Source organism: Elgaria multicarinata, chromosome 19, assembly GCF_023053635.1.
Source record: "Elgaria multicarinata webbii isolate HBS135686 ecotype San Diego chromosome 19, rElgMul1.1.pri, whole genome shotgun sequence".
Classification (NCBI taxonomy): Eukaryota; Metazoa; Chordata; class Lepidosauria; order Squamata; family Anguidae; genus Elgaria; species Elgaria multicarinata.
In genome coordinates, this window is record NC_086189.1 from 7,829,857 (window position 1) to 8,406,572 (window position 576,716).

A 576,716-nucleotide genomic window follows, 5' to 3' on the forward strand; every position below is an offset into this window, starting at 1 on the left:
TTAATGCTCCATGGGTTTGCTCAGTCCTGTGTTCCCTAAAGGCACATCTACACCAAGCAGGATATTCCACTATGAATGCGGTATATAAAAGGCAGGAGCCACACGACTGCTTTATAGTGGGACTGAAGTGCACTGACAACTGTTGGGGCCCATGGACACACAGACCATATACCGCTTTCATACCACTTTCATAGTGCTATATCCTGCTTGGTGTAGATGTGTCAGTGGGCCCCAACAGTTGTCAGTGCACTTCAGTACCACTATAAAGCAGTAGTGTGGCTCCTGCCTTTTATATACCACTTTCATGCCACTTTCATAGTGGAATATCCTGTGTGGTGTAGATGAGCCCTAAGTCTTCCCGAAGCTTTCTTAATGCATTGCTTAGTCATTTAAAACATTTTTGTCCCTCTCTTTGGGCTTAAAGGCTCCCAGAGCGGTTTATGTACAATAGGGTGACCATATGAGAAGGAGGACCGGGCTCCTGTATCTTAAACAGTAGTATTGAAAATGGAATTTCAGCAGGTGACATTTGTATATATGGGGAACCTGGTGAAATTCCCTCTTCATCACACCAGTTAAAGCTGCCCTCTTTTAAATCTGCTCACTCTAGTATAGCTCCTGCAGCTTTCACTGTTGTGATGAAGAGGGAATTTCAGCAGGTTCTCCATATATACAAATGACACCTGCTGAAATTCCCTTTTCTATGCAACTGTTAAAGATACAGGAGCCCTGTCCTCCTTTTCATAGGGTCACCCTAACGTACAAGCAATAAATTGCAGCTTTGCCATCTAGAAAGCTGCAGTGCAAAAGTTTTTTAAAAATGGGGAGGGGAGGGGAGGGAAAACACCCCTAAATAGGGTGACCATATGAAAAGGAGGACAGGGCTCCTGTATCTTTAACAGTTGCATTGAAAAGGGAAGTTCAGCAGGTGTCATTTGTATATATGGAGAACCTGGTGAAATTCCCTCTTCATCACAACAGTTAAAGCTGCAGGAGCTATACTAGAGTGACCAGATTTAAAAGAGGGCAGGGCACCTGCAACTGTATGAAGAGGAAATTTCATCAGGTTCTCCATATATACAAATGTCACCTGCTGATCTTCCCTTTTCAATACCACTATTAAAGATACAGGAGCCCTGCCCTCATTTTCATATGGTCACCCTACCCCTAAATCCTATTTCAGCCAGCTTCGTGGGATGGTCCTGCTTCCACCTCTGCTGGAATGGCTGCTGGTGTTGAGAGTAACAACATGGGGAATTTTTAAAGTCTAATTCCAGAACTAGCTCATGTGCCGTTTGCCACAACTTCCACTTCCTTCTGTTTGCTCTCATGCTTTTCAACCCTCCCCACCGTGTGCACTTTCCTCCACCGCACTTTTATCCGTGCAAGGAAGCAATCATGGATGAAGCAAGAGTATGAGATGATCAAGTGAGCGCACGAGCACACCGGAATTCCTTTCTCCACACAGAGTTTTGTCTGCGCACAACTGCTTGACAAAAATGGAGGATGCGGAGATGCAACAGCGTGCAGAAGGAGCGCAAACGGTGGCGAGCGACACGCGGGGATACTGGGGAAATCTTGCAATGGATACAACTAACCTTTAAATTCGACTGACGGATTCCTCAGTGGACCGGAGTTTTTATTATGATTTTCTGGAACGGTGCGCAAATTTAATCGTACAAAAAATACGTGAAAAAGACTGGCTGAAAATAGGTATTTCTCACCATAGGCTGAAAGGTGAAAATGTGCATTGGGGTTGTGGGATTATTTTGAAAGGCAGCTTGAGCTATTGGCTGCTATAGGAATGTAATAAATAAATAAATAATTTTTCGCATTTTCGCAGGTGTGCATTTTCGCAGCTTTGCATTTTCGCAGGTGTGCGTTTTTGCAGCTTCACATTTGCGCAGGCGTGCACTTTCCAGTGCAAACGCAAGTTCAGGAAATTGAGAACAATCCAATCCCGTCAAGGAGCTGATGTTGGAATGAAAGGTGCCCCACAAAATCCTCGACCCCTAGCTGCACATCAGCTTTAAGAATATGGCAGGGAAGAATGGCGGGATGTGAAGGCATTGGAAAGCTAGCGAAGGTCATTCAGAATCCAGAGAGAAACTTAGGTGGCAAGAATTCTAATCACGCTCAGCCCTCGTTCAAGCATCGCACTGATGCATCAACGTCTCGCCATAGGAGTACTTTTCTTCGCTCTGCCTCTTTCTGCCCTAACTTTTCCTGCACGCTTTAGAGTGTATCTTTCAAGTCTCAGCCCACACATAAAATCATAGAATAGCAGAGTTGGAAGGGGCCTACAAGGCCATCGAGTCCAACCCCCTGCTCAATGCAGGAATCCACCCTAAAGCATCCCTGACAGATGCTTGTCTGGCTGCCTCTTGAAGGCCTCTAGTGTGGGAGAGCCCACCACCTCCCTAGGTAACTGATTCCATTGTCGCACTGCTCTAACAGTCAGGAAGTTTTTTCTGATGTCTAGCTGGAATCTGGCTTCCTTTAACTCCCATCTGCAGAATGGGAGCTGATAATGACACAGTTCTGGCACCACATGCCCTTGAACATTCTATAAATTCACCCGAGCCCCCAGTTTTGAGCTCACCGATCCGAATCACTTCTTCACTCATAGGTGTGCACTAAAATGGGATAAACCAATTCTGGGCTAACAGCATCCTCTGTGTGTGTGTGTGTGTGTGTGTGTGTGTGTGTGTGTTGAAGTCCTTGATTTGCTGTGTAAATACCCTATATACACCAGTTGCTGGGGAACATGGTTAGGAGAGTGCTGTTGCCCCATGTCCTGCTTGTTCATCCCTGGTTGGCCACTCTGGATTAGGTGAACCCTTGGTCTGATCCAGCAGGGCTCTTCATACTCTGTGGTGGGACATGGGAGAGGGCCTTCTCTGTGGTGGCACCACGACTGTGGAATGCCCTCCCCTTGTAGCCCCCACTGGCGCCAACGCAGATTTTATTCCGGCGCCAAGCAAAGACACGGCTTTTTAACAAAGCCTTTGATGGCTAAATTCGCCAAGCTTGCACATGGTTTTAACTGTTTTAATTGGTTTTACTGCTTTTAAATTCTATGCTGGTTTTAGCTTGATTAATGGTTTAATTGGGTTTTAGCTGTGTATATTTATTGTTTTATATCATTGTATAATTTTATCTGCACGCCACCCTGAGATCCTAGAGATATAGGGCAGGATACAAATGTTTAAATAACAACAACAATAATGATACCACTTCAGACTCAGGATTATCAGCCAACCCACTCTATACCTACCCTGACTTTAAATTCGATGCAGTGCTAAAATGCATGTTAAGGGTAGAGAGGGTGCAAGCCCCTTCAGCTCCTCTGCCCCAAACCAAGAAATCGCTCCGCCTATTTGCAAAGCAATTCACATTCAGCCTATGCTCCTGTGAAACTCCCACCGACCTGCCCACTTCTTGGGAAATGTAGTTCTCCCAAGGGCTTCTTGGGTAAACTTGGGTAGCCCAAGGGCTACTTGTTTGGGAACATACAGTATTGTGACATACTCCGGGGTTTCTTTGGAGATTCTTACCTCTCTCCTTAACCTGTTACCACAGAGCTGGGGAGGGATGGGGGGTGTCACTAGGTAAGCCAAATTTAAATGGATGTCTACCGCTGGGATTAAACATACCCTAAAATATCCCAGGAATAGACAGGGCCGGTGCCAGACTATTTTGCGCCCTAGGCAAGGCGAGCTACTTGCACACACACACACACACACACACACAAAATTGCCAACTTCGGTTTTTAAGAACGGATGTTTTGTAGAAAAAATAAAAAGCACAAAACTTGAACTTATTATGTTTTTTCTTAAAACAGCTAATTTGTATAAAACGGTGACCCTTAAAGGTCAGTACTGCCCCTCTGAGGTCTGCACCCTAGGCGGGTGCCTAGGCAGCCTAATGGTAGCACCGGCCCTGGGATTAGATGACCCCTCGGTGTGATCCAGCACGACTCTTCTTACGTCCTTAATCGTCGCGGATCTACAGCAAATCACCCAGAGATCTAGCAACAGATCTAGTGCATATACCGTATTTCTTCAATTCTAAGACACACTCCCCCCCTCCCCCCATATAAACATCTTTAAAAACGGGGTGCGCCTTAGAATCGCGGGTGCGTCTTAGGTTCCCCCCCCCCTCTGTTGGTGGTACTGAAAGCAGTGTGCATTTTACAATAGAAGAAATACGGTAGATGCTTTATCTATTAAAAATGGCAATTTAACATTTACCGTCGGAGAAATGGAACCGGCCTTCCCCAACCTGGCGCCCTCCAGCACCATTGGCTCTTTATTGTCCCCCCCTCTGAGCGTGTGCAGAGTGGCTTCCTCAAACTGAGCCTTGGGATGGAGAGGTTTCAAGCCCTTGCCAAACGCGGGGCTAAAAGGAAGCCCCCCCCCCTTTGGTTATTCTCAACCTCCTCTGCGTTTTCATCCTTCTCCCCCCCCACATCCTATTCCAAGGATAGGATAGGGGGGAGGAGGGCAAGTGGGCTCTGAGCCGTAATCCTTTGTTTGCGGCTCCTGCGCCTGCAGCAGCTCCGCCGAGCCTCCATCCCCTGGTCGCCCTAGAAACACAATGCAGGCGGCTTCTCCAGCGCTATTCGACTGCATGCGAAGGAATAGAGATGGAGGGGCGTGGGGAATGGGGTGGGGGAGAGGGAGGCGGAGCCTTAGCCTCCAAGGCGCGTCCCGATTGGTTGGACGGTGCACAAAGAGTAGCAAATTTGGCCTGGTCACGTGGCCCCGCCCGGCTTCTCATTGGCTCCGACGCGTGCCAGTTCCTTTCTCTCTCTCTCCGTCTGGTTTTTTTTTTTTTCCCTTCCCCTTCTTCTCTTTTTTCCTCGTCCCTCCTCTTTTCTTTTTTTCACTTGCTGATAGAAAGGAGGAGGAGGAGGAGAGGAAGAAGAAGGAGAAGACGATCGAGGCAGTGGGGAAAAAGGGAAATCATAAAAGAAAGAAGGGGAAGGGAGAAGGAGAAGAAGCAGAGAGAGCGAGCGAGCGAGCGAGAGAGAGCCGGAGGGGGCAGCTTGCCCATGGGGGCAGCGATGCCATGGTGCCTCCGGGCCGGCTGTCGCCTGCGATCCGGTGCCGTGGCGGCGGCGGCGCCGCGCGTAACAGCCCGCGCGTAAAAGCCTTTGTCGGCGCGGCGGCCGCGACGCGTGGGGCCGGATGAATGAATAGGTCCATGGCCGGGGAGGGCCCCTGCGTGGCGGCGGCGGCGGCGGCGGCGGCGCAGGCAACATGAGGGTCGCGCTCCGGAGCCGCGGGCGGCTTCCCCTGCTGCTGCTGCTGCTGCTGGCGGCGGCGGCGATCGGCTTCACCCGCGAGGAAGAGGTGGAGCGGGGCGGCGCCACGGACCGGCCGGCGGGCACCACCGTCTCTCCCGGAGGAGGAGGAGAGGGGTCGTTCCGGCCGCCCTCCCCGCCGCCTTCCCCGCCGCCCTCGCCTTCTCTCCCTGCGCCGCCTCGTTCTCCTGCTCCGGAGGAGGAGGAAGGCGAGGAAGGCAACGAGCTCGGCGCCTGGACGCCGGAGGCGGCGGCCAACGCCACCGGGCTGCAGCCCACCTTCGCCCCCAGCGCGGAGCCCACGGCGCCCGAGCCAAGGGGCAGCCCCGCGGACACCCAGAGCCCCGGCGGCGCTTCCACGCCGCCGCCGCCGCCGCCTTCGCCATCCTCCCCTGCCGGCCCTGGACCCCTCCCCACAGCGATGCCCCCGGAGGAAGAGGAGGAGGAGGAGGAGGAAGAAGAGGAGCAGCAGCCTGGGCACAGCGGCGAAGGTGAGCGGAGCCTCCGGGGATCCCGTCTTGAAGGCGATCGGGTTGTGGGGGGCTTTGGAGGGCCGCCCGCCCGCCCATCCATCCATCCATCCATCTATCTGCCCCCCCCCCCCGGTCCGTTCCTGTAGCCGGCCCTAGCCTCGGAGCTCAGGACCTACGCCCACTCGCTCTGAGCCTCAAGGCTAGGGAAGGCTCCAGCGATGGACGGCAGGTTTATTGTATTCGTATTTCTTTATTACGTTTTTATGCCGCCTCATAGCCGAAGCTCTTGGGTGGGCCTTCGAAAGGCCCTGGAATCTCACTGGAGGTCTGCGTTATTTGTAGCATTTGTGATGGGGCACCCATGTGGTCTCACTTGCCCCAGGGCTAGGGCAGGATACTGGCTCCAGGCTGGATGGACCCCCGAAGCCCTGGAATCTCATTGGAAGCTTTCAGGAGAAACCACCACCACTAGTGGGTCAAGGGTTAGTATTTGTGACGGCCAACTTGCCCTGAACCCCAGGGCTAAGGCAGGATGCAGGCTCCATGAATGGACAGCAGATGGATTTAAAACAACTATTATTACATTTATATCCTGCCTTTTCCCTTCTTGCAAGGAACCCAAGGTGGCTTATATGGTCCTCTTCCTCCTCTGCATTTTATCCTCACAACAACCCTGTGAGGTAGGTTAGGCTGAGAATCAAGGATTGGCCCAAAGTCACCCGGTGAGCTTCCATGGCTGAGTGGGGACGAGAACCCAGATCTCCCGAGTCTCAGTTAGAAACTCTCACCACTACACCACACTGACTCTCCAAGTCGACCCCCCAAAGCCATGGAACCTTATTGGAAATTTTCCGTAGATCCCCCTACTCGTGAGTGAACGATTAGCATTAGTGATGGCTCACTCATGTATGCCTGCTCACCCTGAGCCCCAAGGCCATGGCAGGATACAGGCCTAAGGAATGAATGGTGGAGGATGGATTTTCAAAATCCATGAAATCTTATTGGAAGTTTTGAGTAGACCCCCTTACTAGTGAGTGGATTCATATTCGTGATGGCCCACTCACCCTGAGCCCCAACGCTATGGCAGGATACAGGCCTAAGGAATGAATGGTGGAGGATGGATTTCCAAAAGCCATGGAATCTTATTGGAAGTTTTGAGTAGACCCCCTTACTAATGAGTGGATTCATATTTGTGATGGCCCACTCACCCTGAGCCCCAAGGCTATGGCAGGATACAGGCCTAAGGAATGAACGGTGGAGGATGGATCTCCAAGAGCCGTGGAATCTTATTAGAAGCTTTCGGTAGACACTAGTGGGTCAGGATGTGATGGTTTCACAGTCAGTGGAGCCATCTGAGGAAGATGAAAATGATGTATTTAATTTCTGTACTGCCAATATCCAAAGTACTCCAGGTGCTTCACAACAATTCACCAAACTGCATATGCAAGTATTAATACTAGCACTGGCAGTATTGTTTTGGACCAGCCGCACGAACATGTATTCCTGCTGAACGGTTGTTTATTATTTTGCAGTTGATATCTGGGGGTTCAACGTCTCTCTCCACTCACAGGTGAGGGGGTGAATTGCCCTCGCTTGTCATTAACATTTACGGCCGCTTTTCTGCTGGGTTTTTCTTTTTTTTTCCTTGTCGAGATTTTGGGCTCCATGCAGGGCTCTGTTCGTAGGCCAGGCAGAAATGGCCGACACCTGCTTCTGGAGGCGGAATCTATTTCTCCTTTTTGGGATCAGTTCCTCCTTACCGTTTTTTGTGGCGTGATTGCGAAGGCTGCTGAGGATAACAAAGGCGAATGGTAACACTGTTTTAAAACCCAAGAAATGCCTCAAGACAGACTAAAACTGAACGGGGTCCAAAGGGGTTTTCAGAGGAGCAGTCTTTTTCATGAGACCCGTTACTTGATGGTTATCTGCCTCCTTGTCTGTATTTGGACCTTGTGTAATTTTCCATCGTATTCTCTGTACTTGTCAAGAACTTTTCCCCTTTGCACTTCTTGCTTGCTTCGTTACATCACCAGGGCTTGTAGCTGATTCATCTGATAAACCCCAGTACATTTTTTTAATGGACTGATTCTCATTATAAGGCTGCAGGATGGCCAGACGTCATTAATTTGTCCCTCAATTTGTTGCCCTCAAGATGATGTTGAACTACAGTTACCATCATCCATGACCACTGGCTGGGGCAGATGGGAGTTGGACATCCAACAACATCCAAAGGGCCATGTTTTCCTCATCCCTGCATTATTATTATTATTATTTTTAAAAATACACCTTATTATTTAATTTAGTTTTGGTTTGCCTAATATCAAACTCTCTTTGAGTTTGATGTTAGACAACTAAATGAATGCAATGCAAATAGTTAAAAGAATAAAGCAACAAGCAATACAGGCATAGATCAATATCAAAATATATACGAACAGCCATAAGAATTTAAAAGCTGAGTCTGTAAAATGCCTGGGAAGAAAGAAAAGGTTGCTTGGTGCTAAAAATGGTAGAGATGCAGGTGTCATGCCAGTGTCCATGGGGAGTGTTTTGTATAAATGAAGTGCCACCACTGAGAAGACCCTCTCTCTTGTGCCCACCTGCCTAACTTCCTTCAGCAGAGACACCTGGTGCAGTGGAGGCTGGTGGCTCCGATCACAGTGGGGTGATGAATCCGCCCCGGGTTTCACACAGAACTTTAAAGGCGTTGCACCTTCAGACTAGTTCTGACTAAAACCTGGAGAGGATTCACTGCCCCACTGACCTTGGAGTCGCCAGCCAACACTGCCCTGGAAGAAGTCCTCTGAAGATGCCCAAAGGCTCCAGGCAGGTGTATCTGAGAGGTGACAACCCTTTAGATACGCTCTTTGCAAGTTGTTTAGGGCTTTAAAGGTCAACACCGACCCTTTGAATTGGGCTCAGAAAGCCATTTGATTGACTACAAAGTTGCCCTGGATTAATTAAAAAATATATTATTGTTAGTTCAAAGACACAAAAACGGGTGGAATCATAGGAGAGGCTTTTCCTTTTTCTCTTTCACGCTGCAAGGAACACTTCTTCTAAGATGGGCCAACTGTAAAGGGTGCCGGAATCATCTAAAGATCTGCCTCCCTGCCCCCACGCACGCCGGAACGTCACGTTTTATGAAATGCCAACTTACTTACGCAGGTTCAACCTGCTGAAAGTCATATGCTTAAGTGATGAGCAGAACGTGTGTGTGGAGTTTGGGAGGGCAGATTTTGTGGTGGAGCAGCTGCCCCTTCCTATGGCCAGAGCAGGAGATTTATGGGGAGGGGGGGCTGCTTTTTGTTTCTCCCTCCAGTCTTTCCTGACCCCCACCTCCCGCTGACTCCCATTGAGAATGTGGATGGGGAGACATTTTTCTCCCTCTCTTATAATACAAGAACCTGGGATCATCATCCCATGAAACTGACGGGTGGGAGATTCAGGACGGACAAAAAGGAAGCCCTTCTTCGCACGGCACATAGTTAAACTATGGAATTCATGTCCACCAGATGTAGTGACGGCCAACGATTTCGATGGCTTGAAAAGGGGGTTGGAGAAATTCCTGGAGCAGAAGGCTATCAATGGCTACTAATTCAGCTGGCTATGTGCTACCTCCAGCGTCAGAGACAGTATGCCTCTGTACGCCAGTTGCTGGGGAACATGGGCGGGAGGGTCCTGTTGCAGTCCTGTTCTGCTTGTGGGTTTCCCATGGGCAGCTGGCTGGCCACTGTGTGAACAGAATTCTGGATTACATAGGGACCTTTGGCCTGTTCAATGCTGGCTCCAGGCTCTGAAGGGTCTGTTCAATGCTGTCTCCAGGGTTCAACGTTAGCTCCAAGCTTTGCAGGGTCTGTTCAGTGTTGGCTCCAGGCTTTGCAGGGTCTGTTCAGTGCTGGCTCCAGGCTTTGCAGGGTCTGTTCAGTGCTGGCTCCAGGCTTTGCAGGGTCTGTTCAGTGCTGGCTCCAGGCTTTGCAGGGTCTGTTCAGTGCTGGCTCCAGGCTTTGCAGGGTCTGTTCAGTGCTGGCTCCAGGCTTTGCAGGGTCTGTTCAACACTGGCTCCAGGCTTTGCAGGGTCTGTTCAACACTGGCTCCAGGCTTTGCAGGGTCTGTTCAACACTGGCTCCAGGCTTTGCAGGGTCTGTTCAACACTGGCTCCAGGCTTTGCAGGGTCTGTTCAGTGCTGGCTCCAGACTTTGCAGGGTCTGTTCAGCGCTGGCTCCAGGCTTTGCAGGGTCTGTTCAACACTGGCTCCAGGCTTTGCAGGGTCTGTTCAGTGCTGGCTCCAGGCTTTGCAGGGTCTGTTCAACACTGGCTCCAGGCTTTGCAGGGTCTGTTCAGTGCTGGCTCCAGGGTTCAACGTTAGCTCCAAGCTTTGCAGGATCTGTTCAGTGTTGGCTCCAGGCTTTGCAGGGTCTGTTCAGTGCTGGCTCCAGGCTTTGCAGGGTCTGTTCAGTGCTGGCTCCAGGCTTTGCAGGGTCTGTTCAGTGCTGGCTCCAGGCTTTGCAGGGTCTGTTCAGTGCTGGCTCCAGGCTTTGCAGGGTCTGTTCAGCGCTGGCTCCAGGCTTTGCAGGGTCTGTTCAGTGCTGGCTCCAGACTTTGCAGGGTCTGTTCAACACTGGCTCCAGGCTTTGCAGGGTCTGTTCAGTGCTGGCTCCAGACTTTGCAGGGTCTGTTCAGCGCTGGCTCCAGGCTTTGCAGGGTCTGTTCAACACTGGCTCCAGGCTTTGCAGGGTCTGTTCAGTGCTGGCTCCAGGCTTTGCAGGGTCTGTTCAACACTGGCTCCAGGCTTTGCAGGGTCTGTTCAGTGCTGGCTCCAGGGTTCAACGTTAGCTCCAAGCTTTGCAGGATCTGTTCAGTGTTGGCTCCAGGCTTTGCAGGGTCTGTTCAGTGCTGGCTCCAGGCTTTGCAGGGTCTGTTCAGTGCTGGCTCCAGGCTTTGCAGGGTCTGTTCAGTGCTGGCTCCAGGCTTTGCAGGGTCTGTTCAGTGCTGGCTCCAGGCTTTGCAGGGTCTGTTCAGCGCTGGCTCCAGGCTTTGCAGGGTCTGTTCAGTGCTGGCTCCAGACTTTGCAGGGTCTGTTCAACACTGGCTCCAGGCTTTGCAGGGTCTGTTCAGTGCTGGCTCCAGACTTTGCAGGGTCTGTTCAGCGCTGGCTCCAGGCTTTGCAGGGTCTGTTCAACACTGGCTCCAGGCTTTGCAGGGTCTGTTCAGTGCTGGCTCCAGGCTTTGCAGGGTCTGTTCAACACTGGCTCCAGGCTTTGCAGGGTCTGTTCAGTGCTGGCTCCAGGGTTCAACGTTAGCTCCAAGCTTTGCAGGATCTGTTCAGTGTTGGCTCCAGGCTTTGCAGGGTCTGTTCAGTGCTGGCTCCAGGCTTTGCAGGGTCTGTTCAGTGCTGGCTCCAGGCTTTGCAGGGTCTGTTCAACACTGGCTCCAGGCTTTGCAGGGTCTGTTCAGTGCTGGCTCCAGGCTTTGCAGGGTCTGTTCAACACTGGCTCCAGGCTTTGCAGGGTCTGTTCAGTGCTGGCTCCAGGCTTTGCAGGGTCTGTTCAACGCTGGCTCCAGGCTTTGCAGGGCCTCTGCTAGGCTGTGGCCCCTTGGCAGCTCCCTAGCTATGCCTACCCTTGACGCTGACCTTGGGTCTGATCCGGCACGGCTTTACTTACGTTCTTATGACTCCCGTTGATGGTCTTTTGCGGGGGCGGGGGGGGGGGCATGCAGAGGAAATGAGCGGCTTTCGATCCTGTGGATCCAAATCCCATTTGGACTCTGGCCATTTTGTTCCCTACTGCCAGCACAGATCAAGCACAAGTGCTCTTATGCTGGCTGAGCTCTCTGCTGCCATATTTTATTTTTATTTATTTATTTATTTATTTTTATTTATTTATATTAGGGTTCCTCCACGGACGTCGGTGCTATCCTGCTGGCAGACCACTTCTCTGCTTATGGAGGGGCACCTGCGCTGCTACCTAACTAGGGTGACCATATTGAAAAGGAGGACGGAGCTCCTGTATCTTTAACAGTTGCACAGAAAAGGGAAGTTCAGCAGGTGTCCCTTGTAGGCATGCAGCACCTGGTGAAATTCCCTCTTCATCACAACAGTTAAAGCTGCCCTCTTTTAAATCTGGTCACACTAGTATAGCTCCTGCAGCTTTAACTGTTGTGATGAAGAGGAAATTTCACCAGGTTCTCCATATATACAAATGACACCTGCTGAAATTCCCTTCTCTTTGCAACTGTTAAAGATAGAGGAGCCCTGTCCTCCTTTTCATATGGTCACCCTACTTCCTAATGGCTCCTCTGCCAGCCTTTGTCCGGCTTTAGGATTGCAGCCTAGGCCCTAGCTCACCCCCTTCTGAATTAACATGCATAGGATCAAGGTGTTAATGGATTAAGGGTGCAATCTTATGCATGTTTAGAGGGGGGGGGGAGTGTCTTACAACACCTCCTTTTCCCCATCTAAACACGCATAGGATTGCACCCTAATGCAGTTAACACAAGCCCACTATGTCCAAGGGAGCTTGCTCCCTAGTAAGTGCTCGCAGGAATGCAGTTAACACAAGCCCACTATGTCCAAGGGAGCTTGCTCCCTAGTAAGTGCTCGCAGGAATGCAGTTAACACAAGCCCACTATGTCCAAGGGAGCTTGCTCCCTAGTAAGTGCTCGCAGGAATGCAGTTAACACAAGCCCACTATGTCCAAGGGAGCTTGCTCCCTAGTAAGTGCTCGCAGGAATGCAGTTAACACAAGCCCACTATGTCCAAGGGAGCTTGCTCCCTAGTAAGTGCTCGCAGGATTCCAGCTGACATTTAAAACAAAACAATGACACGGCCCTAATTCAAAACAGCTGAATATAAAAGGCTGACTCCATCCCATTTTTAGGTGATTTCAACACCAGATCACAGGATTTTCATCTGTAAGGGCTTATACAGTGAGTATTTTAATATTGTATCTAGAGAACTATTTATAGAACCTGTTTTTCCCCCTTCAAATGTTCTGCTTTGCAATTGCTTTATGATGCTAATGATTTGGCTTTCAGCAGCTCTTCTACTTTTCGTTGCTCTTTTGTCAATCATGTCCATCATAAAACCCCTAGCTTAAAAAAAAAAGCATTTAAAATATTTCAAGTGTGATGGTCCTTTGATCTGCTGCAGCCCTAGGGAATAATAAATATGAATGATAATACAAAGAACTGGTCTGAGAGTGTCTCCATGCTGCCACCCCTCCAAAAATCCTGATGGCAGTGAATATTTCTGCTGATTTTTGTAAATTGAGAGAGATCAGGAGTTCACAGACCCTGTAGGATATTCTTATATTTCTCTTTCTCTCTCCTGTAGATTATCAGTCAAAATATATCCTGGAAATAACATGATTTACTATAATGCTGTACTACTAGATTATTATATTGATTGATTTACTATAACACTTGATTTATTCTAACTGTTCTATGCAAAATGCAAATTTTATTGGTTCGGCCTTTTGTTTATACCAGTTTGGCAATATGCCTGGAGGCAAAGGCTATCAATGGCTACTAGCCCTGATGGTTATGTGCTCCATCCAGTATTCGAGGCAGTAAGCCTGGGTACACCAGTTGCTGGGGAACATGGGTGGGAGGGTGCTGTTGCACCAGGTCCTGCTTGTTCATCCCTGGCCGTTGGCTGGTTGGCCATTGTGTGAACAGAGTGCTGGACTAGATGGACCCTTGGTCTGATCCAACAGGGCACTTCTGATGTTCTTACGTTAAATAGGCAAAAAATATTCTCCGATAGTACCCTAGAAAAGCTGAAAGCAGCTCCCCAAAACATGAGCAATGCTGTAATAGATATAAATTTGGGGGTGACTGTTGTGGGGAAAAGTGTAAAGTCTGCTTCCTCTTCCTATATCTACAACACTCCTGGGTCTATTATTAAAGGTTATTTCTTCTCCTTGCTCCAAAAAAGGTTATGATAAATTACCCTTAGTGAAATTGACTGGGCCAGAAATTGTTTGGAACCTGGTCTAGTCAATTTCACATCCTTTAATGCATTGATTAGGAAGCAGAATTTCCCCCCTACAAATCTTACCTGGCAGTAGGATTTGCTCTGCTCTCATTTAGTGCTTTGGGATCAGGGCTAGTTGTGCGTGTCTGTTTGATTCCTGTGGTGGCTCTGAATGATTAAATTCTTTCCCCACAAGACCACGATGCTAATATTTCTTGCCTTTTTGGAGGGATAGGGAAACCCTTGTCTATTTTCCCTATTTTGAGAAGTGGGCATTTTGAGCTGAGTGCTGCTTCTGTTTTCGTTGTTTTCTGTCTTTTAGATATGAATCGTTTTTTAAAAAAGTTTTTAATTTTGCCTGATTAGATATATTTTATTGTTGCGTTTTCACGTTTTCATGCCAACTGCTTTTGTGAGCATTCATGCTGAAAGATGTTCTGCAATTTCTTTATTTGTCATATTAATAAATAACATTGCCACGGAAAGGAATGAGACATTTCTTTTATAGAACAAATGGAGTTCTGAAATTATTTGACACAGGAAAACAACAGCATAAAATGGTCTTCTGATATATCTCTTAAGGGGACATATACCTTTTTAAGTGGAAACTATTTACATTTATGCTTGTTTCTATTTTTCAAATATGTTTTACAGTGTAGGTCACATGTTAGGCTGTACACCTGTGCCCATTTACCTGTGAGTAGGTCCCATCAAACTCAGTTGGACGGATATCACAGTTAACACATACAGGATTGCACTGTTAATTGTTATATAGCTAAATAGAACCTCCATAGTCAGAGACAGTATACTGTTGAATAGAATCATAGAATAGCAGAGTTGGAAGGGGCCTACAAGGCCATCGAGTCCAACCCCCTGCTCAATGCAGGAATCCACCCTAAAGCATCCCTGACAGATGGTTGTCCAGCTGCCTCTTGAAGGCCTCTAGTGTGGGAGAGCCCACCACCTCCCTAGGTAACTGATTCCATTGTCGTACTGCTCTAACAGTCAGGAAGTTTTTCCTGATGTCCAGCTGGAATCTGGCTTCCTTTAACTTGAGCCCGTTATTCCGTGTCCTGCACTCTGGGAGGATCGAGAAGAGATCCTGGCCCTCCTCTGTGTGACAACCTTTCAAGTATTTGAAGAGTGCTCTCATGTCTCCCCTCAATCTTCTCTTCTCCAGGCTAAACATGCCCAGTTCTTTCAGTCTCTCCTCATAGGGCTTTGTTTCCAAACCCCTGATCATCCTGGTTGCCCTCCTCTGAACACGCTCCAGCTTGTCTGCGTCCTTCTTGAATTGTGGAGCCCAGAACTGGACGCAATACTCTAGTATTTGAGGAGTGCTCTCATGTCTCCCCTCAGTCTTCTCTTCTCCAGGCTAAGCGTGCCCAGTTCGAGGAGTTGTTCGAGGGTAACAGCAGGGCAGGACTGTTTCATTTGTGTTCTACTTGTGGGTTGGTGGGGTTTTTTTGGGGGGGGAGAAAGGGTAAGGTTGCCACTTGACTGCTGTTGTGAACAGCATGGACCTTGGTCTAATCCGGCAATGCACTTTGTCTTTATGCCCAGGTTTCTTGGAGTGTGTGTGGGAGAGGGACTTGATAGCCTTATAGGCCCCTTCCAGCTCTACTATGATTCTATATCTGTAGCCTCATGGATGAGTGTTTAAAGCAGCCTTACCTGTCCTGTTGCCCTCCAAATGTTTTGGACACCAAATCCCATCAGCCCCAGCCACTGGGTGTTGTAGTCCAACACACCTGGAGGGCACCAGCTTGGGAAAGACTGCTGTAAAGGGAACGCTACGTGGCGAACAGGTTTGCCCTTGAATTAAAGGAACACAGCAGCTGCTTTAATACCTGTTTAAGTGAAGTCCATCCCCTATACAAGCTGAGGCTATATTCATGCAAGCTGCTCAGCCATTTTCAGGAACTCCGATTGTTCCAGAATACCTGAATTCCAGGTCTCTGCTTAGGAAGCACAGATGGATTTTCACTGACGAGGCACAATTTTTTTAAAAAAGCGCACGATTGGTTTTTCAAGGTACACTCCCGCCCTGTTCTTGCCTGGGGTTTGCCTGCGGTCCGAGGAACCGAGCAACTGCACACCTGCTTTGCGTCAGCAATATTGACGCTGCGCCAGATGCTCCCAGGTGGCTCATAGATTCCAAGAGCAGGTTGTCAAGGCACCTTTGCAGGTAGATTCTAAGCCAGGGGGTATATTCCAAAATTAGTTCCGTGTGCCCTTTGTTTCAGCAGTGTCACATCCTCCCAAACTAATATTAATTATTTTTAAAACTTTTTTTATTACGCTTATGTCTTGCCTTTCCTCTGAGGAACTCAACAAGATACATGGTCCCCCTCCCCCCTCCTCACAACAACCCTATAAGGTGGGGTAGCCTTAAAAAATAACCTTAGGTAAGTAACCTAGGGAAACTCTTTCAGCCTGTGGGCTGAACTCAATTTCCAAGAAGCTCTTAGTGGCCTCATTCTGGTGTTGGGCGGAGTTAAAGGCAAAGGGGGCGTAGCCAAGGGCAAATGGGCGGAGCTATTTTTTTTTAAAAAAACCCAGCCCATTCTAGCTTTAAGCCCTTACTGCTAGTAACCAGGTGAGGCATTTCGACATTTTAGAACAAGGGAAAAATGCACAAAAGTCAGGAAACTTACAAACTGCTGGTTGGTGGGAAGGGGCGTGGCTAATTGGAGGGGGTGTGGCTAATTGGCTGAGGAAGCCCATAAAAATGAAGTGAGATTTGTGTGCACCTCTGTGCTAGGTTTCCTTGGCCCTAATCCCTTGAAGCTCTAACCATTGCACCGCACTGCCTCTCCCCCAAAAGATGTCGTGGGGTGATGGTGTGGGCTGCCAACAGGGCGCATTTGACCAAGGTCTCTGCTTTTCACTGCATGGATGGGTTTCGTCCCGGTGTGATGCAACGCCCTTGCCAGATGAATGCAGAGGAACTGGCAATATTTCTCAAGCAAGCGGAACTTGCAACAGCAAAAAACGTTGCAGTGCGCAATGCTGCTGTGCAGCCACACTGAGAACACCCCCATTTTTTGTGGGCCCTTGGTGAGCTAACTAACTACATCATGTTAAATGCCAAGTTCTACATAAATTTATTTATGTAAAATTTATTCTACATAAATTTACTTGGATAAATGCCAAGTTCTACATTTAGGAAATAGAAACCAAAGGTACAGTTACAAGATGGGGGATACTTGGCTCAGCAATACTACAAACGAGAAGGATCTTGGAATTGTTGTAGATCGCAAGTTGAATATGAGCCAACAGTGCGATATGGCTGCAAGAAAGGCAAATGCTATTTTGGGCTGCATTAATAGAAGTATAGCTTCCAAATCATGTGAGGTACTGGTTCCTCTCTATTCGGCCCTGGTTAGGCCTCATCTAGAGTATTGCGTCCAGTTCTGGGCTCACAATTCAAGAAGGACGCAGACAAGCTGGAGCGTGTTCAGAGGAGGGCAACCACGATGATCAGGGGTCTGGAAACAAAGCCCTATGAAGAGAGACTGAAAGAACTGGGCATGTTTAGCCTGGAGAAGAGAAGATTGAGGGGAGACATGATAGCACTCTTCAAATACTTTAAAGGTTGTCAGACAGAGGAGGGCCAGGATCTCTTCTCGATCCTCCCAGAGTGCAGGACACGGAATAACGGGCTCAAGTTAAAGGAAGCCAGATTCCAGCTGGACATCAGGAAAAACTTCCCGACTGTTAGAGCAGTACGACAATGGAATCAATGAGCCAGGGAGGTTGTGGGCTCTCCCACACTAGAGGCCTTCAAGAGGCAGCTGGACAGCCATCCGTCAGGGATGCTTTAGGGTGGATTCCTGCATTGAGCAGGGGGTTGGACTCGATGGCCTTGTAGGCCCCTTCCAACTCTGCTATTCTATGATTCTATGCTCTCTCTCTCTCTCTGAGTGTGTAAGATATGTTTCACCTGCTGTGAGCCTATTAGGACAATCTGGCCCACTTACAAGAGACCATATGGATGGAGGAACATCTTGCTTTTGATCAGAAGCCTAGGAAACGGCAGGTTATATATAGGGCAAGAACCAGATTGTGGTGGGCGTCCCTCCGAAAGGGGAGAACACCGAAGCTTCCAACTCGTTTCAAAGCCTCTCTGCTCCAGGGATGAAATAATCACGGGCTGCAGAAGTTACTTTGCACTGAGCAGTGGAGGCTGGTGGCTCCGAAGTCAGTAGGGTGGTGAATCTGCTCCGAGTTCTAGACAGAGCTCTGCAAGGTGTAACCTTGACCCTGAGATGCTAATTTTCTGCTTGCAGAGAGCCGTGCGTAGGAACATTCAGACATATGACCCCCGTGTGCAGTGGTACAGTCCCTGGCAGGCTCTACCATGTGATAGGTTTCTGTCAACAGGAGCTGGGCAGGTGATTTTCGAAATGCAGAGCTGGGTGGAGTCCCTTCCCTTCTGCATGCCCACACAATGACCTGTGCTTGACTCAAGAGCCTTAGGGAAGAGGTGTGGCTGTAATGCCATGGCCGTCTACGCAGGGCCTGCTCCGTGCAAGATAACCGCATCAGCAGCCTTGGATCTGTTGGCACCTTTGAATCCTTTCAGCACATTTTTAAGAGCTTTGCACCTTCTCAAGAGGTCAAGCGTGCCAGGACCTAAATCAAAGGAAGACGAATGCTCCTGAGAGTCCCTAAAGAACTCTGGAAACGCACCGCCCGTTTATGCAAGGGGTCGGGGACTTGACATTCGGGGCATCTTCCCTGTTCCAGAGATGCCTCCAAGCATCTTGTTGATCTTGGACAAGTCACTTCACCCCTTTTCTTGTTTCAAGTTAAGAACATGAGAAGTGCCCTCAATCTGGATCAGACCAAGGGTCCATCTAGTCCAGCATTCTGTCCACACAGTGGCCAACCAGCCATCGGGACCTACAAAGCAACAGCGCCCTCCCACCCATGTTCCCCAGCAACTGGTGCACACAGGCTTACTGCCTTGAATACTGGAGGTAGCACACAACCATCAGGGCTAGTAGCCATGGATAGCCTTGTCTCTTCCAGGAATTCACCCAACCCCATTTTGAAGCCATCCAGATTGGTGGCCATCACTACATCTTGTGGTAGTGAGTTCCATAATTTAACTATGTGCTGTGTGAAGAAGTCCTTCCTTTTATCTGTCCTAAATCTCTTCTTCTTCTTCTTCTTCTTCTTCTTCTTCTTCTTCTTCTTCTTCTTCTTCTTCTTCTTCTTCTTCTTCTTCTTCTTCTTCTTCTTCTTTATTTATTTATATAGCACCATCAATGTACATGGTGCTGTACAGATTACACAGTAAATAGCAAGACCCTGCCGCATAGGCTTACAATCTAATAAATCTCCCACCAGTCAGCTTCATGGGAGGACCCCTTTGGGTTCTAGTATTTTGAGAGAGGGACAAAATTCTCTCCCTCTCCACCTTCTCCACACCAGGCATCATTTTGTACTCCTCTACCAGGTGTCCCCTTAGCCTCCATTTTTTTCCAATCCCAGCTGTTGTAACCTTCCCTCCTAGGGAAGATGCTCCAGCCCTTGATGATGTGAGTTGCCCTTTCCCCACTTTCCCTGCATTTTTTTCCAGTTGCCACATCACCTTGTTCCCACCACCCCATGGTATCTCTTTGCCTCCCTCTTTTTAAAGAGGATTCATTGTCAAAGCTGGTGAAGCTCTTGGAAATTTAGAAATACTAATTATAGTGACTAATGGCCAGTTGATCTCTGTTAACTCAGCTCCTCCGACAGGACAAGTCTACTGAAATTGGCAGGATGGCTCACGTCTAAAATTTTAATGCAGCCCTCACGCCTGCCGAGACTGTAAATGAGGATGTAAAACTCTTGGTGTTTTTTTTGTTAGTTTTCAAAATTAATACAGTATTTTATTCTTTTTTTCCTGAATTGTTCACTGCTCTGGAATCTGTTTAGATGTGTGGAGCCGTGTACAAATGTTGTAAATAAATAAAATAAGTATTGAGATTGGAGATGTATCTGAAATTTAGTATCCAAATTTCTCCCCAGAATTGGGGACTTCTGAATGATTTGGGCCTTGTTGCCAAAGTGGAAATGATGCATTTGGAGTTCTCCATTGTTCCATTAAATTATGGGCCTTCTCTGCTGTGGCACCCCGGCTGTGGAACGAGCTCCCTAAGGAGGTTCGCTTGGCACCTACATTATATGTTCTTAGACGCCAGGTGAAGACCTTTTTATTCTCCCAGCATTTTAACAGTCTATAAATAAATTTTAACTTGGTGTTTTAAATTCGTAATTTTGCATTGCTGCTCTTTTTATCTGGTTGAGCTTTTATATTGTATTTTATATTATGGTTTTAGACTGTTGTTTTATACTTTGAATGTTTTTAATTTTTGTGAACCGTCCAGAGAGGCTACGGCTATTGGGCGGTATAGAAATGTAATAAATAAATAAATAAATAAATAAATAAAATATATAAAATAAATGAAAGCCCCTGATATGCTTGGCAAAAGGGAAAATTTCTAGATCTGTGGCCTGAGAACTCTTAGTCCAAATGGCTTTAATCTGGAGGATGATTCATAAGTGTTTTACCAACCATATCTCTGTTTTTTCTCGTAAGGAATGTATTTCTCCAGGTGTTCCAATACCTGTTTAGCAGGACAGCTACTGATGAGGGCAGAAGCCAAAATGTGTGTGTGTGTGTGTGTATACACACGCACACACACATTATTTCATCTTTTGTATACAGATATAGATCCAATTTTTATATAGGGCCACAAATGCACAGTTTGTGACAGCATTCAGTGTCCTCTGTTTCATGCGCGTCTTTCCCCCTTCTCCTTTGCTAATGCTCCCGTGCTCATTGCACAACCACTGAGGGTGGTGGTGGGGAAGCCAGCCATGGTTGATGCCAGAGTATCCAGTTAATTATATTGCATATCACGATAGGTTCTTACAATTTTGCATCAACTAGAAAAAAAGAGACACAGTTATGGAAAGGTCAAGGGTTGAACAGGCTGCCACTCAAACCAGTTTATTTATTTATTTATTACATATTTGTACCGCCCAACAGCGTAGGCTCTCTGGGCAGTTTATAAATAAAACCATAAAATCCAATTTAGAATTTTAAAATCACATAAAACCAGAGTAAATTACAATCCAGGGAAGGCTTGTCTAAAAAGATATGTTTTTAGGAGATGTTTAAAAGATTTAACATTTTCCGTCTCCTGAACGGCACGAGGGAGGGTTTTCCAGAGGGTGGGTGCCGCTACAGAGAAGGCCCCGCCATCAAGGTTTTCATGGTGACATTCTCTTCGTTTCGGGATGACGAGCAGGGAATCCTCTGAAGATTGTAAATGTCGCCTGGGTGTATATAAAGGGAGGCGGTCTGCTAGGTATCCTGGTCCCAAGTTGTTTAGGGCTTTGTAAGATAATCGCATGACCTTGAACATGACTTGGTAGCTAACAGGAACCAGTGCAGTTTTTTTAACACTGGTTTTATGTGGGCAGAGCTAGGGGTCCCGGTGAGCATCCTAGCTGCTGCGTTCTGCACTAGCTGCAGCTTCCGAACCACATACATGGGGTAGCCCCACATAGAGCGCACTACAGTAGTCTAATCGTGAGGTTACCAGCGCATGAATGACCGTGGCGAGGCTAAACCTGTCCAGGAATGGGCGCAGCTGGCGTACCAACCAAAGTTGATAATGAGCGCTCCGGGCCGTTATATGCACCATCTACAACAGCACTTTTTCGGACCTTTGCTCTCACCATTTTAGTACCCTCTCCGAATGAGGCTACTCAAATAGTTACACGAGGATCCGTATCTAGAAGTAACTTACACATCTGCTCAGCCAAAGTTCTGCCAGACATTCCCCCCGCCCCCCATCAAAGGTGCAAGAAATCTTCTTCTGAAACTGGCATTGAGTTTAATATATATTCCCATATTTCACTGCCTTTGTACATGAGGGGCTTTACGGCTAGAGGATATTATTCCATTTATCTAGAGAATAATATCTTCTAGTCGTGAAGCCCCACAGGCATTGAAATATGGAGGACATTTGTATACCTCCCAGCTAGATATATCTAGAAACATAAAGTCTGGAAATGCCCTCCTAAGCTCTGAGTAAGTCAAGGAATTAAGATAGAGGGCAAATCCTTTGGTTCCTGTGTGACCCTCCTGGGGGACGGGCATAGGCTGGTTTAGAGACCCCACTCCGAGGTCGGAGACAACCCTCTGATGTTGGAAGGGGGAGTTGGAGGTCTGTCCCCCGTCCCCTTGCAGCCGGTCTGGAGAGAATTGAACCGGCTGCCTCTCTGAGGTCTGAAACCCAACCTCGAAGAAGGGGGGAAAGGGGTGTTCCAAGGTATCCTGAGCTGCTTCCAGCCACCTTCCCTCCCACTCCAAAGCACACCCACCCACTACTAGATGGGCTGAAAAAAACGACTCCTGAAAAATTATGGAATGGAGGCTGGCTGCAAGAAAGGCGAATGCTATTTTGGGCTGCATTAATAGAAGTATAGCTTCCAAACCGTGTGAGGTCCTGGTTCCTCTCTATTCGGCCCTGGTTAGGCCTCATCTAGAGTATCGCGTCCAGTTCTGGGCTCCACAATTCAAGAAGGATGCAGACAAGCTGGAGCGTGTTCAGGAGAGGGCAACCAGGATGATCAGGGGTCTGGAAACAAAGCCCTATGAAGAGAGACTGAAAGAACTGGGCATGTTTAGCCTGGAGAAAAGAAGATTGAGGGGAGACATGATAGCACTCTTCAAATACTTAAAAGGTTGTCACGCAGAGGAGGGCCAGGATCTCTTCCCGATCCTCCCAGAGTGCAGGACAAGGAATAACGGGCTCAAGTTAAAGGAAGCCAGATTCCGGCTGGCCATCAGGAAAAACTTCCTGACTGTTAGAGCAGTGCGACGGTGGAATCAGTTACCTAGGGAGGTTGTGGGCTCTCCCACACTAGAGTCATTCAAGAGGCAGCTGGACAACCATCTGTCAGGGATGCTTTAGGGTGGATTCCTGCCTTGAGCAGGGGGTTGGACTAGATGGCCTTGCAGACCCCTTCCAACTCTGCTATTCTATGATTCTATGAGGCTACGATCCCCTCTGCTGTTGCTCCTCTTCTCCAGGCTTCCGCCTGGCAGGGCATAGGAGTCTCGGAGGCTTCCAAGCCACAAGGGTGCAATGAACAGGATTGCGCCCCTAGAGCAAGACCGTTCCCCCTTCTAAAGGTTGTACCACTTGTACCCGGATTCTCTTTGTGTCGGCTTGTGTTCTGCCTGCGCTCCGTGTCTCTTCTAGCGTTTCTCTCTTGAGTTGTCGTAATCGTGCTAGTTGTACGGGAGACGAGGGAGAAGGCGGTCTGTGCATGGTTGTTCTTGGGTGACACGTACGCCTTGTTTCGATCCGATAATTGTTGGAATAATGTGCATCTGAAAGCCTTGCTGGTACCCCTCAACACTGCTTCATCTGCCCAGTAAGGCTGGTGGGACTTAAAAGAGTCCCACTTAAAAGGGTTCCTGCCTTCCTGAACCTGCTACCCTCCAGATGTTTTTGGCTACAGCTCCCATAATCCCTTGCCATTGACCCTTATGGCAGCTGCAGATGAGAGTTGCAGGCCAAAATATCTGGAGGGCCACAAGTCAGCCCCATTGGTCTGGGCGTTGGGAGGTCTGAGTTCAAATCCTCAACCAACTGCAAAACTCACTAGATCTCTGTCATGTCGCACAACCTTTTACCGTGAACATGAAATGGGCTGTGGGGAGTGTGTGTGGTTGCGGGGGGGGGGGGGGAGTGAACCATGTACATTACCGTGAGCTTCTTGGAGGAAGAGCGGTCTGTGGCCTTAATAAATAATAAGAACCAAGAATAAATAATAAGAACCACCAAGAATAAATAATAAACAAATTCTGGAATATGGAATCTAGCAGCGCTCCATTGAGTTTCATTCCTTCTGGTTGGCATCCTTGCGTTGGGGAGACTCTTCCAAAATGGTGGTCATGGCTGGCTGGGGCATGCTGGGAGTTGTAGGACTCCCCCTCCCCCATCCAAACATGCATAGGATTGTGTCTGTCTGTTCCTCTCTCTCGCTTCCCCCCCTCCCGGGTAGATCTGGCTGGTTTTTTTCTGTTCAGGTGGAGTCACCTGCCCGAATGGATGCCGAAACTCCTGTTTCGGGTTGCGAAAGCCGGCGGGTGTGGAATGCGGCCGGCCTAGATCGCCGGTGTTGCCTCTCACTGGTTCTGTGCAGCGCCTCTGGTGCTCTGGAGCGCCCAGGCCTGTCTTCAGAGCCCCTCGTGCGTAAGCGGCCACTGTTTTGTACTGGGCGTTCCTCCACCTGTCTGCACAGAAGCAAGTCCCATTGAGCTCGATGGCGCTTTCTCTTCGCTAAGTGCGTCTAGCGGAGTTGCGGAAAGTCTTTCAGGCCGAATTGGTTGCTTTGAGGGGCACGTTCCAGTGGTGGGCGGGGCTGCGTGTTGTCACAGGAGGGGGAGGGGCTTCCGGGCAGGGTTCCGCCCCTTGGCATCATCTGGCCTGCTGGCCTGGTCCGGGGTGTGTGTGTGTGTGTGTGTGTGTGTGTGTGTGTGTGTGTGCGTGCAGTTTGGCATGCAGATCAGAAGAGATTGCCTGCCTGTGCCTTTGAGGGTGCTACCCATCATCTGAAGGGCCCCCTTGGGTGTCATCCCCCCCCATAACCAGGCGTCCCTGCCTGAGCCAGCGGGTAACAGCAGTAACACTGATCAGCACTGGGCAGCCAGGCACCTTTTAATATTTCCCACGATGCTCCTGACATAGCGCTGCTGTGAGGCATTGTGGGAAATCTTTGCTACATCCACACCCAGCTTTCTTCCGCCCCAAAATAAATAAATAAATAAGTCCCCTGAATGCTGCCCAACCAGCAGCTTCCAAATTTGGGGGCGATTTTGCAAATGGCCTCTAGTCCGGTGCAAGGAATTGAGGGTTTTTTGGGCGTCGTGGTGATGGTTAGATAATGCCTCACCTCCCAGCACTTAAAAACACCCCCCCCCCAAACAAATGAGCCAGCTGATTCTTACAAATGCCGCGTCAAGTTCAATAGCATGGAAACCTCCGGCAGGTCACTGAGCGGAAAAGGAATGTCGCCGTGAAACAATGAGAGGATTTGGGGAGCTCAAAGCCGCCGCCAGTGCGTTCGCGGTCCACTGGTTGGCATGAGCCATTGTTTGCGGACTGTGGCGCATGGTGTGAGCAGAAATTCTGCTCGGACAGGTCCTGTTTTTACAGCGGGAGGAGAAGCCGCCGTTTGGTTTTGGCAAGTTTTGTTTTGGAGCTGGTCGTGACTTTGCATGTTGCCAAATTCCTATACAAAATCCACCCACCCTTCGTTCCGCTGCGACCTGTGGTGAGATTCGCACCAGCAGCGGCTTCGGTCTTCGCCACCGTGCCACAACCACAGGGAGGTTTTAATTGAGCGTGGCTCCACGTTACTAAACATCTATCTAGCTGTTGTCCGTAGTGCCCCAGAATAAAACTGGGGTGTGGGTTAGAGGTGGGGTGGGGGGAGAGGGGAGAAAGGAAGCTTTCTAATGTCAGTCTGAAACCCAGAATGGAGTTACAGTTCTACTGAAATCGGACCCACTAGCCCTCCAGTGTTCCATACTACAACATTTTGTTGCAGGGCTCCCTCGTACGCTCAGCCACGAAAACCTTGGTGGTATTTCAAATATGCCCCTGAATGTTTCTTGCTTCTCCTTGATTAGTCAGATATAGGTCACCTCTACCTGCCTAACTGGTTGGAACTCCTTAACCAACGGCTCAGCTCTCCTGCAGCTAGTTCAGGCAGATTTTTTTCTCCGTGCCTGGCCTGTGCTTTGACTACAGCCTGCCTGCTATTAATTGATAACACTGCTGCGCGTTTTCATCTTGTATTATTTATGAAAACGCCGACGTGTAATGCTGCATAGCTGATTAATGCCACATGCATTTTTCATACTCTCGTCTTTTAGTTGTGTGATCTCCGCTAAGTAAGTGCGCGGTGTGTTTTGTCACTCTTGATGTTCCTGGATTAACATGCTTCCTAATCTCTTCTCCTTTCCTCCCTCCCTCCCATCTGCAAAACCTTTATTCCATCTCCTTTCTGTAACCGGACTTCTTTTTCGTTGTCGCTATTTTTAGTTTGGGCGCATCGGAGTGCATTTCTTTCCCCTCTTTGCATGATAACACGATAAGCACCTTGAGTGCCAATTCCCATAGAAAGGCGGGGTAGAAGTCGAAGAAAAGGAAGAATAAAGACTTGCTTGCTAATATTCCATCGGCCATGACGTGGCAAAGGAGAGTTATACAAGAGACTTAGGCTGCAATCCTGGCTGGGGCACGCTGGAGTTCTAGGACTTCTTTTCTGTCTAAATCTGCATAGGGTTGCACCTTTCGTGATATTGCCAAGCTTAGCAACGATGTGGGGTTTGGTACGCAAGCATATTGTCGAAAGTAGCGATGATGTGGCTTGCAACTCAGGAATGCCAGCAGGGCTGGCCCTACCGTAAAGTGGTAGGAAGCGGGCACAGCAGGCGTCGGAGCACGGAAAGAGCGGCGTTCTTCCCCTCCATGAGGTCTGCTGCTTCTTGGTCCTGCTGGCCGTTTGCGTGACCGAGAAACAGCCGCTCACCCATGCGCTTCCTGACCATGTGTGCTCCTGCCTGTCCTGCTCGAGAACCTCCAAACACTGCCGGCTTGCTTTTCAGCACGCTGCCTGTAAGGTGTGCGGCATGAACTATCATGAGAAGTCCCAGGAGTTCCAGGATCTCTCTTGATACTTTGCCACGTGCGCAAGCGTCGTGCGGCTCTTGAAGGCAGATAGGACTTATAGGCTGTGCGCTGGTGACACGGGCGTGTGAGTCCGAGCCAGAAAAAGTACTGCTGTTTCCTGGTGGCAGGCAGGTGGCAGATCGTGAGGGAGGAGGAAGAGGAGGTGGCACACGGGTCCCTATTTCAGACAGCGACCTGCCTTGGGTCAGGCCTGAATGCCTCTATTTCTCCCAGAAGCCTCTCCTTCACGTGGAATGCCAGACAACGTTGGTGACACAGAGGGTTGGTGGGTGATTCGGAAAGGTGCACGTGCATCGGAGGAACTGGTTTCTGCCACAAATTCTGCATGCCCGGGTTCAATTTTGGAATGTCTCCTACTTAAACTGGAAGTGTGGAGGAGTAGAACGCAGACCAAAACAAAAACGAGAAGATAATACTAAGGCTATCTGAAGGAACGCCTCTTCCTGTATGTACCTGCCCGGACCCTAAGGTCATCCTCAGGGGTCCTTCTCCGCGAGCCCCTGCCAAAGGAAGGGAGGCAGGTGGCTACCAGGAGCAGGGCCTTCTCTGCTGTGACACCCCGGCTGTGGAATGAGCTCCCTAAGGAGGTTCACTTGGCACCTACATTATATGCTTTTAGACGCCAGGTGAAGACCTTTTTATTCTCCCAGCATTTTAATAGTCTATAAATAAATTTTAACTTGGTGTTTTAAATTTGTAATTTTGCACTGCTGCTGTTTTTATCTGGTTGAGCTTTTATATTGTATTTTATATTACAGTTTTATACTGTTGTTTTATACTTTGAATGTTTTTAATTTTTGTGAACCGCCCAGAGAGCTCCGGCTATTGGGTGGTATAGAAATGTAATAAATAAATAAATAAATAAATAAAAATAATATCAGTATAAACACTCCTCATGTAAGAGTCCTACAAAACAGAACTGGGCCGATTGGTTGCCAAATTTGTAACACAATTAGTCCCAAGTACAATGGTGCCAGTTGGTTTACACATGCTACCAACTACCAACTGTCACTGCAGAGGCCACCAGTGAGGGAGGAAGCAGCAGCCAGGCACCTCTCCAGCGTGCCTGGGTCCAGCTCCAGCTGAGAGCCCCCTCCCTCCTGCTACCAACTGTCTCTGGAGAGGCCACCAGTGAGGGAGGAAGCAGCAGCCAGGCACCTCTCCGTCGTGCCCGGGTCTGGCTCCAGCTGAGAGCCCCCTCCCACTTGCTTCCAACTGTCTCTGGAGAGGCCACCAGTGAGGGAGGAAGCAGCAGCCAGGCACCTCTCCGTCGTGCCCGGGTCTGGCTCCAGCTGTGAGCCCCCTCCCTCCTGCTACCAACTGTCTCTGGAGAGGCCACCAGTGAGGGAGGAAGCAGCAGCCAGGCCCCTCTCCACCGTGCCCGGGTCCAGCTCCAGCTGAGAGCCCCCTCCCTCCTGCTGTCAACTGTAACTGCTGAACTTTCCAACTAAGATTGTAGTGCCTGAGTTTGCTTTCCTTTTCCCCCTCCTCCTCCCTCCCAATCCCCTTTCCTTTTGTGTCATGTCTTTTAGATTGTAAGCCTGTGGGCAGGGACTGTCAAGAAATACTTTTGTAAGCCGCCTTGAGAGCCTTTTTTGGCTGAAGGGCGGCATAAAAATCCTTAAATAAATAAATAAACACAGAGTTTCAAAATAGCTATCAGTTATGCGGGTCTATTTAGCAACGACTTTGACAGTTGTGTCTTAATCTCTTTAACATGTTTGCTGTGGCAGCATCAGCTTTTTGGTGACTGGTCTGGGAAATCTTTATACGTTTTGGGAAGGGAGAGGTGCCAAAATCGGGGACTACCTCACTAAGTAATAAACCTCATGAACTTATAAATGGGGCAGTTTTGCCTTTATTAGGACCAATACACCAGTGTCAAAAATGGCCTATTCATGAAGTGTTATCTGTTATTGTGTTGTTTTCTGCAACATTATCAGTTACTGTAAAATGCTATTAAACGTGTGGAAATCTGCTCTGCTGTTACACAGGGCCAGCTCAATTAGTTGCCAAATTTATAGTAGAATAACTGTCAAGTACAATTGTGCCAATTGGTAACATAATCCGTCAGTTTCAAAATAACTGTATCAGTTATGCTGGTCTGTTTTTTCGCAGTTTGGTCTAATCTCTTTAACAGTGTTGGCTGTTTGGTGACTTGTCTGGGGAGTCTCTATGCATTTTGGACTACCTCACCTTCAGTCGACTAATAAACAAGCCAATTTTGCCTTTTTCGAGACCAATCGACCAGCGTCAAAAATCGTCTGTTCAAGGAGTGTTCAGTTGCAACTTTATCAGTTATTGTAAAATGTTATTAAACATGTGAGATCTATAGGAATACCTGAGAAAGGATTCATCTTGGTCAAGGCAGAGGTACACCGGGGTTCAGGTGGGTTTTTTTTAGTGTGCAGTTGGACACAAAATGTGCAGTTGGGGGTGGGGAATGTGCAGTTGGAAATCTGATAATGTGCAGTTGAAAAAAGTGGTAAAAAAAATAAGACGTGCGTTATGCGTATGTGTTTATTAAGAACTTAACAACAGACGAAGTCAGGGATGGGATGTAACACAAATTATATATGGATGCAGGTGAAAGAGCCCTTGATAGTGTGACAGGTGTTGTGGGGTCCTGTGACAGTGTTGTCTGAATAGATGTGGGGGCAGAGTTGGTGCTTGGGTCTATGGCATGGCCTGGTCCCTCTGTGTCCTGTGTCTCTGTCCTGTGTGCTATTGCTGGTTAGCATCCATTTCAGGTTGGGAGGTGGTCTGTAGGCCAGGGCTGCTCTGCCTCCCAAGGCTTGTGAGAGGAGTGTCTGTGCTGATGATGGGTTGGAGCTCACTGATGATCCGTTGCAGTGGTTTCAGTTGGGGGCTGCAGGTGACCACCAGTGGGTGTATTTCTCTTGGTCTGTCGTCCTTCCTGGGTGTCCGTCTGGCCCTGTCAATCTGTCTTTAAGTTTAAGGTGCTTCTAGTGTTGGTGATAATCTGTCCAGTCGTGAAAGAGAAATAATGTGTTTGGCTTGAGTGTGTGTGTGACAGGGCATTTGTGCAGTTGGAAAATTTGCTTTAAAAAAACTCCCTGCTGTGGTTCCATAGACATAATGGTTGTGGTTGTTGTTAAAAGGCCATCTGGAAAATCCTGGGGACCCAATTCCTGTATTTCTGCCCTGTTGTTATGCGGGGCCAGCCCCAGACATTTTTGGACAAGATGCCCCCCTTCCCCAGCCCATTCCTTGTACAAAAGCCAACTGGACTGGCTGTTGCAATGCCAACACTGATGACGAGGCCTCATCCTCCACCACAGCTGACAGCAGCAGGTCAATTTAAGGCAGTGGTTCCCAAACTTTTTCAGGTAACCGCCCCCTTGGTTCCACAAACTCATGCCTAGTAGCCCCTGCGCGTGGCCCCTTTAAATGGAAAGCACCCGCCTCAGACTTGCCAAGGGAAGGAGGGAAAAGAGAGCGAACGCCTCTGTTTTGCAGCCGGCGTGGCGGGGCACACCAAGCAGAGTATGTCTCTTAGCGTTGTGGTGTTTTTGAAACATTTCAGTTCACCATTAAAATGACTCTTCTTAAATGGTATTAATACATGTGTGGATTCTTCCCCTCGATGGCTTGGGACCAAACTACCTTCTCCTATAAAAATATCCCTGGGTTTTAAGACCTTCTGGAGAGGCGCTTCTCGGAAAAGACCACCTCGAGCGCCCCCTGCTGCCCCCTTGCCGTTTAACGCCCCCCTATGCAATCTCACCGCCCCCAAGAGGGCAGTACCGCTCTCTTTGGGAACCACTGATTTAAGGGGTGCAGGACAGACTACGTGGCCCACAGCTTTATTCGTCAACAGCTTATTGCCACCTCCGAGTCTCTGCTGTCTGAGGAAGCCACCTCACCCTGCGTAACGGCAGGGCTGGCCGGCCCTGTGTCGTCGCGATACGTTCCTAATTAACCCTTGGAAAATATGAACTCTATACAGCTGGAGTAATTTTCCATCGGTAGTATCAGCAGTCAAGAGCTGTGACAACACACTCCTCGCACGCACATTTGATTTTGCCGTGCCGTTTCTGTGTAAACAAGGCCTCCGTTCATCTGAGCGTCTCATTGAAATGGGTGTTGTGGATAACTCTAACCTCTATTTTGTGGGAAGGGAGGCGACGTTCCTCTTATGGATTTACGGAGCGAAAGCAGGGAGCGTTGCTGGGTCTTTGATTAGCATTTAATAAGTATTTATGCTTGCATCCCTTGCAGGTGAGCCTGGATCAGGGTTCTGGTGGCGTTGTATAAATAATTATTCCCTGCCCTGCAGGAACTTGCGAAATGGACAGGTGCGCCGTGGCGACGGATTGTGGTCAAACAATGGCTGTGGAGGATCAAAGAATAATAGTGCGCAAAAGGGAACGATCCTGCGCTGTATTTATACCTTTTGCACGTGGGGTTGAAATATAAATGAGGATGAACATGGTAATTGTGACCAGGTCTGGGAGACATTTTTCTGCTTTTGGCACCGTGGAGAAAGTTAATAAGGATTTCCCACACTGAGGTGTGGATCCAGACTTACTTGTGCTTAAAGTAGACCCGCTGAAATCAGTGGGTGAAATCCAGCATAAGTCCCATTCATTTCAATGGGTCTCCTCTAAGGAGGACTTCCATTGGATTTTACCCAATAGAACTTAAGTTCGTCATGACTAACATGTCCCATTGACTTCAATGGGTCTACTCTTAAGCACAAGTAGGTCTGAATTAAACCCAGAGTGTTCGGTACCCTTAACATGGCTTAACTTCGTTGTGCTCCTTACAACAACCTGGGGAGGTAGGTCAGTTGTGAGCTGCAACAACATGTTGCAGTTCAGAATGCTCTTCTTCAGGGACCCAGCTATGCCCTGCTCTAGGATACTCCATTGCACCACCACCTGCCCCAGTTATCCGTTTGCTTGCTGCCATAGGGTAATATTTAGCAACCAAATTTAATTTGAACTCTTCGTTTGGTATAAGAAGAACAGTATCTTCAGTCAGGCATGATCTTTTACAAACTGAGCATCAATGACATCAATGGGGCCTTCTTACAATGAGATCTGCCCTTCCTCTCCATTGGCAGCAGTGTGGGGTAGTGGTTAGAGCGTTGGCTTAGAAGCAGGGAGACCCTTGCTCAAATCCTCACCTGATCACAAAGTTGAGTGTACATAGCAACTGGTGTATATAGGCATACTGCTTCTGATACCGAAGGTAGCATATGGCCATCAGGACTACTAACCATCTATGGCTTTCTCATCCATGAATTTGCCTAACCCCCTTTGAAAGGCATCCCAATTGATGGCCGTCACCACGTCTTGTCATAGTGAATTCTCTCATTTGGCTATGTGCTCTTGTGAGCAAGTCTTTCCTTTGGTCTGTCCTGAATCTTCCACCAATTGGTTCCATGGGGTGACCCCTTTGGGTTCCAACCTGTGCTTAAGTACCTCCAGAAAGGAGGAGGCCACCACTTCCTGAAGCAGTCCATTTCACTGCCAAATACCACTCATGGTTCAGATGTTTCTTCTAATGTTTAGCCAAAATTTGCTCTCCTCCAACTTCACAGAGGGTGAGAGTTGGAGGTTTAGGAGGGCCCTTGGGTTACCTTCTCACCATCTTGCCCCCCTGCTGGGGTGGAGGCCCTTGGAAGGTGCCCAGTCAAGCCAACCTTGACGTCGCATCAAACAACATCTGGACTTGTTTCCCATCCCTGTCCTACAGGATAGATATGCTTTCAAGCTTGGTACCAATATCCAAAACTGGGGGGGTAGATCCCTGATGCAAATCCTCAGAATCGACATTGAGAATCTGTGGACGTGGCCATGATTTGACCAATATTTGCCCACTCATTTGGCCAGATCTTTTCTCATCGCTCACGCACCCAACCTAATCTTCTCCCTGAAGTCAACGGACCCCGACAGGTCTTCTTCCACCAACCTCGTATCCTACGTAAACCTAAAAATCAACAAGCTTGCAGGATACACAGCACTTTACCACCGCCTCCATCCCAACTATCTAAGGTTATAGAAGCGTCCCTTGGACTACTGGTTGACACAGTATCTCTGTATGGTCACAGATGTGGAGTCTGGCAAACAACTGTACAATATCCATCCCTTAAAGAAATTTCCAAGCCATCTCCGGCAGGGATCTGAAGCAAAGGTATCCTTGTATCACCACCATCGTGGAAAAAAACCAAACAAGCGTTTGATGGAGCTACTGGGCGGGGGGGTGGGGGGAGAGTTGCTATAAATAGGAGGAGAGACTCCAGGGGAAAAAATCGGAGGATTAGAACAAAGAGGAGAAGAAACGAGAACTGACAAGAGCCAACAGGTCTGTTCTCTTTGATTAATTTTGGGAACTTTGTTTACAAAAGCGCTGGAACTAGAACCGTTTCTCTTTAGCCCACGGTCATAAGATTAAATCAAATGCATCAAGAAAGTGAGGACACTTGAGCGCTTTGGAAAGACATCTAGGGGCATCAAAACAAGGTTTTACAGGCGTTTCTCTTCTGCAGTTGCCTGTTATGTTATGCAACACACCGTGGTCTGTTTTCTAAACTGTGTTTGGGGTGAGGCCAAGTAGGAGAGGCATGTTTCTGGGGAAACAAAGGTGGAGATAGAGAGAGGGGGACACTTTCAAGCAGCCGATTACCCACTCCCGTAGTATGCATCTCTTGAAAATAGCAACACATTTGCTATTAATAGAACGTTAATAGCAACGAATTAATAGAAGTATAGAAGTATAGAAGCAACGCATTAATAGAAGTATAGCTTCCAAATCACGTGAGCTACTGGTTCCTCTCTATTCGGCCCTGGTTAGGCCTCATCTAGAGTATTGCGTCCAGTTCTGGGCTCCACAGTTCAAGAAGGACGCAGACAAGCTGGAGCGTGTTCAGAGGAGGGCAACCAGGGTGATCAGGGGTCTGGAAACAAAGCCCTATGAAGAGAGACTGAAAGAACTGGGCATGTTTAGCCTGGAGAAGAGAAGATTGAGGGGAGACATGATAGCACTCTTCAAATACTTGAAAGGTGTTCAGACAGAGGAGGGCCAGGATCTCTTCTTGATCATCCCAGAGTGCAGGACACAGAATAACGGGCTCAAGTTAAAGGAAGCCAGGTTCCAGCTGGACATCAGGAAAAACCTCCTGACTGTTAGAGCAGTACGACAACGGAATCAGTTACCTAGGGAGGTTGTGGGCTCTCCCACACTAGAGGCCTTCAAGAGGCAGCTGGACAAGCATCTGTCAGGGATGCTTTAGGGTGGATTCCTGCCTTGAGCAGGGGGTTGGACTTGATGGCCTTGTAGGCCCCTTCCAACTCTGCTATTCTATGATTCTATGATCCTTGGCTGCCAAGTGTTAAGATACATGGAAAAGATTCCACCGTTACAGCACTCAAGATTCTCCTGCTTATAAAAATGTTACCTGTTGCGTTGGTAACCATAAACTTGGCATCTGTGATCTAACCCATGAGGGCTACACTGGAGCCCAATTTCAAAGCAATCCGCTAACAGCGTTAAAAAGCGCTGAAAATGGACAGACTTGGCACGTGTGCCATCCGTACTGCAACATTTTGTTACAGGCCCCACTGCTATGTCTCTTAATTTTCGTTCTCCGTGGTATGACTGGACTTTTAGCTATTCCTAACGAGATTCATTTCCTTAAGTTTCACGTTACGAAGCTCTTTCTGCCTCCCCCGGTCTCTTTCTGGGGGGGGGTGGGGGAAGCGAAAAGGAATATTTGGAGAGGGGAATTAGAAAGGACTAGGAAATTGCAATTTTGTAGCAGGAGCTGCCAGTGAAAATTGTCTAGATTATTCCATGCTAGGCATTCTGGGGCAGAGCAGTAACAATTCCTAGGGCGTTGCTTGGTCAGTTGTGCTACTGTGTCCACAACAGGACCTGGATTACCTCCCTTGTTCTTTTGCAACTCAAATTAGACTAGAATAACAAGAACACCCTTCAGAAATACTTCTCATCATGTGCTGCAGGTAGGGAACAGGATGGACAAGGTGTGTGACTCCCCAGGAGCCTTTGGGACAGCAGAGTTCATGGCCGGAAAATGACCCGCTGAGCTTTTTTTCTTTCCCCTGGAGGGGAAACAGAACATTTTCAGCAACTTGCAAAGCTAACTTATCTCCTGACCTTATAGACCAGCGGTGGACAACTCTAGTCCTCTAGATGTTTTGGACTGCAACTTCTCATCATTTCTTGGCAGAATGGCAAGGGGTGATGGGAGTTTTAGACAAAACATCTAGAGGGCCATGAGTTGCTTTGGCTTACAACTCCCATCTGGGAGGACCGGAGATGTTCTCCAAAACATCTGGAGGACCACAGATGGATGGTGAGGAATGATGGGAGCTTTACGCAAAACATCTGGAGGACCACGAGTTGTTCTGGCTTACAACTCCCATCTGGGAGGACCAGAGATGTCCTCCAAAACATCTGGAGGACCACAGATGGATGGTGAGGAATGATGGGAGCTTTACGCAAAGCATCTGGAGGGCCACCACCTGCTCAAACCCTGTTTGTAGAAGGTTGAAGTAAAATCTGAATGTATGAATGTCAACCTGAGAGAGTTCCTGACCTACATTAGCATCAAACAGGGTCACCACACCTTGCTTTTAATTATACTAGGATAGCCACTTATACACCCCTGAAAAAGAGGAAGTACGTCACCAAAGAATGAGGACACCCACTTGCATAAACATTTACATATACTCATATGTATAGATGCAGATTTACCACCAAGCGAATCACAGTTGTTAGAATTGATTCATTTGGCGGTTCTAATTGGGGTTTCACCTCCTTGCTTTAAATGCAGATTTAGACGTAATTACTGTAATTTAAATAGAAATGCAATAAAATAGTCTCATCATAGTCTGGAAGACTATGAGCAGGTGATCTCTCCTCTGTAATGTAGGGCATATAGGCCACCCTAAAACATACTGTCCTTCAGTGGAATCTTTGGCAAGTTTGGACAATCATATTTCAGCTTAATAAGCCAAGCTGTGAATGAGCCTTGTTGATGCAGACATTGATTTAGTTTTTCCTTAATTCTTGTTTCCTGTTTCATCTGAACTGAGGAATTATGGTTAACAACGACTTCTGAACAAGCCATGATATGACTCCAACCTCAAACTATGGTTTCATATCCTGGCTTGTTCCAAAGCCATTAAGTGAAGGTCCTATTCACCTGTGATGGTGGCAAATTGTGGGTTAATTAATCAGTCCACGATTTGCTGGGATGTGTACCATGCATGAGCCATTTTGTACACAACCTCCGGTTGGCACAATCGGTGGTTATTATTATTATTATTATTTATTTATTTATATAGCGCCATCAATGTACATGGTGCTGTACAGAGTAAAACAATAAAATAGCAAGACCCTGCCGCATAGGCTTACATTCTAATAGAATCATAATAAAACAATAAGAAGGGGAAGAGAATGCACCAAACAGGCACAGGGGAGAGTAAAACTAACAGTATAAAAGTCAGAACAAAATCAAGTTTTAAAAGCTTTAGGAAAAAGAAAAGTTTTTAGCTGAGCTTTAAAAGCTGCGATTGAACTTGTAGTTCTCAAATGTTCTGGAAGAGCGTTCCAGGCGTAAGGGGCAGCGGAAGAAAATGGACGAAGCCGAGCAAGGGAAGTGGAGACCCTTGGGCAGGTGAGAAACATGGCATCAGAGGAGCGAAGAGCACGAGCGGGGCAATAGTGTGAGATGAGAGAGGAAAGAGAGGAAGGAGCTAGACCGTGAAAAGCTTTGTAGGTCAACAGGAGAAGTTTATATTGGATTCTGAAGTGAATTGGAAGCCAATGAAGAGATTTCAGAAGTGGAGTAACATGGTCAGAGCGGCGAGCCAAGAAGATGATCTTAGCAGCAGAGTGGTGGACAGAAACCAACAGACTGATGTGAGAAGAAGGAAGGCCAGTGAGAAGAAGGTTGCAGTAGTCCAGCCGAGAAATAACCAATGCATGAACAAGAGTCTTGGCAGAAGAGACAGACAAAAATGATCGAATCCTGGCAATATTATACAGGAAAAAACGACAGGATTTAGCTACTGTCTCAATATGAGGAATAAAGGAGAGCGAGGAATCAAATATAGAGCCAAGACTACGAGCTTCCTTGACCGGAGTAAGCGTAACATCATTGACAGTAAGAGAGAATGAGAGATGAGGAGAAGGTTTAGGAGGAAAAACAAGCAATTCAGTCTTTGCCATATTAAGTTTGTCAGTGTGATACTCGTCACCCCAACGGGATCAGCGCCCTGCTCGCTGCTTCCGCTGGCCTGGTTTCTCAGGCAACTAAGTTCTGCACAAGGTGTGGTCCAGGCACGGAACCCATGTCCTAGGAAGAACACAGTAAAAAATGTTATGGGCCTCTTACAGAGTAGGGGAGGAATTCTCCAAATAGAGGCTCAGGAAGGAAAATTCATCTATGTTCAGAAGCACATAGACAAACTTGGTTTGTCCTTATCAGAAACTGCCTAAGTTCAAGAACAAGCTGGACACCGAGGGCGCTTGCTGTGCCAAGCATGATTTCAGCAGCGTTTTGGGCTCATGGGCGCTGTCAAGAAACCCGAGGCTGGCTCCAGATAACGGAGGGCAAACTGTTTTTGATCCGGTCCGAGCTGTGTTGTTCTCCGAGCAATCCCCCCCGCCGTCCCTTTAACTCTCTGGCTTTCTGGAAGTTCGCTACCGCGAGGCAATGGAACGCCTTTTGACATTTTTCAGTTATCTGCAGTGTCCGGCTGAGTTGTTTGCCTCTCCTCCTCGCCTCTCGGCGGCTCCCTTTTTTGGGAGGTGTGCTTGCGCCGAGAGAAAAATCCAACTTGAATTCATAAATAAATAAAGAGCAAACTATTCTAGGAAGACCACACTGGGCTGGCAGGCAAGGGGCTGTCCTCGTCGAATACTTACACATTTCTAAAGGAGAGGATAAAGGAGGACACCGATTTGCATTTAAAATCAACATATGCTTAGAGATCCATAGATGCAGATTTGGAAACAACTACTTTAAAAGAAATCCAGTAATCTCACCATGGATTATCGTGTCATCTGAACGCAGTGCGTTTCCCGCAGGATGGGTTGACGTATTGCCTGAACGCAGCGTACTTTCTTTAGGGTGGCTGGTTAATCATGCAAGGGGAGGGGGTATTTTTCTCGAACAAGCTGCCTTAAGAACCCATGGCTTGTTCTTGGGCCTTCTCCATGGTGGCACTTTGACTGTGAATATTGCTCCTGTAGAGCACGGGTGCGGAACTTAAAATCCGGCCCTCCAATCTGGGCTTTGGAGGTTCCCAGATGGCCACGCCCTCTTCCCCTGGCCATGCCCCCTTTTCCACATCTACCAATTGTTTTGGTGGCTTCTCAGTTCTTGTGAGCTTTCCTCCTGTTCTTAAAAGTTGAAGTGACTTTTGTTTGGGTTTTTTGGCTCCACCCTTTTTTGTCCCTATGGAAAGCCCCCCCCCCCCCCCGAGAGCTTCTCTGAAACCTTATCCGGCCCTGAGTTCAACTCCCCTAATTTAAGGGCAGCCGTTTGAACGCTTCTTGTGTTCTCTTCTGTACCTCCAACCAAATTATTTCCCAAACTGGAGGAGACATTCCTTTGGATAGGCATGCCACTGTGAGTGCCACAATCATGCCATGTGAATGAATTCCATTATTTGGTATTACATGCAGAATTCTGCAGCCCGAGTGGCCCCCACACTTCAAGAAGGATGCAGACAAGCTGGAGGGGGTTCAGAGGAGGGCAACGAGGATGATTAGGAGTCTGGAAACAAAGCCCTATGAAGAGAGAGACTGGAAGAACTGGGCATGTTTAGCCTGGAGAAGAGAAGGCTGAGGGGAGACATGAGAGCCCTCTTCAAATACTTGAAAGGTTGTCACACAGAGGAGGGCCAGGACCTCTTCTCGATCCTCCCAGAGTGCAGGACACGGAATAACGGGCTCAAGTTAAAGGAAGCCAGATTCCAGCTGGACATCAGGAAAAATGTCTTGACTGTTAGAGCAGTACAACAATGGAATCAGTGACCTAGGGAGGTTGTGGGCTCTCCCAGAGTAGAGGCCTTCAAGAGGCAGCTGGACAAGCATCTGTCAGGGATACTTTAGGGTGGATTCCTGCCTTGAGCAGGGGGTTGGACTCAATGGCCTTGTAGGCCCCTTCCAACTCTGCTATTCTATGATTCTATGATCCTCTCCTCTCCCTATCTTTACCTTCAGATTCAAGATGGACAGTGGCACCGGACTGTCTTTACGTTCCGGACCCAGGACCTTCACCAGCTGCCGATTGTCGACGTTTATAACATTCCTCCATCTGTCTATGATTCTAAGACCTTGTTACATTATTTTTGTTTCTTTTAAAGATGAACTGAAATGAACTGCGTGGTGTCATTTGTACAGGCTGCCAAAATCCAGCATTTCTTGGCACACAGCTGGGACTTCTGGTGCAGGGAGAAAAAACGCCTGATTTCTTTTTTTGAAGTGCCAGATACCTGCCATCGTAGGTGTATTAGGATCATGGCCATTTGGGACTTGCCACTTGAATTGCACCCCAGAGCTCAAAAGAGGCGGCCTGGGCGATTTCCACCATTTCTGTTACGTGTTACGGGAGGCCAAGAGGAGGTGTGTTGTCCCTAGAGATTTTTCTCTGCCTTCTGCCAAGTGCTTGGTTTATGACGCTGAACAGTCCTGGCATTTTTTTGGCCCGGGCGTTCGCTGGAGCGGTGACGCAGCAGAAAAAGCAGACGAGTGCATTGCAGCAGCGCAACCGGAGCACCTTCTGTCACCGGGCCAACGGCTGACGTCGAAAGGGCAGCACCGAGCGCAGTGCACAGTGGATACTCTTTAAAATGCTGCGTGAGATTCCCGCATTGTGGGGTGGTGTTGGTGTTTCATCAACACAAGCTTTGGGGTATCAAAGGATCCTCTATTCAACTGACCGGACTGGTTTTTCTGCCACTTGGTTTTGTGTTTGCTTATACGTTCAGTATTACATAACGCAAACTTATTTGAAAGGCACAAACTTTACCGGATTAAATTTTAGGGGAACAACTCTCTAGCGCCCCTCCCTGTACAAATGAAACAGCCTGGAAAAAAGGGCTATCAACTGAAAGCAACTAGGAAGCAATGCTGTGTAAAGCTCAGGTTTCAAACTGGGGGAAAGGGTTAAACAGCACCCAGTTTTTCTTCTCCCCAACTCAGCTTCCAGACAGTCTGTCTCTTTTGCCCTTTGCTTTCAAGCCTTCTTCAATTATATCATCTCTGGTTCTTCTTTCTCCTTCTGTTGCCTCATCTGTATCCTTCCTTCCGGCTTCCGTTCTCCCTGGAATCTCCTCCCTGGCTGCTTCCCCCAAACACTAGTACCTGAGTGCCTTAGGTGAAACTTTAATGCCAGCCAAACTGTCCAGTTCCCCTTCTTTCAGAGAAGCTGGCTTGCAAACATTCCGACAACTTTGCTCATTGCGCAAGGGGAATGTTTATGAGTGTTCTGCGGAGTTGCACCGGCCAACCTAACAATTTGTGTCGGAGGCATCACTCCCTTTGATCACAATACAATATCGATTTATTACGGTTGTTTCAAGCTACTTTTATTTCTCTACATCACTCTTAAGGTTTGAAAAGCAGAGCAGAATAATATTATGTTCTTACAGGCTCAGAAGTAGACGGGGGTGGGGGTGGCCTCAAGCCTCCTTCAAACAGGTTATGTGACTCATGTTTCTTGTCACCTCTTTTGCCCTGTGGCATAATTTCCTGCTTTGGAGGGTCTTCTTGTTGAGTTACAAAATGACAAATCCTGCAAGGTTGGGTGCTGTGGCCTTCTCAAAACTAGGAATACATCCGTTGCATTTTCCAAGATAGTTTTGGGTGAGCACGTAGAGAGTATGGTGTTGGTTGTTGGATGAAGTTGAATTTGATGGCCAGTTGGTGGTGGATTATTTTTGCAGCTATACTGTGTCTGTCTGTATAGTCAGTTCCTGCCAGAATTCTACATCCTCCTGTTACATGGTCTATTGTTTCTTGGAACTGTTGATAAATGGGTCATCCCATGAAGCTGACTATTGGGAGATTCAGGACAGATAAGAGGAAGTACTTCTTCACACAGTGCAGAGTTAAATTATGGTCTCTGCTGCCACAAGATGAGGTGATGGCCACCAATTTGGATGGCTTTAAAGACAAATTCCTGGAGGAAAATGCTATCGACAGTTATTAGCCCTGATGGCTCTATGCTACTTCCATAGGCAGTAAACTTATGTACACCAGGTGCTGGGGAACATGGGTGGGAGGGTGGTGTTGCACTGTGTTATGCTTGTGGGTCCCCGGTTAGCCACTGTGTGAACAGAATTGTGGACTAGATATGGACCCTTGGTCTGTTTTTGCACATTCTAGCCAACTCTTGGTTGCAGTGCTAGCTCTAGCTTTAGGAGGACGCGTGGGTAAGACACTCTCTATTAGGATTACATGACAACACCCTTTCCCAGCTTCATGGTACAACTCCCATTATCCCCAGCCAGCATTGTTGTTGTTTATTCGTTCAGTTGCTTCCGACTCTTCGTGACTTCATGGACCAGCCCACGCCAGAGCTTTCTGTCGGCCGTCGCCACCCCTAGCTCCCCCAAGGTCAAGTCTGTCACCTCCAGAATCTCATCCCTCCATCTTGCCCTTGGTCGGCCCCTCTTCCTTTTGCCTTCCACTTTCCCTAGCATCAGCCTCTTCTCCAGGGTATCCTGTCTTCTCATTATGTGGCCAAAGTACTTCAGTTTTGCCTTTAATATAATTCCCTCAAGTGAGCAGTCTGGCTTGATTTCCTGGAGTACGGACTGGTTTGATCTTCTTGCAGTCCAAGGCACTCTCAGAATTTTCCTCCAACACCACAGTTCAAAAGCATCTCTCTTCCTTCGCTCAGCTTTCCTTATGGTCCAGCTCTCGCAGCCATAGGTTACTACGGGGAATACCATTGCTTTAACTATGCGGACCTTTGTTGTCAGTGTGGTGTCTCTGCTCTTAACTGTTTTGTCGAGATTTGTCATTGCTCTCCTCCCAAGAAGTCAGCGTCTTCTGATTTCCTGGCTGCAGTCAGCGTCTGCAGTATGCGGACTGCTGATGATGGGCATTCTGGTCCCATGCAGCTGGACAGCACCAGGTTGGGGAAAGGACCACAGAAATCCCCCCCCCCGTTCCAATTCGGCGATGTTTTGCTGCATGGGGTCACCTCCAAAACGACTTTGAGGGACAGCGCAGCTCCGCCTGATCTCCTGACTAGGGACACAGTTCCTCTAATTGTTTGGCTTAACGCGATCGCTTATCGGATCGCCTTATCAGCAGCAGCCTCTTATCTTGTTTGCCGGCCTCCTCGTCTTCCAGCGCCAGCTCCGAAGTAATTATCTCTACATTAGAGGAAGGGTGTTGAAAGTCCGCCGTTAGCTTCTTTTCGAAAGCTTCTTCCAGCGGACGGCTTTCTAGGCTTCCCACTATCCTGGTGCCCTCTGGATCGCTTGGACTTCAGCTCCCATCAGCCCAAGCTAGCATGGCTGATGCTCAGGAATGCTGGGAGTTGTGGTCCAAAACTTTTAGAGCACATCAGGATGGGAAGGGCTGGGGAAGATGCTTTAGGTTGACTTTTATGAATAGAGGGCTGCCTCATACAGGGTCAGGGCATTGGTCCGTCTAGCCTGCGGTGCTGGCTCCAGGTTTTGGAGGGTCCTTGGGGCAAGACATCTTCCTGCATCCCAGAGTGCAGGGCACGGAATAACGGGCTCAAGTTACAGGAAGCCAGATTCCGGCCGGAGATCAGGAAAAACTTCCTGACTGTTAGAGCAGTATGACAATGGAATCAGCTACCTAGGGAGGTGGTGGGCTCTCCCACTCTAGAGGCCTTCAAGAGGCAGCTGGACAACCATCTGTCAGGGATGCTTTAGGGTGAATTCCTGCACTGAGCAGGGGGTTGGACTCGATGGCCTTGTAGGCCCCTTCCAACTCTGCTATTCTATGATTCTATGAAGTACGTGCCCCTAGATAGTCCACAAATAGGGCATACCAGAGTGCAGGACACAGAATAATGGGCTCAAGGTACAGGAAGCCAGATTCCGGCTTGGACATCAGGAAAAACTTCCTGACTGTTAGAGCAGTACGACAATGGAACCAATGAGCTAGGGAGGTTGTGGGCTCTCCCACACTAGAGGCCTTCAAGAGGCAGCTGGACAACCATCTGTCAGGGATGCTTTAGGGTGGATTCCTGCACTGAGCAGGGGGTTGGACTCGATGGCCTTGTAGGCCCCTTCCAACTCTACTATTCTATGATCCTATGATTCTGTGCCCCCACCATGACCCTCCTTTCTCACAGCCACTGTCACCAGTGGCTCTTGCTTCTTTCCCATCCTGGCTGTCCCTTGCTTGCCCGGCAGGCAGAGAGCCAGAGAGCTAGTAGGCATTGGCCTCTCCTGCTCCTCCTCCTCCTTCTCACCAGCCCCGTTCTCTGGGCCAGTGCAAAGAGGCAGGTGAACAAGGAGGTTGCAGTGGGGAAGAGGAGGACCAGCTCCAATGATCTCTTGTCATTGGGCCCCTCCTGGAATGTGGGACCATGGGAGATGCCCAACCATACCTACCCTTCGCACTAGAACTCAGGCAAAGGGCTTTATTAACCAAGTTGGCTGCAACCCTTGGACACAAAGCCTGTGCTCTACCGCTGAGCAAAGGTGCATTTTGAATGGACGTTTTAAGGGGGTCGTAGAGAGAGCTCTTTGGCCCCCCCGATCTTCATCCCAGGTTGGGCGTGTGTCCGGCTGTGATGCAACTGTAATTGGACTGCTCTATCCCAAACATGGTGTGTTATGGCTCAGTTCCCCAGGCTCTCAACTGCTGAGCAAATCCATTCTCGGCCAAAGCGTTGGGAGGTGCGCCGTTGACGTGCATCTACCATAGGTGGCTCAGATAATCCTCCCGTAACGCCAGAAGATGGAGAGTGCCTTTCGCTGCAGTGCTGAATGAGTTTGTCCTCGATTAGAAGGTGAACACCTGGCCCTGAGTCAGCCTGCAATGAAACGTGGGCGCCCACGGAAGCCAAGGAGATGCCTTCCAAGGGCATCTGATTCAGGGCCGTTGTCTGCTGCAGTTAACTGTGTGGCCGATCTGGAGAATATATATTTGTTGTGTCGTAACTCAAGGCCATGATGGTAACCTAGATATAATGTAGATAGAAAGATAGATTAGATACCTCCTTTGAGTGCAAAACCATCTCAAGGCAACTGACATTGAAACCATGTACTATCATAGAAGCCACAACAGAAAGCTAAAACATTAAAATATTGCAAACGACGATAGTTGAAACAATACAGAGGAACGCATCTTGGCCCAGCACTTTGGCTGGCTTTGCACAATACGCTAACCCACACTCAGTGGTTGAGTGTGGGTTGTTTTGAACCGTGGGTTGTGTGTTGAACTGTGGATTAGGGTGTTGTCTGAACACAGGACATTTTCTGGTGGCTTCTTAACCTTGCAGTGTGGCTTATTTCTCTCAAATTTGCCACACTGAGAACCCACGGTTTGTCTTTGGATTGTTCAGGGTGGTTAACAAGCCACCCTTCAGAAAACGTCTTGGGTTCAGACAACATGCAAACCCACGGTCCAACAACAACCCACATTCAACCACTTAGTGAACCGCCCAGAGAGCTTCGGCTATTGGGCGGTATAGAAATGTAATAAATGAATGAATGAATGAATGAAATAGTGTGGGTTAGTATGTTGTGTGAACACAACTTTTTTTTTTAATGTTTTCTGGGACTATGTAAGGCTAGTAGTGCCCTATGTATGCCCCATGGAAAAAAATCACAATTGTGGGGCCACTCCAAAAAGCCCTCGTCTCTCATACCCATGAATCGAATTGATCTTGGACTCAGGAATAATCTTTGTCCAAATCACCTAGTGAGTGTAAACCTATACATGCCTGCTCAAATCCCACTGAGTTCAATGGGGCTTATATCCGATAAGTGGATATAGGATTGTACCAGCTGTGTTTCTGCAAAACTTGGCTGTTGTACAAATGCTGCATTGTTGTTATTGCTTATAAACCCATCAATTATACCAGGGGATTGTGTGTGTAGAGAAAGAGAGATAAAGACACACACACACACACACGTATAAAAGACAGAAAGGCTAACAACTGAGTATACTTAACGTTTCAGTTTCCCCTCTTATCAGTAGCTGTGCTGTTCTATACACTCAAATGTATAATTTCCACAGAAGCCGAATAAACCTCAATATGACACCAAGAAGGCTCCTCTCTCATTCAGCCCCCGCCCCCAAGATTAAACTAGGCAGCTGTTCGAGCCATTTCGTACAAATCTGCTTGCTTTGCATATGCGTCGGCAATTTGCATGCTCTGTGCTGAGCACGCAGTTTGAGTTGAATTTTTAGATTATGATTTTATTTTTGGCTTTTTGCGAAAGAAAGAAAGAAAGAAAGAAAGAGGGTGGGGGGAGAAAAGCAGGAATTTGTGTAGCCTTGGTGCAGACATGCCAGTCGGGGTGTGCAGAGGATTCTGGGCCGATGGGTGTGGTCCTTCTTCACCTCTCCATGTGCTGAACAGCCTAGGAACGTTTTCTGTGCACGGCTTTTCTCTTCGCAGAAGGAATATTATGGGTGTCTGCTAAATAGAGTGTCCTAGAACATTTCTTCTCTGAGGGCCATGACTCGGTGGTAGAGCACCTGTCCTGCAGGTGGTGGGTCTCAGATTCAGTCCCTAACAGCGTCTCCAGGTACTGTTGGATAAAGCACCTGGACAGACATTGCCAGCCACAATACTGTAACAGATAGAACAATTGTTTGACGTGGTAAACAGCAGCCTCCAATGTTCCTGTTTAATTCAGCCCTGTATTCAGAACGATAAGGACTACAATCTTACTTTATTTTGAGGTGAAAGGCCATAGCTTCATGGTGGAATGTATGCATTTTATGCAGAATTTCCTGGGTTCAATCCCTGGGATCTCCGGTTAGGGATGAATGGATTTTGTCAGGTACGTTCTGTGGATTGTCAGGTGTCTTTTCTACCGTCCATTCTTGACCAAGGAATGGTGCACTCCTATCTGGGATGGTCATCCTCTTCCTCTGAGCTTTGGGAGGGAGGGGACACCTACCTAGCCAGCCAGATCAGCTGAATCAACCCTGGAGATGGATGGGGTGACAGATGTCACAGCCAGATTGCCCTCACAGCCTCATGTTTTCAAAGAAAATGAAATTCTGGGATGTGAAGAGGAAATTGAGATTCCTGCTGCAAGGAACTAACCAATATGTGTTCGGGAGGGTTGCTACTTCCGCAGTAAAGGCTGCTAAATATAGGGAGAAGTATGGAAATTCCATAGAATCATAGAATAGCAGAGTTGGAAGGGGCCTACAAGGCCATCGTGTCCAACCCCCTGCTCAATGCAGGAATCTACCCTAAAGCATCCCCGACAGATGCTTGTCCAGCTGCCTCTTGAAGGCCTCTAGTGTGGGAGAGCCCACAACCTCCCTAGGTAACTGGTTCCACTGTTGTACTGCTCTAACAGTCAGGACGTTTTTCCTGATGTCCAGCTGGAATCTGGCTTCCTTTAACTTGAGCCCGTTATTCCGTGTCCTGCACTCTGGGAGGATCGAGAAGAGATCTTGGCCCTTTGCCGGGGGTATGCTGAAATATGAGCAATGCATTCTGATATGAGTTTATAATGTTATGTATTATATAAGTAAAGCTTGTTATTTTAGGAATATGTTTTAACTCCGATAATTTTAATGACTGAATTTAACCAGCCATATACAGACTTGACCTTGGGGGAGCTAGGGGTGGCAACGGCCGACAGAAAGCTCTGGCGTGGGCTGGTCCATGAAGTCACAAAGAGTCGGAAATGACTGAACGAATAAACAACAACAACAATACGTTTTAACCTTAATCATTTTAACGACTAATTCTAATGAGTGATTGTTGTATTGCAAAGTTATGTAATCTCTGTTTCTTGGTGGCGTGCTGCTATGGTCTAAGGACTAACTAAGGGTGTGAATGTGCCCCCCTGCATGTATTTTCATCTGTGAAATGGGTAAGGAGCTCAGCTCAGCTCGTACCGGCAGCGTCTGGAGAACTGGTCCTATGGTGGCCGTGTGAAGACTCCTGCTCAGAACCTTCTGAGGTTCTGGACTGTTTTGCTGACATTGGCGAACCATTCCTCTGGTAGATCAAAGCCTCTGGCTGGAATTCGACATTAGGGGAGATCGCTGGCTGCCCCTGGAAAATGGTATCCCAGCTGCCTCCTCTCTCTTAGTAACTCCCCTTTATCCTAGGTATGCAACGTTTCATTCATTAGCCAGCAGGGGTCTGGAAACAAAGCCCTATGAAGAGAGACTGAAAGAACTGGGCATGTTTAGCCTGGAGAAGAGAAGATTGAGGGGAGACATGATAGCACTCTTCAAATCCTTAAAAGGTTGTCACACAGAGGAGGGCCAGGGTCTCTTCTCGATCCTCCCAGAGTGCAGGACCACGGAATAACGGGCTCAAGTTAAAGGAAGCCAGATTCCGGCTGGACTTCAGGAAAAACTTCCTGACTGTTAGAGCAGTGCGACAGTGGAATCAGTTACCTAGGGAGGTTGTGGGTTCTCCCACACTAGAGGCATTCAAGAGGCAGCTGGACAACCATCTGTCAGGGATGCTTTAAGGTGGATTCCTGCACTGAGCAGGGGGTTGGACTCGATGGCCTTGTAGGCCCCTTCCAACTCTACTATTCTATGATTCTATGATAAGTCGATGCAAAGCCAAGCGTTCGATCTCTTTTCTTGGCTCCATGCGTAATGTTATACGCAGCCAATGCATGTCAGGGGTAGCCTCCGCCGTTCGGCAAATGATTATTTTATTTATATACGTGCAAGCCTGCTTTTTGGGGGTTGGCCCGTATTAATCACAATTCCTCCTTCCTCTTCTTCTTCCTGTAGGCTTCTTCTGCAACTGCAGCTCCACCGGGAGCACGGGATCCGGCGACTGCAACACGACAACGGGCCAGTGCGAGTGCCGGCCGGGTTACACGGGCCTGCTGTGCGACCGATGTGAAGAAGGCCATTATCCGGAGCCGGCCAGTGGGCGGTGCCTGTCATGCGGCTGCCATTCCGAGGGCTCCGCCTCCTTGTTCTGCGACAAGTAAGGAACCTTCACCCACAGTCCGGACTTTCGCCCACCGTCCTCCTTTGTCCTTTGTTTGTCCTTTGGTATCTGAGAGAGGTCTTGTTCACTAGGAAATATAGAAAGCTTCTGTCAGACTCTGGGTTGTTTGCTTTGTGTTTTTTTTTTAAAAAAGAGAACATAATTAAGGAGGACCTACTTAGTCACAATGATATGGGATATTTTGTTTTCCTTCCTTTCAGATTTCGGCTGTTGTTTTCTTTATAGAACTGAGTGAATAAAAACTTTATTGCTGAAAGGGATACGCCACTACAATTTGAATTAATTAGAAAGATTAATAATAATAATAATAATAATAATAATAATAATAATAATTAATCATCCCACATTTTGCCCAATGCTGGGACTCAAGGTGGCATCACAAAATTTAAAACATACATTAAAAACCTATAAATAGAGGTATACAAAAGTTAAAAGTATATTAAACATATTCCAATATGAAAACATTTAAAATGACAATTTTAAAAAAGTCCTTGACAGAGACAGAGGTCCAGTTCATTCACCAAAGGCCTGCTGGAACAAACAAGTTTTCGCCTGCTTCCGAAAGCCCATCAAGGAGGGAGCCAGCCTAGCTTCCCCGGGAAGAGAGTTCCAGAGCACCGGAGCAGCCACCAAGAAGGCCCTCTCCCATGTTCCCACCAAGCGCACCTGTGAAGATGGTGGGACAGAAAGAAGGGCTTCTCCAGAAGATCTCAAAGCATGGGCAGGCTCATAAGGGAGAAGATGGACTTTCAGATAACCTGGACCCGAGTCATATAGGGCTTTATAGGTCATAACCAGCACTTTGAATTGTGCCCGGAAACAGACTGGAACCCAGTGGAGCTGTTTTAACAGGGGAGTTGTCTGCTCCCTGTAACCAGCCCCCGGTCAACAATCTGGCTGCAGCTCTTTGAACCAGCTGGAGTTTCCGAACACTCTTCAAAGGCAGCCCCACGTAGAGCGCGTTACAGTAATCCAATCGGGATGTAACTAAGGCATGTGTCACCGTGGCCAGGTCCAGAATACGTAAGAAGTTCAGCTCATGTAAACACCATAACAATAGTGAGTTTAAAACAGTGGTTCTCAACCTTCCTAATGCCGCGACCCTTTAATACAGTTCCTTATGTTGTGGTGACCCCCAACCATAAAATTATTTTCGTTGCTACTTCATAACTGTAATTTTGCTACTGTTATGAATCGTAATGTAAATATCTGATATGCAGGATGTATTTTCATTGTTACAAATTGAACATAATTAAAGCATAGTGATATTGTGAAATATTTATTTCTAATTACAAATAAATGAAATAGTTCCTGAGACCATCGGAAAAAATGTGTTTTCCGATGGTCTTAGGCGACCCCTGTGAAAGGGTCGTTCGACCCCCAAAGGGGTCCCGACCCACAGGTTGAGAACCGCTGGTTTAAAATAAAATTAAAGTGGTAAACAAAAATACGGGAGTATTAAAAGGCAGAATGACATTAATATAAGTTAAGAGCTCCCCTATGGGGTACTAGGCCAACGTATATAAAGAAGGCCAAAACGTTATATCCAGCTCCCCGTAACAATACTTCTAAAGGGTTTGATGCCTAGGTCTTAACTTACTTGCGGCTAAGGCAAAGTTTGCAACCAAAGCCATAATAAATACATTCTTGCCCGCCAACAAGATACAAATTTGCTCAAGGGGAGGTCGGTTAGAAAGGGAACTAAGAATGTAATCGAGAATTTTTTTTGTCTAGGGGATGTATATAATGGGCATCGCAACAGATAATGTTGAACGATAGAACTGGTGTAAAGTCCACGTTGCCATGGGTGCTAGTAGTCTCTGAAGGCGAAGCGTGTTGTTCCTTCTGGAGGTCAGCCAGTTCCTTCAACGCCACCGAGGAGTTGTGGTTTTCGCTTCCTCACACCGAGATCACCTCCCCTCAGGCCTCAATAGAGACGTAAAATTTCTGGAAATTTTGAAGCCATGGAAAAAACCAGAAATTTTCAAAAAAAAATAATGAAATAATGCAAGATTAGCACTTTTTACAGATTGAAAGTCACTTTAGGAACATAAAATGTAATTATGTCCTAGTTGCTTTGGCATAAAATTATTACATTTAGTATATTAAAAGTATAGTGTATTCAGACAATTATTACAAACGGAATTTACTTTTTAATATATATATTTTTAACCTTTTTGGTAACAAATGGAGCTACAAGCTCCTGAACTATTAGGAACACCTGAACTGTAAGGAACCTCTTTGGTTTTGCCAGTTTATGAGGAGCAGGAAAAAATCAATAAAAAAAACCCAGAATAAACCATCAACATTAGTAACAAAGAAAATTATTTATGTCTCTGCTAGCCCTCCACAGTGTCAAGCGGACATAAAGCACCCATTCAAAGAGCTGAGAAAAAGGAGGGACCAAGTTTCAATGAATATGCATGAAATTTAATCCAACTCATTTCCTGAACTATATAGCTATCACGATCAGTTTCAGTCTTTGCTTCAGTGGCAGTGCTGCCCCCTAGAGGCAGGAATGCATCTTGCTCTTGCATTTGAGAGTTGGTAGTCTCAATTTGCAACCTAGGACTTGCTTGTCCTCGGTGCACAGAAATTGTAATAATCTAATACTGTACATAGTTTTTAGAAATCATTTGGAGAAATAAATATCTGAACACCTTGTCTTTAACATTTTAGTCATCATGTTAAAATAAAACATCCCGTAATCCATTTTTTCTTCATTTTTTTTTCAATTTTTCAGAAAAAGACGTAAACAACCTGTTTTTTCCATTTTTTCCGGGTTTTTTTCCCCAGGCTTTCACATCTCTAGGCCTCAAGCCAAATCTTCCTTCAACCTCCACATTTTTAAACCCTGCATTTCCTAGAGTTGCCTCTTTTCATCTGCCACCACCACAGAGCGTTCACCGTGCAATCCACCGCCTTCCCTGCCTCTAATATGGCCGCTCTGGGAGCAGAGGGCCCACCCTCTCTAGAATCATAGAATAGTAGAGTTGGAAGGGGCCTATAAGGCCATCGAGTCCAACGCTCTCCCCACCTTTGCGTGGCGCAGGTCTACTCACGAGCTGTCGCCCCTTGACCTCCTCAGTCTCCTAGCCAGGGCGTGGAAACATCCTGTTTGGCTACTAAAGCCCTGACTTTGAACTTCCAAATTTTCCGCATGTCTACACTGCCCATGGTCTTTATCGGCATTCTGTTTTTATTTTTCTAATACGGTGTTTTAATCTTTTTACCTTTGAACCATTGTACCTTTTAGGTTCACTGCTCCAGAATCTGTATAGATATGGTATGCAAACTTTGCCGTAAATAAACAAAGGGTTAGTCAGAAAAAAGCCCTGCCACTTGCAGCATTCTCCAGCGAGCCATGCTGAGAGTTGTACGGCTTTTCCTTCTGTCTAGGATTTCACCCAAAATAAATACCTTCAGGGGCTGGAGTGGCTGCTGTGGGCAGGCGGGGACAGGGAAGCCCAGTTCCTGGCACAGTTGATCTGGAGTCAATATGGATCTTCCCCCTGGTGTGTTGACACAGCTGTGTGGTCTAGGGGCTAGCACAAAAGCCGCACGCTGAGCATCGATCCAGAGCTCAGTGGGAACTCTGCCACACATCGCCTGTTTTCTATCTCGTCACACACCCTCGGCTAAACGGTCTGTCACCCACACCGGCCCAGCGGGTTAATTATTACCAAAATTGGTCTGGCAGTGAACGGAGGTGGAGTGGGGAGGGGGGAATTGCTTCCTGAAGCGTTGGGTTGATTTCCGAAATGAACATTGACCCGACAAGCCGTTGCGATGGGCGGACGCCATCATCAAAGGCCTTTTTGTGCAAGCGAATCATCGAGACAGTGAGCGGGTGTGCATGTGATGTGTCTTCTTGAATGGCTGTGTTGTGTTGTACACCAGTTTTCAGTTCAGCACCTTTGACAGCTCTTGGTCTGTTTCCCCCCCCCCCCCCTTCTCCTGGTTGGTATTTGCACTTAGATATTCCATAACTGCCGACATTTGTGTCTGCCTGTCTGTCTCATTTACGCACCCCTCGCCCCGGAAAAAAAAAAAAAAAACTTCCGTTACTTCACAGCAGTATTATTCATTACATTTTCCTCTCCTTCACAACTGTCAATCTAGGGTTTGGTATTAATACTGCATTAATAGTATAGCTTCCAAATCACGTGAGGTACTGGTTCCTCTCTATTGGGCACTGGTTAGGCCTCATCTAGAGTATTGCGTCCAGTTCTGGGCTCCACAATTCAAGAAGGACGCAGACAAGCTGGAGCGTGTTCAGAGGAGGGCAACCAGGATGATCAGGGGTCTGGAAACAAAGCCCTATGAAGAGAGACTGAAAGAACTGGGCATGTTTAGCCTGGAGAAGAGAAGATTGAGGGGAGACATGAGAGCACTCTTCAAATACTTAAAAGGTGGTCACACAGACTCTTCTCGATCCTCCCAGAGTGCAGGACACGGAATAACGGGCTCAAGTGACAGGAAGCCAGATTCCGGCTGGACATCAGGAAAAACTTTCTGACTGTTAGAGCAGTACGACAATGGAACCAGTTACCTAGGGAGGTTGTGGACTCTCCCACACTAGAGGCCTTCAAGAGGCAGCTGGACAACCATCTGTCAGGGATGCTTTAGGGTGGATTCCAGCATTGAGCAGGGGGTTGGACTCGATGGCCTTGTAGGCCCCTTCCAACTCTGCTATTCTATGATTCTGTCAGGAAACTGGTGGTGTTCTTCAGCTGACAGTTGTTGTAACAACAACAACAAAATAATTTCATTTCTATATCGCCCAATAGCCAAAGTTCTCTTGGTGGGTTACAACATTTCATCAAAATGCAAAATAATAAAACTAGTCTAAAAAAATTTAAATTAAAACAATATGGCGTGCCTGAACTGGACCTCCTCCATCTCCAAGGCTACTGCTCAAAGTCTGGGCTGTGGCACGTCGTTTTTGCACTTGGGCAACTAAGAAAATACATGTAGGCGGTGCGCACGTGCGAGAACAGCCAAATGTGCTTGTGCGGGAAACCGTGTACTAAAAATCTTTTTAAAGATGCATTTATTTATTACATTTCTATACTGACCATTCACTGATACTCTCGGGGTGGTTTGCAAAGCAAACTGAAAAACACAAAATGCAATAGTATAGGAAAAAAACGTAGTTAAAAATAACCCCTAAGTTAAAAACAGACTAAATCCAGAGTCAGAGACAAGATAAAGATCAGCGGTGCAAAGATCTAAAAACGCATAATAATAATAATAATAATAATAATAATAATAATAATAACAACAACAACTATTGTTGTTTCCTTTGCTGCTGCTGCTTTTATTGTTGGCTGTTATTGTTGTTTTTATTGTCATTTAACATTTTAACTTTTAGATATTTTATTGTTGTGAGCTGTCTTGGGAGGCTTCTGCCCTGGAAGGTGGCCAGTAAATATTTTTAATCTGGGTTCTGGAAACAAAGCCGTATGAGGGGAGACTGAAAGAACTGGGCATATTTAGCCTGGAGAAGAGAAGGCTGAGGGGAGACATGAGAGCCCTCTTCAAATACTTGAAAGGTTGTCACACAGAGGAGGGCCAGGATCTCTTCTCGATCCTCCCAGAGTGCAGGACACGGAATAACGGGCTCAAGTTAAAGGAAGCCAGATTCCGGCTGGACATCAGGAAAAACGTCCTGACTGTTAGAGCAGTACGACAATGGAACCCGTTACCTAGGGAGGTTGTGGGCTCTCCCACATTAGAGGCCTTCAAGAGGCAGCTGGACAACCCTCTGTCAGGGATGCTTTAGGGTGGATTCCTTCAATGAGCCGGTGGTTAGACTCGATGGCCTTATAGGCCCCTTCCAACTCTACTATTCTATGATTCTAAGACCTTGTTACATTACTTTTGTTTCTTTTAAAGATGAACGGAAATGAACTAGAGGCCTTCAAGAGGCAGCTGGACAGCCACCTGTCAGGGTGGATGTCGAGGAAATCAAGTTGGGTGGTTCTTTTACCCATGCCCACAGGTATAGGAAAATGGCTCTATAAATGATAAAGTTCATGGCTTCCTGCTTAATTAAAACATATTTTTAAGGCTGCAATTGCTTTCACAACTCAGCTGATGTTGAAACCATGTCACAAGACGGTGTCAACACCGGCAGCCAGAGGGTGGAGTAAGATGTTTTCAAAGCAAGCTAACCGCAAAAGGAAACAGATGGAGATTTGATTCCTGTAACTATTGCAATACCCATTTATGTATTGTATTCTAGTCAGAGAAGTACTCACACTCTGTACATGCCTAAATGCTTTGCTTCTCATTGGTTACTGTATTGCAGAGCTGTGTTATGATTGGCGGGAAGGTTCTGCCATTGTATCTGGGGGGAACTGACCCTATAAATATGTTAGCCTTTCCTAAAATTATTGGGCAGTTCCTCAGGTCTTCTGAGACTGTCACCTTGCAGCGCTGCTCGTAATAAACCTTCTAAAGTTCCTGCATTAAGCAGGGGGTGGGATCGATGGCTTCATAGGCCCCTTCCAACTCTACTAATCTGTTTCTAAATAATAATAATAATAATAATAATAATAATAATAATAATAATAGTGATGATCTTCTGTGCCAGAGAGAACTAAATTCTGCAATATATAGAAATTATATCATTAAAGCAAATTTAAAAGTTTAACCCTTTCTCCTGCTGTCTTGGCAAGTTGGGTCTCTCTGAAGCTGCCACTGGCATTTCAAGGGAAGCTTCTGATCCCCCCCCCCCCCCGGTGAGATGCAAATAGCGGCTTTCAGGAGGAGGTGTTTTCATCAGAACCCTGGGAGAGGGAAAGTGAAAGTTAAACCTGCTCCTTCCCACACGCCCGGAGGCCACGCGGACTTCCCCTCAAGTGCCATTGACGTAGGAAAACGAGCAGAAGCTGCAATTAATGTCGCAACTTTTTCAGCCTTTAGGGACGCCCGCAGAAGACAAGAGGGAGCAGAGAGCAGCTCAGCGAAACAGGGAAAAGGAGAGAAAACTGGGAAGTTTAGCAAGCTTCCTTTTAAAGATCAGGAGCAGGGAGATTTTGAGCTCGCAAGATGTGCTTTTTCTCTTATTTTCTTTTTACTAACCCCACCCCGATTCACCTGGTTCGCACATCCAGACAAGCCACTGTGGGGTAATTTACTCGCAGGGCGTCGTATTGCAGCCCGCCCGGCATTTTTAAAATACAAACCACCACGGCTTGTTGTGACGTGCGAACAGGCCCTCTGGCTTAAGTGGCAGAATCCAGCATGGCTGGTCTGCTTACGCTAGTGTGAGCAATTCTAGCATTAGGCCAATAGCATAAGCTGGCACGATGAGTTTTCCAGGGAATCCTCTTGTGCCAGTTTATGGTATAGGCATACCACTAGAAGCTGCTTATGCTAGCGGCGTGCCGGTATCGTAAGCGGACCAGCTGTGTTGGATGCTTGCCCAAAGAATTCTGGGCCTAGGAATAAATACCAGAATAGAATGGAGCTCAGAATTCTCTGACACAAAAATCCACTCCTGGTTACCTGAAGCGTTCTTTTCAGTGGTATAATTTAGGGTGGGAGGCGTTCTACTGCAGAGACTGAAACAGCTGGGCATGTTTAGCCTGGAGAAGAGGAGATTGAGGGGAGACATGAGAGCACACTTCAAGGACTTGAAAGGTTGTCACACAGAGGAGGGCCAGGATCTCTTCTCGATCCTCCCAGAGTGCAGGACACGGAATAACGGGCTGAATTGACAGGAAGCCAGATTCCGGCTGGACATCAGGAAAAACTTCCTGACTGTTAGAGCAGTACGGCAATGGAAACAATGACCTAGGGAGGTGGTGGGCTCTCTCACACTAGAGGCCTTCAAGAGGCAGCTGGACAACCATCTGTCAGGGTTGCTTTAGGGTGGATTCCTGCATTGAGCCAGGGGGTTGGACTCAATGGCCTTATAGGTCCCTTCCAAGCCTACTATTCTATGATCATCCAGAGATTTACCAGTAGATCTGCCTTCTGTTCATCCCTGGTTTAGATCACTCCTGGTTGAGTCTTTATTGGCAGGAAAACCATCTTGCCAACCGTTCGGGAGCCTTGCAAATTCGTCCAAATGAACTAAGAAACGGGAAGAGGCAGCAGCAAAAGGAATGCACAGACTGTTATTTGGGGGTGTTGGGAAGTGACGTATGAATAATTTTTAATGGCAATATTAGCCCATCCTCCACTATGCAAATATTGTACCTGGATGTAAGAACATGAGAAGAGCCCTGCTGGATCAGACCGAGGGTCCATCTAGTCCAGCACTCTGTTCACACAGGGGCCAACCAGCTGTTGACCAGGGACCCACAAGCAGGACACGGGTGCAACAGCACCCTCCTGCCCATGTTCCCCAGCAACTGGTGTATCTAGTCTTCCTCCTCTGACACTGGAGGTAGCACATGACCATCAGGACTAGTAGCCATTGAGAGCCTTCTCCTCGAGACAGATGTCATGTCTGTTTCTTGATCAAAGTACTTTGCAAGTCCGTTTGTCTCCTGTTTATTTTAAGAGCTTATATCTCACTAAAAAGGAACTCCAAGCAGAAAACAAACCAAGGTCAACAATGTTTAAAACAATTTTTAAACACATAAATAAACAAGAACAATGAAGGTCCACGTGGTCTCACTGTAGATGGCATCTCAGAGTAGTAAAACGGCACATCTTGGTCCGAGTTCTTTCTATTATTTCCTTTGCCAAAATACCTGCTTTCGGTTCTAATACCGCGCTGGTTCTGCTGAGCAGATCTTGCTGAATGATTTATGTTTCCTCCGGAGCGGATTGATTTAAATCAAGGCGGTTTAAATCTCAGAGATAAAGAAGACTACCGATTGAAATAATTGATTCGAATCAAGTTTGCCTTTTTGTAATCCATACGTTTCCTGGGAAGGGGTAAACGCTAACTGGATGCTCCAACGAAACGTTATCACTTTACGGCTAAGTGGAACCTTTCGCAGGAATTTTGCGGAGCTGTATCCGAAAGCTTTGATCATGCAGCCCGTGGGTCTTTTTCACGACCCCCAATTATAGCTGCTTAGCGACAGGAAGGGCACTTGGGAAATGAATGGTTTTCTACTTGGTTCCCTTTGTACACAAAGAAGTGCCCATCAAGCGTGGGACCAGACGAAAAGAGGGGAAGGGATTGCACAGTGTTGACTCTAAAGTCAACCCCTTCTACGCCTAGCGACTGTCTATGAGGAAGTGTGAATCATGCCCCATATTTTTTTTTAAAGGAATATTTCACACAACTGGATTAAAAACCAAACCAAAGCACCCAGCTCACTTTAAATTTTAAAAATTGATTTTAAAAAAGGAAGCATCGATTTGTTTCATCCTGCCCCCCTCCCCCCTGTGGCTAAATCAATCCTGTCTGTCACACATGCGGGCTCAGACATACATATAGGTTGCCCTATATACTAATAGTGAACTCATTTTCGGAGGTACCATTCATGCCTTGGATGGAACCTTTCGAGGTCTGCTGAAACCCAGAGTGGAGTCACCGCCCCACTGACATCGGAACCACCAGCCTCCACTGATTTTCCAGCCTGGCTTTCCGGTTGGGGTTGCTGATATTTGATATAACACGACACTGAGAGTCAACATGAAACAGTTATGCCTGGATGAACTGTCCACAACTTGGGGCTGTCCAGATGTGTGGGGTGGAATCTGGCCGCTCACTTGGGGCCTTCAACGTGGGAGGAGTCAATTTATTTATTTATTACATTTTTATACCGCCCAATAGCCGAAGCTCTCTGGGCGGTTCACAGAAATTAAAACCATAATAAAACCACCAACAGGTTAAAAGCACAAATACAAAATACAGTATAAAAAGCACAACCAGGATAAAACCATGCAGCAAAATTGATATAAGATTAAAATACAGAGTTAGAACAGTAAAATTTAAATTTAAGTTAAAATTAAGTGTTAAAATACTGAGAGAATAAAAAGGTCTTCAGCTGGCGACGAAAGGAGGACAGTGTAGGCGCCAGGTGGACCTCTCTGGGGAGCTCGTTCCACAGCCGGGGTGCCACAGCAGAGAAAGCCCTCCTCCTAGTAGCCACCTGCCTCACTTCCTTTGGCAGGGGCTCACGGAGAAGAGCCCCTGTGGATGATCTTAAGGTCCGGGCAGGTACATATGGGAGGAGGCGTTCCTTCAAATAACCTGGCCCCAAACCGTTTAAATGTCAATACCAGCACTTTGAATTGGGCCCGGACCTGGATTGGCAGCCAATGAAGTAGTAAAAGGACTGGCGTAATGTGATCTCGCCGGCCAGTCCCTGTTAGTAAACGGGCTGCCCTGTTTTGTACCAGCTGAAGCTTCTGGACCGTTTTCAAAGGCAGCCCCACGTATAACGCATTGCAGTAATCCAAACAAGAGATAATCAGAGAATGGACAACTGTAGCTAGGCTATCTCTGTCCAGATAAGGGCGTAGTTGGCATATCAACCTAAGCTGATAAAAGGTGCTCTTTGCCACTGAGTTCACCTGTGCCTCAAGTGACAGTTCTGGATCCAAGAGCACCCCTAAACTACGGAGTCGATTCTTTAGGGAGAGTGCAACCCCGTCCAGGACAGGGCAAACATCACCTTGCCGGACAGATGAACCACCCGCTAACAGTACCTCCGTCTTGTCTGGATTGAGTCTCAGTCAAAAGGATCCCAAATGGGTCTTTGGCAGAGATCGCAAGCATGTGATTCTCATCACGGTGAACGAAGGCTCAGTTGCTGTTTGAAAACCACGGGAAAGGCCTGCCTCTAGTTTTCAGGGAGAACAAAGTGCCAGAAGCCATGGCCGTGTGTGTATGTGAATGCAGTGCTTCAGACGGGGACCCCCACCCCATTCCCCAAATGCAAAGGATCAGTTCTCCTGCAACTTGTTTGTTGAAATTTATTTATTTATTTATTACATTTATATACTGCCCCATAGCTGAAGCTCTCTGGCGAGTAACAAAAGTTAAAAGCAATGAACGTTAAAAACAGATATGCAAAATTTAAAACCACCAAAAGTATAAAAAACAATATCCATTTAAAACACCTATTCTCAGGACAGTTAAAAACTCCACATATGCTGTTAAATGCCTGGGAGAAAAGTCTTGACCTGCTGCTGAAAAGATAACAATGTTGGTGCCAGGCGAGCCTCGTTGGGGAGATGGTTCTATAATTGAGGGGCCACCACTGAAAAGGCCCTCTCCCTTGTTGCCATCCTCCGAGCTTCCCTCAGAGTAGGCACCCGGAGGAGGACCTTAGATGTTGAGCGCAGTGTACAGGTAGGTTCATGTTGGGAGAGGCGTTCCGTCAGGTATTGTGGTCCCAAGCCATGTAAGGCTTTATAGGTTAAAACCAGCACCTTGAATTGGGCTTGGAAACGTAAAGGCATCCAATGCAAGCAGGCCAGAATCGGTCTTATATATTCGAACCTTCTGGTTCCAGTTATCAATCTGGCCACTGCAGGTGACAGAGGAAGGGACAGTTTGGGAGAAATCAGCCTCATCCAACCTGGCTCCCTCCAGATGGTTTGAGATACAATTCCTAACATCCTAACCATTGGCCATGCTGGCTGAGGCTGATGGGATTTGTAATTCAAAACATCTGGGTTGGATCCAGGATCTGCCTTCCGCTGGAGGAAGGGCTCCGTTTATAAGAACACAGAGCCCTGCTGGATCAGACCACAAGTCCATCTAGTCCCGCATTCTGTTCACAAAGGGGCCAACCAGGTGCCCACTGGAAACCCACAAGCAGGACATGATGCAATAGCACCCTCCCGCCCATGTTCCCCAGCAACTGGTGTACATAGGCATTCCGCCTCTTCTACTGGGGGTAGCATATAGCCATCAGGACTATTGATAGCCTCCTCCTCAAGGAATTTATCCAACCCCCTTTTAAAGCCATCCAAAGTGGTGGCCATCACTACACCTTGTGGAAGTGAATTCAACATTCATTTATGCAATGGCTACGCGAGATCCGTCTTTTCCTCTTCGCACCCCATTTGATGATCAAGAAATGAGCGGCTGGGGTTTTTCTCCCGAAACTCCCGTCCGCTGAAAAGTCGTATCCTCATGTCTGCGTAAGCCGTTTGAGGGGAGTCGGCTTGGGCGCCTGGCGTGGGTCATCCTGGTTCCAGAGCGGTAGGATGGTGTGGGGGATCAGGGGTCTGGAAACAAAGCCCTATGAAGAGAGACTGAAAGAACTGGGCATGTTTAGCCTGGAGAAGAGAAGATTGAGGGGAGACATGAGAGCACTCTTCAAATACTTCAAAGGTTGTCACACAGAGGAGGGCCAGGATCTCTTCTCGATCCTCCCAGAGTGCAGGACATGGAATAACAGACTCAAGTTAAAGGAAGCCAGATTCCAGCTGGACACCAGGAAAAACTTCCTGACTGTTAGAGCAGTGCGACAATGGAACCAGTTGCCTGGTGAGGTTGTGGGCTCTCCCACCCTAGAGGCCTTCAAGAGGCAGCTGGACAACCATCTGTCAGGGATGCTTTAGGGTGGATTCCTGCATTGAGCAGGGGGTTGGACTCGATGGCCTTGTAGGCCCCTTCCAACTCTGCTATTCTATGATTCTAAGCGCTGTAACGTTGACCAGACACGCTTGGCATTTTGACATTTCACAAAACGCCTCTTCAGAGTTCTTGAGTGTTTCGGCTCCTCCCGATAGATTTCACGCAGACGGATTCCATCCACCGACATGAAGCGAGGAATGTTGCACGGACAATGCCCCAGTGTTTTCTGGGAATAAAGCTGGCCTTTTTCTTCCCTCTTCCCCCACAAAAAGGGCTTTACTGGTGTTGCATCATGTTATTTGGGGGGCGGGGGGCTGGCTGCAGAGATGTGTGCGGAGGGGCGACTTCCTCAGAGCACAGAAGGTGCTATTACGTTCCGATGGTTTCAAATAGCCAACACGAAACCGGGGAGGAACGCTACGGAACGGAAGCATTTTGCTAACAGGTCTTTCTGCCTTCTTGATTTCCCCATCTCCTAATGTCCAGATTAACTGACCTGAAAATCAACATATAGGTTACGATGTTTTCATTAAAGCTCAATTCAAAGGTCGGTGAATATAGGTAGTGAGAGATCCGCGTGGAGCCATCCTGTACAATCACTTCTCTGTGGGCTCATTGAACCATTTTGAATGGGTGAAAGGGGAAAAAAAATCTTATTGAACGTTAAACCTCATTGAGCAGGTTTTGAAAACCTTTCTGAGAAAGAAAAAAAATAATAGTTTCTTTCTGTCTTTCTACTTCAGAATCAGCCTTCCCGACTTTTGGGTTGGATTACAAAAGCCAGGCTGTTTGGGGATGATGGGATCTGTAGTTCAACACGTCTGAAGTGCACCAGGTTAAGGTGGTGTGATCTAAGCAATCGCTGTTGTGCAAACGTGTACCTCTCTGAACGAAACAGCCAGCCCCTTGATTTGTTGGCTATCCCCTGTTCTTGCAGTACTACGAGGCCCATGATGCAAGAGGGGGGAAAAAATGGGAGGAAGCCATCCGAAAAGTGCTGCAGAAAGAGGATTTAGTTTTTGAAATTAACCCGATGTGGTTGACTTGATCACTCTCAATCAAGTGTATTTCATTTTCACTTCTCCTTTCATAAGGAATGGGTTATCTTCGTTGTTTTTCGTCTGCTTCCTGGTTAAGGATGGAAAAAGAAGGCCTAATTCAGACACGTGACTACATGAGATCATAATGGATCCATGCTGGACCACACCAAAGGCCTCTGCAGTCTGGGATTCTGTTCCAACCACATGTCCCAATGGGACGCCCACAAGGAGGACGTGAGAGCAAGGACACACTCCTATTCCCTATCACAATTAGGACTAGTAGATCTTGGCAGCCTTATCCCCCATGAATTTGGGTTTTAAGGACACCATCTTAAGGTCCCTGGCCGAGAGTCCCAGGATCACAGGACGGCTCAGAGGAAAAAAACACCTCCCAAAGTCAGGGACAGCATTCTGACATCAGAAGGGGAGTCAGTGATCTCCTCCGCGCCCACTCACAGCCGGCGTGGAAAGAATCACGCCGTGGTTGGAAGAATCAAACTCGGAGGAGCAAAAAAGGGGAACGCTTCATTGAGATGGGAGGAGCCCGGAGAGGCCAGGAAGCGATTTATCCTGCGCCTCCTCCAGCCTTCTTCCTTCCCCTTCCGAAGCGCTCTCGCTAGATGGGCTGAAAAGCCCGTCTAGCAAAAATAATGGAGATCGGAGGACAGAGAGGCTTCAGTCCAGCAGGGCTTAGGAATCTCAGAAGTATTGCCTACTTTGAGAGGCGGCAGCAGCTATCTCTGAGGTTTCGGGGAATAAATCTTTCCCATCATAGAATAACAGAGTTGGAAGGGGCCTATAAGGCCATCGAGTCCAACCCCCTGCTCAATGCAGGAATCCACCCTAAAGCATCCCTCACAGATGGTTGTCCAGCTGCCTCTTGAAGGCCTCTAGTGTGGGAGAGCCCACCACCTCCCTAGGTAACTGGTTCCATCGTCGTACTGCTCTAACAGGCAGGAAGTTTTTCCTGATGTCCAGCTGGAATCTGGCTTCCTGTAACTTGAGCCCGTTATTCCGTGTCCTGCACTCTGGGAGGATCGAGAAGAGATCCTGGCCTTCCTCTGTGTGACAACCTTTTAAGTATTTGAAGAGTGCTCTCATGTCTCCCCTCAATCTTCTCTTCTCCAGGCTAATTTTGCACTGCGACCACGTAAAATTTATGTCAGTTCAACCCCCCCTTTCAAATATAGATTTTAACCCAAAGGACAACTGTCTTGGTTTCTGAAATGGTTGAAGGCAGGCCACCGCGGGGGGTCGATGAATATAGAGCAAAGCAGAGAGCGTGGAGCCTCTGGTATTGCAAAATAGGTCAGGGAGGGTTTGGGCAACTATCTTCAGTTTGAGAACAGGGTGGGTACAACTGTATCCCCACTTCCATCTGGATTACATTGGAGGGCACGGCATGATCAATACACTCACACTCCAGTGTCCTGATTCAAAACGCAGGAGCTGCTGAGAGGTGTGGACAGGTTGCAACCTTCTCGCTGAAATACCTCCAGGCCCTGGATTGACTCTGCCAACCCTGGTTGGCCCTTGGTACCTCCTGGACAGGAAGAGGGCTTCCTGTCGCCACTGAGCCTTGCTGAAACAACATCTTCCTGAGCTCCGATGTGCTCCTGTATTCTTGGATGTTTTTTTGCCCCGACTTCTGCTTCACTCCTTGAGGCTGCCTCTAGAGACAACAGTGTGAAGGCAGAGAAGAGACTTTCCAGGTTTTGGGGGTTCAGAGGGCAGTCTCACCTTGCCCCCCCCCAATGTAGGAGAGGAAAGGAGGAGGAATGTATAGAGAGAGAAGCCACGGGAACTCTGGTAGCAGGTTTCTCTTGTCACACAGCTCCTTGAGCCTGAGAGAAGTTGTTTCCTCTGTTTGTGAGTCTCATGTATGTGTGCGTGAGAGTCCCTGTTTTCTGGAATCTGTCTCTGCTACAATTCATGGGTATCTCAAAGGATGCGGCCTCACACCAAATCAGGCTCCATTTAGTCCAGTCTGGATGCCTTTTGCTGGCGGCACCTCCTAAACAAACACTTAAGGTGCAATCTCATCGGGATGGGTGTAAGCCTCCGAACTCAGGGGCTTATGGCCATCCAATGCAGAGTGGGGGTAGTGTCAGAGCTGGATTCAGGAACAAGCCAAGCAAGCCATGGCTTAGGGCCTCATAATATGAGGGGCCTCTAAATACATTGAAGATAGCTAAGATTTTAGGTAACGAAGATGAAATCGCTTTGGCTGAAATCTATTGGAAAGTCTGATGTGACTTACACCAGAGCTGCGTTATATAGAGAAAGCGTGGCAATGCAGCATTTAGTATTGGAGGCAATAAGCACACACTACAGCTAGTTTCAAATAAGTTCAAACCAACTTACTTTATTAGTGCTTTTATATCTCTCTTGAGAGAAGGCTAACACTGTTTAACTGCAGGCACCCCCTAATGCAGGATGGTACCCTTTCATTACCCTTCGTATTCTAATGTAATATACTTTTTTCTTCTTTTTATGGTATGAGGCTTCTGAATCTTGCTATGGCTTAGGGCCTCAGTGTGTCTTAATCCAGCCCTGTTGGAAGCGATCTCTGTATTTTGGCTAGACGGGCTTTTCTCCCATCTAGCTGGGAGGCAAGTAGGAGGGAAGGAGGCCTGGGGATATAGTGTAAGCCTGATGGCATGCCCCCTTTCCCTCCAGCAACTGGTATGTTTCTCTTGGTGCTGGTTGCAAAGGGAACAGGAAGGAGGCAAGAAGCTCAGATTCCTGGCTCTGACGTCAGAGTATTGACTCCGACCTAGGCCACAGCTAGACCTAAGGCTTATCCTGGGATCATCCAGAGTTCACCCCTGCCTGAGCACTGGATCCCCTTTGTGTCACCTAGATGAACAGGTTTGACCCCTGGATGATCCAGGGATAAACCTTAGGTCTAGCTATGGCCCTAGACTCCAAACTATCTTACAGCCTCCCAGATTCTGCCTAGAGGCCATAGGACTGCTCCCTTAATAGATTTATATACCGTCGACCATATTTAAAAATATCTCCAAGCCGTTTACAAGAGAATTAAATACATTACGATGTACATTAAATCACGATGTACATTAAAGTACAATTCAAATATGTAATAATGGCTAAACTATTTATATAAAACATTGATGCACACATTAAAACCAATCAACACCGTAATTAACCAGCTGGGTAGCGCCCTCACTCAGGGAAGGCGTGAAGAGATGGTTTGCTAATTGGGGCCACAGCTAGACCTCAGGTTTATCCTGGGATCATCCAGGGTTCGCCCCTGCCTGAGCACTGGATCCCCTGTGTGTCACCTAGATGAACAGGTTTGACCCCTGGATGATCCAGGGATAAACCTTAGGTCTAGCTATGGCCTGGGTGTCTAATAGGGCACGCTGTATAGATGGCACTTCCCAAATTCAGGGGCGGGGTGGGGATCATTTTGATACTCACACCAGGCACTTTTTCAGAAACAGGGAACAGAACAGTGGGGCGATTGTTCTTAAATAGGGTTTGAACAGATGCCTTACCTTAATAAAATAGCCCTATAAAGTTGGAGGAAGCGGGGTTTTAAAATAAAAGGGGGGGGGAAGGGCACTTTTGGTTTATAGTTGGAATAGGAGTTCAGTTCTCAGTTTTCAAAAGAGAAATTCGTCGGCTGTATTATTATTATTATTAATTATTATTCCCAGTTCGTTTTGAAAACAGGCACAATCTGCATGCCAGCACTGGGTGCATATACGTGTATGTGTGTGGCGTGGGCACATTTTAATGGTTGACCTTTCCTCGGGAAAGCATTCAGGAGCCTTTACGATACAGGAGCTCTGAAAGGGAGTGTTGTAATGAGCTTTATTCTATAGGCGCATTGACCAGAGGCAAAGCTTTCTGCTTTGGCTGAAAGATTTAATTCTTGCGTGCGCCCGGGCCGTGGCTTGGGGCCATCTATATCAAGTTCAACATCCTGCCAGAGAGGCATTAAATCCGAACTTTCCAGCACCCGATTCCCTTTTAAAAGGTTTAATAACTTCCTTTCCTGCTACGCGTCAGCGGAGAAGTTTAAAATCAAGGGGCACAAAGACCCCACGGTTTAGCTAAGAACGGGAAAGAGATTTCTAAATTCAGATTTCTGCAGCTCTGTGGAAACATGTCTATAGGGAACTATTTAGGCAACAGTGCTGTACCCGCTGAATGGGACTTCCTCTAGAGGAGACCTGCATGGTTTGGAGTCCTACTGGTTTCAGTGTGATCTATCTGCTTGAATTTAGCTTCTTTTTCAATTACACTCATAGAATCATAGAATAGCAGAGTTGAAAGGAGCCTACAAGGCCATCGAGTCCAACCCCCTGCTCAATGTAGGAATCCACCCTAAAGCATCCCTGACAGATGGTTGTCCAGCTGCCTCTTGAAGGCCTCTAATGTGGGAGAGCCCACAACCTCCCTAGGTAACTGGTTCCATTGTCGTACTGCTCTAACAGTCAGGAAGTTTTTCCTGATGTCCAGCTGGAACCTGGCTTCTGGTAACTTGAGCCCGTTATTCCGTGTCCTGGCCCTCCTCTGTGTGACCACCTTTGAAGTATTTGAAGAGTGCTATCATGTCTCCCCTCAATCTTCTCTTCTTCAGGCTAAACATGCCCAGTTCTTTCAGTCTCTCTTCATAGGGCTTTGTTTCCAGACCCCTGATCACCCTGGTTGCCCTCCTCTGAACACACTCCAGCTTGTCTGCATCCTTCTTGAATTGTGGAGCCCAGAACTGGACGCAATACTCTAGATGAGGCCTAACCAAGGCCGAATAGAGAGGAACCAGTACCTCACACGGTTTGGAAGCTATAATGCTGCCCAAAATAGCATTTGCCTTTCTTGCAGCCATATCGCACTGTTGGCTCATATTCAGCTTGCGATCTACAACAATTCCAAGATCCTTCTCGTTTGTAGTATTGCTGAGCCAAGTATCCCCCATCTTGTAGCTCATGAAATGTTCTGCCCACACATTGCATTTTATGTAAAATGCATCTGCAAGGTAGTTTTATTGTTTAGAGCGCAATCCTGTGCCTATGTATATAGTAAAAAAAAAAAAGTCCTATAACTCCCAGCATGGCTGCCTGGAGAACGCTAGGAGTCGTAGGACTTTTTTTCTGTCTAAACATACATAGGACTGTACCCTTAAAAATAAATACTTAAAGTATCCACGTGACTCAAAAGAAAACATGCACTGGGATTTAAACACTGATATACCAACTACGCCCTTATCCGGACAGAGATAGCCTAGCTACAGTTATCCGTGCGCGGAAATCCTCCCGTCTGGATTACTGCAATGCGTCATATGTGGGGCTGCCTTGGAAAATGGTCCGGAAACTTCAGCTTGTTCCAAACAGGACAGTGAGATCGTTAATGTGCACTGGGTAACGAGTTCACATCACACCAGTGCTTTTCCAGCTGAATTGGCTGCCTGTCCATGTTCGGGCCTGATTCAAAGAGCTACTATTAACATTCCAAGCCCTAAATGGTTGAAGCCAGGTTATCTGCAGGGTCGCCTTCTCCCATATGTATCTTCTGGACCCAAAGATCATCCTCAGGGGTCCTTCTCCATGAACTCCTGCCAAAGGAAGTGAGGGCCCAGGCTAAACATGCCCAGTTCTTTCAGTCTCTCTTCATAGGGCTTTGTTTCCAGACCCCTGATCATCCTCGTTGCTCTCCTCTGAACACGCTCCAGCTCGTCTGCATCCTTCTTGAATTGTCTTTTACCTCCACTGTTTTAAATCTATTTTTTAAATTTTTGCATTGCTGCTGGGTTTTATTCTGCTTATACTTTTATATTGTGGTTTTAAATTGTGGTTTTAAGCTCCCATATTTTATACTTTAAGCCGTACTTTATGGTTTTAATTTTTGTGAACCGCCCGGAGAGCTTCGGTTATTAGACTCAAAAAATATTTGGAAACAGGTGCCCTCTCCAACTTGGTGGCCACTACAGCTCCCATAATCCCCAGCCAGCATTGTCCCCCTCCAGCAAAAACACAAGCTCCGAAACACCTTTCCTCTCCCCCTGCCCCAGCTCACTCACTGAAATGAAATGGTTTTGAAGAGAACCTCCATGATTCTTCGTTCACCGCTTCTGTGCTTTGTTTTCGAACAGTTCTGGAAGATGCCCTTGCAAAGCTGGAGCGACAGGTCCGAAATGTGCCGAGTGCCAGGAAGGGTACTCCAGCTTCAACGGAACCAGCTGTGAACCGTGCCGGTGCAGCAACCATTCTGCAAAATGCGACCGTTTGACGGGTAAGATGGGAGTGCGTCAGGATTTTATTTATTTATTTAGAATATTTATATACCGCTCCCCATTGAAAAATTTCAGGGATTTTTCCCAAGTAAATGTGCATGGACAGCACTGTAATGTTTGTGGCTTTTGTGCTTCTTACAGTGCAATCCTTACATAGAATCATAGAAAGGCAGAGTTGGAAGGGGCCTACAAGGCCATCGAGTCCAACCCCCTGCTCAATGCAGGAATCCACCCTAAAGCATCCCTGACAGAGGGTTGCCCAGCTGCCTCTTGAAGGCCTCTAGTGTGGGAGAGCCCACAACCTCCCTAGGTAACTGATTCCGTTGTCGTACTGCTCTAACAGTCAGGAAGTTTTTCCTGATGTCCAGCTGGAATCTGGCTTCCTTTAACTTGACCCCGTTATTCCATGTCCTGCACTCTGGGAGGATCGAGAAGAGTCTGTGTGACCACCTTTGAAGTATTTGAAGAGTGCTCTCATGTCTCCCCTCAATCTTCTCTTCTCCAGGCTAAACATGCCCAGTTCTTTCAGTCTCTCTTCATAGGGCTTTGTTTCCAGACCCCTGATCATCCTGGTTGCCCTCTTCTGAACACGCTCCAGCTTGTCTGCGTCCTTCTTGAATTGTGGAGCCCAGAACTGGATGCAATACTCTAGATGAGGCCTAACCAGGGCCGAATAGAGAGGAACCAGTACCTCACGTGATTTGGAAGCTATACTTCTATTAACGCAGCCCCAAAATAGCATTTGCCTTTCTTGCAGCCATATCACACTGTTAGCTCATATTCAGCTTGCGATCTACAACAATTCCAAGATCCTTCTCGTTTGTAGTATTGCTGAGCCAAGTATCCCCCATCTTGTAACTGTGCATTTGGTTTCTATTTCCTAAATGTAGAACTTGGCATTTCTCCCTGAAATCTGATTTATAATAATAATAATATATTTGTTACCCGCCTCTCCCTCTGGATCGAGGTGGGGTACAGCGCAAATAAAAACACCATAAAATACATACAACTAATTCAAACATTTTAAACCAGTGCATCATTAAAAGCAGCACACCATTTAAAAAGGCATCTTAAAACTCAACTGGGTAGGCCTGCCGGAAGAGATCAGTCCTTATGGCTTTCTTAAATTCTAGAAGACTGCTAAATTGTATATACTTGGTGGTCATAAAACTGTTTGAAAGCCATTGACGTGGGTTGGGCTCCCTCTAGTGGCTGATTCTGAGACACTGACAGCATCATCTTTCTTTTTGTCGCTCTGCACGCTGGTCTTGGAAACCTGCCCGATGGCTTGAATTTCCATGCGGATTAGAACTGCCATTCCGCACATGTGTGTGTGTGTTGAAATGAACTTCTGAACAAGTGGTGATTGGATGCCCATTGGTTTAAAGCTGCATCATGTTCCCCACTGGGAAGCACAGGTGGAAACCCAGTGTCCATCAGATGTTTTAGACTACAATTCCCATCACCCTGGACCATTGGCTATGCTGGATGGGGCTTCTGGGATCTGGTGGGCACTAGCTTGGCCTTCCCTGATATAGACGATGACGGGGTAGTTGGACCCAGTAGAGGCTGGTGCCTCTGTTGTCAGGGGGGCGGTGAATCTGTTCCACGTTTCAGTCAGGGCTTCAGGTCTCGGAGAGATCCTTTAGAGTTCTGACTTGTTCTGAGTGAAATGCAGAGCGGGTTCATTGCTCCACTGACAACAGAGGCACCACTCTCCACTGGAGCAGAACGCATGGTTCGCATGCAGAAAGACTCAGCTTTAAGAGATGGATTGACTCCATAAAGGAAGATATGGACATTGAGTTACAAGACCTGAATAGGGTGCGAATGGAGGTCGCTGATTCATAGGGCTGCCATAAGTCCGATTGGAGTCCACCAGAGGAAGAGCCTTCAGCGTGGTGGCCCCCCTCCTGTGGAATTCCCTGCCTCTGGAGGTCAGGCAGGCGCCAACGTTTACTCCTTTCGGTGCCTCCTGAAAACATTGTCGTTCCAGGAAGCCTTTCCTTAATGATCAGCCACGGTTCACTTTTCATTTTGCTTCTTTAAAAAAATCTATTTTATGGTGTTTTATTCTGTTTTATCTTGTACACCGCTCCAAAATTTTGAATGGGGAGCGGTATATAAACATTGTTAATAAATAAATAAGTCTTGAAGGCACATAACGACTGTTCAGAGGAGGGTAACAAGGATGATCAAGGGTCTGGAAACAAAGCCCTATGAGCAGAGTCTGAAAGCATTGGGCATGTTTAGCCTGGAGAAGAGAAGATTGAGGGGAGACATGATAGCCCTCTTCAAGGACTTGAAAGGTTCCCACACAGAGGAGGGCCAGGATCTCTTCTTGATCCTCCCAGAGGTCAGGACACAGAATAATGGGCTCAAGTTGCAGGAAGCCAGATTTTGGCTGGACATCAGGAAAAACTTCCTGACTGTTAGAACAGTACGGCAATGGAATTAATTGCCTAAGGAGGTGGTGGGCTCTCCCACACTGGAGACCTTCAAGAGGCAGCTGGACAGGCAGCTGGACAGCCACCTGTCAGGGATGCTTTGAGGTGGATTCCTGGGGGTTGGACTCAATGGCCTTGTAGGCCCCTTCCGATTGTACTATTCTATGATTTTACTACTTCTTTAGAATCATAGAATAGTAGATTTGGAAGGGGCCTACAAGGCCATCGAGTCCAACCCCCAGCTCAATGCAGGAATCCACCCTAAAGCATCCCTGACAGATGTTGTCCAGCTGCCTCTTGAAGGCCTCCAGTGTGGGAGAGCCCACGACCAACCTAGGCAATTAGTTCTATTGCCATTCTGCTCTAACAGTCAGGAAGCGTTTCCTGATGTATCCTGTTCTTCATCCAAAAAGGCTCCCTGAGCAGTTTGCATGACATTAGTAGCAAACATGACAGCCGCTGCCTGCGAGCTTGCAATCCAAAAGACGTGACCCAAAAGGAAAAAGGGATGAGGAGGAGAAGAGAGGGGAGAAAGCCATCCAGGTCCAATCCCCAGCCCATTTCATATGGAGAAGGCAAGATATGTAGGGTTCTTCAGCTGTCTCCCATCCGCGCCTGACCAGACGCAGACCTACTTAGCGTCACCAAGGTTGCAGCACTTTCAAGTCCATAGCCTTGGCTTCCCCAGTTCCAAAGACCTTGGGGAACAAGGCTGGAAAGAAGACGAACGCGTGGTCTTCTTTAGTAAAAGGTAGATTCATATGTTCAGGTTCTTCATTGGGATGTACCTCCCTTAAGCAAGGTGAGCCCCGTCCGTAACGAAGAGACGCGTTGTGACCCGAAACCTGTTTAGAGCTGCATCGTTCCGAATCGTCTCTTGGTTATAACCGTCGCTACAGCCGTCGCACGCTTCTGCATTTCTGCTTCCTCGTTTTTGTAGGCGCTTGCTTGGACTGCCAAGGAAACACGGAAGGCCCTCGCTGCGAGAGGTGCAAAGGGAAGTTCTACCGGAACGCCTTGCAGGAGTGCGTCCTTTGCCCCTGCTCCCCCGTGACTTCCACCGGCAGCTGTCGCATCAGTAAGATGGTTTTCTCAAAACTTGTGTGTGTGTGTCTGTGACCGTGCGCCAGTGGGATGGAGAGGGCTTGGCGGTGGGCAAGTGTGTTTCGCCCCGGGCTACCTTGAGACGTACGGCCATCTGTCTCGGATGGCACCGTTAAAACAGTTTGCGGAATGTGGTGGTGGGGATGGCCGGAACGATCCCAAGTGAAGTCAAGAAAGCCAGCTGTGGAACAGTCCGTCAAGAACAGGAAGTTGGAAAGCAAGGTGGGAAGGAAGAGCAGAAACGTGTCATCGGATAGCAGTGTGGTCTTCAGCAGAGAGATCAATTGCTGAAGCAGGGTTTGAAAGGTTTATATGATAAGGCTCAGTGGCATGTACAGCCAGCTCTCTGAGGCATAGAATCATATCATAGAATAGCAGAGTTGGAAGGGACCTACAAGGCCATCGAGTCCAACCCCTTGCTCAGTGCAGGAATCCACCCTGCATTGAGCAGGGGGCTGGACTCGATGGCCTTATAGGCCCCTTCCAACTCTGCTATTCTAGGATTCTGTGAATGGACGCACTCACCTCTGTATGGTTCCTGTGGATGCTCGCTGCCACACCTCTGGAACTGCTCGTGGTGCATCCGTGCTGGGATCCGGCTGCTCGGAACTTCCCTAAAAGTAGTAGTAGTAATAGTAATAAATTGTTATTGTTAGGGAAATCCTGAGCAGCCGGACCCCTGCGCGGACACACCACGAGCAGATCCGGGGGGGGGGGGGGAGAGGGCGGGGAGTGGCGAGCATATTTATTTCTTACCCACCTCTCCCTCTGGATCGAGGCGGGGAACAAGTTTAAATACAATATAATATATAAAACTGGTTAAAAGAGCATATAAAACCAATACGATGTTAAAATAACCATCACAACATCTTAAAATGCTTAGGTTTAAAATTCATCTGGGTAGGCCTGCCGGGAGAGACGAGTCTTTATGGCTGCCTTGGACTCAGAGAGAGTAGTAAGCCGCAAACGGCGGCCCTGACCTGCCAGTTCTACGGAAATGGCGGCTCGCTATGGGGTCGGACCCACTCGTGGGCGCTCAACTGCTTGGTGAGGGACCAGGGGGCACAAGTGGCTAGACCCGGGACCCAGTCAGGAGCTTGTGACATCCTTATACTTAGGGTGCTGGCATTTTTTTAAAAAAATGAACAAGGACATTGACACGATCTGCCCAGAACACGGTTTCAGAGTGACAAATTCTGGCAGTGGAAGTAACCAATGTTCTAACACCCCCCCTGCCCAGCTTCCGGTCACCAGACACCAACCTGTGACAAGTGCCGACCCCGCTACACCGGAGCCCTTTGTGATCAGTGTGATGACGGCTACTACAGCTCTGACAGCATCTGCGTCAAATGTCAATGCCATGGGAACGTCGACCCGGCCCGGTCGCCGCGGATCTGCAAACCAGACACAGGAGAATGCCTTGGCTGCCTCTACCACACGGCTGGGCTGCGTTGCGAAAAATGCCAGGAAGGTTACGTCAAACCTTTGGAAGGCGGCAACTGCACCAAGAAAGGTAACCTGGTTTGTTTCTTACATTTCTATCCGGCTTCTCCTCCAAGGAGCCCAGTGTGACATATGTAACACTGCTCCTTCGCTCCATTTTATCCTTACAACAACCCTGTAAGGTAGGTTAGTGTCAGGGTCTGGAGCGTGGGCGGCAAGGCCTCAGCACAGGAACGCCGGGATGGACGGCGGTGGAACCAGCGAACAGAGTCCAGGCAAGGCCGGAGGCAAAAGGCGTGGTCAGGAGAAACAGAAGGTCAGGCACAGCAAGGTCCTGGAACGCAGATAGTCAGGAATGGGCTGCAGCAGGCACAAGAGACCATGTCGCTGTGGCAAAGCTGGAGTGGATATGCAGTTCTTATATCGCCCTTTCCTGGCTGCTCCCAGCTGGTCTGCATCAGCCCACCTGTGAGTGCTTGAGGATATGAGCCTGGTGCCTGCAACTACTCTGCGGCCGGCAAGGTGCACTGCAGCCACCAGGTGGCGCTGCAGGACAGAACCTGACAGGCTGAGAGTCAGTGAGCTTCATGGCTAAACGGGGACTAGAACCCGGATCTCCCGAGTCCAAGGCTCTAACCACTGCACCACACTGGCTCTCCTTGTGTAATGGTGTTTTCTCCAATTGACATGGGCTTAAATATTCTGCTTAGGGTAGGGTGACAATATGAAAAGGAGGACAGGGCTCCTGTATTTTTAACAGTTGTATTGAAAAGGGAATTTCAGCAGGTGTCATTTGTATATATGGAGAACCTGGTGAAATTTCCTCTTCATTAAAACAGTTAAAGCTGCAGGCGCCCTGCCCCCTTTTAAATCTGGTCACTCTAGTAGAGCTCCTGCACTTTAACTGTTGTGATGAAGAGGGAATTTCACCAGGTTCTCCATATATACAAATGACACCTGCTGAAATTCCCTTTTCTATGCAACTGTTAAAGATACAGGAGCCCTGTCCTCCTTTTCATAGGGTCACCCTAGCTTAGGGCTTTTACTAACTTAGCAGCGGTACTAGAACAAGCCAAAAATAAAAAGGCTAGAGGTACGGTCTTTTGGAACCTGTGAACTGTTACCTAGACTAGAATACCTACGTGGGGCTTGCACTCCTCCGCTCTCCGTTGATCTCAGCAACAGAATTTATTTATTTATTTAAACACACGTTTCATTAGCAAAACATCAAAATAATACACAAAAATACACCAAATACTGGAGAGTAGATGCCTTGTATAGTCTTAGGACGTTGCAGCATTGGCTAAATTAACAAGTTTTATTGGATTAAGGATGCAACCCTATCAAATCCCCCCTTGATACTCATAAGTAGGGTTGAGCAGGAACCCCCCCAATCCACTTCAGAGGCTGACTTGGAACTTCCAAATTGGCCTCAATCTGCTTTGGGCACGGTTCGACCCGCTTCGGATTCAGACCCGAAGCAAGATCTGGACATCCGAAGCGGGTCGGATGTTGTGGGTTCCCAGGCATAAGACTGACCGGGAGTCCACTGGACTCCCTGCTCGCCCCAGAACCCTTTACGGCTGCCATAGTTTGAACATTACAGAGCTGCCATCTTCCTCAAAAATGGTGGCTCTCACCAAGGACAGGAAGCTGCTGCATGGGTCAGGTAAGTCCTGCGGGCAGGCAGGGCTAGCGGCTCACCATAAGCCCAGATTGGGCCGAAGTGCTTCACTCCTGTTCCGACTCTCTCCTGCTTTGGTTCAGGATCTGGATTCGGACCCAAGGTGGTGCATAGCCCTACTTGTGAGCCTCCAGAGCAGCCTTCCTCAACCTGGGGCGCTCCAGATGTGTTGGACTGCACCTCCCAGAATGCCCCAGCCAACACATCTGGAGCGCCCCAGGTTGAGGAAGGCTGCTCCAGAGGCTTATGAGTATCCAGTGTAGAGTGGCAGGTGGGGTAGAGGCAATCCTTCCCTCTGCATTTCAGCTAGATGGGTTTTTCCATCTTTCTAGCGGAGGTGTTGATGGAGCGTTAAGGCAGCCATTCCAATCCCTTCTCCTCCCCGCCCGTGGCAACGCCCCCTTTAACTTCCCTCTGAGGTCACTTTTGAGACCTTGAAAAGGTGAGGGGGAAGGGAGCTCAGATCCCCTAACCTCGGAATCCGAAATATCCGACAGCTCCCCAGGGTCTGCTTCGGAAGGCAAAGATTCATGCCTGGAGATGCACTGAATACACTAACTTTTAAGGGCTGTTTTTTGTGCTTAATCGTTATCTAAAAATAATAAATCTACTTTGTGATATCGGCATTTCTGTTCTTTTTCTTTTCTTTTCAATAACTTGTAGAACACAGTCCTGGTTCAGCAAGCAGAGGGCTTGTCCCTTCAACTCCAAACGGCAGCACGGCCACCCCCGCGACAGCCACCAACGTGAGCACGTTAACCCAGGCTACAGTGCAGACTGTCTCCCCGGTGGGTTCCACCGACAATAGCACCTCGGCGTTAGCCGACGTCTCGTGGACTCAGTTCAACATCATCATCCTCACCGTCATCATCATCCTGGTGGTCGTGCTCATGGGCTTTGTGGGCGCCGTGTACATGTACCGCGAGTACCAGAACAGGAAGTTGAATGCCCCCTTTTGGACCATTGAACTCAAGGAGGACAACATCAGCTTTAGCAGCTACCACGACAGCATCCCCAACGCCGACGTGTCGGGCTTGCTGGAGGACGACGGGAACGAGGTGGCGCCCAACGGACAGCTGACGTTGGCGACTCCCATGCACAACTACAAAGCTTAGCAAAAAAAAAAAAGCAGTGAAGAGTTTGCTGAAAAGTCTCTTAAGTTGTGAAAGCCCATGTAGGCCTCGTTGGGAGAAGGTACCAGTCCGTGGCGCCCAGCATTCTGGGCAAAGGAACTCAATCCTTCTCTAGCGTTGACCATGGCGAACAACGACAAAAATAAGCATTGGACACTGGTGATAAAGGAGTTTCAGGTAAAGTTACGGATTGAATTCCATTCATCGTTTCCCGTCAACGTCCATAGACGTCACTATGGATATGAACTTGTATTTAATGGGGGGGGGAAGAGAGGTGGGAAATGGAGTTGCTTTGAAATATATTTTTGTATGAAATGATGGAGGCATACCAGGAAGTCATCTCAGCCGTTCTGAAAAGCTACGTTGAAACTGGAGCGTACTTTTTAACCTCTTGTTCTGCAAAGTAGCCAGTGATATCTGACGAAATGGATCTTTGTTTCAGAGAGAGAGAAAAAGGAAACTAAACATTGTTTCGTGCCCTGGAAGAGTATTGCTGTTTTGGAAAACACACACACGATAATAACCAAATAATAGTTTTGAAAAGTTTCATGGTATGGCCGAAGGCGTGCTGATACGAACCTACAGAAATCAATGTTTTCTTTTTTCCCCTTTGCCTCTGGAAGTACAAAAACAAAAGAAAACCTTCTATTTGGGGTGGAAAGGAGAAATGGGTATGAATGCTGTTCTCTCTTCTTTTCCTCCCCGAGACCTTTCTTTCCAGGCAACGATACTATTTAAAATGCAGGAATCGGTTTTATTTTCTTAGCTTTATTGAATTTGGATTCTCCCCGGGGGATGCCAGGCAGCCGTTGCGGGGGACGTCCTTCACAAGTCTCCAACCTGAAGTGGAAACGGTTGTGTATACAGAATGTAACAAAGACTTCCCGCCACTGTATTTGTAACTATTTGTACAAAAATATTCACGCGTCATATTTTATCCCTTAGATTTTATCTGTACAGCAGTTCATGGCAGTGTAACAACGCTGAAAAAGCAAGTATTGTATTAAAGTCCTGTAAATTTAGATGGCGATATGGTTGGAGCTGGGACTCCAGCACAGGTTGGTTGTTAATTTCTCCCTCCTCTGATAATATGAATTTCTTGTGTCTTAAATTGAATATTTCTCTTCCTGGTTTTGTTTGAACCTCTACAGTAGTCGCTCAACATGATGTCCTTGGGATCAGTAGTCTCTCAACATGATGTCCTTCAGATATTTTGGACTAAGCCTCCCATTGCCCCTCACCTTTGACCATGCTGGCTGGTGCCGATGGGATTTGTAGTCCCAAACATCTGGAGGGCTCAAGATCGGGGAAGGGTGCTCTGCCACATTTTCCTCCAGTCCTCCATCCCCTGAACGAATCTGTCGTTGAGGCCCTTGTGAATTTCTCGCAATCGGATGTCATGCTCGAAACAGCCTTTGGTTAACGCTCGTGCAAAATGGTGGACCGTTTTTGTGAATTTGACAAGGAAGTGTGTTAGGACCGGAGGAGGTCTCTCTGTCACACTTCTCAGCTCCTTTCTAAGGCTAGTTTCTCAAGCTCTTGAGTTGCTTCCATTTTCCCCTCTAGAGACCGTATCTGTCAAGTTGACAAAAGCAGGTCTTTGAAATTCTGAGTTTTTCCTTCGACTCTGGGTCACGTAAGAATCATAGGGAGTTACCTAGGGAGGCTGTGGGCTCTCCCACACTAGAGGCATTCAAGAGGAAGCTGGACAACCATCTGTCAAGTATGCTGTGAGGTGGATTCCTGCATTGACTCGATGGCCTTTTAGGCCCCTTCCATGATTCTATGATAGAATAGTGGAGTTGGAAGAGGCCTATAAGACCATTGAGTCCAACCCCCTGCTCAATGCAGGAATCCACCCTGAAGCATACCTGACAGGTGGTTGTCCAGCTGCCTCTTGAAGGCCTCTAGTGTGGGAGAGCCCACCGCCTCCCTAGGTAACTGGCTCCATTGTTGTACTGCTCTAACAGCGAGGAAGTTTTTCCTGATGTCCAGCCAGAATCTGGCTTCCTGTAACTTGAGTTCATGGTTCTGTGTCCTGCACTCTGGGAGGATCGAGAAGAGATCCTGGCCCTCCTCTGTGTGACAACCTTTCAAGTCTTTGAAGAGTGCTCTCATGTCTCCCCTCAATCTTCTCTTCTCCAGGCTAAACATGCCCAGAACATGGGACAAGGGAGCAGAGCTCTACCACTTATCTTTTCCATTGGGAGTGCTTCCACATGAGGTGTTTACTCTGGATTTGTCATTTGTAGTTCACTTGATTCCTCCCCCACCCCACCCCGCTTTCTGGACATGTACATGACATCATCAAATTGTTGCTTTCCTGTATTTTCTTTGTACCCTTTCTGCGTCTTTCAAATGCTCACAAAATCCAGCCTCTTTTGGAAAGAACCAATCTGCAGTGCAAATTTGGCCAGGGAGGAAGTGCTAAGGTGATCTCCGCCTTTTTGAAGGGGCTCACTTTGAATGTTTGGGGCAGTTGAATCCTATCCCCAGACGTCTTCACTTCAGTACACTTTTTATTATTGCCTCTCTAGTCATGGCACGTTTAACGTTTTTTAATCCGTTCCCCCCTTCCTCTAATTTGCACTGATATCATCAACAACAAACTGTTAAAGCACAATTTAAAGTTTGATTTAAAAAACCGGCAGACACACATTGTCCCTCGCAGAGCGCTGTCACATCAACTGGAGTGGGTGGAACATAGCAGCATGTACATACAAAAAGCGCTAGATGCATGGAAGGTCGGTTGCAATTTTGCATGGAATAGCGATTGCTGGAGAGTGCTAACAGCCTCCAGTATGGAAGCATCCAAAATCCACAGGAAACTGTCTGCAGTTTCGGAGTAGTTGGGTTTGAGGGCTGTCAGCAAGCACGGCCCACATTTAGAAGAAAGCCCCTGGAGCAGACCGTACCTGCATCGGCGTGCACATCAGAGACACACCCGGATGTCATTAATATTGTCTTTCCCACGCTTGGGACTTCCAGATAACTTGGACTACAAACCCATCTTCCCCAGGCATTTGGACATGTTGGCTGGGGCAGATGGGAGTTATAGTCTAACACAGGTGGGAGGCACCAGCTTCAGACTGATTTAGAGACTTCCATCTTTTGTTGAAGTTCAGAACGGCAACACCATCTGGGTTTGCACATCGACAGAGGGTTCAGGCTACCACCAATGGTTCCATCTCTCATAAGGTAGGGAAGTCTCACGTGACTCTCTCTCTTCTGCCCATTGGTTCTTCTAAATTGATGTCGATCTTTGGCCTCGTTGAAATTTTCAGCACCATGTAGGCACTTGCTCTGTTGAGTAAGATTATATCAACCCGCCCCGAAACGAGTTCTATCAGATTAATAGAGATGTGTAAAAGGTTTTTAAGATGGCATCATACGTTTGAGAAGAACCATTTGCTGTACGGTTTCATGCATCTGGATATAGGCTGGGGTGTGTGTGACTGGAGATGTTCATTGCTCCTTTTCTTTCAGTCCTGGTTTTGGAACTGCAAATGATCCTAGTTCCAGATGTGTCTCCTGCAAGGAACTACTCCAAATGACTGTCCCTCGTTGTGTTATTCACACTGAAGCGAAGGTTTAGGTGGACACGTGGCGATAGCCTGAAATTCAAGGCTAGAAGCTCCCTGTTAGTGTAGCTATAGAGTCTGCAAGGGTATATTAGATAGTCGCTTGAAATTTGGTGCTGTTAAGGACAATAATGTTTGTTTTGCCCTACTGCCTTCGGAGAAGGTGCCTGCAAATTTACATTTCAAAAATAATTTTTTTGACTACACCTTCCTGGCCCTGTTTCTCACCGTAAGCCCTCATCAAAGGGCACAGTTGTGTAATAGTTCTTCCCAGTCAAAGCGTCCTTCCCCAACCCTGTGCCCTGCAGATATTTTGGACTTCAACTCCCATCAACCCTGCTAGTGGTCAGGAATGCTTGGAGATGTAGTCCAAAACATCTGGAAGGCACGAAGTTTGGGAAGACGGTTCTCCTTTCCTCCACCCATTTGTGATCCATTCAGACCTTCCCCATCCCTTCTGCTTTTGATTCCAAACCACAATTCCCAACATGGTTTCCTACTTGTCAATTTCATCTTCAGCTTCAGGCAGCAAAGGTGGGGGAAATTGACACGTTCTTTGTCAAGTAGTAGATATGGTTCTGCTGGGCTAAACTAAGGCCGGATCTACACTACTGCTTTAAAGCGCTTTATAACAGTTTTATAGCGCTTTAAAGCAGTTAAAGTGCTTTATAACTGTTATAAAACGCTTTAAAGCAGTAGTGTAGATCCTGCCTAAGTGTGCCTGGAGGGAATGAAACCGACAAGAATATTTACAAGAGGGGTACATGTCTCTGCAGGGCTATACATAGCAGACAGGCGATCATGCGACTTCCCGCAAAAGTGACGATAAAAAATATTTAAAATATTGTGACCACATCGGCACAAATTTAAAGATTCTCCCTCCCACTCAAAGAACCAAACTGTACAAATTACCATTCTGTATTTATTTCCCCCTTTCAAAGCTGCCCTGTTGTTTCTTAATAACTTTGCAAAATCTAAAACCGACTAAATCAAGAAAGTGAAGAGCCTGGTGGACTTTCCAGAGTAAAACAGACTGAACTAAATCGTTACAATAAGACGGCTGTAAATAAGAGTTTACAGACGAAGTGTCCTGACTCAGCAACTACAATTGTATGGGAGCAGAGCAAATCAGATCAGGGTAAACAGAAGTAAACCACTACTACTACAAAACATATTGAACATGCTAGTCTTTTTATACACAAGAAACCCAAACTAAGTTCTTTAGCGCCACCTAGTAGTTGGACAATATCCCTACCCCACCAATTGTGACCTGATTTTTGCACCCAAGGTGCAAAATCCAGAGCTGTTCACTAGCATTGCAGCTGAGCAACCCCTTGCTATTACACCCGAAGGACTGCTTTTAAACCTCTGTGAATAAATTAACCCTTTGCTTACAGCCTTAAACTTTTTCGGTGTGACCCCCCCCCCCCCCATTGCAACACTTGCAATGCTCCAAAATCGCCTGGGATGTCGCTAAAGCTGAGCTGGCTCTCAATAAGCGTGTGGCTGTGTGGAAAACACACATAGCCTTAGCTGTCATGGCTTCCCTGCAAAGGATTCTGGGGAAATTTAATAATAATATACCATCCCCTCCAATTTAGGCATGTGGCACTTATGTAAAATAGCATAGTAATTATTTGTGTGTGTGTGTGTATGTATGTGTGCATGTGAAATCTTGCTTCTGTTCCTCGTGCTATGGAACACTCCCATCGGGATTAACGTGCATTACAGTGGGATGTTCTGAAAAAGAATTCAGAAGCTACTTGTCGTGCGGATCGCCACAGCCTGCTTTCCGGTTGCATTACAGAGATCATATTACTCGAGTCCTAGGGTCACAGCTCTAGTTGTTTAATAGCTTCGGGGCCCAACTCAAGGCACCCGTTCTTAACTTAAAAACCCTTTTAACAGGATGGATTGTACATACTTTAGGCCAGGTAGGAAACTGAGCTTGGCAAAATGTCCTTCACAGTTGCTCTCCTGATGCCCTTTCTGGCAGTGGGTGCTACATCGTGCACTTCGGGATGTGGTGGGGAATTTAAAACGGCGCTGATGTCAGGCCCGCCTTAGGGCCACACTCAATGCTTGACTGTGTTAGGTGTGAACAGCCTCTTTCATGAACACCACAAGGGCTGGGTTCACACGCTACCCCGCCCAGTGTGGCTTGCAGAACCACGAGTTATCGTGTCGCCTGGACGCAGCGCGCTTTCGGCAGGGTTGCACGTTAACCATCTTGAACAACCCCCAAACAAGCCATGGGTTCTCAAGCTGGCTTGTTGGACAAAAACAAACCATGCTGCATGGTGAAACGCGCCCTGCGGAAAACGCACGGCGTTCAGACAAAACGGTAATCCGTGGCGGGTTAGCGGGTTGGGCGAACCCAACAGAGGTGGAAGGATATTGGGTTGAGCAGAAGAACAGCAGCAGACACGGACTGCATCACCCTCCCCACGTTTTTCAGCCCTCATCCCATCATAAAGAGGCTTTCCCATTTCCCAGGGAAACGAAACGGAGCGCTGGAATAATTTCCCCGGTGAGCAACAAAATAGCCCACACTCGTCATTCCTTCACCCAGCTTTTCAGTTTCAAAAGACCCAAGAAACACTGGAAGAGAGCGATTCTATCACGCAAATGTCCTTTCTCACTAATGATCTGGAAAGGCGTTGCTGATTTCCTTGGTTTTATTTTTGTGTAATTTTGTTTTACTAGTCCCCCGAGGCAGTCAAGCTGTATCAGGGCTGTAACAGTTCCCTCTGCAACTGGGAGACACATCTGATTTGAACGTTCTTCCATATGCATAGAAAACTAACATGGTGAACCGTTTTACCTGTTTCTTCTCCACAGCAAACTCCCCCCCCCCCCCCGTTTAGAGTGAAGGAATGAGCTCTCGGGAGCAGCCTTGTGGCTGCATTTTGTAGCAAGCGATGTTTCCAGATGTTTTTTAAGGGCAGTCTCACGTTGCTATTTTTACAGTAATCTGTTATCCACCCATTTCAACTTCTCAGTGTCAGCTTTTGGAGGTGGGTGGGGATGGGTGTGTGTGTGTGGACGAGATGCACCAAGTGGGGGGGGGGGATTGGCCAGTATTTCTGGCCCAATCTTCAACTCTCTCCAGACGGGGAGAGCAAGGTCAGCAGAACCTGCTGCTTCTCTTCGGTCACGGCTCACTCCACTGGAAAGGCAGGTGGAACGTCAGTGAACGCAAGGAGGAGGAGGAGCAGGGTCAACAGACACCGCTTTGGGATGCAGACCCCGGCAGGTGCCCTAGGATGCCAACTCGTGACGCCAGCCCTGGGTTTACACTTGAGCCAGTGGAGGCTGGTGGCTCGGATGTCAGTGCATGTGTGAATCCACTCTGGGTTTCAGTGAGGAGCCGGTGCCCCTTAGAGAGCTCCTTTAGAGTTCTGACTGGTTCTGGCTGAAACCTGGAGCAGATCCACTGCCCCACTGATATTGGAACCACCAGGCTCCTCTGAATGTAAGCCAGCTCCATTTTGGGAGAGGGGCTACGCAGCTCAGGTGCAGAGCACAAGCCTTGCATGCACAAGGGTCCAGAGATTCAGTCCCTGGCATCCCCAGTTAAAAAAGGATCAATTGGAGGCTGTCAAGGTAGAAGGGACCTCAGCAGAACGACTTGGTGTTATTGCTGTCATTCACAATTTACCAGTGGAGGCTGGTGGCTCAGATGTCCGTAGGGCCGTGAATCCGCTCCAGGTTTCAGCCACCAGTCAGAACTTCGCACCTTGGAGAGCTCTTTTAGAGTTCAGACTGGTTCTGATTGAAACCCGGAGCGGATTCTCTGCCCCACTGACATCGGAGGCACCGGCCTCCACTGATTTCAAGCAACTGAAAAGTCAGATGTTTGAGTTTCGAAAGGTTGCTCGCTACCATGTGACATTTCAATTGGTCGTAATAAAGGCTGCGTTCATGCTTTTGGATACCACCCTGCCCCGCCCAATGTGTTCTTGTCAAGGTTTCCCTGACTTTACCAGAGCGGCTTTAGAAAGCGTACCTAAAACACCTGTCAGGTGTGTTTAAAAAATTGTGGTTTTTTGTTTAAAGACGATTCAGACGCATTTTACAGCTGCCTTCTCTAATCCAGCACCTTTTAGATGTGTTGGGACTACAATCCCCCATCATCCCCAACCAACACAGACACTGGCCATGTTGGCTGGAGATGATAGGTCATCTACCTGGTGACCCTGTGAAAAGGAGGACAGGGCACCCCTATCTTTAACAGTTGCCTAGAAAAGGGAATTTCAGCCGGTGTCCTTTGTATGCATGCAGCACCTGGTGAAATTCCCTCTTTGTTATAACTGTTAAAGCTGCAGGAGCCTTGCCCTCTTTTCTATCTGGTCAAGAAGGCAGGGCTCCTGCAGCTTTCACTGTTGTGATGAAGAGGGAATTTCACCAGGTGCTGCATGCATTCAAAGGAGACCTGCTGAAATTCACTTTTCTAGGCAACTGTTAGAGATACAGGAGCCCGGTCCTCCTTTCCATATGGTCACCCTAACTGAAGGGCACAGACTGGAGGAAGGGTGGTTTTTTAAATTTATTTTTACAGTATTAGTGGGGGAAACGCCCCAAATCAACTCCATCGAGTTCCATGCAGAGATGTCTACCATGGTAAGAACCTGTTCATCCACAACTCATGACCTAGAATGTTTGGATTGACGAACAGAAAGTGGGGTCTCAGCATTGTGGGCTGCCAGTGTAAAATTTTAGAAGAAGCAGGCTGGGAATGTAGATTGAGTACTGCGGGTCTGTTTGTTTTTTAAAGCATTTGATATTCCTAAAGGAGTCTTCCATGCACCCTCCCCAAACTACCAGAGCCTGTTAGGAGAATCCATGAGAAATTAATCCAACATTTCCCAACCTGGGGTAAAATCCAACCGAAGTCCCGCTTAGAGTAGACCCATTGAAATGAATGCGACAAGTTGGTCATGATTAAGTGAAGTCCGATTCCTTTCAATGCATTCTACATTCAAGTAAGACGTGTGTTGGATTTTACTCCTGGAGCTCTCCAGATGTTTTGGATCACAACTCCCATGATTCCTGACTCAAAATTGGCTGTGTTGGCCGGGGCTGATGGGAGTTGAAGTCCAAAAAGTCAACTTCTGGAGGGGACCAGGTTGGGAAAGGCGGTGTTAAATCATTTGGGCTTGTAGCAGAGATAGGTCCTCTTGGGGCGTGACGAGGCCTATATGCTAGGGTGGCCCTATGAAAAGGAGGACAGGGCTCCTGTATCTTTTAACAGTTGCATAGAAAAGGGAAGTTCAGCAGGTGTCCTTTGTATGCCTGCAGCACCTGATGAAATTCTCGCTTTATCACCCCAGTGAAAGCTGCAAGTGCCCTGCCCTCTTTTAAATCTGGTCACTCTAGTATAGCTCCTGCAGCTTTCACTGTTGTGATGAAGAGGGAATTTCACCAGGTTCTCCATATATACAAATGACACCTGCAGAAATTCCCTTTTCAATACAACTGTTAAAGATACAGGAGCCCTGTCCTCCTTTTCATAGGGTCAGCCTACGTTCGTATATATGGAGAACCTGGTGAAATTCCCTCTTCATTACCACAGTTAAAGCTGCAGGTGCCCTGCCCTCTTTTAAATCTGGTCACTCTAGTATAGCTCCTGCAGCTTTTACTGCTATGATGAAGAGGGAATTTCATCAGGTTCTCCGTATACACAAATGACACCTGCTGAAATTCTCTTTTCTATGCAACTGTTAAGGATACAGGAGCCCTGTCCTCTTTTTCATATGGTCACCCTATTTTAAAGAGAGGAGTGCACGAGCGCTTGTGCGCAAAAAGTAAGCCCTTTTTTTTAAAAAAAAATATTCTCCACTCACCCCACCCCTGTGTGGGTCCCGGCTCCTCGTGAGGAGCTGGGACAAAATGTGACGCCCGGCCACGCGTTCCAGTCTCGGGCTCAGCTCAAGAAAATGGAAAAAAACCGGGCCTAAAGTGGAGGGCAAGATCTTGGGACAAGGGAGGGATCCTCCCTCCCTGATCCCGGGATCCCCTGTGCGTCATGTGGATGCACAGGGACGATCCCAGGGATTGCCCCGGGATAAAGCCCCGTCTAGATAAGGCCTTAGTCACTAGTAAACAATGCTATTCCACATCCACAGGAGGAAATTGCTTAATGTCCACTCATGAACACAACGGGGCAGTGACTTTAAAAATAAGAAATTATTATTATTATTATTTATTTATATAGCACCATCAATGTACATGGTGCTGTACAGAGTAACAATAAATAGCAAGACCCTGCCGCAGAGGCTTACATTCTAATAAAACTAATAGCTAGAAATGACTGCATGATGTTTAACTGTAGAGTGAGAGAGAGCCTGAATTGTATAGTGAAATAGACTCTGCGTCACATCAGGCAAAATGATCTGCTAAATCTATGGAACAGGAACAACAATTTTAGCAACCAAGGAGCATGGGTTGCCAAGTCCTTTTCAGCCTGTATCTTCAACCTGTCTCTTACACACACAAGGGATATAGTCTCCAACAGATATAAATCAGATTATTTTTTTTTAAAGACAGAGAAGAAAAAGATTGAAGGCTGAAATATGTATCTGTTTCAGACAGCATTCGAAACTTCTGGAAAAAAAACTCCGCTCTTTATCCTTCCGATTCTTATAAGAGAGATTTGGGCTCACAATTTGAGAAAGCAAGAACGCAGACGTTGCACTTATTCTTGACCCGTCAGCTATATTTTAACGCCCCTCGTCCAGAACATACGTAGAGCTTGACGAAATGCATTTAATTGAAAAACCGGGGGGGGGAGCAAGTGTATGATGAGAATATATGTTGGAATTTATACTGAAGAATGTTATTTAAAATGAATTAAATGTATATAATTTGTATCTACTTCAGCTTGGCTTTTTCTTTTCTTTTTTATGTTGGAGGTGCAGCCATGAGTTGGCTACAGACAAAGCCCTCGGAAGATGTGCCACTGGCTGAGAACTACCTTTTGCCTCCACTTGCTTGCTGTTTTCAGATTTCTAAATAAAACAAACAGCACAAAGGCACTGCAAGTCTTTCGTTCTCTCGGTCCCAAGGAATCTAGAAAATGGTAGTGCCATTTACCCCAATGTAGGGAGTGTGCAGCACAGCTGTTCCCACATAAGAACATAGGAAGAGCCCTGCTGGATCAGACCGAGGGTACATGTAGTCCAGGATTTATTTTATTTTTATTTTATTTATTTATTGCATTTGTGTACCGCCCCATAGCTAAAGCTCTCTGGGCGGTTCACGTCAGATAAAACATTTAAAACCAATATACAAAAATTAAAAACCACAAAAACATGCACAATGCGCATACAATTTAAACCACTGTAACAACTTTAGAAATGATGAGCCAAAAAACCAGACCCAGGCTCATTACATATTGCTAGGGTGACCATATGAAAAGGAGGACCGGGCTCCTGTATCTTTAAAAGTTGTATTGAAAAGGGAATTTCAGCAGGTGTCATTTGGATATATGGAGAACCTGGTGAAATTCCTTCTTCATCACAACAGTTAAAGCTGCAGGAGCCCTGCCGTCTTTTGCATCTGGTCACTCTAGTATAGCTCCTGCAGCTTTAACTGTGGTGATGAAGTAGGGCGACCATATGAAACGGAGGACAGGGCTCCTGTATCTTTAATAGTTGTATTGAAAAGGGAATTTCAGCAGGTGTCATTTGGATATATGGAGAACCTGGTGAAATTCCTTCTTCATCACAACAGTTAAAGCTGCAGGAGCCCTGCCCTCTTTTGCATCTGGTCACTCTAGTATAGCTCCTGCAGCTTTAACTGTTGTGATGAAGAGGGAATTTCACCAGGTTCTCCATATATACAAATGACACCTGCTGAAATTCCCTTTCCTATGCAACTGTTAAAGATACGGGAGCCCTGTGCTACTTTTCATAGGGTCACTCTACATATTGCTAAATGCCTGGGAGAAGAGAAAAGTCTTGACCTGGCGCCGAAAAGTTGACAATGTCAGCGCCAGGTGGGTCTCATCAGGGAGATTGTTCCACAGTTGGGGGGCCACCACAGAGAAGGCCCTCTCTCTTGTTGCCACCCTCCGAGCTTCCCTCGGAGTAGGCACCCGGAGGAGGACCTTAGCATTCTGTTCATACACAGTGGCCAACCAGCTGCCTGCCAAAGGAAGTGAGGCAGGTGGCTACCAGGAGGAGGGCCTTTTCTGCTGTGGCACCCCGGCTGTGGAATGAGCTCCCAAGAGAGGTTTGCCTGGCACCTACGTTGTACTCCATCCGGTGCCTTGTGGAGACCTTTTAATTTCACTAGTATTTTTAACTCTGCTATTTTTAAATTTGCCTTTTAAATCTCTGCGTTGCTGCTCGGTTTTATTCTGGTTGTACTTTTGCACTGTGGTTTTTATATTGTCGTTTTAAGCTTTCATGATATATCTTAGGCTGTAGTTACGCCTTTAAGTTTTGTGAATCACCTGGAGAACTTCAGCTATTGGGCGGTATAGAAATGAAATCAATCAATCAACCCACAAGCAGGGCACGAATGCAACAACACCTACAACTTAAGGACATAAGAACATCAAAAGAGCCCTGATGCTGGATCAGACCAAGGGTCCATCTAGTCCAGCACTCTGTTCACACAGCAGCCGACCAGCTATCGGCCAGGGACCAACAAGGCAGGACATGGTGCAACAGCACCCTCCCGCCCATGTTCCCCAGCAACTGGTGCACCCAGGTTTACTGCCTCAGATACCGGAGGTAGCACACAACCATCAGGGCTAGTAGCCGTTGATAGCCTTCGCCTCCAGGAATTTATCCAACCCCCTTTTATAGCTATCCAAATTGGTGGCCATCACTACATCTTGTGGTAGTGAGTTCCATAATTTAACTATGTGCTGTGTGAAGAAGTCCTTCCTTTTATTTGTCCTGGATCTCCCACCAATCCATCTTCCATCATCCCCATCCAGCAAGGTGGGAGTTGGTGCAGTACTCAAAAAAGAGGATCCCTGTGACCATGGTTCCATGTTCAACTCTGCCCCACCCCCCCAAAAAGAACCCTGGCGCATGGATCATTTGAGGAACATCTCTTTCCATTTGACAGCTTCCAGACAGCATCTGCTTGCACATTCACAACCCACGCCAGGCTGGCCCTAATCCTAAAAGCGTGCCTTCGTAACTCAAAGCTTGTACAGCTTTGAAATTTGCCTTTCATCCCACTAACAGATGCCAGTCTAGCGTCCAGGCCAACTATATGAAAAACCATTACCACCACCCTGAACTGATGTGTCAGAGCCTTGTGCAACGTTGGAACACCGCCAACGCCGATTTGCTGGTCAAATGGCTTAAGGGCGGCTTAATCTCTTGAAATGTACGACTAATTAAGATAAGGCTAAACAATGCTAATCTGATTAGCGGCAGGCGAGTCTTTTAACTGTTTCAAAGTGATACCATGCGTCTGTCCGTTCCCCGACCTCTTCACAGCCCGGTGATGCTGTCTGGGGCAAGCACGGTGACATAGAGCATACCTTATATTATTTGGACCATCTTCTGCGACTAGGCGGGGATCATCTGTCACAAGCTTGAATTATGCAAGTCTAGATTGCAGCAGTGCACCCTGCAAAAACCATAAGAAAAATATGTTAGATAAAGCCAATGGTGGGGCTGTTCACACAACACACTAACCCACACTCAGTGGTTGAGTGTGGGTTACTTGTTGAACCCCGGGTTGCTTGTTGAACTGTGGGTTAGCGTGCTGTCTGAACCCAGGGCATTTATTGCAAAGTGGTTTGTTAACCATGCAGTGTGGTTTGTTCGAGAAAAACGTCAACGTAAGCCTGGGTCCTCAAGTTTTGAGAAAAAAATCAGCCACATTGCATTAACAAGACATTCTGCGGAAAACGTCCCAAGCTCAGACAGCAAGCTAACCCACGATTCAACAAACAGCCCACTGTTCCACAACAACCCACACTCAGCCACTGAATGTGGGTTAGCGTATTGTGTGAACCCAGTCTGTACACATGAATGAAACTACAGGAGGCAGGTAACTCAAACAAACTAGCCAATCCAGATGCTACAGGAACAGCTGCCCTCAAACACTTCACATAAGAAAACAGGAACACGCTTGTGTGTTTGGGATCCTTCCCCCCTATCTCTATTGACTATCTGAACATATAGATGTGAAGGGTGGTGGTGGATGAGAAGTTGCCATTATGTTTTATGTCCGTGTGCACTTGTTTATTTATGTTTACATTTATAGCCCCCCTTTCCAAGGAACCCAAGGCAACTTACATGAACCTCCTCATCTCCCTTTTATCCTCACAACAACCCTGTGAGGTAGGTTAGGCTGAGAGTCAGTGGCCCTGTTCAAAAGACATCTTAAACCATGGCTTTAACCATGGTGTTAAGCCAGAAAGCTGGGCTGTGTTCAGAAGACAGCTTAAACCATGGTGAATAAAGCAGAAAGCCTTATTCAGCGTGGTTAAGGCTGTGGTTTAAGGTGTCTTCTGAACACGGCCTGGCTGTCTGGCTTAACCACCATGGTTTAAAGTGCCTTCTGAAAGGGCCCCGCGACTGGCCTGTTATCTAAGTCTGGATCCTCTTATAGACATCCATGCACAAGAGGGAGGTAGCAGCATGTTGAGAACCCCAAAGTTTGCAGGAATACAAACAAATCTTTAGGAGAAACTAGGGTGACCATATGAAAAGGAGGACAGGGCTCCTGTATCTTTAAGAGTTGTATTGAATAGGGAATTTCTGCAAGTGTCATTTGTATTTATTTATTTATTTTATTACATTTATATACTGCCCCACAGCCGAAGCTCTCTGCACGGTTTACAACAATTAAAAATAGTAAACATTATGGGAAACCTGGTAAAATTTCCTCTTCATCACAACAGTTAAAGCTGCAGGAGCCCTGCCCTCTTTTAAATGTGGACACTCTAGTATAGCTCCTGCACTTTAACTGTTGTGACGAAGAGGGAATTTCACCAGGTTCTCCATAGATACAAAGGACACCTGCTGAAATTCCCTTTTCTATGCAACTGTTAAAGATGCAGGAGCCCTGTCCTCCTTTCCATATGGTCACCCCACCCCAAAGAGGGCACTCCTCCAAACAGCCCAATTAGGACTGAGCGTGCTCAGTGGCGATAGAAAGCAGGGTGCCCTTGTTGGGCAGGGTTGAAAACTGCGATGGGAATGGAGTATTCTGGAAGAGCCAGCTCACAGTACAAACAGGAAGACTCTGCAGCACTGCAACATTTTGTTGCAGTTTCCACTTGCACTAATAAAAATGTGAAGAAACCACAACGGGGGCTGTTTGACCCAAGCCAAAGACCAGAAAACCTGGTAAGCAGACAGATGCAAATCTTCAGTAGAAGGACTGAACTGTATAGCTGCAATGTAACTATTGAGAGATTGGTGTCTCTGAGCATGTGAAGATTTCTCTATAGTTTGGGTGCAGGAGGAGAGGCTTCTAAGTTGAGAAGACGTAAAAACTGGTGGAGCTTGGTTTGTTAAGAGTTTGTTAGGAGTGCAATTCTCCTTGGACACATTTACCTGGGAGTCAGTGGCACTGCACACAATGGGGCTTACTTCTGAGTAGATATGGGTAGGATTGCATTGAAAGGCTGTGTGCAGCTGTTAGCAGACTTATTAGGGAGCGTGCTTCATTGGGGTTTAATTCCACACAAACATCCTTAGGATTACACTGTCTGTAATTAGTCCCTGGGGGGGAAATGGGTTAAGCTTCCTTCAAACCTGTACCGAGGTGAATCGGAGTAAAAATGTATGAACAGAGCACAATTCCCACCCCACCCTGCCTTGTTGGGGGAATAAAAATAGTAAACATTGCTAAATAAAGCACAGGTGTACTGTAAATGAGGCGAATGCAATAAGAAATGCAGGTGAAGACCTTTTTATTCTCCCAGCATTTTAACAGTATATAAATAAATTTTAACTTAGTGTTTTAAATTTGTAATTTTGCATTGCTGCTGTTTTTATCTGGTTGAGCTTATGGTTTTATACTTTGGTTTTATACTTTGAATGTTTTTAATTTTTGTGAACCGCCCAGAGAGCTCTGGCTATTGGGCTGTATAGAAATGTAATAAATAAAATAAAATAAAAATAAAATAAACCCTAAAGCACCTGTTTTCTCATGGCTTACAGTAAAAAAAACAAAAACCCAAACCCTAAATAAATAAATAAAGGTCCAGTATTGGGATACAAATATAATAATAATAATAATAATAATAATAATAATAATAATAAACCCTAAATTAATTCAACCGATGAATGTGAAATCAAGAATTTTTAAGATGTGTTGCACTAAAGTTGTTCCCCGCCTCGATCCAAAGGGAGAGGCGGGTAAGAAATAAATACATTATTACTATTATAAAGCACAATTTTCTACCGAGTAAATAGTGAACATAATAACAAAGCATGAAATGCTTACAATAATAAAATAAAGTGGGAATGTGGCAATGTTTTTGCAGAAGAGGGCGCTCGGAAATGTCTCTTCGAGTTTTCTTTCCTCCTTCGCGGAGACGGTATAGCGGGGTCATGTGCCCGGAGTAAAAATGGCTCCTTTCCCATCCTGCCTCTTCCTGGCATATGGCGTCTTTAAACCCTTCTTTCCCGCAAACTGCGCAGGCGCGCCCGGAGTAAACGTGGCGGCAGCGCAGACCTCTACGACATCTTTCCCTCGCGGGCACGTCGACTCCATGCCACATCTTTCCCTCGACCAAGATGGCGCCCTAAACGGCCTCAGCGGGCGTTCCCCGTAGGAAAGATGGCGGCGCGGCCGTAAGCCGACTGAGGAGCCTTAGCCGGCTGCCCTTTCTCGGGCGGCTTCGTTGGCTTCGCCAAGATGGCGGCGGCGAGAGGCCGCTGCGGCCGTTTGAATTCCGAGGCAGCCGCCAAACGCGGACAATAACAGCCAGTGTCACCGGCGGAGGAGCCGCAGCTGCCGCCCCCCGGACCTCCTCCTTGGCTCTCCCGCGGCCCCGCCATGGACTCGCTGCCGGGGGAAGACCCCACCTTGCCCTTGGAGTTCAGCGGCAGGTACCTCAGAGGGAGGCGGCGGCGACCGTTAAAACCGTTACGCGGGGGGGGGGGGCGGGGGAGGGAGAAGAGAGGCTGAGGAGGTTAACCCCTTCCCGCCCGGGTTGCTAACAAAGAGGGGTGGGAGGAGAGGGAGGGGCTTTAGCCCCCCTACCTCCCACCCCTTTCTTGGTGGGCGGGAAGATGAGGGGAGGGCTTTGCAAGGGGGCACGGCCCCAAATATCCGGGGGGGGGGGCGGGCAGGCCTGCTCCTTAATTAGGGTGACCCTATGGAAAGGAGGACAGGGCTCCTGCATCTTTAACAGTTGCATAGAAAAGGGAATTTCAGCAGGTGTCGTTTGTATATATGTGAAATTCCCTCTTCATCACAACAGTTAAAGCTGCCCTCTTTTGCATCTGGTCACTCTAGTATAGCTCCCGCAGCTTTAACTGTTGTGATGAAGAGGGAATTTCACCAGGTTCTCCATATATACAAACGACACCTGCTGAAATTCCCTTTTCTACGCAACTGTTAAAGATACAGGAGCCCTGTCCTCCTTTCCATAGGGTCACCCTATCGTCATCACACCAGTTAAAGCTGTAGGAGCTATACTAGAGTGACCAGATTTAAAAGAGGGCAGGGCTCCTGCAGCTTCAACTGTTGCGACGAAGAGGGGATTTCACCAGGTGTCATGTGTATAATATATGGGGAACCCGGTGAAATTTCCTCTTCATCACCACAGTTAAAGCTGCAGGAGCCCTGCCCTCTTTTAAATCTGGTCACTCTAGTATAGCTCCTGCACCTTTTAACTATTGTGATGAAGAGGGAATTTCACCAGGTTCTCCATATATACAAACGACATCTGCTGAAATTCCCTTTTGTATGCGACTGTTAAAGATGCAGGATCCCGGTCCTCCTTTTCATATGATCACCCTACCTTAATGGCCGACTTCTCAATGGAGCCTCCAGTGTCTCAGGAAGTCTACCTGTCTGCACCAGTTGCACTCCGTGTTCCCTACCCTATGCCTGCTTACCCTACCCTGTGCCTGTTGGCATTCTCTTCCCCTCCTTATTGTTTTACTATGATTTTATTAGAATGTAAGCCTATGCGGCAGAGTCTTGCTATTTACTGTTTTACTCTGTACAGCACCATGTACATTGATGGTGCTATATAAATAAATAATAACAATAATTTAAGAGCATTCCTGGAAGCTCCTTATTATTATACTCCCTGGAATGCCCATAAAACAGGTCATGCGATGCAACTGGTGCTCAGAGGTATTATAATAAAAAGAACTGCAGCAGCAGTACTAATAACAATAGCGTGGTGTAGTGGCTAAAGTGTCGGACTGGGAGTCAGGAGATCCGGGTTCTAGTCCCCAGTCGGCCGTGGAAACCCACTGGGTGACTTTGGGCCAGTCGCAGACTCTCAGCCCGACCCACCTCACAGGGTTGTTGTTGTGAGGATAAAGTGGAGAGGAGGAGGATTACGTACGCCGCCTTGGGTTCCTTGCAGGAAAAAAGGTGGGATATAAATGCAGTAAATAAATGCAATAAATAATGAGTAGGGCATGTTGGGAGTGGTGAGACTGTTTTCTGCCTAAATGTGCATAGGATTGTGACCTTCAAGAGCACAAACGTTTACAAGAAGGTGCTGGAGCTGATAGAAACTACTGGCATAAATGTTGCATCAAATTGTTGGTTGTTACTATTGCCATGGAATGCAAGGGATGCTCCCAGTATTATTATTATTATTATTATTATTATTATTATTATTATTATTATTATTGCCATGGAATGCAAGTGATGCTCCCAGTATTATTATTATTATTATTATTATTATTATTATTGCCATGGAATGCAAGGGATGCTCCCAATATTATTATTATTGTTATTATTATTATTATAATATAAAACAGCAACAACAATGTTGATATCAATCACTAATAACTACAGCATGCTGGGTATTTTAGGACTGTTTTCTGTCTAAACATGAGCCCTTAAAGAGTGAAAATATTTTCAGAAAGGTACTGGACCTGATAGAAACAGCTGTCATAAATGCCCCATCCTACAGCTGTCCAAAGGGGAATGCAGGCCTAGGGATGGCTGCTCAAAAGAGCCTTCAGGCCCTCAGGAAGTCTACCTGTTTGCATTCCATGACCTATTTTATGGGCACCAACAATACTACTACTACTACTACTACTAATAATAATAATAATGACATGCTTGAACTCGTAGGACCTTTTTCTGTCTAAACAGGTGCCCTTTCACAGCAAAAACATTTACAATAAGATACTGGACCTGTTAGAAACAGCTGGCATAAAATGCCCCATCATACAGCTGTCCAGGGGGGCAAGTCTAAAATGCCTGTGGGGCTGGCCTAGGGATGGCTGCTCAAAAAGTCCGGGAAGGTATTCCTGGAATTATTATTATTATTATTATTATTATTATTAACCAATAATTATTATTAACCAATAATTTGATGGCTTATGATGGGGCTTTATGTCAGTTGCTTCTATCAGAGCCTTTTTATTCTCCCAGCATTTTAACAGTCTATAAATAAATTTTAACTTGGTGTTTTAAAGTCGTAATTTTGCATTGCTGCTGTTTTTATCCGGTTGAGCTTTTATATTGTATTTTATATTATGGTTTTATATTGTTGTTTTATACTTTGAATGTTTTTAATTTTTGTGAACCGCCCAGAGAGCTCCTGCTATTGGGCGGTATAGAAATGTAATAAATAAATAAATAAATGAATAAAATAAATTACCTTTGTAAACATTTTCGCTGTTTGAAGGTGCGATCCTGTGCACAGAAAATAAGAGAGCCCTGAAATCCCAACGTCCCCCTGCCTGCCATGCTCCCTAGCGCGTGCGGAGAATTGTAGGATTGGGAATTAATGTGTGAGGGGGTACAGGGAGATGTTGCATAGATGTCAGTGACTTCGAAAAAGCTGTCCGTGAATGAACCATCTTGCTTTTTCCTAGTGTCAATATTTCCCGGTTACCGGATGTCTCGGGAGATGAAATTCGCATTCGTCTGGGAGGTGGCGGAGGTAATACCTGTTGCGTTTCCTTTTTAAGCCGTTATTGCATCTATGTGTTAAAAATGGGAGAGGAATATATTCAAAGTCCAAGCTTGGACTTCCGCGCATTCAAATTCCTACTTGTGTGCAACTGCTAAGCCCAATTGGGAGAAAACAAACAAACAAATAGGAATTGAAAACCAAACTTTCTTTTCTGTGTAGTGCTGGATAACCTGCAGAGGTTATTCAATTGAGTGCCTGCTGCAGTTTTTCTATGCAGGGATGTGTCAGGGATGCTTTAAGGTGGATCCCTGCATTGAGCAGGGGATTGGACTTATAGGCCCCTTCCAACTCTACTATTCTTGGATTCTATAATACTAGTATGTCTGGAGTCTGACTCCTGTTTAATTCTATTCTCAAACTTGTAGTATTACCTGATGTGGCGGAAGACACTGTTTCACCAACCAGAGCACGGACCATGAAGGATTTTGAAACCGTAAGTGAACGCATCTTGGCGACCCTGGTTGTTAGAGCAGGTAGTAACTTTGCAGGGAACTGAAATAAACTCTGCTTGACACATTGAGGTGCCGAAGAAATTTACAAATATGTATCTAAAATGGCTAAGAAATTATCTGGACTTCCTCCATCTTTCTTCTTGTGTTCTATGATTTTAAATAAAAGCAGGGGCTGAGAAAGAACAGTGCCGTTATCTGAATGGGCATGATGAGAGTTGAATTGGCTGGGCATGATGGGAGTTGTAGTCTGGAGGGCATCAGGTTGGGGAAGGCTACGTTAACATATGGAACATCTTTGTATTTTACAACTAGGATGCGTTTAGTGTGTTTTTAGGACGTTTTAACAATGTATATTGTGTTTTGATTAATGTTTTATATGTTTTATGCTGTTGTTGTTCCCTGCCTCAATCAGGATGAAGAGGCGGGTTAGATTTTTTTTTGAAAAAAATAATAAATAAATAAAAAGAACGTTTCATTTTTGCTATACGTTTAGCACTTGTGGATGCTTCTTCTGTTATATCTGAAGTACTCTTGAATTCCTAGATTCAATCCCCGGGCTTCCTGTTGAACAGGCTTCTGGGAGCAGGTTTCAGAGTAGTTGCTGCCAATTTGAATTTTCAATGGTGCACTTATGGCTCTCTGTTTTGGCCCTCTGTGTGAGGGTAACCTTATACCCCAAATCCTTTGCGTGTTTACTTGGAAGTATCCTCTCATGCAAGCACAGAGTCATTACTGACTCTTGGAGGGACGCCAGCTTTCGCTGAAGTTTCCTTGGCAGGCCTTATAGCGGGGTGGTTTGCCGTTGCCTTCCCCGGCCGTTATTACCTTTCCCCCAGCTAACTGGGTACTCATTTTACTGACTTCGGGAGGATGGAAGGCTGAGTCGACCTGAGCTGGCTGCCTGAAACCAGCTTCCACTGGGATCGAACTCAGGCTGTGGGGAGAGTTTCAGCTGCAGAAACTGCTGCTTTACCGCTGTGCGCCACATGAGGCTCATACTTGGAAGTAAGTCCCTCTGAATTGAGTGTCTTATGTTAGGGTGACCCTATGAAAAGGAAGACAGGGCTCCTGTATCTTTAACAGTTGTATTGAAAAGGGAATTTCAGCAGGTGTCATTTGTATATATGGGGAACCTGGTGAAATTTCCTCTTCATCACAACAGTTAAAGCTGCCCTCTTTTAAATCTGGTCACTCTAGTATAGCTCCTGCACCTTTAACTGTTGTGATGAAGATGGAATTTCACCAGGTTCTCCATATATACAAATAACACCTGCAGAAATTCTCTTTTCTGTGCAACTGTTAAAGATACAGGAGCCCTGTCCTCCTTTTCATAGGGTCACCCTATCTTATGTAGGCAGAATTTTGCAGCTTTAGATGTACCGTATATCTTTGATTGTAAGACACCATCGATTGTAAGACGCACACTAATTTCAGTACCACCAACAGAAAAAAAAACCCCTAAGACACACCCGCGATTCTAAGACGCTCCCCGTTTTTGTTGTTGTTGTTTATTCGTTCAGTCGCTTCCGACTCTTTGTGACTTCACGGACCAGCCCACACCAGAGCTTTCTGTCGGCTGTCGCCACCCCTAGCTCCCCCAAGGTCAAGTCTGTCACCTCCAGAATATCATCCATCCATCTTGCCCTTGGTCGGCCCCTCTTCCTTTTGCCTTCCACTTTCCCTAGCATCAGCCTCTTCTCCAGGGTATCCTGTCTTCTCATTATGTGGCCAAAGTACTTCAGTTTTGCCTTTAATACCATTCCCTCAAGTGAGCAGTCTGGCTTTATTTCCTGGAGTGTGGACTGGTTTGATCTTCTTGCAGTCCAAGGCACTCTCAGAATTTTCCTCCAACACCACAGTTCAAAAGCATCTCTCTTCCTTCGCTCAGCCTTCCTTATGGTCCAGCTCTCGCAGCCATAGGTTACTACGGGGAATACCATTGCCTTAACTATGCGGACCTTTGTTGTCAGTGTGGTGTCTCTGCTCTTAACTATTTTATCAAGATTTGTCATTGCTCTCCTCCCAAGAAGTCAACGTCTTCTGATTTCCTGGCTGCAGTCAGCGTCTGCAGTAATCTTTGCGCCCAGAAATACAGCCACTCAAAATAAGAGGCATTGCTGCTTCCAATACTGGGGGTAATGTTGATCTCATTCCCTCGCAAGCCGTCCAAGTCGGCTGCCATCGCGACATCTCGCGGAGTTTTGAGCGGGCTTTTTAAGGGAATTGGAGTCGAGTCGAGTTCAGGATCTTTGTTATCGGGCCGCATTTCCCCGGGCTCAAAGTGCGATCCTAGACATGTCTACTCGGAAGTCAGCCCCATTGAGTTCAGTGGGGCTTACTCCCAGGTAAGTGCGTATAGGATAGCAGCCTCAGTCCAGCTTTGGTGGCTTGTATTTTTCTACCTGCTTCTAACCCTTTCATTATACAAAGGCGCGGGCATCAATATTTTATTAGCAACGTATTAGGTTTCTCCGCTTGGAAAGCATCTGGCAGGCCGAGGGGAAGCAAGGCGCTCGCTTTATTTGAATGAATGTTTCATACTCGGGCTCGTAAAAAATTGAAGAGGCCTTTCTTTCCCCGCTAATAGCGTTCTCCGCTCTTTTACCCTCTTCCTGTGGGAAGGTTAAGTCGCACGCAATGAAGGACAGTTGGACAGGAAGTCGTCCTCCGGGTGCCATGCGTGTCTTTAGCTGCAAGCAGTGGACGTTTAAAATCTTTGAAGGAGGATGCTCAATTTACCTGCTTGTTTTTTTTCCTTCTCCTCCTGGACGTCTCCAATATGGCGAAGCAGCTTTATTTGCTGCCTCTTGCAGAACATCTCCTTGCCCATTTTCTTCTAACAACACTCGATAGAAAGCGTTAAGTCCGGTTGCCGGCTAGTTCTGGTTTCTTTCTTTCGGAAAGTTTTCTTTTTTGCAAGCACCTGCACTAGGGGTGGGGAGTTGGTGTCTTGTGGTACATTGATGGTGCTATATAAATAAATAATAATAATAATTGTGGGAGCCTCTCCGCCTGGACTGTGGCTGCCCTCCTCGCTCCCCTCTGCAGTATTCAGGCTTGGGAAAAAGCCTCCCGTTGGAATGACGGTTTGGTGTTTTTTTTTCACAGCTAGGGAGAGAAGAATTCCTGTATCTTGAGCCCATTATTCTGTGTCCTGCGCTCTGGGAGGATTGAGAAGAGATCCTGGCCCTCCTCTGTGCGACAGCCTTTCAGGTATTTGAAGAGTGCTATCATGTCTCTCCTCAATCTTCTCTTCTCTAGGCTAAACATGCCAGAGAAGAGAAGACTGAGGGGAGACATGATAGCACTCTTTAAGGACTTGAAAGGTTGTCCCACAGAGGAGGGCCAGGATCTCTTCTCGATCCTCCCAGGGTGCAGGACACTCTGGTCACTCTATTATAACTCCTGCAGCTTTCACTGGTGGGCTCTCCCACACTGGAGGCCTTCAAGAGGCAGCTGGACAGCCACCGGTCAGGGATGCTTGAAGGTGGATTCCTGCATTGAGCAGGGGGTTGGACTCGATGGCCTTATAGCCCCTTTCCAACCCTACTATATGATTCCATGATTCTATGAAGCACCTTAGGGTAAAGATATTGTCTCTGGAGAGGCCACCACTGAGGGAGGAAGCAGCAGCCAGGCACCTCTCCACCATGCCTGGGTCCAGCTCCAGCTGAGAGCCTCCTCCCTCCTGCTACCAACTGTCTCTGGAGAGGCCACCAGTGAGGGAGGAAGCAGCAGCCAGGCCCCTCTCCACCGTGCCTGGGTCCAGCTCCAGCTGAGAGCCCCCTCCCTCCTGCTACCAACTGTCTCTGGAGAGGCCACCAGTGAGGGAGGAAGCAGCAGCCAGGCACCTCTCCTCTCCACCGTGCCTGGGTCCAGCTCCAGCTGAGAGCCCCCTCCCTCCTGCTGTCAACTGTAACTGCTGAACTTTCCAACTAAGATTGTAGTTCCTGAATTTGCTTTCCTTTTCCCCCTCCTCCTCCTCCCTCCCAATCCCCTTTCCTTTTGTGTCATGTCTTTTAGATTGTAAGCCTATGGGCAGGGACTGTCAAGAAATACTTTTGTAAGCTGCCGTGAGAGCCTTTTTTGGCTGAATGGCGGCATAAAAATCCTTAAATAAAATAAAATAAAAAAATAAATATGGAATAATGGGCTCAAGTTACAGGGAGCCAGATTCCGGCTGGACATCAGGAAAAACTTCCTGACTGTTAAAGTGGTACAACAATAGAACCAGTTACCTAGGGAGGTCGTGGGCTCTCCCACGCTAGAGGCAGTCAAGAGGCAACTGGACAGCCATCAGTCAGGGATGCTTTAGGGTGGATTCCTGCACTGAGCAGGGGGTTGGACTTGATGGCCTTGTAGGACCCTTCCAGCCCTACTATTCTGTGATTTTATGATTAATCCTTTTGAAAGTCCCATCCCCACCCCCAAAATATGGCAATTCTCGAAAAAAGCTTCCTGTTTACTCCAGTGGGCGGCTCTTTTCCAAGCTGCTCATGAAGCAGCAAGTGGGTGTCGAGGTGCTTGCGGTTTATAACATTTGAAGCACGGAATGCCTGTTCAAACGCTGACTGCAGGCCACGGTGTCGAGCCAGCGTCCAGCCATGGTTTGTTACCGCTGTTTAAAGCAGGTTGTTTTTAATCCATGCGTAGATCGCTTGACCCTGTAAGTAGTCTTTTGGAAAATGCGACGTTTGTATGTTGCGACGTTCGTAAGTTCATTGGTTCGTACCGAAAAAGTTAACAGTTAGGACTAGTTTAATGCAAATAAATGCAAAGTACTTGGGGGAGGGTTTTGTAGCTGGCAATCTGAATGAAAAATCAGTGAAAACTGTCCCCCACCCTTCCTGCCCTGCTCTTAATAACAAGACATTTCAGCACAGCGCTCTGCTGCCCTTCCTAGCTCCGAAGGTGATGGAGAGACCCAAGGGTTGTAGGACTTTTTTCTGTCTGAACATGCACCCTTAATAGATTTATAGACCCGCATGACTGTCAAAAACACACATCCTGAAGTGGTTTGCAACATAAGAGTTTAAAGTGCAAGACGTTCACAGTTAAAAGAGATAAAAGCATTAACATCAGAACATTAAAAAAAACAACCCTCCCTCCCCCAGTTCTCAATTAAAACATTTAAAATCAAAGAACTAGTTGGCAGATCTATAAGTAGAGATATATATTCGTGTAAACACTGGTGACGCCTGGAAGGCCTGCTACCGACCCTTGATGGGCTCCGGATGGCCGCCATTTTAGTTCCCCCAGAACAATAGGTCCTGTTGCTCCATGTGACACTCTGGGGGAACTTTCAGATGGTGGCCGCGGCCTGTGAAGTCCCCTAACACTGTCCTTGAAACGCACACGCTTCACCCTGCTTTTGCCTTTTCTTGTGAGAATTTTTGGCCAAGCCTGAAACGAAGCTCACACATTCTTTGGGCTGTAGAGCAGAGGTGTGTGAGCGGTATGACCCTGAGCGTGTTTCTGCTTGGGCAGGTGAATGCACTGTTTCTTGCGCACAGTAGCATTGGTTGCTGGAAGGCGTCCCTTTAAGCGTCCACTGGTATGATGAGCCGATGATTAATTGAAGTTTATCGTGGCACAGAATTCATTGGTCTCCCAAACTCTCTTGAAAAGAAGCAATAAAGACTGATCTGTTCCCACAGGCCTATCCAGTGAAATTTTAGAATGTCTTTAGGATGTTTTAAGGATGTTGTAAAGATGTTTTAATCATGTATGGTTTTTAATCAGTTTTTAATGTGTATTTTATATCATGTTTTTATACTGTTTGTTTTATACTTTGAATGGTTTTCGTTTTTGTGAACCGCCCAGGGAGCTTCGGCTGTTGGGTGGTATAAAAATGCAATAGAAATAAATAAATAAATAAATAAATAAATAAAAAAACCGTTTCATAACTGCCAAATTTGCCGAGGCCCCAAATTTTCAGCAAGGCCGTTTAAAGACTTAGATGTGGTGCTACATTTCATTTTGTGCAACCTCTGCACCACCCTTTATGTTTTGGACTTCGTCATCCACCAGCCCCAGCCAGCGTGGCCAATGGTCTGGAATGCTGGGAGTTGTAGTCCAAAACGTCTGGAAGGCACCAGCATGGTCTGAAGGCGGGTGTGGAACTCGCCGAGCGTTCTCAACCGGAAATCTTGTGTTGTCGTAGCTCTTGCGTGCAAAAGCTACACTGAGAGGACCCGTTCCCATTGGGTGAGCTCCGTTCACCTGCTGTCTATGTCACGTGCTCCTTTCTCTCCTGTCACAGCAAATCACTGAGCTGCGGAAAGAGAACTTCAACCTGAAGCTGCGAATCTACTTCCTGGAAGAGCGCATGCAGCAGAAATTCGATGGTCCCAATGAAGACATCTACCGCATTGTAGGTATCTTGAAATCCCTCTAACTTGCTGGCACAGTTCTGACGTCCAGACTGTGGTTGAGGGGCCCAGTGAGCTCCCGTGTGTATCCCCCCCACCCCACCCCATTGCGTGCCGCTGGTTTATGAGTCTGTCTTGGAGGCCACTTGGGGCTTGCGCTAATCCATAGATTGCCCCAACTCGGATGTCATGATGCCCCAAGAAGTGGAGGAAGGAACTGGCGTGCACATGCAGAGGGGAGCCCTAAAAGTTCTCAAGTGCCCTCTTTCCAACAGTGGCCGACCTCCAGCACGAAAAACCACCGGATCTTTTTCAACCTCTTTGTTTCCCTGTGAAAGAGGTAGTTGGCGCAGTCTTTTTTCTGCCTCTTTCGTTGGGATGTTGAGAATTTCAGAGAAATTTCAGAGCGTTAGAAGAGCCCTGCTGGATCAGACCGAGGGTTCATCTAGAACAGCACTCTGTTCACACAGTGGCCAACCAGCTGTTGACCAGAAACTCACAAGCAGGACGTGGTGCAACAGCACCCTCCCACCCATGTTCCCCAGCAACTGGTGCACACGGGCTTACTGCCTGAGATACTGGAGGTAGCGCATAGCCATCAGGGCTAGTAGCCCTTGATAGCCTTCTCCTCCGGGAATTTTTCCGACCCTCTTGGTGGCCATCATTACATCTTGGGTATTTCTGAAAACAACGTGGTGTAAAAGGTTGAGATCTGTTTTCGTGAAGCTCACTGTGTCGCCTTGGGCTAGTTCTACATCACAGGGTTGTTGTGGGGTTAAAATGGGAGTATGGGTTGATCACACTAGAGGAAAGGAAGGGATTTTTATCAGGGGAAATCTGGATGGAGGGAAAGGGGAGTACAGGGAGATTTGGGAAATGGGTGGTTTTTAAACCTGGGGTAGGCTATGCAGCCAGCATATTCAATGGTAAGGAATAAGAACGTAAGACGTGCCATGCTGGATCAGACCAAGGGTCCATTTAGCCCAGCACTCTGTTCACACAGTGGCCAACCAATTGTCGACCAAGGACCAACAAAGCAGGCCATGGGTGCAACAGCACCCCCCCCCCCCCATGTTCCCCAGCAGCTGGAGCACACAGGCTTACTTAATGCCTCGGATACTGGGGTGCAGGGCTTCAGGGCTTGCCTTACTGTAATGAGATGGCGAAGGTGTGTGTGTGCTCTTTCTTTTACCATTCCCTGCCCACTTCTGTCCTTGCTCTCCCGCTGTTTGAGCATTTTTGGGAAGCCTCCCCTAGAGGACTTAGCCAGGCTTTCCAGTAAGGCAACCACTGAAGTCCCACACCCAGAGACATTTCTCCAGAATTCTCACCCCTTCACACAATTTTTGGGTCCAATTTCTTTTCACCTCACTCCCCCCCCCCCTAAATAAATAGGTTGAAAAATTCTGCCCAGTGCTAGCAACGATCTTTCTCTACTGTTTGCTCCCACCCCCAAGCGATTCTCTGCAGGTACACTGCCTCTGATTCTGGAGGTTCTATTTCGCGATCACAATGAATATCAGTTGACGGACATCCCACGTTAGACTTTGTCTGGTTCCATGTTAAAGCCACCTAAACCTATGCTTGTCACTGAGCATGGCAGTGAATTCAATCTATTAATGATGCACAAAAAAGAAGAAAAAAGTCCTGGAACTACTGCCCATCACATTCATTCATTGCTCATTTATTCATTCATTCAAAGTATTTATAAGCTGCCTTCTAGGGCCATGCTCTCACAGCGCAACGTGCAAAGAGGAGCATTACAAGATGCAATTTTAGGTACATCAGGTTCATGTGCAGTCACTAAGAGGGCAACTACTGTGAACTCTCTAAGCCGTTCACAGGCTGCAATGAAGAGGAGTTTAACTCCGCCTTAAAAGGCCCTCATTGAAGGGGCTAAGTGTCAATCAACTGGAGGTCTCTAACGGTGGGGCCATCCGCCAAAAGCCCCTGTACTTGCCACCCTAACTCATTTTACTGGTACTCGCCACCCTAACTCATTTTAGCCTCCGGAGTCGATCTGAACGTATGGGCAAGGCCAAATAGGTGAAGGGAGTCCTTGCTTGACACCCAAGGTCTTCAGTTATGAGAGTGGGGAGGCAAAGCATTCCATACTGTACAATTTTTTATTTTTTAAAAAACCTATCCTATTCCCTTAGTCATATTTTTTTTTGTCCCCTCAAACTTCAGTCTAGATTTCCCCAACCCTCCAGCTGACTTGGACTACAGCTTCTCGTCAGTTGCTGGGGATGATGGGATTTGTAGTCCAACTCATTTGGAAGGTGCCCCAGTTCACAGATCATTTTGAGTTGCCCTCTTCTCTGCCTTGTCCTGTTCTGCGGGGTCTTTGGGGAGACAGGGCGTGGCAGAGGTATACGTGGCAGTTGAGATGTGGCTTCAAGGTGGCTTTATAGAAGGGCGTTATATCGGCCGCCTTGATTTTGAGTCCCTTTCCCAGTCGCACCACGGCATTTGTTACTGCCGCCGCTGTGTGTGCTGAGGGGAGGAGGGAGTGTGTGAGCCCGCACGCTCTCCGCTGTGGGTGTCACGTGAGTGACGTCTGAACTGAACCACCGGTGCTGCTAATGACCTATAAAGCCCTATATGGCTCGGGTCCAGGTTATCTGAAAGACCGTATCCTCCCTTATGAGCCCGCCCGTGCTTTGAGATCTTCTGGAGAAGCCCTTCTTTCAGTCCCACCATCTTCACAGGCGTGCTTGGTGGGAACATGGGAGAGGGCCTTCTCGGTGGCTGCTCCGGTGCTCTGGAACTCTCTTCCCGGGGAAGCTAGGCTGGCTCCCTCCTTGATGGGCTTTCGGAAGCAGGGGAAAACTTGTTTGTTCCAGCAGGCCTTTGGAGTATAATCTGGTCCTCCATCTATGTTAAGGACTTGTAAAATTTATGTTTTAACATTGTAATTTTTTGGGGGGTACATTTCTTTTCCTAGGTTTAAAATGTATATGTTTTAAATTTTGTAAGGCTGCCTTGAGGCCCAGTACTGGGCAAAAGGCGGGATACAAATAAATATAATAATAATAATAATTTGGTTGCGATCCTGAAGATGCTGACAAGGAGACAAGTCCAATTGGGCAGGGCAGGACTTACTACCCAGCCCATGTGCGTAGGGCTGCATGCTGTGTGCTTTTCTGCGCGCAACATCTCTCTCTCTCTCCCTCTGGATCTGCTTGAGCATTGGACGTTTCAGTGAAGCGGCTTCATTATTCCTCAGCTGCGAGACGTACAGTAATAAGGAGTTGCACATGACCTTTGTACGATGTATAGGATTACTTCTTAAACGATGCTGTTTCAGGACTGAAATAAAACAATTGCATTAGTAGGAGGCCTAATCAAAGAACTTCTTTCCTACTTAATATAAATTGCTTGCTTGCTCTGACTCTCTTATCAGAGAAACAAAGACTTTCAGAAATTACATTATAATCCTCTCACACATCAAGCTAACTGTGGCAGGAAGATGATTCATGTTAATATAAGCTGTCTGCTTCTCTTACATGTGTTTCTTTCGCTGCTTCATTCAGCAGTGCCGTACGGAGAGATGATCAAATGAATATTGGAGAGAATGTTCTTTTTTTTTTTTTAAGTCCAGCTGTTCATTCCCCAAAGTGAGAGCCAGTTAAGCAGCTGCTGATGCCTAGCTTAAAGGAACTGTATGTTCTGTTCCGGTAGACGCTTTAGCCCAATTTAGGCTGCAAGAAAGGCAAATGCTATTTTGGGCTGCATTAATAGAAGTATAGCTTCCAAATCATGTGAGATCTTGGTTCCTCTCTATTCGGCCCCGGTTAGGCCTCATCTAGAGTATTGCGTCCAGTTCTGGGCTCCACAATTCAAGAAGGACGCAGACAAGTTGGAGCGTGTTCAGAGGAGGGCAACCAGGATGATCAGGGGTCTGGAAACAAAGCCCCATGAAGAGAGACTGAAAGAACTGTGCATGTTGAGCCTGGAGAAGAGAAGATTGAGGGGAGACATGATAGCACTCTTCCAATACTTAAAAGGTTGTCACACAGAGGAGGGCCAGGATCTCTTCTCGATCCTCCCAGAGTGCAGGACACGGAATAACGGTCTCAAGTTAAAGGAAGCCAGATTCTGGCTGGACATCAGGAAAAACTTCCTGACTGTTAGAGCTGTATGACAATGGAATCAGTTACCTAGGGAGGTTGTGGGCTCTCCCACACTAGAGGCCTTCAAGGGGCAGCTGGACAGCCATCTTTCGGGGATGCTTTAGGGTGGCTTCCTGCATTGAGCAGGGGGTTGGACTCGATGGCCTTGTAGGCCCCTTCCAACTCTACGATTCTATGATTCTATTCTTGGGCAATAAGGCTTTCTAAGACGTGTCTGAAATGGGAATTTCACTGTGCATATAGTACAGGAACATGCAATTAAGGTCACCACAGTCACCATACCAACCATGGCGATGGGCTGATCAGCTACGGCAAGCAGATAAAGTATCTAGCCCTTGATCCTGGTCGCCATGTCTCAGGACCTGCAAGAGAAGAGGCAAGGCGACGCCAGACATATCCAGGTGAAATAAATCAGACTGGCCTGGTTCAGACAACACGCTAAGCAGCATGGTTTAGCGTGTTGTCTGAACCAGGCCATTGAGTCAGGTAGATCAGGTAGAGTCACTCAGGTCATGTCCAGTCACATATGTCAGGTTAAGGTCAGGCAAGTCACGGGAAGTCAGGACAGGTCAAGGCAACCCCGTGTCCTGTTGGCTCAGCTCTTCGTGGATCCAGGGAATCAGGACCAAGGACAGCTCTCAGTGTGCTCAGTTAGCTGAGCTAGAGAAAAATTATTATTATTATCACTATTATTATTATTTGTATCCCGCCTTTTGCCCAATACTGGGCCTTTGAAAAGGGGGGGGGACACACACATTTAAAATACACAACAAAATTATAAGTCAATTAACATAGATGGAGGGACAGATTATTCTCCAAAGCCCTGCTGGAACAAAAAAGTTTTAGCCTGCTTCCGAAAGCCCATCAAGGAGGGAGCCAGACTGGCATTCCCGGGGAAGAGAGTTCCAGAGCACTGGAGCAGCCACCGAGAAGGCCCTCTCCCGCGTTCCCACCAAGCGCGCCTGTGAAGATGGTGGGACTGAAAGAAGGGCTCCTCCAGAAGATCTCAAAGCACGGGCAGGCTCATAAGGGAGAAGACGTTCTTTCAAATAACCTGGACCCGAGCCATATAGTTATTGTCTCAGCCAAAGACTGGAGTCAACTGAGGCTTTAAAAATGCTGTCCCAGTCTGGTCTGCCCGTGGCTAAACCCCTGCCAGATGATGGCAGTCCGACTGCCACTCAGAGTAGGCAGTACTGAGCGCGGTGGAGCAATGATCTGACTGTGTTTGATGCAGCTTCCTAATCTTCAAACCACCTGTTTTATTGAGGAGATGTGAGGGATGTAGCAGTTTTGCTGGACTGAGCCGGCTTTTGTTTCTTCTTCTTCTTTGGCTCCAATAGAATATTGAACTCAAAGTTGAGCTGGAAAGCCTGAAACGAGAACTGCAGGAACGGGAAAGGCTGCTCATCAAGGCTTCGTAAGTCTCGCTCTGCTCGGCTGCATTTAATAACATCAGAAGAGCCCTGCTGGATCAGACCGAGGGTCCATCTAGACCAGCATTCTGTTCACACAGCGGCCAACCAGCCATTGGCCAGGGACCAACAAGGCCAATGTTGGTCCCAAGTGTTGGTAACAACAAATGTTGTTTGTACCAACATTTACCACTTGTACCAACAAATGTTGGTAACAAGGCTACTGTTACTTTCTACTGTTAGTTTTACCCTACCCTGTGCCTGCTTACCCTACCCTGTACCTGTTTGCATTCTCTTGTTTGCATTCTCTTCCCCTCCTTATTGTTTTACTATGATTTTATTAGATTGTAAGCCTATGCGGCAGGGTCTTGCTATTTACTGTTTTACTCTGTACAGCACCATGTACACTGATGGTGCTATATAAATAAATAAATAATAATAATAATAATAATAAGGCAGGACATGGTACAATAGCACTTTCCCGCCCATGTTCCCCATCAACTAGCGTATGCAGGCTTACTGTCTCTGATTCTGGAGATTGCACTTAGCCATCAGGACTAGTTGCCCTTGATAGCCTTCTCCAGGAATTTATCCAACCCCCTTTTCAACCCATCCAGATTGGTGGCCATCTTGTGGTCGCGAATTCCAGAGTTTGACTCTGCGCTGTGTGAAGACGTCCTTCCTTTTCTCTGCCCTGAATCTCCCACTCATCAGCTTCATGGGATGACCCCGCTGGGTTCTAGTATTACGGGGAAGGGAGAAAAATGTCTTTGCTAATGACTCTCCTTGAAGGTTTGTGGGTGATAGCTGTCCCCCTCCCCGCCCGGTGATGTCTGGGGATTAGCCTGAGCAGTCTGCGTCCCAGATGGTGTCTCCAATTCGGCTTCCATATCTGAGTTTTGCAAGGGGAAAGCCGCTCTCTTCTGAAAGACGTCTACGTTTCCTTCCTTGCGGTGTCCGAGCATGTAAAAGCCTCGTGTGGCGCAGAGCGGTAAAGCAGCAGTTTCTGCAGCCGAAACTCTCCCCACGGCTTGAGTTCGATCCCAGCGGAAGCTGGTTTCAGGCAGCTGGCTCGGGTCGACTCAGCTTTCCATCCTCCCGAGATCGGTAAAATGAGTACCCAGTTAGCTGGGGGAAAGGCAATCACGGCTGGGGAAGGCAACGGCAAACCACCCCGCTATAAGGCCTGCCAAGAAAACGTCAGCGAAAGCTGGCGTCCCTCCAAGAGTCAGTAATGACTCAGTGCTTGCACGAGAGGTTCCTTTCCTTTCTTTGAAGTGGTATCGGCCTGCTGGCGCATCTCTTGCGCCGCACCACCAGCTCCTTCAAGCACTGCCTCTCTTTTCCTCAGTCAGTTCCCAACGCCGCGGCTCAAATCATCTTCCTCTCCCAACTTACCGTCTCTCTCCTTAAGCTTCAACGACCCCCCTGCCCCGCCCTGCCCCCACTCTGTGCCTAACTTCCTTGTTGGCTGATATTTCAAGATCTCGTGTCTTTGCAGCAAAGCAGTGGAAAGCTTGGCTCAAGGGGGCGATGCTGAAATCCAGCGGCTGAAGGAGGAGGCGCGGAAGACCGTCCAGCAAGTGGAAGAAAGGCTGACAAGGAAGATCGGCCTTCTGGAGGAGGCAAGTCCGTCTGTTTCACTGGCTGCGTTCGGACAACGCATTAGTCAGTGGTGGTGGTGGGGAGTAGTTAACCCACAGTTGACTATTTTGTGGGTACTCCCCACACAGCATGTTCCTACACAACTGTGGGTGGGTGGGACTGGCGTTGAGGGGGCTACTAGTCAAGCCGGCATTTGACTGACACAGCCCATATTATAGGCGATCAGTGAAAAGAGCATTCCACCATGTTAAGGCCGAAATTGGGGGCGGGTCATTCTGACGTTCATAAAATGGAAAATGTTTCACCCATCTTTCTGAAACGGAGACCTGCCAGAAAGAAATGCTGGTTTTATATACCCTGCACGTTTCAAGAAGATTAGTGAAATATTGAGGGCGGGATGGCAGTTCAAAGTACGAAAATGGGGAAAACCTCTCTGGCTCAAAATGGCTTACACTTGTGGCGACGATTTTTTTGCTCACTAAAAGCTCCGAATTGAATGAATGAATAAGTTTATTACGGTATAAAAACCAGCACTCCAATCAAGCACCATACAATTTAATACATTACATTACAGATGTAGAATGTGCATATATTATTGCTCCGAATTGGGACCCTTGCCCTTCAAACCAGTGGTTGGATCTTGTCCCCCTGTCCTTCTAGTTGGTAGAATGGCTTTTCTTTTTTCAAAATTCACTTCCTCCCGGTGCTATCCCAGCAGCCTCTGCGAGTTGTTCTGGCTGCAGCAGAGCGGCTGGCACAATTTTAGCTGCTCCTGCCTGGGAACTCGGTACCCAGGCGAAATATTTATTTATTATTAAATTTATTTATTTATTAAATTCATATACCGCCCCATAGCCGAAGCTCTCTGGGCGGTTTACAAAAGTTAAAAAACAGTCGACATTAAAAAGTATACAAAATTTAAAAACCATCAAAAAATATAAAAACAACAGTATGAAACAGTATCCATTTTAAACAACAACAGTTCTGGGGTCCATTAAAAAACAAACAAACTTAGCATATGTTGTTAAATGCCTGGGAGAAGAGAAAGGTCTTGACCTGGCGCCGAAAAGATAACAATGTTGGCGCCAGGCGAGCCTCGTGGGGGAGATCATTCCATAATTGGGGGGCCACCACTGAAAAGGCCCTCTCCCTTGTCAACTCAGTGGGTTGGAAAACTCCACTGAGCCCGACAGACTACATGCTAACCACCGGGTGTGCAACTAGTCAACTCTGTAGCCGGTTGTGTTTCTCTGTGTTGTTTTTTGTGTGTGTGTGTTTTTGAGGGAAACGTCAACTGTGGGATGTTTTTTGCCCAACAGACAATATGGATACCAACCGTTGACCGCTCAAGTCACGGCTGACAGCTTAAACCACTGTTGGTTATTGTGTGTTGCCCGAACTGAGCCACTGAGTTAATGGCGGTTTCTTGTAGTAATGCTTTTCCAGGACTTCTGTGGCCCTTGTCGCCTTTCGGCGGTGACACGAGAAGCAGCCCTTCCCAAATTGGTAAAATGTGGGTAATGACTGTATCTTCGAGGCAGGAAGTCCTTTGGAAGTGGAATTGCCACTGATGTGCCTCAGAAGGGGACTGCGGATAGTTGTCAGGTGCTGAGACACGGATGGGGTCCAGAAAGGCTCGGTTGAGGCCGAAATAAGCAGACTAGGATCCGAGGGGCATTGTAGGGCCGGAGATAGGGGACCATATCGGATGGTGAAGCTTTGAAGAAGGCAGGGGTCTGGAAACCAAGCCCTATGAAGAGAGACTGAAAGAACTGGGCATGTTTAGCCTGGAGAAGAGAAGATTGAAGGGAGACATGAGAGCACTCTTCAAGGACTTGAAAGGTTGTCACACAGAGGAGGGCCAGGATCTCTTCTCGATCCTCCCAGAATGCAGGACACGGAATAACGGGCTCAAGTTAAAGGAAGCCAGATGCCGGCTGGACATCAGGAAAAACTTCCTGACTGTTAGAGCAGTACAACAATGGAATCAGTTACCTAGGGAGGTTGTGGGCTCTCCCACCCTAGAGGCCTTCAAGAGGCAGCTGGACAGCCACCTGTCAGGGATGCTTTAGGGTGGATTCCTGCATTGAGCAGGGGGTTGGACTTGTTGGCCTTGTAGGCCCCTTCCAACTCTGCTATTCTATGATTCTATGAATGAGCCAGCACCAAGCGTCGGCTGATGCTTGTTGTAGCTGCGACTGAGCTGGGGTTAGCCTGTGAAGTCATCTGACAATTACTGACATTTGTGAGTTGCAGGGCTGAGCCAGGTTTTCAGGGGAGCTCCAGTGAGTGCCAGTGGTGCCCCGACCGCTGGGTGTCCTGGTTTGAGACCCCGTCCCCGCTGCTTGCAGTAATGTGCGAGAACTTATTTATCTATTGCATTTCTGTACCGCCCAATAGCCGAAGCTCTCTGGGCGGTTCACAAAAAATGAAGACCGTGAAACGCAGTTTAAAATACAGTTTAAAACTTCAACCACAGTATGAAAAAATACGATGGGAAAGTACCATAGAAAAGTACAACCAGAAATAAAACCAAGCAACAATGAAGAAATGTAAAATGCAGCTTTAAAATGCAGATGTAAAACATCGAATTTAAAAGGCGAAGATTGTAGGAGAATGAAAAGGTCTTCACGTGGCGTCGAAAAGAGTATAATGTAGATGCCAGGCGAACCTCTCTAGGAAGCTTATTCCACAGCCGGGGTGCCACAGCGGAGAAGGCCCTCCTCCTGGTAGCCACCTGCCTCACTTCCTTTGTCAGGGGCTTGCGGAGAAGGACCCCTGAGGATTTTATTTATTTATTTATTTATTACATTTCTATACCGCCCAATAGCTGGAGCTCTCTGGGCGGTTCACAAAAATTAAAAACCTTCAAAGTATAAAACAACAGTATAAAAACATAGTATAAAATACAATATAAAAGCTCAACCGGATAAAAACAGCAGCAATGCAAAATTACGACTTTAAAACACCAAGTTAAAATTTATTTATAGATTGTTAAAATGCTGGGAGAATAAAAAGGTCTTCACCTGGTGTCTAAAAGCACATAACGTAGGTGCCAAGCGAACCTCCTTAGGGAGCTCATTCCACAGCCGGGGTGCCACAGCAGAGAAGGCCCTGCTCCTGGTAGCCACCTGCCTCACTTCCTTTGGCAGGGGCTCGCGGAGAAGGACCCCTGAGGATGACCTTAGGGTCCAGGCAGGTACATGTGGGAGGAGGCATTCCTTCAGATAACCTGCCCCCAAGCCTTTTAGGGCTTTAAATGTTAATACCAGCACTTTGAATCGGGCCCGGACCTGGACTGGCAGCCAGTGAAGCTGGACAAGGCCTGGTGTAATGTGTTCTCGTTGTCTTAGAAGAACACCGTCTGATTTTCCGCACCATTCTGCTTCCCTTTCCAAAGAGAAAGGAAATGGTGAGGGCAGGGAAAGTTGAACTTGGACTAGTCAAGTTGGGTCACAGGGTATAAGGCTGGTACACCACCTTAACTGGCCAAGGGTTGCCAGTCTGTCGTGGCGGGAGTGGGCACTCTTCTTACCCATGTGAATAAAGCACGGGTAGGCAACCTGGGACCCCTAGATGCTTCGGACTATGACTTACACCAGGCCCAGCCAACATGGGCAGTGATGAGGCATGATGGCAGTTGTAGTCCAAAGCTTCTGAAGGGTATCAGGTTGCAGGCTCTTGGTTTGAACCATTAGTGAGCTGGTCAGCCTTGGCTCTTCATATCCTTGATTTTTGTGCACTTGACTCGCTCTGTCCCTGTTTTAAGGAAGAGGTTGGATCCTGCAAACTGAATTGCCTGCACATTGGAGCACTTGATTCACACAGTTACTTCATATGTAGATGCGTGGTGGATAGAGGCCGCCTTCCTTCACCACGAATGACAGGCCTTGCTGTGTGAATGATGATGTTGATTGCAGAATGATGATGTTGATTGCAGAATGTTCCCAGTTTTTGACAGTTTGTTCATTGTGCCTCTCCTGCTTTCTGAGAACAGGATCTTAAAACGGCCCAGGAGGGAATAGAGAATGCCCTCGCAATGGCGGAGCGGGAGAGAGTTCTAAGACTGGCCGCCGAACAGCAGCTTTCGTTGATTACAAACGTGCAGCCGAAGGATCTGGAAATGTTGACGGCGCTAGAAGAAAAAGACAGGTTAGGCCCTTATCCTTGATGAGCCGAGTTTCGTTCCCCTATTCTCAAGCTGGTTTATTTTCCAGCTTGTCCGGGTCTATGGCCTGGTTCAGACCTAACATGGTGTCCCACAATAGGAAACATTTGTGGCAAACCTCAGGCCTGTCTGCTCTCTCCTCTTTCCTGCACCAAAGGAGGAGGTCAGAAGCTTCCACTTGTAAACGAATTGCGATGACGTTCAAACTAGTGGAACTTTAGTTCGTTTAAACTATAGATGAGAACAAGCCAGGATCTGAAACCATGGTTTGATCCTGGCTTATTTTCGCTAACCGTAATTTAAACAAACCGCAGTTCCCTGAGCTCAGAAGTCGTGGGGAACTATGGGCCTGTTCAGAAGACACCTTAAACCCTGCTGGTTAAGGCTTTTGGTTCAGCGACAGCGATGCGTTTCGCTAAACCCTATTCACTCACTAACCACAGTCGGACCGTCTACATCAGGGTTAGTGGCTCTAACTGTGGCTTAAAGTGTGTGCGACAGCGTGGTTTATAATTAGTGCTAACCCCAGAAAACCACAGTTTCGGTAACCACAGAGCCTGAAGTATCGTCTGAACAGGCGCTGTGGTTAGATTCAGTTTCCAAACGCCTCCAGTCCCAACCTTTGCTCTGGCTTGTCCACATACCAGGAAACGTTGGTTTTTCATACCATTTTATGCATATCTACTTACATTGTCCAATTTATGCAGCAGTTAAAGTAGGCTGTTGCCTGTAGTATAGTAAGCCAGCTTGTCGCTGGGAGGGGCACAGCAATTTCTGCTCTCTTGCAGCTGCTGATGAACAAAATTACTTCTCTCTGCGTTATAAAAACCTGCCATTGGGGTTAGGCTTGTATTTCGAGGTAGTTTTGACTCCAGTTGTTGTGTTCCTTATGGATACGTCTATGAAGTAGGGAGCACAATCGGTAGCTTGAACAGGGATTTGGCCAGCTTTTCCTTTAGTTTGGGGTTCTTCCCCTCCCCTTGGGCTTGTTGTGGGTCTGCGATGAGACAAGACACTCCATGAATTAGGCGCATCGGTCAGCCTGTGTGTCGAACCCTTTCTTCTCCGCCGAAGTTGTAACCTTTCAGTGTTGGCGTTTTAGACGTATAGAGCAGTTGAGCCTGTCGCTGAAGAGCAAAGACGCTCTCGTCCAGCGCTTAGAAGAGGCCAAGTCCCAACAGAGGTCTTTGGAGGAGTCTTGGTCTGCAGAAAAAAACCAAGATGGCGGAGTCGCTTTGGTGCATGAGAAAGAGCAGGAGCTGGAGGTGAGTCGGGAGGCTTCCAGGGAAGGAGACCTGTTTGGCTGCTTTTCTTTAGGTGGGCAACGCAGATGTGGCTGTTCCACTGGGAATCTGGGCCGTCGCGCACCTCTTCTGTTCCGCACCTCTTCTGGAGGAAGGGCCCATTTTCAATGGGCCCTTCCTCCAGATTGGCTCCCAGTGGGAGGAGGAGAGATGCGTCGGGGAATGGGGTGGACACCTTTGTGGTGGTTGAGCGGGAGCGAAATACACGGTCAACAGAAGTTTTTATTTATTTATTTATTATTTATTTATTACATTTTTATACCGCCCAATAGCTGGAGCTCTCTGGGCGGTTCACAAAAATTAAAACCATCATAAAACAACCGACAGGTTAAAAACACAAATACAAAATACAGTATGAAAAGCACAACCAGGATAAAACCACGCAGCAAAATTGATATAAGGTTAAAATACAGAGTTAAAACAGTATAATTTAAATTTAAGTTAAAATTAAGTGTTAAAATACTGAGAGAATAAAAAGGTCTTTAGCTGGCGACGAAAGGAGGACAGTGTAGGTGCCAGGCGGACCTCTCTGGGGAGCTCATTCCACAACTGGGGTGCCACAGCGAGAAGGCCCTGCTCCTAGTAGCCACCTGCCTCACTTCCTTTGGCAGGGGCTCACGGAGAAGGGCCCCTGTAGATGATCTTAAGGTCCGGGTAGGTACATATGGGAGGAGGCGTTCCTTCAAATAACCTGGCCCCAAACCGTTTAGGGCCTTAAATGTCAATACCAGCACTTTGAAATACAGAAGTCTCTGTATTTTAATTTTATATCAATTTTGCTGCGTGGTTTTTATTCTGGTTGTGCTTTTTATATTGCATTGTGTATTTGTGCTTTTAACCTGTTGATTGTTTTACTACGGTTTTAATTTTTGTGAACCGCCCAGAGAGCTTCGGCTATTGGGCGGCATAGAAATGTAATAAATAAATAAATAAATAGGCCTCTGCGCCTATCGCCTGCACACTGCTCTCCGCCGCGAGAGAGACCCTACCAGGCAGACAATGCAGTGTAGGGCTTAGAGTGTTGGGCGTGGACCTGTCTGACCAATCCCCACTGGGCCATGAAGCTTGCCAGGTGGCCTTTGGCCAGTCACGCGCTCTCACTCTGACCTACCCCGCTGGGTTGTTGTGAAGACAAAATGGAGAGGGGGACGCTTCGTCTGTCACATTGAGCTTGTTGGAGGAAGGTGGGATAAAAAAAGTAAATGATCCCCAGCAGCGTGAAGCAAGAGGGTCTGCTTAGTCCTTGCTTGGGGGCATTGTGGTATGGGAGGAGACTCTTCATTTAATGTATTATTTTATTTCACTTTCTGGTCAATGGATGCACGAAGCATCTTACATGACTGATGTATTTATTTTTACATTTTTATACGTACAGTAGCCCAAGGTCTTTGAAAACACTTCCTGGCATCAATCCCCAGCATTTATTTATTTATTTAAGCATTTTTATGCCGCCATTCAGCCAAAAATGGCTCTCACGGCGGCTCACAAAAGTATTTCTTGACAGTCCCTGCCCACAGGCTTACAATCTAAAAGACATGACACAAAAGGAAAGGGGATTGGGAGGGAGGAGGAGGAGGGGGAAAAGGAAAGCAAATTCAGGCACTACAATCTTAGTTGCAAAGTTCAGCAGTTACAGTTGACAGTTGGCAGCGGGAAGGGGCTCTCAGCTGGAGCTGGACCCAGGCACAATGGAGAGGTGCCTGGCTGCTGCTTCCTCCCTCACTGGTGGCCTCTGCAGTGACAGTTGGTAGCAGGAGGGAGGGGGCTCTCAGCTGGAGCTGGACCCAGGCATGATGGAGAGGTGCCTGGCTGCTGCTTCCTCCCTCACTGGTGGCCTCTGTAGTCTCAGGTAGGGCTGTTTAGACCCTCAACGTTGGTTGAGGGTGGGTTGTTGTTGAACCATGGCTTGTTTGCTAAACTGTGGGTTAGAGCGCTGTCCTCAGGCTGGCTTGTTTAACCACCCAGTTGTTATTTTCTCAAACAAACCGCCTTGAGAACCTGTGGTCTGCTAGCGGGCTGTTCAGGGTGGTTAACAAGACGCGCTGCGTGGCTAAGAAGTCACCCTGTGCGTGTTCAGACCACTTGCTAACCCACGGTTTGGCAACAGCCTACACTCAACCACTGAGTGTGAGTTAGCTTGTTGTCTGAATGGCCCCACTAAGACAATTAAAACACAACCATCCTTCGAATTTCCCCTGTGTTTTCTGCAAAGGCAGGCTGGGTACACAAGAACATAGGAGGCTGACATACGACTCAAGCCGTTGGTCCATCTAGTCCAGTATTGTCAACACTTATTATTATTATTATTATTATTATTATTATTATTATTATTATTATTTATTTTATTTATATAGCACCATCAATGCACATGGTGCTGTACAGAGTAAAACAGTAAATAGCAAGACCCTGCCGCATAGGCTTACATTCTACTAAAAACCATAGTAAAGCAATAAGGAGGGGGAAAGAATGCAAACAGGCACTGGGTAGGGTAAACAGGCACAGGGAAGGGTAAAACTAACAGTATAAAGTCCGCACAACATCAAGTTTTAAAAGCTTTAGGAAAAAGAAAAGTTTTGAGCTGAGCTTTAAAAGCTGCGATTGAGCTTGTAGATCTCAAATGTTCTGGAAGAGCGTTCCAGGCGTAAGGGGCAGCAGAAGAAAATGGACGAAGCCGAGCAAGGGAAGTAGAGAGCCTTGGGCAGGCGAGAAACATGGCATCAGAGGAGCGAAGAGCACGAGCGGGGCAATACTGTGAGATGAGAGAGGAGAGATAGGAAGGAGCTAGACCGTGAAAAGCTTTGAAGGTCAAGAGGAGAAGTTTATATTGGATTCTGAAGTGAATTGGAAGCCAATGAAGAGATTTCAGAAGTGGAGTGACATGGTCAGAGCAGCGAGCCAAGAAGATGATCTTAGCGGCAGAGTGGTGGACCGAGACCAACGGACTGATGTGAGAAGAAGGAAGGCCAGAGAGAAGAAGGTTGCAGTAGTCCAACCGAGAAATAACCAATGCATGAACAAGCGTCTTGGCGGAAGAGACAGACAAAAATGATCGAATCCTGGCAATATTATACAGGAAAAAACGACAGGATTTAGCTACTGCCTCAATATGAGGAATAAAGGAGAGCGAGGAATCAAATATAAAGCCAAGACTATGAGCTTCATTGGCAACGACTCTCTAGAGCAGCCTTCCTCAACCTGGGGCGCTCCAGATGTGTTGGACTGCATCTCCCAGAATGCCCCAACCATCTTCAGTTGGTTCGCCAACTACGGCCTCTCCTGGACAGGGATAGCTTGACCACAGTGGTACAGGCATTGGTAACCTCAAGGTTGGATTACTGCAACACGCTCTATGCGAGGCTGCCCTTGAAGCTGCTCCGGAAGCTGGAGCTAGTGCAGAAAGCAGCAGCTCGGTTGTTTGTTTGTTTGTTTGTTTATTTATTTATTTATTTAGAATATTTATATACCGCTCCCCATTGAAAAATTTTGGAGCGGTGTACAAGGTAAAAATGAAAATAAAAACAGAATAAAACAGTCAAAACAAAATTTAAAAAGAAGCAAAAAACAACAACACAGAAATCCAAGGCTGCATGTTAAAGAAAGGCTGTTGTCTGGAGCGGCCCCTTTCCAGCATGTAACTCCTCTGCTGAGGGAACTGCACTGGCTGCCTATTCGCTACCGGGACAGGTTGAAGGTTCTTGTACTTTGTGTACAAAGCCCTAAACAACTTAGGACCAGGATACCTGAGAGAGCGCCTTCTCCCCTACCAACCTGCCCGGTCACTGAGGTCATCCGAGGGCCTGCTCCTGGTGGTTCCACATAGATGCATCCTCCGATTGGAATCCACCAGGGGAAGAGCCTTCAGCGTGGTGGCCCCCCTCCTGTGGAACTCCCTGCCTCTGGAGGTCAGTCATGCTCGCACCTTGTACTCCTTTCGGCGCCTCCTGAAAACATCTTTATTCCAAGAAGCCTTTCTTTAACATGCAGCCATTTTGCTTCTTTTTAAATTTTGTTTTAACTGTTTTATTCTGTTTTTATTTTCATTTTACCTTGTACACCGCTCCGAAATTTTTCAATGGGGAGCGGTATATAAATATTCTAAATAAATAAATAAATAAATAAAACATCTGGAGCGCCCCAGGTTGAGGAAGGCTGCCCTAGAGCCTCAGGCAAGGTTTTCCCCAGCCCTACTTGGCAATGTGATTGAACCTGGGGCCTTCTGCATGCGAAGCAGGAACTCTGCCGCTGAGCCACGGCATCAGTACGCCTATATGCACCAGTTGCTGGGGAACATGGATGGGAGGGTGCCGTTGCTCCGTGTCCTGCTTTGTTGGTCAACAAAGGTCAACAGCTGGTTGGCCACTGTGTGAACAGAGTGCTGGACCAGATGGACCCTTGGTCTGATACAGCAGGGCACTTCTTATTTATTTATTTATTTATTAAATTTTTATACCGCCCAATAGCCGAAGCTCTCTGGGCGGTTCACAAAAATTAAAACCATAATAAAGCCACCGACAGGTTAAAAGCACAAATACAAAATACAGTATAAAAAGCACAACCAGGATAAAAACCACGCAGCAAAATTGATATAAGATTAAAATACAGAGTTAAAACAGTAAAATTTACATTTAAGTTAAAATTAAGTGTTAAAATACTGAGAGAATAAAAAGGTCTTCAGTTGGCGACGAAAAGAGTACAGTGTAGGCGCCAGGCGGACCTCTCTGGGGAGCTCGTTCCACAACTGGGGTGCCACAGCGGAGAAAGCCCTGCTCCTAGTAGCCACCTGCCTCACTTCCTTTGGCAGGGGCTCACGGAGAAGGGCCCCTGTAGATGACCTTAAGGTCCGGGCAGGTAGATATGGGAGGAGGCGTTCCTTCAAATAACCTGGCCCCAAACCGTTTAGGGCTTTAAATGTCAATACCAGCACTTTGAATCAGGCCCGGACCTGGACTGGCAGCCAATGAAGTTGTAAAAGGACTGGCGTAATGTGATCTCGCCAGCCAGTCCCTGTTAGTAAACGGGCTGCCCTGTTTTGTACCAGCTGAAGCTTCCGGACCATTTTCAAAGGCAGCCCCACGTATAATGCATTGCAGTAATCCAAACGAGAGGATATCAGAGCATGGATAACTGCAGCTAGGCTATCTCTTCTTATATACAAGCTCTCATGACTGCTGCTTACAAAGGGCTTGGTCATACTTAGAGTAGACCCATTGAAATTAGTGGAACTGAAGTCCAACGAATTTCGATGGGTATACCTTTTCAGGGTCTACAACCAACCCAAACATCATCAATGACTACTGGTCCTGACGGCTACATATTACCTCCAGTATCAGAGTTGTTGTGCTTCTCCATACCAGGTGCTGGGGAATATGGGCAGGAGGATACGGTTGCATTCCTGTCCTTTGTGGTTGGCCACTGTGGGAACAGAGTGCTGGACTAGATGGACCCTTGGTCTGATGCAGCCTCAGGGCTCTTCTTAGGTTCCCTTCCTTCGCCCTCTCCTCTGCCCCAGTCATAAGGGGAGGCCATAGCTCACCAACCCCTGGATTCTTGGGATTTATCTTTCAAAGTTCTAGTCCTGATGAGTTCACACGCCACATTTCCGTTGCGGTGACTGGAAAGATGAGAACCCGCCGTGTGTCTTATCTGTAGTGCATGATCTATGCTGGAGTGAAAACACGGCTGTCCTGTTTTTGTAGGCTCTCCAAACAGAATTTGGCAACGAGAAAAAAGACCTTGAGAAAAGAATTCAGGTATGTTCTGGATCCCCGCCTCACCCCATATCGATTTGCTGTACATTGGCAAGGGCTTCTGAAGTCCCGGCTTGTGATTTTCAGGCCGAGATGTGACGGAAGAGCATCCTTAGCAAATGTCCACTCGTTGTATTAATCGGTTTTAATCGTATCGTTTTTAATCCAAGGAGGAAAGAGCTTCTGATATGAAAATTACTGCGGGTTAGCATTATGTGCAGACCAGGTTTACGTATTGTTGGAAGAGTATTGCTGGCGGGATATAAATTGAATAAATAGATAAATAAATACAGTAGTTCAGGGTTCTGTGCACACAAGCAGAGGAATGTGCCCGCACAAAGTCCTGGGCTTGAGAACTCCTCCCTGCCATCCCCTCTCTTCCTCTTGTGTGGCCAGGAGGAGGAATCGACCAGAATTAGCAAGAGAGGTGGAAGATGGGCCAACTTGGCCAGGAGTACGCAGGTCTTCTCACAAACAGCAGAAGCCCTATGAAGAGAGATTGACACAACTGGGCATGTTTAGCCTGGAGAAGAGAAGTTTGAGGGGAGACATGATAGCACTCTTCAACTACTTGAAAGGTTGTCACAAAGAGGAGGGCCAGGATTGATTTATTTATTTATTTAAGGATTTTTATGCCGCCATTCAGCCAAAAAAGGCTCTCACGGCGGCTTACAAAAGTATTTCTTGACAGTCCCTGCCCACAGGCTTACAATCTAAAAGACATGACACAAAAGGAAAGGGGATTGGGAGGGAGGAGGAGGAGGGGGGAAAGGAAAGCAAATTCAGGCACTACAATCTTAGTTGGAAAGTTCAGCAGTTACAGTTGACAGCAGGAGGGAGGGGGCTCTCAGCTGGAGCTGGACCCAGGCACGGTGGAGAGGGGCCTGGCTGCTGCTTCCTCCCTCATGGTGGCCTCTGCAGAGACAGTTGGTAGCAGGAGGGAGGGGGCTCTCAGCTGGAGCTGGACCCAGGCACGGTGGAGAGGTGCCTGGCTGCTGCTTCCTTCCTCACTGGTGGCCTCTCCAGAGACAGTTGACAGCAGGAGGGAGGGGGCTCTCAGCTGGAGCTGGACCCAGGCACGGTGGAGAGGTGCCTGGCTGCTGCTTCCTCCCTCACTGGTGGCCTCTGCAGAGGATCCCTTCTTGATCATCCCAGAGTGCAGGACATGGAATAACGGGCTGTAGTTACAGGAAGTCAGATTCCAGCTGGACATCAGGAAAAACTTCCTGACTGTTAGAGCAGTACGACAACGGAACCAATGACCTAGAGAGGTTGTGGGCTCTCCCACACTAGAGGCCTTCAAGAGGCAGCTGGACAGCCATCTGTCAGGGATGCTTTAGGGTGGATTCCTGCATTGAGCAGGGGGTTGGACTCGATGGCCCTATAGGCCCCTTCCAACTAGTCTATGATTCTATGAAGTACGTGCCCCTAGAAAGTCCACAGATAGGGCATCCCAGAGTGCAGGACATGGAATAACGGGCTGAAGTTACAGGAAGTCAGATTCTGGCTGGACATCAGGAAAAACTTCCTCAGTGTTAGAGCAGTACAACAATAGAACCAGTGACCTAGGGAGGTGGTGGGCTTTCTCCCTTTACGCCCTAGTTTTCGATATGCAGGGATTTCCCCCTGCCTGTGTGAAGAAACATTCAACTATGGAAGCCCCCTTCTGTACTCTGAAGTGGGCCCGGCCCAGATACACTTCTACCACCTCATCTTCGCTGTTTTGCAAAGTGTGAGCGTTTGTGTTGAAATGGCATCACCGTAGATAATGTTTTTCTGTTCTTTTTTTTATTTTTTATTTTTTTAAAAAACCCACTTTAGTCACTCCAGGAAGAACTTCGTGAACGGGAGACGGAGCTTTCTGTCGAAAAGAGAAACGCTTTGAAACGAGACAAAACCATCCAGGGGTTAACCCTTGCTTTAAAAACCAAGGAAAACGAGGTACATGGGGCGATTTCCTTCTGCTGAACCCACTCAAGCCAGGTGTCCTAGGAATAGGTGGAGGGGAAGCAGACGGCAGACATGTGACGAAGTTTGGGGGGATCAAGAAGGGCCCTGCTGAGTTGAGCCAAGGGGCCACCTAGTGCAGCATCCTGCTTCTTTTCATGGCCGTCCAGCCGTCTCTGGGACGCCCACAAAGGCAACGACGGCATATTCTTGGAGGCTTCGCTTAGCTGTCATGGGGTGCTGGAGTTGGAGGCTAAGGGGTGTTTTGCAACAATGACCAAATACGATAGGTGTGTTGAAGGTGCCTCCTATAGATCGGTCTTCCAGAAGCACTGGACGGCCACTCTCAACAACTCTACCCAGCCATCGAACAAATCTGGAGAACACCAGGTTGGCCATGGCTGGTGTAGATGTTGGGTTTTGGTCTTCTGCTACTGAATGAGAAGGGGATGTTGGTGCTTATCGAGAACATGGAATGCCCGGACTTCTGATCCACCCAGGTTACCGTGAGATGTTTTGGATGACTTTAAAAGGGGGTTGGATCATTACCTGGAGGAGAAGGCTATCAGTGGCTACTAGCCCTGATGGCTATGTGTTAGCTCCAGTATCCGAGGCAGTGAGCCTATATGCACCAGTTGCTGGGGAACATGGGTGGGAGGGTGCTGTTGCACCACGTTCTACTTTGTTGGTCCCTGTGTGAACTTTGGACTAGATGGACCCTTGGTCTGATCCAGCATGGCTCTTCTTATGTTCTTAACTTCTTATGACAACTCCCCACATTCCTGGGCAGGGTCTCTTGGTTCCATGACACTCTCTTCCTGTTCCTTTTCACGTGCTTTTGTCCCTTGAGTCTGTGTTTCTGTATCCATGTTTTCCCCCCTTTCTGTTTTTAGAATGAAGAACTTAATTCTGAAATTGAAGGTTTAAACGCATCGTTGGCCAAGTCCAGAGAGGCCATCCATAAAGCTCAGATGCAGAAATTTAGGGTAAGACAGCAAGGATTATTATGGTTACTCCTTTGAGTATTCCCAGGCAGTGTGGTGTAGTGGCTGAGGTCTTGGATTGGGAGTCGGGAGGTCTGAGTTCTAGTCCCCACTCGGCCATGGAAACCCACTGGGTGACTTTGGGCCAGTCACAGACTCTCAGCCCAACCTACCTCACAGGGTTGTTGTTGTGAGCATAAAATAGAGATGAGGAGGATTATGTACGCCGCCTTGGGTTCCTTGGAGGAAAAAGGGTGGGATATAAATGAAATAAATAAATACTAGCTGTACCCGGCGTAACATACGCCGTTGTAGCATATCTTAAAGTTTATTAATTAAATATCGCGGGGGTGCCGGCTTCTTGGAGGCCACTGATACAGCGCCGTCTGGCAGACCTGGGGGGCAGGGAGGTCGGGGGGAGGGGGAGCAGGTGTCCCCCTCTCCCCGGGGTTCCTGTCAGCCTTGGGCCACCCAGCTCGCATGAGATTAGGCCGGGCCTGGGCTCGCAGCAGGCGAGCGGCCCCCCCACCCGGCCACCAAGGGCCCCGGCTGTGCCTCGCTCATGCTCCGGACCATGACGCTGCCGGGGGGGGGGGGCAGCGAAGAGGCAGAAAGGGGGGTAGGATTACCTTGGAAAGCCTGGAGGAGTCAGGCGAGGGGCTTAGCAGCCTGTATCAGCTGACGTTACGCGTTGTTACTGTTGCTTAGCAACCTGTATCAGCTGAAACCTTTATGGAAACATATCTAAGCGTTTTATAGATAGATAGATAGATAGATAGATTCCTTGCTGGCTGGCTTTGGGAATGGGTACTACCAGTTAAGACCACTGTTAATTACTGTTGCTTGGAGGTTTGGTTGGCTCTCTGCCTCTCCCTCACCTCCAGATAACCTGTCCTTCTTTGACCCACCAGTGTTGGCACATAGCTTCCCAAATGCCCCTCTCCCTGCCTCATCTGGGCTCCCCAGGCAGTGAGTTTTGGCAACCTCCCTGGGTCAGTTGTGTCCATGTGCAAGTGGGACCCATAACTGCACTGTTGTGGATGGTAGGAACAAGTTTTTCTGGAAGGCCCTGTGATGTACGTCTCCCTGAAGTAGCTAACCTATGTGAACAGACCGCTGGACTAGATGGACCCTTGGTCTGATCCAGCAGGGCTCTTCTTACGTTCTTATGTGTTCATTGCTTTTCGTTCTAGGGTGCCGAGGATTCTCAGACCCTTCTGATGGAGAAAGAAAATACCCTGGCGGACTTGCATTCCGAAAACCTGTCCAAAGATACCGAGAACCGTAAACTCCAAAGGAAAATTAAGAGGACCGAACAAGAGTTGAACGAATTGTATCTCGAGAGGGAGAAGTTGGTGAAGGACCTAGAAGAAGCCCATTTGCAGAACAGTAGAGGCGATAAAACCATTAATGTAAATAGTCCATTTTCTTCTATATTTAAGAAAATAGAGTTAAAAGTAGCGTGCATCACGTATAGCTTCCAGTAAATGAATACGAGTTGAGAATGAATAGTGTTTTTTTTTTCTCTTTTCCTGCAAATATAGGGATGGATCCAGACTTAGTCATACTTGGCATAGATCCTTTAAATTCAATGGAACCTAAATATAACAAAATCTGGATCCAGTCCATAGAAAACGTAGCTGTGACTTGACTCTGCCTGCCGTTTCGGGAATAAAAAACTAGATTTTGTTTTGAGGGCCTTGCGTGAATCCTCCTTCCCCCTCTCCAGACTTTTTCAGACTGTTCTACACTTGGATGACTTCTGTTTGTTGATCATATCTACTTCCTGCTAAATCCCCTGGCATGGGAACCTAGCAAGCCGCTTTGGGCTGGGTTAGCGACTGGTGAGGCTTGCGTTTGGGTGCGTGTGTGTGTGTGTGCACAGCTCGTGTCCCTGATGCGAGGGCTGCTACTTCGTCTTTCGCTTCAGCTATCCACACGTTGGGTGCTTATAGACATGGCTGTGTTTCCTTCTAAAATCCGGCCATCCTTCCTTGTTTGTGGAAGCACGGCCAAAGGGCAGTGGGTTTGAAAGGGCAAATGGCAATGGTTTGGAGAGGCATGCATTTTGGAATGGCCTGGGGCTTTTTCTTGTGGCCGGCTCATGGTTAGCTTTGCGTTTTGTCTCCCTGAGACATCTTGCTAGTCATGCTGACATTCTTGTACCTTCTCTCGAAACCCATACAGTTTTGTGTTGGATGAAATCCATTTCAGGCGCCATTTCGTTCATATGTAAAGTGCAGTTGCTGTGGGATTTGAATTGCAGAGTGGGCACATGTGATGGGAACTGAAACCCCTACCCCTCCTCCTTCCCCAGGTACTTCTCTTCCCACCTTGATAGCTACCAGTATCAGAGCTAGACTGGTGTAGAACTTAGGGTGGCCATAGGAAAAGGAGGACAGGGCTCCCGTATCTTTAACAGTTGTCTAGAAAAGTTGTCTAGAAAACTCCAGGAAATAAAGCCAGACTGCTCACTTGAGGGAATGGTATTAAAGGCAAAACTGAAGTACTTTGGCCACATAATGAGAAGACAGGATACCCTGGAGAAGAGGCTGATGCTAGGGAAAGTGGAAGGCAAAAGGAAGAGGGGCCGACCAAGGGCAAGATGGAGGGATGATATTCTGGAGGTGACAGACTTGACCTTGGGGGAGTTAGGGGTGGCGACGGCCGACAGAAAGCTCTGGCGTGGGCTGGTCCATGAAGTCACGAAGAGTCGGAAACGACTGAACGAATAAACAACAAAAAAAGAAAAGGGAATTTCAGCAGGCGTCCTTTGTATGCATGCAACACCTGGTGAAATTCCCTCTTCTTCACCGCAGTTAAAGCTGCTGGTAAGCTGCCCTCTTGACCAGATATAAAAGAGGGCAGGGCTCCTGCAGCTTTTGAAGAGGGAATTTCACCAGGTGCTGCATGCATACAAATGACACCTGCTGAAATTCCCTTTTCTAGACAACTGTTAAAGATACAGGAGCTTTCTGTTAATGATACTCTTTCCATAGGGTCAGCCTAGTAAAACTGTTTAGGTAGGGTGACCCTATGAAAAGGAGGACAGGGCTCCTGTATCTTTAACAGTTGCGTAGAAAAGGGAATTTCAGCAGGTGTCATTTGTATATATGGAGAACCTGGTGAAATTCCCTCTTCATCACGGCAGTTAAAGCTGCAGGAGCTATACTAGAGTGACCAGATGCAAAAGAGGGCAGGGCTCCTGCAGCTTTAACTGCTGTGATGAAGAGGGAATTTCACCAGGTCCCCCATATATACAAATGACACCTGCTGAACTTCCCTTTTCTACGCAACTGTTAAAGATACAGGAGCCTTGTCTTCCTTTTCATAGCGTCACCCTAGTTTAGGCAACACAGCCTTGGGAGGTGTGACGGGTGAGTGTTTGACTCCCCTCACCCCTGTCCTCCCCTTCTCCTTGGTAAAACGAGCCACTCCCCCATCCGCTTTATTTGTGACCGGGGTCGAAAGTGTCCGACGGTGTTGGTGTTGGGTCTGGCTTGGCCTGGCTTCCTTTCTCAAGGCCTCTTGCAATATCTCTGAGAGTCAGCAGAGGGCTGTCTCAGTCCACAGCTGAGCGGCCGAAACGTCTTTCTCCTCTCTGCGTAATCCACTTAGGTATGACTGAATTACAGATGCAGCCTCTCGTCCTCGCTGGTTCTCTGCACGTTCACCCCCCCCTCCCCGGTGGGGTGAGCCTCCAAGAAACTATACAGACAGCTTGCGCTCGTAAGGCAGGTGTGGATAACCGAGAAGAGCTTATCACGGCCTGGAGCTCTTTCTCAACGTCTGTAATTACCGTGGTCCGCGTGTGTGTGTTGTCTGCGTAGCGGGCGCCAGACTGCAGTTGGCTGGATGTGTTGAACAAATCCGTCTTCCTTCGAATGTCGTGCTCTTCAGTATGCAAACGCCGTGAGCCCTCCCTCGGTTTGTGAACTTAGAAATCGTATTATGAACGTTGAGCCGCCAACTCCGCTTCTCTCTCTCTTTTTTGGGGGGGCTGGGGGAAGTCGACATTGGCGGCATTCGTACAACGCACTAAGCGAGATCTCCAGACGATCCTGGCTTATCGTTCACGAGCCAGGGCACTGGTCAACGCTGGCCAATGGCCTGCAAGTGGGAATGGCTAAACTAGGGCCTTTGCTAGACCTACCTTAAAATCCGTGCCCGACGAGGGCAGAGCCCGCGATGCAAGTATTGTGGGATCTCGCCCTCGTCTACACGCGAGGCGTGACGGGCTAAAGGAAAGACCCGTTGTGTCCGCCATTTAAATTTTTTTTTTAAAGGGGCCGGATGCTCACAAGCGCTCGTGCGCTCGGGTAAGTAATTTTTTTAAAAAAAAATAGTTCTCCCCGCTAGTTGCGGCCTCATGAACCTCAGAGTTAGGGGGCTGCTGAGAAGGAGGAAGGGAATCTCGGAATTGCTGAGGTGTTGGGGTCTTCCTGAGCTCCTTGTGACTGTAAAAGGTGCTCTGCATGGAACAAGGTTGGGGGGCTTTAGGAACCTTTGCCATAAGGTTCCAGGTTCAATCCATGGCTTCGAACCGGGGTAGGGTGAGGAGAGAATCCTGCCTGAAACCCCAGAGAGTTGCTGCTGCCAGTCAGTGTCGATGAAACTGGGCTAGGTGGCTAGAGCAGCTTCTGAAACCCCAGAGAGCTGCTGCTGCTGCCAGTCAGTGTCGACGATACTGGGCTAGGTGGCTAGAGCAGCTTCTGAAACCCCAGAGAGCTGCTGCTGCCAGTCAGTGTCGACGATACTGGGCTAGGTGGCTAGAGCAGCTTCTGAAACCCTGGAGAGCAGCTGCTGCCAGTCAGTGTCGACGATACTGGGCTAGGTGTATAGAGCAGCTTATGAAACCCCAGAGAGCAGCTGCTGCCAGTCCGTGTTGACGATACTGGGCTGGGTGGATAGAGCAGCTTCTGAAACCCCGGAGAGCAGCTGCTGCCAGTCAGTGTCAGAAAGGAAAGGACCATTGGAAACTCAACTGATGATCTTTGGAAGATGGCTTCCTGTGCCTTTGGAGGCAAGGGAACAGCCAACATTCGTGTCGTGTTCCTTAAAAAACCTCCTACCTTTTTAGGAGACAAAAACCGAGGCCTGCTAAGTAATCCACATGCCAGGTTCCAGCCAGGACTTTGGAAAGCTCCTTTAGAGTTCCGATTAGTTCTGACTGAAACTTGAATTTGCTCCAAGTTTCAGTCAGAACTAATCAGAACTCTAAAGGAGCTTTCAAAGTTCTGGCTGAAACCCAGCATGGATTCGCCAACCCATTGACATTTGTGCCACCAGCCTCCACTGGTGGCATGGGATGAGCAGAGTTCAGCTTGGATAGGACCTTTTTTTGCTTTCTCTCCATCTTTTTATTTTATTTTCAGCTGCTCTATCCACCTAGCCCAGTATCGTCGACACTGACTGGCAGCAGCAGCTCTCTGGGGTTTCAGAAGCTGCTCTATACACCTAGCCCAGTATCATCAACACTGACTGGCAGCAGCTGCTCTCCGGGGTTTCAGAAGCTGCTCTATCCACCTAGCCCAGTATCGTCGACACGGACTGGCAGCAGCAGCTCTCTGGGGTTTCAGAAGCTGCTCTATCCACCTAGCCCAGTATCGTCGACACTGACTGGCAGCAGCAGCTCTCTGGGGTTTCAGAAGCTGCTCTATCCACCTAGCCCAGTATTGTCGACACGGACTGGCAGCAGCAGCTCTCTGGGGTTTCAGAAGCTGCTCTATCCACCTAGCCCAGTATCATCAACACTGACTGGCAGCAGCAGCTCTCTGGGGTTTCAGAAGCTGCTCTATCCACCTAGCCCAGTATCGTCAACACGGACTGTCAGCAGCAGCTCTCTGGGGTTTCAGAAGCTGCTCTATCCACCTAGCCCAGTATCGTCGACACTGACTGGCAGCAGCAGCTCTCTGGGATTTCAGAAGCTGCTCTATCCACCTAGCCCAGTATCGTCGACACTGACTGGCAGCAGCAGCTCTCTGGGATTTCAGAAGCTGCTCTATCCACCTAGCCCAGTATCTTCGACAATGATTGGCCCACCTTAGGTCAGGCTGCAACTCACCTAGTGGCTACTGACCCATTACTTGAAGATCCAGAGCTTCAGAGGGGTGAATTATGAGGTTATCGCAGCTCGCTAAGATGGGAAGGCCCCTAAAATAAAAACCTCAGATCCATTCTGGTTGCTCTTCTTTTTTTTTTTTTTAAAAAAAGAGCACCCTTTCTTCTTGAAATTGGCATTTTATGTATTTTCAGTTGATTCACGTTTTATGCATGAGGGACGGCAGATATACGCCAGGAGCGAATTTTAAAGAGCGCTTCAGATGGGGGTTACGTGGTGCCACCAAACTAGGGATGTCTAATTCAATCCTATAGATTGTGGGTTGCCTATTTTCACGGCATTAAAGCAGGAGCGGCTAAAGTTCGATGTAAAAATAGCTTGAATGCCATATTTGGGCAATCTGATTTAGCTAAGAAGATTACTGATGTGCAGATTGCTTCATGGTATCACACACATAAATCTACAGAAGAGTGTGACAGCTATCCTTCAGGCATTTCTGTTACAACCCGCCCAGGAATAGCTATAATCCTTCTTTGATTTCAGCAAATGTCTGCTGCTGTTCTTGGAGGGTCATGATAGGGGGAGAAAAATAAAATAAAAGAACCCACACCCTTTAACCCTAAAACACTTCATCTGGGATTACGGTGTCATAGAGCACTTTCCATTTGATGCAGTGCCCTGTTTAAAAGGTTTGAATGTCTCAATATTTGGAGCATCCTTTGATCAGAAAGGAAAGGACCATTGGTAACTCAACCGACGATCCTGTGCCTTTGGAGGCAAGGGAACAGCCAACATTCATGTTGTGTTTCTTAAAAAACCTCCTACCTTTTTAGGAGACAAAAAAAGAGGCCTGCTAAGTAATCCACAAAGCTTTATTTAAGCAATAAACTTCTCTTCCCACCTGAAGAGGGTCTAATCTCTTGGAAACTTCTCCCTAGGCAGAACTATACAAACTAAGCGAGACAATTGTCATTTCAAGGAAAACGGAAACCCTTTTCCCACAAGGCGTTAACTTCAGAGAGCTTAGTTCTGAGGCGGCTTCAGACACGATTTGGGCCGGGCTGACTTTCTCTCACCTTCCTTCCACTTTGTGCGTTTTAGCCTGCACTGGACCCTAAGATCAGTTAGCCTGTCGGTGCCCTCTCCTTCAGAAGATTGTTGGCTTCCCACTGCCTCTGTATGATTTGCCCTTGACGAGTTAAGTTCTGGAGAGGGTTCACTCCCAGCTGGTGAAGAGCCCGTGAGAGCTCTTCTCCACTGGTACAGGCTGGCCTGTGCCTGGCACTGACTCCTCTACTTCACAGTCTGATTGTGATAGATTACCTGAAACACCTTCTTCCAAAACGAGGGGAGCAGGGCTAGACATGACAATTTGTAGCTATGAGTATTGACTGTTTTTAGAGTAAGTTACCCCAGATAATCTGGTTTGAAGTTTTATTTTACGGCTTTTAACTATCCAACGGTTTAGTATTTTGTTATGACTCTGGGCAGCCCTTCCCCAACCTCGTGCCTTCCTGGTGTTTTGGACTGCAAGTCCAGAATTCCTGACTGTTGGCTGTGCTGGCTGGGGCGGATGGGAGTTGGAGTCTAAAACATCTGGAAGATGCCAGATGAGGAAATGCTGACTTAAGGTGTCTGAGAAATCAATCTCCCGTATTGTGATTGATGTGGAGGAGGAGGAGGAGGGATGAGACCATTCTCTCTGTCGTTTTAACTGCTATGGGAAATTCCTGCAATAGCTCAAAGCGTTCTGGGGAGTACCTGAGTTCATAGGCAATAAATCCTGCAGTAAATGGATGGTGGTTTTTTTTCTAGGAATCATAGAATAGTAGAGTTGGAAGGGGTCTATAAGGCCATCGAGTCCAACCCCCTGATCAATGCAGAAATCCACCTTAAAGCATCCCTGACAGATGCTTGTCCAGCTGCCTCTTGAAGGCCTCTAGTGTGGGAGAGCCCACCACCTCCCTAGGTTATTGGTTCCACTGTCATACTTCTCTAACAGCCAAGAAGTTTTTCCTGATGTCCGGCTGGAATCTGGCTTCCTTTAACTTGAGCCCGTTATTCTGTGTCCTGCACTCTGGGAGGATCGAGAAGAGATCCTGGCCCTCCTCTGTGGGACAACCTTTTAAGTATTTGAAGAGTGCTCTCATGTCTCCCCTCAATCTTCTCTTCTCCAGGCTAAACATGCCCAGTTCTTTCAGAAATCATCACTGTTGTATGCCAAGGCTGATGGCTCACTTTTTGGGTAGTAGGACATTCCATCACAGGGTAGGCCGTGCTTCTGAGACTAGGCAGGCAGGGACAATTGCGTCCTTCCTCAGTAGGTGGAACCTCTTTTTCAATCAGCAACCTGGCCTTCCAGATGTTTGGCCTTCAATTCCCATCAGCCCTTAGCCAGCATAGCCAAAGTTTATAGCCAACTGAGAGTTGTTTTAGGCCAAAACCTCTGAAGGACCCCAAGTTTTAGAACGATGACCTAGATCCTGGCTGGTTGGAGCAGATGGAAGTTGCACTCTAAGACATTTGGGAGGTGCCAGGTTGGGAAGGTTGACCTAGAGGATGACCATGAGATGGAGCCCATGAATTACTCTATGTGTTATCACCATTGCTTGTGAAAGGGCCGTAGCTCAGTGCTAAGAGCAGGCGTGCGACGTGCAGAAGATCCCAGTTTGGTCCCCTGCAGCGTCAGTTGACTGATCTCCAGTTGTAACACCGGGAGAGACGTCTCTCTTCCCAAGATGCTTCCAATCAGAGGAGAGAGCGTCAGGCTGGACAGGAGAACAGCCCAACCTGTATAAAGCAGCCTCGTGTTTGCGTTGCTTCTGCTTCTCCCAAGGGTGGCAGTATGAGAGAACGAAGGCGCGTCCCTCTTGGGATTCTCCCACGGTGGCGTTTGTCGCTCTGCCGTCCGATGATCTCTCACCTTTCCTCAGAGATGCCTGCCCTTCGAAGGCCAAAGGCTCACCTGAACGTCTCTGTTGCCGTTCCGTCGCCTTGCTGCTGCGGTTTCTTGCAGCGCTGACATGCGTTTCGCCGGAAGCCCTGGCTGTGAGATGTTTGCCCATCAAACAGGCAGGTGGGAGAAAAAAGCCGCCATGTTTTCCGCCTTAGACAAATGGGAACCCATTTGAGGGTTGAGATGCAAAATCTTTGTGAACGAGCTTCGTCGCCCTCTCTTGTTCCACCCCACCCCGGTTCTATTAACGTTAGCCGAGAGATGGCTGCTCTGCTGGGTTGCCAGTCCATAAAGCAGACAAAATGAAGCGTCCATCCCAATTTTGCTTCTTGGAATCTAATTCCAAAGCCAGGAGGATAATCTGAGCTACTCGCTGGGAAATTAAATGATCTCTAAAACAGAATCAGTGTAAGGATGGCGGCCTTTGCACAAAGTGGAGACGAGGGAAGCCTTCAGGTGCTGGCAGAGATGCTAACACCACCCATGGCTAACCCCTTCCCCTCCTCTACGTCCCTTCTTAATACATGCTTTGGTATAAGGGAGTGAAGTAGTCTGTAGTAAGTTGCAAGAACTGAAAGGGAGACTGTACCAGTCCATGTGTCGTGTTTCTCAAAACCTCCCGCCTTCTTGGGAGACGATAACGAGGCCTGCTAAGTAATCCACAAAGCTTTATTCAAGCAATAAACATCTCTCCCCACCTGAAGAGAGTCTAACCTCTAGGAACTTTCCTCTAGGCGAAACTATGCAAACTAAGCGAGACTATGGTCCTTTCAAGGAGAATAGAAAGCCTCGTGCTCTTCGCTCCTCTGATGCCATGTTTCTCGCCTGCCCAAGGGTCTCTACTTCCCTTGCTCGGCTTCGTCCATTCTCTTCTGCTGCCCCTTACGCCTGGAACGCTCTTCCAGAACATTTGAGAACTACAAGTTCAATCGCAGCTTTTAAAGCTCAGCTAAAAACTTTTCTTTTTCCTAAAGCTTTTAAAACTTGATTTTGTTCTGACTTTTATACTGTTAGTTTTACTCTCCCCTGTGCCTGTTTGGTGCATTCTCTTTCCCTCCTTATTGTTTTATTATGATTTATTAGAATGTAAGCCTATGCGGCAGGGTCTTGCTATTTTATTATTTTACTCTGTACAGCACCATGTACATTGATGGCGCTATATAAATAAATAAATAATAATAATAATAATAATAATAATTTTTCCAAGATGCGTTAGTTTCAGAGAGCCTTGTTGTGATGCAGCTTCTGACGGGACACCAGCCGGGCTGACTTTCTCTCGCCTTCTTTTAGCTCCGCCTGTTTTAGTGTGCGACGTACTCTAGGATCGGCTAACCTGTCGGTGCTCTCTCCTTCGGAACAATGTTGGCTTCCCACTGACTGTGTATTGTTTGCCCTTGGCGAGATAAGCTCTGGGGAGGGTTCACTCCCAGCTGGTGAAGAGCTTTCTCCCCCACTGGTACAGGCTGGCCTGTTTATGGTGCAGACTCCTCTACTTCAGAGTCTGATTCTGACTGATCACTTGAAACACCTTCTTCCAACCCAGGGGGAGCAGGGCTAGACATGAAACCATGGGAGGCTGTACTAGTTTGCAGGAGGCTGCCATCAAAACAAGCAAGGGCAAGGACAACAGCTTGAAAGTTGAAACGTTTGAACTACAAGTTTTCAAGCTTTTGGAATGTGATCAATTTTATTTTTAAAACAACAACAACAAGCAAACAATATAAACTCATCACTTCTGTAATTGCCAGTGGTCAGTGGCTGTTTGACATGGACTTAAGATGGTTCCCGTTGCCCTCGGATGAAGATCGTAAATAACCACCAGGTTCATAACTTGCCGATTTGAGCTCTTTGGATTTGAACTTGGGTTTTCCATTTCCAAGGAAGGAAAGGAAAGGAACCTCTCGTGCAAGCACTTGAGTCATTGCTGACTCCTAGAGGGATGCCTGCTTTCGCTGACGTTTTCTTGGCAGGCCTTATAGCGGGGTGGTTTGCCATTGCCTTCCCCAGTCGCGGTTCCCTTTCCCTCAGCTATCTGGGTACTCATTTTACTGACCTCGGAAGGATGGAAGGCTGAGTCGAGCTGAGCCGGCTGCCTGAGAACCAGCTTCCGCTGGGATCGAACTCAGGCCGTGGGGAGAGTTTCGGCTGCAGTAACTGCCGCTTACCACTCTGCGCCACACGAGGCACATTTCCAAACCCGACCATATAATCACTGTGCCACTTTGGTTTTGCCATATCTATTTTATCTCTTTCCCAGGCCAGGTTTGAAGATTGATCCTAGAATCATAGAATGACAATGGAACCAGTTACCTAGGGAGGTTGTGGGCTGCCCCACGCTAGAGGCCTTCAAGAGGCAGCTGGACAACCATCTGTCAGGGATGCTTTGAGGTGGATTTCTGCCTTGAGCAGGGGGTTGGACTCGATGGCCTTGTAGGCCCCTTCCAACTCTGCTATTCTATGATTCTATGATTCTAGTAGAGTTGGAAGGGCCCTCTAAGGCCATCAAGTCCAACCCCCTGCTCAGTGCAGGAACACACAGGCACAGCTGTGGAAACCAAGCTGCAACCACTCTGAGCGTCGCACTACTTGTGGGTCTAACAATGCGTTGTCGGTGTTCAATCGCATGCGAACGCATTTTCCGTCCCGAGGTCAGCCCAAATCGGTCTCGGCTGCCAGGTTCCCCAGCTGTGTTCGGTGGACTTGACCCGGCGCTGAGACTTCCCCAGTTCTATGTCTACGCGGTGCATTTGAAGTTTTATATTTTTCCTACAGAGCTTTAACAGCTCAGGGCTCCGGCTGGATTTATGAAATCCCCGGGGACCCTCGGACAAAATGCAGCCTCATGAACGAGAGAGAGCTCCTGCGACAAAGCGTTAAAAGGACTGAGCGGGGAAGACAAGCGGACCTTTTGGGCCCTGGGAGGAGAGCTTTAGCTTTTCGTAGACAAATCCCCCAAATTCAAAAATTCTTGCAAGCTCTTACTGAGCCCGTAACAGCTTTGCTAGCAGTTTTACCTTGACCTAAATACAGCTGATTTAATAAGGCGCATCTACCCGTAACCGTCGCCTTTGATCAATTGGTTGGGAGCAATAGACAATAAGTCATTGGGTTGGATCTATTACGTGGTTGTTGTCCCAAGAACCCCCCTCCCCGCCACGTCATGCCCATCCTCAAATTTAAATGGAAAAGAAAGGGTTGGGGGCTTTATATTTTAACTATTCGTCTTTCCCCGCCCATTCCTGTTTGGCCAACGGGGAGGGCACCGACCCTGACCTTCAGCTTGCATTTGTTAAGATTGGGTTTCCGATTCATTTTCCAAGTTCAACAGTTATTAATCACAGAGCGGTCCCCAGAGGCTGGGGCGGGAGGGGTTTGGCGGAAAGCATCCCTGAGCCGCGAAAACGGGAGTGTGTTATATTAGCTGATGTGTGGAGACCAATTGACTTTCTCCTAAGTGCTCTCGTGATGGATCGTTTTGGGTGTTCCCACAAGAAGCTGGTCCGTGAAAAGAAAATAACTTTCATTTAAGGTTACAGAGTGTCTCGTCGGGAGGACGGACTCTGAAATCAATCGGCTTGCACAACCAAACAACCCAAGTTGTATAATTTATCCCAAGTTGGGATAAATTAAGATTCTTTCTTAATATTCATGTCCCATCTTTTTGCTGCCATGGAGCTAGTGGTGTTGTGTACACAGCATTCCCAGTGGTTTCCATTTCAGGTCCAGCCAAGGGCCAGACCTGCTTAGCTAGAGCAAGGTTGTGGTGTTGTGTGCCTTCGGACCATGGTGTGAGGTTAATGCATTGTGGATACTTTTGAGGGACTGGCGTGGTGGTTGGAGTAAGGCAAATACAACTTTCCCCAACTTGGTGCCCTTCTCGGACATCCATCTACCAGCACTCCCAGTCAGTATGGCCAGTGATCAGCAGCGCTTGGAGTTGTAGTCCAAAATATCTGGAGGGGGCCAGGTTGGGGAAGGTTGGGCTAAGAAGTTGGAGGGCCTGTGTTCGAATCATGAGTACCACCGTGCCCCGTCTGATAGGCTCCTGGAACTGGGGGCTCTTGTCCCATTCTGTGCTTACCTGACGCATACAGAGGAAGCAAATGACATCTGACCGGGGGAGATCTGAGAAAAAGAGCCCAGTAGTGGTAGGACAGTCGAATCTAGGCAGCTAAATTTTTGCGAACCGCCCAGACAGCTTCAGCTATTGGGTGGTATAGAAATGCAATAAATAAATAGGCAGGTGAAGTTGTTTCAGATCAGTAGAATCCAGTCAAAGTATTTCAGGCACAGCAGAAGCCCTCCCATGTAAAGGGCAGCTGCAACAGGACCATGGACAGCGCCAAGTGAACTTTCTTGACTTGAGTTCTCTCCTACTAGAAACATAGGAGGATGTTGTCTCAGCAGCAAACAAAAAACAACTGAAGTCTAATGTAGGCAGCTGTGAACTGGGGTGTGGTTAGCTCCACCCTTTCTGGAAGAGCTGGCTGAATTGTTAAAGGGCCCTTGCCCCATCTTGTAGTCTGTCCTTTGAGAGGCTGGGGAGCTGGAGGTTCTACCGGGGGTTCCTCCACTGATACACAGAGGGTGATGGCAAGGCTGTGACTTGTGGCTGAGTTGAGGAGGAGCTTAAGATGGAACTGGCTGTCCTTCCCCCAGAAGAGCAGTGTGATCCTCGTCTTTGTCAAAGTCTTCTCCTGTACCCCCAAAAGGCAGGAGTTTGAGGAACGTATAAAACCAATACAATATTAAAAAAATCAAAAATCAAAAATCAGGGCATCTTAAAATTCTTTGGTTTAAAATTCATCTGGGTAGGCTTGCCGGAAGAGACTAGACTTTATAGCTGTCTTAAACTCGAAGAGAGTGTTAAGTTGAATCTCCTCTGGCAAGCCATTCCACAGTCTGGGGGCGGCAGAAGAAAAGGTCCTCTGGATTACAATTGTCAGCCTAGTTTTGGCTGGACTGGAGTAAGTTCTCCCTAGAGGACCTGAGTGTGCAGGGCGGATTGTATGGGAAAAGGCGATCCCGCAGGTAACCCGGACCCAAACCATGTAGGGCTTTAAAGGTGTAATGACGAACACTTTGTATTTTGCCCAGAAACTAATTGGCAGCCAGTGGAGTGATTTTAACGTTGGTGTAATATGGTCACCCCTAGATGTACCGTTGACCAACCTGGCTGCCCTAAAGCAAGGAAAAGTTCACTATAGCATGAGCTGTTGTTTGAAAGGAGTTTTACAGCTGTGTTTTAATTGTATGTTGTTGTTGTTGTTGTTGTTGTTGTTTGAACTTGACTCACATCTCTTCCTTTTCCCACCCTCTTTTTATTTTTTTAATTAGGACCTTAGAAACCAACTTGAAAAAACCCTCAATGAAATGGATGAAAAAGAAAAGGCGACGGAGCGTCATTACGGCGTCCTCTTGAGCGAAAGCAATCAGAAATTGCAAAACCAGGAATTAGCCATCACACGCCTAATGGACAGCATTGCTCAGAAGGATGAGTTGCTCCAGGTGGGCTTGAGCTAGAGTTGTCTGTGGGGTGTTGCCAGTGTCTCATTTCTCCACCCCACCCCCCCATTGGCGTTACCTCTCTGATTAATCGTCCAACACGGAGACCTGGAACCTTGGTGATTCTTTTGCAAAGAGCAGGAAAAGTGCTGAGGAACACGTCAATTTCTTTTGGCTGCCCTAAGAAAGCTGGGCTAAGAAAATCCCCGTATAGTTCCTGTTTTCTCATTGATCCTCCGAAATTTACTTAAAAGAATAGCCATAGGTTCTCTACTACATTTGCAATCACCGTTCAAATGGGTTTTGTCTGGTTGCATTAAAGGTGCTTCATGTCCCTTGGAAGTTGAAGTTCTGTTTTGTCTACTATGTTGGCGAAACGGAGTAGCCCAGGGATGGGATATGGGGCGCCTCTCCAGATGATTTAGATTTTCAGCTCCCACCAGTAAAACGGTTCTCTTCTTAACCGCTAACGAACAACAAAACAAAATTGGTTCGAGGAAAAATATGCGTGCCTAAAGAAAACTGTAACGAACTTTTAATATAAATACTGGAAAGGAAAGGGAAAGGAACCTCTTGTGCAAGCACTGAGTCATTACTGACTCTTGGAGGGACGCCAGCTTTCGCTGACGTTTTCTTGGCAGGCCTTATAGCGGGGTGGTTTGCCGTTGCCTTCCCCGGCTGTTATTACCTTTCCCCCAGCTAACTGGGTACTCATTTTACCGACCTCGGGAGGATGGGAGGCTGAGTCGACCCGAGCCGGCTGCCTGAAACCAGCTTCCGCTGGGATCGAACTCAGGCCGTGTGGGGGAGTTTCAGCTGCAGAAACTGCTTTACCGCTCTGCTCCACATGAGGCTTATTAATATAAATACTGATATTCACCCAAAGTTTAAAATCACTCGTCTAGTTAAAATGCACTGAATACTCGTATGCCTCCCAAAGGATTGTGCCCTTAGTTCACCAACTCCTATCATTCCTCCTCGTTGACTATCCTGGCTAGGGTTGATGGGAGTTGCAGTCCATCAAAAAATGGAGGACCACCCATTCCCACCTCTGGAGTACAACGTAGGCTTTGTAGGCAGAAGGTCCCATGTTCAATTCTTAACGCCTCCAGGTAGTTCTGATGGTATAAAAGAGCTTTTTATGTTGCTCTTTCGTTCAGCCCCATGATGACTAGAAACTTGCTTTATTTTTTTGGTGTAAGACAATAGCTCAGTGGTAGAGCAGATGTTTTGCAGGCAGAAGATCCCAGATTTAATCCCCCGGCAACTCCAAGTAGGGCTGAGAAAGACCCCTGTCTGAAACTTTGGAGAGCCAGTTCACTGATGTTTTTCACAAGGGGCTCATTTTGGGTTCTTGACTTTGAAAATCCGTTGTCATTTCCATGCTGAATTCAAAGTGTTGACTTTAACCTTTAAAGACCCCCCTGAAGGCCTGCCAGTCTCCACATGGGCCTGCCTATACATTCCCGGAGAGAGGTCCTTCTCAGTGATGGCACCCTAATTACGGGGCCTTTCCCCTAGATGTCATTTCAATATCAGGCAAAGCCTTTTTTACTTTAGAATTTTAGGATACTTTTAATATGTTTTTAGGATGTTTTTAACAGTGTATGCTGTGTTTTTAATCAGTATTTTGTGTATTTCATGCTTGTTGTTCCCCACCTCGATCCAATTGGAGAGTTGGCTAAGAAATATACTATTTATTTATTTATTTAGAATATTTATATACCGCTACCCATTGAAAAATTTCAGATACGTAATATATTATTATTATTATTATTATTATTATTATTATTATTATTATTATTATTATTATTATTATATTTTCCCCAGGCTTTGTAATTGGTTAATTGGATCCATTTCATCCCTGCTGATGATTTTACTCTGCTTTTATTTAGACAGTGCTGTTTTTATTAGGTAGCTTGTACGTGCCCGCGTGTGTTTAAAATCGTGTTTTGATTCCTTGGTAGCCGCTCTGGGGACTTGTTTGAAGGGCTGGGTTAATTCTCTGCTGAATGAATAGAAATAGGTTGCATGTATCCTTTTTCGTTTTCCCTCAGAACCTCGACGGGGTGGTTAAAGGAAAAGATGCAGAGCTTCAGGAATGGTTTTCTAAGTTTCAAAGCCTTTTAAAAGATCGGGAGTCCCTTCAGAGGCAGAACGAAGATTTGGTCAAGGAGAGGTTTGCTGCCCGGTCTCAGCCGTCAGTGAGCAAACTGATCCAAGAGTTAGAGGTAAGTTTGACACTTGTTTTCCTTAAATACTGAAAAATACAAGTAAAGTTGCCGTTACGTTCTACCATAGGAATAGTCAACCTTCTCCAACCTGATGCCCTCCAGATGTTTGCGATTACAACTGAGCATTCCTGACCATTGCTGATGGGCGTTGAAGTCTGAAACATCCGACTGGCACTGGGTTGGAGAAGGCTGATCTCCAGTGCTGTTTGGAATTGATATGAGACAAGCCAGGGCCATTTGGTTGCTGCCTGCCGTATATTTCTTCCTTTCTATGCTGTCCAATAACCAAAGCTGTCTGGGCGGTTCACCAAAATTAAAACCATGAAGACAATTCAAAGTATAAAACAAACAACAGTATAAAAACACAGTATAAAAGTACAATTTAAAAGCACAACCAAGGTAAAACTGAGCAACAATGCAGAGATCGATACAGATTTAAAATACAGATTTAAAACAGCAAAGTTTTTAAAAAACTAAGATGATACTGTTAAAATACTGGGAAAATAAAAAGGTCTTAACCTGGCGTCGAAAAGAGTATAACATAGGTGCCTCTCTAGGAAGCTCATTCCACAGCCGGGGTGCCACAGCAGAGAAGGCCCTCCTCCTGGTACCCACCCGCCTCACTTCCTTTGGCAGGGGCTCGCGGAGAAGGACCCCTAAGGATGACCTTAGGTTTTGGGCAGGTGCATATGGGAGGAGGTGTTCCTTCAGATCACCTGGCCCCAAGCCATTTCGAGCTTTGAATGTGGTTAACCAACTCAGAGTCAGGAATTCTTGACAATCTACTGCTGGTCTCCTAGAGATCTAGTACCACCAGATCTAACATCTGTCCATCCCTGATGTAAATGATCACACATCCCTACATGGACAACTCCCACGTGGACAAGCATGGCATGTAACATCACAAAGGTTGCCCAGCCTGTCGTTAAAGTTAAGAGCCATCTCAGGGCTCTTTTCTCCCCTGCGTCCCTGCACGTCTGCTCTACTGGGCCAAACTGGGCGGAGATGCCTCCCCCATTGGAGAGAACGCAGCCAGGAGTTTGGGAAGTCTTGTGTTTAGTACAGAGCTAGTGCGTTTGGACCTGGAGAAGCAATCCAAAATAAGTCGAATCGTGTTCCTTTTCAAACAGAGAGGCGTCTTCTGGTCTCCGAAACCAGGGTGAGGTTGGCTTCAAGGAGCAATGACAGCCGTGGCAAATTATTTCATTGACAGCGCCGCCGCGCGCTCGTTTCCTAATCTCAAGCCATTGTCTTGTGAGCGATGGAGACAAGAAGCTCATCAGAGCTCATTCTCTGCAGGCGAAACTGGTGCCTGACACCCATACGCCTTAAGTGCCCACAAATGGCATGTTAATATATACCGCCTTGGCCACCTAGTAGCTTTCGGTTGGTTGACTAGGTCTGTTGATTTATGAATTACGCTTCTAGTACGCTGACGACACGCAGCTCTACTGCTCCTTTTCATCCTCATCAGGTGTGGCTGTGGATGTGCTGAACCGGTGCTTGGCTGCGACAATGGACTGGATGAGGGCTAATAAACTGAAGCTCAATCCAGACAAGACTGAGATGCTGCTGGTGGGTGGTTCTTCTGATCGGATGGGGGGTGTTCAACTGGTTCTGGATGGGGTTGCACTCCCCCTGAAGGAGCAGGTTCGTAGCTTGGGGGTTCTCCTAGAACCATCTTTGTCACTTGAGGCTCAGGTGGCCTCGGTGGCACGGAGTGCTTTCTACCAACTCCGGTTGGTGGCCCAGCTACGCCCCTATCTGGACAGGGATAACCTAGCTTCAGTTGTCCATACTTTGGTAACTTCCAAATTAGATTACTGCAATGCCCTCTACATGGGGCAGCCTTTGAAGATGGTCCGGAAGCTGCAGCTTGTGCAAAATGCGGCGGCCGGATTGATAGCTGGAACAGGGAGGTTTGAGCATATAACACCGATTCTGGCCTGCTTTCATTGGCTGCCTATACGTTTCCGAGCCCAATTCAAGGTGCTGGTCTTAACATATAAAGCCCTACATGGCTTGGGGCCGCAATACCTGATGGAACGCCTCTCCCGACATGAGCCTACCCGTACACTGCGCTCAACATCTAAGGTCCTCCTCCGAGTGCCTTCTCCAAGGGAAGCTCGGAGGATGGCAACAAGGGAGAGGGCCTTTTTGGTGGTGCCCCCCAACTGTGGAATGATCTCCCCGATGAGGCTCGCCTGGCGCCAACGTTGTTATCTTTTCGGCGCCATGTCAAGACTTTTCTCTTCTCCCAGGCATTTTAACAGCATTTAACAACGTTAAGTTTGTTTTTAATGGACCCCAGAATTGTTGTTTTTAAAATGGATACTGTTGTTTTTATACTGTTTTTATGTTTTTTAATTTTTTGTATACTTTTAATGTTTACTATTTTTAATTGTAAACCGCCCAGAGAGCTTCGGCTGTGGGGCGGTATATAAATGTAATTAAATAAATAAATATATAAATAAATATACCGCCCAGTAGCCGATGCTGTCTGGGTCGGTTCACGACACTTAAATCCATACAATACAAGGTGATGCGGGCCGATTTGGCCTGCCTCGGTCCGAAGACCAGGCGGTGCCACCTCGTATTCTGGATGTTTTCATAGTTTGTGCCGTAGATGTATAAACGTTAGAGGCCTTCTTACGTTTAAATCACAACACGAATGGATGAAAACAGACAGCAAAGGTACATCCTGCGGATGGCAGCGGCTCCAGGTTCTGGGGGGTAAGCGGGGAGGGAGGAGGGAGGCGAGCGAGCCGGGAGTCCACTGCATCCCCTTCCATATGAAGCTGTCTGCTTGTTCAGACTACCATGAACGCAAGTGGGTTGCGACCTGAGAAAGGGCCTTCTCAGTGGTGGCATCTTAAGAACATAAGAAGAGCCCTGCTGGATCAGACCAAGGGTCCATATAGTCAGAATGAGCTCCCTAAGTTCACACAGTGGCCAACCAGCTATTAACCAGCAACCCACAATCAGGACATGGTGTAACAACACCTTCCCACCCATGTTCCCCACCAGCTGGTGTATACAAGCTTACTGCCTCTGATACTGGAAGTAGCACCTAGCCATCAGGACGAGCAGCCATTGATGGCCGCCTCCTTGACACTGGGACCATCTTCACCTGGGGCCGCACAGCTACGCTGGATCAGGTGGAGAAAGGGATGCCTGAAGGACAAGCCCCTGCAGCTGTTTGCCAGATGGGCTTAGCGGCAGGCAGGGCTGTGGCCCCCAGCCCTTTTGCTGCACTCTGAGCCCAGGAAGTCTCCTTGAAGCTGTAGCCCTTTTACAACCTTTGGGCGGTTTTGCCCTCACATGTGGTGGGTTGCGAGGCCAAGAGAGCCTTATTTATTTATTTATTTAAGGATTTTTATGCCGCCATTCAGCCCAAAAAGGCTCTCACGGCGGCTTACAAAAGTATTTCTTGACAGTCCCTGCCCACAGGCTTACAATTGTGCATGTGCCACAGGAAGGATAGGGCCCGGGCAAAAAAGCACTCAGGAGATGTTCTCTCAGAAACAAGCCGAAGAATCTTTTCCCATTCCAGTGTTGTTTTTTTAAAAGTTATTTTAAAACTCCACAATTCAAGAAGGACGCAGACAAGCTGGAGCGTGTTCAGAGGAGGGCAACCACGATGATCAGGGGTCTAGAAACAAAGCCCTATGAAGAGAGACTGAAAGAACTGGGCATGTTTAGCCTGGAGAAGAGAAGATTGAGTGGAGACATGATAGCACTCTTCAAATACTTAAAAGGCTGTCACACAGAGGAGGGCCAGGATCTCTTCTCGATCCTCCCAGAGTGCAGGACACAGAATAACGGGCTCAAGTTAAAGGAAGCCAGATTCCAGCTGGACATCAGGAAAATCTTCCTGACTGTTAGAGCAGTGCGACGGTGGAATCAGCTACCTAGGGAGGTTGTGGGCTCTCCCACACCAGAGGCCTTCAAGAGGCAGCTGGACAACCATCTGTCAGGGATGCTTTAGGGTGGATTCCTGCACTGAGCAGGGGGTTGGACTCGATGGCCTTGTAGCCCCCTTCCAACTCTGCTATTCTATGATTCTATGATTATTTTATTGTTTCCAGAATGAGTTAGGGAGCTCCTTCTGTGCCACTGGGGGATAGACGAGCGCCATGCATACAGCTGGGATGCTTAATTTGCTGCAGCGCAAGAATTATAGCCGATGCGCCAGCATGTATTGATGTGGTGCGGTCGGAGCTTTGCGTCCCAGGTTGGAAATGGATGCTGCTGCTGGTGGTGCAGTGCTGCCAGATGCAGCTTGCTGGTGTTACTGCTGATTCATCTCAATGTATGTGGGCGAAAATCCCCCCCCCCCCCTGAAGCACACTTGTCCCTCGAAGCTGATTGATGACGGGAGCGTACTTGTCCGGATTGGCTTCCTTGGGTGAAGCCAGGCGAGTTCTGAAAAGGAGATTGGGTTTCTTTGTTCCCATCCCATGCCCACACCTTTGTATCGCTCTCAGATTGCCCTGTCTTTCTGTTGGCTAAGAATCCCTGCTACTTATTTTATATAACAAAATCTATGCGCTACGAAGCACAAGAGCGCAGGCCTCTGCCCCAAGCAGATTACAGTCTGGAATCCAGCACAGGAGAGGCGGCTGAGGAAGGGGAGAGAACGGCAGGCAGGGGAGGGTTCGTACGCTCAAGTGCCTGTTGGAGGCGTGATGTTGATAAGAATATACGAAGAGCCCTGATGCTGGATCAGACCAAGGGTCCATCTAGAACAGCACCGTGTTCACCCAGTGGCCAACCAGCCATCGGCCAGGGATGAACAAGCAGGACATGGTGCAACAGCACCCTCCCACCCATGTTCCCCAGCAACTGGTGCCCACAGGCTTATTGCCTTGAATACTGGAGATCGCACACAGCCATCAGGGCTAGGAGCCATTGACAGCCTTCGCCTCCAGGAATTCATCCAACCCACCCACCCCTTTAAAGCCATCCAAATTGGGATTGAGAGGGAAGAAGGAAGGAAAAAAAAACCAAGTTCAGACACTAGTTCAAGTTCTTCATCCTTTCTGGCAGAGAAGAAGGGGGCAAGCTCCCTGCAGCTCCTTCACCTCTGGCCAATAGATGAAACAAGGCTGGTCTCCCACTTGCCATGATGTTCTTCCTGAGAGGTCCCATGGCAGATGGCAGAGCCTGGAATGCAGTCCCAGGGCAACTGCTATTAAGAACATCAGAAGAGCCCTGATGATGGATCAGCCCAAGGGTCCATCTAGTCCAGCACTCTGTTCACACAGTGGTCAAACAGCTGTCAACCAGGGACCAACAAAGCAGGACATGGTGCAGCAGCACCCACCAGCCCATGTTCCCCAGCAACTGGTGCACACAGGCTTATTGCCTTGGATACTGGAGGTAGCACACAGCCATCAGGGCTAGTAGCCATTGATAAACTTCTCCACCAGGAATTTATCCAACCCCCTTTTAAAGCTGTCCAAATGGGTGGCCATCACTACATCTTGTGATAGTGAGTTCCATAATTTAACTTTATGCTGTGTGAAGAAGTCCTTCCTTTTATTTGTCCTAGATCTCCCACCCATCAGCTTCATGGGAGGACCCCTTTGGGTTCTAGTATTTTGAGAGATGGAGAAAAATGTCTCTCTATCCACATTCTCCATATCATGCATCATTTTGTACACCTCTGTCATACCTCCCCGTACCCTTTGGCTGTGTGTGTGCAGTGCGGCCGAAATAATTCCCGCCCCAGAGTTTGTTTGAATATTGGTATTTAATAATCTCAAACCTAGTAAGCCAGCCTCGCAATCATTTCTCCTTATCTGGACATGAGTTTCAGGATGGGGTAAGGAGGGTAGGTGGTTCTCGCACAATGTTATCTCAAATGTAAAAGGTAGCGGTAGCCTCCAGCAGTTCCTGACTCAATTGAGAGCTGTTACGCACGCTTTACTAGAGCTGGTGTATCTTTGTGTGTGTGTGTGTGTGTGTGTGTGTGTGTGTGTGTGTTCGTGTTCTAGTGTCTCACTGTGAGAATGGATTCTCAAAAGAGCCGGGCAGAACATAGAATCCTGCACTCTTCAAATACTTGAAAGGTTGTCATACAGAGGAGGGCCAGGATCTCTTCTCGATCCTCCCAGAGTGCAGGACACGGAATAAAGGGCTCAAGTTACAGGAAGCCAGATTCCGGATGGACATCAGGAAAAACTTCCTGACTGTTAGAGCAGTATGACAATGGAATCAGTTACCTAGGGAGGTTGTGGGCTCTCCCACACTAGACAACCATCTGTCAGGGATGCTTTAGGGTGGATTCCTGCATTGAGCAGGGGGTTGGACTTGATGGCCTTAGAGGCCACTTCCAACTCTGCTATTCTATGATTCTAGTCCTGTGCTACCTCTGATGTCAGAGGTAGAAAGCCTAAATGCACCAGTTGCTGGGGAACATGGGTGGGAGGGTTGCTATTGCACCGTAGCCTGCTTGTGGGTCCCTGGTCATCAGCTGTTTGGCCACTGTGTGGACTGAGTGCTGGACTGGATGGACCCCTGGTCTGATCCAGCAGGGCTCTTCTCATGTTCTCATGTTGTTGTGAGGATAAAATGGAGTAGGGGAAGATCATGTACACCACCTCGGTTCCTTAAGGAAGAAAAAAGATGGGCTGATAAATAAAATAACAGTGATATTTAAAATGTGTAGAATGTTGTCCCGCTTCTCCACCCCAAGATGGAGTGCTCTGTTCACCTACCACCGAACTTACAATTGATGCATTAAACAGGTGAGCTCCCACCAATAGTACTTGATCCAGGTTTTATTTGGGTAGAAGGGTGCTCACCCGGCATTATGTATTTATTTAGTAGATCTCCCACTTTTTCACTGGGCTTACAATATTTATAGATTACAACAGATGAAACAAGAGCCACAGGCTCAAAAAGCAAATCTGGACAAGCCAACCAGCTCCACAGGAGCAGGAGTTAGCAACTGATGTTTCTCCCCAAGGGACAGTTGTTGTGGGTGGTGGTGGGGAGTCCAGCAGGAGCAGGCTCTGAGGTTTCTTTTGCCTGCTCTGGTCTCCTTCATGAGATCCAGTTCGGCGATGCTGAGAGTCCCAAGATCGGCTAAGGTGGCCCCTGCCGGATTCTCTGTACAGCATCACCATCCTGGGTGAGATGGTGGAGTTCATCAAGTGTCCATTGTCCTTGTTGAACACCCTGTCTGGCTGATTCAGGTCAAGTGTGTTTGTATCTGGTGTTCTAATACTCAGGACAGAGTAGGAATTCTGGGGGTGTACAGCCTAGTCTCCCTTATGAGCCTGCCCGTGCTTTGAGATCTTCTGGAGGAGCCCTTCCTTCAGTCCCACCATCTTCACGGGCGCGCTTGGTGGGACCATAGGAGAGGGCCTTCTCGGTGGCTGCTCCAGTGCTCTAGAATTCTCTTCCCGGGGAAGCTAGACTGGCTCCCTCCTTGATGGGCTTTCGGAAGCAGGCGAAAACTTTTTTGTTCCAGCAGGCCTTTGGAGAGTAATTTGGTCCTCCATCTATGTCAATGACTTGTAATTTTGTTGTGTATTTTAAACATTTTTTTTTTTACGTTTCTTTTCCTAGGTTTTACAATGTATGTTTTAAACTTTGTAAGACCGCCTTGAGGCTCAGTATTGGGCAAAAGGCGGGATACAAATAAATAAATAAATAATAATAATAATAATAATAATAATGATATATCCCAGGATCGTCCCAGGATCATCCCTGTGCATCCAAATGACACACAGGTGATCTCGGGAGCAGGCCGGGGCGATCCCTCCGTTTTCCTGGGATAATCCTTAGATGTAGAAAGGGCCCATGAAAAGCTGACTGTCTCGGTGTGTGGAGAAGAACGGAATGTCCCATTATTGTGTCCCCTTCACTTCACCACAGCTAAATCCTCTTCCGTCTCCTCTCGCTGTTCTCTCACCTTTCCTCAGAGAAAGTGACCGGTAAAGTCACTTTACAAGCGGTTGTCTTATTTTGCAAACAAGCATTTTCCCAAGGTTTGTTACTTGTGCGTAATCAGCAACCTTTTTTCTTTTCTTTTCTTTTTAAAGAAAACAAGGGAATCCGAATGCACGGATATGATCCAAGCCCTACAAAAACAGCACGGCATTTTTACCTCTCTAATCAAGTCCCTGAAAGATGCTGATGGGTGAGTGTCAGATTTTGGCTTTGAATGCAAGGGAGAAAAGAGGTCTAGAGTCACATCTCTAACCTCACACTGATCTTAAACTTTTATCTCGTGGGGCAACAATGAAAGAACATAATGTATTTTGGAGCCACTTGACTATGGTTGTATTCAGTAGCCATTGAAACCTAAGGTGGGTTGAACTGGAGTACTATGGCTATTTATTTGTTTATATCATTTAAAAAAAGAGAGAGAGAGAAAAAGAGGATAAAATAGAAAGATGGGGAAAGTTATGGATGGAGGAAGTGTCAGGAGAGAGAACTGGAAAGTCTAGCATACAGGGCTGGTTTGACTGTAATGCTAAACCATAGTTTAGTGTTACAAGAAGGAGCCTCGGTGAATCTTGGGCTCAACCACTCTCTCCTCTCGTGAAGAGGATTTCACACACTTTGGCTTCCATCTTAGATTAATCATAGCCTTGCCCTGTTGTCTGAGCTTTACAAATGGTGGTTCCTCTTCAATTATGATTTGTTGAAACAAGCCATCTTCCAGTTGTAGTTTAACAAGTTGGCTTGTTTCAACAAACCGTAGTTCTGGTGAACCTCTGTTTGGGATTCAGATGTAATGCTTAATTGTGGCTAATCAAAAACAAGCAGAAGCTATCCACCCCCTCCTTGTGCAAAGGGAAGGAGCGCATGAACCTGAGGCTCACCGTGGGCCATTTTTGAAATACTGCAGCACGGTTTAGCAATACACCCAATTTTGTAGAGTGGAAAATGTGTCCGATGTCGCAGGTTTGGGCTGCAGGTGTGGAAAGGTTGATGACAACTGGTTGGAGGGGCTTCTATTTGCCAGGTGGGGGTTAGATGTCCACCCTGCCTGTGACCAGGAGGCAGCATTGATTCCAGGAAATGGAGGCTATTTTCTCTTCTTGAAGGTCAATAGGAGTTATGCCCATCAAAGAATTCACACAAGAGAGAGGCCATATAAATGTTTTGAGTGTGGAAAAAGCTTCTGTCATAGAGGAACTCTCTTTGCACATGAAAGAACCCACACAGGAGAGAAGCCATACAAATGTATGGAATGTGGGAAAAGCTTCGGCCCATAGTGGGACCTTGAATAGACATCAAAGAACCCACAAGTTTCTTATTAATCAGTTAGGCAGGATTCCCTTTTAAAAGAACAGCGTAGCATCATTGGGGACGGCTCTCAGCAGCAGTTCATTGCTCCAGAAAATGGTCTTAGACCCAAGGGGAAATGGGTCATGTGCCTATCCTCATCCCCCTCTTTGGGAGCACCCGCTAATTGATTCATTCTCGAGTTCAGCCCCAAACTTGCCAACGATTCATCTCATCAGTCGCCAAGGCCCAGAAGTGCCACCTGAATCGAGTAATGGCCTTCACTGAAGAAATGAGTTTTAGGCAAAGCTAGTGGCCTGCATATTACCCATATCCCAAATGATGCATAATTCTAGAGTCCATAGGTTTTGCCACCGACGTCTCCCACTTTCCTCCATGTTGACACTTGGAGGCTAGAAGCAGGGAAAGAGCAGGGAACTCTGCTTTTCGTTACCACGTTCACTGCATTTGAAATAGAGCAGGCAGCAGCTTGGAGCTGTGAAGAGGGCTATTGTGGTTTACTTAACTTTTAAGAACGTTCTTTTAATGGGCCGATTTGCATGGAACGACAACCCATGGGTTGTTAAACAACCCAGGAATTGCAGTGACATGTGAACCGGCTCATTGTCTTCTTTCTTTGTTTGAAAGAGCTGAGTGTTTAATAGTATTGAGTCCCTTTCTCTGTTGAAGTTTGATCTTTTTCTCCCCTGGATGATGGAGACACTTTTAAAAAGCCGCCTGCAATAGCGTGGGTAGCCACTTAATTTATTTATTTATTTGTTACATTTATATCCTACCTTTTTTCTCCAAGGAACCCAAGGCAGAGTACATAATAATCCTCCTCTCCATTTTATCCTCACAACAACAACCCTGTGAGGTAGGTTGGACTGAGAGTCTGTGACTGGCCCAAACTCACCCAGTGGGTTTCCATGGCCGAGTGGGGACTACAACCCGGATCTCCTGACTCCCAGTCCAAAACTTTAGCCACTACACTACACTGGCGTTTTCATTTTGTCTAAAGAAGGCAGTGCAAGTGTCCATGTCCTCAGGCTTTCCATATCAAGTCTTAGGTCAACTGCACCCTCTGCTCCCATCCGGTCCTGTGACTTTGGACCAGTCACAGGGCCTTGCTAGACCTGCCGGATAATCCGGCCAGGAGTCAGGGCGACAGCGCGCTGCAGCTAGCGCGCACCATCGCCCTTTTCCACACGTAAGACGCGACGGGGGAAGGGGAAGCCCCGTTGCGTCCGCCATTTTTTTTAAACCTTAAAGGGCGATGTGCGCAGGAGCGCACCGCCGGAAAAAGTAAGTTTTTTTTAAAAAAAATATAGGGTCCCCCGCTACCCCTGCCCCTGATTTCCCCCCCAAATGCCTGATGCCCCCCCTGCCCGCTCGCTCGTCCGTCCTCCCCCCTTCCCCGATGCCCTGTCCCTCGTCCTTCTTCCCCATCCCCCATCCGCGATGCCCGATGCCCTGTCCCCCGTCCTTCTTTCCCCCTTCCCCCGTCTGCGATGCCCGATGCCCTGTCCCCCTTCCTTCTTTTCCCCCATCCACGATGCCTGATGCCCTGTCCCCCGTCCTTCTTTCCCCCATCCCCCATCCGCGATGCCCGATGCCCTGTCCCTGTCCTTCTTCCCCCATCCCCCATCCACGATGCCCGATGCCCTGTCCCCGTCCTTCTTCCCCCGCATCCCCCGTTCACGATGCCCAATGCCCTGTCCCCCGTCCTTCTTTCCCCCATCCCCCATCCACGATGCCCAATGCCCTGTCCCCCGTCCTTCTTTCCCCCCATCCCCCATCCGCGATGCCCGATGCCCTGTCCCCGTCCTTCTTCCCCCATCCACGATGCCCGATGCCCTGTCCCCGTCCTTCCCCCCATCCCCCGTCCACGATGCCCGATGCCCTGTCCCCCGTCCTTCTTTCCCCCCATCCCCCATCCGCGATGCCCGATGCCCTGTCCCCCGTCCTTCTTTCCCCCCTTCCCCCGTCCACGATGCCCGATGCCCTGTCCCCCGTCCTTCTTTCCCCCATCCCCCGTCCGCGATGCCCGATGCCCTGTCCCCATTCCTTCTTTCCCCCATCCCCCATCCGAGATGCCCAATGCCCTGTCTCCCGTCCTTCCCCCATCCCCCGTCCACTATGCCCGATGCCCTGTCCCCGTCCATCTTTCCCCCCTTCCACGATGCCTGATGCCCGTACCCGTCCTTCTCCCCCCCCCCCGCCGGGTCCGGCCTTTCCCCCGGCCCCTATCCCCCCCCCTTGATTCCCCTTCCCCAGCCCGATGGGCCCAGCGCACCTATGAGCGCTGTGCCCAGTCCGTGGCTTCTCCCGGCTACTCGCGAATAAGCGAGCATCCGGGAAAAGCCACGGACCCTGCTAGACCTTCCGCAGCCCCGGCCTCAGGCTGGGGAAAAAAACCGGGCCATAAGTGAATCCACTTATCCCGGCTTAAGGGAGGCGTTAGCCCAGCCTGACCCCGGAATCCCCTGTGCGTCATCTGGGTGCACAGGAGGGAGACCGGGCCTCACACCACGCTAACACCTGGTCTAGCAACGGCCACAGACTCTCAGCCCAACCTACCTCACAGGGTTGTTGTTGTGAGAATAAAATGGAGCAGAAGAGGATTATGTACACCACCTTGGAGGAAAAAAGGTGGGATATAAATACAATAAATAAATAAATATTGGATATCGTTGTAACTACCGTATTTCTTCAATTCTAAGACACCATCGATTGTAAGACGCACACTCATTTCAGTACCACCAACAGAAAAGAAGCTTTGATTCTAAGAAATAATAAATGCACCCGCGATTCTAAGACGCACCCCGTTTTTAGAGATGTTTATATGGGGGGAAAAGTGCATCTTAGAATCGAAGAGATACAGTAATTTACATCTGTCTGGTTTCTGTGTGTGCGTGGGAGGAATTTGAAGTTTAGCCCGTTAAGTGTACAGTATCTTGAAGGTTCTGTAAGATGCCAGATTGGGAACACGTACGATTTCTTCTCTTCCTTTCTTTTTCTTTTCCAACTTATGTAAAGATTTGTTTACGCCGTACCTCCAGGATGAGAGGATTGTATGATTTAAAGAGAGTTTAGTGCTTTCTGCTTTGGAGTGAATACTTTTATGGAAGCCTTGATGTATAAAAGATGCCAGAGGTCCACAGCAAACTGTTCTCAAGTGTTTGATGAGCCTTGAGCTATGTCTCCTTACAAGCGTCAGCGTGCTCCTTTTTTCTTCCTCTTTGAAATTAGCATGCAGAACTTGCAAGAGGAATTGAGCCACATTTTCCTGTTGCGCAAGCAACTAGAAGACGACATCTTGGCGAACTGGAATTTGCGGAAGGTGCTGGAAGATCAAATCATGGCCAACAGAAAGGAAGGTAAAGGGGACACACACGGGGCAGAGCAGCAACCGGGGAATTTGGACCGGCTGTTAGGCAGACTCCTGATACCAGAGAAGTTAGATCTGGATGGGGGCAACACACAGAGGCATCCATCTTTTTTTAAGTAAAACCCAGGGTAGGCAGAAGTAGAGTTTAACTTGTTTGCAAACAAGCCATGGAGTGGCCTGCGACAGCAAATCACAATTAAAATATATATTTGTGCCACAGATGTGTGTACAGGGGAGGTGACATTGGTCCCCTGGATGTCCTGTTTTAGACATAGGAGGTGGGCCAAGGAGGAGGTGCTGAGGCTGTGATGTCACAGGGCTTGGCGAGTAGAAATTGGCCGTTGGAGTCAGCTGACAGGATGCAGAGGCAGGCTGAGGGGACCTCAGGTTCTGGTGGCGCAGGAGGTGAGATGCCCCGGCCTGGCCGCTGGGAGTCTCCTTTTTTACGATTCACCCCACGGTGTACCCTCTTCCCACTTGAAAGGGAGGGTACGGTGTTCTACCGGCTCTGGATGGGATTGCACTCACCCTGAAGGAGCAGGTTCGTAGCTTGGGGGTTCTTTTAGATCCATCATTGTCACTTGAGGCTCAGGGGACCTCAGTGGCACGGAGTGCCTTCTACAAACTCCGGTTGGTGGCCCAGCTGCGCCCCTATCTAGACAGGGCTAACCTAGCTTCAGTTGTCCATGCTCTGGTAACCTCCAAGTTAGATTACTGCAATGCGCTCTATGTAGGGCTGCCTTTGAAGATGGTTCGGGAGCTGCAGCTCGTGCAAAATGCAGCGGCCAGGTTGATTTCGGGAACCAGAAGGTTCGACCATATAACACCTGCTCTGGTCCGCTTCCACTGGCTGCCTGTATGTTTCCGAGCCCAATTCAAGGTGCTGGTTTTGACCTATAAAGCCTTACACGGCTTGGGACCACAATACCTGACGGAACGCCTCTACCGACGTGAATATACCCGGTCACTACGTTCAACATCTAAGGTCCTCCTCCAGGTGCCTACTCCGAGAGAGGCTCGGAGTGTGGCAACGAGGGACAGGGCCTTTTTTGGTGGTGGCCCCCAGACTGTGGAATGATCTCCCTGACGAGGCTCGCCTGGCGCCAACGCTGCTCTCTTTCCGGCGCCAGGTTAAGACTTTCCTCTTTGCCCAGGCATATGGCGGCATATCTTAATTACCCACGTTTTAGTTTTTTAACGGTTTTTAATGCTTTATGTGTGTATGTTCTGTGTTTTAGAATTTTAAATTTTGTATGCTTGTTTTTATCTCAATTTTAGAATTTCTGTAAACCGCCCAGAGAGCCCTGGCTACGGGAGCTGTATATAAGTGCAATGAATAAATAAATAAATAAATAAAATAAATATGGTTGATTCCACTTGGTATCTGCTACCCGTGTTCTGGGTTGGCGTGTGTTCTCTGTGGCACAGCCTTCCCCAACCTGGGGCCCTCCAGATGTTTTGCAGGACAACCCCTAGGGTTCCTGGCCACTGGCTATGCTAGCTGAAGCTGATGGGACTTCAGGTCCCAAACGCCTGGAGCGCACCAGTCTGGGGAAGGCTGCTGGTGTGGCAGTTGGCCAGTCTGTGCTTAATGGGCCAGTAATAAGGTAGTAATTCAAGTCTTCAGGAAGCGACTACAGTGTCTCACTTCGGATCCTCCTCTCCCATCTTTCAGTGCAGTCTCTAGTCATAGCGGGCTGCTGTTTGAGTAGGCAGCAAGCCACAAAAGCTGCCTTGGTTGCCCACTTGGTCCTCTGGGCCAAGAGAGCAGAAGGAAAGGCACAATACAGGAGAATCCTAGAAAAGTAGAGTAAGAAGGGGCCTACAAGGCCATCGAGTCCAACCCCCTGCTCAATGCAGGAATCCACCTCAAAGCATCCCTGACAGATGGCTGTCCAGCTACCTCTTGAATGCCTCTAGTGTGGGAGACCCCACAACCTCCCTGGGTAACTGGTTCCATTGTTGAACTGCTCTAGGAGTCAGGACGTTTTTCCTGATGTCCAGCCGGAATCTGGCTCCCTGTAACTTGAGCCCGTTATTCCATATCTTTACCCTAAGGTGCTTCATAGAATCATGGAATCATAGTAGAGTTGGAAAGGGGTTATAAGGCCATCGAGTCCAACCCTCTGCTCAATGCAGGAATCTACCTTCAAGCATCCCTGACAGGTGGCTGTCCAGCTGCCTCTTGAAGGCCTCCAGTGTGGGAGAGCCCACCAGTGAAAGCTGCAGGAGCTATACTAGAGTGACCAGATACAAAAGAGGGCTAGGCTCCTGCAGCTTTCATTGTTGTGATGAAGAGGGAATTTCACCAGATGGTGCGTGCCTAGAAGTGACACCTGCTGATATTCCCTTTTCTAGACAACTGTTAAAGATGCAGGAGCCATGTCCTCCTGGACAACCATATGACAGGGATGCTTTAGGGTGGGTTCCTGCATTGAGCAGGGGATTGGACTCGATGGCCTTGTAGGTCCCTTCCAGCTCTTGCTATTCTGTGATTCTATATGGTCACCCTACTGTTAAAGATGCAGGAGCCGTGTCGTCCTTTCCATATGATGTCCCTAAATTCCATACCATAAAACACAAGGGCCTTGGGGGAAGTGGGAATAATTTGCCAGCAAAAATCCTTGTGGCCTGACTTTCGTCTCCCCGCCCTCGGTCAGGGCTTGTATGTGGCAGAGCCATCTAGCTTGAGGCAACTCTCCAAACGGGATACCTTGTAAGATACAGGCAATCCGGGACATCCCATAATGTTCGGGAGATGCGCTCAGCAGCTCGTCCCTCCTCTCACCACCCAGTCATGCTGCTGAGCTTGGGAGCCGTGATGGAGATGTCTCTTTGGTTTCCTACAGCAACCTCTCCCCCACCCCCCGCACACACACTTTTTGCCTGCGGAGCGTGATCTGGATTTCAAATCAGACCATTGCGACAGGCTTCCTTCCCACAAATTGCACAGTTAAACAGCGTAAGCCACTCTTTTCTATTCAGTTCCTGCAGTCTGTTGCACCAATAGCTAAAATAAAAATTCCGCACTGTTATTTAACCTGGCTTTTCTCCCCCTGGGGACCCTGGGTTCATTTTCACAAAATCTCAACTACAGCAGAATAATTCATGCCTCCTTGCCCGCCCACCCCCACCATTCCCGAACCTTCCTTTGCACCTGCCTGAAATTATTTCAAAATTCAATGCTAAATATGCAAATTATAATTCTGCATTGGATTCACAATGCATGCTGATAGCTAGCAAAAAAAAAAAAAATCTCATATGTCTCAGATGTCAAGAAGGTATAAAAGAGTCTGAGGGTAAAAGTTCTTTTAATTAAAGGGGACGCTTTGTGTGGGATGGAAAATATAGCAGCAATTTCTTCCAGTTTAAATTGTCTGGTACATTATTATAAATAAATTTTGCTTATTAATATTATTATTATTATTTAGTTATTTCTTGCTCATGGCGGTTTTTCTAGATGAACATGACAGGCTTTGCCAAGTCATGCTGTCTTTTACAGATTCAGGAATTTCCTGACAATTGAGCATGTTTTAAGTATGACTGCTTTCTGGATCTTGGTGTGGATGTATTTTGATACATGATAGCACTCTTCAAATACTTAAAAGGTTGTCACACAGAGGAGGGCCAGGATCTCTTCTCGATCATCCCAGAGTGCAGGACACGGAATAACGGGCTCAAGTTACAGGAAGCCAGATTCCGGCTGGACGTCAGGAAAAACGCCCTGACTGTTAGAGCAGTACGACAATGGGACCAGTTACCTAGGGAGGTGGTGGGCTGTCCCACCCTAGAGGCCTTCAAGAGGCAGCTGGACAGCCATCTGTCAGGGACGCTTTAGGGTGGATTCCTGCATTGAGCAGGGGGTTGGACTCGATGGCCTTGTAGGCCCCTTCCAACTCTGCTATTCTATGATTCTATGGTAGGCCCAGTTTCTGAAGGTTTTCTGTATAGTTCTTTTGATGTGATGCTGGTGAGTGATGTGACTAATGGAATAATTGTGACCTATTCCTGTTGCCATAGTTCCTTAACTTCCATGGCCAGTGGTGTATAGTTTTCTATTATTATTGTTGTTGTTGTTGTTGTTGTTGTTATTATTATTATTATTATTATTATTATTATTACTACTACTACTACTACTACTACTACTACTACTACTAAAAGAGTGCTAGGCATTCTGCAAAAGGTTGAAAACACCCCTTTGCCCAATCTGGTTTATAATCTGAAACAGCCTTCCCAACCTGGTGCCCTCTCGCCATCTCAAGCCACCATGGCCAGGTTGGGAAAGAAGACTTACTGTTTTAATTTTATTTTATCGGTAGAGGAAACGGTATCTTTCTGCAGCAATCAGACGTCCTACATGAGCATCTGTTTAAGAGAGCCGGATGGCTTGGACTTGCAAATTGATCATCTGACTCTTGAAGAGCTTAAGAAAAAGGTGATGTTCTCTGGTTTCCTTTATAGCAATTCAGGATGCAATCCTAACCCACAGCTACCCATAGAAACCCCTATGCAGGACATAGAGTTCCACAGTACCCTTCCACCCATGTTCCCCATCAATTGCTGCATGTAGGGTTACTCCTCCTGGCTATATAAATTTATAAAGATGTTACCAAGCTATGGTTTCAGTCTCCTGGCAATCACCCCCCCCCCAATACTAACATAAGAAATGCTGTTAAACTTAGGATCTCAGATATTAGAAGTCAGAGTGATATAGCCGCAGTGGCAAATTCAAGGGCCATGAAATGGCTAGCAACATCTAAAGTCCATTTTAAACAAGAAAAATACCTGTTCTTCGATATGAAACGGGTCCATCGAGTAGCCTTTACCCGGCTTCGTCTCGAGCTGATGGGTACAATGATGCTACAGGGTAGATTTCTAGGCATCCCATCGAAAGATAGATTATGTATATGTGGCATCCCTGCTATTGAAGATCTAGCCCACTATTTACTTGAATGTTGTATGTATTCAAAATGTAGAGAAATCTATCTATCTATGTTTTTAATACGCATGAGAAACTGGACAGTGAAGGATAAATTGTCCTTCCTCCTACGTGGTTCTAATTATTTTGTGACTCAGAGGGTTGCCCTTTTTGCTCTCAAAGCAACCAGCATAAGGAAAAAAGAATTAGAAAAACGGCTTAATATGTAGATTTTATTAAATCTCGCAACACAAGGGGGTTTATTAACTGTTAGTCTTAAATAATATATCACAGGCGAACTGTATATTGTTTTAAATTGTAAATTTTAATTAATGCCTGTATGTTTTTAATGATGACGTGATCTTTTGAAATGGTCGGAAGACGTATTCAGTAAAGTACTCATTCATTTATTCATATAGGGTTACTAACTCTGAAACTGGAGGTAGCACATAGCCGTCAGGATTAGTAGCCACTGATGGCCTTCTCCTCCAGGAAATTCTCCAACCCCCTTTTAAAGCCATCCTAAGTGATGGCCATTGCTACATCTTGTGGGAGGGAATTCCATAGTTCAACTCTGTTCCTTTGATCTGTCCTCGATCTCCCACCCATCCGCTTCATGGGATGACCGCCCTGGATTCTAGCATTATGAGAGAGGGAGAAAAATGTCTCCACCCCATGCATCATTTTGTACGCCTCTGTCCTGTCTCCCTTTACCCTCCTTTTCTCCAAGCTCAACAATCTCGGCTGTTGTAACCTTCCCTTATATTGAAGGAGATGCTCCAGCCCTTGATTTTTAGAGGAAGAGGCCAAAGTGGGATCTGCAGAAACCAAGCACATAACTCATCAGAAGAGAGAGAGGGAGGGAGCAAGACGCTCGTGATTCCAAGAAGCAGGGCAGAACCAATAGGATTAATCCATCTAGCTCAGCATTTGTCTGTTTCAATGGGGGTGGCGCTCCAATCCTTTCCCGGCTCTGTCCCACGAAACCTTTTTGTTTTGCCAGGAATTGAACCTAGGGCCTTTTGCATGCAAATGGGGCGATCTACCACCGAGTTATGACTCTGGGAATTAATGTGATTTGCAATAGAGATGTAAAATTTCCGTAGATTTTGAAGCCATGGAAAAAACCTGTTTTTTTTCGGGGGGAACCAGAAATTTTTGGAAAAATTGAAAAAAATTCAATATTAGCATTTTTTACAGATTGAAAGTCATTTTGTTACTTTAGGAACATAAAATGTAATTATGTCGAAGTTGGTTTGGCATAAAATTATTACATTTGGTATATTAAAACGAGCGTATTCAAACAATTATTACAAATTTAATTTACTTTTTTTTGGTAACAAATGGAGCTACAAGCTCCTGAACTGTTAGGAACACCTGAACTGTAAGGAACCTCTTTGGTTCTGCCAGTTTATGAGGAGCAGGCAAGAAACAATTTTACAAAACAACAACTGAAGAAACCACCAACATTAGTATCAAAGGAAATTATTTATGTTTCCTCTAGTCCTCCAGTGTCAAGACATAAAGCCCCCATTCCCATAAAAAGAACTGAGAAAAAAGGGGGAACCAAGATTCAATGAATATGCATGAAATTTAATCAGACTCATTTCCTAACCTATTGCTATGGCTATCAGTTTCAGTCTCTGCTTCCATGGCAGTGCTGCCCCCTAGAGGCAGAAATGCATCTTGCTCTTGCATTTGAGAGTTGTAGTCTCAGTTTGCATCCTAGGACTTGCTTGTCCTTGGTGCACAGACATTGTAATAATCTGATACTGTACAGTTTTTAGAAATCATTTGGAGAAGTAAATATCTGAACACATTGTCTTAAACATTTTATTCATCACGTAATCTGTTTACGGATCCCGTAATCCGTGTTTCCTTCATTTATTTTCAATTTTTCCGGAAAAAACAAGGCTTCGGGAAAAAACCAATGGGTTTTTTCCGATTTGTTCCGGGGTTTTCTGGGCCTTCGCATCTCTAACGTTGACCCATAAACACTTGAGATTGGAGCGTCCGGAGAGGCAGCAGTGTTAGCCTCTTGCAGCAGAAAGAACCAGGACTCTTGGAGCACCTTTAGCAAATTTATCCGGGCACACGTCTTGACTTCATGCATTGGATGGAGGGGCCTCTCATCCACAAAAGCTTATGCTGTGATGAAAGTTGTAGCCTTCCCTGACTTGATGCTCTCCAGTTGTTGGGGACTTCAACTCCCATCAGCCCCAGCCAGAATGACCAGAATGGTTAGGAGTTCTTATTTGGGGTTCCACCAGAATTGTTTGCTCTCTGCAAAGCAAGGGCTCGGATATGTCTTGAGTGTCTGCGGATCAACAGTGGAAAACCCAAGGTGGGGAGAGAGGGAATGGAATGGCATCTGCTGAAAAAAGTCATGGTCGGCTGGAACCCTGAACAGGAGCCCCCTCCACACTGCAGCACTCGGGTGGGGAAGAAAAGACGGGCAGGCGCTTCAGCGGGGTGAACGCACCCATCTCTTAAAACCGTCCCAAGTGAAGGGATTGGGAGAATGTCAATCGTGCCCCTAATCTGTGAGGCTTTTCTCTCGCCCTTCCAGATCGTGGAACTCCTCTCGGTGGTGAAGGAGCTGCACGCGGTAAATCAAGATCTAAAAAGGAAGCAGCTTGAGTTCTCCGCGTTGGATCCTCTGGCCAAGGAAAGATGGAAGGTGTTAGAAAATAGCGAGGTGAGGCTTGGCTTCTGGTTCCTTCTAATGCTCGTGGGGTGTGTGTGTCTCTCTGTCGATGACCTTGGACTTCTCAGCTTTCGATATCGTCGGTCTGGAGAGGCTGCTCGGGGCAGGGGCAGGGGCACTGCTCTTCGGGGCTGTTCCTACTTGGACAGCCTCTTCCAGAAGGAAGTCCAGGGAGGTCTTTGCTCAACTCCGTGGCCTTTCTGTTTCTTGGAACCGTTTGCGTAAACCAGCTTTCCCTGACCTGGTGAGTTGGGCTACGACTCGTGTCAGGGCCAGCCAGCAATGGCCCCTTGGTTGTACCGGTTGGGGAAGATGGGGTTTGCAGTCCCAACGCATCTTGAAGGCACCAAGTCGGGAAATGCCCTGACAAGCCCTGTTCACCCATCCATCACACCTTAAACTTGAATGCCTGGGGGAGGAAGTGATGTCATTGGGGCGGGGCCGTTCAGTAGTCCGTCTGACTGGTTCCTACATGTGTACCCCGAACCGTACGTCTGCAGACTCTGTTAATGGAGTTGGACCCCCAGTTTTTTGTACTGGCTATGCCTGCATAGGAACTGTCCTAATAGCCTAGTGAATGCATGAAGATCATCCCGGGTGGGGCGTTCACGGTATGTCTTGTTAGTGCTGGTGCGCCGGTGCCACACAACTCCTGAAAGCAGAAGTCCCTTATGCTTGTATGCGCCTCAAGAAAAGCCAGCCAGCAGGCAGGGAGGGAGGGAGGGAGGGAGGTGGCGGCAGCGGGTTACCGCTTCAGGTACTAGACCATACTGTGGCTGATGGGTGTTGTAGTCCACTGTTTCTCGAGAGTGCCAGGTTGCCTGTCTACATTGTCCGGCCTTGGATCTCCAAGGCAGAGCTTTCCAAACTGTGTGTCACGACTTGTCGGTGTGTCCGCTGCAGTGCGTAGGTGTGTCGCGCGAACGTAACGAGAAACCTCTGGGGCTACGTGAAATAAGCCATACCAACTTGCACGCATTTTTACGCAGCAAAGGTGCCGATCAGCGTGGTGCACTAGTATATTCCCCTTCCGTCGTATCCGTGTATGCACGCCACGGTCGAGGGATCATACAGGTACTGCGCATGCGCAGGATGCATAACCGGGTCGAAACAGCTGATTCCGCATCACTTCCGGTGACGCGGCTGCACCGGAAGTGACGCATTTGAGAAATTCCATGGGTCCAGTTTTTTGACAGAACACCGTCTCAACCGCCGCTCGATCGCGGCTCGACAAAATCGGTTCAATGTGAAAAGTCTTGGAAATGTATATGTTATTCTCTTGCAAATCATATATTTTTAAAAATATAAATGAAAGGTCTTAATGAGATATGTTGTGTCCCCATTCATTTCGTTATTACAATTTATGAATGTGTCCGTAGCTCTTATAAGGGGTTAGTTTAACCTCCGGTTTGCTAGTAAAACTGAATTACTGTGTCGCGAAATGATGCAGGTCTAAAACGTGTGTCACCAACATGAGAAGTTTGGACAGCTCTGCTCCAAGGTTTCAGACAGGGGGATCTCAGCCCTATTTCGGTCCCCCTGCATGCGTAAGAATGGGCTGCACTGCTGAGCTGTGGCCGTTCCCTGATGGTGTGGGGCAACGTGTCAGTGTGATCTGTCATCCTGCTCCCCCCCCCCCCCCAAACTTGCATTTAATCAGTATTCTCGTTTATCAGTTCGATGGCAAACCTTGACTCTGCAGATTGCTATTCTTTTAAGGGCTTTTTCTGGGTCTTTTCCTCTCTCCTTTTAATTTCCCTTTTCCTCCTCCTTCGGTCGATATACAGTCAGAACAGGAACGAAAGCTAAGCAAACCGTGCCGCTGACTGACAGGTTCTATCTTGAGTTCTGAAATTGGGCTTCTGCCTCGGAGAACCGGAAAATGGAATGTTTGAAGAACTTGATTTTTGTCTGTTTCTAGCAGATTTCAGGCTGTGGATATAGAGCAGCCGTGATATTTACACAGGCCAGGCGGGGCAGCTCTTGATGACGGTCCATCTGTGCTAAACATCCGCGTTCTTGAATATTAAACAGGCCATTAGCTAATGGGAGAGGCACTGCCCCACGCTGTTTATGTATTCCACACTTACCTTTGCAGAGTTTTTGGGCGGCTTGATTCGGAGTTGTCCCTTTAGGATCACAGAAGGTAAAACTGTTGCAGTAACTTGATCATGGCAGCACCATTGAAGGAGTCTCTCTGTGTGTTACCCTGCTCAACATTTTAAAGCTGCTGTACTGTTCCCCACAGTCTCTGTCTCTTCCCAGTTAACTAGCCTGGCTGTTTTAAATGTCTGTTTTGAGTGGCAGCAGGTGATTCAGGACAGGTCCAAGGAAGGACTTCTTCACACAGCGCAGAGTTCAACTCTGGAACTCACTGCCACAAGATGTGGTGATGGCCAGCAATTTGAACGGCTTTAAAGGGGGGGTTGGATAAATCCCTGCGGGAGAAGGCTGTCCATGGCTCCTAGTCCTGGTGGCTATGTGCTACCTATGTAACCCAGTTGCTGGGGAATATGGGCTGGAGGGTGCTGTTGCACCATGACCTGCTTTGTGAGTCAACAGCTGGTTGGCCACTGTGTGAGCAAAGTGCCGGACTAGATGGACCCTCGGTCTGACCCAGCAGGGCACTTCTAATGCTCTTATGTTTATCCAAACTTCAGTCCCTTAATGCTACCGTGAATAAGATTGATACAGTCTTCCTCACTATGGAATCATAGAATAGTAGAGTTGGAAGGGGCCTACAAGGCCATTGAGTCCAACACCCTGCTCAATGCAGGAATCCGCCCTAAAGCATCCCTGACAGAGGGTTGTCCAGCTGCCTTTTGAAGGCCTCTAGTGTGGGAGAGCCCACCACCTCCCTAGGTCACTGGTTCCATTGTCGTACTGCTCTAACAGTCAGGAAGTTTTTCCTGATGTCCAGATGGAATCTGGATTCCTTTAACTTGTGCCCGTTATTCCGTGTCCTGCACTCTGGGAGGATCGAGAAGAGATCCTGGCCCTCCTCTGTGTGACAACCTTTTAAGTATTTGAAGAGTGCTATCATGTCTCCCCTCAATCTTCTCTTCTCCAGGCTAAACATGCCCAGTCCTTTCAGTCTCTATGGTGAGGTGCATTAAACCTCTACTTAAATTATAGTCATGATTTCTAAGCTTGCATCTATACTTACGTGCCACCACTTTGGATGGCTTGAAAAGGGGGTTGGACAAATTCCTGGAGGAGGAGAAGGCTATCAATGAAGGCTACTAGCCCTGATGGTTATGTGCTATCTCCAGTATCAGAGGCAGTAAGCCTGTGGGCACCAGTTGCTGGGGAACATGGACGGGAGGGTGCTGTTGCACCATGTCCTGCTTGTGGGTCCCTGATCGACAGCTAGTTGGCCACTGCGTGAACAAAGTGCTGGACTAGATGGACCCTTGGTCTGATCCAACAGGGATCTTCTGATGTTATATTCTTACACTACAGCCCCCCAACCCAAACCTCTGTCTTACAGTTTGATCCCCACATTGGCTCTGGAAGTAAGTTCTAAGCATGAATGTAAAATTAGTTCCATTTTAGATCCCCAAAGCAGCGCATGACCTTTCTGGGCCTGTTGTGCTGTGTAATACCTTTATTTTACAGCTACAAGATGTAGGAGTTTTGCAGTGGTATTTTTTTGGGGGGGTGAGTGGGTATGGTAGCCGTTATTTCCAGAAACCAGAGATGCTTTGGGGAAGGGGGTATTTTGTTTTTCTGCAATTTTCACTGCTCTCCTCCAGAGGGCAATGTTCCCCCACAAATTGCCAGGAATAATAATTATTATTATTATTAATAATAATACCAATAACACACATGTGGCATTTATATAGCATTTTTGAGATTTCCATGGGCTGTGTGCACGTTTTGCATGTTATCTCTTTAAAAACAAAAGACAAGAACAAATAAAACAAAACATCCAAACAGTTGAAGCAATGGAAAGTCAGCGTCCAAGAAAACCTAAGAGGCAAGCCACTGAGGCCCAAACGCCTTCCTGAAGGTCCCGGTCTCAATGTGCCACCTAAAAGACCAGAGTGTTTGGGCCTGGCAGGCCATCCAAAGGAAGCCGTTCCAATAGAACTGGTGTCACCACCCAAAAGGCCCTTCCTCTTTTAGATACCTAGGAAACCTAGAGGCACATGGAATGATGTGCACAGGGGAGTAAGTGTGAGGGTAGATGGGATTTGAGGTACTTGTGTCCCCCCCAACCATTTAAGACAGCCTTCCCCAACCTGATGGCCTCCTGGTATTATGTACTTCAGTTCCCACCGGCTGTCACGGGCCTGGTCTTCCAAGCACACATTCTGGCATTCTGTCACAGGACACTCTAAATCAGCAAGACTCTTTTATTGTAGCAAGTCCCATGGTAAAAGCTTAATGGTTACAATCTTTGGTTACAATCTTCGGAAATCACGTAGCTGGTGACAATTAGCTAGCTATAGGCCGCATAAGTACCGTATTTCTTCGATTGTAAGACGCCATTGCTTGTAAGACGCACACTAATTTCAGTACCACCAACAGAAAAAAAAAGCTTTGATTCTAAGAAAAATAATCGCACCCGCGGTTCTAAGACGCACCCTGTTTTAGAGATGTTTATATGGGGGGAAAAGTGCGTCTTAGAATCGAAGAAATATGGTAATTCGTAAACAACTTGGTTTCCCCATTGCAGTCTCTACAGCTCAGAATACTGGGCCAGGGGCCCAGAAGATTCCTGCTGTAATTCGTTCCAGGAAACCCAAACAAGGGTTTCCAAACGCAGGGCAGGGCTTTGAACGGTTCCCGGTGTAAGCCATCCCAAGCCATGAAAGACAAAGAGTCCTGGGAAAAGACCTAAACAAGTCCATACATGCAGACGTTTCGCCCAACCTTGAAATTTTCGTTGGGACGTCAGCCCTGCATGGGTCTGACCCTTCCAGACCCAAGAGTTAAGTCCAGAGTGATCCCACATGCAGAGATTCTGACAACCAGAGCTTGGGTCTGGAATATTACATACATGGGTCTGGAAACAAAGCCCTATGAAGAGAGACTGAAAGAACTGGGCATGTTTAGCCTGGAGAAGAGAAGATTGACGGGAGACATGATAGCACTCTTCAAATACCTCAAAGGTCACACAGAGGAGGGCCAGGATCTCTTCTCAATCCTCCCAGAGTGCAGGACATGGAATAACGGGCTGAAGTTAAAGGAAGCCAGATCCCAGCTGGACATCAGGAAAAACTTCCTGACTGTTAGAGCAGTACGACAATGGAACCAGTGACCTAGGGAGGTTGTGGGCTCTCCCACATAAGAGGCCTTCAAGAGGCAGCTGGACAACCATCTGTCAGGGATGCCTTAGGGTGGATTCCTGCATTGAGCAGGGGGTTGGGCTTGATGGCCTTGTAGGAGCCTTCCAACTCTGCTATTCTATGATTCTATGATTCTCTTTTGCATCTCCATACTACATGAGTCCAGGTGTGGAAAGGTCCCAGAGTCAGGATCAGTCCAATCCAACGGGCTATGGGCTCATCGATGCTGAAGATGCATACTCCGTAGCAAACAAGAATTCAAGGCCTACGAAACGTCTAGTGCTACTTTTCATGGCAGGCTCTTAACAAAGACCAAAGAGACAAGAGTCCATCAAGGAGGCCCCTGCCCAGCCAAGGTGTCTGCATTGCGCCCTTCAATGGTGACGCTTCAACTTGTGTGACACCTCTGAAACCCACCCACCCCTCTCTTCTATCGATTGTAAGACGCACACTAATTTCAGTACCACCAACAGAAAAACAACAACCCTAAGACACACCCGCGATTCTAAGACGCACCCCGTTTTTAGAGATGTTTATATGGGGAAAAAAGTGTGTCTTAGAATCGAATAAATAGGGTAAGTTCTCCCAGGAGAAGTTGCTGGCCTTCCTTCCCTGCCAAGACCAAAGCTAGCAGCTGGAACGGAGTAGCCAGTTTTCCTCTGAGAACCCTGACGTAGATAAGCTCACACTCATTCTGACATTCCACAGGCTGTTGAGACCCAAACCCTCCCAGACCACTCCTGATCGAATTCTGGCTACAACTATAAGGCCCACGGGAGCTGGGCTATGCCATCGGCCCTGCCACCATGAGAGTCATGGTCCAAGGCCTTAGCTAGACCTACCTGAAAGTCCGGGGGAGAGGAGGGGAGACTTCGCATTGGAATTAACGTGAGATGTCGCCCCCGTTTACACGTAAGGCGCGGCGATCTCAGGAATTGAGGTGTCAGAGGAGCGCACAAACGCTCATGCACAGAGGTAGTTTTTTTTTTTAAAAAAAGCTATTTTCCTGCTCCCTCCACCCTATCCCCAATGAGCACAGCTCTCCTGAGGAGTGCTGTGCCCCGTGTGTGGCTTCCGGCTCAAGGCGCGGCAACGGGCCACACCTTCCGTGGTCCTGGGCTCGGCACGGGACCGTGGAAGAAGCGGGCCCAAAGTGTAGGTATGTATCCCAGGGCCAGGGAGGAATGATCCCTCCCTGATCCCGGGATCCCCGTCTGGACGCACAGGGACAGTCCTGGGGTTCGCCCCGGGGTAACGTCTGGTCTTTTGTTGTTTATTCGTTCAGTCGTTTCCGACTCTTTGTGACTTCATGGACCAACCCACGCCAGAGCTTTCTGTCGGCCGTTGCCACTCCTAGCTTCCCCAAGGTCAAGTCTGTCCCCTCCAGAATATCATCCCTCCATCTTGCCCTTGGTCGGCCCCTCTTCCTTTTGCGTTCCACTTTCCCTAGCATCAGCCTTTTCTCCAGGGTGTCCTGTCTTCTCATTCTGTGGCCAAAGTACTTCAGTTTTGCCTTTAATACCATTCCCTCAAGTGAGCAGTCTGGCTTTATTTCCTGGAGTATGGACTGGTTGGATCTTCTTGCAGTCCAAGGCACTCTCAGAATTTTCCTCCAACACCACAGTTCAAAAGCATCTATCTTCCTTCGCTCAGCCTTCCTTATGGTCCAGCTCTCGCAGCCATAGGTTACTACGGGGAATACCATTGCTGGTCTAGCTAAGGCCTAAATCAACTGGAGTCCACCAGGGCAGGGAACGTTGATGTAGGGCTTTAAAATTAAGAATCAGCTCCTTGGATTGAGCTGAGCCTGGAAAGCGTTAGCGCAGGTCACATCAACTTGAAGTCACCTGCTGCGTTTGACTAGCGTCTAGGGATGTCGGAAGACTCCGATTTGGGGGAGGAGCTTGGTGAGGTTTTGCCAGCTCGCCCCGCCCCCAGCTCACGGATCGCAGAGCTGGCTCAACTTGGCGTGCGCTGAGTCGAGGAAACTCGCCGTTTCCCCCTTTTTGTGCAAATCCTGGTTTGCGCAAATTCGCAGCTGGAAACATGTACGGATTTGCGCAAAATCGCGGCTGTAAACAGGACGGCTTGCGCAAAATTGCAAGCGTACGTGATCCTTTACACCTGCATTTTTACTCAGATTGCGCTGTTTTGTGCAAATGGCGGAGTCCGGCGAGCAGAACGCAGACAGAACTCGGAGGAGTTCCCCGATCCCTGCTAGCGACTAGCTTTGATCTTCCGCAATATCCTGTATATTAGTAGCAAACTCGTTCTCTGGCTGTGAATTTCGCATGGTCTAAATGGCACGGTGCACACAAAAGTGAGAGGCATCAGCAGGAGTGGGGGAACCCCATGGTTTGCAGAAGCGTAAGAAAACTTTAGGGAGACCCCCCCTCAGAAAAAAAACCCACCCCCATGAGTATTAAGCGTGCTCGGTGGCCACAGAATGCAGACAAATTGTTGGGGGGGGGGAATGGAAAACTGGGTTGGGGAGGGAGGAACGGAATGAAGTTTCCTTTAAATAAACTACAGGTTATTCTACTCAGATCTTCAACTCCATCCACGTTTATTTATTATTTATTGATTTAGAGGATTTTTATCCCGCACCTCAGCCAAAAAGGCTCCCGGAGCGGCTTACGATTGATCTGTAAAGAAGACAGTCCCTGCCTTCAGGCTTACATTCTAAAAAAGACACGACACACAAGGAAAGGCGGATGGGGAGGGAAGAGGGAGAAAAGAAAAAAAGAAATTAAGGAGACGGTTCAGGCTGGTGGGGAGGCCCTGCTCCGCCCTCTCATCTCCCAATGGAGGGGCAGAACCAAAGCTCCTTCTTCTTCCCCCACAGGGTGAAGATGACAGTTAGCCCTGGGGGGCGGGGGGGGGGGGTGTCCAACTGAAGCAGGCTCTGATGCTCTCTGCCTGCTCCAGTCTCCCTCGCTGCTTCTTCCCCACAGGTTTAACGTTAAATGTACGTTGTAACGCTTTCCGGGTTTATTTCGCTGTTTGAGAGTCAGTGCCGCGCTGGGATTTGACTGTGTTCCCTCGGCGCGTGCGCGACGCCCGTCAAGCGGTTACGGCTCTGCCTGGGCCTTTCTCTCCTCCCGTCTAAAACGCGCGGATTCGTCTTCCCGTGGCGAGGCCCCCCCCCGCCATCCAGCTGAGCCCCGCCGCCGCCGCTCCTTCCGAAGCCGTGCCTCCCTCGGGGCCCCCGCCGCTCTGCGCTGGCTGTGGCGGCTTTGGGCTCTGAAAGAGAGATAAAGCAGGTTGTTTTTGCGCCGTCCTCTGAACATCTGCTTTCAGACCGAGGCGCCGTTGCGCCGAACCCTGCCTCTGGGCCTCCTGGGATCTTTGCAAACCAAGCATATCAGCGATTCATTTAGGAAAAACACATTCTCAAGGTTTCCGGTCGCCGTGGGGAGATTTGAAAGAGGCGGCTTTTATCCTCCGTAGACCTTCTCCTGGCCTTGAGCCACACATTTTGCATGTGACTTTCTTCCTTTTTTTAAAAAAGTAAAATATAAAAGTCTGTTCCTTGGGGTTCAGCCAGTTTCTCCATCACTCAGATGCTAATGTCCAATATCTTCTAGGCGGCTGTTTAGGCTTCCTTTGCTTCCTTGGCTCTTCTCTTTAGATCTGTTTAGATCAACAGCATTTTAATTCACTTGGGGCGGGCCTGGAAGAATCATAGAATCATAGAAAGGCAGAGTTGGAAGGGGCCTACAAGGCCATTGAGTCCAACCCCCTGCTCAATGCAGGAATCCACCCTAAAGCATCCCTGACAGAGGGTTGTCCAGCTGCCTCTTGAAGGCCTCTAGTGTGGGAGAGCCCACAACCTCACTAGGCAACTGATTCCATTGTCGTACTGCTCTAACAGTCAGGAAGTTTTTCCTGATGTCCAGCTGGAATCTGGCTTCCTTTAAGTTGAGCCCGTTAGTCCGTGTCCTGCACTCTGGGAGGATCGGGAAGAGGTCCTGGCCCTCCTCTGTGTGACAACCTTTTCAGTATTTGAAGAGTGCTATCATGTCTCCCCTCCATCTTCTCTTCTCCAGGCTAAACAGGCCCAGTTCTGTCAGTCTCTCTTCATAGGGCTTTGTTTCCAGACCCCTGATCATCCTGGTTGCCCTCCTCTGAACACGCTCCAGCTTATCTGCGTCCTTCTTGAATAGTGGAGCCCAGAACTGGATGCAATACTCTAGATGAGGCCTAACCAGGGCCGAATAGAGAGGAACCAGTACCTCACGTGATTTGGAAGCTATACTTCTATTAATGCAGCCCAAAATAGCATTTGCCTTTCTTGCATCCATATCGCACTGTTGGCTCATGTTCAGCTTGCGGTCTTCCTTGAAGCATCCATCCTGCACCTCCACTGAGACCTAATTCCTCCTAGTAGCCACCTGCCTCACTTCCTTTGGCAGGGGCTCATGGAGAAGGCCCCTGTAGATTATCTTAAGGTCCGGGCAGGTACATATGGGAGGAGGCGTTCCTTCGAATAACCTGGCCCCAAACCATTTAGGGCTTTAAATGTCAATACCAGCACTTTGAATAGGCCCCGGACCTGGACTGGCAGCCAATGAAGTTGTAAAAGGACTGGCGTAATGTGATCTCGCTGGCCTTTCAACACTTCCGCAATCTCCTGCACATGCTCCAGAGCCCTTTCCAAGACTCTGCCTCTGTTGGGAAAGCTCTCGCCTGTTCCCTCGTCCTCCTTTTCGACTGCCGATTTCACAAACTGCAATATGTAGGAGCCGACGGCTTCCCCGTGCTCAGCGACCGTCCTCCTGACGGCCGGCAAGTCCTCTGTCTCGTCCGCTAGACTCAGTCCAGAGGCTAGCGCTGTATTTGAACTCCAGGAAGTCCTCGGCGTCCTCGCTCCACTGCAAGGCCGCCACCAGGGTGCTCCACATCTGGGAGAACTGCTCGGGCGTCCCGGAACGCTTCCTGTCGGACAGCACCGAGAGGGCTGCGGCCGATTTGATGCGGACTTTGAAATTCTTGCAGGACTTGGCCACCGAGATCAGGGCTTGATAGGCTCAGGCGGTCCGGGGGCTTCCCCCAGTGGCAAGGTGTTTTTTTTTAAAAAAGGTTTTTAAGGTGGGTTGTTTTTCCCCCACTCCCCAAAGCACTACTTTCAACCTGCAAAACTCAAAGCGGGAGCTTCCTACCTCGCCGCAGGGCCCGATCCAAGAAGACGGAAGAACGAAGCCTCCAGGAAGAAATCGGACCCGTTCTCTCGTGCCGTTGCCATTTGACGGGAGTGTGAAATCTCCAAAGCACCTTGGGCGTAGGACGGCCACAAACCGCGGACTGGGAGTAGAAATGTCATTGATCTAAACAGACTGAATCATTCTGTCAGCTGTGAAGCAGTTGAAGAATCTGAGACGGAGATGACATTTGTTTATATAATTTTTTTTAAAAAATTATTTTATCAGCCAGAGAACCGAGGAGAACTCTGAGCGACTCATAGCTCTAGGCTCCAGATCTGGAGGAGTTGCTTTTGACGGCGACGATCAGTTTGTGGAAGCTCTTTTGTTGGAAAAACGCGCCGGCTTCGGTGTTGTCTATCAGGCCGCTGAAACAAACCCTGGGGCTGAGGCTCAGGTGGACATGCGCAATTCGTCTTTATGCAGAGAATGAACGAGATTGGAGCATTTCATGCCATTGGTCATTTACCAAAAGAACCTGTAGATGTTGCCCGTACGTCTAAGGCCCCTGAGTTGATTCTAGGAGTTTATTTATTTACAAAATTTGTATACCGCTCCATACTTGAAACAGATTCCAGAGCAGTGAACGTAAGAATTTAAACATAAAAACGTAAAAATTAAAACACCATTATTATACTAAAAAGCACAGAATGCCAATAAAAGCTGCGGCTATCAGTCAAGGAATGCTTCCTGGAATAAGACTATTCCAGGAGGCGCTGGAAACAACATAGGCCTTAGCTAGACTTAAGGTTTATCCCTGGATCGTGGAGGGGTCAAACCTGTTCATCTAGGTGACACACAGGGGAACCAGTGCTCAGGCAGGGGCGAACCCTGGATGATCCCAGGATAAACCTGAGGTCTAGCTGTGGCCATAGTGTTGGGAGCTGCCTGACCTTCAGTGGCAGGGAGTTCCACAGAAAGGGGGCCACCACGCTGAAGGCTCTTCTCCTGGTGGATTGCAGTTGGGCCACAGCTCCATACGGCACTATCAGGATCATGCCCACTGGTGACCACAGTGACTGGGTGGGTTGATACAGGAGAAGGCTCTCTCTCGGGTATCCTGGTCCCAAGTTGTTCAGGGCTTTGTACACCAGTACCAGAACCTTAAACGTGACCCGATGGCAAATAGGAATACAGTGCAGTTCCCTCAGCAAAGGAGTTGCACGCTGAAAAGGGGCAGATCCCGACAACATAGCAGAGCAGCCTCACATAGAGCACATTGCAGTAATCCAGTTTTGAGTTCAGTGTTCCTTCATCTTATGCTAGCATCATGGTGCGGTTTGGATAATATTACTCCTTCAGAGTAGAGATATCAAGAGATTGAGGGGAGACATGAGAGCACTCTTCAACTACTTAAAAGGTTGTCACACAGAGGAGGGCCAGGATCTCTTCTCGATCCTCCCAGAGTGCAGGACAGGGAATAACGGGCTCAAGTTAAAGGAAACCAGATTCGAGCTGGACATCAGGAAAAACTTCCTGACTGTTAGAGCAGTATGACAATGGAATCAGTTACCTAGGGAGGTGATGGGCTCTCCCACACTAGAGTCCTTCAAGAGGCAGCTGGACAAGCATCTGTCAGGGATGCTTTAGGGTGGATTCCTGCATTGAGCAGGGGGTTGGACTCGATGGCCTTGTAGGCCCCTTCCAACTCTGCTATTCTATGATTCTATGATTCTATAAGGCCTAGGGAAAACACATACACAGGAAAATCATTCTTTTCCAGGGACTTTATTTTGTCCTCAAGTGTAAAAACGGGGAAATGGCTGCGTTGGTATCCTAATTTTTAAGTCCCCCCCCTCCCGCCCCATCGGGCTTCGCACCTCTACTTCAGAGGAGAGAAACATTGCTGTGGGTAGGATGTGATTAAGAAAAATGATCGCTGCCCATCCGCCACAGACTTGATTGCCTCCACTGTTTCGTGTTCTCATGAAAGCTCCCCAAAGCTTCCAACGTTGCATTAGGCTTTGTAATTTTCCAGCTTGAGTCCATTCCCCCCCCACAAAAAATATTGCGAGTTGTTATCCTCATTACTTAAAGGCCCTAGTTCCCAGTGAGGTGGGGAGCGTGTGTCGTGGCTGTATCACCTCAGGCGGCAGGTGGATCTTGCATGAAGGAAGGCTCCCCCGCAGAAAAGAAAAATCTCTGCATGCAGAAAACTAGCATGTCAGGGAGAAAGAGAGGATGGAACCTGGCAGCTAGTTTTGTGTATTGGGAAGCATTTGGTTTTGTGGGTCCCTCATCTGCCTTTCGGAGTGGTACGACCCAGACATTTGGGAGCAGGTCAAACAAAAGGCGAAGAAGAGGTGTCTGACCCAAGGAAGTCCCCCCCAAATATTATGATTGGATATATTGCCACACAAAATGGCAGTGATTTCAGCCACATTCCTTCTGATATAAACTCAAACCAGTGGGGGGTGGGGATGGGATGGGCTTTAAGGAAATTGATTTTAATAAGTTTGCCTAAAATTATGTCACTTTTTATATTTGATACGCCAGGGAAGAGTCTCAAAAGTATTTGGTGTTGGTTTGAAGCTGCTGTGGATGCCATTTTTTTTAAAGAAGAAAAAAAGAAAGAAAATTCAGTACTGCGGGGCAGGAGAAAGTGTTACCTATCCCAGAATGCAACTGCTTGATGCCGTGTTGGGGCTAGACAGACAGATATATCACATGAATTCTGTACCTGCTGCCAATTCAAATGGCTGCTGTTGATGTTTCATGCCCTAAATGATTTGAGTCCATCTCATTTGAAAAGCTGCTGATACCTGTATGATTCTACCCATGTTTTTAATATCGTCATCCGAGAGTCTTTTTTCTTGCCACCAAGATCAGTAATGCTGACTAGCACTAGAGATAGGAACTTCTCAGTGGTGGCCCCTACCCTGTGGAACCCCTGAAAGTAGCATACAACTGCCCCCTTTATAAGTTTTATGGGTTTTAAAAACTCATCTGTTCACCCTACTTTTCAATCAGAAGTTTGAATGGTATTTGCCGATGGGTATTTCAAAATCATGTTTGATTGGAACTGGTTTATAGTTAATATTTTATTTTATTGCAATCTTTATGTTCCCGGGAAAGCCATGGTCTTGAAAGGCAGCTAAGAAATAGATTGATCGAATGACTGAAATAAATATGCAAATAAACGGGAGCTCCCAGCGTTCTCCGGCTCCATGCAATTAAATCTTCCAGTGTTCTGGATGGGCCTGAGATGTTCCTGATGGATTGTGTCCGTCCCCTTCATGCATCCACAGCCAAACTTCTGTTAAAATAAAACTTTCGGCGTAGAACGTCTTTCTTGTTTTATTGGGATCTCATTAAGGAAATTGGAAGACGGCTCTCTGGAGAATGGGTTATGGTTAAGCAGTGCTTGGCGGACATTCTCTTAATCCATAAACATTACGAGATACTGAGGAATGCCAGGAGGGATGCCAAGTTAGCTTGCTGGAGCAAGTACAAAAAAGGAGTCATAGAATCATAGAATAGCAGAGTTGGAAGGGGCCTACAAGGCCATCAAGTCCAACCCCCTGCTCAATGCAGGAATCCACCCTAAAGCATCCCTGACAGATGGTTCTCCAGCTGCCTCTTGAAGGCCTCTAGTGTGGGAGAGCCCACAACCTCCCTAGGTAACTGATTCCATTGTCGTACTGCTCTAACAGTCAGGAAGTTTTTCCTGATGTCCAGCCGGAATCTGGCTTCCTTTAACTTGAGCCTGTTATTCCATGTCCTGCACTCTGGGAGGATCGAGAAGAGATCCTGGCCCTCCTCTATGTGACAACCTTTTAAGTATTTGAAGAGTGCTATCATGTCTCCCCTCCATCTTCTCTTCTCCAGGCTAAACATGCCCAGTTCTTTCAGTCTCTCTTCATAGGGCTTTGTTTCCAGACCCCTGATCATCCTGGTTGCCCTCCTCTGAACACACTCCAGCTTGTCTGCGTCCTACTTGAATTGTGGAGCCCAGAACTGGACGTAATACTCTAGATGAGGCCTAACCAGGGCCGAATAGAGAGGAACCAGTACCTCATGTGATTTGGAAGCTATACTTCTATTAATGCAGCCCAAAATAGCATTTGCCTTTCTTGCATCCATATTGCACTGTTGGCTCATATTCAGCTTGCGATCTATAACAATTCTAAGATCTTTCTCATTTGTAGTATTGCTGAGCCAAGTATCCCCCATCTTGTAACTGTGCCTTTGGTTTCTATTTCCTAGATGTAGAACTTGGCATTTATCCCTATTAAATTTCATCCTGTTGTTCTGTCTTCTGACACCTCTAAGACCAACAGATTTATGGTGCCATCAGATGCGTCGAAGGGGGCTCAAAGTCCTTGAAAGCGCCTGCTACGCTAAATCTGTTCATCTTTGAGCTTCTAAGACAACCATCCGCAGCCTGTTGCCTTCCAGGTGTGTTGGACTACAATTCCCAGCATGCCCCCGCCAGGTGGGGATTGTAGTCCAATAGATCTGAAGGGCACCAGGCTGTGGAAGGCTGATCTATGTGACGGTGGTGGTGGTGATGGTAATAATAGAGTCATAACCTTGTTACTCAAGTGCTCAAATCAACACTTGGCTGCCTTAAAACAGGGGCAAAGCAATAGGTAGCCCCGTGCTCAATTGTGGCGGTTGAACATGACTGACGGCACATCCCAAAATGACCTGGACTGAAGTCACCAAACCTAGGGTGACCCTATGAAAAGGAGGCCAGGGCTCCTGTGTCTTTAACATTTGCATAGAAAAGGGAATTTCAGCGGGTGTCATTTGTATGCATGTCGCACCTGGTGAAATTCCCTCTTCATCACAACAGTTAAAGTGCAGGAGCTATACTAGAGTGACCAGATTTAAAAGAGGGCAGGGCACCTGCAGCTTTAACTGGTGTGATGAAGAGGGAATTTCCCCAGGTTCCCCATATATACAAATGACACCTGCTGGAATTCCCTTTTCAATACAACTGTTGAAGATACAGGAGCCTGGTCCTCCTTTTCATATGGTCACCCTACGCAAACCGCTGTCTTCGTCACTGTCTGGTGTACACGTGGCCTTAGCTTCCAGGCCCAGCCTCTCAGACAAATTGTGTTTGGTAGAGTTTGGAAATGTCTAGAGATGTGTCTGAGGCTCGTAACATTCCTTGAATTCTTCTCCGGCTTGAATTCCATCTCCTTCCCCCCACCCCCCCAGCCTTGCAGGATTTCCCAAGCCTTCCTCCCGCCCTACTTCCCACCCACCCACCTGGTAGCGGCCGTTCTGAAGGTGTGCTGCAACACAGCACTCCAGAAGCAAGTTAGACCAGGGAAACGTAGTTTCCCCCAGGGTTCCCTGCCGTTCACTGGCACCGGGGAATACTACATTTCCCATGTCTAACTTGCTCCTTGCAGGAGGCAGTAGTAACCTGCCTTCCTTCCTCTCTCCCTCTTCCTTCCCGCCAGTGGGGCAGCCGTTACGTCCAGGGCTGAAGGGGAAGGAGGATGGGTTTGGGATCTGGTCCCTTGACCGAGAGCACGATAGTTTTGATAGAATTGATTCAGATGGGGAAGGAATCGCTCGGGTTTCATCTGAGCCAATCTGATTTGAGTTTGGGAGAACTCACCCATTTCTAGAAGTACCTGAATTCTGCATCGCTGAAAAAGCAAACACCCAGGAACCTGAATCAATTACCTTTTTATTAGTATCTGTTTGGATTTTACCAATATCCGTCTAACGTAATGTTTGTTACTCTGTTGCAGGCATATTCTTTATTATTATTATTATTATTATTATTTTCTTTTGGTTTGTTTGGTTTGTTTTTAATGACATGACTTATTTGTACATGTTTCATGTCACCCGATTTTCTTTTGAGAGCGCTACATTTTTCATATCATTCCATACTTTCGTGTAGTTTCTGGAAAGGACGGAAGAAAGCCGAACCCTGATCGAAGGTTTTGACGAAGAGGCGAGCGGGCCGAGCTGCCGGAGTCCTGAGACGGCCAGCGAGGTGGGGTTTCCGTCAAAACGGTTGCGTTTGTTTTACGGCTCTCTCCTTGGGGCATTTAGGGGCCTGAGATTCGAGCGAATCTACCGGATTAATCTGGGGAGAATTGGCGGTTTGTTTGTTTCGCTTTGTCTGCAGCTTGGCTCACTCGTTTCGGTTGCATGAAACTGATTGTATCGTCTCAGTTGGCTGTACAATTCCAGTTGTCCTTCCTATGCTGAGATCTCTTCTGGCACACAAGGGCAGGAATTTTGGCTTTCCTGCCATTGCCGCCTCTCTTCTTCCAGTTCCCTTCTTCCTGTTTGCTCGCTTCCTCGCTCTGCTTTGCCACAGGGGAACATAGAATCATAGAATCGTCGAGTTGGAAGGGACTTATAAGGCCATCGAGTCCAACCCCCTGCTCCATGCAGGAATCCACCCTAAAGCATCCCTGACGGATGGTTGACCAGCTGCCTCTTGAAGGCCTCTAGTGTGGGAGAGCCCACAACTGTCTACCAACTGTCTCACTGCTGAACTTTGCAACTCAGAATCGAGTGCCTGAATTTGCTGCTTCTTTTTTTTCCTCCTCCCTCCCAATCTTCTTTCCTTTTGTGTCATTTTTTTTTTTTTTAGATTGTAAGCCTGTGGGCAGGGACTGCCTTAAGAAATGTTTTTGTAAGCTGCCTTGAGAGCCTTTTTGGCTAAAGGGCGGGATAAAAATGCTTAAATAAATAAATAAATAAATTTGGCTCCTATCAGCAGAAAGTCCACCTGTCTGCAGCGGGGTGGTTGGTTTGGAGAGACAGTAACCCCCCCCCTCATTGGCAAAGTAAAAACACCCTAAACAAACAAACAAACAAACAAATAAACAAACGAAGTTGCCCTTAAAGAGAGAATATCTTTTGAAAGCCACCCTTAAGGCATTAACTTGTACCAGAATAGCCTCCCTTAACCCAGTGGTCTCTGGATGTGTTGGACTACAGCTCCTAGCATCCCCTGAGCCAGCTGGGAGTTGTAGTTGAACACACCTGGACAGCACCAGGTTGGGGAAGGTTATGTTAGGGGAGAAGAAGAAAAATGTATAAAAAGTAGGGCTGTAGTGTTTAGTCAGGCGGTTCAGTGAACCGATTATAGAGTCTTTTGAGCGACTGAAAAGGTGACCCTGATTTTAATATATATCATTTTAAATAAAATAAAAAATATTTGCCAAAGCCCAGAATGTCAAGCAATATCTTAGAAGATGCCATTCTTCCTGTCGAAATACCATATCTTAAGATTTATTTATGTACGCATTTATATACCGCTCCATATCTTAGCAGATCCCGGAGGGGTGAACAGGAAAGGTACAATGGTACAAACGTAATAAATAAATAAAACACCATATGAAAATAATTAAAAACAGAATCTGCTGCAACCTGTCTAAGGTGGTACCTTTTTCCAAGGTGGTACCTCCCCTTCACACATCTCTGAAAACAGAATATATGTGTGTGTGTGTGTGTGTGTGTGTGTGTGTGTGTGTGTGTGTGTATTAAAATGCTTTTTGTTTTCTCATGTGCTGATTTCTGCAGATTTAATCAATAGATTAATCAATCAATACACAGAAGATTAAACAACCCACGATTTCTTTAATTGCGTGACTTCCCTGCCAGAAAGCCTAGGCCTCTTCCGTTTTCTCAGGAGAGGCACCTTAACACAGGTGCCTTCAAGGAAACCGTGTTACTATTACCTCTGAAACGCTTTCCCTCTCATTCTTTTCCTGCAATGAAATAACGTTATCAAATTGGTGTTCGTTACCCTCTGTACTAATGAACAGTCTGCGGAATGTGGTTACAGAGGCTGTCTTTATAATGCAGATTAAGCACTTTCAAGATGATAAAGTTACTTATCATGCAAAAGATGATAGTCCCTGAAGTAACAGAACATTGGCATACCCGTCTCTAGGTATTTTTGGTATTTTTAAAAAAAGTTTTTTTTTTTTAAAAGTAACGTTTCTCCCCCTCTCCCAGCAGGTAATACTTTCAGACTATTCGGATAGACAGTGCAGGAATCTAAATAAGTCTGTGTTTGAACATGAGATGGCTGTCGGCGAAGGCTTCGTCGGGAGCGAGGTGGACCCAAATTGCGAAGCCCGAGAGAGGAGTTCGCTGGTGTCCCTTTTAAATGAAAATGGAGCGACGGTACTTGGATCTAGGTAAGCGGGCGGCTCAGACACGGCGCTTTTGACAGCCGCTCCATTGGAAACGGGAAGAAAGCAATTGCATTTAAAGTGAATTTAGATAATGGAGCTCTCTAATTTACCTGGGAGATTGGCAAGCCTCCTTCGGAACCGTTTCAGCCCATCATGCAATTAAGTAATTAGGAGATGCAAAGGCATCAGTGAAGAGACGCGTTCCCTTCATGGCAGTGCGGTGACGTATAGGGAATGAGCTTTCCGGGGCACCGGGGGGGGGGGGGGGCGAGGGGAGGCAAAGGGGGCAGAGATAACCGTGCCAAATGAGACAGCAAGGATTGCAAAATATTCTCCAGGCAGATAAAAAAAGGTTGCATGCGTGGGTGGGAAGGAGAAGTCTTTTTTTTATGATTATTAAAAACACACACACGTGAATTGTGAAGGTGGGTGGAGGGACGCGGAACCATGACTTCGCAAGGAAACCGACTTATTTGGGCTTCGTTTGCTTCATTGTCTGGCCAGGCGTCCCAAACTGACAAAATGGCTTCCCTCATCTTTCGCTGCCTTGCAGATGGTGGGGAAACCATTAGTCTGTTTTTTTTCCCCCCCTGCGAGTTGCCGCTGCGTTGTTTATATGACGCAGCCGGCGACTCGCAGCCGGCGACTTTTCCCTTTGCTCCGAGGTCGCCACTTTCACTGCTCTGTCTGTCGGTGGTGACTTTGCTTTGGATTGAGGCTGGGGGTGCTCCGGGGGGGTGGATTGATGCCAAGGGGGAGGCTGCGGGAAGGCTGGGCGGAGAACGGAAGGCCTGCTCGACAGGCTGAACGGCCGCCGGCACTGCGGCTTTTTACGACTGGAAAGCCCCCGCTCCCTCCTGCTGCGGAGATTTGCCATTCCCGCCCTGCAGTTGCGATACTGCGGCGTTTTGAAGGAACGAGCTGCAAAGCATCATTGTCAAGACACCCCCAGGAGAGAACAGGAGGTGGGCAAAGAAGACCTTTGAGCCTGCTCCGATCTGGGAGCCCCTCATGCCCCATCCCTCTCCGTGCGACTGGTCCCTCTTCCTATTATTATTATTATTATTATTATTATTATTATTATTATTACATTTATTTCTATCCTGCCTTTTGCCCCGTACTGGGCCTCAAAGTGGCCTTACAAAATTTAAAAAAACATATACATTTTAAAACCTATGAATAGAAACAGACAAAGGTTAAAAATATATGAAATGTATTTTGATATTTAAACATGTAAAATACATGAGAATTTTAAAAGTCCTTAGCACAGACGGAGGACCAGATTATTCTCCAAAGGCCTGCTGGAACAAACAAGTTTTTGCCTGCTTCCGAAAGCCCATCAAGGAGGGAGCCAGCCTAGCTTCCCCGGGAAGAGAGTTCCAAAGCACTGGGGCAGCCCCCTTGAAGGCCCTCTCCCATGTTCCCACCAAGCGTGCCTGTGAAGAAGGTGGGACTGAAAGAAGGGCCTCTCCAGAAGATCTCAAAGCACGGGCAGGCTCATAAGGGAGAATACGGTCTTTCAGATAACCTGGACCCGAGCCATATAGAGCTTTATAGGTCATAACCAGCTCTTTGAATTGTGCCCGGAAACAGACTGGAAGCCAGTGGAGCTGTTTTCACAGGGGAGTTGTCTGCTCCCTGGGGAGAATAAGGTTATCAGTGGGTGCTAGGTATGAAGGCTCTATGGAAACCCAGGTAGGAGCGGAGGACCGTCTTATTTCCTTCATTGCTGGTGTTATCATTAAATCTCAAATCAGAAAGCATTCCATGCACAAGGGATGTTCAAAAGCAAACGCATTCCCAGCGTTGACGTCCATCACAATACCTGCGTTCAGAGGTCTGGAGCCCTGGAGCAGCCACTGAGAAGGCCCTCTCCCATGTTCCCACCAAGCGCGCCCGTGAAGATGGTGGGACTGAAAGAAGGGCTTCCCCAGAAGATCTCAAAGCCCGGGCAGGCTCATAAGGGAGAATACGGTCTTTCAGATGACCTGGGCCTCAGCCATATACTACCCCAGGATACAGGTCCTCTTGCACAGCGACAGCTGCACGAACAGGACTGTGCGTCCCAATCTCTCCGTTTTCGCCTGCGAAGATTTCGGCAGGGGCTTGGGGGACCTCGGAAGTTAAGATAAAGTTTAGGGGAGGGGGATCAAGAAACGTTGCTTTCCAATCTCCTGCAGTTCCTTCCGGATCGTTTTCTTCGCTTGATCCGTTCTAAACTTCATCTCATGCAAGAATAGCGGATCCGCCCCCCACCTCCGGGCTCTCTCCACTAGGCTTCTGTAGGACTCCCCCCCTATGAGTGTCCAGTTGCAGTGTAGCACTTCGGGGCCTCGCAATCTGTTCCGTGAGGCTGGGCGAGGGGAGGGACCAGGCGCCCGTACGAGTTTGTTACCCCGATGCCCTGCGATCGCTCGACAGACTGAGTCCTCCTGTAGCCAACCGTTGCTGGTGGCAATATGCAATCATCAACATGCAAGCCGGCTAAGCTACGTAAACGAACATTCGTCACCCAAATGATGTGTATTGGCAGAGGTGGAGAGAAGTTTAAAATATGAATCCAGAATCTCATCTTCATTTCTCAATCTTACTTAAAAGTTTGCTAATGAGCATCTCTGCACCCCCCCGCTTCTCCGCCCCCCCCCCCCCCCCCCGGTGCTTTTTAGCACTCCGACGCACGGTCTTTTCTAATGCCTTGCTGTAAATCCTCCCAGCTTGATTGGTGCCAAGGCTATAGTGCCGGGTAACTTAATTCTCACGAATGGCATTAGACGCCAGCGTGAAGACATTAAAAACACACTTAGCATTCTCTCTTTCAAATGCCAGCCTCCTAAATGCCTCTGTTTTTTCCGACGCTGGATTGTATTTCAAATGGCACAAAACATTTCTTTATTGACACGCATGAAAATTAAGGACAGGATTTGTTTTGGAGCGTAATGTCCTTTATTTAGTTTCTGTTGGATCGTAAAGCTGCTTTCCAAACGCCATTAGCAGTTGGCTACTCTCTCCCAACAGAGGAGGACAGCGCCCGGTTGGTTTTCAGTCTGCTGCGTGCCACTAAAAGGCAGCTCGACTTTTACGGGTAGGCATCACTCAGCCTTCCCTAAGCTGGTGTCCTCCAGATGTTTTGGATTGCAACTCCCACCAGCCCAGACCCGCACGCTCAATAGTCAGGGATGATGGGGGTTGTAATCTAGAGCATTTGTAGGGCACGAGTTTGGGAGGAACAGCGGCTGAACCTTTCATGGGACATTTAATCACTCCCCGAGTTTAACTAAGGACTGTTCGTGCTGCCGTATTTGTCACCTGGGAATGGCCGTTGTCCACGCATGGCTTGATTAGCTGAGTCACCGCAGCAATTATCCCCATATTTGAATAATAAGAGCTGCAGCCAGATTGTTGACCGGGGCTGGTTATAGGGAGCAGACAACCCCTGTTAAAACAGCTCCACTGGCTTCCGATCTGTTTCCGGGCACAATTCAGAGTGCTGGTTATGACCTGTAAAGCCTGAGTTGGGTCCAGGTTATCTGAAAGACTGTATCCTCCCTCATGAGCCTGCCCCGTCCTCTGAGATCTTCAGGGAAGCCTTTCTCTCAGTCCCGCCACCATCCCAGGCACGCCTGGTGGGAATGCAGGAGAGGGCCTTCTCGGTGGCTGCTCCGGTACTCTGAAATTCTCTTCCCAGGGAAGGTAGATTGGCTCCTTCCATGATGTGCTTTCGGAGGCAGGCAAAAACTGTTTTGTTCCGGCAGGCCTTTGGCGAATAATCTGGGCCTCCGTCTATGTTAAGGACTTGAAAAATTGTCGTGTATTTTAAATGTTTAATGTTTTAACGTTGTAATATATATAAATTCTGTATATTTCTTTTCATGGGTTTTAAAATGTATATGTTTTAAATTTTGTAAGGTGGCCTTGAGGCCCAGCATTGAGCAAAAGGAGGGATACAAATAATAATAGTAATAATAATAATAATAATAATAACAACAACAACAACAACAACAACAACAACAACAACAACAACAATGATGATGCAACTGTCACAACTGAGGGTTAGTAACCACTTCATACAACTGGCCTGTGTAGCTGGGTTTCTGCTGTCTTCCTAGTGGTCTCTGGCCTAGTGACTTAGAGTAGTTTGGAAGTAGGGTATGGTGGTGCCCTCTATCACGTGTTTCATCCCAGCACCTGGTAGTCACAATTTTACAGTCTGAACATAGAATCCTAGAACAGTAGAGCCGGAAGGGCCCTCTAAGGCCATCGAGTCCAACCCCCTGTTCAATGCAGGAATCCACCCTAAAGCATCCCTGACAGAGGGTTGCCCAGCTGCCTCTTGAAGGCCTCTAGTGTGGGAGAGCCCACAACCTCCCTAGGTCACTGGTTCCATTGTTGTACTGCTCTAACAGTCAGGAAGTTTTTCCTGATGTCCAGCCGGAATCTGGCTTCCTGTCACTTGAGCCCATGATTCCGTGTCCTGCACTCTGGGAGGATCGAGAAGAGATCCTGGCCCTCCTCTGTGTGACAAACTTTCAAGTCTTTGAAGAGTGTTATCATGTCTCCCCTCAATCTTCTCTTCTCCAGGCTAAACATGCCCAGTTCTTTCAGTCTCTCCTCATAGGGTTTTGTTTCTAGACCCCTGATCATTTGTGTGGAAGGAGGTTGAACATCTGGAGTTCATGGCCAACATGAACATAGGAACGTGCTCGTTTGAACATACTCAGTCGCCTTGTACTGAGTTGGACCACTTGGTCCATCTAGCTCAGTATTGTCCATGTTGGCTGGCAGCAGTTCTCTAGGGCAGTCTTCCCTACCTGGTGCCCTCTAGATATTTTGGACTCCAACTTTCATTAACCCCAGCCAGCATGGCAACTAGACAGGAATGTTGGGAGTTGTCGTTCAAAATATCTGTAGGACACCAGGCTGGGGGAATGCTCCTTTGGGGTTTCAGAAAGAGTTGTCTTTCCTAGACCTACCTGGAGATGAATGGGGGATCTTTTGCAAGCAAATCACAGGCTCCAGCACTGCTCTTACCAGTAGATTTTGTCCTTTGCATGTTCACCTAAACCCTTTTCTGATACCATAAGAAGGAACTCAAGGAACCATTGCACCTTAAGAGAATGTTGCAGTGTTGTGAAACCCCTAGTTTGTATCTTGCCTCTGCCACAAATTCAGTGGGTGTCTCTGAAGAAGCCTCTCTCTCTCTCTCTCTTCGGCAACTGAGAAGATAATAACACTAATCTACCCTTTAGGGTTGGTGCATGCGTTATAGGTATGTAACGCGTTATAGGTATGTAAATGAGGTATGTAAAACATTGAACACTCAAAGGCCTGATATTGATGTCAAAGATGAACATGAGTGCCTGGTTGGATCAGGCTGTTCAGATGACACACTAAGCCAAGGGAGGTTAACCCTTTTGAGCTAAACATTATGGCTGAGTGTGTTGCGTGAACCATTCCTAAGCTTGGTGGCTACATAACCACGGTTTAATTTATTTATTTATTACATTTTTATACCACCCAATAGCCAAAGCTCTCTGGGTGGTTCACAACCCCCAGAGTTTAAACCCACTCAATCATCATTTGCAGCTTCTATTTACATAAAGAGAGAGAGAGAGAAAGGGGGCAGCAGAGAGAGAGAGAGAGAAAGGGGGCAGCAGAGAGAGAGAGAAAGAGGGCAGAGGGAGAGAGAAAGGGGGCAGCAGAGAGAGAGAGAGAGAAAGGGGCAGATGGCGAGAGAGAGGGGGCAGCAGAGAGAGAGAAAGGGGGCAGAGGGAGAGAGAAAGGGGGCAGCAGAGAGAGAGAAAGGGGGCAGAGGGAGATAGAGAGGGGGCAGCAGAGAGAGAGGGGGCAGCAGAGAGAGAAAGGGGCAGAAGAGAGAGAGAGGGGGCAGCAGAGAGAGAGAGAAAGGGGCAGAGGGCGAGAGAAAGGGGGCAGCAGAGAGAGAGAAAGGGGGCAGAGGGAGAGAGAAAGGGGCAGAGGGAGAGAGAAAGGGGCAGAGCGCAAGAGAGGGGGCAGAAGAGAGGGGGCAGCAGAGAGAGGGGGCAGCAGAGAGAAAGGGGGCAGAGGGAGAGAGAGGGGGCAGAAGAGAGAGAGGAGGCAGCAGAGAGAGAGAGAGAGAAAGGGGCAGAGGGCGAGAGAGAGAGGGGGCAGCAGAGAGAGAGAGAGAAAGGGAGAGGCAGAGGGAGAAAGAGAGTTCTAAACCTTGCATGGTCCTTAGAAGTATAATTGAAAGCTATTTTGTAACAGCTCTGTTCTCTTTCTGAACCAGACCCCTTTCCTGTCCTGCTCAGTTTCTAATCAGGAGCAGCAGCCTGATGAGAGGGGGTTCCTGTAGCAACTCGCTTTCGATTTCTGTGACTGTCTGGGATTTCTTTGTCTTGCTATACTGGCGATGATTAAACTACAAAAAAGAATTCAGTAATTGTTTATGATGGTTCTAGAAACTATTTTGCAGAAGGTAATCTTGTTTTCTTATGGATGCTCTTCTTCTCTCCGCCCCCCTGTTCTTTCTTTCTTTCTTTCTTTCTTTCTTTCTTTCTTTCTTTCTTTCTTTCTTTCTTTCTTTCTCCCTCTTTTCACCCTCTGGGTAAAAACAGACAGGAACAAATGAAAATTGCAAATAAGCTGTTAGATCATCCGGACACAACCGAGCGAGACAGTTCAAGCGACGATCTCGAGAATAAAGATGAGAAAGATCTTAAGCGCCTGATTATTCAGCTGAGAGCCCAACTCAAAGAGCTCACGCCAGTAAATAAATCCCTCAAGCAGCCCGTCGAATCAAAACCCACTCCGGCTGAGAAAGAAGGGCTTGATCCCGAACCGGTACTACAGATTAATGCGGAGATTGAATTGTCAAAAGGGGAAGCGAAAGATGCAGCTGCGCAGACAACGGTTGCGGAGGGTAATGCCAGGAGACGGAAACATGAAGGCAAAACAGCCGCCTCCGAAGGCGAAGTGAAATCTTCGCGCTTAAGCGACGAGCACCAGCGGAGGAGAGCTTCCGCGAAGAGCAAACAGCAGGAGACCTTCCTGTGCGGCAGTAAAACATACAAAGTGAGTTTATTTAAGGTTCTCAAGCCGGGGCTTGGAAGATGAAAGGCGAGATCATTTCTAAGAGGGCCACGTTGTGTTGAAGCATCACCTGAGGAGCCAGGTGTCAAAGTTGCCTGCCCATCAGGGCCGCTCTTAAGCGGGGTCGCGTCGCTGGGCGATGTGCCGGGTGTGTTTGTTCTTTGTAGAGCTCTCCTCTCTTCTTTCCAAGGGGCCAGAGCACTGATGTCACCGGGCACAAAACACATCTGGACATCGCCAAAACCGCTGAGCATTTAGGGGCTGTTGCCCTGCCTCCCCCCTCCCAAATCCTTTTTCAGGGCCAGTAATTATGTCATAAGGTACATGGGTGAAACAAGCAGCATCTATTGGGTATAGTTTATATTAATTGAGACTGTCCCATCTGACGGACTTGGGGAAGGACCCCCTTTCTGACCTCTCCGAAAAGGTGTGTGTGTGTGTGTGTGTGTGTTTGTGGTACCATTTGGTAGAGATCATCTTCTTGTATCTTAAAATATCCAACCTGGCTGCTTTACATGAAGTCATAAACCCCTTCTCTGTCTCTCTCTGTTCCAACTCTCCTATATGTGTGTGTGACCCCCTTTTCTCTCTCTCTCTCTGTCAGCCTCTTCCTCTCTCTCTCTTTTCCTGTATCACCCCCTTCTCCCTCTCTCTCTGCGCCACTGCTCTCTTTCTCTGCCAATCCTTATCGCTCTCTATCACCCCCTTCTCTCTCTCCCCATGTCTCTCTCTTTCCCTGTATCACCCCTTCTTTCTCTCTCTGTGCCACCCCTTCTGTCTCTCTCCGCCAATCCTTCTCCCTCTCTCTCTTTTCCTGTATCACCCCCTTTCTCTGTGTGTGTGTGTGTGTGTGTGTGTGCCACCGCTCTCCTTCTCTGCCAATCCTTCTCCCTCTCTCTCTCTAGTCCTGTATCACCCCCTTTTTCTCTCTCTCTCCCTGTGTGTGTGCCACTGCTCTCCTTCTCTGCCAATCCTTCTCTCTCTCTATCATCCCCTTCTCTTTCTCTCCCTGTGTGCCACCTCTCTCTCTCCCTCTCTCCACCAATCCTTCTCTCTCGCACACACCCTTCTCTCTCTCCCTGTATCACCCCCTTCTTTCTTTCTCTGTGCCACCCCTTCTCTCTCTTCCTCTCTCCGCCAATCTTTCTCTCTCTCCCCCTTCTGTGTGTGTGTGTGCGCGCACGCCACCCTGTTCTCTCTCTCTGTCACCCCTTTCACCCTCTCTCTCTCTTGCACACACACACTTTCCTTCTTTCCCGCCCAAGTTAGTCCCAGGGCTGCAGGTTGCCCCTTTCTGCACTACAAGAATGTTCATCTGATTCAGTGAGGAAATTCTTATGGCAATCAAAGTTATATTGCCTCTGGGTACAAAGCTTTCATTCCGCTCCATTATGACTAATAAGCCATTGATAGACTATACTCCATGAATGTGCTTTACTTCTTCTTTCCTTTCTTTCTTCCTTTTTTCTTTTTTCTTTTTTTAAACCGTCGATGTTCATTGCTATAACAACATCCAGTGACAATTTCATAAGTTAATGATGCATTGCCTGAAGAAGTACTTCTTTTTTATCTGTACGCAAACTTGCAGGGTTCCTGGAAGGATAAAATTAGATAAGAATTACTCTTCAAAATCTTCAGAAATCTAATTTGTTAAGCCTAGTGTTCAAAAGTTTTGATATAACTATGGTGATGACTTTTATAACGTTGGAGGACTCTCTCTCCCCCGCACCACCCATGTGTATTACAAATTGGCTGAGCTGAATTTTTGCGGGCCTTTTTCTTCTTCTTTTTTTTACATAAAAGACCTAGACAAAAAGTTCTCCAAATGACACTTCCCAATTTTGGCTCCCCCCACCCCATTTTGCTGATATAACAACATCACTGTCATGTTTCTCAGAGAACTCCTGCTTTTGATAGGAGGCAAATGACGAGGCTTGCTAAGTAATCCACAAAGCTTTTCATAGAATCATAGATTAGTAGAGTTGGAAGGGGCCTAAAGGCCATCGAGTCCAACCCCCTGCTCAATGCAGGAATCTACCCTAAAGCATCCCTGACAGATGGCTGTCCAGCTGCCTGTTGAAGGCCTCTAGTGTGGGAGAGCCCACCACCTCCCTAGGTAACTGGTTCCATTGTCGTACTGCTCTAACAGTCAGGAAGTTTTTCCTGATGTCCAGCTGGAATCTGACTGCCTGTAACTTGAGCCCATTATTCCTTGTCCTGCACTCTGGGAGGATCGAGAAGGGATCCTGGCACTCTCTTCTACCTGAAGAGAGTCTAACCTCTTGGAAACGTCCCCCTAGGCAAAACTGCAAACTAAGCAAGACAATTGTCTGCTCAAGAAGAATAGGAAGCCACTTCCAAACACCTGTAACTTCAGAGAGCCTGGTGCGGAGGCAGGTTCTGGCGTAATCAAACCGACTTTCCCAGGCCTTCATTCCACCCCGTGCGTTTGAGCTTCCAGCGGACCCTAGCATCAGCTAGCTTGTCAGGACGTTCTCCTCCGGAAGAAGGCTCACTTCCCACCAAGTGTTTAGGATTTGGCCTTGAGGATATAAGCTCTGGAGAGGGCTGACTCCCAGCTGGGGAATCGCCCGTGAGAGCTTCCTCCCCCACTGGTACAGGCTGGCTGGTGTCTGGCTCTGCGTCTTCTAGGTCCAAATCTGATTCTGATTGATTACCTGAAACACCTTCTCCCAAAACAGGGGCAGTAGGGTTAGCCATGACAATCACAAAGCCAAAACTAAGTGAGGGCAACACTTCCTGCCCTTATTCTGAATAGGAAAATGCTCTCCTCCCCCATTTCGCAGTCCCTCGCTCCAGAATATTGGCTGCAATGAAGGTGGTGGTGGTAACTATTTAAGGGGGTGGTATTTCCCCCCCCCGCCCCCCATGAAACACCCCTTTTCACCTCAGCTCTGTTTGCAAAATATCTGTGGCTGGATTTCATCCGACGGGCATCTGTAGCATTTTCATGATGACCTCTGTTTATGCCCCTCTCATCAACTTACACACGTTTCCTGGCGTATCCTTCAGAGCGATCCTTGCTACCAGTTCAAGAAATCCCGTTTGCCCGTTCTGCGGAAATTGTCGAGGTCGTTAGAAAGCATCTCCTTAAGCGCTTCCCCGCAGAAGGCAGACATGCATCTTCAGCACCGCATATTCACCCTGGATGAAGACCTGAAAGGGAGGCGCACGCCGCCTGAATCCCTGAGTGAGGGGTTACCACCGAGCGAAGCTGAAACGGAGGCAGCTGGTCGGGAAACTCTGTTACTCGGAGGTAAGTGAATTGGTACCCTTGAAAATCCTGCAGAAGGCAACCGTTGGCGTTTCTCCCCGCTCTCTCCCCAATGTGATTACGATCGGTTCGAATTCTGCATTAAGATCCAGGGTTAATGTTGCTCTGTAGACCTGCCGGCCTTAAAGCATTTGCATCCCTTGGGGTCCAACTCCCATTAAGGGGAGTTGGACCACACACCTTCTTCCAGTGTTGGGGCGTGCCAATCCTGATTTGCTGCATCGTATCCCTTTTGGACCTCCGGTGGTGTGTGGGACTGTTAAGAATATGAGAAGAGCCCTGCTGGATCAGACCAAGGGTCCATCCAGTCCAGCACTCTCTTCACACTGTGGCCAAACAGCTGTCAACCAGGGATCCACAAGCTGGACACAAATTCAGCAGCACCCTCCCGCCCATGTTCCCCAGCAACTATAAGCTTACTGCCTCTGATTCTGGCAGTAGCACATAGCCATCACCAGGGATGATGAAGTATTGGATAAAAACATCAGAAGAGCCCTGATGCTGGATCAGACCAAGGGTCCATCCAGTCCAGCACTCTCTTCACACAGGGGCCAACCAGCAGACGACTAGGAACCCACAAGCAGGACACGGGTGCAACAGCACCCTCCCGCCCATGTTCCCCAGAAATTGGTGTACCCAGGCTTACTGCCTCTGCTGCTGGAGGTAGCACATAGCCATCAGGGCTAGTAGCCATGGATAGCCTCCTCCTCCTCCAGGAATTTATCCAACCCCCTTTCAAAGCCATCCAAATTGGTGGCTGTCACTACATCTTGCAGGACTGAATTCCATAATTTAACTACCGTATGTGCTGTGTGAAGAAGTACTTATAAAGCCCTATATGGTTCAGGTCCAGGTTATTTGAAAGCCCGTATTCTCCCTTATGAGCCTGCCCGTGCTTTGAGATCTTCTGGAGAAGCCCTTCTTTCAGTCCCACCATCTTCACAGGTGCGTTTGGTGGGAACATGGGAGAGGGCCTTCTCGGTGGCTGCTCCAGTGCTCTGGAACTCTCTTCCCAGGGAAGCTAGGCTGGCTCCCTCCTTGATGGGCTTTCGGAAGCAGGCTAAAACTTTTTTGTTCCAGCAGGCCTTTGGAAAATAATCTGGCCCTCCATCTATGTTAATGTCTTATAATTTTGTTGTGTAATTTAAATGTTTATGGTTTTGTTTCCCCCCTCCTCCATGTATATTTTAAACTTTGTAAGGCTGCCTTGAGGCCCCGCATTGGGCAAAAGGCGGGATACAAATAAATATAATAATAATAATAATAATAATAATAATAATAATAATAATAATAATAATAATAATAATACTTCCTTTTACTTGTCCTGAATCTCCCACCAGTCAGCTTCATGGGATGACCCCTTTGGGTTCTAGTATTATGGGAGAGGGAGAAAAATGTCTCCCTGTCCACATTCTCCCCGCTGACGCAGCCCTTAGATCGAGGGTCACAAGGATGAGAAATAGGTCCGAGGCAGAGACGTTCTTGCGGAACAAGCATTCTTACCCAGTCAATGTTATGATGCAAAAGGGCCGCCAGGTGCTGACCTGCCAGCCAGCGTCCAAGTGAATGTTAAGAACTGGGCATGTTTAGCCTGGAGAAGAGAAGATTGAGGGGAGACATGATAGCACTCTTCAAGAACTGGAAAGGTTGTCACACAGAGGAGGACCAGGATCTCTTCTCGATCCTCCCAGAGTGCAGGACACGGAATAACGGGCTCAAGTTAAAGGAAGCCAGATTCCAGCTGGACATCAGGAAAAACTTCCTGACTGTTAGAGCAGTACAACAATGGAAGCAGTGACCTAGGGAGGTTGTGGGCTCTCCCACCCTAGAGGCCTTCAAGAGGCAGCTGGACAAGCATCTGTCGGGGATGCTTTAGGGTGGATTCCTGCATTGAGCAGGGGGTTGGACTCGATGGCCTTGTAGGCCCCTTCCAACTCTGCTATTCTATGATTCTATCTGCTTGGCCTGTGAATTAGCTCAGTGGCCTAGCAAAGCATGTGTGGATTTGGGTGGGGTGTAGTTGCCAACGCTACAGCAGCATGAGAAATCCCTGCAGTGAACCACTAGTTCAAATTGCTCCCCTAACTGCTCCTGCAGAAATTTCAAGTGCGTTCACGGGTGCAACCGCTGCATTTCTTCCGGCGGAGTGAGGCATTAAACCCTCCGCCACCTCCTTCCTCCATCCCCAATGTTAAAATGATCTACTTTCTCTGTCTCCAAGCAAACCAGTGTCCTCATAAATTTGTTTTAGTGTTCTGCAACCATCTTATTTATTATACTTATTCTCTGACGTACCACTTGATCCACGCGGAAAGCACGTCGGGGAAGCTGAGATAATGTGCTAATAAATACGACGCGGGCATTAGCGTTTTATTTTCCACGAGGCGGGCGTCTGCACATACGCGCTGCTGTCCTGGGATAGCGAGTGAGACGGGAACGGAGGCTGTCAAGGCAGAGGGGGTCTCAGCAGAAAAACTTGGTGCAATAGTTGTTGTTTGTCATGACAATTTGCCAGTGGCGGCTGGTGGCTCAGATGTCAGTGGGGTGGTGAATCCGCTCCGGGTTTCAGCCAGAACCAGTCAGAACTCAGCGGGGCAGTGAATCTGCTCTGGGTTTCGGGCAGGACTCCTTTAGAGTTCTGAGTGGTTCTGGCTCAAACGCGGCATGGATTCACCGCCCCACTGACATCTGCACCACCAGCCTCCACTGCAATTTAAGTTAGAACATCCCTGTTGAATCAGACTAGAGGCCTGTTTCCCAGAGGGGCCAAACATGCTTCTAGCGTCCCCGCAAGCTGGCTACGGGCACAATTATCCTCTCCCGCGTCATTCTCCAACCGCTGGGGTTTCCATTTCAGTGGGTGGGTGGAAGAGGCTATTCCCATTTCTGCCCCAAATGAACTTCTGAGCCTCTTCTAGAAGCAGCACCGTCAGTCAGACCCAAAGTAACGTGTACGCGTGAAGAGCAACGGCGCGCCTCTCCTGCCTTTGACGCCGCTGAACAGCGGTTCATGGGTGTCACGTTCAAACAGAGTGTATCCAGTCTCTGGCTCGGCTTGTGTTGGATTTTACACGCGTGTGCCCTGTTTGGGCATTACTCTCACACGCGGACATTCAGAGGCAGGACAGGCACACTGAGTGCACAAGGACAGGAAGGCGAAGCGTTTTCCCTTTGCTGCCTTCCCTCAGCTAAAGGTTATTCCCCTCAGAGAACGGAAAGCAAAACACATTTCGCCCTGTTCTCTTTTTTCTGCCACAGCGTGGACACCTCAATATCTTCCTTCCGTTCATCATGGACTTCTTTGACTTCCTTTGTTTCTTACTTTTTACCTCAGGGAAACTCCCCATCCCACCCCCTTGCTGCTAATTTGGGCCAACCTTATCTCCTGCGAGACTTTGGTATCAGCGAAGAACTAATTACTTCACCGCCTGCAACTGTTTGAAGCCTTAAGGCTCGGAGTCCTCACAGGGGCGTGGGACGCTGGTTTTAGCGTCTTGCGGCACAGCGGGGATATTGCAGGAGACACAATCAGTGCAGCGGAAAAAACGTCCGTCCTGGCACACTCTGGAAGTGTGTCATCTGCTTTGGACTGTCGACCTGCACTGTTTGCCGGTGAACCGCTTCTGAGGTAGAACTTAGAGCAGCTTTCTCAGGACAGGCCTCAATCCGTCATAGTAGAGTTGGAAGGGGCCTATAAGGCCATCGAGTCCAACCCCTTGCTCAATGCAGGAATCCACCTTAAAGCATCCCTGATAAATGGTTGTCCAGCTGCCTCTTGAAGGCCTCGAGGGTGGGAGAGCCCACAACCTCCCTAGGTTACTGATTCCATTGTCGTACTGCTCTAACATTCAGGAAGTTTTTCCTGATGTCCAGCCGGAATCTGGCTTCCTTTAACTTGAGCCCGTTATTCCATGTCCTGCACTCTGGAATGATTGAGAGGAGATCCTGGCTCTCCTCTGTGTGACAACCTTTCAAGTATTTGAAGAGTGCTCTTATGTCTCCCCTCCATCTTCTCTTCTCCAGGCTCAACATGCCCAGTTCTTTCAGTCTCTCTTCCTAGGGCTTTGTTTCCAGACCCCTGATCATCCTGGTTGCCCTCCTAACCCTCTTCAAAGTAGCGGCCCTTGTCCCGAGAGGGAGGGATCAGAACTCATGACAAGATAGACCGTAGAAACAAAAGGCCCTGTTCAGCTCCAGCTGCTCTGAGAAACGCTTCAGGTGGATCCTAACTGTCGTCAGCTCCAAAATTGCTGGGCCAAACTGAAGAACGGGCAAAGGCTGGGCATTGGCGCCATGTGGATTCACTTATTTTCTTGGAATTGCTTGCCTCCTGCCTCTCAGCTACCAAGCCTCTGCCCAGCTGGCTTATGATCTGTTCAAACTATTAGCAAGTCCATCCAAAAGAACTCTGGAAATGTCAAACGTGTCAAATCGGATTAGAGAAATAAGAGTGCAGGCGCAACAGAACCATTGTTCATGGAATGCTTGGGGGGAAACGAACCTGTTTGAATGTGGCGCCTATATGATAAGAATTGGCACCAAAGCAGTTTTTTTCCAGGGAGGGTGTCCTGTAGGCAGGGTGCCACCATCAAAAAGGCCCTCTCCTTGGTTATCACTGTTGCATCCTCTTCTGTTCTATGATTCTATGAGAGGTGGTGGGCTCTCCCACCCTAGAGGCCTTCAAGAGGCAGCTGGACAACCACCTGTCAGGGATGCTTTAGGGTGGATTCCTGCATTGAGCAGGGGGTTGGACTCGATGGCCTTGTAGGCCCCTTCCAACTCTACTATTCTATGATTCTATGATTCTAAGTCAGGGGCTCCCTGAGCTCCTTAAGGAGAAGGTAGCCCTTCAGTTTCCCTGGTCATAGACATCTAAATCAGGGACTGGGAACTTCAGGTCTGGGTCTCTTGGGTTCTGCAGATGTACAGGGCCCTCTCCTGACCCCTTTTCCCCAGCGGTGGTTTCCCAGCTTCTGAGTAGTTTTTTCCCCATTCTAAAAGGTTGAAATTAGGGATTTCGGAGGAGTCAGGTTTTGGGGTGGAGCTCAGCAGGGCCCCCCAGGACGCCACCTCGCAGATCCCTGAGCTGGCTCAACTTGCTAAGCACCAAGCTCGCAGTTTCCTGCCTTATTAATATTATTATTATTTGTGCAAAATCACAGCTGAGAATATTGACGCAAATCAGGATTTGCGCAGAATTGCAGCCGTGAATAGCGCAACCTGTGCAAAATGGCAGGCGTGAGTGTTCCTTTATCCCTGTGATTTTACACAAATCGCGCTATTTACGACCGTGATTTTGCACGGATCTCGATTCCAGTAAATACTTCCAGCGGCGATTTTGCACAAATAGCGGCTTGTGGACAAACAAACAAACAAACAAAATGCGAATCTGGTGAGCAGAGTGGGAACAGGACACGAAGAACGTGCCAACCCCTAGTTGAAATGCCTCCATGAAACCTTAGCATTCAAAAGCTTTGCGCTAAAATATCCTGGCATTTTTTTTTTGTATTCTCAGCCCTGCCCACTTTGCCTTTGGCCCCGCCCACAACTGCAATGTGGCCCCCAAGAGTTCCTCCGAAATTAAACCTGGCCCTCGGGCTGAAAGAGGTTCAACACCTTGGTTTAAATCTTAAAAGGGACAGATGCTGCAAGTGTGCGATTTAGATAGCGGACAAGCAGTTGTTTCCTGGCCAACATGGTTTGCAGGATGGGGGGGGGGAATCAAATCACAGTTTATGGACGTAAATAAGCTCCCGACTTGGAATTATCGTTGTTATTTGTGGAATCTGTGTGTCAAGAGCTTTCCAACGATCCATGTCTCATGAGAGTCGGTCAACAGGAAAGCAGTCAAAAGGGAACGACCAGTGAACTCCCAGCTTTGGATTATATATATGATAACCTTTCCTTGCGGACCAGTCTTCTCTTCCAAAGTGCCGAGATCCCTTCATTTCAATTTTGCATTTTTTTATATCATAGAATCATAGAATAGCAGAGTTGGAAGGGGCCTACAAGGCCATCTAGTCCAACCCCCCCTGCTCAATGCAGGAATCCACCCTAAAGCATCCCTGACAGAGGGTTGTCCAGCTGCCTCTTGAAGGCCTCTAGTGCAGGAGAGCCCACAACCTCCCTAAGTAACTAATTCCACCGTCTCACTGCTCTAACAGTCAGGAAGTTTTTCCTGATGTCCAGCCGGAATCTGGCTTCCTTTAACTTGAGCCCGTTATTCCGTGTCCTGCACTCTGGGAGGATCGAGAAGAGATCCTGGCCCTCCTCTGTGTGACAACCTTTTAAGTATTTGAAGAGTGCTCTCATGTCTCCCCTCAATCTTCTCTTCTCCAAGCTAAACATGCCCAGTTCTTTCAGTCTCTCTTCATAGGGCTTTGTTTCCAGACCCCTGATCATCCTGGTTGCCCTCCTCGCCAAAATGCCGGTTTATCTTCTTCCTTCCCCCTTTTTCTCTAGCCGCGTCGTTCATCAAACTGGATGACTCCGAAGTGGACGTCAGCTTGGCCAGCGTTGAGAGCAAAGGTGAATTGAGCGAGGATCCGAGCGCCAGCCAAGGTATGGGAGCCATGCACAGCGAGACGTGGACCCGGGGCCGGAACGTGGCCCGTGAAACAAGCCAGCCATTTTGTTACTTGCATAAACGCAGCTAGCTGTTCATTTACTTGAGTTAATTGCCTTCCCCCCACCACCACCACGTCCGTAGCCCTTAAATATTGTTTATTTAATTAGTCTGGAATCACAGCTCTAGAGAATTCTGCTCTAATCTCTTCAGGGTTGCACTTTTGGACGGTTTGCTGGGATTTATGAGAACGGTTTCTAATAAAAACAAGGAGATGTTCTAAATTGCTGACATGTTTCTTTCCTTCACTTCGTATTTTTGTTAAATGTGTATTATTATCTGTCTCCCCCCACCCCCCAACCCCGGCGTCTTTTCTCTAGCTGAGTCGTTGATCAAACTGGATGACTCCGAAGTGGAAATTAGCTTGGCCAGTGTTGAAAGCAAGGACGAAATGATGAGGGAAGACCAGAGCACCAGCCAAGGTATCGGGGAGACGCCCAGCAATATAGGGCGCCAGGGAAAAAACGGGGCTTGTAAAACAAACTGGCCGTCTTGTTACTGGAAGAAATAATTGCAGCTAACTGATAATTTGCTAGAGTTAATTCCCCCCTCCTTTCCCCCCGTCGTTTGTAGCTTTTAAATATTGTTTACTTAATTAGCACAGAATCAAAGCCCTTGAGACTCTGGCTGTCGTCTCTTCAGGGTTAATGCTTGTGGAAGGGTCACTGGGATTATTTTTCTTATAAAAAATGAGAACCTAAGAAGAGCCCTGTTGGATCCGACCAAGCGTCCGTCTGGTCCGGCCTTCTGTTGAGCAGTAACCCACAATTAGGACACGAGTCTAACAGCACCCTTCAGCCCATGTTCCCCAGCAGCTGGTGTACAGAGGCTTATTGCCTCTGATACTGGAGGCAGCACATAGCCATCAGGGCTTGTAGCCGTTGGTAGCCTTCTCCTTTGGGAATTTATCCAAGCCTAGGGTGACCATATGGAAAGGAGGACAGGGCTCCTGTATCTTTAACTATAATGTAGAAAAGGGAATTTCAGCAGGTGTCAATTGAAGAGAGTGAAGTTCTCTCTTCATCAACACTGTTAAAGCTGCAGGAGCCCTGCCCTCTTTTGTATCTGGTCACTCTAGTATAGCTAGATCTGGTCACTTTACTATAGCTAGAGTGACCAGATACAAACTGTTAAAGATACAGGAGCCCTGTCCTCCTTTTCATATGGTCACCCTATCCAACCCCCCCCTTTTAAAGCCATGCAAATTGGTGGCCGTCGCTACATCTCGTGGAAGTGAATTCTTGATCTTGTGGCAGTGAATTCTTGTCTGATCCTGCCTGTGAGTTAAAAAGTGTTGACAAAGCCATTTTGAATTACTTGCGTTTTTGAAGCTTCCAAAAGCCACCTGACCCTCCCTCCCTCCAGTGAAATGAAAGGGACCTGGAGGGGATATGGTTATGCCCTAACAAACCCGTCAGATGCACGGAACAAGCTTCAGAATATATTGCTCACATATCTTTTCAGATGATTGACTTGGGATTGATCTCTAAGAGGGCTGTTGATTGATTTGTGAGTGTGGGAGACGGACGAACCTGCCAGTTTCGTTTTCTCCTTTCAGTTTTAAATCTCCAGTTCTTTCCTTCCTGGGTGTGACGAAATTAGCAAATTTTGGTAAATTTTTATTGGAAATGAACTGAAACAAAATTCCTGCCTGACCACACCATCTAAATTCAGTAGGTAAGGTATTCCCAGTATGGAGAGGATCATGTAGTATCCTCATGTAGTTGAATTTGTGCACCTACATTATATGCTTTTAGACGCCAGGTGAAGACCTTTTTATTCTCCCCGCATTTTAACAGTCTATAAATAAATTTTAACTTGGTGTTTTAAATTTGTAATTTTGCATTGCTGCTGTTTTTATCTGGTTGAGCTTTTATATTGTATTTTATATTATGGTTTTATACTGTTGTTTTATACTTTGAATGTTTTTAAATTTTGTGAACTGCCCAGAGAGCTCCGGCTATTGGGCGGTATAGAAATGTAATAAATAAATAAATAAATTCACAGGGATTCAAACCCAGCAAAACCTGGGCCTGGATGGACTAAATGGTCCATTCCTCCCACATTCATTTAAAAATTAATAAATCTCAAGTTCTTTCCATCCTGAACACAAAGTAATTAACAAATTTTGGTATAACCCATATCAAAATTGAACTGAACTTTCTCACCTGTCCTCAGCAACGGGTGCAAAAAGGAATTGGCAGTAATTGGTGAGAGTATTGGTGTTAGATTAAGATGATGGACTAGTATGTCATTACAAATGGGTAATTCCTCCAGTGTGTGGTAGGGACACAGCTTAATAATAATAATAAATTTATTTCTTACCTGCCTCTGCATTCTGATTTTGGTGGGGAACAACAGTAAATATAAAATACATAGAACTGAATTAAAACATAATATACATTGTTAAAACATCCTAAAAACATCCTAAAAATATCCTAAAATTCCACTGGATAGGCCTGCTGGAATAGATTACTCTTGCTAGCTTTCTTGAATGCGAATAGACTGTCAAGTTGATGAATGTCCTCCGGCAGGCCATTCCACAGTCTGGGAGCAGCAGAAGTGAAGGTCCTATGGGTAATACCTGTCAGCCTAACGGACTGACTGGAGTAGATTCTTCCCAGGGGACCTGAGTGTGCGGGGCGGATTGTACGGGAGAAGGTGATCCCGCAGGTAGCCTAGACCCAACCTTATCATGGAATCATAGAATCATAGAATAGCAGAGTTGGAAGGGTCCTACAAGGCCATCGAGTCCAACCCCCTGCTCAATGCAGGAATCCACCCTAAAGCATCCCTGACAGATGGTTGTCCAGCTGCCTCTTGAAGGCCTCTAGTGTGGGAGAGCCCACCACCTCCCTAGGTAACTGATTCCATTGTCGTACTGCTCTAACAGTCAGGAAGTTTTTCCTGATGTCCAGCTGGAATCTGGCTTCCTGTCACTTGAGCCCGTTATTCCGTGTCCTGCACTCTGGGAGGATCGAAAAGAGATCCTGGCCCTCCTCTGTGAGACAACCTTTTAAGGATTTGAAGAGTGCTATCATGTCTCCCCTTAATCTTCTCCTCTCCAGGCTAAACCTGCCCAGTTCTTTCAGTCTCTCTTCATAGGGCTTTGTTTCCAGACCCCTGATCATCCTGGTTGCCCTCCTCTGAACCTTGTAGGGCTTATTTATTTATTTATGTATTTATTTATTTATCATTTAGAATATTTATATACCGCTCCCCATTGAAAAATTTCTGAGCGTTGTACAATATAAAATAAAAATAAAAACAGAATGAAACAGTTAAAACAAAATTTAAAAGAAGCAAAAACAGAGATTCAAGGCTGCATATTAAGGAAAGGCTTCTTGGAATAAAGATGTTTTCAGGAGGCGCTGAAAGGAGTACAAGGTTGGCGCCTGCCTGACCTCCAGAGGCAGGGAGTTCCACAGGAATTCCACAGGCTTAGGGATAGAGCATATAATTTCCATGGAAAAGGTCCCAATCTCCAACATTCCCAGGTGGGGTTGGAAAGACTTCCTACCGGAAACCTTGGAGACCAGCTGCCAATCAATGTAGGTCTTCTTCAGGTATTTTGGCTGTCAACTCCGAGAAGCCCCTACCAGCATGGCCAATGGTCAGGAATGCTCACAGTTGAAGTCCAAAATATCTAGGTATCTATTTTCCAGCCACCCATGATGTAGACAGTGCTGAGCTAGATGCATCAATGGTGTGGTTCTGTATAGGACAGTGCCCTCTGTTGTTAGTTCAGCACTGTATTCGGAACCATAGGGACTAGAACCTTTTATTTTAAGGTGGTAGAGCATATCTTTTGCTCAGTTAAATCCCCAGCATGTACAGGTAGAGGTGCCAGTCAGTGTAGATAATATGGAGCTAGATGGACCAGTGGTCTCTCTTAGTATAAGGCAGCTTCCAGTGTCCTTGAAATAAGGGAATTTCCTTGTTGGAACAATGATTTCTAACTTCCGTGTTGACAAGTTTATGGGCATCGTTTTATTTTCAGAAACGGAAGCGCACACGCTTGAGACAGATCTGCTCCCGCTGAAAGGGCCAAACCAAGAGTCCGACTTCCCGGAGAAGCAGGATGTTGATACAGCCACCCTGTCCTCTGTTTCCAAGAGCCTGCTCTCTCTCAAGCCGAGCGTGACAAGTGACAAGGCGTTTGACTGCGAAGCCGTAGATGACGTGGAGGAGTTGAGGCGGAGGATTGAGGAGCTGAAGTCCGAAGTGGCGAAGTACCAAATGCTGATGACTCACTTCGGGCCTGCGAAGGAAGCCCCTCCTGGAGACATTTTCAGCGTGGGCCCGAACAAGGACGATCCGCCTGTGGCCATCCACTGTCCTCCATTGGCAGACGGTAGCAGGCATGACTCCCAGATCTTCTCTGGTGTCCACCAGCAAGCGGAGTCTCAAGTCCACGTTGCGGACCTCGTTTCTAACGCCTCGGATCCCCAGAACGAAGAAATGGTCAAGAAGCTCAGGGAGCTGCTGTCGGAAAACGAGACCGAGCTGGAGAAAGAGCAGATTGCAAACATGCACCTGCTAGACAAAGTCTGCCGTCTGCAGAGCAAGCTGAAAGCGGCGTGGCCGATGGGGTGAGTTGATGCTCAACACGTCCGGGGAAGGGACCGGGAAAGAGGTGGCATGGATAAGCAAAGGTGCAAACGTTTTGTGGGCGTCTGGGCAGCCGTGCGTGCCGGGTGGATGCTGCCTCCTTACAGGCAGCATAACGAGATGACTTATGTGTGTGGGGGGTGCACCCCGGACCCCTTGAGCAACCCTTTAAGGATCTCTGCCTCCTTAAGAGCCCCACCTTCCTTCTTGTTACCTTCCCCTTCCCAATAACGTGGAGTTTAGGCTGTAGGTGTGGGGAAAGTGACACTCCAGACGCTAGTAGTTTAACACAACAGATTACTAGTAAATTAAAACAAGCAGATTCCAATTAAAGGTATTTAGTCAATAGAACTGAGTGATACAAAGGTATTAAAAGAAAAACAAAGTTGCAAAAATTTGAGTTCTTTTACCCTAGCTGCACCTAGACTTCATCAGACTGCTTCTTTCTGCTCTTTCCTCATTTGCTGGTCTTTTTTCTGGCTCTCTCCTTGACTGTCTCCTCTCTTTTTATATTCTGTCCCCCCAAAAGAGAAAGTACTGTTTCAACCTTGAAGAAATGAATCTTAACTGGAGAAATGAAACTTAACCAGGGAAATGAATATTCACCAGAGAAATGAAACTGCTTCTCTAAGGGATAACCCCTCTCAACAGAAAATCCCAGGCCTCTAAGGGCTAACCTTTTTACTTTGCCTCTGTAGGCCTCACACTTGCTCAGCCTGGCCTATCCCTAGGACACATTTCTGGTCGTCAATAGCAATGGAGCGTTAAACGTGCAGGAGAAACGTCAGCGAGAATGCTGATGCCTGCAGACTTCAAGCCCTCCAACTATTGGGAATTCAGTGGAGGAGGGAGGCAGTGGAGTGCCAATGACTGGGCTGATGCTGCGCGATCCACTGACTAGAGGGGAAGAAAAGACTCATAACAACCATCATGTGTGATGACAATGAGTAAGAACATCAGAAGAGCCCTGATGCTGGATCAGACCAAGGGTCCATCTAGTCCAGCACTCTGTTCACACAGTGGCCAACCAGCCATCGGCCAGGGATGAACAAGCAGGATGACATTGTCTTCTTCTTCTTCTTCTTCTTCTTCTTCTTCTTCTTCTTCTTCTTCTTCTTCTTCTTCTTCTTCTTCTGAACATAAGAAGAGCCCTGATGCTGGATCAGACCAAGGGTCCATCTAGTCCAGCACTCTGTTCACACAGTGGCCAACCAGCCATTGGCCACGGATGAACAAGCAGGATGACATTGTCTTCTTCTTCTTCTTCTTCTTCTTCTTCTTCTTCTTCTTCTTCTTCTTCTTCTTCTTCTTCTGAACATAAGAAGAGCCCTGATGCTGGATCAGACCAAGGGTCCATCTAGTCCAGCACTCTGTTCACACAGTGGCCAACCAGCTGTGGATCAGGGACCAACAAAGCAGGACATGGTGCAACAGCACCCTCCCACCCATGTTCCCCGGCAACTGGTGCACACAGGTTTACTGCCTCAGATACTGGAGATAGCACACAACCATCAGGGCTAGTAGCCATTGATAGCCTTTGCCTCCAGGAACTTTTCCAACCCCCTTTTAAAGCCATCCAGATTGGTGGCCATCACCACATCCTGTGGTGGTGAGTTCCATAACTTAACTATGCACTGTGTGGAGAAGTCCTTCCTTTTATTTGTCCTGGATCTCCCACCAATCAGTTTCATGGGATGACCCCGGGTTCGAGTATTTTGAGAGAGGGAGAAAAATGTCTCCCTGTCCGCATTCTCCACTCCATGCCTAATTTTGTACACCTCTATCTTGTCTCGCGTCAGCGTCCTTTTTTCCAAGCTAAACAATCCCAGCTGATGTAACCTTCCCTCCTAGGGGAGATGCTCCAGCCCCTTGATCATTTCAGTTGCCCTTTTCGGCACTTTTTCCAGTTCTATAATATCCTTTTTTAGATAGAGGAATTCCTGTCGCCCGGGTGTGGCGCTCCACGTGTTTTAGCTTACAACACTCATCAGCCCTTGCCAGGATAACCAATAGCGTGGGAAGATGGGAGTTGTAGGCCAAAACATCTGGTGAGCCACAAGTTGCCCAGGAAGGTCCCTTCCAGCTCGACAGTTCTAGAGCATCGAGTGACATCAGGTTGCTTTTTCGTTATTTATTTATTTATTTATTTATTACATTTCTATGCCACCCAATAGCCGAAGCTCTCTGGGCGGTTCACAAAAATTAAAACCACAATAAAACACCCGACAGGTTAAAAACACAATTACGAAATACAGTATAAAAAGCGCAATCAGGATAAAAACCACGCAGCAAAATTGATATAAGATTAAAATACAGAGTTAGAACAGTAAAATTTAAATTTAAGTTAAAATTAAGTGTTAAAATACGGAGTGAATAAAAAGGTCTTCAGCTGGCGACGAAAGCAGTACAGTGTAGGCGCCAGGCGGACCTCTCTGGGGACCTCTCTGGGGAGCTCGTTCCACAACCGGGGTGCCACAGCGAAGAAAGCCCTGCTCCTAGTAGCCACCTGCCTCACTTCCTTTGGCAGGGGCTCACGGAGAAGGGCCCCTGTGGATGATCTTAAGGTCCGGGCAGGCACATATGGGAGGAGGCGTTCCTTCAAATAACCTGGCCCCAAACCGTTTAGGGCTTTAAATGTCAATACCAGCACTTTGAATCGGGCCCGGACCTGGACTGGCAGCCAATGAAGCTGGAAAAGGACTGGCGTGATGTGGTCCCGTCGGCCAGTCCCTGTTAGTAAACGGGCTGCCCTGTTTTGTACCAGCTGAAGCTTCCGGACCGTTTTCAAAGGCAGCCCCACGTAGTTGTCTCTACAAGACAACTACCTCTGTGTATCCACTTTGTTTCTCAGCAGTGCTTTAGATTTGGAGGGATTTGATTTGTATTAGTATGTGTCAGGTTCACAATACACATGAGACGTTGAGAAAAATAAAGCAAAATACAACCCTCTCCCTTCCATAAACGACAGCAGAAATTTACACAAGGGGACGGCAGCGAAAAATGTTTCGCGAAACACCATGCGAAGGCAACCCCACTCTATTTGTTTCTCTGTTAAAACAGAGAGGACAGTGAAACCAGGGTTGATTGGGCTCATTTCAGGATACGTCCTCTGGGAAGCTAAATGGGTTCTAAATCTCATTGTGTCATCTCAATAAGAATCCCCTGGCTCCTGAGTTAAGAAAAAAATATCTCAAATAACCACGAACATTATCAATTGAAGGTGGGCTTTTTCTTTTCTTTTTAAGTGTGGTGAAGTTGTTTGTACTTCACGCAAAACCAGCTCCTAACCATTTGGCACCGAAGAAATCTGGGTTCACCGTAAAACGCGCACACGTCACGCTGTGTGTAGTGTACTGTTGAATCCAACGATTTCTTTCAAAATGCCTTCTCCCCAAAGAATTTGCAAGTGTTTTCACAATGGGGAGGGGACAACTTTAACCTTTGGTCCAAAGATCATGTTGGCGGCCTCTAGGCTTGATTTCTGCAGTGCGCTGTATTTGAGGCTGCTTGTGTATTGAGTTTGGAAAGTTGCAATTATTCCGTTAGTCACATCAATCACCGGCATCACATCAATTTTTTATTTTTTTTTTACAAAAAAACTTCAGAAACTGGGCCTACCCAAATGCGTCCGCAGCAACATCCAGAAATGCAACCACACCAACACAGAAACTGGGCCTACCAAAATGCATCCACACCAACCAGAAATGCAACCATACCAACACAAACTGGGCCTACCCAAATGCGTCCGTGCGTGCCGGGTGGATGCTGCCTCCTTACAGGCAGCATAACGAGATGACTTATGTGTGTGGGGGGTGCACCCCGGACCCCTTGAGCAACCCTTTAAGGATCTCTGCCTCCTTAAGAGCCCCACCTTCCTTCTTGTTACCTTCCCCTTCCCAATAACGTGGAGTTTAGGCTGTAGGTGTGGGGAAAGTGACACTCCAGACGCTAGTAGTTTAACACAACAGATTACTAGTAAATTAAAACAAGCAGATTCCAATTAAAGGTATTTAGTCAATAGAACTGAGTGATACAAAGGTATTAAAAGAAAAACAAAGTTGCAAAAATTTGAGTTCTTTTACCCTAGCTGCACCTAGACTTCATCAGACTGCTTCTTTCTGCTCTTTCCTCATTTGCTGGTCTTTTTTCTGGCTCTCTCCTTGACTGTCTCCTCTCTTTTTATATTCTGTCCCCCCAAAAGAGAAAGTACTGTTTCAACCTTGAAGAAATGAATCTTAACTGGAGAAATGAAACTTAACCAGGGAAATGAATATTCACCAGAGAAATGAAACTGCTTCTCTAAGGGATAACCCCTCTCAACAGAAAATCCCAGGCCTCTAAGGGCTAACCTTTTTACTTTGCCTCTGTAGGCCTCACACTTGCTCAGCCTGGCCTATCCCTAGGACACATTTCTGGTCGTCAATAGCAATGGAGCGTTAAACGTGCAGGAGAAACGTCAGCGAGAATGCTGATGCCTGCAGACTTCAAGCCCTCCAACTATTGGGAATTCAGTGGAGGAGGGAGGCAGTGGAGTGCCAATGACTGGGCTGATGCTGCGCGATCCACTGACTAGAGGGGAAGAAAAGACTCATAACAACCATCATGTGTGATGACAATGAGTAAGAACATCAGAAGAGCCCTGATGCTGGATCAGACCAAGGGTCCATCTAGTCCAGCACTCTGTTCACACAGTGGCCAACCAGCCATCGGCCAGGGATGAACAAGCAGGATGACATTGTCTTCTTCTTCTTCTTCTTCTTCTTCTTCTTCTTCTTCTTCTTCTTCTTCTTCTTCTTCTTCTTCTTCTTCTTCTTCTTCTGAACATAAGAAGAGCCCTGATGCTGGATCAGACCAAGGGTCCATCTAGTCCAGCACTCTGTTCACACAGTGGCCAACCAGCCATTGGCCACGGATGAACAAGCAGGATGACATTGTCTTCTTCTTCTTCTTCTTCTTCTTCTTCTTCTTCTTCTTCTTCTTCTTCTTCTGAACATAAGAAGAGCCCTGATGCTGGATCAGACCAAGGGTCCATCTAGTCCAGCACTCTGTTCACACAGTGGCCAACCAGCTGTGGATCAGGGACCAACAAAGCAGGACATGGTGCAACAGCACCCTCCCACCCATGTTCCCCGGCAACTGGTGCACACAGGTTTACTGCCTCAGATACTGGAGATAGCACACAACCATCAGGGCTAGTAGCCATTGATAGCCTTTGCCTCCAGGAACTTTTCCAACCCCCTTTTAAAGCCATCCAGATTGGTGGCCATCACCACATCCTGTGGTGGTGAGTTCCATAACTTAACTATGCACTGTGTGGAGAAGTCCTTCCTTTTATTTGTCCTGGATCTCCCACCAATCAGTTTCATGGGATGACCCCGGGTTCGAGTATTTTGAGAGAGGGAGAAAAATGTCTCCCTGTCCGCATTCTCCACTCCATGCCTAATTTTGTACACCTCTATCTTGTCTCGCGTCAGCGTCCTTTTTTCCAAGCTAAACAATCCCAGCTGATGTAACCTTCCCTCCTAGGGGAGATGCTCCAGCCCCTTGATCATTTCAGTTGCCCTTTTCGGCACTTTTTCCAGTTCTATAATATCCTTTTTTAGATAGAGGAATTCCTGTCGCCCGGGTGTGGCGCTCCACGTGTTTTAGCTTACAACACTCATCAGCCCTTGCCAGGATAACCAATAGCGTGGGAAGATGGGAGTTGTAGGCCAAAACATCTGGTGAGCCACAAGTTGCCCAGGAAGGTCCCTTCCAGCTCGACAGTTCTAGAGCATCGAGTGACATCAGGTTGCTTTTTCGTTATTTATTTATTTATTTATTTATTACATTTCTATGCCACCCAATAGCCGAAGCTCTCTGGGCGGTTCACAAAAATTAAAACCACAATAAAACACCCGACAGGTTAAAAACACAATTACGAAATACAGTATAAAAAGCGCAATCAGGATAAAAACCACGCAGCAAAATTGATATAAGATTAAAATACAGAGTTAGAACAGTAAAATTTAAATTTAAGTTAAAATTAAGTGTTAAAATACGGAGTGAATAAAAAGGTCTTCAGCTGGCGACGAAAGCAGTACAGTGTAGGCGCCAGGCGGACCTCTCTGGGGACCTCTCTGGGGAGCTCGTTCCACAACCGGGGTGCCACAGCGAAGAAAGCCCTGCTCCTAGTAGCCACCTGCCTCACTTCCTTTGGCAGGGGCTCACGGAGAAGGGCCCCTGTGGATGATCTTAAGGTCCGGGCAGGCACATATGGGAGGAGGCGTTCCTTCAAATAACCTGGCCCCAAACCGTTTAGGGCTTTAAATGTCAATACCAGCACTTTGAATCGGGCCCGGACCTGGACTGGCAGCCAATGAAGCTGGAAAAGGACTGGCGTGATGTGGTCCCGTCGGCCAGTCCCTGTTAGTAAACGGGCTGCCCTGTTTTGTACCAGCTGAAGCTTCCGGACCGTTTTCAAAGGCAGCCCCACGTAGTTGTCTCTACAAGACAACTACCTCTGTGTATCCACTTTGTTTCTCAGCAGTGCTTTAGATTTGGAGGGATTTGATTTGTATTAGTATGTGTCAGGTTCACAATACACATGAGACGTTGAGAAAAATAAAGCAAAATACAACCCTCTCCCTTCCATAAACGACAGCAGAAATTTACACAAGGGGACGGCAGCGAAAAATGTTTCGCGAAACACCATGCGAAGGCAACCCCACTCTATTTGTTTCTCTGTTAAAACAGAGAGGACAGTGAAACCAGGGTTGATTGGGCTCATTTCAGGATACGTCCTCTGGGAAGCTAAATGGGTTCTAAATCTCATTGTGTCATCTCAATAAGAATCCCCTGGCTCCTGAGTTAAGAAAAAAATATCTCAAATAACCACGAACATTATCAATTGAAGGTGGGCTTTTTCTTTTCTTTTTAAGTGTGGTGAAGTTGTTTGTACTTCACGCAAAACCAGCTCCTAACCATTTGGCACCGAAGAAATCTGGGTTCACCGTAAAACGCGCACACGTCACGCTGTGTGTAGTGTACTGTTGAATCCAACGATTTCTTTCAAAATGCCTTCTCCCCAAAGAATTTGCAAGTGTTTTCACAATGGGGAGGGGACAACTTTAACCTTTGGTCCAAAAATCATGTTGGCGGCCTCTAGGCTTGATTTCTGCAGTGCGCTGTATTTGAGGCTGCTTGCGTATTGAGTTTGGAAAGTTGCAATTATTCCGTTAGTCACATCAATCACCGGCATCACATCAATTTTTTATTTTTTTTTTACAAAAAAACTTCAGAAACTGGGCCTACCCAAATGCGTCCGCAGCAACATCCAGAAATGCAACCACACCAACACAGAAACTGGGCCTACCAAAATGCATCCACACCAACCAGAAATACAACCATACCAACACAAACTGGGCCTACCCAAATGCGTCCGCAGCAACATCCAGAAATGCAACCACACCAACACAGAATCTGGGCCTACCAAAATGCATCCACACCAACCAGAAATGCAACCATACCAACACAGAAACTGGGCCTACCAAAATGCATCCACACCAACCAGAAATGCAACCACACCAACACAGAAACTGGGCCTACCAAAATGCATCCACGCCCACACCAACCAGAAATGCAACCACACCAACACAGAAACTGGGCCTACCAAAATGCATCCACGCCAACATCCAGAAAGCAGTACTTAAAACCTGTTCAACAGTTAGGAAATTTCTGAATCAGTAAAAGGCAGCATGACCTGGCAAAGCCCGTCATGTCCATTTAGAAAAACCACCACCAGTGAGATGATGATGATGATAATGATAATAATAATAATAATAATAATAATAATAATAATAATAATAATAATAATACGATGACGTTGTGTGTGAGTGGAAGACGCTTCCTCTTCCATGGCCAGATGTCTGTCAATTCCCCCCACCCACCTCCACTCTTGGAACTCCTTCCCCCGTCCCTGAAAATTGCATCCAGAAGGTCAAGAGACTCTCCGGAGGGCTTTTTGAGCAGGGTGCTGCAGAAGGGAAGTAAAACAGACACCCCTGGCTTTCCCCCGTGAGCAGAAGGGCCTCACTGTGATGCAGCACAATCTGTGCATCCAAGATCCCTTTGTTCCCTCCGGCCTTGTGCGAAATTCTAGTCCCAAAAACGGCCCCGGAGTCAACGTTTTTAAAAGGCGACGACACGTGCCTCATGTCCAACGTTGGCTTTGTATTTGGTTTTTCCCCCAGGCCCAGCTCCCCGATCGACGCGCTGTCGCCCGAGGACTCCTGCCAGCGCCAGCACTTCCAGGAGAGCCACAGCATCTGTGCCACGTACCGACAGCACCTGACCAACCTGATCCGGACCTTTGAGGAGCTCCTGCAGGCCAGCGAGGTGGACTACTACGTCGCCGAAAGCTTCCGCAAACAGCTCAACCAGAGCGCCCAGCTCTTTGAGCGGCTGGAGCTGCAGTGTCTCTACGGTGGGTGTTTCAGCATCCTTCTTGTCTACAATGAGCAGATCTACAGATCTCAACAGTTGGGGCACAGGTTCTGGTCCCAACTTCCCCGTCGTACGGTGATTTCAAAGACTCGGCCCTTTGGTCATCATAGAATCATGGAATAGTAGAGTTGGAAGGGGCCTATAAGGCCGTCGAGTCCAACCCCCTGCTCAATGCTGGAATCCACCCTAAAGCATCCCTGACAGATGCTTGTCCAGCTGCCTCTTGAAGGCCTCTAGGGTGGGAGAGCCCACAACCTCCCTAGGTCATTGGTTCCATTGTCATACTGCTCTAACAGTCAGGAGGTTTTTCCTGATGTCCAGCTGGAATCGGGCTTCCTGTGACTTGAGCCCGTTATTCCGTGTCCTGCACTATGGGAGGATCGAGAAGAGGTCCTGGCTCTGCTCTGTGTGAGAACCTTTCAAGTATTTGAAGAGTGGTATCATTTGGATAGGAAGATCTAGAATCAGAGGTGTTAAACCTCAACCCCGTAGACCAAATCTGGCCACCTGCGGCCCTGATCCGGGGTTCCTAAGGTGCCCGTGCCCCTCACCCACCCCCTCTGCAAACCATTTGGTAATTTCCGTCTTTTAGTGCAGTTTTTCCTCCATTCTAAAGGTTGAAATGCCTCTCCTAGGGTTTAGTTACAGGCAGGAAGCTTTTCCGGCTTTTCTGCGGACGCCTGGGAAAGCCAGGTGCGAGGCTGACTGGGAGTCCATTGGACTTCCCCCCCCCCAGCCTCTCCCCCCCCCCCCCGCTCGCCTTTCTGCCCAACCACAGGACTTACCTGAGGCCTCAGTGCATGGTAGCAATCTGACTTGCCTCCTCTCTGGGCTCTCCTTCCCAACCACTTCCTCCTGCTCGCCTGCCCACCGACCCGTGAGACTTCCTTGAAGCCTCCAGCTTCAGCGATGATGTGTTCCAAAGCCAGCTGTATCAGCCGTCTTTACATATCCTGTTAGCAACACAAAGTTCTTCTCGAATCTGCTGTTGCTTAGCATCGAAAAGTTCTCCCTCGGAATTGGGCCACGCGTTACCATGCGTCGCCTCGACGTTTTTTTATATGTATTGATATGTTGGTATTCTTGGTTCTGCTCACCACTGTAATGCAGCCTCCGAGGAACGTCTCTGGAATGGAAGCCATCCCTTGGGCTGACAGTGGTTTGACACCCCTGGGGCAGGCCAATGTGCTGTTGGGTAACCAGAAGGCACCGGTCAGCCCTCCCCTTTGCCCTCTGACGCCCGCACCAGTGACGCCCCGTCGGAAGTGCAGCTTCGCGGCGTGGGGCGGCCGTTTCGCGGCCTGACGCCGCTCTGGTTGTGGATGCCGGGAGACTCTCAATTTGAGCAACGATGTTGCGGCTCGCGTGTCCTGGCAGTACCCTCAAAAGGCTGAGCGTATTCAATTATCATACATCAAATTCTTTGCATTGGAAATAAGTTTCTCCAGCGAATACACATTAAAATGCCTTTCCGTTCAAATCAGCAGATGGTATCATATATACTAATGAAGTTGCTGACAACTGAGGCAATTCAATATATCTTTGCACAACAGGGTTGCACTGAATCTCAAGTTAAAAATAATAATAAAGAAATAGCAGGCGAGAGCAGAATGCTTAAGTGTGCTGAGGATCGGAATGTACAGGGGGCCGTTGCTTTCTGGAAGGCCTGCAGATCAAGGTTTAGATTCGGCTGGTGTCCATCCTTCTGCCTCTAAATTAACCTTCTTTTAAACAGCCCTTGTCTTCCTCGACAAGGAGGTCATTGTTTAATTTTGTTTATTCACACAGGAGTTAGGAAGCTGTCCCTTGTTTGTGGTTACCTTTATCCGTCTTCCTCAGACCTCTAGCATGTGTAGAGAGCATGGTGGAGGGCCCTATGAGGAGAGACTGAAAACACTGGGCATGTTTAGCCTGGAGTAGAGAAGATTGAGGGGAGACACGAGGCCACTCTTCAAATACTTGAAAGGTTGTCACCCAGAGGAAGGCCAGGATCTCTTCTCGATCCTCCCAGAGTGCAGGACACGGAATAACGGGCTCAAGATAAAGGAAGCCAGATTCCAGCTGGACATCAGGAAAAACTTCCTGACTGTTAGAGCAGTACGACAATGGAACTCATGACCTAAGGAGGTTGTGGGCTGTCCCACACCCTAGAGGCCTTCAAGAGGCAGCTCAACAGCCATCTGTCAGGGATCCTTTAAGGTGGATTCCTGCACTGAGCAGAGGGTTGGACTCGATGGCCTTGTAGGCCCCTTCCAACTCTACTATTCTATGATTCCTCTTCCCGCCGGGTCTTGCTCTTCCTCTTGCTTCTTCAGAAGCCCAGCACAAAGTGGGAGTGACACGCATGCCCCTTGCTGCCCTCCGACTCTTAGGGAACACACATGGGGATGGGAGTTCTGATCACTTTGCGCCATGCTTCGGAGAAGGGCGGAAGGGGCATGTGTCCCTCGCAGGGAAAAGCAGCTGGAGGGACTTGCGAGTCGAGATGCCCGTCGTGGAGAATCTGGCACTTCTGGGACCCGACGGACTCCTGCGACACCCCGACTCGGCTTGAATTTGCAAGCCAAGCCAGGCGTTTGTCCCCAAATTTGAGTACTTTGGGGCCTTTTTCTTTTTTGGCATAAAAAGCCATCCGCGCAAATTGCAGCTGTAAATGTGCTTTACACAAATAATTTAGAAAGGAAATCCGCAAGCTGGCCCAACTGAATGCAGATCGAGTCGGGGCGCCTCGTGGGAAAGTGAGTCGAAGTCCGGAGGGCTGAGCCGGTGGAAGCCAACCTCCCATCTCTCACCCGGACGGATTCCTCCGATGTCCCTGGTCTCGCGTGTCCCTTTGCTTTCCTTCCCCGAAGCCTCGCGTCAACTGAAAGAAAAGACACCCCCCCACTCCTCCAACACCTCTGCATGCGCCATAGCAATTGTGGGCAGAAGCCGAGGGCGGTTTGATTTCATACGGGGCTTTTGCGGAAGCCTGATCCAGCCCGAGTCTTTGGTTAGGAAACGGGAAGCTACCCAGGCCAGGCTATTAGTCTTGTCCGCTCTGATTGGCAGCAGCCCTCCAGGGGCTCAAGGTGAGAGAGAGGGCTTTCCCGCCACTTGCTGCCTGGCCCTTGGAACTGAGATCAAACGTGGGACGTTCTGTAGGTTCTATCTCCACTCACCGCCTTCAGCGCAAAGCGATTGACGGATCCCTCTCCTCTCCTGAGTTTTGTATAATTCACTTGAGGGAAGCGGGGGGCCTTGTTTGTATTTGGCGTCTGGAACGAGGGCCCTTGCCAGTAAGGAAGCAGGGATCGCTATTATTTTTTCCTGCCCGCTCCCCATTCCATCCTCAGAGCTCTGTGCTCAGGCTCACCAAGCTTAAAACAAGATTGAAGCGCAGATTCCCCGTCAGATGTTTAGCCTGGAGAAGAGAAGTTTGAGGGGAGACATGACAGCACTCTTCAAATACTTAAAAGTTTGTCACGCAGAGGAGGGCCAGGATCTCTTCTTGATCCTCCCAGAGTGCAGGACACGGAATAACGGGCTCAAGTTACAGGAAGCCAGGTTCTGGCTGGACATCAGGAAAAACTTCCTGACTGTTAGAGCAGTACAACAATGGAACCAGTTACCTAGGGAGGTTGTGGGCTTTCCCACACTAGAGGCCTTCAATACTTGAAAGGTTCTCACACAGAGGAGGACCAGGATCTCTTCTTGATCCTCCCAGAGTGCAGGACACGGAATAACGGGCTCAAGTGACAGGAAGCCAGGTTCCGGCTGGACATCAGGAAAAACTTCCTGACTGTTAGAGCAGTACAACAATGGAACCAGTTACCTAGGGAGGTTGTGGGCTTTCCCACACTAGAGGCCTTCAATACTTGAAAGGTTCTCACACAGAGGAGGACCAGGATCTCTTCTTGATCCTCCCAGAGTGCAGGACACGGAATAACGGGCTCAAGTGACAGGAAGCCAGGTTCCGGCTGGACATCAGGAAAAACTTCCTGACTGTTAGAGCAGTACAACAATGGAACCAGTTACCTAGGGAGGTTGTGGGCTTTCCCACACTAGAGGCCTTCAATACTTGAAAGGTTCTCACACAGAGGAGGACCAGGATGGCTTCTCGATCCTCCCAGAGTGCAGGACACGGAATAACGGGCTCAAGTTAAAGGAAGTCAGATTCCTGCTGGACATCAGGAAAAACTTCCTGACTGTTAGAGCAGTATGACAATGGAACCAGTTACTTAGGGAGGTTGTGGGCTCTCCCACACTAGAGGCCTTCAAGAGGCAGCTGGACAACCCTCTGTCAGGGATGCTTTAGGGTGGATTCCTGCATTGAGTGGGGGTTGGACTCCATGGCCTTATAGGCCCCTTCCAACTCTACTATTCTATGATTCTATGCATTCAGCACATATTGGTGCCAAAGCAATGTAAATATGTGATATTTTTTTCTGCATGTTATCTTCTGTTGATTGAGTGTCAGAGTTATGTGCTGGAATGTGGAGTTCTGCCTGTGACTGTGATCACAGCCGGTATCCCCGCTTCCCTGTGTGGCTGCTAGATTTGCGGGGTCCCTCCTTTTCCCTCTTGATTTGTAAAAGTTACCTGGTCAGCAAAGGGTCCGAGAAAAGCTATCCTCTCAGCCTTGTTTTGAAGGACATCTTTCTTTCCCCCTCTTTTTCAGGAGACTCAGTAGATGATGAAATGTCTAAACTTTGTGGCCTAGCGCGAAGGTAAGGGCGTCATTTTATTTTTGCTTCACGTTCAGGTCAGTTGGGAGCTTACCGAATTCTTTGGAACTCAAGGTGAGCTTGTAGCAAATGCCCGTTTTTAAAAGATCCAGCCGGGCACCGACATTACCAGGCCCTGCCGCAGGTGTGGGCAACTTGCGGCCCTCCAGATGTGGATGGACTTCACCTCCCATCAACCCTAGCCCATGGTGAGGCATGATGGGATTTGCAATCCAACAAGTTATGGGTGGCTTGATTTGGGAGCGTCAATGAGCCGATACCTTCGTGAGCTTTGGGGCAAGCTTGGGATGCATTTGTTGCTTCTCCCAAGTCAAAGAGCCCATCGAAACATCATCTGATAATTACTACATTGGTTCTTTTTGTTAAAAACGTAAGAAGAGCCGTGTTGGATCAGACCAAGGGTCCATCTAGTCCAGCACTCTGTCCACAAAGTGGCCAACCAGCTGTCGATCAGGGACCAACAAAGCAGGACATGGTGCAACAGCACCCTCCCGCCCATGTTCCCCGGTAACTAGTGTATATAGGCTTTTTAAAAAACAAAACAAAATTATTCCTTCTTTGGTAGGACTGTCAGTATTGTCGCTCAAGGAAGGGAGGAAGCGCCTTCCTTTTGGATCCTTCCCCTGCCGGATGCCCTCCAGATGGGCCGGACTACAACGCCCATCAACCCTTCCTTTTGGGGCGCCAGTAAAGAAATTGCCCATGTGCCTTGTCCTTAATGATCCTTCCCCTGCCGGATGCCCTCCAGATGGGCCGGACTACAACTCCGATCAACCCTGACCATTGGCCATGCTAGTTGGGGCTGCTGGGAGGTGTACGCCAACACATCTGGAGGGCACCAGATTGAACGAGGCTGTTGTAGTGGATTCTGGTGCTTCGTTGGGCGGGTGTGGGTTGGGGGAAGACAGAGGGAGAGCCAGTCCAAAAAAGGCTGTCTGAAATGAAGTAGCTTTCCCAAAAGATAAATCTCCCCGACGCGGTCTAGAATTTACGGGACGTTCTCCTTCCTACAGCTTGTCCAACTTCGAGATGTCAGAAAGATCGTTCTCTTTGGAATCGCCTGAGCATAAAAAAGCAGCAGCGGAGGGCGAGCGGGAAAAGCCAGCAGCCAAATTTCCCCCAGGTAAAGAACCCCAGATCAGCCCACCTGTCAGGGTTGCTGTAGCAGTGGATTTCCTGCATCGGCAAGGGGTTTGTCTAGATGAGCTCTAAGGTCCCTTCCAGCTTTGTGATTCTACACTTCTCTCACTGCAGGCTCCCTAGGCATAGAGGGACATGGGCTGCATTGTCCGGCCGCCGTTCCATCCTCCAGCGTTGCTTTTTTCAGTCCGTTTGGTTCTGCTTTTCTTTTTTCTTTTCTTTTTTTGAATAGACTTTGTTTTCCGTGAAGAGAAAAACCAGGAGTCACAAAGCAGACAATTGACAGCTGATGATTAAATTACGTGGTTTCTGGCTTTATAAAAGCCAGGGTAGTGTTTCCTTGGGATTAAAGCTCGGTACATAATTGATAGGGGGACTGAGGAATGACCTGGAAATGTACACCCAGTGCAAATGAATGCTTGCCAGGCTGTTCTGCTTAGTGGCACAGTTGAAAGCAGGCGGTGTTCGAGAAACACTATGTTTAAAGGAAAGCAGCAGGGTTGGCGGGTGGGAGGCGGGGTTTTCGTTGTCCGCACTACCTAACGGAGTGGGCAAAGCGCAGATGAATTCATGACTGCTATGGAAATGTACTGCAGGTGGAGGGAAATTGATAGATCCACGCAGCAAAGCATCAAAGGTACTGGGTTGGAACTGGAGGTATAACGTAGCGGTGTTGCGGGTGCCCGGCTCACTCCGGAGTCCGGCAGACGCCTCCCCACCGGACCCAGATTTCTGTGCTGCAGCATATTCACAGGACTGCTCTTCGAGTGCCCCGTGGCTCTGGAGCCTCCAACGTGTGCCACAACGGCGGCTCCAGAAAGCCATAAAGACTGATCTCTTCCGGCAGGCCTACCCAGCTGAATTTGAAGATGCCTTTTTTTAATGGTGTGCTGCTTTTAATAATGCACTGCTTTTAAACGTTTGAATTAGTTGTATGTATTTTAGGGTGTTTTTATTTGTGTTGTACCCCGCCTCGATCCAGAGGGAGAGGCGGGTAACAAACAAATAAATAAATAAATATTATTATAGCGCATTTCCCAAGTTGCGTAAATGGCGGCTGTCCAGGACCCACTTACGTAAGATTAAAGGTGTGAATTTATTGTTAGGTGCTCTGCGAATTGAACACGTTACCGCCTACAAATGCAACCGTTCTCTTTTGGGGAGTGTCTCCTGAGCCCACATTGCTTTACGAAGTAGCATAAGTGAAACAGCCCCAATGAGCTTACAGTTGAGACTTCAGCAGGCAGATGTGACACGAATGTTGAAGTTCGATAGGGCCTAGGGGGCCTTGGTTGGCTTGTGGGGTCAGCTGACAGTACCCTGGCTATGGGGGGATCAGTGGACAGAATTCAGGCCAGTGTACCCAGCCAAGGGGGATACCCTTGGAGTTCAGCCCACCAGATCTACTGTTGGGACCAGAGCGCAGGTGGCGCAAGATGTGAGGACCCCAAGACTGGAGGCCTGGGTCTCAATTTTTAAGAAAGCCGCAATTTGTATATTATTTATTTATTGCATTTCCACACCTCCCGATAGCCGACGCTCTCTGGGCGGCTCACAAAAGTTCAAACCGTCAGACACGGGTCAAAGCCTAAAACAAACAGCAGCCTTAAGCCAGCAATTGGGACAAAAACGCAATAAAAATAATATCTAGACGCACAACCAGGGTAAAACTAGAGCAGCGATGGAAAGATTTATACAGATTTAAAATACCGATTTAAAAAACCAGCAAGGTTAAAAGACGAAGATGGTGAACTCTTCAAATACCGGCGTCGAAAAGAGTATAATGTAGATAGCCAGGTGAACCTCTCTAGGGAGCACATTCCACAGCCGGGGTGCCACAGCAGAGAAGGCCCTGCTCCTGGTAGTCCCCTGCCTCACTTCTTTTGGCTCATGGAGAAGGACCCCTGAAGATGACCTTAGGGTCCGGGCAGGTACATATGGGAGAAGACGTTCCTTGAGATCACCAGGCCCCAAGCCGTTTAGGGCTTTGAATGGGCCCTGACCTAGACCGGCGGTACTTTTCATCCCCCTCCTGCTCCGTACTGATGCTGTGAATGTTTGTTTAGAACTGTTGATGGAGCATCTCCAAGAAATCCGGATGCTGCGGTACCAGCTGGAGGAATCCATTCGGACCAATGAACGGTTGAGGAAGCAGCTCGTGCAGCAGGGGTCGGAGGTCACGCGGGACCAAGGTAAAAAAAGCGGCGGGGGCCCTCCTGCCAGTCGAAATGCAATTGGGGATCGGGGAATTATGGGAAATCACGCTTGCATGGGCGCGCGGCCGGGCTCAAATTGGGTCAAACCACGCCACCTTCTCCTACCCCAGGGACCCAAAGCCTGGGTCACGTGGCGGCAGTGCCTGGTGCTCTTAATCTCCAATAAAGTACGGGTTTTTTTTTATTGCCTGGGATGGCAATTCCCAGAATCCCCAGCGGCACACGGATGCTGCATGCATCACTTCCGCCAGGGATTCTGGGGCTTGCAGCCCCCAAAGAGAATATGCTCCCCTGGCGACCGGCAAAGCCTGCCAATTCTGCCTGCCCTGAAGTATGTTTTGGGGGCCTTGTAGCCGAAGCAGGAGATGGCAGCAGCAAAAGGCGTTTCAAGGTTTCGACTGGAACACTCAAAAGGCCTTGAGCCTCTTTGGGGCCAGCCAGGAGGGTGATCTTTCGCCGGTCGCGTATGGTGTTAATCGATGGCTTGGCCCAGCCGTGGCAGGGTTGTCAGCTTCGGGGGTCTCTGCTCCCATTTGATGATCAAACCAATCAGCAAAGGCTGTGATCTAGAGATTTCAGGGCATGGGGTGGGTGGGTGGGTGCCCCTGAGCTCTTGGCAAAGGGCATCGCTTGGGAAGGTTTGCACGTTTTGTGAGCGAGGGAGCGGGACTCCCCTTGAGTTTATGGAAGCTCCCCGACCCAAGTCAGCTGAAGTTTTGGCAGGCGCCTTTTAGATCATCACCAACTGTTTGTTTGCCTGATTGGTAATGCCCTTTTCCGGAACGACAAATTGGGTCCGGCCTTGGAAGCCAACGTTTATTTCTGCTAGCCAGTCGGAAAGTAGTCAAAGTGCCCCTGAGCAAATGCAGAGTGCCTTTTTGTTTCCACTGGGCAAGTGCCACCTGCTCTACCCCCACCACAACCCCACGAAATCGCGGAGAAGAGCTCGCAGGACGGGCGATGGCCCTGCCCGAGTCTTCCCCCGCCCCTTTGTGGAGATAAACGACCGTTCCCACGTCTTTAGCAATGATCCCGTCTATATCAGGAGAATATGGATTCCCTTTGCCAGAGATTCAGTCCCGGATTTCCGCAACTCCCATCCATCAGGGCTTCACCATGAAAATACTTTCCCCTCTCTCCGCCTCTTGCCATAAGCAGACCCCGAATTCGGTCCCCACGCCACCCCATCCACAGGCTAAAAGGTTAGCCGTTCTTGTCCTTCCTAGAAGCCACCCAGCGAAACTACCAGTTCTGCAATTCAGCCTCCCCCCCGTCTCTCTCTGTGGCCACTTCGTAGGTGGCAGGGTAGAAATCTCAGCCACTTCAACCGAAGCGCATATTTGTCACTGCCGTCCTTTGCTCTTCCTCCAAAGGGAGGGTTGATTTGCAAACCTGTCTACTTCGGAACAACGCGGGAGACAAGCCCCCCCCCCCCGCTGTTCCTTTTAGTCCTGGAGGTGTGAAAGACTTGGCCACGCGTTGGCATCACTTGGGCCTCCATTTTGTCGCTTCGAATCGCCGTTATCTGGAAACGGCAGCTCCTCTCGGGAGTAATTGATGCTGATGGAAAAGTATACATCACTACCCACCCCCTGATTTTGTTCATGAAGTATTTACACGCTGCTGGAAAGGAAAGGCCGTTCTTGCATAATGGCCACACCTGAAACTGTTCCAGCGCTTTTATGGCTTCATAAAGATTCGGAGGGAAAGGACATCTGTTAATGCAGGAGGTGTATATTATCTCAACACCTTCCCATCTGTCTTTCTGTGGCTTTAGCAAATGTATCTGTGCGTGACGGGGGTGGCGGGGAATGGAGGAGGAAATCACTGGGGGCACTGGGCTGGTCACGGCTGAGTCCCTGTGTGTCGGGCTTGGGAGGCGGGCGGGCATGGGTTTTCCCAGGGATAAAGCAACTCTGGGAAAACCCAATTCTTCCTGCGGTCTCGGTACCATCCTGAGACCGTGGGAGGTGTGGGTGCCCGTCGGGGGTGGCAGCAATTTTGCCACACCTGGGATGGCAGGGACGGGGTTTCGGGTTTGATTGTTGTTGGCTTTTTTTTAAAAAAAAATACGTTTTCGATGGAGTGGGTCACTGCTTCAAAAAATAAAAATGGCGCCCACACTGTCCCTGGACAGCTTTTTTAAAAAATAGCGCCCGCACCATCCCTGGATGTGGTGCAGGCATGTGGACCCAGGGGGAGGATCTCAGAACCAGGAAATCCCGAGATCCTCCCCCCTCCCTCCCAGAAGTCCGGGAGGTATAGAAAGGGCCTTAGTCTCAGCCTTCCCCAACGTGGCGCCCTGCAGATGCGTTGGACCCTGCTTGCCGGCATGACCCGCTCCTTGCCCACAACGCCCTCCATCCGATCCAGAGGTGCTCGCAGCAGCTTTCGAAAAACATTGGACGTAGATGATGATGATGATAATAATAATAATAAATTTATTTCTGGCCCGCCTCTCCACCCTGATTGAGGCGGGGAACAGCAACAAATGACAAAATACATAACATTCAATCAAAACACAATATACACCGTTAAAAACATCCTAAAAAACATCCTAAAAACATTTCAAAAACATCTTAAAATTCCACTGGATAGGTCTGTTGGAAGAGATCAGTCTTTATAGCTTTCTTGAATGCTAGAAGACTGTTAAGTTGACGAGTCTCCTCCGGCAGGCCGTTCCCCAGTCTGGGAGCAGCAGAAGAGAAGGTCCTCTGGGTAATATATGTCAGCCTAGTCTTTGCTAACTGAAGTGGATTCTTCCCAGAGGTCCTGAGTGTGCAGTGCGGATTGTACAGGAGAAGGCAATCCCGCAGGTAGCCTGGACCCAAACCATGTAGGGCTTTAAAGGTGATAACCAACGCTTTATACTTTGCTCAGAAACGAATTGGCAGCCTGTGAAGATTAGCAGAGGGTTGGACTCGATGGCCTTACAGGCCCCTTTCAACTCTACGATTCTATGATTATGCGTTGTCGGCCATCTCGTCAATTTGACCCGGTGGGCCAAACCACACGAGACTTTAAAATTCATGGTTTCACCTAGCGTGGTTTTCTTTCTACCTTTGTCAAATAGCAGCTACAATGGTGGAGGCAGTCAGGATCAGGACCATTGGACACCGTGGTTCCAAAGAAAATCACCTCCCCCCACCCTCTGCTGAGCCTGTATTTGCAGTGAAATCAAAGCTGCTCTAATAACAATCGCACTTTCCTTCCTGGTGTGATTGGCAACCTGGGGTCCTGGTCGCCCCCTCTCCACTTGCTATTTAACCAGAAACATACAAAACAAACTCTTTAAACGTTATTATTATTGAGACTTCTAATCTGCCTTTCTGGGTGCACTGCCCTCTCACGTTTGCTTACAATGCTACGGAATCATGAACGTATAATTACAGCGTAATTATGCATTTAACATACGGTTGCAGTTTCAGCCCCAGGGACAGATACAGGCTCGTGCGCTTCGAATTCCAACTCAGCCGCACGCCTGACCTCAGCACAGCCATTCACCTTCCTGCACGCGCGGGGGTTATTTTCACACAAACGAGAATGCCACGTGAGAAAATGACCTCCTGGGGTGTAGGAATGATACCACGTTGAGGCCACGTCGATCTCGGCCACTTCACTTTGAATTAATTGGCGAGAACCTAGGACGGAAGAGTCACCCTGTGTTCCCGCCTCACCTTTTATTTCTTGTGGACGTGACGTGCCACCTTCCGTTCCGTTTGAGGTGCGGCCGTGTGTCCTCCCCAGGCGTAAAACAAGGAAGACCGCTTGTGCTGTTACCCTTACGTAAATGCGGCCTTTACAGCCATCACCGGCGCAGTTATTATTATTATTATTATTATTATTATTATTATTATTATTATTATTATTATTATTTTATATAGCACCATCAATGTACATGGTGCTGTACAGCGTAAAACAGTAAATAGCAAGACCCTGCCGCATAGGCTTACATTCTAATAAAATCATAATAAAACAATAAGGAGGGGAAGAGAATGCAAATAGGCACAGGGTAGAGTAAACAGGCACAGGGTAGGGTAAAACTAACAGTATAAAGTCAGAACAAAATCAAGTTTTAAAAGCTTTAGGAAAAAGAAAAGTTTTTAGTTGAGCTTTAAAAGCTGCGGTTGAACTTGTAGTTCTCAAGTGAGGGGAAGTGCAGAATTTCCAGTCTCCGTAGTGCGCAACGGCGGAGGCTTTGGAAATTGCGCAGTTCCCCCCCACCCATGGGAGGAAGTATGCAATTTCGGCAGCAAGAGGGGACTGCTGCCAAGCGTTTGTCGGGCCACGCTGAGCCTCAAAAGGCATTTGCGTGGCCTGACGAGCAGGGGCGGACTGCGGTGAAGGGCTGAGCAGGTGAGTTCACCCACCCCTAGAACTAGGGTTACAGTGTAGAATCATAGAATAGTAGAGTTGGAAGGGGCCTATAAAGCCATCGAGTCCAATCCCCTGCTCAGTGCAGGAATCCATCCTAAAGCATCCCTGACAGATGCTTGTCCAGCTGCCTCTTGAAGGCCTCTAGTGTGGGAGAGCCCACAACCTCCCTAGGTAACTGGTTCCATTGCTGTACTGCTCTAACAGTCAGGAAGTTTTTTCTGATGTCCAGCCGGAATCTGGCTTCCTGTCACTTGAGCCCGTTATTCCGTGTCCTGCACTCTGGGAGGATTGAGAAGAGATCCTGGCCCTCCTCTGTGTGACAACCCTTTAAGTCTTTGAAGAGTGCTCTCATGTTTCCCCTCCATCTTCTCTTCCCCAGGCTAAACATGCCCAGTTCTTTCAGTCTCTCTTCATAGGGCTTTGTTTCCAGACCCCTGATCATCCTGGTTGCCCTCCTCTGAACACACTCCAGCTTGTCTGCGTCCTTCTTGAATTGTGGAGCCCAGAACTGGTCGCAATACTCTAGATGAGGCCTAAGCAGGGCCGAATAGAGAGGAACCAGTACCTCACATGATTTGGGAGCTATACTTCTATTAATGCTGCCCAAAATAGCATTTGCCTTTCTTGCAGCCACATCACACTGTTGGCTCATATTCAACTTGTGAACTACATCAACTCCAAGATCCTTCTCGTTTGTAGTATTGCTGAGCCAATACTGACTGTACTGCGAGCTTTCAGATGAAGTTGCACCCAGTGTAACTCCAGGTTTTTGAAAGGCCTCTCTCTTGAGCATTCAGCAAATGGATCACCCAACACTGCTTTCTCTTCCTCTGCCCAAACTCGTCTAGTAGTCCAGGCCAGCCTTCCCCAACCTGGTGCCCTCCAGATGTGAACATAAGAAGAGCCCTGCTGGATCAGACCAAGCTTCCATCTAGTCCAACATTCTGCTCACACAGTTAACCGACCAGCTGTCGACCCACAAGCAGGACAATCTTGGGATGGGGCTTTCATACATTCACACGTGCTCCGTATCTTTCGATGCACTCAACCTACACTTGCAACACACCAATTGGGTTGTGTGAACTCTCATAAGAACATCAGAAGTGCCTTGCTGGATCAGACCAAGGGTCCATCTAGTCCAGCACTCTGTTCACACAGTGGCCAACCAGCTTTCGACCAGGAACCAACGAAGCAGGACGTGATGCAACAGCACCCTCCCGCCCATGTTCCCCAGCAACTGGTGCACACAGGCTTACTGCCTCAAATACTGGCGATAGCACGCAACCATCAGGGCTAGTAGCCCTCGATAACCTTCTCCAGGAATTTATCCAACCCCCTTTTAAAGCCATCCAAATTGGTGGCCATCACTACATCTTGTGGTAGCGAGTTCCATAGTTTAACTATGTGCTGTTTGAAGTCCTTCCTTTTATTTGTCCTGGATCTCCCACCCATCAGCTTCATGGGAGGACCCCGTTGGGTTCTAGGATTTTCAGAGATGGAGAGAAGTGTCTCCCTTTCCACATTCTAGACACCAGGAATCATTTTGCACACCTCTGCTGCGTCTCCATAGAACCATAGAATCATAGAATAGCAGAGTTGGAAGGGGCCTACAAGGCCATCGAGTCCAACCCCCTGCTCAATGCAGGAATCCACCCTAAAGCATCCCTGACAGAGGGTTGTCCAGCTGCCTCTTGAAGGCCTCTAGTGTGGGAGAGCCCACCACCTCCCTAGGTAACTGGTTCCATTGTCGTACCGCTCTAACAGTCAGGAAGTTTTTCCTGATATCCAGCTGGAATCCGGCTTACACCTGGAGCTGTAATATCTACAGTGGCGTCACTGGCTGATGGCTGCCATCCCATCACACATGGAGGGTCTTCATGGCAGAGGTGAACATTTGTGGTGATCACTGGCAGGGGATGAATGGTAGAAGCACGCCATGCGCTCAGTTGCTCTCCCTGCTACAGAACAGTTCTCTGGGTAAGTGGAGGCAGTTCATAGATCATAGAATGGCAGAGTAAGGCCATTGAATCCACCCCCCTGCTCAATGCAGGAATCCACCCTAAAGCATCCCTGACAGATGGTTGTCCAGCTGCCTCTTGAATGCCGCTAGTGTGGGAGAGCCCACAACCTCCCTCGGTAACTGATTCCATTGTCGTACTGCTCTAACAGTCAGGAAGTTTTTCCTGATATCCAGCTGGAATCTGGCTTCCTTTAACTTGAGCCCGTTATTCCGTCTCCAGTTAGCCTCCTTTTCCCGAAGCATTGGGGGAAGGCCAGCTGTTGTGACCTTCCCTCATAGGGGAGTGTTTCCAGCCCCTTGATCCTTCTTAGCTGTCCTTCGACATGCTGGCTGGAAGCGACAGGAGTTGCAGGCCAGCAGTTCGAGAAGGCAGCAAGTTGCGGGGAGGCAGGTTTAGAGCTTGACAAGAGGGTGTGTGTGTGGTGGGGGGAGAGCTGGGGCTGGGCCATGCAGAGCTTGCGTCCTGGCACGAGGATGGGATGAATCCATCACGGAGGCGCCGACATCTCGCCCGGTTGGCACGTGGCCCCCGGGACGGCTGCGCCTCTCGACGGGCGCTCTGCCCTCCTCCTGCAGCATCTCCGGCCCGAGGGCCGCTCGTCGAAGGCTTTGCGGTGCAGCTGCAGAACAGACGACACGCTTGATAAACGTCAGCGAGCGCTCAGCGGCTCGCGTTTGCCATGCTGCAGCTGCCACTGCTACGCGTCTGGTGCCATCCGAGGCTTAAAGCGAGCATGGAGGAGCCAGAACGAAAGAATTTGGCACCGTTCTGTTGCCTCTCTACTTCTCTGATGGGGAGAGGGAGGACCTGTCGGGATTTGGCTTCCTTCTCTCTAGTCCTACCTGAACGGAAACTTCAACTGGTACAAAACAGGGCAGCACGGTGACTAACAGGGACTGGCCGACGGGACCACATCACGCCAGTCCTTTTCCAACTTCACTGGCTGCCAGTCCAGGTCCGAGCCCGACTCAAAGTGCTGGTATTGACATTTAAAGCCCTAAACGGCTTGGGGCCAGGCTATCTGAAGGAACGCCTCCTCCCGTATGTACCTGCCTGGACCCTAAGGTCATCCTCAGGGGTCCTTCTTCGCGAGCCCCTGCCAAAGGAAGTGAGGCAGGTGGCTACCAGGAGCAGGGCCTTCTCTGCTGTGGCACCCCGGCTGTGGAATGCGCTCCCTAAGGAGGTTCGCTTGGCACCTACGTTATATGCTTTTAGACGCCAGGTGAAGACCTTTTTATTCTCCCAGCATTTTAACAGTCTATAAATAAATTTTAACTTGGCGTTTTAAATTTGTAATTTTGCACTGCTGCTGTTTTTATCTGGTTGAGCTTTTGTATTGTATTTTATAGTATGGTTTTACACTGTTGTTTTATACTTTGAATGGTTTTAATTTTTGTGAACCGCTTAGAGACCTCCGGCTAATTGGGCTGTATAGAAATGTAATAAATAAACAAATTAAATAAATAAATAAAATGGCCGCCTTCCCCCATGTCAGCCTGTCGCAACTTCAGTTCTGCCAGAGAGAGGGTCTTTTTTGCGTCCCATCAGTAGCTAAGGTGTGGGTGATGGAGGGAGCCCTCTGTGTAGCCAGGCCTAGGTGACTCCCGACCTGGGGAGGTTCGTGTCTCCCCAGCTCCCTTTCCATTTTGCCACTGCCTTCCTCTTTCGGAGAGCTTTCTGCCTGCCGTGCTGCCGTTGTTGCGTGAAACCCCTTGACGAATGGGATTTGGTTTCGGCTGCTATGCCCTGGCATTTTGATTTGTCGTGGTTTCTTTTTAATTGCTGCGGTGTTTTCAGGAAAAAAAGTGGCCTGCTGTGTTGTGCATTTTTTTAAAAAATGGAAAGCTAGTATATAAATGCCTTTAATCGACGGCGATGCTGATGCTGATGCTGATGTGAGCAACCCTTGAAGCTGCTCCGGAAGGTGGAGCGAGTGCAGAACGCAGCAGCTCGGCTGTTGTCTGGAGCTGCCCCTTTCCAGCATGGAACTCCTCTGCAGAGGGAACGGCACTGGCTGCCTATTCGCTACCGGGCCAGGTTTAAGGTTTTGGTATGAGTATACAATGTCCTAAACAATTTGGGACCAGGATACCCGAGAGAGCTCTGCCTTCTCCCCTATCAACCTGCCCGGTCACTGAGGTCATCCAAAGGTCTGCTCCTGGTGGTTCCACGTGGACCTTCGGCGCAACTGGAGTCCACCAGGAGAAGAGCCTTCAGTGTGGTGGCCCCATTTCTTTGGAACTCCCTGCCCCTGGAGGTCAGGCAGGTGCCAACTCTGGCCTTAGCTAGACCTACCTTTTATCCCACGACGGAGGAGGGGAGATCTCGTGTTGTGTTTCACGCGAGATCCCTCCTCCATTTACACGTGAGGTGTGATGACCTCACAAGGAGCGGTGTCGTGTCCGCCATTTTTTAATTTTTTAAAGACGAAGGAGCGCACGAACGCTTGTGCACTAAAGGTAAGGTTTTTTAAAAACAAATAATTTAAATTCCTGCTCTCCCCACCCTACCCCTGATGGGCGCAACGCTCCTGAGGAGTGCTGTGGCTCCTGGCGGAGCTGGGTCAATGGGCCACACGTTCCGCGGTCTCAGCCTCAGCCCGAGACCGCGGAAAAACCGGGCCCAAAGTGTAGGGCCCCTATCTAGACAGGGATAACCTGGCTTCAGTTGTCCATGCTCTGGTAACCTCCAAGTTAGATCACTGCAATGCGCTCTACGTAGGGCTGCCTTTGAAGACGGTTCGGAAGCTGCAGCTCGTGCAAAATGCAGCGTCCAGATTGATTTCGGGAACCAGAAGGTTCGACCATATAACACCTGCTCTGGTCCGCTTGCACTGGCTGCCTGTATGTTTCTGAGCCCAATTCAAGGTGCTGGTTTTGACCTATAAAGCCTTACACGGCTTGGGACCACAAAACCTGACGGAACGCCTCTCCCAACGTGAATATACCCGGTCACTACGTTCAACATCTAAGGTCCTCCTCTGGGTGCCTACTCCAAGAGAGGCTCGGAGTGTGGCAATGAGGGACAGGGCCTTTTCGGTGGTGGCCCCCAGACTATGGAATGATCTCCCTGACGAGGCTTGCCTGGCACCAACGCTGCTATCTTTCCGGCGCCAGGTTAAGACTTTCCTCTTTGCCCAGGCATATGGCGGCACATCCTAATCACCCACATGTTTAGTTTTTTAACGGTTTTTAATGCTTTATGTGTGTATGTTTCTGTGTTTTAGAATTTTAAATTTTGTATACTCGGTTTTCTCTTAATTTTAGAATTTCTGTAAACCGCCCAGAGAGCCCCGGCAATGGGAGCGGTATATAAGTGCAATCCATCAATAAATAAATAGGGCTCTATCCCGGGGCAAGGGAGGGATGATCCCTCCCTGATCCTGGGATCTCCTGTGCGTCGTGTGGATGCACAGGGACGATCCGGGGGTTCACCCCAGGATAAAGCTCCATCTAGCTAAGGCCTCTGTGTAGCTCTCAGCGCTTCCTGAAAACAGCTCTGTTCCAGGAAACGTTACTTGACTGACTAGCCAAGGTTTTTATTGGCTTTTATTGGAAGCATTTTAATATGCTGTTTTAATCCTTCCCCCCCCCCCATTTTTTTTTTTACTGTTTTATTCCTATATTCACCACTCTGGAATCTATTTTTCAGACGTGGAGTGGAATCTAAATATTTTAAATAAATAATTTAGTAGCCAAAGGAGAAGGGGATTAGGGGGAGATAGATCAGAATCCCGTGTGAAGCTGACAGTCCTGGGCTTTTCCCTCCTGTTCCTGCAGGGAAATTTGGTGTGAGATTCCACACCTCGGTGGGGCTTTAGATGTTTCCATGCCTTGCCCCCATGCACATTGAGAGCAGATAATCATGCTTCAAATGTTCAGAGAGCTTCCCAACCGAATGCCTTCCAGATGTTTTGGACTGCAACTCCCATCAGCCCCAGCTAGGGAATTCTGAGAGGTGCAGACCCAACACTTCTGGAGGGCAAAAGGTTGGAGAAAGCTGCCTGTCATGTTTCCAAGCCCTCCCGCTGCAGGATGAGACAGTCAAGAACTCTGCCGAGTAATCCACAAAACCTTAATTCAAGCAAGAAACATCTCTTCCCATCTGAAGAGACTCTAAACGCTAGGAGCTTTCCTCTAGGCAAAAGCTATGCAAACTAAGCGAGACAATTGTCCTTTCAACAAAAGGGGGAGGCCTTCCCCCCCCCCCCCCCGCGAAGTTCCTTAACTTCAGGGAGGCTCCCTCTGGAACTTGCAAGCAGGACACAGGTGCAACGCACCCACCCATGTCCCCCAACAACTGGTGTGTACAGGCTTACTGCCTCTGATATTGGAGGGAGCATAGCCATCAGGGCTAGTAGTCGTCAATAGGCTTCTCCTCCAGGAATTTATCCAACACCCCCCCCTTTTAAAGCCATCCAAATTGGTATGGCTTTAGGGTGGATTCCTGCATTGAGCAGGGGGTTGGACTCGATGGCCTTGTAGGCCCCTTCCAACTCTGCTATTCTATGGTGACCCTCCCTCCATCTTGCTGCACCATAGCAATGGGTGTGGATTTACGAAGCTGAGAGGGACAGAAAATGAGACCAGACAGGCTGTTCTAAACGCTGCTTTTCCTGTTCCGCATTTGTGAGGCAACGCGTGGACACCCCCCACCCCAAATCCGTGGCCCACTGAGAAGTCTCCGTCGTCCAAGTCCTTGAGGAACTTAAAGAAGGGCTTAATGATTGAGGCCTTATTATTTATTTATTTATTTATTTAGCACCATCAGTGTACATGGTGCTGTACAGAGTAAAACAATAAAATAGCAAAACCCTGCCGCATAGGCTTACATTCTAATAGAATCATCATAAAACAATAAGAAGGGGAAGAGAATGCACCAAACAGGCACAGGGGAGAGTAAAACTAACAGTATAAAAGTCAGATCAAAATCAAGTTTTAAAAGCTTTAGGAAAAAGAAAAGTTTTTAGCTGAGCCTTAAATACTGCGATTGAACTTGTAGTTCGCAAATGTTCTGGAAGAGCGTTCCAGGCATAAGGGGCAGCGGAAGAAAATGGACGAAGGCGAGCAAGGGAAGTAGAGACCCTTGGGCAGGCGAGAAACATGGCATCAGAGGAGCGAAGAGCACGAGCGGGGCAATAGTGTGAGATGAGAGCGGACCTTGTCTTGTTTCAGAAGGGGACCCAGCATCTTAAGGGCAGCCTTGTTCATGAGTAAGGGGGGATCTCTTGAACCCTGGCCAAGGGACCCCACCCTTGCAAAGTCCCTCTGCCCTGCCGAAGCAGGCCGACTCGGGCGGCGAGATCAGCTGGCCCTCGCCAAGCACGACACTCAGCCGCCTCTTTTTAGAATGCGGTAATTTTCCAGGGCGTTGAAAATGACTGCAAATCTGTCTTTTCGCAATCTCTGGCTGGAGGCCTAAGATAAGTGTGGCCGTGTCTGCACCCGCTGCCATTATCTGCCAGGGATAATTTGCAATTTTTGCTGATATTCGCCCGGCATCGGGAGCGTCGTTGGGATGGCTTGCTCCGAGTCCACCTGAATTACCTTTTGCTCTGTAGCGGTGATAACCTTCAGAATATATAGGGGATAAATAGCTTTCGTAGCGTGTCTGTTCCCCTCCCTTCCTCCCTGCATTGTTTAAATTGTTCTTGTCTGGAAAAGTTTAATCTTTACTGACCTAGAGATGGCTCATAAATCATTTTTATGTATATATTTATAGGTTCTGCAAGCGTTTGTATCCATGGCTCAGAGCAACATAATTCCCTGACTTCTGAAATTCATTTCCTGAGGAAGCAAAATCAGGCCCTGAATGTAATGCTGGCAAAAGGATCTCGAGGTAAGATAACGGCCTGGATGTGAAAGGAAAGGACAAAAAATTGGAGTTGCGGGAGGGGGGGGGGTAGAGAATAATTTGTTTTTGTTTTTTGTTTTGTTATTTGAAAGCGGGAAATGGTAGGGCAATATTTTCGTTTCTGTTCTTGACGTCGCACTTGCGAAGGGATATTTTGGCGGCTCATGGTATTTGCTGCATTCAACGGATTCTTGAAATCACCACTTTAAAATAACAAAAGCAGGTTACTGGCTCTCATTGTTTTATTCGTTTCTTTCTGGCAATATGCATATCTACGACAGGCCCTCCCAAAGGCGCCTCACAGCCTGAATAAGATAATAAACAACCAAACTGCACATACAACCTGTTGCAGAGAAACTTGGGACATGTTGGTGCTGGATGTGTTACAAGACCCCTTTGGGACAGACAAAATAAAAACAAAATCCTTCTGGATCAGTATAAAGTCCGTCTACTCCAGCATGGAACTTACTTTCAGTGTTTCTACTCTCTAAGCATGATTAAGTCTGGATCCAATCCAGAGACTCTTGCCAGGGTTGATAGCACTCTTCAAATACTTAAAAGGCTGCCACACAGAGGAGGGCCAGGATCTCTTCTCGATCCTCCCAGAGTGCAGGACATGGAATAACGGGCTCAAGTTACAGGAACCAAGATTCCGGCTGGATATCAGGAAAAACGTCCTGACTGTTAGAGCAGTATGACAATGGAATCAGTTACCTAGGGAGGTGGTGGGCTCTCCCACACTAGCGGCATTCAAGAGGCAGCTGGACAACCATCCGTCAGGGATGCTTTAGGGTGGATTCTGCATTGAGCAGGGGGTTGGACTTGATGGCCTTATAGGCCTCTTCCAACTCTACTGTTCTATGATTCTATGAACTGCCTCCACTTACCCAGAGAACTATTCTGTAGCAGGGAGAGCAACTGAGCGCATGGCGTGCTTCTAACATTCATCCCCTGCCAGTGATTGTCACAAATGTTCACCTCTGGCATGAAGACCCTCCATGTGTGATGGGATCAGCCAGTAGATATTACAGCTCCAGGGGTGGATTGCTCCACACCATTGGGGGGATGGTATTCACAGCGACCCTGTTCAGACGACGCGCTAAGCTATTGTGCTTAAGCATTTTGCGCTAAACATTAGGCCTTAGCATGTCATGTGAATCATGACTTCGCATGTTGTGTGAACCATTCTTAACCATGGTGCCTACATAGCCACGGTTTAAACACACTAACCATGAATATAAGAACATCAGAAGTGCCTTGATGCTGGATCAAACCAAGGGTCCATCTAGTCCAGCACCCTGTTCACACAGTGGCCAAGCAGTTGTTGACCAAGGACCAGCAAAGCAGGACATGGTGCACCAGCACCCTCCCGCCCATGTTTTTTTTTAACCCAGAGCCCTCCTTTCCATATTTGTCATTTATGGATATCTCCCTGTTGGAATCTTAGGATAATCAAAGTCTCCCCCGCCAAGTTTTCCCAGTCATTCATGCAGTTCCTGGCTCAAAGAATGCATACGATGTTGCAGCTAAACTTTATCAGAGGTACATCATCTGCCCAGCTCAGAAACAGTCTCTTGGGGCCTTGCTAGACCTACCAGATTATCCGGTCGGGAGTCGGGGCGAGGCCGTGCTGCAGCTAGTGCGCGCCGTCGCCCCTAGCTAGACATAAACACACAACGGGGCAAGGGAAAGCCCCGTCGTGGGCTCCAGTTTTTTTTCACTTAAAGGGCCATGTGCGCAGGAGCGTACCAACGTAAAAGTAAGTAGATTTTTTTAAAAAATAAAGGGTTCCCCGCTCCCCCTGCCCCTGATCACTCCCCCCACAATGTCTGATGCCCCCCTGCCCGCTTGGTCGCCTGTCCGCCTCCCGCTCGCCATGCCCATCCTCGTTCTTCTGCCCCCCGTCCGCCATGCCCTGTCCCCATTCTGCCCCCCGTCCGCCATGCCCGTCCCCGCTCACCATGCCTGTCCCCGCTCGCAATGCCCGTCCCCCGTCAGCCATGCCTGTCCCCCGTCCGCCATGCCCGTCCCCGTTCTCCCCCCCATCTCTCCTGCCGGGTCCGTTCTTTCCCCCGGCCCCCATCTCCCCCCCCCGCGTGATCCCACCCCCCGGCCCGATGGGCACAGCGCTCCTATGGAATGCTGTGCCCAGTCTGTGGCTGTGGAAAAGCCGGGCCATAAGCAGATCCGGTTATCCCGGTTCAAAGGAGGACTTAGCCCGGCCTGACACCGGGATCCCCTGTGCGTCATCTGGATGCATAGGAGGGAGACCGGGCCTCACACTGGGCTAACTCCTCGTCTAGCAACGGCCTTTGTCAGCTCATGTTGGCTTCTAAGCAGATTGGCTGCCACATGGGGATCTTTGTCGTCAGAGAAAATAGAGTGAATGTTTCGATATGGGGGTAGAGAATCGAAATTCTTGCCCGAAAATGCATCCGGGCAGGTCGGTGTGACAGGATTTATTGAGCTGCCTTGTGGAGTTGAGCTGCCATAAGCCGATGGAAATTGATATTGAAGAATTTTATTGTACCTTAGACTTAGGCTGAGACTGCCGTTTTTTTGTATTTTATGTATGTATTTTATTGTATGTTGGGTTTTTTAATATTATTGTGATGATGTTTTCTGCTGTGCTGGTCTATGACCGAAATAAACAAACAAACAAACGTATTTTAGGGAGAGACATGTACAAAAATGTGTATTTTAGAGGAAACTGCATCCAGTTTAAGTGTACGCGCGTGCATAAAACACATGCAAAACTGACGTTTATTTATTTATTATTGCATTTATATCCCGCCTTTTTTCCTCCAAGGAACCCAAGGCGGTGTATGTAATCCTCCACTTTATCCTCACAACAACAACCCTGTGAGTTAGGCTGGTCTGGGAAGCTATCACTGGCCCAAAGTCATCCAGTGGGTTTCCGTGGCCGAGTGGGGACTAGAACCTGGATCTCCCGACTCCCGGTCCGACACTCTAACCACTACACCACACTGGCTCTGGGCTGGAAATAGACTGATCTACCCATCTTAATATGGAAGAAGGAGAAAATAAAATCTCTTTCTACTCTTTCCTTACCCTAAAACCTCTTCTAGATCTGAGGTAGCGTAAGGGTTAAATCTTTATCTTTCCTTTAAATAACTTTTCTCCTCCATCGCTGCAGAAGAAAATTGGGGTGGTAAAATTGTAAACGACAGATGAGCATCTCTTTTGGGTTATTACTTTCCTGGCGCACGCGCGCATGTGTGTGTTTTTTAATCTTAAAAAATAAATAAATTTTGAATTCCCCCAAGCAGTTTTACCTAAGGTGAATTGTGGGCATTATTATGTGCTTTTGCAGACAAGCAAAAGGAAAATGAAAAGTTGCGCGAATCCCTGTCCCAGAAGGAGCTTGCCGTCCAGCACCTCCAGAAGGACTGTGAGCGGCTTGGGAAGGAAAATGAGAAGCTGCAAAAGCAGGTCGGGAAGCAAGAGGACGAAAACGGGCGCCTGACGCACGAAGTTTACAATGTCAGGAACGAATTAAATCGGTATTGATCTTCTCGTTGTTTGATATAACCCTGTCATTGTAAAACCAGGGATGTACCCGCACACACAGTTGCGTGATTACCCTCCTTATCCTGGAGCGTGAGAACTAGAGACAGGATGAATTGGGTGGCTGTAGTGTTTCAGGTCACAGATCGTGTCGATGTCCTCTTCTGCCTCATCCATGGCAAGGGCTTAGCGTTGTTGGGTGCCCTTGAGACCTGGGTTGCAGAGTTCTGCAATGGATCAGGTCTTTTACCAAGGTTTGGGCAAGTCAGGTCCAGGGAGGCAGAAATGGGAATAGGAGAACACCGCAGAGGACTCCAAGCAGTGCTGAGCCTGGAAGGTAGGCAAGCTTGCCTGTACGTTGCTCCAACAACTAGCAGATTCAGACTGAGCCTTAAATAGGAGTTAGGCTTCCTATAGGCTGCTAGCCCCTCCCATATTCTACATGAGGCCTTCTCCCTTAAATGGACTGGGACTGATTTTGAAGCCTTCAGCAGTGACAGCATGGAGGGCAATTTGGGTGGTGGTTTTAGACTCAAGAGTCCTTGGTATCTGAAAGTGAGAATGTGACCTCCCGGGGAAGCTGGGGTGGTGGTGGTGATTGCAAGGCCTTCTGGGGCTGACGGCCCTGAGGTGAGAGGGGCGCTTCTGTGGCCCCATCCTCTTCTCAGCCTGAGAGGTCCATATCAGGGCTTCTTCCCCTGAAAAGGGGGAACTGGAACCCTGGGCCACGGCAGTAGCAAGGATCTACATCCCAAGAATGCCAGCACGTTTGAGGGTGCTTCAAGTGAGTGGGTTTGGCTTTACAGATAGAATCATAGAACAGTAGAGTTGGAAGGGGCTCTATAAGGCCATCGAGTCCACCCCGCTGCCCAAACTAAGTGTTGAACACTCACTTTACTGATGTAAAATCAGCATCAGGATGGGATAATTGGAGCTGTTTGTGTGTGGAGTTAACACCATTAACCCCCACCACCATTTTGTGCGCCAAAATCCCTCTCCTAAGCCCAGTGGAGTTGCCTTGCAGAGACCTTTGGAACCCTGAAAAGGAAGAGAAGTTTCTGGGGGGACGTTTGAGCAAGTGGGAAAAGGCTAAACTCCCCTGTTCTTTCCCCTCCCTGCCCCAGCCCCCATTTCAGCCCCCTTTTGAAACTGCTTTCCCAGAAACAAAGTGTCTGTCGGAGTTTAAAAACCCGCATTTTCGGGTAGTCGTTAGTTTGGCTACCTGTTTGGCTTCTTTGACTACTGTGAGACAATCCCCCACCCATCCCAGCTCCTTCTAGGTAGGCTGGATGTTGCCAGATGGGAATTAAAAAAAAAAAAAACAAATTTCAAATTCAAAATTTCATGATTCAAAAGAAATACAATCATTCTAAAAGCAAAATACAATCATTCTAAAAGCAAGCCAAATTAAGAACAGGGAGACAAAAGTCTCTAACCGACAGGTTAGAATAACTACAATTATAACTATTATAAAGACAGTCCTGTTAAAGACTGAAGAGCAAGAGATGTATCTGAAACACAAAATGTCGTACACGAAATAGTAATAGCAGAGGGTTACACTCCTTGGTTTATCATAATTTTTCTGCAGGTGATAGCAGATGCACAGAATCGTGCTGCATTGTGTGTAATCAGGGGGTTCTGATCTGATAATAGGTGTTTTAAAGAAAATTCTTCAGATCTCCCCGGTTTTTAAAAAAGAATTGGGGTAATAAGATCTTTACGGAGGTCACGGTTAAAAGGACAGTGGAGTAATACATGGGCTTCAGTTTCCACACTTCCCATGTCACAAGGGCATATTCGCTCTTGAACAGGGATCTTATTATATCTGCCTTCGAGGAGTGCAGAAGGTAGAACATTTAATCTGGTTAACATAAAAGCTTTCCTATATTTGGGAATTGATAGCTTTGACATATAATTTGGCATTTTTATACATGTATAAAACTGTAATAAATAAATAAATGCTCCTACGTAGTCCTGATAGTTGGGATGGCGTACAGCCAGTCTCAGGTGGTTTTGGAATTCGATGTCTCTGATTCGCTGTATAATAGCTGCTTTAGCATATCCCAAAACCCGTACGGCATCAGTTGAGAAGCCCAAATTCTGCAGTTTTCACAACAAATTTAAAATTGGGAAGGAATTCTCGCCCTGGTTAGTAACCCCAGAGGGTTTCAGCCTTTCCCTGTGATGGGTTTCTTCCGGTCCTGCAGCTGTGCTCTCTCGGTCCATCGATGCGGTCCAGGTTGGTTCTGCTGTGATCTGGATGATGTGAGTTCATCTGTGTGAGGCTGATAGCATCAAAGACCCTCCTTTGGGGCAGGAGTTGTAACTTTACGACCCGGTCCCTTCCAAGCCCTTCCTTCCCGAGGCGTCGTTGGCTTTTCACGCTAACGAGACGGGTGTTAGTGCAGCCGGGTCACCCATTTATGGGGCCGGCATTTAAACCCCTACTGACCAGTTCAATTGGGCCGTCGCAGGTTGCAAGCGGAGCTGAACGCCAAACAGCATCAGCTGTCAGAGAATGACAGATTGCTGCACTCGCTGCGACTGGAGCTCAAAGTCTATGAAAAGCTCGACGAAACCATCAGAAGTCAAAAAGGTACGGCGCGAAGCGACCTTGTCCGTTGTCTGGGCCTTGGCAGCTGTCACGCCAGGGTTCAAGATACAAGCTGTTCCCAAGTGCTTGCTGAGAACGCTTGTGAATACTAACCTGATTCCAGATTTAGCCAACTAGAGCTTGCCTGTCGCCATGACGAACTAGGAAATGGCTTCTCCAAACGAACGTGCTTTTTCTCACATTCTGATGTTTGTTGTGCCTGCTACATCATCATCTCTTGATGTTCAGGTTTGGCAGTCCCATAGTTTCACTGGGAGCCAGGCTGATTTTTTCCCTGATGCGAGTGGCATGTTTGCCATGCCCTGATGTTTCCCTCCGGTGATGCTCCAGGTTAGAGGGGGAGGATCTCAGGGTTGGAGGCCAGATGTAGAGGTGAAGCAAACTGAGATACAACCACTGTAAAGGGCATGCCCGGGAGAAACCATCAGAACGTAAGAAGAGCCATGCTGGATCAGATCAAGAGTCCATCTAGATGAGCGCTCTGTTCACACAGCGGCCAACCAGCCATTGGCCAGGGACCAACAAACCAGGACACTGTGCAACAGCACCCTCTCACCCATGTTCCCCAGCAACTGGTGCACACAGGCTTACTGCCTCGGATACTGGAGGTAGCACCTAGCCATCAGGGGTAGTAGCCATTGATAGCCTTCTCCTCCAGGAATCTATTCAACCCCCTTTTAATGTCATCCAAATGGGTGGCCATCGCTACATCTTGTGCTGGCAAATTCCGTAGTTGAATTCTGCACTGCGTGAAAAAGCTCTTCCTTTGTTGTGTCCTGGATCTCCCACCAATCTTTCTTCATGGTATGTACAGGGTATGTTTCGGGTGTCCGATTGCATCCGAGAATCTGGCGGACAGCCCCGTGTCCTCCCCCCGACCCAGTTCACTGTACCCCCGTCCAGCCCCGCTCATGGCACTGTGCGAGCTTCTTTGCAGCCCGGGGAGCACCCGGCAGAGCCGCAGGGCCAGTGTCCCATTTCTGGGAGCTCCAGAAATGGCGTATTTTCGGTGTTGGGTAAATGGGGTCTGCCGTTTACATTGTTCTGAAAATACACAATTTCTGGTCCAGATGGGCACGTGTAAAGTCCATCCATCTTTAATTCAAACTATACTGTTGACCTTCGGCTGAAACTGAGTAGCACACATACCAAAAGAAAAGAAAGAGGTTGAACCCCATAATAGCCGTACAGCCAAACTAAATGCCAAAAATGGAGGGCAGTTCCACTCCTTCACAGGCCTTAGCTATACCAGCGTTTATCCCAGGGCAAACCCAGGGATTGTCCCTGTGCGTCCACATCATCCCTCCCTGTCCCCGGGATAGAGCCTTACACTTTGGGCTCGCTTTTTCCGCGGTCCTGGGCTGAGCCCGAGACAGCGGAGCGTGTGGCCCGTTTCCATGGGTTTACCCGGCTCCGCGCGATCAATCGCATGGAGCTGGGAGCTGTGCCCATCAGGGGTAGGGTGGGTGGGGAGTGGGGTAATGACTTTATTTTTATGGCTCGGGTCCAGGTTATCTGAAAGACCGTATACTCCCTTATGAGCCTGCCCGTGCTTTGAGATCTTCTGGAGAAGCCCTTCTTTCAGTCCCACCATCTTCACAGGCGCGCTTGGTGGGAACGTGGGAGAGGGCCTTCTCGGTGGCTGCTCCAGTGCTTTGGAAGCTAGGCTGGCTCCCTCCTTGATGGGCTTTCGGAAGCAGGCTAAAACTTTTTTGTTCCAGCAGGCCTTTGGAGAATAATCTGGCCCTCCATCTATGTTAATGTCTTATAATTTTGTTGTGTATTTTAAACATTTATGGTCCCCCCCAATGTATGTTTTAAACTTTGTAAGGCCACCTTGAGGCCCAGCATTGGGCAAAAGGCAGAATACAAATAATAATAATAATAATAATAATAATAATAATTTTTTTTTAAAAAAAGTGTTACCTTTGTGCACGAGCGTTCGTGCGCTCCATCTTCTTTAAAATGGAATGAGGGTTTTTAATGGCATTGTTTTCATGTGGGTTGAGGGTTTTTAATGGAATTGTTTTATATGTGATTGTAAGGCGCCGCGATACCAGAAATGGTGAGGTGGCGCTATAAAAATGCTTTAAATAAATAATAAATAAATGAATAAAAATCAATTTAAAAATGGCGGGCGCGACGCCGCTCTTCTGGAGGTCGCCGCGCCTTTCGTGTAAACAAGGGCGAGACTTTGCGTTAATCGCAACGCGAGATCATCCCTCCCCCATCCGGGATTATCTGCTAGGTCTAGCTAAGGCCACAGTATCTTTCAACATATTGCCCTTTGCCCCGTGTTTTGCCTCCGGCATATTTCACAAGGAAGCCCAGGAGCTCAGGAGAAGTTTGGGAACTTCATTTTACGGCCGTAAATGTGTCTGGCTTAGTACGTCGAGGTGAACGAGAGAGCTTTGCCCATCCACCCAGCAAAATTCACTGCTGAGTGGGAACGGGACCTCAATTTCTACATCCAACGGGGCTGTTCTGTGATCCACCCTGATGGATTCAGAGTTGATGAGGGTGGATGGGATTAAGCCGGGGGCAGCGGCATGTTCAATGCTGTGAGAAAAATACGCGCCCAGAAATAATGCTCAGCATCCCAACCACAGATGTGACTTATCTGCGCGGGAAACCATTAACTACCATCTTGCTGCCAAATTAAGAACATTTGTGGTTCTCGGTTTTCACGATTAGCTGATGTTCCGGCTTCCGGTGAAGAGAGTGTCTTCATTTTCCGGATCTGTTTGCTAACCATCCACCTTATCATTGCTCTTTCCTCGTCGTAATTATATCATCCATTCCTTGGTCCCGAGATTTCCTTTATTATCCTTTCTTTTCTTTTCCAAGCCATGCCTCCAAATGCCCTTCAGAATTTATACATCTTTTTTTTCCCCCTTTCCAGTCTCTTAATATACATAATTTTGCCCTGGGTATGCAACATTAGCTTTTATGGACAAAATGAAAAATAATTTTTGGCTCTTATTAAATCTTTGGAGGGTAGAAGCAATTAAGTCTGGAGAAGTGTGTGTGTGTTTTCTCTCCCATTAAATCATTATCTACCTACTGTTTGCACTTAGCTCTTAATATCGGACTCAAATGCACTCATTCAGCATTTTAATAATGGCTATTTTAATTGTTTGCAATAGTAATTAAAATAAAAACACCCTCCACATCCTCAGATCACAGCTGCGACAGATCCGACGAATGCTGGAAAGATCAAAATCAACCACTTGACTTGCACGAACTATTGACTGAAATACAGAACTTGAGAACACAGCTTGAAAGAAGCATCCAGGCAAACAAGATACTGCACGAAAGTCTAGAAGAACATCTTTCAAGGGGAAAGAGAGAGACGGGCAACTCCAGGTCAAGCGTAAATATCAGCTCCCTTTTCAAAACGGAATGGCACCATTTCACTGGGATAAACGGTACGGAACGCTGCACGGTCAGCCTTTTGTGTCTGGGTCGGAAGAGCTGTTCTTAGATCCGACGCACCAGAAGCATACATTGAACTGCGCTTGTCTGTAGGCTATGGGGTTCTTTGCCCGCAACTCTGGTGCAAGACTTATTTATTTATTTATTATTTATTTAGAGTATTTTTATCACGCACCTCAGCCAAAAGGCTCTCGGAGCGGCTTACAATGTATCAATGAAGAAGACAGTCCCTACCCTCAGGCTTACATTCTAAAAAAAGACATGACACACAAGGAAAAGTGGATGGGGAGGGAAGAGGGAGAAAATAAAAAGAAATTAAGGAGACTGTTTAGGCTGGTGGGAAGGCCCTGCTCCATCCTCTCGTCTCCCAATGGAGGGGCAAACCAACAGCTCCTTCTTCCCCGCAAGGTGAAGATGGCAGTTAGCCCTGTGGGGGGTGTGTGTCCAACTGAAGCGGGCTCTGACGGTGCCTGGCTGCTCCAGTCTCCCTCGCATCTTCTATGACTTGGAGCGGAGGGACACAGGAAGTCCCCTTGCTCGAAAAGTCTGCCGCCTTTTTGAATCTGGCCGTCAACCTGGGCCCGATCGTAATGGGGATGACAGTGACTTGGGCTTTCACAACCCACATTCAGTGGTTGAGTGTGGGTTGTTGTTGAACCGTGGCTTGTTTGTTGTTGAACCGTGGGTTAGCGTGTTGTCTGAACCCAGGACATTTTTTGTAGGGCGGCTTGTTAACCATGCCAGGCGGCTTATTTTTCTGGAGAACCCATAGTTTGTTGGTGTGTTGTTCATCATGGTTAACAAGCCTCCCTGTGGAAAATGGGACGCTAACCCACAGTTCAACGAACAACCCATGGTTCAACTACAACCCACACTCAACCACTGAATGTCAATTAGTGAGTTGTGTGAACAGCTCCATGCCTCCGTCACTTTCCAATCTTCCAAACCAGCCCCAACCAACTGTTAAAGACAGACCTTGTGAAGGCTGTCTTGTGTGGGTGTGAGCCCTCCTACCTTCCCTCCGTTCCCCAAAGTAAGGTTGATCAGGGGTCTGGAAACAAAGCCCTATGAAGAGAGACTGAAAGAACTGGTCCTGTTTAGCCTGGAGAAGAGAAGATTGAGGGGAGACATGATAGCAGTCTTCAAATACTTGAAAGGTCACACGGGAGGGCCAGGATCTCTTCTCGATCCTCCCAGAGTGCAGGACACGGAATAACGGGCTCAAGTTACAGGAAGCCAGATTCCGGCTGGACATCAGGAAAAACTTCCTGACTGTTAGAGCGGTATGACAATGGAACCAGTTACCTAGGGAGGTTGTGGGCTCTCCCACCTTAGAGGCCTTCAAGAGGCAGCTGGACAGCCCTCTGTCAGGGATGCTTTTCCTGTATTGAGCAGGGGGTTGGACTCGATGGCCTTATAGGCCCCTTCCAACTCTACTATTCTATGATTCTTCGGGGCAGGGGGAGGTTGCACAGTGAGGGGTGGATTGGCAGGGGAGAGGAAGCCACATTTCACCCATTTTGGTCCTGTTCAGACGACACGCTAATCATAGTTAGGCTGCTAACCCTTTTTGCAGCCAATGGTTAGCCAATGGTCACATTTAAACTGTGATTATGTAGCCACCATGGTTACGAGTGGTTCAGCCATCGTGCTGAGTCATGGCTCACAGGACACCCTAAGCCATAACGTTTCGCTCAAAAAGCTTACCCACCGTGGCTTCGCGTGTCGTCTGAACAGGGTCTAGCAAAGGAAACTGAAATTGCGCCATATAATTCAAATTTGCAGTAAAGTCCAAACGTTACAGCTCTCAAAACACCCGAACCAACTTTGGCATAGATCGGCGCTGCGCGATGTGTCTGTTTTTGATTCCTCTCGATTCCTCAAGTTCGAAAGGGCAAGCTTTTCACAAAATCCAGGAAGAGCCCCAAACAGGGCCAGGCTCGGACAGCACTCATCCAACTCCGGCCATTTAGCATTTCAAGACCGCTTGCTGGTTTTCATCTCTGGAACATCCAGCCACGACCTCCTTTTGCTTAAGGAACTCGGGTCAGTTTCCAGTTTGTCTCCGTGATGGCAAAACTGTTGCGTTAAAAGTTTCTGTACACTTCTGCTTACCTGAATGGTTTATTTAATGCTCAAGCACTTGCCACGGGCGGCCACGCGTTACTCAGAGACGATCAATATGTGCTTTGGACGGTCTGTGAATAAATCAGCAGAATAAATTTCGTGCCCTTAGAGGAATATTCTCTCTCTCTCCATTTGCATTGCTTTTAAATAAAGAGCTGTAGCGCGAGCAATTTAAAGCTTAAGGCGAGAGAAAGGTATCCGCATGCCATGCAAATCCGAATTGGAAGGGAACATCCAGGGCATTGCAGCACCACGGAACGTAATGAGCTCCCCTAAACAAATATTGCAGGTCTTCTGGCTGACTTAATCTTGTACTTTTGACCTTGTTGAGTAGAGCTGGAGCAAAAAATAAATAAAAAATAGACAAATCGCACTGTGCTAATATATACAAAAGTGGGTTTGTGCGTTTTGATTGCTGTGAAGTTTTGGGCGTACTGCAAATTTGAACGCTATGTGGTCTGCGACTTCGGTTTCCTTCACTAGGCGAAACGGGAAATTCCCAAGCTCGATGACTAGATTTTGTTTTATTGGTGCGCGCGGTGCGTGTGCTCCTGTGAAAGTCGGTTTGAGAAAATCACCAGAGTTATTTTACTGTATTGAATGTTTCCTAACGTTTATTTCGGCATTGCTCGATAGACTTTGGAGAAGACCATCAGTTTACTGTAACGTTTTTAAATCCATTTTTTTCGTACTGTTTGGTTGTCTTTTGAAACTATTGTGGGTTTTTTTGCATGATGTTGTTAGCCACTTTGGGTCTCCTTTTGGAGGGAAAAGTGGGCTACGAACCACAGAATCATAGAATAGTAGATTTGGAAGGGACATATAAGGCCATTAAACCCAACCTCCTGCTCAATGCAGGAATCCAATACTCAATACTCTAGATGAGGCCTAACCAGGGCTGACTACTACTACTACTACTACTACTACTACTACTACTATTATTATTATTATTATTATTATTATTATTATTATTATTATTATTATTATTATATAGCACCATCAATTTTCATGGTGCTGTACAGAACAAAATACAAAACACCCTGCCATATGGCTTACATTCTAAAGCCACAGTAACAAACAAACAGGGAGGGGAAAGGCCAGCCAGCATGGGGGACAATAAAACTAATAATAAAAACGAGAATCGTCACACTACGGATTTTAAGCTTTCGAGAAAAGAAACGTTTTCAAGTAAGATTTAAAAACTGGAGAGGGACCAGCACCTCGCGTGATTGGTACAGAATGGCTTGAGAGAGATTTGGTGGGCCACTACCCATACATTAATTCACACTCATCCAACATGCACTGCAGATCATTGTGGGTTACATAACCCATGATGAGCTGGCCCTGTTGTGCAAAGTGGCCCAATGCATGGAACAACCCAGGAGACATGGAAGGGCTGATACTGTCTACATCGTAGAATCATAGAATCGCAGAGTTGGAAGGGGCCTACAAGGCCATCGAGTCCAACCCCCTGCTCAAGGCAGGAATCCACCCTAAAGCATCCCTGACAGATGCTTGTCCAGCTGCCTCTTGAAGGCCTCTAGCGTGGGAGAGCCCACAACCTCCCTAGGTCACTGATTCCATTGTTGTACTGCTCTAACAGTCAGGAAGTTTTTCCTGATGTCCAGCCGGAATCTGGCTTCCTTTAACTTGAGCCCGTTATTCCGTGTCCTGCACTCTGGGAGGATCGAGAAGAGATCCTGGCCCTCCTCTGGGTGACAACCTTTCAAGTCCTTGAAGAGTGCTATCAGATGATTAAACTAATAAGAAAAATCTCTTTTATTATTGGGTTATTTCACAAAGGAGCTTACTGCTCCTTTGGAAAGCCCCGTTGATCGATATGCTGCCTTGCTTCTTTAGTGATCAGTTAATTATCCAATTCCACGGCAACACAGCAGTTTCAATAAGGTTGTCTTGTCCTGAAAGATCGGGAACGTTTAATTGCACTGGACACAATCCAGCCGCAGTTAAGCCCCTTACAGAGCCATAGATTTCAGCAGGAGGGGTTTAAGCATATCTTAATGCTCCCATTGAAATCAATGGGGTTTAAACTGGTTAGGTTTGGCTGCCATGTGCCCAGTGTTTGTTTGCTTTTAACCAAGAGTTCTGTGGAGTCGGCTGCAAGTAGTTGTGAAGGACACCATTTCACTGCCTCTCTCAGGAGAAGCGTTAATTGCAACGCGACTTTAAGAAGGTTTACATAGAAGTCCCATTGATTGCAGCAGGACCTACTCTGTACTAAGACCGCTTCGGATTGCTGCTTCACATGTGAGGTACTGGTTCCTCTCTATTCGGCCCTGGTTAGGCCTCATCTAGAGTATTGCGTCCAGTTCTGGGCTCCACAATTCAAGAAGGACGCAGACAAGCTGGAGCGTGTTCAGAGGAGGGCAACCAGGATGATCAGGGGTCTGGAAACAAAGCCCTATGAAGAGAGACTGAAAGAACTGGGCATGTTGAGCCTGGAGAAGAGAAGATTGAGGGGAGACATGAGAGCACTCTTCAAATACTTGAAAGGTTGTCACACAGAGGAGGGCCAAGATCTCTTCTCGATCCTCCCGGAGTGCAGGACACGGAATAATGGGCTCAAGTTAAAGGAAGCCAGATTCCAGCTGGACATCAGGAAAAACTTCCTGACTGTTAGAGCAGTACGACAATGGAACCAGTTACCTAGGGAGGTGGTGGGCTCTCCCACACTAAAGGCCTTCAAGAGGCAGCTGGACAAGCATCTGTCAGGGATGCTTTAGGGTGGATTCCTGCATTGAGCAGGGGGTTGGACTCGATGGCCTTGTAAGCCCCTTCCAACTCTGCTATTCTATGATTCTATGATTCTATGTCTGATATTTCAGGAGAATTTGTCCATATATTTTTTAATCTTTTCTCCTATCCTTTAACTTTTTTAAAATTATTATTATTATTATTATTATTATTATTATTATTATTATTATTATTATTATTATTAGAAATCAGGGAAAGTCAAGAATGTCCAGTTCTGTTTTTGTGCGTGTTTGCAACAGTATCAGAGAAGTGTCGAATTCACACAGCACGGACCCGACTTGCTTTCTGACCTTGTGTTTCTCTTTCGTTAACTAGAGTTTAAGTTCCCCTCTGCAGACAGCAACATCCTTGAATTGCAACAGAAGTATGGATGCTACCTAGGACCTCTGAAAGCAGGTATCGTGATGGACGTCAACGCTGGGAATGCATTTGCTTTTGAACGTCCCTTGTGCATGGAATGCTTTCTGATTTGAGATTTAATGATAACACCAGCAATGAAGGAAATAAGACGGTCCTCCGCTCCTACCTGGGTTTCCATAGAGCCTTCATACCTAGCAGCCACTGATAACCTTATTCTCCCCAGGGAGCAGACAACTCCCCTGTTAAAACAGCTCCACTGGCTTCCAGTCTGTTTCCGAGCACAATTCAAAGTGCTGGTTATGACCTATAAAGCCCTATATGGCTCGGGTCCAGGTTATTTGAAAGACCGTATTCTCCCTTATGAGCCTGCCCGTGCTTTGAGATCTTCTGGAGAAGCCCTTCTTTCAGTCCCACCATCTTCACAGGCGCGCTTGGTGGAAACATGGGAGAGGGCCTTCTTGGTGGCTGCTCCAGTGCTCTGGAACTCTCTTCAAAGAATATATAACTCTCTTTGGAAGCTAGGCTGGCTCCCTCCTTGATAGGCTTTCGGAAGGAGGATAAAACATTTTTGTTCCAGCAGGCCTTTGGAGAATAATCTGGTCCTCTGTCTATGTTAATGACTTATAATTTTGTTGTGTATTTTAAACTTTTTTTTTTTTTTTACATTTCTTTTCCTAGGTTTTACAATGTATGTTTTAAACTTTGTAAGACCGCCTTGAGGTCCAGTATTGGGCAAAAGGCGGGATACAAATAAATATAATAATAATAATAATAATAATAATAATAATAATAATAAGAAGAAGAAGAAGAAGAAGAAGAAGAAGAAGTCTAATGGCATTTGGAGTGTTTGATGTAGAAACAATCCTGCAACGTTGCATTAAAGCCATTTGTAGAAAGGGGAAGGGACGGATGGGGGGGGGGTGCATCTTCCACCTGATGCTTTTCTTTAAAGCCAAAGAGGAAGGGAGCCAATTCCGCATGGGGGGGGGGCTTGCCCCCAACGCCGGCCTGATTTCCCCACCCGTTAAAGGCTGGCGAGTGGAATCCCCAAAGGGTCATGGAATCTGAGCACAGACAGCCACTGCTGTGAGATTGCCAACGCAGGTAGTCGCTCCTCAGCCGGGCACCATCCTGAGCCCGGGCGAGCCCTTCCAACTGCGCTTCCACTTTTCCTCTTTTTGCGGGAGGAAGCTCAGTGGTAGAGCGCCTTGTCTTGCATCTAGAAGGTCCCAGGTCCAGCTAGGGCTGGGGAAGACCTGTGAGAAGCCACCGGCGGTCGGTGTAAACGAGGGGAAGGCAGCTTTTGTCGGGGGAGGTATCTAGAGGCCATTTGTGCCACCCCCCGCCACCCCAAGGAACCACATTCCATAGTGTGTTGAAAACATTACCTCCGCCAGTTTGCTGGCAATTCTCGGTGACACGCCTACTACGGAAGCCTCAATCGGACACCTATCTCTCGAAACACATGAGATTTGGCCGCTCTAGGCTTCCTTAGTGGTTTTGCTGCCGGCCACCTGTTGCTCACCCCTGGCGTAGACAAAACTGAGCTAGATGGACCCCAAGGACGTGGTTTCTGGCGTTTTCCTGTGAACAAAAACGAACCCTAAAGGCAGCCACCATAGAAACGAATTCAACACATTGAATTAAATAGTCATTCAAACAATTATTCTACTCCAAGTAATTTTTTACTAAAGTAACCTCTTTGCAATACAATGCTGCTACCACATGTATAACATTTCATTACATATCTATGATGTTCAACACCTGTGCAGCATTTCCTCATATAACATTTGCATCTAGTATCCAGACCCATCAACATTCAAACACATTTAACACTTGAATCTAACTCATTCATTATAACAAGGCCAAAATTATTTGTTTAACAAGGTTCATGCTATTCCTTGTTTCGAAATATCTCCTTCCAAAACGCTGGTCCTTGTACTCGCCGACAGATGCAAATGTTATATGAGGAAATGCTGCACAGGTGTTGAACATCATAGATATGTAATGAAATGTTATACATGTGGTAGTAGCATTGTATTGTAAAGAGGTTACTTTAGTAAAAAATAACTTGGAGTAGAATAATTGTTTGAATGACTATTTAATTCAATGTGTTGAATTTGTTTCTATGGTTCTTTTTTATTTATTTATTTATTACATTCCTATGCCGCCCAATAGCCGAAGCTCTCTGGGCGTTTCACAAAAATTAAAACCATCATAAAACAACCAACAAGTTAAAAAACACAAATACAAAATACAATATAAAAAGCACAACCAGGATAATTTTTGTACATATTTTCACCACCATTGCCTTTTCTAGTACAGATTTTCCTGTGAACACCTGTTGTCATATTGAGCTACCCAACAGGCAGACAACAACAAAAAATGGGATAAGAGGAATGTCCAGCTCAGCCTTCCCCGACTTGGTTCTCTCCTGATGGGTTGGATTACAGGTCCCATCATGCCCAGCCAGCACAGCCATTGGGGATGGTGGGGGTTATAATCCAACACATGCAACCAGGTTGGACAAGGTTAAATTAGCGGGGAGTAAAACTCCTGCCCTATTCGTTCTTGGGGTTGGTCGGGAGACGCGTTAGCTGTAGAGAGCCCTCCAACGACCACTCATGGTGCTGCACCAATTCTGATATCAGTATATAAAGTAGTGTGGAGGGAAGAAGAAGCTATGACGGAAAACGAGGAGTTTTTATGGAGTCTCGGAAAAGATTAGACTATATTCAGTGGGCAGGCAGGAAGGAAGTGGCGAAAAAGTATGGTGGTCTTCAAGCCTGGGAACGATGCGGGAAGGGGCTGAAGCTGTTGCTTAGACGTCTTGAGGGTGACTGATGGTTCTGCTCCTCAGATGCAGAGCTTGCTTTGGACAACGCGGACAGCTCGTCCCAAGGCAGCTCCTCGGCCACCAAGATCCTCGACCCCTGCCCCGTCCCCGGCCACTGCGTGTGGGCGGACAAAAACGGCCGGCACGTCCTCGGCTTGATCGAAGACTACAACTCTTTGCGGAAGCAGATCTCAGAAGGGCAGAAATTGCTGTCGGAACTCCAGCTTCCTGGGAAAGATGCAGGCCATCGGGAGTTTGGCGTGACGGTAAGCCTCATGGCCGAGAAGGATCCTCCCTGAATTTGGGGAGGAAAGGGCCCTGTACGGAAGAGAGAGGGCTGAAAGGGAACCGTGTGGTTCTAGCTTCCGGTTCCTGTAAGAGCAAGCCTGCCTGCTCCCTACACACACACACCCTCCGCCCCTTCCCACCCTCTTCAATCTCCTCTGCTTCCACTCAATGTTTTCTCTCTCTGCGCCCCTCCAATTCCTCACCCTGGCAGCTCCCTCTATTAGTTTCCTCATCTGCCTGCGAAAGAAAATGTTCCACATTGGGCCCCCATACTTAGCTACCCATTAAATGGAGCAGTTTAAAAAGGGTCTGCCGAGGAAGAAACGTCGACGTCGCCTAAATTAATGCCGGGAGTCATTTGACTTTCAAATCGCACGGCCGTGAAATGCAAAGAGGGAAAGGAGAAGTCTTTTCCCAGCGCCACGGCAATGTAGTAAATGTGGCCCGTTATTAATTACTGTTATTGATTAGGCCCCGGCCCCGTTCCCTCTGCCACCACCCTGCTTGAATAATGCATAATTCAGCCGCCTTCTTAACCTAATAAATTAGTTTGCCTGGCACGCAATACACTTGCTCATCAACCTGAGACTGGAATTCGCCACAAATTGAATTTGTGCCATTAATTAAAGCTTACGTTTTTGTAATCTTTTAAGGATAAAATAGAAAACCCTTTCTTCTTCTTCTTCTTCTTCTTCTTCTTCTTCTTCTTCTTCTTCTTCTTCTAATTCTGCAACGTAGGTTCCCCTCCATGCTTCTCAGAGCAGGCTTTCTGCAGCCCTCTGTGCCATCCAGCGCGACCTGGACGAAGCCGCACGGCTGTTGAAATGCCTCTGGAGAGTCTCCCTCCCCATGAAAGTCGTCCACAGTGCCGCTTACTCGTTTCAGGTAGGGCGCGACGGCGTGAAATCCAGAAAAGCAGCCGTGTGTTTCTGTTTTCCGAAAGAAGCTGGAACCGCACGCAGCAAAGCTTAACTCTTTTTCCCCCTCTTTGGTCTGCCATAAGGGGATTTGCCCAACTTGTTAGCCCTGTCATTTGAATCTCAGCGATGAAAGTCACGATGGCTCAGGAATGGAGAGGGGAGAGAGGGAGAGAATTGTGGATGGTTAGGGACATGCGATACTGGGAAATCTGTTCCATTTAATCCCGACGGATTTCTGCAGTGCTTCCGGTCCGGTAAGCGTACTGAATATGAGTTTTTTTCAAATTCTGAGAAAACACCAATTTTTTTTTTAATGGCTCAACTTAAATTTTGTTTTTTAAACCAGGTTCCGGTTTAGTGTATTTATTTATTTAAACACTTGTATCCCGCCCTATATCACTGGGATCTCAGGGCGGCGTACAGATAGTTGATGGGAAAACTGGAATCGGTCTCCAGCGACACACATACACACACCCAACGCCGCAGATGCCGCTGTGCGGCTTTGAACCAGCAGCCGTCCTTGCTTGGCGCTGGAGGGGGAACGGGTCACCCTTGCGCAGGGCGGTGCGCTCCGTACATCCTCGCCTCAGGCTGCGCACAACCGTGGCTTGGGCGTAAAGGCTCCTTTTCTGACTTTTTGCACACCTTAAGGACGAAGGCTTGAAGGCCGAACTGCACAAGCTCCGTCGGAAACTGGCCGAGCAAGAGAAGAAACTTCACAGCACGGTCAAGCGGCTGCACTCGACCCACCAGCTGAAAGAAAACATGGAGAAAGTCATCCTGGATCAGCGTGAGTGAAATTCCTCCCTCTCCCTCGGTTCCCCTTTCCTCCTTTCCTGTCGCTCCGCGTTTCTTTGGTGCCCTCTGCGGAGCACAGGCTGCCTGTTTTCACGTCTGATCGCTCGACGGAGCCGTAAGTTCGCAGCGCCTAAACTAAAGTCTTGCATTCGTTCCTTTGTCAAAGCGTGCAGCCCACCCAATTCCTGCTCGGTATACTTAACTGCATTTTTATCTTATTTATTTGTTTGTTTGTTTACAGTATTTATATACCGCTCCCCATTGAAAATATCGGAGCGGTTTACAAGATAAAATAAAAACAGAATAAAACACTTCAAAATAGATTTTAAAAAGAGCAAAATGTACAGTGAACCATGGCTGGTCATTAAGGAAAGGCTTCCTGGAATAATGACCTTTTCAGGAGGTGCCGAAAGGGATACAAAGTTGGCGCCTGCCTGACCTCCAGAGGCAGGGAATTCCACAGGAGGGGGCCACCACGCTGAAGGCTCTTCCCCTGGTGGATTCCAATCAGAGGATGGGTCGATGTGGAACCACCAGGAGCAGGCCCTCGGATGACCTCAGTGACTGGGCAGGTTGGTAGGGGAGAAGGCAGAGCTCTCTCTCCCAGGTATCCTGGTCCCAAGTTGTTTAGGGCTTTGTACACAAGTACAAGAACCTTAAACCTGCCCTGGTAGTGAATACGTAGCGATTTTTTGCATCTCGTTTGTCTTCAACGCAGCCAGCCCCATGCGGTAGGTGTGGAGGGGCGAGGGGGAACGAACGTCGACATGCCCTCGCGTGAACAATGTGGAAAAAACATTGAGTATGTTTCTTAAATGGACACGAGCCTGCTTGAGCCAATGAAGGGATGTTTCCGTTTGAAATACGCTCGTAAAAATGCGTAGAGAATGCGTAGGGCTCTCCTGATGTTCTTATGTACAAAATTATGCACGGTGTAGAGAAAGTGGATAGGGAGACATTTTTCTCCCTCTCTCATAATACTAGAACCGAGTCGGGTCATCCCATGAAGCGAATCCGTGGGAGATTCAGGACAGAGAAAAGGAAGGGCCTCTTCACACAGCGCAGAGTTAAACTACGGAACTCACTACCACAAGATGTCGTAATGGCCACCAATCTGGATGGCTTTAAAAGGGGGTTGGATAAATTCCTGGAGGCAAAGGCTATCAATGGCTACTCGCCCTGATGGTTGTGTGCTATCTCTAGTATTCGAGGCAGTAAGCCTGTGTGCACCACTTGCTGGGGAACATGGGCGGGAGGGTGCTGTTGCACCATGTCCTGCTTGTTCATCCCTGGCCGATGGCTGGTTGGCCACTGGGTGAACACGGTGCTGTTCTAGATGGACCCTTGGTCTGATCCAGCAGGGCTCTTCTGATGTTCTGAAGAAGAAGGAGAAGGAGGAGGAGGAGTCGTGCTTGTTCATCCCTGGCCGATGGCTGGTTGGCCACTGGGTGAACACGGTGCTGTTCTAGATGGACCCTTGGTCTGATCCAGCAGGGCTCTTCTGATGTTCTGAAGAAGAAGGAGAAGGAGGAGGAGGAGGAGGAGGAGGAGGAGTCGTGCTTGTTCATCCCTGGCTGATGGCTGGTTGGCCACTGGGTGAACACGGTGCTGTTCTAGATGGACCCTTGGTCTGATCCAGCAGGGCTCTTCTGATGTTCTGAAGAAGAAGGAGAAGGAGGAGGAGGAGGAGGAGGAGGAGGAGGAGGAGGAGTCGTGCTTGTTCATCCCTGGCCGATGGCTGGTTGGCCACTGGGTGAACACGGTGCTGTTCTAGATGGACCCTTGGTCTGATCCAGCAGGGCTCTTCTGATGTTCTGAAGAAGAAGGAGAAGGAGGAGGAGGAGGAGGAGGAGGAGGAGGAGTCGTGCTTGTTCATCCCTGGCCGATGGCTGATTGGCCACTGGGTGAACACGGTGCTGTTCTAGATGGACCCTTGGTCTGATCCAGCAGGGATCTTCTGATGTTCTTATGAGGGTTCCCCAGCCCTGAAAGACCCCTCTGCTCCTCTGCATTGTAAGAAGACATAAATCCAGGCATTTGATGGTGGAAAGGCAGGGCGCTCTGTCTGCGTCCAAGGAGAGCAGACCCTGCGCACGCATGGCAAATATCCCTAGTTCCTTTTTAGAATAAATGCGTGTTTCGACCCTTTGTTGGGAGGACGCTTTTACCTCTTTCTGCAACGTCTTGACGAAAGGGAAAAGCCGGCTCCCTGAACTGGTCCAGCATGCCGTTGCGTGCTAAGGAGTGATTAATCTGGCATTGAAAATGCCAGATTAGCTTCCTTCCCCCCCACCCCCACCCCCCCACTGAAAGGTGCAGGAAATGGACCTGCATAAATGTCACAAGTTACTCACGCCACCGGAATAAAGCATGCCTTTGCTTTTGATTTCAATTATTAGCTTCGAAACCTTCGCAAATATACATTTTTTAAAGGTTAACACGCATCCTTTCCCCCCCCCACCAAACCCCCACCAGCTCATCCTTTATAGCTTATTTTTCAAAGAAGAACTTCTCTATTAACGTGGCACAAAAATTGGGCCGCTGGTTAGCTCCTCTCCAGCCTGGTCTCCAGTCAAATAGTTTCGTTCGTGCAAATAGGAGGCTTCCTTTTTTCCCCCAGACAAACCAGGTTGCTTTTCTCTTGCTTTCAGATTTATAGTGCAATCCTGCGCAGGTCTACTTGGAAGTAAGAGCCGTTGAGTTCAATTGGACTTACTCCCAAGTACACGTGTATAGAATTGGAACCTTACGACTCTACCCTGGCATGAGATTCAAGCTGTTATTCCTTTGTAAACCGCCCAGAGAGCTTCGGCTATGGGGCAGTATATAAATTATTATTATTATTATTATTTATTTATATAGCACCATCAATGTACATGGTGCTGTACAGAGTAAAACAGTAAATAGCAAGACCCTGCCGCATAGGCTTACAATCTAATAAAATCATAGTAAAACAATAAGGAGGGGAAGAGAATGCCAACAGGTACAGGGAAGGGTAAGCAGGCACAGGGTAGGGAAAAACTAACAGTAGAAAGTAACAGTAGAAGTCTGCACAACATCATAAATGTAATAAATAAATGAATAAATAAACCATAGTTTGGATTGTAAGCTCCTCTTCGCAAGAACTTGTCTTGGCTATTAATCTGTAAACCCTGATGGCCTTATATAATTAAGCAATGATACGTTTGTTTGTTTATTTATTTATTTATTATTTACATTTTTATACCGCCCAATAGCCGAAGCTCTCTGGGCGGTTCACAAAAATTAAAACCATAAAAGCCATTCAAAATATAAAACAAACAGTGTCAAAGCAATAATATAAAATACAATATAAAAACACAGCCAGGGGGAAAAAAATCAAGCAGCGATGCAGAAATTAATACAGATTTAAAATACAATTTTGAAAACAGCAAAGTTAAAATTAAGTTGCTAGGCTGCTGAGACAATAAAAAGGTCTTTATCTGGCGTTTAAAGGAGTATAGCGTAGGTGCCAGGCGAACCTCTTTAGGGAGCTCATTAAACAGCCGGGGTGCCACAGCGGAGAAGGCCCTGCTCCTGGTATCCTTTCTTGTAAAGCATAGAAAAGCTTCACGAGCCAAGGGAGCTGGGTGGGGTGGGGGGTGGCTTTCCCATGGCCACATCCGAGAGATCCCCATGGACCTCAGTTCCAACCCCCTTGCTTCCCGTCCTTCCTTCTTTCATACCGAGTGTTTTCTGGAGGCTTCGCTGAGACACCGAATCAAGCCGGCAAACAGTAAATCATCTCCCATGTGCTGACTTTAATCACTGTGATCTGGGGGGGGGGGAATTTATCAGGGAAAATGAATTTATCAACAGTGTCGTTTATTAGCAGAGAGCACTCACCTACGCAAAGAGCCCTAGATGCAATTTGCTCTGAAGTCGCATTATATTATGGGGATTACAGATGTCATTACCTTTTAGTTTTAGAGGCACTTCTCACACGCACACACACCTCTCCCAGTGCAGATTGCACCTTGTCTCAGACTCCTTATTTTCTCCAGGTGGGAGAGCCTGCTGACGTTCTAGCAGTGTTTCTTTCTATTTGGGGGGGGGGGGGGATTTTCTCAGGCTAAAGCGGGTGACCCCTACTTTTTCTCAGATGCCGTCTATTTCTTGTGGTCCTCCCAGCACATGGGAAATGATTTACTGGAATTGTTGTAGATCACAAGCTGAATATGAGCCAACAGTACGATATGGCTGCAAGAAAGGCCAATGCTATTTTGGGCTGCATTAATAGAAGTATAGCTTCCAAATCACGTGAGGTACTGGTTCCTCTCTGTTCGGCCCTGGTTAAGCCTCATCTAGAGTATTGCGTCCAGTTCTGGGCTCCACAATTCAAGAAGGACGCAGACAAGCTGGAGCGTGTTCAGAGGAGGGCAACCAGGATGATCAGGGGTCTGGAAACAAAGCCCTATGAAGAGAGACTGAAAGAACTGGGTGTGTTTAGCCTGGAGAAGAGAAGATTGAGGGGAGACATGATAGCACTCTTCAAATACTTAAAAGGTTGTCACACAGAGGAGGGCCAGGATCTCTTCTAGATCCTCCCAGAGTGCAGGACACGGAATAATGGGCTGAAGTTACAGGAAGCCAGATTCCAGCTGGACATCAGGAAAAACTTCCTGACTGTTAGAGCAGTACGGCAATGGAACCAGTTACCTAGGGAGGTGGTGGGCTTTCCCACACTAGAGGCCTTCAAGAGGCAGCTGGACAACCATCTGTCAGGGATGCTTTAGGGTGGATTCCTGCATTGAGCAGGGGGTTGGACTCGATGGCCTTTTAGGCCCCTTCCAACTCTGCTATTCTATGGTCTATGATTCATTTAAAATACACGGGTGTTTTTGCAACGGAATCATCTCCATGATGTATTGTTGCTTGTTCGTTCAAGCCTGCCTTCCCCAACCTATTAGAGCAGGAAAAAGGAGAAGAGGAAAGCAACTTGAAGACCTCCAGATAATTTAGACTACAACTCCCAGCATCCCTGACCATTGGCCATGTTAGCTGGCGTTGATGAGGAGTTCTGATTCAAGCTCTACTGTAAAACGCCTAGCGAAATTTGTTTTATGAGGAATTGAATACATTTAAATAAATGAATTACGTGGCGGCTACTGAGATAAACCTGATATGTGGCATGTGGCTGCTGGAACCTAGAATAGGGCTGAGCAGGCCTTCCAGGGATCAGGAGGCAAGAACGTTCAGGGCGTTGCATTTCCCTAGATTTTGGAACTCTTGAGTAATCTGGCATTGCTGCCGAAGCAAAAATCATGCATTACGAATCCTCCATTTTTTCTCTTTTTTTCTTTACGAGTATTGCATTGAGCAACTATCTTACGGACAGTTTTCTACAGCTTTTGATGCATGTCTTTTACACTACCGACGCACTACCGACATGCAGGCATTGCCAAAACGCAGCTTCAAAACAATGCTCGTTCTATGATTCTCTCAACATCCTTTCATCCTGGGTTGTGAACGATCATTGGGACAAAGCAGCAAACAAATATTCTCAGCCCATAGAAAACTAGCATTGAGAGAAAGCTTCCCAGCTTAGAAATCTAGGGTGTCAGGGAGAGGGCTAAGCTTTCACCCTTCTCCCTGTTGTGCCAGTTTTCTTGTCCGCAGAGAATATTTTCTGTTTCGTGTGAAAGAGCATTTGCGAGCACACAGGAGGTTGTGTCTGTGCGTAACTAAAACACCATACAAAACTAAAGTTCATCCATCCGCGGTATGATCGTCTCAGGGTTGCGTTTCTCGCAGTGCTTTATTGGTGCAGACGTGTCGGCGGGGGGAGACACACAAATAAACCGAACGCTGTGGCAGACGGAGTACGTGTCAGTTCCAGAATTTTAGAAATTCCTCCTGTTAAACTAGAATTCTGAAGGTGTGGAACGTGAGGCCCAGTGAATCCAAGGGACAAGGAGGGATTGGAATCGGGGGGGGGGAGGGGGGAACCCCCAGCCCCATTTCTCCCTCAAGCAACGGCAGTCCTAACCGCATGCACTTGGGATTAAGTCCCGATGATCTCAGTTGAGACTTCCAACCACCGTGCATAAGGATGCATGTTGTACAAAAATGTGCACCTCATGCACGGCCGTGGCAGTTAAAAAACCTTCTTGCTCAGTCTGGGGCTTTTCCCACAGGAGGCCCTCTCCACCCGAGCGGGCCCATTCTCAAGCAAGCGTATTTTCTCTTTGCAGTGACTTTAACTCACGACGTTCTAAAGAAGGCACGAGGAAACCTGGAAGTAAGTAAAAACCCTCAGTGTCCGTTAATTAACCCTCCCGTTTATGCCTCCCCGCCTCCTCCCTCCCTCTGCCGGCTCATTTGTACCAGCTGTCTAAATTGCCTTGTTAAGAACATGCTTTGGCGTGGGCGTGGAGGTTTCGCCACCCACGCGGGGTGAAGACAGCGCCGTCCGTACCCCGTTCATGCAGCGGACGTGCCTTCGTGGTTCATGTTCAAACTGCGCCTTCTCATTAGATCATGATGGCGAGGGGCAGATAAGCAGGGTCAGCCGTTGGTTTCGAAAACCCCTGGGGATCACACTGACACCCCCCCTTGTCCCCAGCCCCCCCCCCCAGGCAGGCACTAATTCAGTACAAATGCCGGTAATGAGTGTGAAGCTCTAAAGCAATAGCTGCTTTATGGTGGGGAGAAAAGACATTGTTCTATCAGCTGTAGATTTTATTTGAGCCTCACCTTTGCCCGCAGTTTGTCAAACCTCCGTGTCCCCCCCCTTCCAAAATATGAACGCGTGCTATACCAGGGTATCTCCCATTACCTGTTAAGGGAGATCCTTTAGAACCTGTTATAGACATGTCTTTTCGGGCTCCTTAAGCGATCACACTTTCTGGCAAACTGACCCAGGACGCCCAAATCAGAGAGACATCTTTACCACAGGAAATCTCACCGTGAATGCTCAACGGTTACACCCTTCAGAAGTCAGTAGCTATAGGCTCCAGAGCACACCAGGACAGTCAAAAGCGAATCGCTACCACCGTGACGAGATCCCCATCCACGTGGTTTTCCCTGTTGCCATCTCTGCGGTTCTGAACACAAGGGAAGGTCAATCTATACACGGGTTCCAAACCCGGACAAGGGAGGCGAATGGTTCCTGACAGGCCTGTACTCTACTGAGTACAGATATCTACTGAGCCACGGCACCTCTCTTCAAGATCTCATAGAATCCTAGGATAGTGGAGTTGGAAGGGGCCTCTAAGGCCATCGAGTCCAACCCCCTGCTCAATGCAGGAAACCACCTTAAAGCATCCCTGGCAGATGGTTGTCCAGCTGCCTCTTGAAGGCCTCTAGTGTGGGAGAGCCCACAACCTCCCCAGGCAACTGGTTCCATTGTCGTACTGCTCTAACAGTCAGGACGTTTTTCCTGATATCCAGCCGGAATCTGGCTTCCTGTCACTTGAGCCCATTATTCTGCGTCCTGAACTCTGGGAGGATCGAGAAGAGATCCTGGCCCTCTGTGCAGCAACCTTTCAAGTACTTGTATTTTCACTTAGCTGTTCAGGAACCACGCCAGCTTAGAAATCTAGCATTCCTCTGCCTTAATCCCCCCCCCCCGTGATTCTTGACATGCTAGATTTCTGCAGGCGTTGTCCAGCTTAGCTTACCATTAACTGCTCCGTCACCTGTCTTACTGCCACTCCTCCGTGTCATAGAAGCCGAGTACGCATTGAGGGGGACAACACGTGTGCGGGGTTGCAGACGCACCCGATAAGCTTTTTCCTCCATGCAAGCAATCATCGCATGTAGAAATCTAGCATGTCAAGGAAAAGTGTAGGCTAGAGCCTTTCTCCTGGACAGTTGGGCACAGTTCTCAATGAGATAGGGGGAAATTGTGTGTAGGCAGCATCATTTCAGCTCATCTGGGCGGTGGCAGGGGGCAGAACTTGACACTGCTCCTACATGCAAAGCACCAAATTAAAAAAAAATCAGCTCATAGCAAACTACTCTGTCAGAGAGAGAGAGAGAGAGAGATTCAAGCTTAGAAAACTAGCATGTCAGGGAGAGGGCTGAGCTTGTATCTCTCTGACGTGCTAGTTTTCTATGTGCAGAGAATTTTTGTTTGCCGTCATGTCTGCATCCGCAGTCTGAAATGCTGCGGCCCACACAGCCCTCCCCCCCTCAGTGAGAACGAGGGCCCAAGTGCCTGAGCAGAAAGGTTCTAGTTTAATCTCCTTGACAGGCTAGATTTCTATGTGCAGGGAATGCTTTCTGTGGGGGAGGCGCGTTCTGAAAAGCAGTACAGACGTAATGCAAGATTCTCATCCGCTCAGTGAGAACTAGTCTATATAGTTTTTTATGCCACCTGGTTCTGATTGCTTGTACCAGTGGTAGTTTTCATTAACTTCAAATGTTGCTTCCTTCCTTAGGTTCAGCCACCTGAAAACAAAACGTCTGCCTCCAGCCTCAGCAGAAAAAGGGTTTTGTGAAGGCTACACTTCCTCTAATAAAGACCTCTCCCTTTTTTTCCTGCTAAGCTTATTCTTTTGACTGTTTCTTTACCCTCAAGGCCTTAATATTTATCGATATTTCTCAGAGGCTGTTTCAGAGCTGCCTTCACCAACCTTTTATCCTCCAGACGTGTCAGACTACAATTCCCATCATACACAGCCAGCAGCAGGAGGTCTCGGAGGTTGTAGTCCTACACATCTGAAGGTTGGCAAAGTCATCACCTGGCTGCCCCTTTGCTAGAACCACAAGAGCTTTGGAAAATAACTTATTTAACATTGTATATAGCAAAGTTGGGATTCATGTGTTGATAGTGACCACAGCAAGATGAATACGACGGCCTGAGGATTCTTCCCCCATCTCTTTATTATTTTAGTTTAGTTTTTTAAACACAAAAATGCTGGAAAGTGGTTTTTTTTTTTTTAGTTTTTGGAACCACGGTACTGTGTTTGTTGACGCTAGAAATCGCAATACCAAAATGGATAAAAAGAAAAGACGCGCCGTCAGTGCCATGTGACGGGTGCGAAGTCCGGGTGGCAGCCATTTAACCGAGGTACGTTGCGCCTGGGATGTGGGAAACCTTGAACAATAATATTCTTTACATGCTGTGATGAGTTGCTTGAAGAGTTCTTTGCTTGAGCGACCTGGTGTGGCCTGCAAGTTTCTAATCTCGCTCTTCAGAGCAATCGGATAGGCATTAAAGTGAATCAAGACATTTGTTTTGCAACAATGTTTTATTTTTGTTGCAGAGTGTTGCATCTTTTCTACGAAGCAGTGGTTAATTTTTTGATATATAGATAGAGAATTTCTGTCTTCAGGAATTGGCTAGGTTGATTTACTCTTGACTGGACCCCAAAAGTACCTTTGAACGGATCTTAAGCAGTCTCACCCACCAAAAGCGGTGGCTTTATTTTCAGTATCTTTTTTTGGGGGGGCCTTCTGTGTGCGGAAGCACACTCATGGATCCCCATTCCCTTCCGCAGCTGTGTGTGCACAGCCCCAAAGCTGCCTCCTCCATTTAAGGCTGGGTGGTCAAATTGTGGCCGCTGAGACATTTTGGCCCATAACTCCCGACAGACCTAGCCAGCATAGCCAATGCTGAGGCATCCCTAGGACGGTGCACGATTCGGATCCAGATTCGGAATTCCGAAGCGTGGCGTCCGAATCCGAATCTTGCACGGCCCTACTTAAAGCGAAGCTGAGCAACTCCTGCAGATTGTAAAAAGATGAGAAGGAACACATTGGGGGGGGGGACTTAACCCACCTTAGTTGTACAGCGATACTTTCCGTTCCTGAAAGATCAGGGTGAAATTTCAGCTGCGTTAATTCCCCTCGTGATCCTTCTCATCCTTTCACAGTCGACGGGAATCACCCAGTTCAGTTTACCATTGACCTGAAAACTGTACGCAAATGCAGGAGTAGTGTGTCCCCCCCCCAACAACCACCGATGGTGCTTTGCCCATCGACGCCCATTTTCCCGTAGACTTCAGAATTGAAACATTCCTTTTAGGCATTCCTTTCTCATGGACGCATTTTGGAGATGTTGTACCCTGTTGTTGTTTTTCCGACAGAGTTTTCATTGTATCTACGTGCAAGTGTTTTGTCCTTGATTGTGGCACCATGTTTGTGTAATTTCGGTACTTGTTTTGCATACAGCAAATCTCTCTTTCTCTCTCTCTCTCTCTCCCGCTTGTGGACTTCCACAGAGACGTCTCAACCACTGTAGAAATTTGGATATCAGACCAGAAGAGAGACTTTCGGTCTAATCCAGCTGAGCCCTTATTTTCCGAAAAGGAGCATTCCTACAAAATATATATATATTTTTTTGCACTATTTCAAAGAGTGTGGAAAGCAAGGGGAGGGAAGTCACATGTGAAACGACCCTGAAGAGAAATAATAATAATAATAATAATAATAATAATAATAATAATAATAGTTACCCGCCTCTTCCGCTGGATCCAGGCGGGGTACAACATAAATGCAAATGCCATAAAATACATATAATTAAAACATTTAAAACTAATACATTATTAAAAGGCATCTTAAAATTCAACTGGGCAGGCCTGCCGGAAGAGATCAGTTTTTATAGCTTTCTTAAAATCCGGAAGACTGTTCAGTTGACGAATTTCTCCCGGCAGGTCATTCCATAATCCGGGTGCGGCAGAAGAGAAGGTCCTCTGGGTAATAGTTGTCAGCCTTGTTTTTGTTGACTGGAGTAAATCCTTCCCAGAGGACCTGAGTGTGCGGAGCGGATTGTACGGGAAATCTGGCTGGGTGAATACAGCGGACGCCTCATTGAGCTTCGGTTTTGCTCATGACCAAGACCCAGTTGATAGTATTCTGAGAGCCATGGGGAAATAGTAGACTGAATGGCGATCCCTTTAGGCCGTAGAACGTTCAGTGCAGTAACATTTTAAAAAGAAACTAGTACAATTGAAACCGAAGGGGTTTAAATATTTAAACATGGCTAACTTTCTTTGATCGCAATGACAAAAACTAGTTTAGTGTTTCAGGAACATAGATAAGTATCAGTAGAGGCTGGTGGCTCCGATGCCAGTGAGGCAGTGAATCCGCTCTGCGTTTCAGACAAAACCAGTCAGAACTCTAAAGGAGCCCTCTAGGGTGCTTTGGTTGAAACCCACAGAGGATTCACAGCCCCACTCACGTTGGGGTTACCAACCTCCATGAATAAATAGTGAAGAAGGGGTAAAATCCAACATGACCCTACTTAGAGTAGATCAGTTGAAATGAACGGCACAGGTATCATCTCATGACTAACCTAAGTCCCATTCATTTCAATGGATCTGCTCCAAGTTGGACTGGCTTTGGATTTTACCGAAGGAGAACAAGAGTCAGGCCAGCCTTCAAGATCTGATTTTCCAAGTGTCTGAATCTGGATTGTAGAATTGACCAAGCTTTTAGGCCCAGGGGTGGGGAATTTGTGGCCTCCCAAATAATGGACTACAACCCCCAGCACCCCTGACCATTGGTCATGCTGCCTGGGGCTCATGGGCGTTCCAGTCCAACATCTGGTGGGCCACAGGTTCCCACCCATCTCGCTTGCACCTGAGATGCAAGATACAGCTTCTGAATCTCGCATGAGTATTGAAACTCCTTGTATAGATGAACTGCACCATCCTTCCCAAAAATTTCTGGACAGGAACTCTCCACCTGCAACAGATTGCTCCAGTAATCATCTGACTCATCTTAAGAGGCAATCAAATAAATACCAAGATCAAAAACAATTGACTTCTGTAATTGTAAGAAATACTAACTAGGGCTGTACATGGACCCTTCAACCTGTTTTGAAGGCTGATTCAGAGCTTCCGAATTGGCCCTGATCCGCCTTGGCCCAGATTTGACCTGCTCTAGAACTAAAGTGGGATTCGGATGTCTGGATTATATGGACATCTGACCGGCCAGCCGCCTCTCCCCCACCCCCCACCTCAGCCCCCTGCTCCTTGCCTGTAAAGTTACGTACATGGCTGTTTTACAGCTGCCATTTCCGGAGTATATTACAGAAATGCATGTGACGCCATTTTTAAAATGGCGGCCCTTGAAGAGATGTGGGTGGCTGCTGGTGCTTCACGACAGGTCCAGATAAAGGTCAGGGGCTTGCACGGATCGGTGGGCGCATCTGGAGAGGGGCAAGCAGGACACAGTTGGATCAATCCGAAGCGCTCCGAAGTGCTTCTGGACTAATCCGATTTGCTTCGGCGCAGATCCAGCCCACTCAGAAATCTGAGCCAAAGCTTTGCACAGCCCAAATGCTGATGTCTAAGTCTTCCTGATACATACAGTGACAAAAACCAGCCTCCAACAGAATCAACTAGGGCAGCCACTACATCTGTGCGCATGAAAAGGCCGCTTCGGTTGCGGTTCTCCTTATCCAGAAGAAGTTGTTTTTCTCTCCCTGCAAGGACTTTTGGACCTCTGGCTCCTCACATGGTTCATCAGGGTGAATTATACGGTACGCAAATACTGTAGAGGCATAAAACTGTGGTTGGCTGTTTCTCAGCAAGAAGTTTAAAAGTGGGGATTTATGTCCAGGTTGCATTGTACATAGCAATGTGTGATACGATAGGAAACTCTCCCAGCAGGATGGAGAGTCGAAATGTTTCTAATCCAAATTACTGATTCAATAAATGGATCCCTTTATTTAAGGGGAAAAAAAAACTTGTGTCGATGTTGTTTTTCCCTAACGCTCTCAATAAGACCATGCTCAGACTTTGGTATCCCCATATTTCCAGCGTCAACTGAATCATGGCCAGAGAGGATTGGCAGTTGGACCACCGTTCTGTAGTAGAGGCTTTGAAACAACCGGGAATTTAGCCATGCGTGATGGACGGAGGTTGGCTTATATCAGGAGTGCAGAAGGCCACAACCCTTTATCCTGGACACATTCCTGTATCTGTTTGTAAAAAATAAAAACTTGTTTTGTTCTGTATGAAAAATTTGTAGTTTCATGTGCATTTCATAGAATCATAGAATAGCGGAGTTGGAAAGGGCCTACAAGGCCATCGAGTCCAACCCTCTGCTCAGTACAGGAATCCACCTTAAAGCATCCCTGTCAGATGGTTGTCCAGCTGCCTCTTGAAGGCCTCTAGTGTGGGAGAGCCCACCACCTTCCTAGGTAACTGATTCCATTGTCGTACTGCTCTAACAGTCAGGAAGTTTTTCCTGATGTCCAGCCGGAATCTGGCTTCCTGTCACTTGAGCCCATTATTCCGTGTCCTGCACTCTGGGAGGATTGAGAAGAGATCCTGGCCCTCCTCTGTGTGACAACCTTTTAAGTATTTGAAGAGTGCTATCATCTCTCCCCTCAATCTTCTCCAGGCTAAACATTTATTTATTTATATTTATTTATTTGTTACATTTGTATACCGCTCCATAGCCGAAGCTCTCTGGGCGGTTTACAAAAGTTAAAAACAGTAAACATTAAAAGTATACAAAATTAAAAAAACATAAAAACAGCACGCCCAGTTCTTTCAGCCTCTCCTCACAGGGCTTTGTTTCCAGACCCCTGATCATCCTGGTTGCCCTCCTCCGAACACGCTCCAGCTTGTCTGCGTCCTTCTTGAATTGTGGAGCCCAGAATTGGACGCAATACTCTAGATGAGGCCTAATCTTAAAATATGCATTTTTGCCTAATGCGTTTCTTCTTTTGCCAATTTCCTCTATATAATGTATTTTAGAATATTTCCACAAATATATACATTTTAGTGTACGATTCCCCCCCATATATTGATCTTTGTGCTAACCGTCTCCTAACAGAGACATTTTTGTACACATTATTTTGATCGATCAACTGCATTGCATTCGAAGAAGTGCAAATGCCCAAAGATAACTGTATTCCAGTTTTGCATATTCGTTTGGAAAGTTCGAAGTAGATAGGGATGTGTTAAAATGCAAACGTGACAAATTTCTCTCCTGTCTCTACTTCCAATACAAACAGAGAAATTACACAAAACCACCATCAATGGGATGAAACCGGTGACGGTTTTTTTAAATGTGTGGTGTGTTTTTTTCCTTTTAAAAAATTGCCAAATTGAAGTTTAATTTTAGACATAAGCTAATCAAAGGGAACAAGTAGTCATCGCCATGTTCCGTATTCCTCTTGCATTGTCTTCTCATCTGGTAAGAAACGTCAAGTTAATTTTACTAAGTAGCTAAATTACAGACACTCGGAGGTAATAAAAAATGATGTAAATTCCAACTTTTGGAATTAATCATGCTACATTTGGTGGGTTGTTTTTTAAAAAAAGAGTTCACAACACCTGAAAGCAACAGCTGGATCGCTATATATAGGGCACCGATTTCGTGCGGCCTTTCTGCATTCCTTATTTGCACCATCTGTATTTCACTTCCCTGCCATGATTTTTTTTTTTTTTTTTTTTTGGAAGCTGAACATTTTTTCTCCTTAATGCACTTTTCTATCTCTCTTCCAATACTCTTGGCCTTTTGCCCTTTGCAGAAAAGTTGCACCAGCTCTATATTTATTTATTATTTATTAATTACATTTCTATATTGCCCAATAGCCGGAGCTCTCTGGGCAGTTCACAAAAATTAAAAACATTCAAAGTATAAAACAGCAGTATAAAATCATAATGTAAAATACAATATAAAAGCTCAACCAGATAAAAACAGCAGCAATGCAAAATTGCAAATTTAAAACACCAAGTTAAAATTTATTTATAGACTGTTAAAATGTTGGGAGAATAAAAAGGTCTTCACCTGGCGTCTAAAAGCATATAACGTAGGTGCCAAGCGAACCTCCTTAGGGAGCGCATTCCACAGCCGGGGTGCCACAGCAGAGAAGGCCCTCCTCCTGGTAGCCACCCGCCTCACTTCCTTTGGCAGGGGCTCACGGAGAAGGACCCCTGAGGATGACCTTAGGGTCCAGGCAGGTACATATGGGAGGATGCGGTCTTTCAGATAACCTGGCCCCAAGCCGTTTAGGGCTTTAAATGTTAATACCAGCACTTTGAGTCAGGCCTGGACCTGGACTGGCAGCCAATGAAGCTGGAAAAGGACTGGCGTGATGTGGTCTCGTCGGCCAGTCCCTGTTAGTAACCGTGCTGCCCTGTTTTGTACCAGTTGAAGTTTCCAGACCATTTTCAAAGGCAGCCCCATACTATGGTGATGGGAATGGGCATAGTGTGTGAGGAGGCAGAATTAGTTAACTACTGCAATTGGGTCAGCCAGAGAGCGTGCCGTCTTCTTTCGATTCTCTCGTTTTGAAAGAGAACAAAGTAAAACTCTGAAGAGGGAACTCTTAATGAGCTGAACCTTTTTAAATGCACGACAAATAAGAAAAACACCTTGCAGATGGAATAGCTGGCATAAAAAGACTACTTCTTTTCCACTCCCTGGCAAAACTTTGATCTAATTAGTTTAAATAGTGCTTTTAAAAAAAATCCACACAATTAGAGCACTAGGCAAAAAGAAAAGTAGGCGTTGAGGAAAGCAACGTCTGTTTAATGAGCGCTAACCTAGAATAATTTGATGTTTGGAGAACACAACGACGCCGTTAGTGGGTCACACGTGGAACTGGGATCGAAACTGGTTTGGTCATCTGGAGCGGTTGCTTTGAAGTTGAACGTGATGGGGAGTCCACAGCGACCATTTTCGGTCTGAGGTTGCACGGTGCCATGAGATGTAACATGCCAAATATTGAATCATAGAATCATAGAATAGCAGAGCTGGAAGGGGCCTACAAGGCCATCGAGTCCAACCCCCTGCTCAATGCTGGAATCCACCCTAAAGCATCCCTGACAGATGCTTGTCCAGCTGCCTCTTGAAGGCCTCTAGTATAGAATAGTATTGCTTCTAGGATAAGCTTTATTAGATGGTAAAATGCCTAGGCAAAGAATTTTATTTATTTATTTATTTCATTTTTATACCGCCCAATAGCCGAAGCTCTCTGGGCGGTTCACAAAAATTAAAACCAAGATAAAACAACCAACAGGTTAAAAGCACAAATACAAAATACAGTATAAAAAGCACAACCAGGATAAAACCACGCAGCAAAATTGATATAAGATTAAAATACAGAGATAAAACAGTAAAATTTAAATTTAAGTAAAAATTAAGTGTTAAAATACTGAGTGAATAAAAAAGTCTTCAGCTGGCGACGAAAGGAGGACAGTGTAGGCGCCAGGCGGACCTCTGGGGAGCTCATTCCACAACCGGGGTGTCACAGCAGAGAAAGCCCTCCTCCTAGTAGCCACCTGCCTCACTTCCTTTGGCAGGGGCTCATGGAGAAGGGCCCCTCTAGATGATCTCAAGGTCCAGGTATGTACATATGGGAGGAGGCGTTCCTTCAAATAACCTGGCCCCAAACCATTTAGGGCTTTAAATGTCAATACCAGCACTTTGAATCAGGCCCGGACCTGGACTGGCAGCCAATGAAGTTGTAAAAGGACTGGTGTAATGTGATCTCGCCAGCCAGTCCCTGTTAGTAAACGGGCTGCCCTGTTTTGTATCAGCTGAAGCTTCCGGACCGTTTTCAAAGGCAGCCCCACGTATAACGCATTGCAGTAATCCAAACGAGAGGTTATCAGAGCATGGATCACTGTAGCTAGGCTACCTCTGTCCAGATAAGGGCGCAGTTGGTATATCAGCCTAAGCTGATAAAAGGTGCTCTTTGCCACTGAGCTCACCTGTGCCTCAAGTGACAGTTCTGGATCGAAGAGCACCCCCAAACTACGGACCCGATCCTTTAGGGAGAGTGCAACCCCGTCCAGGACAGGGCAAACATCACTTCGCTGGACAAATGAACCACCCGCTAACAGTACCTCCGTCTTGTCTGGATTGAGTCTCAGTTTGTTAGCCCTCATCCAGTCCATTACCGTGCCCAGGCACTGGTTCAGAACAGTCACTGCCTCACCTGGGTTTGATGAAAAGGAAAGGTAGAGCTGGGTATCATCCGCATGTTGATGACACCTCAGTCCACATCTCCAGATAACCTCCCCCAGCGGCTTCATGTATATGTTAAACAGCATAGGGGATAAAATAGAGCCCTGCGGAACCCCGTGGCTTAGGAGCCACGGCACAGAGCAATAATTCCCCAGCACCACCAGGCTTTTATCTTGTAACAAAACAACCTCATAGCTAGTGCCATACAAGCCTCCCTTTGGAGGGATGGATGGCATGCAGAACATGACCACAGGTTGAGACAGCTGAAGAGGCCATATTTAAGGCAGTCACGATCCAAGGCATTTAATAGGGCTGTGCACGGATTCCCCAATTTGATTCAGAGGCTGATTCAAAGGTTCCAAATTGGCCCTGATTTGACTGTGGGTGCTTCGAGCCTGGGCTGACCTGCTTCAGATCCAGATCCAAAGCGAGATCTGGATATCCACAGCAGGTTGGCCGTTGCGGGTTCCCGGGCCCCCACTGAACAAAAACAGCCTTTACGACTACTGTAGTTTGAGACCTTAGACTTGGGCAATGGCAGAGCCCTCTCTTTGTAGAAAAAGGTGGCTGTCATTGAGAATAGGGGGCTCAAGCCCTGTGGGTAGGGGCAGCGGCTCACCCTCGCCCTGAGTTGGGCTAAGGTGGCCTGAAGTGATTTGGACCACCTTGGCCTGATCCGGTGCCAATCCACATTCGGGCTGAAGTGGGTCGAATCAGCTTCGATTCGGGGTTTGGTCCCGAAGTGACACTTCAGCTTCGATTCGGGGTTTGGTCCCGAAGCGACACTTCAGCTTCGATTCGGGGTTTGGTCCCGAAGCGACACTTCAGCTTCGATTCGGGGTTTGGTCCCGAAGTGACACTTCAGCTTCGATTCGGGGTTTGGTCCCGAAGCGACACAGAACCCTACCATTTAGGGCTTTATTTGCAGGCACTGAATTGAGCCTGAAAGGTGGTGGAAGCCAGCGTATCTTTTTAAAGAACCAGTGAGATATGATTGCTTGTAGCTCATGCTGGTTATGACGATGTGCTGCTGCTGGCAATTCAGTGCAATTCTCGGGAAGTTTTCAAAGGAGTCCTGCATACAGCCCATTGCAGTGGCCTAGTCATGGGTGTCTCCAGTGTCACACCAGTTGGCACAGACTGCTGGCAGACACTTTTCTTGGCACCTGTAGGCACCCAGGCAGTCAAGATTTTTATTTTAATTCATAAGATTATTATTTTTTTGCAATTAAAAACAAACTGGGAGGCTGGTATGCCACAAAGTGACGGGCTGGCCTCCTGCCCCATCTTTATTTGGGTTCAAAAGGGTGTTGGATCTCCGACCTCACCGATGTCTTGGGCAAGCTCCTTTTCTTTTAGCCTCACCAGTTTGCCTTCTGGGAAATGAGGGCCGTGCGCATCATGGCAGCCATTTAATGAGCAGCCAAGCCCCCGCCCCCATGGCAGCCATTTTGTGAGAGCGCCCACCATACTCCCTCCAACATTCTAAATGTGCCTACCGCCCCCGAAATGGTTCAGGACTCCTGATGTAGTCTACATTTTGGGGGAGGTGGGTGGGGGAAGGAAGGAAACCACACCAGATTGTGCATGACTCCCCCGCACACACAATTTTTCACCCCTGACGAACAGCAATAAAGCCAATAAACAAATAAAAAAAGAACTTCAAAACAGTAGTTGCACCGCAGATATAAAACCATTGGACGAAAACTAGTGCGCTGGGGTCTTTGTATGCAATCCCATCTGCTTGGAAACCGCGTCCTCGCCTCTGGTTTTGCGCACCGCTGTATTTTCTGTACGCTTTGTTCCTTTTAGAACCATTTTAAAAAAGAAGTTTGTCTTTCAAGGGTGAGGGCTCTATGTGAGGAACAGGGCCATTGGCAGCTAGCCATAAACAGTGATGGTAGACAAATGCTCTGTTTTTCAACAGTTGCCAGAGCACTGGCCGACGGGACCACATCACGCCAGTCCTTTTCCAACTTCACTGGCTGCCAGTCCAGGTCTGGGCCCAATTCAAAGTGCTGGTATTAACATTTAAAGCCCTAAACGGTTCGTGGCCAGGCTATCTGAAGGAACGCCTCCTCCTGTACGTACCTGCCCGGACCCTAAGGTCATCCTCAGGGGTCCTTCTCCGCGAGCCCCTGCCAAAGGAAGTGAGGCAGGTGGCTACCAGGAGCAGGGCCTTCTCTGCTGTGGCACCCCGGCTGTGGAATGAGCTCCCTAAGGAGGCTCGCCTGGCACCTACACTATATTCTTTCAGACGCCAGCTGAAGACCCTTTTATTCTCTCAGTGTTTTAACGGTCTATAAATTTAATTTGTTAAAAATTATTATTTATTGCATTTTTATACCGCCCAATAGCCGAAGCTCCGTGGGCGGTTCACAAAAACTAAGTTTTAACTTGGCTGTTTTAAATTTGCATTTCTGCACTGCTGCTAATTTTATCCTGCTTGTGCTTTTATATTGTGTTTTATATCATGTTTTTTACACTGTTAGTTTTAGGCCATAGCTGGATCCTACGGTTTATCCCTGGATCGTCCAGGGTTCAAACCTGTTCATCTAAGTGACACACAGGGGATCCAGTGTTCAGGCAGGGGCGAACCCTGGATGATCCCAGGATAAACCTTAGGTCTAGCTGTGGCTCTATACTTTGAATGGTGCTAACTTTTGTGAACCGCCCAGGGAGCTTCAGTTATTGGGCGGTATAGAAATGCAGTAAAATGAAGAAACTGGGTTTTTCGTTGCAGCTCTGCTGACAAGGTCACTTGGTCCCACACCCAGCGTTTTCTCATTTAGCCACTAGATGGCACTGGAGCGCTGTACTTTGCGGCTGCGTCATGGGCTGACTACCTATGTGTGTGTGATTGTGTGTGTGTGTGTGTGTGTGTGTGTGTGTGTGTGTGTGTGTGTGTGTGTGTGTCTCAGGGGAGAAAGGTTTGTATTCTTCCTTGTCACCACGCTGCTCTTGCTCTTGAAAACCAGGCACTGTTTTATGCAAGACTTACACCCAGCATAGTGAGTAGTAGTGCCCTGAGGTTGATGGGACTTCGACTCCCATCAACCCCACCCAGGATGGTTAGGAATGTTGTCCAAAACATTGTGAGGGCCCCGGGGGAAAGGCTGCTTTATGTTCATGGGGCCACAGTGGGTTTCTACTAGGCCCTATGAAAAGGAGGACAGGGCTCCTGTATCTTTAACTGTAATGTAGAAAAGGGAATTTCAGCAGGTGTCAATTGAAGAGGGTGAAATCCCTCTTCATCACAACAGTTAAAGCTGCCCTCTTTTGTATCTGGCCACTCTACTATAGCTAGTGTAGCTTTAACTGTTGTGATGAAGAGGGAATTTTACCCCCTTCAATTGACACCTGTTGCAATTCCCTTTTCTAGATTACTGTTAAAGATACAGGAGCCCTGTCCTCCTTTTCATAGGGTCACCCCAGTTTCTACAATCAAGCCAATCCGGTGAGTCGGATTGGATTCGTCTTTGCGCTAGAACTGATTCACATGCCAAGTGCATGTGGGTAAGTCCATTTTCTTCTGCTGCCCCTTACGCCTGGAACGCTCTTCCAGAACATCTGAGATCCACAAGTTCAATCGCAGCTTTTAAAGCTCAGCTAAAAACTTTTCTTTTTCCTAAAGCTTTTAAAACCTGATGCTGTTTGGACTTTATACTGTTAGTTTTACCCTACCCTGTGCCTGTTTACCCTACCCTGTACCTGTTTGCATTCTCTTCCCCTCCTTATTGCTTTACTATGATTTTAATAGAACGTAAGCCTATGCGGCAGGGTCTTGCTATTTACTGTTTTACTCAGCACCATGTACATAGATGGTGCTATATAAATAATAATAATAATAATAATAATAATAATAATAATAATAATAATAATAATCCCCCATCTCAGCCATTTGGCACCTCTGTTTGCACGTGTCAAAGGCTTGTTTAGTCCTTATTCCTCTTTACTCGGCACTAGTGAGACCACAGCTGGAGAATTGTTGTACGATTCTGTGCCCCACATTTCCAGAAGGACATTGACAGGTTAGAACAGGTTCAGAAGAAGGCAGGGACTTGAGGCCAGACCCTATGAGGACAGGTTGGAGGAACTTGGGATGTTCAGTCTGGAGAAAAGAAGACGGAGGGGAGACATGTGAGTGGCGTTCAGGTACATAAAAGGGTGCCACAGGGAGGATGGTCAAGAGCTATTTTCCCTTGGCATAGAAATAAGGACCCGAAATAATGAGTATAAGTTACAGCTGCCTAGATTTCAATTAAATGTAATGAACAGTAAACTCTGTACAACAGTGGAACGGTCTACCTACAGAGGTTGTGGGTCTGCCATCTCTGGAGGTTTTAAGAAGAGGCTGGACAGCCACCTCTCATGGATGGTTTAATTGGTGTTCACATTGCAGAGGGTTAGACTAGATGACCCTTGTGGTCCCTTCCAACTCCATGATTCTATGAAATAATCTATATCTTCCCATGTTTAGTTTTGCCTCCAATGCCCCCTTTCTCTGTTTCCTCATGTCTGTTTTAAACTGCAAGCCCTGTGAAATAGCAACCTGTCATACCTGTTCTTTGTAAGGTGTCCTGTACGTAGATGGGGCTATGTGAGTGAACAAACAATAGAAACATCTCTCCGGGTTGGGAGTGACTCAGACCACATGCTACCAGGAACAAATCCCACGCAATCTCTGCTTAAAAAATTCAAATTGCTACCTGAAGAGATTAGGTAGGAAAATACCTAACAATTTGACACAACTGGTTAAATGAAATCTGGAGCCCTTTGATGAATCGATTGACAGAAGACTTAGAGGGACATGAAGCACTTCAGGTTAGCCTGTAATTATCATCACCATCATAAATATCTATATACCGCTTAATTATCTAACACAGATTCCAGAGCAGTGAACACACGGATAAACAGTAAAAGAAAATATTTGAAAAGAAACTTAAATTGTTCAATTTAAAAACAAAAGAACCAGAAAAACAGTGGCTAATCAGTTGAAGAAGACTTAGAATCATAGAATCATAGAATCACAGAGTTGGAAGGGGCCTACAAGGCCATCGAGTCCAACCCCCTGCTCAATGCAGGAATCCACCTTAAAGCATCCCTGACAGATGGTTGTCCAGCTGCCTCTTGAAGGCATCTAGGGTGGGAGAGCCCACAACCTCCCTAGGTAACTGGTTCCATTGTCGTACTGCTCTAACAGTCAGGAAGTTTTTCCTGATGTCCAGCTGGAATCTGGCTTCCTTTAACTTGAGCCCATTATTCTGTGTCCCGCACTCTGGCAGGATTGAGAAGAGTTCCTGTCCCTCCTCTGTGTGACAACCTTTTAAGTATTTGAAGAGTGCTCTCATGTCTCCCCTCCTCTTTTCCAGGCTAAACATGCCCAGAAAGGCAAATAGCATTTGCTGTTCTTGCAGCCATATTGCACTGTTGGCTCATATTCAGCTTGTGATCTACAACAATTCCAAAATCCTTCTCGTTTGTAGTATTGCTGAGCCAAGTATCCCCCATCTTGTAACTGTGCATTTGGTTTCTATTTCCTAAATGTAGAACTTGGCATTTATCCCTGTTCAATTTCATCCTGTTGTTTTCAGCCCAGCACTCCAGCCTATCAAGATCACTTTGAAGTTTGTTTCTGTCTTCCAGGGTATTAGCTATCCCACCCAATTTGGTGTCATCTGCAAATTTGATCAGCGTTCCCTGCACCTCCTCATCCAAATCATTAATAAAAATGTTGAAGAGCACTGGGCCCAGGACTGATCCCTGCGATACCCCACTCATTGCCTCTCCCCAGTTTGAGAAGGTTCCATTGATAAGTACTCTTTGAGTCCGATTGTGTAGCCAACTGTGAATCCACCTAATAGCTGTTCCATCTAGCCCACTTTTAGCTAGTTTGTTAATCAGAATATCATGGGGCACTTTGTCAAAAGCTTTGCTGAAGTCAAGATATATGACATCCACAGCATTCCCACAGTCCACAAGGGAGGTGACCCGATCAAAAAATGAGATCAAATTAGTCCGACAGGATTTGTTCCTGACAAATCCATGTTGGCTTCTACTAATCACTGCATTGATTTCAAGATTGACTTCTTTATAATCTGCTCCAGAATTTTCCCAGGGATGGATGTCAGACCGACTGGTCTGTAGTTCCCAGGTTCCTCCTTTTTGCCCTCTTTGAAGATAGGGACAACGTTAGCCCTCCTCCAGTCATCTGGCACCTCACCCGTCTTCCAAGATTTTGCATGACTTCTTGAAAGAGAGTTGTTTTCAGGACCAGAAAAACAGAAGAACCAGAAAAACAGTGGCTAATCAGTTGAAGAAGACTTCTCGAAAGAGAGTTGTTTTCAGGACCAGAAAAACAGAAGAACCAGAAAAACAGTGGCTAATCAGTTGAAGAAGACTTCTCGAAAGAGAGTTGTTTTCAGGACCAGAAAAACAGAAGAACCAGAAAAACAGTGGCTAATCAGTTGAAGAAGACTTCTCGAAAGAGAGTTGTTTTCAGGACCAGAAAAACAGAAGAACCAGAAAAACAGTGGCTAATTAGTTGAAGAAGACTTCTCGAAAGAGAGTTGTTTTCAGGACCAGAAAAACAGAAGAACCAGAAAAACAGTGGCTAATCAGTTGAAGAAGACTTCTTGAAAGAGAGTTGTTTTCAGGAGGTGCTGGAAGCAGGGAGTTCCACAGAGAAGGGGCCAACCCACTAAAGGCTCTGCTCCTGGTGGACTCCAGGTTGTGGGCTCTCCCACACTAGAGGCCTTCAAGAGGCAGCTGGACAACCACCTGTCAGGGATGCTTTAGGGTGGATTCCTGCATTGAGCAGGGGGTTGGACTAGATGGCCTTTTAGGCACCTTCCAACTCTACTATTCTACGTTTCTATGACTCTCAAAAGGTGCCACCCAAGGTGAAGAACCCTACCGCTCAACTACGTTCAGCACCTTGGATAGCTCCTTTAGAGTTATGGCTCATTCTGAGTAAAACCCAGAATGGAAACAAAGCCCTATGAGGAGAGACTGAAAGAACTGGGCACACTTCAAGAAGGATGCAGACAAGCTGGGGCATGTTCAGAGGAGGCCAATCAGGATGATCAGGGGTCTGGAAACAAAGCCCTACGAGGAGAGGCTGAAGGAACTGGGCATGTTTAGCCTGGAGAAGAGAAGATTGAGGGGAGACATGATAGCCCTCTTCAAAGACTTGAAAGGCTGTCACACAGAAGAGGGCCAGGATCTCTTCTCGATCCTCCCAGAGTGCAGGACACGGAATAACGGGCTCAAGTTACAGGAAGCCAGATTCCGACTGGTCATCAGGAAAACTTCCTGACAATGGAACCAATGACCTAGGGAGGTCGTGGGCTCTCCCACACTAGAGGCATTCAAGTGTGATGGCCTTATTGGCCCCTTCCAACTCTACTATTCTACGTTTCTATGACTCTATTTGGGCCCAAGTTCAATGTGGAACCACCAAGAGCCGTCCAGTGACCACAGTGACCGGGCAGGTTGGTAAGGGAGAAGGTGTGCTCTCAGGTATCCTGGTCCCATGCTTTAGTGTGTGTGTTTCTAACCAATACTAAATGTGGGGTCAAATGTTATTTTGACTGGGGAAGTTCATGCCTTCCCTGCTTCTGCATATTGTAATCAGAAAAAAGAGCTTTTTGCCAATGGGAGCGTTCTTTGAAATTTAATTTCCTTTCCCTGACGCTGCTTGCAGTGTACGGGCGGAGGTTATTTTGTTCAGTGGGTGGTGAGGAATAAATAAAATAAAAACTAGAGGCCACCACAATTAGGATTAATTAAAATAACACACAACCCGCTGATGACACTGCAAGTGGCAAATGTAATACTGCATGTTATTCAGCACTTACGGGACGTCCGGTGTCAAGGCTCTAAAGGCACAATCCTATGGACGTTCAAGCAGAAAAATGTCCGACAGAAACTCTCCCGAGCGCTACCACAAAATGGCAGCTGTAGGTGGGCATGGCTAGTCACAGAGGACTAGAGGCATTCATGGGGAATTACAATGGCATCAGCTAAAGGCTCCCACTTTGCTTTGAAGCAATCCCAACAGCCAGTAAAACTAGAATTAAATTAAAATTCAGAGGACCGGGATGTCTCTGTGTCAGGGATGGTTAAGGCACGGCCGTGGGGTGTTGTACATCTTAACTATCTCTGACACTGTGGATGCCAAGGAAGGTTTGCCAGGGCATTGTGCTACCTAACCCTGCCCTAGAGTTTCTTTTCAGTAGCCAGTGTGGTGTAGTGGCTAGAGTGTTGGACTCGGAGTCGGGAGGTCTGGGTTCTAGTCCCCACTCGGCCACGGAAACCCCACTGGGTGACTTTGGGCCAGTCACAGACTCTCAGCCCAACCCACCTCACAGGGTTGTTGTTGTGAGGATAAAGTGGAGAGGAGGAGGATTATGTACGCCGCCTTGAGTTCCTTGCAGGAAAAAAGCAGGATATAAATGCAATAATAAATAAATGCAATAAATAAATAAAGTAGGAAGGGTTCTAGAGACAATGCAATATATGTTTCCAGAGCAGCAAGACCTAAGGTTTATCCCGGGATATCCTGTGTGTCATTTACATGAACAGGGATGACCCCAGGACAATCCCGGGATAAACCTTAGGTCTAGCTAAGGCCTTAGTCTCAGCATCAGCAAAACAGAGCCCGCTTAAAGCTCGGAGGATGGCAACAAGGGACAGGGCCTTTTCGGTGGTGGCCCCCAGACTGTGGAATGATCTCCCTGATGAGGCTCGCCTGGCGCCAACGCTGCTATCTTTTCGGTGCCAGGTCAAGACTTTTCTCTTCTCCCAGGCATTTTAACAGCTTTTAACAACGTTACGTTTGTTTTTAATGGACCCCAGAACTGTTGTTTTTAAATGGATACTGTTGTTTTTATACTGTTTTTTACATTTTTGATGGTTTTTTAAATTTTGTATACTATTAATGTTTACCATTTTTAATTGTTGTAAACCGCCCAGAGAGCTTCGGCTGTGGGGCGGTATATAAATGTAATAAAATAAATAAATAAATAAATAAAACAAATTAACTCCGTAGAATGAACAGGATTGGTCCGTGGCAAAGAGGTTTTGCACAGACGTCTTGTGAGGCACCCAGAGCTGTTAGTGACGCAGGCGTTCCACCTTGCAGGTAACGCACATGTTACCTCCGTCATGTGGATGATCACATCTGCAACTCTGATTGGACAATTAGCAACGGTAGATACACCGAAAGCGAGGAAAGCCTTGGGATGCCGGCCGAAAGCGGCTGCAATATGGGGACGGCGGTTCAGTTTCCATCTGGAGGTATTTTAGATACAAAACACAATAATGTTGGAATCATAGAATGGCAATCTTTAAATTACATTCCAAAAAGATGCTCAGAGCATATATCATTGAATTATAAAGAGATTTGGCAGCTTTATTGATGATGTTGAATCTGGCTGACAGATGCATTTACAGCAGATAAGCATTCGAGATGGTGGCGTAATTGCTTATTAGTCTAGTCGCGAGGCAAAACAGCAGATTGAAATGAATAGGAGCGCTCGAGAACACAGAATTTTGCTGCCTTTGGTGGGTTCCCCCCCCCTTCAAGCTTACCATCTGCTAAGCATCTGGGATTCCCAAAAAATCAAGATCCACATCATGTACAGGTGGGAATTATGGAGGACGTGCAGGTCCAAAAAAGAAAGGTAGACAGACAGAAAGCAAAAAGACTTCAACCACAATTCAACATAGACTTTTCAGTGATTAACTTTGTATTGGATTGTGGCCTGTAATACAAAATATTTTCTGTAAGTCTATCAGATTAGTTGGCTTCTCTGGAAATTTTAGTTAATAATGCTTCATTATTAATTACTATATTAGTTATGCTGCCATCCTATCACCATTTACCTAGGAGTAAGCATAGAATCATAGAATAGCAGAGTTGGAAGGGGCCTACAAGGCCATCGAGTCCAACCCCCTGCTCAATGCAGGAATCCACCCTAAAGCATCCCTGACAGATGGTTGTCCAGCTGCCTCTTGAAGGCCTCCAGTGTGGGAGAGCCCACCACCTCCCTAGGTAACTGGTTCCATTGTCGTACTGCTCTAAAAGTCAGAAAGTTTTTCCTGATGTCCAGCTGGAATCTGGCTTCCTTTAACTTCAGCCCGTTATTCCATAACCTGCACTCTGGAATGATCAAGAAGAGATCCTGGCCCTCCTCTGTGTCACCACCTTTTAAGTATTTGAAGAGTGCTCTCATGTCTCCCCTCAATCTTCTTTTCTCCAGGCTAAACATGCCCAGTTCTTTCAGCCTCTCTTTATGGGGCTTTGTTTCCAGACCCCTGATCATCCTGGTTGCCCTCCTCTGAACACGCTCCAGCTTGTCTGCGTCCTTCTTGAATTGTGGAGCCCAGAACTGGACGCAATACTCTAGATGAGGCCTAACCAGGGCCGAATAGAGAGGAACCAGGACCTCACGCGATTTGGAAGCTATACTTCTATTAATGCAGCCCAAAATAGCATTTGCCTTTCTTGCAGCCATATCACATTGTTGGCTCATATTCAGCTTGTGATCTATGATCTATAACAATTTCAGTAAATCATCTCCCATGTGCTGGGAGAACCAGGAGAAATAGACGGCATCCTGGGCAAAGACTGAGCCTAGCAACTACTCTAAAGGCCGCCTATTACCATATGCAGCTTAGAATCATAGAATAGTAGAGTTGGAAGGGGTCTGTAAGGCCATCAAGTCCAACTCCCTGCTTAATGCAGGAATCCACCTTAAAGCATCCCTGACAGATGGTTGTCCAGCTGCCTCTTGAATGCCTCTAGTGTGGGACAGCCCAGAACCTCCCTAGGTAACTGGTTCCATTGTCGTACTGCTCTAACAGTCAGGAAGTTTTTCCTGATGTCCAGCTGGAATCTGACTTCCTATAACTGGAGCAGTCTGGGATTGGATTGCTATCTTAATCACACAGTAGATCAAACTACTGTGAAAGTCATGATGAATTACTTGACGGCAGCCAAGATGACAGTTGGCCATTATCAAGAGCAACCTTTTGATCCCTTGATTTTATTTATTGGTTTATTGATGGATTTGAAAGACTAAAAAGCTGCCTCCCAAGCTGATATACAGAAAGCACATAAACCACAGGCCATATCTACGCCAAGCAGGAGCTATGAAAGCGGTTTGAAAATGGTATGTAGAATGTGTCAATGGGCCCCAACAGTTGTCAGTCCACTTCAAGACCATTATAAGGAAGTCGTGTAGATCCTGCCACAGTGAAATAATAACAACAATAATAAAAAGTAAGGATGGAAATAAAAAAGCAACAGTAAAAATGAATTATTAGTCTGTTTCTGGTCAATGTCAGTTTCACAGGTACTCAATCTTCACTGGTACTCAGTCTTGCTCAATATGTGAGAATTGGACTGTTCTGTTCAGATTTCTAACATTCATTTTGTATGCAGTTTTGCCAAAGAATGGATTTTTGTACACACCCTTTCTCATATATATATATATTTCTGTGCAATTTCGTCTAATATATGCATTTCTTTAAGCACTTTTGGAATTTAGGGCAGCGTTACAAAATTTGGAGAAGTGTGTCATCTGAAGGATAAATGCATTCCATTCCATATGTTAGTCTGGGAAGTGCTAATTGGAAGTGTTCACTGAAATATGTGGACCAAATGAAATTCTGCCTCATCCTTAGTCAAAACCAGACTGTACCATATACACAGTGGTCCCAGTAGGATCTAACTCAATTATAGGCCAAGGTTCTGGGCTCCACAATTCAAGAAGGATGCAGACAAGCTGGAGCGTGTTCAGAGGAGGGCAACCAGGATGATCAGGGGTCTGGAAACAAAGCCCTATGAAGAGAGACTGAAAGAACTGGGCATGTTTAGCCTGGAGAAGAGAAGACTGAGGGGAGACATGATAGCAGTCTTCAAATACTTGAAAGGTTGTCACACAGAGGAGGGCCAGGACCTCTTCATGATCCTTGCAGAGTGCAGGACATGGAATAATGGGTTCAAGTGACAGGAAGCCAGATTCCAGCTGGACATCAGGAAAATCTTCCTGACTGTTAGAGCAGTACGACAATGGAATCAGTTACCTAGGGAGGTTGTGGCCTCTCCCACACTAGAGGCCTTCAAGAGGAAGCTGGACAACCGTCTGTCAGGGATGATTTAGAGTGGATTCCTGCATTAAGCAGGGGGTTGGACTCGATGGCCTTGTAGGCCCCTTCCAACTCTGCGATTCTATGATTCTATGATTCTATGCCTCTTCAATCGCCATCGTATTTACGCAGATGTCAATCCCTTTGAGTTTTGTGCATTGGATTGCACCGTTGGAGAGAATTGTAGCCGGATTCTTCCAGAAGTCATAGCCCTGCAACATGAAACAGTGGGATGAGCAGCAAATAACCAGATCCAAAGATATTTTAGCAAGTGGAAATGCGGCACGTTCTCTCCACTTCAGTGAATCGGCTCCTGTATTGTAGCTGCACGCTTTCTGAATTAGAAATCCCTTTCAGCGGCGCGTTTTCATTCCCAGCGTTGTCATCAACAGGGAGCTCTCACAAGAGGGCAGGGTAATTGCTACTAGAAAAGTTCAGCAACGTCTCCTGTTTGAAGATGGTTTGATTAGGGAACTGTACAAATTCAATTTCTCCCATCCCGATTCAATTCTAATCTAATCTAAAGAGAGAAAACTCCAGTGTAATAATGACAAAAAGGAAAGGACGGCGGAGGAGACCATTTAAATGCGGTGGGTGGGTGTGTTTCCCCGCCCGCCCCCCTCCGTTGCCAAAGAAGAGAAGAGAATATGCTGGGTTTGGATTTAAAGATAATGACGATCTCAGTCTCACAGGGCGTGCTGGAGGTTAGCGGCATGCATGGTTGGCTAAATAACTTCAGATCTTACTAAGCAACGGATTCATAGGAGTTTGGCGGGTGGAGGGGTGGGGGAAGAGAAAGCCTGAATCCAGCCAGAATTCCTTTTCCCAACCAGACGTTTGGCGGGATTTCAGCTACAATGGGCAAATCTGTCAGTTTCTGTTTCAGTCAGTGTCTCAGGGGGATTCCACACGTCGTACTGAGGGTGCTTCCATGCGCCCCCAGTGCGCCCCCAAAGCGATCGTGTAGCTTGCTTTTCGAAGAGACGAGGAAGAGGCGTCCTTGCCGCCGCCGCCGCCGCCACCCACCTTCCTCCTCGCCGGCCGGGTCGGAGAGCTCGGCGGACCCCGCCTTCTTCCGCCTTGCTCTCTCGTCTCTTCTCCAGGCAAGTTACATGATCGCTTTGGGGGCGCACTGGGAGCGCATGGGCGCATGTAGAATCCCCCTCACTTTACCAAATGAAAGTTTGTTTGGGGATCTTTCCGCATCAGTTAACAAATGAGGTCGAAACCAAAAAAAAAAAAAAAAAAAAGTGTCCGCGCCAAACTTAATATGCATGTTGATGTGTGTTTCTCCTATTATATGCATCATTTTATGCATTTCCCCCGGTGTGCACACTTTTTGCAAGTGTTCCCCCCACCACCCTAACACAGTTCATCGTTGTGTGTGCCTTCCCCCTAATGTACACATTTCCTGAACATACACACTTACATGCACATGTATTTTATATATTTATTCATTTATTTTTGAATTGAGTACTACATTGCAAATGTTCTGAAAAGTTTGTGCCAGAATTTGGCATGCCGGTGCATTCCAGTTTGTGTACAGGTTTGAGAGGCGCAAATAAGGTACATTCCTACCCCAGTCTGGACCAGATAAAATCTTACCCCAATGATGTCTACATTCTAAACCATGACAGGGGAGATTCCTTTTGCCTTCTTCTTCCTCGCTTTGGTTAGCAGAGGAAGAAGGTTTATTAGCTCAGCTGCAAGTCTTTAGGGTAAATTATAGTAGGAGGTGAGAATTATGAAGTTGTGCCGAAGGTTTCATAGAAAAAGTAGACCTTGGGATATTGGACAGATCCACAATGGAATCAAGATCTGGGGCCTTGCTAGACCTACCTAATATCCGGCCGGGAGTCGGGGCGACGGCGCGCTCCAACTAGCGCGCACCGTCGCCCTTTTCCACACGTCAACATGCGATGGGGCAAGGGGAAGCCCCGTCGTGTCCGCCATTTCCCCCCCTTAAAGGACCATGTGTGCAGGAGCACACCGCTGGGACGGTAAGTGCCCGCTCTTCTCCCTCCGCCCTGTCCCCGATGCCCGTGCCCATGCCCGCTCTTCTCCCCCTGCCCCCCATCCCCGATGCCCGTGCTTGTGCCTGCTCTTCTCCCTTGCCCACCGTCCCCGTTGCCCATGCCCGCTCTTCTCCCCCTGCCCCCGTCCCTGATGCCCATGCCCACTCTTCTCCCCCTGCCCCCTGCCCCCGTCCCCGATTCCTGTGCCCGCTCTTATCCCCCCACCCCCCATCCCGATGCCCGTGCCCATGCCCGCTCTTCTCCCCCCGCCCCCCGTCCCCGATGCCCGTGCCTGCTTTCCCCCCCCTCTCTCCTGCCTGGTCGGTCTTTCCCCCGGCCCCCATCTCCCCCCCCATGATTCCCCCCCGGCCCAATGGGCGCAGCGGTCCTATGGAGCGCTGTGCCCAGTCTGTGGCTTCTCCTGGCTACTCACGAGTAAGCAAGCAGCTGGGAAAAGCCACGGAAGTTGCTAGACTTGGAAAAACTGGGCTATAAGCAAATCCGCTTATGCCAGTTCAAGTGAGGTCTTAGCCCGGCCTGAGCCCGGAATCCCCTGTGCATCATCTAGATGCACAGGAGGGAGACTGGGCCTCACACCGGGCCTCGTCTAGCAATGGCCCTTGTGTGATGGCATTGGATGCTGCAAACTTGATGAAGCTAAGCAGGTCTAGGCCTGTTCAGTTTCTGGAAGGGTGACTACCAGGGAACCCCATGTACATTGATTCCTGCACTGAGTGGGGGGTTGGACTCAATGGCCTTGTTAGGCCCCTTCCAACTGTATGATTCTATGAAATCTATGAAATGATTTCAGATTTCTAGGAATCTGACCCACAGATACCGGAGCTGACTGGAGTTTCCTGAGTTCCATGCATTCTGCAGACTTGCAGACTATTTTTTTTTTTTACTTTCCAGAATTTTATGCAGGTGCAGTCATAAAAAACACATTAGGTAAAACAGTGGGGGGAAAAAAACCAGCCCAAAATATTTATTTATTTATGTATTACATATTTATACCGCCCAATAGCCGAAGCTCTCTGGGCGGTTCACAAAAATTAAAACCATAATAAAATAACCAACAGTTTAAAAACACAGATACAAAATACAGTATAAAAAGCACAACCAGAATAAAACCATGCAGCAAAAATTGATGTAAGATTGAAATACAGAATTAGAACAGTAAAAATTAAAGTTAAGTTAAAATTAAGTGTTAAAATACTGAGAGAATAAAGAGGTCTTCAGCTGGCGACGAAAGGAGTACAGTGTAGGCGCCAGGCGGGCCTCTCTGGGGAGCTCATTCCACAACCGGCGTGCCACAGCGGAGAAAGCCCTCCTCCTAGTAGCCACCTGCCTCACTTCCTTTGGCAGGGGCTCACGGAGAAGGACCCCTGTGGATGATGTTAAGGTCCGGGCAAGTACATATAGGAGGAGGCGTTCCTTCAAATACATATTTGCCCCATAGGCTCAAGAATGAAAATGGACATGGGATTTGCGCATCTGGGGAGGATTTGTGAATTTGCGCAAGTGCGAATTTGCGCAAATTCCAGAAACGGGGAAAAAGCGTCTGATCCTGTCAGTGAGTGGACGATGGAACCAAAGGCACGTGACCATCAATGAATCACAGGTGGAAGAGGTTTGATAAAATCTGTACATCCCTACAAGTTAAGGTGTTTGAAGGAACCAGCAAAGATGGCAATTTGTAGGGGTGTGTGTTGAGGGTTGCAGTTGGGCACCAATCCTTAGTATCTGTACTGGTGCATTGAGTGCATAGGGTGGCCACTTGATCATCAATCCCCAAAGGTGGACACAGGTTTGCATAGAGTATAAATATGCGAATTTAGACATGCAGATTTGTCGGTAATGACTTTTATTTAAATAGAACAATAATTGTATAGCTCACAATTATTATTGGGTGGTTACCAGGTGAGCTGTTTCCCTGCTGCCCAGTCTTCTGCCCAGGTGATGCTACCTGCAGATGGGCACTTCCAAAGTCCCTTTGTTCTCCCTTCTTAGAGTCCTTGATCTTCAAACTAGACCGGGACTGGACAACCCTTAAAATAGGGGGCCTTCAAAGAGAGGACTGCGCTTTGTAAAGCAGGACACCTAGCCACCCTATATAAGCATGTCCCTGTTATCACTGATGACATGTTGGTTCCTTATCATTTTTGGATCATCTCTGAGAACCTTCTTTGAACAATGATTGCACTCATGCTTAGATCAGAAGTCTGGGCTCATTTAGGAGATCTTCTGGTAGGCCTCCCCAAAACCCACATTCAAATCATTCCACATCAAATTAACCATCTTCAATTTGAATCTTCAGGGGAAGGCCTTCTCTCGGTCCCACCACCTTCACAGGCATGCCTGGTGGGAACGCAGGAGAGGGCCTTCTCGGTGGCTGCTCCAGTGCTCTGGAACCCTCTTCCAGACTGCCTCCCCCTTTGATGTGCTTTCAGAGGCAGGAAAATAAAATTTGCTCTAGCAGGCGTTTGGCGAATAATCCGGACCTCTGTCTATGGCTAGGACTCTTAAAATTGTTGTGTATTTTAAATGTTTTAATATTGAAATGCATTTAATTATATTTTTAACTTTCGTATATTTCTATTTATAGGTTTAAACTTTATATGTTTTCATTTTTTAAAGCTGCCTTAAGTCCCAGCATTGGCAAAAGGTGGGATACAAATAAATAATAATAATAATAATAATAATAATAATAATAATAATAATAATCATCCTCTTCATTCCTTTGTTTACAAAATTATTCAGTTCCTTTAGTGTCAGATTAACAGGCAACTTGGCATCCTCCTGTCGTTTTGGACTTCAGCTCCCATAAGTCCAGGTCAGCATCATCGATGGACAACTTCTGGGTGTTGTGGCCCAGAACACCTGGAGGGCACCAGGTTGCCTTACCCCACAGTTAGAGTGATGGGCAAGACACCTGTGGGATACGTCGGACTGGCTGCGAAGTCAGGACAAAAACGCAGGAAATGTCCACTCGTTTCTGGGCCCATCTGAGTCTCCTCCTCCTCCCCAAATGGATAGTCAGGGACAGCATGGAAGCTGTCCAGATCATAGATCATAGAATAGCAGAGTTGGAAGGGGCCTACAAGGCCATCGAGTCCAACCCCCTGCTCAATGCAGGATCCCTGCAGCCAAGAGGAATCTCTCCCTGAACAGGAAATGTTTGCCGTAAAATCAGCTGCACCAAGTCAAACAAAGGATCTTCTGGGGGGGGGGGAGATGGGGGGGTTAAGCCAGAAATTCTTCTCCAGGGTAGGTTTCAATGCAAGCCACAGCAGATGTTTGGGGCTCATGGCTCTCAGAGCATGAGTCCCTGAAGAATGTGGCCAGGGCCCTGGCATTTCTACAGTAAGGATAGTATTTAGGGTGACCACATGAAAAGGAGGACAGGGCTCCTGTATCTTTAACAGTAATGTAGAAAAGGGAATTTCAGCAGGTGTCAATTGAAGAGGGTGAAATTCCCTCTTCATCACAACAGTTAAAGCTGCCCTCTTTTGTATCCGGCCACTCTACTATAGCTAGTGTATCTTTAACTGTTGTGATGAAGAGGGAGTTTCACCCTCTTCAATTGACACTTGCTGAAATTCCCTTTTCTACATTACTGTTAAAAATACAGGAGCCCTGTCCTCCTTCTCCTATGGTCACCCTAAAGGATAGGGCCCCGAGAGATGCCCCTACAGTGATTTATACTGGCCAAAGCCTCTATCAAAGTAAGCACTTTGCAGCTGGATCCAATCCAGTGCAATCTTCTAGTCCCTATGTTAATAAGTGACAAATTGGCCAAAGCTGTAAATGAATTCTGTAAAAGGACAAAGAGAGAGAGAGAGAGAGAGAGAGAGAGAGAGAGAGAGAGAGAGAGAGAGAGAGAGAGAGAGGCTATTTAACACTGTGGATATATGGTGGAGGGGACTTCTCTCTGCCATAGGCCAATTTAAAATGAATAAATGTTAACATGACTTAATGGAAGTAGAGAAGTCATTTAAAGACGAGAAAGAGAACCAACAGCCTTCCCAATTGCCGTAACTAATAGCCAATGGATAATACATGGCATTTGGAAATACAGGCATAAGACGGGCTCTTCTCGATCCTCCCAGAGTGCAGGACATGGACTAAAGTCCAGATTCCAGCTGGACATCAGGAAAACGTCCTGACTGTTAGAGCAGTACGACAATGGAATCAGCTACCTAGGGAGGTTGTGGGCTCTCCCACACTAGAGGCCTTCAAGAGGCAGCTGGGCAACCCTCTGTCAGGGATGCTTTAGGGTGGATTCCTGCATTGAGCAGGGGGTTGGACTCGATGGCCTTGTAGGCCCCTTCCAACTCTGCTATTCCATGATTCTATGATGGTGTATGGACATGCTATTATGTTAATATGTTATTTTGCTACTATTGTATTTGTTTGCGATTGGCCTATTTGGCTAACAAGCAATAAAGATTGATTCTATGATTCTATGAGCCCTGCTGGATCAGACCCAGGGTCCATCTAGTCCAGGATTCCGTTCGCACAGTGGCCAACCAGCTGCCTACGGAAACGTAGGACAGGAGTGGAACAGCACTCTCCCACCCATGTTCCCCAACAACTGGTGTACATAGGCATACCACCTCTGCTAATGGAGGTAGCATGTAGCTATCAGGACTAGTAGTCCTTCTCCTCCAGGAAATTGTCCAACCCCCTTTTAAACCCCCATCCAAATTGATGGCCATCACTACATCTTGTGGTAGCGGATTCCATAGTTTAACTATGTGCCATGTGAAAACACACAAAAAAACCTTCCTCTTACCTATCCTGAATCTCCCACTTCATAGGATGGCCCCCAATGGGTTCTTATATCTTGAGAGAGGGAGAGAAAAATGTTTCCCTATCCATTTTCTCCACACCCAGCAGACTTTGGTTTTCTGTTCTTTGGGTGCCTAGATGCAAGCCCCAGAAGGTGGCTGTGTGTCCTTTGTTTGAAAGGGGATCTAGTAGAAGCCTGGTTGAAAAAACACACACACCATGAATGGAGAGATCAGCAGGGCCCTGTGGAAGTCATTGATACTTTCTTATGGCTCTTATGCAAATCCCAGCCAAAATTTTCATAATTTTGAATTGCTTTTTATGGAAGGGGAAGGAGAAACCTGAAAAAGTTCCCAGATTTTGGGAAATGCAGCCAAATTGGGATGCTGCAGGAATCTGTCGGGCCTCAAATGGGCCAGATTCCCCAGTGATGGACATCCCTGATCGTAGCAGGAATCCTGGGTGGGTTTCCATGAAAAAAGAAAGAGGAGAGAGAGAGAGAGAGAGAGAGAGATTATTCAGTAAATGAAAATAATTATTCTGGGAGAGCCCAGTTCAAGCATTGGTAATTCTAAATTTATACTTCATTCACAACTGCCATTTTATGCACTCTTAAAACACCAGAAGCATAATCTCTAATGTCAATATATAATGTTTATTTCCTTCATAATTGATATTTTAATTTTACTTGGAAGGAAACTGCATGTGGTGGCTTGGGGAGTGGAGAGAGAGAGAGAGAGAGAGAGAGAGAGAGAGAGAAAATCACAAGCATAAAAATAATGGCAAATATTAAAAAAGCCAAGCAAATGGAAACAGATCACCCTTTTAATCCTAAATTTTAAATGCATTACTGATCCCTGAAACATTAAAGGTCTGATAAGTGAAATTAGGTTCCTTGTAAGCATAATTAATCTTCTTTCTCAATGAAGATATTACAAGAGAGTTAATTTGAATCCCAGAGGCATCTCCAAAATTGAATTATGAGATAAAGCAAATATTTGACTTTTTGCAGATAATTACTAAAAGGAGAAATCAATATGCAAATGAGGATGGCGTTAACCCATTTCGTACAAGTGGCGTTTCAGCATCCATGTTTCATGTCAGTGACGTTACTCTGCCCGGCCGGTGCCAGATCCAGATGGTTGAGGTTAGGACTTCCTCAGTGGTCATCCTGCCATACTGCTCACTGCCATTGTCACCAGCTGCTCTTCCTCTTCCTCCATGGTGCAAAGGTGTGACGGGACTTTCTCTGTGGTGGCACCCTGGTTGTGGAATACCCTCCCCTTGGAGACCTGACTGGCACCGACGCTGGGTTCACCTTGGCGCCAAGTTAAAACACGGCTTATTATGAAACCCTTTGAAAGCTGAATTCTCCAAGGCTGCACACGATTTTGGTTGTTTTTAATTGTTCTTTTTTGCTCCTAAACTTTTCTGTTGGTTTTAGTTTGTTAACGATTTAATACATTTTAGCTGTGTATATTCATTGCTCTGATTTTATCTGGACACCGCCCTGAGATCCCAGTTATATACGATGAGATACAAATATTTTAATAAAATAAATAAAGGTTAGGCGTTCCGGGAAAATACAGAGGCGCTAAGTTGTTGCCAATAAAAAAAGTTGGCAACCCCGCTCCCCTATGGAAGATCCTGATTCCAGTACTACCTACTCCCCAGAAACCCCCCTCCAATGGAGGCTGGTTGCTCTGACTTTGGTGGGGGTGTGAATCATAGAATCATATCATAGAATAGCAGAGTTGGAAGGGGCCTACAAGGCCATCGAGTCCAACCCCCTGCTCAATGCAGGAATCCATCCTAAAGCATCCCTGACAGATGGTTGTCCAGCTGCCTCTTGAAGGCCTCTAGTGTGGGAGAGGCCACAACCTCACCAGGCAACTGATTCCATTGTACTGCTCTAACAGTCAGGAAGTTTTTCCTGATGTCCAGCTGGAATCTGGCGTCCTGTAACTTGAGCCCATTATTCCGTGTCCTGAACTCTGGGAGGATCGAGAAGAGATCTTGGCCCTCCTCTGTGTGATAACCTTTTAAGTATTTGAAGAGTGCTATCATGTCTCCCCTCAATTTTCTCTTCTCCATGCTAAACATGCCCTGTTCTTTCAGTCTCTCTTCATAGGGCTTTGTTTCCAGACCCCTGATCATCCTGGTTGCCCTCCTCTGAACACAAACATCTGAACATCCATTTTGGGGTTTCAGTCAAAACCAGCCAGAACTCTCAAGGAGATTCTGTAGGGTGGATTCCTGCATTGAGCAGGGGGTTGGACTTGATGGCCTTTTAGGCCCCTTCCAACTCTATAATTCTATAGTTCTAAGGTGCTGAACCCATTTGGGCGATGAATTTCAGCACCTTGAGTGGTTCCTTTACATGTGGTGCTGGTTCAGAATCTATTGGGATGGGATTTGGCATCTTAGAGGTCTGAACCTTTTTTGGGGAATGTAGTTCATCACCTGGAATAGTTCTGACCGAAACCCAGGATGGATTCGCCGCCCCGCCGAAATCAGAGCCACCAGCCTCCCCTTGAGCCCCTCTGAACATCCCAGGCTGTTTTGCTCCTGGAAATGCTCCTCAGTTTCACCCCACCCCACCAGGAGCCGCTACCAGCTCCCACGAAAATCAACCAGATGAGTCAATTATCGCATCGCTGTGCGAAGCGCTGCTCCCTGTTTTCCGTCTCTAACGATTTCCGTGCATGCGCACGTTCTGAGAGTACTTTAGACATCTCGCAGAACGGGGGATTGGACAACGTAACCTTTGTGGCTGAGATGCAGCCACAAGAGCTGTTAATAAGCCATGATTCATTCCTGACTTTACATCTGTGACCGCAGCTTTGCACTTCTAACGCGTCCTGTGGACAGACCGCACCGCCTTTTTTTGGGGGGGGGAAGGGGGGTCTATGCTGATAAGTTTGCCGACTCAGCGGCAAAGCAGACGAATTGCCATCTGCATTTGTCTCATTAGCTTCTCCCCCCCCACCACACACCCTCTCTCTCTCTTTGCGCTGCCGCTTAAGAACGATGCCCCAGTTGAATCTGAAGAGGCCGCTTTGGCTTCGGCAAGCGAGGCCTTCGGTGACTGAAGCTATGAGTCGGAAAGAGCAGATGGAAACCGAGGCGCCTTTGGAACATGCTCCCTTCTTCAAAAGTGCCTCATTAGCAAGACACACGCCGTGCCAGGAAAGCTGAGACCTACAAGTATCGATGTGATTATGCTGAAGCAGTCGGAGAAAGGGCAGCTGATGGAACTTCTGCCTTCAGAGGTGTCCAGCAATTAAAGCATCTTTGGCCAATCAATCACCTGCCTCTTATTAACTGGTGAATTAATTGATTGAATTTAAATCAGACTAATGATTAGCGAAATCTCAAAATAGGTGCCCTTTTCCAGATCCATAAATACGTGTTTATCCCACCCACCCATTGTCTAATACGGTAGTAGCCATCCTACAATTGCAAAGTGGTATACATTATGGTAGGCAGGTTCCAGGCTTGTGGGATCTAGTTTGCAGGATTACTAGTACCCCAATATCCACCAACCAGAGCCTGGTTCAAGAGACACACACTTAGGGCTTTTCTATATGAGTCATTTATCATGCTCTTATCATTCCCTATTCATGGTTGTATTTTTTTTTTTTACAGTTCTTTAGATAATGTAGTGACCCTCCAGTTTCACTTCTGGGTCTAATCGGACTGTCTTAAGAAATATTTTTGTAAGCTGCCTAGAAAGCCTTTTTGGCTAAAGGGCGGGATAAAAATGATTAAATAAAATAAATAAATAAATAAATAAATAAATAAAAAAAAATAACCAGTACTTTCCACTAGTCTATTTAGAGCAAGGAAAATGCAGCATTTAATTGTGAAAGCAGAAGAAACCACAATTTCCTCTTGTGCAATTCCACTATGCCACAGTGCCACCTAGAGGTTATGTAGTGGAAAAACAGGAAAGGAAATGTGTAGTGTTCAGGTTTCAACACTGCAATGAAACTGAAAGTTGATATAGTGGACTAATCACTGATTAACATCCTTGGTTGTTGTTTTTTTAAAGTATTATTAAAAGAATTCTAGGCCCAGGAATGTGTCTGGAGAATCTGAATTGAATGAAGCGCCCAGTCCTTGCACACAAAAGTCCACTCCTGGTTATGAAGGGCATATTTTGTTGCTGGTATTTGTTGAACAATTGGGTGTCAGAAATCCTTGCTGTTCCTTTGAAGATCACCCAGAGTTCTTCAAGTAAATAGAGATGTGTCTTCTATCCATCCCTGTTATACCTGCTTCTTAGGGCTTCCACCACTGGACTACAGCCTTTCTAGCAATGAGACAGGCTAGGCAGAAAGATGAGGAGTGGTATTTTAACCACATTTTCCTGCCCTGAGCACTACACCACACTGGGTTGATATTCCTATGCAACATACATAACAAAGGACATGAGCAACATAAGTGAAAAGACAAGCCTCCTGCCCAAAGGAGTGGACCATCAACATTTTGTTGCAAGGTGTGGTTGCAGTGGTCACCTCCAGATGCAACATCACCATTCTGTCCTCATAACAACCCAGCGAGGTAGGTTAGGCTGAGAGGCAGTGGCTGGCCTTAAACCACCCATAGGGCTTCACGGCCAAGTGGGGACTAGAACCCGGCCCTCCTGAGCTCCAACCACTATACCACGCTGGCTTTCAAGCTCAACTTGAGCTGTGAACTTTGCTAATTAAAGGGCTTGAATGTCTCCATGCTGTCCATGCAAGGAAGGTCTGGTATTATTTATGAATGGCAGGATAAAGCCTAGTGTAATTCCACAATTACAGCGCCACCTAGTGCTTGTGTCATGGAACAAAAGGAAAGGAAGAGAAAGAAAAAACCTGGGGGGTGGGGAAGGGCTTGTGTAAAAGAGCCTATCACACTCCTGTAAGGAATCCAGAAGCGGGAGATTAAAGTGGTGGATTAATCTGTTGTGTCAACATGCACTTCTCAGCATCAGAAAAGACCACACCTTTCTGGACTCAGATATAGAGAGGTGGATTCAGAGGTGGATTATTAGGTGGATTCACAGTTGGCTACAGAATCGGACTCAAAGAGTACTCATCAATGGAACCTTCTCAAACTGGGGAGAGGCAATGAGTGGGGTGCCGCAGGGCTCAGTCCTGGGCCCAGGGCTCTTCAACATTTTTATTAATGATTTGGACGAGGAGGTGCAGGGAATGCTGATCAAATTTGCAGATGACACCAAATTGGGTGGGGCAGCTAATACCCTGGGAGACAGAAAAAAACTTCAAAGTGATCTTGATAGGCTGGAGCGCTGGGCTGAAAACAACAGGATGAAATTTAATAGGGATAAATGCCAAGTTCTACATTTAGGAAATAGAAACCAAATGCACAGTTACAAGATGGGGGATATTTGGCTCAGCAATACTACAAACGAGAAGGATCTTGGAATTGTTGTAGACCACAAGCTGAATATGAGCCAACAATATGAGCCAATGCTATTTTGGGCTGCATTAATAGAAATATAGCTTCCAAATCACATAAGGTACTGGTTCCTCTCTATTCGGCCCTGGTTAGGCCTCATATTGTGTCCAGTTCTGGGCTCCACAATTCAAGAAGGACACAGACAAGCTGGAGCATGTTCAGAGGAGGGCAACCAGGATGATCAGGGGTCTGGAAACAAAGCCCTATGAAGAGAGAGTGAAAGAACTGGGCATGTTTAGCCTGGAGAAGAGAAGATTGAGGGGAGACATGAGAGCACTCTTCAAATACTTAAAAGGTTGTCACACAGGGGAGGGCCAGGATCTCTTCTTGATCCTCCCAGAGTGCAGGACACAGAATAATGGGCTCAAGTTAAAGAAAGCCAGATTCGGGCTGGACATCAGGAAAAACATCCTGACTGTTAGAGCAGTACGACAATGGAACCAGTTACCTAGGGAGGTTGTGGGCTCTCCCACACTAGAGGCCTTCAAGAGGCAGCTGGACAACCCTCTGTCAGGGATGCTTTAGGGTGGATTCCTGCATTGAGCAGGGGGTTGGCCTTGTAGGCCCCTTCCAACTCTACTATTCTATGATTCTATGAGGAAGGCGGGGCCTGTCAAGGTAACAGGAGATCTGCTTAATGAAGTTTATTATCCATAAATTATTTCTCCTGCACCATGACCCATATCCTTGGCCCTAATTCCATTCGGTGCTTTTCCAACTTTTGCACAGTTTTCTTCCCATTCTAAAAGTCCGAAATCCCTGTCCTAAGACTCAGTTCTTGGCAGGACGAGCTTTAAGCCTAAATAAGCTGCTATGTTTTTTTTGTGGTTGCTGGAGTTATTTTTTGTGGCTCCACCCCTTTTTTCCTTTGGCTCCACCCACTAGTGGAACGTTCCCTGTTTCCCGAGAACCTTCTCCAAAATGGAACCCACCCTCGGACCAGAAGAAGTCCTCTGCCGCTACTATAATGTCTCATTTAGTCCTTCATCCCCACTCAATGGCTTCACTCAGTCTTCCTAAGCTGGCTCCTTCCAGATGATTGGGACTTTAAATCCCATCAGCCCCAGCCAGCAGGCCCAATGGGCAAGAACGTTGGGAGTTGTAGTCCCAAACTTCTGGAAAGCAGTAGGTTAGAGAACGCTGCTCATAGTTTAACAATGCTGCTGTGCGTGGGGTTGACGGGAAGGAGGAAAAAAAGGGCATTTCTCCCAATCTAGCTCAGGCATTCAGTGGGTCGGCGTCATCGCGGAGAAAAATGACTCAGGTACGTATTAGGGAAAATTAAATTAACCCTCTGCAATCTCTCCAATATTTCCCCCCCTTTTTTAAAAAAAACACCAGTTAGATGTTAATAAATGGGAAGTGATAGCAGTGTCGAAAGCGCTCTGGTTTCTCTCCCGTGTTCCTTTATTGCTGGAATGCTCCTTTCCAGTTTGTTGCTTCTGTGGGTTTTATTAGCACATTTTTGGCGGAGTAGATTTGCTCTGAAGTGATAAAAGCTGACTATAATCAGAAAGCTTTTGTTATCGGGCCGCAACCAGTGGTAAATGCCACCTCAGAAGGGCTCTGCTCAATGCCTTTATTACAGTGATTAGTCTAAGACGCTGTTAAGATAGCAACGAACTTCAAGCTTAACTGATAAGACCTGCTTAAGAGTGGTGTGTGTGTGTGTGTGTGTGTGTGTGTGTTTATTTATACCTTGCACAGGCCCTAATCTCAGGGCGAAGACGGAATATGGGAAAGTCAACTGTCACACAATCTCCACTGGAATGTCAGGAAGACCTATAGAAGCATCACCCTCTCTGAAAAGAAAAACACACACCCCTGCAGTGAATACCACCCCCTGGTGTCTCATCGACCAGGACCCTGAATCCTTGTCCTTCGAAGATTCCAACCTCTTGCCCTCAGAAGAAGAGGTTCCAGAGTTCATAGAATAGTAGAAGGCCATCAAATCCAACCCCCTGCTCAATGGAGGAATCTACCTTAAAGCACCCTGACAGATTGTTATCCAGCTGCCTCTTGTGTGAGAGAGCTCAACACCTCCCTAGGCAATTGGTTCCATGACTGCTCTAACAGTCAGGAAGTTTTTCCTGATGTCCAGCTGGAAATTGGCTTCTTGTAACTTGAGCCCATTATTCCGTGTCCGGCACTCTGGGATGATCAAGAAGAGATCCTGGCCCTCTTCTGTGTGACAATCTTTCAAGGACTTAGAGTGCTATCATTTCTCCCCTTCTCCAGGCTAAACATGCCCAGTTCTTTCAACTAAACGGCTTGGGGCCAGGTTATCTGAAGGAACACCTCCTCCCATATGTACCTGCCCGGACCCTAAGGTCATCCTCAGGGGTCCTTCTCCGTGAGCCCCTGCCAAAGGAAGTTGGCTACCAGGAGCAGGGCCTTCTCTGCTGTGGCACCCTGGCTGTGGAATGAGCTCCCTAAGGAGGTTCGCTTGGCACCTACATTATATGCTTTTAGACGCCAGGTGAAGACCTTTTTATTCTCCCAGCATTTTAACAGTCTATAAATAAATTTTAACTTGGCGTTTTAAATTTGTAATTTTGCATTGCTGCTGTTTTTGTCTGGTTGAGCTTTTATATTGTATTTTATATTATGGTTTTATCCTGTTGTTTTATACTTTGAATGTTTTTAATTTTTGTGAACTGCCCAGAGAGCTCCTGCTATTGGGCGGTATAGAAATGTAATAAATAAATAAATAAATAAATAAATAAACCTCTCCTCATAGGGCTTTGTTTCCAGACCCCTGATCATCTTCGTTGCCCTCCTCTGAACACGCTCCAGCTTGTCTGCGTCCTTCTTGAAGTGTGGTTCAATAGTTCAGGGAGAAGACTCAGCTGTAGAAAGGTGTCACGAGGCTTCCACCTCCCTGGGTCCCAATTCTTCAGAAAAAACTCTGGGGTCCAGATGTCCTACATCCAGAAGAGGGTGCGTTACTGTCCTCAGACTAGGGAGGTCCATCATCAGGAAATCCACCTTTTTGAAGCTCATTGGATATCCATGACATGCCCCACTCAGCTTGAATTTTTGTGAGCCAAGGATTTCTTCCTGAAGTCTGAGAATGTTGGGTTTTTTAAAAAAAATATGTGCATTTTTTTTAAAAAAAGTGCAATTTGTGCTAATTGCAGTTGCGCACTCTGCAAATTGCAGCTGAAATTTGCACACATAGCTGAAATTTGCACACGTTATGCAAATTTCAATGATTTATTATCATTATCATTTACATTTATATCCTGCCTGACACTCTCTCTCTCCCCCTCTCTCTCACACACATTTCATCTTATTTATTTTACCTTTCTCTTGCTCCAGGAATCTCGGCTTGGCCTACATGTTTCATCACAACAACTCTGAGAGGTAGTCCAAGAGTGAGTGAGATGAGTGGGGATTTGAACCCAGATCTTCATTATTTTGGTCACCTCTGATAGCTGGGCCACCTGAAGGAGAGCACCAACACTGGCAGAGCAACAGAATGGGACTTACTTCTGAGTAAGCCCACATGCAATTGTCCTGCAAATCTACTCAGGATGGGCACAAATGTCAGTGTTGCTTTTGTCCACATTTGAATTGTTTAAAACTCAGGTTCTTCCCATTCCGTTCATGACAAAAATTTCAAATGTTTATAAGTTCTTATAAAACAAACAAAGAACACTAAATCAGTCAAATTCCACAGACAGATGCAGCTATTTTCAGCTCGGAGAAGACCATGTTGTACCGACTTGCCAAGGAAAGATGAAAAGTCTGTCTGAAAAGTTGAATACACAGTCTGCTAAGATAGGGTGACCCTATGAAAAGCAGGACAGGGCTCCTGTATCTTTAACAGTCGCATAGAAAAGGGAATTTCAGCAGGTGTCATTTGTATATATGGAGAACCTGGTGAAATTCCCTCTTCATCCCAACAGTTATAGCACAGGAGCTATACTAGAGTGGCCAGATTTAAAAGAGGGCTGCTTTAACTGTTGTGATGAAGAGGGAATTTCACCAGGTTGCCCATATATACAAATGACACCTGCTGAAATTCCCTTTTCAATACAACTGTTAAAGATACAGGAGCCCTGTCCTCCTTTTCCTATGGTCACCCTAGCTAAGAGTGAAGCAGTGAAAGGCCTGGGCCTGGATGAATGGATCCCTCAGTTCAGCTTCTCCCATGTTTGGCTTCTTAAAAATCTTGTGGACTTCCCCTCTTGCTCATGAAGAAATTTGTGAATTTTGCTAAGTTCTTCTTCAAAAAACCCAACCCAATGAGTTTTTCTCTCGTCCCTAGAATCCACTTCCGCTGCACAGTAAAAAATAATGTCGGCTCGTTGTATAACGAGCGGAATGGATATTTCCCAACTAATCTGACAGATAAGTTCTCCCCAGCCACAGTTTGGAAAAGCCGTAATCAGAGCCGACCTAATAAACGGAGTCGCTAATACCAAAAAGGTCAAACTCGGAATGTGAAACCTTCATTAAGCAAATCAGTGACTTAGAAGGGAGAGCATAAATGATCAGGAAATTAAAACATACACACACACACACGCACAACAAGAATTGCAAGCTGTGTGAGTCCGATGCTGATGCTTGTAGCGTGACCGTAAGAGGAACCTTTGCTTTGGACCTCGTGCTGCATGACGTTCATTTTAGGGGTGTGCACGGGCCCCCCGATCCTCTTCGCGCCCAATCCGCTCTGCTGCGGAGCTCCGGAGTGGCGGGGAGTGGCATCAGGTAAGGCCCCCTCCCTCCTCCCCCTTACCTGTGTCCGTCGCGGCCCATCCCAGCTTCACTAGAGCCCGCGGCTCAACCAGGAACTGTAGGCCCCAATTGCGGCCTACACTTCCTTGTTGAGCCGCGGGCTCTAGTGAAGCTGGGATGGGCCGCGACGGACACAGGTAAGACCCCCTCCCCCTTGCTCCCTTACCTGGCTCTGCTGCCATCGCCGCACGGGCGGCGGCGGCGGCAGGACCAGGTAAACCCCCCTCCCTCCTCTCCCTTACCTGCGTCCATCCGCGGTCCCGCAGCTGCTTCAATTGAGCCCGAAGACTCAACCAGGAAGACTAGGCTGCAGCGGCAGGGCCAAGTAAACCCCACTTACCTTTTTTGCGGAGCTTCGGATTGAGGCGAAGGATCCGCCTTCACTTCGTTTTGCTCCGCAATGCTCCGCGGCTCCCCCAATCCTCTTCGCTTCCGCCTTAAGGGGCGGCGAAGCCCCTCGATCCGCTCCTGCTTCTCTGGTCCGAGGAGAAGCGGAGCACATCCCTAGTTCATTTATGGTGTTTGGTTTTGAAACTACGCATCCAAAATGAAGAGAGGAAATTTAGGGATGGCAGGCGGTGGTGGTGAGGGGTTGAAATGAACAACAGCTTGATGGAACTTCAAATGGAGGGCTGTCCCCTGTAAAGCAGGGCACATGGCCACCCAAATTCTATTGGATGTAAGTGTATGGGGCCTTTCAGGTTAAGTGGGAAAAATGTGAGAGCCAACGTGGTGTAGTGGTTAGAGTATTGGACAGGGAATCAGGAGATCCGGGTTCTAGTCCCTGCTCGTCGACTTCAGCCAGCCATAGTCTCTCAGGCCAACACACCTCACAGGGTTGTTGTTGTTGTGAGGATATTTATTTATTTATTTATTTATTACATTTCTATACCGCCCAATAGCCGAAGCTCTCTGGGCGGTTCACAAAAGTTAAAACCATAATAAAACAACCAACATGTTAAAAGCACAATTACAAAATACAGTATAAAAAGCACAACCAGGATAAAACCATGCAACAAAATTGATATAAGATTAAAATACAGAGTTAGAACAGTAAAATTTAAATTTAAGTTAAAATTAAGGGTTAAAATACTGAGAGAATAAAAAGGTCTTCAGTTGGCGACGAAAAGAGTACAGTGTAGGCACCAGGCAGACCTCTCTGGGGAGCTCATTCCACAACAGGGGTGCCACAGCAGAGAAGGCCCTGCTCCTGGTAGCCACCTGCCTCACTTCCTTTGGCAGGGGCTCATGGAGAAGGGCCCCTGTAGATGATCTTAAGGTCCGGGTAGGTACATATGGGAGGATGCGTTCCTTCAAATAACCTGGCCCCAAACCGTTTAGGGCTTTAAATGTCAATACCAGCACTTTGAATCAGGCCCGGACCTGGACTGGCAGCCAATGAAGCTGGAAAAGGACTGGCGTGATGTGATCTCGCCAGCCATAGAGAGGGGGATTATGTATGCCTTGCATCCTTTAAGGACGAAAAAAAGGCAGGATAGAAATGCAATACATAAAACAAACAGAAACATTCCTAGTGCATGCATTAATACAGACATGTCTTGATATATAAATGTTGTAACGCATGGGTTTCCCCTTCCAGACTTTCAGTGTAGAGTCATTTGGCATATATTTTTATTTATTGGATTTCTATGCCACCATTCTAAAACCCACCAAGGCGTTTTATGAGAATTTCAGAACATAAAAACCACAACCACATTTAAAAAGTTAACCGTAACCTTTGAAAGTCACAAGAGCCATAGCAACCATTTTAAATGCCAGGTTAAAAAAGAAGAAGAAGAAAAAGGGTGGGGGGGAGGAATGCAGAGAAAGTGGGGACTGGATGTTAAGTCCAGAGGAAGTGAATTCCGGAGTTTGGGAGCAACAGAGGGAAACGACCCCTTTCTTGTATGGCCAGCGGACATTTCAGTTTGCTCTGAACCTTGGATAGTTCCTTTAGAGTTGTGCTGCTTCAGTTTGAGGGTTTAAACAGAAAAGAGGAACAGCTGAGCCTTGGGAGTGTTTGGGGAGGGGCCCTTCACTGGAACAGGCAGAAGCTGGCTGAAGGCCCCCGCACAATTCCCAATCACCCCCATCCCCATAAAAGACTGGCCAGAACTCCGAAGCGTTGCTGGAAGTAACTATTTTTCTTGGTGCCTTGTCTTCATCGCTTGCATACCAGCTCCTCGATCTTGGCTGGACTTATCCTGACCTTAGACCCTGACTACTCTTTGACGCTTTCCTGAATCCAGTGTTGTTCGACCCGGCTTCTGACGGATACTTTGGCTTTTGACCATGGACTGTTTATTGGCGTTTCCCTGCTGCTTATCGAGTTTAACGCTGGTGACTTACGACAAGAGTTCTGAATGGAACCCAGAATGGATTCACTGCCCCGCTGACGTTGGAGCCACCAGCTTCCACTGAACAAAATCCATACATGCCTAGTTGAAGCGTTCTTTCAGACCAGTTTCAGACCTTGAAACTGCTCCTCTGGCTCATGGCTGGAGCAGTTTGATCATCAACCCCTTGGCTTGATGTTATTCCTCAGAAGCAGGAGGTGCCCTCGGTCTGCTGCCTGATGGCAAAAGCCAGATTTCTTGCATTGGCGTTGGACTAAACAACTTTTGAGATGCCTTCTCACTGTACAATTCTATGTCCGGGTTGGTCCATGCATCGTTTTCTGCATGGGCTGCAGCAGACTCCAAGCTGGAAGCAAATTACGGGGCAGTGCAAAAGGCAAAGCCAGCAAATGGTCCTGCACAAACATTACAGTCCGGTATGGCATCAGGCAAAGGCAGAAACAGTCCAGATATAAGCAAAGGTCAAAGCCCAATTAAGCAGTAAGTTTCCATATACAGTCCAGAAGCGAAGTCAAACAAGAGTCCAAGGGTCAGTAACACACAAGGTCCAACAAGTAAGGTACAATGCATGGGAGCTGATGAACAATGTTGTTCCAACACTGGCTGGCTCTACGGTGAAGGTTTTTAACCCCAAAGCCGACTGAGCCCCACCCTGGGTTCAGCTGCAGTACATTAGAGCTCTCTGGTTACTTTCTCCTGAGAAGCTCCCCCTTTTTTTGCCGGCAAGCACTCCTTCTCATGGGGCCTCTACTGTCTTATCACTTAAGGTGATGACACTCTTGGGGGCCAGAGGGTTTCCCAAGCTCTTCCTCAGGAACAGAGTTCTCTGTCTTTGATGGGAATGGACCTGCAGCCATCCCCTCCAAGGGCCCATGAAATTTTGCATGAAAACTTGTTTGCATTTTTCTATGCATTTCTCCCAATCCTAGCCTCCTGGGGTACACAATTTGCCATAACGTACAAATTTTTTGCAAGCCGTTTTCTGAACCCATTGCATTTTCAAAACATTAGGAATATATATGCATTTGGGTGGTGCACTTTCCCCGATTATCCACATTTTGGGCGTGTCCTTTTTTGATTGGAGAACTCCACCGCAAAACGGAGAGAAGTACGGATTTCGAAGAGCGCCGTATTTTGGCTCACGTGGTGGTTCAGAAGTGCAAAATTGGGTAAGTTTGGATTAAACTGTCAAATGAATGAGTCCTGCCCTGCATCTTGAGATAAAGCCAACCTTGTCCTTGAAGTGACTTTGAAGAATGCAGAAGGGTGTGTGTTTGGAGGTGAGTTTGGAGGATATATCTAGGTATACCTCACCCCACTCTCTTTGTTTCCTCAGCAAACATCGGAAAAACAGTGAACGGTAGGGTGACCGTATGGAAAGGAGGACAGCGCTCCTGTGTCTTTAATGGTTGTTTAGAAAAGGGAATTTCAGCAAGTGTCGTTCGTATGCATGCAGCACCTGGTGAAATTTCTTAATCATCACAACAGTTAAAGCAGCATGAGCCCTGCCTTCTTCTTTATCTGGTCAAGAGAGCAGGGCTCCTGCACCTTTCACTGGTGTGATGAAGACGGAATTTCACCAGGCCCTGCATGCATTCAAACAACACCTGCTGAAATTCCCTTTTCTATGCATCTGTTAAAGCTACAGGAGCCCGGTCCTCCTTTCCATATGGTCACCCTATAAGTAGCACCCGAACTGACAAGGGCATCAGCCATTTACTTTTTCTCCGCAGAGTCTCTTTGAGCTGTGGCATTCTTGACACCTCCCGTCCCCCGGCTGACCTTGCAAGATCAACCATCTACGACATAGAGGAGAAACTGCCCGACAATTCGTAAGCAAAGGTCTTTTCTGTCGTGATCTCTCTGATCCACCAGAAAGATTGGAGGGAGCTTAAGAAATCATAAAACCGTGCAGGGTCGGGGCACGGGTGGGGAAAGGTTGTGCTAGAGCTTCCCACTTGGCCACAAGAAATACAGTCTCTGTCGGATTTATTTCTTCAGTTTCCACCGGAGGTCAGTGCAACATTACGGGTTTGGGCTTTTGTGAGTGCGTGCACGCTCATGCCGGGAACGGTGTGCTTCTTCGGTTTGAACGGGCGCAGCAGCTAAATGCACCCCTCCCCTCCGCACATAGAGTGGATGCTTAAAACTAGGTTTTGATGGTAATAAATATGGTCTTTGGAACGGTGCGCTGTGGTTATATTTGTAACAGCCTGAGTCGGGATGTGAAAAAAGCCAGAAATACTCTGGTGTTACGCGGCTGTAGCTTGCTCCGTTCGGCTTGGAGGGGGTGGGTGGGATGAAAATGGCATCTGGTCTTCTGTTCCGTCCCCGCCCCCTCCTCCACTCTCTCCGCCCTGAGACAAATGCTCCATCTGTCTAATAAATGGGTCAGGACTGGATGACTCAGCTATGTGGGATTGTTGGGTGGGAGGACACCATGAGTAATGGCAGCCTCTCTCCAACCAGCACATTTTCATGAGAACAGAGCCGTCTTCCAGGCAGGTCTGCACTCAAGGTTCAGCTGTGAATATGTTCAGGGTGAACACAGAGATTTCAGGGACCCTGAAAGGTCCCCTGAATATCCCCCCTTCCTCCATGGAAGTACAATTCTGTTTAACTCACCCTTCCTCTTCCAGGGTGCATTATTATGTAGCCATCAATTTGCTTATGGGTTGATGTTTCTGAGGGCAAACAAAGCCAATTCAGAATGAGGTCAGCCCTTCCCTGAATCACATCATCCTTATTCTGAGCCAAACAGGGATCCCAAAAGGACCATACAACACTGCATAACTGGCTACGTGAGAATATCACCGAGGACAAACAAAGCCTATTCGGAGAGACAGCAATCCTTCCTCCATCACATTGACCTCACTTCCTTGCAATTGCTTCCTTGCAATTGCCATCCATTGGTTCTAGTCCTGCTCTTGGGAGCAGCAATGGACAAGTCTGCTTCGTCTTCCTCATGACACCTTTGAGACCTCCAAAGACTGTCATCTTGTTTCCCCATAACTCTTCTCTTTCCCAGGCTCTTCCAATACCCAGAACTTTCAACAGTTGCTCATAGGGCTGGGTTTCTAAACCCCCTCACCATTCTGGTTGCTCTTCTCTGGACATGCTCCAGTTGTCCAAGTCCTTCTTAAAATGGGTGCCCAGAACTAAGATTCAACCACCAGTCTGGTTAGCTTCTGTACATGGAACAAGAAATGGCCGCCATTTTGTCCTTAGCTTCAGGAAACAACATATCTTGGGCCATTCCAGCCTGGGCCACAAACAGATACAGGGAAACTATATGGAAGGTCCATTCCTTCAGTCCTGTGAAATATCTAACAAAAGGAAAATAAATACTGACAAATGTCCATTCTGAGCAATAACAGAAATCCTGGATTTCCTTTGATACAACCTATCATAAAGAAAACCTGATCTCTTCTGGGCTTCTTTCTTTCAGTTGGCTTTTTAAAAAGAACAAGATCTCCCTCTCTCTCCCCCCCCCCTCAATGATAATATATTGCATATATTTATATTTTGTTGCATATTTGTCTTTCCTTCCTTAACATTTATTCCTATGCTAACGGTCCCTTAAAGTATTTTAATTGGATTTTATTTTTATTTTATTTATTTTTTTAAAAAAGGGGGGGAGTTCTTGAAGTTAATTAAAAGTTACCCTTCTTTGATTGTGCAAAAGCAGACTTCCTGCTCTGAAAATTAACTCCCATAATTAAAACCTATATCTGTTTCCTGATATAAATGGGGCGTTTATCACTCATTTATTATTATTGGCTACATGGTTCAATTTACATTAGTGGAGAGAGAGAGAGAGAGAGAGAGAGAGAGAGAATCCTATTCAGCAACGTCCACATCACATTTTTTTAATGCCGTCTCTGAGCTGGGATTTTTCTATCATTCCTGACATTAGGAGCAATAATTTCAGAGAGGATATGTCTTCCACCATTAAAAGCCTGTCACTTTATTTCAGTGAGTTGTAGAAGGTTTGTGCACACACACACATACACATACAGACACACACATTTTGTTAGCTCAAGGATTGAGTCTAATACAGATATGTTTGATGAAGGCATTGATCAATTTTGATTTCTCACAGATTTGTATTAGAGATGGAGGAGGAATCCATTCAGCAGGTGGTGCCTGACATGTTTTTTAAACCCACCCAGCCCAGACTTTGATCCATTTTCTGCTAACTGGTCTGAGTCGGTCCAGTTAGCAGATTTTCCATGTTTTTTTTAAAAAAATTGTGGAAATTACAGTTGTAATTTGTGAAAATGTGTGTCATTTGCACATATTGCATAATGTAGGACTGCAAGGTGTGTAAATTATATAAATTTCCACAGATTTGGGGCTGCAATTGGCTCAAATCTGTAATTGTGCAATTTGCGGCCAACATCCCACAAATTTATATGTGGAAAATGTCCCTGGAGTTTTGGGGGAAACCCTTAGCTCAGCTCACAAATGAAAGTTGAGTTGGGGGTGGGTGAGCTGCAGAAATCCATCAAGCCCCAAACAGGACTAGCTTTCTAAATGAGGGACATCCCCAATTTGAATGTATTTAATAAAGCACAAAATGGCCTTCTGCAGGCCATTGTCAAGGCCACTGGGGACTTGTACAGGGCAAATGCTGTTAAATGTCTTCCATATAATCCTTATGAGGAATGAGTACTAGGGGTGTGCAAAGTGGGTCTTCTCAATCCCAAAATTCAAGTCAGAGCTCCTTTGAGGCAATTCTCTGCCCTGATTTCGGAGTGGTTCCCTTTACTCTGCCCTCTCAGATTACCCGTCGGAGAACCGCCCCTTTTCAGCTAACTGCTCTAATCCATGGAAATTAATCAAATGCTTAAAGGCTCCTCATTTTTAAAGATAAAGAGATAAAACTTGGCACAGTGATAGATCTTAACGAGGGCTTTAGCCCCACTAAGTTTGAATCAGATTGGTTCATCCTTTGATTTTTAGGATTTTTTAAAACAGAAATTAACAAAAATACATCGGTGTATTTTTTATAGATAAAGAGATGAAACATGGCAAGGAGATAGCTCTTAAGGAGGGCTTTATTCACACCAAGTTTGAATCAGACCCATTCATGCCTTGATTTCGTAGGATTTCTTTTTTTAAAAAAATCCCCCACTCCAGCCTTCTCCAACCTGGTGCCCTCCAGATCTATTGGACAGAGCCCTCCCCCTACCCCGTACTGGGAGCCCAGCCACTGAAATAAAGAGCCTGCCTGTGCCTGACTCAGGTGTAGAAGCTTTCTCACTCACAATGTCAGCCAGCAGCAGCAGCAGCACTTTCCCACTGTGGAAATGTGGATGATTGACTTCTATGAGTCCGAGCAGGGGGCTAATCCATCTTGATGAGTAGCTCAACTTGCCATTGATGCATGTGAACATAGCTGTGGGCATGATGCTGCAGCAGGAAGATAGGATAGACAAAGCAGATAATTTCTTACTCTCTGCACTCTGAGTGTAGCTCGGTGGTGGAGCACCTGCGTTGCATACAGAAGATCCCAGGTTCAACCCCTAGCATTTCCTGCTAGGGGGACTGTTTACCAGTCCCACATGCATACAAGGTTGTCTTAGGACAATGAAAGGAGACCACACCCTTTTTCAGTGAGAGAAAGAAAACAGTTTACTCACAAACGTTCTTGCATCTACAATGCAGGTACAGCGTGGTGTTTCAAAAGGAGTTTATCAATCAATCAATCAATCATCAGTTTATTGTGCTATCCGAAGGCCATGACAAATACATCCATAGAAAAGCATACAACTATAAAAGTACACAACAGTTTAAAATAACCAAGAGAGCCATACAGACAAGCTTAAATTTACTATGACTAAATGTGTTCCATTGCACAGGCAGCCACAAGAAAACAAATGCTTGTGTGGCCAGCAGTAGTTGGAATCAGTGAGAGAGAGAGAGGGGGGGGAGGAAGGGGAGGAGCAAAAAAATGAAATCACAGGAAACCATATTGTAAGCTATAGAGATTCTACGGCTAGCTGTGGCCAAAATCCCCATGAACTATGTACAACACTGTCCCCTTCCAGTAAATTGCAGATGACTCTGCAATATTCCCAACTGTAAGAACTCAAGGAGAGCTGGTAGAGGAGGAGGAGGACCAAGTGAGCCTATATACACCAATTGCTGGGGAACATGGGTAGGAGGGTGCTGTTGCATCGTGTCCTGCTTGTGAGTTCCTGGTCGATAGCTGGGTGGCCACTGTGTGAACAGAATGCTGGGCTAGATGGACCCTTGGTCTGATCCAGCAGGGCTCTTCTGATGTTCTTAAGTAGTAGAAGAAGACGTCATCCTGCTTGTTCATCCCTGGCCAATGACTGGTGGGCCACTGTGCGAACAGAGTGCTGGACTAGATGGACCCTTGGTCTGATTCAGCATCTGGACTCTTAAGAACATCCCATGGGATCATCCCGTGAAACCAATTGGTGAGAGATCCAGGACAAATAAAAGGAAGGACTTCTTCACACAGCGCATAGTTCAATTATGGAACTCCCTGCCACGGGATGTGGTGATGGCCATCAATCTAGATGGCTTCAAAAGGGGGTTGGATAAATTCCTGGAGGCAAAGGCTATTCATGGCTACTGGCCCTGATGGTTGTGTGCTACCTCCAGTATCCGAGGCAGTAAACCTGTGTGCACCAGTTGCTGGGGAACATGGGTGAGAGGATGCTGTTGCACCATGTCCTGCTTGTTCATCCCTGGCCGATGGCTGGTTGGCCACTGTGTGAACAGAGTGCTGGACTAGATGGACCCTTGGTCCGATCCAGCAGGGCTCTTCTGATGTTCTTACGTTCTTAAGGGTCACCATAACCTCTTTTCCTGTCCCAGAGGCACATGCTAACAGCCCTAGAGTTGGTTCCAGCCCCCAAACTCCTGCTTTGATTTACCCATAGCCCTGACTGTGCCGTTTTGTCAAAGCCTCCCAAAGAGGGGGAAAAAAATCTTGTTGCGTTTTTCTGGGGCCCTCTCCCTGTGACACAACAGTTGTTTTCCGACTGCGAGCGCCGTTCTATTAACTTAGCCATCCCTCCAGTCTCCATGACCAGCTTTGGATTCCCTGGCTGCACTGCGTGTCTCAATCCCTCTGCCGCCAGAGCGGATCTGCAAAAAGCCGCTCATATTTATTCAGAGCCCAGATAATTGGGAGAGAGCCGGAGACAGCGTTCGAAGCAAGCAGGTCCTGTGGGGCTTTCGAGCATGCGGCTTTGTGCTGGGATGCGATTGGGCAAGTCCAGAGCAGAGAGACGCTGCAAGAAGGTCTCCAGGGCATTACAGCTCCAGAATGTGGAGCGAGCACATGTGGTCCTGTTATTGCAAATACCAATGAAGGGCTTTCTTTGATGGACAAGGCGCCATCGGAAATCCTGGGAGAGCGCGGCGGATGTTTTAGAGAGCTGCTTCAACCCATAAGCAAGATCAGTTGATGTCTCTCTGCTTTGCAATTAGGCGGATAGTTTATTCCAGATGGACAAAAGAAAGGATTTCGTCTCAGAACAAGTAGTGCATGTATGCTGTAAATCAGCGTTGGGCAGCTGCAGGCTTGGGAGAGAAGTCTGGCATTCCCCAAAAGCCCATGTTCCTTCATCCACAGGATCATAGAGCAGTAGAGTTGGAAGGGACCTATAAGACCATCGAGTCCAACCCCCTGCTCAATGCAGGAATCCACCTTAAAGCACCCCTGACAGATGGCTGTCCAGCTGCCTCTTGAAGGCCTCCAGTGTGGGAGAGCCCACCACCTCCCTAGGTCATGCGTTCCATTGCTGAACTGCTCTAACAATCAAGAAGTTTTTCCTGATGTCCAGCCGGAATCTGGTTTCCTTTAACTTGAGCCCGTTATTCCGTGTCCTGCACTCTGGGAGGATCAAGAAGAGATCCTGGCCCTCCTCAATGTGACAACCTTTCAAGTATTTGAAGAGTGCTGTCATGTCTCCCCTCAACCTTCTCTTCTCCAGGCTAAACATGCCCAGTTCTTTCAGTCTCTCTTCATAGGGCTTTGTTTCCAGACCCCTGATCATCCTGGTTGCCCTCCTCTGAACACGCTCCAGCTTGTCTGCGTCCTTCTTGAACTGTGGAGCCCAGAACTGGACGCAATACTCTAGATGAGGCCTAACCAGGGCCGAATAGAAGGGAACTAGTACCTCACACGATTTGGAAGCTATATTTCTATTAATGCAGCCCAAAACAGCATTTGCTTTTTTTTGTTTTTGCAGCCACATCACACTGTTGACTCATATTTGGCTTGTGATCTACAACAATTCCAAGATCCTTCTCTATCAGGTCTCCCCTTATCCTCCTTTTTTCCAAGCTAAACAATCCCAGCTGTTGTAACCTTCCGTCATTGGGGAGATGCTCCGGACCCTTGATCATTTTAGTTGCCCTTTTCTGCACTTTTCCCCAGCTGTACAATAGATAGATAGATAGAGGTGTGTGTGTGTGTGTCATGATCAGAACTGTACACAGTATTCTAAGCGTGGTCGCACCGTAGATTTGTGATGTTGATGGACAAGGCGCCATCGGGAATCCTGGGAGATTTGTGACCGGCGAGGTGATGTTTGCCCTGTCCTGGACGGGGTTGCACTCCCCCTAAAGGATCGGGTCCGTAGTTTGGGGTTGCTCTTGGATCCAGAACTGTCACTTGAGGCACAGGTGAACTCAGTGGCAAAGAGCACCTTTTATCAGCTTAGGCTGATATACCAACTACGCCCTTATCTGGACAGAGATAGCCTAGCTACAGTTATCCATGCTCTGATAACCTCTCGTTTGGATTACTGCAATGCGTTATATGTGGGGCTGCCTTTGAAAACGGTCCGGAAACTTCAACTGGTGCAAAACAGGGCAGCGCGGTTACTAACAGGGACTGGCCGACGAGACCACATCACGCCAGTCCTTTTCCAGCTTCATTGGCTGCCAGTCCAGGTCCGGGCCCGATTCAAAGTGCTGGTATTAACATTTAAAGCCCTAAACGGCTTGGGGCCAGGTTATCTGAAGGAACGCCTCCTCCCATATGTACCTGCCCGGACCCTAAGGTCATCCTCAGGGGTCCTTCTCCGCGAGCCCCTGCCAAAGGAAGTGAGGCAGGTGGCTACCAGGAGGAGGGCCTTCTCTGCTGTGGCACCCCGGCTGTGGAATGCGCTCCCTAAGGAGGTTCGCTTGGCACCTACATTATATGCTAGACGCCAGGTGAAGACCTTTTTATTTTCCCAACATTTTAACAATCTATAAATTTTAAATAACATGGTTTTAAATTTATAATTTTGCATTGCTGCTGTTTTTATCTGGTTGAGCTTTTATATTGTATTTTATATTATGGTTTTATACTGTTGTTTTATACTTTGAATGTTTTTAATTTTTGTGAACCGCCCAGAGAGCTCCGGCTATTGGGCGGTATAGAAATGTAATAAATAAATAAATAAATAAATAAAGGCAGTATTGATACCGGCAGTTCCTTTTCTTATCTCTAGCATGGAGTTTGCCTTCTTTACAGTGGCCACACATTGGTTGACAGCCCCTGGCTGCTCTCCTTGTATGTACGTATGTATGTTTGTGTGTGCATCTGTGTACATTCCTGTGTCCACTGCCCCCAACCCACCACTGGGCCTTTAATCCTGCCTGCCTTAGCCTTAAAGCATGTAATGCCAGTAATACATTTGTGCCAGCTGTGAAGTGGATGTCAGGGGAGTGAGAATAATCACACTTGTGAGACTATCCAGGTAAATAAAAGTTGTGTTTTATTCCTTTAAATATAAAATCTGGGAAAGCGAGATCTGCTTCTTATTCAAACATTTACTGAATAAACAGATTGTGCATTTCCTCTCTCGCTGCGTCCTTATCCTTCAAGGCTGCAGTAAGTGACCTTTTAATCCCAGACAACACACTGCGTTAGCAGCTGGAATTGAAAAAAGGAAGCGTTGTTTCCTACACCACAACATTAGTCCAATCTCCACTCAGTTACCAGGAAGGGGGAGAGGGGGGGGAGAAACACCAATTCAGTTTGTCTTTAAAAAGAGAAATAATAATAATAATAAAAAACGAACTACCGACTTACAAATTGCAAGGTGTGTTGGATGATTTCCCCTTTGCATTATAACATTTTAATTTCAAACATTCCGCCTCCCCCACAGAGATATTCCTGATTTTATACAGAATATAATTTTGAATCTAGAATGCTGTAAAAATGCCTCTGCCTTAACCGTACAGGTACTCTTATAGCCAAAGCAGTGGAGGCTGGTGGCTCCAAGGTGAGTGGGGTGGTGAATCCGCTCCAGGATTCAGTCTAAAGGAACTATCCTAGATGTGGACCCTTAATTTGGGGATAGGGTTCATACCTTGGGAAGCTCCTTTTGAGTTCTGACTGAAACCCGGAGTGGATTCACTGCCCTACTGAGTTCAGAGGCACCAGTCTCCACTGGTAGAGGATGTAGAATCATAGAACCATAGAATAGTAGAGTTGGAAGGGGCCTAAAAGGCCATTGAGTCCAATGCACGAATCCACCTTAAAGCATCCCAGACAGGCGTTGGTCCAGCTGCCTCTTGAAGGCCTCTAGGGTCGGAGAGCCCACCACCTCCCTAGGTCACTGGTTCCATTGTCGTACTGCTCTAACAGTCAGGAAGTTTTTCCTGATGTCCCGCCAGAATCTGACCTCCTGTAACTTGAGCCTGATATTCCGTGTCCTGCATTCTGGGATGATTGAGAAGAGATCCTGGCCCTCCCCTATGTGACAACCTTTTAAGGACTTGAGGAGTGCTCTCATGTCTCCCCTCAGTCTCCTCTTCTCCAGGCTAAACTTGCCCAGTTCTTTCAGTCTCTCCTCATAGGGCTTTGTTTCCAGACCCCTGATCATCCTGGTTGCCCTCCTCTGAACACGCTCCAGCTTGTCTGCATCCTTCTTGGAGTGTGGTGCCCAGAACTGGATACAATACTCAAGATGAGGCCTAACCAGTACCAAATAGTGGGGAACCAGTACCTCACGTGATTTGGAAGCTATACTTCCATTAATCACATTTGCTTTTTTTGCAGCCATATAACACTGTTGGCTCATAGTCAGCTTATGATCTACAACAATTCCAAGATCCTTCTCATTTGTAATATTGCTGAGCCAAGTATCCCCCATCTTGTAACTGTGCATTTGGTTTCTTTTTCCTAGGTGTGGAGAAACCCTAGGAAAAAGAAACCAAATGCAAAATGTGGCCCTCCAGATATTTTTGGACTCCAACTCTAATCAACCTCAGGCAGCATGGATATTGATTAAGGATGATGGCATGTGAAGTCCAACAACATCTGTACTGCCACAGGTTCTCCATCCCTGCTATATACTAGATGCACGCGCGCGCACGTACACACACACACACACACACACACACACACTTTTCTTATTTTAAGCAGTGGAAGCTGGTGGCTCTGATTTCGGTGGGGCCGTGAATCCATTCGGGTCTGTAATCAAAACCAGCCAGAACTCTCAAGGAGGTATCCAAAGTAGAATCATAACCTTGCATAGCTCTTTTAGAGTTCTGGCTAGTTTCTGACTGAAACCCAGGATGGATTCACAGCCCCACCGTATTCAGAGCCACCAGCCTTTATTTGCTTTAATCCCCCTTTTGCTTGGAAAACCAGAAAGGACTGAGTGAAGCAAACTAGTGCTAAGTCTCTGTCCTCAACTCCCTCCCCCATGGTGATACATCTCCAGTGGAAATGAGGGCCCCCTTTCTTCAAGTACTTATACCAATAATTTCTTGGCATGATTGACAGACTCAGCAATAACATGATCCCGCAATGCACTGAATAAACACTTTAGCATTTAGTGTCCATGGACACTAATGTGGCTCAAAGTAATTGCTTAGCGAGAGTCCCAGCTCCACAAGAATAATGCCGAGGCTGCACTTACATACCGCACAAGGAGGGGGGAAAACGCTTCTGGACAAAAATTCAGCTCTCTTTTCTCTTCCTGACTCCTTCTCCTTTTCCTGATGCACAAATATATTTCGATTAGCAGCAAAGAGAAAAAGGGGACCTGGAAAAAAACTGCAACGGCTCACTCCTATAAGTAGAATCATAGAATTGTGGAGCTGGAAGGGACCACAAGGATCATATAGTCCAGCCCTCTGCAATGTGCAGGAAAACTCGTTAAACCATCTATGAGACGACGCGTGGCTGTCCAACCACTTCTTAAAATCCTCCAGAGATGGAGAAACAACAACCTTCGTGAGGTACTGGTTCCTCTCTATTCGGCCCTGCTTAGGCCTCATCTAGAGTATTGCATCCAGTTCTGGGCTCCACAATTCAAGAAGGACGCAGACAAGCTGGAGCGTGTTCAGAGGAGGGCAGCCAGGATGATCAGGGGTCTGGAAACAAAGCCCTATGAAGAGAGACTGAAAGAACTGGGCATGTTTAGCCTGGAGAAGAGAAGATTGAGGGGAGACATGAGAGCACTCTTCAAATACTTAAAAGGTTGTCACACAGAGGAGGGCCAGGATCTCTTCTCGATCCTCCCACAGTGCAGGACACGGAATAACGTGCTCAAGTTAAAGGAAACCAGATTCCAGCTGGACATCAGGAAAAACTTCCTGACTGTTAGAGCAGTACGACAATGGAATCAGTTACCTAGGGAGGTGGTGGGCTCTCCCACACTAGAGGCCTTCAAGAGGCAGCTGGACAAGCATCTGTCAGGGATGCTTTAGGGTGGATTCCTGCATTGAGCAGGGGGTTGGACTCGATGGCCTTGTAGGCCCCTTCCAACTCTGCTATTCTATGATTCTAGACTGTTCCACTGTTGTACAGATGTTACTGCCAGGAAGTTTTTCCTTATATTTAATCAAAATCTAGGTAGCTGTAACTTATACCTATTATTTTGAGTCCTAATTTCTGTGGCCATGGAAAATAGTTCTTGACCATCTTCCCTGTGGCATTGTTTTATGTACCTAAAGGCTGCTCTTGTGTCTCCCCTCACTCTTCTTTTCTCCTGACTGAACATCTCTAGTTCCTTTAGCCTGTCCTCAAGTCCCTGTATCATCTTCGTTGCCCTCCTTTGAACCTGTTCTAACCAGTCAATGTCCCTCTGGAAATTTGATGCCCAGAAATGTACACAATACTCCAGGTGTGGTCTCACCAGTGCCGAGAAGAGACGAATAAGGACTACACGGGTCTCAGAAAGGCAGAAGATGGATCAGACTTCTCCTCTTTGTTGTCTCAGAGGGCAGGACCAGAACCAATGGGTGGAAATGGCAGGGAAGGACATGTAAGCTAAACATGAGAAGAAATTTCCTCTCTAACAGTGAGAGCTGTTCAGAAGTGGAACAGACTTTTGGGGGGGGGTGGTGGTAGTGGGGATCTTCTTTGCTGAAGGTATTTAAGCAGGGCCTGGGCAGCCATCTTGTAGGGATGTGTCAGGATGGGGCCTGGGGTTTCAGATACTCATTCAGACTCGGAGGCAGAACTAGAAGAAACCCAGGGAGCAGGGGAGAAAATTCCCCAGGACTCTCCCAGGAGACAGGGAGTAATCTTCCCAGCAGCTTATCGAACAGGAGGCCCAGCATCATAAATCCTTTTTCCCCTGCCCCATGAACTAAGCCTTTGTCAGAGTGGGTGGGAGCCTTGGAATTGACAGATCCTAGAGTCAGCTGCAGGGGTCAAGCAGACAGAGTTGAATGGAGGTGGGAGGCAGTCCACCAGACTAGCTGCACATCAGAAGTTGGGTCAAGAGGGCCCTCCCTGAAGGAGGAGTCCAGTAAAAGCCTGTCGGGCATGGTGGAAAACCATCCATTAAGTTGAAAGGCTTGCTTTGTTTGACTACTTAAGCTTAGAGGATAGCTCCTTGCATTCACATCCCCTTCAGGTGTGAAGAGATGCCTTTTACTGAATAAAGGCATTGTGGATTGCACAGCGAATCTCTTCATTGTCTCACCTTTCGGTGGGAGGGGCTTAGAATCCCAACAGGATGTTGCAGCTGCATTGCAGAACTTGCCCTGACCAGGATGTTGGATGAGATGGTCTTCAAGATCCCTCCTAACCCAAATGTCTCAGCATCTTTTTCCTACTTGTCACCTGTTTGGACAATGGGACCCTGTGAAATACCAGGGGTGGAAAAACTTGTTCAACTTGAGGGTCAAATACAATTTCAGAGAAGACCTCAGGGGCTGCATTCTAGGGTGTGGGGTCAGAGGGGTCAGACCAAAACACCCCAAATAAATAAATAAATAAATACCGGCCTACTATAGCTTACAGCTCTTCCTGCCAGTAACTGAGCATTTCAACCTTTCAGGATGGGAGAAAAATTGCACACGAGGTAGAAAACCACCCATTGGTTGGTGTTTTGTGGGGAAAGGATTAAGGCCAGAGGACCAGATTCAGTTCTGACCGAATCTGGGATGCCATCGACAGCCGTCTAGCAATGGATCTTCTGCAAGGGCCTGGAACACTCCTTTCACGGCCTCTGCCTTGCCCTTATCCTGCCCCAATTAAATTTATTGGGCCCTTGATGGGGAAAGAGGAAGGGGGAGGTGGCATTCGAGGCTAAACGGGCCACTTCAGACAGGGGGCGCTTTTGGCTACCAACCAGCCGTTAGTATTAGTGTTTGTTTACACTTGGGATTTTTTTAACTAGGGGTGGATTTATTTATTTATTTATTGCATTTCTGTACCGCCCAGTAGATGAAGCTCTCTGGACTGGATGGATCTGTTCATTTTGTTCTCACTGAGATTGTTGGAGTTTCAGGCTGAATCTCATCGTGTCCCATTTCCACAGAGGTTTGTGAGTTTTGGAGAAAGTGGATTGGGGGACATTTCCCCCACCTTCTCTCTCTCTCATCATACTAAAACCCAATGGTGTCATCCCATGAAGCTGAGTGCTGGGAGGTTCAGGACAGAGGAACTAGAGGCCTTCAAGAGGCAGCTGGACAACCATCCGTCAGGGATGCTTTAGGGTGGATTCCTGCATTGATCAGGGGGTTGGACTTGATGGCCTTGTAGGCCCCTTCCAACTCTGCTATTCTATGATTCTATGATTCTATGACGTCTTCACACAGCGCAGAGTTAAACCATGGAATGGTTTACTGATGGGCCACCAATTCTGACGGATTGAAAAGGGGGATGGATAAATTCCTGGAGGAGAAGGCTGTTAACAATGGCTAGTAATCCTGGTAGCTATATGCTACTCCGGTAGCAGAGACAGTAAGCCTATGTGCACTAGCTGCTGGGGAACATGGACGGGAGAGTGCTTTTGCACTTATGTCCTGCTGCTAGGTTCCTGGTCAACAGCTCATTGACCACTGTGGGTCAAACTGTGGGTAAAACTACACCTCCTGGAAATCTGGGAGGGAGGGGGGAGGATCTCGCGTTATGCTGATTGTGAGATCCTCCCCCTGTCTACACACACGGCGCGTGACGTCCAGGGAAGAAGGAGGATGCTGCGCCCGCCATTTTTTTAAGAATACACCTGCGCTCCAGCGAAAATGTAAATAAATAAATAAATAAATAAAAAGGCCCAACTCCGCTCCCCCCACCCATGGCCCTGCACTCTTCCCATCCCAGCTTCTTCCCTCAGATGACTCCCGCTTTGTTACAAGGTAGCTTCTGTGAGCAGTACTGACTCCATTTTGAAACAACCCCAAACCCCACCTACAGACTGAGAGCATTCACAGAAGGCCTGGGACAAATAACCATTTCCTGATAGACTTCTTCAAATGCATTCCCCAGAGACAAAAGTAGGGGTAAAACTAAGCAGAATATGAATGCTGGATGGCAGGAGTCATACCTGGTCATACACATACTAATGCAGCCCTCTTGCTGAACTTCCGGCTGTATCAAGTACAGCCATCATCCCAAATCACCCTCTTTTGTTCCCATAGCAAGTAGATCTTTAGATAAGATCATACAAAACTCCTCAAGTTTGGGGGAAGAGGCAGGCCAGCTCTCTCTCTCTCTCTCTCTCTCTTTTGAACCAGAAACACAGAGCATACTACACATTCAAGCTTGTGAGAGCAAGCTGCCATGGGTGAGTGCTTTGCCTCGCTGTATTCTTTTCCTCTTCACCTAAGACCAGGAGTTGCAACGCTCCCCAGTTCTGGTCTGCAGGAAAGGGCTGCAGCCCAAGGAAAGCTATATTGCCGTTAAAGGTTCCCTCTGCTCTTTCCCCTGCTGTCTCTGTGCGTAAGCTCTTAAGTCTCAAAAAGTCTATTTTTCAGTCTTGAAACTGCTTCTAAGCCTCTACTTGCTCAGCTAATTTCCCCAAAACTAGCTTGTGCCTTTGTATTTGTTTCAACCTCAATAAATGTGCCATTGTGGCGTTATCCCCTTCAGTGCTATACGTTTCTTGAGTAAGAATTGCCTTAGGAAAGGAAAGGAACCTCTCGTGCAAACACTGAGTCATTGCTGACTCTTGGAGGGACGCCAGCTTTCACTGACTTTTTTTGGCAGGCCTTATAGCAGGGTGGTTTGCCGTTGCCTTCCCCGGCCGTTATTACCTTTCCCCCAGCTAGCTGGGTACTCATTTTACCAACCTTGGGAGGATGGAAGGCTGAGTCGACCCGAGTCGGCTGCCTGAAACCAGCTTCCGCTGGGATCGAACTCAGGCCGTGGGGAGAGTTTCGGCTGCAGAAACTGCTGCTTTACCACTCTGCGCCACACGAGGCTCAAGAATCGCCTTACTTAGCCACAGATGCACTATTGCCAATGTCAAAAGATTCCTTATAAGCGGGTGTAAGTCTCATTAGAATGTGTGCAAGTTGTACACGGGTCTAATGAGAGCACATCACGTAACAGCTTCTAGCGGGGAAGTGGAAAGAAGCTGGGACAGGTGGCCACACCACCTGCGATCCTCGGGATCATCACGGGACCATGGGAAAAACCGAGAAAAAAGGGCATGGAAATATCCCAGGGAAATGGAGGGGTCATCCCTCCCTGCTCCCGGGATCCCCTGTGCGTCATGTGGACACACAAGGACGATCCCCGGGGTATCGCCTGGTGTAGACATGCCCTGTGTGTCAGAATGCTGGACTAGATGGACCCTTGGTCTGACCCAGCGCGGCTCTTCTTACGTTCTTACATCCTGATGTAGTTGCTTTATATTAGTTGGTGTCCACGTTTTCAAACACACGCATTCTCCCAAGCAGTTTTGCCAGTGATTTAGAGCAGTGTTATATGCACTTTTCTTTTGTCTATGCATTTTGTGCAACCATCCCATTAATATGAACCTTTTGCATGCGTCCTCTACCTCCCACTCACCCCCCTGCTCCAACCCCTACACCCACCCCAGTATGACCAAGCTCAGAACAGTATAGATTTTGGCACACAACCCTATCCCAGCTTGCTTATTGGCTCAAAACGTGCAAATTCGGTGATTTGCATAAGAATCACAACAGGGAAAAAGCATTCCTACCTCTTTAATACCCTGCTTCAATCAAATTCCTAGGGTTGCTTACATCAAAACATGTCCAGAACATTCTAAATAAATAAATAAATAAATAAATAATGCATTAACAATTACATGCAATTAGTCAGATTTAAACTATTCGACAGTAAGAAATGACTGCATTTTCACTTATACAAATAATTGCGTTAGCGTCCACCCAGAGTGCTCTTCTTTTAATGGCATTTATTAATTAGAGATGGCAATATATTGAAATGGAAAACTAATTTGGGCATTTTCCTCATTATTTTTTATTTTCTAAAAAAGCTTTCCCCCTAGATATTCTTAGCTTGCATGTAATTGAGAAAAAGTTTGGTCGGTTCTCCACCCTCTCCTCATATAACAAATGAAGCTTGCCGGCAATTAAGCCCATATTAGTCTTTACATAAGAGCGATGTTGACAGTTACATAAAAAAAGAGCGAGGGAAACAAGATGCGAAACCCTTCTCCTCCCACTTCTGAGGACGAAAATAAAATGAAAAGACCAGTGTAGCCAATGTATTATTAATACCGATAAATAGGAGCTTGGAAATTTAAAAGCCGGGACATAATGCATTTTCCTGGGGCACTGAGTCTTTAAACAAGTTCCAGTTATTGAAAATGTACAGTAAAAGAAAAAAAAAAGGGTAAAATGAAATATCTTTTTTAAGGTGGCATAATAAAAAAGGGGTATATTAACATTAGATGCCCAGAAACTATTCTCAGGTATGGCTTAACCATTGTCCTTTATAGACTAGGCTAGGGAAGATAAACCAGAAGCTATAGGAAATAATATATACGAGCGATTCCTGCAATAAATTGTATATCAGCTTTGCGCTACAACTCCCACCATTCCAAACCATTGACCATGCTGGTTGGGGCTAATGGGTCTTGAAGTCGAAAATGTCTAGAGACTGCTGTAGACCATCTTGGGGCATTTGGCACGGGCATATTTTATTTATTTATTTATTTATTAAATTTATATACCGCCCCATAGTCGTAGCTGTCTGGGCAGGTTACAAAAGCTAAAAACAGTGAACATTAAAAAGCATACAAAATTTAAAACCATCCACAATATAAAAACAACAGTATAAAACAACAGTTTCCATTTAAACAACAACAATTCTGGGGTCCATTAAAACACAAACAAACTTAAAACACAAACAAACTTAAAATTTTATTTTAATTAATTAATTAATTAATTACATTTATATACCACCCCATAGCCGAAGCTCTCTGGGCAGTTTACAACAGTTAAAAATGGTAGACATTAAAAAGTATACAAAATTTCAAAAACCATCAGAAACATAAAAACAACAGTATAAAAACAACAGTATCTATTTAAATGCTGTTAAATGCCTGGGAGAAGAGAAAAGTCTTGACTTGGTGCCGAAAAATCTTGACTTGGTGCCGAAAAGATAACAATGTTGGCGCCAAGCGAGCCTCATTGGGGAGATCATTCCATAATTGGGGGGCCACCGCTGAAAAGGCCCTTGTTGCCATCCTCCGAGCTTCAGTCGGGGTAGGCACTTGGAGGAGCTTAGATGTTGAGTGCAGTGTATGGGTAGGTTCATGCTGGGAGAGGTATTCCATCATGTATATTAACATTAAATGCCCAAAAACTATTCTCAGGTATAGCTTAACAGTTGTCCTTTATGGACTAGGCTAGGGAAGAAAAACCAGAAGCTATAGGAAATAATGTGTACGAGTGATTCCTGCAATAAATTGTACATCAGCTTTGCACTACAACTCCCAGCATTCCAAACCATTGGCCATGCTGGCTGGGGCTAATGGGTGTTGAAGTTGAAAATGTCTAGAGACTGCTTTGCTGTAGCACATCTTGGGGCATTTGGCACTAGCATAGACATGTCGTTGTTGTCAAATTACAAAAGACTTTTGGAAAGAGATGGCAGGAAAGATTTGAGAAGGAACAGGAGATAAACGAATGCCAATGGTACAAGGAGATATGTTTCTTAAGGGAAATGGATCACTCAATTGGGATTCTCTGCCAGGAGCTAAAATGTACATAGCCAGGAATCAGGAAACCAGCAGAGGAAGTCTGGTACCACTTCCTGGTAAGTGAACACGCACAAAATGTCATGCATTACTGTACAAGGTTGGGTAGGTTGAAGCATTTGAGCTCTCCAAAAGAACTAGGAAGTAACTACTCAACTTAACAGTCTATTAGCATTCAAGAAAGCTATCAAGACTGATCCCTTCCGGCAGGCTTATCAAGTGGAATTTTAGGATGTTCTTAACAATGTATATTACGTTTTAATTCAGTTTTATGTATATTATATTTACTGTTGTTCCCCACCTCGATCAAAATGGAGAGGCGGGGTAAGAAATAAACTTATTATTATCTATCTATATAAAATGCTTAGGTATGTTTCCGTAAAGGCTTCAGCTGATACAGGTTGCTAAGCAACAGTAACAATGTGTAATGTCAGCTGATATAGGTTGCTAAGCCCTTTGACCGACTCCTCCAGGCTTTCCAAGGTAATCCTACCCCCCTTTCTGCCTCTTTGCTGCCCCCCCCCATGAAGGGGGCAGTGCCACAGTCCGGAGCATGAGCGGGGCACGGCCGGGGCCCTTGGTGGCCAGGTGGGAGGCCTGCTGCAAGCCCAGGCCCTTGCCTAATCTCATGCGAGCTGGGCGGGCGGCCCAAGGCTGACAGGAACCCCGGAGAGAGGCGGACACCTGCTCCCCCTCCCCCCGACCTCCCTGCGCCCCAGGTCTGCAGATGGCGCAGTGGCCTCCAAGCAGCCCATGCCCCGTGATGATATTTAATTAATAAACTTTAAGATATGCTTCAACGGCATATGTTACGCCGGGTACAGCTTCTTCTTCTTCTTCTTCTTCTTCTTCTTCTTCTTCTTCTTCTTCTTCTTCTTCTTCTTCTTCTTCTTCTTCTTATTATTATTATTATTATCTACTGCCATCATGAAAATCCTTTACAAAGAGATCATCAACATATATTGTTAAATCTGGAACAGCATTAATTTAATTTCAAAATTTAATTCCAACGCCACGGTTCTTCCAAACGGGAAAGGTTTGTGTTTTTCACCTCTTCACAATGACCTTGTGGGGTAGGTTCGGCTACTAGACAATGGATGATCCAAGATTCCTAATGGGTTTTGTGGATGGGTGGGGGTTCCGGACTGTGATGTTTCCTCCTTGAACGACCAGAGCACCATTGCTAGTCAAGTGTGGCACCCCAGGGAGATACCTCGGCCAATGTTTTCGAAAGCAGCTGAGGTATTCACAAGAGGGTCCTGCTCCTCCACTCCCGCTGCCCACCTTCCAGAGAAAGTTAATTTGTGGAGACTTCAACATTATGCAAGAATATTAGTAGAAGGACTTGGCAGTGATTCTTCTTTCGAAAGTGGTGATTCTACCCAGGTTCGGGTAGAATCTGGACCAATATTAGCTTGGAAAAATGGAGGCTAAGAGGAGACATGATAGAGGTGTACAAAATTATGTATGGTGTGGAGAATGTGGATACGGAGACATTTTTCTCCCTCTCTCAAAACCCAGGGTCATCCCATGAAACTGATGGGTGGGAGATCCAGGACAAATAAAAGGAAGGACTTCTTCACACAGCGCATAGTTAAATTATGGAACTCGCTACCACAAGATGTAGTGATGGCCACCAATCTGGATGGCTTTAAAAGGGGGTTGGATAAATTCCTGGCGGCAAAGGTTATTAATGGCTACTAGCCCTGATGGTTGTGTGCTATCTCCAGTATTCGAAACAATAAGCCTGTGTACACCAGTTGCTGGGGAACATGGGCGGGAGGGTGCTGTTGCACCATGTTTTGCTTGTTCAGCCCTGGCTGATGGCTGGTTGGCCACTGTGTGAACAGAGTGCTGGACTAGATGGACCCTTGGTCTGATCCAGCATGGCACTTCATATGTGTGCAGGACATGGAATAATGGGCTCAAGTTACAGGAAGCCAGATTCCGGCTGGACATCAGGAAAAACTTCCTGACTGTTAGAGCAGTACGACGAAGGAACCAGTTACCTAGGGAGGTGGTGGGCTCTCCCACCATAGAGGCCTTCAAGAGGCAGCTGGACAACCCTCTGTCAGGGATTCTTTAGGGTGGATTCCTGCATTGAGCAGGGGGTTGGACTCGATGGCCTTGTAGGCCCCTTCCAACTCTACTGCTCTATGATTCTATGTTCTTATGCATATTGGAACTTCATCCTCTTTAAGTTTTTACTTATTGATCTTCCCAATAACTCATGTTTTTTTCCACTTCCCTGAATCTTGCAGTACAGTTCTTAGCTAAAAAATGTACCCAAATGTGCATGAAAGTATGTGTTGGTGGAACAAAAGGCATATAAAAGATCCATCTCTTAAGATAAAACCCATACAGGAATTCTTATTTTGGGGTAAAATATGTATGAAAATACATATTTGATCAAGATACAGTAAAAAATAATGTGTGTGTGTGTGTGTGTGTGTGTGTGTGTTTTAAACATGAAAGTTAATTTTAATTTGAAATAAAGTTAGGAAAAAATAAAATAAAGGCATCCCAAAAAAGAAAAAAGAAAAAAGAGGAAGAACATATGTAATAATTTAACAAGATCACTAAAGAAATAACGAGACTCACTAATTATAATTTGTAGTCTAGCACTGATATGCTTGTAGATCAGCTATAGTAAAACGGCTTAAATAGAAGCCCGTTACCTAATGAAAGAATGGAAGTGCAAGTTAAATAGTGCATATAAGGACATCTTAGATATAAGAAGGGCAATCTATCATATCTGTACATGTACACTTTTTGTGGGATGGGAAGGAAATAAATAGATGAGTGCATAAACAGTTCTACGGTCTCTGGAATTTTTCCGGATTGTAGCCTATTCCGACAATTGAGGGAACGTACTAGAACCCAGTGGGGTCATCCCATGAAGCTCATTGGTGGGAGATCCAGGACAAATAAAAGGAAGTCCTTCTTCACACAGCACATAGTTAAACTGTGGAGCTCACTACCACAAGATGTAGTGATGGCAACCAATCTGGATGGCTTTAAAAGGGGGTTGGGTGAATTCCTGGAAGAGAAGGCTATCCATGGCTACTAGCCCTGATGGTTGTGTGCTACCTCCAGTATTCGAGGCAGTAAGCCTGTGTGCACCAGTTGCTGGGGAACATGGGCGGGAGGGTGCTGTTGCACCATGTCCTGCTTGTTCATCCCTGGCCGACTGGTGGTTGGACACTGTGTGAACAGAGTGCTGGACTAGATGGATCCAGCAGGGCTCTTATGTTCGTGTGTTCTCATGTGCATGCCAAGAAATATTTTGTGGATTCCTGCAAGATTTCATGGGTTCATCATCCCCAGTTCAGCAATTAGCAAATTTTGGTGGCACAGAGGGCTCTTAAATCTTGTCTTGGCTTAACAAAGGAATATATGCTAAGGAGAAATAAGAATTTGAAACTAAATAAACCAGTGCAATATTAGATTGATGTGCTGGGTGCAAGCCAGCTGACATCAGTTGACTAATTGATCCATCACTTATCGACACAGTGCAAGGCAAGAATTAGTCAGCATAATGATTCAACTAACCTTTGTTAAAACACATACTTTTAATAATGAATGCAGTACCTTGTTGCTGTTTCTTTTCCTCTGAAGTTTCCATCTGCTTGTGGGCAGTTGGTGAATATAAAGTGTGAAAAGATTGATTGGAATACAGGATTTGTTGTGAATTATTTGCCCGGTTTCAGAAATAATATTTTGATCTCTTCATTCACCCGGCAGGTCTCTCGTTTTGAGATGTGTTGTCTTTTGCCAACTGTAGCCTGTTTGACTCCTGGGCAAAGACTGAGCCTAGCAACAACTCTAAAAGCTGCCTACTACCATATGCAGCCCACATCCCACTTAGAATCATAGAATAGTAGAGTTGGAAGGGGCCTACAAGGCCATTGAGTCCAACCTGCTGCTGAATGCAGGAATCCACCCTAAAGCATCCCTGACAGATGGTTGTCCAGCTGCCTCTTGAAGGCCTCTAGTGTGGGAGAGCCCACAACCTCCCTAGGTCATTGGTTCCATTGTCATACTGCTCTAACTGTCAGGAGGTTTCTCCTGATGTCCAGCCGGAATCTGACTTCCTGTAAGTTGAGCCCATTATTCCATGTCCTGCACTCTGGGAGGATCGAGAAGAGATCCTGGCCCTCCTCTGTATGACCTTTTAAGTATTTGAAGAGTGCTATCATGTCTCCCCTCCATCTTCTCTTCTCCAGGCTAAACATGCCCAGTTCTTTCAGTCTCTCCTCATAGGGGTCTGTTTCCAGACCCGTGATCATCCTCGTGAAATCAACATGAGATGGCCTGCTGTGTGTCCAAATGGAATTCAGTGGGTGCGGACAAAAGACGGTGCCTTCTTAGTTGTGGCACCGTTGTTGTGAAATGCCCTCCCTAGGGATGCCTGCCAGGCTTCATCGCTGTATAGCTTCCATCCAAAGTAAATCAATGGCTCTTTTGGAGGTGGATCATGAAAAAGGGTCTCTCTAGTTGACCTGTGTCCAGGTGGGATCATATACGATCTTGGGAATGCTCTGCTGGTGACAGAAGCAGCAGAAACATCCAGAGCACAGTGGAAGAGACTACCCCCTCCCCTTTTCTCTGCTGAAGCCTTGAGAACTCCACCAGAGTGAAAGAATGAATCATGGGAGAGGTTCGTGACTTCAATTTGCAAGACATCTGTTTTCTGTTTTCTGAACTTTGTATTCCTGACGTAGCTGTTTGCTGTTTATAGTGTTTATCAAAGCCTCAATGCATAGGGAAGGTTTCGTTTACTAGGGCTGGGTACTGCTTCCGTTCCGGATCCAAAATGGGAACCAAAGTGGGGCACTTTGGGCCGCTTCGGGCTGAATCTGTAGCAGGTCTGTAGCAGTCCGAAGCACACCAAACAAACTGAAGCGCTTCGGATCAATTGAAGCCAGGACAGCCTGGATTTCCCAGGTCGCCCCCGCTTGCACACCCCAGATGTGCCCAACGAGTGTGCGAGCCACCCACTGAGCTGCGGCAAGCCCCACATGGAGTGCCTGCAGCCATCCACATCTTCAAGGGTCGCCATTTTCTTTTAAAATGGCAACTTGACTATTTCCATATACCAAATCGTTACTTTATTAGTGTTTTTATACACATCTTCAGAGAAGGCTATCAAACACAGCTTAACTACAACAACACCCCTAACTCTGGATGCTACCCCTTCATTACCTTTTCTATTATCATGTGAATCATTTTTTTCTCTCTGAAACACGACATGGCTTTGGCCACAGCATGTCTTAATCCGGCCCCGCTGACAACTGCCGAATGTTATGGACTACCACTCCCAGAATCCGGACCATAGGTCTGGGGCTGATGGGAGTAGAAGTGCACAACACATGAAAAGCATGCATTTGCAGAAAGCTGACACACCATTTTGCGGTTCTTAAAGAAAAGATGGGATCTAAATGCAATGAAAGAAAATAAAGATGCAGTAGTCAAGTGTGACTAAAAATGATTGTGCGTGGGTTTTTTTTAGGGAAGATGTCTTGGACGACAACTTCCATCATGATAGAAGTGTAAAAAATTATGCATGGTGTGGAGAATGTGGATAGGGAGAAATTTTTCTCCCTTTCTCAAAATACTAGAACCCAATGGGGTCATCCCATGAAGCTGATGGGTGGGAGATTCAGGACAAATAAAAGGAAGGACTTCTTCACACAGCAGATAGTTAAACTGTGGAGCTCACTACCACAAGATGTAGTGATGGCCACCAATTTGGATGGCTTTAAAAGGCAGTGATTAAGGCGGTAACATCAGGAACAACTTCCTGATTGTTAGAGCAGTACGACAATGGAACCAGTAACCTAGGGAGATTGTGGGCTCTCCCACACTGGAAGCATTCAGTAGGCATCTGGACAACCATCTGTCAGGTATGCTTTAGGGTGGATTCCTTCATTGAGCAGGGGTTTGGACTTGATGGCCTTATAGGCCCCTTCCTGGGGAACATGGGTGGGAGGGTGCTGTTGCACCATGTCTTGCTTGTTCATCCCTGGCCGATGGCTGGTTGGTCACTGTGTGAACAGAGTGCTGGACTAGATGGACCCTCGGTCTGACCCAGCATGGCACTTCTGATGTTCTTATCAGCTCCGGGCATCATGGGAGCTGTAGTACAACCCATCTGCAGGTTGGAGGATGCTGACATACTGTATATATGGTTTCTTCTTTCTTGTTTGCCAAGATAAATGAGGCCTGAAATTAAGCCAAAGTAATTCACATACCGCCCTCTCTACGCCCTCCTTCCTTCACATTCAAAACCAGAAATAGATCTTAAGACTGACGGACAGAAGTTGTTTTTCCTTCTCATATCACATTTTGCAAGCACCATAACCTTGTCGATACCTGCTCTGTGCTGTTGACGTTAACATACTCAGTGCCTGAATTTTTCATGAACAAAATGTTCTGATGCAGTTCTGAATCCAAGGCCTCGGTTTCTTCGGCCATTTCAAAAAGAAAAGAAAAGGAGAAAGGGGAATCTCCAAGCTGCTTCTCCCCGCTGATGGCATGAATCTGGATTTCTTCAATGGTCTTCAAGGGTCAGCATTTACAGGGCTGTTGCCCTCTGAATGGTGATGCAACATGTCAGCTTAGGCCATAGCTAGACCTAAGGTTTATCCCTGGATCGTCCAGGGGTCAAACCTGTTCATCTAGGTGACACAGGGGATCCAGTGCTCAGGCAGGGGCGAACCCTGGATGATCCCAGGATAAACCTTAGGTCTAGCTGTGGCCTTAGAGTTTTAAAAATGCAAGGTAGAGGGTCCTTTTTTAATGTTGATGCTTCATTGTAGAGCTAGAAGGGGGTCTTGGAGGTCATCTGCTCTGACCCTCTGCTCAATGCCAGAAATCTGGGGCTGGAGGAACTAGGCTCTGCTGGCAGACCTCAGGTGAGGGTGAGAGTTGGAAAAAGTGCAGAAAAGGGCAACAAAAATGCTCAAGGGGCTGGTGCAACACCTCTATGAGGCAAGGTTACAACAGCTGGGATTGGTTAGACTGGGAAAAAGGAGAGTAAGGAGAGACCTGATAGAGGTGCACAAAATGCTGCATGGTGTGGAGAATGTGGAGAGGGACACATTTCTCTCTCTCTCTCTCTCTCTCTCTCTCTCTCTCTCTCTCTCTCTCTCTCTCTCTCTCTCTCTCATCATTCTAGAACCCAATGGGGTCATATCCCATGAAGCTGAATGGTGGGAGATTCAGGACAAATAAAAGGAAGGACTTCTTCACACAGCGCAGAGTTAAACGTTGGAATTCACCACCACAGGATGTGGTGATGGCCACCAATTTGGATGGCTTTAAAAGGGGGTAGGATAAATTCCTGTTGGAGAAGGCTATCCATGGGTACTAGTCCCGATGGCTCTAGACTGCCTCCAGTATCAGAGATAGCCTCCATTTTTTTCCAAGCTAAACAATCCTGGCTGTTGCAACATTCCATCCTCTTGAGCATTTGAGTTGTCCCTTTTTCCCCCTTTTCCAACCCTAACCCTCACCTGAAATAGAGATCTGCTGCTCCCTGACCGTTTGCTCTAATGGGGCATTGGGGTGGGAACACTCTCATAGGGAGAACATCTCCCCACCATGTCACCCCATTAGAGCAAACGGACAGGGAACCAACAGATCTCTAGTTTTATAAACTGGAGACGCGCAGTTTTCTGCAATTTTTGCTTCTTCTCAGAACAATGGGGAGTGTGTGTGTGTGTGTGTGTAGCTATTACTTCCGCCCTGCCCCATCTGGAAGTATCTGTTTCCGGGCTTTAGGGACAGCCAAGTCTGCCGTGTAACCCTGAAGGAGCAGAGCTGATTTCACCATACCGCGGAGAATAACAGCTATGTGCTTCATCAAGATGAAGCCCAGTATTTTACATATAGTTTGTGGTCTTGATACATAACACTGGGCTGGCTGAAGTGAAGTTACTGATATGTCTGACATGAAGGCCTATCCAGTAGAATTTTAGGATGTTTTTAGGATGCTTTTAGGACGTTTTTAAACAGTGTATAAACACACACACACACACAATTGGGGTGCTGACCACTCAACCACAAAGACTCACTCGTGAAATTTAAGATAGATGCAATCTATTACAAATGTGGGTGATATATACCGAATTCTTACACATAAAATTTGTAAAAAGTATCCAAAACACTTTCTCCTTGCTGATACACCGCCTTAAACCCCTCCAAAGAAATCCAACGGTGCATAAGCTTCCACTATATAGAAAATAACGAAAACTTTTTACAAACTGTATATGTAAGAATTCTTACATATAGATTGTGTCTATCTTATATTTCATAGAATCATAGAATCATAGAATAGCAGAGTTGGAAGGGGCCTACAAGGCCATCGAGTCCACCCCCTGCTCAATCCAGGAATCCACCCTAAAGCATCCCTGACAGGTGGTTGTTCAGCTGCCTCTTGAAGGCCTCTAGTGTGGGAGAGGCCACAACCTCCCTAGGTCACTGGTTCCATTGTCGTACTGCTCTAATAGTCAGGAAGTTTTTCCTGATGTTCAGCTGGAATCTGGCTTCCTTTAACTTGAGCCCGTTATTCCGTGTCCTGCACTCTGGGAGGATCGAGAAGAGATCCTGGCCCTCCTCTGTGTGACAACCTTTTAAGTATTTGAAGAGTGCTATCATGTCTCCCCTCAATCTTCTCTTCTCCAGGCTAAACAGGCCCAGTTCTTTCAGTCTCTCCTCATAGGCCTTTGTTTCCAGACCCCTGATCATCCTGGTTGCCCTCCTCTGAACACGCTCCAGCTTGAATTGTGGAGTCTTTGTGGTTGAGTGCTCAACACTCCAATTGTGCTTTTGCTATTTCAACCACAGCCTTCTATTTTCTCTACTATTTAAACAGTGTATGTCATGTTTTTAATCAGTATTTTATGTTTTTTATATTCACTGTTGTTCCCCGCCTCGATCCAATTGGAGAGGCGGGTAAGAAATATATTATTATTATTATTATTATTATTATTGCCCCAAATGGAATATGGCCTTATATGTTTTGCATATGTGTTTTTATTAGATGTAGGGTATTGTATTGTTAGTTAAGTGTGTGATGTTTTGTTATGTTTTCTTTCTTTGCTTTGTCTTTTTTTGAATTTTTTTTTTGTAGAAAACAATAAAATTGTTAAACCCCCCCCCCCCCAAAGATGACACCCAGTAGACCCAGGACTATCTTCTACCTATACATGACAGAGGCCATAGCTAGACCTAAGGTTTACCCCAGGATCGTCCCAGGTTCATCCCTGCCTGAGCGCTGGATGCCCTGTGTGGCACTTAGATGAACAGGTTTGACCCCAGGACAATCCTGGATAAACCTTAGGTCCAGCTACGGCCAAAGAGTCTCGAAGTTTTCAGTGTGTGCTAGGAACAGATACACAAGATGGAACCCGGGGGGCAAACAGACATTGGCCCGGTTCAGACAACACGCTAAACCATGCTGCTTAACCACAAAACGGTTAATGGAATGCATTAAGGTCAATGCATTCCGTTAACCATTTTGTGGTTAAAAAGCATGGTTTAGCGTGTTCCCTGAACCGGGCTATTACTTTAAATAGGTATACAGATGTGACATGCCATGGACAGTGTTGGTATGTGCCAAATTTTCTTCTCCTGGTAATCCCAGCTTTTTTCTCCTTTTTCTTTTTTTGGGGGGGATTTTGAAAGAGAAGAGATGTAAATCCATTAAATTAAGAGAAACGCGTTGGCCTACAAAAATGCCTGCTGGCCGTAAGTCATACGACAATAAATTCTGCTTGACTGACAACAGTATTAACCAACAGAAAACATGATGGATGTGCACCAGGGCTTCCCCGAATGCAAAACTAAAGAGGCGAAAGTCTTGCGAGGCTGTGATAGGCAACGTATAAATATGTATCGCTTGCTTCTAAAGTGAGTTATGATTACATTTTCCTACTTGTACCTGAAATCTGTAGAGGTTATTCGTCTTATCCCTGTATCATCCATGACAGTTATAGCCAGGCGGTGCATAAGCCGCCGATAACCAGGCTGCAGATAAATCAGCAAGCATGAAGGAACCTGTTTTATCAATTTGATCTCGTGAATAAATATCCAAATATGTGTTAGAGGATCGTTGTCAACTCTGGACAATTTCCTTCTCCAAGCTGATACATTTTAAAAGAGGTTGTCTTCCAAGAAACGCTTTTAAGACATGAGGGGGAAAAAAGAAAGAAAGTTTTTTTTTTTTTGAGGATTGCAAAGAACAAAATTGCCAGTGCTTTGACAATCCCCTTTCTTTCTTCTGCTGTACTAACTACGTAATCCCCAGAATTGTGGACTGCTCACATCATTGAGGTCTGCCTGGCACCAACACTGTCATTTTTTCCATGCCAGGTTTAAGACGGTCTTCTACTCCCAGGTGTTTGATGGATTATGATGGGTGCATTTATGTCTGTGGTTTATCAGGTCCTGGTATCTCCTTTGAGCAGTTTTAAATAGTGTTTAAATTTGGTATGTCAAACAATTTATTATTATCTCTCTTTTCTCGCTCATTGTGCTTTTTCTAGATGGACGTGACTGACTTTGCCAGGTCATGCTGTCTTTTACTGATTCAAGAATTTCCTGGCAATCGAACATGTTTTAAGGTTGACTGCTCTCTTGATGTTGGTGTGGATGTATTTTGGTAGGCCCTGTTTCTGAAGGTTTTCTGTATAGTTTTTTTTTGATGTGATGCCAGTGACTGATATGACTAATGGAATAATTGTGACCTTTTCCTGTTGATACAGTTCTTTGACCCATGGCCAGTGGTGTATTTCTCTCTCTCTCTTTCCCCTTTTTCCTTTTCTACAACATTTTGTCATTAGGTATTGCTATGTCAATGAGGTACATGTTTTTTTCCATTTTTGTCTATGACCATTATGTATGGTCAGTTGCAAGGTATTGTGTTGTCTGTATGAATTGTTCTGTCCCAGTATATTTTATGATCTGCATTTTCCAAGATTGTATCATCATCATCATCATCTTGCATTTGTGTTGTAATTTTTCTAACTACCCAGAAAGCTTTGTCTATTGGGTGGTATAGAAATGAAATTAATGAAACAATATCTATATCCATATCGATATCACAGAATCATAGAATAGTAGAGTTGGAAGGGGCCTATAAGGCCATCGGGTCCAACCCCATATCCATATCTATCTATCTATCCATCCATCCATCTATCTATCTATCTATCTATCTATCTATCTATCTATCTATCTAATGTTTTATGATATGTCCAGTATCTCTATTTGAAGTTCTCTGGTGAGGGAGAGCTCATCACCCCTCTATATCGTTGCCTCCATTGTACAAGAGTTCTTGCCATTCAGATGTTTCTCCTACTCTTCAATGGAATTCCATGCCCCCTCCCCCTATAAACTTAAGCCCATTAGAACTAGTCCTGCCATCTGGGCATGGGCATTGTTATAGGTGACCCACCAGTGCATGTATCCTAAAACTTCTGATCTGAGCCCCAAATCTTGTGAGTTATCCAAATGACATAACCAGTCTTAAAACAAATATTTTCTCTTCTCTCTGAGCTCTGTAGGCTTGCTGTAACTAGGATACATTTTACGCTTTGTTAAACAAGCAATTTATAGCATGCTTGTGACTGGCCAGTCACGAAAGATTGTGGGTCATTTTGACGGGGACGTGAGCCTCCTGCACGACTCCCGCTCCTATCATGATTCTTCTGAAATATCTCGGGATTTTCTGCCACGTGCACTGCAAAACACCCACTACAGGGTGGTGTCCCATTCAAGTATATGAGCTGGGAAGTTTTCAGTTCCAGACCACATGGTCACTCCTCTCCTCCCATGTAATTCTGCTCATTACAATTGCGAAAGAGAACTCGGAAGCAAAGTGCCAGTAAGCAAACACAATTTCTGTTTTAACTAAAGAAGCCTTTTGACTCACTGCCTGAGTGGACCAATAGGGGGCATAACATGAAGGCAGCCTAGATACACCAGTTGCAGGGGAACATGGGTGGGAGGGTACTGTTATACCCATGTCCTGCTTGTGGTTCGCTGGTCAACAGCTGGTTGGCCACTGTGTGAACAGAGTGCTGGACTAGATGGACCCTTGGCCTGATCCAGCAGGGCTCTTCTTAGGTTATCATGTATGGAGGAACAGCAGGGAAACATAATCTGTAATTAAGATTTTAATTCATGATATATAATGGATTATTAATAACAAAAAATAATGATGTTATGATTCTTCCCAGTTTGGATAGAAATCCCTTAATGCATGTTTAGAGAGATAAGATGCTGAGAACTCCCCGCATTAATCTGCCAGTAAAAATACTCCCAGTATTCCCTAGCCAACAAAAAAGTCCTACAACTCCCAGCATTCCCTAGCCATAAATATATATATATAGTCTACAATCCCCAGCATTCCCCAGCCAGCCACTCCCTTATGAAGAAAGGTTACAATGTTTAGGGCGTTTTAGCTTATAAAAAGGTTGAGGAAGAGGGCAGGGGAAATACGTAATGGAGGTGTTCAAAACGAGACACGATGTGGAGAAAATGGAGAGGGCCTCTTCCTCGCCATTCTATGTAATCATAGAATCATAGAACAGCCGAGTTGGAAGGGGCCTACAAGGCCATCGAGTTCAAACCCCTGCTCAGTGCAGGAATCCACCCTAAAGCATCCCTGACAGATGGTTGTCCAGCTGCCTCTTGAATGCCTCTAGTGTGGGAGAGCCCACCACCTCCTTAGGTAACTGATTCCATTGTTGTACTGCCCTAACAGTCAGGAAGTTTTTCCTGATGTCCAGCCAGAATCTGGCTTCCTGTAACTTGAGCCCGTTATTCTGTGTCCTGCTCTCTGGGAGGATCGAGAAGCGATCCTGGCCCTCCTCTGTGTGACGACCTTTTAAGTATTTGAAGAGTGCTCTCATGTCTCCCCTCAGTCTTCTCTTCTCCAGGCTAAACATGCCCAGTTCTTTCAGTCTCTCTTCATAGGGCTTTGTTTCCAGACCCCTGATCATCCTGGTTGCTCTCCTCTGAACACGCTCCAGTTTGACTGTGTCCAATACTAGAACCCAATGTGGTCATCCCATGAAGCTGAATGGGGGGAGATTCAGGACAGATAAAAGGAAAGACTTCTTTGCACAGTCTGTTGCTAAAGTATCCAAAATAGGTTCAACACTTTGGATAGCCCCCGTTAGAGTTCTGGCTGCTTTTGACCAAAACCCGGAATGAATTCACAACTCCACCAAAATTGGACCCAACGGCTTACTCCGAGTGTAGTCATATCTGGCATGCCACTGGGATGCCCTAATACTTTCATAAGATCATTTGTCCATTCAAGAGTCTCTCTCTCCTGCAATATGTACTTGCGTTTTATCTTTGGGGGTGGGTGGAAAAGTTGGGCCTGCGCCCACCCACCCCCAATTTGGCCTATGGACAAGGTCTATTTGGACACAAACAGCAACTGCATCAATTAAACTAGGGGCATCAGGCAATAACAAGCCCAAGGTCCGTAAATCTCGCTGGACGCCTCTTAGGAGAAGTATCAATTCGCCTTATCGGTCTTTCCCTATAGATTTATGGAGCTCTCAGACCTCGAGTTCCTCTGTGTAATCACTTTGGCATTTTCGGGCTCTGCGACCATGTTCCACGCGAAATAATGGAATTTATTGACAGAGAAGCAGGCACAGCAATTTTAGTCTTGTTTAGAAAAATTGCCCATCAATGAAATGTCAGCTGGAAGAGAGAGAGAGAGAGAGAGAGAGAGAGAGAGAGAGAGAGAGAGAGAGAGAGAGAGAGAGAGAGGAGATTGCAGTGTACTGATGATCTCTTTGTTCCTATAGAACTGGTGTGTGTGGAGAGGGGAATTAGCAGACTGAAGAAGGGGAGCAGATAGCTCTCTAGGAAAGCATGTTATCACTAGGGATGGACATAAGAATGTCAGAAGAGCCCTGATGCTGGATCAGACCAAGGGTCCATCTAGTCCAGCACTCTGTTCACACAGGGGCCAACCAGCCATCGGCCAGGGACCAACAAAGCAGGACATGGTGCAACAGCACCCTCCTGCCCATGTTCCCCAGCAATGGGTGCACACAGGTTTACTGTCTTGAATACTGCAGATAGAACACAACCATCAGGGCTGGTAGCCACTGGTAACCTTCTCCTCCAGGAACTTATCCAACAGTGAAAGCTGCAGGAGCTCTGCCCTCTTTTGTATCTAAATAATAATAATAATAATAATAATAATAATAATAATAATAATAATAATAATAATTTTATTTCTTACCCACCTCTCCCGTTGGTTTGAAGCAGGGAACAACATTAGTACAGGAATCAACACATCTTAAAAATTCTTGATTTTACATTGATCTGGATAGGCCTGCCGGAAAAGGCTAGTCTTCAAAGCTGTCTTAAAATCACAGAGAGAGTTAATGTTACGAATCTTCTCCGGCAAGCCATTCCACAATCTGGGGGCGACAGAAGAAAAGGTCCTCTGGGAAACTGATGTCAGCCTAGTTTTGGCTGACTGAAGTAAGTTCTCCCTAGAGGACCTGAGTGTGCGAGGTGGACTGTATGGGAGAAGGCGATCCTGCAGGTAACCTGGTTAAGAGGGCAGGGCTCCTGCAGCTTTCACTGTTGTGATGAAGGGGGAATTTCACCAGGTGCTGCATACATACAAAGGACACCTGCTGAAATTCTCTTTTCTATACAGGAGCCCTGTCCTCTTTTCCATAGAGTCACCCTACAGGTTTCCAACTGTTTTTAAAGTGTCATATCCTGCTTGGTGTAGGTCTGACCCATGTCAGACTTATTTGCCCAACTAATCCAATACTGTCTACTCCAGGGCTGGGCAACTTGTGGCCCTGTGGTCTTTTGTGGCCCTCACACCTATGTTGGCAAATTTAGTGCTGCATCCGCTGCCTTTTTTTAAAAAATGGCAGCCTTAGAAAGATAAAGCATTAAACTTAAAAATGGCAGCCTTAGAAAAAAATACATTCAGCTGATTTTTCTCTCCCCCCCCCCCCCGCCCCGGGAGTGGCACAGTAATAGCCTTCATGCAGCCCGTGGGGGATCTGGGGGTTTCAAGGGTCCTCCTGACCCCTGAAATTTGGCTATCCTTGATGTATGCTGACCAAAGGGGCCTTCACACATTACCTGCTCCCTCTAATGGGAAATGTCAGGAATTGAACCCGGGACCATTTGCAGCCTGGTAAAAGGCAGCTTCCAACATTCCCAAGAACAATTGCAGGGGTTGGATCCACATACTTACAGTAAGATCCATTGAAACCGATGGGACTTATGTTAGTCATAACTCATTTCCATCCATTGATTTCAATAGGCCTGTTCAGACAACATGCTAAGCCATGGTTAGGCCACTAACCCTTTTACAGCCCATGGTTAGTGAGCACGTTTAAACCGTGGTTAGGTAGCCACCATGGTTAGGAATGGTTCACACGACACACTCAGTCATGGCTCACACGATACGCTAAACCGTAATGTTTAGCTCAAAATGCTTAACCACCCTGGCTCTGTCGTCTGAACAGGTCAATGGGTCTACCACATCTGGATCCAACCCCAGGTCCTTCTATGGCGAAATTTCCCAATAAAACTGTAGCACTTACATTGAGCCCCATGGAATCTCTTTAGATGCTTGTGTTCGATTTCCTACCATTTGGGGGAAAGGGAAATCATAACAGATAATGCCCCCCACCTCAAGCATGATGGATATTTGATACCTGAGAGAGCGCCTTCTCCCCTACCAACCTGCCCGGTCACTGAGGTCATCCGAGGGCCTGCTCCTGGTGGTTCCACATAGATCCGTCCTCCAGTTGGAATCCACCAGGGGAAGAGCCTTCAGCGTGGTGGCCCCCCTCCTGTGGAACTCCCTGCCTCTGGAGGTCAGGCAGGCGCCGACCTTGTACTCCTTTCGGCGCCTCCTGAAAACATCTTTATTCCAAGAAGCCTTTCTTTAACATGCAGCCTTGGATTTCTGATTTTTGCTTCTTTTTAAATTGTGTTTTAACTGTTTTATTCTGTTTTTATTTTCATTTTACCTTGTACACGGCTCCGAAAATTTTCAATGGGGAGCGGTATATAAATATTCAAAATAATAAATAAATAAATAAATAAATAAATAAATATTTCCACCCACCCACCCAATTCTCTCTGACCCAGCTCTGCACCCAACCCCTCTTAAATATGTACACTCCTTCTGTGTCAACAATGGTCCATATTCATCCTTTTTATCCGCTATCTGTCCAGCTTGTCTCATTTTTTTGGGATCTAGTCAGGCACTTAAAAGGATTTATACCTCCTCTAATGTGCCTTAGTAGCTGGTTTGTTTTTAATCCATTCTGCTCGGTGTCTGCAATTACCTCCCAGGTCTGTCCATCACTAAGGATGGAGCCTCGTAAACACTGAAGGACGTTCGACGCTGCCTCTCTGTTCCCTGCAAATTGGGGTCGGGGCGTGCTCTGGAGGGAGAAACAAGCAGGCTGACGACTGCTGGTGATGACGGAGAAGCAGTAGCTTGTAGCCAGGAATATCACCTGCAAAGGGCAACGTTCTCTCTTTCTCCCTAATTTGTAGGTTTGCAACGGAGGGCAGGGCGCCGCTAATTCACTCTTGACCGACTCCATTCTGCAATCAATGGATTGGCCCTGGGAATGAAAGAACAGGCCTTCGAGATCACGTTTGTCTATTTTTAAGAGCATGGATGAAAAGGCGTCTGGCTTTTTCCTTCGTGGTCATGCAGCAATGATGAAGCTCAACAAATGTATGGGCAGAAAGAATTGGTCTGGCTCAGGCGAGACCTTATTATTATTATTAATTATTATTATTATTTATTTATTTATATAGTACCATCAATGTACATGGTGCTGTACAGAGTAAAACAGTAAATAGCAAGGCCCTGCCGCATAGGCTTACAATCTAATAAAATCATAGTAAAACAATAAGGAGGGGAAGAGAATGCCAACAGGCACAGGGTAGGGTAAGAAGGCACAGGGTAGGGTAAAACTAACAGTATAAAGTCCCAAATCGGGTTCATAGGCATGGCACTCCTGCCCTGTGTCTGCCATTTTGGGATGTCCATGTGGGGCTGCAATAATAATAATAATAATAATAATAATAATAATAATAATAATAATAATAATTTATTTATTTGTTACCCGCCATTCCCTCCGGATCGAGGCGGGGTACAACACAAATGCAAACGCCATAAAATACATATAATTGATTAAAACATTTAAAACTAATACATTATTAAAAGTAGCACATTATTAAAAGGCATCTTAAAATTCAACTGGGTAGACCTGCCGGAAAAGACATTGAATGCAAGCCGTCCTCAACTTGGGTGCATTCCACTCCCATCATCCCCACCCAGCATGGTCAATGGTTGGGGATTCTGGGAGTTGTAGTCCAACATCTAGTGGGCACCATGTTGGGTTATGCACATTAAATCTAATGCTCAAGTTCTGCATGGTACAGCCAGTTTTCCAGGGCTTTACAGGGCAGCCTGTATTCATACATGAAGTACTGGTTCCTCTCTATTCGGCCCTGGTTAGGCCTCATCTAGAGTATTGCGTCCAGTTCTGGGCTCCACAATTCAAGAAGGACGCAGACAAGCTGGAGCGTGTTCAGAGGAGGGCAACCAGAATGATCGGGGGTCTGGAAACAAAGCTCTATGAAGAGAGACTGAAAGAACTGGGCACGTTTAGCCTGGGGAAGAGAAGATGGAGGGGAAACATGAGAGCACTCTTCAAATACTTAAAAGGTTGTCATACAGAGGAGGGCCAGGATCTCTTCTTGATCCCCCCAGAGTGCAGGACACGGAATAACAGGCTCAAGTTAAAGGAAGCCAGATTCCAGCTGGACAGCAGGAAAAACTTCCTGACTGTTAGAGCAGTACGACAATGGAATCAGTTACCTAGGGAGGTTGTGGGCTCTCCCACACTAGAGGCCTTCAAGAGGCAGCTGGACAACCATCTGTCAGAGATGCTTCAGGGTGGATTCCTGCATTGAGCAGGGGGTTGGACTCGATGGTCTTGCAGGCCCCTTCCAACTCTGCTATTCTATGATTCTATGATTCTAAGAACATAAGAAGAGCCCTGCTGGATCAGACCAAGGGTCCATCTAGTCCAGCACTCTGTTCACACAGTAGCCAACCAGCCATCGGCCAACCGGCCGTCGGTCATATCCCATTGAGCTTATTGATGGGAGATTCAGGACAAACGAAAGGAAGGAGTTCTTCACACAGCGCAGAGTTGAACTATGGAATTCACTCCCACAAGGCGTAGTGATGGCCACCACTTTGGATGGCTTTAAAAGGGAAGTGGACAAATCCATGGAGGAGAAGGCCATCAATGGCTACTAGCCCTGATGGTTGTGTGCTACCTCCATATCAGAGGCGGTAAGCCTGTGTGCACCAGTTGCTGGGGAACGTGGTCGGGAGGGTGCTGTTGCATCATGTCCTGCTTTGTTGGTCCCTGGTCCACAGCTGGTGGGCCACTGTGTGAACAGAGTGCTGGACTAGACGGACCCTCGGTCTGGTCCAGCAGGGCCCTTCTGATGTTTTTATGGAGATTCACCCTTATAAAGCATTTTTCATTTAGAAAAAGAGGCAAGTAAGAGGCGACCTCACAGAGGTTCAAAAATATTTCTTCTTAATGAAAAGTATTATAAATAAATAAATAAATAAGCATGACGCACGGTGTGTAGAAGTCTTTAGGAGTTGGGGGATCATCCAGTGAAGCTGAATAGTAGAAGATCTAGATCTGTCCGTTGCCCTGAGATCCTTGTGGATATAAATGTTTTAATGAATGAATGAATGAATAAATAAATAAATAAGCATGACGCATGGTGTGTAGAAGTCTTTAGCAGTTGGGGGGGGAGTCATCCAGTGAAGCTGAATAGTAGAAGGTCTAGATAAAAGACCTAGATCTGTCAGTTGCCCTGAGATCCTTGTGGATATTAATGTTTTAATGAATGAATGAATGAATGAATGAATGAATGAATAAATAAATAAATAAATAAGCATGACGCACGGTGTGTAGAAGTTTTTAGGAGTTGGGGGGGGGTCATGCAGTGAAGCTGAATAGTAGAAGATCTAGATAAAAGATCTAGATCTGTCCGTTGCCCTGAGATCCTTGTGGATATAAATGTTTTACTGAATGAATGAATGAATGAATGAATGAATGAATAAATAAATAAATAAGCATGACGCACGGTGTGTAGAAGTCTTTAGGAGTTGGGGGGGGGGTCATCCAGTGAAGCTGAATAGTAGAAGGTCTAGATAAAAGACCTAGATCTTTACATTGCCCTGAGATCCTTGTGGATATAAATGTTTTAATGAATGAATGAATACATACACACGGTGTGTAGAAGTCTTTAGGAGTTGGGAGGTCATCCAGTGAAGCTGAATAGTAGAAGATCTAGATAAAAGATCTAGATCTGTCCGTTGCCCTGAGATCCTTGTGGATATAAATGTTTTAATGAATGAATGAATGAATGAATGAATGAATACATACACACGGTGTGTAGAAGTTTTTAGGAGTTGGGGGGTCATGCAGTGAAGCTGAATAGTAGAAGATCTAGATAAAAGATCTAGATCTGTCCGTTGCCCTGAGATCCTTGTGGATATAAATGTTTTACTGAATGAATGAATGAATGAATGAATGAATGAATAAATAAATAAATAAATAAATAAGCATGACACACGGTGTGTAGAAGTCTTTAGGAGTTGGGCGGGTCATTCAGTGAAGCTGAATAGCAGAAGATCTAGATAAAAGATCTAGATCTGTACGTTGCCCTGAGATCCTTATGGATATAAATGTTTTAATGAATGAATAAATAAATAAATAAATGGAAATCTCCCCCCCTCCCCAATGGTGCATAACCAAGGAAATTTGCTATCAACAAATGTGGTGATGACCGTCCACTTAGGTGGCTTTGAAAGTGGAGTAGACAAATTCATGGATGATGAAGGCCACGATCCTATGCATGTTAAGACAGAAAAAATTCTGGGAAATGCTGGGAGGTGTAGGACTCCCCACCCCTGTCTAAATATGCCTAGGTTGTTCCTAAAGTTATCAATCTATCATGGAAGATGAAGCTAGTCATGATGGCTATATATTACCTCCGGTATCGGAGGCGGTTGGGTCTCTTAATACCAGTGCTATTGCACTTGCGCCCTGTGTCTGGGCTTCCCGGAGGTATCTGAATGGCCACTGTGGATGCAGAATGCTGGATTTAGATGGACCTTTGCTCTACTCCAACAGAGATCTTCTTTTGTTGTAGCTTGTTTGGAGACTACATTTTTAAGCACTCTGGTTCCGTAACTGGAACCAGCTTGGCCTTTATTCAAGCGACAACCCAGAGAAAATGGAATGTTTTTGCACACCGAGGCCATGTTAAGAGGCCGATTTAGCGGCCCCTTAGATACTACTCATCTCATCTCCTTTCCGCCATGGGAGGAAATGTTTTATCTTGCCACCATCTCAATCCAGCAGCTCATCATTAAAACATCTGAATCTGGAGGATAAGAACTGAGCAAACTTCCCCGAGTCTCTCCGGAGCTGTGTTCTGCCTTCCATAGCCCTGGCTTTCTTAAATTAAACAACAGGTACATGCTAATGCAGCTCCTTTGAAGAAATCAGCACTTTGCCATCCGTGAAATCGTGGCGTTGTGGGATGGCGATCCAGTTTCCCGCGCAGAAGGAGGAAAGAGGGTGGAAGACATGGGATGCTGAAAGCAGAGAGAGAGAGAGAGAGAGAGAGAGAGAGAGAGAGAGAGAGAGAGAGAGAGAGAGAGATCCTCAAGGCAGTTTAGCAGGCTCACGTCCTTCGTGGTAGGGCTGTGGACAGCTCTGACACTTGGAAGCTGATTCGGAGCCCTGATTCGGTTTGGGGTGCCTTGGAACGGCTCCAGCCCACTTCGGATTTGAATCTGAATACAAAGTGGAGCACTGTTGTGTTTCTGATTGCCTCTGTTTGGGATAGAGGAGGAAGGCTGAACAGCTGAGCCTGAGAGTGTTTGGGGGAGCGGGCCTTCAGGTGAGAAGACAGAAGCTAGCTGCAGCCCAATGCAGCTGGCCTCACTCCATCATCAGCATCCCAATATAAGGCAAGCCGGAGACACGGTTTGATTGCTGGAAGCAATTGTCGTGATTGGTATTCTGTTCAGGTAGGGTGACCATATGGAAAGGCGGACAGGGTTCCTGTATCTTTATGAGTTGCATAGAAGAGGGAATTTCAGCAGCTGCCATTAGTATGCATGCAGCACCTGGTGAAATTCCTTCTTCATCACAACAGTTAAAGCTGCAGGAGCCCTGCCTAGCATGACCAGATACAAAAGACAGTGAGGCTCCTGCAGCTTTAACTGTTGTGATGAAGAGGGAATTTCGCCAGGTGCCCCATATATACAAATAACACCTGCTGAAATCCCCTTTTCTACACAACTGTTAAAGACGCATGAGCCCTGTCCTCCTTTTCCTAGGGTCATCCTAGTTCACGTCATTTCTCTACCAGCTCCTTGACTTTGTTTAAACAATATCTGACCCTGGAAAGACCTCGACTTCTGTTCTGTGTCTTCCTGAAACCTGTATGGTTTACCTTGGCATAGCGAGCTTGGACTGTTTTTTGATGATTCTAGTGGCTGCTTATCTTGCAATTCCTGTGAGTTATGACAGGTGAGGGGCTGTTGAGATTTCCTGGGAAAGCTGGGTGTGATGCCAACTGATAGTCCATAGGGCTCCCCTCTCTTCCTGCTCACCCCTCCCTTCTGGCTCACCCCCAACCCCAGTGCGACATTGCTCTCTGGCCACCCAAGGGACTTACCTGACCCATCTGCTAGTGCTGATGAACCGCCTGCCCTCCAGGGGAGCTGCCATCTTTAAGGAAGATGGTGGCTCTAGCCTGCTGTAGATCTACTGTTGCTCCTTTAGACTTCTGTCTGGTTGTAACTCAAACCCGGAATGGAGCCTCTGCCCTCCACTGGCCTCTCCTGCCACCGTATTTACAACCGCTCATCTTTCCAGCAATGCCTATCTGAAAAGCTGGTTTGGGGTGGTGCACAGTTGCTTCAGTCTGAAAGAGGTGCAGAGCCACTTTTGGACCAAGTTCTGAATTCTAATTCAGAGCTTTTTTTGGGGGGGGGGGCTACATTCCAGTGGTGGTCAAGGGGGAGGGGAGACAAAGTCAAAAGGGTGTGGCCGAAACACCAGCCTATTGTAGTTGAAACCTCTTACTGCCAATCACAAGGCCTCAGGGGCGGCCTTTCATCGCTTTTAGAATGGTGGAGAAAACTGCACAAAAGCAGGAGAAGAACCAAATCCTGGATGGCGGAAGGGGCCTCCATTACACCTGAAGGCAGAAGGCTAGCTGAAAGGGCTCAGGGCAGGCCACGTGGCCCACAGAGCTCTCCTCCAGTATCTTGCTGCCACCTCCCACTATTTGCCACCCAAGATGACCACTTGACTCCGCCTCATGCTAGGGCCGGGCCTGGTGAGCCCTAGGGGTGTGCACGGACTCCCCGCTCCGCCCCGCGGGCCGATCCGAAAATTTCGGATTGGCCCACTCCGCTCCGCGCCGCTCCACCCATACTCCGCTCCTCTTTGCCGCGGAGCTCCGGCTCCGAATCGGAGCTCCACAGTGGAGGGGAGTGGCGCCAGGTAAGGCCGGGAGAGGAGGGTGGGGTGGGGGGTTACCGGGCCCTGCCGCCGTCGCCACCCGTGCGGCGACGGCGGCAGAGCCCAGTAAGGGACCAAGGGGGAGGGGGGCCTTACCTGCCTCCGTCCGCAGTCCGTCGGCTTCTTCAATTGAGCCCGCGGTTCAACCAGGAAGTCTGGGCCACAAGTGCGGCCTAGACTTCCTGGTTGAACCGCGGGCTCAATTGAAGAAGCCGATGGACCGCGGACGGAGGCAGGTAAGGGAGAGGAGGGCGGGGGGGGGGTTACCGGGCCCTGCCGCTGTCACCACATGGGCAACAGCAACAGCGGCAGGGCCCGGTAAACCCCACTTACCTTTTCGGCGGAGCTCCGGATCGAGGCGAAGGATCCGCCTTCACCTCGATCCTCTTCGCCATGCTCCGCTGGCCCCCCAATCCTCTTCGCCTCCACCCCGCTTCTAATTCGCCGGTCCGATTAGAAGCGGAGCACATCCCTAGTGAGCCCCACCCTTGAGAAACTGAGAATGCCTTCTCCTGCTCGAATCGATGCAGCAAATCCCTCCTCCTAAGTTCTCTGCCCTCAAATAGGATGGAGAATTTGGAGAGGGCATTTGTGCACAGCTGCAGTTAACTGTGAGACACCCATCCTCCACAAATTGATTCATTACATTTATATCCCACCTTTTATTTTTCCTTCGAGGAACCCAAGGCAGTGTTCATAACCCTCGTCTGCTCCATTTCATCCTCACAATAACAACCCTGTGAGGTAGGGTAGGCTGAGAGTCTGTGACTTGCCTAAAGTTACCCACTGGGCTTCCATGGCTGAGTGGGGACTAGAACCCAGATCTCCCGACTCCCAGTCTGACACTCTAGCCACTACACCGGCTTTCTGTGAGATATGTGGTACATGGAAAGTTGTCTTATGCCAGGTTGATCTATTTGGCTTGGTTTGTACGTCACAAAAAACCGGAGTACAGGTTGAGTATGGCTTGTTGTTGAATCGTGGGTTGCCGTTATGTGCGAACCCTGAACTATGGTTTAACTTTAGGTTGTTAACCACAAGGTTTCTTGTTGGGTTGTGCCCTCTGGGTTGTTTGTGGTTAGCAAGCCATAGTTAAACCATAGTGCAGGGTTCACACATAACGACAGTCCACAATTCAACAACAGCCCATGATTCAGCAACAACCCATAATTCAACACATACTCTGGGTTATCATTACAGATGAACCAGATCAATGTCCGTTTAGCTTAGTATTGTCTGCTTGATGAACAGCAGCTCTCTGGGGTTTCAGATAGAGCAAGCTGCTCCCATGATTTGCTACCAAATCCTTTCAACTGGAGGTGACAGGGATTGAACCCCTGACCCTTTGCATACAAAACATGTGCTCTACCACTCAGCTAAGGCCCCTCCCGTTATCCTGTAAATCAACGGCTGCTCCATACATTTCGCACAAAGGCTTTTCTCACAAATCGATGCACAACCTGTAAGTGGCATGGATTTTCAATCATTTCAGACAACGCCTGTAATTAGACACGTGGCCTCGTTTTCTCCATGGCCTTGTATCCCAATAAAGGACTTTTCCTTCTTCCCACAAGATGCATTTATATAAAAAAACACAACTAAGCTTTTTCTTTTTCTTCTTCTTCCTCTTCTTCTTCTTTTCTTCTTTTTTCTCCTGAAAATGCATTTTTAACTGAAAGAGCTGTACTTTAATCCACATCCATGTATTGATCAGGAGATCGAATGCATTTTATTTTAATGGTCTGAAAACATCGTGATGCATTGTCCATTACACAAGAGTACCACTAAAGCCTTCTACAATGCTGTCTCCTTTGTACATAAGAGGACGCACTGTTTTATCCTTCTCCTGAGCCTGCAGAATGTCTCGGCCAATCCCTTGGGTTACTTCTAGTGTTGGTGCAGACTTCTTTTCCCCTTCCCTCAAGGTTTTAGGAAGCATCATTGGAAACCTTGCCCCCATTTCCCATGGTCCACCATTGTCCAGATCTAGCGTTGTGCTTGGGCATTAGGGTGGGAACATGGCATCTGCCACATAAACACAAAATGATGGAGAATATTAGGAGGGAATTCCACAAAGTGGACTTCTTTAGATAGGGGCAGGGGTGAGAACAGAAACATCCTTGTAAATTTGCTCAAGAAAAATGTGTCTGTGAAATTTCAGCACAGCTCTAGACCTAAATCAATGTATTGGTCTATTTAATTGATTTACATATCCCTTAACATATGGAAAAGATATTGTCCCTTTCTACACTGAAGGGTTATCCCAGGAAAATGGAGGGATCATCCCTGCCTGCTCCTGGGATCCCGTGTGCGTCTTTTGGATGCACACAAACTATCCCGGGATGATCTCAGGGAAAAAGGGCAGGTGTAGAAATTAGGACTGTGCTCCGCTCCATTTCGGGTCGTAGAAGCTGGAGCGAAGCAACCAGCTTCGCCTCCACCTCTGGCAGAGACAAATTGGGTCTGGGCGGGGGGGCAGCAGAGCAACATGGAGCGGTTCTCTCATTTGCAGAGTGCTCCGCATCTTTTCGGAGCTCCATCCGCCATTTGGGCGTCTTTTCCCATAAGATTGCATTGGGCCAAAATAAACGCAATAACTTCTTTGTTTTTAAAGCTAGATCCCTTAAACTTACTGTGCTTAGAGATTGATCATTGGGGGTAATTTGTGTAGCTTTTCAGATTTTTTTTTCCATGCGGTTTGCTTGCAATTAATTTTTATTGAATGGGTAAAAGCGGGAGGGGGGAACTTTTTCCCCCCAGCATTGATAGACAGGTTCACCTCCCAATCGTGTTGATAAGTGATCACCTGATGTGATGCAACCTCCAATCCCAATGTTGGAAAGGGGGACTAAGCCAGAGGCACCAAGAGACAGTTTTCTCTCTCTCTCTCTTTGTGGGTTAGGACTTCGGTCAGACTGGAAGGCATTTCAGTAAATGGGGAAAAACATTTTTTAAAATTTGCTAAAAATCAGGGCACAATCAGATTTCCTTCAAAATGGGCATGAATAAGGATCTATGTGGGAGCTCTCATGGTGCCCAGTTGCATGTGTGTATCTGGAAAAATGACAAGAGATAACTGCATTTCTGTAAATGGGGGGAATCATTTAAATATTCCCCAAAAATCAGGGCATGATCGGATTTCCTTCAAAATGGGCATGGTTAAGGATCAATTTAGAAGCTATCATGGTGCCCATTTTGATGTTTCTAACTTGAAAACTAAAAGAGTTATAGGCATTTTACATTTTCAATGCAAATCTGGGGGGGGGGGGAAGCGGAGCTCTGGATCCGGATCCGTCCCAAAGCAGAGTGGACCCGATCTGAAAGTTGTGGATTGGGATCTGGAGTGGATTGGGGGGTTCTGTGCACAGCCCTAGTAGAAATGGCCAACGGACAGTAAGCAAACACGGCAGCACAAAAATTCAGGGAAGGCTTGGGTGAAGAGCTGGGTGTAACAGGCACCCACAACATGCCATATTTGTTGCCTCCCAGATACCAGGAAGGGAATTCCACAAGCTGGGTGCCACCACAGAGAAGGCCCACTTTGAAGTTGCCATCAAATGGCAAGCTGTAGGTTGTGGTACAACCAGCAAAGCCTGCTCTGATGCTCATAGTGGTAGCACAGGTGTGTATTGGGGAAGGCAGTTTGCGAGGTAACCTGGCCCCAAGTAATTCCTATCATTATGGAAGGGATCACCCTATCCTCCAGCAGATGAAAATAGGGACATACTTGTAATATACCCTTTCTCATGCAAAGCATCCCATCAAGGACTGTACACGTCCTCCCAACATTGCATATATCTGTAAGCTCTGCTCCGTATGCATTCACTTTACTGGTTTAAATATCAAAAGGGCAATCTTGCCTTGGGTTGATGATGAACTAGGAAACACACCGAATTTCCTAAGGTACGTTTTGGTGGGACAAAATATGCCACTACAGTGGGCAAAATGGCAGATGGTTGTGCAACGCACAGCACCTTCCTGTTCAGACACATCCACTTGCATGGTTGTACACCAGAGCAAATATGCCTGTCATCCCTACACAAAGAACATTTCATCTGCTTGAGAAGAAGGGAGCGATTTATCAGAAGAACTTAAGAAGAGCCCTGCTGGATCAGACCTACGGTCCATCTAGTCCAGCATTCTGTTCACACAGAGGCTGACCAAGTGTTGATGGGAAAGCCACACGGAAAAACCGAGCCCAAATTGGAGGGCTCTATCCCGGGGCAAGGGAGGGGTTCACCCTGGGATAAAGCCCTGTCCAGCTAAGGCCTATGTTACACAGCTGAATCATAGTCAGAAAAAATACATAGGCTTCCATACTTAACTGGAATGTAACCCAAAGAGGACTTCCACATAGGAGGCAATTGGAAACCGTAGTGCTGTTTAGATCTAATAAATAAATAAATTGTGATTCCTTGCTGGTTTCATTTGCAGAGCACATTTGTACGTTATTATGGTCTCCTAAGTCTTATCAACCCATTGCTATTCAGACTACTACTACTGCTACTACTACTTTCATTTCTATACTGCCCCATAGCTGAATCTCTCTGGGTGGTTTACAGCAATTCATGAAAACAAACATTATTACAAAATACAACATAATAAAAAAGTCTATTTTTTCAACACAGAAAAATTAAACAATGGAAACAGTTAAAAACCATTTGAGTAAACATTATTATTATTATTATTATTATTATTATTATTATTATTATTATTATTATTATTGTATCCCACCTTTTGTCCAATACTGGAACTCAAGACGGCCTTACAAAATTATAAAAAACATATACATTTTAAAGCCTAAGAATAGAAATGTACAAAAATAAAAATAAAATAAAATACAGTATTAAAGCAGTAAAGGTTTAAAATGCACGACGATTTTACAAGTCCTTAACGTAGATGGAGGCCCAGATTATTCCCTAAGGCCTGCCAGAACAAAAAAGGTTTTGCCTTCCTCTGAAAGCACATCATGGAAGGAGCCAGTCTAGCTTCCTTGGGAAGCGAGTTCCAGAGCACTGGAGCAGCCACCGAGAAGGCCCTCTCCCATGTTCCCACCAAGCGTGCCTGTGAAGATGGTGGGACTGAAAGAAGGGCTTCCCCAGAAGATCTCAAAGCACGGGTAGGCTCATAAGGGAGAATACAGTCTTTCAGATAACCTGGACCCAAGCCATATATAACAATATATCCCCTAAGAGACCTGTTCAAAAACAGCAGGCATAGATGCCTTATCATATACCATTAAATCCTTGGGAGAAAAGGGTGGTCTTTGCCTGAAAAGATGCCAGTGTTGGCACCTGATGGACCTCATTAGGGAGCTCATTCCACAGTCAAAGGGGCCACCACTGAGAAGGCCCTCTCTCTTGTTGCTATGTTCTGAGCCTCCTTTGGAGGTGGTACGAGGAGAAAAGCCCCAACATTGATCGTAGTGTCTGGGTGTGTTCAGATAGTTGCTTTGGAAACTTCCACTCAAGGTCTAAACACAATTTCACAGTTGCATGCAATTACTTAAGGAGTTTTTTTTATGCAGGAATCAAGGGCTGACCAGGTGCAAAGTGAGGAAGACGCGTATGTATCCCACTCTGTTGAAATGATCCGTGGATGTGTTTTGGCGCCCCCCTAACGAAGGGTCTTTTAACTATTACCCGAATCCCTCCTGCTTGGAGATATTTAAGGAACGTCACACCATCAGTCTTTGGAGAGAGGTTCTAGGGGAGAGACACCTGATCACCTTTCCTTCTTTGCACCCATTACTCTGCATTATGCCAACGTTTCAAACGAGTGCTTTTAATAGAGCTGTATTAGAGTACCGGGAGCCAAGATGGAGATGAAGGAGGTGAGTGGTGAATTAGGAAAAGGAGCTTCAGACGGATCCTCTGTGCTCAGCTCATTAACAGAAGTGGAAGTCTGTCTCTTAGGGAGTCGGCGAGGCTCACGTTACGAGGCCCTAATGGGGCCGCCTCTGCTGTCCCTGCTGTTCACGTCAGGCCCTGTTAATCTGAACAGAAGCTGCAGCCCTTTGCTAAGTAAAGGAGAGACCTATTAAGAGGAATTTTAATAAAGGGCTGATTTGTAAACATGAAAGAGACAGGCCTCATTCATTATAAGGGAAGGAGCGAGCGCTCTAGGGCTGCTGAATTTCCCCAAAAAGGCCATTTGTGTCTCATCAGAAGCCTCGATTGCATTCTCCCCAGTAATGTCTGGTGCTGGAAGCCTTCCCAGTAGGTTTACTTCCTAACAAAATGGTTTGATTGGTGTTTAGTGCTGCACGGGCAAGTTCGTGATGAGCCTAGGTTGAGAATATCACACACACACACACCCCCTTGGTTACGCAGATTAAAAAATAAAATAAGGGGGTGGGTCTCTGTCGTGTTTCCCCAAAACCTCCCGCCTTATTGGGAGACAATGAAGAGGTCTGCCATGTAATCCAGGGGTCCCCAACCCCCGGGCCACGGACCGGTCCCGATCTGTGGCCTGTTAGGAACCGGGCCGCGCAGTTGAGCTGCTTCCACCCCCCCACCCCACCTTAGTGTACCTGGGCACGGGGCGCCATCTCGCCTGCCAAGCTGAAATGAAGCCAGGATGCAGGGGTGGGGGTGGGCGGCTTTGGAACAGAGCGCCTGGCCAGAAGCCACTCTGGGAGAGCGACTTCTGGGCACGCTGTTCCGAAGCCACCCGCCCGCCCCAGTGTCCTGGCTTCACTTCAGCTGGGCGCCTACCCAGCCGAAGTGAAAGCAGGACGCTGGAGTGGGGCGGGGGGGCGGGGGGGGGCTTCCCAAAACCATCTCAACCCCCAACCCCAGTCCGTGGAAAAATTGTCTTCCCCGAAACCTGTCCCTGGTGCCAAAAAGGTTGGGGACCACTGATGTAATCCACAAAGCTTTATTCAGGCAATGAACATCTCTTCCCACCTGGAGAGAGTCTAACTTCTAGGAGCTTCCTCTAGGTGAAACTGCGAATTAAGTGAGACCATTGTCCTTTCAAGAAAAAAGGGAAAACCATTTCCCAGAATGCCTTAACTTTGAGGAAGCAGGTCCTGAAGAAGCCTTTGTCAAGAAGCTAGCTGGGCCGACCTTTAGCTCCGCCTGTTTGAGTCTGCGGCGGACTCTAGGATCAGCTAGCCCTGAAGTGCCCTCGCCCTCTGAAGAACACTGATTTCCCACAGACTGTGTGTTGCTAACGTTTTCAGTGACAAGGTCTGGTGAAGGTTCATTTCCAGCTGGTGAAGATCCTGTGAGAATCACCTCCCCCACTCCTCATGTAGGCCGGTATGTTTCTGGCGCGGTGTCTTCTGCTTCAGAATCTGATTCCGATTGATCACCTGAAGCTCCTTCCCACAACCCAAGAGGAACAGGCCTAGTCATGACACTCTCACACATTTGCAACAACTTAGGGCTATGCACAGCCCCCGGAGATGCCTTGGAGGCTGTTTTGGAGCCTCTGAAATGGCCCTGATTCAACTCGGGGTGCTTTGGGGCTGGGCCGCTTCACTTCGGAACCTGCTGTATATTGCGCCAGTTTATTGTGCAATAGTCTAGAGGTGAGGAACAGGCAGATCTGGATAAACTGGGAGGTTTCTGGTTTACTTATTTATTTATTGCATTTCTATACCACCCAATAGCCAAAGCTCCCTGGGCGGTTCACAAAAATTAAAACCGTGAAGTACAATTCAGTGTATAACAACAGTATAAAAAGCACAATATAAATGTACAATATAAAAACACAACCAGGATAAAACCGAGCAGCAATGCAGAGATTGATACAGATTTCAAATACAAATTTTAAACAGCAAAGTTAAAAGACTAAGAGGATAAACTGTTAAAATGCTGGGGGGGGGGAAAGGTCTTCACCTGGTGTCGAAAAGAGTATCACGTAGGTGCCAGGCGGACCTCTCTAGAGAGCTCATTCCACAGCCGGGGTGCCACAGCAGAGAAGGCCCTCCTCCTGGTAGACCCCTGCCTCACTTCCTTTGGCAGGGGCTCACGGAGATGGACCTTTGAAGATGATCTTAGGGTCCAGGCAGGCACATATGGGAGGAGACGTTCCTTCAGATAATCTTATTATATTTCTTTAATGCCCAGTAGCTGAAGTTCTTTGTGATAGGGGAACCACAGCTATTACACCAGTCCTGCTGAAAGACTTTCCCCATGAAGTCATCTCCTTCCTCAACTGTCCTCATCAGCAGCCATCCCAGCTGGCTGACCCGAAGAAGGTGAGAAAGGAGTAGCTGCAGCATCCCTTTCCATGGTCCTGAATATGAACTCCTTGTATGAACTCTGTCCAGGGTCCTGAATATGTCCTTTCAGCTAGATGCCTTCTCCATCCTGCCACTTGCTTTATCCTTTTGTCTCGATGAGAACCACTGGCCACTGTTCCACCTAGAACATCAGGGCCTGGTCCAGTTGGATCCCCCATACTGCTAACTGACATCAACTGCCCTGAGTGAGGGAGACCGGATCAAGTAAAGGGAACATCAATTCCTGCTCTAATTGGAGTGACCCATCCGCCCAAGGATGCAAGAGGGAAACAGGGCCATTCCACCAGCCCTGCTGAAAGTCCACCTATTTTTTCCTCTTCCCTCCTCATTCCTTTTTCCTTGTGTGTTATAACTTTTTAGATTGTAAGGCAGGGACAATCTTGTTTTGCTGATTGTGCAAAAGTTGCCCCAAGAGCCCTGATGGCTAAGAAGTTGTAATTCTTCTTCTTCTTCTTCTTCTTCTTCTTCTTCTTCTTCTTCTTCTTCTTCTTCTTCTTCTTCTTCTTCTTCTTCTTCTTCTTCAATCATTCCATCAATAAGTGATAGGCAAGGGGTCCTGACTCCCAATTTTTCAATTGTATTAGCAGCATACAGCTACCTCTTCGCAACCTCTTCCAAATTAGGCCAATGAAGCAAAGGGAAGCATTGTGGGTTGGGGAGGGGAAGCCAGGAGTGAATTTGTGTATGAAAGGATGGCGATTTCATTTCCCAGATCTGGACTTTCCATAAACCATGGTGATCCATTGGCCCTGGTCCTAGGAGAGTTGGTAGATTCTCTGGTTATCACTGTCCGGCATTTCATTTCTCTTGAGTTCTGGTTTTTAACTAGGAGAATTTCTAAAAATCATTCTGGGCTTGGTGCATGCACAGTTTGCCTTTGTAAAATACTGCAAAAAAAAAAAAAAAAAAAAGGAGGGGGAAAATGAATGAACGGAAGGAAAAATAACCATGAACAAAGAAAAAGATGCAACATTGATTTGCTCATTGCTCATATGATAGCATCAGCATTCTTTTCATGCAGCATTTGAGCAAGGTGTGGCTGTGCGCTTGCACCTAGGTAACACACCATACAAAAAGAATCTTGATGCAACTGTGATGATGATGAAGATGATGATGATGATATTTATTTGTATCCCACCTTTTGCCCAATACTGGGCCTCAAGGCAGCCTTACAAAATTTAAAACATACATTGTAAAACATAGGAAAAGAAATGTACAAAAAAAACCCTCAATAATCAAACGATTAAAATACACAACAGTATTATAAGTCCTTAACATAGATGGAGGACCAGATTATTCTCCAAAGGCCTGTTGCAACAAACAAGTTTTTGCCTGCTTCTGAAAGCCCATCAAGGAGGGAGCCATCCTAGCTTCCCTGGGAAGAGAGTTCCAGAGCACCGGAGCAGCCACCGAGAAGGCCCTCTCCCAGGTTCCCACCAAGTGCGCCTGTGAAGATGGTGGGACTGAAAGAAGAGCTTCTCCAGAAGATCTCAAAGCACAGGCAGGCTCAAAAGCGAGAATACGGCCTTTCAAATAACCTGGACCCGAGCCATATAGGGCTTTATAGGTCATAACCTGCACTTTGAATTGTGCCTGGAAACGGACCGGAAGCCATTGGAGCTGTTTTAACAGGGGAGTTGTGTGCTCCCTGTAACCAGCCCCGGTCAACAATCTGGCTGCAGCTCTTTGAACCAGCTGGAGTTTCCGAACAATCTTCAAAGGCAGCCCCACGTAGAGCGTGTTATAGTAATCCAATCAGGATGGAACTAAGGCATGTGTCACCGTGGCCATGAATACTAAGACACCCCAGTGGCTGTTTTGTAGTGTCCTATCACTACGTACAGAAGCTGAGTTTCTATGTGCCCTCTTTTGCAGGTGAGGGGCCGCTGGGGGTGCCATGACAGAAGCACCCCCAAATCTCAGAACCACCACTTCACACAACTCTCCTTTTGACAGAGATAAAGCCTCAAATCTGTTTTATCTGTAGCCCAGTAGGATTCCTGGATGTCTAAATCCTGTTTATTCCTACCAAGTATTGATTGTATGACTTCATGCAAAGAGAATCTCTCCTCCTCTTTCCCCCCCTGTTTTTTGCACACACAACGCTCTCACCCAACAGCTAAACAGCTAGTGTTGCATTTAATCTCCTCCTGCATTTTGCTGGGTGGTTGTTTATTGCTTTCCCAGATAAAATTAGCAGCTCCAGTATTGATATCTGCTTGTGTATCTGGGGGAAATGTAGGAAGAGTTAAAAGAAGAGTAAATAAAACATGATGGAGCCAGGGTCAAGATGAAAGGGTTGGCTGAAATGTCTATAAATGTACAAATCTTCGGAACAGCAGAGTGTGTGAAATCTCGACGCGTTGAACCCATCAGCGGTACAATCTTATTTGCCATGAAAATCTCCAGGAACTGAGAAAACATCAACTTTCCCCAGATGAAGCCTTTTCACCATCCCTGGCGAGGTTGCAATTGGCCTGTGGTTATTTACTTAGTTATTGACATCACGGAAGTTTCTAGAACTCCTCGCCCACAATGCGCTTGCCTGCATTAAACCTGGCAAAGGGCTGCAGCAGGCTTTTCAGAACAATTCCTCTAACAGCGAGGCCAAGGGCCAGAGAACGAGGGAGACGCTCGGAGCAAAGCAGTTGGTTTAAGTGATCTTTGATCAATAGCCATTTCTGAGATCGCTGGATTTGTTTATCCTTAATTCCAGGAGGTGTTTTACCACTTCGGTAGCTCTCAAACGGAAGGGGAGGAAAATCCAATAATCTATTGCAAGCAGGAAACGTGGGAGTCACCCATTATGGATATGAGAGCATTGGGCTTTGGCCTAGAAAACTATTAGCAGTCGAATCCCATCTCCGATACGGATATGCCAGGAAAATCATTATGGATCAATTCAACCATGCAGAGAGAGCACAGGGCTAGTGCCAGTTCAAACTAGTTGAACCCACTGGAGAGTACAAAACTATGGCCTCTCTAAGCTGACCTGAGGTTGGTACTCCAGCCATGGAAGGGAATGTGGTGGTGAGGACCTAATGGAAGTCCAGACTTCCTGATTTCCATAAAATTTAGCCAAATTATTACTTCTTACCTCTAAGTCAGTATGGTGGCGTGGTTAGAATGTTGGTCTGGGACTTGAGAGAACTGGGTTCGAGTCTCCACTCAGCCATGGAAGCTCACTGGGTGACTCTGGGCCAGTTACTGACTCTCAGCCTAACCTAACAAGTATCATAGAACCATATTATAGTAGAGTTGGAAGGGGCCTATAAGGCCATCGAATCCAAACTCTTGCTCAATGCAGGAATCCACCCTAAAGCATCCCCGACAGATGGTTGTCCAGCTGCCTCTTGAAGGCCACTAGTGTGGGAGAGCCCAGGACCTCCCTAGGCAATTAGTTCCATTGCCATACTGCTCTAACAGTAAGGAAGTTTTTCCTGATGTCCAGCTGGAATCTGGCTTCCTTTAACTTGAGCCCGTTATTCCGTGTCCTGCACTCTGGGAGGATCGAGAAGAGATCCTGGCCTTCCTCTGTGTGACAACCTTTCAAGTCCTTGAAGAGTGCTCTCATGTCTCCCCACAATCTTCTCTTCTCCAAGCTAAACATGCCCAGTTCTTTCAGTTTCTCCTCATATTTATTTATTTATTTATTTATTTATTTATTTATTTATTTATTGCATTTCTATACTACCCAATAGCTGGAGCTCTCTGGGCGGTTCACAAAAATTCATAGAATCATAGAATAGCAGAGTTGGAAGGGACCTACAAGGCCATCGAGTCCAACCCCCTGCTCAATGCAGGAATCCACCCTAAAGCATCCCCGACAGATGCTTGTCCAGCTGCCTCTTGAAGGCCTCTAGTGTGGGAGAGCCCACAACCTCCCTAGGTAACTGATTCCATTGTTGCACTGCTCTAACAGTCAGGAAGTTTTTCCTGATGTCCAGCTGGAATCTGGCTTCCTTTAACTTGAGTCCATTATTCCGTGTCCTGCACTCTGGGAGGATCGAGAATTAAAAACATTCAAAGTATAAAACAACTGTATAAAACCATACTATAAAATACAATATAAAAGCTCAACCAGATCAAAACAGCAGCAGTGCAAAATTACAAATTTAAAACACCGAGTTAAAATTTATTTATATACTGTTAAAATGTTGGGAGAATAAAAAGGTCTTCACCTGGCATCTAAAAGCATATAATGTAGGTGCCAAGCAACTTTGTTTCCAGACCCCTGATCATCCATGTTGCCCTCCTCTGAACACTCATCATCATCAAGAGAATCAGCCATGGTCCCTACCAGTCTGGGTCCTTGGCCCCAGCGCAAGGATGCTGCATCCTGATCACAACCCCGCCTCTCCTTTCCCCTGTAATTCAAGCCTGTGGTGAGATGTTGTGGAGGTAGCCCTAGGACAGGTGCTGCAGGTCCATCATGCTGCCACCATTCCCAGAGGCCTCCTGGCACCCAAAGCCTTAGGAAAACCCGTGTCCCAGGTTCGATTCCCGACATCTCCAGGTACAGCAGGAAACCCCCCTGCCTGAAACCTTGGGAATTGCTGACGGTGTCACAGTACTGGACTAGATGGTCCAAGGGGCTGATGGAGTAGAGGCGGCTTCCTATGTTCCTAGAAATACCAGCAGCCCTGAATTTAGCCCTGACCCAGGAAGGAGAAGCTAGCAGCATGATTAAATGAGGTAGAGGTTGATTTACAAGAAAGGACAGGGGTTAGGGAAGAACAGAATGGAATATTAAAAAACAACAACATACAGAATCATGATTTTAGGGTGGATTCCTGCATTGAGCAGGGGGTTGGACTCGATGGCCTTGTAGGCCCCTTCCAACTCTGCTATTCTATGATTCTACGATATAGCATTGGAGAGCCCAAAGCATAAAAGAATAAAACCTAGCCAGTATTAGGGTGACCCTATAGAAAGGAGGACAGGACTCCCTGCTAGAATGACCAGATACAAAAGAGGGCAGGGCTCCTGCAGATTTCACTGTTGTGATGAAGAGAGACTTTCACCAGGTGCTGCATGCATACAGAGGACGCCTGCTGAAATTCCTTTTTCAATGCAACTGTTAAAGATACAGGAGCTCTGTCCTCCTTTCCATAGGGACACCCTAAGTTGTAGTCCAAGACATCTGCAGTGTGACAGATCAGGGGAGGCAATTCTCATCCCTTTGATCCCCGTTCAGCTGTAGCTAGAACTCTTCTGGCCCAATTACCACTCCTTTGTGAGGTTGATCCATTTACAATTAATGTGGTGGTGAACAATTGTTATTAAAACTTCCCAAACAGAGGACTACGAAAACAATGCCTCGTACACACCATCGAGTATTTAATGGAAGGCCTGAGCCACAATTGCAAAGGGAGGTTTTTATTTATCAGGCTTTACAGCACGCCGTGTACGCGTCAACAGAGAGATTTAAAAATAGGCTTTTTTGAGAATATCAGCAGAAATTGAAACATCCCAGGTAGAAACTGTCTGTCACCTGGCTAGCAGGAGGCAGAAATGCAATCTACAGCTACAACAAGTTTCTCTCTCTCCCCCCACTTTTTTTTTTTTTAAAAAAAAACTCAGTGCAAAGAATGTTTACTTGGAGGAAAAACTGGTTATTGATGTAGTCTGGAAAGGCCTGCAAACCAGCCTAAGTTGAAATGTGAACGAAAATTTGCTCACATGATTTGGTCCTAGTCTCATTGAAGTGGACTGTTGATGCTACTTCAGAAGGCGGGGCCTTTAGGGTGGCCATATGGAAAGGAGGACCGGGCTCCTGTATCTTTAACAGTATCTTTAACAGTAAAGGGAATTTCAGCAGGTGTCCTTTGTACACATCCTTTGTACACATTTTCTTTTCCCTACAGCCTTCAAATATTGAGTTTGTTCTGACTTTACACTGTTGGTTTTGCCCTACCCTGTGCCTGTTTACACTTCCCTGTGCCTGTTTGCATTCTCCTTCCCTCTTTATTGTTTACTACAACTTATTAGATTGTAAGCCTATGCGGCAGGGTCTTGCTATTTACTGTGTTATCTGTACAGCACCATGTACATTGATGGTGCTATATAAATAAATAATAATAATAATAATAATGCAGCACCTGGTGAAATTCCCTCTTCATCACAACAGATAAAGCTGCAGGAGCTATACTAGAGTGACCAGATACAAAAGAAGGCAGGTTTAACTGTTGTGATGAAGAGGGAATTTCACCAGGTGCTGCATGCATACAAAGGACGCCTGCTGAAATTCCCTTTTCTATACAACTGTTAAAGGTACAGGAGCCCTGGCCTCCTTTCCATAGGGCCAGCCTTGCCTGGGGCCTCATACTTGGAAAACCTCTTGCATATAATAATATTTCCCTGCACACTGCAAGTTAGCTTGTCAGGGAAAAGGGTATACTAGAACGCCTGCCTGTGACCTGGGGCTAGTCTTCAGGATCAAGCTACAAGGTACTTTAAAGATGCAGCTGGTAGCTGCATCTTTCCCCCTCTCTAATAATAATAATAATAATAATAATAATAATAATAATAATAATGTTATTTCTTACATGCCTCTCCATTTTGATCGAGGCAGGAAACAACAGTTAATATAAAATACATAAAGCTTAATTAAAACATAATATACATTGTTAAAACATCCTAAAACTGTTCTAAAAACATCCTAAAATTCCACTGGGTAGGCCTTCCGGAAGAGCTCAGTCTTGATAGCTTTCTTGAATGCTAATAGACTGTCAAGTTTACTCAGAAGTAAGCACAGAGGGCCCGATCTGTTCACCGTTCCTTTGGCCCATCAACCACTTTTTGGCATTGCACTTTCAGGGGGAGAGAATGCAAGCCATATTGTGACCGCAATGAGTAACAAAGGAGTTTAAAGCCCACTACTCTCAAGGCTAGAACTTTGGCTCCCAAATACTTACTTTTTGAATAAAAAAAAAAAGATAGGGGGAAAGAGATATAGCTTCTAGCTATATCTTTAAAGCACCGCGTAGTTTGACCTTCACCAAGGTTGCCTTTCCTTGTACAAAGTATAAAAGTTGGGTATATTAAAATGAAATCTGATAATAAAAGGGGGGTTATCTGTGGGAATTAACTCCCCACCCCCCACTGTTAGACATGCATTTACTCTGATTAGATTTCAAACGATGCCCTCAGAATATCTGAATGGTAAAATGTTTTAACGGGCCAATAAATGTCTTTCTGTGTGTGGATTAGGACCGGTGGAAGAAAGAAAAAAGGTTGGATCCAGACTTAGTCATGCTTAGAAAAGAACCAATGAGATCAATGAGAGAAGTTATTAATGGCTCACTTGAGTCCCATTAATTCAAATTTGAACCCACTGTAGTCCTGTCTCTAATGTCTGCACATGTTCTAGCTCCACCCACTCCATTTCTGACGTTGCCACATTGACTGGCATCATCTAAAGGGGGTTTCTACTCACCCTCACTTGAACACAAGTAGAACTCTCTGCATGGCACCTTTTTGTTCACTTTCCCCACTAATATATGCATTTTTATATGTATATTTCTTGGGAATATATGTATTTTTGTATGCATCTTTGGCTGAAACAACTAAGAGCATCAAAAGTGCAATGATGGATCAGACCAAGGGTCCATCTAGTCCAGCATTCTGTTCACACAGTGGCCAACCAGCTGTTGACCAGTGACCAATAAGCAGGACACAAGTGCAATAGGACCCTCACACCCATGTTCCCCAGCAACTGGTGTACATAGGCATGTCACCTTTGCTACTGGAGGTAGCATGGAGCCATCAGCACTAGTAGCCATTGATAGCCTTCTCCTCCAGGAATCGGAAAACTCTGAGAAGTGTGAATACCAAAGGATAAATGCAATCCCATTCTCATATCAGTTTGGGAAATGTGGTAAATTCCTACCAAAATGCAAACCAAATAAAACATCTCCCCCATCCTCAGTTAGGGCTGTTCCTTAGACAGCAGCCTGAGATGAGCCAGGAGCCAGGAAGCAGGAGCAAAAAACAAGACAGTAGTTCAAAGAGTAAGTCAGAACCAAAGAAGAAGACAGGATGCAGGATAGAGGAGCAAGTTGGGATCTGTCAGTGCTGATCCGTGGGCATGTCTAAAGTGAGCCAGGAAGCAGAAACAAAGAAGAAACCAGGAGGCAGGATAGAGGATCTGTCAGTGCTGATCCGTGGGCATCAGTCTGAAGTGAGCCAGGAAGCAGAACCAAAGAAGAAACCAGGAGGCAGGATAGAGGATCTGTCAGTGCTGATCCGTGGGCACCAGTCTGAAGTGAGCCAGGAAGCAGAACCAAAGAAGAAACCAGGAGGCAGGAGAGAGGATCTGTCAGTGCTGATCCGTGGGCATCAGTCTGAAGTGAGCCAGGAAGCAGAACCAAAGAAGAAACCAGGAGGCAGGAGAGAGGATCTGTCAGTGCTGATCCGTGGGCATCAGTCTGAACTGAGCCAGGAAGCAGAACCAAAGAAGAAACCAGGAGGCAGGAGAGAGGATCTGTCAGTACTGATCCATGGGCATCAGTCTGAAGTGAGCCAGGAAGCAGAACCAAAGAAGAAACCAGGAGGCAGGATAGAGGATCTGTCAGTGCTGATCCGTGGGCATCAGTCTGAAGTGAGCCAGGAAGCAGAACCAAAGAAGAAACCAGGAGGCAGGATAGAGGATCTGTCAGTGCTGATCCGTGGGCACCAGTCTGAAGTGAGCCAGGAAGCAGAACCAAAGAAGAAACCAGGAGGCAGGAGAGAGGATCTGTCAGTGCTGATCCGTGGGCACCAGTCTGAAGTGAGCCAGGAAGCAGAACCAAAGAAGAAACCAGGAGGCAGGAGAGAGGATCTGTCAGTGCTGATCCGTGGGCATCAGTCTGAAGTGAGCCAGGAAGCAGAACCAAAGAAGAAACCAGGAGGCAGGAGAGAGGATCTGTCAGTGCTGATCCGTGGGCATCAGTCTGAACTGAGCCAGGAAGCAGAACCAAAGAAGAAACCAGGAGGCAGGAGAGAGGATCTGTCAGTGCTGATCCATGGGCATCAGTCTGAAGTGAGCCAGGAAGCAGAACCAAAGAAGAAACCAGGAGGCAGGATAGAGGATCTGTCAGTGCTGATCCGTGGGCATCAGTCTGAAGTGAGCCAGGAAGCAGAACCAAAGAAGGAACCAGGAGGCAAGATAGCCGAGCAAATTATGATTTGTCAAGGCTGGTCCATGGGCAGCCGTCTGGTAAGCCAATCAGGTACTACTGAGTAATATAAGTACTTATAGAGTAGACCTGCTTCCTCTCTTCTTCTGGACAACATGTTGACAAGGGAAACCAGGCAACCTTCTCTTTGTGCCTTCAGACTTCTGGTTTCCAGTTTCCTCATCCCTGGTGTGCTTCTAGGTTATGGGTCTCTGGGGCCTATGGGCCCATCTAGAAATTTGAGCAACTGTCCAGCAAAGGAGATTGTTACCTTGTCGTGGTGCTGGAGCTTGAACACCTAAGCCATGAAGGGACACTAAAGATGGGAAGGACATGGTAGAGAGGTCAGACTAAATACGATCCCTGGGGAAGGTAATGGCAACCCACCCCAGTATTCTTGCCGTGAAAACTAAGTGGATCAGTACAACCAGAGATATGTCGGTATACCATTGGAAGATGGGACTCCCAGGTCAGAAGATGGTCAAAATGCTACTAGGGAGGAACAGAGGATAAGTTCAACTAGCCCCAGATGTGATGACGTAGCTAGCTTAAAGCTGAAAGGACGGCTAGCGGCCGATGGTGCTGGTGGTGAACGACGAATCCAATGTTCTAAAGGTCAACACACCATAGGAACCTGGAATGTAAGATCTATGAGCCAGGGCAAATTGGATGTGGTTATTGGTGAGATGTACTCGACCTTGGGGGAGCTAGGGGTGGTGACGGCCGACAGAAAGCTCTGGCCTGGGCTGGTCCATGAAGTCACGAAGCATTGGAAGTGACTGAACGAATAAACAACAACCTGGGCGCCAGCACAAAATGGCTGCCATGGGCGGGATGGTTAGTTGCAAAGGACAAGTAACCTTTTAAAAATATATAATTGGGAGGAGTTGGTGAATGCCAAGGAAGGAGTCGGGGGTATCAAGGATGTCTGTCTTTGAGGGACATGCCCTCATCATAAGCACCAGACATTATCATAGAGTCACAGAATAGTTGAGCTGGAAGGGGTCTCTAAGGCCATCGAGTCCAACCCCCTGCTCAATGCAGGAATCCACCCTAAAGCATCCCTGACAGAGGGTTGTCCAGCTGCTTCTTGAAGGTCTCTAGTGTGAGAGAGCCCACCTCCTTCCTAGGTCATTGGTTCCATTGTCGTACTGCTCTAACAGTCAGGAAGTTTTTCCTGATGTCTAGCCGGGAACTGGCTTCCTGTAACTTGAGCTGAGAAAACAGGTTTGAGAGCGGTTCCATCTGGGCATGTGACTGATGTCCCAAAACATAGCTGCTCTGTGACAGAAGCAGGACGCCCGGTGGTTTTGAACAAATCGACACCGCAAGTTGTTGTCTGCCAGTGCACGGAACAGGCGCATGAATCTTAAAGCAATGGAACAAAGAGGGGAAATCGTGGCACCTCGGTCTTTTTTGCACTGAGTGGCACCTCACCGAACAGCCGTCAGCATAGTTCTGAAATGCTTTATCTGCCTGGCGCAGACAGGTGACCCAGAATTAAGCACAAGGGAGAAACGATAGTCTGTCTAAGCTCAATTCGCCACATGTGGCATTCAGATCTTGTGGCTTAAAACATGCCTTGTTAATCACGTTTCTCCTGGGCTGATATCCTGATCTCTTACTCTGGTTAATCTAGTTGAATTTGTTAAGAGCCTCCCCCCGCCCCCACTGCACTGCTCTGCAGTTTAATCTGTGCAGTAAGGAGGTGTGTGTTGGAAAGCCATTAAAACAACTTCAAATGGAGAAGGACAGAGATGGATCAGAGGGACAGACAGAGAGCCACGGGTCGAAGGAGAACAGTGGTAGATGGTAGAAATAGACGGTGTACGTCCAGGACATTAAATGTGGTTTAGGAGCATTATGGTAAGTTACACAGGGAGGAAAGAGAGAAAAGATGGGTGAAGGAGATTACGTGCTCTGCAGTCCTATGTAGGGTTACTCAGAAGTAAATCACACTGTGGCCGTAGCTAGACCGAAGGTTTATCCCAGGATTGTCCTGGGGCCAAACCTGTTCCTCTAAGTGCCACACAGGGCATCCAGCGCTCAGGTAGGGACGAACCCAGGATGATCCTGGGATAAACCTTAGGTCTAGCTATGGCCTAAGTTTCATGGGTTGTAGAGACAGGAAAGAATGCACAGGATGGCGGTCCTCACAAATGTTTTTATAGACTGACATTTTAGGGAGAGGTGAAGGAAGTGAAGCTATCTAAGAACATAAGAAGAGCCCTGCTGGGTCAGACCGAGGGTCCATCTAGTCCAGCACTCTGTTCACGCAGTGGCCAACCAGCTGTTGACCAGGGACCCACAAAGCAGGACATGGTGCAACAGCACCCTCCCACCCATGTTCCCCAGCAACTGGCGTATATAAACTAACTGTCCCTGATACTGGTGGTAGCACATATCTATTAGGACTAGTCACCATTGCTAGCGTTCTAGGACCTTATCCAACTGCCTTTGAAAGCCATCCAAATTGGTGGCCATCACCACAACCTTTGGAAGTGAATTCCATAGTTCAATTCCGCACTGTGTGAGGAAGTCCTTCCTTTGAACCGTCCCGAATCTCCCACCAATCAGCTTCATGGGATGACCCCGGGTTCTGGTATTATGGGAAAGGAAGAAAAAAATGTCTCCCTCTCCACATTGTCCACACCACGCACCATTTTGTACAGCTCTATCATGACTCCCTTTACCCTCCTTTTTGCCAAGCTAAACAAGCCCAGCTGTTGTAACCTTCCCTCATATGGGAGATACTCCAGCCCCTGGATCATTTTAGCTGCCCTTTTCTGCACTTTTTTCCCCAGCTGCACAATATTGGTTTTTTTTATGGTTGAAGGCAGTATGATACTGGCAGTTTTATTTTCAATTCCTTTTCTTATAATGCCTAACATGGAGTTTGTCTTCTTTACAGCTGCCACACACTGGGGGCCTTGCTAGACCTACCAGATAATCTGGTGGGGAGTAGGAGTGATGGCGCGTTGCAGCTAGCGTGCGCCGTCGCCCTTTTCTAGCTGTAACACGCGATGGGGTAAGGGGAAGCCCCGTTGCATCCTCTGTTTTCTTTGGATCTTAAAGGGCCATGGGCGCAGGAGCGCACCAACGGAAAGGTAAGTCCTTTTTTTTTAAAAAAATTAAGGGTTCCCCGCTCCCCCTGCCCCTCATTTCCCCCCCTCACAATGCCTGATGCCCCCCTGCCCACTCGCTTGCCCATCCTCCCCCTGCTCGCCATGCCCATCCCTGCTCACCCGTGCCCACCCCCTGGCCGCTCGCCCGTGCCCACCCCCTGGCCGCTCGCCCGTGCCCACCCCCTGGCTGCTTGCCCATCCTCCCCCTGTCCGCCATCCCTGTCCCGTCCTTCTTCCCCCGCCACCGTCCGCCATGGCTGTCCCCTGTCCCCGTTCTTCTTCCCCTGTCCCCATCCGCCATGCCTGTCCCCGTTCTTCTCCCCCCCCATCTCTCCTGCCGGGTCCGTTCTTTCCCCCGGCTCCCATCTCCCCCCCCGTGATTCCCCCCCTGGCCCGATGGGCACAGCGCTCCTATGGAATGCTGTGCCCAGTCCGTGGCTTCTCCCGGCTACTCGTGAGTAACTGGGAAAAGCCACGGACCCGGCTAGACCTTCCGCAGCCCTGGCCTCAGCCTGGGGCTGCGGAAAAGCCGGGCCGTAAGCAGATCCGGGTATCCCGGTTCAAGGGCGGACTTAGCCCGGCCTGACCCCGGGATCCCCTGTGCGTCATCTGGATGCACAGGAGGGAGACCAGGACTCACACTGGGCTAACTCCTTGTCTAGCAACGGCCTGGGTTGACATTTTCATGCAGCTGTCCACCACAACCCCAAGATCTCTTTCTTGTTCGGTCACCACCAGCTCAGATCCCATTAGGTTATACTTGAAGTAGGTTTTTCTTGCTTCACCTTACAAGTGCTTACATTGAACCACATCTGCCATTTGGATGCCCACTCTCCCAGCTTGGAAAGATCCCGTTGGAGCTATTATTATTATTATTATTATTATTATTATTATTATTATTATTATTTTTGTATACTGCTTCATAGTCGAAGCTCTCTGGGCTGTATACAAATGCTCTCTTCACAATGCCTTTGTGTTTAACAACCTTAAATAATTTGGTGTCGTTGGCAAACTTGGCCACTTCACTGCTCACTTTTGATTTTCGTTTTTTTAAATCCCTTCCTCTGTTAAGTTCCCTCACACATACCTGCCGCATCACTGCAAGAGTTCTTCAATTTACAGCTCTCTGAGTGGGAGTTAATGCAAACGCGCATATATGCATGAATGTATTGAAGAGAACCTTGCAGTCATGTACAATTCTATCGAGGTGGCTTTTCTGTTTTGTTTTTCCACCGAGCTATTTATGTGGCAAGCAGCACACGCAGAGTGTGCCGTACAGCATTTGGGAATTTAGAAACAAAACCGCCGAGGATCCTTAATGGATTGTTCTGGTTCCAAAACCAGAGCAGGTGATTCAGAGCACGGAAACCCATGGAGAAATCCAGATGCAGAGAACTTTAGAAGCCCTTCTAGTTTCCCTTAAAACTTTTGTATTTATTGCTTTTGTTGAACAATAAAAAAAAGTTTAAAATGGAAACTAGAAGTTATTTATTTATTATTGCATTTATATCCTGTCTTTTTTCCTCTTAAGAAACCCAAAGCGGTGTACAGAATCCTCCTCCTCTCCATGTTATCCTCACAACAACAAACCTGTGAGGTGGGTTGGGCTGAGAGTCTGTGATTGGCCCAAAGTCACCCAGTGAGTGGCCATCCCCATGGCCGAGTGGGGACTAGAACCCAGATCTCCCGACTCCCAGTCCAAGGCCATAGCTAGACCTAAGGTTTATCCCAGGATTGTCCTGGGGTCAAACCTGTTCATCTAAGTGCCACACAGGGCATCCAGCGCTCAGGTAGGGATGAACCCAGGATAATCCTGGGATAAACCTTAGGTCTAGCTACGGCCTTGGACTGGGAGTCCAACACTACGGCCCTACACTCTAGCCACTACACCACCAACTAGTTCTTTACTTTTAAGTCTGTGGAAGAAATGCCTGTGGACACCATTCACCTAGGACTGGCCAATGAGGACATGTGGATCTCAGAAATTCTCAATAGGCACATTATTATTATTATTATTATTTATTGCATTTCTATACCGCCAAACAGCCGAAGCTTCCAGGATGGTTCACAAAACCCAAAACCACTCAAAGTATAAAACAAGCAGCACAAAAACATGATATAAAATACACGCCAAAAAGTGACTAAAAAACACACCACACATGATGAAAACATCTCCAAAACATCCCCAAAGCATTCTAAAATTCCACTGGATAGGCCTGCCGGAATAGATCAGTCTTTACTGCATTTTTAAACTCTAAAAGACTGTCAAGTTGACCAGTCTCCTCCGGCAGGCCGTTCCACAGTCTGGGGGCAGCAGAAGAAAAGGTCCTCTGGGTAACTAGGGTGACCCTATGAAAAGGAGGACAGGGCTCCTGTATCTTTAACAGTAATGTAGAAAAGGGAATTTCAGCAGGTGTCAATTGAAGTGGGTGAAATGCCCTCTTCATCACAACAGTTAAAGCTACACTAGCTATAGTAGAGTGGCCGGATACAAAAGAGGGCAGCTTTAACTGTGTTGATGAAGAGAGAATTTCACCCTCTTCAATTGACACCTGCTGAAGTTTCCTTTTCTACATTACTGTTAAAGATACAGGGGCCCTGTCCTCCTTTTCATATGGTCACCCTACGGTAACAGTTGTTAATCTAGTCTTTGCTAGCTGAAGTGGATTCTTCCCAGAGGACCTGAGTGTGCGGGGCGGATTGTACGGGAGGAGGCGATCCCGCAGGTAGCCTGGACCCAAACCATGTAGGGCTTTAAAGGTGATAACCAACACTTTGTACTTTGCCCGGAAACTAATGGGCAGCAAGTGAAGAGGTTTTAAAACAACAACAACAACAGGAAAAGAAATGACAGAAAGAGACATGGAAGCTTGCTTGAAATACCTGAAGGGCTGCCATAAAGTAGATGGCACAGATTTGTTCTCCCTTGTGCCAGAGGCGAGAACTGGAATGGGCAGAAATGGCACAGAAGCAAACTATGGCTAAACATTTGGAGAAACCTCCTCATGGTTACAGCTGTTCAGGGCCGGCTCTCCCATTAGGCAGGGTTAGGGTGACCCTATGAAAAGGAGGACAGGGCTCCTGTATCTTTAACAGTAACGTAGAAAAGGGGACTTCAGCAGGTATCAATTGAAGAGGGTGAAATTCCCTCTTCATCACAACAGTTAAAGCTGCCCTCTTTTGTATCTGGCCAGTGTAGCTAGTGTAGCTTTAACTGTTGTGATGAAGAGGGGATTTCACCCTCTTCAATTGACACATGCTGAAATTCCCTTTTCTACATTACTGTTAAAGATACAGGAGCCCTGTCCTCCTTTTCATAGGGTCACCCTAGGCAAGGTGCCATGTTGACCTTTCCCTTAGGCAACCAAATCTTATGGGCCAATTTTGGAGCAGTTCAACAGAGGAAAAGATGACCTTTTGAGTTCATGGGTTCTCCTTCTTTGGAGCTATTTAATGCTCCAATTAGGTGGCCTAAAGTGGTACCCCAAATCACTTTTCATGGCTGAATTTACACAAAAATAGACACACAATATAACCCTCCCAGTTTATTGTTATCTATGGCCATCTGAACCATGTCCTTAAATTTCAGCCATATACTACTTGCCATTTTCTTTCTGGAAATAAATAAGTAAATAAATAAATAAATAAATAAATAATCCCATACCTGCAAAATGGAGAGATTTTGCATTTAGGATGTTTTGGGGGCAATATCCAATGGTGTCATTCCATTAGTGTGAATGATGTTGCGCTATCGGAAACTAGGATCTGAAGTATACGCAAGAGAAGAATTAAACTAAAGTTATGTGTGTACCAGCACAGTTGCACAAGCAGTTGTGCATCCCATTGTGCAACTGTGAAGGTTTGAGGCCTACCAAGGCAAGGTAATAAAGTCAGGCCTCAGAGTCCTGGATTTTTTTTTTTCTGTTGGGAGGGGCTATACCTGGGCAGAGTAGCTTAATTTCTCCAGTTAAGATTCATTTCTTTAAAATGAGAACAGTACTTTTTGTTTGGGGAAAGAGAATATAAAAGAAAGAGAGAGCCAGCCTGACCAGAGCCAGGTAAGACCAGACCATAAGGAAGGAGCAGAAAGATGCAGCTTGAAGAAGTCTAGATGCAGCTAGGGTAAAAGAACTCGCATTTTTGCAACTTTGTTTTTCTTTTAATGCCTTTGTATCACTCAGCTCTATTGACTATGGGCTTAGCTAGATGATGGGTTAGCCCGGGCTGATACCCGGGATCACCCCTGTGTGTCCAGATGACGCACAGGGGATCCTGGGCTCAGGCAGGGGGCAACCCTCCCTTGCCCCACGGTAATGAGCTCCACTTGTAGCCTGGTATTTCCCACGGTCTCACGCTGAGCACGAGACTGTGAGCATGCGGGCTGTTCTGCGGCTTCTCCCAGCTTCAGCGATTACTCACGAGGAGCCGGGAGAAGCCTCGCACAGGGCACAGTGCTCCCTAGGAGCGCTGTGCCCATTGGGGCCAGGGTGGGGAGAGAGATCAGGGTGAGGGGAGAGATCTGGGCCAGGGGGAGAGATCGGGGCCAATGGGGAGAGATGGGGGGGAGATCTGGGCCAGGGGGGAGAGATTGGGGCCGGGGGGGAGAGATTGGGGGGGAGAGATCTGGGCCAGGGGGGAGAGATTGGGGCCGGGGGGGGGAGAGATCGAGGCCAGGGGGAGAGAGATCGGGGCCGGGGGGAGAGATCTGGGCCAGTGGGGAGAGATTGGGGGGAGAAATCTGGGCCAGGGGGGAGAGATTGGGGCCAGGGGGGAGAGATCTGGGTGGGTGGGAGAGATCTGGGCTGGGGGGGAGAGATAGGGGCCAGGAGGGAGAGATCTGGGCCAGGGGGGAGAGATTGGGGCCAGGGTGGGGAGAGAGATCAGGGTGAGGGGAGAGATCTGGGCCAGGGGGAGAGATCGGGGCCAATGGGGAGAGATGGGGGGGAGATCTGGGCCAGGGGGGAGAGATTGGGGCCGGGGGGGAGAGATTGGGGGGGAGAGATCTGGGTGGGTGGGAGAGATCTGGGCTGGGGGGGAGAGATAGGGGCCAGGAGGGAGAGATCTGGGCCGGGGCGGAGAGATTGGGGCTGGGGGGGGGGAGAAATCGGGGCTAGGGGGGAGAGATCGGGGACGGGAGGGATTGGGAAAGTTTTCCTTTTTTAAAAAAGTACCATTTGTCACATGTTGCTGCCCCTTGGAAAAAGAAAAAAAATGGCGGTCGCGACAGCTCCCTACTAGAGTCGCCTTGCCTGACGTCAAGACGAGGGCGGGATCTCGTGTTATTTACAACGCAAGATCACCCCTCCTCACGCCTGGATTTCACGGTAGGTCTAGCAAAGGCCTAAATACCTTTATTGTAAGTTGGTTGTTTTAAAATACTAGTAAACTGTTGTGTCACATTGTTCACTCGCCCCATGTCTACAACCTAAATCCCACTTTACTGGGAAGAGGAAGGTAAAAAAAAAAGAAGGATGGTGGGATCCTAAAAGCGTTGCTCTGGGAGTCTAGGTCATAGAAGGAAACCTGACAGCAATACATTGCTCATAACCCTTGTGCAGTAGGGTGCACAACCAGTTGTGACACGTGTTGTACTATTGATGGTTCAAATGTAATGGGCAACCGCTTGCACAACAAGGGAGCTTCACTAGGGCTATTTCAGTTTGTGGAATGATAGTGTGGGATACCGCCCATTATATCCCCAAACGCATGGGGGTAAAAATGTCTTGTGCTTGTCCCCCCTCTGCCCCCAAGATAACTGGTCTTGGTAAAACAGGCTTAAGTGCCCTGGGGATGAAATCTCCCTGCTCTTCCCACCTCCATCAGTACGTTGGTACAATTTCTCCCTGGCGCATTTGCCAATGACAGATTTGTTATCAGGCTTTGAAAAATACTACACTACACCAAAATGTTAGTCGTTGGTTAATAAGAAAGGTTTGCCTAAAGTTTTACCGTGACAGCCTACGATAGTTTCCCAATATTTCGAGTCTGAAACATAGCTGTTGTTGTTTCCAATTGAAATGGGGGAAAAAAAATAATAGCTTTGCAAAAGAACGTATATTTTGTGGGTTATTCTATATGCAGCTGGGAGATGCTGAAAGAAAATTCCCCACTTATTGCTGCTTGGTTTTTTTCTGGTTGCCCTTTTTGTACTGTGATTTCCTATTGTGATTTTAAGCTTTCATATTATATTTTATGCTGGACTTACGGCTTTCGTTTTTGTAACCTGCCCAAACTGCTTTGGCTATTGGGCGGTATAGAAATGAAATAAATCAATGAATGCTGTGAAAGTGTGTTTTTCTGGTATGGGTGTTTGAGCACTATTTATTTACAATATTTATATACCGCTCCCTCTTGAAAATTTCGGAGCGGTGTACAAGATAAAATGAAAATAAAAACAGAATAAAACATTTAAAACATATTTTAAAAGAAGCAAAAACAGTGACTCCTGGCTGGACATTAAAAGAAAGGCTTCTTGGAATAAAGATGTTTTCAGGAGGCGCCGAAAGGAGTACAAAGTTGGTGCCTGCCTGACCTCCAGAGGCAGGGAGTTCCACAGGAGGGGGGCCACCACGCTGAAGGCTCTTCCCCTGGTGGACTCCAATCGGAGGATGGATCTATGTGGAACCACCAGGAGCAGGCCCTCGGATGACCTCAGTGACCGGGCAGGAATCACTTCTATGAATCACTTCTTCTTTGTGGGACAGTTTACCATCCAAAGATACATTGTGAAATGAGTTGGGTTGGTCAAATTGCCCCACAAACATGCCTGTGTATAAATGCTATGACTGTTGGATGAGGGAAACGGTGTGGCTGCCTGCATTGGATTGGATGAGTTCCAATTCTACAGTTCTACAATCCTGACTGTATGCTTTCTGGTTTGAAAGACACGAGGGAAAATGTTTGAGCAGAAAGGTTGGTTTCCCCCTTCCTTATTTTCCTTTGCTATGGGTGTGCATGCTGCTAGCTCATAAATATAAGAACTTAAGAAGAACCCTGCTGGATCAGACCAAAGGTCCATCTAGTCCAGCCTTCCTCAACCTGGGGCGCTCCAGATGTGTTGGACTGCATCTCCCAGAATGCCCCAGCCAGCGGCTGGGGCATTCTGGGAGATGCAGTCCAACACATCTGGAGCGCCCCAGGTTGAGGAAGGCTGATCTAGTCCAACACTCTGTTCCCAGCTGTTGACCAGGGACCAACAAAGCAGGACATGGTGCAACAGTTCCCTCTCACCCATGTTCCCCAGCAACTGGTGTATGTAGTCCTGCTGCCTCTGATGCTGGAGGTTAGCACGTAGCCATCACAACTAGTAGCCATTGATAGACTTCTCCTCCAGGCATTTGTCCAACCACCTTTTAAAGCCATCCAAATTGGTGGCCATTACCATATCTTGAGGTAGTGAATTCCATAATTTAACTGCATGAAGAAGGACTTCCTTTGATCTGTCCTGAATCAACTTCATGGGATGACCCCTTCGGGTTCTAGTATGATGAGAGAGGAAGAAAAATGTCTCCCTATCCTCATTCTCCACACCAGGCATCATTTTGTACACCTCTATCATGTCTCCCCTTGGCCTCCATTTTTCCAAGCTACAATCCCAGCTGTTGTAACCTTTCCCTCCTAGGGAAGACGCTCCAGGCCCTTGAGCATTTTAGTTGCCCTTTTCTGCACAAATATAGTTGCGGATAATGCATTACAATGAACAATCTCTACTTCCCTGTATAGGGAACTGGGTATAGGGATATATCCCATCGCACCTGGAGAGGGACTGTGAGCATCTCTTGAAGTTACACCAACTCTGTGGCTCCTAGCATCGTTAGAGATCGACGTTCACCAGAGAGGGAGACAGAACTTTTATACCTGTCTTTCTGTCTCTGTCTTTCCAATTTTAAATAAATAAAAAAGTGGTTTCGCCTTAGGCATGTTTCTGTTGAACGTTTGGCAGCCTTGCTCACAGTGATTCACTCAGCTGTTATGAACATATTTAACAAAGGAGGGGGGAAAGGGGGAAAAAAAGACCACTCAAAAGAAAACCGTATAGTTTTTTGTGGGAGTCTCAGAGTAGATCTAAAGTAAATCTGGGAGGAGAAAGTGTCAAGTACCATTTGAAAGCTCCCTCTTAAATAAGCTTGGAAAAAACCAACAAAACCCCAACCCTAAACAAAAATGGAACTGACAGCTGTGAAAGTATTGAAGAATTTAGCAAGTCAACATTTTTATTTTTTATTTTGCCTGTAAGAGTTGAAGTCCCTCTTCAAGTCAGTTTTCAAAGGGGAAATCGGGGGCTAGGATTCAAAAAATTTCCCAGTTGCTGCATTTTTTTTGGCCAAAATGTAGGAATCTTTGCAAAATTTCATGGCACTTAATATCAGCTACATCATTGCCGAGAGAGAGAGAGACTCACACTAGCAAAAAAATAAAGGGAAACTCTGGCTAAAATCTGGAGAGGTTTATTTCATTAATCCTAACAACAGCCCTGAAGGTATTCAGTGTCATTATCCTGACATTGCAGATGGGAGCAGTGACTTGCCTGATGCCAGCTGTTATTTATTTATTTATTTACAATATTTATATACTGCTCCCCATTGAAAATTTCGGAGCGGTGTACAAGATAAAATGAAAATAAAAACAGAATAAAACAGATTTTAAAAGAGGCAAATACAGTGACTGGTTGGACATTAAGGAAAGGCTTCCTGGAATAAAGATGTTTTCTGGAGGCACCGAAAGGAGTACAAAGTTGGTGCCTGCCTGACCTCCAGAGGCAGGAAATGCCAGAGGAGGGGGGCCACCACGCTGAAGGCTCTTCCCCTGGTGGACTCCAATCGGAGGATGGGTCTATGTGGAACCACCAGAAACAGACTCTTGGATGACCTCAGTGACCGGGCAGGTTGGTAGGGGATAAGGCGCTCTGCTCTCTCAGGTATCCTGGTCCCAAGTTGTTTAGGGCTTTGTACACAAGTACAAGAACCTTCAACCTGTCCCGGTAGCGAATAGGCAGCTAGTGCTGTTCCCTCAGCAGAGGAGTTACATGCTGGAAAGGGGCAGTTCCAGACAACAGCCGAGCTGCAGCATTCTGCACTAGCTCCAGCTTCCGGAGCAGCTTCAAGGGCAGCCCCACATAGAGCGCGTTGCAGTAATCCAACCTTGAGGTTACCAATGCCTGTACCACCGTGGCCAAGCTATCCCTGTCCAGGAGAGGCCGTAGTTGGCGAACCAACCGAAGCTGGTAAAAGGCACTCCGAGCCGTGGCGGCTACTTGAGCCTCCAACGACAGAAATGGGTCTAAGAGTACCCCCAAACTACGAACCTGTTCTTTCAGAGGCAGAGCAACCCCATCCAGAACAGGCAATGAGCCTGTCTCCCGGACTCGGGAACCACTCACCCATAGGGCTTCCGTCTTGCCAGGATTCAGTCTCAGTTTATTGGCTGTTGAACAAAGGCAGACCTGAGATTTGAACTGGTGATTTCCTCATTCATACCTTGGTTTCTCAGCCAATATGCTACACCAGCAAAAACAAGGCAAGGATAGTGGTGCCGAGTTGAAGTGCACAGACGTTTTGATTAGCAGGGGCTCTGATGTCATCTGCCACCTCCCACCCCAGAATTCGGTGTCCTCTGAGCTCAGCTGCAATCCTCACAGGATGTTCCTCCAACAACAATACAATTTTCCCGGTCGCAATGGGGCTGGCTTGCTCTTGAATGCTCTGGTAACCTCCAGGTTAGATTACTGCATTGCACTCTATGTGGGGCTGCCTTTGAAGATGGATTCCTGCACTGAGCAGGGGGTTGGACTCAATGGCCTTATAGGCCCTTCCAACTCTACTGTTCTATGATGGTTCAGAAGCTGTAGCTTGTGCAAAATGTGGCAGCTGAATTGAGAATAGGGACAAGAAGGTCCAGACATATAACACCCATTCTGGCCCACTTGTACTCTGTGGGCATGTCTACATGATACACAGGGGATCCACATGATGCACAGGGGATCCCAGGAGCAGGGGGGGTTGATCCCTCCATTGCCCTGGGATATCTCCTCACACTTTCAGCCAGCTTCGTCCTGCCTCCTTGTGAGTAAACATGAGGAGGTGGGTACAGGGCACAGAGCATTTCAGGCCCCGAAACCCACATTAGGGAGAATGGGCCTTATCTTGACTCCAATAAATGAAATTAATGAATGAAGGAATGGGCAATTAAGGCCTATTAGCTTTTGGAAAGAACTGATGCTAATAGAGATGAGAACCGCTACAACAGATTTGCTGATATGGATCAACACCGCTGCTCTCAATTTTGGGATCTGCTTGATGGTGAGGCCGTGGAGACGGCACTGCAAAATTCAGGGTCTTCTTCAACGTGTGATCCCCTTAAAAGCTCTATGCTTCGCCTGTGTTCACCCCTGAGAAGTAAACCCAGGAGACGTTCTTTGATGGTATTCATTGTGTTATAATACGATCAACTCTGGAGACAGCTGTTTGCTCGTCCATAGAAACACCTTATTATTTATCACATCATGTTGGCTGAGAGTTGCGTCTCACGCCCCGGTTCAAATGGGGCTGTGCATTTCATCTGCTCAAGTACACGTTCTGAGCTGCTTACCATGGCTGACGTCCTCAGTTACGCTGTGAGTGCTCAGATCTGGCAGAATGCATTTCATCCCTCGTCAAGTGGGGAGTCTGATACCTTTTCTATTTCGGTCTCGGCGCAAGGCTGCCGAAGCGTGAATGAATTCCGATAAATGCACCCCCAACACGCTCACCTGCTCCGTCTCCTTCTCTTTCTCTGCCTGCCATGTTCTTCTGATGAACTATTGCAGTCTCTTTTGAGGATGACAGTTGAAAGATCTCAATCTGAAAGCTGTTTCAAGATGGAGAATTCTTAGAATCATAGAATCATAGAACCACAGAATAGCAGAGTTGGAAGGGGCCTACAAGGCCATCGAGTCCAACCCCCTGCTCAATGCAGGAATTCACCCTAAAGCATCCCTGACAGATGGTTGCCCAGCTGCCTCTTGAAGGCCTCTAGGGTGGGAGAGCCCACAACCTCACCAGGCAACTGATTCCATTGTTGTACTGCTCTAACAGTCAGGAAGTTTTTCCTGATGTCCAGCCGGAATCTGGCTTCCTGTAACTTGAGCCCATTATTCTATGTCCTGCACTCTGGGAGGATCGAGAAGAGATCCTGGCCCTCCTCTGAGTGACAACCTTTTAAGTATTTGAAGAGTGCTATCATGTCTGGAACTGGCATTCTTTGTGGGGGTGGGAGAAAACAGTTGCTGATGAAAGAGCAATGTGGATCGTTGGGTGATTTCCAAACTGTAGGGAGAACCATAGAGCTGGAAGGGCCCTCAAAGTATCTGTAGATCACCCCCTCTGCCAGTACTAGAGATCTACCGCCATAGGTGTGTGCAGCACATTTTATTATGGTAGGCACCCAGGGATATTTTTTTTAAGAAGGTGAACATTTATTGAATAATTCACACAGGAGATTAATTTTATTCATTTATTCATTAAACACTGTAGACACTGATGTCCTACTCCATGTTCGGCTTGCATGACCATGAGAGGGCAGTTGCAGGTGGGTGGGGGAGTGAGGAGACGGTCCTCAAGCCTCAGTATTGGTGGGGCTTTGTGGTGACACTGGCTGGAGGAGGTGCTTACGAGGGCAGCTGGAGGACCATTCCTGCTGCGTCTGTGTGCCCTTCTGGATTCCCACGCAATGCCCCCCTCAATTCAATGCTTATTGCTTAAGATATTAGGGTGTGCCTGGGCACACCCTTTGTGCATGCCTGTCGAGTTTCTCAAAACTTCCCGCCTTCTTGGGAGACAGTAAGGAGGCCTGCTAAGTAATCCACAAAGCTTTATTCAAGCAATAAACATCTCTTCCCACCTGAAGAGAGTCTAATCTCTAGGAACTTTCCCCGAGGCAAAACTCTGCAAACTAAGCGAGACAATTGTCCTTTCCAGAAGAATGGAAAGCCCTTTCCCAAGATGCGTTAACTTCAAAGAGACTAGTTGTGATGCAGCTTCTGACGGGACTCCAGACGGGCTGACTTTCTCTCACCTTCCTTTAGCTCCACCTGTTTTAGTCTGCGGCGTACTCTAGGATCAGCTAACCTCTCCACTCTCTCCCCCTCGGAAGAATATTGGCTTCCCACTGACTGTGTATTGTTTACTCTTGAGGAGATAAGCTCTGGAGAGGGTTCACTCCCAGTGGGTGAAGAGCCCATGAGAGCTTTCTCCCCCACTGGTACAGGCTGGCCTGTTTCTGGCACCAACTCCTTTACTTCAGAGTCTGATTCTGATTGATCACCTGAAACACCTTCTTCCAACCCAGGGGGAGCAGGGCTAGACATGACAATGCCTATGTCTACTGCCACAGCATCCCCAGTAGATGGCCACCCACCTTCTACTTAAAAACCTCTAATAAAGCTAGCCCATATTCCTAGGTAAGTTTCCATAGGATTCCAACCACAGTCCTGGTTTGAATGCAATTAAAGTGGCCACAACATTTGACGATTCCAACATTTAACTGCAATAAAATTAAAGAGGGACCGAAAAAGTCCATGGCATGGAAAAGATCACCACGTTGACAAGCAACATTTGGAAAAGAAGGAAATGTTAAAAAAACCAACGATCTGCGTCCGTTCAGTTGCTGCACTGTTAGAAAACAAATTAACGGTTCATTTTGTAATGCTACCAATCAGCTGCAATCAGCCATTAAATTTAACAACAAACTTCTTGCCATATAAAGTGGGTAACAATGGAATTGCTTCATATACCTCCCTCGTCTGTTGCATTTCCTCTTGGTTTTTCTTGAAAATATGCATTCCCTTCCTCTGGTGTATCTTTGTATCTTCTTTGGGGAGGTGTGTTGTTGTAGACAGCTTGAGTTTCAAATCATTTGGAGCATAGATTTCCGAGATATCCATTCAATGGCACATTAAAATATCTATCAAACTATGTATTGGAGCTTAGCTTATGGGACTTCAGGGTAACATTAGAGGTTTATAGAAACATGAGTAGTGAGCGGAGAGGAACTTGATTTACTGCCAAAATCCAGCAGCAAAAGGCTGCAATCCTCTATCCACTGTCCTGGGAGTAAACCCCATGGAACCCAAGGGAATTTATTTGTGAGGAGACACATACAGGATTACATTGTAGCACATGGCTGAAGCCACAAGTGAGCAGAGCTGCACAGAGTTTAGGGTGACCATATGAAAAGGAGGACCAGGCTCCTGTATCTTTAACAGTTGCATAGAAAAGGGAATTTCAGCTGGTGTCATTTGTTTATATGGGGAACCTGGTGAAATCCCCTCTTCATCACAACAGTTAAAGCTGCAGGAGCTATACTAGAGTGACCAGATTTAAAAGAGGGCAGGGCACTTGCAGCTTTAACTGTTGTGATGAAGAGGGAATTTCACCAGGTTCCCCATATATACAAATGACACCTGCAGAAATTTCCTTTTCAATACAACTGTTAAAGATACAGGAGCCCTGTCCTCCTTTTCATATGGTCACCCTAACAGAGTTCATCCAAGTTCGCTGCCGGCCATGTCCTCCTCCAGAAGATGGTGATGGCACTGGTGCTGTAGGCAAATGTTTCCTTAAGGCATTCTATGAAAATGTGAGTGGGGAGTGCCAACCAGCCCTGCCCCCAAGTAATTCACATGAACTGGACCCATCTCCTGACAGCTACGTACGTAGGCGTGCACAACGGGTGTGTGGGGTGTGCCCAGGCACATCCTAATGTCTCAAGCAAGAAACACCGAATTGTGGGGACCATTGAGTAGAGATCCAGAGGGGGATCCAGGTGCAGTGGGAATGGTCCTCCAGCTGTCTTCTGCCGGTGCCACCACTGCCTCTGAGAGACCATTGTTGTTCCTAGCAGCAGGGGCGAAAAGGAATCACTCTGCTGGGAGCCATGCTTCAGGCTCCCATGCAGCAGGAAGCCCCCCAAAGGCTCATATTGCCTTGTAAACCTCTGCTCCAGCCGGTGTAACCACAAAGCCCCATCCAATGCTACTGCTTGGGGAGCATCACCTCATCCTCCCTGCCCTGCAATGGCCCTCTCACAGTCAGAAAAGCCAACACAGAGTGGGGCATCAGTGTCTACAGTTTTTAATAACACGTCCTTCTCCGTGAGCTCCTGCCAAAGGAAGTGAGGCAGGTGGCTACTAGGAGCAGGGCCTTCTCTGCTGTGGCACCCCGGCTGTGGAACAAGCTCCCCAGAGAGGTTCGCTTGGCGCCTACACTGTACTCCTTCCGTCGCCAGCTGTAGACCTTTTTATTTTCTCAGTATTTTAACACCTAATTTAACTTAAATTTTAAACTTTGCTGTTTCAATTCCGTATTTTAACCGATATCAATTTCTGCTGTGTGGTTTTATCCTGGTTGTGCTTTTAATATTGCATTTGTGTTTTTAGGTTGTTGGTTGTGTTATTACACTCTTCATAATTTTAATTTTTGTGAACCGCCCAGAGAGCTTCAGCTATTGGGTGGTATAAAAATGTAATAAAATAAATAAATAAATAAAATAAAACAAAAATAAATAGATGAATAAAAACAATGTCCTTTATGATTGGGTATTCAATAAATGTTCGCCTTAAAAATAAATAAATAAATAAATAAATAAATAAATAAATAAAATTCCGTGAGTGCACACTCTAATGAAATGTTCTGTGCATGCCTATGGCTGTGTATACAGCAAGGACGTTTGCAGGGAGAGGACCTTTGGACATATAGGTCTCAATGGAAATATGACCCCAGACAGATCCCTAGCTGGTTGGCTTTCTCGTTGACTGCATCCGGATCATCATCAGAGAAAACAATCCAACATTGGTTGTTTTCCTGCCCCCCCCATTGCAATGGGTCACAGTAGGGTGCGTGAAAAGCCACCACGGCCAAGCTGAGCAGTGGGTTCAGATGACAGGAGTCTGGAAACAAAGCCCTATGAGGAGAGACTGAAAGAACTGGGCATGTTTAGCCTGGAGAAGAGAAGATTGAGGGGAGACATGAGAGCACTCTTCAAATACTGGAAAGGTTGTCACACAGAGGAGGGCCAGGATCTCTTCTCGATCATCCCAGAGTGCAGGACATGGAATAACGGGCTCAAGTTAAAGGAAGCCAGATTCCGGCTGGAGATCAGGAAAAAGTTCCTGACTGTTAGAGCAGTACGACAATGGAATCAGTTGCCTGGTGAGGTGGTGGGCTCTCCCACACTAGAGGCCTTCAAGAGGCAGCTGGACAACCCTCTGTCAGGGATGCTTTAGGGTGGATTCCTGCATTGGGCAGGGGGTTGGACTTGATGGCCTTAGAGGCCCCTTCCAACTCTACTATTCTACGATTCTATGATTCTATGACACAGCAACCTGCCATGCAGCGTGGATAATTAGGGTAAATCCTTGTTGCATGACCGGCACCTGCAGGGGATGGGGGAAAAACACAACCAACACTGTATTGTTTTCCCCTTTGATCATCTGAGCACCCCGACTAGCTGAATAAATAAATCAAGCAAGCAAGCTCCAGCAGGAAGTGGTGGTGTTCCTGTAGTAAGAAGAAAGAATGAAAGAAAAATAGAGCAAAGACAGCACAGCGGTTCTTTTTGCCATGGTAATCACTACCTTCACTTCCAACACACACCCCCATTTGAACCCCCTCGTGTATTTGAACTGACCCCTAACTAAATCGCACCTGAAGCGTTGTAATCAATCCAATTCACCTGAAAGAATTGTGCCCATTTTAAAGGAAAACACTCCCTTTCTCCTTGGTATTGGAGAGCTAGCAATTCTGCGGTGGTTCCATCCAGCCCTGCTTTACAAACCTATGGACTAGAATCTTAAAAAAACAAAATGGAAGCAGAGATTACCAGGAAGCTGGAACAGACTGTGCTTTTTTAAAATATATTTTTTATGATCGTTCAGCATCCGTGCTGCTCAGATGAACATGCTAGGAATTGTAAAGAACATCACGGTGCCTCCTCCTGTCCCACCCCCACCCCGCCCGTGCAAAGGCTATTTGGAAGGAACGATCAATATTTCATAGCTCTGCTAAGGTGGTAATGAAAGATACATGAATTGCGAGGCAAGCAGGTAGGAAGTCATCGAGAGTGTCGGAAATGAAGAAACGATAGCGGGCAAACATGCTCAAACCGCGAAGTTTGGCTCACGGAGTCCGTCTGTCCCTCGCTAATTCTACCCGTGCCCTCTCGGAAAGATTTGAGGAAAAGCGGGTTGGGGGCAAAGTGGGTTGGGGGTGGTGGATTTGCCTACAACAGAGACAGACCTAGGGATAACCAAGGTTTTCATTTTGCTTCTTCTTTTTACTTTCGTTTGCCGCATTCACACCTCTGAACACTTAACATGACACCCCCCCTTTCTTCCAGGAAAAGTGTGCATGTTTCCATTTGAAAAAGGCCCTCTTTTAAAACAACAACAACTCAAAACAACACACTTGGAAAATGCACATTTTTAAAAATACATCGTCCAAGTTTCTTCTACATCCAGGACCCTTGAACAAATCTTTAAGGACCTCTTACCTCGTTAAGAGTCCCACCTTAATTCTTTCCCTCTCCCCTTTCCCTCCCAATAACAAGGGTTTTAGGACGTAGATGTGGGGTGATTGGCACAACAGACACTTTAGGTTTAACACAACAGTTTACTAATATATTCAAACGCGCACTTCTTCACACAACTCACTGCCACAAGATGTAGTGATGGCCACAAATTTGGATGGCTTTAAAAGGGGGTTGGATGGATTCCTGGAGGAGCCCTGATGGTTAGGTGCTATCCCCAGTATCCCAGGCAGTAAGCCTATGGGCACCAATGGCTGGGGAACATGGGTGGGAGGGTGCTGTTGCACCATGGCCTACTTGTGGTCAACAGCTGGTTGGCCACTGTGTGAACAGAGTGCTGGACTAGATGATTAAAAATATGCATGGTGATTGGCTAGGGAGAGCTTTCTCTCTGTCTGTCTGTCTGTCTCTGGCCATAGCTGGACCTAAGGTTTATCCCTGGATCATCCAGGGGTCGAACCTGTTCATCTAGGTGACACACAGGGGATCCAGTGCTCAGGCAAGGGCGAACCCTGGATGATCCCAGGATAAACCTTAGGTCTAGCTGTGGCCTCGGTCTCTGTCTCTTTCTCTCTCATAATACTAGAACTCAGGGTCATCTAATGGGAGATTCAGATGAGTTAAAAGGAAGGACTTCTTCACACTGTGCATAGTCACGTGATGGAATTCACTACCACAAGATGTAGTGATGGCCCCCAATTTAGATGGCTTTAAAAGGTGATTGGACAAATTCCCAGAGGCGAAGGTTATCAAGGGCTGCTAGTCCTGATGGCTCTGTACTACCTCTAGTGTCAGCATGCCTACATACACCAATAGCTGGAGAACATGGAGAGAAGGTGGCACCCATGTCCTGCTTGTAGGCTTCTCAGAGACATCTGGATGCCACTGTGGGAACAGAATGCTGGACTAGATGGACCTGCTCTTCTTATGTTCTTATAGGGTTTATGTTCGTTTATGTACCAGTGCTGGGTTAAACCTTTGACAGGGTGAAAGTTTGGCCTGAAATTTGAGGGGCGGAGGGAGGGTCCCCAGAAACTACTATGGATAATCAGGGTGTTGATATGGAGCTCCATCTGTAGGGAGGTTAAATTGGTCGTCTCTTTATTAAGAGTAAGACAGGCAGCAACAGTGTTTCTGCTCCATCAAGATGTTCATGTTGAATGGTGATCTCTAATTTTAATGCCACACTTTATTTTTTAAAATTATTTTTATGTTCATCTAATGTTGTGGTTTTCTGCTGCTGAAGTTTGATGTTGTAGGAGTCGTATGTGATTTGTATATCATCTCGAGCAACGATGAAGCCAACAGGCAATTCATAAAATAAACAAGCATTTGTTTCCTGTTTTGGTCGGATTCATATTTACAGTATGCATTGTTTTCATGTCATGGTAGATAAGGCTGCAGCACTATACCAATTGATCTGGAAGTCAATGTTCTTATTGAATCCCTTGATGAAGACAACTGAATGTATCAGGAATTATTTATTAGATACCAAGTGCACCTTGTCAACTTTTCAAGTCCAACTTGGCTACGCAAATGTTGTTTCAAGTAGGAATGGATGAAACTCCATTTCAGTTCATCCTGCATTCCCTTTCTCCTGATTTTTTAAAATCTCATCTTCTTTCTGTCCTGAATATCAAATGTATGAATTTTATTAAATTTATTTATTTATTGTGTATATATCTCACCTTTTTTTCCTTCAAGAAACCCAAGGTGGCACCCATAATCCTTTTCCTCTCCATTAATCCTCACAACAACAACCCTACAAACGAGAAGGATCTTGGAATTGTTGTAGATCACAAGCTGAATATGAGCCAACTGTGCGATATGGCTGCAAGAAAGGCAAATGCTATTTTGGGTTGCATTAATAGAAGTATAGATTCCAAATCACGTGAGGTACTGGTTCCTCTCTATTTGGCCCTGGTTAGGCCTCATCTAGAGTATTGCATCCAGTTCTGGGCTCCACAATTCAAGAAGGACGCAGACAAGCTGGAGCGTGTTCAGAGGAGGGCAACCAGGATGATCAGGGGTCTGGAAACAAAGCCCTATGAGGAGAGACTGAAAGAACTGGGCATGTTTAGCCTGGAGAAGAGAAGATTGAGGGGAGACAGGATAGCACTCTTCAAATACTTAAAAGGTTGTCACACAGAGGAGGGCCAGGATCTCTTCTCGATCCTCCCACAGTGCAGGACACGGAATAACGGGCTCAAGTTACAGGAAGCCAGATTCCAGCTGGACATCAGGAAAAACTTCCTGACAGAGCAGTACGACAATGGAACCAGTTACCTAGGGAGGTGGTGGGCTCTCCCACACTAGAGGCCTTCAAGAGGCAGCTGGACAGCCATCTGTCAGGTATGCTTTAAGGTGGATTCCTGCATTGAGCAGGGGGTTGGACTCGATGGCCTTATAGGCCCCTTCCAACTCTACTATTGTATGTCTATGATTCTAACCCTGTGAGGTAGGTTGGGCTGAGTGTCTGTGGCTGGCCCAAAGTAATGCAGTGAGCTTCCATAGCCGAGTGGGGACTAGAACCTGGATCTCCTGACTCCCAGTCCAACACTCTAACCACTACACCACACCGGAGATGCCGGAGACAACACAGTGTTGCATCATTGACCTTAGCTTATGAACCAGGCTTCCCAAAATTGGTGTCCTCGAGACATTTGGACTTCAACACCCAACAGCCCCAGCCAGCGTCCCCAATGCTGGGAGTTGTAGTCCAAAACATATGGAAGGCAACAGGTTGGGAAAGGGTACATGAACAATAAGAACAGAGAAAGGAATGGGCTGGACCAAGCGAAAGGCCCCTCTAGTCCAACATTCTGTTCATGCAATGGACCACCACATCCCTAAGGAAGCCCACAAGTAGGAGGCAAACACCTTCCTCCCTAAGGAACCCAAGGCAGCGTGCATAATCCTCCTCCTCCTCCTTTCCATTTTATCCTCACAACAACAGCCCTGTGAGGTAGGCTGGGCTGAGAGTCTGTGACTGCCCCAAAGTCACCCAGTGAACTTCAATGGCCGAGTGGGGTCTAGAACCCAGATCTCCTCGCCTCCCAGTCCAACACTCTAGCCACTATACCACACTGGTTCTCAAGTCAGGCTCAATTTTTGGTAAATTCTTATTTTTAAAAAAATGGACTGAAATGGAATTCTTCCCCATCCAAACTGGCCAAATTCAATAGATACAGCTACTCCCAGCACAGAAAAGACCATGTTGTGCCTGGCTGCCATGTAGCTGTTAAAGCTGAGCCTGACAGGAAGAGAAAAACCAGCTGGCAACCATAATTCAACACTATCAACATATTTGAATCCAGAGGGATACAGACCCAGGATTTGAAGAGCTAAGCACTCAAAGCCATGTGCTGGGTTGAATGAATCTACTGGTTTCTCCCACATTCAATTTTTCAACATCTCAAGTTCTTTTCATCCTGGGTTTGAGGACATTTGCAAATTTGGTAAATTCCTATTAAAAACAAGCTAAAGCGAAGTTCTTAGCTACCCCTAGTCTCCTGATGTCCGCTATGATTCTGAATTTTAAGAATATTTGGAAGCTTTAGATAAGCCAAAATCAGCTGAGTGCTTGTTTTTCTCCATCATTAAGAGGCACGAAAACAGTTTGGAAGTGCGTTCGTGATCGCACTACTAAAGCCGTAGCTTCTGTAAAGTGGAATTCAGTCAAAGCCTTCTGTGCTGCTACGAAATCCCTCGTGGTGGGGATGGTTCTGCGACTCCAAAATCTATCGCAACTTCATAAATCCCAATTATAGCAAATGGTGCCGGTGATCCAGGTTGGCTTTGATGGACAGAACACCCCAAACTAAGCTTTTTGCCATCTGGTCGTCCGTACATTTTGCAAGCAAAAGAGAGCGTATTTCACAACGACGTCAGTCGAAAGTAAGATAAATGCTATTTTAACGCACAGATGGCATATGTTCTCTCTCCTATGACACATTTAGTGGTACTTTTCTCTCCTCCAGAAATGTAAATGAGTGGGACCCCATCCCAGGCATAGTTCGATATTATGGGATTAGAATGGCCGTGAGCCACTCTGAGACCCATTCACGAGTGCTAGAAGGGTGAGGACATACATTTCTATATAAATAATTATTAATTAATCAATTAAAAACCTCCTCCCACCTGCCAGTTTCCAGGGAAATGGGTTAGCTTTTTCTCAAGTGCGAACATGACTCCAATTCAAAGCACATAAGAACGCAAGTGGGTCCAGTAATGTGTCCTTTTCAAGATTCCAACCAGTTGTTACGTGATGTGCTCTCATTAGACCCGTGTACAAACTTGCACACGTTCTAATAAGACTTACACCTGCTTATAAGGAATCTTTTGACATTGGCAATAGAGCGTCTGTGGCTAAGTAAGGCGATTCTTACTCAAGAAACTTACAGCACTTGAAGGGGATAACGCCACAATGGCACATTTATTGAAGTTGAAACAAATACAAAGGCACAAGCTAGTTTTGGGGAAATTAGCTGAGCAAGTAGAAGCTTAGAAGCAGTTTCAAGACTGAAAAATAGACTTTTTGAGACTTAAGAGCATACACACACAGACAGCAGGGGAAAGAGTAGAGGGAATCTTTAAAGGCAATATACCTTTCCTTGGGCTGCAGCCCTTTCTTGTAGAGCAGTGCAACTCTTGGTCTTAGGTGAAGAGGAAAAGAAGAGAGAGAGAGAGAGAGAGAGAGAGAGAGAGTGAGAGAGCTAGCCTGCCTCTTCCCCCAAACTTGAGGGTTTTTGTATGATCTTATCTAAAGATCTACTTGCTATGGGAACAAAAGAGGGTGATTTGGGATGATGGCTGTACTTGATGCAGCGGGGAGTTCAGCAAGAGGGCTGCATTAGTAAGTGTATGACAGGTATGACTCCTGCCATCCAGCATTCATATTCTGCTTAGTTTTACCCCTACCTTTGTCTCTGGGGAATGCATTTGAAGAAGTCTATCAGGAAATGGTTACTTGACCTAGGCCTTCTGTGAATGCTCTCAGTCTGTAGGTGGGGATTTGGGTCGCTTCAAAATGGAGTCAGTACTGCTCACAGAAGCTACCTTGTAACACAGTTATACCCTATCCCATTTCCAACCCCCTGCACTCCAAGAGATTCTCCAGTTCTTAAGAAGAAGAAAAAACCTGTTAATTAGAAAATGCAATCCATTCTAAAAAATATATTACAGAATATAATTGGGGAAATCCAGTTGGCTTTGGCTCAACGGAATATCGTGGTGTGTATTACTTGCTTTGCATCTGTGAGTCGAGCTGTTGGCTGTTCCCTGAACACCAGATCCTTTTGTGTGTGTGCATTTTTTTTTTTGAATGTTCTGCAATTTGTGCAAATTTTGGAGCAATCTGCGCAAATTAAGGCTCAATTTGCGCAAATGGCTCAAATGGGTCTGTGGTTTGCGCAGTCTGCGCTGATTTGGCGGCAATTTGCGCAAGTTTGCTTGTGGTTCATGCAAATCCGACTGTAATTCGCGCAAATTGCTCAGAACCTCCTCAAGATGTGCAAATTGGCCTGACGTGATGCAGATCGAGTTGGGTGCTGCAGTAGGAACGGAAGTGAAGTCCAGGGGGTGAGGCCTGTGAAAACCCATCGTACTCCACCCACAAATGGATTTCTCCAAGATCCCTAAAGATAATATCTAAATATAAATATTCAATGCAATTGAATATTGAATACAACTGAATAGCTTTGGCTATTGGGCGGTACAGAAATGCAATAAATAAATAAATAAATAAATAAATATCAAAATCTGTCTTGGATGTCTTGATCTCTTCCGGCAGGCCTATCCAGTGGAATTTTAGAATAATAATAATAATAATAATAATAATAATAATAATAATAATAATAATTTATTTCTTACCCGCCTCTGCAATTGGATCAAGGCAAGGAACAACAGCAAGCATAAAATACACAAAATACTGATTAAAAACATAGTATGCATTGTTAAAAACATCACAAAGCATCCTAAAAGCATGCTAAAAGCATCCTAAAATTCCACTCCTCTCTCATCTCACACTATTGCCCCACTCGTGCTCTTCGTTCCTCTGATGCCATGTTTCTCACCTGCCCAAGGGTCTCTACTTCCCTTGCTCGGCTTCGTCCATTTTCTTCTGCTGCCCCTTACGCCTGGAACGCTATAGGATCTGCCCCGCCCACACCTTATGCTGCTTACATGCCATTGCATGTGCAGCGTCTTTTCTTCCTCCTCCTTCCCCCCCTGCAAAAGCTCCCCCACCCCACCAAGCCATTCCGGCTGGCCAGGAAGCGGGCTGCTGTGATGGAGGCATCCTTTTGGATACTGTAGAATGAACAAAGAGAAAGAAACGCTGAGCTGGAGGCCTACCTTTCATGGTCTTGAGTGTCAGCCTGGAATTTGATCTACTGAATCCAGTGATGCAGCTGCCTCCGACTTCAAAGAACTCAGCTCCCCAAAGACCGCTTTGAAAGGTGAACAGATGGGTAGTGGAAGTCGAAAGGTACAGTTCCTTTCCGCTTTTCCAGGATCAGCACAAAACAATGTTTCCTGCCTGATATGAAAGACGTAGGAACACGGGAAATGGCTTTACACTGGGTCAAACCATTTAGCCCAGTATGGACAACAGTGACTCTCAGTGACTGGCAGGGATTTGGGCAGGATTCTTCCCCAGCCCTTTCATTGAAAGATGGTGTCTACTCCCATTCCATATAGGAAAAGAAGCCGACTGGACCGGTACTGAATCTTCCTTCAATACCGGCAATGGTTCCCTACTGGAACTACGATTACTGGAGGGCAGGGTGGATTTGATTTAAATCATGATTTAAATCACTACTCAGAAAGACTCGATTTAATCATGTAACTTTCCCCCTAGGGTGACCATATGAAAAGGAGGACAGGGCTCCTGTATCTTTAACAGTTGCAATAAAAAGGGAATTTCTGCAGGTGTCATTTGTATACATGGAGAACCTGGTGAAAGTCCCTCTTCATCACAACAGTTAAATGTGCAGGAGCTATACTAGCGTGACCAGATTTAAAAGAGGGCAGCTTTAACTGTTGTGATGAAGAGGGAATTTCACCAGGTTCTCCATATATACAAATGACACCTGCTGGAATTCCCTTTTCAATGCAACTGTTAAAGATACAGGAGCCCTGTCCTCCTTTTCATATGGTCACCCTATTCCCCCCCCCCAAAAGTGCACTCTATTCATTGAATTTTTTGAAACTTTGCACTTAAGAGGTAAAGGGGTTGATTCTGTGTACCTAGATTTGCAAAGGCACAATGGGATTGTGATCTCTGCAGACACAAATGCACAGTTTTGAGAACTGTAAAACTAAGCATCTGTGATCATATCTTCTAGATAGAAAAATTGCCCAATAATCTTACAGAAACCTCTAGAAGAGCATGACATTATGTATGGATGAATAGAATTCATTTACCCAAAAATTTAAACATTGCATGAATATACAGCCTCATGCTACATAATTTTTTAAAAAACTAATCCTTATTACATGATGAATAACCTTTGGGCTATAACGTATCTTAAATAGAAAACTATCTTTGGATAGATTTTTCCTCAAAAAGCATTTTATATAAAAAATCCGATTTAAATTAAAAAAATCCGATTTAAATTAAAAAATCCAATTTTTTTTTTTTTTTTTTTTTAAAAAATTGATTTTTATCCACCCTGCTGGAGGGTGAATAAATAGGTGAATTAGGTTGGATTGGCAGGGGTGTGTGGGAATTTGCATGATATTACAATAGGGACAGTGTTCCATTGCTAGTATTGAAGGAAGTTTCAGTACCCGTCCAGTCGGCTACATGGAATGCCAGTCACTGAGAGTCAGTGTCGTCCATACTGGGCTAAATGGTTTGACCCAGTATAAAGCCATTTCCCATGTTCCTACGTCTGGCACCTTTTGGTGATTGGCATACCCGGAGGTCCTGCTCCTTGGCGCTTTGCAGCTTCGTGTCAGGATATGGCTTGCTTTTGGGGACCCTCCTGTCTCATCTCCTCGGAGCACTGCAGCCCTGAGTGGGGATGACGCAGGCCGTTCCCCCTATACAGGGCCGGTGCCAGACTATTTTGCGCCCTAGGCAAGGTGAGCTACTTTCACCCCAGCCCACCCCCAAAAAATGCCAACTTTGATTTTTAAGAACATATGTTTCCTGGAAAAACGAAGAAGCACAAAACTTGAAACTGCTAAATTTATTTTAAAGTGCAAGAAATACGTCACGCCAATTATAGCAAACAAATTGGAAAGGAACATCTATGGGTCTAAAATGCATTATTTCATAGGAATATCACCTCCAAATCATCCCCCACAACTCACACACGTGCGCACACACACACTCAGCATCACTCACTCCAAACAAACACACGCATGAACACATGCATTCACTCAAAGACCCCATGCACCCCATTCACCCATACATTCTCTCTCTCTCTCTCTCTCTCTCTTCTGGGCGCGTTCCGGAAGTCTGAACGTGGAGCCGCCCCATCCCCACCCCAGCATCCCTGGCTTCGCTTCGGCTGGGCGGGCGCGGGGCGCCATCTCACCCGCCCAGGCCCAGCTGAATCCTCGGGCTGGGCCGGCTCACAGCCAACGCACGTGAGTGCTGCGCTGTGCCCGGCGCCCCTCTTAGCTTGGTGCTCTAGGCGGCCGCCTGAGTGGCCTCTATGGTAGCACCGGCCCTGCCCCTATACACTGAAGTTAAGCTTGAATATGGGGCCGGGTTTACCCGACCCCTGGTTCAATGGAGTGGCTCGTCCCTATTGACAGGGTAAATGCCTGACGAAAGGGTCTAATAGATTCCAACACTTTCACATGCAGATCCAGGGAGGGGTAAAGTTCCCTTATGTAAATAAAGAGGCCCTAGTTTTTTTCCCAAGCTCTGGTGTCTCTGTCTTTATTCCGTCCTTCCTTCTCCGCTCGCAAATGGTGCTCTTTATCGAGCAATCCCTCTCTCTCTCTCTCTCTCTCTCTCTCTCTCTCTCTCTCTTTCGCAATTCCGCTCCTCCGTTGCCTCATCTCCACCCATTTGAACTTTGGATGCATTTTAGCATGCACAAGTGGTAGCCCCATACCTCTGGAATCAACTCCCGCCAGGGTCTTGTCGGGGGCCCTTCTTTGCAAGTCTTCAGGAAGTCCTAACTGTCTTCGCTGGCCTTCCCTGAAGTTGCTAGTGTTGGTTTTTATCAGTAAGTTTCATTTAGAGCCATGCGGTAATTGCTTGAAAGCTTGGTGTATTGTTTGTTTGTATAAGCAGCTAATTATATTTATTTATCTGGAATGGTAGTACAAATGTTGAAAATAACGAGAGAGAAAGAGAGAGAGAGAGAGAGAGAGAGAGAGAGAGAGAGAGAGAGAGAGAGGAAGCTTACTAAGTGGCACTTGTAACTGCGCAGGAAGCCAGGTGGATGGAGCCTCTCACTGTGTGATTGAGTTCTTTGCTTCCATCTCCTGACTTTCAGGAATCTGGGGGCGCAGAAATGTGTCACTCAAAGCTACAGAGAACCACCCCCGTTGCATTAACAGGTACTATTTTAAGACAAAGTTGTGTATAAAGCTGCATATTTTACAATAAATACAATGGAAATATTAACCACTTCGGGATTTTTGCAACGAGAAGTGGCATATAAGTATAATGTTAATAATGAGGGCTGTGCACCGCTTCAGTTCCAGATGCGGATCCGGAACCAAAGCAGGGTGACTTGGACCAGAACAGACGAAATCCGGAGTGGGGCCCGATTAGTCCGTAGTGGTCTAAAGTGCTTCGGTCTGCTTCGGACTGTCTCGGGTGATGGCAGTACGCTGCCACCACCCTCCTGTCCTCCATGAGAGCTGCCATTTTTAAGGAAGATGGTGGGGGGGGTTTCTGCACTGTCATCGATCTAATGTTGTGCACGTCAGTGGCCATAAAGGGCCATTTCCGAATCGGCCTCCGAAGTGGGTCAGGGGTCGGTGGGGGTGGAGCACAGCTCTATTATTTATAGTAACAATGCTAGTACTACTGTTACTAAAATGGTAGTTCTTTCCTCGCTGGACCTTTAGTAGAGGAATCCCCTCCCCCAATGTGTTACTAAGCACCACACCTGGGTAACACAAGACATTACTCAGCACTGGATCCAGGTTTCTCCATAGGGTCCCCTTCCCCAGGGAGTCTACCTTCTCGCCACCATTGTAACTGGCTGATCTTATGCCTCATCCTCTTTCTCATCTTTGCTACCACTTGCTTGCTTGACAGGTAGAGAGCATAGCAGGCAGTAGTATCTCCTAATCCTGCTTTTCACTGCCACCACTGTTTGGGCCAGAGCTAGAGGCAGGTGACCAAGCAGGTTGCAATGGTGAAGAGGAGAAGGAATTCCCAGGAGCTTCTTGTCAGCAGACTCCTGCTTGTGTGCAGGCCCTTGGCAGATGCCCAATCAATCATGCTGACCCTGAACATTGGCTTTGATCTCTACATTGCTAATGTCAGACATCACACCTTGGCCTACTCTATGGGTGGGTTTAGTTAATATCATAGAATCATAGAATAGAAGAGTTGGAAGGGGTCTGCAAGGTCATCAAGTCCCGTCCTCTGCTTACTGCAGGAATCCACCTTAAAGCATCCCTGACAGATGGTTGTCCAGCTGCCTCTTGAAGGCCTCTAGTGTGGGAGAGCCCACCACCTCCCTAGGTAACCGGTTCCATGGTCATACTGCTCTAACAGTCAGCAATTTTTTTCCTGATGTCCAGCTGGAATCTGGCTTCCTGTAACTTGAGCCTGTTATTATGTGTCCTGCACTCCGGGATGATCGAGAAGAGATCCTGGCCCTCCTCTGTGTGACAACCTTTGAAGTATTTGAAGAGTGCTATCATGTCTCCCCTCAATCTTCTCTTCTCCAGGCTAAACATGCCCAGTGCTGAAGCCCACTGGTCCTCTTTGGACCACCTGCAGAAGGTTGTCATTGGACCATATTAAGTAACCTGTGGTGCCATTGGTGACGACTGCACTGCAGCATATCTCAATTCAGTTTGGAATGGTGCCTTTGTTGAATTATTTCCCTCCTTCCCTCCTTTTTGCTGTACCATATCTAATGGAGATAGCAGACCTGAAGAGGAACTACTGTGAGATCCAGATGGTGGACATGATGGCCCTTTGGTCTAACTGAACTGGGGTCTCACTATGGACTGTGGCGTGACACCCCACAAGTCAATTCCAAATGTATGTCTGCAGTGTGTAAGTCTGTGGTTTGTAGAATGTTGGCCTGAGTGGGCGGAGTTAGAATGTCTTGGGAGGGGGGAGGAGTCATATATAAGGGAAGGACTGAGGGGATGGAGAGTTCTTGTTCTTGTTCTTTTCAGGAAAGCTTTTCAGGGAGACTTGTTAGGTACTCTTAAAGTGTGTAGTGCTCTCTGTATTTATGGTACTTAAGTTCTGGGAAATTTGAGGGTCAGTGTAGAGAGTGGTGTCTTTAGAGTTTGGTGTGCACGTAGTGGATGTATATTAATCAATACTGATAATAAAGAAAGTTCAAGAGTGATTGTGTGAGAAAAAGGAAAGCGCGTATGTGAATGAGTGACAGGATTGTATGAAAGGTTTCAAAAAGGTTTTTAAATGTTGTTATTTGAAAAAAAGCTTAAGAACTTTTAAAAATAAATTTTGATTGTTTGTTTTAAAACTACTACAAAAATCCCACGTGTCTGTTTGGCGTTTATCATCTTAAGTTTACACATATAACACCCACTCTGACAATCATTCACCTAAGCGGATATAACTCACAGCGCATTATTATATATATTAAAATCCATTCTCCATTTTAAACCTCTTTCTCCACATAGTTTGGAGGAAGGTGGGCTTTATCTCTTGCCTCAGGCGTATCAAGTGGTGGTGCTTGGCTTGAGCAGGGAGTAGCCTTGGCCGGGTCTGGTGTTCAGAGCCTGTGTCGTGGCATGGACCTTTTCAGATGACATGCTAAGCCATGGTTAGGCCGCTAACCCTACCGAGCATGTTTAAACCATGGTGATGTAGCCACCATGGTTAGGAATGGTTCACATGACATGCTAAGTCATGGCTCATACAACACACAAAGCCATAATGTTTAGCTCAAAATGCTTAACCACCATGGCTCAGCGTGTCATCTGAAAAGGGTCTTTGGATAAATTCATGCAGCCCGTCTAAAAGCTCTTAATCATAACCTCCATTTTCAGAGGCATTGTTACCCTCTGATTGCTGACCGCCATCAGGTTCATGACCTCGTTGTCAGCATTCCTGAAGCTGTCCAGCACTGGAAACTGCATGCTGGGTTCAATGGCGATTTGGTCTGATCCAGCAGTCCCTTCCTTACATCATTAATCCACAATCTTTACAATATATGCAGGGGTGGGGGATTTATTTATTTTTATTTACAGGAGAAACTTTCCCATAGCTCTTTATTGCTCGGAATTCTTTGAACCTGCCTTCATCGGATGGCATCCAGAACCCACCCCTGCCTGGTACTTCTCCTAAACAGATGGAGCGTTTGTTGACGTTTCTGTGACAGCTTGAAAACTTGTATCCTGCCTCTGAGCTGAGCCCTTTTTTGCCTTGTCCTCCATCTGCCATCTCATTTTAAAACTAGCAGAACAACTCGAGTGAAGCAATTTCGACTTTTTCCATCTGTGCACAGTTAATTAAGAGGGTAATGAGAGCTCCGAATGAACAAGCCCCACATTAATTCAAGATATGATTAAGGGGAACATTTCCAAAAATGGCAAAAAAAATTCATATATATATATATATATATATATATATATATATATATATATATTAGAAAGCCAGAGTCTCTACTTTCCTTTCGAGTTTAGTACCTGGATGGAAATGAAGCTGTTAACCAAAAAAATTTAGCACAATTTCCCAGTTGTACTTTCAGATGTTGCAAAATATTACTGTGTCCCTGTACAACTCAGGAAAGATACTGTTGATTTGGAAGGATCCAAGGCAGTAAGCCTGTGTGCACCAGTTGCTGGGGAACATGGGTGGGAGGGAGCTGTTGCACCATGTCCTGCTTTGTTGGTCCCTGGTCAACAGCTGGTTGGCCACTGAGTGAACAGAGTGAGAAATCCAGAACAAATAAAAGGAAGTCCTTCTTCACACAGCGCATAGTTAAATTATGGAACTCACTACCACAAGATGTAGTGATGGCCACCAATTTCGATGGCTTTCAAAGGCAGTTGGATAACATCCTAGAAGGCTATCAGTGGTGACTAGTCCTAATAGTTATGTGCTACCACCAGTATCAGAGGCAGTTAGTTTATATACGCCAGTTGCTGGGGGACATGGGTGGGAGAGTGCTGTTGCACCATGTCCTGCTTTGTTGGTCCCTGGTCAACAGTTCATTGGCCACTGCGTGAACAGAGTGCTGGACTAGATGGACCCTCAGTCTGATCCAGCAGGGCTCTTCTGATGTTCTTAAGAAGGAACAAATAAGGCAACTAAAGACCATGATAAGGAGAGAAAAAGATATACATTTCTTCTTCTTCTTCTTCTTCTTCTTCTTCTTCTTCTTCTTCTTCTTCTTCTTCTTCTTCTTCTTCTTCTTCTTCTTCTTCTTCTTCTTCTGCCTTTTGTCCAATGCTGGGCCTCAAGGCAGCATTACAAAATTTAAAACATATGCATTAAAACCCTATAAATAGAAATATACAAAGTTAAAAATATATTAAATATAGTCCAATATTAGAACGTTTAAACTTTTAAAATGACAGTTTTAAAAGTCCTTGGCACAGACAGAGGTCCCAATTATTCAGCATGTTACCAGATCAATTGTAGGGGATATTCAATTTTTATGGGAACTTATTTCTCTGAATCTATGTACCGGCTCTCCAGGTCTTGTGAGATTTTCAGGATCCAATCAGAAGCAGCCTTTGAGGAGAACAAGACACACGCTGAACAGTGAAGACCTTAATCTAGAACTTGTGCAGTTAAATTAGGACTTGTAGTACAGGAGACAGATTGGTTTGTGATTCCTTATGTGACCTGCTCTCTCAAGAACTACCTGTCACAGTGCCATAATAATCAGGAACATTGATTGTTGATACAGCTGCAAGTTGTGCAAATTATGCCCGCACAATAAGAAAATAAATTAAACACAAACACACACACACACACCAAAAGTTCCTGGATTTCTGGAAAAAAACACAGTTCAGCTCACAAATGCCAGCTGAACCAGGGGTACTGGGGAAATTTGGCAACCTCAAAAAGGCATCAGACATCAGCCAGGAAATCAGAAGACGTTGACTTCTTGGAAGGAGAGCAATGACAAATCTTGATAAAATAGTTAAGAGCAGAGACACCACACTGACAACAAAGGTCCACATAGTTAAAGCAATGGTATTCCCCGTAGTAACCTATGGCTGCGAGAGCTGGTCCATAAGGAAAGCTGAGCGAAGGAAGATAGATGCTTTTGAACTGTGGTGTTGGAGGAAAATGCTGAGAGTGCCTTGGACTGCAAGAAGATCAAACCAGTCCATACTCCAGGAAATAAAGCCAGACTGCTCACTTGAGGGAATGGTAGTAAAGGCAAAACTGAAGTACTTTGGCCACATCATGAGAAGACAGGACACCCTGGAGAAGAGGCTGATGCTAGGGAAAGATGAAGGCAAAAGGAAGAGGGCAAGATGGATGGAGGATATTCTGGAGGTGACAGACTTGACCTTGGGGGAGCTAAGGGTGGCAACGGCCGACAGAAAGCTCTGGCGTGGGCTGGTCCATGAAGTCACGAAGAGTCGGAAACAACTGAACGAATAAACAACAACAAAATCCTAACATTGGCTATTGATGGTTGGGGCTATTTAGTGCCATGGCCAGGCCCTTGTTGGTGGGCCTTGAGTTCTAGGGCGGGGGGACCCCAAAGCAGATCCTATAAGCCTGTCTGACCTTTGCACACTCCTGGACTTCTTCATGCCAGATCTGCTGTGCTACTAATTTGCTTTGGTGTAGAGGCCATTCGCCAATTTTTGTCATTGGAAGCTAAACATATAGAGAAGAGACCTGGAATATTGGTGATGAGAACACGATACCCCTAACATCCACCCTCTGGCTACACCCTAATATCTCCCCTCTTCCCTTTTTTAAGGGTATGTACAGAACAGAGGTATAATATAATCTCATACTTTCTCCTTTTATGCTTTCTCTTTTCCCTCCTCATCCTCCTCAAACCCTGGCGTTCCAAATCATCCCTGTTGAATAATAAGCATGTTTGCTGAGCCAATTTAAAGCCAATTCCATTTAAGTCCCCAATATCATCATCAAACATACTTTTCTCTGCTTTTTTTTTTTTTTTTGTTATTATTATCTGCGGCCCGGCTAGGCTAGTGCAGCACCTTAAAGAGAAAACTGCTGCCTAAACTGAATGTTGCCTTTCAGCGATTACAATAAATATCTGACAGCGAGGAAAATAAGAAAAGGGGCAGGCAGAAAAATGATCTTCCTTGTCATATGTCAGGGAAACTAGCACGGAGGTTGGGTTCCCCCTCCCTTCTGCAACGCCTTTTCTTTTCTTTTCTGCTGTTAATTTCCTTGTTCTTTGTGGCAAAGGGGGCCAAATGGGCAAAGCCGCTGGGAAATATCTCACAAAGGGGGTGTTTTACACCCCCTCCCCACACACTCGCACATGAAAACTCTCAGGAGCTGCCCTGCCTGCTCTTTTTTCTGGGGAGAAAAGGGTGACCCATGGACATGATAGGAAAACACTGAGATATCAGTCCGCAGAGTTAGAGAGAACCGAATCGGTCAGTTACACATTCTTTCACTCTTCCTTTTTGTCTTGCGACATCCCCGACTCATCAGGAGAAAAAGCAAAGGCAAAATGGAGATAAAGGCGAAATGAAACGAGCCTCATATTCCTGCCGGCGTCAGAGTCCAAGGAGAGGAAATAATCGATTTCAGGGAATGTGGCAAACGCTAAGAAAGAGCAGAGCTAGAGCTGCAATTTGATCTTTCTACAGAGAGATTTGAAGCCTATTTTAAAGTTGCTGATGGGTGTGGGTGGAAGAGTGCCACACTGGAGGCCTTCAAGAGGCAGATGGACAACCATCTGTCAAGGATGCTTTAAGATGGATTCCTGCATTTAGCAGGGGGTTGGACTCCATGGCCTTGTAGGCCCCTTCCAACTCTACTATTCTATGATTCTATGAGTGCAGGAGTGATGGTGGATCAGCCCAAAGGCCTTTCTAGTCCAGCATTTTGGGCTCACAGCGGCCAACACGATGTCCCATCAGGAAGCCAACAAGCCGGACAGGCGTGAGTGCAATAGCCTCACGCACTTCTAGTCCCTAGCAAGAACTGTACAATTCCCTAGGGAGGTTGTGGACTCTCCCACCTGGGCCCAGGGCTCTTCTACATTTTTATTAATGATTTGGACAAGGAGGTGCAGGGAACGTTTATCAAATCTGCAGATGACACAAAATTGGGTGGGAAAGCTAATACCCTGGATGACAGAAACAAACTTCAAAGTGATCTTGATAGGCTGGAGTGCTGGGCTGAAAACAACAGGATGGAATTTAATAGGGATAAATGCCAAGTTCTACATTTAGGAAATAGAAACCAAAGGCACAGTTACAAGATGGGGGATACTTGGCTCAGCAATACTACAAACGAGAAGGATCTTGGAATTGTTGTGGATCGCAAGCTGAATAGGAGCCAAAAGTGCGATATGGCTGCAAGAAAGGCAAATGCTATTTTGGGCTGCATTAATAGAAGTATAGCTTCCAAATCATGTGAGGTACTGGTTCCTCTCTATTCGGCCCTGGTTAGGCCTCATCTAGAGTATTGCGTCCAGTTCTGGGCTCCACAATTCAAGAAGGACGCAGACAAGCTGGAGCGTGTTCAGAGGAGGGCAACCAGGATGATCAGGGGTCTAGAAACAAAGCCCTAGGAAGAGAGAGTGAAAGAACTGGGCATGTTTAGCCTGGAGAAGAGAAGATTGAGGGGAGACATGATAGCACTCTTCAAAGACTTAAAAGGTTGTCACACAGAGGAGGGCCAGGATCTCTTCTCTATCCTCCCAGAGTGCAGGACACGGAATAACGGGCTCAAGTTAAAGGAAGCCAGATTCCGGCTGGAGATCAGGAAAAACTTCCTGACTGTTAGAGCAGTACGACAATGGAATCAGTGACCTAGAGAGGTTGTGGGCCCTCCCACACTCGAGGCCTTCAAGAGGCAGCTGGACAACCATCTGTCAGGGATGCTTTAGGGTGGATTCCTGCACTGAGCAGGGGGTTGGACTCGATGGCCTTATAGGATCCTTCTATGATTCTATGACTCCAATGTCAGTGGGGAAGTGAATTCACTCTGGATTTCAACCAGACCCAGCGATGACTCTAAAGGATCTATCCAAAGTGCTGAACCCTATCCCCCAAATAGGGTGATTCCCTTGGATAGCTCCTTTAGAGTTTTGCCAGTTCTGACTGAAACCCAGAACGGATTCACAGCCCACCAAAATCAGTGCCACCAGCCTCCATTGCTGAAAAAGTTTCTTCCAACTGCCCTTGTTTTTAGGAAATCTAATCCTGCCGGAGCGCTGTCTGTCCTCTCTATTTGCCTGAGGTGGCTTCTGGAATTGCACCTTCTTGACCTGTCCTGGGGGTGCCACTTTACTAGCCCCAGTCAGCTTGTCCTTTTCTATCTGTAGCAAACAGCCCTACAGGAACATGTTTAAATATGCCTCCAAGAACTTCCTGTCGGGAAGTGTGCCTCTCTACCCTCTTGGAGGTCTGACTTCATGATAGATGCACTAGACCAGCCTTTCCTAACTTGGTGACTTCCAGACATTTTGGATTTCAGGTTCCACTAGTCCCAGCTAGCCTGGCCAATGGTGAGGAATGCTGGGAGTTGTCCAAAACATTGATAGGGCAGAAGGATGGGCAAGGCTGCATTAGACTTCTAATCCTTTCTCTAATCAAAGATGCCAAACCAAGTTTTTGGCAGGTTCAAAGTTACCCAGGTGTGACTCACGTAGATGGAAAAAAGTGACCCTGGAACTGACAAGGAAGGAATGGTAACTTGTTTCTCCACACTTGATCTTAGCCAAAAGGCCGAGAATGGTAACTTGTTTCTAAATAGCCTCCCCCCCTCTCTCTTTCCTTCTCCCGTTCCTGCAGGCTGTTCCATTCTTTAAATGGCAGACACTAATTTAATTAGCACCTGAAAACAGGAGAAATTAGGTCACCTCTTCCCATGTGAAACTTTTTGCCAAGATGAGTTGATGTCGCCCCCCCTCCCCTTCTTATATTTTCTAATTGGGTAAATATTAATTAGTTGGAGTTTCATGCAGAAGATGAAGACATTAAACTGTCATTAACAAACAGGTCCTCATCCCCCAAACACCTCGTCTCTACAGCATGAAGTTAGCAAGGCATTGCGAAAAAAGGAGGGGGAAAAAAAATCTCCCGTGATTTATGCCAGTTTCCGGTGCAAAAGAAAAAGCAATGAATCTCCTTTATCAGCTAATTATCTACTGAATGATACATGGAATTCTCAGCAGGCTGGGATAGGAAAGAGGACCCTGGAGCTGTTGGGAATGAATAACTATTTGAACGTTGTGTTTGCAATTTGCAGGTTTTAAGCCATTGTGCAGTGGTAGATTTTGAAGTGCAGGAGCTCATTGAGAGGACAGCAGACAAACACTCATGCAAAACAGCAGTGCACACCATAATACCCCATCAAGGGGAGACATGATAGCACTCTTCAAGGACGTGAAGGGTGTCAACCCAGAGGAGGGCCAGGATCTCTTCTCGATCATCCCAGAGTGCAGGACATGGAATCATGGGCTCAAGTTGGACGTCAGGAAAAACTTCCTGATGGGTAGAGCAGTACGACAGTGGAACCAATTACCTAGGGAGGTGGTGGGCTCTCCCATACTAGAGGCCTTCAAGAGGCAGCTGGACAGCCATCTGTCAGGGATGCTTTAAGGTGGATTCCTGCATTGAGCAGGGGATTGGACTTGATGGCCTTCTAAGCCCCTTCCAACTCTACTATTCTATGATTCTATGATTTATTATGCTCTGCACGACTGCAGTCCTATGCATTTGTGACATATGCAGCCTGACATATGGCTAGCAAGACAGCAATGCAGAAAGCAGAGCAGTTGTCGAGTGACTCTGTAGCCCTTCTCAACAAGCCATGCAGAAGCCATTGTGTTGTCATGACAAGCCACTCTGGACACAAGCCTTCCGGAACAACTCAGGTGAGAAGCCATGGGTTCTCAGGGTGGCTTGTGCATGGTTAACAAACCACACTGGTTGGGTTCACTTGACATGCTTGCCCACATTCAGTGATTGAGTGTGGGCTGCTGTTCAACAGTGCCTTCTTGCTGTTTTGTGGGTTACTGTGTTGTCTGAATGCAGTTTGTTTTCTGCAGGGTGGCTTATTCACATCCAATGTGGCTTGTGAATCACCCTGAAAACCCATCAACAAACTATGGTTTAACAATACCCCATGGAACACACATTGCATTCAGCCAACCAATAACCCGTAGTACAAAAACAACTCACAGTTGAACAACAAACTGTGTGTTGTGTGAACCCAGCCACTGTGACAGGTTTGGACATCACAAGCTACTTTGAAACAGCTGAGGCTGGCAACCCACCATGGGGTGTCATGTCATGCAAATGATCTCTCTCTCTCTCTCTCTCTCTCTCTCTCTCTCTCTCTCTCTCTCTCTCTCTCTCTCTCTGTGTGTGTGTGTGTGTGTGTGTGTGTGTAACAGAATTCTAGAGGGGAAATTGGGTATAGAATATCCTGGAAGAGGGAATGGCTGACTAGCTGAAGCAAAGAACTGGAACACTCAATGCTGCAACATTTCGTTGTAGGTCTCTCCTAGTTTTTCTTTTAAAGGTATCTACTGTGATCTTGGGTAAGTGGAAGAAACCCAAAAAAAATCCAATGACAAAACCTAGCTGAGACGAGCCTTATTTATTATCTGCCGGAGATTTTATGTTCCAGTAACTTTCTCATTCTAACCAAAATAGGTGCTAAATGGGGAAACCTTATTTTGCATCTCAGAATAAACAATGCATTAAGAAAGGTGGGGGGGGGAAATCACATATCAATGAAGGGGGAAAACAATCCCCAGTTCTGCGAAGAAAAGTAAAAAGAGAAACCGAAACTGACAGCAAAGACGGTGAGGTAGGGGAGAAAAAGAGAGGGAGTTAAAATCAGCTTTGTATCAAGAGAAATGCAATAACGCTTGAGAAAGGAGAAGGGTAAGATATCTGGAAATTGAGTAAAAAGAAAGCGGTTCTCTCCCCCCACCCCCCCGTGCTGCGGTTCCATCTTGCAAATCAACGCAGAGTGAAACCGAAACGGGCAAGAAATAAACAGAGCACTGGGTACATATCCTCCATCACTTCAGAGACGAAAGCCGTAACACCTCTTACAATCCTTCTCAATCATCCCAGAGTGCAGGACACGAAATAATGGGCTCAAGTTAAAAGAAGCCAGATACCAGCTGGACATCAGGAAAAACTTCCTGACTGTTAGAGCAGTACGACAATGGAATCAGTTACCTAGGGAGGTGGTGGGCTCTCCCACACTAGAGGCCTTCAAGAGGCAGCTGGACAAGCATCTGTCAGGGATGCTTTAGGGTGGATTCCTGCATTGAGCAGGGGGTTGGACTTGATGGCCTTGTGGGCCCCTTCCAACTCTGCTATTCTATGATTCTATGATTCTATGATCCTACTCTCTTGGTAAGGATTGCTGCACACCTTCCTGTGGTCCCGGTTTACCAGGGTGGTTCCCCGTTTTCTGCTAGCGATGTGTGAACCAGCAAATTCCAAATGTGCGTATCAGCTGTGTGAATCTTTGAAATTCTTCCCACATTGATTAAAGCACATTTGTGTTCATTTTTCAAAGGTACACCTTCTTCATGTAGATTTTTTTTTAAAAAAAAACGTGTGCATGCTGTCAAACACATTTTTGGGGTTCCACAAATCATATTCCAAGCTCACGGATTGCATCCAAGTCCATGTTCAGAATGGAAGGTGCAAACTGGGTAAGTCCTGATGAAAGAAAATGAACTGCAACAAAAATTTTCATACATCCCCAAGTTCTGCTACTGATAGGGTGACCATATGGAAAGGAGGACAGGGTTCCTGTATCTTTAACAGTTGTATAGAAAAGGGAATTTCAGCAAGTGCCATGTGAAATTCCCTCTTCATCAGAACAGTTAAAGCTGCAGGTGCCCTGCCTTCTTTTGTATGTGGTCACTCTAGTATAGCTCCTGCAGCTTTAACTGTTGTGATGAAGAGGGAATTTCACCAGGTAAGGCATGTGTACAAAAGACACCTGATGAAATTCCCTTTTCTATGCAACTGTTAAAGAGCAGGAGCCCTGTCCTCCTTTTCATATGGTCACCCTAGCTACTGAGGAACATACCAAATGGCCTTATTCTGAGCCAGCCCACTAGTCCTTCTAGCTTGGTATTGCCTACATCAGAGGTAGGGGACCTCTTCTCTACCACGGTCTACATTACTTTGGTCAAAACTTGCCAGGGTCCTCATTCCAGCGGTGAGACTGGCCAGACCCAAAACTGGGTGGAGTTATGCACTGGTTAGGCCTGATCTTGAATCTTGTGCCCAATTCTGGGCACCACACTTCAAAAAAGATGCAGACAAGCTGGAGTACGTTCACAGGAGGGCAATGAGCATGATCAGGGGTCTGGAAACAAAGCCCTATGAAGAGAGACTGAGGCCATAGCTAGACCTAAGGTTTATCCCTGGATCATCCAGGGGTCAAACCTGTTCATCTAGGTGACACACAGGGGATCCAGTGCTCAGGCAGGGGCGAACCCTGGATGATCCCAGGATAAACCTTAGGTCTAGCTGTGGCCTGAAAGAACTGGGCATGTTTAGCCTGGAGAAGAGAAGATTGAGGGGAGACATGAGAGCACTCTTCAAACACTTAAAAGGTTGTCCCACAGAGGAAGGCCAGGATCTCTTCTCGATCATCCCAGAGTGCAGGACATGGAATCATGGGCTCAAGTTACAGGAACCCAGGCCATAGCTAGACCTAAGGTTTATCCCTGGATCATCCAGGGGTCAAACCTGTTCATCTAGATGACACACAGGGGATCCAGTGCTCAGGCGAACCCTGGATGATCCCAGGATAAACCTGAGGTCTACCTGTGGCCCCAGTTTCCGGCTGGACATCAGGAAAAATTTCCTGGCTGTTAGAATACACCGACAATGGACCCAATGACCTAGGGAGGTCATGGGTTCTCCCACACTAGAGGCCTTCAAGAGGCAGCTGGACAACCATCTGTCGGGGATGCTTTAGGGTGGATTCCTGCATTGAGCAGGGGGTTGGACTCGATGGCCTTGTAGGCCCCTTCCAACTCTACTATTCTATGATTCTATGTGAGCTTTGTTCATTTCAAAACAGCAACAGCAGCAAAAGAGATTTGCATCCAGGCATTCTTCTTCCCCAGACAAGGTTCCCTCCCTTGTATCTGAGGGACAGAGTAAATAACAACCTGAACCTGAACTGGGGCTGGTGAGAGGGTACGGTGGGGGGGGGGGGGAGAGGCCTGGAAGTCCACCTGTTTCTAATGAAACAGGCTCTCCTATCTCCTAGTCTACATTGACTAACAATGACTGTCAGACATCGCAGGCAGGCAGGGGTGGGGTGGGGGGACATCGTGGTTGGGCATGGGGCATGGGGAGGGGCATTGTGAGGGGGTGGGCATGGGGGTGGGGGGATCGAACATCGTGGGGGGTCGGGTGGCGGGTGGATCGAACATCGTGGGCAGGTGGGGGTCGGATATTGCAGGTGGGCGGGGGATCGGACATCATGGGCAGGGGCGGGCAGGGGGGCATCGGACATCGCAGGGGGGCAGGTGGGTGGGCTGGGGGGATTGGACATCGTGAGGGGGGAATCGGGGGCAGAGGGGGCAGAGAACCCTTTTTTAAACAAAACAAAACCCTACCTTTCCGGTTGGTGCCCTCCTGCGCACATGGCCCCTTTAGAAGATTGAAGAAAATGGCCGACGCGACGGGGCTTTCCTTTACCCCGTCGCGTGCTACGTGTAGACAGGAGCGACAGCCTGCGCTACTCCTAGCGCGGGCTGGCCCCTCCACACGCCCGGATTTTAAGGTAGGTCTAGCAAGGCCCTAATTTTCAATAATTGTGCAGTTTGCCACACTTTAGTAAACCATTCTTTAATAGCAATTGGTTTTCTATTTTTCCTGTTCTTGGCTATTATCATTAAATTAACACAGATCGGGTTGGTGTGTGATGTTCTGTTCTGTTTCTTTTTCCTTTTTCCTTTTTCTTTTCCCTTTTTTCTTTCTTTTTCTTCTTTTGTAGAAAACAATAAAAACGGTAAAATGGCAATAGGGCTTAGAACTCAGGAACAAAAGACTGCTACACCCTCCTTTAAACAGTATGGGGTCTCCATCATGGTCCATGAATGTAAACGTCAAATGGTGCTATTCCGCTTGCACGCGGTCTCACACACGGTTGTCAAGAATGACAACCAGGCAGCAGATCTGAGAACACTCATCTCATCGCTCCTTTTTGAAAGCTTTATTGGTGTTTGGTCCTGCCAAGTATAGCACATAACATTCCGTATGAAACATCTGTCGGCACCATTCGGAAATGAAAACATCTGGCACCTTAATCTCATACCCAGGCTTTTGCTACCTGTGCTAATTACTCCTGGGAAGAGCTGGAGAGTGTATCATTTCTTTTGCAAGGGAGATTTATAACCCCACCATCCTCAAGGGCGTAGGATTGGGAACAGTCTTTGTAAAACAACAAGAATGTCGTTTGATGTTTGACCCATATTTTCAGGGATTTCCCATTACTGTGGATCACTGTGGAAGGCTACAGTGATCCAAGAAGCAAACGGACCTGTTTAGGAGACCTAATCCGCATGCATGTACCAAAATGTCTATAACATGGATATTTTATTTATTTATTATTTTATTATTATTTATTTATTTATATAGCACCATCAATGTACATGGTGCTGTACAGAGTAAAACAGTAAATAGCAAGACCCTGCCGCATAGGCTTACAATCTATTTTATTTTATTTATATTATTTATTTAATAACATAAGAATATAAGAAGAGCCCTGAGTCTGGATCACACCAAGGGTCCACCTAGTCCAGCACTCTGTTCACACAGGGGCCAACCAGCCATCGGCCAGGGATGAACAAGCAGGACATGGTGCAACAGCACCCTCCCACCCATGTTCCCCAGCAACTGGTACACACAGGCTTACTGCCTCGAATACTGGAGATATCACACAACCATCAGGGCTAGTAGCCCTTGATAGCCTCCTCCTCCAGGAATTTATCCAACCCCCTTTTGAAGCCATCCAAATTGGTGGCCATCAGTACATCTTGTGGTAGTGAGTTCCATAATTTAACTATGCACTGTGTGAAGTCCTTCCTTTTATTTGTCCACAATCTCCCACCCATCCGTTTCATGGGATGACCCCAGGTTCTAGTATTTTGAGAGAGGGAGAAAAATGTCTCCCTGTCCACATTCTCCATACCATGCATGATTTTGTACACCTCTGTCATGTCTCCCCTTAGTCTCCTTTTTTCCAAGCTAAACACAGTTGATGCAACCTTCCCTCGTAGGGGAGATGCTCCAGCCCCTTAATCATTTTAGTCGCCCTTTTCTGCACTTTTTCCAGCTCTATAATATCCTTTTTTAGGTGCGGTGACCAATATTTCTATACTGCTCAATATCAACAAAAGGTTCCAGAGTGGTGAACATAGGTATAAGTAAAAAGGAAGAAGATTTTAAAAGCAAATTAAAATTGTTCAATTTAACAACAAAGGAACCAGAAAGACCGTGGCTGGTCAGGTGAGGAAGGCTTCTTGAAACAGAGTTGTTTTTTAGGAGGTGTGGGAAGCAGACTAGTGTGGGCATCTGCCTGACCTCCAGGGGCAGGGAATTCCACAGAGAAGGGGCCACTACACTAAAGGCTCTGCTCCTGGTGGATTCCAAACAAGCCATACGTCCATGTGGAACCACCAGGAGCATGCCTTCTGACGACCTCAGTGACTGGGCAAGTTGGTAAAGGAGAAGGCCCTCTCTCAGGTATCCTGGTCCCAAGTTGTTTAGACCATATTTTAGAATTAAACATATATTAAAATGTGTATTTTACGAAAACGGGGCATGTTAAAACTAATGCCAGGTTTTCCCATGCAGTTTGAAAACAGCAAAGCAGATTGATTGATGCAGAAACAGCGTAAGGGCGGGGGTATGAATGGATACATGAGGAGCTGACATGGGCTGTTCCGTCCATCTGTACCTCCCAGTCCTGAACAGAGGGCTCATCTACACCAAGCAGGATCTTCCACTATGAAAGCGGTATATAAAAGGCAGGAGCCACGTGACTGCTTTATAGTGGTATTGAAGTGCACTGACCACTGTTGGGGCCTTTTGACTCATACCATATACCGCTTTCATACCACTATATCCTGCCTGGTGTGGCTCCTGCCTTTTATATACTGCTTTCATAGTGGATTGTCTGGCTTGGTGTAGATGAGTCCTGAGACTTCCTGTGACCTTACCTCTCCTTCTGCTGATTGGAGGAATAATTTGTGTACTCGAAGAGGCATGGCTGAACTCGAACTGCCCGAAAGGAGACGAGTGTTTGAGCGGACGGATATTTCACCTTGTACCTGAAGGACGTGGAATGTGCCGGTAGTTACAGAATAATGAAAGAAGTGGAAGATGGGTGTGTGTGTGGTTATTTATTTATTTTTAAAGCACAGGACCTAGCATTACCTCTTAACAAGGACAAATGAGACCATGAAGTCTTAAATTTGTCCGAGTGTCTAATTCTAGAACAAAACAGATGACACCTATCCTCGAATCAGTGTTTGGAAATATACAGCGAAAGGGGAAAGCTTTATTAACACTGGAAATGTACTCTTAAGCTTAGATTTCTTTTTCAACACTCAGCTTGTTCATATCACAGTTCAGTGAACTGTTAACATCACATATTTCTTCTGTTCCAGCGGTGAGTCCAGTTTTTGGTGGCTTTTTTTGGGGGGGGGGGGAAACGGCAGTAAGATGAGAGTCTTTTTTCCTAGAGAGCAGGGCAGGATCTACACTACTGCTTTAAAGCACTTTAAAGCACTTTATAACAGTTTTGACAACTGTTGGGGCCCAGGACACACTCCGTATACAGTTGTCAAAACGTTTTCAAAGTGCTTTAAAGCGCTTTAAAAGCAGTAGTGTAGATCCCTCAGCAGCAGAGGAATGAGAGATGAATGAATCTCTCTGGGGCCAATGGAAAATCACGGGTTCTGGGGTTTCACCACCAGATTCTGTCTGCCTTCAAAAATTGAGCCTCCCCCAATCGTGTGTGCAGCCATTGAATCTGGTCACTATATCAATTACATAACTTATTTATTTATTTATTTATTTATTACGTATTTATGCTGCCCAACAGCCTAAGCTCCCTGGGCAGATTTATTTATTTATTGATTGATTGATTGATTGATTGATTGCATTTCTATACCGCCCAATTGCCGGAGCTCTCTGGGCGGTTTACAACTAAAACCACAAAATCCTGTTTAAAAAACTTTTAAATCACATAAAACCAGAATGAATTACAGTCCAGGGAAGGCTTGTTTAAAAAGATATGTTTTTAGGAGGTGATTAAAAGTTATGATATTTTCCGCCTCCCGAATGGCACGCGGGAGGGTTTTCCAGAGGGTGGGGGCCACTACGGAGAAGGCCCCGCCGTTGAGGTTCTTCATGGCGACATTCTCCTCGTGTCAGGATGACGAGCAGGGCATCGGAAATGTCACCTGGGTGTATATAAGGGAAGGCGGTCTGTTCGGTATCCTGGTCCCAAGTTGTTTAGGGCTTTGTAAGATAATAGCATAACCTTGTACATGGCTCGGTAGCTAACAGCCAGCCAGGGCAATTCTTTTGTTGCTTGTGTTTAATTGTTTCCTATTCCTTCCTCAACTCTTCCCCCCTCTCCCTTTCATGTCTTCAGGATTGTAAACATTCAGTTAAGTCTTTTTCTAGATCTGTGTATGGCATTTGGTCAATTATTGGACTGGACCACAGAAATGCACAAAGGAGCCTTACAATGGAAATGTAGCCTGCAGAGTGTCTCATCTATTTACAGGTTATCACCTATAAAGCCCTCTACGGCTCGGGTCCAGGTTATCCGAAAGACCGTATTCTCCCATATGAGCCAGCCCGTGCTCTGAGATCTTCTGGGAAGGCCTTTCTCTAAGTCCCAGCAACATCCCAAGCACGCCTGGTGGGAACGCGGGAGAGGGCCTTCTCGGTGGCTGCTCCAAGGCTCTGGAACTCCCTTCCCAGGGAGGCTAGGCTGACTCCCTCTGTGCTAGTTTCGGAGGCAGGCAAAAATGTTTTTGCTTCAGCAGGCTTTTGGAACTATGCAGGACCTATGTTAATGTATTGGATCCCCCCCTTTTAACCTGTTACAGGTTTTTTTAAAAATTTTAAACATGTTTTTAATTTTACTGTAGGTTTAATTCTATTTTAACTTTTGTAATTTATATTTATATGTTTTAATTGTACATGTTTCAATCTTGTAAACCGCCTTGAGTCCCAGTACTGGGAAAAAGGCAGGATATTATTATTATTATTAATAATAACAACAACAACAACAACAATAATAATAATAATTCCATAAATCGTCCTTCTTTCTTCAGGTGGTGGGAATGGTGTGGGATTACTCCAAAAGGTCTAAGATAAATCTGAAGCACCTCCTCACAACAATCCTGTAAAGTAGGTGAGTTTGAGACTCCAAGACTTGTGGTCACCCAGTACGCCTTGTGGTAGAGCAGAAGATTCGAACTGGGGGGTCTCTCCAGGAGTCTAACTTTCTGTCCATGGTGTTCCCATATGAATGTATGTTTAAGAAAACCTCCACATTGCAGGCTGTATTCCCAAATTGCCTGGGCTTCTCAAGGCAGAAGAACAGGCCTCCTTGAGGTGACCTCAAAGCATGTCACAGCTTAAAGTCACTCGCTTCCACTGTAATCCTTTCTTTTAAATCCCCACTGTCGAAATGCTGTCTTGTCCCTCCTTAATCTGTAGGTGTAATGCGTTTCCAAAGAAGAAAAGAGCTTTCTTTGAAATACTGACATCAGCCACGATCCTCAGAGGCGAATTTCTCAATCCGCTGGTCTTGCTGCCACCGTGGCCCGTTCTTCCTGCCCCTGCTGTGCGGCTTAGAGAGTCTCCTCTTAGCAGCGAGGCTGGGGAGATGTCCAATTGGTTGGAGAACCAGGGCAGGATCTACCCTGCTGCTTTGTCATGGTTTATAACTGTATTGACAAGTCCGGGCCTATGAGCGTCATCACACGGGGGGAAAGTGTGTTTGCTTACCGTTGCTTCTCCGCCTGGGTGTTTGTCCCTCGTTACTTCCTCTTTTGAAAGAGGAAGTAAACAACGTGTACATGGCCCATTCAGTGGGCCGTTTTGATCCCGCTGCTTCTCCTGCACGCAGCAGGAGATATCGGTAACTCCCGTCTTTAAAAATAAGTCAGATTTACGGGGTGATTTTTGTCCCGTGAAGAAGACTAGAAGGGGCAGGTGGCGTGCGGGAGGCAGACGATGTCGTAAGAGGGACCCACGAAAATCCGTGAGTGCCCAGTAAAACACTTGTTTGATGGGGCTCTTTGACACATTCCATATACCATTTTATTTATTATTTATTTAAACATTTCTATCCCACCCTATATCACTAGGATCTCAAGGTGGAATACAGACAAAGTGGTATATGCTGCTTACATGTAGATCTGGCCAAGGTTTCTACAAGATCAGGGGAGCTGACCCGTAGGCTGTAAGGAACTGAGCTAGGAGGTGTTGCATTAGCAATGGCTGGGAATCCATGATGGAGCTTTATCCTTTAGGGTGACCATATGAAAAGGAGGACCGGACTCCTCTATCCTTAACAGTTGTATAGAAAGGGAATTTTGGTAGATGTCATTTGTATGCATGCAACACCTGGTGAAATTCCCCATTCATCACAACAGATGAAGCTGCAGGAGCCCTGCCTTCTTTTGCACCTGGTCACAGTTGTTGACCTGTTGTGATGAAGCTGGAGCGTGTTCAGAGGAGGGCAACCAGGATGATCAGGAGTCTGGAAACAAAGCCCTATGAAGAGAGAGTGAAAGAACTGGGCATGTTTAGCCTGGAGAGGAGAAGATTGAGGGGAGACATGATCATGCTCTTCAAATACTTAAAAGGTTGTCACACAGAGGAGGGCCAGGATCTCTTCTCATGATCTCATGTCTCCCCTCCATCTTCTCTTCTCCAGGTTAACCATGCCCAGTTCTTTCAGTCGCTCTTCATAGGGCTTTGTTTCCAGACCCCTGACCATCCTGGTTGCCCTCCTCTGAACACGCTCCAGCTTGTCTGTACCCTTCTTGAATTGTGGAGCCCAGAACTGGACGCAATACTCTAGATGAGGCCTAACCAGGGCTGAATAGAGAGGAACCAGTTCCTTATGCGATTTGGAAGCTATACTTCTATTAATGCAGCCCAAAATAGCATTTGCCTTTTTTGCAGCCACATCACACTGTTGGCTCATATTCAGCTTGTGATCTACAACAATTCCAAGATCCTTCTCGTTTGTAGTATTGCTGAGCCAAATATCCCCCATCTTGTAACTGTGCATTTGGTTTCTATTTCCTAGGTGTAGAACTTGGCATTTGGTATGCATTTGATATTGAGGGATCAGGGATAGAATGGGAGTCCTACTCATGCACCCACCACCCCACTGTCTAGAAGACCATTAATATCTAGAAACGATAAAGCAGCCCCAACGTGGACATTGAAGTTGTTCAATGCCATATGGTTGGGAAGTCTCCAACACCAATCTGAGACCTATAATTAATAACTTTGTGTGCTAATAAAAGATCAAGAGGGTACCAGCTGGAATCCATTCTCTAATCCACTCGTAAGTTATTGATGCTGGTGCTAGGACTCCATCTGCTTCGATAGCATTCGGTTCCCTGCTGTATTGCTGGAGACTGTGAAGTTTAGAGGGTAAGACATCTTGAAGAAATGGCAAAGGCCTCAGAAGGGATTGACATGAGTCCCTAGCGGTTCCGGGGGAAGAATGAATGCCGCATGTCAGGATTGTGACCTCATCATTTTCTGTGTCAGGAGGACAGGGCAATTTATAAAAGAGGCAGTACCGTAGATCCATGGGAGTATATTGTCTGTGCTGCTAAAATATAGATTGAATTGTGGATAGGGAACTCTCTAGGATTGAGATGCAGGTCCAAATGGTGGGTACCACTTTCCCTCCTGCCATGCATTTGATTGACACAACGTCCAGGGCACCTGGAAAAACAAAATGGCAGACACCAGCCAAATTGTGGCCAATGGATCCCGAACTTCCTTGGCGTAGGGCAGATGGGTGCCACCTGAATGCTGAGCACAGATCTTACTACAATTGTGTTTGTCTAATAAATCTTTAACCCAAAGGTGGGAATTTTTTTTGTAAACTGCCCAGAGAGCTTCAGCTATTGGGCAGTATAGCAATGCAATCAATCAATCAATCAATCAATCAATAAAAATATCCTCATGGCCTTAAAGTCAGGGATGTCCAGATTGTTCAAAACCCATCCATGTGTATTTTGTGGATGGCGCAGTGTTGTTCATTCCAGTGTCCATTCATAGACGGATTCAGATTTTATTTTCCATTATGCGGGAAAATATGCAAATAATTCCGTAAGGAAGTTTGCAACAATTCCCATAATTTATTTGAGGACATATCATTTAGCATATTGCACCTATTCCATTTGCTGTTTTCCCATGTATATTTTCTAGCATGGCATATTTTTCAGCAGAAACGTGTGTATCTGCTGTGGATGAATTTGCGTTAATTTCAGGAAAGTTAAAAAACACACACCAGAAGTCCGTGGACTCCACATGGCCTGCAGAGGCTGGTCCACAGCCGATGTTGCAGGTTAGATCCTTAGAAACCCAAACTCATTTTAGCCTATCTCGAATTTCTCCAGCGCAGAGTCTGTGTCTCAATAACAGTTGCTAGGGAACAACTATGGGATGGGACCATTGCACTCCTGCCCTGCTTGTGGGCTCCCCAGATGCATCGGACTCACCAATGTGGGAATGGAATACAAGAGGGAATCTACACGTAGTACTGAAGGTGCTTGGAGGAAGAGACGGAGGAGGCGGCGGCTGGGGATTCGATCATTTTTGTCTGTCTCTTCTGCCAAGACTCTTGTTCATGCATTGGTTATTTCTCGGTTGGACTACTGCAACCTTCTTCTCACTGGCCTTCCTTCTTCTCACATCAGTCCGTTGGTTTCTGTTCACCACTCTGCTGCTAAGATCATCTTCTTGGCTCGCCGCTCTGACCATGTTACTCCACTTCTGAAATCTCTTCATTGGCTTCCAATTAACTTCAGAATCCGATATAAACTTCTCCTGTTGACCTACAAAGCTTTTCACTGTCTAGCTCCTTCCTATCTCTCCTCTCTCATCTCACGCTATTGCCCCGCTCGTGCTCTTCGCTCCTCTGATGCCATGTTTCTCGCCTGCCCAAGGGTCTCTACTTCCCTTGCTCGGCTTTGTCCATTTTCTTCCGCTGCCCCTTAGGCCTGGAACGCTCTTCCAGAACATTTGAGAACTACAAGCTCAACCGCAGCTTTTAAAGCTCAGCTAAAAACTTTTCTTTTTCCTAAAGCTTTTAAAACTCGATTTTGTTCTGACTTTATACTGTTAGTTTTACCCTACCCTGTGCCTGTTTACCCTACCCTGTGCCTGTTTGCATTCTCTTCCCCTCCTTATTGTTTTATTATGACTTTATTAGAATGTAAGCCTATGCGGCAGGGTCTTGCTATTTACTGTTTTACTCTGTACAGCACCATGCACATTTATGGTGCTATATAAATAATAATAATAATAATAATAATAATAATAATAATAATAATTGCCGCTCCCGCCGCTGCCTCCTCCTCCCCGCCAGCCTCCTGCTGCCGGGCTAAGAGCCACCCAGGTCGGAGAGCTTGGTGGAAGCGGAAGCCCAGTTCTCCGACCCGGGTGGCTCTTACCCTGGCAGCAGGAGGCCGGTGGGGAGGCGGCGGCGGCGGCAGCAGCGGCAAGGACACGCCCGGTTCCCCAGCCTCCTCCTCCTCCGTCTCTTCCTCCGTCTCTTCTTTCGACGTCTACACCATCGTTTTGACGGCGCACTAGAGGCGCACGCAAGCACCTTCAGTACTACGTGTAGGTTTGCTCCAAGACTAGACACCTCTTGGTCTGATCCAGCATGACTCTTCTCATATTCTTTGTACACAAGGGACTTCCTGGAGCTACAAGGCCTTGGCATCTTTAAATTTGCTTTTCTGAACCCTCCCAAGCGATTAGAAGCCATTGTGGGCTAATCAAGCAAGAAATTTAAACATAAAGGTGGCTGAAATCTCTCCTTGAAGTCCATTAAATGCATATTTCTCCTTTATTGCCTTGCTATTTACAGCTTCTTCCTCTTCTTTTAATACAATGAGCTGTATCCTTTGGCAAGCATAAAGCATCCCAGCGGTTCGGGTTCCAGGTGAACATCTGATCCTGTGTTTTATGATCATTCCTTTTTTCTTGTAATAATTACGCCCTCTAACCTGAAATGGAAGATGGAGACATGAAAGCTGACTTAATGCTGACTCCTAAGTACCCGAGGGAGGGTGATGAGAACCTTGGGGTGGGACATGATGCTATGATTGCATTTATGCTTATAAAATGATATGCATGCAGTAAACGAACCCCTTCCCCTAATGATGGGGGCTTCCCCCAACCAGCTCAGCAATTTAACCTACTGAAACTCCTTCGAGCAGACCTGAACGTAAAATGAAAGTCTAAGAACGATTCATGCAAGACAGCTCACATCGTAAATAAAACAACCTTTTTTCCAGTGCTTGGAATTCACCAATGAAAAACCAAACCACCTCATAGAATAGTGGAGTTGGAAGGGGCCTATAAGACCATCGAGTCTAACCCCCTGCTCAATGCAAGAATACACCTTAAAGCATTCCTGGCAGATGGTTGTCCAGCTGCTTCTTGAAGGCCTCTAGTGTACTCCTCTAACAGTTAAGAAGTTTTTCCTGATGTCCAGCCGTAATCTAGCTTCCTGTAACTTGAGCCCATTATTCCGTGTCCTGCATTCTGGGATGATCGAAAAGAGATCCTGGCCCTCCTCTGTTTGACAACCTTTCAAGTATTTGAAGAGGGCTATCTTCTCTTCTCAAGGCTAAATATGCCCAGTTCTTGCAGTCTCTCCTCATAGGACTTTGTTCCGGCAGACCCCGAGATAGTCCATCACTGTCCTCTCTGAGCTGTAGCATCTCCCCAGAATTTCAAACAGGGATCTCCCATGCTTTGATTCTACTTGAGTTCCTTATCCCTACAGATGGCAAGGATGGGACATATGCTTTACTAGACAATAGTGGGAGATCTCTCCCTCTATTTACTGGAATGCAGTTATATTCCAGTTGTATGGAACATTATTTATCTCCATTTCTTGGCTTTATGAGAAATTGGGTTGTTGAGGACAAGTTGAATTTCCTTTTACAAGGACCTAACCCATTTGTGACTTTGAGGGTTGCCGTTTTTTGCAATTAAGGTGGCCAGTTTAAGGGAAATGGAAAAGGGGAAAAATGTCTCATTAAATGAGCTGCGTAGCACCTTTTAATTCTTATGGGGCCTCAACAGGAGCATAAGAACTCATTTTATCCAAAGGTATGTGTATTGTTCTCTTTTAAAATATGACTTCAATTTTAGGCTTTTTAAAAGTCAGTGTTATGTTTTAAGATTCATGTATTCCTTGTTTGTTTTTAACCCATGTTTACTCTGTGTGAAACGGTCTGAAGACTTATTCAATAAACTTTTATTTATTTATTTATTTATTTATTGCATTTTTATACCGCTCAATAGCCGAAGCTCCCTGGGTGGTTCACAAAAATTAAAACCAGTCAAAGTATAAAACAAACAGGATAAACACATGATATAAAATACAATTAGTTATTGCCAAAACCATGTGCACGTCTACCATCCTACTTAGATGGTTACATTTCACGAGAAATTTGATAGCCTGTGTTTTTTCTATTCTAGTTTCTGAGCCTCAAGGGGCATTCAGCAGAGCCTGCAGTCATGAGATCTAGCAACTTACTTTTAGTGGAAAGCTAAAATGAAATGAATGTAATTATATTATCCAGGTGCAGTCATTGAATTATCTACTCTCCAAAAACAAATCAAACCATCACATTAAATCTTTACAAGGAAAAATAATCGTAGACTACAATGGGTTCCCCAACTTTTAGATGTGTTGGACTATAAAACCTCCCAAACAGCATGGTCAATAGCCGTAATAGGTAGGAATGATGGGACTGGTAGTCCAATGCATCTAGAAGGCACCAGATTGGGGGGAGACTGAAACACAGGTTTCAGGTAATTCATTAAATTGATGATTGATGAAATAATAATAATAATAATAATAATAATAATAATAATAATAATAATATTTGTTTCCCGCCTATCCCTCTGGATCGAGGTGGGGTACAACACAAATGAAAACACCATAAAATACATATAACTAATTCAAACATTTAAAACTAATATATTATTAAAAGCAGCACATTATTTAAAAAAAGCCTCTTAAAATTCAACTGGGTAGGTCTGCCGGAAGAGATCAGTCTTTATGGCTTTCTTAAATTCCGGAAGACTGTTTAGTTGATGAATCTCCTCCGGCAGGCCATTCCACAGCCTGGGAGCAGCAGAAGAGAAGGTCCTCTGGGTAATAGTTATCAGCCTTGTTTTTATTGGCTGGAGTAAATTCTTCCCAGAGGACTTGATTGTGCAGGGCGGATTGTAAGGGAGAAGGCGATCCCGCAGGTAGCCTGGACCCAAACCATGCAGGGCTTTAAAGGTGATAACCAACACTTTATACTTCACCTGGAAACTAACTGGCAGCCAGTGAAGAGACTTTAAAACCGGTGTAATGTGGTCACCCCCAGGTGTACCGGTGACCAGCCTGGCTGCCATATTTTGAACTAGTTGAAGTTTCCGAACTAGGCACAAAGGTAGCCCTATGTAGAGCGCATTGCAGAAGTCGAGCCTCAAAGTTACCAGCGCGTGCATGACCGTCTTTAGGTCTTCCAACTCTAGGAAGGGGCACAGCTGGTGTATCATAGAATCATAGTATAGCAGAGTTGGAAGGGGCCTACAAGGCCATTGAGTCCAAACCCCTGCTCAATGCAGGAATCCACCCTAAAGCATCCCTGACAGATGCTTGTCCAGCTGCCTCTTGAAGGCCTCTAGTGTGGGAGAGCCCACAACCTCCCTAGGTAACTGATTCCATTGTCGGATCTGATAGTAGGCACTCCTTGCCACCGCATCTATCTGGGCTGTCATTTGGAGCGACGGATCCAGAAGCACCCCCAAGCTGTGAACGCAGTCTGGGGGTGTAACCCCATCCAGAACTGGTTGACACACCTCCAAACCCAGGTTATGGCCTTTGACAGCAAGCACCTCTGTCTTGTCTGGATTCAGCTTCAGTTTGTTTCTCTTCATCCAGCCCATTACCGCCTCCAAGCATTCATTCAGAGGCGATAGTGAGCTAGACGGACCAATGATATGGCACCTTGCAAGGCAGTTTCTTACGTTCCTCGGTGCTGTGCCTCCGTCTGGGAAAGGTATTCCCTGAATTGACTGGAGAGCAGCAGAGATACAGCGGGTGGAACAATAAGAGCGAAGAAGGTCAGATAAGTGTCTGAGAGAGGGGAGCGGAGCACGGGCAAGAATTTAAGTAGTAGGTATAAATATCCTGAAAGGAAGAGGGGGAAATGGCGTTGTCCCCCCTTCACCTCAATTTGTATTCTCCCAACAGGCATGGTAGATGTGTAAGTATTCCACTATCTGAAAGGAATGAACTCCTGACGGCCTGGTTAGAACGGAGGCAGTGTGCTAATCGCTTCCAAGCCGCTCGAAATCCAATGTGTTCATTTAAATGGGATTCTCAGCCCTCTCTGCTGAAGTGTTCTGCATCCAGGTGATCGTTCCGATAATCCTTTTTAGATTAGTGTCAGGCCTTCCGATGAAAGTCCCTTTCGTTCTTGGGCCGTGTTTACCAGGCTGATATCCGAATACTGTTTCATATGGATTAGGGAGAAAGCACCGGCGTGTTCCTCATATGCTTTCCCCCCTCTTTCCCCAGTGCATCTCAGCACCTCGTGAAATTACATTATAGATTCATTGTATAAATAGAAGATGGAACACAATTACAGTCGGAAAGCTCCCACCCTGACTCCCGGCCCATGCTCCCACGCGACTGAGAGCCCACAACATGAAAGCCGATGTGACCGAATCCTGGCTATGGACAAACAGCTCATTCTAAAAGGCTCACACATTTCATAGAACCATAGAACAGTAGAGTTGGAAGGGGCTCTAAGGCCATCCAGTCCAACCCCCTGTTCAATGTAGCATCCCTGACAGAGGGTTGTCCAGCTGCCTCTTGAAGGCCTCTAGGAGCACCTCTAGGTTGAAGGCCTCTAGGAACACCTCTAGGTTGTGGGAGAGCCCACAACCTCCCTAGGTCATTGGTTCCACTGCCATACTTCTCTAACCATCAGGACGTTTTTCCTGATGTCCAGCTGGAATCTGACTTCCTGTAATTTGAGCCCATTATTCCATGTTCTGCAATCTGGGATGATCAAGAAAAGATCCTGGCCCTCCTTTGTTTGACAACCTTTCAAGGACTTGAAGAGTGCTATCATTTCTCCCCTTCTCCAGGCTAAACATGCCCAGTTCTTTCAACCTCTCCTCATAGGGCTTTGTTTCCAGAACCCTGATCATCCTCGTTGCCCTCCTCTGAATCCCCTCCAGCTTGTACATAAGAAAATAAAAGTGCCATGCTGGATCAGACCAACGTTCCATCTAGTCCAGCATTCTGTTCACACAGTGGCCAAGCAGCCATTGGCCAGGGCTGAACAAACAGGACATGGTGCAATAGCACCCTCCCACCCATGTTTCCCAGCAACTGGTGCATATAGGCTTACTGCCTCAGATACTGGAGGTAGCACATAGCCATCAGGGCTAGTAGCCATTGATAGCCTCCTCCTTCAGGAATTTATCCAGCTTCCTTTTAAAGCCATCCAAACTGGCGGCCATCACTGCATCTTGTAGTGGTGAATTCCATAGTTTAACTCTGCGCTGTGTGAAGAAGTTCTTATTTTTATTTGTCCTAAATCTCCCACCAATCAGCTTCATGGGATGACCCCGTTGGGTTCTAGTATTACGGGAGAGGGGAAAAAATGTCTACCTATCCACATTCTGCACACCATGCAGAAGTTCGTACACCTCTATCAAGTCTCCCCTTAGCCTACCTTTTTCCAAGCTATACAATCCCAGCTATTGTAACCTTCCCTCACTGTTTCTTCTCCAGGATCAAACACCAGTGTCAGTCCAGGATGGGAAATGCTAAGATGCAGAGTACATCTTGTTCCACCACTGGAGACTTGGGACAGACGGCGTCTGTTCCTGGAGAGGCACAGAACTAACTCTGTCTTGGCCCTGCAGGTGAAACCAATTGCAATTGACTTAGTAAGAAATAACAGGCCATTATTCTTCATGGTACAGGGATGGAAAATGACAGCAGCATTTGGGATGTAAACCTTATTCATCATGTTTCTTGTGCTGGTCCTCCTGACAGAGAGAGTGACTAGACTCCATTTCCAGGGCAAGATAAAAAAAAGGGGAGGAGCAGAGGGGTATGCATTTATTCATAATGTCTTTGGCATCTTAGCTGCTGTGTCTGAGAAGATAGGCACATGGCTCTGGAAATCGTAGGCACTTTTCCTGGTCTTTCCCAGGAGGTGCAGGCTGCACAGGGAGATCAGATGTAGCAAAGGGAACAGTGTTGTTTTGGTGAATGGATTTACACCAGTTTGCTCCAGCTTGAGCCTCATTTTCTGGGAAGCTTGAAGACCTCTAGAGGGAGAGAGTCCACCCACCCCGCAAGGTCATTGTGGAACTTGCCTGACATGAACCTACCCGTACACTGCGCTCAATATCTAAGGTCCTCCTCCGAGTGCCTACTCCAAGAGAAGCTCAGAGGATGGCAACAAGGGAGAGGGCCTTTTTGGTGGTGGCCCCCCCGACTGTGGAATGATCTCCCCGATGAGGCTCGCCTGGCACCAACACTGTTATCTTTCAGGCGCCAGGTCAAGACTTTTCTCTTCTCCCAGGCATTTAACACCATTTAACAATGCTAAGGCCACAGCTAGACCTACGGTTTATCCTGGGATCATCCAGGGTTCGCCCCTGCCTGAGCACTGGATCCCCTGTGTGTCACCTAGATGAACAGGTTTGACCCCTGGACGATCCAGGGATAAACCTCAGGTCTAGCTATGGCCTAAGTTTGTTTTTTAACGGACCTCCAGAACTGTTGTTTTTAAATGGATACTGTTGTTTTTATACTGTTGTTTTTATATTTTTAAATTTCGTATACTTTTAATGTTTACTGTTTTAGAGCTTCGGCTAGGGGGAAGTATATAAATGTAACAAATAAAATAAATAAATATATAAATAAATATATCAAGCTGTTAATCCGAATGTCCAACCAAGATCTATCCTTCTATAATCCATTCGATCTCAGCCCACCCCCTGTGACAGAAGAGAGCAAGTCTTTGTCCTATGTATGTCAAGTGATAACACAGAATCATAGTATTGGAAGGCATCTAACATGGTGTTCCATGCAGGTTTTGCAATGGAGGGAGGCAGCTGGACAGCCATCTGTCAGGGATGCTTTAGGGTGGATTCCTGCATTGAGCAGGGGGTTGGACTCAATGGCCTTGTAGGCCCCTTCCAACTCAGCTATTCTATGATTCTATGACAGCATCTGCTTGGATACGTTCAGTATTGTGTCCAGTTAAGGGCACCACACTTCAAGAAGGATGCAGACAAGCTGGAGCATGTTCAGAGGAGGCCAATCAGGATGATCAGGGGTCTGGAAACAAAGCCCTACGAGGAGAGGCTGAAGGAACTGGGCATGTTTAGCCTGGAGAAGAGAAGACTGAGGGGAGACATGATAGCCCTCTTCAAATACTTAAATGGTTGTGACACAGAGGAGGGCCAGGATCTCTTCTTGATCATCCCAGAGTGCAGGGCACGGAATAACGGGCTCAAGTTAAAGGAAGCCAGATTCCGGCTGGATATCAGGAAAAACTTCCTGACTGTTAGAGCAGTACGACAATGGAACCAGTTACCTAGGGAGGTTGTGGGCTCTCCCACACTAGAGACATTCAAGAAGCAGCTAGACAACCATCTGTCAGGGATGCTTTAGAGTGGATTCCTGCATTGAGCAGGGGGTTGGACTCGATGGCCTTGTAGGCCCCTTTCAACTCTACTATTCTATGATTCTATGATTTCAATTTCTATACAAATGTTAAAGATGCAGGAGCCCTGTCCTCCTTTCCATATGGTCACCCTTGGCAGGAAGCTAGACTAAGTGGCCCATAATGTTCCCTCCAACTTGATGTTGCTTCAATTCTATGTGGTTGTAGGGGCGGCACAATCTCAGTAGCCGTCATTCCAAATTTCTCCTTCTACAATTTTCTCCCTGGATTTTGGAGTCTTGAGTTACTTGCTCTTATTTCTGAAGTGGAAGCAGTGAAGTAGAGATTTCCCATTGCTATGTGTTGTTGTCATGTGCATGATGTTTGGTCAAAGTGCTGTCCATGTGCAATGTGCTGCAGATTTCACTAACTTCTGTTCCTGTGTGGCTTCTCCCACATCTCCATACTACCAGTTCGGCATTGATAAAATGCTTCGCTCCCCCCCAAAAAAGAAGTAGAGAAATGTGATCATGCACATGACTGAAGGAATAATCTTTATGTGCTGTGTGCTATGCTGTTGACCTCCAGAAATTCATGTGTGCATCAGTACAACACAGTGCAACTAAAATCTTGAAACAGCAATACGTACCATCATGTCAAGATCAGGAATTGAGGAGAAATCCACTTAGTTTCCGCTTCATATCAATGTGCCAAATTCACATCATCCAAATCCGTACATAAATCAGAATGCAGGTGGATGGCAATTTCCCATTATCCTGAAGTTTGCGTTCAGAAACGCATACAAAAATTCATGTAGTACAGAAAAGTGTGCACAGGCATGCTTTATCTTAGGGGAAATCACCCACAAAAATGTGTATAATTTTATTTATTTATTTATTTATTTATTTATTACACTTATATACCGCCTCCATAGCCAGGGCTCTCTGGGTGGTTTACAGAAATTCTAAAATTTAAAATTCTAAAACGCAGAACATACACACATAAAGCATTAAAAACTTTTAAAAAACCATACATGTGGGTGATTAAGATGTGCCGCCATATGCCTGGGCAAAGAAGAAAGTCTTAACCTGGTGCTGGAAAGATAGCAGCGTTGGTGCCAGGCAAGCCTTGTCAGGGAGATCGTTCCATAGCCCAGGGGCCAACACCGAAAAGGCCCTGTCCCTCATTGCCACACTCCAGGCCTCTCTTGGAGTAGGCACCCGGAGGAGGACCTTAGATGTTGAACATAGTGACCGGGTATATTCACGTCGGGAGAGGCGTTCCATCAGGTATTGTGGTCCCAAGCCGTGTAAGGCTTTATAGGTCAAAACTAGCACCTTGAATTGGGCTCGGAAACATACAGGCAGCCGGTGCTGAAGAGGAGATTTCACCAGGTTCTCCATATATGCAAATGACACCTGCAGAAATTCCCTTTTCAATACAATTGTTAAAGATACAGGAGCCCTGTCCTCCTTTTCATGGGGTCACCCTAGGAAAGGAGGGGGGAAAAAGGTGTCCAAGAACCACAATAACATTTGGAAACAATACTTCAGGCAGAAAATATATAAAAAAGTTACCTATACCTGTCTATACATATCTAAGTATGGGTGTTCATAGAACAGGGCCTAAAAACTGAGGCTCAAAGTCCCAAGCCTGAAGCAAGATGAAAGTAGGGTGACCACAGGAAAAGGAGGACAGAACTTCTGTATCTTTAACTGTTGCACAGAAAAGGGAATTTCAGCAGCTGTCGTTTGTATACAGGCAGCACCTGGTGAAATCCCCTCTTCATCACAGCAGTTAAAGCTGCAGGGGCTATACTAGAGGGCAGGACTCCTGCAGATTTAACTGCTGTGATGAAGAGGGAATTTCACCAGGTGCTGTAGGCATACAAAGGACACCTGTTGGAATTCCCTTTTCAACACAACAGTTGAAGATACAGGAGCCCTGTCCTCCTTTTCATATGGTCACCCTAGTTCAGTAGCTCACCACATGGGGCAGCAGCACACAGATGTGGCCGCTCTTGACTGCTCTTAAGATACACGCTTGGAGAAAATGAAGAACTTGGGGGTGAAATATGAATGGCACATTTCGCCCGTACCATTGAGATGGTTACAAAGTGCGCACCAAGGCTTTTTCATCTGCCCAACGACATCTTTTCCTTCCCCCCCCTTTCCCTCCCCTTTTTATGGTCATCATCCAGTCTTACTCCAGACGCCCTGGATCATCCAATGAAATTTCTTGGCAGTAAATCTGGGATCGGGAAGCGAACGTACTGCTTTGCACAGCACACCATTAATTTATTATTTTGTTGTTTATTGTTTGTGTGTCTTGTTTATATTGCATTTATTTGCCATAAATCACGCTCAAAGCAGCTTTATGGAATTAATTGGCTTAGCTTAGTTTAACACTAGCTTCGACGGGCTTTAAAAAAAGGGATTAGCAAATTCATGGAGAGAAAAAAAATCTGTCAATGGCTATTAGACGGAATGGCTATATGGATTCCCCATTTTAGAGGCGGCTACATACCGGTCGCTGCAGCTAAAGGGACAACAATGGATCTTCATGGCTTGGTTTTGGACCTCTGGATGCTTCTAGTTGGCTTGCAGGTGAGACAGAATGCTGGATGAGATGGTCACATCTGCCTTAGCAAAGTGGTTCTAATATTCGTATAAAGCATTCTCCCTCTAATAGCCCTCCAGATGTTTTGGACTTCAGTTCCCGTCAGCCAGCATGGCTAATGCCAAAAGTGGCAGTCCAGAACATCTGGAGGGCACCAGGTTGAGGAAGTAAAGGCTTAGCTACATTTGTGGTCCAACCACCAACTCCTAACCGGTGGAGGCTGGAGGCTCCAATTTCAGTGGGTCTATGAATCATAGAATCATAGAAAGGTAGAGTTGGAAGGGGCCAATAAGGCCATCACACTTGAATGCCTCTAGTGTGGGAGAGCCCATGACCTCTCTAGGTCATTGGTTCCATTGTCAGGAAGTTTTCCTGATGACCAGTCGGAATCTGGCTTCCTTTAACTTGAGCACGTTATTCCGTGTCCTGCACTGTGGGAGGATCGAGAAGAGATCCTGGCCCTCCTCTGTGTGACAACCTTTTAACTATTTGAAGAGTGCTATCATGTCTCCCCTCAATCTTCTCTTCTCCAGGCTAAACATGCCCAGTTGTTTCAGTCTCTCCTCATAGGGCTTTGTTTCCATTCCGGGTTTTATTCAGAACGAGCCATAACTCTAAAGGAGCTATCCAAGGTGCTGAACGTAGTTGAGCGGTAGGGTTCTTCACCTTGGGTGGCACCTTTTGGGTCCCGGCTGGTTCTGACTAAAACCGAGGATAGATTTATAGCCCCACCCAAGCCAGAGCCACCAACCTCCACTGGCTGCTCTCTGTCATTGTAGACACTGCTGAACTAGATGAAGCAGTGGTTTGAATGGGTATAAGGGAGCTTCCAATTAACTCAGCCCTTTATCCTGAACCTTGCAGAATGATATTTTTGGGTTAAGGACAATAGCGTAGTGGTAGAGCACATACTTTGCATGCAGAATGTCCTGGGTTCAATTTACAGCATCCCCAAGCAGGGCTTGAAAAGACACCTGCCTGAAACCCTGGAGAGACACTCTGACAATACTGAGCTATGTGGACTGCTGCACTGATGGTGTATCAGGAAGCATCTTCAGAACATCAGAAGGGCCCTGCTGGATCAGACCAAGGATCCATCTAGTCCAGCACTCTGTTCACACAGTGGCCAACCAGCCATCGGCCAGGGATGAACAAGCAGGACCTCTTCCTCCTCCTCCTCCTCCTCCTCCTCCTCCTCCTCCTCCTCCTCCTCCTCCTTCTCCTTCAGAACATGTGCCCTGCTGGATCAGACCCAGGCCGTAGCTAGACCTAAGGTTTATCCCTGGATCGTCCAGGGGTCAAACCTGTTCATCTAGGTGACACAGGGGATCCAGTGCTCAGGCAGAGGCGAACCCTGGATGATCCCAGGATAAAACTTAGGTCTAGCTGTGGCCCAAAGGTCCATCTAGTGCAGCACTCTGTTCACACAGTGGCCAACCAGCCATCGGCCAGGGATGAACAAGCAGGACCTCTTCCTCTTCCTCTTCCTCTTCCTCTTCCTCTACCTCTTCCTCTTCCTCGTCCTCTTCCTCGTCCTCTTCCTCCTCCTCCTCCTCCTCCTCCTCCTCCTCCTCCTCCTCCTCCTCCTCCTCCTCCTCCTTCAGAACATAAGTGCCCTGCTGGATCAGACCAAGGGTCCATCTAGTGCAGCACTCTGTTCACACAGTGGCCAACCAGCCATCAGCCAGGGATGAACAAGCAGGACCTCTTCCTCTTCCTCTTCCTCTTCCTCTTCCTCTTCCTCTTCCTCTTCCTCTTCCTCTTCCTCTTCCTCTTCCTCTTCCTCTTCCTCTTCCTCCTCCTCCTCCTCCTCCTCCTCCTCCTCCTCCTCCTCTTCTTCTTCTTCTTCTTCTTCTTCTTCTTCTTCTTCTTCTGACCATAAGAAGAGCCCTGCTGGATCAGACCAAGGGTCCATCTAGACCAGCACTCTGTTCACACAGTGGCCAACCAGCCATCGGCCAGAGATGAACAAGCAGGACATGGTGCTATAGCACCTTCCTACCCATGTTTATTTTATTTATTTATTTATTTATTTATTTATTTATTTATTTATTTATTTGTTACATTTATATACCGCCCCATAGCTGAAGCTCTCTGGGTGGTTTACAAAAGTTTTAAACAGTAAACATTAAAAGTATACAAAACTTAAAAACATAAAAACAACAGCAACTGGTGCACACAGGCTTACTGCCTTGAATACTGGAGATAGCACACAACCATCAGGACCAGTAACCCTTGATAGACTTCTTCTCCAGGAATTTATCCAACCCCATTTTAAAGCCATCCAAAGTGGTGGCCATCACTACATCTTGTGGTGGTGAGTTCCATAATTTAACTATGTGCTGTGTGAAGAAGTCCTTCCTTTTGTTTGTCCTGAATCTCCCACCACTCAGCTTCATGGGATGACCCCATGGGTTCTGGTATTTTGAAAGAGGGAGAAAAATGTCTCCCTGTCCACATTCTCCATACCATGCATAATTTTGTACACCTCTATCATGTCTCCCCACAGCCTCCTTTTTTCCAAGTTATTTTCCTAACGATCAGGACAGACAGAGGTATTAGTTTTGCTTTCCTCCAGATTAATTTCGCTCCTGCTTATGAATAAATTTGCAAATTTTGATAGGTTATTTTTTAAAACGCACACACACGAATCAACACAAAATTCTCATCTGTTTGCATTGGCCAAATTTCAGCAGGGACTTTTCTCCCCCACCACAGATGGGAGCATGTTGTACCTTCCTTCATTGCAGCTGTTAAAAGATGAGGAACCTGTCAGAAAAGAAGAAGTGGCAACCCAGTTTCATGACCACAGACATGGTTGAATACGCGGGGATTCAAAGGCACTCTTCCAAGAGCTGTGCTCTCAACCCCCCTGCCTGGATAGACATATCTGTCAGTTTCACCTTCTCCCACATGCGGTTTTGGTGTGTCTCCTGGTGAGATCTAATTGGCCACTTGGGATGCAGGATGCTGAACTAGATTCACAGATCAAGGCGAGCTTTTCTGATGTTCTAACAGAGAGATTTTGCATGAACCCTTTTTTGGGTGGCCTGGATGGGGGGCTTTTACACCAGTCTAAATGTAAGCATTACCTGCTATTACTTATGAATGGATGCCCACCTTTTCCCTGGCATCACTTCCCCAAGAAAAGCTCCGTCATCGAGTTTAGAACAGGGGAGAAGGGCGAGAAGGGGGAAAAATCCCGAGAACAAAACAAAACACCCAGCGGCTTAGATGCATTTTGCTCTGGCATTTGCAAAAGGCAGCCGAACCATTCTAGGCCAAGGTAATTCCAGATAAATGCTGGAAAACATGGCACTCAGAGACCCCTCAGATGCTAAAATTTCGCTGTCTGGCAATCATTGGAGAACAGCACGAGTCTTTTCTCCCAAGTAATACTGCCGGTGTGTGGTAATGAATTTATTGATTTTGCCATTTTTTTTAAAGCACAACAGTTATTTCAGAGATAAATGCCTCTCATTTGCAGTCATTAAATCTGCCATATCGAGGACAGCTGGGCGAGTAATAGTCCAGTGTTGGAAAGGGGGAGGGGGACACAAGGAGGAGGAAAAAACGAAATCATGTTGTTACCTCTTTTTCATTTTTTTTTTAAAAAGGACAGATTTAATCGGATGCTTTGCAAGAAAGGAAAAGTTGAAGAGTTACTCACATCTTCAGGAGAAGCTGGTGACTCTGTTTTCGGTGGGTCTGCGAATCTATTCTGGGTTTCAGTCCAAACCAGCCAGAACTCTAGAGAGCTATCCAAAGTGCTGAGCCTAATTTGGGAGCCTAATTCAATCTCAGATATGCAGATGACACCACTTTGATGGCTGAAAGCGAGGAGGAGCTGAGGAGCCTTACGCCGAAGGTGAAAGACGAAAGTGCAAAAGCTGGGTTGCAGTTAAACCTCAAAAAAAACACCAAAAACCCAAGATTATGGCAACCAGCTGGATTGATAACTGGCAAATAGAGGGAGAAAACGTGGAGGCAGTGACAGACTTTGTATTTCTGGGCGCAAAGATTACTGCAGATGCTGACTGCAGCCAGGAAATCAGAAGACGTTTACTTCTTGGGAGGAGAGCAATGACAAATCTTGATAAAAGAGTTAAGAGCAGAGACACCACACTGACAACAAAGGTCCGCATAGTTAAAGCAATGGTATTCCCCGTAGTAACCTATGGCTGCGAGAGCTGGACCATAAGGAAAGCTGAGCGAAGGAAGATAGATGCTTGTGAACTGTGGTGTTGGAGGAAAATTCTGAGAGTGCCTTGGACCGCAAGAAGATCAAACCAGTCCATACTCCAGGAAATAAAGCCAGACTGCTCACTTGAGGGAATGGTATTAAAGGCAAAACTGAAGTACTTTGGCCACATCATGAGAAGACAGAACACCCTGGAGAAGATGCTGATGCTAGGGAAAGTGGAAGGCAAAAGGAAGAGGGGCCGACCAAGGGCAAGATGGATGGAGGATATTCTGGAGGTGACAGACTTGACCTTGGGGGAGCTAGGGGTGGCGACGGCCGACAGAAAGCTCTGGCGTGGGCTGGTCCATGAAGTCACGAAGAGTCGGAAGCGACTGAGTGAATAAACAACAAATTTCCAAAACTGGCTCAGCAACTTGGATAGATTTTTTAAGATCCCCAGCTTCACTGAAATCAGAGTCACCAATCTTCACTGCACATCCCTATTTTCAGTGATCTCATTTTGGCATCTTGCAGGGTCATAGAACTGGTGGATGCCCGGTAGGTGATCTAGTCCAACCCCAAGTTCAGTGCCAGAAGCTAGAACATTCATGTATTTATTTATTATTTATTCAATTTCATTTCTATACCGCCCAATAGCTGAAGCTCTCTGAGACGTTCACAACAATTAAAACTGCTTACAGCATAAAATATAGCATGAAAGCTTAAAACCACAACATAAAACCGCAATATAAAAGTACAACCAGGATAAAAATGAGCAGCAACGCAGAGATTTAAAATTCATATTTAAAACAGCAGAGTTTAAAGACTAGGATTGTAAATTCCTAAAATACTGGGGGAGGGGGAGAAAGGTCTTCTCAAGGTTCTAGAAGAAGTACAACGTAGGTGTCAGGCGAACCTCTCTAGGGAGCTCATTCCACAGCTGGGGTGCCACAGCAGAGAAGGCCCTCCTCCTGGTAGCCACCTGCTGCACTTCCTTTGGCAGGGGCTCATGGAGAAGGACCCCTGAAGATGATCCTAGAGTCCGGGCAGGTACAGATGGGAGAAGGTGATCCTTCAGATCACCTGGCCTCAAGCTGTTTAGGGCTTTGTATGTTAGTAACAGGACTTTGAATAGGGCCCAGACATGGACTGCCAGACAGTGCAGCTGGAAAGTACTGGCATAATATGGACAGACGAACAGCTGTCCAACCTCTGCTTGAAGACCCCCAGGAAGGGAGAGTCCATCATACCTCTAGGTCACTGATCCCCTCTAAGTCATTAGTCACACTGCTCGTTCCATGAAGATATTAATCATCAAAATATTTCTGATTCTGTAGAGTCATAAGACTTAGAGGGGAGTTTCTAAGCCATCTAGTCCAACTTCCGGCTCTGTGTTGGAAATCCATGCTGGACATCTAGAGGTAAGAGCATGCCTTTGCTCGGAGGCTTCCACTCAAGAAGAGCCACCACCTTCTAGGTCATTGATTCCATTGCCAAATTGCTATTACTATTAACAGTAATTGCTCCTAATGTTCAACCAAAGTCAACCGTCCTGTAACTTAGATCTAAGTTTGATAAGTCCTACCCCATTAGACCTAATCTCTGTGGCATTGGAGAACACGCCCTTTCTAGGGCTGTGCATGCCCCCCGAACCGCTTCGTATCCTGATCTGGACCTCCCGGATCGGGTCCAAACTGGTTCAGGTCAATCCGGACCCCCCCCGACCCACTACGGAAACGGATCCGGAGCAAGATCCGGAGGTCCGGATCGATATTCAGATGCCATTTTGCCCCTCTTCCCCACTTACCTGTCTCCGCGGCGGGCGGCGGAGGCAGGTAAGTGGGGAAGGGGGATAAAATAAGGCATCTGAATAAGCCCCTGCCACAACACAGGCTCTGAACGCCAGACCTCACATCTGCCACCACTTATTATGGGGCGACACAGGCTCTGAACACTAGACCCGGCCGAGGCTACTCCCTGCTCAAGCCAAGCACCACCACTTGATACGCCTGAGGCAAGGGATAAAGCCCACCTTCCTCCAAACTATGTGGAGAAAGGGGTTTAAAATGGAGAATGGATTTTAATATATATAACAATGCGCTGTGAGCTATATCTGCTTAGGTGAATGATTGTCAGAGTGGGTGTTATATGTGTAAACTTAAGATGATAAATGCCAAACAGACACGTGGGATTTTTGTGGTAGTTTTAAAAACAAAACAATTAAAATTTATTTTTAAAAGTTCTTAAGCTTTGTTTCAAATAACAACATTTAAAAACCTTTTGGAAACCTTTCATACAATCCGGTCACTCATACACATTCGCGCTTTCTTTTTTCTCACACAATCACTCTTGAACTTTCTTTATTATCAGTATTGATTAATATACTTCCACTATGTGCACACCACACCCTAAAGGCACCACTCACTACACTGACTCTTAAATTTCCCAGAACTTAAGTACCATACACACAGAGAGCACTACAGACTCCCCCTGAAAAGTTTTCTTTGAAAAAGATCCCCCAATCCCCTCAGTCCTTCCCTTATATATCACTCCTCCCCCCTCCCAAGACATTCGAACTCTGCCCACTCAGGCCAACATTCTGAAAACCACAGACTTACAAACTGCAGACATACATTTGGAATTGACTTGTGGGGTGTAACGCCACAGCCCCCCCCTTCTCGGGCTTTGCCTCCATCAGTGGCAGCAGACGGCAGAGCCAGGTAAGCCCCCTCCCCCTTCCCCACTTACCTGCCTCCAAAGCTTGGGAATGCTCTGAATTGATTCGGACCATTGCAAACCGCTTTGGGTCGATCCGGACCTCCCCTGACCCGCTCCGGATCCGGGTTTAGGAGGTCCGGATCGGCCCGCTCCGCTTCAGGAATCCGAAACAGAGAGGAGCACACTCCTAGCCCTTTCCCTGTTCTGTTTTACAGTCCTTCAGGCATTGGTTTTGGAGGGCAAAATTACCCTATTAATGCAATTCCCCCAAACCAAGTGTGATGAGACATTGTGGAGAAGCAAAATGGGAGCTAGACCGCCCACACAGCTGTGCTGTTAGAATTTGCAGTGGCAGCACCAACTGCCTTTGGAAAAATTAAAGAAAATGTGCTACAACCTCATCCCAATCTTGAGACCTACCTGTGAAGAACCTTTGGAGAATTTCTCCTCCGCTTGGAGAAATTCAGTAAAATTCCCCCCTCACCCCAATTTTTCTGCCCATAAGTGGGACAGGAAATTTTGAGAGGCTATTTGGGCAGAGTTTAATTTTTTTTTAGGAAAACCAACCTTAGGCAGTCTTCCAGGAATAATATCTGGAGATTCGGAACCCTGTTATTCTTTGGATGGAGCATTTCTCCGGTATTTCTTGGTGCAAAAATAGCATAGACAAATATACGTGTTAGGGAAGGTTGCATACAAAAATGTGTATATTAGGGGAAATTGCTTACAAAAGCATGTTAGGGCAAACATGTGAGGGCATACACAATGCATACGTTAGGGAAATTTGAATACAATCATAGAATGGTAGAGTTGGAAGGGGCCTCTAAGGCCATCGAGTCCAACCCCCCCACTCAATGCAGGAATCCACCCTATAGCATCCCTGACAGATGGTTGTCCAGCTGCCTCTTGAAGGCCTCTAGTGTGGGAGAGCCCACAACCTCCCTAGGTCACTGGTTCCATTGTCGTACTGCTCTAACATACAAAAACCAATGCGGATTTTCATGCATTATCTTTTAAAATACAGTCTCATGAGGAAATTAGATGGAAAGGATGAATGACTGAATACTAGGGGTGTTGGAGACACCCAAGACAGGTTTGAAGACTAGCCTTTTCCAGCAGGCCTACCCAGATCAATGTAAAATCAAGGTTTTTTTTAAAGGTGTGTTGATTCTTGTACTAATGTTGTTCCCTGCCTCGATCGAAAGGGAGAGGAGGGCAAGAAATATTATTATTATTATTATTGTTATTGTTATTGGAGTCTGTATGGGGTGGTGGTGGTAAAGCTTGCTGAAATCTCATCAGCTTCCCGAACCCACCCAACTCCAGCTCATTTCCCCTGAGCTGGGGTGACTCCATCTGCATGGAACTGGTCTAGTTTGTGGATTTTCTGGTTTTTACACTAATACTAATTTAAACACCTGGAAAAGGGACCTGGATTTTAGGGAAACCTTGCTGCTTGGCTCATAAATGTTTCCGAGCCCAATTCAATGTGCTGGTTTTTAACCTGTAAAGCCCTACATGGCTTGGGACCGCAATACCTGATGGAACGCCTCTCCCGACATGAACCTACCCGTACACTGCGCTCAACATCTAAGGTCCTCCTCTGAGTGCCGACTCCGAGGGAAGCTCGGAGGATGGCAACAAGGGAGAGGGCCTTTTCAGTGGTGGCCTCCCAACTGTGGAATGATCTCCACAACGAGGCTTGCCTGGCGTCAACACTGTTATCTTTTCGGCGCCAGGTCAAGACTTTTCTCTTCTCCCAGGCATTTTAACAGCGTTTAACAACGGTAAGTTTGTTTTTAATGGACCCCAGAATGGATACTGTTGTTTTTATACTGTTTTTTTTTACGTTTTTGATGATTTTAAAATTTTGTATACTTCTAATGTTTACCATTTTTAATTGTTGTAAACCACCCAGAGAGCTTTGGCTGTGGGGTGGTATATAAATGTCATAAAATAAAATAAAATAAAATAAATAAATAAATAAATGCAAGCCAAGTCAGGGACTACACGGAAATTCAGCCAGTCCCAAAATGACATCCCAAATGTGTGCATGCCGAACTTACATGGGCTGAAAATAACAACTTCATATAAACGCTTTTAATGAATACATTAATAATAATCCTGAATACCTGCTTTGGTAATATTTGGTCTTCCGGCTTTCTTCCCTTTGTTCTTCAGAGCTGTCATGGCCCCAAAACAGGATGATGTCATGGGGCCACCCAGCGCAGTCTGACCAGCGTTTTGCCGTGAGGCAGAGATAGCTAGATGTCTGAAAATACCATCCAGTGCGCCCTCCCGAAGCAAATTCACTTAGGAAAGGGGAAATAAAAGCTGTTTGTTTGCCAAACAACTGTGACATATATGGAACGCCAGAGAGAAGGAAGCTGTTGTTTCCGAATGAGATACGGTTCGAGGTAGTTAACCTCACGCTATTGTTAAGCTGTTGGGAAGAGGGGGTGATGCATATTTAAATGACTTTTTTGCAGATAGCCAGAACAATCCTTTATCTCTTCATGGTACTGATCCCTTTCAGCGGAGAGGCAGGAGTTGTGTCATTTTTAATAAGTCTAGGACTCGGTACAAGATGGCGCTGGAGCTTGAAAGAAGATTGCCCTGGGGCATGAGGGGAGCTCAGGAAGAGAAAGATGGTTCCCCTCCAGCATTTTGTAATTTGAGGGACTGGGTGTTTCAATGGGCTTGAAATTCCACACAATCCTTCCTTTTCTGTGTTCTGATGGCGAGAGTGTCAGGGCCCTTGTTTAAGGTTGGGGATGAATTCCAAAAAGAGATTCATACACACACACACACACACACACACACACACACACACACACACACACTCACGCGTGTGTGTGTGTGTCCAGGGTTTCACCGCCATCCCACATGCTTTCATTCTCCTTGAATGGGCAGAGAAAAAGGAAAACAGGAAGCCAGATTCCGGCTGGATATCAGGAAAAACTTCCTGACTGTTAGAGCAGTACGACAATGGAACCAGTTACCTAGGGAGGTGGTGGGCTCTCCCACACTAGAGGCCTTCAAGAGGCAGCTGGACAACCATCTGTCAGGGATGCTTTAGGGTGGATTCCTGCATTGAGCAGGGGGTTGGACTCGATGGCCTTGTAGGCCCCTTCCAACTCTACTATTCTATGAAAAACAGTCATAGAAAAACTTTTCTATGAAGAAAGGAGATCAACAAAGCATGGTAAAATAAGCTAAGAACAATTCCAGAGAGAACGCCATGTTAATCTGATCCAGAACCCACCTCTCCCCTCATACTTACACCTGGGGACATTGGCAAAACCCACAAGAGAATCCAATGAGTTGGTGTTTCGATGAATCTGACCTGTGGATTCCTCAGCGGACCACCTTTTTCTGAGTCTCACAGTGTTCATAACCTTGAAGAGGTTTTTGTTTTGGTGGTGGTGGGATTTTATGCAAATGTAGCTATAGAAAAATACATAAATAAAATAACTCTGGCTGAAAATGCACATTTCCCCATAGGCTAAAGTATGAACATGTGGAGTGGGTGGGGGTTGTACACTTGGGGGAGATTTGTGCAAAGGCAAGTTCCGTCAATGTGTGGACAAGGGAATGAAAGGCATGTGACAATTTGGAAAATGCAGATGGAATAAATTGTACAAAATCTGTACATCCTTACTTACACCCAAAGAGTCCATAGAATCGTAGAACAGTAGAGTTGGAAGGGGCCTATAAGGCCATCTAGTCCAACCCCTTCCTCAATGCAGGAATCCACCTTGAAGCATCCCTGACCGATGGCTGTCCAGATGCCTCTTGAATTCCTCTAGTGTGGGAGAGCCCACCACCTCCCTAGGTCATTGCTTCCATTGTCATACTGCTCTAACAGTCAGGACGTTTTTCCTGATGTCCAGCCAGAATCTGGCTTCCTGTAACTTGAGCCCATTATTCTGTGTCCTGCACTCTGGGAGGATCAAGAATTGATCCCAGCCCTCCTCTGTGTGACAACCTCTCAAGTTCTTGAAGGGTGCTATCACGTCTCCCCTCAGTCTTCTCTTCTCCAGGCTAAACAGGCCCAGTTCTTTCAGTCTCTCTTCATAGGGCTTTGTTTCCAGATCCCTGATCATCATTGCTGAATAGAGGGGAACCAGTACTTCACATGGTTTAGAAGCTATACTTCTATTCGTTCACAGTATTCCAAATTAATTTTTTTAAAAAATATTTTATCTCTAGCCAAGAATGCTTAGATCTGTTGAACAAGAGCACCTGGGCAACTGTGCCGTGACGTACAATGTCATTCCATACTGCTGCTATCGTTGAAGGGAAATCATACAGTTTTGACAACCCCAAGAAATAAAGCAGCTCAATACAACGACAATACTATTTGGCATTCCTTGACGTTCAACAGCATGTGTGTATCTGCACAACCAGAACTAAAAATGAATATTGATGGCAGGGCAAGTGAAATTCTGCATATTCATCCTCCTGTTTCCTTTATCACTTATTCTGTAACAGCTGTTTAATTAATTGCTTGAGCGGCTTCCTAATACATCTTATTTACATACAAAATTACAGAATAATGGTTTGCCTTTGCGTTGAGTGAGAATTTAATGCCTGTTCGCCATGCATCACAGACTATGACTACTCAAGAAGAAATAAAAGTTCTGGATGGTTTCGGCTGCCACTCTGTGTGTGTGTGTGTGTGTGTGTGTGTGTGTGTGTGTGTGTGTGTGTGTGTTTTCTCCCCTCCTCTCCAATTATTGGAGCTTTTCCCCCAAGGTTTTATTGGATTTGTTTTACAGGTGTTACAAGATGGTGCTGGAATGATAACAGCAAAGAAGAATGCTCCCTTTCAGAGATGAACCTAAGACTTGAATTCCCATTGAAGAACAGCTCAATGATACAGGGAAGAAAGAAAATAAATAAATAAAGCTAGTGTCGTGAAGAGAGGGGGGAGAGGAGGAGGAGGAGAAGAAAGAATTCCATAGAATCCCATAGAATCATAGAATAGTAGAGTTGGAAGGGGTCTAAAGGCCAACAAATCCAAACCCCTGCTCAATGCAGGAATTCACCTTAAGGCATACCTGGCAAATGGCTGTCCAGCTGCCTCTTGAAGGCTTCTAGTGTGGGAGAGCCCACCACCTCCCTTGGTAACTGGTTCCATTGTTGTACTGCTCTAACAGTCAGGAAGTTTTTCTTGATGTCCAGCTGGAATCTGGCTTCCTGTAACTTAAGCCTGTTATTCCGTGTCCTGCACTCTGGGATGATCAAGAAGAGATCCTGGCCCTCCTCTGTATGACAAGCTTTCAAGGAATTGAAGAGTGCTACCATGTTTCCCCTCAGTCTTCTCTAGGCTAAACAGGCCCAGTTCTTTCAATCTCTCCTCATAGGGCTTTGTTTTCAGATCCCTGATCCTCCTCCTGTGAACCCACTCCAGCTTGTCCAGAAGAAGAAGAAGAAGAAGAAGAAGAAGAAGAAGAAGAAGAAGAAGAAGAAGAAGAAGAAGAAGAAGAAGAAAACAACATCGTCTTTGTGGCTCATGATTAGTCCATGCTCAGTAAAGCTTGTCTGGCCCCCAAATGGGCCTGTGTCTCCAGAAATTGTCCAACACCAGCAGCTTATTTTGTAGATGGACTCCCCTTCTCTTCTCGACATTTTTCTTTCCTTTATTTTTTTTTTTTTTTACACATGAGGGATTTTTCAATTGATTACAGCAATGCCGCAGACAGAGATAAGGTTGTGTCTGCTATATTCTCGCCTCCCCTGCCCCCACTTTCATCTATGCCTACAGCTACAGCTTCATAAACTCATCAGCAGAGCAGCATGAAATAGGAACACAGTCAAATCCTCCCTCAAACAGGGCTAAAGTTATTGTCTTTCGCAACACAACACCCCCCAAGTTCAGGACAAACAGATCTTGACCTTATATGCAAAGAGGAAGTAGAGTTTGAAGGCGGGTCACTCTGCTCCCTGACTTAAGGGGAATCTGCACGTCATACTGAGATCGCTTCTAAGCGACCCCAGTGCGGTGTGAAAGCAATCGTGGAACTGGCCTTTGGAAGAGCCGACAAAGAGACGTCCTTCCCGCCGCCGCCGCCACCCACAGACCTCCTCGCTGGCTGGGACGGAGAGCTCAGGGGAAGAAGGCGGGGTGGAGAGCTTCTTCCACTCTCAACCCCACCTTCTTCAGCCGAGCTCTCCTCGCCGGTCAGAGAGGAGGTCTGCGGGTGGCGGCAGCGGCGGCGGGAAGGATGTCTCTTTGTCGGCTCTTCCAAAGGCCAGTTACACGATCGCTTTCACGCCGCACTGGGGTCGCTTAGAAGCGATCTCGGTACGACGTGCGGATTCCCGCTTAGAAACTCCATTGTCCAACCTAAAAGTCTGTGGCCGCATTGCAGGTCCGTGCGGAGCTGGTAATAGCATGTACATCCATGAAGCAGGGATGCATGAGAAATTTGTTTCAGTTCACACATCATCCAAAACATGCCCCTGTTCGCAACCCTGAACAGGAAGATAAACGGCAGCACATTTTCCCTGAAAAATGTTTGCACGTTCATGAACTTGTGGTCACATGTGAAAAAATGTGTGCATTTTCATATATATATATATATATATATATATATATATATATATATATTCTGAAATGTGGATTTAAAAAGAAATACATGTTTTCACATTTCAGCTAATGGGGGGAAAGGGCACACTTAAAAAAGGCATGCAGAAATGTGTACTTTCTCCCATTTGAAATGTGTGCCTTGTTCAAACAAAGCAAAATAGACAAACCAACAAACTACAAATCATAGAATAGTAGAGTTGGAAGCCCTATGAAGAGAGACTGAAAGAACTGGGCATGTTTAGCCTGGAGAAGAGAAGATTGAGGGGAGACATGATAGCACTCTTCAAATTCTTAAAAAGTTTTCACACAGAGGAGGGCCAAGATGTCTTCTCGATCCTCCCAGAGTGCAGGACACGGGATAACGGGCTCAAGTTAAAGGAAGCCAGATTCCAGCTGGACATCAGGAAAAACTTCCTGACTGTTAGAGCAGTACGACAATGGAATCAGTGACCTAGGGAGGTTGTGGGCACTCCCACACTAGAGGCCTTCAAGAGGCAGCTGGACAAGCATCTGTCGGGAATGCGTTAGGGTGGATTCCTGCATTGAGCAGGGGGTTGGACTTGATGGCCTTGTAGGCCCAATCCAACTCTGCTATTCTATGATTCTATGAAGGGGCCTATTAGGCCCTCGAGTCCAACCCTCTGCTCAATGCAGGAATCAAACTAAAAGCATCCCTGAAAGATGGCTGTTCAGCTGCCTCTTGAAGGCCTCTAGGGTGGGAGAGCCCATGGCCTCCCTAGGTCATTGGTCATTGTTGTACTGCTCAGCTTCCTCCCAAAATGGGAGGAAGCCAAGCTGGGCTTTGAAGTGAAGACCCCTGGTTCTCCCCATCCAACCCACAGAGCCGTGATGCTTGTCCCGGGACTTCGAAGGCATTCTCAATGCAATGCCACCTGCCTGACAAGTCCCAAGCCCTTGGTACTGTCCAGGTTGCCAAGTCCGCTCCTCGTGATGAGGCAGGACAAACAGGATGCAGGGTTGAGAAGCAAGACAAGGGGGCAGGTCTGAAGAGGAAGTCCGAAGTAGAGGATAAACCAGAAGGCAGGGCTGAGAGAGCAGGGGGTCTACGAGTCCAAACCAAAGAATAACCAAGAATGCAGGAACATCAGCGTTTTTCTAAGATGGTCGTATTGGGTAGTGATGTGACATATCCATAGAATAATATGTGATAAATGCTGGGCCAGAAGTGACTGGCTTATTGAGCTAGAGCCAAAATCACCCCAAACAAGTTCCAAGGTTGAACAGGCCCTCATTAAGATGCCTTCAGAGAGGCCCTTGGTAGCCACAGTTCCGTCTGCCATCTTAATTTTCCAAAGGATGCCCTGGAAGTTCCTTTGTTCTGTGGCATTAAGGGTAAAAACAGACAAACATGGCAGCTGACATGTTCTTATGGCGGCCACCATAGGGGGATTTTACCCACAATGCCACAGAATGACAGCTAGGCCAGCTTTCAAGCTAGGGGAGTACCAGGAACTGCTGAACACTGCCCCATGTGGCTGAAGCTCATAACTGCAGTCTCTCTGCAGCCACAGCTTGCTTCCAGAAATCTAGGAACTTTTTAAAAATTGCATCAATAGCTGCTTGCACAAATTATGGCTCCAGTATGCACACATTATGCAAATGACAGCAGCTTTTTGCACAAATTGCATAAATTACAGATGCCATTTGTGCAACTTACATAAGTTATGGGTGTTTGCACAAATTATGCCCCAAATTTGGGCAAATTATTCAAATTGCAGCTGAAATTTCTGCAAATAGCTATTTCTGCAAATATCCCCCCCTCCCCGGGAAATTCTGAAGCCACTATATTAATGCAGATCAAGCTAGACCGGGTGGCAGAAAAATGAAATGAAGTCTGGGAGTCAAGCTGATGAAAGGTTGGCCAGCTATACCCCTGGATAGATTCCTCTTACATCCCTAAACAGAAGATCCATTCCCTCTAGCATGGGAGAGGAAGGGAAATGCCTCTTGGAAGGTGTCAATAGTTACATAGGTTAGGGATGGATTGGTCTGCCAATAGCCAGCTCTTGTCAATTTCACATGTATTCATCTGTAAGTCCATTCGTTCCTGTACTTGCATTGATCTGTGATTTGTTCTGTTTGTTGTTTTTAAATCTGCATGTAATTTAAATCTGCATGTAAAGCCCTAAATGGCTTGGGGCCAGGTTATTTGAAGGAACGCCTCCTCCCATATGTACCTGCCCGGACCTTAAAATCACCCACAGGGGCCCTTCTCCGTGAGCCCCTGCCAAAGGAAGTGAGGCAGGTGGCTACTAGGAGCAGGGCCTTCTCTGCTGTGGCACCCCAGCTGAGGAATGAGCTCCCTGGAGAGGTTCGCCTGGCGCCTATGTTACGCTCTTTCCGGCGACCTTGTTACGTTCCCAGCATTTTAGTCATTTTCAATCAAACAAATCCCATTCGACCAAATTTTCATTACGGCTTGGGGCCAAGTTATTTGAAGTAGCGCCTCCTCCCATATGTACCTGCCCAGACCTTAAGATCATCCACAGGGGCCCTTCTCCATGAGCCCCTGCCAAAGGAAGTGAGGCAGGTGGCTACTAGGAGCAGGGCCTTCTCTTCTGTGGCACCCCAGCTGTGGAATGAGCTCCCCAGAGAGGTCCACCTGGCGCCTACACTGTACTCCTTTCGTCGCCAGCTGAAGACCTTTTTATTCTCTCAGTATTTTAACAACTAATTTTAACTTACACTTAAATTTTACTGTTTTAATTCTGTGTTTTAATCTTATATCAACTTCTGCTGCGTGGTTTTATCCTGGTTGTGCTTTTCATACTGTATTTTGTATTTGTGTTTTTAGATTGTTGGTTGTTTTATTATGTTCTTCATGGTTTTAATATTTGTAAACTGCCCAGAGAGCTCCGGCTATTGGGCGGTATAAAAATGTAATAAATAAAATGAATGTAATTTCATATGTAATTTATGGTTATGTAATTTCATAACCGCTCTCTGGGCGGTTCACAAAAATTAAAACCATAATAAAACAACCAACAGGTTAAAAGCACAAATACAAAATACAGTATAAAAAGCACAACCAGGATAAAAACCACACAGCGAAATTGATGTAAAATTAAAATACAGAGTTAAAACAGTAAAATTTAAAATTAAGTTAAAATTAAGTGTTAAAATACTGAGAGAATAAAAAGGTCTTCAGCTGGCGACGAAAGGAGTACAGTGTAGGCGCCAGGCGGACCTCTCTGGGGAGCTCATTCCACAACCGGGGTGCCACAGCGGAGAAAGCCCTGCTCCTAGTAGCCACCTGCCTCACTTCTTTCAGCAGGGGCTCATGGAGAAGGGCCCCTGTAGATGATCTTAAGGTCCGGGCAGGTACATATGGGAGGAGGCGTTCCTTCAAATATTTGTGATCATCTTTTCTGGCGAAACAAGCATTTTCATAAGCATTTTCTCTCAAAACACACTTTTCTAAACTTGCCCATTTGGGTACATTTTTGGACAGAAGGCATGTCTACACTGGTGAGGGAAAGGGGGAGGATATCACGATATGCTGATTGCGGGATCCTCCCCTTTGTCCACACGCAGCGCGCAACGTCCAGGGAGGAAGGAAGATGTCATGCCTGCCATTTTTTTTTTTTTAACTGAACATGAGTGCACAAGCGCTCCAATGAAAAGGTCAGGTGTTGTTTTTTTTTTAAAAAAATAAACTGCTCCTGCTTCCCCCACCCCAACTTCAATGGGCACAAAGTGCCAGAAGAGCTCAATGCCCTGTGTCTGGCTCCTCGCATTTACTCGCAAGGAGCCATGATGAAGCTGGGGCAGCCGCTCACACCTCCTGTGGTCTCGGGACGATCTTACCATCACAGTCCATGCCCCGGTTACCTCCAGGCTGGACAATTGCTACCTGTTGTGTACAGGGCTTCCCTTGAAGCAAATCCAACTCCCCACTGAAAATTTCGGAGCAGTGTACAGGATGAAATGAAAATAAAATTTATTTATTTATTTATTTATTACATTTCTATACCGCCCAATAGCCGGAGCTCTCTGGGCGGTTCACAAATAAACAGAATAAAACACTTAAAACAGATTTTAATAGAAGCAAATACAGTGACTCATGGCTGGACATTAAGGAAAGGCTTCCTGGAACAATGTTTTCAGGAGGCGCCGGAAGGAGTACAAAGTTGGCGTCTGCCTGACCTCCAGAGGCAGGGAATTCCACAGGAGGGGAGCCACCACGCTGAAGGCTCTTCCCCTGGTGGACTTCAAACGGAGGATGGATCTATGTGGAACCACCAGGAGCAGACCCTTGGATGACCTCAGTGACCAGGCAGATTGGTAAGGGAGAAGGCGCTCTCTCTCAGGTATCCTGGTCCCAAGTTGTTTAGGGGTTTGTACACAAGTAGAAGAACCTTCAACCTGGCCCAGTAGTGACTAGGCAGCCAGTGCAGTTCCTTTAGCAGATCCCCCAGGATAAGGCATGGTCTATTTATATGTATGTATGTATGTATTATTTATTGCATTTTTTTTCTGCCCAGTAGCTGAAGCTCCCTGGATGGACCACAAAAATTCTAGACATGCCCTAAGTTGCAAAACTCAGAGAAGTCTGAAAGATAACTTCAATCTGAGAAGTGTGGAACCACTCAGTTGCCATCAAAGTCTGGACTGAACAAAATCCTCAAGAATCCCTTACACAGAGAGTAAATTGTTTCATTGCAAAGTGGAGCCTTGCTATTATATATGGGAATCATTACGTGCTGAAATACTAAGGTACAAGATGCTCTTAAACCTCATACATTATATGGAGTCATAGAGATGAATTATCAATTTATTCAAGTTCCACTTGGCTGCAGGGAAGTATTTCAATGATGCTTGCCTATGTAAATAAATAGACTTTTCCCCTCCTACCAGTGAACATTTGCTGATGTTCTAATGCTGACATTTGATGGATTTTGTTAATGGTCTCTTTCTCCTTTTTTGTAGGATTATTTATTCTGAGCGTGAGCATCGATGGGTATTTTTTTTTATATACCACTCATTAAATTCTAGAGGGCACAAGGCAAAACAAATTCCTTTTTAACCAACCTTCTAAGCACCACAGTAGTGCAAGCCTATTGAATATCCCATTGGAGGGAGTCCCAAAAAGATGGTACCACCACTGAAAAGGCCCTGCTTCCATCAGAAGGCAATTTCCCTGCTTACAGGGGTGGCCTTTAATCAATTATTCCCTACTGCTGCTGACTACATACAATTCACTCCCTGACCCCATTGGCTGCTTTTAGGGTAAAACTAAACACTGAGAATTTTAATCATGCATCTTGTTTGTACTGTCTGCAAAGAAGCTTGTTTGCCAACATACTAACGGTTACAAACAAATCGGCTTGGTTCATAAATCCACATATCTTGGCATTTCCCAAAGAATAAAGGAAGCCACGGGTGGGAAACATAACAGTCCATTTTGATCTTTTTTTAAAAAAATAAAATAAAATAAATTCACTTGCCTTCAAATATTTGGTTATGTATTCTATGTTTTATAAACCATCCCTTGGGGAAAATAAACAGCGAAGCGCACCGTTTTCAGCACCATCTCCCTTTGTTAAAGATAATGAAAAGGAAACCACAGTCATTCTAGCTTTCAAGTGCACTTTGGCTGCTCCTTTCAGGTAGTTTTATGGCAACGGCGCAACTTAACAGTAGTTCCTATTTTACAGCATGAAATTGACTGTTCGTAGCGACAGCGTTTCCACACATGCCAATGGTTGTCTCCTAATCGGCCCACTGCCCATTTTCTCAGCACGTGTCCTGAGTTGTTCAGCATGTCACCTTCTCAAGTCCCATCAACATTCAAGATGTTTAGGGTGCAATCCTATGCATGTTTAGACAGGAAAAGCCCTATAGTTCTCAGGAATTGAACTATTGCACCATGTCCTGTTTTGTTGGTCCCTGGTCGATGGCTAGTTGGCCACTGTGAACATACTGCTGGACTAGATGGACCCTTGCTCTGATCATAGAATCATAGAATGGTAGAGTTGGAAGGGGCCTCTAAGGCCAACCCCCTGCTCGAAGCAGGAATCCACCCTAAAGCATCCCTGACAGATGGATGTCCAGCTGCCTCTTGAATGCTTCTAGTGTGGGATTGCCCATAACTTCCCTAGGTAACTGATCCCATTGTTGTACTGCTCTAACGGTCAGGATGTTTTTCCTGATGCCCAGCTGGAATCTGGCTTCCTGTCACTTGAGCCCGTTATTCCATGTCCTGCACTCTGGGAGGATCGAGAAGAGATCCTGGCCCTCCTCTGTGTGACAACCCTTTAAGTCTTTGAAGAGTGCTCTCATGTCTCCCCTCAATCTTCTCTTCTCCAGGCTAAACATGCCCAGTTCTTTCAGTCTCTCTTCATAGGGCTTTGTTTCCAGACCCCTGATCATCCTGGTTGCCCTCCTCTGATCCAGCATGGTACTTCTGATGAACTTATGTTCTTATACTAAGCTAAGACACTTCCCAGGAAACTGCCTGGGATACCAATGTGGTAAGCAAATGACACCTCATCAAGTGTTGAGATGAACCTCACATCTCAAACATACCATGGAAGGTGGCACAGAGCATGAGGTCTCAGTGTTCCTGCATCTGCATTTACATGTGCCTACGCTAATGACGATACACGTCCCATTTCCTAGCCCTACCAGGAGATGCCAAGAGACTGAACTTGGGAACATTTGCATGCAAAGTATGTACTCAAACATTGTGCTACAGATCCCCCCACCTGAAGTTGGAGATAGGGGAATAGGGGAATAGTTGGAGACAGGGGAATTTTCATAACCTAAAAACTCCATTCTTGGCATGGAACCGCAGAACAAAACACTACAAATGCTAAGACATTGCCATTCCTGCTTACTTTTGAGTAGTCATGCAGAGGCATTTTCTCCTTACCTCTGGGTAGACTTGCAATTAGTTGCAATCGTATTTGGACTTGTCTCTGCTCCGGTGAAACGCTGCCACACAGAGGAGGGCCAGGATCTCTTCTCGGTCATCCCAGAGTGCAGGACATGGAATAATGGCTTCAAGTTACAGGAAGCTGGATTCCGGCTGGACATCAGGAAAAACTTCCAGACTGTTAGAGCAGTATGACAATGGAACCGGTGACCTAGGGAGGTTGTGGACTCTCCCACACTAGAGACATTCAAGAGGCAGTGGGACAGCCATCTGTCAGGGATGCTTTAAGGTGGATTCCTGCATTGAGCAGGGGGTTGGACTCGATGGCCTTGTAGGCCCCTTCCAACTCTGCTATTCTATGATTCTATGATTTTGCCTTTGGCCCTACCTACAGATGAAATCTCCTCCCACCCACCTCTGAGACCTCTCCCAGCTTAGAGTTTTGCCCATGGACCGAAAAAGGTCCCCCGTCATTCTATACACACTTCCCTGGGAGTAAAGCCCGTTGAACTGGTTGGCCACCGTGTGAACAGAATACCTGACCAAATGGCTACTTGGCCGGATGGCTATGTGCTACCTCCAAGATCAGAGGCAGTAAGCCTGTGTGCACCAGTTGCTGGGGAAGATGGGTGGGAGGATGCTGGTGCACCATGTCCTGTTTGTGGGTCGCTGGTCAACAGCAAGTTGTCCACTGTGTGAAGAGAGTACTGGACTAGATGGACCCTTGGCCTGATCCAGCATGGTCATTCTTATGTTCGTATAATTCAACATGGCTCTTACGATGTTAACTCAGTGGGACTAACTCCTGAGTAGACATGTATAGGACTGCCCTGCCACTCTCTTAGCTGCTGTGCTACAGCGAGTCTCCCAGCTAATAAGGGAATGGAGCATATCCAGTGTCTTCTTCTGGCAGATGTCATTTCGATCCATCGGGGACCTTCTGTAATGTTAAGGTTGCAATTTAGGTGGCTGTTTATTATACACTCGGCTGATACTTGGGGCTTTGCTCACAAGTCATCGATCATTCACAGGTTCTCATACATGATTCAGACACTGTCTTTGGATCCTCCTGCCAGCTATTGATTCTGAAGACATTACTTATCAGTTACAAAGGTTTATTTCACACAAGGTTCTCCGACATTCCCCCCCCCCTTTTTAAAAAATCATCTGCATATTTATTTTTGCAGCATGATTTATGGGGACGTCACTGTGGGTTATGTAGAAAATTGAATTTTTGGGGGGGAGGATTGACGAACCTCAGGAAATCAGATGGAGGAGAAGGTGTCTAAAGACAGATGAGGAGCTGGTTTTCCTTGGCATCTTTCTCATGCAGTGAGAGAAGTTGCTTTCAAGTGAAGGAAGATGTGTGGAAGAGCCAGCACGTGGTTTAAAAATGAAATGGATCATTAAGAACCCAAAGTTGCATTAAAATCTCTCCTGGCTTCTATGAATGATAGGAGTTTGAGTAGAGAGAGATCTAAGAACAGCCCTGCTAGGTCAGATGAAATATATATTCAGCACAGCCCTGTGCATGCATATTGATCCCATTCAGATGACACATTAAGCCTTTCCCCCTTAGGCTGGGGGAAGGAGTTTCAGGTGATCAATTGGAATCAGATTCCGAAGCAGAAGAGACAGCATCAGAAATACACCAGCCTACATGGGAGGTGGGGGAGTTAATTCTCATGGGCTCTTCACCAGCTAGGGATGAACCTTCGCCAGACCTTATCACTGAAAACGTTAACAACACACAGTCTGTGGGAAATCAGTATTCTTCAGAGGGGGAGGGCGCTTCAGGGCTGGCTGATTCTAGAGTCTGCCGCAGACTCAAATGGGTGGAGCTAAAGGAAGGCAAGAGAAGGTCAGCCCGGCTAGCTTCTCACCAATGGCTTCTTCAGAACCAGCCTCCTTGAAGTTAAAGCATCCTGGGAAAAGGCTTACCCGTTCTTCTTGAAAGGACAATTGTCTCGCTAATTCACATAGTCTCGTTAATTCACATAGTTTTGCCTATAGGAAAGTTCCTAGAGGTTAGACTCTCTTCAGGTAGGAAGAGATGTTTATTGCCTGAATAAAGCTTTGTGGATTACGTGGCAGACTTTATTGTCTCCCCAGAAGGTGGGAGGTTTTGGGAAACATCACAAAGCCATGGTGGTTAAGCATTTTGAGCTAAATATTATGGCTTAGTGTGTCACATGAACCGTGACTTAGCACTAGGGTGACCATATGAAAAGGAGGACAGGGCTCCTGTATCTTTAACAGTTGCATAGAAAAGGGAATTTCAGCAGGTGTCCTTTGTATATATGGAGAACCTGGTAAAATCCCCTCTTCATCACAACAGTTAAAGGTGCAGGAGCTATACTAGAGTGACCAGATTTAAAAGAGGGCAGGGCACCTGTAGCTTTAACTGAGGTGCTGAAGAGGGAATTTCACCAGGTCCCCATATATACAAATGACACCTGCTGAAATTTCCTTTTCAATACAACTGTTAAAGATACAGGAGCCCGGTTCTCCTTTTCATATGGTCACCCTACTTAGCACATCATGTGAACCATTCCTAACCATGATGGCGACATTAACCACTGCTTAAACGTGCTCCCTAACCACTTGCTGCAAAAGGGTTAGTGGCTTAACCATGGCTTAGCATGTTGTCTGAACAGGCCCATTCAGAAATTTATCTTCTTCCAAAGTTAATGGGCATAGGATGGAGCTGGGCAGTGCAATTCGAAAGTGGTGGGGGTGGAAGACTGTGTGGCAGAGGAACCCTCTACTTCCTAAGTCCTGCTAAGTCAAAAGCAGGATGACGCAGGTCATAGCTAGACCAGGCCTATATCCCGGGATTGTCCCGGGATCATCCCTGTGCATCCAAATGACACACAAGGGATCCTGGGATTATTTATTTATTTATTTATTTATTTATTTATTTATTTATATAGCACCATCAATGTACATGGTGCTGTACAGAGTAAAACAGTAAATAGCAAGACCCTGCCGCATAAGCTTACATTCTAATAAAATCATAATAAAACAATAAGGAGGGGAAGAGAATGCACCAAACAGGCACAGGGTAGGGTAAAACTAACAGTATAAAGTCAGAGCAAAATCAAGTTTTAAAAGCTTTAGGAAAAAGAAAGGTTTTTAGCTGAGCTTTAAAAACTGCGATTGAACTTGTAGTTCGCAAATGTTCTGGAAGAGCGTTCCAGGCGTAAGGGGCAGCGGAAGAAAATGGATGAAGCCGAGCAAGGGAAGGAGAGACCCTTGGGCAGGTGAGAAACATGGCATCAGAGGAGCGAAGAGCACGAGCGGGGCAATAGTGTGAGATGAGAGAGGAGAGATAGGAAGGAGCTAGATAGTGAAAAGCTTTGTAGGTCAACAGGAGAAGTTTATATTGGATTCTGACGTGAATGGGAAGCCAATGAAGAGATTTCAGAAGTGAAGTAACATGGTCAGAGCGGCGAGCCAAGAAGATGATCTTAACAGCAGAGTAGTGAACAGAAACCAACGGACTGATGTGAGAAGAAGGAAGGCCAGTGAGAAGAAGGTTGCAGGCAGGGATGAGCCCTCCTAAGCCAGATCCTTAGGTCTAGCTAAGGCCACAGTTTCCATTTCTCCCATTTTATTTTACTTCCTCTGCCATGGAAGGGAAAGCAAGTGTACCAGATCCAGGGTTGGCATACAATTTTTTTGCCATTTTTGGGAGCATGTTGGAGGAATGAGGGTTTTTTGATCCCGTGGATTCAAGATCCCCCCCAAAACTCCCTAATACTACAACATAACCACCATTAGAGGTACAACTCTGTTCATCGATCTTTCAACTGGCATAAGGGGTCCTTCTCCACGAGCCCCTGCCAAAGGAAGTGAGGCAGGTGGCTATTAGGAGCAGGGCTTTCTTTGTTGTGGCACCCCAGCAGTTGAACGAGCTCCCCAGAGAGGTCCGCCTGGCGCCTACACTGTATTCCTTCCATTGCCAGCTGAAGACCTTTTTATTTTCTCAGTATTTTAACACCTAATTTAACTTAAAATTTAAACTTTGCTGTTTTAATTCCGTATTTTAATCTATAACAATTTCTGCTAGGTGCGGTTTTATCCTGGTTGTGCTTTTTATAATTGCTAACTTCCAAATTTGGTAACTTCCAAATTAGATTACTGCAATAACCCTCTACATGGGGCAGCCTTTGAAGATGGTCCGGAAGCTGCAGCTTGTGCAAAATGCGGTGGCCAGATTGATAGCTGGAACAGGGAGATTTGAGCATATAACACCGATTCTGGCCCGCTTGCATTGGCTGCCTATATGTTTCCGAGCCCAATTCAAGGTGCTGGTCTTAACCTATAAATCCCTACATGGCTTGGGACCACAATACCTGATGGATCGCCTCTCCCGACATGAACCTACCCGTACACTGCGCTCAACATCTAAGGTCCTTCTCCGAGTGCCTACTCCGAGGGAAGCTCGGAGGATGGCAACAAGGAAGAGGGCCTTCTCAGTGGTTGCCCCTCGACTGTGGAATGATCTTCCCGATGAGGCTCGCCTGGTGCCAGCGTTGTTATCTTTTCGGCGCCAGGTCAAGACTTTTCTCTTCTCCCAGGCATTTTAACAGCATTTAACAATGTTAAGGTTTTTTTTTAATGGACCCCAGAATTGTTGTTTTTAAATGGCTACTGTTGTTTTTATACTGTTTTTATGTTTTTTAAATTTTTGTATACATTTAATGTTTACCCAGAGAGCTTCGGCTGTGGGGCGGTATATAAATGTAATAAAATAAATAAATAAATAAATAAATGAATCCACTAGCTTTCGTCAGAAATGTATACAGAAAATAACAGCTTCCTTAAGTCACAGAAGCAGGTATGTTTGATGTGAGAGAGCAAGCGTGTCATCAAGAGAATTATTATAGCCAGAACAATTGTCATGTACCAGGTAGTGACAATCCCTCAACGCCTGCATTCCCAAGTTTGCATCGTTAATTGACATCTCATTAAAAGATCATTAGTAACCTGGAAATGAGATCACACACACACGCACACACAGGTAAAGGACAAGATGAGAAAAGGGGCTAGCATTTTGGCAATTATACTGCTGCAGAGATAAATGTAGAAAGCAAAATGATGAAATAATTAAGGAATGGTGAATGAGCATATGCAAATACACACTCAGGGAGCACAGAAAGTGTATTTACATATATATAGTCACTTGCAAATAAATACACTGACTGTTGAATTAAAGATCCTGGTTAATGAACAAGCCTTTCAGTTAGACCCAAGCAGAAAGGCTAACCTAAAAATTCTTTGCTCACAAAAAAAACTTCATAAAAATGGAAAGACATCTCTCTCCCTTGGAGGACAGGGCTCCTGTATCTTTAACAGTTGCATCGGAAAGGGAATTTCAGCAGGTGTCATTTGTATATATGGAGAACCTGGTGAAATTCCCTCTTCATCACCACAGTTAAAGCTGCAGGAGCTATACTAGAGTGACCAGATTTAAAAGAGGGCAGGGCTCATGCAGCTTTAACTGTGGTGATGAAGAGGGAATTTCACCAGGTTCCCCATATATACAAATGCCACCTGCAGAAATTCCCCTTTCAATACAACTGTTAAAGATACAGGAGCACTGCCCTCCTTTTCATATGGTCACCCTAAATTATTATCCAGGAATCACTGCAAAAGGATGTAAAAATCTGTGATCACTGGTGCTTCCTGATAGTTTGTGATCTATATTTGGCTTGTATGATACTAATAGGCATCACCCTTACTCTAAATTTGAGTTATCTGATATGTCACGATGCCATGTAACCTCATCATGTCTACTACACAATCCCTGCTTGATTGAATAATATTTATTTATTTATTGCATTTATATACTGCCCCATAGCTGAAGCTCTCTGGGCGGTTTACAAAAGTTAAAAGCAGAAAACATTAAAACAAATATACAAAATTTAAAAACATAAAAAGCATAAAAACACAGGATTCTTATAAAAAACAGCTATTCTGGGGTCTGTTAAAAACAAACAAACTCAGCATATGTTGTTAAATGCTGTTAAATGCCTGGGAGAAGAGAAAGGTCCTAACCTGCCACCGAAAAGGTAACTAGCGCCAGGCGAACCTCGTCGGGGGGACCATTCCTGTACATTGATGGTGCTATATAAATAAATAATAATAATAATAATAATAATAATAATAATAATAATTGAGGGGCCACCGCTGAAAAGGCCCTCATGGAGGCCCTCACCTCATGGAGTTTTAGAGCTTTATCACACCAGGGTTATACTGTGCAATCACTGTGAATTGCGTGCAAAGGACTCCGAAGTTTTCCAGCTTATAATATGCTTTTATTGTGAAGGACTCTGAAGTTTTCCACTTTATAATCTGCTTTGGCTGTGAAGTACTCCCATGCATCCTGCTTTAATTGTGCTATTAAGGGAAAAGAATCGAGGTATTTAGCTACTAGTTTTCAAGCGAATCATTTGTTGTTTTCCAAGCAGCCACTTGGGGGTGCAGGATCATGTTTAAAGAAAAATTAAACAAATGCTTACATCTGCATAAGTTTTAAAGATAAAGACATCAAAATTGGCACAGTAATAGATATTAAGGAGAGCTTTAAGCATGCCAAATTTGAATCAGATTGGGTCATCTGTTGATTTTTTAATGATTTTTTTTAATATTTCCCTCTTTAAACCCATTTCCTGGTATGCAAAGGATCTTAGGAGTGCTGCCTCCCGGGGTGTGATTTAGCTAACAACAATAGTGCTGTAGAGGATAATTTGAGGGAAACAGGTACATGGGATGAAGCTAATAGTGTCCCATTCAATGAAATTGGAGGTTTTACTTTGGGCCCAAGAGAGACATGGGGAAAGACCTGAAAGAAAAATGAGAAGAAGAAAAATATGGAAAGCCATATAGCACGAACAACCTTTCAAATCTGTGTCAATTAAATGAGGCAAAACTCACTAAAGGCAGTGCATTGATGGCTTCTAACTCCTGCAAGATTGAGTAGAATTGTTGTGTGTGTGTGTGTTGTTAATTCTCTCAACACATTCTACCCTATGTGGCGGAAATATGCAATAATTCAAAAAGAATGGGCTAAGGATGGGAGAATCAGGGATGCTGTAGCTCACCCAAATTCTCCAAACTTTCCTTCAAAACTTGGTTTAGTTTACTCCCATTCTCATTTAAGATCTATTTATATTGAGTGACCCAATCACTCCTTCCCCGGCCACCATGAACAAAGAGGTGGAGAAGGTTCTAGGCTCTCTCTTCTGAATAATTGCTTTTCTGCAAAAGAGGAAACATTTTTGTGTGTGTGTGAATATCAACAAAACAGAACAGAAAATACATCGTGAACGCCCCCCCCCCCCCAATACATTAAGCCCTAAATGGTTTGGGTCCAAGTTACCTGCGGGATCGCCTTCTCCCATACAATCCGCTCCGCACACTGAGGTCTTCTGGGGTGAACTTACTTCAGTCAGCTAAAACTAGGCTGACCTCAGTTTCCCAAAGGACCTTTTCTCCTGTCGCCCCCGGATTGTGGAACGGCCTGCCGGAGGTGATTCGTAAAATTAACTCTCTGTGTGATTTTAAGGCAGCTTTAAAGACTAGCTTTTTCCGGCAGGCCTATCCAGATCAATGTAAAATCAAGAATTTTTAAGATGTATTGATTCCTGTTCTAATGTTGTTCCCCGCCTCGATCCAAAGGGAGTGACGGGTAAGAAATAAATTTATAATGTTGTTGTTGATGATATGTATATAAGATTATCATTGTTTTCCTTTTTTTAAAAAAAATAAATATTTTTTTTAAATTAAAAGTATACAATAATCACAACACATCAACTCATTACCCTACAATAATAACCAATAAATAACAAAAAACTACTTAATACAAAAATCTAATAATAATAGTAATAACCATAATAATCATAATCATCATAACCATAATAAAAATGATAATAATTATTATCATTTTTATCATAATTAAATGATGATGATGATAATAATAATAATAGTAATAATGGTCCCAGGGGTTTGCACTCATTATTATCTTATTATCATCATTTTCTATCATGTGTACCGTTCATTTAAAAAAAAAGAAAAAAAAGGAAGAGAGTTATACAAAGGTTTCAAGAAAAACAGACAAAATATCCCTGTATTTATTGACTTGCAAGTTGCATCTATATAACACCCATTCAAAAGTTGATAATGTTATTAGGTCCTCGATGATAGTATAAGTCTTTTAGCTGTCGTAAGGGCACTGAAGATCCATCTGAGTTGACCATGTATTAACTTCCAAGAAGCCGGTAGGTAATTTAGGAGGAGATGGACATTGTTCCATATTACAGATTGTTTCAGTACAAAGCTCACCCTTATTATAACCTCCTCCCAAAATTGGGCAACTCCGGGGCATTGCCAAAACGTAAGAATTCAAGAAGCATTTGATGCATTACATCTCCCGCAATTGTGCAAGTTAGACAAAGCCTTACTGAAAAGGTGTGAAACATGAAAGATGTTCAGCTCAGCCCTAGTCATGGTACGAGGTGTGTGTGTGTGTGTGTGTGTGTGTGTGTGTGTGTGTGTGTATGTGTGTGTGTGTGTGTGTGTCTGTGTGTGTGTGTTTGTTTGTTATTACTGTTACTGTTATTGTACACTTATGGATTGCTTTGAAACACGGACTTTCCCAAGGCAGTTTGAGCACACAATTAAAATAAAAGAAGTAATATTTCTCCTGGACCCATCTGGTATCTGCCTCGTTTTGGGACTGAGATGGTTTTGGACACGCTGGGAGATGATTTATGCCAGGATCTAGATGGGAAGACTGGCGTCTTTAAGGTGGATTCCTGCATTGAGCAAGGGGTTGGACTCAATGGCATTATAGGTCCCTTCCAACTCTACTATTCTATGACTCCTCCTCCTCCTCCTCCTCCTCCTCCTCCTCCTCCTCCTCCTCGTTCTCCTTCAAATGACCCCCCGAAATTCACCACTTCCAAATGGTGAGATTTAGGGGACACCCCTATAAGTCATAAATATAAATGTGAGATCTATCCAGATCAGCTCCCTGGATTGACATCTCTATGGTGAGCCTGGACTCCTCGTGCAAAGTGAGAGCAAAGCTGACTTTCATAATCTCCTTACACCCAAGGCAAAACTGCATCCTCCTCCTCTCTCTTGTGTTTTGTGCATGTTTAAATGAGACTTCAATGGATTTGATAGCTAGGTATTAGCTAGGTATACAGCTATGTAATTATACCACAATTAAACTTAATAGCTTTGCTAACAGCTCAACGGTAGGAGAGTTTCTCTAAGATGTAGTTGTTGGGTTTTCTTTTCTTCTCTTTGCAGGCCATGGGCTTATTAACCTTTTAATATTCTGCCCATATATTTTTGTTTTATATACATTTCTATTTTACGCGCAGAGCCATAATCACCTACAAGAAAGAGCCATGACTCACCATTATAAAAAGCAAAATATGAATTTCCCCATCCAGTAATCTGCTGATGACTTTCTGCTCTCCCTCTCCTTTTCATCTAATGAAGATGAAGTCACACAGAGGAGGGCCAGGATCTCTTCTCGATCATCCCAGAATGCAGGACATGGAATAACGGGCTCAAGTTACAGGAAGTCAGATTCCGGCTGGACATCAGGAAAAACTTCCTGACTGTTAGAGCAGTACAACAATGGAACCAGTTACCTAGGGAGGTGGTGGGCTCTCCCGCACTAGAGGCCTTCAAAAGGCAGCTGGACAACAACCTTTTCTTATGGTCACCCTAGATATCATCCCATTTCTATCTATCCTGGACCTAAGGTAACTGTCCAAGGCCTTCCTCCAGATGTCCCTATCAAATGAGGTGTAGTGGGTGGCTACAAGAGAGAGAGAGAGAGAGAGCGCTATTCAGAGGTGGTGCCCCAACTACAGAATGTTCTTCCAAGAGAAGGTCACCTTCATTATGGCCTTTCCCGCACCAGGTGAACACCTTCTCCCATGGATTTTAAGAGCTGTTTTCAAGGTCTTTAGATCGTCACACTATTTTATTTTGCTGTTGGTTTTACTTTATTTATTTATATATTACATTTATATACCACCCCATAGCCAAAGCTTTCTGGGTGGTTTTATGCACTTCAAAGTTGCTGGTTGGGTTTTTTTACCCCTTGCTGCTGGTTTTATCGTAGTTATATTACATGCTATTTGTGTGAAAGTTTATTACTGTTATTGCATGCCTTTCATTTACAAGTGCACTGCCCAGAAGGTTATTGATAGAAATGTATCTCAAAGAAATCGGTTCTGAAAGAGAATTAGATTTATTTGTCTCTTACATTGACCTCACAGCAATCACGGGATTGCATTGAGGACACATTGAAGGCTGTTCAAGATCCTGACCTACAAGATCCTACACAGTGTTAAGATCCTACATCATGAGAGGTGGAGAAAACTGAGGTCTTAAGTATTAAGTCCATTCATAGTGTTCTTCACAGCTGGTGTAGGGTCATGACATTGTCTATTGGACTTAGACATGGAAGGTTTATTTAAGTTGATTTCTGTCCACCTCAGCTCCCCAGTCATAACACTCACAATGTTATCACAATGGAAAACACTGACTTGGAGAATTATGTTAATGGACAACACTGATATAGGCGTTGTCAAGCATTTCAGCACTTTCTGACTATGTTGCTTCTCATCCAGGAGGTAGCATACAGCCATCATGACTAGTAGCCCTACATAGCCTTATCCTCTTCCATGAAGTTATCTAATCCCCATGCAAAAACATTGGTGGCCACCAGCAGATGTGGTGGCCACTGTGTCTTACTTGAGTGCAGTAATATCAAGAATTCAGGAGATGGAATTGAGACTTCTCTAATCTAAGGGTCAGTATTTGAAAATTTAGGATCCAATCTAAGGAATGGTTCTTGAAAGTCTGGACTATCACTTAACTAGTAAAACTCTTAAAAGACATCTTTCTGGCATAAGAAAATATCAGTGGTGGTTTTTTTTTTTTGAGAAACAGTTTGTTCCCTGTAACAAATTATATGGATTAAACAAACCCCTAAAGATTAATCTCTCATTTCCTGAACTTCATAGCTCTTGATTATAATATGCATGTGGTTGGTTATTTCTCTAATCTGCAGATACTTCAGAGTTGTTTTTTTTAATTAACACTATTACACTTTTTTAAAAAAGTGAATAATTTGCCTTCTGCCAAGATGTGAGAAGAACTATAAATGAGATATACTGGATTAGTCCAAAGGTCCACTGGGTCCAGCATTCTAGTGACCCTCAGCAGGACATGAAGGAAACAGCTAATCTCCACTCTTTCACTACCCCCCTCCAGCAACTGATTTTCACAGGTATATTGCTTCTGAACTTGGAGGTTCCATTTAGCATCACAGTAAATGGCCATCAATGGACCCTTTCCTCAATAAATCTGTCTTAATCCCATTATCACCCCTTTGCGGCAGGAAACTCCACAAGTTTATTAAGCATTACATGAAGAACGGCTTTCTTTGATCTGACCTCAATTTCATTGGGTTACTCCCAAAAGACAACGTTAATATGGATTCTCCCCCTCTCCCATTTTGGTCTGTGTCTCTTTGCAGCAAAGACTTTTTGTCTGAATTAGGGACTGCATGGAGATCTTTTTAATAACATGACTTGTGACCCAGAAAACAGCTTTTTCCAATAAACGCCAAATTTACCAGTTGGGAAATGTCTAACCCCCTGTATGAGTCATAGAGGTGGGGAGGCGTTTGGACACCTTTTGTAAGCCAGGCACCGCAAAGCCTTAAAACTGACCCTTTCTCGGTCATTGTTCCCAAAATAACTAGCTGGCTTTATGTAACTCCCAAGTCAGAAAATGAATCACATTTCTTTGCTCTCTCCTCTGGGCTCCGGAGATTGGGACCTGAGCTGACAATTTGTGAGAATCTCACAAAAGCGTCCTGCTAAATGCATAGCATTGGACCAACTTTACCTGTTCAAATGAGCTATTTCCCAGGCTCAGGCTTCCCAGCTTGGTGGCGGCGGAGGTAAAGGAAAAGGAAGCTATGTATTTGTCAGATGGAAGTTTGCAATAAATACATATGCAATGAGATAGTGAACTGTAATCATATACAGTTGGAGAGTGCTATGTTGTCCATGGAGAAGTAAGGTGTAGTCAGTGGAGGCTTGTGGCCAATTTAACTGGTGTGTGTGTGTTTGTGTGTGTGTATGTGTGAAAAAGCAGGTCACCGGAGGTGGAGCCAAGGGGGGGGGGTCATTGGAGGCAGAGCCAAGGGCACCTTTTTTTCTCTATACAAGATTTGTTACACAAGCCTTTTGCTATGTTGTTCAAATCGCCAATCACCCTCTCCTGTAAATGTCACCAGAATAACCCCATTGAAAGTGTAGGTGATGCAGAGGGGAGAAGGGTGGAAAATCCCCCCTTTCTCCGTCTCTCTCTCACACCAATTCCTCCAGAGTATGTGACACACAGAGAAAGCCATTTGTCAAAAGCCTCACTGCTCCAAGTTTTAAAGCAAAGGGGCATGGGTGGGGAGCAAGAAACCCATTTCACATACAGGCAAAATAGAGGAAGCAGACAATGAAGAGCCAATGGCTTCAAAAGAGGGATCTAAGCCATTATAAGTAGGGGTGTGCACGGACCCCCCGCTCCGCTTCACTTGCAGATCCGCCATTTTCCGGATCGGGCCGCTCCGCCCCGCCCCCGCTCCGCCCACTTCCGCTCCGCTCCGCCCGGAGCTCCAGATCCGGATCCGGAGCTCCGTTCCCCCCCATAGGCTTGCATTGAAAGCTAAAAAATTATACAACTTTTTTTCTGTTCAAGTTAGAAACCTCATGTTTGGCACCATGACACCTCATGGGGATATACACACGCACGCCAAGTTTCAAAGCAATCCCATCATCCCCTGATTTTTGGCGAATTTTTGAAAATCAGGCACCCCACACACAACATCCCTGCGAGGTGGGCAGGGGAGGAGGGAGGGAAGGCAGGCAGGCATGCAGCTGGCATTTCTGGGGGCATAAGGAAGTGAGCCAAGGATAAGCCAGTAATGCATATAAAATGGAATAAATCAATAAATAAACAAAGGAGGGGTGGAATTAAAAGCAGCAGTGTTGCTGAATAAACAGCAAGAAGATTTTTTTTAAAAAGGCTATATCTATCTTTTACCAGCAATAGGGGGACGTGCCCGGGGGAGGGGGAAGCAGCTGCCAGTTCAACTCAAGACAGCCACCAACAGCTCTGAGATTAAGAAGTAAACGCTCACTTCAACTCATAACAGGCATCGCTCCACCACTAAAAAGTGAACATTCACTTCAACTCATGATAGGCATTGCTCCACCGTTTTACTCTCTTTGGAAGGCTCTAATGGCCTTCCAGTGCAGGAGAGAGTGGGGGCACGTCCACAATGAGATGCCCTAGGGGAGCTCATCCTCTTGCACCACATCTTTTCAGTTGTTCCCCAAAGTTAGGGTGGGGAGCAGTGCTGTGTTTCTATCTCTTATTCTTGGCTTAGTATATGATTTCAGGTTGTGTTTGTGCATTTGGTGGGGCTACTGTGTTAAAAAACACAGGGAAAAGCCCATTCAGATGAAGAAAGAGAAGTTTCCCAGAATCCCAAGTTACCTGTTTTGCCTATGCCCTCCTCTAACTTTGGGATCATCATGACCGGGAGCTGACTCTGCCCCTCAGCCCTTTGAAAAAGGTATTTTTCCCGCCGATTTTTTAAAAACTTCTAGCGCACGACCCGGACAACGCAGAAAGTTGAGAGTAGTCTCAAAATGACCCGCATCCACGACTCTCTGTGCACAAGAATTTTCAGAACGATAGCTTAAAAACCAACCCAGTTATGCCCGAGTCTTTCCCTCAATGCAATCCTATGGGCGAAAAGCCGAAAACGCCGTTTGAGCCGCGCGGTTGACCCGATTTTCACAAAAATATAGCACGCGACCCAGACAACGCAGAGAGGTGAGAGTGGTCTCAAAATGACCCCCATCCACGACTCTCTGTGCACAAGAATTTTCAGAACGATAGCTTAAAAACCAACCCAGTTATGCCCGAGTCTTTCCCTCAATGCAATCCTATGGGCGAAAAGCCGAAAACGCCGTTTGAGCCGCGCGGTTGACCCGATTTTCACAAAAATATAGCACACGACCCAGACAACGCAGAGAGGTGAGAGTGGTCTCAAAATGACCCCCATCCACGACTCTCTGAGCACAAGAATTTCTAGAACGATAGCTTCAAAAACAACCTAGTTATGCGCGATTATTTGGCGCAATGCAATCCTATGGTGAAATGTTTTCAAGATGGCGACCGGAGCGCTCCGCCTGAACTAGGAGCTCCGAAAAATGGCCGCTTCTCTTCGCCTTGCTTCTAGGGGGTCCGCGGTCCGCTCCTACTCCGCCTCTGGGTAAGGCGGAGCAGGCCAATCCGCTACTGCTTCTACGCTCCTAATCGGAGCGGATCACACCCCTAATTATAAGACAGTTCATGATGTTTCCAGGCTCCCAAATGCATTATAAGCCATTTGATGATTTGTCCAAACTAACACAAACCTTATAAGGCCATTTATGCCATACCCATGAATGAATTATATACTCCTCTCTCCCACCTTATTCAAAGAAGTTTACATGCTCAGATTGCGCTGAGCTGGACTGGCCAATGAAAGGAAATGGAGAAATCACAAACAAGCAGATATTCATGTTCACTCATTCACCCCTCGCCTTTCCCCCATCTCTTTTCCAGCTTAATGTTTGGCTTGGCTCAGTCAGTGAACCAGCCAACACTGCCCTGAGGGGTGACAAACCCTTCACACAAAAGAACCCCTCCCTTGGGGAAGGAAGGGGGTCTTCTCCCATTGGCTTGCTCAAGCTAAGAGCCTGAGTTCAACCAATTTCCTACAAATCTTCAAAAAATAAATAAATTGTGCAGCAACTGCATCCCACTGCCGGGCAGCCTCAAAAAGCATGCACACGTGTCACAGAATCATATAATAGTAGAGTTGGAAGGGGCCTATAAGGCCATGGAGTCCAACCCCCTGCTCAGTGCAGGAATCCACCCTGACAGGTAGTTCTCCAGCTGCCTTTTGAATGCCTCTAGTGTCAGTTACCTAGGGAGGTTGTGGGCTCTCCCACACTAGGGTCATTCAAGAGGCAGCTGGACAACCCTCTGTCAGGGATGCTTTAGGGTGGATTCCTGCATTGAGCAGGGGGTTGGACTAGATGGCCTTGAAGGCAGTGGCAGCACTAGAAAAAAAAATCAGGAGGGGGGCACAGCAGGGGCAAAATATATTTCTAGGTGGGCGGGCTGTGCCCCACATATTAAGGTCTCCAAAGAAAAATAACGGTATATCTCACACTATAACTGCCATCCTAAACATATACTGATTTAGTTGTGTGTTTTTTAAAGAGCATGTATTAGCTAAATTCAAATTGCACTAAGGGAAAAGGTTTTTAAACAAGGCAGTCAAATATACAGTATAAGCATTTCCTTGACATACAGATTAAACAGAAAGAACGCTTTCTTTAGAAAACAGTTACTTTTCAACCAGTGCAGGTAGAAACAGAAAGGTAGACTCTTAGGCTGTAGCTAGACCTAAGGTTTATCCTGTTATCATCCAGGGCTCGCCCCTGCCTGAGCACTGGATCCCCTGTGTGTCACCTAGATGAACAGGTTTGACCCCTGGACGATCCAGGGATAAACCTTAGGTCTAGCTATGGCCTTAGTGTAAGAAAAGTAAGAGCAAACTGTGGGCTCTGTTTTAGGCAAACCCAGGGCCTTGCTAGACGAGGCCTTAGCGCGCCTTGAGAGCCGGTTTCCCTGCTGTGCGTCCACATGACGCACAGGGGAATCCGGCCCCAGGCTGCACTGAAGCCTCCTCTAACGCGCCATAAGCGAAGTCGCTTATGGCGCGCCTTTTCTGCAGCTCCGGCCTGGGGCCGGGGCTGTAGAACGTCTAGAGACTTCCATGGCTTTTTGCGGCTACTCGCTTACTCGCGAGTAGCCGCAAAAAGCTGTGGACTGGGCACAGCACTCAGCGCTGTGCCCATCGGCCGGGGGGGGGAGACACACACGGAGGGAGAAGGGAGCACAGACGACATGGGACACACGGAGGGAGAAGGCATGGGAAGTGATCAGGACCGGATGGGGGGGTTTAAGTAAAAAAAAAGGCTTACCTTCTCCGGAGTCTTCGGGCCGCACGTGGCCCCTTTAACAAACAAACAAACAAAAATGGCCGATGCTGCAGGGTTTCCATCGTCCCTGCGCCTCGGCCATCTAGGAGGCTGGGTGGCACGCGTTAAAGTTAGCCGCCGTCGCCCTGCCTCCCTGCCGGCTTATCCCAGCAGGTCTAGCAACGCTCCCCAGTGTATGTTGTTGTGTGGTTATATAATGCCTATTTTCTTTGATATAGGGTGACCATATGAAAAGGAGGACAGGGCTCCTGTATCTTTAACAGTTGTATTGAAAAGGAAATTTCAGCAGGTGTCATTTGTATATATGGAGAACCTGGTGAAATTCCCTCTTCGTCACCACAGTTAAAGTGCAGGAGCTATACTAGAGTGGCCAGATACAAAAGAGGGCAGGGCATCTGCAGCTTGAACTGTTGTGATGAAGAGGGAATTTCATCAGGTTCTCCATATATACAAATGACAGCTGCTGAAATTCCCTTTTCTATGCAACTGTTAAAGATACAGGAGCCCTGTCCTCCTTTTCATATGGTCACTCTATTTGATATGTTCTTTATGGATAGGGTGACCATATGAAAAGGAGGACAGGGCTCCTGTATCTTTAACAGTTGTATTGAAAAGGAAATTTCAGCAGGTGTCATTTGTATATATGGAGAACCTGGTGAAATTCCCTCTTCATCACAACAGTTAAAGGTGCAGGAGCTATACTAGAGTGACCAGATTTAAAAAAGGGCAGGGCACCTACAGCTTTAACTGCTGTGATTAAGAGGAAATTTCCCCAGATTCCCCATATATACAAATGACACCTGCTGAAATTTCCTTTTCAATACAACTGTTAAAGATACAGGAGCCCGGTCCTCCTTTCCATATGGTCACCCTATTTATGGAGATCAGTTAATTTCACTAAAATTGAGCCTCTTTTGGTTTTCTGTGGTTTTTTGGTAACTCTCCCATGCCACCTTACAGGCTTAGAATCATAGAATAGTAGAGTTGGAAGGGGCCTATAAGGCCATCAAGTCCAACCCCTTGCTCAATGCAGGAATCTTCCCTAAAGCATAACTGACAGATGGTTGTCCATACCTGTAGGTATGTTTACTCAGAAGGAAGTCTAACTGAGTCCAGCCTAGGATGACCATATGGAAAGGAGGACCGGGCTCCTATATCTTTAACAGTTGTATAGAAAAGGGAATTACAGCAGGTGTTCTTATGTATGCCTACAACACCAGTTGCAATTCCTTCTTCATCACAACAGTGAAAGCTGCAGGAACTATACTGGCATGACCAGATACAAAAGAGGGCAGGGCTCCTGCAGCTTTCACTGTTGGGATGAAGAGGGAATCTCACCAGGTTCTTCATATATACAAATGGCCCCTGCTGAAATTCCCTGAAATTCCTAAAGCTACAGGAGCCCAGTCCTGCTTTCCAGAGGGTCACCCTACTCCTATTCTGTGTCATTTACCTTGGCTACCTGTTAGGTCTTCCAGGCCCAATTCAAGGTGCTGATTTATGCCGTTTAAGGCCCTAAATAGTTTGGGACCACGCTATCTGAAGAACCACATTTTATCTACCTTGGTGAGCCATTATGATCAGTATCAGAGGCCCCAAAGAGAGACCCATAATGTTTGCAAGTACTTGAGATAGAACTTTCTCAGTGGTGGCCATGAACCTTTGGAGCTTTTTTCCCAGAGAGATCCATATGATCTCATCACTGTTGGTTTTTTAAAAGAAAATCCTGAAAGACTCATTTGTGCCCATCTGCATTTGGTGCTTATGATCGTCAGCTGCTGCTACCGGTGTGTGTGTGTGTGTTAGTGTTAATTGAAATTGTATGTTCATGTCTTTGTAGCTTTGTGGGACACCTTGTGAGAGCATTGCACACTGAGAGGTGAGTGAAACATTTCTTAGAGACATAAAAAGGCAGGGAGGAGTGAACCTGGCAAGGGAAAGGCGATAAATAAAGAGTCTTGTTTGGACAGATGATGAGAACATGATACCTGTTCTGTATTGCAAAGTACATTCTCTACCAACAAGGATTATTACAGGGGGTCTTGGTTTCCTTCTAAATTGAGTACAGATGACTTGGTTTTGTAATGAAGCACAGTGTGTTTGTAGCTGATAAATCCTGCTTGGCTGCATTACCTGCTGCAGCTGAATGAATGCCAAGAAGCTGGTGGTAATTAGTCACTGCTCCTCCTCTGGCTGTCCGTTTTATTCACGACTAAAGGTGACATGGCAACCAAAGATGGCAACTTGATTCCTGCTTTCTTTCGATTCTCAGGAGTGGGAATATAAGCAATGGGAGTTGATGCATGGTGTGGAGAATGTCACGATTGAGATATTTTTCTCCCTCTCTCAAAATACTAGGACCTGGGATCATCCCATGAAGCTGATCGGTGGGAGATTCAGGACAGATAAAAGGAAGGACTTCTTCACCCAACACATAGTTAAACTATGGAATTCACTACCACAAGATGTAGTGATGGCCACCCATTTGGATGGCTTTTAAAGGGGGTTGGATAAATTCCTGGAGGAGAAGGCTATCAATGGCAAGTAGAATCATAGAAATCATAGAAATAGTAAAGTTGGAAGGGGCCTACAAGGCCATCGAGTCCAACCCCCTGCTCAATGCAGGAATCCACCCAAAAGCATCCCTGACAGATGGTTGTCCAGCTGCCTCTTGAATGACTCTAGTGTGGGAGAGCCCACCACCTCCCTAGGTAACTGGTTCCATTGTAAGACTGCTCTAACAGTCAGGAAATTTTTCCTGATGTCCAGCCGGATTCTGGCTTCCTTTAACTTGAGCCTGTTATTCCATGTCCTGCACTCTGGGAGGATCGAGAAGAGATCCTGGCCCTCCTCTGTGTGACAACCTTTTAAGTCTTTGAAGAGTGCTATCATGTCTCCCCTCAATCTTCTCTTCTCCAGGCTAAACATGCCCAGTTCTTTCAGTCTCTCTTCATAGGGCTTTGTTTCCAGACCCCTGATCATTCTGGTTGCTTTCCTTAATAAAAGATTTTTTTTAAAGAAAAGAGTTCCGACAGTTCTAGTAATTACACAAGCATCCCTTAAGCTGTAGCCCTGATGGTTGTGTGCTACCTCCAGTATTTGAGGCAGTAAGCCTGTGTGCACCAGTTGCTGGGGAACATGGGTGGGAAGGTATTGTTGCACCATGTCCTGCTTTGTTGTTTCCTGGTCAACAGCTGCTTGGCCACTGTGTGAACAGAGAGCTGAACTAGATGGACCCTTGGTCTGATCCAGCATCAGGGCTCTTCTGATGTGGCTGTGTTGGGAGAGAGAGAGAGAGAGAGAGAGAAATCTCTCCATTTTGATTTCTCTCACAATCTCCAGTCTTACTTTTAGCTCATCTTGAACTTTAAGAAGTCATCCAGTCTTAAGTTAAGTTCCTCCCAAACTCTGAGAACTTCTTCTTCTTTTTTTAAAAAATGTTCGAATAAAGACGTTATGTGCATATTCCTCTCAATTTATGCATTTTGCCTAATATCCACATGTTGGCCGGTAATTTTCATAATGTAATGTATTATTTTCCCTTAATATATGCATTTTGATTGGAGAACTGCATTGCAAAAATTAGGAGAAGGGGTGAGGTTTGAAAGATAGCAGTGTTTGGTTCACGTAATCTTTCAAAAGTGAGAAATTGGGTAAGTTCACAATTAAAATGTGAATTGAACGAATTTCTCCCCCATTTCTAGCATCCTGCCAAGGAGAGAGAGAGGGAGTTGAAGTCCAAATATCTCGAGGGAACTAGCATTCCTGACCATTTCTCGGTTGGACTACTGCAACCTTCTTCTCACTGGCCTTCCTTCTTCTCACATCAGTTTGTTGGTTTCTGTTCACCACTCTGCTGCTAAGATCATCTTCTTGGCTCGCTGCTCTGACCATGTTACTCCACTTCTGAAATCTCTTCGTTGGCTTCCAATTCACCTCAGAATCCAATGTAAACTTCTCCTGTTGACCTACAAAGCTTTTCACAGTCTAGCTCCTTCTTCTCTTTCCTCTCTCATCTCACACTATTGCCCCGCTCGTGCTCTTCGTTCCTCTGATGCCATGTTTCTCACCTGCCCAAGCGTCTCTCCTTCCCTTGCTCGGCTTTGTCCAGTTTCTTCCACTGCCCCTTACGCCTGGAACTCTCTTCCAGAACATTTGCGAACTACAAGTTCAATCGCAGTTTTTAAAGCTCAGCTAAAAACTTTCCTAAAGCTTTTAAAACTTGATTTTGATCTGACTTTTATACTGTTAGTTTTACCCTACCCTGTGCCTGTTTGGTGCATTCTCTTCCCCTTCTTATTGTTTTATTATGATTTTATTAGAATGTAAGCCTATGTGGCAGGGTTATGCTATTTTATTGTTTTACTCTGTACAGCACCATGTACACTGATGGTGCTATATTATTATTATTATTATTATTATTATTATTATTATTATTAATAATAATAATAATAGGCTATGCTGGCTGCCTGGGGCTGATGGGAGTTGAATCCTGAAGACATCTCTCTCTCTCTCTCTCTCTCTCTCTCTCTCTCTCTCTCTCTCTCACACACACACACACACACAACATATCTGTAGGGCAGCAGGTTGGGGACAGTGAGTTTTATTTTCCCGAAACTGCCAAGAGATACATTTGTCTTAAAGAAATACAAAGGGAAACACACCCACATGCTAATTGTTTTAAAACATGTTAGCAATGAATCAAAATACACATCAGCAACTGAAAAATATGTGTGAAATGGCAGGTTGTGCACACCTTATGGTGCCTTAGTGTTCATTTATACAGACTTATGTGTGTTAGACAGAAAATGCAGCATCCCCACCTTAATAGAGATTTAGATGCTGAGCATAGAACTGAACTCTGAAGGCTGGCTATACATAAAAACGTAAGAAAAACAATGCTGTATCAGGCCCAGGGTCCATCTAGTCCATCACTCTGTTCACAAAGTCATCAACCAGGGACCCACAAGCAGGACATGAGTGCAATAGCACCCTCCCACCCATGTTCCCCAGCAACTGGTGTACACAGGCTTTCAAACTCTGACACTGAAGGTAGGACATAGTCATCAGGATTAGTAGCCATTGATAGCTTTCTCCTCCAGGAATTTATCCGACCCCCTTTTAAACCCTTCCAAATTGATGGACCTCACTGCATCTTGTGGTAGCAAATTCCATAGTTCGATTATGCATTGTGGGAAGAAGTCCTTCCTTTTCTCTGTCCTGAATCGCCCACCGGTCAGCTTCATGGGATGACCCACCCCTTTGGGTTCTAGTATTATGTGAGACAAGGAAAACTGTCTCCCTGTCCACATTCTCCACACCTTGCCTAATTTTGTACACCTCTATCATGTCTCCCCTTAGCTTCCTTTCCTCCCCAAGCTAAATAATCCCAGCTGTTGTAACCTTCCCTCACAGGGGAGACGCTCCAGCCCTTTGATCGTTTTAGTTGCATCTCACACAAAAGTTTAACAAGGCATCTCTAAACAGGGAAAATATGGGACAAAACCAAGACAGTGTGTTACCATGGAGCAGAAAAAGAAGATAGCGGCCCCGGTCAGACGACACGCTAAACCATGCTGCTTAACCACAAAATGGTTAACCGAATGCATTAACCAATTTGTGGGTAAGCGGCCTGGTTTAGCGTGTTGTCTGAACGGGGCCACTCTCTGGTTGGAAAGGACCATTGGTGTATATACATTGCATTCATTTGCATTTCGCTGCCCAAGTTGCCTGAAATGCATAAGGTTCATTAGGGGAACGTATCAGAAGCAAGAACCCCTTGCAAAAAAGAAGAAGAACACTTTTAAACATCTTGTTGGTTTGAGGGCATCTCAGGATGAAATGAGATATAACTCGAGGGGATTGCTTGACCTTTAGCTGAACTCTGTGGAAGCTGATTTTGCTGACTCTCAGCAAAGAACATTTCTTGACTGGAGGAGATTTTGCAGAAATGAAGGGACGACTGTGGGTGGAAAGGAAGGGATGGCTAAAACAGCCTAGCTGGTTTGGTTGGTGAAACCCCTGATGCTTTGACAATCACTCATCATCTCCCTCTTTTTGAGGCTCCCTGGGAAAAGCACCTAGGAAGCTGGATTATGCTGAATCAAACCAGTGGTCTATCTAGCCTGATATTGTCAGCACTGACTGGCAGCAGTTGTCCTTCCAGGGTTTCATGTAGGAGTTTTTTTAGGTCTACCTGGAGGTGCCTGGGATTGAACCTGTGACTTTCTGCATACAAAATGGGGGCTCCACCAATGAGATATGGTTCAGCCACATGCACAATGTGAGGGTCAACCCCAGAAGGGGGTTGTGGCTTGGTTCCCTGATGAAGAGGTTCTCTTCCTCTCTTTCCTTGGCTTCAGATCCTGAAAGGATAGAGTGCCAACTTTGTCCTCCTCCTCTTGCTCCCTGCTTTGGTTACCCAGCCAGGAAGTCCACCTGGCCCCATCCCACCAGCTTTTAAAAGCTTCCTGGCATGCACAGCAGGAAGCTCCCTCCCTCCCATTTCCCAAGGAGACATCCGGGACTTGGCTGACACACAAAGAGAGAGAGAGAGAGATGTCACCTTTGCCTTGGCAAAGGCCCCATTCCTCCCTGCTGGCTGCATTTTCCTCTCTTGGCATGGCCTGTGCAGCTGTTGCCAGGGCAACAGATGCAGCTGCCATGCTGGGTGGTCCCCTTCTCATGGCTGTAGCCACTGAGCGAGTAGCTTCTCTCTCATGGGTTTGGCCGATGCCTCCTTAGCTTCTGCATCAATCCCTTGTTGGCCCTGGGCAGGGGCAGATAACGCCCAGAAATAATAACATTAACAAAATGGGATGCCTCAGGTTCTTGCAAGAAAACAGAGAAGTGTGTCCCCTTACTCCTTAGAATCACTTTAGATATGAGAGAGTGGATATTCCTGGGAGTGTGTCTACACCTCCTGGTGTTCTGGGAGGGAGGGGGGAGGATCTCACGATATGCTGATCGTGAGGTCCTCCCCTTGTGTTCACATGTGGTGCTTGACATCGAGGGAGGAAGGAGGACGTTGCGCCCAGCATTTTTTTTCAAGAGACACAAAAGTAAGTCAAAAGAAGAAGAAGAAAGTCCTGACCTCTCTCCCCAACCCCACCCCCGATGGCCCTGGACTCTTCCCATCCCAGCTCTTTCCCTCTGATACTTGTCTCAGCAATACTACAAACGAGAAGGATCTTGGACTTGTTGTAGATCGCAAGCTGAATATGAGCCAACAGTGCAATATGGCTGCAAGAAAGGCAAATGCTATTTTGGGCTGCATTAATAGAAGTATAGCTTCCAAATCATGTGAGGTACTGGTTCCTCTCTATTCAGCCCTGGTTATGCCTCATCTAGAGTATTGCATCCAGTTCTGGGCTCCACAATTCAAGAAGGATGCAGACAAGCTGGAGCGTGTTCAGAGGAGGGCAACCAGGATGATCAGAGGTCTGGAAACAAAGCCCTATGAAGAGAGCCTGAAAGAACTGGGCATGTTTAGCCTAGAGAAGAGAAGATTGAGGGGAGACATGATAGCACTCTTGAAATACTTAAAAGGTATTTGAGACTCTTCTGAGTCTCAAAAGGTTAGGCAGAGATATGCCTTTCACCCATGCCCAGCACACCTGGGTGGGGGAGTACTAATTGTGGGTGAGTGTGGTGTAACATGACGGGGAGGTTTGCTATTGGCAATTTCCGCAAGGTGCCACTGGAACTGGGAGGGAGACAGAAGGTATATAAGATTGCATACCCCTCCCAGCTACCTCTTCTGCTGCATGGCTCCCTCCCTCCCTTCCCTGTATATAGTGTGGGTTCACTGGTGATCTTTTCAGAGGCCAAATAGGACTTTTTTGGCTCATGATCTAACTTTGTTATGAGGTTTTTTTTGCCTACTCCACACTGTAAGACAGGCAGCGGGTTATAATTTGGTCACATTTGTTGTAGGCAGGTAGGAGCGAGCATCTGGAGCGATTGGTGTGCATTCACAGGCACTGTTGTGGTGACAGGTAATGCCTGAGGCCCACCACTGGGAGCCTTGTGGCACCACCAGGCAGGATAAGGGTTACCTTTGAGGCCAACCCTTCTCAACCACTCAAAGACCTGTGGCCTGGGGGAGGGGGCATTGACACCAGAAGGCCTCCCTACCCCAGGAGGAGGAAGCCTGTGAGGTGGCAAATTACCAGGTGCCACTTGGCGGGCAGTGAATGGTTTGCCCGATCCCAACAATGGCCTGTGAAGTGGCCAATAGATGATGCCTACTTAGGCCTTTCCCCTTTCTGCAGATATTTAAATAAATGTGGCCCATATTTAATCCCATTTCTGTGTTTCATCTCGTTATTTCTCACCCTTCACATCCACAATTGTTCCCTGATGGTGATTACAGAAATGTTATAACCTGGTGGTCCAGATAGCAAGAACCGCATTTGTCAAAATAAAACAACTGCTCCATAATTGGGACCATAATCTTACACTAAGGACTAGGGTGGTCAGATGCTGTGTGTTTTCAAGAGAGCTTCGGCTATTGGGCAGTACAAAAATGCAATGAATGAATGAATAAAATATTATTTTATGGAGTTGAAGTCTGGACACTTCAGAAAAACAATCTGAGCAAAATTGAATCTTTTGAAATGTGGAGATACCGACTTATGTTGAAGATACCATGGACTGACTGAATAACAAATGCACCAACTTATTATACAAGGGAAAATTGAAAGGGAAAGTTCAGTGGGAAAAAGAAGAACATCCAGGCTGAAGAACTAGAGGGAATGGCACAATGGTTCAGAGCAGTGGCATAAAAAAACAAAAATAGTTTCAATGATAGCTAACCTCCCATAGGAGTAGGCCCCCTAAAAAGAAGGTGGTCCAGATACACCCAGCCAATGCTAGCATTTGTAGGACATGTGCAAACTGTAACTAACTTGTTCCGGTCATTTCAATGGAGCGAGGTGGTCAACCTGAGTCTGGACTGTAGCACTGCAGACACCAGAGTCAGGCGAGGAGGGGGGGGGGTTGACTGAATGTCTGTCTGCCTCAATGTAAAATCCAATTGAGATTTTGAAATCCACCCCCATACTATTACCCCATACTCTGCCCCCAGCATCACAGCCTTGTTGAAGCTGCCCATGTGTTGGGGCAGAAGGTCTGAAGGGGGGAGCTTCTTTGACATATGTATGGTGATCACACAGGCTTGTAAATCATGCGGGCCAGGTGCCACCCCGATCTATGGCTTAGAGTCGGACTTAGTCATCCTTAATAATAATAGTAATAATAAATTTATTTCTTGCTCGCCTCTCCATTCTGATCGTGTTGGGGAAAACAATAAATGATAAAATTAAAACATAATATACATTGTTAAAAACATAATAAAAACATCTTAAAAACATCTTAAAATTCCACTGGATAGGCCTGCCGGAAGAGATCAGTCTTTATAGCTTTCTTGAATGCTAGTAGACTGTTAAGTTGATGAGTCTCCTCTGGCAGGCCATTCCACAGTCTGGGAGCAGCAGAAGAGAAGGTCCTCTGGGTAACGTTAATCTAGTTTTTGCCAGCTGAAGTAGATTTTCCCCAGAGGACCTGAGTGTGTGGAGCGGATTGTACGCGAGAAGGTGATTTTGCAGGTAGCTTGGACCCAAACCATGTAGGGCTTTAAAGGTGAGAACCAACACTTTATACTTTGCTAAAACTAATTGCCAGCCAGTGAAGAGATTTTAAAACTGGTGTTTTAAACTTAGAACTTAGAAGGGACACATTAAAATCAATGGGACTTAGTCATGACTTAAACTCCATTGATGTCCATGGGTCTGCTCTAAGCAGGGCCAAGAGAACAATCCTATGCCCCCTAGACAGAATCTGGGTGGGGAGGGCATAGGCTTCTTTGGATTCCTAGATCCAAATTTGGAGTCAGCCAGGAGAGAACCATGCTGGCAACTTTGAAGAGCAAGAAGGGAAAAGGGGCGTGCCAATGGGTGGGGAGCTTATAGAATCATAGAATAGTAGAGTTGGAAGGGCCCTATAAGGCCATCAAGTCCAACCTCCCACTCAGTGCAGGAATCCACCCTAAAGCATCCCTGACAGATAGTTGTCCAGCTACCTCTTGAATGCCTCTAGTGTGGGAGAGCCCACAACCTCCCCAGCCTCCTCCCCTCCCACTCTGCAGAGCCCCAACTAGAAAAGGCCCATCTAGTCAAATGCAGAGCACGAGGAGTGCAGAACTGAAGATCTGCATTGGATGGCCATAAGCATCTAGGTTTGGAGGCTTATGGCCATCCAGATGGGATTGCGCCCTAAGTCTAGATGGTGGTCAATATCTATATCTGCACTAATTGTGTCACAGGCATACAGAGAGAGAGAGAGAGAGAGAGAGAGAGAGAGAGAGAGAGAGAGGGAGAGAGGCAGGAGTTTCCAGTTATCAGGAATTGGGGTCAAAACCCTGTGTGTGCAGGGTTGCACAAATGATGTTGTGATATTCTGCTTGGTAGGAGTGCCTTCCTTCCTTCCTTCCTTCCTTCCTTCCTTCCTTCCTTCCTTCCTTCCTTCCTTCCTTCCTATTCTCTGTTTTTAGATTTGCAACTCAGTCCAACATTACAAAGATGCCAAGAGACTCCAGTGTTCTCCACTCTCCACCCAAATGGAAACTAAGTTTGCCAATACGACTGCTCTCTGCTTAAGCAACCAGGGAGAGTATGCAACAGTACGAAAGGGAAGGAGTCCACGTCTGAAAGGCTCTCACTTGTGAGCGTATTAAAAAATAAAAAAAGGGGGGAAAGTTGGCCTTAACTTCATGTATTGCCTAGGTCTAATTGGAATCACAAAGGAGTCTCATGACAGCATCATTTTCCTTGCTCAAAGAAAATCCATTCTTAGCACCATGGAGAAATGCATTTTTAGAAACACGGGAAGAGGAGCAAATTAGAAGAGAAAGATAGGGGAGAGGATGCCAGGTACAAGCAGTGAAGCAAATAATAAGAGTTAGTTCAAGAGGCGAGCTAATAATATTTTTGAATGGAAACTGGGACAAAGGAAGGAAGAGAGACTTTGGCTTGCAAGAGAAAACTTTAAAAGCTTTTTATTCTGTGATTCTGGGTGCATGCAGCATTAATAAAATCGAGCATTTGTACAACACCTTCTCTTTCTCTCTCTCTCTCTCTCTCTCGTGTTTATGAGGGAAGGAGGAGAAATTTGTTTGGTTCAATTTTTGGGGGTATGAATTCTAACCTCCTGAACTTATATGCAAAGAGAGAGACATGCTTGAAGTGGAGAAGGCATAGAGGAAATAAAGAGGCAGACAGCTGAACTTGGGATAAAGTAGAGCCTTGTTATTGAATGGTGGTCATTCACCCCTCCCTGGATCTGCATGTGGAAGTCCGGGAATCTGTTAATATTTCTACAGGCCAATAGCCTGTCTTATGGGCAAGCCACCCTGCCAAAAGTCAGGAGTTGCGTAAACCTGGCCCATTTCTCACACTATGGCCATTTCTATGCCTGCCTTTTCCCCCCAGGGTTGTCCCAGGATGATGATGATGATGATAATAATAATAATAATAATAATAATATTTATTGCCCACCTCTCCCTCTGGATTGAGGTGGGGTACAACACAATTAAAAACAACATAAAATATATAAAAGTAATTCAAACATTAAAACCAGTGCATCATTAAAATCAGCACACCATTAAAAAAGGCATCTTAAAATTCAGCTGGGTAGGCCTGCCGGAAGAGATCAGTCTTTAAGGCTTTCTTAAATTTTGGAAGACTGTTAAGTTGACGAATCTCTCCTGGCAAGCCATTCCACAAACTTGGAGCGGCAGAAGAAAAGGTCCTCTGGGTAATAGTTGTCAGCCTTGTTTTTGTTGGCTGGAGTAAATTCTTCCCAGAGGACCTGAGTGTGCAGGGCGGATTGTACGGGAGAAGGCGATCCTGCAGGTACACACAGGGGATCCCAGGAGCAGGCAAGGATGATCCCTCTATTTGCCTGGGATAATCCTTAGGTGTAGAAAGGGCCTACATTTCCATATGAGTGGGAGGAGACCACTCCGTGTCACCCCCACCCAGTGCCGCATAACTCTGAGCAGGAAGTTCCCCAAAAGCAAGCCGTATCCTGGCATGAAAGTCACACAGCCCCCAAGAAGCAGGGCCTCCAAACTTGCCAATCACCATAAAGGCGCCATTGAGTGCTCACCAAACCTTTTCTAATATCTTAAAATGCACACACAACCCTGCCCATTCCAATTAACATATTTACCCATGCCCCTTAAATAATTCCAGTATGAAGTACTTGAGAAACCTGTGCACATAAGCCAACCCATGGCCAAGGCTGGGCAGAGGGGGGCAGCAGTGGGGCCAGTTGGCATGGGCATACGATTTTGAGGGGACCTCCTCCAAGTCCCCCTGGTAGAGGCAAAGGGGGACTCTTTGGTAAAGATTTGTTACAAAATAGCTCTGAATGCGAAGAAGTGATGTCTTATTTACATCTTGAATAAAAGTGCTTGCCATTACCTTTTTTTATAAATCATTGTAGTTCATATGTATTTAGAACTTATTAAAATACCAGCAAAAAAGCCCGTCATACGACAGGTGTAGAGGAGCAGTCTGCTGAGGAGGTTAGTGGGTTTTGGCCCCTCTGCGAGGCTAGAAGCTCCTGGCAGTGATCTTTCTTCGGAACTTGGAACTTCCATGGAAGGCCACAGTTCTGAGAAATGTCGCTAGATGGCGCCAAAGGGCAAAAACTATTTCTGGGAACTTGGAACTTCCATAGACGGCCGCAGTTCCGGGAAATGTTGCTAGATGGCGCCAGAGGGCAAAAACTAGAAGTGGCTTGGAGGCGCCCCCTGGTCTTCTATCTTGGAACTTCTCTAGATGGCAGTTGTTTTTCTTGGAACTTCCATAGAAGGCCCTGTGAGCTCAGAATTTTTAAACATGCAAATAGGAGAGAATGCAGAGGCAGCGGATTGGCCTATAAGTGCAAATAGGAGAGAACGTGCAAATAGGAGAGAAGGCAGAGGCAGTGGATTGGCCAACTGGTTGGTGATTTAGGCCAATCCACTGCCTCTTCCTTCTCTCCTATTTGCATAAGTGGCTTGGAGGAGGCCTCTGGGCTTTTATAAATATAGATACTTAATGAGCAGTTTGAAATGGGGGCCTACATTTCCCAGCTGGCCTGGGCCTATTACCAGCTTTGCCAGGCCTGGCCCATGGCAGGTAAAATGCCTACTTGGCGCTTCCAAAGGAAGACACCAGCTAATCCCGTACTGGCTATGGGGGGCAGTGAAGTGGTCGGAATGAATGTGAGGGAAAGGTGGCCCTGCTTCTTGCCTTTCCTGCTCCTTCCCACTTGAAAAAACACACACACCCTCCATCCAAGATGTGCCAGCTGGGCAGGAAGCCAGCATGCTGAAACCCACCTCAATCAGAATTTGCAATGCAGTTCACAGCTCTAAACATGCATGCATCAGTGCATAGATTAAGGAAAAGTGAACACGGAAATGTGTCTGTTAGGGGGGAAACTCTTGCAGAAAGGGGCATGCTAGGAAAAGTACATAGAATGTGTGAATTAGGAGAAAGGCGTACAAAAATGCATATGACTTTTGCGCATGAATGCCCCCCCCCCCCGAATTTGCAAACTGATACGGGCTGCAATGAAGTCATGGTCAGGAAAATGAGTAATTAACAAAGCCACAAATCCCTAATGTTTACTACAACCCAAGAAACAGTAACAACAAAAACTCTCTACACATGTTCAGTTAAGAAAGTCATAGAATCATAGAATAGTAGAGTTGGAAGGGGCCCATAAGGCCATTGAGTCCAACCCTATGACACTCACCGACTCCAGTGTACATCACCTAGTACTGGAAATTTTCTTCATGCCACTGTTTCAAATGAACACCATTGATACATTTGAAACTAATCAGATCCAATAGACAAGCCAGGCAGTATAGACAAAAGGGGGTATGCAGAGAGAGTAATCAAATACAGGCCACAGTCACTTTCAGAGCAGGGTCCACAGGTAACAGGCCAAAGTCAAACGTACAGTAGATATTGATTCCAGCAGGTCTTGCAACTTCTGGTAGAGCTGTGAGAATCCCATCCAAATCCCAAGTGCAGTTGTTAACTAGGGTGACCATTTGAAAAGGAGGACAGGGCTCCTGTATCTTTAATGGTTGCATAGAAAAGGGAATTTCAGCAGGGGTCATTTGTATATATGGAGAACCTGGTGAAATTCCCTCTTCATCACAACAGTTAAAGCTGCAGGAGCTATACTAGAGTGACCAGATTTAAAAGAGGGCAGCTTTAACTGTGGTGATGAAGAGGGAATTTCACCAGGTTCCCCATATATACAAATGACATCTGCTGAAATTTCCTTTTCAATACAACCGTTAAAGATACAGGAGTGCTGTCCTCCTTTTCATATGGTCACCCTATTGTTAACTTCAAGTGCAGAAAGTCCTCAATGTGAGGAGGGCCCTCTACACATGAGGAACCCCTTTCTTCCCAAGTAGACCTCTGATGCAGCCTGGGACTTTGTTGAGGTTCTCTGAGTTGGGCTGGCCTCCTCTGGTGCCAACGCCAGGGTGACCCTATGGAAAGGAGGACAGGGCTCCTGTATCTTTAACAGTTGTATAGAAGAGGGCATTTCAGCAGGTGTCATTGGTATGCATGCAGCACCTGGTGAAATTCCCTCTTCATCACTTTTGTATCTGGTCAAGAAAGCAGGGCTCCTGCAGCTTGGACTGTTGTGATGAAGAGGGAATTTCAGGTGCTGAAGTGCATGCATACAAATGACACCTGCTGAAATCTCCTTTTCTATGCAGGTGTTAAAGAGAAATGAGCCCTGTCCTCCTTTCCATATGGTCACCTTAATCATCCGACAATGGGCCTCTAAGTCTTCTTCCTAAATGGAGTCTTTCGGTGGGGCGGGACAGATGGGCAGTTCATAGAATCATAGAATAGCAGAGTTGGAAGGACCCTACAAGGCCATCGAGTCCAACCCCCTGCTCAATGCAGGAATCCACCTTAAAGCATCCCTGACAGATGGTTGTCCAGTTGCCTCTTGAAGGCCTCTAGTGTGGGAGAGCCCACAACCTCCCTAGGTAACTGATTCAATTGTCGTACTGCTCTAACAGTCAGGAAGTTTTTCCTGATGTCCAGCTGGAATCTGGCTTCCTTTAACTTCAGCCCGTTATTCCGTGTCCTGCACTCATGGAGGCTTGAGAAGAGATCCTGGCCCATAAGAGAACAGCTCTTATGTTCTAGCCATGACAGCTGGTAACCATTGATTCCTGTGAACATAAATAGTATTTTTATGATGACCTCTTCAAAGGCCTTTTTTGGGGGGTCGCAGTTAGAAAACTCAGCCCTAATTTGGTGTTCTGTCTGAATGCAGCCTATGAAAGAGCCACCATGGAGAACTTTAAGCCCATGGTTTTAAAGGCAACTTTCAGCAAGAGTGTTTAAGTCCCACCATTTAAGATGTCTGGTGGATATAATGGCCCATATGCTTTGCTTTAAAGAAATCCCTATATCTTGTTTGCTGCAGGCATTCTCCCTAACTTTCTTCAAGACGAAGAAGCCCTAGGGAGTTTGGTTGGGGAAGTGCAGTCAGGGTGACGTGAAAGACACTCCACAGAGCGGACAGCAGCTGGAGGAATAATTTGATTGTGGAAGGCACGCTGAGAAACACCATTTCCATAAAAAGAATCTATAAAAAGAGACCAGGGGAACATATATCAGAACTAAACTGTTTGCTCCTTATCAGAAAAAGAAGGAGCAGAAATGAAGGAATTGCATACGGGGAGATAAACACGACAGCTTCCTGAACAAAGATCAGTTTATATATAACAAAATTAGCATGCAGTGCAAGCCGAGGTGTGTCTACTCCAAAGTAGGGATCAGAGAGGAATACATTCACTTCACGGTTTAACATAAATCAACCTAATTTGCTCTTCCTGAACCAATTCAGGTAATCCTCCTTCTGTACATATTGATGGTGAAATAGCTGTTTAATTCACATGAATATGAACATATATACTACACTACACTACACACACACACCAGAACAATAGAGGATTCCTGTTGTATCTGTTCCATTTTAGGGAGGGGGAAACAGGTATATTTGAACTTCAGATTTCAGGGATAAATTCTCATCAGGAGAATCTTGAAAGTATCCCTAATCATGTTAGGGATGGATGGAGTCTTCTCTGCAAACTTCTGGATGGCCCGATAAGCATGGGAAGCCATGGGACTGGTTGTCCTCCAAGGGCTTCATCCCACGTACCTGTTTCCCTCGAATTATCCCCTACAGCACTAAGCTGTTGGCGTTGTTGCTACCGGGCGGCTAGATCCTTTGCATACCAGGAAATGGGTTTAAGGGGGGAAATGTAAAAAAAAAACATTAAAAAATCAATGGATGACCCAATCCAATTCAAATTTGGTATGCTTAAAGCTCTCCTTAATATCTGTTACCATGCCAATTTTGATGTCTTTATCTTTAAAGCTTATGCAGATGTAAGCATTTGTTTAATTTTTCTTCACATCCTGCTCCTGTGCCCCAGTGGCTGCTCGGGAAAAAAACCCAAATGATTCGCTCCAAAAGTAGTACCAAAACAGGTCGGGTCTTTTGCCTTTGAAGCACAATTAAAGCAGGATGCATGGGAGTACTTCACAATCAAAGCAGATTGTAAGCAGGAAAACTTCGGAGTCCTTTGCACACAATTCGAAGCTTCAGGTGAGCTTGCTAGGAAGGCAGGGCCCGGGGATGCTTGATGAGTGGCCCCATGCTCGCACCACAGCTTAGTGAGCAGGGTTGGGGACGCCAGGTGCAAGGGATGCCATCTGACCCCGCCCCTCAGGGTGGACGCTTGCAACATCCCTAAGCCATGTTAATTAAGAGAATAATTAGGGAGAATGCTTACATACTCCACCTTTCCCAACAGTGAGATGTGCAATTGGTCACACTGCAAATGTTGCAGGCAGAGTCTGATATTTCCAGTTGATAGCAATGCATTTCTTTGTGTGCCTATCTTAGGGTGACCATATGAAAAGGAGGCCAGGGCTCCTGTATCTTCAACGGTTTTTATAAAAAATGGGAATTTCAGCAGGCATCATTTGTATGGATGTAGCACCTGGTAAAATCCCCTCTTTATCACAACCGTTAAAGCTGCAGGAGCCCTGCCCCCTTTTGTATCTGGCTACACTACGCAGAGCTCCTGCAGCTTTCACTGTTGTGATGAAGAGGGAATTTTATCAGGTGCTGCATGCATAGAAAGGACACCTGCTGAAATTCCCCCTTTCTGTTCAACTATTGTAGATACAGGAGCCCTGGCCTCCTTTTCATATGGCCACCCTAGCCTATCTGAATTTCATCCTAATTCCACAGCTATTTCTCCATTACAATCAAAAAGCTCCAGAGATTTTTGGATATGTGTGCTTCACACATGGTGGCACTGCATCACAGGTTTTGAAGTCTTAAAGGTATAGATACAGTTATCTTTGTGCCTAGCTTGGAAGGTAATAGGGAAACCTACCAGCACCCTAATATTGCCAGGACCAAAAGGTTGAGGATGGAATCCTACATGTACTTACCTAGGAGAAAGTCCCATTAAACTCTGTGAGGTTAACTTCTGAGTTGATCTCTGGCCTTTGCTAGTCCTACCTAAAAATCTGGGGGAGAGGAGGGGAGATGTGAATAACACGAGATCTCACCCTCGTTTACATGCAAGGCGCAAAGACCTCAAGAAGAGAGGTGTTGCGCCCGCCATTTTTTTTAAAGAGACAGGAGCACATGAGCGCTCCAGTGACAACTGGTGAGAGTATTTTTTTAAAAAATTGATTTCCCTTATCCTCCCACCCTAACCCCGGTGGGCGCAGCACTCCTGAGGAGTGCTGCACCCCGTGCGCGGCTCCCAGCTCCTCACGAGTAATCGTGCGGAGCCAGGTAAAGCCGTGGAAATGGGCCACACACTTGCGGTCTCAACTCAGCCTTCCCGAGACCGCGGGGAAAAACCGGGGCCAAAGGGTAGGCTGTATCCCTCCCTGATCCCTCCCTGATCCCGGGATGCCCTGTGCATCATCTGGACGCACAGGGACGATCCTGGGTATCAGCCCGGGATATAGCCTGGTCTAGCAAAGGCCACAGAAAGGATTGCATTGGAAAACTGGGCCAAACTGATTCATTGGCTCATATGTCAAACTTCAAGCAGATATACAATATATATATCTATGAATATGAGAGGTTCTTGAGATGAGCTCTTCTTTGCTAAATCACACAACAGCAGGATGGTTGAACAATAGGAGACATTTACCATGCAGAGCCTTCTGCGTGCCACAATACCTAGTCACAACGGAGCAATTAAAGGCAATTACAGTGCGTTTTATATAACAGGACAAATGGCTTGCAGCATTAAAGTCTTTGAAAATCTCCTATGAAAGCAGTAATAATGTATTAATGTATTAATCCCCTTAATCCTGTCAAACTTCCAAAGTGTTGCTGTTTTAAAGAAAGAAAAGAAGGGGATGAAGGGGGGGGGGAAGGGAGAGACGTAGGCTGACAGGAAACCACAGTGCTATCAGAAGTAGTGACAGCTAGCTCTCGGTGTTGTTGTTTTTTATAAAAAGAAGATATTTGTCAATGTTAGATCTTGATGTTTATCTCCATTTTATGGGGCTTTCAGGAGAAGCAAAGGGAATAGAAGAAGGCCTTTTGGAGAACAGGCGATGTCTTCTGAAGCTTCTGACTCCGTCCCCCTTTCCTGTTCATCTCATCTCTTTATACTTGATTTTAGTATTCTTTTGCCTTGTTACATATGACTCTCTTCACCATCACCACCTGCTGCCCTACTAATTATGAAAAAAGTGCATGTACTGTATATTTTGTGTATAACTATGAGTCAAGGTTACAGGGAGTGTTCAACCTCCTCCCCAAAAGCAAGGCCTCTCTCTCTCTCTGTGATAGAATCATAGAATAGTAGAGTTGGAAGGCACCTATAAGGCCATCAAGTCCAACCCCCTGCTCATTGCAGGAATCCACCTTAAAGCATAACTGACTGATGGCTGTCCAGCTGCCTCTTGAAGGCCTCTAGTGTGGGAGAGCCCACAACCTCCCTAGGTCATTGGTTCCATTGTCGTACTGCCCTAAATCTGGCTTCCTGTAATTTGAGCCCATTATTCCATGTCCTGACCTCTGGGATGATTGAGAAGAGATCCTGGCCCACCTCTGTGTGACAACCTTTCAAGTCCTTGAAGAGTGCTCTCATGTCTCCCCTCAATCTTCTCTTCTCCAAGCTAAACATGACCAGTTCTTTCAGTCTCTCTTCATAGGGCTTTGTTTCTAGACCTCTGATCATCCTCATTGCCGTCCTCTGAACTAGGGATGTGCTCCGCTTCTAATCGGACCGGCGAATTAGAAGCGGAGCGGGGGGCTTCACCTGCCCTTAAGGCAGAGGCGAAGAGGATTGGGGGGCCGGCAGAGCGTGGCGAAGAGGATCGAGGTGAAGGCGGATCCTTCGCCTCGATCCGGAGCTCCGCCGGAAAGGTAAGTGGGGTTTACCGGGCCCTGCCGCTGTCGGTTGAACCGCGGGCTCAATTGAAGACACCGACAGACCGCTGAAGGAGGCAGGTAAGGCCCCCCTCTCCCTTGGTCCCTTACTGGGCTCTGTCGCCGTCTCCCTCCCTCCCTCCCCCCTCTCTCATGTCTGGGCTTAATTCCACAATTTATACTTAGGTGGAAATGCCAGAGTACATAGTATTTGCACCTATTTTCCATTTTGAATGCCTCTCCGATATTTACCTGGTTAACTTTTCTTGGCGAATTACGCTATCCAATGTAGGGATGGTGAGCATCTTGTTTGGTTCATTTCTGGGTATACATTTACCAACATTGCCTATGTTTTAAGAACATCAGAAGTGCCCTGATGCTGGATCGGACCAAGGGTCCGTCTACTCCAGCACTCTGCTCACACAGGCCTTAGCTAGACCTAAGGTTTATTCAGGGATCATCCCAGAGGTTATCCCTGTTCATGTAACTGACACATAGGATATCCTGGGAGCAGGGAGGGATGACCCCGGGATGATCCTGGGATAAACCTTAGGTCTAGCTAAGGATACAGTGTGCTAACAGCTTCCTATGGTGAACCTTTTGTGAACCGCCCAGAGAGCTTTGGCTATTGGGCGGTATAAAAATGTAATAAATAAATAAATAAATAAATAAATAAAATATGGGAAAGCCACAAGCAGGACATGGTGCAACAGCACCCTCCAGCCCATGTATATAGGCCTACTGTCTCTGATACTGGAGGTAGCCCAGTGGCCATCAGGACTAGTAGCCATTTGTAGCCTTCTCCTCTGAAAACAGTGAACATTTCTAAAAAAAAATCCATCTCTTTCCAATACCTCTGTCACAAATTCCCACCATGGGTGATAGGCCTTAAAACTCAGAAAAGGAAGAAAAAAAAAAGGTTCTCAACTTATAATAAAAGACTAGTACACCCTCCTTTAAACAGTAGGGTGGTGGGGTCTGCATCTTTCTCCATGAATGTAAAAAAGATGTCAAATGATGCTATGAAAAAATGGAATGGAAAGAACGTGAGAATATTTTTTTTTAAATGAATGTGGCAAAAACTGAAAGTGAAAGGTACATCCATGCAGACAAAGGTTTTGGAGTTCTGTGCTCCTAAAAGTTTAGCTTTGAATCCCTGTGTATTCAACCAAGTTAACGCTGAATGGGAATTGTCACCTCTTTTTTGGACAGGCTCATCTTTAACAGCTGGCAGGCAGGTACAACAAAGTCCTCCCCAAGTTGAGAATAGGTGTTCCAATTGGATTTGGCCAGTGCAGATGGGTGAGAATTCCATTTCAGTCGGGATTATTATTATTATTATTATTATTATTATTATTATTATTATTTATTATTATTATTATTTATTATTATTATCTTATATAGCACCATCAGTATACATGGTGCTGTACAGAGTAAAACAATAAAATAGCAAAACCCTGCCACATAGGCTTATATTCTAATAAAATAGGATGTTTTAAATAGGAACTTAGCAAAAATCACAGTTGACTTCATGTATAAGAAGGAAAAAGCTTGAATTTGTTTTTTTGAAAAAAAATCAAATGCACGAGAAAGCAAAACTGATGGATTCATCCATCCATAGCCAACACTGACTTCTGTCCATTTTCTAAGAAGACAGGTGATTGAGGAGCAAACTAGACATGAATGGGACAGTCCCAGGCATCTAAACTAGGGTGACCAACTGTCAGGATTTCCCCGGATTTGTCCTGGTTTTTGTTCTTTCCATGGTGTCAGGGGGGATTTTCTATAATTTTCAATAACGTCCTGGAATGACACACCTTCCCCTTTAAGGCTGCCATTAGCATGGCAGGAGTGAATGACATGCATTCTTGAGGCACGTCATTCCCCCACCCTGAGCTCCAATTGAGGTCTTAAAGGGGAAAGTGGGTCATTCGTGGACATTATAGAAAAGGCCCCAATTGGAGTGGATGGTGGTGGTGCAGAATGAAATCCTTTCCCCTCCTCCACTCCAATCGGGTTCTTTAAGGTGGCGGGGGAATAACGTACTTTCTGCAGGACTCAGAAAGCTGCTTCCCCACACACATGCTAGGTGTCCTCTTTTTTGGTTTCCCAAATATGGTCACCCTATCTAAACCCAGAGTTGTTTGAATGGCATTGTTTCCATACAAATACAAATTCCTTACAAATACAAGTTTGTAAGAACTATACACAAGCACCAACCAATGCAGACCAAATATCTAAATAAGTATCTGTGGCATGACCCCACAGTTCTGTTCCCTTAGGTATGTCTGCATTTGTATGTCTAGTGAGTGCAGAATGTTGGACTGAGTGGGTGTGGCTGATGATGCTGTGAAAGGGGGGAGGAGTCTAAATGGGAGGAGTCTAGAGCGGGGTTTGGTTGGTTCACTAGTTGGGAGTGTCAGTTAAGATTGTCAGTGGTGTGGAGAGTAAAAGGAGATAAGATTTTAAGACACTTAAGACTACAGTTTTTATTAAAACTATTAGATTGAGCAGGTTAACTTGAATTTGAGGTAACTAAGATCTGCTAAACAAAAATAAACATTTTGTTTTGTTTTGTTACCTCAAACCACGTGTCTGCTTGGCTTTATCACCTGCTCTACAGTTACTATTGTAAACACCTTATGGGGAAAAAAAGGAGAGGAACCTCTCATGCAAGCACTTGAGTCAAGCACTAGAGGGACGCCTGCTTTTGCTGACGTTTTCTTGGCAGACTTTGTAGTGGGGTGGTTCGCCATTGCCTTCCCCAGTCGTGGTTACCTTTCCCCCAGCTAGCTGGGTACTCATTTTACCGACCTCGGAAGGATGGAAGGCTGAGTTGAGCTGAGCTGGCTGCCTGAGAACCAGCTTCTGTTGGAATCGAACAGGCTGTGGGGAGAGTTTCGGCTGTAGTAACTGCCGCTTACCACTCTGCACCACACGAGGCTCAAAGCACCTTATACATACATACAACCTTCAGCTTGTTACATACACAGTAAAAACTTTTCGGATTCTAGCCTTTACCCTCTCATATGAGGGAAAGGTTGTGTTTTACCCTAACATTGTTCAAGTGGTGGCGCTTGGCTTGAGAAAGGTTTGTGTGCGACAAGGCCTGATGTGGGAGGCCTGTGTCGTGACAGTATCTATCTTCAACTGGCAACTACACAGCACCCCTTCAGATGTTAAAAGTGTTGAAGGGTCTTCAATCCATAATATTATGAGAAGTGAACATCTATCCTTCCAATGTTGTAATATCAGTCTTTTAACAACAGAAGGGCAGGGAGAATCCATTTGTGTTGATTGTGTGTTAACTTCTAGGAAGCAGGTAGATAATTTAATAGTTTATTTATTTATTTATTTATTTTATTTTATTACATTTATATACCGCCCCACAGCTGAAGCTCTCTGGGCGGTTTACAACATTAAAAATAGTAAACATTAAAAGTATACAATTTTTTTAAAAAAACAAAACATAAAAACAGTAATCCATTTAAAAACAACAATTCTGGGGTCCATTAAAAACAAACTTAACGTTGTTAAATGCTGTTAAAATGCCTGGGAGAAGAGAAAAGTCTTGACCTGGCGCCGAAAAGATAACAACGATAATAGTGCATGTACATTGGTAAATGTTAAGGTGTGTTCCAATACAAAAATTAAAATATCTGTATACTGACCTTCTTCCCCAAAGGCACAATTCATGGGCATCACCAAAACATGTTCGTGTTACATGTCCAACAATTAGCCAACTCCGACAAACCCCTATTGAAGAGATGTTGTGGATACAGCAGATGCAGATGCCAAAATGGCGATCCATTGATTAGGCAAAATGGCACCCTCCATGTCCCTTTTCCATTCCTAGCTCCCAAGCAGAACATGAGCACATTCAGGGCCGGCATCAGACTATATTGCGCCCTAGGCAGGCACATTCAGAAGTCTCCACCCCAGTCCTCTGTGTGTGCGCGTGCACGTGCCCGCCCGCCTGCTCCTGGCTTTGAAGCCAGGACACTGGGGTTGGGGGGCAGGGTGGAGGCTTCGAAGTGGCGCGCCTGGAAGTGGCTTCCTGGTGCGCCATATTGAAGCCTCTGCCCGTGCCCGCTACTGGCTTTGAAGCCAGGATGCTGGGGTTGGGAGGCGGGGTAGAGGCTTCGAAGCGGCATGCCCGGAAGTGGTTTCCTGGCGCACTGTATTGAAGCCTCCGCCTCTAACTCCAGCATCCTGGCTTCGAAGCCAGGAGTGGCTTCCAGCCGGGTGCTGCCTTCAAAGCCAGGATGCTGGGGTTGTGGGGTGGCCAGGGCGGTGGCTTTGGAACAGCACGCCCAGAAGCCGCTCTAGGAGAGCGGCTTCCGGGTGCACCGTTTGGCGCCCTCGTTTGCTTGGCGCTCTAGGCTGCCGCCTGATTTGCCTCTATGGCAGCGCCGGGCCTGAGCACACTGTCACCCTGCCAGTTATGTTCCCCAGCAACCTGTATCAGAGGCATACTTTGATGTCAGAGGTAGCCTATAGCCATCATGGCTAGTAGCCATGAATAGTCTTGGTGGAATCTGCGGACAAAAAATAAGGTTATTGATGGCAGCGCCTCTTTTCAATTGACCCATTAACGCTCGTTTTATGTAATGGGACAAATAGATTGGAACGTGGTGACTTTGAAAATCCCCACTGAAAGCATTAATAATGCTTTAATGTATTAATCCCCCTTAATCCTGTCATACTTCCAAGGAATTTCAATGCAGGCTGACAGGCTATCTTAGTCGTAGCAGCAGAAGCGTTCAAGGAGTGGGCACATTTATTTATTTATTTATTTTCGGAACACTAGATGCTCTACACAGTTTTTTTAAAAAAATATATATCTTAGAACATTTGCAAGTAATGACGTTGAAGTGGTGGCAATGCAGGCCAACGATGAGGGATTTGGGAAAACATTTTAAGTGACAGGGTATATCAGGATCAGGTCCAGGCTGCGAGATGAAGATGAATATTGTGACAGCTCGTCGGCTACATCAAGACGTCATGCTAAACCACGTTGCATCCTTATACCTGGCTGGCTGTTACTCTTGCTTTTAAGGATGCAATACTATGGGGATAGTTGTAACTTCCCCCGTGGCGTTACACCCCACAAGTCAGTTCCCAAATGTATGTCTGCAGTTTGTAAGTCTGTGGTGAGTTTAGAATGTGGGCCTGAGTGGGTGGAGTTAAAATGTCTTGGGAGGTTCAGGGTAGAGCATGGTGTCTTTGGAGTGTGGTGTGCACATAGTTGATGTATATTAATCAATACAGATAATAAAGAAAGCTCAAGAGGGATTGTGTGAGAGAAAGGAAAGCGTGTATGTGAATGAGTGAAAGGATTGGATGAAAGGTTTCAAAAAGGGTTTTAAATGTTTTATTTGAAACAAAGCTTGCGAACTTTTAAAAATAAATTTTAATTATTTTGTTTTTAACTACCACAAAAATCCCACGTGTCTGTTTGGCATTTATCATTTGAAGTTCACACATTTAGCACCCACTCTGACAATCATTCACCTCAGCACATATAACTCACGGTGTTTTATTTTATATATCGAAATCCTTCTCCATTTAACCCCTTTCTCCACATAGTTTGGAGGAAGGTGGTTTTTATCCCTTGCCTCAGGCGTATCAAGCGGTGGTGCTTGGCTTGAGCAGGGAGTAGCCACGGTCAGGCCTGTTGTTCAGAGCCTGTGTCATGGCACCCCCCTCCAAACTTGGTGGCTTATGGCTGTCCAATGCAGGCTAGGAGGAACTGTGGAGGTGATCTTCTGCACTCCTCCAGGTCTACATTTCAGCTAGACAGCTGGACATTTTCATTCATCTACCTGAGGTGTTGGGGAGGGGGAGGCGAGGAGGCTGGGAAGGTTGGAGCATTCCTAGTAAGCTGCTGTCCCCATCCCTCTCCTCCCCACTAATGGGAATGCCCCCTTTACCTTACCTTTGAGGTCACTTTTGTGACCTCAGAGAGGCATCTGGCATGGTTCTCTCCATGATAGCTTTAAGGGGGATCGATGGAGAGCACAAACTCCTGGGTCCGAGGTTGGAGGTCTGACTCCAACATCAAATGCAGGAATCCAAACTATGCTATGATCCCCCCCCCCCCGTCAGATGCTGTCTAGGGGGCATAGGATTGCTCTGTAAGTGACATTTTTAAAAGTTGTAGAACTGCTTTGGGGATGGGGGAGAAGATCAAGACGAATGCAGACAAGCTGGAGGGGGTTCAGAGGAGGGCAACAAGGATGATCAGGGCTCTGGAAACAAAGTCCTGTGAGGAGAGACTGAAAGAACTGGGCATATTTGGTTTGGAGAAGAAAAGATTGAGGGGAGACATGATCGCACTCATCAAATACTTGAAAGGTTGTCACACAGAGGAGGGCCAGGATCTCTTCTTGATCCTCCCAGAGTGCAGGATGTGGAATAATAGGCTCAAGTGACAGGAAGCCAGATTCCGGCTGCACATCAGGAAAAACTTCCTGACTGTTAGAGCACTAGGAAAATGGAACTAATTTCCTAGGGAGGTCATGGGCTCTCCCACACTAGAGGCCTTCAAGAGGCAGCTGGACAGCCATCTGTCAGGGGTGCTTTAGGGTGGATTCCTGCACTGAGCAGAGGGTTGGACTTGATGCTCTTTTAGGCCCTTTCCAACTCTACTATTCTATGACTCTATGATCACACAAGTCTCATCCAATAATTGCCACTTGAGCCTGGCATCTTTGCAAACTCTTTTGGTTTCCTCTGACCTTGATCCCAGGGAGAAGATTGTTAATTTACATCAGGGGCGGTGAGAATTCTTCTAGAGTAGCCTGAATGCTCAAACACTATTTCAACTATACACAGCCTATATTATCATCACACAAAGGAGAGGTTGTCAGGGCTAGGCTAGGAGCAACAGTCTGAAGGGAACCAGGAACCATGGGAACTCAAGAATGAGTCAGGACTGAAGTTTAACCAAGGACACAAGAACAGAGCAATGCTGAGAAAGACCATATTAGTCAAGCAAGGCTCATCCGGAAACATTAGTCCTCTTATACGCCTTCCTGTCCAGGAGAACTCAGTGATTGTCTTGATTGTGTGGAGTCGGTCTAGGGGCTGAAGGTTCTTCATCGAGAAGCTATCACTTGCAGTTCAGTGGCTCACCACATGGGGTCCCAGCAACTCTCTCCAGGTGGCTTCACAACCAATAGCTTCTCTTTCAGTGTCATCACCAGAAGACCAGCAAACAAATGAGCAATTAGGTAGGTAGGAGGAAGTGTTTGACAGCCAAGAAGCAGGTGGATAAGTTGGTGGAAAGGGGATTTGGAGAGAGAGAGAGAGAGAGAGAGAGAGAGAGAGAGAGAGAGGAGGTTGTTGGCAGGGTAGAGAGAGTTATTTGGTGCATGTTGGGATGAGCACTGAGGGAAAGATCAGATCCCATAGAGCTCCCAATGGCTTCCTTTGGGCATTGTTGTTGTTTATTCGTTCAGTCGCTTCCGACTCTTCGTGACTTCATGGGCCAGCCCACGCCAGAGCTTTCTGTTGGCCGTCGCCACCCCTAGCTCCCCCAAGGTCAAGTCTGTCACTGCCAGAATATCATCCATCCATCTTGCCCTTGGTCGGCCCCTCTTCCTTTTGCCTTCCACTTTCCCTAGCATCAGCCTCTTCTCCAGGGTGTCCTGTCTTCTCATTATGTGACCAAAGTACTTCAGTTTTGCCTTTAGTATCATTCCCTCAAGTGAGCAGTCTGGCTTTATTTCCTGGAGTATGGACTGGTTTGATCTTCTTGCAGAATCTTTTGAAGAACCAGGTTTGGATGATTCAGATTTGAATCCAGACTTAGGGTTCATCTATACCTTCTGGGACTCGGGAGGGGGGGGATCTCAAGCTTTATCACTTCTGGGATCCTCTCCTTGGGTCCATATGCCAGCCATCATCCTGGACACCAAAAGGGACATTCCAGCATGGCACAGTGTTTTTTTAAAAAAGAGTATTGTTGCGAAAAATAAAAATTAAAAAATAGGGAACTCAGCGCCACCAACCAAGGGATGGCAAAAATGCTGCCCCCAACCCCAATGGGCACAGAGCCACCCTGCACAGCTCCATGCCCGATTGAGGACCCAGGAGCCCATGCCACACCACCTGTGGTCTTCGGGGTTGTCCGGGGAATGTGGGAAAAACCGGGGAATCTGTGGTTACAGTTAACCCAGGTAAAGTAAATGGACATCCCCGGTTGACCCAGGATCCCCGTGCATCATTTAGATGCACAAGGATGACCTAGAGAAGACCCCAGGATAAATGGGTGGTGTAGACATGCCCACAGTCACTCATGCTGTAGACACATTAAATCAACTCAGCCTAAGTTAGTTAGGACGAATGTATGTCCCATTGATTCCCATGGCTCTACTCAAAGCATAACTAGCTCTGAAACTAGCCATAAAAACTCTGATTACACACCTAACCAGGGAACTGTATGGATGTGTATCACCCATCAATAGCTTCACTCCAACAGTTCATGCTATTTCAGAAGCTCCAGTTGAAGGACCCGCTGCTGCATGTAAATAGGTTGTATCCAGCAAGTGACCTTTCTTCCTTATGTTAACGGCTCTTGGTGAAGTGCTGTGATGCCTGTCTTCCATTTCCTAGCATTTTGCAGATTATCTATTTTGCTGATAGCGTTCCTTCTGGCTGACTTCACAAAGTTCCTTTGCTTAACTCCTTGGCAACAGCCGGCTTGTAACTCCATCGTTCCACATTGCCTGAACTTCCTTTTTGCTAGCGTAGGTTGCCATGCCGAAAAAAATGAAACGAGAACCACCCAGCCCAACCTGCCACGTATTTTTTTAAATGCTCGCCGCGAAAGGATTAAGACAAGATCGTAGCGAGATCTGTCAATTTGGCCACAAAAGGATGGAAATAATTCCTTATTGTGCGTGGTGGCTTAAAGAAGATGTCATCTTAAACTCCCCCTCTGTTATTCTGACAGTGATGGTACTCCTTACAGATACCGTTGCAGGGGGGAGGGAGGTGGAAATAATCAATAATAATTCATGCGTAGATGAATTAACAGCTTGGCTCGGGACGCAAGGTTTTTGTAATAACGGAACCGAAAATTAGAACGTTCCCCTTTGCACCAGAGGAGAGAGAACGACTGCAGACAGGCATTTGCTCATGTCAAGCAACACCTCAGCAGATGTGTATCAGGTTGAAATTGCCACCTGGTTGATGCAATTTGTTTTCTAGGTGGGTGGGGGGCACAGGAAAGGCATCTGGGCGATACCACAGCCTTGTAGAGCTTCATTAGCCCACCCCGACATTTGTATGTGCCAAGGAGCTGGTGGAGACCGGTAGCTAAAAGATTGCACGATGAAAGGGGAAGTTTTAATTCTGCTTCTGCTATGGACTCATTCGGAAGTCTTAAAGAAGAATCTTCTCTCATAGCCATATTGCAAGTGGGAGGCAAACTGAGAGCTGGGCATAAATGACTCAAGGCCGTCAATGGCAGGGTGACCATACCGAAAGGAGGACAGGGCCCTGTATCTCTAACAATTGCATAGAAAAGGGGATTTCAGCAGGTGTCATTTGCATGCATGCAGCACCTGGTGAAATTCCCTCTTCATCCCAACAGTTAAAGCTGCAGGAGCCCTGCTCTCTTTTGTATCTGGTCACTCTAGTATAGCTCTCGTAGCTTTCACTGTTGGGATGAAGAGGGAATTTCACCAGGTGCTGCATGCATACGAACGACAGCTGCTGAAATTCCCTTTTCTCCACCTCCTCACGTTTACTCATGAGGAGGTGGAATGAAGCGGGGGCAGGTGCCCACACATCTCCTGCAGTCCCGGGATGGTACCTGGACCGCAGAAAAACCAGGAAATCATTGTTTTCCATTTCCCCGGGGTTTCCCCGGGGTCGTCCCTGGTTCACCCTGGGATCCCCTTTCATTTGGATGCACAGGGATGCCCCAGGGGTGACCCCTGGGGAAAACAACTGTGTAGAAAGGGCCTTACTGGAGAAGAGATGGAGTTGCAGCAGTGCCAAAAATCTGTCCTCCAGTTTTTCTGGGAGCCACCCTGAGTGTCATTTTCTTGGAGGAAAAACAAGGTATCAAACAAACAAGCAATTCTTTTCTCCCCCGTGAAGAATGCTCCCCTTTTCTGCCTCAGTTCCATTTATTCTGAATATATTTTGGTGGCATGTTTGAACTAAGGGTACTAAATAATAATAATAATAATAACAATAATAATAATAATAATAATAATAATAATAATAATAATAATAATAAATTTCTTACCTGCCTCTCCGATTAGATCGAGGCGGGGAACAACAGCAATACATAAAATACTGATTAAAAACATAGTATACACTGTTTAAAACATCCTAAAAGCATCCTAAAAGTATCCTGTATGGTTTCTCCCTTCCTTTTACACATCTTTCAATCACTCTGCAGACCCCTCAGCTTCCCCCACTTCCTGATCTGAAAATGTCCCATGGGAGGTGTTAGCTCAGGGCCTCTCTTCACCCCACAGGATTTAATTGAATTGCAGGACTCTGGGAAGAACACATTGTCCACTGAGAAGCTTGCATCCCATGTCAGTCCTAGTTAGAGGAGACCCATCCAATGAATGGGATTTGAGTACAATTGCCCGCCCGCCCGCCAATCTGTCTGTCCACAAATTGGGTGGGTCGTTTTGAGAGGCTATTTACACATAGCTCAGTTCGAAGAACAATAAGACATGTACAATTATCTGGTCAAGGTTGTTCCTTTTTTTCTGTTTTTCTTGTTAATTGGCCCAACTCAAAAAGTTTTCTTTATCCAATTTGTCCCCCCTCCCAGCGTTGAGCTGCCTATATTCACATCTCTGAAGTAACTGAGGAATTAATTTTATCCTGAACCTGTTATTCTCCCCCACACCAAATGTGTCATCCTCCTCCCATTCCACACCTCCACCCTGAGACTTCATTTTTGGCAGCAATAAAATATAATCTAATTTCTGATGTATTTAACTGAAATCTCATTTCCATGTTGGTGTCCTGCAAAGAACGGCTCAGCTCTGGGGACCCCCGATAAAGGCAAGGCACGCCACACCACTTCCATATTCCAAGGGCGACTAATCAATTTCCAGCCAGAAAATTACGTTAATATCAGCGTCGACTGAAGCGCATGTATAATGAAGACAAATTCCATGTTGGGTGAAGATCAATAATTCAAAAGAGGTTGAAGACAGGGAAAGGAGAGTGAGGGAAGGCAAGTTGTGTGGAGCATCTGCAAACACAACTGTTTCCACCAGGATACAGCATTAAAACAGGACCTGGAACAATTACTGGGAGTTACACAATGACCCCAGGAAGAGGGGGAAGAAGGTCCTATCAAATGAAATCTGGTCCTGGGCTTTGTGGAGATGCTTTGGGATGTTGGAGGCCTGGGTGCCGGTTTGAGCAAAGGGAGAAAGACTGAGTATCCATGGGAAATCCACAAGCAGGACAGGAGTGCAACAGTAGCCCTACTGCCCATGTTCCCCGGTAACTGGTATACATAGGCTTATTGCCTTGGATACTGGAGGTAGCATTTAGCCATCAGGAGTTGTAGCCATTGACAGCCTTCTCCTCCAGGAATCTGTCCAATGCCTTTTAAAGCTCTCCAGATTGGTGGCCATCACTACTTCTCATGGTGGTGAATACCATAGTTTGTGCTGTGGGAAGAAGTCCTTTCTTTGATCTGCCCAGAATCTCCCACTGTTCAGCTTCATGGGATGACCTCTTTGGGGTCTAGTATTATGAGACAGGGAAAAAAAGTCTTCCTGTCCACTTTCTCCAAACCATGCATAATTTTGCACACCTCTATCATGTTAGCCTACATTTTTCCTAGCTAAACAACCCAAGCTGTTGTAACCTTCCAGGTCCCAACTGGGTGTGTATCCAAGCTCCCTTTGAGGCCAATCTGTTTTCACTTCCCTGGAGCTGTAGGGACATAGGGTATCCAGGTTTCTTGCAGTACAGAGGACAGTCCTCTATTTGAAGGTGTGTTCTCTAATTGATGTGCTATCTTGTCCAACTCTGGTTTCAAGTCAAAGAAGCACAAGAAGGTGGGGACAGGGGGCTCAAAGTTGTCCATCAACAGTGACCAGCATATGGACAGCAGCAGGCTGAGTAGGCATGCAGGTCAGCTAGTCTGCTCCACCATGGTGGGTGAGATGCCTTGTCTTTCTATCTAAATAACAGCAGCTATTTATAGATTTGTCGTTATACATTTACATCTGCCTTTGCAGATCTTCAGCAAATGGGAGTCCTCTATGGTCCTCTTTGCTTCAGATGCATTTTCTTCTCTTGCTGATGTGCAAGTGGGCATCCTACATGGCAGGAGAGATCATAGAATCATAGAATCATAGAATAGCAGAGTTGGAAGGGGCCTACAAGGCCATCGAGTCCAACCCCCTGCTCAATGCAGAAATCCACCCTGAAGCATCCCTGACAGATGGTTGTCCAGCTGCCTCTTGAAGGCCTCTAGTGTGGGAGAGCCCACAACCTCCCTAGGTAGCTGATTCCATTGTTGTACTGCTCTAACAGTCAGGAAGTTTTTCCTGATGTCCAGCTGGAATCTGGCTTCCTTTAACTTGAGCCCGTTATTCCGTGTCCTGCACTCTGGGAGGATCGAGAAGAGATCCTGGCCCTCCTCTGTGTGGCAACCTTTTAAGTATTTGAAGAGTGCTCTCATGTCTCCCCTCAATCTTCTCTTCTCCAGGCTAAACATGCCCAGTTCTTTCAGTCTCTCTTCATAGGGCTTTGTTTCCAGACCCCTGATCATCCTGGTTGCCCTCCTCTGAACACGCTCCAGCTTGTCTGTGTCCTTCTTGAATTGTGGAGCCCAGAACTGGACGCAATACATGGAGGAAGACTTCCTTCAACAGCTGAACAGAGGTGGTTATTGAAGAGCAGTAACAAAGGGGTATGACCAAGCTAGAAGCAGAATTAACTTGCCCTATGAACCAGGAGGATAAGTCACTAAGTAGCTCCACAGTTAGTAACAAAAGCCCCATGAATTTGGTAGATCTTGTTGGAAGTTAACTTATATATTTCAGGACTAGTTTACCCAGATGCCTGAGTCTCAATGCATTATTCAGGGGTTTGTGCACAAGCAGATTCCACATATGTTTTAAGACAAATCTCCTGACAAAACTGTTCATCTCTGAACAGACTGTCTTGACAGGTGGGGGGTTCACCTTCACTGGTTCTACAAGGGCTGTGGATGATCACCTGCCATGGACACTGTAGTTGCATCCTGCATTACAAACCCTGTATTGAACAGGGGGTGGGCTAGATGACCTCCAAGGTCCCTTCAAGCTCTACAATAGTATCTTCCTCTAATTTCTTTCTCAACCTCAAGATTGCCCTCACAGTGTAGATGGGGATGGGGAGTGGGAATAGTCCCCCTTTCTCTCTCTCTCTCTCTCTCTCTCTCTGGGCTCATCTACACCAAGCAGGATATTCAGAAGAGGGCAACGAGGATGATCAGAGGTCTAGAAACAAAGCCCTATGAAGAGAGACTGAAAGAACTGGGCATGTTTAGCCTGGAGAAGAGAAGATTGAGGGGAGACATGAGAGCACTCTTCAAATACTTAAAAGGTGGTCACACAGAGGAGGGCCAGGATTTCTTCTCGATTCTCCCAGAGTGCAGGACACGGAATAACGGGCTCAAGTTAAAGGAAGCCAGATTCCGGCTGGACATCAGGAAAAACTTCCTGACTGTTAGAGCAGTGCGACAGTGGAATCAGCTACCTAGGGAGGTTGTGGGCTCTCCCACACTAGAGGCATTCAAGAGGCAGCTGGACAACCATCTGTCAGGGATGCTTTAGGGTGGATTCCTGCATTGAGCAGGGGGTTGGACTCGATGGCCTTGTAGGCCCCTTCCAACTCTGCTATTCTATGATTCTATGATTCTATGATTCCACTATGAAATTGGTATGAAAGCAGTATATAAAATGCAGGAGCCACACTACTGCTTTATAGTGGTACTGAAGTGCATTGACAACTGTTGGGGCCCAGGACACTTCTACACCAAGCAGGATATAACACTATGACAGCTGTATATGGTATGTGTACCTCAACAGTTGTCAGTGCACTGCAGTACCACTATAAAGCAATAGTGTAGATCCTGCAGTGCACTTCAATACCTCTATAAAGCTGTCGTGTTGCACCTGCCTTTTAGGTACCGCTTTCATACCACTTTCATAGTGGAATATCCTGCTTGGTGTAGATGAGCCATCTGTCTGTCTGTCTCTCTCTCTCTGCCTGGTATTTCGATCCACAGTGATTATGTGAAGGCATTTGTTCCTCCCACGATTCTTAATGTATGGAGTCTCTGCTGTCACTGACATATAGAGCAACACAGTCTCCTTGTGCTCTGTATAGATTTCATATCCAGGGATTACTGTATCCCATCAGTTTTCATTATCCTACTGGTGTTTTTTTTTTATATCCTCAACATACCTATGATCTCTTTTACTACCAACCACTCAAATCATCCCCTCCAAGCTCTCTGAGGCTCCTACTCTGAGACTTCTGGCATTAGCTGACAAACACCCATTGTATCCCTGCATGCTTGTAGAGGGATAGAATTGCATCATTTTGGGGTATATTTTTTCCTCCGACTCTGTTTAACTGGGTAGCCTGAATTTTTGCGAGTTTTTTTTTTTTGTACAGTTTCAAAATAAGCTCCCATTAGTGTCTTCTTTGGGCCTCACACAAACATTTGTGTAGGGATGTGCAAATCAGGACACACACACACACCAAGTTTTCTAAAGTTCTCCAAATTCCATCTCTAATCTCAGTCTTTTCTTTTTGCATGAAAGTCCATGTATATTTCAGTGCATATTCTCCAAAATGTATATTTCACTTGGGCACATTTTGGAAATGCCTGCATTCTTCTCCCATGATGAATGCATATTTGTCCACATTTTTTTTTTAAAAAAAAAATATATAAACATTTTGGAGGATGATTCAGGGGCTGGAGCATCTCCCCTATGTAGGAAGGTTACATCAACTGGGATTGTTTAGCTTGGAAAAAAGGAGACTAAGGGGAGACACGATAGAGGTGTACAGAATTATGCATGGTGTGGAGAATGTGGACAGGGAGACATTTTTCTCCCTCTCTCAAAATACTAGAACCTGGGGCAATCCCATGAAACTGATTGGTGGGAGATCCAGGACAAATAAAAGGAAGGACTTCTTCACACAGCTCATAGTTAAATTATGGAACTCACTACCACAAGATGTAGTGATGGCCACCAATCTGGATGGCTTCAAAAGGGGGTTGGATAAATTCCTGGAGGCAAAGGCTATCAAGGGCTACTAGCCCTAATGGTTGTGTGCTACCTCCAGTATTCGAGGCAATAAGCCTGTGTGCACCAGTTGCTGGGGAACATGGGTGGGAGGGTGCTGTTGCACCATGTCCTGCTTGTTCATCCCTGGCCAATGGCTGGTTGGCCACTATGAGTACAGAGTGCTGGACTAGATGGACCCTTGGTCTGATCCAGCATGAGGACACTTCTTATGTTCTTACGACCCATTCTTTTCCCACGCTGAACATGTATTTGTACACGTCTTGAAATGTACTTGTTTGGAAATGAACACATTTGTGAAAAGTACACATGCTGTCAAACACATTGAGTCACATTGCAAGGTCAGAAACAGACAGAGAGACATAGACTGCAGATTATGTCTGAGTCGCATTTGGTCTGGAAGGTGAAAATGGGAAAATCCTGATTAAAAACAAACTGAATTTGTCATGCATTCCTAGAGAAAGGACAGCGACTGAGACACCAGTGACCAGGAGGTGGGGACTCGCCTTGGTGAGCAGAGATCTAAGGATACAAAGCCTTCATGAACAAAACAAACAAAAATCCGAAGCAAAAAACATATCCCAGCTTGCCTTGTTAGCAAAGGAACTCTTCCTCAAATATATTTTTGATATAAATTCCCCACTGTACCTGTGATTTCCACTTGGCCTTAATTTTTAAGTATACATGCCTCATTTTTTAAAATATTTATTAGACAGGCACTCAAATTCGTATCCCAGCATCCTGAATTAAATCAGATACAGAAAGAAGACCGGGATTCTTTTTCTGGGCCTTTGCTACTTGGTGGGTGAGGTGCTGAATGGGTTACCAGGTTTTATCCTGCCTCTCTGATCCCGTTTCGCTGAGGTGTGAGAATAGAAGAGTGCATTGATTTGAATGCCGCACGCTCTGGGTTTTGCTTATGTCTGGAAAAAAATGATTACATATTCCACATATTTGTGCTCTTTACAACTTAGCTGTTCAAGCAAATCTTCTGAACACCTGCTCCTGGGGAGGTAGGCCTGGAGAAGAATTGGTTGCAAGGATTTGCCACAGGTTAAAGGAAATGAACAGAGACAAATGTCCTCGTCACCATTTTGCCTTTATTCCCAAGAGGTGTGGTCTTGCTGGGACCCTAGGGCGGAAAGAAAGTACAGGTAGAAATAAAAATTGGTTGCTATCTCTGTGCTGGATGGGTCACTATGTTTCTCCGGAAAAAAAAAAACTCCTCAGAAACCCAGAGGGCAGTAATTAGGCTGACCATAGGAACTGTATACATGAACGATATGTACTGGTTCCTCTCTATTCGGCCCTGGTTAGGCCTCATCTAGAGTATTGTGTCCAGTTCTGGGCTCCACCATTCAAGAAGGACACAGACAAGCTGGAGCGTGTTCAGAGGAGGGCAACCAGGATGATCAGGGGTCTGGAAACAAAGCCCTATGAAGAGAGACTGAAAGAACTGGGCATGTTTAGCCTGGAGAAGAGAAGATTGAGGGGTATTTTCAGGCTATTTTCAGAAGACACCTTAAACCATCGTTTAACCACAGCGAATAAGGCTTTTTGCTTTATTCACCATGGTTAAAGCTGTGGTTTAAGGTGTCTTCTGAACACAGCCTGGCTTTCTGGCTTAGCCACCATGGTTAAAGCCATGGTGTCTTCTGAACACAGCCTGGCTTTCTGGCTTTGCCGCCATGGTTTAAAGTATCTTCTGAACACAGCTTGGCTTCCTGGCTTAGCCACCATGGTTAAAGCCATGGTTTAAGGTGTCTTCTGAACACAGCCTGGCTTTCTGGCTTTGCCGCCATGGTTTAAGGTGTCTTCTGAACACAGCCTGGCTTTCTGGCTTAGCCACCATGGTTAAAGCCATGGTTTAAGGTGTCTTCTGAACAGGGCCAATATTGGCTAGGCGTTCTTGTTTTAGCCAGTCATACCCTATAATGCTATATTTCATTCCATACATATCCCACAGTCACTTGGCATTCTGTGGGGAGTGAGCGTGTTTTCTCCTCACTGGACTGTTTAGGTTCTATTTTAAAACAGGGTTATTCTGAGCATGTTGATACTGCTTTCTTGTTTCTTAGTGGTCTTGTTTTGGCTAAAAACTGGGTGTCGTTCATCAGCTGGGTTTGCTAGGAGGGTGATTATAATGTATTATATCCAACAAAATTGGGGAGACCTCAAGCTTGTGGGATGCATTTAACTTTTACTAGAATCCTGAATTCCACCAGAGGGAGTGAGATGCAAAATGGAGGCATGGAGGGGCAAGCCAATGCATGTCCTTGTACCCCTCTGTGTTTCACTGCAATTATAAGGGGGGATCTACATATAAGTTGTTACATATCAGAGATTTTAATGCCTAATTGTTGAAATGGGGGAACGGCTGTTGTTGCTATTATTAAAACATTTCAGGTTGGATACTCCTACTGATTTACTTCAAATCATCCAGGGATCTAAAATATATCCTGATCTACTTTCTGTCATGCTAGGACCCTTTCTACACCTTAGGGTTATCCCAGGAAAATGGAGGGATCATCCCTGCCTGATCCCGGGATCCCCTGTGTGCCATTTGGATGCATATATTTTTGATGGTTTTAAATTTCGTATACTTTTTAATCTTCACTGTTTTTAACTTTTGTAAACCGCCCAGAGAGCTTCGACTATGGGGCGGTATATAAATGTAATAAATAAATAAAATAAATAAATAGGAACGATCCTGGGCAGGATATAGGGCTGGTGTAGACATGCCCTAAGTTCCACACTTTGTGAATCTGTGTTAAATAAAGATTTAGAAATCCTGTAAGTACTACTACTACTACTACTACTACTACTACTACTACTACTAAAATATTTCTCATCCAGGTAGCAAAACACTATAATCAATGGGCTGGATTGCAATGACATCCAACTCAGAAAAGGAAATAAAATAAATTTACCTTCTTTATATGACATTTCCAACCAATACATCCAGGTGTGTTGTTTATTTATTTTTATTTGGCAGCCAGTGGTGATCAACTTACATTATGTGTCCCTTAAGGACAGATATAATGAGAATTTTTTAATCAAATCAGAGATCTACACTCCTGCCTTTCTGTCTCATTTATCATTTATAATTATGTGCTTTTTTCCCTAAATGTCAGCGGAAAATCATGTCTTGGACTGCTCATGTGGTTCAATTTGTTGGTTCATTATAAATTACTTGCCTGTTTATCAACTAGAACATTATATTGTACTGAATGTACCATTGTGTCTCTTTTGTCCACCCAACGGTCACATTGTCCTTACACCCATTCTTATACTTTTCATGTAATATTTTTTTTCAATGATGCAACATATTAGCAAAACTAACAAACAACAACAACAACACTGAATTAGAGGCATTATTCATGTTGGCGTTATAGTGGAATTGCATACCTCCAACTCCCTTTATGAGATTGTGCCCTGAGCTAGACCTAAGGATTATCCCGGGCAAATGGAGGGGTTGTCCCGGCCTGCTCCTGGGATCCCCTGTGTGTCATTTGGATGTACAGGGATGATCCCGGGACAATCCTGGGATATAGGCCTGGTCTAGCTATGGCCTGTAATAGCCCAACTCTAGAGTCAACTCAACTGTTATGTGCTGGTGGATATTCTAAGGCATGGGCATATTACTCTTTTCCAAGTTCCTGTCACTTTTGCACAGGTTCACTTGAAGGCCTGTTCTGTCCGGTGGTCTCCATATGAGAATTTCCTGTTTTGCTCACAAAACAGGCCCTGTTCAAAACTCAAAATGCTAGTGCAACGATGTGGCCACCACAACTGTTTGTGCATTGTAGAACGCATGCTCACATTTGTCTCATTCCCAATTTCGAATTTGATTTGCACAAATTTCCTCTAGGGACTGAATTAGTCCGGTTTAGTCCATGAACCAAAGTTGTACAAAATTGGGGAAATGTGAGCAAACATCCTAGAATCATAGAATCATAGAATAGCAGAGTTGGATGGGCCTACAAGGCCATCGAGTCCAACCCCCTGCTCAATGCAGGAATCCACCCTAAAGCATCCCTGACAGATGGTTGTCCAGCTGCCTCTTGAATAACTCTGGTGTGGGAGAGCCCACAAGCTCCCTAGGTAATTGATTCTATTGTCGTACTGCTCTAACAGTCAGGAAGTTTTTCCTGATGTCCAGCTGGAATCTGGCTTCCTTTAACTTGAGTCCATTATTCTGTGTCCTGCACTCTGGGAGGATTGAGAAGAGATCCTGGCCCTCCTCTGTGTGACAACCTTTTAAGTATTTGAAGAGTGCTCTCATGCCTCCCCTCAATCTTATCTTCTCCAGGCTAAACAGGCCCAGTTCTTTCACTCTCTCTTCATAGGGCTTTGTTTCCAGACCCCTGATCATCCTGGTTGCCCTCCTCTGAACACGCTCCAGCTTGTCTGCGTCCTTCTTGAATTGTGGAGCCCAGAACTGGACGCAATACTCTAGATGAGGCCTAACCAGGGCTGAATAGAGAGGAACCAGTACCTCACGTGATTTGGAAGCTATACTTCTAATCTTTCCTCACCCCCATTAATTGCATCCTCCTCCTGCTCCATGGTTCTTCCAAGCATTTAATTTGGGCCCCTTTAAACCAGGAATAAATTCGCTAAAATGGTAATTTGGGTAGAATCAGAGGGGAGACATTTCCTGCAGCCTGAAGCCATAGGAGTCTCCAAAAAGCATACTGAGGCAGACGATGGCTGCCAAGTCATTCCAAATGCATGCGGGGCGGTGGGAGGGGGGGGCAAGAGAACATTAATTCTATAATGCCGCTTGGCAGTGGAAGGAAAGCATGTAACATTTATGAATGAGGCTCCATCTCTTTACTCTTTAATATTACAGTCTTTCCCTCCCTGCGTTACCAACCGAAGCAGGAATGAGAGGCCGGCGTCCCATCTGCTCCTTCTGAACATTAAGCTGATGTATGCAAAATGGGAGATCGCTTGAAGCCCAATGGACTTGCGGGAGGACAAGGAGAAGCCCAGGAAATGAAAAAAAAAGCGCATGCGTGTCGCAAATTTCGAGTGTCGTTTTGCTGCCATATGTAAAATGCCATCTGTGTGCTAAGACCCCTTCGTTGGGAAGGTCTGCGGTGATCTCTGGAAATGGTCACCTGTAGTCCAATAAAGTTTCACATTACTATCCTCATGACTTTTTCATGAGACAACACGCGCACGCACACACCCCTAAATGGCAAAAGGAAGGATTTGAAGCTGTTGATTGATTTGGAACCATTTGCTCAATCAAATTCCCTTTGGACACGTTCTGGGTGAGCTGTGCTTCTTCGGTTTGTACCAGTGATAGAACTTCTCAAAGGGGAACTTGGTTGTGGTGTGTTTGTGTCTCTATGGCACATACACTTGGTTGTATAGTACTTTGGGAATTGTAGCTTTCAATTGCTGTCCTGTAATGACAACACTAGACCTGGGAACAGAAGCAGGTTATACACCTTGCTGGGGGATTGCAAGAAACCCCTGACAGAATGACCCAGATTGAGAAGATAGTCATGGAGCAAGAAGGGATCAGTTGGGGCATTTGATCATGTCATTCCAAGCAATCCGGGAGAGTTTCAACAAAACTATGGGTCGAATGTTAAAGAACTGCAGTAAAGTAGGGTGAACTCTCTTCATCATGCCTCAGATTGACTCAGAAATGGGTCACATTCTTTATGTGGGGAGGGGGGAAGTTGAAAAGAGTTCAAATCATTTCCCAAAGGAATGAACATCTCCCCACTCCAGAAAACATCCTTACCTTTACTTACCTGCCCAGTCACAGTGATGGGATATCAGTGAAGTTCAGGGAGGAGAGAGATCTGTCCATCACCCAGACAGAGAAAAGTCATGGAGGGCCCTTGGAATCTTTAGCCTTCCCAAGTGCTACAGACACTGCAGGAGCCTGGGAACATCCTTCAACCTTGGTTTTCCAGCAACTGGTACTCACGGAATAAAGAGCCATCATGACCAGTAGCCATCGATAGCCTTATCTTCCATGGATCTGTCTAATCCCCTTTTAAAACTGCCCAGCCTGGCTGGCCCCCAATTTACTATAACTACCATGTGGTAGTGAATAACAAGGTTTTCAGCACCATGGATAGCTCATGGTATAGTTATTTCAATGGAATGCTTCCCAGCTCCAACTGACAACTTATATCCTTCTGGGCCTTGACTGCCTTTCTCAAGCTCCACCCTCTATGACTACACCTGAAAGAGATAGCTATTGTGCCTGGAGTTAAGCACTTTATTATTATTATTATTATTATTATTATTATTATTTATTTATTTATTTATATAGCACCATCAATGTACATGGTGCTGTACAGAGTAAAACAGTAAATAGCAAGACCCTGCCGCATAGGCTTACAATCTAATAAAATCATAGTAAAACAATAAGGAGGGGAAGAGAATGCCAACAGGTACAGGGAAGGGTAAGCAGGCACAGGGTAGGGAAAAACTAACAGTAGAAAGTAACAGTAGAAGTCTGCACAACATCAAGTTTTAAAAGCTTTAGGAAAAAGAAAAGTTTTTAGTTGAGCTTTAAAAGCTGTGGTTGAACTTGTAGTTCTCAAATGTTCTGGAAGAGCGTTCCAGGCGTAGGGGGCAGCAGACGAAAATGGACGAAGCCGAGCAAGGGAAGTAGAGGCCCTTGGGCAGGCGAGAAACATGGCATCAGAGGAGCGAAGAGCACGAGCTGGGCAATAGTGTGAGATGAGAGAGGAGAGATAGGAAGGAGCTAGACCGTGAAAAGCTTTGAAGGTTAACAGGAGAAGTTTATATTGGATTCTGAAGTGAATTGGAAGCCAATGAAGAGATTTCAGAAGCGGAGTAACATGGTCGGAGCGGCGTGCTAAGAAGATGATCTTTGCGGCAGAGTGGTGAACAGAAACCAACGGGCTGATGTGAGAAGAAGGAAGGCCAGAGAGAAGGAGGTTGCAGTAGTCCAACCGTGAAATAACCAGTGCATGAACAAGCGTCTTGGCAGAAGAGACAGACAAAAATGATCGAATCCTGGCAATATTATACAGGAAAAATCGACAAGATTTAGCTACTGCCTCAATATGAGGAATAAAGGAGAGCGAGGAGTCGAAGATAAAGCCAAGGCTACGAGCTTCCTTGACCGGAGTAAGCGTAACATCATTGACACTTGTTCCTTACTGGTGCATTCCCAGCACTCATGAGTAAGTACTGGGGAGAAGGAGGAGGAGGAGGTGACTGGCATGGTAGGACCTGGTTCCTTGGGGAGGTTGGTCTCAGGAGGAAACAATTCCAGGAATCCTGCTTCAGGGGTCTTGGACTCCAGGCCACCTAACACATGCTTGAGAACAGGGATAGCTCTTACTTCTTTGCTGGTGAGGCACGCAAGATGGAATTGAATGGATCCTCCCGCATATATCTGAGGCTGCTTCTGAGGGCCATGGCAGGTACTTCTCCTCTCATGTGTAGTTTGGAGAGAAAAATAAATTCAACAAGTGGTCCCTATTCTACATTTACTCTAGCTTTCATCTGACCCAGGGCATGAGAGGTCTTTAGCCGTTGAACCCCTTTGCAAAGTGGGAACTTCACATTGCAACATATGAAGCTATGGCCAATGGAAGAATCCCTTTCAAATGTACTCTGCTGAGTGTCTCTTGCCTATGACCAGAGAACTAACACAGTCCCTGCAGCAGATTCTGAGCTGGGTCCTTCTAGATTAGGGGGGTGAAACGTTTGGAGAGTCTTGATCTCTGTGACACTGTTCAAAGGAGGGAAGGAGGGGGGAGAGAGGAAGGAACTGTATTCCCTCAAAGCTGAGTTGTGCACACACACACACACAAAAAAAAAAAAAAAAAAAAAAAGGGAAAGGAAAAATGTTAGGTCTGGGGGGAAAAAATGCTTGGTTCACATTTTAATATGAACTGACCTAATTTGCACTTCTTGAACTAAGACATGAAACAGAACACAATGATCCTTCAATTTCACACTTCCCTGAATTTGGCGAAGCCATTCCCCATTCAAAATAATAATAATAATAATAATAATAATAATAATAATAATAATAAAGAAATCCATTCTTTGGGGAACACCCCCCTCCAAAAAAAGGCATGTTAGGAGACATTTCTCATCATGCATACAATTTGTACACATTTCTCCTATTGAGACTATTTTTGCACTCAGTTCTTCTAATTAATCATTTAGGAGAAATGCATGGTATGGAGAATGTGAACAGGGAGACATTTTTCTCCCTCTCACAAAATATTAGAACCCAGGATCATCCCATGAAGCTGACTGGTGGGAGATTTAGGACAGATAAAAGGAAGGACTTCTTCACACAGCACATAGTTAAGTCATGGAACTCACTACCACAGGATGTGGTGATGGCCACCAATCTGGATGGCTTTAAAAGGGGGTTGGATAAATTCCTGGTGGTGAAGGCTATCAAGGGCTACTAGCCCTGATGGTTGTGTGCTATCTCCAGTATTCTGAGGCAATAAGCCTGTGTGTATCAGTTGCTGGGGAACATGGGCAAGAGGGTGCTGTTGCACCATGTCCTGCTTGTTCATCCCTGGCCGATGGCTGATGGGCCACTGTGTGAAGAGAGTGCTGGACTAGATGGACCCTCTGTCTGATCCTGCCTGTAACTTCTTATGTTCATATAAAGAAGCATATAATGGGATAAACATATACAAAACATGCATATATTAGGAGAAGCATGTAGATGTAGAGATTTTTGTGCTGGCTTCCCCCTCTAAAAGAATGCAAACTGATATGGAGCCTGGACAGAATGAACTTGTCCTTCAAAAAATCTTGGAAGTCGTAGAAACCGGAAGAGGCAGGTTTGAACATCTCTACAAAAAGGAGATCTACCTGCAGTTTTTATTCTTGCCACTGGGTGGCCTCTGTTCTGACAGCGGAGGCCGTGGCAGCTGGTAACTGGCATTTGAGGACCTTTCCATTTGCCAGCAGGTGTGCCCATGCCAAACGAGCATCTCATTAGCAATTTCCACAGCAGCAGGGAACTCATGGCTTTTCAGAGACTTGCTGGCAGAATGGGCTTGCAGTTACATTCGGTGCTAATAAAAGCAGCTGGAATTTCAGGATGCATCCAAGATGCCCAAATGCATGTTAGCTGCTGCAAGATAATCCTGAAAATCTGAGGCCAGTAGCTATCCTGCTCCACTCGTGATCAGAGGGGCGATGTTTGCTGCAGGTGGGTGGCAATCGGATTGCTAGAGGGAGGTCATGATGGGCAATTTGCCCAGGAAACATGGATGTCCATGCAAGAGGAAGCATTGATTTGTTGGAAATGTATGAAAATGAGGGAACTCTGATAACCGCCTGCCCAATCAGTATAAGAACATAATAAGAGAGACTGAAAGAACTGGGCATGTTTAGCCTGGAGAAGAGAAGGTTGAAGGGAGACATGATAGCAGTCTTCAGGTCCTTGAAAGGTTATCACACAGAGGAGGGCCAGGATCTCTTCTCGATCCTCCCAGAGTGCAGGACACGGAATAATGGGCTCAACTGACAGGAAGTCAGATTCCAGCTGGACATCAGGAAAAACTTCCTGACTGTTAGAGCAGTACAACAATGGAACCAGTTACCTAGGGAGGTTGTCGGCTCTTCCATGCTAGAGGCCTTCAAGAGGCAGCTGGACAACCATCTGTCAGGGATGCTTTAGGGTGGATTCCTGCATTGAGCAGGGGGTTGGACTCGATGGCCTTGTCGGGTGCGAAGATTCCAGATGACATGTCAAACTCTATCATGATTCTTGCTGGCCGTGGGAGACTAAGAGCTTTATCACACCAGCATTATACTGTGCAATCACTGCAATTTGCTTGCAAAGGACTCTGAAGTTTTCCCGCTTATAATCTGCTTTTACTGTGAAGTGCTCCCATGCGTCTTGCTTTAATTGTGCTTCTTAGCCAAAAGATGCATCGTATTTTAGTACCCCTTTATGAGTGAATCTTTTGTTGTTCTCTGAGCAGCCACTGGGGGCGCAGGAGGATGATTTGATATTTTTAAACTTCAAATTAAACAAATGCTTACATCTGCATAAGTTTTAAAGATAAAGACATCAAAATTGGCACAGTGATAGATATTAAGGAGGGCTTTCAGCATGCCAAACTTGAATTGGATTGGGTCATCTGTTGATTTTTTAATGATTTTTTACACTTCTCCCCCTTAAACCCTTTCCCTGGTATGCAAAGGATCTTAGGAGTGCCACCCCGCGGGATGTGATTTAGCTAACAGCAACAGCAGCAGCAGCTTTACACTATGGGGATAATTAAAAGGAAATGGGTACATGGGATGAAGCTCACAGTGGCCAACCAGCTGCCCATGGGAAACCTACAAGCAGGACAGGAGTACAACAGTATTCTCCCACCCAAGTTCCTGAGCATCTGGTGTACATAGGCATACTGACTCTGGAGGTATGACTAGTAGCCCTTGATAGACTTCTCCTCCAGGAATTTATCCAACCCCCTTTTAAAGCCATCCAAACTGGTGGCCATCACTACAGAAGATGCAAAGTATGGGTCAACAACCTGATGCCCTCTATATGTCTTGGACTACAACTCCCAGAAGCCACAGCTGGTATAGCCAATGGTCATGGATGATGGGAGAAGTAGACTGTTAGAGCAGTATGACAATGGAACCAGTGACCTAGGGAGGTGGTGGGCTCTCCCACAAAGAGGCAGCTGGACAACCATCTGTCAGGGATGCTTTAGGGTGGATTCCTGCATTGAGCAGGGGGTTGGACTCTGTGGCCTTGTACGCCCCTTCCAACTCTACTATTCTGTGATTCTATGATTCTAAGAGCCCATGTGACAGGCACCAGATCTACACCAAGCAAGATATAACACTTTGAAAATTTTATATATAATGTGTCCTGGGCCCAAACAATTGTCAAACCCATGATAAACCATTATTAAGTAGTAGTGTAGATCCTGCCAGGTACTGGAATTTAGAAGGAGACCTCCCAAGGTTACATTCACTTTCTTGGTACCACCCCTTCCCAGCCATTCAAGTCCATATATGCTAGTTTCACTGGCTTATGGATCTAGCTTTTGCTAGTGGCTTCTTTGCCTCTAATCCTTGCCTCATTAGTTGTAATGTAATCTCCTCTGGACAAGTGAATGTACTTATCTCTGTGTCTTTTGCAGCATGGATGATTCCATCAGAGCTTAACCAATGCTTGCAAAATGTTGGCAAACTGTAAACAGGATCAATTTGTTCTTTTACAAGACATGGTTGAGTCAGGCCCAGAGGGTAACAAGCTGAAAATTGTTCGACAGAATTCAGTTTGCAAAAAAAAAAAAAAAAAAAAAAAAAAAAAAAGACGACATCAACCCAGAGGAGACAAAGGCACTGTATATTTAAATGATGTTCCTTATTTGTATTTCCATAGTAACAAACGGGACCTGGTCTTCTTCACCCATGGTGTGAATTATGAGTTAGCCTCCATGGCTGCCAGAATTGGAGAGGGGGTCGAAAAAGAAAGACTGTGCCCAAAAAGGAGATAACATGAATTTATTTATTTATTTATTACATTTTTATACCGCCCAATAGCCGAAGCTCTCTGGGCGGTTCACAAAAATTAAAACCATAATAAAACAACCAACAGGTTAAAAGCACAAATACAAAACACAGTATAAAAAGCACAACCAGGATAAAACCATGCAGCAAAATTGATATAAGGTTAAAATACAGAGTTAAAACAGTAAAATTTAAATTTAAGTTAAAATTAAGTGTTAAAATACTGAGAGAATAAAAAGGTCTTCAGCTGGCGACGAAAGGAGTACAGTGTAGGCGCCAGGCGGACCTGTCTGGGGAGCTCATTCCACAACCAGGGTGCCACAGCGGAGAAAGCCCTCCTCCTAGTAGCCACCTGCCTCACTTCCTTTGGCAGGGGCTCACAGAGAAGGGCCCCTGTGGATGATCTTAAGGTCCGGGCAGGTAGATATGGGAGGAGCCGTTCCTTCAAATAACCTGGCCCCAAACCGTTTAGGGCTTTAAATGTCAATACCAGCACTTTGAATCAGGCCCGGACCTGGACTGGCAGCCAATGAAGTTGAAAAAGGACTGATGTAATGTGATCTCGCCGGCCAGTCCCTGTTTGTAAACGGGCTGCCCTGTTTTGTACCAGCTGAAGCTTCCGAACCGATAACATAATAACATGAATGGTATCACTGGGGCTTGATCACAAGACGGCCCATTGTGGAAGCGAAAGCCACAAACTGGAATGTCAAGGCTTCAGCTAGGCTCCATTTAAAATCATTCTCTCAAAGGTGAGAATGGCAGTGAACTGAACCAATCAGCTCATTGTCTTTGGGGGCACACAACCAATGAGGGCACTGAGGTTGTGGGAGGCTTGCCCCATCACCCATCTGTATTGTGCTCCCAAGTTTTCAATATGGATTATTTTATTTTATGATGCTATTGCAATAAATGATTGTTTCAGGCTACCTCGAGGACGGAGGTTGAAGCTTGGAGTAGCAATATTTCCAACAAATGAACACAAATGAATAATATGTAACTCTACTACTAGCAAATGACATGTCAACTCATCTTCTGTTAATGGCTGTTGATTTTCTGCAAGTAGAGAGGTGTAAAAAACTAAAGCTGAATTGAAATTTCTCAGATTTTTTTTTTTTTTTTTTGTAATGGAGAAAAATCTTGTTTCTTTTCTTTTCTCACCTCCCTGCTCCCTAAAAAGGATTAGCAGTTTGCAGAAGTTTCTCCACCATTAGTGGCCACCAACGCTCTGGAATGATGTGAGCTCCAGGCCATTGTGTAGGATTCAAAATGGTGGCCTAGATGCCAACACAGTTTCTGCTGTCTCAGCAACTTTGCCCTGACACCTGTTCCTTGTCCTCCTGGATAACTTAGAATCATAGAATAGCAGAGTTGGAAGGGGCCTACAAGGCCATCGAGTCCAACTTCCCTGCCTTGCTACTCAGTAAGGGATCCATGTCTTGCAGATCCAGTAGATACCAGTTCCCTCTCTTGGCAAGCCACCCAGGCAATGTACAGAACATGTGCCTTAATATGTCACTAAATCTAAGACCCCTCCCAATGCCTTGCAGACAGTGAGCTCCATCACACAAGCATTTTATTTCATGCTCATTACTGGGCAGTCATGGATTTTTGCAGCTCCCTCTCACAACATCATCTGCTTCCTCCATGCCTCCTGCCCCTTCCAGCCTTCTTCACGCCACAACCCCCACCCCAAGTAAGTCCAACTTATTTTTAAAGATGGAAGTTGCCTCTGTCTCCTACTGTGTGCAGAAGAAGAAGCGGGATCAAGACGGCCCCCTGAATGGGCCACATCCACGTTGTTTACTTCCTCTTTCAAAAGAGGAAGTAATGAGGGACAAACGCACGGGTGGAGAAGCGATGGTAAGCAAACATGATTTTCCTCTGTGTGACGATGCTCATCGTCTTCTTGTCCTGCAGGTAACATCAGCAGAGTGGTGTGACAAAAGGCACAAGGTGATTTTGAGAGGCATTCGTTTTGACAAAAGTAATGCTTATTTCTGTCCGTTTGCCTGCAGTATCAGAAAATTGGATGCTTTAGGGGAGACTAAGGCCTTAGCTAGACCTAAGGTTTATCCCAGGATCATCCCGGGGTCATCCCTGCCTGCTCCCGGGATCCCCTATGTGTCATTTACATGAACAGGGATGGATCCCAGGATAAACCTTAGGCCTAACTAAGGCCTAAATAACCAATCTGCATTCCCGAGTCATTGACTATTCTCTTCATAGTTTAAATATAAACCTAAGAAAATCCATGCTGGGACAGACCAAAGGTCGTAAGAACACATGAAGATCTCTCTCTCTCTCTCTCTCTCTCTCTCTCTCTCTCTCTCTCACACACACACACACACACACACACTTTTTCAGCAGTGACAATTTGAGATGGGGAGAATTTGCATTTTGATATGAGCTTACTAAATTTGCACTTCCTGAATCAGTATGCGAACTAGAATGCTGTTATGCTTTGGTACGAACGCTGCTAAGGACCTTGCAATGCAATTCACAAAACGAAAACAAAGGAAACCCCCCCCACACACACATATTAAGGGAAAGTGAACACAAAACGCTTGCGTAAGTGGAAGGAAATGAACAATCAGACTTAAAACTGCCTGTATGCAATATGTGCATTGGATAAAAAAACTGTACAAAAACGCATATATGAGGAGAAATGTGTACGGATGTGCAAATGATTTTGTGTGTGGATATTTTTTTTTAAAGCTGGAAAAGGATGCAGAAATGGGGTGCAGTTAAGTAAAGATTTTTTCTTCTCAACCCAAATTGTCAGTTGACGATCAGTAAATAATAAATGCAGATCTATGGCAGAACATAGTGTTTAGTCAACAGTTCTTCTTTTTCAATGGGAAACATGATCATTTGTTGATTATTTTTCTAAAAAAAAATTGTCTCATTTTGTCTCTACATATTCTAATGCACTAAAGCTAATGCACTCGGGATCTTTATTAGAGCAAATCTCTTCCTCCAGAACTAGTTCCTGCTGGGTTCTTTCATTCTGAGTGTTTACAAATTGCATTCCCCTCCCACTTCTTGAGGTGTTGATGTGTTAGTATGGAGTTTATTATCACCTACAGATTCTGCATCTGGAAGAGCATGCAGATTATTTTTATATATAAGGGTGTGCAGAGCGGGTCTTCTCCATCCCGAAATTCAGGGTGGAGCTCTGTTGAGCGGGTTCTTTGCTCCAATTTTTGGGGGCGGTACCTCTCTCCTCACAGCAGTATTACTTGTAGGAAAACTGCTCCGTTTTTGGATAACCACTTCATTATAGGCTATGGCAATTAACAAAATGCTTGCAGCTCTCTCATTTTAAAGAGAAAGAGATGAAACTTGACACCATGATAGCTCTTAAGGAGTGATATAGCCAAGGTTGAAGCATAACCCTTCATCTCTTGATTTTTTTAGGATTTTTGAAAAAACTTTGACAGCTCAGCTGTCAATATTTGACGGTCAGCTGTTCCATTAGCCTATGGCAATTAACAAAATGAGTAGATCTCCATCATTTTTAACTAGACACCATGATAGCTCTTAAGGAGGACTTTAGGCATGGCAAGTTTGAAGCAGATCCCTTCATCTCATGATTTTTTAAGGATTTTTTTTTAAATTTCCCCTTAAACCTACCCACCTATCCATACTTGATTCTGCATTAATTCACCCCTGCACATTCATGGAGGGAGTTTTATCCTTTACTTTGCTGATGAATCAGCGAAGTAAAGGATCAAGCTCCCTCCATAAATGCGCAGGGGTGAATTAAAGTGCCTCTGATACTGGAGGTAGGACATAGCCATCAGGACTAGTAGCCATTGACAGCCTTCTCCTCCCTTTTAACGTCATCCGAACTGGTGACAATCAGTACATCCTGAGGTAGTGAGTTCCATAGTTTAACTATGTGCTGTGGGAAGAAAGACTTCCTCTTCTCTGTTTTGAATCTTCCACTAATCAGCTTTCATGGGATGACCCCTTGAGTTCTAGTATTTTGAAAGAGGGAGAAAAATGTCCCTCTCTCCACATTCTCCAGACCATACATAATTTTGTACACCTCTATTATGTCTCCCCTTCAGCCTCCTTTTTTCCAAGCTAAACAATCCCAGCTGTTGTAACCATCCTTCAAAAGGGAGATGCTCCACCCCTGGGTCATTTTAATTGCCCTTTTCTTCACAAACTCATGATATCACCTGCCTGATTTAGGAAATTATCAGTTTTAGTGGTTTCACATTATTATTCCCATGGTGTGTGTGTGTGTGTTCAGTATAAATGGATTTTCTATTTCCCAAATGCCAGGGAGACTTTGTCCTGAAAATAATCTCCCAGAAATTATTCTTGGAAGAAGAAAGCAACCTTATTACTCTTCGAAAATAATAAAATATCTGTTTATTAACTTTTCATTTCACTTTGTCTGGTTTTAACTTCTATCTATTAGGATATATAATAGATATATATCTATTATATGCCTTTCTTTGCTAGATTAAAGAACCCTTCAGTTCTCCATCCTTTCTCTCTCTCTCTAGGTACTTACGTACGGCAATCAACTCACCTCTTAACCTCTCTTTTGATAAGCCAGCTTTCATGCTGCTACAGCTCATATTATCTCCAAAATGGAACATGAAGAGCTTGCAAATATAGTTAAATACCGATTTGCTTTTTGAATGTAAACAAATATTTGCCAAGAGGGCTTCCTTTCCCCCCTTAGGCATTCGTGTTCCTCTTGTTGCAAGGATGATGAAGTAATACAGCACCAGGCTGCAGGGTACGTGTGCCGTTATGTAGGCAAAGGAAACAACACGTCCCCCATCCCTCTAGGAATTTGCTATCTGGATTGTGCCGCAAACCAACAGATGACAATAAATCAAGCGAAGATACCGAACCAGCCAACCGCCCAAGCCAACATTTGTAAAAGCAGATTAAAGTCAAAGTTAGTTTTTTTTAAAGATTCCCACCCAATTGCAACACCTCCACTCATTCATCTTGCCTAGTTGAGTTCTGCTAAGTGTTGTTGCAGAACTCCTTTGTGAAGGGTAATAAAGTTGCATTTGCCCTGCTCCATCTGGGTTTCTGTCATCCATTCAGGTTGACAAATCAGACAAGGAGGTACAATGAGGGGCAGGCAGATGCATTGTGTCTTAGACTTTGAGATAATTTCAGGACCATGGACAGTTTCCCTGGAGCTTTAAGAATTATACCCATAACCCAGGATAAGATGTAAGACACACATCACTGGATTGGACATGGGCCACTGCTTTGGCCCAGGATGAAGACCTCTGGAGAGTGATGTTTTCAGTGATCGGTGTCAGAAATAGTTCTTAGACCTTCTGAACTGGTGTCCACTGCCATGTCTCTCATATCCTATCCACATGAACCTGACTGCCACCACTCCCTGACTGTCAAGAGTGGACTCTATATTCCAGCAGTGAGCAGGTAGACCCTGAGGAGCAGTCCTCAACTGGTTCCTCCTTTGACCAACATCCCTCCCCAGCGGATTCTGCAATTCGCACAAATTCACCTGTAATTTTTGCAAATCACTTGGAAGTTTGTGCAAATTGCAGAAACTGCGGGGAAAATAAAATGCACCAAACCCCTGGCAACTCCAACAAGTGACCCAACTCACAGCAGTCTGTGCCAGCCGCTGCAGCAAGAACTGGATCCATGGCAGGGAGGTGGCGAACCTAGGAAAAGCTGTTGATCACCTCCAAGCAAATTTCTCCAACATTTATCCCTACGGAAATTATTGCATGCCAAAGCAACCTGCAGTGAGCAAACCAGTATGACGCATACAGCAAGCATTCCCAAACGTTTTGCAAAAACGAAAGGGTAGTCACTTCATTATCTCCATTATTTATTATGATTCTCCTGCACGCTTCCATTATAATATCCTACATGGTGGGAAGACACAAGCAAATAATACATGCTACCGGGAGGCTTCTCTCTCTCTCTCTCTCTCTCTCTCTCTCTCTCTCTCTCTCTCTCTCTCCTTCTCTCTTTCTCTTTCTCTTTCTCTTTCTCTTTCTCTCTCTCTCTCTCTCTCTCTCTCTTTCTCTTCCTTCTCTCTCTCTCTCTCTCTCTCTCTCTCTCTCTCTTCTCTCTCTCTCATTCTCTCTCTCTCATTCTCTCTCTCTTTCTCTCTCTCTTTCTCTCTCTCTTTCTCTCTCTCATTCTCTCTCTCTTTCTCTCTCTCTTCTCTCTCTCTCTCTCTTCTCTTTCTCTTTCTCTCTCTCTCTCATTCTCTCTCTCTCTCATCTCTCTCTCACTTCTCCTCTCCTCTCTCCTCTCTCTCTCTCTCTCTCTCTCCTCTCTCTCCTCATTCTCTCTCTCTCTCTCCCCACCCCAAATTTCTGCCCATGATTGTCAAGACACAAAACATCTTATTGCATTTGATATTAATAGCAGCATGGTGTTTGGCTATTGAAAATCCATATGGCTGTAATATTTACAGTTATGACATTGTAATAAGTCACAGAGACAACCTGCTGTTCTAAGCTTTCAGTCAGGGTTTTCTTTTGTTTTGTTTTTATTTGCTACAAGAGAAGGACAACAGACCAGGAAAGCAGGAGATAAAAGGGAAATTGAAACAGATCACTCTGATTTGTGAATTTATTAGTTGCTTGTTTGTCTATTCAGATTTGCAACCTGCTCCACTCCGGAGAAGCAGGGCAAGGAATAAATGCTGCAGTTTCCTGTTCCAGTCATGTCTGTTCCCTCCCTCAGTGTTACCTTGTGCAGCTTAAAAACATAAGAAGGGTCATGTTGGATCAGGCAAGGGTCCATCTAATCCAGCACTCTGCTCACACAGCAGCCAACCAGCTGTTGATCAGGGACCCACAAGCAGGATACTGGTACAACAGCACCCTCCCACCCATGTTCCCTAGCAAATGGTACATATGGGCTCACAGCCTTTAATACTGGAGGTAGCACATAGCTAGTAGGACTAGTAGCCATTGATAGCCTTCTCCTCCAGGAATTTATCCAGCCCCCTTTTAAAGCCATTCAAACTGGTGGCCATCACCACATCTTGTGGTAGTGAATCCCATAATTTAACTATGTGCTGTGTGAAGAAGGACTTATATTCATAGAATCATAGAATAGTAGAGTTGGAAGGGGCCTACAGGCCATCGAATCCACCTTAAAGCATCCCTGACAGGTGGTTGTCCAGCTGCTTCTTGAAGGCCTCTAGTCTGGGAGAGCCCACAACATCCCTAGATAACTTGTTCCTTTCTTGAAGGCCTCTAGTCTGGGTGAGCCCATAACCTCTCTAGGTAACTGGTTCCTTTCATCTGTCCTGAATCTCTCACCAATCAGCGTCATGGGGTGACCTTGTTGTCCTGTTTACAGGTGGGTCGTGCCCTAAGCTGGGTTGTCAGGGCAAGCAGTCCAGGGCCTCTCAGTGAATTTCCAGTAAGGTATCGCAAAGCAGAAGCCTAGTCAGGGCAGTCCGTAGTCTGTTACTAAGGGGTCGTGGAGCCAAGCGTCGAAGCAGTCAGGGAGTGTCCAGAAAAGCAGTATCAGAAACGTTGCCGAGGGTCTAGGACTCAGAGTCGAGATGCAGCCAGGTCAAGGAGCCAAGGAAATGGTCGGTATGCCCGGGCCTGGTCTGATTTATAGCTGGCTGTTCATTAGCACAGCTGGGTCATCAAGGTCATGTGTGGTATTTAAGTGCTCTTTCCTGCTGTGATTGGCTTTTCTTCCTTCCCTGTTCCAGCCGTTTGCTTTTTCTCCGCTGCACCGGCTGAATTACACCCTGCAACTCAGGCATCAGTGGCATGCAGCCCAATGTGCCAGGCTATTCTTCTGCCTCTTGCACTTGAGAAACCTCTGAAACGCTGTCGTTCGGGGACTCCACCCCTCCCTGTGCATCTGGCTGTGCCACCATGAGCTGGCTCCCTTCCTCAGAGGACTCTTCTTCAAGGTGAGTCATGACACCTGTTGGGTTCTAGTATTGTGGGAGAGGGCGAGAAATGTCTCCTTATCCACATTCCCCATGCCAGACATGATTTTGTACACCTCTATCATGTCTCCACTCAGCCTTCTTCCCAACCCCCCAGCAGGGGGTTGGACTCGATGGCCTTGTAGGCCCCTTCCAACTCTGCTATTCTATGATTCTATGGTTCTATGATTCTAAACAATTCCAGCTGTTATAACTTCCCCTTGATAATAACCCAGCAAAATAAAGATCTTGATGTGACTGTATGCAGCTATCCAGTTAAATTTGATGGAGCACAACAGTGTGGATCTTCTTGGCTTGTCTGAATAAACATTATTTCAAGACAGCCTTATCAAAATAATTCTTTAAGAACTCCTTTTTCGGTTTCACCCCTTGCCGTTCGGCTTTTTTTCCGCACACTCCGTCCTCCTTTTTTGTCCTGGATTCTCTTTCAGCCAAAGGGCTGGGTTTAAATTCAGGGAAAGTCTTGGGTGCTGCGTTCCAGTGGTGGGCGTGGCTATGGACAAAGGGGGTGGAGCCAAAGACAACACAGTGGAGGCAGAACATTAAAAAAAAAGCTGCATATTTTAGCTTAAAACTCTTACTGGTGTAACCTTGCCTTAAGTGAGGCATTTCGGGGGGAGGGGTGTTAGAAAAACTGTGCAAATGTTAGGAAACTATCAAACTGCCAACAGTCAGTGGAACAGGAACATGCGGCAACAGTGGCAGGGCCCGGTAATCCCCCGCCCTCCTCTCCCTTACCTGCCTCCGCCCGCGGTCCGTCGGCGTCTTCAATTGAGCCCGTGGTTCAACCAGGAAGTCTGGTCCACTTGCGGCCCAGACTTCCTGGTTGAACCGCGGGCTCAATTGAAGACGCGGACGGACCGCGGACGGAGGCAGGTAAGGCCCCCCCCTCCCCCTTGGTCCCTTACCGGGCTCTGCCGCCGTCGCCGCATGGGCAGCGATGGCGGCAGGGCCCGGTAAACCTCCCGCCCTCCTCTCTCGGCCTTACCTGGCGCCACTCCCCTCCACTGCGGAGCTCCAATTCGGAGCCGGAGCTCCGCGGCAAAGTGGAGCGGAGTATGGGTGGAGCGGCGCGGAGCGGGCTGACCCAAAATTTTCGGATCGGCCCGCGGGGCGGAGCGGGGTGTCCGTGCACACCCCTAGTTCCAAGTTCTTTAGGGCTAGTATAACAACCTTAAGCCTGGCCCGGTAGCCAATAGGCAGCCAATGCAGTTCCAACAGCAAGGGACTTGGATAGGGGCAGCTTTGGACTGTAGCCAAGTGCTGCATTCTTTAATTTAATTTAATTTAATTTAAGGGCAGCCCCACATACTTTCTCCCCATCCCTAATCCAATTGACGCCAACTTAGCCTGCAACTAAAGATGGAGTCTGGGAGTGGAGGGCATTCATGGCCTCACCACTGCTGCTCATCTGTTCAAGCCGGGCAGCATGAGGCCCTGGGTGGCTCACTTCCATTGTGAGTCGCCCACTTCTCCCCACTGTCCAGAAACCCTGAGCTTCCGAAAGTGTGCAGATCCGATCTGGGTCACAATGGCCGCCGTAAATAGCCATTTCCGCAAGATGAAAGGCACGAAGAGCCCTATGGATCTGTACAGGGGTAGTGGTAGTGGTGGTGCCTGCCAGATTCCCAGACCCACCCGGATGCCTGCAACATCCTTACCTGCAACCTTAAATCCAACTGCTTTTGTCTTTTCTGCAAAAAGACAGGCAGTGGGGTATAGTGGTTAATTGGACTGGGAGTCGGGAGATCTGGGTTGTATTCCCCACTCGGTCATGGAAACCCACTGGGTGACTTTGGGCCAGTCACAGGACTCTCAGCCCAACCTATCTCACAGGAATGAATGAACCTAAGAAAAGTTTCTGCAGAACATATTTGTTTTTGATGGCAGAGTGGGGGCGGGTGAGCGGGGAGGAAGGAAGGCAAGAAGGAAGGAAGGAAGGAGGGAAGGAAGGAAGGAAGGAAGGGGGGGAAGTGTGTAGAAGCAGGATTGCTTCCTCCTCTGGGGCGCAGTGGCCTTTTCCAGAGGACAGTTTAATCTTTTTAGAGACAGATGAATATGAGACTCAATAATCCGGTAATGCCAACGGAAGATGAGGGGAGATGTAGAGAATTTCAATAGGAAGAAAGAAGAGCTGAGTCCCAAGCTGCTGCAAGACTCTCTCTGCTATAAAATCTCCGGAATTTTGTGCCGAGATATTCAGGCAGGGTGGAAAGTGATGCAGGCTGGAGTTAATCTCTATTTTGTAGGTTTAGCCCATACTGGCCAACATTTGACCGTCCTTAAAGGAGGGGCTGCAGCTCAGAGTGATAGAGCACACACTTTGCATGCAGAAGGTCCCAGATTTGATCCCCGGCTGCTCCAGGTAGGGCAGGTAAAACTCCTGCCTGAAGCCCTGGAGAGACGCTGCCAGTCAGTGTTGACAATATTGGTCTAGATGGACCAATGGTTTGAGTCAGTATGAGGTGGCTTCCTATGTTCCTAAGAGGGAGATACCAGAGTAGGATCGATTCCATGGTCTCTGTTCACTGCTTTCAGAGGAGAAGGCTTTCAAGGGCTATTAGCCATGGTGGTAGTGAGTAGGGGTGTGCACGGACCCCCCCGCTCCACCCCGCAGGCCGATCCGAAAATTTCGGATCGGCCTGCTCCACTCCACGCCACTCCGCCCATAGTCCGCTCCTCTTCGCCGCGGAGCTCCGGCTCTGAATCGGAGCTCCGCAGTGGAGGGGAGTGGCGCCAGGCAAGTGTGGCCTAGACTTCCTGGTTGAGCCGCGGGCTCAATTGAAGAGGCTGAGGGACCACGGACAGACGCAGGTAAGGGAGAGCGGTTTACCTGGCCTTCCCACCACCACCGCTCGTGCGGCGATGGCAGGAGAGCCAGATAAGTGACCAAGGGGGAGGGGGCCATACCTGCGTCCGTCCGCAGTCCCTCAGCTTCTTCAATTGAGCCCACGGCTCAACCAGGAAGTCTAAGCCGTGCGGCCTAGACTTCCTGGTTGAGCCGCGGGCTCAATTGAAGAAGCCGAGGGACCGCGGACAGATGCAGGTAAGGGAGAGGAGGGAGGGGGGTTTACTGGGCCCTGCCGCTGTCGCCGCATGGGCGACAGCGACAGCGGCAAGGCCCGGTAAACCCCACTTACCTTTCTGGCGGAGCTCCGGATTGAGGCGAAGGATCCGCCTTCACCTCGATCCTCTTCGCCACGCTCCGCTGGCCCCCCAATCCTCTTCGCCTCCGCCTTAAGGGTAGGCGAAGCCCCCCGCTCCGCTCCTGCTTCTCCGGTTTGAGGAGAAGTGGAGCACATCCCTAGTTGTGTGCTACCTCCAGTATTCGAGGCAGTAAGCCTGTGTGCACCAGTTGCTGGGGAACGTGGGCGGGAGGGTGCTGTTGCACCATGTTCTGCTTGTTCATCCCTGACCGATGGCTGGTTGGCCACTGTGTGAACTGAGTGCTGGCCTAGATAGACCCTTGGTCTGATCCAACAGGCCTCTTCTGATGTTCTGATGTTCTTATAGAAAGTGGCTACACACATACAAATGGATATATTATGCCAAATTTCCATAAGGAGTGGCGTTTCTATCCTTTTCATCTCTTTGAAGACCCTGGATGGTTTTCGGTTCAGCTGACCCTTAACCATGGGTTGTGATTGGGGCATGAATCAATAATCCGTCATCACTTCACTGAGCAGGGGTGGGGAACATTAGGCCCTGGGGCAAAATCTGGCCTTTCTGGGGTCCCAATCCACTTCCCTGGGGTTCCCAGATGATCACGCTTTCCTGCAACCATCAGTCGCTGGGTGGTTTCCTAGCTTTTGCACACCCCCCCCCACATTCTAAAAGCTTGAAATGTTACTCTTAAGGCTTTGTCACTGATGGAAAGAGCTTAATCTGCATTATGATGATCTGTTTGCATTATTTATTTATTTATTCCATTTTTATACGGCCCAATAACCGAAGCTCTCTGGGCAGTTTTGGGTCCACCCTTTCGAAGTCTGTCCCACCCATTCCTGTTATGTGCCCCTCCCCCGGAGAACTTCTCTGAAATTTAATTCAGCCCTTGGGCTAAATGAACGTGGTCCTCCAACCCGGTTGTAGAGAAGCTCATATTCTGTCTGGATCTATGCTGTTCTGAGTGCTTGCAGGACCCAGGTCTATGCTGTACTGAGTGCTTGCAGGACCCAGGTCTTCGGTCAGGAGCTGTCCTTCTGGGGTGTTTGCAAGCCTCAGGCCCCTGACTAACTACACGCTGGGGTGAGATTGGAGTCCAGCTGGGAGGGGCCAGGGAAAGAGCTATTTAAGCACTGCACTTCTCTCTTAACCCTTGCTACAACAACACTGTTCCTGTGCTGCCTGGCTTAGCTTCCTGTGAACCTCTATGCTAGGGTGACCATATGAAAAGGACGACAGGGCTCCTGTACCTTTAACAGTTGTATTGAAAAGGGGATTTCAGCAGGTGTCATTTGTATATATGGAGAACCTGTGGAAATTTCCTCTTCATCACAATGCTTAAAGCTGCAGGTGCCCTGCCCTCTTTTAAATCTGGTCACTCTAGCATAGCTCCTGCAGCTTTAACTGTGGTGATGAAGAAATAATTTCTCCAGGTTCTTCATATATACCAATGACACCTGCTGAAATTCCCTTTTCTTTGCAACTGTTAAAAGTACAGGAGCCCTGTCCTCCTTTTCATATGGTCACTCTACTCTATGCCCATTCCTGGTCCTCGGATTGCTTCTGGACTACGCCGTGGTTCTGCCTCTGCAGGCGGTGCTGGACCCTCATGCAAGTTCTGGGACGTTGCTCTGGCTCGGCCTGGACTCAGGCTGGCTCTGGCCAGCTCTGGCCCTGGCACAAACTAGTGATGGTCAATAAAGCTGAACCCTTCTTGAGCCCACTTCAGTGTGGTGTTCTCTTCCGCCTCACTCTCCCGGGTCCCGGCGGCCCAGCCTAGCTCCCTGCCTCCCATGCCCTGGACGTAACATATTCTCTTTTTCATGCTGCGTCATGAATTTGGTCATCTTAGAATAAGTGTTGAGGGCGTTTCTCAGGCAAAAGCCACCAGAACCTGTGGAAGAAATTTGGACAAGTCTCCAGGTTTACTTTTGCTTAGGGACATGTGCCACTTGGAATTCTGGTTCATTTTCTACTCGATGGGGTTCCACGGTATTTATGAGCCATTGGCCCCATTCAGAAGACACCTTAAAGCATGGCTTTAACCATGGTGGTTACGCCAGAAAGCCGCGTTGTGTTCAGAAGACACCAAACCACACCTTTAACCATGTCGAATAAGGCCTTTTGCTTTAATTCACCACGGTTAAAGCTGTGGTTTAAGGTGTCTTCTGATCACAGCCCAGATTTCTGACTTAACCACCATGGTTAAAGCCATGGTTTAAGGTGTCTTCTGAATGGGGCCATTTTGTGTTTGCAACTTGACCTGCAGGCTTTCCTCCAGAGCCCAGATTTTTTTTTTTTACACATTTCCCCCTGAGCGTCTGCATTTTGTGCACTTCTTTCCAGCCAGTTCTGCAAATTTGTAAGCCATTTGCGCAAAACGGGGCTGAATTTGTGTGCGAATTCAGCCATAAGGTGCACAAATTGCTAACTAATTTGTGCAAATTGCAGAACTTGTGGGGGGAATTGCTCAAAAGTCCCTAAAATAGCCTTAAACTGGCCTGACATGCTGCAGACCAAGCTGGGTGCTGCTGCAGAAACTGGAGGTGGGGGGCTAGATAAACTCACCAAACTCCACCCCCAAAATAGATTTCTCTAACATCCCTAATTTTGTACCCCAAACATCAACCAAAAGTCTAATCTAGACCTAATTCTGTTGCAACACTGCAACTAAACTTGGTATATGTTGTGTCAAGAAGATTGGATCTTTCTGGATTGATAATAATAATAATAATAATAATAATAATAATAGTGCAAAGTTCTGCTTAGATGTAATGTGACATACAACCCCTGTACCGAAGCTGGTCTTTCCTTCTTTCTCTCATTCTAGTAGAAATATCAGAATTGGCGTTTTCCCATCACCCCTGTGATTAAGTCCAGCAATCATCTGCACTGTTCTTTTCTGATATATATGTTTCTTTCTGTGTTAAAAATATAGAATACGAACTCTGGCTGATTAACAAAATGCACTTTGCCCTCAGGTTAATAGCAGATTTCTCAGCCCTTCTATGAAGTAATTATTAGTTAAAGAGGTCTCTCATCATGGCGTGTGCATGTGTGTGTGTGTGTGTGTGATATTCTCCAGCCAGCTGCCATCAATTTGAATTAAAGCTACGATGGATTCTTCCGTGTGCATACATTTCCCATCTCATGTCATTTCCATAATTAGAATGCAGATCCCTTCCCTTTACAATACAGGGTTCAGAATGTGAGGATTTGATAGGAAAGTCTCCCCCTTCTTCCACTTTTCAATTCATTTGGATTCCGGAGATATGAATATCAGGGCAAATCCCAAATGCATATCCTGATCTTCAACAGAAAGAAAGAAAAAAGTCAGCATCCAGACTTCATAGAACCTTTTCAACTGCGCATCAAGAGGATGGGCTTTGACCACAGAAACGGAGCTTTTCAGTAGGTGTCCAGGCCCATCCAACCTGGTGCTCTCTGGCAGGGATGTCACAGGTAACTGAGTGGGTCTGGGAGTCCGACGGACTCTCCAGCATCTGCCCCACATTGGATTCAGCTCACTGGGCCACAACTCATTCATGGCACTGCTCTTCCAGTGCCTGGTGGCCCAACGAGCACATGGCAGCCATCTGTCCTGGTCCAAAGCCAAAATTGTTGTGTACAATGGAGGTTCCAGAAATTGCATATCTCATACCTTGCATAAATGGCATCAGTAATGGGTGCAGGCTATCAAGGGCTACTAGCCCTGATGGTTGTGTGCTATCTCCAGTATTCGAGGCAGTAAGCTTGTATGCACCAGTTGCTGGGGAACATGGGTGGGAAGGTGCTGTTGCACTGTGTCCTGCTTTGTTGGTCCCTGGACGACAGCTGGGCCAGATCTACACTGAGCAGATCTACACTTTGAAAGCGGTTTGAAAAAGGTATATGCAATGTGTCCTGGGCCCCAACAGTTGTCAATACCATTCTAAACCATTATAAAGCAGTAGTGTAGATTCTGCCCTGGTTGGCCACTGTAGGAACAGAGTGCTGGAATAGATGGACCCTCAGTCTGATCCAGCATGGCACTTCCTATGTTCTTAAGTTTTTTTATCTTATGTGAACTGCCCAGAGACCTTTGGCTATGGGGTGATATTCTCTCTCTCTCTCTCTCTCTCTCTCTCTCTGTGTATGACTATGCCTATAATCTTGTGTGAATGGGGCCTTTACGCACACCATTTATGCAAGGTGGGGTTTACACAATTTCCAGAGCCTCCATTATGCACAACAATGGAGGCTCTGGACAGAGCGGACAGGCTCACAGCCTTGTCATGCGCTAGCCATGACGCAAAGAAGCTCGTGCAGCACCATGGGCACGGGAAGGCGGTGCTCTCCAGCTCTTTTGGACTCAAACTCCCATCAGCCCTAGGCACCATGGTCAATCATAGGGGATAACTGGGGATTTGTAGTCCAAAACATGTGGAGAGCACCAGGTTGGAGAACGTTGATAGAGACTCCTTCCTATCTCTCCTATCTCTCCTCTCTCATCTCACACTATTGCCCCGCTTGTGCTCTCCGCTCCTCTGATGCCATGTTTCTCGCCTGCCCAAGGGCCTCTACTTCCCTTGCTCGGCTCCGTCCATTTTCTTCTGCTGCCCCTTACGCCTGGAACGCTCTTCCAGAACATTTGAGAACTACAAGTTCAATCGCAGCTTTTAAAGCTCAACTAAAAACTTTTCTTTTTCCTAAAGCTTTTAAAACTTGATTTTGTTCTGACTTTATACTGTTAGTTTTACCCTACCCTGTGCCTGCTTACCCTACCCTGTGCCTGTTTGCATTCTCTTCCCCTCCTTATTGTTTTACTATGATTTTATTAGATTGTAAGCCTATGCGGCAGGGCCTTGCTATTTACTGTTTTACTCTGTACAGCACCATGTACATTGATGGTGCTATATAAATAATAATAATAATAGATGAAGGACTGTCTAGTACTGTGATTTGAAAAGGGCTTCACAGCTGGAGAGGGAGTAGTTTGAAGACCCTTGATAATTTTGCCAGGCCATCCAAAGTAGCTTGGCAGGCTTGTGACTCCCCTGCTTTCTCTGCTGCCTTCCAGCCCCCCACAACAGCTTACCATCACAAAATCTCCCCCAAATCTGCCTTTCCTTTCCCCCATCTTTAATGGAGCCTGGGACTGGTGGTGGTAGAAGCAATGTAGCGAGCCAATGTGGGGTAGTGGTTAAAGCACTAGACTGGGGCTCCAGAGATCCAGGTTCTAGTCCCCCACTCAACCATGAAGCTCACTTTGGCCCAGTCACAGACTCTCAGCCTTAGCCTACCCCACAGGGTTGTTGTGAGGATAATATGGAGAGGAGGAAGTAGAGGGCCATGTACAGGGCCTTGGGTTCCTTGGAGTTAAGGTGGGATATAAATGCAAGAAATACATAAAAATAAATAAACTTGGGGTTCTAGGAAAACAAACAACCAAGCAAACAAACAGAAACAGAGTAGACCCTACAACCCTGAAGGGTACCCATGCTTCCTGGGTTGCATATAAAAATGGTGCTGCAACTACTAGCACCATCTTTATTCTTGGCACCTTCCAACTCCTTTGCCTATATTTCAACCCATAAAGGGCTACACTTGATGGCCTTATTGGCCCGTTCCAACTCTACTATTCTATGATTCCTTTGTGATGGCCAACCATAATCTTCTGCACACCACACATAACTCCGTTCAGCAGAAACTCCTGACTCTCTGTGTGACATTTTCAGGGGGGCTGGTGTGGCTGCCATGAGAAGGAGGGAGCTTGGATGCCCCCCTCCATAAATGCAGTTACGTTTATTATATTTTTATACTGCCCCATAGCCAAAGCTCTCTGGGTGGTTTGCAAACATTAAAAGAAAAACTCATTAAAAACCCATTATACAAAACACATAAAACCACAGACAATAAATATCTAAAAGCCATCAGCCAAGATGATCCAAGAATGAATTTAACCTCGTTGTATGTTGCCAAATGTCCGAGAGAAGAGGGCAGGTTTAACCTGGCGCTGAAAAGATAGCAGCGTTGGGGCCAGGGTGAGCCTCGTCAGGGAGGTCATTCCAGAACTGGGGGGCCACCACTGAGAAGGCCCTCTTGCTTGATACTGCCCTCTGAGCTTCCCTCAGAGGAGACACCCAGAGGAGGTCCTTAGATGTTGAGCATAGTGTGTGGGTCGGGTCATGCCAGGTGATTGTGTTATTGGGGTCTTGAGCCATGTAAGGCTTTATCGGACAAAGTCTTGAATTCAGCTCAGGAACATAGACAAAGCCCATGCAAGTGGGCCAATGTCAGTCTTGTATAAATCTGGACCCAACACATCACATTTTTAATTAATTTTAGGCAGTGTGCAAAGAGATTTCCAATCTGCCAGGCTTTTAATTGTTCTTATGCAAATTGTTTTTAACGGCTGGAAACTCAACTTGCTCTTAAAGGTCTTGTATCCTTTGGCATGGTTTTCTTTTCTTTTCTTTCTTTATTGCTGCTCTTTTAGCTCCGTTAAATATACTGCAGCTTTATTGACTTATTTTATGTTGATTTGTATTGTATTTTGGAAGCTGCTTCACACATTTTTTTTTTAACCCAGAAGAATCGATGTGTACATTAACAACAAAGGAAAACATTCAAATATCCAAGATAACATTTGAATTGAAGGCATATGTCTCCCTGACTGTGGGCCTTGCTAGACGAGGCCTTAGCGCGCTTTGTGGGCCGGTTTCCCTGCTGTGCGTCCAGATAACACACAGGGGAATCTGGCGCCAGGCCGCGCTGAAGCCTCCCCTAACGCGCCATAAGCAAAGTCGCTTACGGTGAGCCTTTTTCGCAGCCCTGGCCTCAGGCCGGAGCTGCGAAACATCTAGCTACTTCCGTGGCTTTTTGCGGCTACTCGCTTACTCGCGAGTAGCCACAGAAAGCCGCGGACTGGCCACAGCGCTGAGCGCTGTGCCCATCGGCCGGGGGAGATCCCAAGGGGGGGAGAGGGGCAGGGGGAAGGCCGGACCCACCAGGAGAGAGGGGGGAAGCCGGACATCGACGATGGCAAGGGAGGGGGCAAAGATCGGGGATGGGGCTGCCGAGGGAGGGGGGGAGAAGATCGGGGATGGGGCTGCCGAGGGAGGGGGGGAGAAGATCGGGGATGGGATCGGGGATGGCGGATGCGGGGAGGATGAGTGAGCAGGCAGGGGCCTATGGGGAGGGATCAGCAGTGGGTGGGGGGGCTAAATTTTTTTAAAAAAACCTTAACTGCTCCGCAGTCTTCGGGCCGCACATGGCCCCTTTAAACTGAAAAAAAATGGCGGACGCTGCAGGGGTCACGAGGTCCATGCGCGTCCGGCGTCTGGAAGCTCCGGGTGCGCGCGCTAACGTCAGCGTGCCGTCGCCCCGCCTCCCTGCCGGCTTATACCGGCAGGTCTAGCAAAGCCGCTTGTAAACTGGGTTTTACCACTGCAGACGCAGTAGGGAATCATATGAATGTAGCCTAGATGATGGAGAGGTCTATAGTGAGTGATGAACTTTCTATGAATGATGCTCTCTAAGATGACCAAGATTACAAATTAAAATTTGCATTTCATGCATTGTTGTGTGCATACCCACTAAAATATGATTTTTTGTACAATTCATATAATCATATAATCATAGAATAGCAGAGTTGGAAGGGGCCTACAAGGCCATCGAGTCCAACCCCCTGCTCAATGCAGGAATCCACCCTAAAGCATTCCTGACAGATGGTTGTCCAGCTGCCTCTTGAAGGCCTCTAGTGTGGGAGAGCCCACAACCTCACCAGGCAACTGATTCCATTGTCGTACTGCTCTAACAGTCAGGAAGTTTTTCCTGATGTCCAGCTGGAATCTGGCTTCCTTTAACTTGAGCCCGTTATTCCGTGTCCTGCACTCTGGGAGGATCGAGAAGAGATCCTGGCCCTCCTCTGTGTGACAACCTTTTAAGTATTTGAAGAGTGCTGTCATGTCTCCCCTCAATCTTCTCTTCTCCAGGCTAAACATGCCCAGTTCTTTCAGTCTCTCTTCATAGGGCTCTCTTCATTGGTCTCTCATCAGACCAAGGGTCCATCTAGTCCAGCACTCTGTTCACACAGCGGCCAACCAGCCGTCAGCTAGGGATGAACAAGCAGGACATGGTGCTACAGCACCCTCCCACCAATGTTCCCCAGCAACTTGTGCACACAGGCTTATTGACCCAAATACTGGAGATAGCACACAACCATCAGGGCTAGTAGCCAGGGATAGCCTTCGCCTCCAGGAATTTATCCAACCCCCCTTTGAAGCCATCCAAATAGGTGGCCATCACTACATCTTGTGGCAGTGAGTTCCATAATTTAACTACGCGCTGTGTGAAGAAGTCCTTCCTTTTATTGTTCCTGGATCATAGAATTGTCCCCTTAAATGCATTTCTATGCATTTTCACTCAAAATATGCATCTCTGTATACATTTTATGCCAAAAACTGCACTGTAAAATATGGAGAAGGGCTCCGTGTGAAGGGTAATTGTTTTTCCACCTTCCGTTTGGTCTGGGGAGTGTAAATTAGGCTTTGCCACTTAAAAATCAGGCCAAATGATTTTTTACCAGTAGTCCTTTCTAGGGATACCTAGTTTTATAAGTACTGTTCTGGAATGTCTTCTCTTGGGGTGTGGAAACAGAAGGGAACCAGAGAGCTGTTGTGGTATAGTGGCTAAAGTGTTGGACTGGGAGTTGGGAGATCCGGGTTCTAGTCCTTGCTCAGTCATGGAAACCCACTGGGTGACTTTGGGCCAGTCACAAACTCTCAGCCCAACCCACTTCACAGGGTTGTTGTTTTGAGGATAAAACGGAGAGGAGGAGGGGATTATGTATGCTGCCTTGGGTTCCTTGGAGGAAAAAAGGCGAGATGCAAAAATAAATAAATAAATCAAACTCTATATCGTAAAGAGTGGCCATGTAGTTTTGAAGAACACTGGTTCATTGCAATGGTTCTAGTGTGCATATTATTATTATTATTATTATTATTATTATTATTATTATTATTATTATTATTTCTTACAATTATTTATCCGTTCATGGTGGCTTACACAAACACGATGATACATTAATAATGCAAACATGAAATTACATTGATACATTATAATAAACAATATTAAAATGTAACAATAGGGCTCCTTCCCACAGGGCAGTTGGTGATAATGGCCCTGTAGACTGGGAAGGCAAACAGTGCCTGTGGTAGATTTCTTAATTTATAATGTCTCATTTAATTTATTTAATTTAATAAACTTAATTTGCACCAAGCTAATGGCCATTGCAATGCATAACAGTAAAACAAAGATAAACACACAGTAAAATGTCCAGTATCCAAATGAATCCTTAACACAAATATACTCAGTATGACCAAGCAAATAAAAACATTGAATACAGTTAGGACTAAAAAATATAGAATTTAAAACTCAGGATGCGATTTTGGCCCTCATTATAATGGCAGTTGCTAAAATTTTTACTGCGTTTGCTGTGAGTGACCAGACATAGAATCATAGAATCACAGTATAGTAGAGTTGGAAGGAGCCTATAAGACCATCAAGTCCAACCCCCTGCTCAATGCAGGAATCAGCCTTAAAGCATCCCTGACAGATGGTTGTCCAGCTGCCTTTGAAGACTTCTAGTGTGGGAGAGCCCACCACCTCCCTAGGTAACTGGTTCCATTGTCATACTGCTCTAACAGTCAGGAAGTTTTTCCTGATGTCCAGCTGGAATCTGGCTTCCTGTAACTTGAGCCCATTATTCCATGTCCTGCACTCTGGGAGGATCGAGAAGAGATCCTGGCCCTCCTCTGTGTGACAACCTTTCAAGTATTTGAAGAGTCATGTCTCCCCTCAATGTTCATGCCCAGTTCTTTCAGTCTCTCTTCATAGGGCTTAGTTTCCAGACCCCTGATCATCCTCGTTGCCCTCCTTTGAACACGCTCCAGCTTGTCTGCATCCTTCTTGAAGTGTGGTACCCAGAACTGGATGCAATCCTCAAGAAAAAGATTACGATTTCAAACCACTGGAAGTAGTGCAGTCCAAATTTCTTAGACAATTTGTTTTTGCAGTGCCGTGTTTTCTGCCCAGTTCTGCTTTGTGGCGTGAACGTGGTGTTATTTCTATCCACACACAGGCCTGGATGAGGACACTTACTGACTGGTTGTGGCTGTATTTCACTACTACGGGTCTTTTCCCCCAGATACTGAGAGACTCCCACAAAAGTAGCTCGATGAAAGCAGCTAATAAGAGGTAGACGTCTCAGCTTTTAACATGTGCTTTTTAGAAAGAAAGAAAGAAAGAAAGAAAGAAAGAAAGAAAGAAAGAATTGTTCCTCCTAACATTTATCATCGTTTCTGCCTCTCGGCTAATGAGCACCTAAAATGATGTTCTATTGCTTGTAATTCACCCAAAATTGTTCTAAATGACAGGAGTGGGCAAACTGACAGGTTAATATCACCTCTTGCTTTCTGGTTTGTTGGAAGGGGAAGGAGGTGAATTGATTGTGGGTTTAGTGGCCATCCGGGGTCCTTCAGAATTCAGATAATATCACTGCTGTATTAAATCAGCCATCTAAAGGTTGAAAACAAAGGAGGTGGGGTACAGAGGGGGAGAAGCAATCATAGGACTTGGTGCTTGAATCTAAAATAGGTCAGTGCTTAGTATGAAATTGCACGCGGCAAAATGGCCTCTCTCTGCATGAGAAGGGAACTTTTGCAGAGGCACAGCAGGGAGAAATTCAAAAGGTGAAGTGTTCCCCATCACAGCACCATATTTTCCAGTTCTACCAATTTGTATATTATGAGCCACGTTGAACACAAATGTTGAGATGTGGCATCTAAACTGAAGTCGAATCTAAATGAATATGTGGCCGGTGCACCTACCGCTAAACTGGTGTGTGGATCCATGCAGAGTTTGGGCTCATCTACACCAAGCAGGATATTCCACTATGAAAGTGGTATATAAAAGGCAGGAGCTGCACAACTGCTTTACAGTGGTATTGAAGAGCACTGAAAACAGTTGGGGCCCATTGACACATACCATAGACCACTTTCAAATCACTATATCCTGCTTGGTGTGGCTCCTGCCTTTTATATACCACTTTCATAGTGCAATATCCTGCTTGGTCTAGATTAGGGCTTCGTCATATGGAGCACCGGTCATCTGACTTCTCGAACACCAACCACCATCCTACCACCATCAGTCTTCCTTAGGCAGCTGTAGGGTGGATTCCTGCCTTGAGCAGGGGGTTGGACTTGATGGCCTTAGAGTCCCCTTCCAACTCTACTATTCTATGATTCAGGAGGTCCCATTGAGCCAGACTGAGTAGGCAGTCCAACTCATCTGGAGAACCTCCAGAGCACCCTGTCAGTGCCCGACTGCTGCTTCTATTATTATTATTATTATTATTATTATTATTATTATTATTATTATTATTATTATTATTATTATTATTATTTATATAGCACCATCAATGTACATGGTGCTGTACAGAGTAAAACAATAAAATAGCAAGACCCTGCCGCATAGGCTTACATTCTAATAAAATCATAATAAAACAATAAGGAGGGGAAGAGAATGCACCAAACAGGCACAGGGTAGGGTAAAACTAGCAGTCAGAACAAAATCAAGTTTTAAAAGCTTTAGAAAAAAGAAAAGGTTTTATCTGAGCTTTAAAAGCTGCGATTGAACTTGTAGTTCTCAAATGTTCTGGAAGAGCGTTCCAGGCGTAAGGGGCAGCAGAAGAAAATGGACGAAGCCGAGCAAGGGAAGTAGAGACCCTTGGGCAGGTGAGAAACATAGCATCAGAGGAGCGAAGAGCATGAATGGGGCAATAGTGTGAGATGAGAGAGGAGAGATAGGAAGGAGCTAGACAGTGAAAAGCTTTGTAGGTCAACAGGAGAAGTTTATATTGGATTCTGAAGTGAATGGGAAGCCAATGAAGAGATTTCAGAAGTGGAGTAACATGGTCAGAGTGGCGAGCCGAGAAGATGATCAGCAGAGTGGTGAACAGAAACCAACGGACTGATGTGAGAAGAAGGAAGGCCAGTGAGAAGAAGGTTGCAGTAGTCCAACCGAGAAATAACCAATGCATGAACAAGAGTCTTGGCAGAAGAGACAGATAACCTTCTACATGCAAATGCCCCCGATATGGGGGGGGGGAACCACATCAATTTATTTATTTATTTATTTATTTATTACATTTTTATACCGCCCAATAGCCGAAGCTCTCTGGGCGGTTCACAAAAAGATCAAGAAGGTCAATGCTTTTGTCTAACACCCCCCAATGTCCTGGTATTATGGGATTGGGTGACGAACAGAGAGAGAGAGAGAGAGAGAGAGAGAGAGAGAGAGAGAGAGAGAGAGAGAGAGATGGGAAACATTAGTACATCATGGATGCAGAGTGGGGGGAGGCAATTTGAGTGGGCCTGGGGTGATGGTCGGGAAGGGGGGCACTGGACAAAGTCCCCCACCTGCCTTCCTCCTCCTCCTCCTCCTCCTCCTCCTTTGCTTTTGGCTCCTCTGTGCGCCCCTGGCGGCAATTTTTTTTTGGGGGGAGAGACTGGGCTCCCTTCCTCCTTCTCTGTCTCCCCCACCCCATGATATGCTCCACCCCCCGCCCCGCCCCTGAGCAGGGATGAGGTAATCCGGGAAGCCTCACTTGCAAATTAAAGCCGGGCAGGACGTTTCTATGAATCTATGAAGAGCCATGCTGGATCAGACCAAGAGTCCATCTAGTCCAGCACTCTTTTCACAGCTGTTGACCAGGAACCCACAAGCAGGACATGAGTGCAACAGCACCCTCCCACCCATGTTCCCCAGCAACTGGTGCATGCAGGCTTACTGCCTCTGATACTGGAGGTAGCACAAAGCCATCAGAAGTAGTAGCCATTGACCTCCTCCTCCTCTTCCTCTTCCTCCTCCTCCTCCTCCAGGGATTTGTCCAACCCGATTTTAAAGTGATCCAAATTGACATCAGGCTTTGTGTTGAGTTGCTTTGTTTTGTACGGCATGAGGGCTAAACCAGCATGAGGACTGGAGGCATGGGAACCAGTAGAGAGTGAGAGGGCAAAGGCCAATGGAGGGAAGGAAGCTTCCAGACAGTTCTCCCACTACAAAACTGGTCCAGAGATCTCACAGGAAAGCTTGAGAAACATAGTTCAAGCAGGATTGGATTGGAGAATATGGATGGGATAGGAGAATATGGATGGGATGAGAGAATATGGTCTTTTAAGAGCGCATGGACTTGGGATGCACATCGGTAAAATGCCATGCAAAAAACTATCTTAGATCATAGAATCATAGAAGAGTAGACTTGGAAGGGGCCTCTAAGGCCATCGAGTCCAAACCCCTGCTCAAGGCAGGAATCCACCCTAAAGCATCCCTGACAGATGGTTGTCCAGCTGCCTCTTGAAGGCCTCTAGTGTGGGAGAGCCCACCACCTCCCTAGGTAACTGGTTCCATTGTCATACTGCTCCAACAGTCAGGAAGTTTTTCCTGATGTCCAGCCGGAATCCGGCTTCCTGTCACTTGAGCCCATGATTCAATGTCCTGCACTCTGGGATGATCGAGAAGAGATCCTGGCCCTCCTCTGTTTGACAACCTTTCAAGTATTTGAAGAGTGCTATCATGTCTCCCCTCAATCTTCCCTTCTCCAGACTAAACTTCTTGATGCAACCCCACTTGGTGTGTGTGTGTGTGTGTGTGTTTGCAATTATTTTCTCCATAGCCACCTCTACCTTGATAATATTGAGGGAAGAAAAAGACATGACTGAACGTAAGGACCTCACCACAGTAGAAATTTATGCATCTTCTCTACTGTTAGGAACAGTGAGATAGCTACCTTAGGTGGAAGATGTTTGGAGGCAGGAAGCAGCCATGAGGTTTTGTCGAAAGAGCTCAAGGTGGCCAGCCCTGTGACCCACCTTAAGCTATCCTGCTGCAGTGGAGAATTCATCTGCCCGTCTTCTCATCTTTGTTGGAATACAGCAGCCTGCCACAACGTGGTACCTTCCAGATGTGTAGGACTGGAACTCCCATAATTCCCAACCAATGAACATGCTGGCTAGGAATTGTGGGGAATCAATGAGCTGTAGTAAAGATTCAGTGGTGTTCTCTAGCTTCCACTAAGAATGGATGGTTTCTTAAAAAATGAACACAGTTGAGGCCTAGAACCTCTAACTACAGTCAGTCATCTTAACAGTAACAACAACAACAATAAAATCAATGGTATCAATGCCAACTTAGATGCCATAGTTGATACAGGCCCAATGGATGTAACTTTGACCCTTGCTTGTCCAGTTATAATGGATGCTTTTCAATTTGCACAGTCCAAAGCCCAGAAACATCAGGTGGTCCAGGATGGTGTGGTCAGACTATTGACTGTGGCCAGTTACAAGGAACACATGCCCCCCTGTTACAAGAACTTCACTGGTTACCAGTCTGTCCCCCTCCCCAAATCCTGTACACAGTGGTGCAGATATCGGCTGGCTGAAGCTTGAGAGAGTGGACAAGATGGTACTCTGCCATCCTTGGCACAGCCGCCTGCTGTAAAATGCAGGCAAAGGTTCTGTGAAAAGGGAATAATTAATATTTGCCACTGGGTCATCTTCCCAGAGACAGCCTAGCAAGAAGAAACTCTGTTACAATTGATGGATGGGTGGATTTTATAGTACTTCTCATTTCTACAAAAAAAACCCTCAAAAACAAAACAAAAATGGAATTCAAAACATCATTACAATCATGAGTAAAACTTAACTAAAACAAATGCATGAGAATACAATGAAAAACACAGTAATAACAGAATAAAAACAGCCCCCCACCGGGCAGTGATCTGTCCATAACAATGGAAGTATGGACAGTTCCTCCTCTCCTAGATCACCATCACCCCACCCTACACAGGAGACCAGATCTAAAGTGTCTCCTGCTGAACGAGTAGACCCATGGAGGCCATGAAGTCCTAGCCACTTGTGACAAGAGAGCCTCAACATGTGTGGTGATTCCAGCCCAACAAGCCATGGAGACTCCAGCACCAACCCAGAGACAACGGCCTTAGCTAGACTTAAGGTTTATCCTAGGATCGTCCCGGGGTCATAGAATCATAGAATCATAGAATAGCAGAGTTGGAAGGGGCCTACAAGGCCATCGAGTCCAACCCCCTGCTCAATGCAGGAATCCACCCTAAAGCATCCCTGACAGAGGGTTGTCCAGCTGCCTCTTGAATACCTCTAGTGTGGGAGAGCCCACAACCTCCCTAGGTCATCCTTGCCTGCTCCTGGGATATCCCGTGTGTCATTTACATGAACAGGGATGACCCCAGGATGATCCCAGGATAAACCTTAGGTCTAGCTAAGGCCAATCTTGGCTGGCTTAGAAAGGGAGACTGTTGAGCAGTGGGGAGAATAGTACAGCAATGCAATCTCTATTCGGTCCCAAACACCCATCTTCAGATACACACATGCAAAACTGGAAGGCTGTTGAATGGGGCACCTGGACATGGAGATGGAATCATGATACAGAACTGTGACTCTGCATCCCTGCCCCCAGGTCTCTCCAGCTGCAAAATGGTGGGCAAAGCTGGGAGAGGATTACTCATCCAACCAGGCCTATTCAAATTTGCAGACACAAAATTGGGTGGGATAGATAGCCAATACCCTGGAAGACAGAAACAAACTTCAAAGTGATCTTGATTGGCTGGAGCGCTGGGCTGAAAACAACAGGATGAAATTTAGTAGGGATAAATGCCAAGTTCTACACCAAATGCACAACGGGCATTACTTGGCAAGACAATACTACAAGCGAGAAGGATCTTGGAATTGTTTTAGATCACAAGCTGAATATGAGCCAACAGTGTGATGTGGCTGGAAAAAAGAAAAAAGAAAAGAAAAGAAAAGAAAAGAAAATGCTATGTTGGGCTGCATTAATAGAAGTATGGCTTCCAAATCACATGAGGCATAGCTTCCCCTCTATTCGGCCCTGGTTAGGCCTCATCTTGAGTACTGTGTACAGTTCTGGGCACCCCACTTCAAGAAGGACACAGACAAGTTGGAGAGGGTTCAGAAGAGGGCAATGAGGATGATCAGGAGTCTGGAAACAAAGCCCTATGAGGAGAGATGGAAAGAACTGGGCCTGTTTAGCCTTGAGAAGAGAAGGGCACATGATAGCACACTTCAAGTCCTTGAAAGGTGTCACACAGAGGAGGGCCAGGATCTCTTCTTGATTATCCCAGAGTGCAGGACACAGAGTAATGGGCTCAAGTGACAGGAAGCCAGATTACAGCTGTGTATCAGGAAAAAAACCTTCCTGACTGTCAGAGAAGTACGACAACAGAATCAATGACCTAGGGAGGTGGTGGGCTCTCCTACACTAGAGGCCTTCAAGAGGTAGCTGGGCAGCCATATGCCAGGGATGGTTTAAGGTGGATTCCTGCATTTAGCAGGGGGTTGGACTTGATGGCCTTGTAGGCCCCTTCCAACTCTACTATTTCATGATTCTTCAAGTTTTAGAAGTATTACGCCACTGAATAACAGCTGTTAGGGAACATGGGCAGGAGGGTGGTCTTGCACTCATGTTGTACTTGTGGGCTTCCCACGGGCATAGAATCATAGAATCATAGAATAGCAGAGTTGGAAGGGGCCTATAAGGCCATCAAGTCCAACCCCCTGCTCAATGCAGGAATCCACCCTAAAGCAGCCCTGACAGATGGTTGTCCAGTTGCCTCTTGAAGGCCTCTAGTGTGGGAGAGCCCACAACCTCCCTAGGTAACTGATTCCACCGTCGCACTGCTCTAACAGTCAGGAAGTTTTTTCTGATGTCCAGCCGGAATCTGGCTTCCTTTAACTTGAGCCCGTTATTCCATGTCCACTGTTCACACAGTGGCCATCTGGTTGGCCACTGTGTGAATAGAATGCTGGAAAAGATAGGCCTTTGGTCTGATCCAGCATGGGTCTTCTTGCATTTGAAAAATGTAAGGAAAAGTTGAAATTCGGAAAAGTTCTGAAACACCCGTAGGGCAGTTCTGAATCTCTGCAAAGAGGCAAGGAAGTTAAACATCCCCGTAGTATGTCCCTCAAAGGATGATTAGCTTTACGGACTTGTCCTTTAACCCAGCAGTGACACATTAAATCACCAAAAAGTTTCAATAATTCTTACTGTATCTCCATGGAGATGTGCACCATACGGAGTTAATTAGTTACACAACAAAACAATCAATTAGTTCCTTAATTAGTTTTTCCTGGGGAAATGATAACAAACGCAAACAATGTATTCAAACAAATGTCCAATCCGCATTGATGGTTTAGTGGCCGCGTGAAAGAGGCTTCAAGCTGCGTCGTCTTTGCGTGGTTCGATTTATTCTGGACGCATCGAGAGAAAACGCCAGCCGCCGCCCAGCCGCTACCTTTAATCTTGAGGATCAATTATTTACAATATCTGAATACAATAGAGGAGAGGATGGCGGGGAACTTCTCATTAAAAAGAGGGCGGGGGGAATAGAGAGAGGGAATAATACAAAATCCCTTCAGCAAGAAGATCACGGGAAGCCCAGAAAGCTGTGGTGCAGCAATTTGTGAGGAGAAAAACACTCTTGCAATGGTGGAATTGATTGAGTTTTCTATGCATTATTGCAGCCCTTAAGGATCAGGTAGGATAACTGGGCCTTCATTACTCAAACAGATTAAGAAGATCAATCGAGGTTGTCTCATCCATTAATTTAAGAGCTAACAGTTTGGTGTAGGGAATGCAGCTAACCCAAGAGATGGCACAGATGAAGGCTGGATTGTTAGATCATGCAACACCACCGGTTGCAGGAAAATTAGGGATGTGAACTGATGACGCCCACATCAGTTCACATCTGATGTGGGCGTCATTTATTCGCATTCATAGAATCATAGAATAGCAGAGTTGGAAAGGGCCTACAAGGCCATGGAGTCCAACCCCCTGCTCAATGCAGGAATCCACCCTAAAGCATCCCTGACAGAGGGTTGTCCAGCTGCCTCTTGAAGGCCTCTAGTGTGGGAAAGCCCACAACCTCCCTAGGTAACTGATTCCATTGTCGCACTGCTCTAACAGTCAGGAAGTTTTTTCCTGATGTCCAGCTGGAATCTGGCTTCCTTTAACTTGAGCCCGTTATTCCGTGTCCTGCACTCTGGGAGGATCGAGAAGAGATCCTGGCCCTCCTCTGTGTGACAACCCAAAGACAAATCATGATACACTTGCACTCCAAAATCTACACTTTCCTGAGCATTGAGTTCAAGTTCAGCAATGAAAAAATATGCACAATAATTTTGTTTATTAAGGAAAAGTGGGCCTCGTGTGCATGCCTTAGGGGAAAGTGTGAGCAAAATCACTTTAGTCTATGGGCAAAGTGCATACATTTTTTTAAAAAAAGAAATGTGCATTCATATGCATACATTTGTAAATTTGCATACAAAAGCGGTGTACAATTGAAGGAATGTGCATTATATACGTGTATGAATTTTCGTGGTGATTAGAACTTCAGCAACACAGTTTGCACATCCATATGGAAATTGGACAGAATAAATTCAACTGTAGGAATCTGGTGAACCGGACAAAAAACGATTAAGGGTACAATCCTATTCAAGTTTAGACAGAAACCAGTCCTGAACTCCCACCATGGCCTAATAAGGTTATTACCCAGCTATAAATTTTGGAATAGTTATATTTCTACTGGAGGCTGGTGGCTCTGAATTTGAATCCATTCTGGGCTTCAGTCAGAACTTTTTTTTTTTTAAAAAAAAAAATCTATCGAAGGTGCTGAATCCTATCCCTGAAATAGGTTCATCACCTTGGATAGCTCCTGACTGAAGCCCAGGCTGGATTCACAGCCCTTCCAAAATGGGAGTCACTAGCCTCAACTGTATACTGCTTCTCTCCCCATGGCTCTAGTCTTTATAATGATGCCTTCTGCATGCCATGCAGGACATGAAGTCCAATCTAGACTAGCAGGACACAGAATTTTAGAATGATCCCTTCTAAACCGGCCACTTAATTCTGTCCTCCCCCCTCCTGACCCCAACGGTGAAAGAAATCCCAGCAAAACAAAGCTGATATCCTACCCCACGAGGGATCCCTTGGTAGACAAAACACTCCTCATAGGAAAAGGGGGATAGAATTTACAATGTCAGAAATAAATGTGCAAAGTGTGCCTGAAAGCCATTTTAAATCTTGGGAGTGCTCTCTAAAATGCCGCTCCGCCGACAGCCTCCTGGTTAGAATGCAAATATATAAGCTTTGCCAAAGTGACCTACGCTAAGTGGTTTAATGCAAGAGGCAGCGATCAGCTCATGAATTCTGTATTAGGCACCACCGTTCCATGATGTTGCAAGTGTCTTCCTAATAATGAAACCTCAACTTATTTATCACCATCTCTCAGGCAACGAGCGTAAATATTTTCAAACTAAGGGTGGCAGGGTGGGGGATGAAAGGAAATTAACTGGTTGCTTTCGAAGCTTCTCTTTGATTTGCCCCTTTTACCGTTTAACATCGCCTAGGTCATCTTTACACATGCAGACGTGAATTAATACTGCAGTATAGCGGCCTGCTTAATTGACACGATGTATTTCTTTGCAAGGGAAGACGACGACGAAGAACTTCCAATGCACTATAGAACTTCCCAAGCTCTGCAGGTTTTTAGACGTAGTGAAATCACCTTAGCAGGCACTCAATAGCCGTTCACCCAGGGCCAAGCTATATGTTAAACCGGAGCTCTGAAGCTGGAGCACTCAATTCCTGCACCTGTTCACAGGGGATGTGGGCTGTGCAATTATTTCCCCATGCGCTTAAAGTGGCAGGGAGCCACAGCAACGGCCTACGGACTGGTTGGGCTGCCATGGCCTCCCATAATGTTCCATTTGGATTGATGCCACATCGTGACACCCTCCTTTCCCTATTTTGAGCAGCCAGGAAAGTTGCAGTAAATTCATACCCTCATAGTAAGCCAGCTACACCCCTCTCTGGACAGGGATAACCTGGCTTCGGTTGTCCATACTCTGGTAACTTCCAAGTTAGACTACTGCAATGCGCTCTACGTAGGGCTGCCTTTGAAGACGGTTCGGAAGCCGCAGCTCGTGCAAAATGCAGCGGCCAGATTGATTTCGGGAACCAGAAGGTTCAACCATAGAACACCTACTCTGGTCCGCTCACACTGGCTGCCTGTATGTTTCCAAGCCCAATTCAAGGTGCTGGTTTTGACCTGTAAAGCCTTACACGGCTTGGAACCACAATACCTTATGGGACGCCTCTCCCAACGTGAATATACCCGGTCACTACGTTCAACATCTAAGGTCCTCCTCCGAGTGCCTACTCTGAGAGAGGCTCAGAGTGTGGCAATGAGGGACAGGGCCTTTTCGGTGGTGGCCCCCTGACTATGGAACGATCTCCCTGATGAGGCTCGCCTGGCGCCAACGCTGCTATCTTTCCGGTGCCAGGTTAAGACTTTCCTCTTTGTCCAGGCATATGGCAGCACATCTTAATCACCCACATGTTTATTTTAAAATGGTTTTTAATGCTTTATGTATGTATGTTCTACGTTTTAGAATTTTACATTTTGTATACTCATTTTAATCTCAATTTTAGAATTTCTGTAAACTGCCCAGAGAGCCCTAGCTATGGGGGCAGTATATAAATGTAATAAATAAATAAATAGTATTAATAGATGAAGCCAGCTCATCTCTTTTATGGGAAGCTCTCCTTCCTCCTAACTTATTAAAATTTTCGCTGTCCCCAAATATTCTCTGAAGAATGCCTCTCCCTTTCACAGAGTACCAGTGGCCCCAATAGAAGTTGTGGGGTGGCGATTTTGGCCTAATGCTAATTCATAGCATTCTATTGAATTATTCTCAAAGCAGCTTGCATTCATATTAAACCAACCAACCTCATATACCCAACCCAACAATCCTTTGACCTGTAACAGATAAGAACAGGTACATAAAAAGCACACGAAGACTCATTATGGTTGAGATGAACGGCTTATCTACTAGTCCATATTGTTCCCACACTAGCCAATTAAATGCTTCTGGGAAGCCCTATTTCTGTTCCCCAACAACTGCTACTGCCCAGGGAGCTTCAGCTATTGGGCAGGATAAAAATGCAATAAATCAATAAATATTATTGAGAGGCGTATAGTCCTGCAACATAATATATTGTTATGGTTCTTAATCCACAGGTGTTTGTTTCATTCAGTGGGTTCAGAATTGGGAAGGGGTGAAGACAGGTCCCGGGTCATGTTGCTTTATTGATCTTTGAGTTCCATCCCTCCCAAATTCTAGCTTAATGAAGCCCGTTTCCAAAAATTAATTCCACGATTGTTTCCTTCACTTTGTTTCTGTCCAACCTGCCCCATACATTACTGATGTCTACAGGCACATTAAAAGTCATTGCCAAAAAAAAAGAAGAAAAGGTGAAGCAAGCAAGCAATGCATGGTTCCACAAAGACTATTTTTATGCAGCATCTCATAAATGCACATAGAATCATAGACTGGTAGAGTTGGAAGGAGCCTATAAGACCATTGAGTCCAACCTGCTGTGTGCTCCTGTGTAGTGGCATAACACCACACAAAGAGAAGTTCAATATGTTTTGGACTTTAATTCCCATCAGCCTCAGACAGCATTGCCAGTGGTCAGGAACCATGGGGGTTGTAGTCCAAAACATGTATAGGGTGCCAAGTTGGGGCAGAGTTTGCAATGAACCCAGGATCCCAAACCATGGATGGATCCTAATTTGGGATCCTGGCTTGATTGCCAACTATAGTTTGCTGGTTCTGGGAAAAATGGAAAACTAGGGGCATGTCTACAAATAAGGGTGTAGTGGGAGGGAGGAGGAAGGACCACAGACTTACCTGCTTCCTTGATCATCCCCCAGCGTTTGTATGGCCGTGTGACATCCCAGAAGGGAAGAGGGACATGCAGGTGCCATTTTTTTTGGTGAAAAAGTAAGTAAAACAACCCCCCCCAAACTCTGTCCAACCCCCTCCTGCCATCCCAGGGATGGTGAAATTTATTCCACCCCACCCCCATGGGCATGGAGCTATCTCCTCGCACCACTCCATGCCCATTTGAGGACCCAGCCGCAGTCCCTGGGGTTGTCCTTGGATGGCGGAAAAAAATGTGAAATCCCCAGTTTCAGTTATCCTGAGGGAAGTCTGTGGTCATCTCTGGTTGACCCCAGGATCCCCTGAGTGTCATTTCGATGCACAGGGATGATCTAGAGATGACCCTGGGATAAATGAATGGAGCAGACGTGCCCTAGGATGTGCTGCAAGTCAGAAGGAGCGCTACCTAATATTTTACCTTTGTACAGAAAGGAGGGAGAATGGCAGGAGAGCATGTGTGAGCATCTCAGTGGCTTACTCACCATCGTCCAAAGCATGGTTCATAGGATCATCTGGATGGTGTGTTTATGGCCACACTTGCTCTTTGTAGGAGTTCTTAATAACATTTTCAGGGATCTCAAACTTTGGAAGCAAACTTCTCTCTCTCTCTCTCTCTGTCTGTCTCAACTGTCCTCGCTTTTGAAACGTGGAGTGGCGTGGGGAGTGCAGAAGGTCAAGACGTCGGAAGCAGAGACAGCAGGGGGAAAAGAAGAAAATGTCAGTTCTGCTTTTATTGTTTTTATGATGCTACTTAGGCCCAATAAAATGTGTCAATTTTCGATATAAACAATCGGAGGGCGGTCCAGTACATTGCGGTGACATTACTGAAGTGTGGTGCTCCCTGCTGGGTTGCATTTCTGGCTGGTATTTAGCTCACTGATGTCTCTGGCTCTGAAGGCATCCTTAAGAATTCTCCATCGCAAATGTCCAGGGGCATTTCATTACTCTTTCATTACTTCCCCCCAGTTAAGATTTGCTCCAGTTGTTCCACCTCTATCCATCCCAATCCTGAAATTAGGAATGGGTGAAGTTTTTTTTTAGCTCCTTTGTAATAAAAATGTGCCAGACAAATTCTCAAACGTCTCCGTATTCCAGAGAGACAAATAGCTTGCGAATGAAATCTTTCAAATGTGGGAAAACCCAAAATGGACAGCTTTGTCACTCAGGGTCCAGGGTTTTGAGTGGTTAGCTATAAACTGTCTGGCTTTGAATCCCTGTCTATTCAACCGTGTTAGTGCTTAAATATGGTTGCCACATCTTTTTTCTGTTACAGGCTCTTCACCTTTAACAGGTATATGGCAGGCAGGTACAACGTGGTCCTCCCCATGCTGGCAACATACTGACGTAACATACTGAATTTGGCCGGTGCAGATAGCTGGAAATTTTTGTTTCAGTTCATTTTTGATCAGAATCTCCGCCAAATCCGTATATTTCTTTATGTTTGGGATAGAAAGAACTTGATTTTTTTTAAAAAAAAGTGATTGTGGGAGAAAGTGAAATGGACAGATTCAACCATTCCTACCTGAGATTTATATTATTATTATTATTATTATTATTATTATTATTATTATTATTATTATTGAATGAATAGATGTGTCAATATTGGTTAACAAAATAATAATTGGAAGGGGCATGAAAATAATTTCGGTCAATAGAATTGTGGTTCAGTCAATTCTGAATTATTCCTTAATTGCAAAATGGCGGCCTTTCTGGGATCTGCCATGCTTCCCCCAATTTTGCTTACAAATCATGGTTCCATGAATGATTACTACCCATCTTTACGATATATAGAGGGGGGGGAACCTAAACGGCTAAAATTCCAGGGTCCCTGATATTAGATACTCAGTCCCACCCTTCTTAAATAGCTCTGCTTTGCCCAAGTGTGTGGTGCACTTGAGGACTTGACGGAATGTTTGCATTCACTGAGATTACCCTTAAAAATGTAAACGTCTACTCAAACTTTAAACTTCAGTGCATTGTGTTAAAAAGAGGAAGTTTAACATTGTCACAAACCTTTCACTCAAGCCAGTTTTAGAGCGGTATACTCACAATTTTTTGTGAACCGGTTTTTGTGAACCGCCCAGAGAGCTCCGGCTATTGGGCGGTATAGAAATGTAATAAATAAATAAATAAATAAATACTGCATCACTAATAGTAACTATGCAGAAGGGATCCTTCCTTGCAGAGGGATTTCCATTAGGGATGTGCTCCGCTCCGATTAGGAGCGTAGAAGCAGTAGCGGATTGGCCTGCTCCGCCTTACCCAGAGGCGGAGTAGGAGCGGACCGCGGACCCCCTAGAAGCAAGGCGAAGAGAAGCGACCATTTTTCGGAGCTCCGAGTTCAGTCGGAGCGCTCCGGTCGCCATCTTGAAAACATTTCGCCATAGGATTGCATTGCGGCAAATAATCGCGCATAACTACGTTGTTTTTGAAGCTATCGTTCTGGAAATTCTTGTGCACAGAGAGTCGTGGATGGGGGTCATTTTGAGACCACTCTCACCTCTCTGCGTGCTGTGGTTCACGTGCAATATTTTTTTAAAAATCGGGGCAACCGCGGGGCTCAAACTGCGTTTCGGCTTTTCGCCCATAGGATTGCATTGAGGGAAAGAATCGGGGATAACTGGGGGGGGGTTTAAGCTATCGTTCTGAAAATTCTTGTGCACAGAGAGTCGTGGATGGGGGTCATTTTGAGACCACTCTCAACTTTCTGCGTGCTGTGGTTCACGTGCAATATTTTTTTAAAAATCGGGGCAACCGCAGGGCTCAAACGGCGTTTCGGCTTTTCGCCCATAGGATTGCATTGAGGGAAAGAATCGGGGATAACTGGGGGGGGGTTTAAGCTATCGTTCTGAAAATTCTTGTGCACAGAGAGTCGTGGATGGGGGTCATTTTGAGACCACTCTCAACTTTCTGCGTGCTGTGGTTCACGTGCAATATTTTTTTAAAAATCGGGGTTTGGGTTTTTTTTTTTTATTATTATTATTTTTTTGGAAGCGATGACAGGCACATTCAACTCCCAATCCTGATGAGAATTCATCTCCTCAGAAAGCATCCTCCTCCAATCCCAGCGTTGGAGGGGGGACTAAGGCAGACCCACCCTGAGAACTTTCTGTTTTGTGTCTCTTTGTGGGTTGGCGTTCGTGGAGGGAACACTTACTTAGCTAGTGCTCCTGCTTTGGAGATAGATTAATTTAATATAGGTTTAGTTTGGCGCGTGTGTGTGTTTGTTTGCTTCTTTCTGACTTGTAGCTTAGTTTGCCCTGTGTTTTCCCCTTACTTTGATTTAATATAAACTTTATTTTTGAATTTTGGAGTGTGTGGTTGGGTTGGTTGCCCCCCCCCTTCCCTGTATTAAAGCCTGACTGTTCTGCTTTTGTGAAAGCTTTCTTTTGAAAGCATACACACACTTTTTGTCCCATTTCCCTACATTTATATTCTTAAACATATTTTATTATATTCTTTCACATAGTCCATTAGTATATATTCTCATACATATTATATTAGTATTCATATTTTGTTCTTCTTATAGTAGTGGTTGGTTCTTTTTCCCCCTCCCCTCTCTTAAATCCTGATTGTGTTTCCTTCTATCTTCTATATACCAAATATACCAAAAAAATTGGATTCTCTTTTTCTTCTCTGTGTAACTTCGACGGAGTGGGCTGCTTTTGTCAAGTTCAACAGGCAGCCACAGATTGAGCATTTTGGGGAAAGCATACGCACACCATTTCCCTATTCTTAAACATATTATTATTATATTCTTTGACATAGTCTTAGTAGTCTATTAGTATACATTCTCATACATATTAGTAGTAGTATTCATATTTTGTTCTTCTTATAGTAGTGGTTGTCCCATTTCTTGTCCCATTTCCCTACATTTATTAGTAATATTCTAAAACATATTATTATATTCTTGTAGATATTCTTAGTAGTATATTCTCATACATATTAGTAGTAGTATATTTTATTGTTCTTGTCCCATTTCCCTACATTTAAACATATTATATTCTTCTTATACATATTCTTAGTAGTACCTTATACATAGTATTAGTAGTATTAATATTTTGTTAGTCATCATGAAAAGAGAAAGCAGGCGTGCTGAAAGCAGCAAGGCTCAGTCTGCCAGCAGGGCTTCCTCTCCTCCTGTGAAACTCAAACGGGCAACTCCTTGGCTGACTGCTCCAAAACAGAAGCAGGACAAGCAGCAGGCAGAGCCACTCTCTTCTGCAACTTGTGCCCGGCGTTCTCTTTTTGAGGGTGGGAATGGGAAAAGTGCCCGTTTGCAAGAGGCACGTGGCAGCAGTGCCATTAGAGGAGGAGGAGTATCCCCAACTCCTTCATTCTCCTTTCAGCCCACGAGCCCGCTGATGGACCTAGACGAGGTCCTCAGCACAGTGGAGGGGGGGGAGGAGGAGGAGGCGGTGGGCCTCCAGGATGTGGGGGCTGAGGAGGAGCAGCAGCAGGCCGAGGCTCTCTCCCCAGTCTCATCCCACACCCCTGTTTCTGTGGCAACACCAGAGAGCTCAGGCGGGCAATTGGTGGTGTCACCACAGAAACGAAAGACAAGCATCGTGTGGGACCACTTTGAGTTGGGAGCGGATCCCCGCTTTGCTGTCTGTCGCCACTGCAAACTCAGCCTAAGCAGGGGTTCATCGACAGGGCATTATGGAACCAGCAGCATGAAGATGCATCTTCATAGGCAGCACCAGGCGATCTTGCTGGGGAAAGAGGCGGGCAAGGCGACTGGTTCCAGGGGAAAGCCGAAGGCTGCTGCTGGCACTGCCACTCTAAGCTCTCCATCTCCCATCCCCACAAGGGTTAGGCAGGCAACCCTGCAGGACATGGGGTGGGGGAAGTATTGACCCACAAGATGGCGTTTTCCAATGCCCACCCAGGGTGCTACTGTGTTGGGGCATCTGCCGGGACTGACTCCTCCCCAATACTAGATCTATGACATGTCACTCTGCCTGCCCCTCTGCTAGCCTGTCCTCCTCGGTGACCGACTCGCTGGGATGGTTTGCGTTTGCAATGCGTGACTAACTGCAATGCTGGCTTAGAAACCAGCCATCACTTCCTTGTGCCCCCAGAAATGCCCGCAGCCTGCCTGCCTGCCTGCCCGCCTCCCCCGGGGTGCTGCTGTGGTGGGGCATCTGCCAGGACTGACTCCTCGCCTACTCTGCCTGCCTCTCTGCCCGCCTGGTGCCTGGTTTGCTCCCAATCGTCCTCCTCTGTGCCCCTCAAGGCGTAACTGCTGGCTTAGAAAGAAACAACCAGCCATCTTTGCCTCACTTTGCGCCCACTTATGGGTTGGTTTGCTATGCGTTAGTGCTCAAGCCATCCTTGCGGCACTACAATGCATGCTGCCTGCCTGCTTTCCATTGATGGTGCTATATAAATAAATAATAATAATAATAATAATTCTCCCCTTCCCGCCTTGCAGCGATGGTGTATGTGTCTTGCTTTGACTAAGGGGAGAAGTCCTTCCTGCGCTCACTTAGACTTTATCAAATTCAATAATCCCTTTTTCAAATGTGCCAGAAGATTTAGGGTTATCTCGTGGCATGTTGGGATTGCCTTGGAACTGGCCCCATTGAGCTGTCTGCAATTGCAACTTTAAATCCCTGACATACTGGAGTGTTCAAATTTCAAAAGTTCCCCTAACATCAGGGGATGATGGGATTGCCTTGAAACTTGGTGTCCATGGGGACACATGGGTAAGCTGTCATGGGACCAAAGGATAGGTTTCTAACGTGCAAATTGACGTAGTTGTAGAATGGGACTTGATTTGGGGTGAGTTAAAAAGTTTAAGCCGCGCCAAAAATCAGGGGATGATGGGATTTGCTTGCAACTTGGCGTGCATGTGGACACATGGATAAGCTCTCCTGGTGCCGAGTTTGAGGTTTCTAACATGCAAATTGACGGAGCTATCCCAAGGGGTGTGAATGGGGTGCCCGATTTTCATAAATTCCCCAAAAATCAGGGGATGATGGGATTGCCTTGAAACTTGGCGTGCATGTGGACACGTGGATAAGCTATCATGGTGCTGAGTTTGAGGTTTCTAACGTGCAAATTGACGTAGTTGTAGAATGGGACAATTTGGGGTGAGTTAAGCCATGCCAAAAATCAGGGGATGATGGGATTTGCTTGCAACTTGGCGTGCATGTGGACACATGGATAAGCTCTCCTGGTGCCGAGTTTGAGGTTTCTAACATGCAAATTGACGGAGCTATCCCAAGGGGTGTGAATGGGGTGCCCGATTTTCATAAATTCCCCAAAAATCAGGGGATGATGGGATTGCCTTGAAACTTGGCGTGCATGTGGACACGTGGATAAGCTATCATGGTGCTGAGTTTGAGGTTTCTAACGTGCAAATTGACGGAGCTATCTAAAGGGGTGTGAATTAGGGTTATGGGAGGTGCGTTAGAGGGTAGAGCCGCGCCAAAAATCAGGGGATGATGGGATTTGCTTGCAACTTGGCGTGCATGTGGACACATGGATAAGCTGCCCTGGTGCCGAGTTTGAGGTTTGTAACATGCAAATTGACGGAGCTATCCCAAGGGGTGTGAATGGGGTGCCCGATTTTCAAAAATTCGCCAAAAATCAGGGGATGATGGGATTGCCTTGAAACTTGGCGTGTGTGTGTATACGCCCATGAGGTGTCATGGTGCCAAACGTGAGGTTTCTAACTTCAACGGAAAAAAAGTTGTTTACTTTTTTAGCTTTCAATGCAAGCCTATGGGGGGGCAAAAACGGAGCTCCGGATCCGATCCGGAGCTCCGGGCGGAGCGGAGCGGAAGTGGGCGGAGCGGGGGCGGGGCGGAGCGACCCGCTCCGAAAAATGGCGGATCTGCAAGTGAAGCGGAGCGGGGGGTCCGTGCACACCCCTAATTTCCATCTCTCTCAGGCAAAACCAAAGGAGTCACTGATGCCTGCATGCTAGGCTCAGAGCAACGTCCTGGATCTCATGTTTGAGGGAAAGGAAAGACAGCTTCTTCCTCTGTGTGGAGACCTAAAAACCTTTCTCAAAGCCAGTGACCTCCCTCCTATTTTAACACATCCAAGTCCATAGGTCCAAATCATCTTCTAGGCTGGGTAGGCCTGCCGGAAGAGATCAGACTTTATAGCTTTTTTAAAAAATTCAGAAAGACTGTTAAGTTGGTGAATCTCTCCCGGCAGGCCATTCCACCGTCTGGGAGCAGCAGAAGAGAAGGTCCTCTGGGTAATGGTTGTCAGACTAGTTTTTGCTGACAACCTTTACCTGGGAAGAATTAACTCTGGGAAGAGTTAATTCTTCCCAGAGGACCTGAATGTGTGGGGCAGATTGTACGGGAGAAGGTGATCCTGCAGGTAACCTGGACCCAAACCATGTAGGGCTTTAAAGGTAATAACCAACACTTTGTACTTCACCTGGAAACTAAGGGCCTTGCTAGATGAAGGTTTAGCCCGGTGCGAGGCCCGGGCTCCCTACTGTGCATCCAGATGACACAAAGGTGATCCCGGGCTCAGGAAGGGCTCAAACCTCCCTGGCCCCGGGGTAACTGGCACCACTTTTGGCCCAGTTTTTCTGTAGCTGAGGCCAGGGCTGTGGAAGGTCTAGCCTCTTCTGCGGCTTTTCCCAGCTACGCCACTTACATGTGAGTAGCCGGGAGAAGCCGCGCCCTAGGCACAGTGCTACACAGGAGCACTGTGCCCATCGGGCCTGGGGGGGAAATTACTGGGGGAGGGAGGGAGATCGGGGCCAGGGGGGGAAATCGGGGGGGGAGAGATGGGGGCTGGGGGAAAGAACAGAGCTGGCAGGAGAGAAGGGGGGGGGGAAGAGTGGAGCCAGGGTGGGGAGACCGTGGCCAGGGGGTGGGAAAGGAGATTGGGGGCAGGGGGGGAGCGGGGAAGCCTTTTTTTTTAAAAGAAAAACCCACTTACCTGAGCGCTCCTGCTCTGGTCCCTTTAAAACATAAAAAAATGGCGGACGCAACAGGGCTTCCTTAACCCTGTCACATCTGACGTCTTGCTAGGAGCGACAGCGCACGCTAGCTGCAGTGCAAGTTGGTCCCTCCACATGCCCGGATTCACAGGTAGGTCTAGCAAAGCCCTAATTGGCAGCCAGTGAAGTGATTTTAAAATTGGTGTAAGATGGACACCCCTGGGTGTACCGGTGACCAACCTGGCTGCCATATTTTGAACTAGTTGAAGTTTCCGGACCAGGCCCAAAGGTAGCCCTATGTAGAGCGTATTGCAGAAGTCGAGCCTCGAAGATACCAGCACGTGCATGACTGTCTTTAGGTCTTCCAACTCCAGGAAGGGCCGCAGCTGGCGTATGAGGTGAAGCTGATAGTAGGCACTTCTTGCAGCATTTCTCAACCTATATTTCAACCCCATTGCACTGAACACCAAAGTAGTAGTAGTAGTAGTAGTAGTAGTTATGTGCCTTCAAGTCGATTTTGACTTACGGTGCCCCTATAAATGAGTGGCCTCCAGTTGCATCAGATCTTTTAACTTCATGGCCTATCTTCCTTTCTGGAGTTAATCCATCTCTTTTTTGGTCTTCCTCTTTTCTTTCTACCTTCTGCTTTTCCTAGCTTTATTGTCTTTTCCAATGAGTCATTTCTTCTCATTATATATCCAAAGGGTTAGGGTTACAACATTTTTACTTCTAGTGAGAGTTCAGGCTTAATTTGTTCTAGATCCCACTTATTTGTCTTTCTCAAAGCCCACAGTATTTGCAAAACTCTCTTGCAACACCACATTTCAAAGGTGTTGATCTTCCTCCCATCCCATAATTAACTTTATTACGGTTGTAATGGAATTGCTGCGTTTGGCTTAGCAATTCCCCAGCCAGAGAAGGGGGGTCTGACTCAGCCAGCCCAGACACACGCCCCTTCACTGCCACTTGTTAACCTTTTCCAGTCTAGGTTCTCAAGGAAACCACACCACACTCCAGAAGTAGGGACCAAACACTTTTATTCTTGACACCACACACTTTCATAAGGGTCCACACATTACGGTTAACACTTAAGAGGTTTTGGGGAAAAAGACGGACAAAGGAATGACACACATAGGACAGCAGGGACTAAAACCTCACCCTTTCCTTTCATGCGCTCAAGCCTAACAGAATTTGCACTCACTCCCCACTTAACCACCCCCACCAGCTGTAACTCCGGCAAGGTCCCTTGCCCAAATTGTACCCAAACCTATTCTAAAACAAAACAAAACACTTAACTCTGCAACTCAGCCTTTGTTGCTCACCCCGACTTGGCTTTATGCCACTCGAGCTAAACTCCTTCCCTCAGCGGCCATGTGGGGCCTCTGCCATCCAGCCGGTCCATCCTGGATGCTCTGACTCACCACACACACACTGGCCTCCTAACACCCACAGGAAAGAGGCCGGACTCTTAGGTGCTTTTTATCCCTTTCTGGAACCCCCTTGTCACCAGACCCACCCTGACCAATAGAAACCCCATAGCAACCCACACCTCTCCCAAAGGGAGGGGGGAATGCTCCCAGACATTGCACAGCTGCAACTTGTACTAGCCCGGGGAGGCGTTATCAGATGCCAGGCACTTCTCGTCCAGTGCGGCCTTGGCATTTCCCTTACTACTTCCTTTTCAGACACAAAGAAACCCCTCTCCCTCTCCCTAGAATGAAGCAAAAGATGTTCTCTTAAAGGAACCATAGGCTCAGCCCATGACAACGGTCACCGACCAGACTTTACACATACAAGAGAGTCGGGCAAAATTACATACAGATTTGAAAAACGTGCAGCAGAATCAATTCCGGAGTGACCTTATTCTCATAGCATTCAAAAAGAATTTTGCAAAAGCCTTGATTGTGTCTCTGTCCTCTGTGGTCCTGAAGCCCTGAAGAAGTGCATTAATTTCTAAACTGGTGTCAAGTAATAATTCCTCTCTAATCGTTGTATAAAAACAACAACAGAGTAAAACGTGGACAACCGATTCAATTTCATTGCTTCCACATGGCCACAAGCGATCGTGAGAAGTGATTTTCTGAAACCTGCCCTTCAATTTTTTGTCATCGTCCAACTTTCTCATCCATACATGGAGATCAGAAATTATTATTATTATTATTATTATTATTATTATTATTATTATTATTATTTATTTATTTATTTATATAGCACCATCAACGTACATGGTGCTGTACAGCGTAAAACAGCAAATAGCAAGACCCTGCCGCATAGGCTTACATTCTACTAAAATCATAGTAAAGCAATAAGGAGGGGAAGGGAATGCAAACAGGCACTGGGTAGGGTAAACAGGCACAGGGTAGGGTAAAACCATGGGGACATTGGTGAAAAGTATTTGGAGAAAAGTCTACTAAAACTTTTCCTTTTTTCTAGGAGGGCACATAAAATAAAATAAAAATCTCAGACATTTTCTCAGAAAAAAAAAAGTTTTGTGACAAATTTTGGTTCAGCTCTAACCATCATAGCCTGGTGAGTTGATACTTCCTTACTCATAGGATAGTAACTCAGGTCTTTCTGATGCCCCCTCCCTAAGTGAATCCTTTGTGTGGAGATACTATATCTACAAGTTGATTGGACCCAAACTTTCCTTTTTCTTTAGAGGTTTCTGGTCTCTTCTGTTTCTCTGGGGGCTTGGGGGAATGGGTCACTCCCTATATGAGAAGATTGATTCCTTGTCACATAAGTTCAGCGGTTAAGAAAAAAGGTGCTTGTCCTGTTTTCCACACCTGTCACATTGACTTCTATAATGAACCCGTTACACAGACCTCGGAAATGGATGGAAACCTCATCTGACAGCCCTTGTCAAATGAATAGTCAGGAAGCCGGGGACAATGTATTCAAGGCGGTGAACTTTCAGCGCTTATGTGGACAACGACAAGGAACTCGGGCACAATTCTGAGATTGGAGCAGGGGGACAAGGGAGGGGGAGAGGAAGGGATGGGAAAAAGTAGGTTTGTGTTGATGTATTTGTCCGTGTCCGTACTTGAAGTATATCTGTGCATGGATAGATAGATGCAGATTTGTGTGTTCATTTATCAAGACAATTTGCACCTCGCCTTCCACTGTTAATACACTCAAGGCAGCTTAGGGCATAATACTAAAAGAAAACAGTTCTACAAATACATGAAATCCACTCAAGGATAATTTGGAGAACTCACTCGTACTCGTGGGACCAAATAGAGGGGGGGGGATTGGATGCATGATGAAGAGGCAAAGGGCCTAGGGAGGAAAGGGGGATCTTGTGATATGCTGATTGTGAGATCCTCCCTCTGGATTCACACGTGCCTGGGGAGGAAGCAGGATGTTGCAGTGGGGCCAGTTGCACAAGAGCGAGGCCCCGCTCCACCAAAAAGTAAGGGGGAAAAACAATTCCCCCCGAAATGACCCACAAGCCCCCTCCCTGCCATACCATATCATTGTCACTTGAGGCTCAGGTGACCTCAGTGGCACGGAGCGCCTTCTACAAACTCCGGTTGGTGGCCCAGCTACGCCCCTATCTAGACAGGGATAACCTGGCTTCAGTTGTCCATGCTCTGGTAACCTCCAAGTTAGATTACTGCAATGCGCTCTATGTAGGGCTGCCTTTGAAGACGGTTCGGAAGCTGCAGCTCGTGCAAAACTCAGCGGCCAGATTGATTTCGGGAACCAGAAGGTTCGACCATAGAACACCTGCTCTGGTCTGCTTGCACTGGCTGCCTGTATGTTTCCGAGCCCAATTCAAGGTGTTGGTTTTGACCTATAAAGCCTTACATGGCTTGGGACCACAGTACCTGACAGAACGCGTCTCCCAATGTGAATATACCCGGTCACTACGTTCAACATCTAAGGTCCTCCTCCGGGTGCCTACTCCGAGAGAGGCCTGGAGTGTGGCAATGAGGGACAGGGCCTTTTCGGTGGTGGCCCCCAGACCATGGAACGATCTCCCTGATGAGGCTCGCCTGGCACCAATGCTGCTATCTTTCCGGCACCAGGTTAAGACTTTCCTCTTTGCCCAGGCATATGGCGGCACATCCTAATCACCCACATGTTTAGTTTTTTAACGGTTTTTAATGCTTTATGTGTGTATGTTCTGTGTTTTAGAATTTTAAATGTTGTATACTTGTTTTTATCTCAATTTTAGAATTTCTGTAAACCGCCCAGAGAGCCCTGGCTATGGGGGCGGTATATAAGTGTAATAAAATAAAGAAAATAAATACCAGGGGGGGTGAAATTGCTGCCACTGCCGCCCCTGATGGACAAGGGGCTGTGCGGCATGGCTCCGTGCCCATTTCTGGTGCCGCACTTATTCATGAGTAAGCGGGCATCAGGCGGGACAAGCGTCCACACCTCCCATGGTCTCAAGATGGTGCTGGAACCATGAGGAAAAAAACCCAGGGTAATTGGGGAACCACTTATCCCAGGAAAATGGATGGGTTGTCCCTGGTTTCCTCTGGGATCCCCTGTGCATCATGTGGATGCACAGGGATGACCTAGGGATGACCCTGGGATAAAAGTCCCATGTAGACATGTCCATAGGAGATGGAGTGGAATTCTTCTCTGTTGCTCCAGGGGGCAGAACTAAAACGAAGGGGTGGAAAATGCAAGGAGGCAGGTTTCAGCTAAACATCCATTGGTGCTCTTTGAAGGAGCCTTGAAGAGCATTGGATTTATTTAGTTTAAAGGGTGAGGATTTGTGTGTGTTTTTTTTGGGGGGGGGGAATATGAATTTCGTCCTATGGAGAATAGCTGTATAACTGGCTTACACCTGGCAATGATGATTATAATATTCCTTTTTAAAATAAAATAACATTTAAAATAAATATTCTACCCTGCCTCTCATTTCCCTTTTGCATTATTGCTTCGCTCTGGCAACATTTACGTTGTAAAATTTAAAAGGCTCCGGAAAGGCAGTAAAGAGGCATGGGGCCTCAATTGGACACTCGTTTTCCAAACGGGCCGGTGCAATGTTGATCAGGGTAAAGGACTGATGTAAGCTGGTCAGGAAGGAGCTGTTATGATTGGCAAATCTGTCTGGACTGTTGGGTCAGGGATGAAGCGGCCGCCCAAAATGGGGTGGAATCTGGTGGACTCCCACTTAGAGATGTGAATGTCTGGGGGAAGGGGAAAAATGGAAATATTGAGGGGGGGGGGAACCATCCCCCCCACAATTTTTCTGAAGCCTTTTTTGTGTTTGTTTTTCAACCCATAAAATCTGAACAATTGGGGGGGATGAAGAAAAATGTATTATGGAATGTTTTAATTTAGTTTAAGATAATAATAATAATAATAATAATAATAATAATAATAATAATAATAATAATAAATTTCTTACCCACCTCTCCGATTGGATCGAGGTGGGGAGCAACAGCAAGCAAAAAATACATGAAATACTGATTAAAAACATAGTATACACTGTTAAGGAAAATTAAGGGGGGAACCCCTGGAACCCCCCCTGATGGCCCTGGACTCCCCCGCCCCAGCTTATTCCCTCTGATGACCCCCACTACTCATGGGGAGGAGGGAAGAAGCCAGGACGGGCACCCACATCGCCTTCAGTCCTCGGGATTATCCCGGGACTACAGTTAAACTGGGATAACAGGGAAATGGGGGATCATCCTGCCTGGCTCCCAGGACCCCCTGTGCATAGGGATGATCCCTGGAAAAATGGACAGTGTAGGCAGGGCCAATGTCTCATCAGATAAAAGGAGAAAATGGCCTCATTAGAGCAACACAGGCTATGTGGAGCTGTCCACGGTCCTGATATGTCCACTCTCAGGTGATCCTTTGTCTCCTGCTCATGGTAAGGATAGGACATAGAAACGTCTGGCTGGGGACATAATACTGCAGTGCGAAACTGCAGCAGATGCTGAAAATGTTCAGACTGCCTCTCTCTCTCTCTCTCTCTGTGTGTGTGTGTGTGTGTGTGTGTGTGAGAGAGAGAGAGAGAGAGAGAGAGAGAGAGAAATATATGCAAATATATTTGATGTTAGTACCTGAGGCTCTCTCTCCTTTCAAGACTATTTCCAGCTCAGGAGATTTGATGGAACTTTTTCCAAGAAGCAGATGCCTGCATAATTTTCTTCCCCAGATTCAAAGCCCATAAGGTAAACTTGGAAATGCGACTAAGTGGCCGGCTTGCCAATAGCTTTGTTTCTGCAAGATTCCAAAGGCTTTAATTTCCTGTCGCTCCAATCCATGTTAAAGAGGATAAAACATCTGGAAGTGTATATTTCCATTTGGTCGAAGGGACTCAGAAACAACCTGGACAGCCTTCACAGGTAACTGTTTGAAATTTGGGTTACGGAGGGAGAGAAGAAGGAAACTGATCCGTGATTCAGATGGGGAGCAGCAACATGAAGTCCCCACCACCACCACCACACAGATATGCACACAACCGAATGGGATTTGATTACAATGCCAGGAAGCAGCCCAAAGGCTCAAGACAGCTCAACTTTCCTTCTGGTGTGTGTGGTCTCTCTTAGGCAAGAAAATGATGGCTGCTCTGTGTCACGGATTCTATACACGTTTACTCAGAAATATGCCCCACTGAGTTCAACAAGCCTTTTCATAGAATCATAGAATCATAGAATAGTAGAGTTGGAAGGGTCCTCTAAGGCCATCCAGTCCAACCCCCTGCTCAATGCAGGAATCCAACTCAAAGCATCCCTGACAGCATTTGTGTGTGTGTGTGTATGTGTGTGTGTGTGTGTGTCATTGTTGTTGTTGTTTATTCGTCCAGCTGCCTCTTGAAGGCCTCTAGTGTGGGAGAGCCCACCACCTCCCTAGGTCATTGGTTCCATTGTCATTCTGCTCTAACAGTCAGGAAGAAATTTCCAAAACCTCCAACACTGAACACAACGGAGGCTTTGGACGAGGGCTGAGGGGCTCATGATATCATTGGATGCTTGCTGAGCCTCAAAAGAAGATTGTGCAGTGGCATGAGTGGGGGTGGTGGATGGCGGCAGTGGTGGGGTGAGTGTCCAGCTCATCTGACGTGGTTGAATCCATCCATCCATCCATCCATCTATCCATCCATCCATCCATCCATCCATCCATCCATCCATCCCTAACGGCTAGTTTTCTGTTTCTTCCGGAAATCATGCAGATTAAGCTCTAAAGATTGAGGGTGCCCTCTAGGTATGGATGGAAAGATTAGTTCAGTCTGAACACACACACACACACACACACACACACACACACACACAGAGAGAGAGAGAGAGAGAGAGAGAGAGAGAGAGAGAGAGAGAGAATTGGGGGTCATTGGCCAACTTTATCCATCCATTCATTGTTTATTTATGCTCATCTCTCTTTAGTGGCTGATTTTCTCCAGGTGTTGTGAGAAGTAAAAATGGGTGAAATTAATAGCTAAGCAGACCACAGGGATGTTTGAATCAGCAAAAGGTGACATCACAAAAGTTCTTCTATTTCCACCTCGAAGATCATTCTGACTCAAATCTGTATCAAATTGTGAGATCTTTTTTTTCTTTTCTCATGAAAATCCATGCATATTTCCATGCTTATTTTTCCAAAGGTTTTCCCCAGTTGTGCACATCCTTGAAATGAGTGCATTGTTTTCCCATTGATTAAAGTATATTTTTTCACATTCCTCAAATAGACACATGTTGTAGAATGCATTTGTGTGTGTGTGTGTATGTGTGTGTGTGTGTCATTGTTGTTGTTGTTTATTCGTTCAGTCGCTTCCGACTCTTCGTGACTTCATGGACCAGCCCATGCCAGAGCTTTCTGTTGTTATTATTATTATTATTATTATTATTATTATTATTTATTTATTTATATAGCACCATCAATGTACATGGTGCAAAACAGAGTAAAACAGTAAATAGCAAGACCCTGCCGCATAGGCTTACATTCTAATAATGTTGGCCATTGCCACCCCTAGCTCCCCCAAGGTCAAGTCCGTCACCTCCAGAATATCATCCATCCATCTTGCCCTTGGTCGGCCCCTCTTCCTTTTGCCTTCCACTTTCTCTTGCATCAGCATCTTCTCCAGGGTGTCCTGTCTTCTCATTATGTGGCCAAAGTACTTCAGTTTTGCCTTTAATACCATTTCCTCAAGTGAGCAGTCTGGCTTTATTTCCTGGAGTATGGACTGGTTTGATCTTCTTGCAGTCCAAGGCACTCTCAGAATTTTCCTCCAACACCACAGTTCAAAAGCATCTACTTTCCTTCGCTCAGCTTTCCTTATGGTCCAGCTCTTGCAGCCATATAGAATCATAGAATAGCAGAGTTGGAAGGAGCCTACAAGGCCATCGAGTCCAACCCCCTGCTCAATGCAGGAATCCACTCTAAAGCATACCTGACAGATGCTTGTCCAGCTGCCTCTTGAAGGCCTCTAGTGTGGGAGAGTCCACAACCTCCCTAGGTAACTGATTCCATTATCGCACTGCTCTAACAGTCAGGAAGTTTTTCCTGATGTCCAGCTGGAATCTGGCTTCCTGTAACTTGAGCCCGTTATTCCTTGTCCTACACTCTGGGAGGATCGAGAAGAGATCCTGGCCCTCCTCTGTGTGACAACCTTTTAAGTATTTGAAGAGTGCTATCATGTCTCCCCTCAATCTTCCCTTCTCCAGGCTAAACATGCCCAGTTCTTTCAGTCTCTCTTCATAGGGCTTTGTTTCCAGACCCCTGATCATCCTGGTTGTCCATGAATCATGACGATCTTGTTCAGTTGACACACCATAATAATAATATATTTATTTGTTACCCGCCTCTCCCTCTGGATCTAAGCCACAGTGGTTAAATATTTTGAGCTAAACATTATGGCTTAGCATGCCGTGTGAACCACTCCTAATCACGGTGGCTACATAACCATGGTTTAAACATGCTCACTAACCATTTGCTGCAAAAGGGTTAGCGGCCTAACCATGGCTTAGCGTGTTGTCTGAACCGACCCATCACAAGTTCAGAAATGTTCGGGCTTTGCTGGCACATTGCGTTCATATCTGTGTCCAATGCAGAAGGTGTGAACTGGGCTCATCTTGTCCAAAGTGAACTGAAACACATTTCTTGTACAACCTTAGCAGACAGATGAGCAGAATTAAACTGCAGAGGGGGAAAAAGGTGGATTTGGGGCTTCCGTTGCACGCTACCACTTCAGCTCCGTCCTTCAGTGGCTGATTTACACGACGCTTCTTTTAATGCAGTGAACCAAGATCTAAGACAGGCTTTTCCAAACCAGATCTTTCGGACTACAACTCCCAGCATTCCTGACAATGATTCAGGCTGGTGGGGGGGCCTGATAGGATTTGAAGTCCAAAACACCTAGAAGGCACTAAATGACCGCTCTAAGGTCTGTACCAGATGTTGCTTTTTATGTGGTTAAGCAACCACATCTGGGGTTAAAAAGGCCACGCATGGGAGGGGCAATGTTCATGAAGGCCGCAACATGTGAGTACGTTTACCCCCTCTTCCCCAGCTTTGATCCCAAAGATACTCCCTATGGTCACATTATTTATTTATTTATTTATTTATTTATTTAGAATATTTATATACCGCTCCCCATTGAAAAATTTCGGAGCGGTGTACAAGGTAAAATGAAAATAAAAACAGAATAAAAACAGTTAAAACAAAATTTAAAAGAAGCAAAAACAGAAATCCAAGGCTGCATGTTAAAGAAAGGCTTCTTGGAATAAAGATGTTTTCAGGAGGCGCCGAAAGGAGTACAAGGTCGGAGCCTGCCTGACCTCCAGAGGCAGGGAGTTCCACAGGAGGGGGGCCACCACGCTGAAGGCTCTTCCCCTGGTGGATTCCAATCGGAGGATGGATCTATGTGGAACCAGCAGGAGCAGGCCCTCGGATGACCTCAGTGACCGGGCAGGTTGGTAGGGGAGAAGGCGCTCTCTCTCTCAGGTATCCTGGTCCCAAGTTGTTTAGGGCTTTGTACACAAGTACAAGAACCTTCAACCTGGCCCGGTAGCGAATAGGCAGCCAGTGCAGTTCCCTCAGCAGAGGAGTTACATGCTGGAAAGGGGCCGCTCCAGACAACAGCCGAGCTGCAGCATTCTGCACTAGCTCCAGCTTCCGGAGCAGCTTCAAGGGCATTAGGGTTCATACTGCATCCATGCCACTTCTGGAATAGGAGCATGCGATCCAAAACTCCAGTACAAGGAGAAATTCAGGTGAGTAGAATTTCTGAAGCAACCCTATTTTCAGGGGATTGGTGTGTGTGTGTGTGTCAGTTGATGCTTGTGTAAAGATAATTCTGCACATTCCCCCTAAGACTTTTTAATTTCCTCCTTTCTTTGGTTTTGTAATCTTGCTATAGTCTTCTTTCTTTCTTTCTTTCTTTCTTTCTTTCTTTCTTTCTTTCTTTCTTTCTTTCTTTCTTTCTTTCTTTCCTTCCTTCCTTCCTTCCTTCCTTCCTTCCTTCCTTCCTTCCTTCCTTCCTTCCTTCCTTCTTTCTTTCTTTCTTTCTTTCTTTCTTTCTTTCTTTTAAAGAGAGAGGTTGGGAGTAAGTTTTGTTCTACCTAGTGAACAGCCTCAGGCTATGAGCAAAGAAGCTGAGATTTCACAGCGTTAAAAAAAATAACAAGAAAAGCGTGCCAAGCAGATGAAAATATGTGGGAACACACACACACACACCAGCGACAAGGTTTCTGGCTGGTAGCGCAAACAAAATCCCAGGTCAACGTGTGTCGGCTGCAAAGGCTGTGCTAACAGGGCGTTCTGCTGACAGCCACAGGCTATGGAATGGAAACAAATTGGGACTGTCCGTCTAACTGTTTCAAATGCAATGTCAATGCTCATGTCTTCTCCCCTGCAGTGCTGTGGCTAATTTCAGACATGGTATCTTGTGGCACCCGTAGACTAGGACAGTGTATATTACTTAGGGTGGTGGCGAGCATCTGGCTGAGTCCAGGAGGCCAACAGAACCCTTCATGTCCACCCCCTGGACACCGTCATAGAATCATAGAATAGCAGAGTTGGAAGGGGCCTACAAGGCCATCGAGTCCAACCCCCTGCTCAATGCAGGAATCCACCCTAAAGCATCCCTGACAGGTGGTTGTACAGCTGCCTCTTGGAGGCCTCTAGTGTGGGAGAGCCCACCACCTCCCTAGGTAACTGATTCCATTGTCGTACTGCTCTAACAGTCAGGAATCATTGTCACTTGAGGCTCAGGTGACCTCAGTGGCACGGAGTGCCTTCTACAAACTCCGGTTGGTGGCCCAGCTACGCCCCTATCTAGACAGGGATAACCTGGTTTCAGTTGTCCATGCTCTGGTAACCTCCAAGTTAGATTACTGCAATGCGCTCTACGTAGGGCTGCCTTTGAAGACGGTTCGGAAGCTGCAGCTCGTGCAAAATGCAGCAGCCAGATTGATTTCGGGAACCAGAAGGTTCAACCATATAACACCTGCTCTGGTCCGCTTGCACTGGCTGCCTGTATGTTTCTGAGCCCAATTTAAGGTGCTGGTTTTGACCTATAAAGCCTTACACGGCTTGGGACCACAATACTTGATGGAACACCTCTCACAACATGAATATACCCTGTCACTACGTTCAACATCTAAGGTCCTCCTCCGGGTGCCTACTCCGAGAGAGGCTCGGAGTGTGGCAATGAGGGATAGGGCCTTTTCAGTGGTGGCCCCCAAACTATGGAATGATCTCCCTGATGAGGATCACCTGGCACCAACGCTGCTCTCTTTCTGGCGCCAGGTTAAGACTTTCCTCTTTGCCCAGGCATATGACAGCACATCTTAATCACCCACATGTTTAGTTTTTTAACGGTTTTTAATGCTTTATGTGTGTATGTTCTGTGTTTTAGAGTTTTAAATTTTGTATACTTGTTTTTATCTCAATTTTAGAATTTCTGTAAACCGCCCAGAGAGTCCTGGCTATGGGAGTGGTATATAAGTGTAATAAAATAAATAAATAAATAAATAAATAAATAAATAAATAAATAAATAAATAGGAAGTTTTTCCTGATGTCCAGCCAGAACAGTCAGGCACGCTCGGCTCACGAGGCCCCCATGAGCGCATGGCAGCTGCCCGCCCAAACTGGTGACATAGCGCACTTCCCCTCTACGTTAATGGCAGCTGTCATTAACACGGGGGGGGGGGGAGCGAGCAATTTCTGGAGCCCCCAATACCAGCACTTTGAATCAGGCCCGGACCTGGACTGGCAGCCAATGAAGCTGGAAAAGGACTGGCGTGATGTGGTCTCGCCGGCCAGTACCTGTTAGTAAATGGGCTGCCCTGTTTTGTACCAGCTGAAGCTTCCGGACCGTTTTCAAAGGCAGCCCCACGTATAACCCATTGCAGTAATCCAAACGAGAGGTGATCAGAGCATGGATAACTGTAGCTAGGCTATCTCTGTCCAGATAAGGGCATAGTTGGCATATCAGCCTAAGCTGATAAAAGATGCTCTTTGCCACTGAGTTCACCTGTGCCTCAAGTGACAGTTCTGGATCCAAGAGCACCCCCAAACTATGGACCTGATCCTTTAGGGAGAGTGCAACCCCATCCAGGACAGGGCAAACATTACCTTGCCGGACAGATGAACCACCTGCTAACAGTATCTCCATCTGTTTATGTATATTTTGGGCACAATTTGTGCTATTTACAGAATTTTTAGCCAAAACCTGCATAATTTGTGTAAATTGCTGCCATTATTCGCTTAATTTTGCACATATGAACTGTTACTCGCTTAATTTTGCACTTAAGAGTTATTCACTTAATTTTGCACATATTAAGAGCATGGGGAAATAAGAAGTGCACTGCTGGATCAGACCAAGGAAGAGCCGACACTGAAGGATCAAAAAGCGACATCGCTGTGAACGCCTGCCCACCACAAGCCATCTGTGGATCACCCTCGTTATCTGCTTTATTGTCCAATTTACGAAGATTTAAGATGAGATTTGTTCAGGGACTTAAATCTGCCATTAGGCAGTTCTGATGGATATTTGATTAACTTCTTACTGGGGGACAGATTGCACCAGGTTTCTGAAAAGGTGGCCCAGTTTGCCTTCAGAGCAGCAGTTTTAAGGAGAGAAATTTGCGATAAGCTGATCTGTATTGATGAGTAACCCATTACAGTTGGGTTTTAACATTATTTTAAACTGATGTGTATTTTACTTTTGTTTCTATGTGTCCTGTTTCTTTGTAATGGCTTTTGCTACACAAATAAATTTGTAGTGTTGTTGTGGATCAGACCGAGGGTCCGTCTAGTCCAGCACTCTGTTCACACAGTGGCCACCCAGCCATCAAAGCAGGACATGGTGCAACAGCACCCTCCCACCCATGTTCCCCAGAAACCTACTGCCTCAAATACTGGAGATAGCAACAGAATGTCTTTCTAAGATTGTTAATAGTGACTGAGGCCATAGCTAGACCTAAGGTTTATCCCTCGATCGTCCAGGGGTCAAACCTGTTCATCTAGGTGACACACAGGGGAACCAGTGCTCAGGCAGGGGCGAACCCTGAATGATCCCAGGATAAACCTTAGGTCTAGCTTTCTAAGTCACTTAGAAAGTCATTCTGTTGATAAGAAGATTTTTGCAGACATCTTCCAAATCACGGGAGGTACTGGTTCCTTTCTATTCGGCCCTGGTTAGGCCTCATCTAGAGCATTGCTTCCAGTTCTGGGCTCCACAATTCAAGAAGGATGCAGACAAGCTGGAGCATGTTCAGAGGAGGGCAACCAGGATGATCAGGGGTCTGGAAAGAAAGCCCTATGAGGAGAGACTGAAAGGACTGGGCATGTTTAGCCCAGAGAAGAGAAGATTGAGGGGAGACATGAGAGCACTCTTCAAATACTTAAAAGGTTGTCACACAAAGGAGGGCCAGGATCTCTTCTCGATCCTCCCTGAGTGCAGGACACGGAATAATGGGCTCAAGTTACAGAAAGCCAGATTCTGGCATGATATCAGGAAAAACTTCCTGACTGTTAGAGCAGTACAACAATGGAACCAGTGACCTAGGGAGGTCGTGGGCTCTCCTACCCTAGAGGCCTTCAAGAGGCAGCTGGACAAGCATCTGTCAGGGATGCTTTAGGGTGGATTCCTGCATTGAGCAGGGGGTTGGACTCGATGGCCTTGTAGGCCCCTTCCAACTTTGCGTTTCTATGATCCTATGATTCCTACAACCCCCTGAAGGAGGCCTTGAAAAGATACATCGGGCTCTTCAACCTACAAATAAAAAGTTCATCATCCTGAGGATTTGCTTCTTCCTTTCTTTCACCTGATTTGAGCGCTTTTCTCCCCCTGTTTTTGATTTTGGGCCGGGATCAGACCTAGGTGTTTTGGCCACGACAGTGATAGAGGGAGCAATGTGTCGACACAGTTAACGGCTCTTCTTGCCTCTTACAAATGGGGATGGTGCGTTGCTGAATGAGTTAAGTCCCGGCAGTGACCAATTATGCAAATCCGATTATCTGTTTTAGGGAAGCTTTGCTGGAACAGCTTGTCATTGTAATGCTTCAGATTTCACCTCCTCCACCCAACATACACTCCAACCAAGCTTGGCAAATTGGAGCTGAAAGGGACTTTCAGATTCGGAATACGTCCCTAGAAGGAGCACTGATATCATTTAACAATAGATCTTGTGTTGTCATTTTATCACTGTACAAAAACAGGGAATGCCAGGCACTCAGATTGAGGGCAGGCACATCCTTTGGAAGAGATCAGGCAGTCCAGAAGCCATGACATCCCTCAGCAGCATCAGGAACTAGTTGCATCTGTGACTGGGGTTGAGCAGACCATAATGTGATCTCATCATGTGACTTCTCCCACTCAAAGAGTACAATACTGTTTTTTTTCTTCTCTCCAGTGGTTTCCTTGGGTTGCGGCTCATCCATATTCTGGGGATAGGGTTCAGCACCCTTTAGAGCTCTAGCTTGTCCTGACTACAACCCAGAATGGATTCACAGTGCTGCCGAAACTGGAGCCACCAGGCTCCACTGGGGCTCAGCTCAAATGGTGGCAGGAAGCAGATACTTGACCTGTCAAGAACTTCCAGGGCAGACCTCCAGGTAACTGTCACGAGAAGCAGCCATAGCAGCAGGCCTTGGAGCCTTTGCTTAGGAATCATAGAATAGTAGAGTTGGAAGGGGCCTCTAAGGCCATCTAGTCCAACCCCCTGTTCAATGCAGGAATCCACCCTAAAGCATCCCTGACAGATGGTTGTCCAGCTGCCTCTTGAAGGCCTCTAGTGTTGCGGGTGTCTGATTTGGACTCAAAAGTAGGTGATTTCTCACCAGCTCAGCCCCCTTGATTGGAGCACACGGCCTGCCGCAGTTACACACCAAATCGGGAAAGCCGGGCATGGCCTGCTCCTCTCCCACCCCCCAAAATGGCAAAGTGACCTTTTCCATAAAGGTCCCTTTGGCACAAATGGTGGGCGTAAAACGGCCCATTTGCGCAAAACTACAGGTGCCAACGGTTTACATAGACCATTGCCGCTTGTAATTTGGCATAAATGGCCTCTGTACAGCCACCATTTGTGCAATAGGACCTTTTACACAAAATGGCGGTCAAGGAAGGCAACAGGATGTGGTTGGAGGCGCACAGTGAGCACGGTTGGCTTGCCAGGGGTGGACAGAGATGAGTCCATCTCTCCTTCCTTTCTCTTTCGCTCCATTGCAGAACCCAGCCACGATCTAGCAGTGTCCCTGGATTAGGAGGTCTCACTGATACTTGTGATACTGTGACCCCTGATGGCCCACCCAACCTTGGAACCAGTCCTCACAAGGTCTTTCTTCCATGGGGACGGCAGCATCCCGTTGGTCTTTTCCCAATCTGGAGTTAATAATCTGGAGTTAATCCTTGGACATGGCTAGACCTACCTGGTCTAATGCGACGGAGGAGGGAGGATCTCGTGATATGGTTATTATGAGATCTGCCCCTCTGTCTACACATGGCACGTGACGCCCTAGGAGGAAGAGGACGCCACATCTGCCATTTTATTTTTGTTTTTAAAAGGAGACGGAGCGCATGAGTGCTGGAGCAAAAAATGTGAGTCCTTTTTTTAAAAAAATCATTTATTTATTTATTTATTTATTTATTTATTACATTTTTATACCACCCAATAGCCGAAGCTCTCTGGGCTGTTCACAAAAATTAAAACCATAATAAAACAACCAACAGGTTAAAAACACAAATTCAAAATACAGTATAAAAAGCATAAAAATTAATCTCCTCTGCCCCCACCCCACCTCACCCCCGATGGGGCTCTGTGCCCCATGCCCGGCTCCTCGTGGTTACTCGTGAGGAGCCGGGACAAACCACGACGCCTGCTCACCCATTCTGCGGTCTCGGGATCATCCCGAGACCAAGGAAAAAGTGGGATTAAAGGCTATGCCAATATCCCAGGGAAAGGGAGGGCTCATCCCTCCCTGCTCCTAGGATGTCCTGTGCGTCATGTGAACGCACAGGGGTGATCCCAGGGTGATCCCCCAGATATTGGCTGGTCTAGCTAAGCCTCTTGTGATAAGAGAAGCACAAGATTGGCACCACCGAGAGTGAAAAGCATCCCTCTCCATGTGCTCTGAAGCAAACCATCCTGCCTCTCGGATGAGTAAGAAGTATCCCATCAAGGACGGGAAGATGACAAACACACGGGTACCGATGGCACTGATTCTAATTACGCCCGTTCTTCTGCCAGATTGGACTAACAGCAGGGCCTGGTTAGGGTTTCAGTCTCTGTAAAACAAGCCAAGATACTTAAGATTTCCTGCTTCGTGTGTCTGCTGTTATCTCTTTCCCCTTGTTACATGTTTAATTGATCTCTCTCTCTGTCTCTCTCTCTTTAAATCCCCTGGCTCAAATGACTGCTTTTACGAAATAGTCAGCAGTCTGATGTTTCTGTTCCTTCATCTCCTGGGGACTGTAGCTAATTCGTCGCAGCTAATTCACGGAAAGATTGTTCCTGGCTTGACATGGCAGGCGCCCAGTTTGAAGATATATTCACGGAACATGGATGAGTACATGCGTTGGCTTAGAGCAGGGCTGGGACACTTGTGGCCATCCAGATGTTTTCGCTTATGGTGAGGAATGATGGGAGTTGTAGTCCAATAACAAGTTGCCCAGCCCTGCTTTAGAATCCTGTGATGAAGCGTGCATTAGTGTCTGAAGATAGGAAATATACCTAATGGAACGCCTCTCCTGATATGAACCTACCCATACACTGCACTCAACATCTAAGGTCCTCCTCCAGGTGCCTACTCTGATGGTAGCTTGGAGGATGGCAACAAGGGAGAGGGCCTTTTCAGTGGCGGCCCCCTGACTGTGGAATGATCTCCCCAATGAGGCTCGCCTGGCGACAACATTGTTATCTTTTCAGCGCTAGGTCAAGACTTTTCTCTTCTCCCAGGCATTTTAACAGCATTTAACAACATTAAGTTTGTTTTTAATGGACCCCAGAATTGTTGTTTTTAAATGGATACTGTTGTTTTTATACTGTTTTTTATGTTTTTGATGGTTTTGAAATTTTGTATACCTTTAATGTTTACCATTTTTAATTGTTGTAAACCGCCCAGAGAGCTTCGGCTGTGGGGCGGTATAGAAATGTAATAAAATAAATAAATAAATCTGCCCTCGGAAGGCGTGGGCAATTTATATATTTAATAACTCAATAATAAACATGTAAAATGAGAGCCAGTGTGGTGTAGTGGCTAAGGTGTTGGACTTGGAGTCGGGAGATCTGGGTTCTAGTCCCCCACTCAGCCATGGAAACCCACTGGGTGCCTTTGGGCCAGTCACAGACTCTCAGCCCAACCTACCTCACAGGGTTGTTGTTGTGAAGATAACATGGAGAGGAGGAGGATTATGTATGCCGCCTTAGAGGAAAAAAGGTGGGATATAAATGTAATAAATAAAATAATACATAAATAAAATGGCCTGTCTTTTTTCTATCCTTTCCCCCTTTCATGCCCTTTTATTTGTCTTCTGTTTCTTCCCCCACACACACACACCTTGCCCATATAAAATCATAGAAATACCTTTAATTTTGTTTTATGAAAATGGGTCATTCAGAGTGAGTTAACTGACTTCTTCCTTTCTCCGTTGAATCCATGCCCTGGAGATGGAACAAAATTGTTGTTGTTTTTTTTTAAAAAAAGGGTAAGATTTTTATGTCCCCATAGAGAAGAGATGAGACGTTGTTGTTTATTATCTTAAAGCCGCCTGGATTTTGTCCACTTCTTGTTGCATCTCTTTCCAGAGGAAGGTCTCAGCTGTCGTATTTAGGGTTTTGAGATGAAGCCAATTGAGCTATATTCATTTTCCACCTGCTGTTGATTTTGGCCAAGGATTTTAATACTATCTTGGCCTCGTATTAAAACCTGAGGATCAATTCAAGCTTTCTTACTGAGTGCATCAGGTAAGATTTTTTTGGGGGGGGGGGGGGCTAAGGAAATCCAAGGTAGCCACATGGAAGAGCTCCCAAATAAACTCAGTAAAAAGAGCCACTTGCATGTAGAAAAGAAGCAAATAAAACAATACTCGTGAGTATTCCTCAGTGTTTCAGGATGAATCTTTGTTCCGTGCTATGAGCACAGAATGAGTGTTCATCTGCTGTGATTTTATGGCAGCCTGCCAATCTGGGATCCCCAGATATTTGGGGAGGGGGGAAACAATTCCCACCTTCCCCAGCCAACATAACCCAAAGATGATGAAAAGCTGTAATCTAAAACAGATTGGCAAAGGCTGTTGTATGATATCCTGATTTGGTTAATTGGAATACTACTTGCATTCAAGTGATCCGAAGCAGTTGCATTCAAGTGATCCTAGCCAATCAGGGATCATGTACTAGGTTTGTTGTTTTTATTGTTTGTGTATTTCGGTCATAGACCAGCACAGCAGTACTAGATTTGATAATAGGACACTATGGCCTTAGCTTTGGGTGACCCTATGAAAAGGAGGACAGGGCTCCTGTATCTTTAACAGTTGCATAGAAAAGGGAATTTCAGCAGGTGTCATTTGTATGCATGTCGCACCTGGTGAAATTTCCTCTTCATCACAATAGTTAAAGCTGCAGGAGCTATACTGCAGCTATACTGTGACCAGATTTAAAAGAGGGCAGGGCACCTGCAGCTTTTACTGTTATGATGAAGAGGAAATTTCACCAGGTTTTCCATATATACAAATGACACCTGCTGAAATTCCCTTTTCAATTCAACTGTTAAAGATACAGGAGCCCTGTCCTCCTTTTCATATGGTCACCTTAGCTAGACCTAAGGATTATCCCAGGCAAATGGAGGGGTTGTCCCTGCTTGCTCCCGGGATCCCCTGCGTGTCATTTGGATGCACAGGGATGATCCCGGGACAATCCCGGGATATAGGCCTGGTCTAGCCATGGCCTATGTAACCAATTAGATTTGCTTATTTGCAGGGCCGGGCAAAACTGGCAGTAGGTCTGGGCCAGATGGGAAATGTAGGCCCCATTTCAAACTGCTCATTAAATTTTTTTAAATCATTTCTAAATACATATGAACTAGAATGATTTATATAAAAAAGGTAATGGCAAGCACTTTTATTCAAAATATATATAAGGCATCACTTCACATTCAGAAATGCTTTACGTGCTTTTCTTTGGGCAAATTCATCATCAATAACAGAAAAATTAAGCATCTTTGCCCAGGGGGACTCGGAGTAGGCCCCCTCAGAATCGTAGGCCCATGGCAACTGGCCCCACTGACCCCCCTCTACCCAGCCCTGCTTATTTGTTGTCCTCAGAAAGGGCTATTTAAAGGCTATTAAGGCTATTAAAAGTGAAGACAAGGCTTCCTCTACAAGTCACATAGATGTTCATACTAATTAGGGGCTCATGCAATGTCTAACCAACACTTTATGCTTCACCCGGAAACTAACTGGCAGGCAGGGAAGTAATTTTAAGGTTGGTGTATTGGGCAAGGGAAGTAATTTTAAGGTTGGTGTATTGGGCAATTTCCACAGATGACAGAGGTCATTCACACAAATGCAAGTATGCATTTAAGAGAGAGAGAGAGAGAAAGAGAGACCTCTTCCCACCATCACTGCTCAGCAACCATGCTCCTCTCAGCTGGGCAGTGAGAAATGTGTTTACTTGGCAATGGTTTACCAGATGGGAACTGGGAGGGATTTCCATGGTGCACCTGTCTCAAAGCCCATCCTGCTGGTACCACCACCAAGCACATCTCCTCACCCTCCTTGCTGATGTCAACCGCAAGGAGAGTGCATGGGTCTGGCCAGTGACAGATGTCCGCGAGGTGGCCTGACTCATGCTGGTCAATGAGTATTTATTATTTATTGCATTTATATTCTGCCCCATAGCCGAAGCTCTCTGGGCAGTTTACAAAGATTAAAACCCAGAACATTCAAAACAAATATACAAAATTTTACAGCATAAAAACAGCTTACATACAATATCCATCTATTCTGGGTCAATGAAAAACTCAATATGTGCTGTTCAATGCCTGGGAGAAGAGAAAAGTCTTGACGTGGTGCCAAAAAGATAATAAGGTTGGCACCAGGCGAGCCTCATCGAGGAGATTGTTCCATAATTGGGGGGCCACCACTGAAAAGGCCCTCTCGCTTGTTGCCACCCTCCGAGCTTCCCTCGGAGTAGGCACCCGGAGCAGGTCCTTAGATGTTGAGCGCAGTGTCAAGTCAAATAAATTCACAAACAAGCAAGTCAAGTTGCCCAAAGCTCAGCAGGCCTAAGCCCATGGGTGGATTCCTTCAACATCCCTACCTAGAGCCGGGCCGGGAAACAGCTGAGGAATGCAAAGAAACAGATCTGAGCCAGGGAGAAGTACATTTGAAGTACATTTTGGGGGATCCCTCTTCGTCTCTATAGCTCACCTTATTCAGCAAGGTCTCCTGATTCTCTGTGTGGAATTTTAAAGGGATTGTCATGCCAAGGCAGGGTTGGGACATACATTAAATATGTATCCAGTTCATAATTAGTGATCTGGAGGGAAAACCATCCACCAGCAGAAATTTTTTAAACCGCCCAGAGAGCTTCGGCTATGGGGCGGTATATAAATGTAATAAATAAATGAATAAATGAATAAATAACACTTTGAAAATGGCTTGAAAACGGTATACGGAGTGTGTCCTGAGCCCCAACAGTTGTCAAAACCATTATAAACTGTAATAAAGCAGTAGTGTAGATCCTGCCCCTTAAAGATCTTTGGAAGGTGCTTACACTTGAAATCCAGAAAATGCCAGAATGCAGATCGGAAACTCACATACTTTCTCCTCCATCACACATACAGGTTCCCTGATTGGTAAGAATGTGACCTGGCCAGTTGACGAACAGTTGTAGAAATCTTTTCCTTCCAATGGATGTTAAATAAATCTAGAGTTATAATAAAATTGCCTGGGAGTATCTCTGTTCCTAATTTCTCCAGGTTCATATTTCACAGATGTCGCTGTAACAGCGATACTAGCAATATAAACTAAACTAATAGACAAGAAATTGTGTAATAGCAATGCAAACAAAAAGAACCAATCATTATAATAAAATGTTGTCAGCCAAACTACCAGGAAAAATAAAAGCTTCAGTATCTAGCAAATTCTCAAGAGGTGACAGTGGCTAAAGTGATGTGAGAATAAAACAATGGATCTAAGTGTTACAGTGGATGGAAACAGAATAGTTTATTTTTCAGTGTTTTTTTTTTTTAAAGATCTAAACATTTAAGAGGACTAAATAATAGAGATTAGTGCAGTTATATCATATTATGGGGGAACTGTGTAATAAAAATGAAATTAAAAGGATGCTCTTTATATTTTCAATGGCCTAACGGTATTGGATGAAATCCATCTGCTCAATTCAAGATTTATGCCAAACCATGGTTTACACTAGGGGTGTGCATGGACCCCCACTCCGCTTCACTTTCAGATCCGCCATTTTCGGATCGGGCCGCTCCTCCCCACCCCCACTCCGCCTGTGCCCACTCCGCTCCGCTCGGAGCTCCGGATCCAGATCGGAGCTCCGTTCCCCCCCCATAGGGGGGGTTACTGGGCCCTGCCGCCATCGCCACCCATGCGGCGACGGCAGCAGAGCCCGGTAAGGGACCAAGGGAGAGGGGGACCTTACTTGCCTCCATCCGCGGTCCGTCGCCATCTTCAATTGAGCCCGCGGTTCCTGACGGACGTGGACGGAGGCAGGTAAGGGAGAGGAGGGCGGGGGGACAGCGGCAGGGCCCGGTAAACCCCACTTACCTTTCCGGCGGAGCTCCGGATCGAGGCGAAGGATCCGCCTTCACCTCGATCCTCTTCGCCACGCTCCGCCGGCCCCCCAATCCTCTTCTCCTCCGCCTTAAGGGCAGGCAAAGCCCCCCGCTCCGCTCCTGCTTCTACGGTCCGATTAGAAGCGGAGCACATCCCTAGTTTACACTAAGAACAGTTTTGCTTCACCTTCCATAGTTTGAACTTCCAAAACAACAACAACAACAACAACAACAACAACAAATTTTAGCAACTTTTTATTTTGGATTCACAGCTACTCAGCTTCCTGAGTTTTCTTCCATCTCCATGGCATAGGAGACTGTGAAGGCAAAGCAAAGGCTGTCAGTATGGTCTTTCAACTTAGAGATCACACCAAAGAATAGTTCACAAAATCACTTCAAATAATGGGTACTGATTCTGGTTTGCTGGCTATCCCTAACTCAAGGGACTGGAACATTTTCCCAATGAGGGAAGGTTACAACAGCTGGGATTGTTTAGTTGTTGTTATTTTTTTTAAAAAAAAAGGAGACTAAGGGGAGACATGATAGAGGTGTACAACATGATGCCTGGTGTGGAGAAAGTGGATAGGGAGACATTTTCTCTCTCCTTCTATCATAATACTAGAACCCAGGGTCATCCAATGAAGCTGATTGGTGGCAGATTCAAGACAGATAAAAGGAAGGACTTCTTCACACAGTGCGTAGTTAAACTATGGAATTAACTAGCACAAGATGTAGTGATGGCCACCCATTTGGATGGCTTTAAAAAGGGTTAAAGAAATTCCTGGAGGACAAGATATCAATGACTATGAATCCTGGTGGTGATGTGCTACCTGCAGTATCTAAGGCAGTATTCCTTTGTGCAGCAGTTGCTGGGGAACATGGGTGAGAGGGTGCTGTTGCACCATGACCTGCTTGTGGGTTCCTGGTTGACAGCTGGTTGACCACTGTGTGAACAGAGTGCTGGACTAGATGGACCCTTGGGCCGGATCTACACTAGTAGGGTGACCATATGAAAAGGAGGACAGGGCTCCTGTATCTTTAACAGTAATATAGAAAAGGGGATTTCAGCAGGTGTCAATTGAAGAGGGTGAAATTCCCTCTTCATCACAACAGTTAAAGCTGCAGAAGCCCTGCCCTCTTTTGTATCTGGCCACTCTACTATACCAAGTGTAGCTTTAACTGTTGTGATGAAGAGGGAATTTCACCCTCTTCAATTGACACCTGCTGAAATCTCCTTTTTTACAGTACTGTTAAAGATACAGCAGCCCTGTCCTCCTTTTCATATGGTCACCCTATACACTAGTCTAATAATGTGGTAATTGTCCATTTCTAACGTTGATGTCTGTGTCGGTTTTGATAATCACGGGGCACACTATGGGGATCTAGCGGTACTTACGTTTTCCCTTTATTTTATAAATCCATTAATCCAGGGCACACTGTTTGTTCTTCCGTTGTAGCTGTTCTCTGTCTCCTCTGTGTTTAGGCGAGCTTCTCAGTTTGCTCCGCCCACTTCCTTTTTTCTTCCCTTCCTGTCCCCCCTTTGTTAACTCACCTGCTCATGCTCGTAATTTCAACATGTGGAAACCAGGGTAGCAATTGGCTGATCACTCAATTCAACATTTTCAGAGAAGAGCTAATGGCGTTAGAACAGGGCACAAGATTTCTAAATAAGCGCTAGTACTCAGCAACAACGAACTGGGACAACGAAATCAAGGAGGTAAGTACAACTCATTTACAACTGAAGATACAGAGGGTCATGTGATGCTTTGCATCACAGTTGCTGATTCATAACGTTATAATAACAATAGTGTCGATTCCCACTTGGTCTTGATCCAACAGGTCCCTTCTTATGTTGTCATCATTTCCACCCATCAAGGCTTCTAGAATCAGGTTTGGGAAGGCTGCCATTGACTATGGCTTGGCAAACCAGTTCAGTTTCCTTATCCATAGTTTGACACGATGTCCTAGGAATGGATGAATCTGTCAATTTTGGTTGCTCATTTCTTCAGTCTTAGGGCATGTCTACACCAGCCCTATATCCCAGTCAGTCTATATCCCAGGATAGTCCTGGGATCATTCCTGTGTAGAAAGGGTCTACATTTCTGTCTCTGCCACTCCATCTCTCTCTCTGTGGCCATGGCTAGACCAGGCCTATATCCTGGGATTGTCTCAGGATCATCCCTGTGCATCCAAATGCCGCACAGGGGAACCCGGGAGCAGACAGGAATGATCCATCCATTTCCCTTAGGTGCAGAAAGAGCCTCAATTTCAGTTCATCCTGAATGTTGCTGTTTCCCCCCCGCCCCCAGTCTTAATATTGGTTCATCCTAAACTTCAACTTCTTTAAACTAGCATAAAAACCCATATGCATTTTTGTGTGCTGTTCTCCTAATACAACCATTTTTCTACACAGTTTTCCCCAATAAAATATTTTTGTAAGCAATTTCCTTTATATAATGCATTTATTGAATATCACTTTCACTAATATATGCCTTTGTGTACCACCCTCCCTCTAAAATACACATTTTTGGACGCGCTGATTTGAAGAACTGCACTGCAAATTTCCAAGGATAACTGAATTTCAGTTCACATTTTGGTTTGAATGTGCAAAGTTGGGTGTGTTCACATTAAAATGTGAACCAAACCAATTTCTCCCCTATTCCTAATCTGAATTAATCCAGTGTCTATTGGAAACAGCAACGTATCACAGAACACCCATTAAGGTGTTAGGTTATCCCTATAGGTTTTCCCTATCTGGACAGGGATAACCTAGCTTCAGTTGTCCATACTCTAGTAACCTCCAAATTAGATTACTGCAATGCCCTCTACATGGGGCAGCCTTTGAAGACGGTCCGGAAGCTGCAGCTTGTGCAAAACGCAGCAGCCAGATTGATAGCTGGAACAGGGAGGTTTGAGCATATAACACCGATTCTGGCCCTCTTGCATTGGCTGCCTATACGTTTCCGAGCCCAATTCAAGGTGCTGGTTTTAACCTATAAAGCCCTACATGGCTTGGGACCACAATACCTGATGGAACACCTCTCCTGACATGAACCTACCCGTACACTGCACTCAACATGTAAGGTCCTCCTCCGAGGGAAGCTCGGAGGATGGCAACAAGAGAGAGGGCCTTTTCGGTGGTGCCCCCCCCCCCCCCCGACTGTGGAATGATCTCCCCGATGAAGCTCACCTGGCACCAACATTGTTATCTTTTCAGCGCCAGGTCAAAACTTTTCTCTTCTCCCAGGCATTTTAACAGCATTTAACAACATTAAGTTTGTTTTTAATTGACCCCAGAATTGTTGTTTTTAAATGGATACTGCTGTTTTCATAGTGCTGTTTTTATGTTTCTGATGGTTTTTAAATTTTGTATACTTTTTAATGTTTACTATTTTTAACTGTTGTAAACCGCCCAGAGAGCTTCGGCTGTGGGGCGGTATATAAATGTAATAAATAAATAAATAAATAAATAAATAAAATAAAATAAAGGTGCAATTCTACACATGCATAGACAGAAAAAATGTCCTACAGATCCCCAAACTCCCCAGCCAGCTATGCTGTCCTGGGAATTCTGGGAGTTGTAGGATTTCTTTCGGTTTAAATATGCATGGCATTGCATCCTCAGAAATGTGCTGATTTTGAATGATTAATGGAACACTGAGGGTTGTTTGTCAGTACAAAATAACAAGCAATGTTTCTTGCCAACAGTAGAGGACTGAGCCGATGAATTTGCTATCTCAGACCATGGCAGAAGGGTTTAGACAAACGGATTGAATGTTTTAAAAAGCTATGCCCCTGGAGTTGCTACGAGCAACACCTGAGTTTTTGCTTCCTCTCACCCATCCATCACAATAGATCCAAAATCTTGGTGCCAACATAGTCAGTGTTCCCAAAAATGCCCCATTTTGGAACACAAAGTAGAATCCTAGAACCAGACACCATACGGGACTATGAATTCTATTCTAAAGGGATGCCTTTAATACAGATCAGTGAATGTCAAGTTCAATTTTGTCAAAGGTTTTATTTTTTCCAATGTCAGGTTCATGCTATCCAGATTCCATACAGCCCTTTTTTTCTGCATAGAAATGCATATGTATTTTTGTGTAGGAGCTCTGCCCTTTTTTGTATCTGGTCATGCTACAAAAGAGGGAAGGACTCTTGCAGCTTTAACTGTTGTGATGGAGAGGGAATTTCACCAAATGCAAAGGACACCTGCTGAAATTCCCTTTTGCATACAAGTGTTAAAGATACAGGAGCCCAGTCCTCCTTTCCATACGGTCACCCTAAAATGTAGGGATGTTGGAGACATCCACCTCGGTGAATGTGGTAACCATATGAAAAGGAGGACAAGGCCCTTGTATCTTTAACAGTTGTACAGAAAAGGGAATTTCAGCAGGAGTCATTTGTATGCATGCAGCACCTGATGAAACTCCCTCTTCACAACAGTGAAAGCTGCAGGAGAGGTTGTGCTTTTTATACTGTATTTTGTAATTGTGCTTTTAACGTGTTGGTTGTTTTATTATGGTTTTAATTTTTGTGAACCGCCCAGAGAGCTTTGGCTATGGGGCTGTATAAAAAATGTAATAAATAAATAAATAAATTGTGCTTACTATTTGCCACTGTCACTATTACCCATTTAACCTTCCCCTCTGGGTTCAATGTCTACTACTTCTCAGAAGAGGACATGTCATTTAGAGGATGCTACAACTTTTCCTTCCTCTTAGTACTGCTTGTATACTTGTTGAAGGCAGGTGAACTGGCAGTGACAGAATTAAGAAAAGGATCAGGGCCAGGTTTTTCTGGAGATCAGCCTTCAGAACCTGCATGGGCGTGGGGCCCAACAGGTGCCTGGCCAGGCGGACCTCTGTCTCTGGTTCTGAGGGCAGAGATTCCTGGGGGAAAATGGATAGGGAAAAGGAAGAGAGAACAGGAAGGAAGTTGTTGTAATTTCTTGCAGCTACAGTTGAAGCAACCAAGTATTAATTATAAATAATAAAAAAGAAACCATGGAGGTTGTCAGAACTGACCCCTCCCCACTTTCAAGTAGAACTGAAACTTTCATTATTGATTGCACACAAACTTTCTCTCATTTCCCCTCCAGGTCTGCTCCACCTTTCAAGAGAGATCACAGCTTTGGCCGGACTGACAACTGAAAAGACCTTCCCCTCCCACAAGTCCGAGGAGCAAAGCAACTGCCCGAAGACCAAAAGGGAGCCCTTCTTCCATCTGCTGCTAGAGTGAGTTTCCATGAAGCTGGAGATGGTGAAGGGATGGTGAAAAAAAGCCGTGATTACAAAGGCAATTTTTAAGCAGAACCTTTGATTTATCCGTTCCACACAAACCTCTCCAGTTTCGCACATACCAGGAAAGTGTTGACCCATTAGTCAAAAGATGGGGGTAATCTAATGGACATAAAATGAAGTTTAGTTCTTACTCAGGTGGTCACATGAACACACGAAGAACTCTGCTGGGTCATCACTTCCTTTTCAACCATTAATTGGGCAGGAGTGAAATGAGCCCCACATCAAAAGATTGGGAGGGGGAAAAACAGTTTCTTAAATACGTCGGAGGTATGCTGCTTGCCCTACTCAGTCCTTTGAGGTGGTCAAGAGTCTTCCTCTTCCTCTTCCTCCTCCTCCTCCTCCTTCTTTTTCTTCTTCTTCTGTACTTTTCTTCCTCCTCCTCCTCTGCCTTCCCTCCTCCTCTGCCTTCCTATGAGGTGGTCAAGAGTCCTCTTCCTCTTCCTCTTCCTCTTCCTCTTCCTCTTCCTCTTCCCCTTCCCCTTCTCCTTCTCCTTCTCCTTCTCCTTCTCCTTCTCCTCTCTCTGGCCATAGCTAGATGGGGCATCCACATGACTCATTGGGGATCCTGGGATCAGGGAGGGATGATCTCTCTCTTGCTCCGGGATCTTGGCATCCACTTTGGCCCCCTGCACCGTGGGTTGACCCGGCTCCGTGCAATTCCTCACGAGGAGCTGTGAGCTGTGCACGGGGCGCAGCGCTCCTCAGGAGCGTTGTGCCCATCAGGGGTAGGGTGGGGAGAGCAGGGAAAGTTTTTTTAAAAAATGACAGGTCCGACATCTCTCCTTCTGAGGTAAACAGAGGAGGGGTCTCGCGATAAACACAATGCGAGATCTTCCCTCCTCCGTTGCAGGCTAACTGGTAGGTCTAGCTAAGGCCTCTCTCTCTCTCTCTTATTTGGTCAATGAAACTTTAAACCAGAGGCCCTGCATTTCTCACAGTAGCATGAGGCCACACTCCTCGGAATGACTTGGGAGGGTCACATGACATGCCACTCCCATGGCATTCTGGGAAGATGTGCAGCTAGCAGGAAACACCACAAGGCTTTCTCCACAGTTTCCCAGAAGCAACCCTTCATGGCAGAATGAATTCATTGGGTGTGGAACTTCTTTCCACCTGAGAGCTGAACTCAGTTTCCGGGGAGCTCTTGAGGGCTGCAGCCCAGTGGTGTAAAACCAGCACTCCTGCTATTTTTTTAAAAAAAAATCAATGCTGGTGCTGTGTCCCAGCATGCCTGGCTCCACTATATCACTGGATGGGAATCCTCCAGGTCAGGGCCTCCTCTGGCTATGGAACGCTCTTCCCAGGTAAAGGACATAAGAACCTAAGAAGAGCCTTGATGCTGGATCAGACCAAAGGTCCATCTAGTCCAGCACTCTTTTCATACAGAGCCAACCAGCTTCCTGTGGGAAAGGCAGGAACAGGACCTGGGTGCAACAGAACCCTTCTGCCCATGTTCCATAGCAACTGATGCACGTAGGAATACTACCTTTAATACTGGAGGTACCATAGAGCCATCAAGACTTGTAGCCATTGAGACCCTTCTCCTCCAGGAATTTGTCCAGCCCTCCAATCATCCAAATTGGCGGCCATCCCTACATCTTGTGGGGGCGAATTCCAAAGTTGGACTATGCACTATCTATCCTGAATCTCCCACTAAATCAAGTCCTGGGTTGTAGTATTAAGAGATAGGGGTGTGCACGGACCCCCCGCTCTGCCCCACGGGCTGATCCGGAAATTTCGGGTCAGCCTGCTCCTCTCCGCGCCGCTCCGCCCATACTCCGCTCCTCTTCGCCGCGGAGCTCCGTCTCCGAATCGGAGCTCCGCAGTGGAGGGGAGTGGCGCCAGGTAAGGCCGGGAGAGGAGGGCGGGAGGTTTACCAGGCCCTGCCACCATCGCCGCCCATGCGGCAACGGCGGCAGAGCCCGGTAAGGGACCAAGGGAGAGGGGGGCTTTACCTGCCTCCATCCGCGGTCCGTCGGCGTCTTCAATTGAGCCTGCGGTTCAACCAGGAAGTCTGGGCCGCAAGAAGACTTCCTGGTTGAACCGCGGGCTCAATTGAAGATGCCGACGGACCGCGGACGGAGGCAGGTAAGGGAGAGGAGGGCAGGGGGGTGGGTTTACCGGGCCCTGCCGCTGTTGCCACATGGGCGACAGCGACAGCGGCAGGGCCCGGTAAACCCCACTTACCTTTCCGGCGGAGCTCCAGATCGAGGCGAAGGATCCACCTTCACCTCGATCCTCTTCGCCATGCTCCGCCGGCCCCCCAATCCTCTTCGCCTCCACCTTAAGGGCAGGCGAAGCCCCCCGCTCCGCTTCTAATTCGCCAGTCCGATTAGAAGCGGAGCACATCCCTATTAAGAGAGGTGGAAAATGTCTCCCTATTAGGGAAGTCCGTCACAGGAAAATCCAATTCTTTTTCGGCTCGATGGAATTCTGCAGCCTGTATGACTCACTTTACAGCTGCGAGCTGACCCTAACCCTGCTCTCGTGCCCAAATTTTGGAGCAATTTGGACAAATTATGGACAGACATGCACAAATTACACAGATTACACATCCTCTCTCCAAAAGTACAACATTCTCAGAAAACCTACAAACTGTCCTGACTCACTACAGATTGAGTCAGGCACTGCAGTGCAGCAGCAACCAAAATAATGTCTGGGGGGAGCATAAGAAAACCTGTCAAACTCCACCCCTCCCCAAACTGACAACCCTGATTCCCTTTCCCCTTTCTCCACACCACACATGATTTTGTACACTTCTATCATGCTTCTCCTTACTCCTTTCTGCAAGCTGGCTTCCCCTCCCATTCCACACGGAGAAGCTGACCGGCTGTCTGTTGAATCTAACTTTAATTCTGATGGTGGGTCAGTGTATCTGCACCTGTGGGCAGCTGACTATCTTAGGAGGCACAGAGAAAGCACACACAACTTTGTCCTCCAACATTTCCCCACTGCTTCCCACCTGACATGAATTGCCACCTGGGGTGGCCTCCTCCCTCTACCTAATGGTAGGGATGGCCCTGATCCTCTCCAAATACATTGTTGTGGTGTCCACACAGCCATCCTTGAGGTGTTGGGTGGAGGCTGACCCAGTCTCCCCAGATTTTGTCCAGAAGGCATTATGGAACTGTCTGTACGCTGCTCTTAATTTTTTTTCTTCTATTGTTGATTTTAGTTGGGGTTCTAATTGTTTTGCATTTGCTTAGGTGTTGCGTGTAACTCACCTTGAGGGCCATTAGTAGAGAGGTGGGATAGAGAATATTCATCTGGGTTGTGCACATGGTGCCTCCTCCAAAGTTTACCCTCACAACAACCCTGCGAGGTAGGCTAGGCTGAGAGTGATTGGCCCCAAATCACTCAGCGAACTTCATGGATGAGTATATTATATTTCAGGGCTGGCAATAACTCATTTCCACAGCCTCTAGGTTGGGCGAAATGGAGAGGCAATTAGTGATATGACAACCCACCTGTCATTAGAAGTGGTATAGCCCTGACACAGGTTGACCACATCACTGATTCTTGAAATTGCCTCCACCTTCCAGTTGTTGTTTTTTTGAAGTCGTCACACATCATTCAAACTTCAAGAAAAAGATTTTTGCCGACAATCTCATGAAACTATGAGCTGTTTGACAGGGCAACAAATTGTTTTGGACGATGGTTGACTCTCCCTTGTTAGGGGATTTTAACCAATAGCTGAATGGCCCCCATTTGCTGGAGTCATTGATTTCTAGCACTGGGAAGGGGTTGGACTACAGGATCTCTGATGTCCCTTCCAAAACTATGATGCTATGATTTCATTCTAGAGTTAATTATCTAATTTATTATTTTAATGAATGTCTTCACCATGGTAAGCCTTGACAGGCCTTTGTAAGCATATTATTATTATTATTATTATTATTATTATTATTATTATTATTATTATTATAAATCTGGAGTGGGGTGGGAAATCTGTCCTGTGCACGTGGAATTCATTTTTGGAACGCGGATCAGAGGATGTGTGAAAGATTCCAAGAAGAGCACAGCATTGCTGAGCTGAAGAAAGGTGCCATCAGCCATCTCAAAATGCAACACCCGCCACTACCTGTCTGTCGCTCGGCTAATGGAGACGCTGTAACATGTGGAACGCGAGACAGGATTGGAGAGATGCCATGCAGAGCCGAGAAGGCAGGGGAGATGGGAGAGAATCCAATATCGGTAGAATTCATAGCAGGAAAAAATATGATGATGATTATTATTAATAATAATAATATCAGGTTTTCTTCGTCTAATATTGCTGATATATTTGAGAGCAGCTGTATTGACAGAACCTGCCAGTGGCTGGTTGTAGAGCCTAGTAGGATGATATTAAATTTCAGCTTTATTGCTAAAGTCAGCAATTCTTCTAGTCAGGATGGAGAGAGAGAGAAAGAAAGAGAGAGAGAGAGAGAGAGAGAGAGAATGAATAAAACAAGGCAGGGGTGTCAGTACCCAGATGCACATTAAAACATACTTATTCATCCATCTAGTTCAGTATTGTCAAAACTGAGTGGCTGATGCTGTCTGTGGTTGCAGAAAAGGAGGTCTTTTCCAGTCCTATGTATCATAGAATCATGGAATAGTAGAGTTAGAAGGGGCCTACAAGGCCATCGAGTCCAACTGCCCACTCAATGCAGGAATCCACCCTAAAGCATCCCTGACAGATGGTTATCCAGCTGCCTCTTGAAGGCCTCCAGTGTGGGAGGGCCCACGACCTCCCTAGGTCATTGGTTCCATTGTCGTACTGCTCTAACCGTCAGGAGGTTTTTCCTGATGTCCAGCCGGAATCTGGCTTCCTGTCACTTGAGCCCATTATTCTGTGTCCTGCACTCTGGTATGCCCTATTTGTGGACTATCTAGGGGCACGTACTTCATAGAATCATAGAAGAGTAGAGTCGGAAGGGGCCTACAAGGCCATCGAGTCCAACTCCCTGCTAAGTGCAGGAATCCACCCTAAAGCATCCCTGACAGATGGTTGTCCAGCTGCCTCTTGAAGGCTTCTAGGGTGGGAGAGCTCACGACCTCCCTATTATTTTATTTATTTATTTATTTATTTATTTATTACATTTCTATACTGCCCAATAGCCGGAGCTCTCTGGGCGGTTCACAAAAATTAAAAACATTCAAAGTATAAAACAACAGTATAAAACCGTGCTATAAAATACAATATAAAAGCTCAACCAGATAAAAACAGCAGCAATGCAAAATTACAAATTTAAAACATCAAGTTAAAATTTATTTATAGACTGTTAAAATCCTGGGAGAATAAAAAGGTCTTCACCTGGTGTCTAAAAGCATATAATGTAGGTGCCAAGCGAACCTCTTTAGGGAGCTCATTCCACAGCTGGGGTGCCACAGCAGAGAAGGCCCTCCTCCTGGTAGCCACCTGCCTCACTTCCTTTGGCAGGGGCTGACGGAGAAGGACCCCTGAGGATGACCTTAGTGTCTGGGCAGGTACATACGGGAGGAGGCGTTCCTTCAGATAGCCTGGCCCCAAGCTGTTTAGGGCTTTAAATGTCACTTTGAATTGGGCCAGGACCTGGGCTGGCAGCCAATGAAGCTGGAAAAGGACTGACGTAATGTGGTCTCGTCGGCCATGTAACTGGTTCCATTATTGTACTGCTCTAACAGTCAGAAAGTTTTTCCTGATGTCCAGCCAGAATCTGACTTCCTGTCACTTGAGCCCGTTATTCCGTGTCCTGCACTCTGGGAGGATCGGGAAGAGATCCTGGCCCTCCTCTGTGTGACAACCTTTCAAGTGTTTGAAGAGTGCTGTCATGTCTCCCCTCCGTCTTCTCTTCTCCAGGCTAAACATGCCCAGTTCTTTCAGTCTCTCTTCATAGGGCTTTGTTTCCAGACCCCTGATCATCCTGGTTGCCCTCCTCTGAACATGCTCCAGCTTGTGTGCGTCCTTCTTGAATGAATGAAACAAGGCAGAGAAAGCAGGCGTTTCATGGTCAGGACAGACATTTCTCAATGTGTCAAATATTCAACAAGGATGGAAGATCACAAATCGTCCTGTAACATTAAATAAGAGGGGAAGAGCAGGCTGGTGGGACAGCTCTAACATTTCCAATCTTTTTCCTAATTTGACCTCACATGCTAGATTGCACATCTAGCCATGACAGGAGGCAGGAAGAGAGATGCACAGAGCATTCAGTCACAGTGGGCAACAACAGGATTTGATGCCACATTGTCATCTCCCACTGGCACCATTTTGCCTTCACAACAACCCTGTGAGGTAGGTTCCGGGCTGGGGGAGAAACCTACCTGTTTTTCATTTTCGTGTAAACTTACTGAATTCACACTTCCCGAATCGAGATGAAAACTGAAGGGGCGCTATCCTTAGGTACTCACACTTTTCAGATTTCTCACCATGCAGTTCTTCAGTGAAATGTGTATATGAGGAAAAGAAGTGTGTGTGGAAATGGGTGTGTTATTGAAAATAATGCACCCAAGCCCATTCAATTTGGGGGAAATTGCTTGCAAAAATGTGCATTTTAGAGGGAAATGCATACAAAACTGCACACATTTGGAGAATTGCAGCCTTTTATGTTTTTAAGCCGCAAACTTACTTAGGGTTGGAAAAACATTAAACCTGTGAAAACTGTAGTGGCAAATTCATCCATCCCTTGGTAGGTTAGGCTGACAGTCCAGAATTAACCAGTGTGCATTGTGGCTAATCAGGGATCTGAATACGAGGTCTATGCACTGCTTTGGGCCTGAACCCCGAATCCAAACCAGAAATGGCCCTTTATGGCCACCTTAGTTTATGATCTTAGATCTAGGAAATAAAAGAGCCCCATCTTTGTTTAAAATGGCAGCTCTCATCAAGGATGGGCAGGTGCCAGATGGGTAAAAAAGTCTTGCAGGCAGGGGAAGGTAGTGGCTTCAAGTTTGGGGGGGGCAGCAGGGA

The 576,716-nt window shown here is 46.5% G+C and overlaps 2 protein-coding genes across 5 annotated transcripts; both read left to right on the top strand.

The window, feature by feature from the left end:
• The first annotated feature begins 5,722 nt into the window (after window positions 1–5,722).
• On the top strand, window positions 5,723–76,450 carry MEGF9 (multiple EGF like domains 9). Its single transcript, XM_063144430.1, has 6 exons — window positions 5,723–5,799; window positions 47,488–47,689; window positions 67,383–67,522; window positions 70,911–71,048; window positions 72,315–72,587; window positions 74,865–76,450. Exons 1-6 carry the CDS (start codon window positions 5,730–5,732, stop codon window positions 75,314–75,316), a joined length of 1,275 nt encoding a protein of 424 aa, XP_063000500.1. The 5' UTR covers window positions 5,723–5,729; the 3' UTR covers window positions 75,317–76,450.
• Window positions 76,451–91,774: 15,324 nt separating this feature from the next.
• On the top strand, window positions 91,775–281,479 carry CDK5RAP2 (CDK5 regulatory subunit associated protein 2). 4 transcript variants are annotated; one of them, XM_063144885.1, is made up of 40 exons: window positions 91,775–91,955; window positions 94,923–94,990; window positions 95,389–95,456; window positions 101,738–101,848; window positions 107,326–107,402; window positions 108,899–109,022; window positions 113,000–113,154; window positions 114,273–114,435; window positions 120,171–120,224; window positions 122,043–122,162; window positions 123,062–123,154; window positions 124,345–124,563; window positions 137,506–137,676; window positions 139,731–139,904; window positions 147,962–148,059; window positions 152,406–152,533; window positions 156,864–156,979; window positions 160,032–160,160; window positions 176,531–176,626; window positions 178,612–178,793; window positions 185,384–185,840; window positions 188,892–189,135; window positions 195,616–195,714; window positions 196,099–196,200; window positions 199,779–200,370; window positions 208,621–208,853; window positions 213,534–213,582; window positions 214,614–214,723; window positions 216,807–216,932; window positions 229,076–229,192; window positions 232,542–232,731; window positions 235,210–235,331; window positions 238,529–238,777; window positions 244,002–244,082; window positions 246,907–247,148; window positions 247,909–248,055; window positions 248,742–248,880; window positions 255,101–255,147; window positions 257,291–257,922; window positions 259,076–261,497. In XM_063144885.1, exons 1-39 carry the CDS (start codon window positions 91,903–91,905, stop codon window positions 257,348–257,350), a joined length of 5,805 nt encoding a protein of 1,934 aa, XP_063000955.1. In that variant the 5' UTR covers window positions 91,775–91,902; the 3' UTR covers window positions 257,351–257,922; window positions 259,076–261,497. The 4 variants fall into 4 exon arrangements, with proteins under 4 accessions (XP_063000955.1, XP_063000954.1, XP_063000952.1 ...); XM_063144884.1 differs by lacking the exons at window positions 91,775–91,955; window positions 94,923–94,990; window positions 95,389–95,456; ... (2 more) ...; window positions 108,899–109,022; window positions 259,076–261,497 and adding an exon at window positions 281,418–281,479 and having other exon boundaries at window positions 178,609–178,793; XM_063144882.1 differs by lacking the exons at window positions 91,775–91,955; window positions 94,923–94,990; window positions 95,389–95,456; ... (1 more) ...; window positions 107,326–107,402; window positions 108,899–109,022 and having other exon boundaries at window positions 178,609–178,793.
• The last annotated feature ends 295,237 nt before the right edge of the window (window positions 281,480–576,716 follow it).

What these genes read in the sequence shown, in the direction of transcription:
- MEGF9 (XM_063144430.1), top strand. Translation starts at nt 5,730, where the DNA reads ATGCCCCCGGAGGAAGAGGAGGAGGAGGAGGAGGAAGAAGAGGAGCAG. An exon ending in GCCTGGGCACAGCGGCGAAG is followed by an intron (nt 5,800 to 47,487) that starts GTGAGCGGAGCC and finishes TTCTTCCTGTAG; the next exon opens with GCTTCTTCTGCAACTGCAGC. An exon ending in CACCGGCAGCTGTCGCATCA is followed by an intron (nt 71,049 to 72,314) that starts GTAAGATGGTTT and finishes CCCCCTGCCCAG; the next exon opens with CTTCCGGTCACCAGACACCA.
- CDK5RAP2 (XM_063144885.1), top strand. Translation starts at nt 91,903, where the DNA reads ATGGACTCGCTGCCGGGGGAAGACCCCACCTTGCCCTTGGAGTTCAGC. An exon ending in AACTGATCCAAGAGTTAGAG is followed by an intron (nt 139,905 to 147,961) that starts GTAAGTTTGACA and finishes TTCTTTTTAAAG; the next exon opens with AAAACAAGGGAATCCGAATG. An exon ending in GGAAACTCTGTTACTCGGAG is followed by an intron (nt 189,136 to 195,615) that starts GTAAGTGAATTG and finishes CTTTTTCTCTAG; the next exon opens with CCGCGTCGTTCATCAAACTG.